This window comes from Myotis yumanensis, unplaced genomic scaffold (assembly GCF_028538775.1).
Source record: "Myotis yumanensis isolate MYYU_CA2020_CCGP unplaced genomic scaffold, mMyoYum1.0.hap1 SCAF_3, whole genome shotgun sequence".
Taxonomy (NCBI): domain Eukaryota; kingdom Metazoa; phylum Chordata; class Mammalia; order Chiroptera; family Vespertilionidae; genus Myotis; species Myotis yumanensis.
In genome coordinates, this window is record NW_027223754.1 from 84,169,738 (window position 1) to 84,746,453 (window position 576,716).

The 576,716-nt window shown below is 41.3% G+C and overlaps 3 protein-coding genes, 1 long non-coding RNA gene and 1 pseudogene across 11 annotated transcripts in view; 2 read left to right on the plus strand and 3 right to left on the minus strand.

The window, feature by feature from the left end:
• ENOX1 (ecto-NOX disulfide-thiol exchanger 1) overlaps nt 1–53,287 on the minus strand; it is a 576,449-nt gene extending 523,162 nt beyond the window's left edge. For both annotated transcript variants that reach the window (XM_070409022.1, XM_070409021.1), the window contains exon 1: nt 53,074–53,287. The gene's annotated coding sequence lies outside the window, so the exon portion shown is untranslated. The remainder of the gene's footprint in view (nt 1–53,073) is intronic.
• A 71,672-nt stretch (nt 53,288–124,959) lies between these two features.
• CCDC122 (coiled-coil domain containing 122) lies at nt 124,960–155,030 on the minus strand. 3 transcript variants are annotated; one of them, XM_070407460.1, is made up of 7 exons: nt 154,855–155,030; nt 149,574–149,657; nt 144,241–144,330; nt 143,621–143,736; nt 130,984–131,382; nt 129,865–129,981; nt 124,960–125,468 (listed from the first exon to the last, which is right to left on the minus strand). In XM_070407460.1, the coding sequence occupies exons 3-7, from the start codon at nt 144,284–144,286 to the stop codon at nt 125,319–125,321; spliced, it is 828 nt and encodes a 275-aa protein (XP_070263561.1). In that variant the 5' UTR covers nt 144,287–144,330; nt 149,574–149,657; nt 154,855–155,030; the 3' UTR covers nt 124,960–125,318. The 3 variants fall into 3 exon arrangements, with proteins under 3 accessions (XP_070263561.1, XP_070263563.1, XP_070263562.1); XM_070407462.1 differs by lacking the exon at nt 149,574–149,657; XM_070407461.1 differs by lacking the exons at nt 149,574–149,657; nt 154,855–155,030 and adding an exon at nt 152,979–152,993.
• LOC139005041 (syntaxin-17 pseudogene) lies at nt 134,041–136,526 on the minus strand (annotated as a pseudogene).
• A 640-nt stretch (nt 155,031–155,670) lies between the features above and the next one.
• LACC1 (laccase domain containing 1) lies at nt 155,671–167,495 on the plus strand. Of its 4 annotated transcripts, none has more exons than XM_070409024.1 (7): nt 155,671–156,591; nt 156,891–157,506; nt 158,141–158,319; nt 159,096–159,261; nt 163,918–164,143; nt 165,143–165,303; nt 167,377–167,495. In XM_070409024.1, the coding sequence occupies exons 2-6, from the start codon at nt 156,948–156,950 to the stop codon at nt 165,300–165,302; spliced, it is 1,290 nt and encodes a 429-aa protein (XP_070265125.1). In that variant the 5' UTR covers nt 155,671–156,591; nt 156,891–156,947; the 3' UTR covers nt 165,303; nt 167,377–167,495. The 4 variants fall into 4 exon arrangements, with proteins under 4 accessions (XP_070265125.1, XP_070265126.1, XP_070265127.1 ...); XM_070409025.1 differs by having other exon boundaries at nt 155,671–155,885; XM_070409026.1 differs by having other exon boundaries at nt 155,671–155,862.
• Nucleotides 167,496–216,526: 49,031 nt separating this feature from the next.
• LOC139005057 (uncharacterized) lies at nt 216,527–447,549 on the plus strand. 2 transcript variants are annotated; one of them, XR_011470637.1, is made up of 3 exons: nt 216,527–216,608; nt 432,387–432,518; nt 446,864–447,549. It is a non-coding gene; the product is annotated as an uncharacterized lncRNA (long non-coding RNA). The 2 variants fall into 2 exon arrangements; XR_011470636.1 differs by lacking the exon at nt 216,527–216,608 and adding an exon at nt 404,627–404,714.
• Nucleotides 447,550–576,716: the final 129,167 nt, after the last annotated feature.

A 576,716-nucleotide genomic window follows, 5' to 3' on the forward strand; every position in this document is an offset into this window, starting at 1 on the left:
GTGCACTGACCACGAGGGGGCAGATGCTTAATGCAGGAGCTGCCCTCAGCCCACAGGTCCCAGACCAGCCAAGGTGGGTGCCAGCTGGGGCCCCCCAACTGCCCCGCTGGTCGCTCCGCAGAGGGAGGCGACTGCCACAGATTGGCCTTGGTCACTGGCAAGGCCTAGGGACCCTACCCGTGCACAAATTTCGTGCACCAGGCCTCTAGTAGAATATATAATACATATTATGACATACAAAATATGTGTTAATCAACTATCTGTGTTATTGGTAAGGCTCCTCCCAGTCATCAGTAGGCTATAAGTGGTTAAGTTTCAGAGGAGTCAAAACTTCTATGCAGATTTTGACTGCATAGGGCAGCAGTTCTCAAGCTGTGGGTCACAACCCCTTTGGCGGTCGAATGACCCTTTCACAGGGGTCACCTAAGACCATCCTGCATATCAGATATTTACATTACAATTCATAACAGTAGCAACATGACAGTTATGAAGTAGCAACGAAAATAATTTTATGGTTGGGTCACAACATGAGGAACTGTATTTAAAGGGCCAGAAGGTTGAGAACCACTGGCATAGGGGATCGGTGTTCCTAACCCTCACATTGATCAAGGATCAACTGTACTTCCATTCTCATAACGTTAGTTTCATTTTCCACCAAGTCATTAAAACACATGTACCAAATAAGGATGAATGCCCAATCAGCTCCCTACCATTTACCAAAAAAAAAAAATTTAAGTCAATTGGCTTCCAACTGCTAAGCACTGAAGATAATACCAAACATAGTACCCTTACAAAAAAATACAGTGTGCTATTACATAAAAAATATATTAAGACATATTCACGTTAAATCTTGCTCCAAGATTTTCATAATTGAGAATCCCCTTAAGAATTAAGTTGGTATTTTCAAAAAATTCAGAGAATAAAGCATGGCAGTATTCAAAGGTCAGGCAGTATTGTCCATTAATATTTTTTTGTTGTTTTACTGGCCCACGGCGCTCACTGGATTCTCTGTGGCCTTACACTCCATCCCAGGAAGGCAAGACAAAGCAAGTTCCCCACCAGACTGCTCTGGGTATGGGAGTCAGTGGCCAGGCTGAACGCAATGACAGCTCACATCCCTGACGCAATACTTCTAACTGCACAAAAGCACTCACAGAGTATAAAAGACAGCCCACACCTAATGGGCTGGGCCAGCTGCAAGATTCACTGTTAACTGCCCCCTCAATGGAACCCTCCTTCTAGACCGGGTAAAGGGCAAACCACTCTCTGGGGTATACCTTCTTACCTGGATGACCAGACCCCATTCTACACACACACACACATACACACACACACACACACACACACACATCTGTATTGTGTGGGATGGGAAATAAAAATATCAGTATTTCATACACCCTAAGTAGTTTTATATCATCCACATAAGAGAACTAGAACAACAATAACAAAATACAACAAACGGTATGGAAAACACCTTCTGTAGCAAACAAAGAGCAAAGACCAGACAGCAATTGCTATGCAGGAAGGTCAGTAACTGTGTTATTGAAAAACACCATCAGCTCAGTTATTTTCCACACAAAGAACTGAAAGATAATAACCTCTACGCACAAACGAATCTTGGGCTTTACAAACACGTCAGGAGCATCAAAAGGCATTACAGAAAGCCACCTCCAACGTGGTGATTTATCCTGGACTTTGTCTGGATGTTCCAGAGGGAGACAGAGACCCAGATTTTCAATGCACCAAAGGCGTTGTCCTTTAAAGAGCTTTGCCATCTTTCCTTGTACCATAGACTTGTTTTCCAAATTCACTTGTTCAGACCCCTGACCTTCAGTTTGAAGCCCACACCAAGAAACTCTCTGTAGCTTAGACAAGGAAAAAAGCTGCAGAATTTTTATGTGTTGAATTGTGTTCCCCAAAATGCTATGTTGAAGCCCTTATGTCCAGTACCTATAAACCTGACCTTACTTGGAAATTGGGTCTTTTAAATTATGATCAAATTAAGATGAGATCATCAGGTGGGCCCTAATCCACTGTGTCTTTATAAGAAGAGAAAGATACGGACACAGGAGGGCGGACTCCATGTGACAACCAGGGAAGAGATGAGAGTGCTGGGGAGCCCAAGCCAAGGAAGGCCAGGGATTGCCAACACCCGCAGAGCTGGCATGAGAAAGGAAGGATTCTCCCCCCACAGGTGTCAGAGGAAACATGGCTTAATCTCAGACTCCTGGTCTCTAGAATTATGAGACAACCAGTATTTGTTGTTTTAAGTTACCTGTTCCTGGGCACTTTGTTACAGCAGCCCTAGGAAACTAATACGAGGATGGTCTCTCCCACTCCCCGTTCCAGCAGAACTTCATGAAGATCAATATTGATGGGCAGACTGAATTGAGGCCAATGAACTCCTCTGTAACCTAACCCAATGGATAAGATCCCCTCAAATCAGAAATTCTTATCTGTAACCAAGAGATAAATGAAAAGTCATTACTGCCATTCACCACCTTCAAATCTGAAAGTATCTCTGGAAACTGCTGGGGTCCCCTGTCTTCTTTTTCTAGGGGAATTGTCATGGGGAAGGCAATGAGGCAAACCCAGAAGTGCAAGCAATCAACTTCTGACCCTTGTCAACTGCTCCGCAAAACACCCGGATCTAAAGACCTTCAGTAACGTGCTGTTTGAACATCTGCAGGTATGAGCACAGAGATAATGACAACTCTATATCATTTAATGAAATCACAGCACACACCACCAGCAATTGGGGAAATTGAGCATTCCTGTTAGAGAGACTATAATAACGTCCAATGTAAAGGAGATTCCAGTTTGCTCTGCCTGGAACAAAGCTTTATCGGATATCTCTTAAAGACACAAAATCAGAGAACTTGCTCTTAGGGACTAGTTACATTTTTAGAGATCTCATATCATAATCTTATAGGTAAGAAAAATCATGCTCAGGATACATCTTGAAGATACGATTGCCAACCTTGATTTAGGCAGGCTTTCTACCAGACGGCTGCTATCTATCGGCTTCTCTGTGTCCGAAGGCGGGTGGGAGCGTGTGACTGTATTGTTTGTAATGTACTTTTAGATATCTCAGCTAAAGCTAATTTTATGTCAGAATTTCTTTTCAAAGACCTAGCATTTTAAAATGGAAAATGAGTTTAGGAAAATAGAGAATGTATTCTTATGCTATAAAATATTAATAAAAATGCTCAATGTTTAAATGTATCAGAAATCATGACATTTAAAGGAACAATCCAGTAGCTGGGCCTTTAAAGACCACAATTACAACTTGGCTTTTCTGAACAGACACAAAAAATTCCTCTCTGCTATATATAACAAAACAGTAATGCAATCAATAAAACACATTATGGTATTTACCAAACTGAAACAAACAATAAAATTTATTACCAGTCATTTTTAATAATACAAGTATTTGTGGAATCAGAAAGTATGAAAGGAAAAAGGCAAATTTGGAGAAAAATAAGATGTGAAATAAAACAGACCATGGGGAAAAGGATTCAAAACCCCCAAGTTGGATGACACATCAGGAGGTCATTCAGGTTAAGGCTTAAAACAGCGTAGGCCTCCTTCCACTTAGTACTGACCACAGCACAGGCACTGATGTGAAGAATCTCTGCTTCCTCAGACTTCCCGTAAAAGTGCAACATTAAAGATAGTAAAGTGAGCAACAGAGAATGATGATCAAAACCCATTTTCAGGAATAACTCCTTCTATTTCCCTCCTTTTATTGATTTTTTTAAACCTGCTTTGCCCTCTCTCAGTCAGCTGGGTAGCAGAGAACATCGTTTAATGTATCCTATTGATTCAATTGCACACATTTATACTTGTGCGGAAACTTCTGCTATAGTGCACTTATTGATCTTTTAATTATTAATGCAGGCCAGAAAACCTGAAGAGCTTTGTTGTAAATATTTTCTTTTATTTTTCCCAAAGAAAATTATCAGAATTTTCAGCAAATCAAGCATGGTAGTTGCTTAAAGCCCTTTAAAAAGCTAGTCAACAGGCTATGTTTCAGAGGTGATAGCAATAAGAATGTTTTCCTAAAGTCAGAATTATACAACACTGAACAACTCATTAAATGAAAATGTTTTTTGTTTTAATTTCTAGGAATATTACTGACACGTCCTTAATTTGGCCCTGAGAGTGGCCAAATAGTGTACTATTTCCATGTGACCATATTCAAGTTACATAGAGCTCATCGAGTAAGCAAGCTTTCTGGAAAAATTGCCACACAAAATTCAGACCTGTGCTAACAGCTGTGGATAAACTGTGAAGTGGGTTCTGGGGCCTTTAGTGGAAGTGGAAGGGGTGGTTTTGAGCCCTTATTGAAGACATGGGAGGCAGCAAAGACACTGGATTTGAGGTAGAAAGGATGAAACATTGGCTGGTTATACTTTCTTATCCAAAATCATCCCTCATTCTCCCCGCAGATCCCACTTTAGGGATAGTTGACTTAAAAATAGTCAACTTAGACTTGGATGAATAAGAGATAGAAACCTAATACAGGTCAGGTCTACTCTGACTCTGCCATAGAAGATTAATACTGACCCGCAAATATATTTCCCATTACAACTAGTACTTTCCAATATCAAGGCAATGATATATGTGTTAGGTCGGAGAGAGCCCAGGATTGGATACATGCAGACATGTGATGAGACAATGGACTCCCCCTGGAATTTCTCACAGATCAACGTGCCAGACACAGATACCGGCTTCTTCTCCCTGAATCCACATACTCCCACAGATACTGACTCATTCCTGAATACCTTGCTGACCCCCTGCAGCTGAAACTTCCTCAACTGAATACCTCAGCTCATGTCCCCGCCCCTCACCCAACCGCAGTATAAAAACAGCACCCCCCTCCCTGTTGGCGTGAATCCACGTGCCCTGTCTTTGGGGGTACGTGGGCCTCCCGGGGACTCAGAAATAAACCTTTTCCTTTCCTTTCTTTTCTGATTCACTGGACTCTCTATTTCTTGTGCCGCCTCCTGAGCCACCTAACCTAACAATATGTAATAAAATCTAGTATAGCCTCTGAAAGACATCCCAGAAACATGGATCAAATTGGGAAACATTTGCATTGCTACATAGCCTTGTCCTTTAGGTTTTCCCAGACAATAGTGGGAAGAACTGCTACTTCTGACCTGAATGGTCCTGAATATTAATAGAGTGGCTACATATCTTGGAGTATTTATAGTAAATACCAGACAGCCTGGGCATTGGGCTCCTGATGACACAGACTTCCTCAGCAAGTGTTGGTCTGGATCCCTGGGAAATGTCTGCATTGCTCAGCAGTGGCAATAAGCGCTTGACTAGTATGACAGATTCAACTCTCCCGAGCTCCACTGTTCCTGAGCACAGTAACCTGGTTCAGGTAGGTGGGAGCCCTTCCTCAGAAGTGATCTCACTGGCCAAGGACACCACCCAGGTGCACAAGTTATATCCATTACCCAGAATGCATATTGAACATATTTGCATACCATGAGTGAAAAAAGCAGGATGATATATTCAACAAGAAGAGGCCTGGCTTGACCTTCTAGAAAAGACCACCAGCTTAAAAGTCTGGTATCTGTATATATAAATGTTATCAAGCAAGTTATAATTTGTGAGTATCATGAATGTACCTTGACTTTTATTACTTAGAATCCATGGATAGCTAATTGCAATCACACTGAACACACAATGGGCTCTTACATAGCAAACATGCCTAATAATGGGGGGTCTGATTCCTATTCCTCTCAACAACCCATGCTCGGGATCTGCCTCATTTGAACCAATTCTAATAGAACTGGGAGTATGATTTTAAACCATTTTTCTCTTCCTTCTATAGAATTTTTTACCTTAATTTAAACCTAAATATATCACCATAACTAGTTTCCTTGAAAATCTTGTGTATTTTAAATGAAAATGTGTAGAAAATGTTATTAATAAGATGGCATTTTCCAAATATTAATATAAACCATTGGGAATACCACATTATTTTATTTTATAGTGTGAATAGTTTCAAAAGCCCTTTTACCCAAGCTCAAAGAACACACAGTATGTGATATAGCCAAGAGGAAAATAATTTTATAAATTAAGCCTTAGTATTTTCAATGTGTCTTTAATCCATTTTAACATAACAATATACAGCTGTACAGTCAAATATATAGTCAAACAATCTAGTAATTTAAGGAAAAGCTCTGTGACATTACGTGAAAAAGAAAAAAAATGTCTTACACCAAAAACACCTATTTTATGATTAATTACCTTTCTCTAGTGCCATATATGGATTTGCAATGGCACTAGTTTTTAAATTGTCAATTTTAAAGATTAATTGGTAAAAGTAATATTAAACCATCCCTCACCCACATTTAAATAGAAATGTTTTCATTCACTACTTTTCAAAGAGATATGACATCCAAATAATAATCCTTTCATTGCATATCATTAGAAATGTTCAAAATAATAATAAAATGAGTTAATGTCTAACAGGCATACCAAGGTGACAACCGATTTTTCTTGGGTTATGTTTCTTCACTTCCTTTTCATGATACCTAATAATAACAAGCACATATTGATTCTTTTTTTACCTCAAAAATTCTGAAACTGTCTCATCTACTCACACAGGTTTTGCTAACCAGTAACTCAATTCTTAAGAAGGTCCAGCACTAACACTCACTCTAATTAAAGCTGCAAAGAAAGAGGTGCTGCCTATTAAGCAGCCCTCTTCTGCTTCACTAGTTCCCTCAGGCGGTTTCCTCTCTGAACCTGTTTCTCAACTAGCACCCAAGACCCTCACCCTCCAAATTCATGTCTTAGTAGGCTTGCCCCATTACAGGCAGAATCTACCATCCAAAACTTGAACTGATCTGCAAAGGCCCGTTATATAAAAAAAAAAAAATCTATCCTATTTCACATTTCTAATGTTTCCTGGGTTTCAAGTAGCTAATCACAGTAACTGATACCAACTGTTCACTAACAAACTTATATTGATTCCTTGATTCAAAAAGTATCCATTGAGCATATGCTACATGCCAGCACTCTTCTAGGTTCTGGGATGTATTGGTGAAAAATACCAGACCAAACTTCTTGCCTTCATGAGAGATTAACACAATACATAAATGAATTAATTAATATATATGCATGTACATATGTGCATGTATATATTCTGTTAGATGGTTCTAAAAGCACTAAAGAAAAATAAGAGAAGAGCTATTGTAATGAAGTTGCATCCTATCTAATAAAAGACAAAGATGCTAATTGACCATACCTTCGCTATGCCCATCAGCCAGAGTGATATGCAAATTAACCGCCAACAAAGATGGAGGCTAATTTGCATACTGCAGGCAGGGTGGGCCAGCGCGAGCCGCCATCTGGGTCTCCATGTGCGGCCCTAGGCGGCAGGGCTTAGGCAGCACGATCAGCCCGAGGAAGCCCTATTCTTGCAGGAATCTTCTTGAGGGCCTCTAGTTTAAAATAAGATGATTAGATAAGGCGATAGCTGAATAAAGATCTGAGAAAAGTGAGAAAGTCATGTGGATAGTTACAAGGGAAAGCATTCCAAGCAGAGGAGACAGCAGACTCCTAAGTAATGAGTTAGAAATCTTAACATTTCTGAGAAACAGAAATGAGTCCAGTGTGTCTAGAGTTGGGGTAAATAAAGCAAAGTGTGTTCAAGTCAAGGAGATACCAAGCACCACTGTAAAGACTTTGCTTTTACTCTGAATGAAAAGGGCAGCTATTGAAGGGTTTTGAGCAAAGGAGTAATATCATTTATTATTTTTAAAACATCTGTATTGAAATATAATTGACATAACATTCATTAAGCCATTTAAAGTGTACAATTCAGTGGTTTTTAGTCTAGTCACAGAGTTGTGAAACCATCACAACTCAGATCCCATCTGGAGCTGACAGGATCAACTTTAGAATATTTCATCACTCACTCCAAAAAGAAACCTCATACCCTTCAGCAGCCACACCCCCTGCCACAAACCGATCACATATTTTCTGCCCCCACAGATTTGCCTATTCTGGACATTTCATACAAACGGCTTCCTGCAATATGTGGCCTTTTTGACTGCCTTCTTTCATTTAGTCTTAGAATAATGTTTTCAAGATTCATCCTTATTACAGCATGTATCAGTATTTCCTTTCCTTTTATTGCTGAATAACATACCATGTTTTGTCTACCCATTCATTTGTTGATGAGCATTTGAGTTGTTTCCACCTGTTAGTTATTATGAATAATGCTTTGTGAACACTTGTGTACTAGTTTTTATGTAGACAATACACTCAATTCTCTAGGGTAAGTATCTAAAGAGTGAAATTGCTGGGTTATATGGTTACTCCATGTTTAATCCTTTGAGGAACTGTCAAACTATTTTCCCAAGTGGCCAAATATTTTTACATTCAACCAGCAGTGTATGAGTGTTTCAAACTCTCTATATCCTCAACACTTGCAATTACCTGTCTTTTTATCATAGCCATCTAAATTGGCATGGTGTGGCATCTCATAGTGGTTTCTATTTGAATTTCACATATGGCTAATAACAGTGAGCATCCTTTTGTTTGCTTATTGATCATTTATATATCTTTGGAGAAATGTCTATTCAGATCCTTTGCTCACATTTAATTAGGTTATGTATTTTATTGAGCTGTAGGAGTGCTTTACATATCCTATCTACAAGTCCCTTATCAGATATATGATTTCCAAATATTTTCTACAATTTTGTGGGTTGCCTTTTCACTTTTTTTATGGCATCCTTTACACAAAATGTTGATTTAAATTTTGATGAAATCTGATTTATCTATATTTTTTCTTTTGTCACTTATGCTTCTAGTATCACATTTTAAAAACTGTTGCCTACTCCAAGATCATGAAGATTTACATTTATTTCTTTTTTAAGGGTTTCATAATTTTAGCTCTTACATTTAGGTCTTTAATTCGTTTTGAATTAAAGTTTGTATATGATATGAGAGAATGGGGTCTATCTAACTTTATTCTTTTGCACATAGAAATCTAGTTGTCCTAAATTATTTGCTTAAAAGACTGTTCTTTCCCCCACTGAATTATCTTGGCACCCTTGTTGAACTTACATTTTAACAGAATTTGTCTAGCTGCTGTATTTCGAATAGGCTAAATGGGCAAGGGTGGAAGTAGAGAGAACAGCCAAGAGATTACTGTGATAAATCATAGTGATCTCGACCAAGAGAATACAGTGGAAGTGGTGAGAAGTAGTCACATTTGGGATATGTTTCAAATTCTGGAGCTGATAGGATCTTCTTAAGAGATTAGATGAGGGTGTGAGAGAAAGAAAAAATTTGAAGTTGACTCCAATATATTTTTTTTTATTTTAAAATCAGACAGGCTGCAATTTTGGTTTGGGGGAGAGCAACATGATCACCCTGGCTGCTATATTAAGAACACAGAAGCGGGGTGAAGAGAGAAGCAGAGGGACCAGTGAGAAAGCTGCTGAGATACTCCTTCATTGAGAATCTGTTCAGATTGTCATTAGTACATCTTAGAGACATCATGACTCACCCCAAATAATGAATTATGAGAACTACAAATCTCACCACAGGCCAATGGAGGAGATATCACAGGCCAGATGGGATTTGGGGCACCCCTCCAAAACATTTTTACTGGAAGACAGGAGAGCCTCATTTCCTATTTGCTCAGAAACTGTTTTAAGCAGCTTTTGAAGTAGATTTTCTAATAGGTGCAGCCCAGGGGGTTCTTAGGCATAAATCTTTAAGTTCTACTAAATCCCCTTGAGAAGATGGTCAGCGCGCTGCACTGGAGGGAAGCACTATCTCTAGTGTCTCCTGAAGAGACTCAGGCGTCCTCCCCTGGCCTCGGGAGGCAGGTGTGGCAGGATTAAGTACTGCAACACAAGGAGGAAAGAGAAGCTTAAAGCTGTCTTTTTCTGCATTTAAAGGGATGATTTTTCTTCTGGACTTAGCAGCTTCCCACTCTCTTCTATCCTAGACAAGATTTCCATTTCAGGGAAAATCTACTGAGTTCACAGGACATAAGGAATGGTTAGTGGTCCTTTCCAGTGAACGCACGAGGCTTCGAGGCTTCTCTAAAACACATTTGAGCAACCCCTGAACTATCTCTGAGAACCTGTTACACAAACAGGCAAAAATCTCCACTCAAGACCCTAATAAGCCCCCCAAGTGATTTTTTTTTTTCAGTGAACCAACAGCTAATGAGAAAGCAGTACCCCTCGGCAATGGAGATATCCGGAGCAAAGGAGGCCAGACTACCCAGTCAAGGATTTCTAAGGCACACAAAGGGGAATGTAGATCTGTCCCCAGGCCTGGAGACAAGACAGAAGCCAAATGGAATCCTGGAATAAGCTGTTATGCAGTTACATGTAGAGGAATGAAAGACTTGTGATGAATCACTCCAGGAACTGATATTAAAACAAACAACCCGAATGTAAATATGGAGACTATTTACTTCAATTAAGTCTAAGCTACAGGAGTGTGAACTTTAATGTTTCCTCAGTGTACAGCTCTGCCAGTGCTTTCACCATTATTAAAGTGTGTTTATACAGGGTCTGGCTTTTCATTTGTTATGGAAAAATTACATCTTGCCAACAGCACTACAGAGGCCTAAACACAGTAAATCCTCCACTGACCTTGAACCCAAGCTAAAGCAAATAGTCACTCTCCTTGGTTCTGAACTGCCTAAATAATGCACTGCATAAATGGCTCTGAATATAAATTACATCTACAATGCATCTTGGCATTCATGGATTACCAACAGGGTATACTCCTTTTTGTAGAGGACAGTATTTGTAGAGGCACTGCAATGTGGAGAAAATTCTTAGGGAGATAACTGAAAATCCACTCAGCCATAATGATGATCACGTACTAGTACGTATTAAGCACTAGGAGTGTGTGTGCTGGGTCTTGAGCCCCACAGAGGAGGTGGCCAAGGATGCCACCACCTCTATTCAGAAGGTTTCACAAGAGCACAGGGAAAAAAAGTTGCTTAGCAGAGAATATGTAAGAAGAGAGGTAACTGTAATGGAAAAGTTGAACCAGTGAAGTATCATTAGATGGGTAACAGAAAGCAGGAGAGTAGAAGTCGAAAACATCAACCAGGAAATCAATATAATGGAAACTGACTTTTCCATTGGAACCACCAACAAAGTTTATCGACATGGAAAAAGTGTTTATAAAATAATCCTAGATAATAAAAGGCTAATATGCAAATTTTACCCTCAACCAGGAGTTCCACCAGAGGGCGGGGCTGGCAGCCAACTGCCCCTGGCCCCTCCTCCCAGCCGGCCCCGCCCCTGATCACCCCCTGTCCCCAACTCCAACTGAGGTGGGCCAGCCAGACCCCACCCGTGCACAAATTCATGCACTGAGCCTCTAGTGTTAAATGACAAAAGATATAAAATGATAAATACACTGTGGTTAAAACAATGTATATAAAAGGCTGAATTGTGGGAGGGAATATAGAAAACTCCAAACCACTAGATGTGAGTAATAGAATAACAAACATAGTTTTCTTTGAAAATTCCCTTTAATCTTATTGTAGATACACATATTTACACACACACACACACACACACACACCCTATATTTTATAGGCAATTAGAGTATATATGAATATTGATTGCAGCTCTGTGATGATTAAAAATGGGAAACTCAAATATCCATCTATAAGAGACAGATTAAATAAATTCCTACATGTACAAAAAATGACCTCCTATATCACTTTAAAAATTCCAGTATATCTATTTTTGTTAACATGAAGATATGCCTATGGGATATGACCAAGTAAAATTCTTTAAAGCAAGTGGCAGAAACATATGCATGATATAATCATTTATATGAAAATAAAGAACTGTATTAATGTACGTTGGTCTATACACAGGAAATAAAGCTTTTGGAGTAATAGACACTACATGAAGGGGAAATTATGGGATTTCATATTTTTATTTTCTGCATTATTGCATTTATGAAATGTTGGAATCTGTATACCTTTGTATTATATGTCATTGGAAAATTTAAAGAGTAAGAATTGAATTAAAAATGTTAAAAACAACTGGTATATGGAGACAAACTTTTTAGAAGTTTATTTTAGGGTAATGAGGGATAAAATCTAAGAGGAGTTTTGAAGGGCAGAGGGTGGTTAGGGATAGGGAGGGCAGGCTAACCAGGCAGGGCAACTAAGGAATGAAAATAGGTGGTCATGCTGAACTCTAACCTGAACAGATATTAACCAATCACCCTAAGCTGATGGGTAGCAAGAGTGCGAAAACCACCTGAACATAAAGGAGAAGGTATTTCACAGGGTACAAAAGCTCACTGTTCATCTGCAGAGTTCTGGCAAAAAGTAATTGTGGATTTCTAAAAGGTAAAAGAGAAGAGGTGACAAAAACATGGAAAAGTGAGGTTGAGAATGAATAGGAAATGGTAAATAAAACAGCACAAAAGAAAAACAGAAGAAGAGTAAACAGAATTTATGAGCAGACTCAGAACATATGGCCAATTTACCAAAAGCCAGTCAAGCACAAAGTAATCTGACTCCAAATCCATTAACCTGAAATCCACTTTCTTGCTTCCAAATAGCAATCTGAACTTCAAAATGCAGTTTGTCTGCCCTTAACAAGTTCAGCAAATTTCAGTTGAAAATCACTGTTCCTATATATCATGTTAATCTGTGTCACAGTGTCTTACAAGTTCCTGGGAATCAGGCAGCTAAATTGCTCAGTTACTGAGCCCTCCCCTCCAGCTGGTAAGGCTGGGAGAGCTGTAAGAGTAGGTGGTACCACTCAGTATAAAAAGTAAAATGATTTGCTCTACCACTTACAAGCACATCAAAACCACTGCATACCTCGGATTCCTAGACTAAAAATTGGATATAATTTCAAAGAACTGTGGAATTATAATTGATAGACAAATTGATAACTCAGTGCCTGGGACATAGTAGACAATAAATATTTCTGAATGAAAAAATGAACCAATGTGGTATGGTATAATATGATACTATTATTGTGCATGAAAAGAAGATATGGGGAAGGGTAATAGGCTAACAGATTCTATCATGGTAGCAAAGTCAATAAATTTACTTTCAGAATCAAAGTCTCCCATTTACTACTTTTATTACTGTTGTTGCCCTTCATGAGCAGGATTCCTAGGCAGTGTCATCCCATCCTCAACCTTGAAAGTGTATTTCTGTTGCTGTCAACTCTCTTTAGAACTGTAAGATCTAAGATAGGGCCGAGTCTTCATACTTCATGAGTAGGCAAATAACCAATTAACAACATAAAGGCATTTCCAGGCCTTCCTCAGGCTCAGGGAGAACCTCTACAGGGTGGCAGTAAAGGGGAACCCAGACCGTTTGGCAATGTTGAGGCACAAAGTTTTGAGGGTCTAGATGTAAACAGCACATCAACTTGGATAACTTCACTTGAAGAGCATAAGATTAACCAAAACGCTCTAGAGTTTGTTAATCTGGGTTCATGGATCCCAAAGGGGTCCATAGATAGAATTCATGGAGGTACTTAAACTCAGATGGGGAAAAATTAGATCTATATTTTCACGAATAGCTAGCTGAAATTTAGCATTTGCTTCAGTTATAAATTTAGACAACAAATCAGGATAGCATTAGCAGCACTTGTGCAACTGTCACCAACAGAAATCATAGGAATTTTCATGTCGCATTGTAATTGTTGATATTTCAAAATATCATCCAGGTTCATAACCAGTTTATAATTACAGTGGCCATTATGCCCAAAGCAAGATCTAATAGAATATGTTAGTAAAGAAGCACATGTATTACCACAAAACAAATTTGTTTTAATAATTCGATAACTCCTTCAATATAACCGGTTCCTTGTCATCCTATGTATTTTAGTTTATGCATGCACATACTTTACTCGAGAAGAAGGACAGAGACTCTACCAGATAATCAAAGATGCCCATGACACTACACTGCCCAATAATTCAAGCATTGTTCGGGCACCAGTCCCATTGCTTGAAACATTTTTTAATGTGAAGATAAAATCATTTGAAAATCTGCAACCATTCTGATATGTTTGAGTTATTTATTTTAACTAAAAATTCAAAATTAATGGTATGACTTATATAATAGAGCTGCTTATACATGAAACAGTCCAATTTTGGTTCTTTTCATTACCTTTTAGCTCAAGATTAAAAACAAAAGCATTTGAGTCAAGGACTTGGCTTTGAATCCTGTCTCAAATTTACTATCTGGCCTTGAGCAAGACAGTAAACCTCTCTTAAGCCTCATTTTTCTCATCTACAAAATGTGAATGATAATACCTGCTTCAAACATTATGAAGAGGATTAAATAAAATGTGCAAAACACTACATAGTACATGCAAAGTACTTAGCACAGTACCTGGAATAGTAAGTACTCAATAAATTGCAGCCATATTACTGCTTTATATTAGCTCTTAATGCCATTTAAATCATAACTTACATCGAGTCTTTAAGATGATTTCTTCAAAAGATTATATAATTAAGAGGCAATATCGTACATCATTTCAGAACACAGACTCTAACATCAGACTGCCTGGGTTTGAATTTTCCTCCACCACTTACAAGCCATGTAATACCAACTTAAGTTATTTCATCTCACTGAAATTCAGTTTCTAGATCTGTAAAATATGGAAAATATTAGGATCTACCTCATAGGATTGTTTAAGCATCAAATTAGTAACAATATGTGAAGTACATTAAAAAGTGCCCAGCACACAGTAAATACTTTGTAATTATCAGCTATCATCGTCATCATCATCATCATCATCATCATCGGTTATATAATGGCTATTATATAATGGTTTCTCATCAAGTTACACAGAACATTTTCTGCCTCCTTTATCTGAATTTTATTAAGATCTACTACAAATGGAGTCAGTCCCATTTAAATGAAATTATTTATGTGAATATATTTTGATGTTAATAAGAGCAAGGCAGGAGGCATATTCAGCTACAATTATTCCTGGGAGGGATTAAAAAGACCCCACTTCCCATAGCTCTTTAACCAAGTCAAAGCCTATTCTGGAAAGGTTTTCTAAAGTTTGAAATGCTTATTTTTTATAACAGATTTGTGTCATATTTAGATAAACATAACTTTGCTTTTGTATCTTTAAACAGGTATGGAGAGGGGCCCCAGGCTGGAGCTCACCTTGGAGAAAGGAGCCATGGGAACGCTGGGCTCGATGACAACAGCAAGGGCCACGTCTGCATCACGGGAGCAGAGAGAGGCACCTATTTCCCAGCAGGGGACTGGCCTTGCTCCTCACCTGGCAATTAGTAGGGTTTGACTTCATTTAAAACCTACACAAACCCCTGATCTCTGAGAATGTGCCTGACGTTATTTTCTGAACTAGGAGTCACAGTAAAAACAATAATAATGATAATAAGAAACACATTCAGTTCTCTCCATATTTTAAGGTATTGAATAATTAGCAACTCAACAAATAGTCATCAACAGCTAAATTTTAAAACAAATGAAATTATTCTCACCATCATTTCATTTCATTGTATTTTATTTATGAGTTTAAGAATCCAGGATTCTTTGCTGAATATATTAATCCTCCCAGCATATAAAATGGATATTAAAATCAAATGATGATGTATATACCCTAATAATTATAATCTACTAGAGGCCCAGCGCACAAAATCGTGCGGGTAGGACCCCTAGCCTGCAATCAGGGCCATCTTCTGCCCGTTTGCCAGTCCTCAGGCCGAATGTCGCCTCCACTGCCAGGATGGGTAGGTCGCAGGCATGCCCCGCAACTTCCCTCAGCGCTGCAAGCCCCAGCAGCAGTGGCAGCAGCAGCAGCATGAGTGGCCCTGAGTGGGCAGCGTGTTCCATCAGCGGCCGGCCAGGTGCACGCGCATGGAGGTGATGTCGTCTGCACCCGCTTTCCCGCTGGCCTGAACCCCCGAGCAGCCACGCGTGATGGAGGTGAAGTCGCCGGCACCCACTTTCCTGCAGGCCTGAGCCCCTGAGCAGCTGGGGATGAGCTGGGGATCCCAAAGGCCTGACAGCCAGCCTGGTCCTCCCACCACCCACCCGGGTTCCCCCGTTCACCATCGCTGATCCATTGGAGCCTGTGGGCCAGGGGGAGGGACAAGAGATCAGCCGTTCTGCCCACTCGCCAGTCCCCAGTCCTGCTCTGCCACCACCCACCCGCTTCCCCATTTGCCTGTGGGTGGGAGTGGGGGGATAGGGGAGGTGGGGGAGGGGAGGGGAGGGACCAAGTGGTGGTCAATGCACCTCATGGCAACTGGTTGAGCGGTCATTCCAGTCGTTACATTTATGGTCCCTGGCCTTTTATTATATACGATAATAATAAAAGTGTAATATGCTAATTAGAACAGACATCCTTCCAGACTACCTTCTAGTTGAAACCAAGGCTGCGAGGGAAGCCCGGGTCCTGGGTGCTGGAGGGAAGCCGGTGCTGGCAGCCGGAGGAAGGAAGGCCTATTCTTTCATGATTTTTTTTTTATGACATACTATTTTTTATTGATTTTTTAATTGATTTTTTACAGAGAGGAAGGTAGAGGGATAGAGAGTTAGAAACATCAATGAGAGAGAAACATCAATCAGCTGCCTCCTGCACACTCCCTACTGGGGATGTGCCTGCAACCAAGGTACATGCCCTTGACCGGAATCAAACCTGGGACTCTTCAGTCCTCAGGCCAATGCTCTATCCACTGAGCCAAACCATTTAGGGCTCTTTCATGAATTTTGTGCATCAGGCCTCTAGTATACTATGAAATTTAATTGCATCACCATCCCAGTACTCAACAAACATGCAAATGCTGGATCTGATTTTCAAAATAACAATTAAAAGATTACTAGACCACTAGCATTAAAAGTCAGAGGGAAAATATTTAGGTTTTCCCCAGATGCACACAGAAGCATCCCTTGAAAACTTAGTTTTCCAAAACATATGGCTAAAGGTCTATTCTCAGTAAGAAGGAAAAAAAAAAAAAGGTTTTCCTACCAGGTAAACAAATCTGGCATACTCTGAGTTTAGTGGCAAAAGATGATCAGGAAGTGTAAATGTTTGTAGTGGAATCAAAGCAGATTTGGTAATTAGAGGGCTCTGGACTTTAATGCTCCACTCATGCCAGAATTCTTATTTCCAGCATCCCTTCAGGGTTTTCAAGGTGTAACATTCCAGCTGAGGAATTATCAGCTGCCTTTGCAATGCTGGCTTTCAAACACCACAAGGGGCATTTCAAAGCACCCCAGGGAGAGGTAGGCCTAGTCTTTAGTGCTGGGCCACTGAAGCTCAACCACACAGAGGTGCCTTCAAAATCTCAAGGCTGCTGAGTTAAGTTCTCACATCCATTCTGATGTGATTCTGCAGTGAAGCACTTTTATAATTTAGATTAAGGCAAGATTTCTGATCTGGAACCTTTTGACAAAAAAAACCCTGAAACAAGATTGAGGAATGTGCCCTCTATGTCAACAGGTAGGGTAAGTGAGGACAGGAGAGAAATCCAGGAATGCATGTCCATGTGTATGTGTCTGCACAGTTGGCTCCTGGTACCATATCTTCCATGTGATCAAATTCCTTTCACACCCTTTAAAATAAAATACTTTCACAGTGAGTGTTCATATGAACATTTATCAATGGAAAAATCTCTTCTTGACTAAAATTCTAGATATCTTTAATTATCATATAAGCATTCCTTCTAACAGGAGAATAATCTTCCTGAAAGTGAATATGCTCTGCTACTGTTCAGTGGCTCCCCTGTCCCTATAAGCTAAAATCTTAATATTTCAGAATGACGAGCAAAACTTCCTATGGTCTTGCACCTACCTACTTCTTTAGCTTCATTTACCTCTATGGCTGCCAGGATGCTAAACCTCTCCATGAGTCCTTAATCTTGTTACCAAGTTCCTTCACACCTAAAGGGTGTCCCAAAATTCATGCAAGAAGTAATTTTGATAGAAAACACAGGCTTATAATTAAAAATTGTAAATGTTTTATTGATTCATAAAGTAAATATTATAGGATTATGTATGGAATAGCATATCAGGTAAATGGCCTCCATGGCTTTGCTGGCACATACGCACTCTTTTGTTGAAATTTTCCATGACCGTTTTGCATAAATGTGGCTGAATTTCGATGAGGCTCATTTTCATCTTGATGGCTTGGTTAATCGACAAAATTATCACATTTGGGGTTCAGAAAATCCACGAGTGATTGTTGAGAAACAAATGCATCCACAACGTGTCACTGTTTGGTGCGGATTTTGGGCTGGAGGCATCATCGGACCATTCTTCTTCGAAAATGCAGCTGCTCAGGCAATAACAAAAGAGTGCGTATGTGCCAGCAAAGCCGTGGAGGCCATTTACCTGATATGCTATTCCATACATAACCCTATACTGTATACTTTATGAATCAATAAAAAATTTACAATTTTTAATTATAAACTTGTGTTGTCTATCAAAATTACTTCTTGCGTGAATTTTGGGACACCCTTTATTAGCCCTCCCTGAAACTACCTCCTTACCTAGAATGTGTTGTGTCTTCCTGTCAGTTCCGACAAATGTTTCTTCACCTTTCCCAGCTTGGCAAAGACCACCTTCCCTGTAAAGTCCCTACCAACTCGATTCCCCAGAAAAATTAACCCACTCCTTTCTTTGTGCCCACAAAATGCCCTGTACCACTTCTCCTCTCCAGAACTTCAATGCTTTATGGAGGAATAACTCAAATTCAACACACTGCACATTTTAAAGTATACAATTTCATAAGTTTTAACATATGGCTATACCTGTGAAACCACTGTGACAATCAAGATAATGACCATATCCATTACCTCCAAATGTTTTTCATGCCCTTTGTTAGCTCTCCCTCTCACCTTTTCCCATACCCAGGCAGCCACTGATTTGTTTTCTGACATAATGGATATGTTAGCATTTTCCGTAGTTTTGAATATACAGAATCATACAGTATGTACTTTTATTTTTCACCTTGCTTCTTTCACTCAGCATAGTTATAGTGTGATTCATTCACATATCTGCATGAATCAATAAGTCATTACATTTTACCCCTGTGTACTTTCAGCACAGACATGGCTGTGCTACAATGAATGTCCTTTCACCTGTTGAAGAACATTTGAGTTTTTGGCTATTACAAAGCATATTGCTATGAACATTCATATACAAGCCTTTGTATAGACCAGGAGTGGGGAACCACTTTTGTGTCAAGGGCCATTGGATATTTATAACATTTGAGGGCCATGCAAAATTATCAACTTAAAAACTAGCATGCGATATTTGGTCAAACATTTAATTCACTCACTCCTAATGTCTTGGCAGCGACAGATCAGATGATTTCATAGGCCTTAGACAGCCAATGGGCTGGACATTCCCCACCCCTGGCATAGGCACATATTTTTTTTCCCTCTTGGGTAAATATCTAGATGTCAAAATGGATGAACCATGTGGTAGATCTATGTTTATTTATTATTTATTTTTTATCTTTATTGTTGAAAGTATTAGAGATGCTCCCCCAACTTCCCCCCATTGCCCTTTTCCACCAGGATCCACCTTGCCCCAGGCCTTCACCACCCTACTGTCTGTGTCCATGGGCTATAAATATCCTATAAAATAAAAGCCTAATATGCTAAGTGCCTGGTCATCTGTTCAACCAATCAAAGTGTAATATGCTAATGATATACTAAGGCTGCTCAAAAGCTCGCTATGACGTGCACGACCACCAGGGGGCAGACGCTCCAACTGGTAGGTTAGCTTGCTGCTGGGGTCTGGCCGATCAGGACTGAGCGAGATGGGCTAGATATGCCCTGGAGCCCTCCCACAGTCCCTCCTCGGCTGGCCAACCTCCTGCGTCCCTCCCCAGCCACTATCGTACATCGGTGGGGTCCCTCAGCCTGGCCTGCAACCTCTGGCAATCTGGAACCCCTTGGGGGATTTCAGAGAGCTGGTTTCAGCCCAGTCCCACAGGCCAGGCTGAGGGGCCCCACTGGTGCACAAATTCATGCACTGGGCCTCTAGTATGCATATAAATTCTTTGGTTGATCTGTTCCTGTGACCCCTCCCCCTTTCCCTCTAAGATTCATCAGTCTGTTCCATGTTTTCATGCATCTGGTTTTATTTTATTCATCAGTTTGTTATTTTGTTCATTTGATTCCTTGTGGGGTTTTTTTTTATTTATTTTTAGATTCAGTTGTTGGTAGATATGTATTTATTGCCTTTTTAATGTTAACATGTTTTATCTTTTTTTTCTTCTTAAAGAAGACCTTTCAACGTTTCATGCAATACTAGTTTGGTGGTGATGAACTCCTTTAGCTTCTTCTTGTCTGGGAAGCTCTTTCTTTATCTGACCTTCAATTCTAAATGATAGCTTTGCTAGGTAGAGTAATCTTGGTTGTAGGTCATTGCTTTTCACCACTTCGAATATTTCTTACCATTCCTTTCTGGCTTGCAAAGTTTCTGCTGAGAAATCAGCTGACAATTGTATGGACACTCCCTTGTAGGTAACTAACTGCTTTTCTCTTGCTGCTTTTAAGATTCTCTCCTTGTCATTAACCTTTGGCATTTTAATTATGATGTGTTTTTGGGTTCCTCTTGTTTGGGACTCTTTGCACTTCCTGGATTTGTAAGTCTATTTCTTTCAGCAGGTACGGAAAATTTTCTAACATTATTTATTCAGGTAGGTATTCAATTTCTTGCTCCCTCTCTTCTCCTTCCAGCACCCCCAGAATGGGAATGTTGGTAAGCTTAAAGCTGTCCCAGAGACTCCTTACACTATCCTCATATTTTTGGAATCTTTTTTTCTTTTTGGTGTTCTGATTGGGTATTTTTTGCTTCCTCCAAATCCCTGATTTGATTCTTGGTCTCCTCTACTCTACTGTTGATTTCCCAGTAAATTTTCTCCTTTTCAGTTAGTTTTATCTTGCATTTCTGACTGGTCTTGTTTTAAGTTGTTGATGTTCTAAGTTCCTTAACATTCTCACTAAGTTCCTTGAAGCTCTCATTAAGTTCCTTGAGCATCCTTATAACCATTGTTTTGAACTCTTTATCTAGTAGTTTGCTTGCTGCCATTTCATTTAGTTCTTTTTCTGGAGATTTATTATGTTCTTTTATTTGTGACATGTTTCCTTGTCTCTGTATTTTAGCTGCTTTCCTGTGTTTGTTTCTGTGTATAAGGTAGAGCTGCTATGTCTCATGGAGTTGGTAAAGTGGCCTTGTATAGCAGGTGTCCTATAGGGCCCAGTGGCTCAGCCTCCCCAGTCACCTGGAGTGGGCACTCTAGTTGCATCCCTGTGTGGTTGTATGCACTGTCCTGTTGTAGTTGAGTCTTCATTGCTGTTGGTGTCACTAAGAAGAATTGAGCCCCAGACCAATTGGCTATGAGGACCAGCTGTGACTACAGTGGAAGAGCTGCTATGCTGACAACACCCCTATGGAGCAGGACTTTGCTTCAGTGGGGCTTTGGTGCTCACCAAGTCCTCCCCTTGATTATGTCGCTTGTGGATGTTGTAGGGTTGTAATCTGGTGCGGTCTGAAACTATCCACCAGGTGCACTGGCTCTGGGTTCTACTGGGAGATGCAAAGTCAGTAACTGCTTGTGCCTTGCCTGAGGCCACCCAGCATGAGCTACAGAGCAATCTGTAGATGGCTGCTACTTGTGTTGGGCTTGGAGGTGTCCAGGAGAGGCCAAGCTGTGAACCTTGGCAAGCTGCTGCTAGTGCCAGGCCTGGGGCCACTTAGCAAGAGGTATGGGGCATGCTGGGTCCAGCTGCTACTTGTTTGAGAGATTTTAGGAAAGTCTGAAGTCTGAGACAGAATAGGCCACTCATATGGAAAAGCCATTGCAAACAGCTTGGGTGGGACTGCAAATTGAGTGGGATTGGTTCTCAAGGAATCACCAGGTCAGGGGGAACAGTGTGCACATCAGGTTGATGGAAACTTAAATATGGTCTGTCAGTTGGCACTGTAGTGGGGAGAGGGAGTCTCAGCAGAGGAACAATGGCCTCTGCCAGCATTTTTGTCTGGGAGAAAGCTGCTCCCCAGTTCTTGTCCTGATACCAGACAATTTAGTCCCCCTGGCCATATGTCCCTGGATCCTTTCAAGCTGCTGCCCCAGCACTGGAGCTGAGAGGGAGTGAGTCTAAGAAAGTCCATTTGTGCCCTTTAAGAGGAAACGGCTGCGTCTCCAGCAGCCTCTGTGTCAGTCAGCCATAATCCCTGCTGGTTTTTACAGCCCAAAGTTATGGGGACTTCTCTTCCCAGCACTGGAACCCTGGGCTGCCAGTGCTGGTATGGGACTGGGATCCCTTGCTCCTCACGGGAGGCCTCTCAGCCAAGATATCCCTCCTGATTAAAAACACACCACACAAGGGTGTCATTCCAGCCTGTTCCACATCTCCATCCCTCCTACTAGTCTCAATGTGGTTTCTTCTTCAATTCTCTCATTGTAGGGTGCCATTCAGCCAGATTTCAGGCAGTTCTAAATGATGGCTGTTCTGTATTTCAGTTGTAATTTTGATGTGGTTGTGGGAGGATGCAAGTGCTACATTTACCTGTGCTGCCATCTGGTTCTACATGTTTAATTTTTTAAAGAAACTGCCAAATACTTTTCCAAAGTATCCTTGCCATTTTGTAGTCCCACTAACAGTGAATGAAAGTCCATTTCCTCCATATCCTTGTCAATATTAGACAAGGTTAGGTGTTTTAATTATAGCCATTCTAACGTAATCTCACTGGGATATCAATTTGCATTTCCCTAATGAGTAATGATTTTGAGCATCTTTCCATGTGTTTATTTACCACTCATATTTCTTCTTTGGTAGAACATCTGTCCAAATCACTTGCCTATTTTTTTATTATTATTAAGTTTTGAGAGTAAGTTATACATGTTCTGAATGCAAGTCATTATCAGATAATGTATATTTGCAAATATTTTCTCCCAATCTGTGGCTTATCTCTGCATATTCTTCACATTAACTTTCAAAGAGCAGAAAATTTTAATTTTGATGAAGTCCAGTTTATCAATTTGTTTTTATGAACTGTGTTTTTAGTTTCACATCTACAAAATCTTTATCCAACCCATTATCACAGATTTTTGCTATGTTTTCTTCTACAAGATTTAGTTTTAAGGATTACATATATGTCTGTGATCTATTTTGTGTTCTTTTTATTTATATACTAGAGCCCCGGTGCACAGATTTGTGCACCGGTAGGGCCCCTCGGCCTGGCCTGCACCCTCTTGCAATCCAGGACCCCTTGGGAGATGTTGGACTGCCGGTTGCAGCCCAATCCCCGCAGGCCAGGCCAAGGAACCCCACCAGTGCACAAATCCATGCACTGGGCCTCTAGTATGCATATAAGATCTTTGGTTAATCTCTTCCTGCCCCCCCTCCCCCTTCCCTCTGAGATTCATCAGTCTGTTCCATATTTCCATGTCTGTGCATTGAACGTGTGCCCCTGGTGGTCAGTGTGCATCATAGCTACGGGTTGAATGTTCGAAAAGTTGGCTGGTTGCTTAGGCTTTTATATATAGAGATACTATAAGATATGATTCAATGTGCATTTTTTTTTGCTTATGATGCCCAGTTGTTTCAGAGTCATTTGTAGAAGAAACAGTCCTTTCTCCACTGACTTGCCTTTGCAGCTTTATCTAAAATCAGTTGTCTCTACATGTATGGATCTATTTCTGACTCTCTCTTGTTCCAGTAATCTATTTGACTGTTGTGATACCAACACCACTCTCTTGATTACTGAGCTTTGTAAGTCTTGAAATCAGGTAGTTTTAGTCCTACAACTTTGTTCTTTTTCTAAATTGTTTTGGTTTTTCTAGGTTCTTTCTGTATCTATATGACTTTTAAATTTATCTTTTAAATTTCAAAGACTGCTGGCATTTTTATTGGAATTGCATTAAATCTATATATCAATTTGGGGGAAATTGTGAGATTTCTCACTATGTAAAAGTTATAACTTAGCATTTATTTAGGTTTTCTTTAATTTTTCTGAACAATATGTATGGTTTTTCAGTGTACAGGTTTTACACATCTTTTGTCAGATTTATCCCTAAGTATTTCATATTTTTGGTGCTATTATAAATGTCATTTTTATTTCAACTTCTAATTATACACTGGTATCATATAGTAATATAATTGATTTTTGTATCTTAACATTGTATCCTAGAATTGTATCCTTAAGAATTAAGATCAGCATCTCAATGCCCAGGGGAAGAAAGAAAGTTGATCACAGCTACCTATAGGCAAAGGTATGCTGTTGAGACAGATGTGTTAGGGGAGAGAGGCAAAGCAAATATATCCTCAGCATTTCTTCTTCTATGTCTTTGGCCTAAGATGGTGAGTCTTTAAGAAACCAGCCAGCCCTAACCGGTTTGACTCAGTGGATAGAACATCGGCCTGCGGACTGAAGGGTCCCAGGTTCGATTCTGGTCAAGGGCATGTACTTTGGTTGTGGGCACATCCCCAGTGGGGGGTATGCAGGAGGCAGCTGATCGATGTTTCTCTCTCATCGATGTTTCTAACTCTCTATCCCTTTCCCTTCCTCTCTGTAAAAAAATCAATAAAATATATTAAAAAGAAACCAGCCAAGTGGTTTGATTAAATTCTAAGATGTAATGCAAATGGTTCTTCCTAAAATATTTCTGAAATGTGCAACAGTACAATCCCTCCATCAGTAACAGTCATGCTTCACCTTTCTTTTGGTCTTTATTCCCTTGGGCTGGTTTGCACTTCTTTTCCTCATCCTGCTATGACCAGGTTTTCTTCATATGAATCTAGTCCTTACCTTTCAGAACTGGGCCATAAGTTGGAGTATTTCCTCTATGTATCTGCTTACATTTTGAATGATTAGTCTTGGGCTGCAGACTCTAAATTCCACTTATAACTCTTGTTGACTGACTGCATAACTCTGCTTATGTTCTTGTTCACCCCATAAATAGGATGTTTGCTTTACAATGCAGCACATCCTGCTGCTTGGTTCTTCACAACAGAAAACTGAGGGGTCACATGCTTCTCCATCCTTCACATCGTCAGAACTCTATCTGCTTGAGGCATAAAAGAAAGCACATCATTGTTATAAATCCCAGAACACAAACCACTTGACTAGTCCACCCTGCACAGAAAACTTCAAAGCACTCCTTCATTGCTGGTGGGAATGTAAAATGGTACAGCCACTGGAGAAAACAGTTTGGCAGTTTCGTAAACATGAAACTACCAACCACATGTACTCCTGCACATTTATCCCAGTGAACAAAAACCTGGGATGTTTTCAAACAGAAAACCTGTACATAAATGTCCACAGCAACTTTATTCATAATAATCAAAATGTGGAAACAACCCAGAAGTCCTCCAACAGAAAAATGATTAAAAAGTTGGACTACTCCTCAGCCATAAAATGGAAAAAACTATTGGTAGAAGCAACAACTTAGATGAATCTCCAGGGAATTATGTGGTGTGGAAAAAAATCTAACCCCAGAGACCACACACAATATTTATGTAGCAATCATGAAATGACAGAATCATAGAATGTAGAAAACAGACTGGCGGTTGCTGGGGTCATAGCCATGGCAGGGGTAAGAAGAGAGGAGATGGGTGGGGGCATAAAAAGGAACATGGGGATCCTTGTGGTGGTGGAAATGCTCTGCATTTTGATGGGATCGGTGTCAGAATCTTGGTTGTAATATGTATTGTAGTTTGGAAGATGTTACCATTTGGAGAAACTATACAGGGGTCTCTCTATATTATCTAATAAAGAGGGAATATGCAAATTGACCATCAAGCCGTAACAGTCAAGATGGCTGTGCCCACAGCGGAGGCCGAGTTCCCGTACAAGCCTTAACAAGCAATCAGCAGGGACCTGAGACTGCATGGCACTGGGCCAGGGCAGGGGCCCTGAGGCTGCACCCCCCGCCTTGTGGGGCTTGACAGAGGACCTCAGGCCGCGTCCCCCACCCACGGGGCTTGATAGGGAACCTCAAGGTGCACTCCCCGCCCCGGCCTGGGCCCGGGGACCTCAGGCCGCACCCCCCTCCCTGGCGCTGGGCCGGGGGACCTGAGGCCATGCCCCCCCCCCCTGCCTGGCAGGGCTTGACAGGGACCTCAACACATGACCCCTGCCCAGGCCCAGGCCTGGGGACCTCAGGCCACGCACCCTGGCCTGGGCCAGGGGACCTCAAGGTACACCCCCCAGCCCGGGCCAGGGAACCTCAGGCCATGCCCCCACCTGGTGGGGCTTCATGGGGTTGGGGCCGGCTGTGTCTGGATCTAGCCCAATGTGGGTGGGGCCAGCTGGGTCTGGGTCTCTCGCAATTTCGAGGCGCATGTGGGTGGGAGAGGACTTAACTCTGGTTCCCGTGGCATGCCCCAGACTCTGACAGGAGGAAGATTTTCATGTACATTTTACTAATTTTCTTTCAACTCTGACACTTCTATTATAGAGAAAGGGCAAATAGCAATATTACAATATTTCCTCTAATTAATTCCCTTTTAATGTGCATGAATTTCATGCACTGGGTCACTAGTTTTATCTTAAAACTGCATGTGAATGTACAATTATCTCAAAATGTAGGTTTAATTTAAAACTAACCACCTAAATGGTTTGGGGAAAATTACTAAGCTTATTTATAATCCTTGATTTCCTTATCTGTAAAATGGGGATAAAACAGTCCCTAATCTGGCTTAAATGAGATGGTTAAATGAAATATTTCTAGAGGATAATCAGTATTCAATAAATGTTGTTATTGGTAATATTAGTAGCAATAATAACAAATAATAAATACAAATAGTAACAAATAATAAACAGTCACATAAATAAATATTTTCTGTTTGTTTCAAATCCAGCCAGATTTTGGGGGCAGGACAGCAAGGCAGACAATATTCCTGTTGTCATGGTGCTGACCTTATCCTACCTAACTTTTTCTGCCCCTCATACTATGCTGAGTCTCTACTATGCCTACTAATGAAATGTCTCAATATTCAACTTCCAGTGATGGAGAAGCCACTCTCTTTCTGAGTAAAATGTAATTGTAAAACTCTACATCAGAGGTTGACATTCCAAGCTGCACATCAGAATCATCTGATAGGCATCTTAAAAATAAAGATTAATGGTTTCTACAGGTATGGCATTTTATATCACCTTGGGATGATAGAGAGTGATGTCTCTTCAGAATGTAGCTACAGGCAACACTTAAGATATTTATTTCTTGGTTGGTGTCTGAACCCATCCAAGATACAGGCTAACCAAGCTGCACTGTAGGTAGGTACATCCATCCATTCAATAGCTAATTGCTGAGCATTTGCTATGTGTTACATACTGTATTAGATGCTACAACTACAAAAATGAACAAGCTTGACATGGTCTCCGCCTCTATAAAACACATATTCTATCAGGAAAATAATACCATTGCTTGAGTATCATAAAATATACAATAATGGGGATTACTGAGGGGCTTTGGGAATACCGCCCTAGATGCAGAATCATCTACTCATCTGAAAGGTTATGAATAAGACTTTTATACATGGTTATGAATAAGGTTTTTATACATGGTGCACTGTGAGAACATAGATCAATTTTTTCCATTTACATAATTAAAATAAACACTTCAATTATATACCATCATCAAAGAGTATGGTGGTCTGATTAAATACCTTCCAGAAAGCTGGGAAGTATCACTGTGCTAAAATTTATTTAAAACTTCTAAAAGTGAAATCCTTCTAAAATGCAACAAGTTATACACTGTCCTGACCCCTAAAGCAGACGTGTGATTGTAACTTACTGTTTCAGTGGCCCTTGGTGATCATTATGAATGCCCGTACCATGCACTCACTTTTGAACTCTCGGGAAGTATGGAGAGACTGCTTGCACAGCCTGCTGTCTGTCCGCGCCCCCACCCTCCGCAGCCAGGGACTGGCCCTGCACCACACATCCCGAGTGCACTGATGGAGTCTGTTTCCTTTAGGGTCCATTGACTACACGGGCACTTGTCCATACTGCCTGCCTCTGCCATCATTCCTCCCTCCGAACCTCTTCTCTTTGCCATATGTTCTGCATTGTATTACACTAGATCAAAAATGAAAATTTCCAAGGAACCCAAATAACAGGCACCATATAAAAAGGAAAAGACACTTTGCCTAAAACAAAGTTCAAATGCACAGGACTTGTGGGAAATATTTTCAGGGGGCGGAGGGGTACCATGCTTTCCTGACTTTACTCCCAGGATCACAAATATCCCAGAGTGTCTGACGTAGAAAAAACAAAGAAGTAAGCAGTGAGCATTATGCTGCTTATGCTTTTCCCCTACAAAGAGCTCAAACATTTGCACTATTATCTCATTTATTTTCCCCAAATTTCTGAGATGCAGAAAAAGGCAAGTATAATTATTAATACTGTGGGGCCTTGACTTACGAGTGTCCCGACTAACGAGTTTTTTGAGATACCAGCTGTCTCTCGGCTGATTTTTTGCATTGAGTTGATAGAGTAATTTGAGTTAACGAGCTCCTTAACGAGCTCGGTCTCAGAACGAATTAAACTCGTAAGTCAAGGCCCCACTGTACTTTGGGAGGAAAGTTGTGGCTATCAACATTTTAAGGGAATTTTCAAAGTCACAGAAAGAGGCCTGAGGGTCTCCCTGCCTCCTGCCCTCATTTTATTTCCAGGAAACAGCACTTCCCCAATAGAAATGCCCACAAGATACCCAACCTTCTCTCAGATAGAGTGAAACTGAGGTAAGGTAAAGCAAGTTCCTCAGGAGAACAACAGTAAAAATTTCATAAGTGTTTCAATCCAAAGGAAACCACCTTTATTTCATACAAAAACTAATGCAGAAAATACCTAAGATTCATAGGAAAATACCCTCAACTTCCTACACCATGAAATGAACATGTCGCCTTTCCAAACACCTTGCAATTGCTTCAGATAAACGCAGCAACTCACTTTTCATATCGTGGAAACACCACGCTATTCTAGGACAGTATATAAAACTACACGTTTTCACTGAAATGACTTTCAATTGGCATGTTACAAATACCCCAAATCATTATCTTGGGGTGTCATCTCACTTTACTGCATTAGACTGGATTGCTTTCAATGAATTTCACTAAGTTAGGACCCACTTCTCCCTATTCTACGAGGGACTGTGGTTCCTCTTCTTTCTCCTCATTTGTGTCAGATGAATCACCCAGGATTCTTGCTGTACAGAGCATTTTTCAGTTTTCACAATGTTCTCACCGCTTTAAGCCAAATCTGTGTCACTTTTCTGCCTCAATTAGTGCAATACTACCAACTTTTACAAGATCAGGAACTGGAAACAGTGTCCCAAGTAGTCAGGAACAGAAAAGGAGGAAAAACAATAAAATAAAAACATGTCCTTGCTCTTCTCTGGGTCATGCTACCACCTCCTGGAAACCTAATCAATGCACATCCTCCTTCTTTACTTTCCCTAAAGTAAATGTCAGATAAAACTGGACTTACTGGTGCGAGTAGAAGAATCATGTTTAATGTGCCTCGGTATGTTTGAGATGGATATGGCTGCTGAGATATGTCTTGAGGGATAGCTCAGCATTGGCGAAAGTCTGAAGAATTCATCTGGCAGCATTTCCAGTTAAGTGAGAAACTCGTGTGTTAAAGCAGCTCGGGGGCAATTTAAACTTTGTTACCAATTCCGTTTCCCCTTCTCCAGGGCACTTTCTCTCTCTGTTTGGAGCGCCAGGGTAAATGTAAGCTACAGGGGCAGTCATTTCCATTTCTTCCACACACACCTCCCTTCAGTTTTCCCTTTAGTCTCTGGGCTGTCAACAGCCAACTGTTGGGAAGAGGAAAGGGTGTGCATGTTGGGAGTTATTCTTTATTCTACAGCACAGCCAAGTCCCAGTTTTCTGAGATAATTGAGGTTTGGGTATAAATGAGCTTCCTTTCAATAATCAGATCTGAGTTTCTTCCTTATTAACTTTCTCACCTGTTACTTGATTTGGACTCCCTATGACTGTTCCTATACCTTTTTTTAAAAATTGATTTTTAGAGAGAGGAACAGAGAGGAGGGGGAGAGAGAGAAAGGGAGAAGAAAAGAGAGAGAAAAACATTGATGTGAGAGTGAGACATCAATCAGCTGCCTCCTGAACACGGCCTACAGGGATCGAGCCCAAAACCCAGGCACATACCCTGACCGGGAATCAAACCGGCAACCCCTCAGTGCATGGGATGACACCCAACCAACTGAGTCACATTAGCCATGGCCCTATATCTCTTTTAAGTGACAGAGTAGTAAGTATTAAACAAGACAAAACACAATATAGAAAGAAAAGTAGAAGCACAATCTGATCTCTTGCTTCCAGTAAGAGTAAGCCAGGGGTACCTACTTTCACCAGATGGAAGTTAATAATCTGGGACAAGCACTCGCTTGGAATCCCACAGTCTTATAAAGGCACTGCTAATGGCCAGCTGTGAGAATTAGGCAAGATATCTACTCTCTTACTATTTTACAATACAAAACAATACTCATTCCACCTAAAGTTAAAAGACAGTTTAAGGAGGAAAATGGTGTCACATTATAGGAAGCCTGTGAATAGGCATATTTGTGGAACATTTATATTATTCTTCATGTAATTTAAAAGGTATCTAAATAATTCAATTAATTCTCAATTATCCCTACTAATAGAATTGATTAATATAATGGGTAGCCTAAAAAGCAGACTGTATAGTTTATAGCTCATAAATCCACTCTCTTTATCATTGGCAAACGAGTGCACTAAATATTATTCAGATTAATAAAATTTGTCACTTCAGAGCAGTTGAGAATCTTAAAGAGTCGTTTTTGTCCAACTCTCTTGTTTTGCACCCAAGGGAAATTTGGCTTAAAATGTTTCAGGGATTTACACAGTTGTTAAATGGAAGAGCTGGGCTTTAATCTAACCATTCCACCTGACGTTATGAGGTGGAGCCATGTGGACTATATTCAAAAGATGTCTGAAAACCAACTAGTTAGTATCTTCCCTGCCCAACCCCTTCCTTAGTTCAACCCTCAGGCCTTATTCACTTCCCTAATACCAGTAACAAATACCTCCTATGTATAGTCTAAGATTGATAAGATACTCCAACTTAATAGGACTTAAGGTCCTTTTATCTTTCTATGGCTCGATTGATATCTTCCTTGAGGAAATAATTAGCAATTTTGACTTAAAAAAACCCTTATTGAAAATGTTGCTAGCCTATAATAAGCAAAAGGATTTTGTAAATCAATTATGCAAGAGGAATAACATAACAACTTTAAAATGTAAACACAATCTATAGTTACATGTACTATTACAAATCAGACTCATACAGAATTTGTATCCTATACATATGGGAATTTCCAATGTTCCTTAAGAATTCCAAAGATTCCATAGCTTCTCACAACATCCCCTAGCAGCACCTTTAAATGTTCACCTCTCTCACCACCATCATCAAACACCTATTTAAAACCTGCCTCCTGCAGTTTAATAGGTATAGTGTTTATTCTAATTTTGCCAAAATGAGGTCAGTGAAGATATAAACTGGGGATATAGTGTCTCTCAAGTGTCACCCAAGTATAGCAGAATAAAAATTCCCCAAAACTACCTTTCCCTAATCCCAGACCATACCCTGATATATCTATGAAAACATTTTGTTGTTGTTGTAAGTAGCTTTTTATTTTATTTTTATTAAATTTATTGGGCTGGCATTTACAAATAAAAATTATATTTAAACATAACAAAAATTTAAATGAGAGAAATCCGTAAGATGTCTGTGAAAGAAAACCCTGCTGGAACAGAAGGCCTTAATTCCACTATGAAACCTCCTCATAAACCCAGCTGAGAAATGAGCCCACTTGTAACAGCACAACCAGGAGCCAGGATAATTACAATAGAAACACTTTATTTCAAATCATGAAAAGAGTTACACTTGATCTTCTTGTTAGCAGAGGCTGTGCAGACAGCAACATTTACTGTGGAAATGTAAGGGCAGATAACAGCTGATTTGAAAAGGGATTGTGTAAATCTAGTTAAAGAGCAACTTTAGAAGATTATTTTCAATTACTAAGATAACATCATGCCTCTTGGGGAAAAAAATGGAAAGGTTTGTTCTTTACACCACATACAGTGTATAAAATCTAACAAAACCGCCTGCTTTTAAGCAATAGTATCAGCCAGCAGCTAACATGCCTTACCTCCACTCTACTCTCCTTCAAGTCATTTTCAATTACTTCTAGCACTTACTCATCTCTGTGAACAAAAAGTCATTTTCAACAAGAAACATAACTTTAAAAACACCATCCCCTTCAGAATAATTACTAAAGCTTTTAGATTTCCAGGTAACCGTGGGCTGAGGCCCAAACGCTCTCAGCAAGTGTCCTGTCAGGTGAAGCAAATGCAATTTTATCAACCTCAAACAGGTACTCTTTCACTGCACGACCCCAGCCACAGTGCAGAGGTCTTAGCTTTTATTGTACTTAGCTTTATTGCATTTCACAGATGCTGGGTTTTTGTTTTTTGGGGGGTTTTTTGTGTTGTTGTTTTTTTTACAATTTGAAGGCAAGACCCTCCATCACATCAGCAAAAAGATTCGGTGATCTGGAATCAAACCCACAATCTCTCTGAAGTGTGCCTGTACTGCCTAGTCCATCAACTGTTACCACCTCAAAACTTTTTAAAAGCAAAATATCATTTCTCTAGGAAGATAGGTCCATGATGCACTAAAGGGCTGAGGCAGCTCTTTGAAGAGAAAAAGGTAATTAAGGGATTTGAAAGTGAGCAACAGCAAGATAATGATCTCATATTTCAGCTGTAGGTAACTAAGGATTATATGTTAAACATTTCTCTTCAAATAGCTCTGTCCTTTCTGACCAAAATATTCTCTTGTCACAAAGATAAAGAATTCTCTCATTTGATCAAGACCACTGCTATCATGATAATAAATCCTAAAGCAGTGTCAATAGCGTGGGGACACACAGTGTCATAGCCATGTCCTCTCGGGCCCTGGGACAATGCGGGTATTGTCACTGCAATAGCTCAGTTGTGGAGAGATTGGCTTTGGTACACTGAGGTCTAAAAATCCATAGGTTCACAGCTGCTCCTGATTTGTTCATCATGATTATTTTAAGGTGACAGATAACTAAAATGATGCTCAAGTCCCAATGTTCCCATTGCTTAGAAGAGCTAAACAGATCTAATTTCTACACTTGTAGACATAGACAAGGTCAAGCTATGGCCATTTGAAATCCCACAGAGGAGTTAAACTAATCTCCTCATTGGATAGAAGGGTGGTCACGGAGTTCTCCCTGAAAGGATGAAAAGGCTATCCCAGCTGCGAGTTATCATAAGCTTATTGGCTCATCATCTGCCCGGCCACAGCTGTATCCAACTCTCAGTTCACCCAGAGATGCATGCTCTCCTCGTGCCAAAATGTCTCTCTTAAAAAAAAAATGCCCAATTGAAAACTCTCTGCTCTGCATCTTTCAATAGAACTGAAGTGCACTTCACCAACACAGAGCAGGGGCATCTCGAATTAGCAGAGAACTATTTTTAACACATGAAGGATAAGATATGAAATTAGTTTCACGGGGAATGAGAACCTTGGAGATTATTTACTTTGCCTTAATTACTTTGACTTGCCATTAATTTGGCTTTCCTGGGGTACTAAATATTTCACGCTAAGATTTTGAGACTAAAGAGACATGAGTACAAATCTGGAGCACTGGAAGTCTGTAGCAGCATCTTCAACACCGAGCCACAGATGCCCCCACTGGGCATCCAAGGCCATTCATGGATGCACTGCTCAATGACATTTTCGTTGCTTTTCTCTGTTGTTTTAATCCTGGGACCGAAAGCTCTGCCCTGAAGTGTGCTGGGAGCCAAACTTATTCAGCTTCTGTTTTACTCCGCAGCCAATAACCTCACTAGTGCTCACAGCTACTCATGGTGACTGCCAAATAGGGCAGGCAGCAACTGCCTCAAGCCAAGGAGAGAAAAGTTTACACTGCACATTAAAAGTTTTAATGATCAGTGCAATTGGACAACAGAGTCAATTCTAATAAAGGTGACTACGGAGACACTATAGCAGGTATTCTGTAACGGGCTCATTACAGCATCAGTGGGAGGATGCACTCTGCTCCCACCAAAGCACTTAGAGTGAGCGGGGTGTGCCATATAGCTGCACACTTGCCAAAGCCCCGTGCTCTCCCCATGGCTCTTAATGGGTTGTGCACTGGCAGACACCACGAACACAGGCAGTGCCTGGCAGCCAGCAGAGCTCGGGGAGAGCAATGCAAGTGTTGCCAGATGCAATAGGAGACTCACTAGGACCACTCAGTCTGTCAGTGCCCTCCAGCTCCACCTGGCATTTGTCAATTAGCAAGGGAAGAGCAAGAGAGACTGGGAGCGCTGGAGCCCTCCTTTGGCCCATGCTCACAAAGAACTCTTGTTCTAAATGTGAGCAGAACCGGCCAGTGTTACATAATTCCATTCCTGTGAGTTTAAGCCATTACTTTCATCCACTAAGTATTCTATACCTTAACAATCTCTTTTATAGTACAAAAGTATCTGATAAAGTTATGCTTTTACTATAAACTAGAGGCCTGGTGCACAAAAATTTGTGCACTCGGGGGGGTCCCTCAGCCTGGCCTGTCCCCTCTCCCAGTCTGGGACCCCTTGGGGGATGACCATCTGCTGGTTTAGGCCTGCTCCCTGGGGAATTGGGCCTAAGCTGGCAATCAGACATCACTCTGGCAGCCCGGGAGCCCTCGGGGGATGTCCACTTGCCAGCGGGGAGCAGGCCTAAGCTGCAGTCGGACATCCTTAGCACTGCTGAGGAGGCGGGAGAGGCTCCCACCACCACCGCTGTACTGGTAGCCATCAGCCTGGCTTGTGGCTGAGCAGAGCTCCCCCTGTGGAAGCACACTGACCACCAGGGGGTAGCTCCTGCATTGAGCATCTGCCCCCTGGTGGTCATTATGTGTCATAGTGACCAGTCATTCCCAGTCTTTCTGCTGTTAGGGTCAGTTTGCATATTACCCTTTTATTATATAGGATAGAGGCCTGGTGCATGGGTGGGAGCTGGCTGGTTTGCCCTGAAGGGTGTCCCAGATCAGAGTGGGGGTCCCGCTGGAGTGCCTGGCCAGCCTGGGTGAGAGGCTGATGGGTGTTTTCAGGCTGGTCACACCCCCTTCAGGGTGGGGGTCCCCACTGGGGTGCCTGGCCAGTCTGGGTGAGGGGCTGAGGGCCGTTTTCAGGCTGGTCAAGCCTCCCGGCAATGGAAGCTCCCAGCCTCTGCTTTTTTTGCTTTTTTTTTTTATTCTGGGATTTATTTACCTTCTAAAATTGAAACTTTGTTGCCTTCAGTGGAGCTCAGAGCCAGCCGGGAAGCTTGGCTTCCTCCATCACTGGAGCAACCAAGCCTCCTGCTCGCTTCAGCTCTGTGGCTGCCGGCTGCCATCTTGGTTGGGTTAATTTGCATATAGTCTCTCTGACTGGCTGGTGGGCGTGGCTTAAGGCATAGCAAAGGTATGGTCAATTTGCATGTTTGTCTTTTATTAGTGTAGACTAGAGGCCCAGTGCACGAATTTGTGCATCAGTGGGGCCCCTCGGCCTGGCCTGTGAGATTGGGCCGAAACTGGCCCTCTGACATCCCCCAACAGGTCCCAGATTGTGAGGGCTCAGGCCAGGCCAAGGGACCCCACCAGTGCATGATCAGGGCCAGGAGGGACGTGGGAGATTGGCCAGCTGGGGAGGGATCATGGGACGGCTCCAGTGTGTGTCCGGCCCATCTCGTTCAGTCCTGATCTGCCGGACCCTGGCAGCAAGCTAACCTACCTGTCGGAGCATCTGACCCCTGGTGGTCAGTGCACATAATAGCGACTAGTTGACCGGTTGACTGTCTGCCCCCTGGTGGTCAGTGCATGTCATAGTGGTTGAGAGGCCTTAACATATCATTAGCATATTATGCTTTGATTGGTTGAACGGCTGACCAGCTACTTAGCATATTAGGCTTTTATTATATAGGATTCCCCATTTTTTCTTCTTCTTGAAAAGGATATTGTTTGACTTAATTGAGTCATACCCTTCTAGTATCCTGAACCTAAACAAACACAGCAGCCAACCAAGTTCACACATCTCCAAAACCCCACTACTGCTCTACTATGTAATAAAATCCTGCCATGGAAATTTGCTTTCATGATAAACATTTCTGATTGGACAAGAATAATTTATATTTCTCCATCATAGTCATAGCTTTAGAATGTGCTCACATATACCATATCACTTTATCTTATTAAGTTTCCCTATTTGGCCCCTCTCCACATGTCTCATGCTCATGGAGCTCTCATCCTGTCGTCATTTTCCACAGATAAGCCTGTTCCCTGTTGTCACAACTTCCTTATTTTCTAGGTCACAGATCTTATTTGGGCCATTTGCACTTTCAGGCATCTTTATCATTTACAATTCTTAGGTGAATCTTCAATGCCATATCTCAATTTCAATACTAAACATGCATTCCTTCCTTTGTGCCACCAATTAAAATGAAATAAAGCAAGTTGCTATTCATAATTTCTATTTTGGGAGAGAAGGAACATCATTGTGTTGGAAAGGAAAGCTCAAAATTCTTGTTTCCTCCACCTACTAGCTATGACAACAGGCAAGTTACTTAATCTTTCTGAGTTTTTCCTCTTATTACTGACATAGAAAATGTTGCCATGAGGACAACATAGGATGGCATATGTAGCTGTGTCTGAAAATACTCAAGATATGACTATCATTTTGAGATCTGCTAGGTTTCCATTCAAATGCCCTTTTTGTTCACATGAGTAAAGGCTATCCTGGCTGTTGCACCTGAATGCTACTGGGTACCTATGAGTATGTCATACCAATGAGCTCTCCACTCACATCGTCAAAACAAAAGCCAAGGCATATACGGTCCTGCCATCCCAGAGATCACCGATTTCTAAGTTAACGTTTTCTAGTAAATTCAATTGTAAAAGTTCATAAGTATTGCAGGTAAAAGTGCAGAGTAAGCGCATGGATAGCTATCAGCTCCCAGCACTTCCAGTCATGCCTGACTGATCTTTATATTACACGCGGGAATGGGAAGATGACCAATAACAGTGACTGCAGAGCATGTGACAATGGCAAGGCTCAGGTGGGCACTCAGGGGAAGGCAAGTAGTCTACCCTAAGCATCACCCACCAGACTTGCAGCTGGTAGAATACATTCCTCTCTATCCTTTTCTCTTCACTTTCCTGGCCCAACATTTAATACCATAGAAGTTTTAACTTCAAATTATGTCACTTCAAATCTGTCTTGCTCAGAGAAATTCTGACCACTAAAAGTCTGCTTTAATTCTGAAGTCTCCACTTAAAGATTCAGACGCAAAAAAAAAAAAAAAAAAGAAAGCTCACAACAGGCAGTTGAGGGATTTCAAGGAATAATAACATATAATGAATGTATAATTGGCAAAAGTGTGATTTTACAGCTTTGATGGCTTATGTTTATCAAATTATAAAATTGACAAACCTTTTGATCCAGCAATTCTTCTAATAAGAATTTATCCAAATGAGACTATTGCAAAAGTATAAAATGGTAAACAAAGAAGAATGCTTAGAGCAGTGATGATTTTTAGATTGAAAAACTGGAAACAACATAAATGTCTCTCAGTAAGCCTTTTAAACTCTAACAGACACCATTAGCTGCCTCCCCAGCAAGCCCTTTCCCCTTCTTTTCTAGAAGAACTCTGAGTTTCCTGTTCATGAAGTTTGCATGGGATTAGCATTAACTTCTACTCAAATCTGAAGCAATGCAAAGGGTACCCCCTGGTCCCCAGTCACATTATCTCAGGTGGTCCAAGTAGAAGGCAGCCCGGGATTTTAGTCTGATGATTAAGAGAAGCTCTCCTCTGAATAGTGAAGGGGCCTTCAGAGGTGCAGCTATTTTGCTACCATAAGGAGCATGAAAAAGAGTAAGAAAGAAAAAAGTATAAAGAAAGTAATCCTCCTAAATCTGAATTAAATCATGCCAGAAGTCCCTACCCACTGGAATTTTCAATATATTCTTATTATTTAAGCTGGTTTGCCCTAGGATTTTTGTTAAAGGAAAAGCATCAAATAAAAGTATTCAGTCATTAAAAGATAATCTATATTTACTGACATGGAAAGATTACCACCACATGTTGTTAGGAAACAGCAGACTATAGAATAGCACATAAAACAAAATCCCATTTATTTAAAATTTTATCTCTATACAGTATGTACACGTGACTATATATATATATATATATATATATATATATATAGTGTCATTGTGTCGAGAGAGAGAGAGAGAGAGAGAGAGACACCAAGAAATATGCGTGGAAGAATTTTATTAAAAGGTCAACAATTATTATCTCTAGTATTTCTGAGTAATTTCACTCTCCTTTTTGCATTCCATAGCATTTGCTTATATGATGGCATAATTTTTGTGGAACAGAAAAATTAAGCTTAAAAAAAGCTGGCTATTTATTTTTTTAATCTTTATTGTTGAAAGTATTGCATATGTCCCCTTTTATTTCTCCCATTGAAAAGCTGGCTATTTACGAATTCTATTTATCTTTAGTGTAAAATTAACTAAGAGCTTTGTCTCATATTCATCTCTAAATTTAAGTGTTCCAGGGAAAAAAAAGTTGAAGAAGCTAGTCAGGCACTCAAAATATTATTTCATTATAAAATTCCATGATGATGCAATGAAACCACTTTAAGACATAAATTTGTACATGCTGAAAAAGAAACACAGCCAGTGGTGCCTTAGTGTCTTTCCGGAAGTGTGGAAAAAATATTAATCAAAATGAAACATCACCTTACAAAAGCCGAGCACTTCCTATTCCAAAAAGGTGGAGTCACAGTGGGGAAGGGCCAAAGGTGCCCGGAGAGCAGCACACACAGCTGCTGCCAGAAAAGGCAGGTGCCATTGAAGCCACTCAGAAGCTGCAGAGGGGCGGCTGGTGTGAGGTGCTATGTTGTTGGTTAGAGTAGAGCAGTGGTTCTCAACCTTGGCTGCACATTAGAATCACCTGGGAATCTTTTTAAAATCCTGATTTCTGGGCCTCATCCTCCAGAAATTCTGTTTCTTTGTTATGGGGTGGGGCCACAACATTAGTAACAAAGAAATAGAATTTCCAGAGGATGAGGCCCAGAAATCAGGATTTTAAAAAGATTCCCAGGTGATTCTAATGTGCAGCCAAGGTTGAGAACCACTGTAGAAGAGGGTTTAATCCCTGACTGCCATTGCATATCAAACACACATTCTTATGGGGTTAAACCCCCAAGCACCAACCCTCCCCCACTTCTCAGTAACAGAGCCTTATGCCAGTCACTTTAAGCACATTGGATTAGGAGGAAAAAAAAAAAAAAGCAGAAGTCAAAAACAAAATCTTGATTTCTTTATTGGTGATTTTTACTACAGCTTGTAGGATTTTCTGACTATGAAGTCTCCAAAACTGGCTTCTAAAATCAGTTAAGTGGAGTTAACATCTCTTTAAAGTAATAGGAATCTTGTAGATACAAAGTAACTGTAAATAATACTGCAATGATTTGTTTTTCAAGTTAATTTCCAGCAGTTATTTGTTTCTTTTACAATAAATTATTACACTATAATTGCATTGTATTTCATGGTAATGCCATTGTTGTCAGTCACCATTTAATTCTGGGAGAGTCACAATACTCCAAGAAAGAAAAGAATAAAAAATAAACACACCCATAAAATTGTCCATATAACATATCTGCCTTTATGATCAAATTTAAAGTGCATCCCCCAAAAAGCATCCCTCACACTCAAAATTACAAGCATGCACTAGGTTATCCTTTGTCTATTCTGTGTCTCATTCTTATTCATCCCCCTACGATGGACTATTGGTATTCTTCAAACTTAAAAGGCACAAGAATGACAAAGAGGACAACAGTGAGTGGTTCTCAAGCCTCATTTGCAATAAGAATCCCTTAGGGTCCCTCCTCGGTCCATTGGCATTAGTATCATGAGGTAGACTTAAGTAGCTGTGCTTTTAACAAGCATCCTAGATAGATCTGAACAGGGTATGGATCAATCTTTGGGAAACAGTGAGGTAGACAATTATAAGGTGACTAAGTCACTTATAGGTAATCAAACCTGATTATATAACTCTGTCTTGGATAATTCCACTCTTCTCCATATCTGTGGTCACTGTTCTTGTCTCTTGTCCAGGAAGCCACCAAGACCATTATGCTCTGCCTGGACTTGAGCATAATTTCCAGTGGACTGTCTTGCTTCCACTCTTGCCCTCTCCAACCTATTCTCAGAAACTTGCAGAAAGATCGTACATATTACAAATCACACCACATCACTCCCTTAAAACCCTTTAATGGGTATTGGGTTTCCTTTTGGGGTGATGAAAACATTTTATAATAGATTCAAGATTGTGGTTGCACAACATTGTGAATACACTAAATGCCTCCGATTTGTTCACCTTAAAATGGTTCATCTATGTTACATGAATTTCACCTGTTTGAAAAAAGAAAATGAAACAAACAAAAAGACTTCTATGACTATCCATTGCACTTAGAATAAAATCCAAAATCCTCAGTACAGCCTAGTAGGTCCAGCATAATCAGGCCCTAACCTACACCTCAACAGCCTAACTCCCAGCCACAGTCCACCTCCTTCTCTGCACTCCAGCCACACTGGCTCTCTTTCCGTGATTTCAAAAGCCAAGCTCTTTCTCACATCTGGGCTTCCAACACTGGACTCCCACCTGGATAATCCCAATTCCTATTTGGGTCTTAATTTCTAAGTTCCTATCCCATATAAGCCTTCCCTGACCACTTCACCCTCATTATAACCTTTCAGAGAAAACTGGTCTTTTCCAACTACTTATCATGAGTTCCAATTACATAATTACTTTTGTTTTGTTTAATGTCCTTTCCAGTAAACTTCAGACTCACAGGAGGAGAGAAACAGTCATCATTTGTGTTCATTACTGCATCTCCTGGCATGAACAGGGCACAATAAACACCCATTCTTTTGGCACAATGAGTATGCAGCATGCCTTCTTCCAAGAATGTTAAATCTCTACTACAAATGGAGTATCAAAAAGAGGCCACAACATTATGTGAGATTTAAGATATATGTCCTCATTTTTCTTTTAACAACCAGATGAGAATAATCAGAAACTGCTTAGAGCCAACTCAGCACTATATACCAACCAATGCACAGAAAACAGTTTCTCTAACTTCTGCTGCACCTGCTTCATTTCTGGACAAAGTCAAGTCCCTACTGCCTAAAAAATTTCATTTAAAAACATTCTCCTCTGCACAGTACTAAGTAATAAGGAAAGAAACAGACTATATTTTTGCAGAAAGATGAAACTGAAACGGGTACATGACCAGTCTTCAGAAAGATGTCATGAGAAACTGTTGGGGGCTCTCAGGTGGGCACCACTTTCCTGAAGGAAAGGGCAGAGAGTACTACCAGCGGAAAAGGGCCCTGCATTCAGTCCGTTCTGAGAAATAAAGAAAAAAGGTAAGTAAGAGGAAAAGCTCACATAACAGCAGGCATAAATGGTGTTTTGTTACTGAACAAAATGCTCCTTAGCGATTATAAGTATGCAAGTGATTTACTTTTTCAGTCTTGCATTTGGATTAACTAGAACCCTAATTTGTCCATGAGGCTAAAGTGTGTCTTAATTACCTACCTTCAAAGCTTATGCCCATTAAAAATAAACTTATTGCTTTTCCACTGTTAGTTTACCCAGAGCCGCCTCATCCACAGTCCTGCTGCCACTTGTGGTCACTGTGGAGAGCAGAGGTAAAGGAGTGGTCTAATGGGCAGCCCCAAAGAGCTCCTTCTGTTCAGAACCGTGTCCACTAGCCCACAAAACATGCCCCAGCCCTGTTTCCACTGCAACAGCAGAACACAAAGACCTGAATACACTTAGGGCCCATGCCACAGCCTAGTTTTCAATATTTATATTCTTCTTCAGCCAAAGCTTTGAATTTCCCCAGGCTTAACCTATAGACCTAGTGGTGATTCCCATGGCCACTGATTTTAAGACTATCTTCACGTGCACCATATGCCTAGAGGTACTGCTTCTGGCATCTGAGGATGGGGTACCTACAACTGCATTGTTTGTGCGACCTTCTGAACATCTTAGTGCAGAGAGCTCTAAATCTTTCTCCCTGTTCCAACGCTCAGCTCTCTGTGCTCGGCTAGGGAATGCCTGGAGAAGGGACGAAGCAGCCCAATGTGCCAACTATGGGACCGCGGTGGCAGCAACCACCAAGACTGCCCCCAATAGGGGAGGAGCTAGGGCCTTCACTCCATCACCCTAATACCTTTTCTAAAATACCAAGTGTCTCTTTTGTGCCCCTTTTGTTAAGGCAGCTTGTGTCCATCACATAGGCCCCAGCTTTGCTTTATCTGACAGGGCTTCTAAACTTGCTTTATATTTAAAGACCAGAGGCCCAGTGCACAAAATTCGTGAACAGGTAGGGTCCCTAGTGCCTGCTGGCTGTTGGCCAGGGTCTCCCTTCATTCCGCGCCACCCCCTGGTGGTCAGCACATGTCACAGCGAGTGATCAAACTCCCAGTCTCCCAGTCAAACTCCTGAGGGGACATTTTGCATATTATCCTATTATATATATAGATGCTACTTGAGTCCCATTTCCTTCTTCCAAAAGCATCCTTACTAACATTCTTACCATTGTTTTTGTTACAGAGTCACATGTACTTCTATAGGAGATGAGGTAAAAGAGCCTGTTAATACATATTTAAAAAGCACTCTAGTGCAGCAAAGTGAAGTGCCAGCAAAACCAAATCCTCAACTAGCAGAGGTCTGACCTGTGAACCAAAGTACGTTCAGGACTGAGCCATGGGACCAACTTGTGAATACAGGCATAAAGATATTAGACACAGCAATGAGGTCAGTAAGTACTACTGGCAGAAGATCAGGTAGACAAACTTGGTAAATGAGGAGCTCAAGAATAGATTAACAAAGACAATAGGGGAAATTGCCAAAACGCCAAATATACTTGACAAAGAGAAATTAGTGTTATATTTCATAAAGGGAAATTAGTGTTTGAAAAACCAGAGACTAGGAAGGAAGGAACAGTCAGTAAAGGGACAGAGATTTCTAGGGGAAGGGCTAGGGTCCTAAATACAGGTACTTTCTATTCTGACTGTAGCTGGCAACATTTTTGCAGTGGAAGAAACCAGAATGTCAGAAGAGGAAAACCTCATCAGATGTGTATCATCGCCATGCTTTGAGGAACTGGGGAATGTCTAACTAGGAAAATAATAATCTCTTCAAGTATTTTTTCATGGAAGGAAATTTAATATAGAGAATTGGTTGCCCAGGTGATGGAGGAGCAGAGAGCCTACTACAGGATACTGAGGTAATCCAGAGGCTGTCAGGAGCAGGGAGCTGCTACCTGCCCAGGCTAAAGAGACAACCGCAGCAGGTGGTGTTGCTGGAGTCCATGGGCCAAGTTCACTTGTGAGCAGCTAGAATCAGAGGTCTGTCAAGTATGAGCGGTGCTACAGAGGAGGCATTCCCACTGTCAGAGATGCCACAGGAGGCTAGAGGAAAGAAAACAAAAGGCAGGCTTCTAACAATCTCATATATGAATACTAATACTCTGCCCTTCTCCCTGCTATTGCCCATGTGCCTCTCACATGGGAGCCAGCTGACTCAGAAATCTGGAAAAGCAACACAGAGAGGAAGAGGGAAGGGCGGGGAATACTGGAAGGGAAGGATAGAAATGCTGGTACAAGGAAGAGGAGTAACAATAGCTTTAACACGCAAGCTTCTTTTACAAGAGTCACACTTTTAAAAGGTTTTCATAATGTCATATAATGGTAACCAAGGAATAAATAAAGTGAAAGCTACATTTGGCCAAAGGCCCCGTGACCTAGATGCCACATTCAGGTGGCCCCTGAGGATGCACTGCAGAATCACATACTTGGAAGGGGGTTGAGGAATTTGTTCTATAGCACCTTCCTTCAGTTACAATTAAGCCAGGACTAGTCTAAACAAGTGATTTTTATTTTCGAAATTCTAGAATGGAAAAGGCTCTTTTCAAAATAAAATATCAGTATTAAATAGAAAAGAATGCACATATGCATTTATGTAGACACAACACACCCAAATGAGTAGAAGTAAAAGTGGAGAAATCTAAATGAGATTAGTGGATTATATCAATCAATATCCTGGTTGTGATATTGTACTATATAGGTTTGCAAGGTGTTACCATTGGGGGGAAATGGGTAAAGGGCACACAGGATCTCTTCTATTATTTCTCACAACTGCATATGAATCTATAATTATCCGCAAATAAAAATTTTAATTTAAAAAATCATAAATGGTCCGGCCAGCATGGCTCAGTGGTTGAGCATCGATCTATGAACCACAGAGTCACAGTATGATTCCTGGTCAGGACACATGCCCAGGTTGTGGGCTCCATCTCCAGTAGGGGGTATGCAGGAGGCTGCCGATCAATGATTTTCTCTCATCATTGATGTTTTTAATCTCTCTCCCACTCTCCCTTCCTCTCTGAAATCAATAAAAATATTTTTAAATAAGTAAATGATTAAAAAATTTAAAAATGTAAATGTGTATAATATGCTAAATTAATAAGGCCTCTTCCTTTCTACCATATTACACCCATAGTGTCTCCAGCCTCTTTACACTCATATGTTCAGTATTTCTACTGTCATGATTTGTTCTCACTGTCAAGTAAGGCCAGTGAGCTCCTTGCTGATCATTCAACAATTTCTCATAATTTGGTTTCCTCTTTGTCATTGGCTCAATTCTACTTTTGCAGAAATATGACGGTCTCAGGGTGCTCTATTTTCATTATTCAGTCTTTGCCTTTCTCACTAGACAGAGCCAGAGTATTAGTATTCATACACGAGACAATTAGAAGGCTGCCTGATCTTATTTCCCATCATCTAACAAGTTTAAACCTGCTCATTTCATAATTAAGCATTTAATTCAAAATGGTTCTCTTTATGGATTTATACTTTCCTCCTCCCACCCTCTGATCTCTCTGGGGAACTGGTGGCCTAAGACTGGGCAGGAGAAACTGCAGTCAAAAGCCTGGCATTTTGACAGAACAAGAGCAAAGAACCAGCCCCACCCCCAACTAGCATTCAATCACTTAGCTAAAATACAGGATATTAGAGGATCAGGGGAAACAATAGACATAAGTGCATGCTAGGTCTTCCAGAAATTGATGTAGATGAAAATTACCTCTTAGCCAAAAGTATAGGGGGGGCAAGGGGGGGAGGGGGCGCCACTGTAATCACAAAGTGAACATGCATCACAGACATCTTCCAACTCTTCTTTCTACAACGCCACAATATGTATCTTTCTTCTTTTAATGATCTGGTAGTGAATTATTTATATTCTTTAATTTATTCTTTTACTTATGCCCAGAATCGCTCTACCTAAACCTAGTAATCCTGATCACAATTACAGGAAAGACAGAGGAGTCTCAGCCGTTCAAGGGGTGCCGAGCCTAACGGGCCGGGCAATGGTGCAGGGTAGGGTAAATCCTGGTTTGGGACTGGCAGTGAGCTAAGTGACCACGTATCACAGGCCTCTATGCCATGCTGACCTTTCCAAACAGCTTCCCATCAAATCCATTTTGTATCCTTTCCCCACCGCCACCCCAGAGTCACTCCCTTGGATTAGGTGCTCACCATTGTGTTTGCCTGGACACCTCCTAGCTCATCTCCATGTCCCCAACTCTCCCTCCATCAGTTCATTCCCCACTCACCTGACCACGGGATCTTTCTAAGTTGCAGATCAAACAGTGGTAATGCAATGCCCTCATCTTAGTCCTTCAGTAACTCTCTATCACCTAAGGCTGGGTCTTCTAAGTTTGCCTCATTTTAAAAACCAGTGGGGACATTAACAACAAATAAAATAAAGCAGATTCTTCAATATCACATGTTGGGTTCTTCCAGAAACAGACCTTGAGACATAATGTAAATGCAAGTTATTTATTTGGGAGGAATCATAGGAACTACTGGTAGAGGAAATGGAGATAGTCAATAAAACAGGTTACTAGCAGACTGCCATTATGGACAACTGAGGCTCAGTTTCACTGGGGAACTCTGGGACACAGTGTAGAATGTGTGTCAATTATTGCACCTGAGAGTCCAGGATGCTAGTGCATTACCACCCAGCTCTCTTTTGTCATTGTCTGAAGTCCACTTTTTAAAAAAAATATATTTTATTGATTTTAGAGAGGAAGGGAGAGGGAGAGATAGGTAGAAACATCAATGATGAGAGAGAATCATTGATTGGCTGCCTCCTGCATGCCCCCTCCTGGGGATCAAGCCCGCAAACCAGGCATGTGCCCTTGGCCGGAATCGAACCTGGGACCCATCAGTCCGCAGGCTGACGCTCTATCCATTGAGCCAAACCAGCTAGGGCTGAAGTCCACTTTTGAGGCAATTTCCTTCGTGGCCCTACCAAGCTGTTCCACATATGAGCGAGAAAGCCCTCAAGTGGAAAACGGTAGGTACCTGCTGCAGATTTCTGCAGACATGTACTACAGCAGTGAGCATCTTGGCATATGAGCATGAAACTGACCATGTCTGTTCCACCGGGCCACTTCCCTGAAGATTTTGATTCAGTAGGTCTGGGGGGCAGGGACCCAGGAATCAGTACTGTAGCAAGCATTTCATGGGATTTCTTTGAATAGGTAGGTTGTGAAACACGGACATATCATTAAGTGCAAAATCTTTGGTGGGCTTTACTAGGTCCTCCATGGTCTGTCTCTTGCCCTGCTCTCCAGTCCTACTGACCACCCTGCATAGTCATTTGAAAACCACACTGAATGTATACACTTCCATGCAAGTAGTATATATTCTCTTCCATGAGCACAAACTGTGCCTTAACAATCTTTATGACAACTAGAGCCAAATACTATGCCATTCATATAGTAAATGCTCCATAAATGTTTTTAAAGAAATAGTCCGAAAAGAAAATAGTATGGTATTGTCTAAGTAGGTTTCCTGAGCAAAACTATCTTCCATATCAAAATAGTAGGTACAATTCCACTAGTAAAACTAAACAAATAAATATTGAGCACCTACTATATGCAAGACACTCAAAAATTACTCCAAAAAAAAAAAAAAAACACTGTAACCTTTTTTAGCATGACCTTAACAAAGACTTTCTGATAAGAAACTGCTAATTAAATCCTACAAAGGAAAGAAACACCTAGAAAGTGGTAGAAAGCTGAAGGATTCTTCAAGAGGAACTGGAAGCTTGTCAGATTTTTCTTGCCTTGTGATTCTGCCAGGGTTTCCCCAAGAGACTTCACAAAAGAGGGAGCAGGATAAAGAAGCAAGTCTTCTCTCAATGGCACCGAACTCTTGGTTGGGATGGTGACTTCTTCCAATGACCAGAAATGTGGTATGGGGAATCTAGATGGTCACCCTGGGCTCTAGCCCTTATGTGCACAACAGCCTCGGCAATTTTCAAGCTTTTCAAGGTGCTCTCTGGCAAATAAGACCAAAGAAGAGGTCGGAAGTCACTAAAGACTTCGTCGTGGCTTCTCTCCCAGTGTTTGGGATGTGCAGCACAGCACCTTGGCCACATTCCAGTCTGGATAATTACACTGTGGCTAGCAAGCTTCACCCTCCAGCTCCAACTAAATAAAGTATTCCTTCGGACTAGCTGCCATAACCTTCGTTATGCTGCTGTGGGCTATTAAAGAGCCAGTCTGTACTCAGGATGGCTGTATTTGTGAAAAATCAATACCCCTAGTGTAACTTTCTATACTAACAATAAATATATTCCAAAATATCACCGGCTAAGTTAATTATTTCTACCTTTTAATACAGTGTCAGAAACAATTTTAAAAACCGCAGTAATATCTTCTCCATTTTTTCAACTTTTACTCTTCATATAAATACAAATTGAGTTATTTACAACGTTGGGAAAAGAAGGAAGGCAAGTGCACAATCTATAAAACACACACTGAGTGCCTACCAGGTGCCCGGCTCTGTTGTTGCAGGCACTGTTGTGAGGGCCATGAGTTACAGTCTCAGCATAAATTTAAAAATCTCCAACGGGAATAATTCAATTTAATTCTTTCAAATGCTATTGCATTTCTGAAAAAAATGAATAAGTAGTATTTGCTTTTAAAAATGACCATACACAGGTTTCCCAATCAAATACTTTTATAATAAAAAACAAGAGTCTATAGGACCTTAAACTCAATATGTATGTGGGTGTGTATGTGGAAATATATGTGTCTGAGAATGAGAAAATATACTTTCTTGGCTAGCCTGGAGGGTAGCAAATGGGATGATGCTTAGATGTGTATTTATTTGTTTCCTTGTTTTTAGTAATCATCCTATTTGTGTGGGTGAGAGTTTACAGGCTATAATAGCAGAAGCTGACATAAGAAAATTGAAAACGTAAATATCTCTTGCTTATGGCTTCTCTTTACTATATTAAAAAGGAACACAAATCAAGTTCTTTTGTGTTCGATCATAAGGATGAAAACAACAAAAAGGAAAAAATGTAAGAACTGTGTATGTGTTTGCATATATACATACAAACACATTATCTTGTACATGAAGACAGGACAGGGAAGTTAGTTAAATTTCAAGATTCCAGTGGGTTAAAGTAAAATGTGTGAACTATAGCATGTTGAATATGACACAATATAAAGAGAAATAAATAGTTCAGAAATTTTTAAAAAATAACATTAACCTTAAAATTCAGATTAATCCTAGAGAATAAAAAACAAAAACAAAAAAAAAACTTGTCTTGGACAAACTCATAGCCAGACCTATTTTTTTTAAAGAAATCAGTTGACATTCGCTTGAAATCTGCCAAATTATTATTCTGCTTGAAAACCCTTCTAGCTAGAACAAGTTAATAGCAGACTTCTAAAACTAGGTTAAACATGCTGTAAATCAATTTATTCCCCCCCTACAAATCTGCTAAAGTGCATGCTTTTCTGGTGAAAATGGCTCTTCAACGGTACTTAATACTGTCACTCCATTGTTTCTCCAACCAGTCCAGTCCAAAATTTTCTACTTAAGGTGTCATATTAAAGTTAAATGCCTACCTTCACCATAAATATTATCAAAGGATTATAGATTCTTTAAAATAGCATAAGAAACCTCAAAACACATCACCCATGCAATATACTTCTTAAGTTAGAAGGGATGCTTAATAATACATATGTGATCCAAGTTTGCCTCCCCAACAATCTATGCCTTATCGTGTTACAGTTGAGAAACAATCTGCACTATTACCATCTCTCACAGATAAATGACTTGTCCTCCGCAAACAGGCTTCGGGTAACACTTGTGGCAAGACAGCTTTGATAAAAGACTGAAACAAGTATTATGCAATGACACAGTCCATCTCACATACATTAAAGAGCCCAGATCACTACAACAACAGCATGTCTATCATGTTGCAGACAGAAGGCTGGAACCAGTGATTAATTAGCTAAAATGTTTAAACTCTTGCAGGTATACAAGCTGACCAACATAATCTTCAATCTCATCCCTGTTTAAAATTCACATAGAGAATAATAGATCATTAAAGATTGTCCAAAGCTGTAAACAACTACCAAGGAAAAAGACTGGACTTCTCCAGTCTGGGGAGAGGTGGGAGTCTGCACTTTCAGAGGTTAAAGGCAGGATACACAGTATACAACGAATCCTAAACTACAGTCTAATGTCAAAACTGAATTCTCACTTCCAAATATCACCGGATTTTCTAAGTATCTTTATCAGGATAAATATCTTGGTTATAAATTTTATGTAAATAAAGAGCAACAAAAAAGGAGGAGGAAATGAGGGGAAATTTTTTCAGGTGTGACCTGAGGGAAGACATTATGGAAATGGCTTTGTCCCCAGGGTCAAGTCACATCACCTCACTGTGCCTCAGGGTCTGAAAATTAAAGGGTTAGGCCAGAGCACCAATCTCTAATCTCCTAGCAGTTAAAATCCAGCCATTTGTTTAGGTATCATAGAGAGCTCCAAAGTTTCTGTAAAATTCTGAGAGGACCTATGGCAGCAGAAAACGTGCTTACTGAACTATAAAGGGAAGAATAAGAAGAGGCTAAACACTCCTCCCAATCTTGCATTTTTCAGTTGATACTGGACTAAAGAGGGCAACTGAAATTAGATGTTTCATTTCACCTCACAATAACAATATAATTCTTATTATAATAAAAGGTTTAAATATTCTTGTTTAAAAATCTCCAAAAAGAAACAGCTTCACTTTACTCAAATGAAACTTCGTAGATGTGTCTCATTTGAGGGTTGCAATTCCTGAGCTACAATATGAGTATCAGGATGTGGAAGCAGCTGTCACTGCTTTGTTTTTCATTCACAGTAAGTGGTTGCCAAGCAACAAAATACTATTGTCTGTTTCCATGATCTATTGGCCAATTCTACTGGTGATAATGCTTTCTACAGTTTAAAACAGGGCCACCTTTTGGACAAGAAGATGTAAGAAAATTTTCTAAGAATGATGACAACGAATATATAAACAAACACACTGAATGTGTTCCAAAACTATATATATTGATATATAGCTGTGAGCTGATATACATGCATATATTTTGCATAGATGCATATGTGTGAATATATACATTCTTCTCCTGACTACCTCTAAATACATTTTTTTTTAGGCCAAAAACCAGAATCTAAATCCCTGAGGGCAAATCAAGGCATGACTTAAAGATATGAAAACACAGTAAAATTATTTTCTCAACAATAGCAATAATTTCTAATTTGCCAGTTGTATCAAATTCATACAGTCATAATATTCTGTCTACTTATATAAAATAATGAATGGAAAGCCTTTACTATATACTTCAGAATCATCTAACATTTAATATGCTACTTTACTTAATATCATGTGCTACCACTGTGTACAAAGATAATAATTCAAATGGGAAAATTCAGTTGCTGTTTACACCTAAAAATCTTAAAATATATTCATTTTTTTAAATAATTGAATTATTCTCCCTGGAATAGCCTCATGTGATTCCCACTTTGTTTTGATATAGGTCCCTGGGGAATAACAGTCATGCTATGTTACTCTTGCATATTTTACTAGCTTACAAATAAAATAACACACAGTGTACTCAATATAAAGTTGTCAACATTAACTTGCATCAGTTGCTTTTTGTTTTGCGACAAGGCTTCTAAAGATAAGAATTACAATATTCTTGATGTACAGACACAACATCAAAACAGCCTGAAGGAATTAAAGCTTCAAAATGCTAGAGCCAATCACACTTTGAAATGAAGAGAAATCAGTATTATTTATGCATACTCATATACTTCAGCAAGGGCCCTAAATAATTCCAGAACAATCTTTGGATTTATGCAATGCTCACCAGCCTTCCCTCACAATATTTCAAAAGCACTCTAACTTACCTATTTTAGTGCATCCCTCAGAGAAGCCTTTGAAATTCATTACTACTTGCAAATCTATATATTACAAGAAATTGGAATAAGTAAAATCCACTAAATGGATTGACATTATTACTACAAAGTCTCCAAGGGCAAAACAGAAATTAAGTATGTTAATAACGAACTAAATACTAGCTCAAAATTACCACTTTCCCAGACGGAATCCTCTTCAAAACGCACTTACCTCCACCTCCCAGGAGCGCCTGTCTGGGTTTCTCTTTCACATCTCACTCCACAAATGACCCACTTCCTTCTCCCTCAGCTTTCCAAGCTTGCTCACCTCTGTCTCTCCTCCAAACAACAATTTCCTTCCCACCTTTTCAACCCTCTTCAGATCCCTGACGCACCCATTACTTTCTCCAAACTACTGGACTCAAACGCGCAGCCCAGTTTGCCATGAACCTCCCACACAGTTTCCTTCATCCTTCTAGATCTGCTTTTAAAAATCACTGCCAACGAACAAATATAATATTAATAAAAGTAGGGTTACAGGCCAATTTTTAATGTTACAGCAGTAAAATGTTGAGAAAGAGACAGAAAAGGAGAAAAGCAGGAGTGTATGTGGAGGAAAGAGAGTGGTTGAGTAGCAATACACAATGGGACACGAGGATCCCACCCAAGCAGCTTGGCTACCTGTAGACCCCACTTCCCCCATGCGCACGCCTGGGGATGACAACTACAACACACAGAACCACCCCCACTCCGAAAAGGAGGCCGGGTTACCCCTTTAGCCAATCAGGTCCTTCGAGCCCCGGGTGTCCAACCTATGGGGTGGCCGTGGCCGTGAAGGAGGAGGACAAGGGTGGTCGGGGATGGGCAGTGTCTGTCTGTGGGAGGCGCGCACGTGTCGAGTCCCGGTAGGTGGGAAGTCGGAGAGGCGCGGGTTCTGCACCCTGGCAGCTTCCGAGTCCAACTGTTCCCTGCCTCTTTTTGCCTAGGGTTCGGCAGGGCAGGACCTGCTCCCACCGAGGAGGACACATCCATGGTGTCTGAGTTACCGGCGTTAAGGGGACAGTCACCAATAACAACAATAGTACCTAGCGCAGGCTAGCAAGGAGGAAAGTTTCTGGCCCGCACCAGAGCGGAGTCCGCCAAGGCAGGGAGGACAAGGGATGCAGGGCAGGAGGGTGGCAACCTGGAAAGAAGAGGGCAGCGGGAGGGTGGCGGGAGCAGGACGCAGTCCCGTGTGCGGTTCCGGGGGCGATGGGAGGCGGGGTGCGCTGTCCAAGGTGCACGGGAGGTAGGAGGCGCGCGGCGGGTGCGGAGCTCGGAGCCAACACTGGCTGCCCGCAGCGGGGAGAGAGGCGAACAGCTGTCTGGGGCGCCGGACACCCCCGGGCTCATAAAAGTGACAGAGCTGGCACTGGGGGAGGGCGAAGAAAGGCTCGGGGGTGTTGCCCAAGCCCCCACACTTCCAAACACCCACCCTAACAGCCTCACCTCTGGCTCCAGCCACCTCCCCCCACGCCTGCCCTCTCCTCCCCAAGCCTGGACCCCCGCGCCTTGGCGGGGGCGGGGTTGGGGAAGCCCGGCTCCAACACCGGACGCTCCAGGGATGCTGCGGGCCCCGGAGCTGCTTACCTGGGGCCGTGATACCCGGAGCGGAGACAGCCCGTCGCGCGGAGCCGGGCGCCGGGCGCGGCTCCTCCTCGTCTCGGTGTCCTCCTCCGCTTCTCCCGGACTCCGTCCAGGGCACGGAGCTGCGAGAAGGGGCCGGGCTGCAGCCACGGTTCCGTCCGCCGCCTCCGCCGCCGCTGCCGCAGACAGAGGACGCCCCGTGGCGGCTGGAAGCCTGTGTGAGTAGCGGCGCCCGAAAGAGTGGGCTCTGCTGAGCGGCGCTGGAGACTCCGCGACTCGGGGCTCGCGCACGCGCGCCTGCAAGTGGGAGTGTGTGTCTGTGCGCGCGCGCCCACGGGGTGGGGGAGTCGCGAGGGGAGGGGAAGGGAGGCCGAGATGCTCGTAGGGACCGAGGCGAAATTCTTCACCCCTGGAAATCCGTCAACCTGGGAAGAAGGATGGACCGAGCGTCTCGCCTAAAGGAGCTGCCCGCGGGGCGGCGGCAGAGGGGGAGGGGAAGGCAGCCCGGCGCGCGCGGGCTCCGGATCGAGCGGGGCTGAGCCGAGCGAAGCGCTCGGAGCCACGGGTGCAGCGGAGGCGGCGCCCAAAGCCCACTGTCGCGCTGCCCTTTCTAGGAGGGGCCGAGCCGCTCGCTCCCGCCACCGCTGTCCGGATTCTGGCTGGGTGCGGGAGGGTGCCGGTGGGGGGGACAGCAATCGGGACCCCACGGTTACCACTGCAACACTGGGGGCGCCGGGACCAATGGGGGGCCGGGCGGAGGACCCGGGCGCACGTGGCAGCTCGCTGGCTGGAGCCGGCTGGTGCGAGGGCTGCAGGCGTGGAGTGGGCGGTGGAATCCGGCCGAGCGCGGCCCACCGCCTGGCCTGAGTACAGGATGCGGAGCGGGGAGCCGGGAGGAGGTCGATGGAGGATGCGGTCAGCTTGCACGGTTGGGTAGCTGGGGGCGCTTCTCACTCCAGGTGGAAGGTTGCCCTTTTTCCTTCTTGGAGGCCACTTTTCCTCCAAGTTATCCACATCCCAGGTAAAAGTGCCAGCCTCCTTTGTTCGGATTCAGCTAACTGTGCAGACAGCTGATCGGTGCCTCTTTGAAGTCAGGCTCCTTAGAGAAAGGGCTAGTGTGGCCACCGGGGCGCCTTTAGCCCCTTAAAACCCCTACCTCATTCATCCGCCACACTGTATAACTTAGAAATAATATTTTCAAGCACATTTACATGCCCTGTCTCCTTAAGGATGTATTGCCCTAGCAGTATCCTTTTCCATGTTTACTTAAAATACTGAGTACAATTTTATTCACCCAAGAATTTCTCGAAGGGTCATAGGTCTGGGGATACTTGAAAGAGCCTTCCTGTCAGGAATCCTCTGGCCAGGGATTACGTTTTGCCTCCTCTTGCATGCCCTCCAGTATTTAGCACAGTACCGTGTACTCTGTGTGTTCTCTATAAATGTTGAATGAAAAACATTGTTTTCCGTTTTCATGTATCCTGAAGGCAAAGACTTGGGTCCTGGGAAAGTCATTACTACCCAACCAGGCTTGCATGATTTTAACTTATGCCATTTCCCTGTGTGTGTAGCTATTTTCCCCTCTGGAGGCCAGAGCCCCAGTGCAAAGAAAGACAACAGAGATTACTGATCCATTGTGCAACCTTCCCAGAGGGTGCAAGCAGAGCGCACTCTGCAGGGAATCCAATGGGATGATACCCTGGGTGGGAGAAAGCTAAAGGGTGCTTTATTTCAGCTCTGGGGAAATCTAATCTCTGGAAGCATGGATGTCACCATTTATTAGCAGTTTGTAATGTCCCTTCTAGATGAGAAGGACAGGAGACGTCTTTTAAGAGAAATGCACCTTTCTAAAGGCTTGTCAGGTACAAGCTTTTCTCTTGTAAGGAGCATTACTTCATGGCCATTCGCCAACACAACCAGGGTCACCCTAGACTACTAATTCTGCTGAAGCACCAAGCCCACATGCTTCAACCTTGGCATTTCTACAATCAAACTCTTAGAAGCGAAAGTCCTCAATTTTACATTCCAGGCTACATTTCAATTCCTTTGAACTTAGGCCCTTCTATGAGCTGCTTCTCTCTCCACTCATGAGATCACAGCTTTGAAATATAACTGAAATAAAGTGAAAATTAAAATGGATTTATTTGGGTGCTGCCTTGTGTTCTTAGTGGGGGTTCCTTTAAATGGCTTCTCTTCTGTCACTCAATTTACAATCTTCTTAGAAGCCATTACTGTGATATGGAATTCCTGTGCCTTTTTGTTATGTTGAAACCTCAGATATTTAAATTTTTTACTTGAAAGGAAGCTCTGGAACTTACAGCAGGAGCAGAAAAACTCTGATAACCAAAATGGACTCAATAACCAACCGTTAAAATGGGTATGCATCACAATCTTCCAAAATAATTTTAAAGCTCTGTTTTCCTTAGGAAGTTCCCTTTAGGATTTCAACAGCATTTCACATGCTTTTCTTACTTGTGAAATTGAAGACTGTAACAAAGCCCTATCTTCCCCGATGACCACCAAGGGGAGCAGTCTTGTCTTTGTAAAAATAAATACATCTATTCACAAGAAGCCAACATTTGAAAATAAGAATGTAGACTTAAAACAATCTCAACTTATGTTCATTTAAAAGATAAACAATAGGAAGAATAAACAATAGCACTATAAGACATATAGTATTTCTGACCCACTTAAAGGTAAAAGTTGGAACAGCTAAGATTAAAATACTATAAACCATAGCCCTTCGTGTTACTTAAACACTAAATATAATAAAATGTACTGCTGCCCTAGCCAGTTTTGCTCAGTGGATAGAGCATCAGCCTGCGAACTGAAAGGTCCCAGGTTCAATTCCGGTCAAGGGCACATGCCCGGGTTGTTGGCTCGATCCCCAGTGGGGGACTTGCAGGAGGCAGCCAATCCATGATTCTCTCTCATCATGGATGTTTCTATCTCTCCCTCCCTCTTCCTTCCTCTCTGAAATCAATAAAAATATATTAATAAAATAAAGTAAAAAAATGTACTGCTAAAAATGCATTTTTATATGTTATTATCATTTGGATTGAGAATCAGTAGCATAATTATAAAGGTTTGATTTTTCTTCCTAAAAAGGGAATGTTCCTTAGTATAACTGCTTTTTTTCAATTTGTAGCAGTGCAATAAACTAGTCAAATATTAACTTCCTTAAAAACACATTATTGGGAAAGGGTGGGGTGTGTAGAGAAACACTTTAAACTGATTTGATCACAACTAACTAATCTTTTCTGTCCGTGTATGTAAAAAAAAAAACCAAAAGCTTTCTACCTCTGAAGACTGGTGAGTTTAGGCTGTGAGGTGTACCATAAATTCCAAAGTCAACTCCTCATGCTGAGAGCAGATTGCCCCAAATTCTTAGAAGTGACAAGGCAGGGACCGTTAGCTGAAGTGTTGCCCTGGATTTTAGTGGCTGTGAGCATGCATAAGGATATAGCTAATTTCCCCCATAATTAGGTCCCAGATTACTTAGTCCATTTGAGTTTTAAATGATAAAAAAAACCACTTTGACCTGTACCTGGACACAAAGTGCCAACTTAGTACAGAGCAGCATGGGATCAAGGAGAAGTCTCAAGTTATCCTTTGTGTTGTCATGCTTTATACATTGCTTTATTCCAGATAGTACTTAGGGCAACAATCCTAACTGGATATCAAGCATCTTTAGGAAAATCAAAAATAAGAGAAAAATGTTATAGTTTATTCCAAGCAGAAGTAGATAGGTTTTCTTAGTTATCAGAGCTGACATTTCAGGTGCAGATGGATATTAGGCACCAATGGTTCTTCCTAGTTTATGGACTTAAGGGTTTGCTGAAAGCTGAAGAAAGCTATGGATCATCTCAGGAAAGTGAACATATGGACACACAAACAATTTTGAATGTAATTTGAGGGAGTTAAGGGAATCTCCTCTGAAGCTCCAGTTAAGAGTCCTGTTTTACATAGCTCCTTTGCTCATTGCCATTTATGGCTGAAGGGAAATGAATTGGTCCATTTACTAATGTCCTCACTTCTATTTTTAACCTAAAGAAGAGGCAAAAGCAAATCAGTAAACCCAACAAGTTATTTATTAAGTACCTTCTGCATAATCAGTTCTGTTCCTCATGCTGATTATATTTATTTATATTTATACCAATAAAGTATAAAACACAATCTATCCCTGCCTTGAAGAAGCCTAAAATCTAGCTATCATTGTTCTTGGAAACAAAACAGTGAGCATAAGCATAATGTATCACTTGACCAGGTACAACAAACTTCCATTTGAATTACCAATACAACTTAATGAAGCCATTTATTAAATAATTCAGTTGAGAATTGATTATTAATAGCTAATGTATATATGTATATTTTTCATATTTTATCCCCTAGTAGTAATCATTTAGATGATCACATGCAGTAGAAAAGTAGAAAGCTATCCTATTTCCATATTCTGAATTTTAGATTGGGGATAGGAAGAAAATTACTGTCAAGGAAAAATGGACCATGCTGTGGATGGCAGCTATGGATTAGCTATCACTGAGGATCCCTGGGTAGGGTGGAATTGATTAGAATATGTTAGAGTTTATATTCAACTGATAAAAAAAATAGTAGCCAGCAGTCTATTCTTGGATAATTTTAACATAATATTTTATTATGACTCCTTAACTTTTTAAATGTTATCTTCTCGGGATTGTTTTAATTATTATCACGGAATTACTTTGGTTACTCTAACTTTAAAAATACAACTCCTTCACTCAATTCATAACAAAATTATAAAGAGTGGAATAGCAATAGTCGAAGGAAACAAGAAGTTTTCAGTGCTCTAAAGATAGCGTTACCATCAACTTCATAGAATGGCCATAAAGCCAGTCACATAATTAGAGCTGTTGAGAGCCCAAACATCCATGTATTGAACACTTTACATAGCTTACCTCCTCAAGGACCTCAGGAAAATCAGGCTGCCAGTTGTCCAGATGTAGTTTTAGTTTTATAAAAATAGCACTCGGCATCAAGTCATAAGATCTGAATTCAAATCCCAGTCTGGTAAACAATTTGCTGTGAGACGGACAACTCACTTTCTCAGCTTCAGGTTCCCCTCCCTCCTCCACCCCGTGTAATGAGGAGAGTAAAAACTACTCATTGGTTAAGAAAACTACACTAAGTAAAGGTGAGAAAGTGTTCCGAATGTCGCAGAAGGTCTGTAACTCTTTGTGTAATCTTGGGTCTAAATCAAAAGTGTGTGGCAGATCATTGGAACACATACATGAATCAGAGGCTCCTGCAGAAATTCTGGAAGCCTTTGTTAGATTATAACTGAAAGAACATTGAACTGATGTGATGATTCCTGGAAGTTCCTTCCAAAGATATTTTAAGAAAACCACAGACATCCAAAAGTTGGCAGAAACAGACACATGCAGGAAATTGTGGGTTCCATAATTCTAGAGATGCTGTAATTCTATAAATTCTGCTGCTGTTGCAAAACCCAAGCTTTTGTGTTCATTTGTTTTTAATTAGTCTCTGATTTTTTTCATCACACAGACACTGTCTTCCTAGTGGTGCTTTGTCCTGCTAGCTTAGCTATGCAAACATTTATTTTATAGATTAATACCAACCTTAAAATTTACTTTAAAAAAACAAAAATAGTTTACTGTTTTCTCCCCCTTAATTGTAAAAGCAGGGTGTGTGCTAACTGTAGGGAGGAGGGAGGAATAGGCAATACAGAAATGTATAGAAAAGAAAAAAAATTCTTAACATCAACTCTCAGGGATGAACTACCATTACTATTTGGTATATACCCTTCCAGACATTTTTTTTACATAGGTGTTTTGTTCATTTGTTTGTTTTTTTAATTAAATCTTTATTGTTCGGGTTATTACAGTTGTTCCTCTTTTTTCCCCCCATAGCTCCCCTCCACCCAGTTCCCACCCCACCCTCTGCCCTCACCATCCCCCCAAACTGTCCTCATCCATAGGTGTACGATTTTTTTCCAGTCTCTTCCCGCACCCCCCACACCCCTTTCCCCCCCAGAATTGTCAGTCCACTCCCTTTCTATGCCCCTGATTCTATTATATTCACCAGTTTATTCTGTTCATCAGATTATTTATTCACTTGATTTTTAGATTCACTTATTGATAGATGTGTATTTGTTGTTCATAATTTGTATCTTTACCTTTTTCTTCTTCTTCCTCTTCTTAAAGGATACCTTTCAGCATTTCATATAATACTGGTTTGGTGGTGATGAACTCCTTTATCTTTTTCTTATCTGTAAAGCTCTTTATCTGACCTTCAATTCTGAATGACAGCTTTGATGGGTAAAGTAATCTTGGTTGTAGGTTCTTGGTATTCATCACTTTGAATATTTCTTGCCACTCCCTTCTGGCCTGCATAGTTTCTGTTGAGAAATCAGCTGACAGTCGTATGGGTATTCCCTTGTAGGTAACTGACTGTTTTTCTCTTGTTGCTTTTAAGATTCTCTCTTTGTCTTTTGCTCTTGGCATTTTAATTATGATGTGTCTTGGTGTGGTCCTCTTTGGATTCCTTTTGTTTGGGGTTTTCTGCACTTCCTGGACTTGTAAGTCTATTTCTTTCACCAGGTAGGGGAAGTTTTCTGTCATTATTTCTTCAAATAGGTTTTCAATATCTTGCTCTCTCTCTTCTTCTGGCACCCCTATAATTCGGATGTTGGTACGCTTGAAATTGTCCCAGAGGCTCCTTACACTATCTTCATATTTTTGGATTCTTTTTTCTTTTTGTTTTTCCAGTTGGTTGTGTTTTGCTTCTTCGTATTTCAAATCTTTGACTTGATTCTTGGTATCCTCTAGTCTGCTGTTGGGTGTCTGTATAATATTCTTTATTTCAGTCAGTGTATGCTTAATTTCTAGTTGTTCCTTTTTCATATTCTCGAGGATCTCACTAGATTTATGGAGGATCTCACTAAATTTATCGGCGGTTTCTAGAAAATTTTTGAAAAACCTTATAACAGTGGTTTTGAACTCTATATCCAGTAGTTTGCTTTCCTCCATTTCTGTCATTTGTGACCTGTTTTTTTGTCTCCTTATTTTGGCTGCTTCCCTGTGTTGATAGAGTGGCTTTGTGTGCTAGGTGTCCTATAGGGCCCAATGGCTCAGCCTCCCCAATTACCTGAGGTGGACACTCTTGGTGCACCCCTTTGTGGGCTGTATGCACAGTCTTGTTGTAGTTAAGCCTTGATTGTTGTAGGTATCACTAGGAGGAATTGACCTCCAGGCCAATTGGCTGTGAGAATTCGCCATGTCTCCGGTGGGAGAACTACTGTGCTGGAGACACCCTTCTGGGGCAAGACTTGCTTCAGTGGGGCTTTGGTGCTCACTGAGTCTGTCCCCTGAGTGTGTCCCTTATGGATCTGAGGAGTTGTTAAACTGGATGGTGCCACTCTGACCACTGGGTACACTGGCTCTTGGATCTCTAAGGAGGTGCTAATTTAGCCTCTGCCTGAGGCTACCCAGCAGGAGCTATGGAGAGATCTGCAGATTCCTCTTCTTTCTTTGGGGTTTGGAGGTGCCTAGATGAGGCCCAGCTGTGAAGCAATGCAAGCTGCTGTGGGGCCTTGGGCCTTCTTTTGGAAGTTCTGGGTCTCTCTGACCCAGCTGCAGTTTGTTAGGTAATTTTAGATTGCAAAGGGCCAGGCCATTCATATGCAAAAGCCTCTGTGCACAGCTTGGGTGGGGCGGGGTCTCAGGGAATCAACAGGGCGGAGCAAACAGCTATGGCTGATCCTCAGTCCTGCCCTAAGAGGCCCCGGGTCTCAGTGTTCCTCAGTAATCGGGTCTCAGTGTTCCTCGATAATTGCTGCAAGCACCTCTGAGAGAAAGCCGCCTTCGAGTTCTGCCCGATGCCAGACAGTCCAGTTTCTCCCTGTATGAGTCTGGGTCCCCAGAGACTCTCCCGGAACTGGAGTTCAGAACAGCCGGGAGCTTGAGACTCCCTCCTGATTGAAAAAGACAACTGTGTCCTCAGTTGCCAGCCCTTTCCACGTGGGCCTCAGTACCTCTGCACTTTACTTCCACACCTCCTCTGAGTCTCAGTGTGCTTTTGTCTTTCTTTCTAGTTGTAGAATTTCCACTCAGCCATCCTTTCTGTGGTTCTGGATGATGTCCGTTTTGTCTTTTAGTTGTATTTTTGAAGTGGTGTGTTTTGTTTGTTTTTATAAATGTCATTCAAGTCAAAGTTCAGCCGTTTAAATGCTAGCATTTTAGCAAAAATAGTTCAAACACTTTCACAAAAAGGTTCAAAAGTATTGTGATTTTTTTTTCCTTTCAGACACTTTCTTTCCAAGATGGGCTCTTTGCTCAGCAAGTCCTTTCAATGGGATTTTAGCTAGTTATTCTTGAAACCTGGCCTTTTTATTTCCCCACTTTCACCACTTCTAACAATGAGTACATTTTAATGACCCTTTTAAAACTTAATCTCACCTTCAGCTGATGTGTTCTGGAGTCACAAGCCCTGCTCCTTGGCCTCTGGCCATTCTGTGGATGCTTTGCATTACTTAACCTCCACCCCAAGATGAGGTCCAGCTCTGACCTTGGATCTGGTACTACATTCCCTGATGGAGCAGAAAAGAGTCTTGATTTTCAATAAGTAACCAGAGTGTTTACTGGAGTGACCATCTACTGGTTCTGCAGAAGGTTAGCCTGGAGGTAAATCATTTGAGTTCATGTTTTATGTCAATTGCCACAGGCAAAATTAGGGAATTTTTTTTATTTGTTTTTAGGAGCTCATAAACAGTCCTTTACAATGCAAATGCTGGCTATAATTCCAACATATTTTCCTACTTTTGCAATTGAGCATGTTCACTATTTTACCCAGAAAGCTATCATTATTAATTAAAAGTATAACAATGTGTATAATTTTTCCAATGTGCTAGTTGTACAGAGGGCTATTGATTCCCAGAGTAAAACAACCCCAATTCAGCCTCTCTCACCTCTGGTACAATATTTTAAATGAAAGCTAAAGAATTGACAGTAGGAAAGAAGGAACAAATAAAATAAGGTGAGATTAATTATCTATAGTAGTTCTTTGAAGAATATATCCCCTACATTGCAAGTTATGAAAGTTTTAAGTAAATAAGTTACCATCCTGTATGTGCAACTCATACAAGAAAATAATGAGGTAATAAAATGCAACATAAGAGAGAAGCTATAATCTTGAAAATTGTTTACAGTATTTGGCATAACAATAGGCATTAAAAAGCTTTGGAGAATTGATGGCATGTCTCTAGCATTAATCAAAGGAGAGAGCCATTGTATTTAGCAAATCAGAGAATTTTAGCAACTAGAAAGGTGTCCTTTTCTCGCACAGGATCACTTATCTTGATTCTTTACTGTGCTGGGTATTACAAGTTTCTCTGTGTAGGTCCACCTTGGGCTGAGAAGTAGCCTTGGGCAAAAAGAGTACCAAAGTCTTTATTGAGAGATACCAAGAATATAGCATTGGATCCGAAAGGTGATGTGAGGGCAGAAACAGAACATTTGAAACTGGGGTGGAGCAGTGGTCCAGAACCAACTTCATGTGTTGAGTAGCCATGGACTACCCTTCATATGTAATACTTGGCTTAGTTGAAGCTCAAAGAAATGGGTGCTCTCCACTTCCATTTCTTTTTACTTCATTCTAAAAAAAATCAGTCTTTATATCAATATGATAAAACCATATTTGACCAGAATAATTAATAAAAATGGTTAATTTAATGACTTTGTAGTAATTCTGCTAAGATATAGTATGTTGTATATCTTTTAACCTAATCTTCACAAATCAGAATCACTAGAATAAATGTTAATACTTAATACTGAAAAATAGAGCATAGAAAAGTGAAATTATGGTAAGATTTAAGATCAGATTGAGCTGAATTTGAATCATGAGTTAACTTAGATAAGTTTTTTAACCTTTAGGCTTTGAGACCTCAGTTAATAACTTAATACTGATCTCTTAGGACAATTTGTGAAGATTAAGTTAAACATACTAAGAATTTTCTTCTTCCATCATGTTGACATACCCCTCGTGCATACTGGGGGTATATAGAGTTTACACTCTGGAATGGTAAATTTCTTTATCAACTTGACTAGGTCATGGGACACCGAGATATCTGGCTATTTCTGAGTGTGTTTGTGAGGTGTTTCTGGAGAGATTAGTATTTGACTCTGTAGACTGAGTAAAGCTGATTGCCCTCACCAATGTAGATGGGCATGATCTAATCTGTCAAGGGTCTGAATAGAACAAAACAAAAAAATGAAGAAAGAGAATTCACTCTCAGCTTGATGCCATCTCCTCTCTGGGTTCTCAAGCCTTTTGACTCCAACTAGAACTATACTACTGGCTTTCCTGAGCCTCAAGCTCACAGATAGCAGCTCATAACCATGTGAGCCAATTCCTTATTATCAATATACTAGTGGCCCGATGCACAGATTTGTGCACACTGAAAGGAAATTAATTAGAAGAAATATTTTAATATCACTATTTGCCCTTTCTCTATAATAGCAGTGTCAGAGATTAAAGAAAATTAGTAAAATGTATATGAAAATAATATATAAATTGATTAATAAGTAAACAATAACAACATGATATAACAACAACAAAGACATGATATAAAAACAATAAAAACATGATATGAAAACAACAAAAACATGATATAAAAACAACATTGATAAAAACAAATGACTGATAAATTGATTAAACTTATTCTAATATCTCCCAGTATACCACATTAAGAGTAAAAACACTCTTAATACATTCTGTGGATGACACCAGCTTCTTTCGGCTTCAGAGGTACATTGTGCCAATAGTTGGTCTTCAGACATATTCTGTTGATGAGACTGCTTTCTTTCAGCTTCAGAATGTCAACAAAAACAACCAAATTCACCATCGACAATGACAGATTGAAACACACATGTGCGATTGGTGCCAGCGAGAGCTTTATATGTATCGCACATGCACGAGTCAACATTTATTTTTTAATTGCCAGTGCATGTCATATGTACTGGCCAGTTGGACAGTCGGACGGATGGACAGTTGGTCACTTAGCCTTTTATATATAGAGAGATATAAACATAGTTGATAGTTCACCCTTGAACAACACAGGGGGTTAGGGTACAGTCAATATCTGCATATAATTTAAGTTAGCCCTCCACATATGCGGATTTCCAAACTTGGACTGAAAATGCTTTTTTTTTAAATATATTTTTATTGATTTCAGAGAGGAAAAGAGAGGGAGAGAGAGATAGAAACATCAACAATGAGAGAGAATCACTGATCATCTGCCTCCTGCATGTCCCCCACTGGGGATTGAGCCCACAACCAGGGTATGTGCCCTGACTGGGAATCAAACCATTACCACCTGGTTCATAGGTTGATGCTCAACCACTGAGCAACACTGGCCATGTGAAAATATTGTTTTTGATGTGTAGTTGGTTGAATCTGTGGTTGCAAAATCCAGAGATATGGAGGGCCAACTGTATATTTATTGAAAAAAATCCACATATAAGTGGACCCACGCAGTTCAAATTTGTGGTGTTTAAGGGTCAACTATACATGTATTGATTCTTTTCTCTAAAGAACCCTAACACACCCCTTCTTCCACCACATAGACTTTGAGTTCAAATGTCTACTTTTCCTATATTTCTTTAAGATGTCAGTTATCTCTTCTTGTTTCTATCAGTATAACTGACTGTAGATTCTTCTCTGATCAAAAGACCTCCATAGGTAGAATTGGAAACATCTATTTTTCGCTACACACAGCTCTTTTTACTTAGTTCCCATGTCTAGGCTTTATTCTGAATAAATTATTATTGGAATTGAGTTATTTAGATACATTCATATCTAAAGAACAACCCAACAGAAAAGGCACATACCTGTCTTTCCTCCTTCTTGTTCAACTTCCCAGCCCTCACATAGTACCACATATTCACCTTTCCAAATCAGTTTCCTGTGATTTAAATGAGCATAAATCAGTTCCTCAGGGCCTAACCACCCCTAAATTTTTGGAAACTGCAAAACTCTACACCAAACCACAACCTATGAAGATTTCTTCAAGGGGTTGCATCCTGTGTGACCCAACCTAAAACATTCAGTGGGTTTCATATTATAAAAATCATAACACAAGTTTTTGTGAATAAGTGATCTCAAGTTATTTTATATATAGAAGATATTCTGAGTCAAGTTTTCACATGCAAAGATTCAGCCTACATATTTATATGTCTTAATATGTTGCATACAAGGGATTTAATCAAGATATAAAGACTTTCCTGACCAATAAAGTGATTATATCCAAATTGAATTCATTAGAAAGATGGTGGAATTGTCCACTCTGAAGCTCTTTTTAAATAGATCTAATTAAAATTATTTGTACACAGCACTTTTTAAAGCCAGATATTGTTGATCAGTAAAAAACTCTTCTAGTCAGATGATTCTCTGAAAATCCAGACTAGTATGTTATTTTCATACATTTTGATAGTGTTATTTCTTGGCTTTTAAAGAAGAAAAAAATTAAAGGACATTTGCCTTTAGCAGATTTTTTTTTTTTTTAGTGAGACATCTCCATTTTATATTTCTAGAATGGAGACAATAGTCTAAGAGAGAAGAAACAAGATTTTATTCTTGTTGTGGTTAAATATGTTGTTCCTATTGTGGTGGGGTAGATGGGGGAGAGGGAACAAGCTAAATGTGCTAGGTTACCTACTATGGACTGAACGTTTGTGTCTTCGCCCCACCCCCACCCCAAATTCATATCTTGAAATCCTAACCCCCAATGTGTTGGTATTGGTATTAGGAGATGGGGCTTTGGGAGGTAATTAGGTCATAGGGGAAGAGCCTACATGAATGGGATTAGAGCCCTTACAAGAAGACAGAGAAGAGTTTGCTTTGTACCATGTGAGGAAACAGAAAGATAGCCATCTGCAAGCCAGGAAGAGAGCCTTCATCAGCCCCTGGATCTGCCAGCACCTTAATCTTGGACTCCCAGCCTTCAGAACTGTGAGAAATAAATGTTTGTTGTTTAAGCCACCCAGTCTATTATTTTTGGTTATAATGACCTGAACTAAGACACTATCCATAGATTTATTGTAGTTGTTGTTTTCTTGTACCCTAACTTTGCAAAGGGGGCATGTAGTAATGTGTTCTCGGACTAGAAGATTATTCAAATTTATAGAAAATCATTAAAATTTTGCTAACAACAGTGCATAATTATGTGAATGTGTATGGGCTTTTACATGTATAGCTTTGTCATTAATACTGTTAACTAGAATCTTATTTAATTCTTAAAATGGAAATGTCAATTATGACTTTGTTTTTGGCTTATATTTCTTTAAAGCCATTTCACTTTCTAGTGTATCTCACATCAACATATCAATCTCTTTTTTAGGTATACCAACAATACTATGAAATAAATGTATGCTACTCCTATGTAGAACCACAATCCACAATGAAACGTTTACAGTGACATTCCTTAAAAATACACTGTTTGCTCAGAATGACCTTTGAACAAAATCCTTTTAATGACTGCATCATTCTGGAAACCAATAAGAATTAATTTCTAAATACTACAAATGGAATAAGAGGAGAGGTATGAGGGACTATGGTTCCAAATTAATTCCATGCTTTAAATTTGCTTTTTAATTTATTTTCCAGATTTCTTTCTTTTTTCATCCCATTATAATGGTGCTTTGTTTTAGACTGCTCATTTTCTCGTGTGAAGTGAAGATGTAAAATACATCTTAGAGTTCAAAAACCTGGGTTCAAACCAGGGGTGTCCCACTTCCTGTCTTACTTTGAGTGAATTATTTTACCTACTCCTGTCCAGATTTTTCATCTCTAAATTAGAGATAATGGTGATGCCCATCTCAGAGTTATTACAAAGATTAAATTAAATGGGCCACATAAAAATTCTGTAAAATCTAAGGCATTGTGTAAATGCTAACATATTTTGAGGTTTTACTACACTTATTACTTAAAATATTAATATTTTAAAAGCTATGTATAGTATCACAGTGAACTATGAGATTCAGAACTACTTGGCATAGTTATTAGAGTAAAATAAAGAATCCACTTGCAAACTGAGTTGCTATTCGTCTCATGTCAGCATCAATGTTTCCCCCACCTGGGTTTCAGTGTATTACAAAGCATAGTAAAATGATCAGTACATCCTGTTGGAATCAACTCCCCATGCGTTATTTAATAAATTCCCTTCTTTTTACTCAACTTCAGTTCTTTTCAATCCTCCTGTACCATTCTTCTTGTTTCACATTATGTAGGTTATTTTTGCACGCACGCGTGCACACACACACACACACACACACACACATATCCTAAGGACCAAGAAAAATGCCCATAGCACTTTCCATCTAAGAAATGCATAGGCCTTCTATAAAGATAGTAATGGTCATCATACAGTATTGTCTACCTTGAATGTTTTCTCATCATTTTATCATGCATGTCTGCCTAGCTTAAAATCACAGGGCAGGAACTCTGTCTAATTCTATTTATAAATCAAGGACAGAGCATTGTTGTTCAATAAATGCCAAGAAGCAACAGCATCCATGTGAGCTGAATAGGTAGAAATTACTTCTGTCTATTGCAAGGTGAAAATAAAATAGGTACTTTACAATATTCAAAGCATTCTCATATTGATTATCTCATTTGTCCGTCACAGTGACACTACGGAGAAGCTACAGAGCCTCCTTGTATGGAAGCAGACAGTGAGGCTAGAAGTTAAATGCCTGTCTAAGGCCCCTCTGCAAGCCAGCAGCACATCCAGAGAGGAATCTGCACCAGCAGAATCTCTGCCTCCTGCTTTTCTCAAATGACGCCACAGGAGCGTCATAGCAATAACCAAGGTGGTTCTGTGAACACGTCAAGAAGCTTGTCTAACCCTAACCAGTTTGGCTCAGTGGACAGAGCGTCAACCTGTGGATTGAAGGGTCCCAGGTTCGATTCTGGTCAAGGGCATGTACCTTGGTTGCGGGCACATCCCCAGTAGGGGGTATGTAGGAGGCAGCTGATCGATGTTTCTCTCTCATCGATGTTTCTAACTCTCTATCCCTCTCCCTTCCTCTCTGTAAAAAAAAATCAATAAAATATATATTTTTTAAAAGCATGTCTACTTTCTTTCCTTTGTGTTTCAGCACTTAGCTCTGACTTGGCCCACAGCAAGTGCTTCATAAATAGTTGTTTAATTAATTAATTAATTGTTTGAATATCTTATCAACAGGACTCAAGAATCCATGGCAAGGCCTGATATTCTTGTCATGTAGGCTGCTGCTCAACCCATGAAAATCACTCTATCTTGATAATTTTTTATTTCATTTAGTAAAACTTGTGATGCCAGTTTTCAATATCACTTTCCAGTCATATCATTCTTCCAAGAAGTTGCTACCTCTGTTCCGTAGATCATTGCCACTTCTCTATGAAGCTCAACTATAACCTGCAAAATGTAGTAAGTGGAAGAGCCTTACAAAGTTCAAGCTTAACCTTTCATTTCACTAAGAAAATGTGTGATGTGTTTACTGCTAAAATCTTCTGGGTTTCCCAGAATGCAGATACTAATATCAGGACACACATGACTTGCAACTGAGAGCCTGCTATTAATGTCCTCTCGTTCGTGCTAATGGCATAAGAGTTTGGAGATATTTGTGTGCTATATTGAGCTTTGAAACGTCTTGGGCACACAAGCTGGATTGTGCAATAAGAGAGTTGAGGAATAGTAGAGAGTAATGAAGGGAAGGGTGTGTATTTCTCAGTGGCTACTTTCCTTAGGTGTGGCAGAAAACAAGCAGTATTCTTATTAGCTAGATGAGATTTGAGCTGAAGGTATCTAAATATCAACCAGTATCTAAATATCAACCAGTCCCATTTAAAGTAAAGCATAGAAAAATTCTTTTAGGTGTTACTCAAGTAGGGGATTTTGTTTTTATTAATATGCGTGAACAAATGAATTGCCTAGAAGCAACATAATGCCTGGCCCTTTGGTGTTCTACAATATATTTCATTGTACTTAAGAATGTTTTCTACAATATAATTTTTGTTAAAATGTAGATGTTTTTTAAAAGACATTCTGTTCGTTCTCTTATAATTATGTTTAAAAATAATTATCAACAGCTAATTTTTATTGTTGCAAATCCAGATTTTTATATATGAAGTTGTTTAAGGGATCACCTATGCGCTGAGTTAATTTTTATTCAGATATTGGGCATCTGCTACATTTCAGGCATTGTGATAGAATATACCAATCACTTCCTGTGGGGCATGCATTATTAGCCTCACTTTTTATACATGACAAAGCCTGCTCCAGAAAGGTTAAGTAAGTTCCCAAGGTAAGAAAACTAATAAATGCTGGTATCTCTCTAGGAATCCAGACCTATCTTTCTCCAAGATCCATGCTTATTCCAGTATATCATGTGGCCTCTCAAATTTTAAAACCATCAAGTTTTATATAGATATATGTACTTGCAAACTTACATGCACACAAGCAGAGTAGCATTCTTTCCTTTTCAAAAATAGCCGTGAAGTGTGTCACCCAAGAACTGCCCTCTCACAATCCGGGACCCCTCGGGATGTCAGAGAGCCAGTTTCAGCTGATTCCTGCAGGCCAGGCCGAGGGACCCCACCTGGGGAGGGACCCTGCTCACTCTGCAGATGCCCTTTGAATCGGGTGCTGCCCCAGGTGCGCCCGCTGGGGAGGGACCGTGGGATGTTGGCTCCAGGGCATGTCCAGCCCATCTTGCCCAGTCCCACCGCACCAGCCACCTTCTAATTAATTTTTTTTCAATATGCACGAATCCATTACCAGGGCACTAGTAATAATAATAAAATAAGAAAGTTGGTTAGAAAAAAAAAAAAAAAAAGTCATGTCATCCAGGAAACAATTGCACTGGAAAGACATGAGTATCAGTAGTGGACTTCTGACATTTTGGTACATACCTGCCTTGGTTCTAACCTTTGGGCCAATCTTGCTGAATCATCCTTGCTCTTAGTAACATAGGTATGATTTATGAAGGAGACAGTTCCCATTTGATGCACTCAAAACATTTGTGTCAAAGATATAAAAACTAACAGTAGATTTCATAAGTTATTAATTTCCATTATGAGAGAAACCCTTATTATTCACTAGGAATAGACTGCATTTTGGGATACTATAGTCGATGGCAAAAATAACAATTGAAATTCTGAATACATAAGAACCACAGTATGTTGCAGACCAATTAAAATTGACAACCAAGTGAAGCAAATACACATGGATAAATATAGAAAATTCAAGTTATTATTAGGATGATTTCCCCTCTTCTCTTTACTAGATTTTTTTTCTTTTTCCTTCTGAATATTCTCATTTACTTTGTTAATCTTTTTCTGCTTGGTTTCTGAATTTTAATCAAATTGAATGTGAACAGATATCAAATTTTAATTCATAGTAGAGTATCTTGGAATTTTGGTATATTTAGTGTTCTGATGTTGGAAAACTATCACTAACTAGAAATACTAGCTTTTTAGACAATATGTAATTTTCATAATCTTAAAGCAAGATGGGAAAAATATACACTGTGCCAAGCATTTCAGCCATGTGTTCACCTCTTTGTATTAAATTAGTATTGGCAGCTGAGAAGGAGATTACAGGGTACAGCTGCTTTAACCTTCAGCAGTAAATGGTGTTTGCTGATTGCCTCCATGTGCCTCTAAAGCCCCAAAAGCTTAAAAGTATAGGTTTGATGCTAATGATGAGAAAACACAGTAACGCAGCATCACTAGATTGAAGGAGAGTTAGTACTAAATATATTGCTAATGTAAAATTATGGAATTTATTTTTCTGAAGTTCCTGAAGTTTTGTGTAATGCATGCCTGACTCTAGGAGTTTAATGTAATATAAACATAAACAATATACCACTACTTGAATACCTACTATGCATCATGCATTGTATTGGATGCTTACATTGTCTAGTTTCATTATCATAATATCCCTGTGGAGTAGGCATTGTTATCACCTTTATACACATGGTAAAAATGATGCTCAGAAAAGTTAATTATATATACCCAGGATCTTGGGACTGGAACCTCAAAGCCCATACTAGGGACCCAATGATTCCAGTGTCCTACCTCGTCAGTTACACATTCTTCTTTCTCATGTCAAAAGACAATAAAATATGTGTTCATAAATGTATTATAATGTTGGTGGGGAAAAGATGCCAGGGAACAGCTAGGCGTAATTCCAGTACAAACACAGTTTCATTTAAACAGTGCATTCTGGTCTGATATTGATTTTTAACCTATATCTTTTTTGGAGAGAGAGCATCTGTAGTTGTATGGGGGCTGGTGGGGGTGGGGGCAGAAGAATACAGCTTTCTAGCAGCATTGGGGGGGAAAAAGAAGCAAGTTAACTGCTTTCTGCTCTCAGACAAGATTAATAATCCTTAAGTACTTTTCTATTTAATAAATCGTGACAGAGTTACTCAATGTGGGTTCGGAAAAGGACATAATGATTGGGCTCCTTGTAACTAATGCTTTTTAAAAATGGAAGTTGGATTTATATTATTGTCAAAACAAATAGGTTTGGGGATGCGGGGAATGTTTTCTCACTGAAGTCACTTGTAAAAAGCAAACAGTGCCATCTACTGGGCTTTAATTTTCTCTTACATGTTTGCAGATGATCATAACTGTTGTGCCTATTCAGTACCTCTACACAACATAAATAAGAAAAGACCTTTGTCTCCTGTCAGGAAGACTTCAAGACATTTTTTAAATGGCTATGTTTATTTATTTATGGATGCATTCTAAGTCACTTTACTATTGCTATTAAAAGAAATATTTCATAAAAGCAAAATAATTGCCTTCATAGAAGTCTATAGATATTTTAAAAAGCGTTTCTAGAAAGTATCATGTAAGCATCACTCAGTACAAATTGAAACCTCCACTTGTGAAATAATTCATCTCTGCTGAGCTGACAACTCTCCTCTCCATCCTCAACCGGATCCACCTCGGAGGAAGAGAAACACTTTTTTTAACTAAGTAGGCCATGACCTATGTGGTGTAAACAAATGCCTATTTTATGCTTCCCACGTGGTGGAAAGAAGGGGCTGGGCTTCTCTACCACTGGTGTACATTCAGTCCTGCACAAGATGGTTTGTGATCGTGTTCTGGCAACACCCCCACACAGTGTCTCAAATTGTTGTCCTGAAACCACCTCTGTCAGGATCATCTGGGAGCTTATGAAGGACACAGGTTTCTGACCTGAACCTAAGACATGTTAAATCACAAACCTCTGGTCTGGGGCTCAGACACCTTCATTTAGCAGGCTATTCTTATGCGCATTGGACTTCGTTAATCACTGTCTGGATCCTTAGGATTCTTTACTCAGTAGCTTCTGTGGTGTCCAAGATCAAACTGCAGGTGGGTAGGCCTCCAATGATCCATTCCACACCTTCCTGGGAGGGCTGTTCTACAGCCTGTGTGCTCGCTCTGCAGCACCATCTGTGGCACTTTTTAAAAGTTGTACATTCCTGGGTCCCCTCTCAGTGATTCCTATTCACTGGGTAGCTCCCTAGGTGATGCCAGTGTACAGCCAGGCTTGGTAAGCTGTGGCTCTAGGCAAACTCCAGCACCACTCTGCAAAGACAGTCCTCAGGAAAACTGTGGAGCAGACAGCACTTGTTAGGCTATGTCCCGCTGCCTTTGAGTGCCTCCTCCTTCCTTTTGGCACCCCTGTGGGCCCCTTCTCCTCTTTTACTCCGCACTTTCAAATTCCTTTCATTTATCCCATTCTTTTTTAAAATATATTTTTTATTGATTTCAGAGAGGAAGAGAGAGCAAGAAACATCAATGATGAGAATCATTGATCGGCTGCCTCCTGCACGCCCCCCCCGACTACTGGAGATTGAGCTTGCAACTGTGACTTCCTGGGTCATAGGTTGACACTCAACCACTGAGTCACACTGGCCAAGCCATTGATCCATTCTTTTTGTTGTTGTTGTTGTTAATCCTCACCTGAGGATACTTTCCATTGATTTTCACAGAGAGTGTAAAGGAGCGGGAGAGACAGAGAGAGAAACATTGATGTGAGAGAGACACATGGATTGGTTGACTCCTGGTCGCTCCACGACCAGGCCAGGGATTGAGCCTGCAACTGAGGTATGACGTGCCCTTGACCAGAATCCAACCAGGAACCCTTTAGTCCGAGGGCCAACACTCTATCCACTAAGCCAAACCAGCTAGAGCATTTTATCCTATTCTTGATAAAGTTCATTGTTGACAACCAACCTCTCCCAGAATGAACTTGGGTGCCCAAAATATGACCTATAAAGTCTAGAAACATTAACTATTATTTTATCATGTATTATAATGTCAATAAGCCATTTATTCTATATTCAACTATGTTTTAGGATATAGTGCTCCGTCTTAGATACTAGAGGCCTGGTGCACAAACTCGTGCATGGGTGGGGCCCCTCTGGGTGGCCTGTGGGGATCAGACCAAAACTCGCAGTCCAACGCTGCCTTGCAGCTCCCACTCATCCCAGCCCCACTGCACCTGCCACGGGCTCGCGCCCAATCAGTCCTGATCAGGAGAGCCTCGGGCAGTCACAGAAACGCTCACCAGCTGTGAGCCCTGCATCTGGCGCCCTCCCAGGAGGAGTGGCCTATGGGATCGGGATGAAACCGGCTCTCTGACATCCCCTGAGGGGTCCTGGATTGCTAGAGGGTGCAGGCCAGGCTGAGGGACCCCACTGGTGCACGATCAGAGCATCTGCCCCCTGGTGTTCAGTTCACATCATAGTGAGGAGTTGAGCAGCCTTAGCATATCATTAGCCTATTACACTTTGACTGGTTGAACAGTTGACTGGTCACCAGGCAACTGGACACAGCATATTAGGTTTTTATTATATAGGACTAGAGGCCCGGTGCACAAGATTCGTGCACTGGAGGGGGGTCCCTTAGCCCAACCTGAATCCTCTCACTATCTGGAACTCCTCGGGGGATGTCCAACTGACGGCTTAGGCCCGATCCCCCTGGGCCTAAGCCAGCAGGTGGACATCCCTCTCACATTCCAGGACTCCTTATTCCTTACCACCCGCCTGCAGTGGAGGCAGGAGAGGATCTCACCACTGCCGCTGCACTTGCCAGCCATGAGCCTGGCTTCTGGCTAAGCGGCACTCCCCCTGTGGGAGTGCACTGACCACCAAGGGGCAGCTCCTGTGTTGAGTGTCTGCCCCCTGGTGGTCAGTGCACGTCATAGTGACCGGTCATTCTGCTGTTGGGTCTATTTGCATATTAGGCTTTTATTATATAGGATAATGTCAATTGCAGCCCTTTGCAGAAGTTGGCTTGTGTGAGGTGCAACCACCCTGGTGATGTTGGTGCGCATTATGAAAACCACAGCACTTACATTCTGACCCACTACATGATATTTAGTTACAGACTTTAAATAGTTCTTATGTGTGGTGAAGAACAAGGATATAAATAAAGATGACATGAAAGTGAAAATATGCAGTGATATGTAATATAAGCACTGCTATTACAATTATTACAATTCATTGGAAATACGTTCATTAGAGGCAGGGACCATATCTTGCATTTATTTATATCTTTTATAGCATCTCATACAGAGCAAGTGTTCAATAATTAGTGACTCATTTGATGCAACTTTTTCACTCATACATCTCCCCAGGAATAAGACATGAATTTTTTAACTGCTCAAAATATATTTAAATGCACAATGTGTTGGCTATTCCACAAATTGGTGATTACAAGGTCACAGAGTAGAATATGTCTTAGATTAAGAGATGTTCTTTTTTAAAAAAAATTAAATCTTTATTGTTCAGATTACATTTGTTCCTCTTTTTTTTCCCCCCATAACTCCCCTCCTCCTAGTTCCCGCCTCAGCCTCCGCCCTCACTCCCCACCCACTGTCCTCATCCATAGGTGTACAATTTTTGTCCAGTCTCTTCCCGCATCTCCCACTCCCCTTTCCCCCCCAAGAATAGTCAGTCCATTCCCTTTCTATGTCCCTGATTCATTATAATCACCAGTTCATTCTGTACATCAGATTATTTATTCACTTGATTCTTAGATTCACTTATTGATAGATGTGTATTTGTTGTTCATAATTTGTATCTTTACCTTTTTCTTCTTCTTCCTCTTCTTAAAGGATACCTTTCAGCATTTCGTATAATACTGGTTTAGTGGTGATGAACTCCTTTAGCTTTTCCTTATCTGTGAAGCTCTTTATCTGACCTTCAATTCTGAATGATAGCTTTGCTGGATAAAGTAATCTTGGTTGTAGGTTCTTGGTATTCATCACTTTGAATATTTCTTGCCATTCCCTTCTGGCCTGCAAAGTTTCTGTTGAGAAATCAGCTGACAGTCGTATGGGTATTCCCTTGTAGGTAACTGAGTTTCTTTCTCTTGCTGCTTTTAAGATTCTCTCTTTGTCCTTTGCTCTTGGCATTTAATTATGATGTGTCTTGGTGTGATCCTCTTTGGATTCCTTTTGTTTGGGGTTCTCTGTGCTTCTTGGACCTGTAAGTCCATTTCTTTCACCAGGTGGGGGAAGTTTTCTGTCATTATTTCTTCAAATAGGTTTTCAATATCTTGCTGTCTCTCATCTTCTGGTACCCCTATAATTCTGATGTTAGTGCGTTTGAAACTGTCCCAGAGGCTCCTTACACTATCTTCGTATTTTTGGATTCTTTTTTCATTTTGCTTTTCCGGTTGGGTGTTTTTTGCTTCTTCGTATTTCAAATCTTTGACTTGATTCTTGCGCTCCTCTGGTCTGCTGTTGGGTGTCTGTATAATATTCTTTATTTCAGTCAGTGAATGCTTAATTTCTAGTTGGTTCTTTATCACAACATCGAGGGTCTCATTAGATTTCTTGAGGCTCTCATCAAGTTTATCGGCAGTTTCTAGGAAATTATTGAAAGCCCTCAAAAGTGCGTTTTTTAGCTTTATATCCTCCATTTCTTTCATGCTTTTTTGTCTCCACATTTTTTATGCTTTCTTGGTGCACCCCCTTGTGGTCTTTGTGTGCAGTCTTGTTGTAGTTAAGCCTTGATTGTTGTAGTTAATACTAGAGGGATTTGACCACCAGACCGACTGGCTGTGAGAATCAGCTGTGTCTGCAGTGGGAAAACTTCTGTCCTCTGGAGAGGTGCTAATCTAGCCTTTGCCTGAGGCTATCTGGCAAATGGCTCTGCGCAGGGCTTGGGCGGGTTGGGTCGCAGGGGATCAACAGGGCGGGTGGAGGGAGCATTTATGGCTGCTCTCAGTCCCGCTCCCAGAGGCTCTGCTTCTCAGAACCCCAGCAACCGCTGCAAACCTCGGAGAGAAAGCTGCCCTCACGTTCCGACTGATGCCAGACAATCCCGCTTCTCCCGTTTGAGTCTGAGTCCCTAGAGACTTGCCCGGATCTGGAGCTCAGAGTCTGAGACTCCCTCCTGATTGAAAACGACAACCGCGCCCTCAGCCACCAGCTGGCTCCACGCGCACCTCCGTACCTTTGTATTTTCCACACTGCGCCTCCTCTGAGCCTCGGTATGCTGTTCTCTTTCCTCCTAGTTGAAGAATCTCTCCTCAGCCAGCCTTCCTGTGGTTCTGGGTGATGTCCGTTCTGTCTTTTAGTTGTATTTTTGAAGTGGTTGTTTGCGGCAGCAAACGACGGTGTTTACCTATACTGCCATCTTGGTTTCCTCCAAAGATGTTCTGAACATCATTGTCTTATCATTCATGTTCAGACCCTTCCCAGACCAAGTCCTTCTGAGTTGGTGATTTTAGAAGCCTACTTGCTTAGTCTGTCAAGCTCTCATTGGTTCTCTATGCTTTTCTCTTTGTACAGAACTGATCCGGAGGCAATCCTGTTTTTCTCTAAGCACATTTTTTGTTCTGTTCTCCAGAGTCTTCCACAGCCATAAAATACATACTCTTCTACTCATTGTTGGTTTTCCTTTTCCAGTGGGTCTCAACTCTACTCACACATTAGAAGTATCTCGATAACTTTGTAGACTGCTGATGCCCAAGCCTATTAAGCATTTAATTGGTGTGGAATGGGGTCAAGGATTCAGTGTTTGTTTTTAAAAATCTCAGATAATTCTAATATGGAGCCAGTATTGAGAACACTCTACAGTGGGGCCTTGGCGAGTTTAATTCGTTCCGTGACAGAGCTCGTAACTCAAATTACTCATATATCAAATCAAAAGTGAACAAGTGAGACTCGTGATGCTGGGCTGATGTTGTGGCGTTCACTGTGAAGTTCGCTGCTCCAACTAGCGGTGGGGTATCTGAAGCTGGCTCGTAACCCGAATTTTAGCTCACAACTCAAAGCAAAAAATCGGCTGAGAGACGGCTTGTATCTTGAAAAACTCGTTAGTCGGGACACTCGTAAGTCAAGGCCCCACTGTACTTTTCTTGTGCTCAGTTATAAAGTTCCTATTTTGCCTTTCTTTTCATATTTAGGTCAAAATTCCTGACTTGAGGTTTAACTATTAAAAATTAATACATGGCCTGGCTGATGTTGCTCAGTGGTTGAGCGTCAACCTATGAACCAGGATGTCATGGTTCTATTCCTGGTCCGGGCACATGCACAGATTGTGGGCTCAATCCCCAATAAGGGGCATGCAGGAGGCAGCCAATCAATGATCCTCTCATCATTGATGTTTCTAGCTCTCTCTTCCTCTCTGAAATCAATAAAAATATATTTTAAAAATATATGAAAATATAGGCATATTAATTTTATAAGAAGATAGTAATAAAAAGTAAGAATACAGTTATATAGACTATTGAAACCTGAATATAACTATATGAATACAGTGTAAAAGAATGTTATACTCTACCCTACTTCTATCACCTTATGGGGGTAAGTAGAATCCTCAGATATTTCAAAGGTTTAAATTCTAGGGATCCCTGCAGACTGGTGAAACTATTATGGAAAAGAGTATGGACTATCCTCAAAAAATTAAATATGGAACTGCCATTTGACCCAATGATCCCACTTCTAGGAATATATCTTAAGAAACCCAAAACACCAATCAGAAAGAATGTGTGTACTCCTATGTTTATAGCAGCACAATTTACAATAGCTAAGATCTGTAAACAGCCCAAGTGCCCATCAGCAAATGAGTGGATAAAAAATCTGTGGTACATTTATACCATGGAATACTATGCAGCAGTAAAAAGTAAGAATCTCTTACCCTTTGAGACAGCATGGAGGGACCTGGACAGTATCATGTTAAGTGAAATAAGCCAGTAATAGAAAGACAAGCATCACATGATCTCACTCATATGTGGAATCTAAGTAACAAAATAAACTGATGAATGGAGTGGATCCAGAGACATGGAAGCATGGAACGGAGTGTGGAATCTCAGAGGGAAGGTGGGGGAGGGTTGGCGGGTGGGAGGAAATCAATCAAAGACTTTGTATGCATATATGCATAGCCCATGGACACAGACAATAGGGTGCTGAAGGTTTGGGGTGGGAAGCAGGGCAATCAGGAGGGGGCCAATGGGGGAAAAATGGGACATATGTAATACTTTCAACAATAAAGAAATTAAAAATATAAATAAATAAATAAATAAATAAATAAATAAATAAATAAAATCTAGAGGTTTCCCAAATGTATTTAAGAACTACCTAATTAATATGTGAATTATTAATTGGTATGAAATTAAAAGCCCTGTAAAACAAGATCTTAGGGATCTTCACCAATGTTCTCTCTTCCCAAGCATTTCTCCCAACCTCTGAGGTTAGAGAAATTAAGGAGTCAAGAGATGTAATTTGCTTTTTGAGGAGAGGACTGCCTTGAATTTAGAAATATGACTCTCACTCAAATGTGCTGCCCAGTAGATGATGTTGCCAGCTATCATATCTAACCCATTTACTGCCCACTCAGTGCACTGTTTCCAGGATTTTAAACGTTAATTACCACTGAATATAATAGCATGGGATATTTCTCAGCCCACCACTATGTTTTGCACAGCACACAAGTATCTTGGGGATATGCGAATGGCTAATAACAATGGAAATATGTTCATTAGAGGCAAGGACCATGTCTTGCATTTATTTATATGTGTGTAATAGGTTTCATAAAAATAAAATGATTCACATTAGGACAAAATGCCCTCCCTTCATTCATTTGAAATTGCTTTATTTAATTGGATGCCACACTATCAGATGCCTAACATTTCTGTCAGTAATCAATGGAAATGATGATGGCATAAAATTTGCATGTCTAACACCTATTTTATCAGGAAAAACTAGCTGATCCGGAATATACAATTAGTTTGTAAACTGCAATTTTGAACAATTGAACAATGAGAGTTTTTATCTGCCAGTTTCAATAGCTGGGCACTTATGGGAATATAGGGAATTTGGAGGACTACTGTAAAAGAATTCATATCCAATTGAGAGATGAGCCTTAGAGAAGTAGTATTGAACTATTGACCTGAATGGCCATGAAACTGTTTTGGATTCCCCAAAACATATTCTGTGCTGTGCGCTGGGAAGAGCCATTTCTATTTCTGTTCCACCTTCCTTGCTTTTCTTTCTTTTTGTTTCCGAAATTTTAACAGATTTGACACTTTTAGTTAGTTTGGTTTTTTAAAAAACATTTCTGAGGATTAAGAGATGTGTAATTGAAAAAGCAAAAAGATTTGACAAGTCTGAAAGCCAGAGTGAGAGGCAGAATATATACATAGATGTTATTCTTGAAAGGCCCCATGCCATGCTGCCTTCTTTTTAGTTTGCAGACCCATTTTGTAGGTTTATTTTCTTTGTTTTTTTCCCATTGACTAAGCATGTCAAAGATGACCCAACAGCTCCCAGACTACGTCATTCTCTAAGGCTTTCCCTGCTTCTTCTAAGCCCTTACTATCTTTACAATTCAATAACTAGCCTCGTGGTTATTTAGCATCTGCCTTCCCTGCTCAGTTATATGCTCCATAACTTCAGGAACTACATCTATGTTTCTGCACTGGATCTCAGTAGCTTGCACAGAGTGGCTGCTCCATAGGGATTTTTGTTAATAATCTGTGGAAATGTGAAGCATGGTGGGAGGTGTGGGCCAGAAAGTGTGGCAGCACAGGCCAGACTCCCCATCTAGCTGCTCTGTGAGAGAGCGGGGGGTTTGGGAGGGGTGAGAAGGCCAAAACTGTCCTTTCACTCATGCAACTGTCCAGGGTTTTCTGATTCAGAGGCAGCTTGGTGTTGTGTCTGACCTGCTGTCAGTTGGGGGTTGTAGGATATATTCTGGCAGGTTTTGTTCAAGCATTTGTCAAAGTAAAAGTTACCAGGCCATTTCTTTTTATTTTCAAGAGGCTTGATAGTATGGCATCAACCCATTAGCTACATTTAGAATTGTAAAAATAAAACCATCAGAGCTCAGTTTTGGGCTTTAAGAGAGAAATTAAGATTTTTAAATTGCTATCTTTTCACATTTATGTAGTATACTTTAAGACTTTCAAAAGAAAAAGTATAGGTTGCTTTTTCAAAGGCCTTGTGGCTTGCTCCCAAGGTAGTAGTTTCCAGTTTAACTTGGGTGAATGACTTGGTTGACTAAGGGTAGCTTATGGGAGAGAGGATTACTTCAATGATTACAGAGAACACTGTTTTTGCAGATTTCGTGTTTTGAAATCAGTATGATGGAGTTATTATACATAGCAATACTTATACAACACTATATAAAGAAGCATGCATAGTGGTATTTCATGTCCAAAGCACCCCAGAGGAGCCAGAATCGGCAGATAAACCAGTGGTGGCGGCTCTCAGAGATGTTTCTCTTCTCTCCCTCCACCAAGCAGCCCGCCCAACTCCACCCAGCTTCTGAATCTCACTGTATCTAAACATTCTCCTTTATTCCTTCCCCAGCTAGACCTGCTTGCTGTGGTTGTTCCAGCACACAATGGCTCTGCTTTGAAATATCCAAGCTTTTCCTTTTCTTTCTATCCAAACCCTGTCCATCATCCTGAAGATAGCTCATGTGTTCTTTTTCCTCTTCAAATGTATGAAGCACAGTGGGATTTTATCATACTTGCCCTTTCAATGTTGCTGAAATGATGCATCTTTTTCATGTCTTACTGGCACAACGGGGTGTAGGACAAAGGAGAGAGAAGAACATATATTGCACATTATATTATGTTGCAGAGAGATTCAGTTAGCAGATGTACAGTTGTTGAGTAAATGATCCAGAGCCTTGGAATATTTAATTACATCAAGGCACACATTTGCATGGTGCCCTAGCAAATGTCCAGCAGGTCTTAGGTGTTCAATAAATATTAACACTCCACTTGCAATCTGAGATATTTAGATTAGTTTTGAAATAAGCCAACAAACCAAACAGACAACTTCTCAGGTATATTTTGAGTTGGGCTTTATCTCTTACAGCTTCTATATTTACCATACGCTACTATATTGAAGGAATAGCTATTCAAAATGATGAGGTAAAGATTCATAATTATTAAGAAACTAGAGGCCCGATGCATGAAATTCGTGCAAGAGTAGGCCTTCTCAGCCCTGGCTGCCTCGGCTGCCCTCGCAACCCCGACTTCGTCCAGAAGGTCATCCAGATGGTCATTCTGCTGTTTGGCCGTTCGGTCGATTTGTATATTACTCTTTTATTATTACAGATAAAAGTTAAAATGTGTTTGATGTACTAAAATTGCCTTATTGTTATTGTTATTTTGAAAAACAAACACTCATATTACTGTGATTAGAAACTAAGATTCTCAGAATGAAAGAAAAAATATACCTATAAATCTTAAGATATTAAGTAAAACTCCATATAATATTTGAGTTGAAAATACAATATGGACCTTATGATCTATTTATTTTTTTTGTTAAAAAATATTGATATCTCCTACTTCAGCCTGCTGAGAAGCCCTAGGAACCAGACAACTCCAATATCAATGAACATCCTTTGTGCTCAGCTTTTCCCTAAATATCACCTCCTAATAAAGTAACAAGAGCTCCATGGTAAAGTTGCAGGTTTCAGATCTGAGGCAGAGAATGTAGAAGAGTCTGAGATAACTTGTCACTCTATAATGCAAATAAACTATGAAAAACTTGGGGTTATGCCAAGAGATATAAAAGCTAACCTGCAGAATCTCTCACTGGTCAAAGATGGGCTATTTGAACATTAATAATAGTACTGTCATTGATTAAAACATTAAATATATACAAATCTATGAGCCCTGACCAGGTAGCTCAGTTGATTAGAGCATTGTCCTGATACATCAAGATTGCGGGTTCAATCCCTGGTCAAGGCACATACAAGAAGCAACCAATAAATGCATAAATGAGTGGAACAACAAATCAGTCTCTCTCTCTCTCTCTCTCTCTCATCAATAAATTAAAACATTTTTTTAAATCTATGAGTTCATTATAATGCTTTAAATATATAACTTGGGTTATAACCAATAGAAGTTGTTAGATATAGATAGACCCCAAGAAGAAAATTATCTACTAAGATGGACTCAGACTCCCAAATTATCTACTAAATTGGACCTAAATTTAAAACTAGAATCTAGTGGACATTTACTGACAGGGCCTCTAGTGTCCTCTCTATACCAGGGAGAGCCACAGGCTGAGCTCTCCGTTTCCCACACTATGCCTGGTTAGGCAGTCTGAGTCACCTGCTGCCAGGAAGTTCCGTGTTCTGCCATTGCCACACTAACATCCATCCAACAGATTGTGACCTACAGGGGCCAATCCAAACTGTGCAATTTGGAAACCTCATTTACATGAAACAGGCTGATAGGGAAACCATAGATAGGAAGTTTTTCTGTGCCTCTTCTTTGTCTGCAGAGCACACTTCTGGTTTCTACTGGAGGCTGCATCTCTCTGGTTGGTAAACTCTTATAAAGTTTCTCCTTTATCACTCCAGTGCCTTGTGGATTCATTTACACAGAACATCAGTTCATTATTCTAAAACTTGAAAATTAAAGTGAGAGAATCTAGTATATATATATTGCTTCTCTTTTATGAACCACATATATTTCTAGTTACCCAAAGATTTGGTGAAGCAAATTTTTTCTTTATGTAAAAACCTTAGGGAATAAGTTTTTCATCTCTAAAATGGAAACATTTGTAATCTATTACATAGTGTCTCACAGTAAAGGCTCAGTAAATGTTAGCTTTTGTGACTACTCTTTTGAAGAGTATAATTTCTCTTTATGAAGATGTTATAGAAAGAACACACATGCTATTGAGAATATTATTAAATTTTTTCTCTAGTTATATAATGCTTTATTTCAATTAAAAATAATTCAATATCCTAAACAAATTTTGTTGTCAAATATTACATTCCATATGCCATTTCATAAGGTTCAAGATGAGTCAATAAGAAAAATTTATTAAATTACAATAATGGTTCCATGGTCAGGCAAAAAACTGAACTCTTTGTATGCCAACATAATCTCTGTTTGAGGAGTGAGTTCAATATGAGTGAGCAGTATGATAGGACTACCATAAAAGCCCTTGTACACTTGGGTTGCATTAAATAAAAAAAACCAAATCCCAAATATGGAGTGAAATAGGCCTCTTCTACAAGTAGCTAATCAGACCACATTTTAAAGTATCCTTTTCTGTTCTGCATCTTTCATAGGACAATACCAAGGCAGAATATATCTACAGGATTGTGACAAGAATTGTGAAGGAACTCAAACTTAGGTCACATGAATTGTCATAGAAAAACTGGGGATTTTTAGCTCAGAGAAAACAGTACTTGGTCTAGATGTGAGACAAATGTCCCCAACTCTTTGAGACACAGCTCATAATCACTTTTTAAAAACATAATTAGAATTATTCATGTTTTATAATCCACTTTCCCTCTTAACTCATTCAAGGAATTCATACTTTTGGTAATATGTATATTAATAAGTTCCCCCCATCTATCTACACTAATAAAAGAGAAACCTGCAAATTGGTGTCACTTTGCTATGCCTACCAAACAATCAGATGAGTATGCAAATTAACCCAACAAAGATGGAGGTTAATTTGCATACACAGGCGCGGAGCGAAGACTGAAGACAATGTAGAAGGAAGCCAAGTACTGAAGAAGGGAGCGAAGCTGCGGAGAAGCAAGTGGGGTGGTGAAGATGGGAGGGAAGCAAGTGGGACAGTGGAGGTGGGAGAAAAGCCCGCCTCGGCGGGTTTCGCTCCCTTCTCTGCTTTGCTCTGGCAGCCGCAGGAAGCCCTATTCTTGCAGAAATCTTCCTGCAATGGGCCTCTAGTATATATATAAAAGGCTAATATGCTCAGTGTCCATCCGACTGGTAGCTATGACACACACCACCAGGGGGCAGATGCTCAACACAGGAGCTGCCAAGCTGCAGTGACTTGGCAGCAGCAGTTCTCGGGTGACGCACCCCAAAACCAGAGAGGAGGGAGCCCGATTACTCGTGGGGCCGAACAATTCCACTTTTGGCCATGGATTATGTTGTTGCTGGGGCACTATCGCCCCGAATCTGGTTTACTGCACACTTGTGTTTGCATTCCACACCCTGTAGGAGAGCAGCTTCGCAGAGTGCCCTCTCGCACTCCGGGACTCCTCAGGGGATGTCAGAGTGCTTGTTTCAGCCAGATCCCTGCAGGACAGGCGGAGGGACCGTACCTGCTGGAGCAGCGGTTCTCAACCTGTGGGTCGCGACCTCTTTAGGGGTCGAATGACCCTTTCACAGGGGTCGCCTAAGACCATCGGAAAGCACATATATAATTACATATTGTTTTTGTGATTAATCACTATGCTTTAATTATGTTCAATTTGTAACAATGAAAATACATCCTGCGTATCAGATATTTACATTACGATTCATGACAGTAGCAAAATTACAGTTATGAAGTAGCAATGAAAATAATTTTATGGTTGGGGCTCACCACAACATGAGAAACTGTATTAAAGGGTGGCGGTATTGGGAAGGTTGAGAACCACTGTGCTAGAGGGACCCTGCTCACTCTGCAGACGCCCTTCAAGCCATAGCACTACCCCAGGTGCAGCTGGTCAGGAAGGGACTGCGGAAGGTTGGCTCCAGGGTGTGTCTGGCCCATCTCGCCCAGTCCTGCCCCACCGGCCATCTTCTAATTAATTTCCTTTCAATGTGCACGAATCCATGCACTGGGTCACTAGTTATTTAATAAGTATGTTTGGCCTTTCATTTTTTTATATTTTACTAATTCATATTTTACTAATTACAGCCAATATGTAATTTGTAGGACAGATGATAGAATCAGTCAGATCTTTATTGATAGCAAACTAACGTTTTTAAACCTTTTTCACTGATATAGAAAGTACAACATGTATATGTTGTGGTGAAGAGTAGTCATTATGGAAATGCAAACTTGGATGTAGCCAGTTTTACCTCTACGGAATTTGATTGGCATTGGTTTAGAATTCTGTCAGTCCATTTAAAGACGATATAAGAGGTAAATGTTGGACATAATACTCTTTGCCCTTTTACACAATACATTTTGCTGACTTGAATACCACAGAATGTGAGAAAGATATAAGAAATCTGTTTTTGGGGCACCAAGTCTAGGAATGTCTTAACCAATGCATACACTTTAATTAGTTAAACTTTCTCAGTGTTAACATTTTTCTTTTGTTTTATGAGTATTAATATTATTTTTAAATTTACTTTTTTTTTCTTGAATTTATTGGGATGACATTGGTTAATGAAATTATATAGATTTTTGGTATACAATTCCACAATACATTATCTGTATATTGTCTTGTGTGTTTACCACCCCAAGTCAAGTTTCCTTCCATAATCACTTATTCCCCCCTTTACCTTCTACTATCTCCCTCCACCCCTCCTTTCTTCTAGCAATCACCATACTATTTTCTGTGTCCATGAGTCTTTTTTTTCTTTGCTTAATCCCTTCACTCTTCTCACCCAGCCCTCAATCCCATCCCCTCTGACAGCTGTCAGTCTTTTCTCTGTATCCATGAGTCTGTCTCCACTTCATTAGTTTATCTTGTTCATTAGATTCCACATGAAAATGAAATCATGTGGTACTTATCTTTCTATGACTGGCTCATTTCACTTAGCATAATACTCTCCAGGTCAATCCATGCTATTGCAAAAGATTTCCTTCTTTTCTGCAGCTGAGTATTATTCCACAGTGTAAATGTACCACAGCTTTTTATCCACTCATCTACTGATGGGAACTTGGTCTGCTTCTAAATCTTGGCTATTGTAAATAATGCTGCAATGAACAAAAGGTGCATATATTCTTTCAAATTAGTGTTTTGGTTTCTTTGGATATAAACCCAGAACTGGAATTTTAATGAGGCAGTTCCATTTTTTATTTTTTTGAGTTAACTTCATACTGCTTTCCACAGTCACTGCACCAATCTGCATTCCTACCAATAATGTACTGGGGTTCCTTTTCTCCGTATCCTCACCAACACTTGTTGTTTGTTGATTTATTGATGATTGCCATTCCAATAGGTATGAGTGATATCTCATAGTGGTTTTAATTCGCATTTCTCTGATAAGAGGTGACATTGAGCAACCTTTCATATGTCTATTCATATATATTAGTATGACCTCTTTGGAGAAGTGTCTCTTTAGGTCCTTTGCCCATTTTTTAATTGGATTGTTTGTTTGTGTGTGTGTGTGTGTGTGTGTTGGGGTGGTGGTGGTGTTGAGTTTTGTAAGTTTTTTAAAAATTTTAAATATTAAGCCCTTACCAGATATATTAACAAATATGTTAATACAGTGGGTTGTCTTTCATTTTCTTAACTAGAGGCCCAGTGCACAAAATTCATGCACTGGGAGGGTATCCCTCAGCCCAGCCTGCACCCACTCGCAGTCTGGGACCTCTTGCTCCTTACCACCCACCTGTTCGCTGCTTCCTACTGCTCAGCTTGCTGCTCCTTAACGCTACCACTGAGGTGGGAGAGGATCCTACCATTGCTACTCTGCTCACCAGTTGTGAGCCCAGCTTCCGGCTGAGCGGTGCTCCCCCTGTGGGAGCACACCAACCACCAGGGGGCAGCTCCTGCTTTGAGCATCTGCCCCCTGGTGGTCAGTGAGCATCATAGTGACTGGTCATTCTGCCATAACAGTCGCTTAGACTTTTATTATATAGACTAGAGGCCCGGTGCACAAAAATATGTGCACTCGGTGGGGGGGGGGGGGGGGGAGTAGGGGGGTCCCCCAGCCCGGCCTGTGCCCTCTCGCAGTCTGGGACCCCTCATGAGATAACAACCTGCTGGCTTAGGCCTGCTCCTGGGTGGCAGAGGGCACGCCCAATCCCTAGGTGCAGCCCCTGGTCAGGCTCAGAGCAGGGCCGATTCGGGAGTTGGGGTGCAGCCCCCTGTCATGCACAGAGCAGGGCAGATCAGGAGGTTGCGATGCCACCCTCAGTCACGCTCAGGGTAGGGCCGATTGGGGGGTTGGGGCACCGCCCCCTGTCACACTCAAGGCAGGGTCGATGGGGAGGTTTCGGCGCCACCCCCTGTCACCCACAGAGCAGGACCAATCAGGAGTTGTGGTGCTACCCCCGTCACTCACAGAGCAGGGCCAATCAGGGGGTTGGGAAGCTCCCCCCTGTCACTCACAGAGTAGGGCCGATAGGGGAGTTGGGGCACCACCCTCTATCACCCACAGAGCAGGGCCGATCAGGGGGTTGGGGCGCCGCCACTGTCACACTCAGGGCAGGGCCGATGGAGAGGTTATGGCTCTACCCTGTCACACACAGAGCAGGGCCTGTGGGGGGGGGGGGCTTGGGGGACAGCACCCTGTCACACACAGAGCAGGGCCGATCAGGGGGTTGGGGTGTCGCACCCTGTCACACACAGAGCCGCAGGGCGATCAGGGGATTGGGGAGCTCCCCCTATCAGGCACAGAGCAGGGCTGATCGGGGGTTGGGGCACCTTCCCTTGTCACACACAGAGCCGCAGTATGATCAGGGGTTTGGGCGCTGCCCCTGCCATGCTGATCCCGGTGCCGGGAGGCATATTACCCTTTTACTATATAGAATAGAGGCCTGGTACACGGGTGGGGCCAGCTGGTTTGCCTTGAAGGGTGTCCTGGATCAGGGTGGGGGTCCCCACTGGGGTGCCTGGACAGTCTGGGTGAGGGGCTGAGGGCCGTTTTCAGGCTGGCGGGTGACTGAAGCTCCCAACTGCTCCTTTTTTTTTTTTTTTTTTTTTCTATTCTGGGCCAGCTTTAGCTCTGAGGCCTCGCTGCTGAAAACATTGATACAATGTTGCGGTCAGGCTGGCTGAAGCCCGGCTGATTGAAAGTCGGTTTCTAGGGTTTTGTTTAGCTCCTATATTTGCTACATAGTTGCTTAGAGTTGCAGCTGAGAGGCCGGCAAGTCAGGCGGAGAACGTTGGAGTTCGCCATCACTGGAGCAAGCAAGCCTCCCTGTTCGCTTCAGTGCATGGCTATTGGCCGCCATCTTGGCTGACAGTTAATTTGCATAAGGATATGCTGATTAGCCAATGGGAAGGGTAGTGGTCGTACGCTAATTACCATGTTTCTCTTTTATTAGTGTAGATGGTTTTCTTTGCAGTGCAAAAACTTTTTACTTTGATGAAATCCCATTTATTTTTTCTTTTGTTTCCCATTCCCACAGCAATATATCAGAAAAAACAATGCTCTGAGAAATGTCTGAGATTTTACTGCTTATATTTCCTTCTAGGACCCCAAATAGCCACAGCAATCTTAAGAAAGAAGAACAAAGTTGGAGGAATCACGCTACCTGAAATCAAACTATACTACAAGGCTATAGTAATCAAAGCAGCCTGGTGCTGGCATAAAAACAGACATATAGATCAATGGGACAGAATAGAGAGCCCAGAAATAAACCCACACTTCTATGGTCAATTAATATTTCACACAAATGGCAAAAACATACAATGGGGTAAAGATGGTTTATTCAAGAAATGGTGTTTGGAGAATTGGGCAGATATTAGCCAAAACAAAAACAAAAAATGAAACTAGACCACCTTCTTACACCATACACATGAATAAATGCAAAATGGATTAAAGACTTAAGTGTTAAACTTGAAACTATAAAAATCAAGAAAACATAGGCAGTAAAATATTGGCCTTTCAATTTGTATTTACTCTACCCTGGTGTCCAAGATATTAAATAGTGCTATATTTTAAATTCAGATTTAAAGAATGGTTACAGTTTCAAGGATTCTCATATTCTTTGAAATTATTTGCCTAAATTGTAACATATTAGCAATCACAATAGTTAACATCACAGAATACACATTTTTTCTCTTTGGCATATGGGATATCAAACCATGTTATTGTGGTTGTTTATTCACTGACAACTCAGTGCTTTTCCACTTTGCTATGTAGATTATTTCTAAGATATCCCTGGTTAAAGCAGTCCTAATTGTACTAAACTGTATTTGAAATTAAAGCATCTGGGAAACATCCTAATGAAAGTTCAAAACTCCCTTTGTACAAGAAAGTATCCCTCTCTAAGGCTTAACAAGCAGGTTAAGGATACTTCTGATATCAAACTCTGAAAAGTATCCTGTGCCATCAGCTAATTGAATGTTGTAATTCTAAGGGGAAAAAGTAAGGAATATTTGAAAGTGATTAAAATAGAGTCTATTTTCAGTGGTGTAAAGAATAATAAATAGACATAGGTTTTCTGAAAATGATGTTGCTACAGATGTAATTAGGAAAGATATAAAGTGTGTCATTGGGAAAAATTATATTAGAATGATAGTTAAGCTCCATAATTATGCATAACCCATATAGAAACAATAAAAACAAAGTGAAATTGCTCAAAATTATCCTAAATATGCAATAAATTTATTATTAATGTATATTTAGAGAAATGCTATGATTTCAATTTTTAATAAAGATTTTTTTCTATTCCCATACAGTCCCACTTGTTAGTTGTATTTTCATGAAATTTGTTACAGCTTTCTTTTAAAAGGATGAAGCATTTTACATATCTTTTCAATATATAAAACTCTTTAAAAGCATGGTTCATTCAAAGTATTTATAATTGAAGAACACAAAAGCATATCTCTTACAGCTTTTAAAGCATGTTTAGTTTAACTAGAGCTATCCAAAAGTATAATTTTATTTTCTAGAAAAGCATTTTTTTGTTTTGTTTTTTATAAATATTCAAATATCTTGTTTTAAAATTGTAAACAGATTTTGGGAGTAGTCATGAAGCAACTAATCATTTTATAAATGATAAATGAATTATTTGGTATCATCCTATGTCAATCAAATAATCCCATCCCAGACTGTGCATAATAAAGACCATTTTTTAAATTTTATTTTATTGATTAAGCTATTACATATGTGTCCTTTTCCCCCCATTGCCCCCACCCCACTCCCATTCATGCCTTCACCCCCCTGGTGTCTATGTCCATTGGTTATGCATATATGCATGCATACAAGTCCTTTGGTTGACCTCTACCCCTTACCTCCACACCCCCTTACCTTCCCTCTGAGGTTTGAGTATCTGATCTATGCTTCTCAGTCTCTGGATCTGTTTTTGTTCATCAGTTTATGTTGTTCATTATAATCCGCAAATGAGTGAGATCATGTGATACTTATCTTTCTCTGACTGACTTATTTCACTTAGCATAATGCTCTCCAGGTCCATCCATGCTGTTGCAAATAGCAGGAGTTCCTTCCTTTTTACAGCAGCATAGTATTCCATTGTGTTGATGTACCACAGGTTTCTAATCCACTCATCTGCTGACGGGCACTTAGGCTGTTTCCAAATCTTCACTATTGTAAATTGTGTTGCTATGAACATAGGGGTGAATATATCCTTTCAGACCACCAACTTACACCATACACAAAAATAAACTCAAAATGGATAAAGGACTTAAACATAAGATGGGAAATCATAAAAATATTAGAGGAATCCACAGGCAGCAAATTATCAGACATATGCCAAAGCAATGTCTTCACCAATACAACCCCTAGGGCAATGGAAACTAAAGAGAAAATAAACAAATGGAACTACATCAAAATAAAAAGCTTCTACACAGCAAAAGAAACCATCCTCAAAACAACAAGAAAACCCACTACATGGGAGAATATATTTGCCATTGTTATCTCTGATAAGGGTTTAATGTCCAACACTTACAGGGAACTCATTCAACTTAACAAAAGAAAGATAAACAACCCAATCAAAAAATGGGCAACTGACCTAAAAAGATACTTTTTGAAAGAGGACTGCCAAGAGACATATGAAAATATGCTCAAAGTCACTAATCATCCAAGAGATGCAAATCAAAATGACAGTGAGGTACCATCTCATACCTGTCAGAATGGCTACCATCAACAAATCAACAAAGGACAAATGCTGGAGAGGATGTGGAGAAAAAGGAACCTTCTTGCACTGCTGGTGGGAATGCAGACTGGTGCAGCCACTGTGGAAGACAGTATGGAGTTTCCTCAAAAAGTTAAAAATGGAACTCCCATTTGACCCAGTGATCCCACTTCTAGGAATATATCTCAAGCCCAATTTTAAAAGCTCAAAATCATTTTAACCTATTTTAAATAAGAATTTCTATGTAAGGTCTCCACATTATAAACATTTATTTTTATTCAGGAATCATGATATAGATTTGTTAATACTTCTGAAGTGTGGCATTACAGAGAAACTGAGGCATTTTAAATGTGTAGCTTTACAATTAACATAACCATTGAACTTGGTTCTGAAGATGAGTTAGAATTTATTCCTAAATGTAGGAGAGAGAACTTTCAGCAGAGAAAACAATGTATGAAAATACATGCTTATAGAAGAGTCAGAATTTTGTTTGGGTTTGAGTATAGGGTTTAATATTAAACAGAAGAGGAAAAAATGAGGATGAGGGAATATTCATTAGGAACAGTTACAGAATCCCATGGATGATGAAAGAGATCTATAAAATGTACTCTAAGGGACAATTGGTTAAGGAAGAACAGGAAGAGAGCTGTAGGGGAGAAGTGTGCATCTGAGGATACAAGGTGAGAGAGCAAGAATGTCATCCCACTGGAGTGAGTGGAAGCTACACTGACATGCACCCAGGACCAAATTGAATTACAACTAAAACACAGAAAAAACATCCTGAATAATCAACTAAAGACTAGCTGGAGAGAACCCTGATGACCAAGGACAGAAAGTGGAGACCACATAGAGATTGGTAGGAAGTGTGGAGGTGAGAAAGGGATGGCTGAGCTCCCACAGACAGGAGCTGAAGTTCCAGAGGGACACTGAGAACTCTGGGGTCTTAATCCCAAGCTGGGATCTCCAGCTCACAGCACCAGAACTGAGAAAGGTGCCCACAGAACACCTGGTTGTGAAAAGCAGCAGGGTTGCTGTCTGCCAGGGAGAGACAGTTGGGAATGCAGGCAACCTCTTAAAGGACCAACACACAAAATTTCACGCACAGCCACTCACCTTGGGCTATGGCAGAGGGAGAGCAGAGTGAACTGGAGCTGTGTGAGCAGAAGCCAGGGCTGGGGGCTCTGAGGTTAGAGCTCAGAAGGCAGACACCCCAGTTTCCTGTGCTAAGTCATTCCTTCATAATGTAGAGGACATCTTACTCTGGCAGATCTTTAACATCCAAGCAGTTTTTTCCTGAGAAGGGAGGGGAAGAAATTGCCCCACTCTATTGAAAACCCCTTGGCCCATCCAGTGGAGTTTCTGAGGCTCATTAAGAAACTGAGAATAACAACCATCTTGCAGGAATAAGCAATTGTCCCACCCTGTTAGAAAACCTCTTGCCCCACCCTGTGATTGATGGCCCAAGGCTAATCAGACTACAGACATAGGCAGGTCTCTGGAGGCTTTGAGTCTTTGCCTGATTTAATTTGAGGACTGGGGCTAGGAAAAACAGACCTTGGTGCACATATTGATCCTTTCTAAAAGCACCCAGCTCTAGCAGAGGGAGCCACAAACTGTGGATTGCTGATAGCTCCAGATAGGATATTCAGGGCCAGTCATAAACAGTGTCTCATGTTGTCCTGCACTAGAGATTGTGAGTCACAGAAGATTTATCTAATAGATAGACAGAAACTCAAACAGGCAGCCAAAATGGAGAGACAAATAACAAGCCCCAAATGAAAAAAAAACAAAACAAGAGAATTATCCAGAAGAAGAGCTAAATGAAATGGATATAATAAATGTATCAGATATAGAGTACTGAATAATGACACCAAGGATGCTCAATAGTAACTATGAAAAAAGACTAGTCACAAGTAAAGATTGAGAGTGCACTAAAAAAAAGGCATTGGGAGGAATACTCAGTAGATTAGGGGAAGCTGAGGATTGAATCAGTGAATTAGAAAACAGGGTAGAAAAAAATCACTCAAGAAGAGAACCAAAAAGAAAAACAAAACAATTAAAAACAGGAAGACAGCTTAGGGAGCTGTGGGAAAACATGAAACTCCACTGGATGGGCCAAGGGGTTTTTCATAGGCATGCCAATAAGGGAAGAAAGTGAGCAAGGAATAGAGAACATGTCTGAAGAAATAATGGCAGAAAACTTCCCTAACCTAGTGAAAGAAAATTCACACAAGTTCAAGAGGCATAGAGAGTCCCAAGCAAGAAGAACCCAAACAGGCCCATGCCAAGACACATAGTAATTAAAATGCCAAACATTAAAGACAAAGAGAGAATCTTAAAGGCAGCAAGAGAAAAGCAAACTGTTACCAACAAAGGAGCTCTCATAAGGCTGACACCTGATTTCTCATTAGAAATTACAGATGAGAAGTGAATGTCATGAAATACTCAACATAATGGAAATAAAGGATCTGAAACCAATATTATTATATCCAGCAAGGCTATTATTCAAAATAGATGGTGAAATAAAGAGCTTCCCAGACAAAAAAAAAAAGCTTAAAGAAGTTTATCACCACCAAACTAACACTGCAAGAAATGTTAAAGGGACTGCTGTAATGAGAAGAAGAAATAGAGAGAGACACATAGTCATACCGAATTAAAATGGCAATAAATAAGTACCTAGCAATAACAACCTTAAATATAAATAGAGTAAATGCTCCAATCAATAAACATAGGGTAGCTGAATGGGTACAAAAACAATACCCAATTATATGCTGCCTACAAAAGACCCACCTCAGAACAAAAGACTCACACAGAATAAAGTTAAAGGATTGGGAAATATTTTTCATCAAATGGAAATGAAAAAAAGCTGAGGTAGCAATATTCATATCTGACAAAATAAACTTCAAATGAAGAACATCACAAGAGACAACAAAGGTCGCTACATAATACTAAATGGATTGACCCAATAAGAGAATATAACCCTGGTAAACCCTTATATGCACCCAAGATAAGAGCACCTAAATATATACAAAAAACTTAGGACTTTAAGGAAGAGATCAACAACAACACAGTCACAGTAGGGAACTTTAACACTCCATTGACTTCACTGGATAGATCTTCCAGACAAAAAATTAACAAGGAAATAGTGACTCTAAAGTTCACACTGGACAGATGAATTTAATTGACATTTATAGAACATTTCACACTAAAGCTGCAGAATTTACATTCTTCTCAAGTGCACATGGGTCATTCTCAAAGACAGGACACATGTTAGAACACAAAACAAGTCTCTACAAGTTCAAGAAGATTGAAATTATATCAAGCGTCTTCTCAGATCACAGTGGAATGAAATTAGAAATCAACTACAGTAAAAACACTCAAAAACATTCAAACACATGGAGGCTAAATAGCATGATATTAAACAATGAATAGGTTACCAATGAGATCAAGAAAGAAAGAAAAAAACTTCCTGGAAACAAATGAAAATGAACACACAACAAGCCCAAATATCTGGGACATAGCAAAAGCAGTCCTGAGAGGGAAATTCATAGCAGTATAAGCCTACCTCAAAAAAAAAAAAAAAGAAAGAAAGAAAGAAAGAAAGAAAAGAAAAATTTAACTGTACAACTTAAAGAATTAGAAAAAACACAGTAAGCCCAGAGTAATTAGAAGGAAAGACATACTAAAGATTACAGCAGAAATAAATTACATAGAGCATTAAAAAAAAGTCAATAAAACCAAGAGATGATAAACAAGATTGATGTACCTGTAGCCAGACTCATCAAGAAACAAAGAGAGAGGACCCATATGAAATCAGAAATGAAAGCAGTGAAATAATAACTGACACCATGGAAATACAATGGGTTGCAAGAAAATACTATAAACAACTGCATGCCAATAAACTGAAAAACCTGGGTGAAATGGACAAATTCCTAGAAATATACAATTTCCCAAAACTGAATCAGGAAAAATCAGAAAACCTGAATAGGTCAATAACAACTAATGAAATTGAAGCAATAATCTAAAACACCCAGCAAACAAAAGCCCGGGTCCCGACGGTTTCACAAGGGAGTTTTACCAGACATTCAAAGAACTAACACTTATACTCCTCAAACTATTCCAAAAAATCCAAGAGGAAGGAACACTTCCAAGCTCGTTTTATGAGGCCAGCTTTATCCTAATTCCAAAACCATATAAAGACACTACAAAGAAAGAGAATTGCAGGCCAATATCCCTATGAACATAGATGCTAAAAATCCTCAACAAAATATTAGTAAATTGGATCTAGCAATATATTAAAAAGATCATAAACCATGACTAAGTGGTATTTATTCCAAGGATGTAAGGCTGGTACAATATACACAAATCAGTAAACAGGATACATCACATAAACAGACTAAAAGACTATATCCACATATCAATAGATGCAGAAAAAGCATTTGACAAAATCCAACACCCATTTTTAATAAAAAAAAAAAAAAAACTTTCAGCAAAGTGGGAATAGAGTGATCATACCTCAACATAATAAAGACCAAGTATGACAAGCCAACATCATACTCAATGAGCAAAGAATAAATCTATTTCCCCTAAGAATAGGAACAAGACAGAGATGCACACTTTCACCACTCTTATTTAACATAGTACTAAATGTGCTAGCCACAGTGATCAGAAAGGAGGAAAACATAAAAGGCATCCAAATTGGAAAGAAGAAAGTAAAACTCTCATTTTTCACAGATGACATGATATTGTACAGAAAATCCTAAAGACACCACCAAAATATGAATATAATTAATAAATGAATTTGGTAATGTAGCAGGATACAAACTTAACACAGAAAAATCGATGGCATTTTTATATACCAACTAGAGGCCCAGTACACAAATTCATGCATGGGTGGGGTCCCTTGGGGTGGCCTGCAGGGATCAGGCCCCAGCTTGCGCCCCCAGCCTTGCAGCCCTGCAGCCCCACCTGGCACCCTACCATGGCTTGGCGCCACCCCCTCACCTGCTCCACCACTCCTTCAGGGTCTGAGAGCCAGGCAGTGGCTCTGCCCCACCAATGCCACTAGTTGCAGTCTGCGGGGTGATCGGCTGGGTGATTGGGCCCCCGCTTGAACCCACCTTGGCCTGGTACCACCCGCTCACCTGCTCCACCATCCTGCTGAGGTTCCTCTCTCATTGGATCCCATTAGGGCCAGCAGCGCCTCCACTGCTGCCTGCTGCCAGTGCCGCATCACTGACACCCACCATGTTCCATGCCACCCCCTGTGGTCAGCGCATGTCATAGTGAGCAGTCGAACTCTTGATTGAACAATTTGCATATTAGGCTTTTATTATATAGGGAATGAATTCTCAGAAAGAGAAAATAAACAAACAATCCCATATATCATAACAACAACAAAATTAAGATACTTAGAAAATATGTAACCAAGGAGGTAAAAAACTTGTACTCAGAAAATTACAGGATGTTGCAAAAAGAGATAGAGAAAGATATTAACAAGTGGAAGAATATACCGTGTTTATGGATTGGTAGAATTAACATTGCTGTAGACCAATTCCAGCATGTCATAATTTCAAGAGTTTCATCAAAAGGTTTATGAAACTTGGGGACTCAACAGGGTTGAGACACATGTAGTCACCTGTTGGGAATGGCTAAAAGGCATTTCCCCAAACTTGAATAGGAAACTGATTGTGGCTGCCAGACAGTTAAAGGGCATCTTAATCTACATGTTATTGCCTCCTACTGGCCAAACACCTGAACAGCCATAGACTATTCCCCAAACTGATAATGCTTCTGTACCCTTTGAAACCTTACCCTTTGAAGTGTATTATCTCCGCCTTGCCTTAGGACAAATTGTGTTAATAAAAGCAAGGGTCCTAGACAAGGAGGGACTCTTCAGTTCCTTTAGCTGAAGGTCCTCTGACCCCCAATGCCTTTCAAAATTATATCTCATCTCCGGACTCTTTATTAGTTTCTGGATTCCTATGTCATCTACACGCAGCCTTTTCCAGATTCCTGAACCTTTCTTGATGCTGGGACAAGAACCCCAGCAAACATCATTAAAATTTCCATACTATCCAAAACAATTTATAGATTCAATTTAATCCTTATTAAAATACCAACAGTACATTTCACAGATCTAGAACAAATATTCCAAAAATGTATATGGAACCAAAAAAGACCCTGAATAGCCATAGCCATCTTGAGAAAGAATAACAAAGTTGGAAGGATCACAATACCAGATATCAAGTTATACTACAAAGCCATTGTAATCAAAACAGCCTGGTACTGGTACAAGAACAGGCATATAGATCAATGGAACAGAACAGAGATCCCAGAAATCAACTCAAGCCATTAAACTCAATTAATATTTGATAAAAGAGGCAAAAGCATACAATGGAGTCAAGACAGTCTCTTCAATAAATGGTGTTGGGAAAATTAGACAGATACATGCGAACAAATGAAACTAGACCACCAACTTACACCATACACAAGAATAAACTCAAAATGGATAAAAGACTTACATGTAAGTCATGAAACCATAAAAATCTTAGAAGAAACCAGAGGCAGAAAAATCTCAGACATCTCTCATAGCAATATGTTTGCAGATACATTTCCTAGGGCAAAGGAAAATAAGGAAAAAATAAACAAATGTGACTACATCAAAATAAAAAGCGTCTGCACAGCAAAAGAAACCATCAACACAATTAAAAGGGTGGGAGAACATATTTGGCATCTGATAAAGGGTTACATCTGATACATCTGATGAAGGGTTAGTATCCAAAATACATAAGGAATTCATACAACTTAACAAAAGGAAGGCAAACAATCCAATCAAAAATGGACAAAGGGCCTAAATAGACACTTCTCCAAAAGGAATATACAGAAAGCCAAGAGACATATGAAAACATGCTCAAAGTCACTGATCATAAGAGAGATGCAAATTAAAACGACAATGAGGTACCATCTCACACCTGTCAGAATGGCTACCATCAGCAAATTAACAAATGACAAGTGCTGGTGAGGATGTGGAGAAAAGGGAACCCTCCTACACTGCTGGTGGGAATGCAAACTGGTGCAACCATTATGGAAAACAGTATGGAGTTTCCTCAAAAACTTAAATATGGAACTGCCTTATGACCTAGTGATCCCACTTCTGGGAATATATCCTAAGAATTCTGAAATAGTATTTTGAAAGAATGTATGCACTGCTATGTTCACAGCAGTGTTATTTACAATAGCTAAGATCTGGAAACAGCCCAAGTGTCCATCAGTAGATGAATGGATTAAAAGATGTGGTATATTTACATCATGGAATACTCTGCAGCAGTGAAAAAGAAAGATCTCTTACCCTTTGAGACAGCATGGAGGGACCTGGAGAGTATTATGCTAAGTGAAATAAGCCGGTCAAGGAAAGACAATGTGGGAACCACCCCAGGGTCTGAGGATAGTCAAGGCCAATGGAAGCACAGAGGCCTTGTTGTCAATACCCCAGAATGGCCAAGGCCACTCTGAGCATGAGCCTAATTGGGGTGCCCAAGGCCAAGATACCATACATAGCTGCAAGGCCACAGCGATCACATGGTACACGGTGCCCTTCTGTACCCCAAATGATTGATGTCACTGTTGGCAACTAGCCTCTTTTGTCTAAGTAGCATTACAAGCATATTACTAAGGCCAATGTGCTGGGAAGAGAGTGGCTAGAGAGCTTAGAGAAGCAGATGCAGGGGACACAGAGGCTATAGCTATCAGAGAGGAGAGCTCAGACAGAGCTAAGAGCTGACACTACTATGATGTAAAGCTCACAGAGAGTGCAGATATAACTACAATGTTGACCAGCCAGTGTGCTGAGAGAGAAGTTAGGAGGTAGTTACTATGTGAGGCTACAGAGACCAGCCAGTGTGCTGGGCAGGGGAGACAGGAGAAGCTGCTGAGCCAGAGAGGCTGCTGAGGCAGAGAGCTTAGGTACCGCTCCGATGTGAGGCGGTGAGTGTAGGAGGCAGCGTGTGGCTGCTCAGATAATAGCTGTGGGTACAGAGACTATTGCTGCTTTGTGGGAAAGATGCATCTCTTCACCAGTCTGTGTACGGCTGCCTGCCTGTATGGACTTTGCTGTGAAGGACTATTTTTCCGTATAGGACTGTTGTGCCACTGGCTCCTGCTATAAAGACTCATATACCCAAACTTCTCATGGCTTCACCATCTGCCCTGCCGCCGAGAATTGACCTGTGTCTCTGACAGACAAGTAATGCATGATCTCACTCATATGTGGAATCGAATGAACAAAATAAATTGATGAACAAAATAGATCCAGAGCCATAGAAGCATAAAACAGACTGTGGAATCTCAGAGGGAAGGCAGGGGAGGGTAGGTGGGTGGGAAGAGATCAACCAAAGTTATATGAATACTAGAGGCCTGGTGTACAAAAATTTGTGCACTCAGGGGGGAAGGGGGGTTCCTCAGCCCGGCCTGTGCCCTCTCGCAGTCTGGGATCCCTCAGGAGATAATGACCTGCTGGCTTAGGCCTGCTCCCAGGTGGCAGAGGGCAGGCCCAATCCCTAGGTGCAGCCCCTGGTCAGGCTCAGAGCAGGGCCAATTGGGGAGTTGGGGTGCCACCCCCTGTCATGCACAGAGCAGGGCAGATCGGAGGTTGCGATGCCACCCCTAATCATGCTCAGGGTAGGGCTGATTGGGGGGTTGGGGCACCACCCCCTGTCACACTCAAGGCAGGGTCGCTAGGGAGGTTGCGGTGCCACCCCCTGTCACGCACAGAGCAGGGCCCATCAGGGAGGTTGGGGCTCCATACCCTGTCACACACAGAGCAGGGCCGATCAGGGGGTTGAGGAGCTCCCCCTTGTCATTCACAGAGTAGGGCCAATAGGGGAGTTGGGGCACCGCCCCCTGTCACGCACAGAGCAGGGCGGATCCGGGGTTTGGGGTGCTGTCCCCTGTCATGCACAGAGCAGGGCCCATCAGGGGGGTTGGGGCTCTGTACCCTGTCACACACTGAGCAGGGCCGATCAGGGGGTTGGAGCGCTGCCACTGTCACACTCAGGGCAGGGCCGATGGGGAGGTTATGGCTCTACCCCGTCACACACAGAGCAGGGCCCATGGGGGGGGGTGTTGGGGAGCTCCCCCCTATCAGGCACAGAGCAGGGCTGATCAGGGGGTTGGGGCGCCTTCCCCTGTCAGGAACAGAGCAGGGCGGATAGGGAGGTTGTGGCCCCGCCCCCTGTCACACACAGAGCCGCAGGGTGATCAGGGGGTTTGGGCGCTGCCCCCTGTCATGCTGATTCCAGTGCCGGGAGGCATATTACAACTTTTACTATATAGAATAGAGGCCTGGTGCACTGGTGGGGGCTGGCTGGTTTGCCCTGAAGGGTGTCCTGGATCAGGGTGGGGGTCCCCACTGGGGTGCCTGGCCAGTCTGGCTGAGGGGCTGAGGGCCGTTTTCAGGCCGGCGGGTGACTAAAGCTCCCAACTGCTCCTTTTTTCTTTTTTTATTCTGGGCCAGCTTTAGCTCTGAGGCCTCGGCTGCTGAAAGCAGGTTTCTGGCCTTTGTTTACCTTCTGTATTTGATACAATGTTGCAGTCTGGCTGGCTGAAGCCTGGCTGACTGACAGGTTTCTGGGGTTTTGTTTAGCTTCTATATTTGTTACAATGTTGCTTAGAGTTGCAGCTCAGAGGCCGGCAAGTCAGGCGGGGAACGTTGGAGTCCTCCGTCACTGGAGCGAGCAAGCCTCCTTGTTCGCTTCAGTGCATGGCTGCCGGCCGCCATCTTGACTGGCAGTTAATTTGCATATCACCCTGATTAGCCAATGGGAAGGGTAGCGGCCATACGGCTAATTACCATGTTTCTCTTTTATTAGATAGGATATGCATAACCTATGGACACAGACAATAGGGCTGTGAAGGCCCGGGGCAGGGGTGGGCTAGAAAAGGTCAATGGGGAAAAAAGTGGAGATATGTTATCTTTCAACATTGAAGATTTTTAAAAGTAAAATAAAATAAAGAAAAAAATGAGGTTGAACAAGCCGGTTGGGGTAAATTTTTAAGAGTTTCTGTTTATTTGTGAACTGAATTTTGTGTCCATGGAATGTTTTTCCTTTTTCTTTCTTTTTAGTAAAATATTGCATATTCAGTGTTTACTCAAAGAAGAGAACGTAAGCAACAGTGCTAACAGTAATATTAGAGGTAGGAGTGACAAAGATGGGAATGTTGGAGGATACTGATAACAAGAATTAATGGTTGACTATCTTATTCACTAATTCATCCCCCATACATCAGAGCACCTCTTATGCTTACGAGGTAGCTACTAGCTGGTGGAGATACAAAGGGGAATAAACTAGAAATGTTCTAATCTGATGAGTGGAAACTATCATGAGAACTTAATTGCTTCTCAGCCCACCTCAATTCTCACCCCTTCTTTGAAGCTCTCTACCCCTGTTTGGAATTAGTTGCTTCCTATTTTGTGTTTCTACAAGACTTGGTTTATGCTCCTATTGCAGGGTGTTTTATGTTGTAGTTGACTCTCTTGCCAACGGAATTGATCTTCTAGATGGAAAGAATTATGTTGTATTTATTTTTGCAGCTACCTAACAAGGAGAAGGTAGAACATAAAAATTTTTATTTGCTATCAGCTCTCTGTTTTTGGCTCTAAACCGTACCGGTCAGGTTCTATTTTAGACTGTGTCACCAAATAAAAGTCAATATTCAAGTTATGCACCCATTGCTGGGCCCCACTCCATAAGTGTATGACATTTGCAGCAGTTTTAATTATTTATGCAGAGTGTGGAGGGGAATAGGTTTATAGCTGTGAGTATGCGAAGTACAGAGTGTATTATTGTTTATTAATTATTGTATCATTTTCCATACAAGCAACTGTAAACCTACTTTTGTCCAACCATGTATATCAGCTTCAAGTTTTGAACTTGAATGTTTAAAAGTTTAATGTTTACAAATGTTTAGGAACTTTAATATTTACAAGTGTTTTGAGATCAAGAGCAAAAATGGTTATATTTACGTAGCCTATGATAAAATCATTTTTACAACACAAATATTTGTTTTTGATAACTGTTACTCACTTTGTATTTTGATGTTGCTCTAGTAAGGACATCACAAAGACATAATAATATAGTATTAGCAATAAATACTCTTCAAGTCACTGTAAATTTTCTGATCCCATTACAGATTATACAACTTCATTATTTCACAATGTTCTGTCTTATAAAACCATATTATCTTTACCATTCTCTGAGCTAATTACTCTTGATCTACAATAGACTTTGATTCTACTGTTCTTGAACTCTAGGTGAGGTAGACAATGATTAAAAATGAGAATTGCTAATTTTTTTAAAATGGGAAAGTTGGGAGAACCTGGTTTGAGAGAACCAGGAAGATGTTATGAGCTTCTTGGCTCTGAGCGTGTGCACCATGATTGAGTTCTGTCCCATCTTTGTCATCTAGTTGGAATGAGAGCGACCAAAATGTTTTCCTCAAATAGCACCTCTGTTGTCTGGTTGCATGAATCTTCTAATAAATCTGCCTAAAATCATGCGATCTCAACATAGTTGAAAAATATTGAAACTTTTAAATTTGGGGTTTCAGAATGAAGATTTATTTAATGAATTTATTATATGTAGCAACATGGTAGTTCCTAAGCACACTAACATAAAAAAATTAATATAAAATAGTGATTGATTTATTATATTTGAAAGTTAATAGTGTACTTTTATTGTTGTACTAAAACTTGGAATAAAGTTTGTGCCTTTTGGCTTGCTTTTCTACTTTTAAACAAGTAATGTTATAAATATACTAAATGGGACAGTGATTAGATCTCACAGATGCTAAATTTCTTTTCTTTTTTTTTTTAAATTTTTCGCTAAAAGTATTACAAAGTAAATTTCTTTTTCTTCTTCTTCTTCTGCTGCTGCTGTTGCTGGAAGTAGAATTGATCTGGAATGAAGAACAGAAGTAGAGTATAGTCATCTCTTGAAAACAGAGTTTTCAATAGGTGATTTTTTTTTTTTCAAGATGACTTAGTTTGGGCTTCCCAGAAGCAGACACTGAGCAAATGATTTGTTACTGAAGTCCTCTCAGGAGAAATTGGTAAGAGAAGCTAAACTGATAAGGAGGAATAAGCCAAGCAAGCCTGCCTTAGCAGGCAAAGTTCTTTTGAGGGTAGCAAACCTCCCGTAGTCAGTCTTAGATGACAGCCATTGGGAGCAAAAGTGTGTCTCAGTTGGGAGAAGAGTTTTCAAAAAATATTTAAAAAGATGTGAGAAGATCTGGGCAGAGTACTGAACTTGCCCACTACACAACGTTTCTGAGGAAGTTAATCTCTGTGAAGCATTTCATTTTATTGTTTTATTTTTTAAGCTTTGCCTTTTTTCATTACATTTTGTTGTCTGTTTCATTTTTAATTGATGTATACATAGATATTAGTTAGGTGTACAATTCTATGAGTCCTGATAATTGTATACACATGTGTAACCACCACTCCAATTAAGATACAGAACATTTTCATCACTCCTGAAAGTTCTCTTGTGCCCTTCCAATCAATCCTACTCACCACAGCCCATCCCCAGGCAACCGCTGTTCTGATATCTATCACTATAGATTAGATATACCTGTGGGCTTTTTAAATTAAATCTTTATTGTTGAAAGTATTGCATAGGTCCCCTTTTTCTCCCCATTGACCCCTACTAACCCCCCACCCCCAACCCTAGGCCTTCACCACCATATTGTCTGTGTCTGTGGGTAATGCAAATATGCATACAAGTTCTTTGGTTGATCTCTTCTCCCCACCCCCCACCTTCCCTCTGAGATTCCACAGTCTGTTCCGTGCTTCTATGGCTCTGGATCTATTTTGTTCATAACTTTATTTTGTTCATTAGATTCCACATATGACTGAGATCATGTGATACTTGTCTTTCTCTGACCGACTTATTTCACCTAGCATAATACTCTCCAGGTTTCTCCATGCTGTCTCAAAGGGTAAGAGATCCTTATTTTTTACTGCTGCATAGTATTCCATGGTGTAAGTGTAGCACAGCTTTTAATCCACTCATGTACTGATGGGTACTTGGGCTGTTTCCAGATCTTAGCAATTTTAAATTGTGCTGCTATGAACATAGAGGTGCACACATTCTTTCTGATTAGTGTTTCTGGTCTCTGGGAAGCATTTTAAAGAAATTATCAGTTCTCTTGCATGAGTCAGGTTTAAATGAAGACACTGTTTTTAGTGTTTGGGATCTAACTTTAGGCCAGTAAATTAAATTTTGGAGTTACCACAAAAATGAGAATTGGAACCTGAAGATGATACAACTGTGGCTGTTCAAGGAGTAAAAGATGGTATGATTTGAACAAGAAAGTGTCATTTTTGGTGGAATGAAATGAAAAAGAAATGAGAGAATTTTACTATTTCTTAGGAAACCATTTATGGGTAAATTACACGACAGATTGAGACTGAAAGGCTTAGAAGATGAACAATCCAAATTAGTGAAAGATTAGAAAAGAATGAACCTTTTTGAGAATTGAGTGCTTTATACAAATCTTGTATGAGCCACAAATTAAAATAATGTTAATATTATATAACTGCCCAACAAAGTCAATATCACACCTAAGGGATGGAGTGTCATCAAAGAGGTCTCACCCTGAGAAATGACAGACACTTGAGAATGACTGTGTAGGTCCCTGTGGAAAAGGTAGATGAAGAGAGAGTTGTGTGATATTTTCAGCCAAGCGTATGTGCTGAGATCTAGCTTCATCGCTGTGCATGACTTAGCTACCACTAGTCACTGAAGACGGAACAGCTCATGCTTGCTATTTTTTTTTTCCATGTCATATGCACAAAGAAGTGTAACCAAACAACCAAAGGGTCCGGGCTGCCTGTCACCACTTGGGCCAGTTAACCAGAGACAGGGTTGAATCATATATGAGCTTTTATTCCAATAATGCCCGCAGTATGGGAGAGCAGTCAGTCACCCACAAAAATCTGCTCTGACCGCCCCCCCCCCCCCTTCCTTGCCATTTGGCTGGTTATATATGGTGCACATGAGGGAGAAGATAACTACGTGCAGCTGTCAGCTACAAGTGTAACATGGAAAAGGAAGGGTAGAGTCTGCAGTCTGGCCTTCAGGAGCTCAAAGTCTGATAACAAGGAGGCTAATCTTCTATGGTGCTACAAACAACTCAGCCTGTCCCTGGGACCAGAGTGTTCCTGAGGCAAATTCCCAGAGGGGGTCTGGGCCCAGGCACAGCAACCACATCAAAGATTGCCCTGTTCTTGGTCTGTTCTCAAAATGTACTTCTTTTCTGCGTAATGGACCCATTGAGGCATCTTATCTTTTTATAGCCTTGTTCCTTCCTCCAGTTTCCCAGGGTCTGTAAGAAAACATATCTATAGTTAGTAAGGTGAATAATTATGAGACAGCTGTAGCTCTATTCTCTTTCCATGTCCTTCCTCACTCTCAGAAGCACTATGGGTTCAAGGTGGAATGTCTTGAAAACACCTCCAGGAAGCTTCTCCAGTGCAGTCATGGGGATTACATAGGCCTGTTCTATCTAAAGCAGTGTCATGGGGAGTAATGAGTGATTGTAGATAAGGTGGATTGTACGTCTTGACAACATTTTGGACAAAAACTATTTGAAAATGTATCTTAGACTAGCTGTGGATTATTCTTGCCTCTAAATTACCGTGTGCTCCGTGACTGGGTGATACAGGCAAATATCTGTAATTTAAGTGTTTTATTTCAATTTGACATGATTGTTCTGTAAGAGAGCTTTTTGGAGAATATTTTTAAAACTACTTACCACATGAACTCTAGTTTTGCTTTTGGAATACACCATCTCATTAATCAAGAGTTTAAAGTTTCAAAACTTCATGTCTGTCTTCATTAGATTATATAACTGGAACTCTGTCATTAGCAAATCATATGCTATTTTTATTTTCTCAAGATCTAGATTTCACAGCCATTATTTAAATGAAACATTACAGAAGAGAAAAGGGCAATTTGGGGCATCCCATTCTTAGCTATGTATTGAATAAATCTATTGTGCTACTAGTTTCTGTTTCGATTTATTTTTCTTGATTTTGGTCATAGTTCAGTAACATTTAGGAGAAAGTGTTTCATAGTAGCTAATGTGATATAGAAGACATATTCCTTACAGAAAAGTTAAACAAACAAGCAAACATAAACCTCTTCCCTTATGCCAGAGGCCGGTCCATCCTTGCTGCTTGACGCAGTCGCTGCAGGAAAGAGGCATCTGCACAGCATGTGTTTCAGTGGACCTGGCGTATGTAGCATACTGTTTTTAATATGTTTGCTCCCTTTAGCGCCATGTGTTTTAACCAAGGTCACCTCTCTGAGAAAGGTTGTTTCCCCAGGTGGGGATCTTTCCCTGAGGTTAGGGAGGGGATACAACCCCTTAATTAAGTGCCAGGCGGGTAATTAAGCTACATGGTCTTTACTCCCTGGAATGGAGATGAGAAACACCTTAATTTTGGGACCATTCTGGTCATCACCACAGATACTTCCATTGTATGTTGCATTGCCAAGGTCTGAAATGGTTACAGTTTTATTACTTTTGCTTGTAGTCTCATAGCCTATAGTGAAATTCATCCGCCATTTTGCATAAAGGCAAGTGGCATTTTTTGAATTCGTCAAATTCGTCTAATGCATAAGACGAGATAGCTCCCAGGATGAGGCAGAGCACAACGAGCCCCGAGCCCGGCACTGGAGAGAGGCGGAAGCACACCATGATCCGGAAGAGTAGGCAGCGACGAGAGCAGCACCACCACGGAAAAGGCTCGGGGAAGCGGAGGAAGACAGTTGCTACCCACCGACCACAGCGCTAAAAAAAAAATAACCACTAATCTAAAAATAACCACTTTTGACTTAAAACCTCTATTTGACATTTTAAAGGGAGATTCTAACCCTAAGTCTCCCCGACAATTAACTGTAGAAGGAGAAAAGGCTATAGCAAAAATAGAACAGGCCATCAATAAACAGCAACTACAGTATCTAGATTATTCCAAATCTTGGGCCTTAATTATTCTAGCCACTAAATATACTCCTACAGGATGTTTATGGCAGGAAGGACTATTAGAATGGATACATTTACCTGTCACTCCTAGGAAGATTGTACCATCCTATCCTTCCCTAGTGGCCACTCTCATTATCAAAGGTAGACGCCGCAGTATCGAACTCTTTGGAAGAGAAGTTACTGAGATAATAATACCTTATAAAAGAGAACAATTAGACACACTATTACAATTTGAAGAAGAGTGGCAAATAGCTATAGGAAACTTCCCAGGACAAATTTTACATCATTTGCCAAGATCACCTATATTGCAATTTCTCTCCCTACATCCATTTATATTTCCTATTAAATGTTCAAAAGAGCCATTATCACCTCCTGCCTCCTTAGTATTCACAGATGGCTCCTCTAATGGTAAGGCAGTAACAATCATTGACTCAATAACCCATGTTCAACAAACCCTAGAGACGTCAGCCCAGAGAACAGAGCTTTTGGCAGTCATTTATGCCTTTGAACAATTGCAACAGGTTCCCTTTAACTTGTACACTGACTCTCAATATATAGTTAAATTATTTCCTCATATTGAGACTGCCTCTCTCCCACAAGGAAGAACAGCCATTTTCTCTTTGTTAACTCAGCTACAAACTTACATTCATAAACGAGAAAAGGCTTTCTATATTGGACATATTAGAGCTCATTCCTGTCTACCAGGACCCTTAAGTGAAGGAAATTATCAGGCGGATCTACTAACTCGCCCAATAGTTTGTACAGCTCTAGAAGAAGCCCGGCGGTCTCATGCCATTCATCATCAAAATGCTTCTGCTCTCCGTCTATATTATCGCATATCTAGAGAAGCTGCTCGAAGTATTGTACGTGACTGCGGCCATTGTCCTACTCATTTTCCTAGCCCTGCTACTGGAGTTAATCCAAGAGGACTTAGGCCCTGTGACTTATGGCAGATGGATGTTACTCATGTCCCATCTTTTGGCAAACTTTGCTATGTGCATGTTTGTATTGATACCTTTTCTCATGTTATCCTTGCTTCTGCACGTACAGGAGAAGCCTTTAAAGATGTAAGTCAACATTTATTCCAATGTTTTTCCTACCTAGGAATACCAAGGGCACTTAAAACAGACAATGGGCCTGCCTATACCTCTAGAGCTTTTAAAAACTTATGCTCTACATTCGGCATCGCACATACTACAGGAATACCTTACAATCCTCAAGGCCAAGCAATATAGAAAGGGCTCACCAAACTTTAAAAACACAAATTAAAAAATTACAAGAAAATGAGTTTAAATATTCCTCTCCTCATCATGTTCTACAACATACTTTATTTGTAATTAATATACTAAATGTAGATTCTGAGGGAAATTCCCCGATGTACAGGCATTGGAACCCTGATCTAACTAAACCTAAAGTCCTCGTCAAATGGAGAGACTTGCTTACAGGAGCCTGGAAGGGACCTGATGTACTTTTAACCCGGGGGAGAGGATATGCTTGTATATTTCCACAGGATGCAGACTCACCTGTGTGGATTCCAGACCGTCTAGTCCGACCTTATGTCTCACCGCCCTCCATCTCTGCCTCAACCTAGCACACCTGACCAGTGCCCGTCTGCAGCAGATGTGCAGCCCTGAGCTGGAACCACCTGTCCATTGGAAGGATCACATGTGCCTCCTTTTTGTCTGTCCTTATGTTCCAGCTTTGCCCCACATCTCTTATTCTTTTTCTTTTTTTTTTTTTTTTTTCTTAATCTGACTACTTGTTTGCTGGTTCTTTGGCCTTTCTCCTTCTCTCCTGAACACAGCCTTTTCTAGAATCTCCCTACCCTACTGTTCCAGGAAGGGCACCTCCCTTTTCTGCTGTGACTGGGGGTGTTTGGTATATGCCTCATACGTGGAGTTGTCTTGTGCCAAGAGCCTGACATCCTGGGCTGAGAAAGCCCTGTCCCGGGACTCTTCTTTGTCCTATATTGGCCCCTCTTGCCCTTGTGTCAAGAGGGACCCTCCTCTCACAATCCAATTGCCCACAGCTGTTGCCTGAGTTCTCTGTTAATGCTGAGGTCACGGTGGCTGGTACCATGGATCTGTCTCTCGCCCAATGGAGTGAGCTGGGTTCTCTCTGGAGAAGAAACCTGGGTTCCCCAAGATATGTGATCAATGCCAGGACCCCGCCAGCAGGCGAAGGGATCCAAAGGCAGTTGCTGGGCATGGAGGCCAGAGGGACATAGACTACCAAGGAGACAGAACTGAACCTCACATTACCCTGCTTGGCCCCGGAGCTTGGCTGGTTAGTCAAAGACGGGTAAGATTCCTCAGGGAGGAACAACCTAAGACAGGCACAGTCGCAGAGGGGCCAGTAGGAGGGAACTTGGGGTTCAACAGAGGTGGGGCACAGATCCTCACCCCCCCAATGGTGCAGGGGCTTGAACACTTGCCCCTTCTGAGGAAGGTCTCCTTCCCCCATGGCTGCTTCTCGCTTCCCATGTCCAGCCCAGATAGGGACCCAGATAACGAATAGAGACTTGGTCCAGCTAGATCAGTACCTAGATAAGAGACCTGGCTGACAGCAGCTTCCCTTTCACTGCAACAGGACTTGTTTCCCATTTCTACCTTGGACCACAGGGAAAGGGGCAGCTGAAAGAAAGGGCTGGAGCAGGATGCTGCCTTCTTCCCTTTCTTCTTCCTCTTTTTTCTAAACACTTCCATGCCTTGTAGTTCTTTTGCTTTCTTTTCTTTTTCTCTCTACTACCCTCCATCCTCCATAACAGCTGACCCAGAGAACACAGCTTACTCCTCCTTGGACACCGACACCACCATCAAGCTCGGCCCTGATGGACCCTTTGATGCAGCCCTTCAACTCGCTGACACGTCGGGAAGCCCGTCGCCAGTGATGCCGCCCGCTAGCCAGACCAACAAGGACAACCAAACCAACAACTTGAGAACAGCTGAAATCATTGCTTGCCAGTCTTCTTCCGAGTCTTAAACAGCCCAATCTGAGAGGTGGCCGCTGATTTGCATGCGCTATCATTTAAAAAATAAAAAAGGGGGAGTTTGCCGGAGGCCGGTCCATCCTTGCTGCTTGACGCAGTCGCTGCAGGAAAGAGGCATCTGCACAGCATGTGTTTCAGTGGACCTGGCGTATGTAGCATACTGTTTTTAATATGTTTGCTCCCTTTAGCGCCATGTGTTTTAACCAAGGTCACCTCTCCGAGAAAGGTTGTTTCCCCAGGTGGGGATCTTTCCCTGAGGTTAGAGAGGGGATACAACCCCTTAATTAAGTGCCAGGCGGGTAATTAAGCTACATGGTCTTTACTCCCTGGAATGGAGATGAGAAACACCTTAACCCTTGTAATAGAAATTGACGGGATTGGAATCGGCTGGTATAAATACGGATGTAATAAGACAATAAACGTCAGATCCTCATCAGTTCCTGACCAGAACTCCGACCAGAACTTTGGCTGGAGATCCTGGCTATAGGTCCTGACTAGGCTGCTGACCAACTGAAGGCTGTCTTCGTGTCATTCCTTCTTCGCCGACTCCGTCCACACCTTTGGGGACCCCTGGACCTGCTGGGATTGGACCCCAGCACCCTTAGAAACACATTATACATTCAAATAAGCAAATATAGAATAGGCTATTTTTGATTTGCACATAACTTTTAGCCCCTGATCATTAGCTTTAGTAATCATTAGCTTAGTTAATGAAAAAGAAAATATTTATAATATTGAAAATATGAGCAACTAGCTAATCAAGTCATTTTTAGTTGCAAACACATGTTCTTCTGAAACTGCTGAATCAACTCATCAAAAAATGGTCCCAAACCTCCATAGTATTAGTATAAGCCTTAATGATTTTTATAGATGAACATTAGATTCCATATTCAATGCAAGGTGATACAAAATAGAGTTTTAATTGCAGTCACCTATGTGACCTTTAAAAGATTCTAAAGCAGTTTTTATAGCAGGATTTCACTTTTCTTACCAAACTGTTTTACTGACACTGATGCTCATTTGGTATTATCTGTGCATTTGGGTGCTTTTTATTTTTAAAAAATACCTAATTTTTTAAGAGAAGTTGTAGGTTTACAACAGAATTGAGTGGAAGGTACATAAATTTTTCATATATGCCGTGTACCCACACATACATAGCCTCCTCCATTATTAACATCATTTACCAAAGAGATACATTTCTTTTTACCAAGGATGAATCCACATTGATAAACCACAATCAACCCAAGTCCATAGTTTACTGTAGGGTTCACTCTTGGTATTGTATATTTTATGGGTTTGGACAAATGTATAATGACATTTATCCATCATTATAATATCATACAGAGCATTTTCATTGCTCTAAAAATTTCCTTGCTCCACCTGTTCATCTCTTCTTCAACCCTATTTCCCTCAATACTGGCAACCACTAATCATTTTACTGTCTCCAGATTGTCATATAGTTGGAATTATACAAGCCTTTTCAGATTGGCTTCTTTCACATATGTAATACAAATATAAATAATCATTCAAGGTTTTTCATGTTTTTGTCATGACTTGATAGCTCATTTCTTTTTAGTATTAAATAATATTCTAGTGTCTGGTTATAACAAAGCTCATTTATCCATTCACCTACCAAAGAATATCTTGCTCTGGCTCAGTTGGTTGGGCATAATCCCATTCACCAAAAGGTTGCCAGTTTGATTCCAGGTCGGGGCACATGCCTGAGTTATGGCTAGGTCCTTGGTTGGGGATGTGGAGGAGCTGGCTGGTCAACGTTTTGTCTCACGTTGATGTTTCACTCTTTCTCTCACTCTCCCCTCCTCTCTCTCTAAAATTCAGTAAACTATTCTTAAAAAAAAAAAAAAGTATATCTTGGTTGCTTCCAAGTTTTGTCAATTGTGAATAAAGCTTCTATAAGCATTTGTGTTATTTGGGTGGACATAAGCTTTCAATTCCTTTGGATAAATACTGAAGAGTGTGATTGCTGGATCATGTGGTAAGAGTATGTTTAGTTTTGTAAAACTGCCAAACTGCTTTCTAAAGTGGCTGTACCACTTTGCACTCCCACCAGCAATAAATGAGAGAGTTCCTGTTGCTCCACATCCTCGCTAGCATTTGGTGTTGTCAGTGTTCCAGATTTGGGCAATTCTAATAGGTGTACAGTGGTATGTAATTATTGTAATAATTTACTTGATGACATATGATGTGAAGAATCTTTTCATGTGCATATTTGCTACTGGTATAACTTTTTTGGTGAGGTGTCTGTTCAGGCCTTTCCCTATTTTTTTAAAAATATATTTTCTTGATTTTTTACAGAGAGGAAGGGAGAGGAATAGAGAGTTAGAAACATCCATGAGAGAGAAACATCCATCAGCTGCCTCCTGCACACCCCCTACTGGGGATGTGCCCGCAACCAAGGTACATGCCCTTGATCGCAATTGAACCTGAGACCCTTCAGTCCGCAGGCTGACGCTCTATCCACTGTGCCAAACTGGTCAGGGCCTTTCACTCTTTTTTAATCTGGTTGTCTTCTTACCGTTGAGTTTTAAGAGTTATTTGCCTATTTTGAATAATAGTTCTTATCAGATGTGTCTTTTGCAAATATTTTCTTCCATTTTGTGGCTTGTCTTATTCTCTTGACTGTGTATTTTACAGAGCAGAAGTTTTTAATTTTAATGAAGCTTAGCTTGTAAATTACTTATTTCATGTATTGTGCCTTCAATGTTATATTTAAAAAGACATAATCATATCTAAGGTCATGCAGGCTTTCTATGTTATCTTACAGGAGTTTTCTAGTTTTGCATTTTACAAATGAGTTAATTTTTAATTCACTTTGAGTCAATTTTTGTGAATTTTCTGTGTCTAGATTCATTTATTTGCATATGGGTGTCCAGTTGTTCCAGCACCATTTTTTTGTAAGAACTGTCTTTACTACATTGTATTGCCTTTGCTCCTTTGTCACAGAACAGTGATTATATTTATATAGCACTATTTCTGGATTCGCAATTTTGTTCTACTGATCTTTCTATTATTTTACAACTAGTGTCCCAGTGCACAGATTTGTGCACATTGAAAGGAAATTAATTAGAAAGTGGGTGGTGGAGCGGGACTGGCTTGTCAGGCCCTGGAGCCAACCTCTCGTGGTCCCTCCCTGGCTGGCTGCACCTGGGGCACTGCAGCTTGAAGGTCGTCTGCAGAGTGAGCAGGGTCCCTCTGGCAGGTGGGGTCCCTTGGCCTGGCCTGTGGGGATTGGGCTGAAACTGGTTCTCTGACATCCCCCAAGGGGTTCCGGATTGCAAGAGAGCAGTTCTTGGGTGACGCACCCCAGAATCGAGCTCACTCCTCTCTGGTTCCGGGTGTGTCACCTGAGAACTGCAGTTACCAAATCACCACAGCTCAGCAGCTCCTGTGTTGAGCGTCTGCCCCCTGGTGGTCAGTGCACATCATAGCTACTGGTCGGACAGTCAGATGGTCATTTAGCCTTTTTATATAGATACCATACTATCTTGGTTACTGTTACTTTATAGTAAGTCTTCATGTCAAATAGTATCAGTTCTCCAACTTGGTTCTTCTTTAATATTGTGATGACTATTCTGGTCTTTTGCCTCTTCCCATAAAGTTTAGAATCAGTTTATCAATATCCATAAAATAACTTGCTGGAGTTTTTATTGGGATTTCACTGGATCTATATTTAAAGTTAGGAAGAACTAACATCTTTGCAATATTGAGTTTTCCTATCCATGAACATAAAATATCTCTCCATTTACTTATTTCTTTTTTTGATTTCTTTTATCAGAGTTTTGTAGTTTCCCTTATAAAGATCTTGCATATATTTTGTTATATTTATACCTATTTCATTTTTGAGGTGCTAATGTAAATGGCATTGTGTTTTTAATTTCAAATTTCAATTGATCATTGCTGGTATATAGGAAAACAGTTGACTTTTTATTTTTATACTAACCTTATATCCTGTAACTTTGCTATAATTGCTTATTGGTCTCAGGAGTTTTTTGTTAATTCTTTTGGATATTCTACCTACATGATCATGGCATCTGCAATAGCTTTATATCTTCCCTACCAAACCATATATGTTCTTGTTTTCTTACTTTATTGCATCATCAAGGACTTCCAGTATAATGTTTTAAAGACTGGTGAGAGGGGACATCCTTGTCTAATACCTGATCTTAATAGGAATGCTTAGAGGTTTTCACTATTACCTATGATGTTAGCTGTAGGTTCTTAGTTGATAGTCTTTATCACATTGAGAAAGTTTCCCTCTATTCTTAGTTTGCCTAGAGATCTTATCACGAATGCATGTTGGATTTTGTCAGAAAATTAGTATGCATCTATTGAAATGACCATATGATTTTATTTTTTAAGTCTATAGATGTGGATGACATTAATTGATTTTCAGATGTTGAACCAGCATAGACTACCTGGAGTAAATCTCACTTGGTCATGGTACATAATTCTATTTTACTTTTTTGCATTTTATTTGCAATATTTTGTTGAGGATTTTTGCATCAGTGTTCATGAGAGATATTGATCTGTAGTTTTCTTTTTTTTGTAATGTCTTTGTCTGATTTTGGTATTAGGGTAATGCTGTCCTTATATAATGATCAAATTATATCCTCTCTTTAATTTTTGGTATTTGTAATTGGTATCCTCTCTCTCTCTCATTTTTTTAAATAAGCCTGGCTAGAGGTTTATTTATTTTATTGATCTCTTCAAAGAATCAGGTTTTGATTTTGTTGATTTTCTCTATTAGTACTCCATTTTCAATTGTATTTATTTATGCTATAATTCTTTTTTTCTTCCACATACTTTGGATTTAACTTTCTTTTTTCTCTGGATTCTTAATGTGGAAACTTAAATGGCTAATTGTAGATCTTTCTTCTTTTCTAGTATATGCACTCAACACTATAACTTTCCCTCTTAGCACTGCTTTCACTGCATCCTACAAATTTTGGTAAGTTGTGTTTTCATTATTAATTAGTTCAAAATGTTTTTTTTGTTTAATTTCTCTTGAGATTTCTTTTTTAATCAATGTGCTATTTAAAAAATGGTTTGTTTAATCTCCACCTATTTGGGGATTTTCCAGTTTTTTTTATTGTTATTGATTTTTAGTTTAATTTCATTGTAGTCTTACAGAAGACAATTTATGGTTTCTATTCTTTTAAATGATTTTTTAAACTTATATTTATTTTTTAAAGTATTATAGACTCTTTTCCCCTATAGCCCATACCCGCCCCTCACCCCAGGCCTTCACCACCCTGTTGTCTGTGTCCATGGGTTATGCATATATGCATATAAGTTCTTTGGTTGATATCTCCCACCTGCCCACCCACCTACGCACCCCACCTTCCTTCTAAGATTCTTCAGTCTGTTCCATGCTTCTATGTCTTGGATCTATTTTGTTCAACCGTTTATTTTGTTCTTTAGATTCCACATATGAGTGAGATTATGTGATACTTGTATTTTTCCGACTGGCTTATTTCACTTAGCATAATACTCTCCAGGTCCCTCCATGCTATTTCAAAGGGTAAGAGATCCTTCTTTTTTATTGCTGCATAATATTCCATAGTGTAAATGTACCATAACTTTTTTATCCACTCATCTACTGATGGGTACTTGGGCTTTTTCTAGATCTTAGCTATTGTTAATTACACTGCTATTAACATAGGAGTACATATATTCTTTTTGATTGATGTTTTGGAATTCTTAGGATATATTCCCAGAAGTAGGATCATTGGGTCAAATGGCAGTTCCATACTTAATTTTTAAATTTGTTAAGGTAATTTATGGCTCAGAATGTCATCTATTTTTTTTGAATGTTTCATGTGAGCTTGACAAAAATGTGTGTTCTTCTGTTGTTGGTTGATGTAATTTATAAATGTCAATTATATCTAGTTGATTGATGGTATTGTTACATATGTTCTTGTCCTTACTGATTTTCTGCCTGCTATTTTCTTCTTCTATGTTCTTTCTTAGTTTATATAGACCCATTTCTGGTAAAAAGATAGTTGAAGTCTGCAACTATAATAGTGGGCTCATCTAATTCTCCTTGGCAGTTCAATTAGTTTTTGTCCCAATAATTTGACTCTCTGTTGTAATATAGGTATTTATCTTTGAAAACTTTTTTACTTTGAAGCCTGGTCTGTCTGAAATGAGCAGAGCTACTCTTGTTTCTATTAGTGTTATTATGATATATTTTCTCTACCCATTTACTTTTAATGTATGTGTGTCTGTATATTTAGAGTGGATTTCTTGGAGGTTTTTTATCTACTCTGACAGTGTGTTTATTGATTGGTGCATTCAGATCACTGACATTCAAAATGATTATGGATATAGTTAGATTAATATCTATCATATTTGCCACTATTTTAAACTTGTCATTGTCTTTTGTTCCTAAATTGTCTTCCACTCTTTGCGGTTTTAATCAAGCATTTTATATTATTCCATTTTTTTCTCCTTGGAGAATATCAGTTACACTTCTTTTTTTTTTAGTGGTGGTTCTAGAGTTTGTAGTAAACATTCACAACTAGTCCAAGTCCACTTTCAAATAACACTATAACACCTCACAGGTAGTGTGAGTACTTTATAATATAATAACAAAATAATTCTAATTCTTTCCTTCTATCCTTTGTATCATTGCTGTCATTCCTTTTACTTCTGTATAAGCATTCATAAGTATATGTATATATGTATAAGATGTATATATGTGTATGTATATATGTATAAGATGTATATATAATTAAACATAATCAAATAGAGTGTTTCTATTTTTATTATTCTTGAACAATAATAAAAGTATCTGTTAACTTAAATAAGAAAAAGAACTGATGAACAAGATAGGACCACAGACCTGGAAGCATGAAACAGACTGAAGATCTCAGAGGGAAGGTGGGAAGGAGAGCAGGAAGAGACTGGCTCCAATCAGGGTAGGCCAGCCAGCTGGGGAGAGGGACTGTGGGAGGTTGGCCAGCCAGCCCACCCTGTCGAAGCCAATCAAGGCGGGATGGCTGGGGGGGGGGGGGGGGGGGGGGGCGCGGGGGGGGGGGGGCGGCGGGGGGGGAGGGGCGTAGGAGGTTGGCTGTGGGAGCATACTGACCACCAGCGGGCAGCTCCTGTGTTGAGCATCTGCCCCCTGGTGGTCAGTGCATGTCATACTGATCGGTAGACCAGTTGTTCGATCGTTTGGTCACTTAGGCTTTTATATATAGAGATATGCATAGTCCATGGACACAGACAATAGACAGGTGAAGGCCTGGGGTTGGGAGGGAGATGGGTGAAGGGGGGCAAAGGAAGGAAAATGGGGGGCATCTGTAATACTCTAAATAATAAAATAATATTTTTAAAAAAGAATAAGAAAAATGAAAGCTTTTATTTGAACTTCACTTATTTCTTTTTTTATATTCTTTCTTAGTTTATGTAGACCCAACTTTCCTATCTACATTATTTTCTTCTCTCTAAAGAACTCCTTTAAGCATTTCTTATAAGGCATATCTACTGGCAACAAATGCTCTCAATTTGTCTGAAAAATCTTTATTTCTCTTTTCCTTTTGAAAGAAAATTTCATAGGGTACAGAATTTTAGGTTGATGGGTTTTTTCTCTTAACACTTTAAACATTTCACTCTATTCTCTTCTTGCATGGTTTGTGAGGAGAATTCTATATAATTATAACTTGACGGTAAAGCTCAATATTGTTTTAACTCTCAGAGTTGTCCACACTGCACCTTCAGAGATTCATCAGTTACAGTTGAGGTTTTCCTATCCCGCCACTGGTTCCCATGGTGATTTCTGCCTGTGAGTCCCTGCTCTGATCTCAGCAGTGACTCCCTGAATTCACCTGTCTGTCTTTCCAATCTTGGGGGCAGCAGTCTGCTCTCTGTCCTCACCTCTCTTAGGGATCCAAGAAGAGGTATTGATTTTTAGCCTGTTCAGTATTTTACAAGCTCCTTTCATGAGGAACCCCCTGTTTTTGTTTCTTTTAATCATAAAATTTATCTTTTTTAATAAATTCATGATATGCACTGCATTTCTATTAAAAGAATTGATTGAATATAGAAATTATTTATTATTTATAGTAAATTGAGTCTTACCCTTGGACACACTTCTTATAGTACCATGTAATTAAAGAAATAGAACTTTGGGTTTCTATTCTGCCCCTGATGAGCCTTGTGATAAAATCTCAAGAAAGTTACTTAACCTGTACAAGCCTTAGTTTTCCCATCTGTAAATTAGGGATAATAATACATGCCTTACACCATTATTCTGGCAATTAAATAATTCAATACATACAATTTCAGAGCATCATTGCTCAGTATATTACTATTATTAGGGTTATTTCATATCTGTAGCATTTTGAAAAATGACATGATTAATCAATTGGGAAACCATGGCCTACCAGATAACATATAGATCATTTATATTGACCATGACCATTCCATGATGGCTGATTTGACTGGCTTTAATGTGTACTATCTTGTGTTTTCCATGGTTAAGATACAGCTTAAAAGTAGATATCAATTTCTTTACATTGACAAGCTACACTTTTCCTATAAGTAATATTTTGTTATTTTAATTGTGGGATATTTTTCCTCCCTCTGCTTCCTGGCACTAGTTATATTTTCCTAATCACTTGAGTAATAGAACCTAGTAGGCTTGCATCAGGACATATGCTGCTGAGATGTAAGAAGTCATCATTATTTTGGAGCATCATATTAGGCTTTTTAAAAACTCTACAGTAAAAGCAATATTCTTGAAATAATAGCTTTCCTTTGCAGAAGGCTGGGTATTTTGAGAGAGGAAAAAATTTGAGTCCCAATGCACTAGGAGCCTTTAAAGACTCATTTATGCCAGAAATTGAAGAGAGAGGAAGAAGAAGTGAGTAAAATAACAGGCCCTCAAGAGGGAAAAGTTAGCTAACATACAGAAAGAGAGAATTAAATAGGACCATAAGAGGCCTTATGATTGGATCAGGAAGTTGACAACATTGACTGGAGAAAACCACAGCCCCTATAGTATGGACAAAATTTGATACTTAAGATGAAGAAGAATGAATTACACCTATGCAGAGGCCAGTAAGGTTGGAAAATAGCACTTGGACCAGGACACTTCTACTGATGACAAAGCAATATAAATCCCCTAGGAACTTGGACTTCTTTCAAGAAGAAAATGAGGAAAATAAGTAGGAAAATGAGTAGTTTCCAAAAAGAGATGATTTTTAAATCAAAAGCATATTGAGAAAGGCCATAAAGCAGAAGAGTTCATATTCTAAGCTAGGTTCAGTTACAGAGAAATTTTAAAAGTACTTTGATTTTCTATCAGAATTGTGAAGATGTTGAAATATCAGATCCACTAAATACATGATCAGACTTGAGTATATATTAAGTGTTAGTTCTTCTTGGTTAATGTGAAAACCTCAATCACCTGAAATGGTTTTCAAGAGCAAGTTCAGAAAAAAAGTTTTCTATTTCAAATAATTATTTCAAATGTCACAAAATTTAAAATAGGTACATCTATTAACATGGATATTTTAGAAAAGTAGGCTAAAAATTACTTTCTCAAATAGGGAACATTATCTTAAGCAGATTATACCTATTTTCTTTATATCTTACTTTAATTAAAAACATTTTTTCCAATTACAGTTTACATTCAATATTAAGGTGCTTGGTATTTATCCACTTTTTTTTCCCAGATTGTCCAATTTGTTGGCATATTTTCTTATAATTCTTTGTATTTCTGTGGTGTCAGTTGTTACTTCTCTCTCATTTCTTATTTTATTTATTTGGGTCTTCTCTCTCTTTTTCGTGATGAGTCTGGTTAAAGGTTTATAAATCTTGTTTATATTTTCAAAGAACTAGCTCTGGTTCTTGGTTTCATTGACTTTTGTATTGTTTGTTAGATTCTATTTCATTTATTTCCACTCTGATCTTTATTATTTCTTCTCTTCTTCTCACTTTGGGCTTTGCTTGTTCTTTTTCTAGTCCCTTTAAGTGTAAGGTTAGGTTGTTTTATTTGCTTTTATTAGGTGGACTTGTCCATTTTGTTTTTCTGAGTGCTTACAGGGCAAGGACATTATAGTACTGGCACATTTCACGTTCTCAGGGCACATTTACTGAAGCAAGAGCTATGATGAAACATCCCACCACTGACCAGATAAGATATTAGGGAGGGATTCTAATAATAAGTGGCACACATCTTGCTGGAACTGGAAAAAGGCAACAAGAGGCAAGTTGTTCCAGCTGAACCCACGTGACTCAGGAAGCCTGGTGGTCAGCACTATAACTGCCTCTTGAGCAGAGAAAACAATGCTCAACATACCTCTCTTTGAGAGTCTCCAAGGCATGGGCTCTCCTGGGCCTAGAGGGACAAAAGAGCAGGACCTGCAGAATCCAGGGGCCTTTAAGAAATATCTCAGAACCTTCCCCTTTGTTTTTATGTCTGCTTTTCTCTGGGATGTCTAATTTACTCACAAAGCCTTCTCATCAGTACCAAGGTGGTGATTCGTGGCCTTTTTTCAAAGGAAGTACAGAGACTAAGCCAGATTGCCTTGGCCCTGAATCAAGAATGAGTAGTCCAACTGCTGCTCAGTTACTGGCTGCTATACACACAGACTTCGATCCCAAGGCACCAAGCCTCGCTGTGCTCAGAAGAATCTTCTAAAACAAATATAAGCATTTTCACTATTCTGACCTTGATGTCCTTTTGAGGATATCAAGGACTTGGCTCACATTATCCTGGGAAAATGAGACTCAATGCTTGGAAGGTAGCAGACGGCATGGACCCAACCACTGGTGTGCTGAACAGATCTTCTACTTGCACAGACTTCTTCTGAGATCTTCTGTCCAACAAATTCATTGTATTGCTCAGAGTGTCAGCAATATCTCCATGGTCTTATGAGTGTACCGCTTGCTACTAAAACATTCAAGGATGTCACTTTGGATTCTCAGTGCATGACTTCCTAATCTCCCAAAAACTGGTTTGATTCCCAGTCAGGGCACATGCGGGGGGTGTGGGCTTGATCCCAAGTAAAGGGCATGCAGGAGTTAACTGATTGATGCTTCACTCTCATTGATGTTTCTATCTCTCTTTCCCTATCCCTTTCTCTCTCTCTAAAAAAAATCAATAAAAATATATTTTTAAAAATCCATCTAATCTAGTGTGTCATTTAAGGCCACCCTTTCCGTGTTGATTTTCTGTCTGGAAGATCTATCCATTGATGTCAATGGGGTGTTAAAATCCCCTACTACGATTGTATTACTGTCAATCTCTCTTTTTATGTCTATCAAGAATTGCTTTATATATTTAGGTGCTCCTATGTTGGAGGCATAAATGTTTACAAGGGTTATATCCTCTTGCTGGGTTACTCCCTTTATCATTATGCAGTGTCTTTTGTTTTGTTTTGTTTGTATCTTACTATAGCCTGTGTTTTAAAGATTGTTTTGTCAGATATAAGTATTGCCAACCCAGCTTTTTTCTTCCTTTCCATGTGAATGAAATAATTTTTTTCCATTCCTCTCTTTTACTCTGCATGTGTCTTTCTTTCTGAGGTGAGTCTTTTGTAGACAGCATATATAGAGTCGTTTTCATATCCATTCACCTCTTCTATGTCTTTTTATTGAAGTATTTAAGCTATTTATGTTTAAAGTGATTATTCATACATACATATTTATTCCACTTTATTCTCTATAACTATGATCCTATTTTTTTTAATTTTTACTTCTTAAAGAAGACCCTTTAACATTTATTATAATACTGGTTTGGTGACAATGAGCTTCTTTAGCTTTTTCTTGTCTGGGAAGCTCTTTTAATGTTTTTGGTTCTAAATGATAGCATTGCTAGGTCGAGTAGTTTTAGCAGTAGGTCCTTGCTTTTCATCACTTTGAATATATTGTGCCAATCCCTTCTGGTCTGAAATATTTCTGTTGAGAAATCAACTGACAGTCTAATGGGAGCTCCCTTGTAGTTAACTGTCTTTCTCTTGCTGCTTTTAAGATTCTCTCTTAGTCTTTTACTTTTGCATTTTTATTTATGATGTGTCTTGGTGTGGGCCTCTTTGTGTTCATCTTGTTTAAGGCTCTCTGTGCTTTTTAGGCTTGTGTGTCTTTTAACCAGGTTAGGGAAATTTTCAGTTACTATTTCTTCAAATAGGTTCTCGATCCTTTGCTCCCTCTTTTCTCCTGGTATCCCTATGATGTGGATGTTGTTATGTTTCATGTTGTCCCAAAGGACACTTAACCTACCTTCACTTTTAAAATTTTGTTTTGTTGTTGTTGCTCTGATTGGGTGTTTCCTTCTACCTTATCTTCCAAATTACTGACTCAATCTTCTGCTCACCCAACCTACTGTTATTCCTTCTAGTGTATTTTTCATTTCAGATATTGTATTCTTCATTTCTGACTGGTTCTGTTTCATGGTTTCTATGTCCTTCTTATGTTTACTATCTCTTTAAGTTCTCATTGATTTCATCCATTCTTCTCCTAAGTTCTTTGCACATTCTTATAATCTTTAAACTCTATATCTGGTAAATTGCTTGCCTCCATTTTATTTAGCTATTTTCCTTGAGATTTCTTCTATTCTTCTATTTGGGGCATGTTTCTTTGTCTCCCCACTTTGGCTGCCTCTTCATGTTTGTTTCTATGTGTTAGATAGATCTGCTATTACTTCCAGTCTTCATAGGGAAGCTTCACAGGGTGGGGCCACAGGGAATTTGGAGGGTGGGGCTGTTGCAACCCCTCATGCTGATGCTGTGTGGAGAGGAGTCTTTCACCCAAGAAAGATGGCATCTGTGGTGTGGGAGAGGGACTCAGAACAAGGACGCTAGCCATGGTCCCTTCCACACTCTCCCTGGAGACACAAACCCCAGTCTCTCCTCACAAAACTCTAGGCCCCTCTGCCCTCTCTCTTCTGGAGCCCAGGGTGAGTGACTACAAAAGAGATTTTGTGTGCTGTCCCTTTAAGAAAGTGCCTGATCTCTAGTAGGCTCTCAGCTGTCTCTGGTGGACAGAATCCCCACTGTTTTCACAGCCAGATATATCTGGGTGTTTCTTTCCAGCTCTGGTGCTCTGAGCTGGAGTGGCTGGCATGGGGTTGAGACCCTACACTCTTCATGGGGAACCTTTGCCACTGAGCTATCCCTTCAAAATCTGTCACCGCCTGTGGAAGCAAGGTGAGCCCTTTTTATGTTTCTGCCCTTCCTACCAGTCTCAATGTGGCTTCTATATATCCTTGGTATCATTTTAATGATGTTGGTTTGAAATAATTAAATCCTAAAGCAAATATATGAAAATCATATATTCAGTAAAGTACAGTATAGGGAGTATCCTATATAATAAAAGCCTAATATGCAAATCGACCGAATGGCAGAACGAGGGGTGGAACAACTGGCCACTATGATGCACACTGACTACCAGGAGGGGAGATGCTCAACACAGGAGTTGCCCCCAGCCTGCAGGCCCCAGGCCAGCCAAGGCAGGTGCCAGTGGGGCCCCCTGATCACCCTGCTGGTGGCCCCGCAGAGGGAGATGACTTGCGGCGGTGGGGGGGTGGGGGGGCAACTGGCAAGCAGGCAGCAGCAGGGGGCGGGGCCAGCTGGCAAGTGGGCTGGCGTCACCCCCCAATTGCCTTGCTGGTTGCCTTCTGCAGAGGGAGGCAACCATCAGCGGCAGAGGGGTGGTTGGGGAGTGGGGCTGGCAAGCAGACAGCGCCAGGCCCACCAAGGCAGGTGCCAGCAGGGGTCTCCTAATCGCCCCGCCGGTTGCCCCATAGATCAGCCCTGATTGTCGGCCAGACGTAGGTCCCCTACCCGTCTATGAATTTCATGCACCAGGCCTCTACTAGTAAATAATCTTGAGATAACTATGTATGGTTCCAGGATACTGAAAATATAGAGAGGGGAACACTTTGGAAAATATATGATTATTTAATCACTATGCTATACACCTGAAACTAATATAAAATAACACAGAATGTAAACTCTAATTGAAAAATAAAATTTCTTAAAACAATAAAAACCATGTACTTAATAATTAATATTTTATTTTTTTCCTAAAAATTTTACTCAATAGGACCATGAGAAGGAGCACTTTCATCTTACAAGGGACAAATTAAATTTTGATTTTTGCCATGAACATAGTATTTGCCTTTCAATAAAAATAAAAAATAAAAACATTTGTCTATAATGGTTAACATTTTTAAAGAGCTTATAAGTTTACTTTACACAATGTTATTTTAGTCATAGAATAGTAATAAATAATTTATAGACAGAAGCATGAACAAAAAAAAATTATGCTTTGCAACACTCTAAAAATACGTTATTTAATAACAAAGAAAAATGATTGCCAGCTTCTGAATGAAGAAGAAAAACTAAGAAACATACCTGAGGCACTGAACATATTATATTATTGTAAATGTTAATATTTATGGACTGCTGTGAAAGCAGTAGTAAAAAAACAAGTTTTAATAAAGTTTGAAACAGATAACTATTTAAATATCTTAACAATTTAAATCATTGTAAATTCAAGAGTTTCTTTTCTTCTAAATTTTTACTTCAAATAATAGTGAAGGCAACAATTTATAAACAGGCATTCATGAGTACAATACTTCTTATACATGAAAAATGTTCATGGAATCATCTACTATTCTTCTGTAAGCATTCCTATTGTCTTTCTACTGCTATCAATTGTAGGGGTGGAAGGACTAATTAAAAAAAGATAAATATATCTGCCATTAGGACAGACCTCTGACAGTGGAAGCTCATTGGTAAGATATATAAATATAGAATCACTGTGTTGCACACCTGAAACAAATATAATATTGTCTGTCAACTATACTTCAATAAAAATTAATTAATTAGAAACAAGAATTTGAATGATTTCTCAACATTCTTGCCTGTAATTTTTGTGGCAATACTCTGTGCTCTACATTGTCCTACGGCCATGTTAATCTTTCATTGCAATGCATTTTCTTAGTTCAGCTGCAGTTTTTTCTAGTTGTTGAATGTTCCACTGCCATTGCTTTCTATTTGACTGAAGCTTGTTCAGCTGACAATGCAAACGCTTAAGAATTGCACCATATCTCTTATTTTGTACCTATGAAAAGAAGAAAACACATCAACAGGGCTTTACTTGTCACTTATTATATGTTAGATAGTGTGCTGAGAGCCTTTTACAAATAATTAAATTCTCATTACACCTTATGATGTGCATATTGTGATACCCATTTTTGTAAAAGGAAACAAAAGATAAAGAGATTAAGTGATTTGACCAATGTTTCAGAATAAGCAAGTGATGATGTTTGAGATTTGAATCCAAGTAAAACATCTGTGATGAAGTGCTTTCTACTTATTAAGCAGTTACCAGTTAAGAGTAATTTTTTTTCTGTATCTAGTTGTTCACTGAAACAGATTAATTGATCTAAAAGTTCTATATAATGTCCAATTCCTTGTCAGTAAATAGATCACTGTGTATATTGAGCCAGACAATGCGACACTGGAAGGCAATGAAGCACGGTGAAAATATAAGGGTTTTGGTGCCCAGGCATAAGAAAGCAAAAACGTCATCATAATTCCTGAGATTAGTGTTGGCTCTACAAATAACTTTTTTTAAACAGTTTTGTTGACATACCATACAATCCACCCTTTAAACTGTACCATTTAATGGATTTTAGTATATTCACAGGGTTGTGCAGCTATCACCACAATCAATTTTAGAACATTTTCATTAGCCCAAAATGAAATCTGGTACCCGTTAATAGTGACTCCCCATTTCCCCATCCCACCCTTAGCACTAGGCAACTACTAATTTACTTTCTCTTTATATAGATTTGCCTATTCTGGACATTTTATAAAGTGGAATCATATAATATGTGGTCTTTTGTGACTGGCTTCTCTCACTTAGCATAATGTTTTTAGGGCCATCCATGTTTTAGCATACATCAGTACTCCATTCCCTTTTATTGCCAAATAATATTGCATAATATACTACATCTTACTTACCCATTTTATCAGTTAATGAGTATTTCACTTGTGGCCACTTTTTGTTTATTATGAATAATGCTGCTATGAACATTCATGTACAAGTTTTTGTGTGGTCATGTTTTCATTTTTCTGGGGTTTATACCTAGGAGTGAAATTACTGGGTCATATGGTAACTCTATATTTAACCATTTGAGGAACTGACAGACTGTTTTCCATTTTTACATTCCCATGATCAACATGTGAAGGTTTGAATTTCTTCACATCCTTGAAAATACTTATCTGTCTTTTTTTATCATAGCCATTTAGTGGGTGTGAAGTGGTATTTCATTGTAGTAAAACATCCACTTTTATTATTTTTTTAAATTTGTCTTTATTGTCTAAAGTATTACAGATGCCCCCCTTTCCTCCATTAAACTCCTCTACCCTTCTCCTGCCCCACCACCCAGGCCTTCACTGCACTATTGTCTGTGTCCATGGGTTATGCATATATGCATATATGTTCAAACCAGTTGATAGAATAATGGTGCTGAGAACTTTTCTCTTCATTCTTACATCTATTAGAGAATGCTCTAGAAGTCTGGTGGGTGGTTCTAAGTCAACTTAAATAGGGGTCAATTTGTCAAAACACCAATTCACCAAATTAATCAAAATAACCTGTCAAAAGTAAATTTATAGCCTGGGAGACAAGACTCTGAATTTCTGTCCCTGACCTGACTCCCTTTTCTCTCTCTCAGCTGTTATTGGGGCCCAGATTGTACTACATGCTGAATCTTATCAATTTCTTCCCCAGGCAAACTTCCCCTCTTTCTTTCCCAGCTCCTCCCTAGTGCAGGGATTTTTTTTTACATTTATTTTGCCATGGATCATTTTTACACTATGGTGAAGACTACAGACTCCTCAGAATAATGCTTTTAAATGCATAAAACAAAACATACAGGATTACAAAGGAAAGCAATTGTATTGAGGCACGGTTCTGCAGCAAGCAGGGGAACTGGGACAGAGACACTCAACGCGTTCCAAAATATTGTTATAAAAGCAAAGTGAAAACTTGTAACTAACACTTCACATAAATTGCTATAAACTTAATGCAACATTTAAGTTTTCAATTTTTGGTAATTTTTCAAATTCAGATAATTTACTCAAATTGGTGAATTAGGTCTGCTGGTATGTTGGCAAATAGAAAATGACTTTAAAAGGATTAGAAATAAATATGGAATAAACTGAAATACTATATTAAATAATGAAGCTATATTTGAAATATTTTTATACACTGAATATATTCAAGAGGATATATATCCATTGATATGTATGTATATATAGATATATGTAATTGGAAAAATTTTTGGTTAATCAAATAAGTGTGTTTGGTTGCATATGAGCCTTTTCTGAAATTCTTCAATGGTTAAGGTACAAAATGAATACACAACAGATCAGAATAGAGATGTGCAAATTCCCTTAGTGTGACTCTAGAGCACCAGCCACAGTGAATGCTACATATCTTATTTACATATCTTTTTTATGTCTGTCTCTCCAACTAAAACACAAGTTCCCTGAGAACAGGGATTTTTATCAATTTATTTTGTTCAATACTCTATTGCAGGGGTCCTCAAACTTTTTAAACAGGGGGCCAGTTCACGGTCCCTCAGACCGTTGGAGGTCCGGACTATAGTTTAAAAAAAACTATGAACAAATTCCTATGCACACTGCACATATCGTATTTTGAAGTAAAAAAACAAAATGGGAACAAATACAATATTTGTATTTGCATGTGGTCCGCGGGCCGTAGTTTGAGGACCCCTGCTCTATTGTAAGCACTTAAAAGAGTAATTGGCACATAGTATGAACTCAATAAATATGTTGAATGAATTGATGAGTGAATACATAAATAAAATGAGACAGTTTTGTAAATCAAAATGCTATCCTGTTTTGAGAAGAACATTGTGTGAAATATATTGCTAAATTCTGTATTGTTCACAATTTCTCCATTTATGTAACAAACACACAATGTCATTGTTTTAACATGGAGAATATACTGCACTAAAAGACTTGGTGCTCACTTGCTGTCATCTGTATGTGACGCAACTTCTATTTGCTTCCACTATTTAAAGAGAATGATTAAATATTTTTATTATAGTATAAATATACAGACTTTTTTATCCTCATCCAAGAATATGTTTTTGTATTATTATTGATTTTATAGAGAGAGGAAAGGGGAGAGAGAAACAATGATGTGAGAGAGAAACATTGATCCGTTGCCTCTGAAGGCTCCCAAGCTGGGGATTGAATCCACAACCGAGGTATGTGCCTTACCGGGAATCAAACCTGCAACATTTTGGGATGATGCTCTAACCAACTGAGCCACCAGGCCATGGTAACTCAGATGCTTATTAATTGTATCAAATTAGTCACAAACAAGTTAAAGATATGTATCTTTTTATTTTACAAATTAATACCTTAAAAGTGAAAATTATTTATTTGAGCTTAACAACATATTCTTCTCCATTTTAATTTTCATTCATCTAAACAATAGTGACTACAGAAATCTACCAGTGGTATCCCAAACTTGGTCTCACTTTTAATTTTGTATATCAGTTTTTTAAATTAGACTCAATAATTGCAAATATGAAGTCAGAGGGGTTTGTAGTACTGACTTCCATTGTTTTTTCCTCTGTTTTGAGGAGTCACTGATATATATCTAGGAAAGGTCATCTTTTCTGACTCAATAGCCTGTTTTCTAGCCATTAATTGGGTGCCAGGTTGTTGATGGAATTAGATTTGGAATAATTTTAGGGCAGATTGAAATAGGAGTGAGTGCTTGCTTTGTCTAAATAGATTCATATTTCAATACCTTTGAATGAGGGAGTTATCTCTAATTATCTATTAACTAGGGGCCTGGTGCACGAAAATCGTGCATGGGTAGGGTCCCTAGGCCTGGCCTGCAATCAGGGCCAATCTTCCCCAATTTCCGGCAGCCGGCCCTGCCCCCCACCACTGACACTGGTTGCCCCCTGCATGTAGGGCGACTGGTTGGGCAATCGGGGCCCTGCTTGCTCACACCTGCCTTGGCCTGGTGCGGCCCATGTCTGCTGCCACCCACCCCTGGCTCCCCATTCTCCATTGGGTGATCAGAGCCTGCTGGCCAGGGGGAAGGACCAGGAGGTTAGCCAGCAGGTCTCAATCGGGTGATCGAGGCCTGCAGGCTGGGGACAGCTCCTGCTTTGAGCATCTGCCCCCTGGTGGTCAGTGCACATCATAGCGAGTGGTTGAGCGGCCTTAGCATATCATTAGCATATTATGCTTTGATTGGTTGAATGGACGACTGGATGACCAAACACTTAGCATATTAGGCTTTTTATATAGGATGTGTTGGACTTTTCTAATGCTTTATGTAGTTCTTTATTGTTCTTTAGCTATTTGGGGATTGAGAATAAACTGTGGAAAGTATGAAAATAATGTAAGTTTAAGAAAAGATTCCATAAAACATTGAAATCCAGGTGATCAAGACTTACCTCTATTTCTTTTCTTAATTTTTCATGTGTCTTATTTTCTTCCTCAAGAAAACAAGTTTTTTCAATGATAGATTCTTTTGTAGTTGTGATTTTATCCTTTAGCTTTATAATGTCTCCCTGTATGTTTATAAAATTTAATATATACAAGTCAAACCGTGAATGATCAATATAAAGCCAAGATTTTCAGTGTTTCTATAATTTAATAAAACTAGCCATAATAATTCTTCTTGATAAATAGAATTAGAATATTACCTTCTATAGGAACAAATAATAAAAGCAAAACTACAATACAAACAAATAAACAAAAATTATGTTTGAGCATTTAGAAAATCCAAATGGAATAACACGTAAAGGATAGTGGTAATTATAGTGGCAATTGTCCGGCAACGGTGTAAAGGATACTTGTAAGTCTCTAGCAAGACATAATAGATATTTTAAGTTAGTCTCTCCCACTGTCTTCAAAGAATAGTAAAAGAAATAGAAAAATGTGTAAGCTGCAATTATTAGTTCATATTATTTGCAAAACAGCATTAAGCATACTAAATTGCCTTGGATTGGTTTGGATCCATTAGCTTAGAAGCTAGGGCTTCAACATTTTTGTGAGTTACACTTTCTGCAACCAATGTATTAATTGTTCATTGTGATTTTGTTTTACCATGCATTTGTATTAGTCCACATGGAATTTGGGGATGTTTGCGTTATGCATTTGCACATGTGGCATAGTTGTTACATAACTCATGTGCTTATCCAAGTTTTTTAAAGTTGTGAAAATAGTTTCTGAATTTCATTAGAGCAGCCATGGGTACTTGATTAAGTTAATGATAAATTTATCACTTAATAAGTGTACATGAAAAAAGAGAATAGCTCAGCCTGAGTGGTTCAGTTGGTTGAACACCATCCTGTGCAGAGAAAAGTTGCGGGTTCGAATCCCACTCAGGGCACATATCTCGGTTGCAGGTTCAATTTGTGGTTGGGGCATGTAGGAAGGCAGGAAGGCAATTGCTCGCTCTCTCTCTCTCTCTCTCTCTCTCTCTCCACTCCCTAAGCAAGTCCTCAGGTGAGGATTTAAAAAAGAAGAAAAAAAGAATAGAAAAAGTTTTAATAAGTGATATTTCAAACCTGTACTTGTTTCATCCGGTTCCCTTCTGGATTCTGGAGATCTTGCCTAAGTTCCTCTTTCATTATCTTCAGTTTTTTAACAAGATCTTGTTTTTCACGTAGTTCAATCATAAATGGCCATTTGCTTTCTTCCTCCCCCGAGCTATCTTTATGCACTTTAATTTTTGCATAGTATTCATTATATTTTATCACGTGTTCCTTGAAATCTTCTTGGGCTGCTTCTATATCAAATTTAAGCTTTACATTTTCTGTATGTAAGGATTTGATTTGTGTTTCCAGGTTTTCACACTGAAGTTTACTATTCTCTATGGCAACATCTTGCTGATAAATTAGCCTTTCTGTTTCTTTAGTTTCTGCAGAAACAGTTGCTATTTGTTTTTCTAGCTCATGAAGTTCATTCTGTAAAATATTTCAACATTATTATTATTAATTCATGATACTCAACATGAGAGGAAAGTCATTTTTCTATCCATAGTGCATGTAGGAAATCAAAACATAAACACATTTATCAGATATAGAAAAATTGATGTATAATGGAAGGAAACATTCAATAACATAACAAAATTATAACCTCAGTGGAAGCCCAATTATATATCTATTTTTAATATTCATATAATTCTAAATGTTAAAATGTTATCACTTGTCTTAACATTTTATATGTATACGATATTTTACAATCACTTTAATAATATATTTACATCAGAAGTACACACTAAAGCAGCGGTTCTCAACCTGTGGGTCGCGACCCCTTTGGTGGTCGAACGACCCTTTCACAGGGGTCGTCTAAGACCATCCTGCATATCAGATATTTACATTATGATTCATAACAGTAGCAACATTACAGTTATGAAGTAGCAACGAAAATAATTTTATGATTGGGTCACAACATGAAGAACTATATTTAAAGGGCCAGAAGGTTGAGAACCACTGCACTAAAGAAAGACAACATGATAAAAATGATAACACCTTGGGTTAAAAAAAATCAAAAGGCCTAGGTTCTAGTTCCCTTACTGTTATTTACTAATTGGTATGATCATACGTGGCAAACTTAATTAACCTATCCAAACCTACTCATTTGTAAAATGAGTATAAAGATGTCTACTTTACCTCTCTTGGCATTTGGCAATTCTAACAATATTATTGGCTATATTCCCTATGCTGTACTTTACATCCCGTGACTATTTATAACTACCAATCTGTACTTCTCATTGCCTTCACCTTTTCCACCCAGTCCCCCAATGCCTCTCCCCTTTGGCAACTATCAGTTGGTTCTCTGCATCTATGAGTGTTTCCTGTTTTCACATCACCACTCTTCTCTGGTTCTCCCAGATACTGCTGAGCATTCCTTCTCAGTCACAATGGTTCCTTCTATAAAGCAGGTCTTTCTTAGGGTGCCATCATCAGAATTTTCTCCTTTCATTCTATATATAATTCCTTGGGTAATCTTATCCATACTTATATGTTGACTATGTCTATGCTGATAATTCACAGAACTTAAGTGGCTGTTGAGTCCTACATCCAGTGGCCACTAGCCATCTCAAATGCAACATGTCAAAAAATCAGACTAATCCTTGCCTCTATTCCATCCTGTTCTTCCTTGTATAAATTATGTAGTGTCAGAATGGTAAAACCTCAGTGACTTACAAAATACGTGTTTATTGCTCACATGACTGGGAGCAGGGGAACTTGGCTAGATGTTGACCTTGTTGGATTTGCTCAAATGTCTGAGGGGGCTGGCTGTTACATGATTTAGTTTGGCCAGCTGGGGTGTCCTGCCTTTGCATAACATGTATTTTATCTTCCAGTGGGCCACGCCAACCATGTCCTTCTCATGATGATAGCAGATGCAGAAGAATGGAAGCCCAATTATGGAAGAGCTTTTTCAAGCTTCTCTTCAAATAACATCTGCTCACACCCCAGCTGGTCACATGATGAAACTCACCATCAAGGAGCAGATATATGCGCACCACTATGGCAGGCCATTATAATGACACATGGCAAAGGGTCTAATATACACAAGAATGAAGAATTGGGACCAAAATGCAAATTACCACACCCCTATTTTCACAAATTAACTAATGGTACTACTTTGGGAGCCACCTTATGTCCTTCCTTCTCTTTATTATCTAACTGCCCCCAAAACAACTCTGCAAGCCGTCCTCCTTTTTTTTCTATCTGGTAATGATTATATTCTTTGAACACATAATTTTAAGAGGGAGTCACTGTACAAAAAAGGCAGACCCAATCTACCCTTTTCCTGGCAGAGACAGAGAGGGAAGTACACTGAAAAATGCAACATGCTGATGAATTTCTATCTTTATCTCCAGTTGACATTTCTATTTCTATATCTAATAAACATATCAACTATACATTTTCAGAAAAAAAATTCCATTTACATACTCAACATGTTCCCCTTCATCTTCTTGATTTCAATAAGCTGTACCACTTTCCACCTGAATACTCAACAATCTAGAAGTCTTTTCTTAGTTTTTCCCTTTACCCTTCCCCCAACACCTATTTGAATTTGGTCTCCAAAATAAAATCCCAGATTCACTTCTGATCAATTTTTTTAGCACAGCCTAGCTTCTACTGGTCTTCCTGTTTCCATTATTCCCCCTGTACCTCAACCAGGCTCCATATATTAGACAGAATAATCTTTTTAAAAACATAAATCACATCATTCTACTGTATTCCTTTTCTTTATTTTATTTATTTATTTATTTATTTTTGCTTTCTCGCTTTGGAATTTATTGGTGAGAAGAGTCAAAAAGTATGTCTCTCTTTAGATTAGAGACAAAAATAAAAGGTAGCAATCAATAAAAGTTATTAAGAGTAAGCTCAGCAAGAGAGAAATGATAAACCATCCCACTGTCTGATGCCTCTGGCTCCTGAGCAGAGAAAGCTCACATCTTTTGTGGTGTTGGTACCCCTTCCTCTGTCCTCAGAGAAAAAGAGTAAGGCAAAAGGTGGTTCTTTCCTATTTCAAATGAGTTGGAGATACAGGATGAGGCTGACTGTAACCTTAAATTCTTCCTTTCTAAATTTAAAACCTTTTTGCTATTTGATACAGACACTGAGTTGGGCTGGGCTATGCTTGCTGTCAATGTCAAGTGTTGGAATTAGCACCACAAATCCATCAGGACTGAGTGTTGGCACCAGACTTTGTCTATCATCAACTTGAATATGAGAAAAGGCAAGCAGAAGAAATAGCAGCTGTGAAAAGTGAAGGAAAGCACAGGAGGTAGCAAAGCCTGGGGAAAAGAATGGTAGTAAGAGATATGAGGTAGAAAGCTAGTTCTTAGCTTCACCAAGGGCTGGCTGAAAAGACCTAGAGTTAGAAACTCCCTGTGTGGCTGGTACATCAGCCACCTGAGATTGGAAGATGCTCCAGGAAATGATCTGGCATATTCCCTGCCTGCTTATCTTTTAGCTCAAATTCTAACAATGTTGGAAATATTTGGAGATCTCTCTTTCTCCCTGCCTCCATCCCTCTCTTATCTAGAGATTATAGAAAAGGATGAATAAAGATGGAAGAAAATTAAAAAAGAAAAACACAACACCACCAGATTAGGACTGGCTCAGTGTTTGAGCATCAACCTATGAACAAGGAGGTCAGGGTTCTATTCCCGGTCAGAGCACATGCCTGCATTATGGGCTCAATCCCCAGTGTGGGGCGTGTAGGAGGCAGCAGATCAATGATTCTCTTACTTCATTGGTGTTACTATCTCTCCCTCTCCTTTCATCTCTGAAATCAATAAAAAATATATTTTAAAAAAAGCTGATTATGAGAAAAGCCCTCATTACACATGGGTAGAATTCACCCACAAGTCAAAGAACTTCGAAAAGTACAAGGGAAGGAAGGCAGAGGGCACTTCTGCAGAGAGACAAAATGACAAAGCTAGCTTAGTGCTGGCTTAATAACACTGTCTCCTACCACTTGAGATTTTGTCTTTATTTAAAGAGAGACAGAGGGAAGAGTTCAGAGAGCCAGTGTCACAGATTAAGATGTTTGAAGGAGAAGCTGGGCCTTTCTTTCACTATTAGTTTCCTTCATCAGAAAATATAGTGGACCTATAGGAAACTGCAATAGGTTCATCCAATGACTCCCCCATGTACTTCACCTGTGCCCTTGCCAGATCTAGATTTCCTATTTGATAAGAAAGGCTCCTGAACTCCCATTCTTTTCTTTGCTAACAGGACTAAATAATCTCCTACATTTAGAAGACAAAAGACTTATTTATAATATGCTTAGTCTTAGGATCTCCAAATCAGGGTTAGGAAAGGAACTATTCTTTCATAATCCAACATGTCCACACCTCACATGTCCTTATCAACATTATGGGTTCAGTTTTCACACTTTCAGGAAGAAAATCTGCTCCCTAGCAGTCTTTAAACTACCTGACAAACATTATATACCCTCAGCCCAAGCCCCTCAATTCCATTAACATTCCAGCAAAAAATATATATATATCCACTTATCACAATCCAATCCCACTTGAGCATCTATAGCCGCTATCTTGATACAATCATGTTCCAAAAGCTGAATGTCCAACAGCAACAAAGGTCCATTAGTATAAACACGTGGAGCCAATAATACTGACGTTTGCTTTCTATGCATTTTTTGTCAATTTGGCTGGGAAGATCTAGACAGCTGGAAATGAGCTTCTCCATCATTTCCTGTTTCCTTCTTTGTATCAATTTTCTGCCTGTGAAGCCCAACACCCCACCATCAAGGGCAGCTGTAATTCCTGCCACTTTGCAAGGAGGCCAATAGGACCCCCCCTACCCCGTGTCCCCCCCCCCCCCCCCCCCCCCCCCCCCGCTCCTCTGAGGAATGTACCTGCCACAGGCAGAATTGCCAGGTTGTATTTTTCAGCCTTCCCCAAGTTTCTGGTTCCCTCTTCAACATTCACAGAAGCACTGTTGACATGGTCTTCAATACTGTCAATCTTCTCCTGCTGAGAATTCACTAGGAGAGATAATTCTGTGACCAGTTGGCTAAGTTCAATTAGGTTCACTTCTAGGTTTCCCATGATTCTGCGGCATATTGATCTTGAGGGATTTCAGGCAATGCATATATCTGAGTCATACTCTGAGGATCAGCTTCAGTTTCAGTAGTGTGAAATGCTCCACCAACAGTCATAGATCTAGTCAAAGAAGGCTGTAATGAAGTTTCTTCATCATTAAATTGTTTCTCAAGTTCTACAGATTCCTGATGGAGGTGGAGAAATTCCACTGCCGCCTGCTGCTGCTGCTTCTTTAACCAGGATCTATCACTCTCCTCAGAAGTACTAGGTCATCTTTCTGGACTTTCCAACAAAGCTTCTCCATATTGGAGTGGAGTTGCTGAACTGCACATGTGCACACCCCCCATTGATATGCTCTTTGTGCAACTTGTCCCTGATTCTGCATCTCTGATACTTCTCAATATTTATCTGGTGCCTTCTTAACCTTTCCAGGTCTGTAGGGATTACTATTTTAATGAATTTCTGGATAGCTAGTTCAAGATGGCATAATTTCACTTTTTCTTCATCTTTAGACATCCTAAAAAATGTTGTCTTCTACTTGCAACAACTCGTCTCTACTTATATAGGAAAACCACCTGCCTGGGTGTTTGAGAGCAGTCTTCTTTTTATTTCTTTACTAGAGGCCTGGTGCATGAAATTCGTGCATAGATAGGGTCCCTAGGCCCGGCCGGCAATCAGGGCTGATCGGCGGGGTGACCAGTGGGGTGGTTGGGGGGGGCCCTGCTGGCACTTTCCTTGGCTGGCCTGGCACTGCCCGTTTGCCGGCCCTGCCCCCCACTGCCAGCCTGCAGGCTGGGAGCAGCTCCTGCATTGAGCGTCTGCCCCCTGGTGGTCAGTGTGCATAATAGTGACCGGTCATTCTGCATTTAGTCAATTTGCATATTAGCCTTTTGTTATATAGGATTGCTGTCTTCCCTTACTAGAAAGTAAGCTCCACAAGGAGCTTACTGTCTATCTTCTTTATCATCATCTTCCCAGTATCTGGCATAAAATGGTGCTCAATAAATATTTATTACATGAGTGACTAGTGATGCACATGGAATGGTCAGAAAAGAAGCACATGCACTGCCAAGTGGATCAAGCTATTGACCCTATTGATCAACATAGGAAGAGATGACATTGGGTAACCATCTCTTCAATTTCCTGGACTAATGTAATAGACTGTTTACTTTTCTCCCTGGTTTTAGACAGTTCCTCCTACACTCCAATTCTCCTTCAATCCTTTTCACTAGAATTATAGTTCTTGCTGTTGTTACTGTACATCTTCCCCTTCACCTCTCCAACTCCTCCCTCTCCCCCTTCCCTGTCTTATCTCCCTCCCCATCTTCCTCCCCTTTTTTCTTTTATAGATTTATTGAAGTATACTTCATGTAAATAAACTGAAGATATTTAAACTTTACAGTTTGATGACTTTTACATAGTTTTATGCTCATGAGACCATCACAATGAACATTGTAAACATATCCATTACCCACAAGTTTCTTCCTATTGCTTTAAAATCTATCTTTTCCTCCTCATCTGTGTTTCCAGATACAGTTCACCTACTTCCTGTCATTAAATATTAGTTTACATTTTTTAGAATTTTATTTTTTTAATTAAATGTTTATTGTTCAGTTAATTACAGTTATTCCTCACCCCCCCATAGCTCCCGTCCACCCGATTCCCACCCCACCCTCTGCCCTTACCCCCCACCCCACTGTCCTCATCCATAGGTGTACGATTTTTCTCGTCTCTTCTCGCATCCCCGACAACCCTTTCCCCCCCAAGAATAGTCAGTCCACTCCCTTTCTATGTCCCTGATTCTATTATATTCACCAGTTTATCCTGTTCATCAGATTATTTATTCACTTGATTTTTAGATTCACTTGTTGATAGATGTGTATTTGTTGTTCATAATTTGTATCTTTACCTTTTTCCTCTTCTTCCTCTTCTTAAAGGATACCTTTCAGCATTTCATATAATACTGGTTTGGTGGTGATGAACTCCTTTAGCTTTTTCTTATCTGTGAAGCTCTTTATCTAACCTTCAATTCTGAATGATAGCTTTGTTGGGTAAAGTAATCTTGGTTGTAGATTCTTGGTATTCATCACTTTGAATATTTCTTGCCACTCCCTTCTGGCCTGCATAGTTTCTGTTGAGAAATCAGCTGACAGTCGTATGGGTACTCTCTTGTAGGTAACTGACTGTTTTTCTCTTGCTGCTTTTAAGAGTCTCTCTTTGTCTTTTGCTCTTGGCATTTTAATTATGATGTGTCTTGGTGTGGTCCTCTTTGGATTCCTTTTGTTTGGAGTTCTCTGCACTTCCTGGACTTATAAGTCTATTTCTTTCACCAGCTGGGGAAGTTTTCTGTCATTTATTCCAATAGGTTTTCAATATCTTGCTCTCTCTCTTCTTCTGGCACCCCCATAATTTGGATGTTGGTACGCTTGAAGTTGTCCCAGAGGCTCCTTACACTATCTTCATATTTTTGGATTCTTTTTTCTTTTTGTTTTTCTGGTTGGGTGTTTTTTGCTTCTTTGTATTTCAAATCTAACTCCTTTCACTCAGCATAATTGAGATTCATCCATGCTGTTGGATATATCAAAAACCCTTCCTTTTTATTGCCAAGTAGTTTTCTTTTTGTGGATGAATCACTTTTTTTTTTTTATCCATTCATCTGATGGGCCATTTAGGTTGTTTCCAGTTTTCCAATACACTTTTATTTCTTTTGTGTAAACAAATATCTGGACATTGAACGGTTGGATTATATGGTAGATATATTTTAACCTTTTCAAAACTGTAAACTGTTTTCCCAAATGTTTTTACATTCCAAATAACAGGGTTTGAGTGTTCTGTTCTTGCATATCTACACCAACACTTGGTATGGTCAGTCTTTTTAAATGTAGTCATTCTAGTGTGTATTGAGTGCTATCTCATTGTAATTTCAACTTGCATTTTCTTAACAATTATTGATATTGAGTATCTTTTCACATGCTTGTCTTTTATAATAACTTCTTAGATGAAATGACTATTGAAATATTTAGCCCATTTTTGAATTGTTTGCCTTCCTAAATAATGGAAGTTATTTATATATTGTAAATACACATACACTGTCAGATATGTTGTTAAATATTTTCTCCCAGTCTATGACAATGCAAATTCCAAGAGGGTACCAGAAAATATATCTCACATTCATTTTCATTAGTTTCTTTTGAACAAAAACTTTAAAAAGTATATTTGATGAGCCCTGGCTGAGTGGCTCAGTTGGTAGGAGCATCATCCCATATGTACACCAAAAGGTTGCAGATTCAATTCCTAGTCAGGGCACATACACAGGATGGATGCGGGTTTAATCCCTGGTCAGGACAGGTATGAAAGGCAATTGATCAATGTTTCTCTCACATCAATGTTTCTCTCTCCCTTCCTTCCTCTTTAAAAATCAATAAAAACATATCCTCAGGTGAGGTTAAAAAAAATTGATGACATCCAATGTAAAAAAAAATTGTGTCCTATTTAAAATATCTTTGCCAAATCCAACATCACTAGGCTTTTTTTCCTATTTTCTCTGACACTGTGTAGTTTTAATTCTTACATTTAGGCCCATAATACATTTTTAGTTACTTTTTGTATGTGGTATGAGGTGAAAGTTGAGATTCACTTTTTTTGCATATGGCTGTCCTCCACTATTTGTTTCTCTAATGAACTGCCATGGCACCTGTGTTAGCTCTAATCAACTGCCATAACAAAATACCATAGACTGGGTGCTTAAACATAAACATTAAATTCTCATAGATCTGGAGGCTAGAAAGTACAAGATCAAGGTGCAGTGGATTCAGCCCCTGGTGAGAGCCCTGTTCCTGCCTTGTAGACAACCACCTTCTAGCTGTGTCCTCAAATGGGAGAGAGAGAGAAAGACAGCTCTAGGGTCTCTTTCTCTTCTTATAGTCCCATCACAGGGGCTTCACCCTCATAACCTCATATAAACCTAATTATCTCCCAAATGCTCCACTTCCACATACCATGGGGGGACACAAACATTCACTCCATAACAGCACGTCTTTGAAATCAATTGATATATGTGGGGCATTTCTAGACACTAGTCTGTTCTATAGAACTGTATGTCTATCTATGCCATATCACACTGTCCTGATTATTGTACTCTATAATAAATTTTACAATAAGATAATGTAAGAATGTCCAACATTGTTGTTGTTCTTCAAAGATGTTTTGGCTATTACTGGTTCTTTGGATTTCCATATGACTTAGAATCAGCTCATCCATTTCTCAAAAAAAAAAAAAAAAACCCCGCTGGAATTTTTATCGAAATTGATTTTCAACTGTAGATAAAATTGAAAGAACTGACATGTTAACAATACTGAATTTTCTGATTTGTGAAAATGGTGTATCTCTGCATTTAGTATTTGTTTTAATCTTTAATTTTTCTCAGCAATGTTTTGCAGTTTTCAGTATACAGCTCTTATAAGTGGTCTTAAGTCTGCTTGGGCTGCCACAACAAAATACAATAGACTTAGTGGTTTAAACAACAGAAATTTATTTCCTACAGTTCTGGAGGCTGGAAAGGACATCAGTATGGCCCAATACAAGTGAGAACTCTGCCTGCCTTACCTTCTCACTGGGTCCTCATGTGGCAGAGCAAGGAGAGAGAACAAGCACTCTGGTGTTTCTCCTTGTAAGGGCACTGATCCTATCAGTAGGGCCCCACACCTTTATGATCTCCCCTAAACCTAATTACCTTCCAAAGGCCCCAACTCCAAAGTTAATCACATTTGGGGATTAGGGATTCAACATGTGAGTTTTGGGGTGACATAAACATGGGGTTCATAACACAAACCTTTGTCAAATTTACCCCTAAGTATTTCATAGTTTTGATGCTACTGTAAATGACACTGCTTTTTAAATTTTAACTTCTGATTGTTTCTTTCAATATATAGAAATACAACTGATTTCATAGTTAATCTTATGAGCTTTCTAAACTCACTTATTGCCCGGCCAGTGTGGCTCAGTGGTTGAGTGCTGACCTATGGACCAGGAGGTCACGATTTGATTCCCAGTTAGGGCACATGCCCATGTTGATCCCCAGTTTGGGGCATGCAGGAGGCAGCTGATCAATGATTCCCTCTCATCACTAATGCTTCTATCTCTCTCTCCCTCTTTCTTCCTCTCTGAAATCAATAAAAATATATATTTAAAAAAATAATAAAAAAAATTAAACTCACTTATTAGTCCTAACAACTTCTTAAAAAATAGATTCCTTGGGATTTTCTAAATATAATCATGCTTATGAATAAAAAGTTTAACTCCCTCCTTTTCAATGTGGATGCTTTTTATTTTATTTTCTTCCAAGATTACAGTGGCTCAATGCACTAGTACCAAAGAATGAAAAGTGGCAAGAGCACATATCCTTGCCTTGTTCCTGATCTTAGAAGGAAAACATTGTCTTTCACTATCCTATATAATAAAACCATAATATGCAAATCAACTGAACGGTGGAACTACCTGCCGCTATGATGTGCACTGACCACCAGGGGGCAGACACTAAATGTAGGAGTTGCTTCCTGGTGGTGAATGCGTTCCCACAGGGGGAGCGCCACTTAGCCAGAAGCTGGGCTCACAGCTGGTGAGTGCAGCGGTGGTGGCAGGTGCGGGCCTAAGCTGGCAGTCAGACATCCCCCGAGAGGTCCCGGATTGTGAGAGGGCACAGGCAAGGCTGAGGGACTCCCCACCCCAGTGCACAAATGTCATACACCGGGCCTCTAGCTAGGTATAAAATTGGCTGTAGGATTTATGTAGATGCTCTTTTTTATTATTTTTTAAATACGTTTTTATTGATTTCAGAGAGGAAGGGAGTGAAAGAGAGAGATAGAAACATCTATGATGAGAGAGAATCATTGACCAGCTGCCTCCTACATGCTCCCTACTGGGGATTGAGCCCACAACCTGGGCATGTGTCCACACTGGAAATTGAACTATGAGCTCCTGGTTCATGGGTCAATACTCAACCACTGAGCAACACTGGTTGGGCTTAGATGCCCTTTTTAGAGTGAGGAACTTCTATTCCTAATTTGCTGAGAGTTTTAATCATGCATGGCTGTTGTGGTAAAAGTGTTTTATGACGTTTCTAGAATTTTCCTTCTAAAATATAAATTTAATTACTTGCTCCCTTGCTTAAAGCCCATCAAAACCTTTCAAGTAAAGTCCAAGTTTCATACCACGACATACATCTCTCACCACTTCTTAAAACATACTCTATGCTATACCATCACAGAACTACTTATAATTCTGTCAACGTACTAATGCTTTTTTGGGCCTCTGTGAATTTTCTCAGGCATACTACCCTTCTCACCCCTTAACTCTTAAACCTGTCTTAACTCTTACACCCAATCATTGAAGTGAACTCTAACTGTCCTTTAAAACTCAACTGAACATAACTTTCTAACTCCTTCAGTGTTAAATCTATATTCATGCCTCTATTGTTGACACTGCTGCCCTACATGTAATTATTTGTTTAATTCTTTGTCTCCCTCTTCAAAAGATAATGAGCAACTTAAAAAATGGACCCTCTTCAGCAAAATGCTTAATAAAAAGTAGGCCCTCAATATAAGTGAAATAGTATCTGTGACATTTTTTGAAGACTGGGAAGTGTTACAGAAAATGTCTTTATAGAAATCAAAGACATTATTTTTTGTATTATATTCTATTGTAAACATGTATTCTGTCTAATAGTGACTAATGTAATGCAAATATTTATAAGAAATACATATTACCATGACAGTATAATTATCATCATATCTCTGCTGGTGCATTAATATCTAAAGCCAATATCAAAATTGAAACTATACTGTCCACTGGGGCCCAAGCAAGGATATCTTACATAATATTTACAAGTATTAATTAATTTAATCATCATGAAAACCTTATAGGCAGGTCCTATTATTATATCCACTTTAAAAAGGAGAAAACAGAAGCACAGAGAAATTAAATCACAGACCTGGAAGTAGCAAATCTTATCTTTCAAACTAGGCAGTTCAGCTCTTAAAACTTTACAAAGCACATAGTGAAGGTACTATTTCCATTTTGCTTTTTTAGCTATATTAACTGGATATTGTCACCTAATTATGCTATAAGCAAAAACCAAACATGCCTTTGGGATTCCCTGTGGAATTACAAATATATTATGAAATATAAGAAACAGAAATGTTCCTTATCTACTTAAAATGTTCACTGACAACTAGCAACTCACAAGTCATAGCTTTCAAACCACTAGCTTAAAACTTAACCTTCCTTAAATTCAGCATTTTAGGAAAAAATATCAAGTAGAAGTGAATTTGAAATAATTCTATGTGAGACATTGGGTTCCATATGCTCATACTACAGTTGAAATTACACTGTTAAATATTTGTATATTGGGTGTATAAAATCTTCCACAAAATTGGAATACTCAAGTAGATTTCACTTAGGGATAACAGAATAATGAAGAAAGAGGTAAATATAAAAAATACCTTTAAAATTGACTAACAAAATTAAGTATCCTCAATAACTTACTTGTTACTAATTTAATATAGTTTTAAAGAAAATAAAGACTCATTTAGAAGACAGTATGAAACAGTTACCTGTAAATGAAACAGAACTTTTTTGTTTTTTTCTATTTCTGATGTTTGTGATTGTTGTTGCTTTGCAACTTGCTCTACAACATCGGTCAATGAAGATGTGTCTTGGTTAGCCAGAGCTAGACAAAGGAATAATGTATATCATAAAAATTTAAATGCAAACAAGTCATGTTTCTTTACTTGAAGTCATTACAAATGTATGTTTTTTCATAAGAAAATTTAGGTTTGCAATTTTCCCTTTCTGACTATAAACAAAACCAAAATCAAAGGCCATCATAAGAGACAATTCAAAATAGCCTACTGCAATGTTGTACCTGTTTCTTTATAGAACAGTATAAATATTTTGATTGTCCCAATTGTTTTTATCCAGACCACTGGCATTCATATTATAATTATACTGCCACCATAGCAACAATATAGCAATTATAGTTGATGACTATTCATTATAGGCCTGCATTTTCAGGTTGTTATACCTTTTCTAAACACTAAATAAGTTTCTTCCTGGAGAAACTTAACAGCTTCCCAGTATCCTAATTTTCTATAAAATTTAACACAATTATCCTATTATGTGCTTTCTTGTTGCTGCTTATCTTTTAATTATTTATTTAAGATTGCTTCATTACCATCTTCAGGAACTCCTTGACTCTTCCTTTCTTGGTTGACTGACATTCTTCTGTAACTCTTTCCCACTTATGGGTTTACCCTCTTTATTCCTACAAAATAATCAACATAGATAATCTTTCATTTTTCTTTGTTGTTGTTGTTGTTTTTTAGTATATCCTGGTGATCCTGAAAATAAATTAATTGCAAATACCTCATAGGGATGGCAATGATATTTCATCATTAGTTCCAATAATTAAATTACAATGGTTAAGTGAGAGATTTTTGGAAGAAAGCAGAACAGTATTTGAATCTTGGTTCTCCTGCTTTTCAGCTGTTATGATCTTGAGCAAGTTTCTTAACATTTTTGGTCATTGGTGTCTTCATCTGTAAAACCTCATAGGGCTGTTGTAATAATTAAAGTAATATCTATAAAACATGCTCAGCACAGTAACTGACATACTCAGTGAATAATTAATTACTATGGATTAGTAGCTGGTAGTTCCAGTACTGTGATGAAATGGATTCTAAAACTATAGCCAGAGTCAGGGAGAAACAGTGCCAAGTTGGATTAGCAATATCTGCCATAGGTATAGGATGTAGAAAATATAGCAATCCTGTCCAGTGCTATTCTGGCCAGAGTAAGCTCTATGAAGCTTCAAAATCATATTTTAATTTCTTCTATATCTAGGATTAACTGATAAGATGAAGGGGTAGATATTTTTCTCCTTGGAAAGATGGAGACAGAGTTCCTACCTCTACCAACACAGAAAATGAAAGCTGAGGTGACAGTTAGGTGAATCCCCTGTTTCTCTCCCAAATCATAGTGTCATCTCACTGTCAGCATTATTCCCATTAACCCCATTCCATAGAAGCCTAAGGCCCCCAGGTCATTCCTACTTATGAAGACTTGCCCTTATTAGTCTTAGAAAGTCCTCTAATTTGATATGTTACCCACCCCCCAATTCGTTTATATACATCTAATCTCCAGTTGGTTATTCAGGATGGTTTTTCTGTGTTTTAGTTTAATTCCATTTTGGTCCTGGGAGCGTGTCAGTATAGCTTCCACTTACTCGGCCACCATGTTGGAATCCACTCATGTTTATTGATGACTCAGGACCAATGCTATTAGCATAGATGTCAACATCAATTATGGTAGATTTCACTACAAGGTCACTGTAGTGAGTCCCGCCTTCACTGCCTGGCACCCTGGGACTTGGGGCACCAGGAACCAGCAGAGCAGTATGGCTTCTACATCATTTCCAGTCTCCTGTCCAGCACAGCTCCTTTTTTGCCTCTCCTTTCACTCTTCATTCCCTGTTTCATCACTACAAACTCCTCAGGCTACATATTTGGCAGACTTCCCTTCTTGACTACAATTTTTTGCTCCTACCCTGAAGATTACTAGATTACTCATTTCCAAGTACACCATATATTATACATAATGCAAATGGGTGTTAGGGTGCATAACTGTCAAAGATCTGTTGACTTATATTTCTGACAGATTTCACTTTTCCCTCCTCATCATCATCTAAAACCAAATATAAACTTCTCAGAAATTATCTCTTGCCCATGGTGAAGTTCCACACAAATGGAAAAACACATTATCTCTGCTAATGTCATTCAGTCTTATACTTTCATTTTTAATGGTGACAATTATATTTTGTAGAATAATTCTGTTTTTAAAGCTGCCAGCTGAAAATGTGATTCAAGCCCTAAATTTATAGAACACCAAAACAGATAGCCCAATTTCCTGATGAGAGATTTTTGGAACTCTCTTCACCCCTAGTTTTTAAAACAAGTTCTTAACAAAGTATCTGTGACCTCTATGTTGCCACAGTTAATGTACAAGTTCAGTCCTCTTCTTTCTTGACCTATCTGCATCATTTGATACATTTGATCATGTCCTTCTTCTTGAGACACCATACTTTTGGTTTCCTTTGCTGGTTCCTCCTTATCTTTCTCATTTATGTTAGAGTGCTCCAACGCTCAATCCTCAGGCCTCTTCTTTTCCATATACTCACTCTGCAGGTGATGCCATCCAGTTCCATGGCTTTAAAATCCATTTAAAGGCTAATAACTCCCAAATTTATATCTCGAACCTGAACATCCCTCTTAAGCTCTAGACTGATACCTAACTGCCTACCTGATATCTCCACTTGGATTTCTTATAGTCATTTTAACTTAAATGTTCCAAAGTGAACTCCTGATTTCTCTGTCAACTGCTATCTATCACCACCACAAAATCTGCTTCTTCACAGTCTTCTCCATTTCAGTAAATTATAAGTTCATTTTTCTTGTTCAGGCCCAAAAACTTGGAGATATTACTAGGGAGGTCTCTAGAAGAGTGTAGAGCCCAAGACAACTGAATCAGACTTGCTTAAGATAATCTATAATAATAAAAGGATAATATGCTAATTAGACCGGACACCCTTCCAGATGTCCTTCCAGGCATCCTTCCAGACAAAGCCGGGGCCGGAGGGAAGCCAGCCCGGGTCCCGGGTGCCTGCAGGTGGCCGGAGGGAAGCCTGCCCAGGTCCTGGGTGCCAGAGGGAAGCCGGTGCCGGCAGCTGGGGGAAGGAAGGCCTACTCTTGCACAAATTTCATGCATCGGGCCTCTCGTCATAAATAAGAGCTCATTGTTGATCATAGGTCCTTTCAGAAATCCTCCCTAAGTAAGTGGCCAATGATTGCTGCCCCATTTGTTTTACCCAAAGAATGAGCCAGAATCTTGACTCTTTTCTTTCTCTTACAAGCAGCATGTAATTTTTTTGGCAGAACTCATTGTTTCCATCTTTAAATTACATTGGAATCCAATCATTCCTTACCACTTCCAAATACTATCTTAGTAGAGAAGTCTTCCTTGATAACCCTCTCTAAAGCATTACCTTCCCTTCTTTATCCTCCATTTCCTTACTCTGCCTTGCTTTTTCCTTAATAGCATTTATTACCACTGATATCTTATACATTTATTTCTTTTCTTCCTTCATTTACTAACATAAGCTCCATGAGGGCAAAGACCCAGAACAATACCTTACACATAATAGGTATCTAACTGTACTCTATCTCCATTCCAGTTCAATACTACTGATAATGCTCCTAAAATCCTGTTCTGATCATGTCAACATTGCAACCAATCTTTCAGCTCTCTGTAGATGGCCTCTTCTTTAAGAAGTTTTTCTTGATCTTGCTAGGTAGATATGATTTCTCTCTCTCCTCTCTCTCTCTCTCTCTCTCTGGCGTGCGCGCGCAATTTTTTCTATATATTTATTAAATTATGATTTATAAGAGTAGAGTAAGACAGAAGAGTCTTAAATCCAGGTTGTGCCATTTACTATTTTATTAGGTAAATTATCCTTAGATTTCTTATCTGTAAATGGGAACAATACCATACTTGCCTTGTTAGGATTATTGTGAGGACTAAATGAAATAATACATGTAAAGCATTTAGAAAACTGCTGCTGCTCAACAAATTTTTATTCTTACTATTTCCATTATTTTATACTATATTTCTCAATTAGACTAAGCTCCAGAAAGGCAAATACAAAGTCTGATTTATTTTTGTGTTCTCTAAAGTATTTGATAAATAAACCTAAAAAATAAAATAAGATTCATGCAATAAAAAATAAAGTAACTGGTACTTCTCGATCTGTATTTCGAAAGCAACATAAATTGTCCTAGCTGGTTTGATTCAGTGGATAGAGCTGAGGACTGAGCGGTCCCGGATTCGATTTCGGTCAAGGGCACATGCCTGGGTTGAGGGCTTGATCCCTAATAGGGGGTATGCAGGAGGCAGCCGATCAGTGATTCTCTCTTATCATTGATATTTCTATCTCTCTCTCCCTCTCTGAAATCAATAAAAATATTTTTTTAAAAATTAAAGCAACATAAATTGAAGAACTCTTGGGGTGATATTTATTTAAACCAACTATTCATGAAAAAACATCTGCTTTAAAATAGGGAAAGTTTTAGTTCTTTTCTGGATTTCTATTGTAGACTAGACAAAATGTAAAAATGAAAACAAACTACTGCCATCTACTGATAATTCATTATAATAGTATAAATCAATTAAAACAAGAGTTTAGAGACTAACTAGGATGGCATCAATTACTCTCTCATTGAAACCACATATGTGGATGCATATTTTATGTAAGGCATCATGGGGAATACAAAGATGAATTAAGTGACTGATTCCAAAATAAACAAACATGCAATACCTAACTTACTTGATAGTTAACTATCCAAACATTAAATATAAAACAAAATCGTTTAAAAAAAGTTTCAACTAAAAATGCTTTACAGAAAACAATGCAATGGATACACTGTAATAAACAACCATTCTATATTAATTATAGTAACCAGCACTCTTTTAAGTGCTTTTACATGGATTATCTTTTTTTCCCCCTCAGAGTGATCCTACAAGCTAGGTTTTATTTTTACCTATATTTTGTAGATGAGAAAACTACAACTTGGAGAAATTAGGAAATATGCCAAAGGTCACATATCAAACAAGTAGGAAGGATGGAATTTGAAGCAATTAGGGTCCAAATTAACATTTACTAGGTACTTAATATGTAATAAAGTACTATGATAAGCATGATTTGTACATGATCTCATTTGAATTTATGAGATAAGCTCCTATACTTGGACCTTGGGAGGATATTTTAAAAAGGCCATTGTTCCAGCTTTTGTAAACTCATCATCTGGTACATCCCTCCAAGTTAATGAGCAAAATAAAGCAAGTCTGTCAAACTCCACTGGGGCTTTTGAGAGTTTTGGCTTAGAAGAATTAAGAAGAGGCAATTGTATGTGTGCACCCATGTCACATAGGCACCATTTTCCATTTTGAATGAAAAAGGCTGGTGTGTGAACCTACTAGGTAGTGTAAGTAGTTAAATTTGTAATTTCACCCTACACCTTTTAGACTGGATATTTTATTAAAAAACAAGCCAAGAAAAATTGTGTAGATAATTTTCACATAAGTGTGAATTGTTTTTGTTTTCTAAGTGGGAGGGGGAGTTTAATATTAGGGCTGACGTTCGACTAGGTAAGCTACAAAAATTAATCTGGGGAAAGATGAGATAAAAGCTGTTCCTGGTATCGAATGAATTTATTAGTATGGTTTATTTTTATAATGCGCATGATAAAATAAGATCAGCACAGATCAATTTCAACAAATAAAGAGGCATAAGGGGGAAAATGTGACATACTGCACAAATGCGTAATAATCAATAATACATACTTCAGGTAAAAAAGATTGTATGTCTTTTCAACCTCATATTTTCAAGAAATTATAACATCATCAGCGTCATCCAAAAGGCGTTAATTGAATCATTTTTTTTTAAAAATTGCATACCTGTTATATATCAATGTCTTAGAATCCACTGAAATGGGATTATTCTCTTCTTTGACTAGGAAATGAGATTAAAGTTTCAGAGTGCTGAAAACAGAAAGAAACCAGAGGATTTGCAGTATTCCTTAATATCCTATCATAGACAATATTTATACATTACCCATGTTGCTTATAACTTTCTACCAAAGATGAGATTTCTCTGAATGTACTGATAATACTGGACTACAAAAACATCTTGTTTTGGGAAGAAGACATACAAGAACTGGTGTGTACCTTGAATCCAGGCTTTAACAAATATCTAGGCTACTGTTTGAAAAATTATAGCTCTTTGGTGAAATGTAGTCATAACCTACCTGCTTGTCTCATTCAGGAGAGTAAGGGGAAAGGTCTTTTTTAACTCTATAAATAATCAAGCATGACTTCTAAAACAAGAGGAGCTTGTAATGGGTTCAAAGATGCTCCCCAGAAATATGTTCATGTCCTAATCCCCAGAAACCGTGAATGTGATCTTATTTAGAAAAGGGTCTTTGCAGATTAAGGATCTCAAAATGAGATCGTCTTGGATTTAGAGTGGGCCCCAAAGTAATTGGCTGATGAGAGATTTTAAATATAAAAATATATATTTGAAATAAATATAAAAATATTTATTGTAAATATTATAAAAATATTTTTAAAATAATATAAAAATATTATTTTAAATAATATAAAAATAGAACTATGACCCACACCCTGAAGCAACCAACCCAGGAAACCTCCACTCACCCATCTATCATCTAAAGTAACCAGCACAAGAAGCCATTTTGTTAATCTGTAAATCAGATTTGTAGGAAGACCACAATCTCTAATAAATTGAGAAAACGAAACAACCCCTCTAACAGTTGGCTCCAAATGGCCAGTGCTTGATTAATAACTGCCAGCTTCCCTAATTTTTGTCCCCACTTCCACCTTGGGATCAACCAGACAAAAACAAATATGTATCCTTAACCAATCATATAGGACCTCCTGCTTTTAGTTAGTCCACCTACAGCTTATCCATGCCAACCACCTCCAATCAGGGCATACTTGAAGATTTCCCTTTTTCCACTATAAAGCTTTCCCAGTTCTCTGTCTGCCTTTGAGTCTCTGCCAAAATGTAAGTGATGGTGGCTGGCTCCTTTGCTCCAGCAAGCTGTGAATTAATAACTTTTGTTCTTATATGATGGACCTTTCTTTATTTCCATACTCATCTCCTTATTCGAGAAAAATAGAGGGGGATTTGATACTCAGACACACAGGAAAGTAGACCATGTAAGGATGAAGCCATAGAGCCCTAAGTCATGGAGCCACCAGAAACTAGAAGCACGGAAACCTTTCAAGGGAGCAGGGTCCTGACAACACCTTGATTTGAGACTACTGCCTCCATAACTATGAGAGAATACATTTTTATCATTTACAGCCAACTAATCTGAGGTAATTTGTTATGGCAACCTTAGGAAAATAACAGAGCTTGTAACAAAAAAATTTGCATGTTATATGTCTTTTTCTGGAAGTACCCATAGACCTTAATGTAAATGGCTTAAAAACAACTGTTTAGATTTTTTAAATTCCACTTCTCCTCGTGAGGAGATTTACATGGTAATATGAGAATGTCTGGGGATTTCCCTAATAGTTCCCTGTAACAGCCAGGCACTATCTCTGCCATCGAAGTGCTCTAAGTCTCTATGAAGGAGACAGACACATAGTCAAATAATTAAAATGTAGGAGGTAAGGGAAATACTAAGTCTAATAACAATCTCTAACCAATTAACTCATCCCATTTATTTTATAAATCATAAGCTGCTAATTCCCATATTATACTTAATGCTAAATGGTTAAGAAGGTCCTTTGTGGAGAGTCTGCCCAGTTCTGCTCCTAACCAATTGATTTGTACACTCTGAGGGGTTACTTGTGTTTTTCCCAAACCTGTTTATGTCAGTTGTACTTATTACAGTGCTTTCACAATTTAATTAAATGTTATAGAAACCAATGAAATAGTGTGGAAATAAAATTTGTTGTTTCTTTAAAATCTATGTTTAATATTTTGGCAACACCCAATAAAGGTGAGTTTTTTGAATGTTAGATACTATGAAAGATTATAAAAAAGAGATCTTACTCGGCTTCACAAGTGTCTTTAAGGTATTTTCCTCTTAAAGGAAGAAAATCTTGGGATAGCTTAACTGATGGTTTAGAGCAGCCGTGGGCAAACTACCGCCCGAGGGCCAGATCCGGCCCGTTTGAAATGAATAAAACTAAAAAAAAAAAAAGACTGTACCCTTTTATGTAATGATGTTTACTTTGAATTTATATTAGTTCACACAAACACTCCATCCATGCTTTTGTTCCGGCCCTCCGGTCTAGTTTAAGAACCCACTGTGGCTCTCGAGTCAAAAAGTTTGCCCACCCCTGGTTTAGAGGCATAGTTTATGCAAGAGATACAATGCAGAACTCTATTCAGCAGGCGTATAAAGAAAAGGCCTTGGCTTTCTCAATCTAGTGACAAATGAGCAAACAGTTGTTTTAGGATAAAACAAAATATTTACGGTATTTATGTTATACTTTTTCATGACTCTCTGGTTTGACTGACTTCCTTTTAAACAGATTTATTTAGACACAATTTATAAACCAGCATGTTTAGCCTTACAAAAGATAGTGTACAATTCAGTGTTTAATTTTTTTTTTTCAATTTATTGCTTGGCTATAGGTCCATGCCACATCTATGAGAGGGCTTCTTTTGGATGAACAAAATGCTAAAGAAGCAATTGATTCCACTTGGTGAGGAAATGGGAATTCAAGGAAGGTTATGTTTGAACTTGAAGGGTCTTGAACAAGTAACAGTTAAATAAGTGAAGGGAACCAATGGGGGGGAGGGACATCTGTAATACTTTCAACAATAAAGATAAATTTTTAAAAAAGAGAGAGAAGAGTATTCTAAGTGAAGAAATAGCACATGTAAAGGATGAAATCATGTGGCCCTCCCAAGGAACAGCCTTGAGTTTGAATGGCTTAGGAATGGGGAAGTTGTTTTTTCAAAACTAATTATGCATATGAATCATCTGTAGAGATTAAAACAAAAGAAAGCAAAACATGCCTAGACTTGACCACCAGAGATTGTTTCAAATGTATATCTGGAGTGGAGTCCCTGGATTTATATATTTATTTACGGATTGATTGAGTGTTAATCCTCACCAGAGGATATTTTTTCCATTGATTTTTAGAGTGGAAGGGAGGGGAAGAGACAGAGAGAGAAACACTGATGTGAGACATATAGATTGGTTGCCTCCTGCCTGCACACTGACCAGGGCCAGGGATTGGGCCAGCAACTGAGCTTGAAAGGGCGAGGGCTAGGCCCTCCATCTTGCCCCAGGGTAAGGGCTACGTCCTCCATCTTACCTTGGCCACCCAGGGTAAGGGCTACGTCCTCCATCTTACCTTGGCCATGTGCTTGGCAAGGAGCTTCTTCCCGGAAGTCTAAGACTCTGCTAGCCACACCCAGGAACAAGACATGACTTGCGCCTGGCCAATCGGCAGAGCACAGTCCTTTCTCCTCCCCTTACTCCAACCCCCCCTTTAAAACCCGTCTCTAGGCGGGGTTCTCTCTCTTGGCCACTTGGCTAGCCAATGTGTCGGTGAGTCTGGTGGACGGGGAGCTCAAGCTAGCCTGAAATACAGACTCTTATGCTTTTGCATCGGATTGGCTGGCTCCCTGATGTGGTTTCTTGGGAATCTTGAAATCATCTGGGCATAACAAGCTTGACCCGAATCAAACCCAGGACCCTTCAGTCCATGGGCCAATAATCCAACCACTGAGCCAAACCAGCTAGGGCTGGATTTATTTTTTTAAAGTTCTACTTGTCATTCTGATGTGCAGCCAGGATTGAGAACCATGGCAGTTGGTGACTGGAGATGAGGTAAGGGTGTTAGAAGATGAGCAGTAGGACCAGATGAAAGGAAACAGTATGTCAATAAAATAGAATGACAAATTCTCTCTTCCCTGACAGCTTCTCTACATTGAAATGTTTTAAAAAAAATCTGTCACTATTGTAACATGACAGAAAATTAATTCCCACCATTGTCTAAAAAAAAAGGAAAAATGTGTTAAACTGGCTTTGTAACTAAAAGACTGTGGGGCGCGGCTATAGTGTTTTGGACAGGTTCAAGCCTTGGACTGAGGAGAGGGCACAGTCCTCTCATTGCCACGTGCAAGTCCCAGCTTGCAGGGCAGAGCCTTCCCAGCACAATTATAGCCAACAGCTATAGTTGTAAGCATGAATCTGGTCCAAACACGTGGCCCCACGTGCCTGAGTGATAGAGTTCAGGTGCAAATAGTTGGGTAGGATTGGAACCAATGAGAATGCTGTAAACATCTTGGTCACGCCCCTACTTTGCCTTGTGACATCTGCTGTAAAATAAAGACAGGGCTTGTGAGACCCAGCTCATTCTCTTGTCTTTTCTAAGCCTTTCGCCACCCCCACTCAGGGTCACTGAACCAGGCTGAGCTGGCGTGGCACCTAAGGCGCCGTGGGGCTGAGTATGCCATGGCCGTGCCGGCTCCCCACAAAAGACCTCCTATTCTGGGTTAGTGATCCCATTCTCTAATCCGGTCGCCACCCCTTTGGGGGTCGAACGACCCTTTCACAGGGGTCGCCTAAGACAATCGGAAAACAAATAATTACATGTTGTTTTTGTGATTATTCACTATGCTTTAATTATGTTCAATTTGTAACAATGAAATTGGGGGTCACCACAACATGAGGAACTGTATTAAAGGGTCGCGGCATTGGGAAGGTTGAGAACCACTGAAATAGAAGCACTTGCTCCCTCCAAATGCTGTTCTCAACTCCCAGATATGCAAGATTCTTTCTCCTTCAGGTAAAGCTTCTCCGGCCCTTATCACCTGAGCGACTATAAAATAAAAGGCATCTCTGCCTCCCATCACGGCCAGTTCCACTGAAAATATCCTTTCTCCTACTCTTTACCACAGCATCCGTCTTCCACATCATGTTTCATTTTTTAAAATAAACGGATGTTATACTCTTTGGGGGCTGATAGGGTATGCTAACTTGCACCTTTATCACAATTTTAATGGTTAGTAGCTTCTAATTTTCTAGTAGCGGCACATATTTTTATTTATTTTAATCCTCACCTGAGGATATGTCCTCATTGATTTTTAGAGAGGAAGGGAGAGGGAGACAGAAACATCCACGTGAGACAGAAACGCCAATGGGCAGCTGCCTCCCGCCCACCCGACCAGGATCCAACCCCAGACCTGGAGGCGCGCGCTTTTGAAAGGCCAGCGGGGCCCGCTGCCGCTCGGGGGAGGGAGCCGCGCGGTGCAGGTCCGGCGAGAACGGCGGAGGACGGTCCAATCCACGAACTCGGTTCTGAAAAAACAAAACGTGAAACAAAAATCCCCCTTAGGAGGCCCATGACTTAAACCTTGGACAAAACAAACTGCCTGCCAGGCGCTCAGGCCGCGCGGCCGCGGGCCTGGGCTCTGGCGGCTACCGGGGTCCCGGCCCCCCGTAGGGCAGCGAGCCGTCCCCCCTGGACCGAAGGGCGGACGCGGGGAGGGCGGCCCGCGCCGAGCGGAGTCAGCGCGACGGGATCCGGGACCCGCCGCCCGCCTGGCTCCGGCGCGAGGGCCCTCTGCGCTCTGGTTCCTGTTCCTCTTCCCTCCATGGGGCCGCGGGGAACGGGCTCGATGGGCCGCCTTCACCGGAACTGCTGACGCCCCCGCCCGCCGCGCCCCACTCGCCAGGCCTCCCAGCCGCTCGCCCCGGCCCGCAGTCCGTCCGCAGCTGCGGGGCCCTAGGCAGGCGGCGCCCGGCCGGTCCGCGCTGAGGTGGCCGCGGCGGTCCCTGCGGGCGCGGGGCCGGACTGGGACTTCAGGGGACTCGCCCGCGGCTCCGGGTGTCGCTGGGCTGGGCCCGGGGTGGGGCTGGGGTGAGTGGGGAGGGTGGGGCAGAGCCTCACCGCAGGCCGCGGGCGGGGGTGGAGCCCAGGTTCAGGGCGGGCGGCGGAGGGGCGCGGCCGCGGAGGGCGTGGTCCCTGGAAGTCCCCGCGGGCGGGTCCGGGCAGGTGGAGGCGGCGCCGCGCCGGGAGCCCCGCGGGGCCGCCCGGGCCCGCCCGGGACAGGCGCGTCCTGTGGAGCCTCACGGTCACCCGCTTCTCCTGATGTCTCCACAGCCCGCGATGCAGCCAGCGGGAGGGCGTGCTGGCCGGTAGGGAGCGGACGCTGGGCGCGCGGCGAGAGGAGGCCTGGCCCCGGGGTCACGTGAGAAGGCTCACCCCTATTTTGTAAAACTGCTCTTTGGAATTCTCTGCTATTCCTTAGACGGCCTCTTATTCTAAAAAAAAACAACAACTTTGCTTTCTAGCCTGCCCTCGCCTGCTTGAATCATGGGGAAGATAACCTTAGTGTCTGGCCTTGTGGGCCGGAGACCAGATAGCCCATCCTCTCCCCGCCATGCCGGTGCATTTTTTAATCGGATGGAACTGTGTAGTTTCTGCCCACTGAGCACGCATAGGGCTGGCTCCTTAACAACAAGGGAAGCTCTGCTTGTAGCTCCGCTTAGCATGTGAATTCATGTTCTCTAAGCCCCGCAGAGGAGAGAGCTGACTGCAAACTCTCCGAGCGCTGCCTGACTTACCCGGGTCCCTGTGCGGGCGGAGCGGTCCCAGCCCCGGGCGGCAGGACGGCAGAGTGAGGAGGCGGCGGAGGGAGCGGGCAGCAGGGTCTCTCGCACCATCCCAGCGGCTCTGTGGCAATTGCCGTGCCTGGGGACTGTGTCAACCCTGGCGAGAAATGCATAGTCACTTCGGCTTTTATCTCTTAAAAACGCGATTTTTAAAGTGCGGCTCCGTTTAACCTACTGAATGCAAGGCCCCCGTATTTCTCATGAAGGGATGTGACCGACCCTGGCAGTCATGTCAGGATTGATGATATATCACATACATTGATGCCATGTCGTTTAAAAAAACAGGACTTTGTCTAAGTCAACAGGTAAATTCCTATTTAAAAATTCCCTGTATGAAAACAAAAACAGAGGAACTGTTGCCTTTCTGGAAAGATGTACACATCCTTTTGGAAGATGAATTAGGAAATAGCTTTGCTTTAATTGTCACGATTCTCTTATGACAATTTTCTGACTTTCCTGGGAGGGGTCTAGCGTTACAATTTTGGTCACATTTTTAGATCAATGCGATTCTTCCCCCCCCTCTGCCCCCCAGCCATATATTTCTGTTGTAACTATAGGATTGATCTAATTTTGCATTCTTATTTATGCTAATATTTTGTTACAGGTGATTTGGGGGGGGCACAAAAGTCTTCTTTGAAGAGCTGTGTACAGTTACTGCAGGATGGCAGAAGCAGTGTTGATTGATCTGTTTGGTTTGACATTGAACTCTCAGAAAAACTATCCGACATTACTGAAGACATTGGATGCTGTTAGATCCCACCATGCTGCCAAGGCCAAGCTCCTCTGCATAATGTGTTGCAGTAACATCAGCTGTGAAAGCAACGGTGACCTTGATACTTATGAATTAGAAACAACCAATGGGTTGTCAGCTCTCTTGAGAGAATTCGAGATTGTTAGCAATCCCAGTATGGCTGCCTCTTTGTATACCATTAAACAGAAAATTGATGAAAAAAACCTGAGCAGCATTAAGGTAATGGTACCCATGCACCGGACGACATTAATGAAGGCTTTTATTGATCAACTCTTCACTGATGTTTACAATTTTGAGTTTGAAGATTTACAGGTAACGTTGAAGGGAGGTCTTTTGAAACAGTCCACTGAGATAAGCATGATCACAACTCAAGAACTAGAAGCTATACAGAATGAAATAGAAACATATTTGAGAAGTCTGCCGGCACTGAAAGGAGAACTAACCATTCTCACAACTCCTTTGATCTCAGGTATATTACACACTATCTGTTGTTTTCACCAGGCATGTGAAAAACCGGTCATTCTTTAGAAGCTGTTCACTTCTTTTTTTCCTTCTTTCTTTTGTAGACTGTCTGGGCTTATGTGCTCATTACCATCAGTTGAAACATGGGAATGTCATGGGTGGTCTGGTAGTGTTAGGGATATTAAGGGATAGTCCCTTAAAAGCCCTCTACATAAATACATTTGCTTTATGCAAATTAGCTTTAAGACAAATCCCCAGGCTTCCTTTAAATGATATTTCCTGTTTAGCAATTCTGAAATCTTAACTCATTGTCATCATTACAGAATAGTGAAATTTAAAACAGTCAATCTTCTTGGTTAAATGATATTTATTATGAGCTATAGACTATTGGGAATAACAAAGACAAATGGGACAGATGATACCCTTTGAAGAGCAACAAACCCATAGGAAAGTTAAAACAAACACAAAGCAGTGTATAATAAGAACATCCGGACTTACAAAGTGCTATAAAAATTAGGTGCCAGATAAACAAAAGCAGGCTGAAATGATCAGGGAAAGTCTTACCAAGAGATAGCGTCTTTAATGCTTTTTATAGTCTTTTGTATAACATACTTATAATCTTCATTACTTATCTTCAACAGACATTTTCATACATGGATTTACTACAAGAACAGGTGGGATATCTTACATACCAACTCTCAGCTCATTCAATCTCTTCAGTAGCTCCAAACGAAGAGATCCCCGGGTAGTTGTTCAAGAAAATCTGCGTAGGTTGGGGAGTGCTGCAGGATTTAATGTGAAGAAATTTTACAGAATAAAGGTAAAATTATGTTTCATATTTTGGAAAATCTGAAGTATATTACTAACTCTGCTAATGATTAATGGACCTTAATCAAGCTATTTAATTTTTGCATCTGGTGTTTTATGTAAAACGTTAGGATAATTCTTAGAGTAGATGTTTTTTGATTTGTATACCATAGCCTAAAAATATGTGTGTGTGTGTCACACACACACATATGACAGTTCTATGGGAATATATATGTATATATTCACCTGGAGCTCCTCACATGTAAGAGTACAGTTAACTCTCAGAGAATATAGTACCACTGCCCATTTTGATTTAGAAGAAAGGTTCCTGAACTGTGGAAGAGAAAGACCATTCTTTTCTAAGTTAACACCAGGGTACAATTGATGAGACAGTGCTTTGTTTGTTACAGAATTCTAGTTTTAATTGAATCTAGGAAAAGTAAAAGTATCATTGACTTGGTAATTAATTTCTTTCAATGAATTAGTTCATTGTGGGAAGTACTACATGTAGAGACCCATCTCTAGTAGGAGGTATTCATGAAGGACAGTATTGAATTTTAACATGTTAAAGTCTGCTTTCCTTTGAATAAAATATACAGAAATTATAATACCAAAAGTTAAATAATAATAAATTGGTATTTTTACCATATATAGAAGGGATATATATAATAAATGCTAGTAATCTTAAACTGGTTATATAATTTTGTACAAAATGAATACTTTCAGAAAAGCTTATGGTATGATAAATCCTACTTTCAAGACATTTTTATTGCACATCTTTGGTATTAGACAGATCATGCCAATGACGTCTGGGTTATGGGAAGGAAGGAGCCGGAATCTTATGATGGAATCACCACAAATCAGAGAGGAGTCACCATAGCAGCTCTTGGTGCTGACTGTATACCGATAATTTTTGCAGATCCTGTCAAAAAAGCATGTGGGGTTGCTCACTCTGGTAAGCATATTTAAGCATTTAGGATTTTACCATTTTTGTAGCACAGGACAAATTGTAAATTTTTTCTGGTAGGCATAACAGACACATAAAGAGTTAATTATTTTACATGGTGATAGGTATAAAGATGGGGTAGGTTCAGCATACTCCTATTATAGAAGCAGATAAAAGCAGTAACTAAGTCAATTTATATGAATCAGAATAGAATTCCCCCCAAAAATGGTACCTAGGCTGATTCCTCAGGAATTTGTAGAGTTTGGCTAGGTGCCATTGTTTCTCAGGAGGGGTGCTGGGAGCATTTTGGGCAAGATAATCTTACACTGCAGACAGTTTGCTTGGCTTTCGAAATTTCCAGTTGTATTTAAAAAAAAAAAAAAAAGCCTTCATGCTTTTCAAACACTCCCCAGGGTGTGACACTACCACTGAGAAGCCTTGAAGTCTAGACAATGAGGAATAGGAAGGTGAGGCATGTTGCAAAGAGGTGTTCATAAAGATGCAGCAGCATGTGTAAAGATATGGAGGTTAAAAAAAAAGTGAGAAATATTTGGCAAATTGCATTTAGCTTAATATGCTAAGAAAAAATAAGGTTTTTTAGATTATGTGCTAAGGTTATGGAATTTTATTTTCTGGAGGTGTTTTAAAATACTGTTTTAGGTTATCCAGTGGTTGTATATCTCTGTGAAGTGAGGGATGACCTTTTGGATTCCCTTCTATTTGTAAATCTATGACTAAAGTAAAAGAATTAGACCACTAGACATTGCTAAAGTTATTTAAAATTTGAATCTTATTTCCTGAATATAAAAAGGGAATATTATTTGTTACTTTTTAGGTTTAAAACATTTTTAAAATATCAAAGATAAAGCTGATAAAATGAAACTATTGAAGAAAAACAAAGTTAGAGGTCTCATACTTCCTGATTTCAAAACTTATTACAAGGCTATCGTAATCAAAGCAGAATGGCATAAAGACAGATATATGCATCAATAGACTAGAATAGAGAATCCAGAAATAGACCATTTCATATATGGTCAGTTGATTTTTTAACCAGGTATGTAAACTATACAATGGGGAAAGGACAATCTCTTTAACAAATGATGCTGGGAAAACTGGATATTCACATGGAAAAAATGGATGGTAATATCTTACAACATATAAAAATTAACTTAAAAATGGATCAAAGAAGTAAATGTAGAGCTAAAGCTATAATACTCGAAGAAGAAAACAAGTGTAAATTCTTTTTTTTAAAATATATTTTATTGATTTTTTACAGAGAGGAAGGGAGAGGGATAGAGAGTTAGAAACATCGATGGGAGAGAAACATCAATCAGCTGCCTCCTGCACACCTCCTATTGGGGATGTGCCCTCAATCAAGGTACATGCCCTTGACCGAAATAGAACCTGAGACCTTCCAGTCTGCAGGCCGACGCTCTACCCACTGAGCCAAACCAATTAGGGCAGTGTAAATTCTTATGATCTTGGATTAGGCAATGGTTTTTTAGATATGACAATAAAAGCACAAGCAACAAAATTAAAAATAAATGGGATTTCATAAAAATTAAAATTTATCTGCATCAAAGGACACATTCAACAAAGTGAAAAGATAGCTCACGGACTGGGAGAAAATATTTGCAATTCACATATCTGACAAGTGATTAATATACAGAATATATAAAGAACTTCTACAACTCCACAACAATAGTGCCGGAAACCAGTTCCAGCATGTACAGCAGATCTGCATCTGGGAATGGCTAAAGGCATTTCCCCAAACCTGAATAGGATACATTAAGTTGATTCTTGGTTGCCAGACAGTTAAAGGGCATCTTAATCTACATGTTATTGCCTCCTACTGGCCAAACACCTGAACAGCCGTAGGCTAATCCCCCCATTCTGACAATGGACTCTGTACAAATCCCTGACCCTTTGAAGTGTGTATCTCTGCTTCGCCTCAGGACAAATTGTGTTAATAAACAGCTTGGGGTCCTGGGCACAACGAGAGAACCTAAGACCTTAGACTTAAGACCTTAGATCTTAGCTCCTTTAGCTAAGCTCCTCTGACCCCCAAATGCCTTTCAAAATTATATCTCGTCTCCGGACTCTTTATTAGTCCCTGGATTCTTATTTAACATCTACAAACAGCCTTCTCCAGATTTCTGAACCCTTCTTGATGCTGGGACAAGAACCCCAGCACAACAGAAAACAAATAATCTATTTAAAATATAGGCAAAGTATTTGAATATACATTTCTCCAAAGACAATATACAAATGACTAACAGCATGTGAAAAGATGCTCAGCATCATGAATAATTAGGAAAATACAAATCAGAACCATAATAAGATATCCCCTCATACCTCTTGGGGTGGCTAATATTTTTTAAAAGGAAAATAACTAGTGTTGATGAGGATGTGGATAAATTTGAACCCTAATGCAATACTGGTGAGAATGCAAAATGGTGCAGATGCTATGGAAAATGGTATGGTGTTTCTTCAAAATTTTTAAATAGAATTACCCTATTATCCAGCAATTCTACTTATGAGTATGTATCCAAAGTAATTGAAAACAGGTTCTCAATAAGATATTTGCACTCCCTTAGTAATAGTAACATTATTCACAACAGCTAAGATGTTGAAGCAACTCAGTGTCTATTGATGGATTAATAGATAAGCAATGTGTGCTGTATACATAAAATGGAATATTATTCAGCCTTAAAAAGGAAGGAAATCCAGCTCGGCTGGTGTGCTCAGTGGTTGAGCATCGACTCATGAACCAGGAGTTCAAGGTTCGATCTCCCCCCCTGCCCCCGTCAGGGCACATGCCCAGTTTGCTGGCTCAATCCCCAGTAGGGGGTGTGCAGGAGGCAGCTGATCAATGCCTCTCTCTCATCATTGATGTTTCTATCCCTCTCTCCCTCTTCCTTCCTCTCTCTGAAATTAATAATGACATATTAAAAAAAAGAAGGAAATTCTGATGCATGCTACAACATGAATGAACCTTGAGGACATTATGCTAAGTGAAATAAGCCAGTTACAAAAAGAAAAATATTGTATGATTCCACTTACATGAGGTACCTGGAGTAGTCAAATTCACAGAAACAGAAAATAGAATGGTGGTTTCTAGGGACCAGGGAAGGTAGGAAGGGAGATTTATTGTTTAAAACTTGTATATTGTATAGAGTTTCGATTTTGAAGATGAAGAAGTTGTAGAGAGTTGTTGCACAACAATGTAAATATGCTTAACACTACTAAGTGTCTTTTTATAAAATTATTGCTTAAAATATTACAAAGAGTAGTACATTTGTCTCCTTTTTTTCCCCCCTTGACCTTCCCCCAGCCTCCCCTACCCCCCAGTGTCTTGTGTCCATTGGTTATGCTTATATGCATGCATACAAGTCCTTTGGTTGATCTCTTACCGCCCCTCAAACCCTCCCCAACCTTCCTACTATAGTTTGACAGTCTGTTTAATGCTGCTCTGCCTCTGTATCTATTTTTGTTCATCAGTTTATAATGCTCTATATTATCCATAAATGAGTGAGATCATGAGGTATTTTTCTTTCATTGACTGGCTTATTTCACTTAGCATAATGCTCTCCAGTTCCGTCCATGCTGTTGCAAATGGTCAGAGTTCCTTCTTTTTTACAAAAGCATAGTATTCCATTGTGTAGATGTACCACAGTTTTCTAATCCATTCATCCGTTGATGGGAACTTAGGCTGTTTCCAGATCTTAGCTATGGTGAATTGTGCTGCTATGAACATAGGGGTGCATATATCCTTTCTGATTGGTGTTTCTGGTTTCTTGGGATATATTCCTAGCAGTGGGATCAATGGGTCAAATGGGAGTTCCATTTTTAACTTATTGAGGAAACTCCATACTGTCTTCCATAGTGGCTGCACCAGTCTGCATTCCCACCAGCAGTGCACGAGTGTTCCTTTTTCTCCACATCCTCTCCAGCACTTGTCGTTTGTTGATTTGTTCATGATAGCCATTCTGACAGGTGTGAGATGGTACCTCATTGTTGTTTTGATTTGCATCTCTCAGATGATTAGTGACTTTGAGCATGTTTTCATATGTCTCTTGGCTTTCTAAGTGTCTTTTTAAATTGGTTAAAATTGTAAATTTTATTTTATTTTTTACATTTTTTAAAAATGAGGGGGAAAATGTAAGGGAGGGAGAGAAAGAGAGAAGAATAAGAAAGCATAATGCCAGTGGAAACTAAAAGTACAGAACATTTTTAAAAGGAAGTGGAAGGGACACCTCTCCCCCATTAAATATCTCTTCTGTAACAGGGGCTATGTATAATATACCTCATTTAAAAGCCAGTATTTTAGTTAATTAAGTGATTAGTTAGCTCCATTTTGTGATTCAATTATTATTTCTGGATTTGGAAAAAAACACAAACTGATTGTGCTTATTTTTAACTTAGATAAAAATTAAGGTAAAATTGCTCTGCCTGGTGTGGCTCAGTTGATTGGAGTATTGTCCCTTATCAAAAGGTCTAGGGTTTGATTCCCAGTCAGGCCAATTGATGTTTCTCTCTCTCCCTCTCCCTTCCTCTCTCTCAAATAAATAAATAACATATCCTCAGATGAGGATTAAAAAAAAATTAAGGTGAAATTTTGTTATGTTTTAACTGTCCTTATCTCTTTTTCTTTCTGTTTACCAGGTTGGAAAGGTACTTTGCTAGGTGTTGCTATGGCTACCGTGAATGCTATGATAGCAGAATACGGTTGCAGTTTGGAAGATATTATTGTCATACTGGGACCTTCAGTAGGACCTTGCTGTTTTACTCTTCCAAGGGAATCTGCAAATGCATTTCATAATATTGATCCTGAATGTGTGCGGCTATTTGACTCACCAAATCCCTATATTGACATTCGTAAAGCCACCAGGTATGTTTGATTTCATTCTAGAACTGCAAGTTTTTAATGAAAATTAATTTAGAAATCAATTAGTAACTCCAAGAAAAATTCATTTGGCAAATATTGAAATAGCTGTCAAATACGTGTACACAAAAAAACTAATTTAAATATGAAATCTCTTCTCATCTAAGTTTTAATAACAGACATTTTTCTGGCTGGTATCTCTTTGATTTAAAGGAGAGGTTAAACTTCATAGAGAAAAGTTGGAATGTGTTTTACTTCATAGTTATCCCTCAGCTAAATTCTCCTAAATATAATAAACTATTAGGAAACCGATATTTTAAAAATTCTTTGTATTCTCTAACTAGAGAAATATACTTCTCAGCAAAAATATGGATTTGTGAAGTTTTGCTATTAATAGCTGTTAAAATTATGTGTCTTTTCTACAAAGGAAAATTGATGTCTGATTTGAATCATGTTTCTATTCTACTCAGCTAAACCTTGCCTAGGTTCTGTCTCATTTAGCACATTAGCAGAAAGGATTGAAATATGTTAAGTGTTACTTGCAGAATAAGTATCACTAATTGATAGTCATATTTCATATCATAAAGTTTTATGGAGAAGCAAATTTTCTGTGAAAAAATGGTAATAGGAGAAAGAAGATAGGAGGGTCAAATGACTAAAAGGCATGCTCTGTCTGAATCAAAGGAATCTTGTCTACAAATAGCCTGGTAACTTTAAAGTTCCTTCTAAAATAAGATCTTGATTTTTATTACAAAATCCTGTACTCAGATTATATCTGCAGTACAATATGAAAGGTTGTATAGTTCATATATGAATGTAGGTGACAAATGGTGATAAAATCTACCATTTCCTGACTAGTCCATGTTCTATAGCTGAATAACAGTTTGCATTGTTCCAAGCATATCTTTCCCAGAATTCTTTTACACCAATATCCATACTTATTTCATATTGCTTTGGCTTTTGGTAAAATAAACTTGCTATCTTTTGAAAAATCTTTATCATAAGGATTCTTCTAGAACAAGGAGGAATTCTACCACAGAATATCCAGGACCAGATACAAGATCTCAACCTCTGTACATCCTGCCATCCTGAGAAGTTCTTCTCCCATGTCCGCGATGGCCTTAATTTTGGTACACAGATTGGCTTCATATCAATTAGAGAATGAGGTACAGTACCTTCTTTTTCCCCTCTCCCCACTTCTCCCCTTCATCCTTCCTCTTTACTCCTTTTCCTCCCCTCATTTAAAAAAATAATTATATTTAACTTTAAGCCTTTATTTCTATAGGCAGAATTAAGTTTCTGCTTGTTAGTAAGACAGCAGTGGTAGAAAAGATACTTTTCAGTAGTATACTTGAATATAAAGAGCAGCCACTGCTTTTCCTAGTTAATGAAAAATAATCAGGTAGGCATATGTTAAAGGTATTGAAATAAAATAATTTATTCTTTAAAAAATATCTGTACATTTCTAATCATAACATCCCTTTAAAAAAAATAAATTTGTTGGGGGCAATATTGATTAATAACATTATATGTTCAGGTATACACCTTTATAATACATGGAATTTATTTTTTTGTAAATAAAGTTTTATTAAAACACAGCCATACTCATTTGTTTCTGTATTGTTCCTGTCTGCTTTTATTCTGCAAAGTTGAGTAGTTCAGACAGAGATTGTATGTTTCACAAAGCCTAAAATATTTCTTTCTGGCCCTTTAGAGATAATTGGCCAACTCCTGCTGTAGATAATCAGTTAGAAAAAATCTAGTTGAAAACCAAGCTAGTTTGTATATGTGAGAATTTCTTGTTATTCTAGACTTTAGAATATTTCTGCAAAGTTTCCTTCTCAAAACCAAAAAAAAAAAAAAATTGTTTTTAAGAAGGTATAAGGATGTTATTTTTCAAAGTCTGGTCTCCTGTCACCATGTATTTGACACCCTTTACCCTCTTCATCCTCCCCTCTCTCTCCTTCCCCTTTGATAACCACCATACTGTTGGGTGTGTCCATGAGTTCATCTGTTTGCTTGTTACTTTTTAAAAAATATATATTTTTTATTGATTTCAGAGAGGAAGAGAGAGAAACATCATACAGAAACATCACAGAAACATCAATGATGACAGGGAATCATTGATTGGCTGCCTCCTGCATGTCCCCTACTGGGGAGCGAGCCCACAACCCAGGCATGTGCCCCCGACCGAGAATCGAACCAGGAACCCTTCAGTCTGCAGGCCAACGCTCCATCCACTGAGTCAAATCGGCCAGGGCTGCTTGTTACTTTTTATTCTATATTTCACATATCACTGAAATCATATGGTTCTTACCTTTTTCCATCTCACTTATTTTACTTAGCATGATACTCTGGAGATTCTTCTATATTGTCGCAAATGGCAGTATTTCATATTTTTTATGGCTGTGTATATTTATCTTATCTTCTTTATCTAATCATTGGTTGAAGGACACTTAGGTTATTTCCATGTCTTGGCTATTGAAAATAGTGCTGCAGTGAACACAGGGGTACATATATCTTTACATATAAGTATTTTCAAGTTTTTCAGGTAAATACCCAAAAGAGGGCTTGCTGGGTTATAACATCCTTATACCTTCTTAAAAACAATTTTTTTTTTTTTTTTGGTTTTGAGAAGGAAACTTTGCAGAAATATTCTAAAGTCTAGAATAACAAGAAATTCTCACATATACAAACTAGCTTGGTTTTCAACTAGATTTTTTCTAACTGATTATCTACAGCAGGAGTTGGCCAATTATCTCTAAAGGGCCAGAAAGAAATATTTTAGGCTTTGTGAAACATACAATCTCTGTCTGAACTACTCAACTTTGCAGAATAAAAGCAGACAGGAACAATACAGAAACAAATGAGTATGGCTGTGTTTTAATAAAACTTTATTTACAAAAAAAAATAGGAGCAAAGTTTGGCCCACAGACTATAGTTTGCTGACACCTGATTGACAGTCATAGAGCAATATTGAATGCAATTCCAACATATTACCAATTATTAGATTTTTTAAAGAGTTATAAAAAAATATTTCATGACCATGATTTAGCACTGACCCTTTAGCATAAATCTAATCTTCCTTAAAGTTACTTTTAATTGAATTAATCCTTTTAGTCTTCAAAATGTCTTTAACCCTTTAACATACAAGAGTTTAACAAACTAAATGATTCTTACTTTGATATTCTAGTAGTATTAGTAAGGATCTCATATTTGATTTCTATTTATTTTTACAGATACTTGACTGGATTTTTAGATAACTATTTCCTGCCTCCTTCAAACCGACTGCAAGAGAGAAATTTAGTTGTTTGATTTACTTAACACCAAAAGGATTACAATGGAAAACTCATGTTTAGGGTAAATGTTCACTATTATCCAAAATCCAATGATTTTCATTCGATTCTAACAAGAACTGACAAAATAATCAGTGGGATGTGGTTTATACATTTTATATAGGTAAGGATTATTCTTAAAGTTTGTTTCTCTGTTACATAAATCAAGACTAGGTCTGTTCAGTTCAGGATTTATTGGGTACCCTCTATCAGTCACTGTATGAAGCTTGGGTGAAATCAAAATAAGTAAGACTTTTTCCTTTTGAGTGTAATGCTGTGGAGGAGATAAAAAACTTCGAACATTTTAATTTTAATAGCAGTAAGAAAAACTACAGAAGAAGGAAGGATTAATACTACCTTGAAGGCAGGATAGAGAAGATATTACAGAAAAAATGGATGACATGGGCCTGAAAAATGTACAGACTTTTGACAAATGAAAACAACCATAACAGATTAAGGGAACACCATGAACTAGGACATGAAACTGAAAGGTAACATGTTCTAGAAAGAGAAGGGTGTGGACAGAAATTACTGGCAAAACAGGTTAGAAAGATTATTTGGGATCTCAAATGCCATGTCAAAGAGTTTAGAGTTTATTTCCAGGCAAGGAATAGGCATAAAATGTAAGGGAGTGTTTTAAGGTCCTTAGCATTACATTGAGGAAGGTTGATAACTTTCTAATTTTTCACTGGGTATTATTTTGTTTGAAGTTTACAAATTTACAGAATATTTTACTTTATGTATGAAAATATTCAAAATCCAAATAAAGATTGTTTGATTATCTATGATTTTGGATTATCTGTTCCAAAGTATGTAGTGAAAAGTTGTCTTCTTCGGTTTTATTCAGTGAAAAGTATGGATTCAGTAACTCAGAAGCAAAATGACTAGGTTCTAAGTAATCACATCTTATTGCCTCTGTAGGATCTCTGTCACTCTTCAGCATTTGTGTATAGGTTTCTGGGACATTTAGTGTGCAACCACAATGATAATTTTTCTTTAATTATTTTATTTTATTTTTTTTAAATCCTCACCCAAGGATGTTTTTTATTGATTTTTAGAGAGAAAGGAAGGGAGAGGGAGAGAGCACCATCAATGTGAGAGAGAAACTCGATCTGTTGCACCCCAACCGGGAATGGAATCTGAAACCTGGGTATGTGCCTTGATCAGGAATTGACCCAATGACCTTTCAGTATACAGGATGATACTCTGACCAATTGAGCCTCAGGGGCCAGGGCCACAGTGATATTTTTTGAAAAGTCTTATTTTGTTTTCAATCTAAGCACTTAACTTTGCATAGGAAATATCAGTTGTAGTTTTATTAAGAAGAGAAATTAGCCCTAACCGGTTTGGCTCAGTGGATAGAGCGCCGGACTGCGGACTGAAGGGTCCCAGGTTTGATTCTGGTCAAGGGCATGTACCTTGGTTGCGGGCATATCCCCAGTAGGGGGCGTGCTGGAGGCAGCTGATCGATGTTTCTCTCTCATTGATGTTTATAACTCTATCCCTCTCCCTTCCTCTCTGTAAAAAATCAATAAAATATATTTTTTAAAAAAAGAAGAGAAATTAATTTTAGAAATCAAACAGGAGTTCATGATATGATTTTTGGAGGTACTAATTACCAAACTAAAAGTTATTTAATTGTACTTTTAAATTATGGGTAGTATAGTGACTAAATATGCTATACTCCATTGCTTTGTAAAACATGAAAAACAAATCTTTCCACTAGAAGTAGTATTTCTATAAGTAGCTATGCTCTTTTTAAGTTAAATTACTAGTACAGGAAAAAAGGAGGGCATTTAATGTTAATTAATGTTTTGCTCTTAATTTAGATATAATATATTATAGTTCAAGTAGATAAAAGCATTTAGGAACCCTAACCCCCCTGCATTTTTTATGCTTCCCTGTGTTGGTAGAGTGGCTTTGTGTGCTAGGTGTCCTATAGGGCCCAGTGGCTCAGCCTCCCCAATTACCTGAGGTGGACACTCTTGGTGCACCCCTTTGTGGGCTGTGTGCACAGTCTTGTTGTAGTTAAGCCTTGATTGCTGTTAGTATCACTGGGAGGAATTGACCTCCAGGCCAATTGGCTGTGAGGACAAGTTGTGTCTACAATGGCAGAACTGCTGTGCTGGAGACACCCTTATGGGGCAGGACTTGCTTCAGTGGGGCTTTGGTGCTCACTGAGTCTGCCCCCTGAGTGTGTCTCTTATGGATCTGAAGAGTTGTAATCTGGTATGGTCTCACTCTGACCACTGGGTACACTGGCTCTTAGATCTCCAAGGGGTGCAAAGTCAGCCATTGCCTGAGGCCACCCAGCAGGAGCTACAGAGAGATCTGCAGATTCCTCCTCTTTGCTTGGGGTTTGGAGGTGCCCAGATGAGGCACAGCTGTGAAGCAATGCAGGCTACTGTCGAGCCTTGGGCCTTCTTTTGGAAGCTCTGGGGCTCTCTGACCCATCTGCAGTTTGTTAGGTTTTAGATTGCAAAAGGCTAGGCCAGTGGTCAGCAAACTGTGGCTTGGCAAACTGTGGCTCGCGAGCCACATGCAGCTCTTTGGCCCCTTGAGCGTGGCTCTTCCAAAAAATACCGGCTCTTCCACAAAATACCGGCTCTTCCACAAAATACCGACTTCTGCGCATGGGCCACAAAATTTCAATCGCACTATATGTGTGCACCCCCATGTGGTATTTTGTGGAAGAGCCACACTCAAGGGGCCAAAGAGCCACATGTGATTCGCAAGCTGCGGTTTGCCGACCACGGGGCTAAGCCATTCATATGCAAAAGCCTCTGCGCACAGCTTGGGTGGGGTTGTAAATTGGGTGGGGCGGGGTCTCAGGGAATCACCAGGCCAGAACAAACAGCAATGGCTGCCAGTCAGCCCTGCCCTGAAGAGGTCCCTGGGTCTCTGTGTCTCGCTGCCCCATGCAGGAATAATGATTGCTGTGAGCACCTCTGAAAGAAAGCTGCCCTCGTGTTCCGGCCAGATGCCAGGCATTCCAGTTTCTCCCCGTATGAGTCTGGGTCCCCAGAGTCTCACCCGGAACTGGAGTTCAGAGCAGTTGGGAGCTTGTATCTCGCTCCCGATTGAAAAAGACAACAGCGTACCCAGTTGCCACAGGCGTGCCTGTTTCGCACGCCTTCGTACCTCCACACTTCTGCACCTCTGTACCTCCTCCCAGTCTCAATGTGCTTTTCTCTTTCCTTCTAGTTGTTGAACTTCCACTCAGCCAGCCTTCCCATGGTTCTGGATGATATCCGTTTTGTCTTTTAGTTGTAGTTTTGATGTGGTTGTGCAAGGCAGCAAGTTCAGGTGATTACCTATGCCGCCATCTTGGTTCCTCTTTTCCTCATTTTCTTAATTTTTAGTTTTGCATCACACATTGCTTTAGTTTATATCTTACCAGTACTTCCATTCTTTTAATTTCCTTCAGCACATATTTAGAGTTATTTTCTTATCCACCTCCCCATCATTCTTGTTTTAATAATTGATACTTCATATTCACAAGTTAACTTAATTCTTTTGAGTTTTCTACTTTTAAATATGTATTCAGACTTGGTTATAGAATTGCTTGTTAGACATGTCCTATGAGCCTCTCAAATACAACATCCTCCAAAACTCAACTCATCATTTCTCTCCAAAACCTGTTCTCCTCTGGTGTACTAGCTCAGAGAATGAAATTATTCATGCAGTGGCCCCTCCAGAAACCCTAGAGTGTTTTTGAATGCCTCCCTTTTCTCTCTTCCCTTCCCTCACTACTATCTGTCCCTGTGTCTCTCTCAACTTCCACAGACATTCAGATCATCACCTCTCACCTACCTCACTGGAGCAGCCTTCTGATAGTCCTTCCTCATTGAATCCAAAATACAAATCTGGTCATATTACATACCTAAAAATTATTTTATGGCTTTTTAACTTTCCTAGATAAAGACCTCACTAAAGTTTATAACTGCTGTCATGATCTCACCCTGCTTACCTCTTCAAGTTCCACCACTCCTCACAGAATACCATATATTCCAGCCATTCTGTACATTTTTTCATTTCCTAGAATATGCCATTAAGCTAGGTCAGATCACAGAAGTGGGTGTACATTCAAAGACTGATTAGAACTCAAATTGGATTCAAGACTACTTTCCCTTAGGCTTTCTACTAAATTAGCAAATAACCAGTATCAAGGACATATAAAATATATACATCTGAGTGAATGAATATAGCACTAGTGTCTCTTAAGCTCCTCATGGAGATATAACCAAAGTTACATTGTAAATGTAGTATATGCACGGTGAGTAGTATGCCAGGCCATATAAGGAAGCTCAGTAGCTTTTCCATTAGTCAGGGTGAGGGGCCATGTTAATGCAAAGGTCTACATTCTACTACATAAGTTAAGTTTTGCTATATCTAAAAACATGAACAAATATTTTTTCTGTGTCATTGGGTCCATAGCAGGTCTTGTCATGATCTTCCACAACCATGTTTACTCTTGCCTCTGTGGCAAGAGTAAACCTAATGCTGGTTCTGGATGCACAACAAATCTCAACCCCACTTCTCTTGAATAACTACAACGATCCTTTAAGGCTTGTATCAGGGGTCACCTCTTCAGAACAACCCCTTGGTGGTTTGTCTCGCTAGCATCCTGTGCACTATTTTTTATATATTTGTTTTAAATATATAAAACAAGTATATGTGCACTGAGTTTTAAATATTTGTTTGTTTACTACCTACTACTAAATATGAGCTCAGTCAGAGGAGGGATGGTGTCTTCCTTCATATTTTTAGTCTCTAGCAAGTTTATTAATACAATGTAATAATCTAATATCTATAGAAGGAAAAAGAAAGGGAGGAAAGGAAAGAAATAATCTAGTACAAAGTCTGGAAAATAAAGATGATAAACCATTTTTGGGTGTTGTGTGTGTGTGTGTCTGTGGTCAATTTTTACCAGGTATTTTTATAGCTTCAATATTTAGATAAATGTATGTAAATAATAATGATACATTAAAGTAATTCTAAGGAAAGAACATTTGTAATGGAGATATGTTTTAAGGTGTTTGGCCATGTTACTTTACCCATTATTAGATTTTCTGGTTTCTACCTTGTGACACATTTTAGAATGTTAACAAGTTCCATCTGATCTAAATTTAAAGTGCCTCCTCTCCCCAGCTTAGACCAGACAGGTATTGAGGAATAAGGCTTGATATGTTCTCTATTTCCCCTATCTTGCTCAGCTTCTTCACCTGCTACTGCCAGAGTTTTGATAAAGAGGCTAAGAGATGAGTTAGGTTAGTGGGAGACTTCTTCAGGTTACCCCTCCACATATACACATGCAGGCAAAATGCTCTCCAGTTGAGGGGTCAGCTCCTGCTTTGATGGTGCATTCTATACAGCCACTCTCTGTTCCCCTGGACAAAGGCTTTTAAAGAGTACTAGTCTAGCTATGGTGCATTAGCCTACAGGAAATTTGGCTGTTTTGCCCCTTCAAATTCTAGATATCCAGAAGAGCCCTCTTTCTCTGTTATTCCAAGCAGCTCCAACCACTAGCCAGCGTCCTTTCTTTAAATGGTAGAGTTAGGCACAGATTCCAGTGCATGCAACCCCTGAACTTGGGAACCACAGGTCAAGTTTAGTAAGACTTCTTAAATGATCTGCCTTAGATTGGTTGAAAAATGATTACTATTTTAATGCTTCATGAAGCAGACAGTCCTCATTTAGAGAACTACAAAATGGGGCAAATTCTGCTTTCTGTGCTTGGTTCTCTAGAATATGGAGCCACTGTTTTCAACTTCAGCTATTCAACAAAGACTTCACAATAGGTAAAAAATCTAATGTTCTAAGTTTATGGGAAATTACATCTCAAATTTTCCAACCTACACTAGAAGAAATAAAAGAAACATATGTAGAAGGAATCTGTATCTGCTTTATCATTTCTTTGCCTGTTTTTATTCATATCATTTACTTATGTAGTTTTTAATTTATAACCCTCCAAAGATCACATCCTATACTAATAAAAGACAAACATGCAAATTGACCATACTTTCGCTATGCCTTAAGCCACGCCCACCAGCCAATCAGAGCAACTATATGCAAATTAACCCAACCAAGATGGCGGCTGACAGCCACGGAGCTGGAGCAAGCAGGAGCCAGCTCTGAGCTCCACTGAAAGCAACAAAGGTTCAATTATAGAAGGTAAACAAACCCCAGATACCTGCTTTCAGCCAGCCGTGGCCACAGAGCTGGAGCAAGCAGGAGTGGGTTTCCCCTGGCGATGGAGGAAGCCAAGATTTCCGCAGGCCTCCACTAAAGGCAACGAAGTTTCAATTATAGAAGGTAAATAAATCCCAGAATAAAAAAAAGAAAAAGAAAAAAAGGAGAGGCTGTGAGTTTACATCGGCAGGGTACTTGGCCAGCCTGAAAATGGCCCTCAGCCCCTCACCCAGACTGGCCAGGCACCCCAGTGGGGACTCCCCACCCTAAAGGGGGTGTGGCCAGCCTGAAAACAGCCATCAGCCCCTCACCCAGGCTGGCCAAACCTCCATGGGGTGAGGGTCCCCTCTGGGGTGGACATCCTCCATGGGGCCCCACACTGCAAGAGGGCATAGGCCGGGCTGAGGGACCCCCCAAGTGCACAAATTTTTGTGCACCGGCCCTCTAGTCTATTTATAAAGTACATGATGAGATTAGATTCCACATATGAGTGAGATCATGTGATACTTGTCTCTCTGACTGGCTTATTTCACTTAGCATAATACTCAAAATAAACTGATGAACAAAATAGATCCAGAGACATTAAAGCATGGAACAGACTGTCTCAGAGGGAAGGTGAGTGGATGAGAAGAGATTAACCAAGGAACTTGTATGCATATGTGCATAACGCATAGACACAGACAATAGTGTGGTGAAGGCCTGGAGCAGGGGCGGACTAGAAGGGGTCAATGGGGGAATAAAGGAGGACATATGTAATGCTTTCAACAATAAAGATTTAAAAAAAATAAAGTACATGATGAAAATCTGGCTTTGATAATAATACTCAGTGATTAATTGCAGATCTTACTATTTGAGAATCACAGTATGAATCTCTTTCACCATGACTCTACATTTTCCTTACAAAAGCTGTGGGCTTGGTTGGAGATATAGTTGTAGTAGTATATGCCCCAGATTTCATTTGCTAAAATTCTTATTCTATACTTTTCATATTGAAAGTTTTGAGCTTCTCAGGCCTGCTTTTCTCGGTGCTAACGGAATTCCTATGCTTGGCCTGAAATTGTAGGCTATTCAAAGTGCTGGCGAAGGAAAGGAAATAAATCACATGATGGGAAAAGTTTCTTCTTCTCTAGTTGCAAAACTACAAAACAAAACTATGTTTGTAAAAGTTATTTCTAACAACCCTCATACAGGCACTCAGAGTTCAGAACTTGTTAGAATGCTCTGTGACAATAACCTTTAATCTCTTTTTAAAATATCTTCAACTCTAATTGATTGTCTTACTGAATAATTTGTTGGGAAATATTGTAGATTTGTGATCATGTAGCAGTTTTGAATAATCACTTTAAATCTCTTCCTGGAAACCAAACAGAACAACAAGATAGAAAAACAAACAAACAAAAAGCTTGACAGCATCTTTAACAAAAGTTGGTGACATGAGATCCCTCAAAATCCAAGAATAAAGGTGCAAGTGGCCAAATCACCAACAGGAGCATGACCTAAGCAAGATGAAAAACTATGCTTAAAGAGTTGCTAAAAGTAAAAGGGGTTACAAAACCAAACCAGAATGTCTAGAAAATAACAATAAAAATTAAAATCCATGGGATACAACTGAAATGTTACAGAGAACATTTATTGCTTATTAACATTACATGACCTTTACTATTTATATTTTCTATTAAAAGTATTAAATACCTTTACCAATAAAAATAAAAAAAATGAATTAAATTTACAACCCAATGGAACACACACATACACACACAGGAAAGTTAACTAAAAGTAAGCAGTAGGAATTGATAAAAATAAAGGCAGATATTCATGAGCTACAAAAGGAAAAAAAAACATTCAAAAAATGAGCTGGTTAAAGAGATTAACAAAAATAAGCAAGCTATTAGTTAACCAAATTAAAGAAAGTACAAGTTTACAAAATATAAAATGATAAGAAAAATAATCTTTGAAACAGAAAAAAAAAATGAGAGCAAGAGAGACTACTTTGTATAATTCTATGCAACTATACTTAAAAACCCTGAAAAGTTGTCAAATCTTCTCTTGGCTACTCCTCTACCTCAATAATTCCTTCAAGCTTGATTGATTTCACCAAGGAATTCTACCAAACTTTTCAAGCTCTGACATACCCTATGCTACTAAATTTGTTCCAGAGTATAGAAAAACAAAACTTCCAAATTATTTTTACAAAACAATCATCTATACTAATAAAAGCCTAGATCAGTGGTCAGCAAACTGCGGCTTGGCAAACTTCAGCTCGCGAGCCACATGCGGCTCTTTGGCCCCTTGAGTGTGGCTCTTCCACAAAATACCGGCTCTTCCACAAAATACCGACTTCTGCCCATGGGCCACGACATTTCAATCGCACTGTACATGCACACCCGCACGTGGTATTTTGTGGAAGAGCCACACTGAAGGGGCCAAAGAGCTGCATGTGGCTTGCGAGCCGCAGTTTGCCAACCACGGGCCTAGATGGTCCTTGTGTCCGCACGGGACACCCCCAGGTCATCACAAGATGACTGCCCTCATGTTGTCACAAGATGGCTGCCACAAGATGACCACCACAAGATGGCTGGCAGGGGAGGACAGTTGGGGGTGACCAGGGGGGCAGGAGAGGGCAGTTGGGGGCCATCAGGCCAGCAGGAGAGGGCAGTTGGGGGTGATCAGGCCGGCAGGGGAGCAGTTAGGCATAAATCAGGCCGGCAGGAGAGTGGTTAGGTGGCAATCAGGCTGGCAGGCAGAAGCAGTTAGGGGCAATCAGGCAGGCAGGCAGGTGAGCGGTTAGGAACTTGCAGTCCCGGATTGTGAGAGGGATGTCTGACTGCAGGATCGGGCCTAAACCCACAGTCAGACATCCCCTGAGGGGTCCCAGATTGGAGAGGGTACAGGCAAGGCTGAGGGACACCACCCCCTCCCTGTGCACGAATTTTGTGCACCAGGCCTCTAGTCTATATATATAAAAGCCTAAGCAACTGTTCAACCATTCGACCGGTAGCTATGACGTGCACTGACCACCAGGGGGCAGAGGCTGTGATCAGTAGGTTAGCTTGCTGCTCGGGTCCAGCCCATCAGGACTGGGCAAGACAGGCCGGACACTGGAGCCATCCCGCGGTCCCTTCCCAGCCCCCATGGGTCCCGATCAGAACTGAGTGAGATGGGCCAGACATGCCCTGGACAAATCCATGCACGAGGCCAATTTCAACCCAATCTCCACAGGCCAGGGACCCCATCGGTGCATGAGTCTGTGCACTGGGCCTCTAGTATTAATACTAAAACCTAATAAAGATTATTTAAGAAAGAAAATTACAGTTCAATCTCACTTATGAATATCAATGCAAAAAATATATGATTTCACTTATATGTGGAATCCAATGAACAAAGTTAACAAACAACATAGAAACAGACTTATAGATACAGAGAACAGACTGACAGCTGTCATAGGGGAGGAGGTTTGGGGGCTGGGTGAAAAAGTTGAAGAGATTAGCAAAAAATAAACCCACCCAAAATCAAAAAACTCAATGACACAGACTGTTGTATGGTGATTACCAGAGGGAAGGGGGGTGGGGCAGGTAGAAGAGGATAAAGGGGGGATAAATGGGATTAAAGGAGACTTGACTTGGGGTGGTGAACACACAATACAATATACAGATGATGTATTATAGAATTGTAACCTGAAACCTACTTAATTTTATTAACCAATGACACCCCAATAAGTTCAATAAAAAACAAAAGTAAAATAAAATAAATATTAAGTTGAATAAAAAACATTTAAGAAATACAATATAAGCTAGTGGGATTCATTTTGGGAATTTCAGAATTAGTTCAATATTAGAAAATCCACTTATATAATTTATAAATTCATCATACCAATGATTATAAGAAGAGAAGTCATGTGATTATCTCCATAGATATTTAAAAGGCTTGACCTAATTCAATATATATTCTCGACAAAAGAAAGGGGGTAGTGATAGAGGGAGAAAAGGAGGAAGGAAGGAAAGTAGGAAGGAAAGAAGGAAGGAAGGGTAAAGAAGAGATTAACCAAAGAACTTATATGCATATATACATAACTCATGGACACAGACAATAGTGCAGGGAAGGCCTGGGGAAGGGGCAGGAGTGGGGTGAAGGGGATCAATGGGACATCTGTAATACTTTCAGTAATAAAGATAAATTTTAAAAAAAAGAAAACCTCAGTAAGAGTTGATGGATATTTCCTTAATATGATTTAATCATAATGAAGCAACCAGACATTGTTGCTTCCTAATGTGCTGGGTAGGAAGTGCACAGAACCACCTTGAAATACTCCTCCCACAAATATTGAGTCTAAATCTAATCAAGCTCTAGAGCTAACTATCAATTTATAAGAAATAAATTGAAATAAATAAATATGGAAGAGGGAGGATTAAGTTTAAGATACCACAAATTCAGAGTGGTAAAAGAAGTGATCCATTTTCCCCCAATTGGCTGATTAAAAAAAAAAAAGGTGGGAATATTCTGATTAAAAGAAATTTAGAAGACATTATAATTCTATGCAATGAGCAGACCTAGTTTGGATTGCCATGAGAAGAAAACAACTACAAAAACATGTTTTTGAGACAATTGGGGAAATTTGAATATGGCTAGGTAGTAAATAGTACCACAAAATTATTGTTAATTTTTATATGTTGATGACAATGCAGTTATGGAAAAAAATGTCTGCAACTATACCTGTTGATCTATATTGGACTACATAGGACTTAACTAATGTGTTATTTCTGAGTTGCTACCAAATCCTTCAATAATAATAATAATAAAAGGAACAGATGATGCAAATGTGGCAAAATCTTGATAATTTTTAATCTGAATGATGGTTATCTGGAGGGTTTGTTGTACTACTTTCTTTACTTTTATGTATGTTTGAAATTTAGTCAAAATTCAAAAATCTTTAAACTTATTTCCCTGGTAGTAATATTTAAAGTAACATTTCTATTTGTACATATACATGCCAGTTTTCTTTGTTAAAGCAGAAGATAACATTGTCAACTCCCTATTTTCGTACATGTGTAGTGTGAGGAGGGAAGGGAAGAAAGCAAAAATCTCTGACTATTGGATTCTTATTTAAAGAAAGAGCCTGAGAGTCTACGCCATATATTTTAACACAGAGAACAATTTTTATAGAGGAGGTCCATAATTCACAAAATAGGAGACAATAAGGAATTATACTTTTCTGCTAGAACTGCTAAATAACAATTATTAAAAGAAGGAGCTTACTCTTATGTTTTCTATTATGTTAAATGGACTCTGGTTGGTGATTCCTTTAATATGAAACTATATCAGAATAACAATGAAAGTTAAGAGTATGACTTAATAGCAGTTTGAGGTAAAAGTCAGGTTTTTTTCATGGGAATTAATGTGATTGCCAAAAAAAGCTCATGGGATCTTAGGTAACCATATAGAGTTATATTTCTAGAATAAGCAAAGTAATGTTTCTATTCTGCCCTGCAGTTATTAGATGATACTGGGTTATTTCGTCTCTTTTAGTCTCTTTTTCAGATCATTCCTCCCATGGAAGGAATGGTGAAAGGCATTAGAAAGTATTAGCTTGGAGAAAAGATCTTTAGTGACATCTGCAGTGGCACACTGCAGATGGTTGAAGTACAGCATTCTGAAGGGATAGAAAAAAAAATTAGAACCAATTATGGAAATTATAGGAAAGCTGATTTTGGATGAGCATGAATGCTGGGAAAGGCAATCCACCATGGACCTGAAGTAGCTCAGCAAGGCCCTAACTTCTCTGTTGAGGCCATTTATCAGTGTGGAGTTTGCAGTAAGCAACCATTGAGGGATATGTTGATTCCACTTTGGAAAAAAAGGTGGATTTTCTTGCCACTTATTACAAAAGCAGTGGATTCCCCAAGCTCAGTACTCTTAACCTAAGACACAAACCTATTGTGTGCACAAGATACACCTGGGCCCCTCTTCTGTTCCTCCATGGGGCTTGGGATATAAGAGAACTAACTGAAATGTGATGTTCATCCTGCTTGTTAACTGTAAATAGTGAAATCTTTTGTCTCTGACTCAGGCATCTCTGTCTTCTACCAACATTGATGAAACAGTGATAGGCCAACTTATTAGCTTATAAGTAGGGTTAGATCAATAAATCCCAGACCCAACAAAGGAGAAGCACATTACTGATTCCCTCTCTGGAGGTATTCAAAGGGGAATGGGATAAACCTCTTAATGAGAATACCACATAAACGTAGCAAAAAAATAAAGCCCCAGATTAGTTTTCCTTGGATTTTCAATGTCATTCAAATTGCATAAATTCTATTATTCCTTTTAGGAAACACAGTATATAGACTTGGCTGCAAAATACCAGAAGATTTTTAGCACCCCAGGAAGTCAAGATTTGAACCTCTAAACTCTGCTTTGACAATCCTCTTTCTGCACTATTATAAGTATTTCCAACTTGTCTTATTGAAAATTCATGGACATAAGTTTTATTAGCATTAATGAGACTTTAGTATCTAATGTGGTAGTAGGCATACTCAACATTTTTCTCTCATTGCTGAAGGCCTCTGATATATTTATCAGAATATTTTGAAAATGTGTATAAAAATCTACTCTGGCAATTTAAATAAGTGGTGTGGTTCATGTTTGGATCACATGATAACTGGTTTTCACTGACCATAAACAAAGCTTTACTACCTTCCTTTGTCTTTTCTATTGCAAATGCTTTGTGCATCATACACATTTGTCCACTGGGTGGCAATATGTACTCAAGAATGTTTACTGTTTCTAGTTTATCAATCTAGTTGAATCCAAGATGTCAAACTCCTTTTTGCATCTGGAAATAGCCATTGTATCAAATCTTAAGAAACAGTATTATCTGAATTCAAGCTGCTACCTAGAAGTGACTAAGGAGATTTTAATAATATTAATACTTCCTAAACTTAACTCAGCCACACTCTTCTCTCAACATGTTCACACATCACACATTTGCAAAATAGATTACCCCTCCTGGCCTTCTCATTCCTTGCCCTTTTATAGTTGTTCATACCCCACTTCTTAAACATATGCCCTTTTTAAATTTCCCTAAACTATTTTCCAACTCCAATACTCTTAGTGCCCTATCTCTTATTTCAGTGGCTCTTGCCTGCCAATGAACTATCCCTTTTTTTCATTTTGTTTCTTGATTTCACTCCTCCACAGTGAAATCAAAAGCCATACCATTAAGCTCTCGTGTGATACCATATGCATCCCCTCTGGTTTGGTCCTACATCCTAGAGAAGTAGAGTAGATCTTGGATATTCATATAATCTTGGGAAGTCATATAGTTCTTTTCACTTTAATTCTGTCCAAAATGCAGAATACAACCAATTAACTAGCTTTATGTAAGATTTATCTTCAGTTAGAGAGAGAAAAACTTCCAAGAAATGAAATGAAATCATATTACATATGATTACAACATGAGAAAACCCACAAAAAATATATATACATATTTTAAAAATTGAAAACAATAATAATAGTTGTTGTGTTGGATGATGAAATTATGAAAGCTTGCTTGTATTTCTCCTTTTGGCCTTTCTATATTTTCCTATATTTTATTTAATAAAATATATTTTTTTCAAGTGAACAAGTATAACTGTGCAAAAACCATCTTTAATCTTTCTCCTTTCTTGATTAAAAAAAATTCCTGTTGCTTTAAAATATCCTTCTATCTAATTTTCCAAAAAGTACTTAATAATACTTTGACATTTTCTTGAATCTCCACATGGTGCTGAGTGTGATGGGAGAATTGGCTTATGCTCTTTTTTAAAAAAATTCTTTATTTTAGAATAGCTTTTAGATTTATAGAGAATTGCAAATATCCCATACCCAGTTTTCCCTATTACTAACCTCTTAAGTTAATTTGTCCCATTGGTTACTAATAAGCCAATATTGTTACATTACAATGAACTAAAGTCCATACTTCATTCAGATTCCCTATGTTTTCACCTAATGTCCTTTTTCTGTTCCAGGACCCCTTCCAGGGGACCACTTTAGAGTTAGTCACCGTGCCTCCTTTTGGCTGTGATGGTTTCTCAGACTTTCCTGATTCTCCGTGACTTTAGCAGCTTTGAGGAGGAGTAGTCATGTATTTGGTAAAATGTCCCTCCAGTGGGATTTCTCTGATGATTTTCTAATGATGTGAATTGGATTATGGATTTGGGGAGGAAGACCACAGAAACAAAGTCATATCAAGGGTAGGTACTATCAACATGATTTAGCGCTGTTGGTCATCTGGCTGAAGCAGCATTTGCCAGGTTTCTCCACTGTGAAGTTGCTCTTTCAACCCCCTCCATGCTCTCCTCCTTGGTGATGCCTGCACAGCCACCAATGAACTTTGCTCCACCTCCAGAGGGCAGAGTATATACAGAAATTATTTGAAATATTTCTGCACAGGTAACTTGTTTACTTTCTTCCATTTATTATTTATGCCATACTTTATAGCAGTATAGACTCATGGATATTTATTTTATACTTTGGATTATAATTCAATAGTATTTTATTTTCTTGCTCAGATTGGCCATTTGGAACTTTTTCAGTTGGGCTCTTGTGTTCTTTTGACATAACTCTATCATTATGAGTTGTTTTCTGTTTTGTTTTTCTTCCTCCTTCTTTTCTGGCACTGTATGTCTTCCAAAATCACCATGTATAATTCCTGCCTCACTCCTAGAATTGGCTCATGCTTTTTAACTCTTCATTATAAACATAAATATTAAAAAATACTGAATGTCTATTGCATGCAAAACTTTGCATTAGTAATACATTTTTTAAAAAGTCTTTTTTAAAATGTGGCATATCATGCATTTTAGCTGACCAAGTTAGACAAACGTATACTACCATAATTCCATATATTAAGCCTTACATTAGCCTAAAAATTCATAGTAATATTTGTTCATTCTTTGCTTTCCACCCAGAAATATTTGAGGGAGGGGTCAAGTATGCTGTAGGTAACGTGCCATTGTGGCATATCCTGGGCCCCAGCACCACTCTCTTGACCTTCAGATCAGAGCACTTTTACCACAGAGCTTTGCTATATGTAATCATTGATTTATGCATTCAACTCATTAGTTAATTAATTCATTGGCACTGTTAGGATTTGCATGTACAAATTTGGAGAGGTAAGCCACTTAAAGAACTGAACCTGAGATTGGATTAACTGCCACCAGGTGGAGTAAGCCCTCAGGTTGGCAAGGACATTGTTGGTAGGTAACCATTCAGATTTTCCTCTTAGACATATTTTCAAAATCAGATGGTGGAAACTGGTCTGAATGTGCAATCCAAGCTTATCATATCCTGTGAAGGTGCTACCAGTCTTCCAGCATCTCAGGCAGAAGTCTTTGAGTTATTTTCCTGTCTCACTTCATGTTTTATTTATCGAGTCACTGCTTTGTTCAAATCAGCTCCTTCTCTCACCTTTAGCCCCTTCATGAAGACCTCCAAGTTAGCCATGCCAGGAAGCAGACACTCTGAGAGGGTCTCAGCCGACTACAAGTTCACTGCTGCTTCTGAGCCTTTGCTCCTGTTGCTCTCTCCTGGGAGATTCCTTCTCTTTTAAACTCTTTCATCATTGACTCGCCCGTGTTCAGCAAATATTTGAGTGGTTATTATGGTGATAGCAATATATGGAATGCAAAACTAGGTACTCTTCCCATACCAGAATCTGCTATGTCCCTCCCTATCCTTCTGAAAGGAAAGAAGATCTAGTTGGTACAATGGGTACATGAACAAATATGTGGAAGGCATTTACCTTTACCAGGCATAGTGGTGACCAAAGTATCAGCCTGGGAGGGTAGTCAGGAAAGAAATTGGTCCTTAGATTAGGGATGAAAGTAACTCAAATAGTTTAAATAGATAGAGTCATAGATGGTTTTACATGGTGAGATGAAATGGCATAGTATTTCAAAATCTGACAATTTTAGCATGGCAAGAAGGCATGGTGCACCATAGGAAAATGGTCAACATTTGAAATGAAAAGAAATGGCAGGTACCAGACTCTGAGGGTCCTTGAATGACATGCAACAAAATTAGGGGCTTTGTCTTTTAGGCATTAAAGGTCATTACAATATTTAGAAAGAGGAATAACTCAAACAGTGGTCTGTATGTGGCATGGATTGAAGAGAGGTGAGACCACATACAAGGCAACCAATTAGGAAATGACCATAGAGTTTGGGTAGAGATGCCAAGGCCTGAATCAAGATAAGAGGTGTGCTGAAGGAGAGGCAGGGATGAATCTGAGGAAAAAAAAAAATATGTCTTTGACTCTATTCCCAGCACAGAGCTCCTAAAACCCTTGGAATTTCCTTTTATGAGAGCCATAAAGGTGTCTTTTGTTATGTTAATGAGATGACTTTTGGAAAGCTCCTAGGTAACCTAAAGATGGAGACTGATTGACAAAAGAACCAACCCTATGACCAGAGGGTTAGAACTTACAGTTCTACCCTCTAACCTCTGGGAGGCAAGAATGGCTAGAGGTTGAATCAATCACCACTGGTCAATGATTTAATCACTCATATCTATATAACATAGTGTCCATAAACAACAAAAGATGAGGTTCAGAGAACTTCCAGATAGGGATTCTTGGAAATTGGTTTACCCAGAGAGACTATGGGAGCTCTGAGCTTTTTTCCACATACTTTGTCCTATGCATCTGTTCCATCTGGCTGCCCCTGAATTATATTCTATTATAATAAATTAATGACCTAGTAAGTAAAATGTTTCTCTGAGTTCTGTGAGCCACTCTAGCAAATTAATTGAACCCAAGGAGGGTGTCATTGAAACCTGTGATCTATAGCCAGTTGGTCAGATGCACAGGTGACAACTATCTCTAGGAGCTAGTGTCAGAATTGAGTGCATTGCAGAACACCCAGCTTGTGTCAGAGAATTGTTTTGTGGTGTGGGGAATTGTGATATGGAATTGGTCCCAGAACCTTTAAAATAGGAATACAAAATGAGAGTAAGGACAGAATGCTGGGTAACCACCAGTTTCTTGGCTTAGGACACTGGGTGAATGGTGATGTTATTAATTAGGGTAGAGGATACTGGAGGCTAAATAGTTTTTTGGAAGGGCTGGGGTGGGGTGATGGTAAATGTCTTGAATGTACTTTGGGACATATTATCTGATTATTTGCACTAATCAACTTCATATAGTATCCTATCTAATAATAGACAAACATGGTAATTGACCATACCTTCACTACGCCTCCCATTGGCTAATCAGTGCAATATGCAAATTAACCACCAACAAAGATGGCAGCTAATTTGCATACTGCAGGCAGGGCAGGCCAGCGGGAGCCGCCATCTGGGCCCCCCTGTGCCGCCTAAGCTCTGCCCCCACCCAGGACCCCCATCTACAGCCCTGGGCAGCAGGGCTTGGTGGCGATATGGGCCCGAGGAAGCCCTATTCTTGCAGGAATATTCCTGCAACGGGCTTCTAGTTAACATATAAGTTAGAATGCAAGGTCTCAGCAAAGAAAAACTTCCTTATTACCATTCATCAATCAATCAATATACCAGTAACACATATTTTAGTGCTCATTTATGTTTTCTAAGGAGTTCAGTGCAATGGATACTATGGACCATACATTCCAAATTTTCCAAGATACTTCCACTTTTCTACAGTATTATTCTGTTCAACAAATGCAATTTGTTAAAATTAATGTAATCTAATTTTTATATCTTGTAAGACTTTTCTCAGAAGCAAGTTCATAAATCATTAAAAAACTTAAGGCATAAGTCTTCCAAGTAAGGAATCTGTAGTCTAATCCAGAAGAAGAACTCAACCGCCATTAAAGAGCCATGTATTGGTAAACTGTGTTTTGTTAGGGTTCACAGATATCCAGAAAGTGACTGCTGTTTTGGGTGGGGGAGTTAGAGAGGGCTGCACTGAGGAGAAGCTGAACAGTAGCATAGCTTGGAAGAATGAACAGTATCTGAAAAGTTAGACAGGGGGTGAGGAGAGCAGCATTAGGAAAGACAGGAAGTTGGAAATGATCTCAATGTGTTCAAGGAAGATTGAGGACTATGGCCTGTCTTGATTAGTCTTTTGACTCAGCCAGATGGGTTGTATGACTCCTATTACTGCTCCCCTTATCCATCTCCTGTTTAGAATTCACTTTGTGATAATTTTTCTTAGGTATGATGAAATTTCCTAGTTGTGTGGTATATAGAATATGTTTTTCCATTCCCTTCTGGCTTTTTACAATTTGCATCTCATTCTGAACTTTAGCTTTTCTGACCTTAGTCCTAAATGCTTTTGCTAAATTTTAGTTTCCCCTTGCCAACTTAGTTTCTATTTTTGGTAACATTTCCATTTCCTTGTGAGGTCCACATGCAGCCTTTTGAGTTAATGAAATAGAAATTCCCATTAGCATTACTGTATAATAATGAACTATTCTTCTAGCATATATTAAAGAGCTTTGGATCAGCCCAGCCAGCATGGCTCAGTGGCTGAGTGTCAACCTATGAACCAGGAGGTCATGGTTTGATTCCCGGTCGGGGCACATGCCCAGGTTCTGGGCTCGATCCACAGCAGAGAGCGTGCAGGAGGCAGCTGATCAATGATTCTCTCTCATCATTGATGTTTCTATCTCTCTCCCTCTCCCTTCCTCTCTGAAATCAATAAAGATATATTTAAAAAAAGTAAAGAGCTGTGGATGAAATAAACACATGGTACTGAAAAATCTGTAAGGTAACAAGGATATATAAAAGTGCCTCCTGCACAGTCGGCATCCAATAATTTTCTCTAAATGAATGAATTTTACATAATAACCTATTAATAAAGAAGAATACTTCTTTCGTGTTACTTACTTTTTATAAGCCCTGTTTACTGGCCAGAGCAAAAAATACCTTAGGTAGTTCAGGAACTACACAGCTAGGTGCTGGTTCCTCTGGATACACTTTCCCCCAGCTTCCCCTTCATCTAGTCAAACTTTGATTTCTGCGGCTCCAGGTTAAGATGAGTGAAGGTCAGGGACCTGGTGCCTTCACCCCACCCCTACCTTGTTTCAGGGGGCCCTAGCTCAGGAATCTGTACGAAGTGTATCAAAACACTAGTCAAGTGGCTGACCTCCACTGCAGCTATTTGTTTACAAATAGGAGCTCTGAACACTTTGAAAACAGTTTGTTCGTTACAGTTGGTGAGCATTCCTTTTATAATTTGTTTACACCATGTGTTGAATAAACTACTGACGCCACTGATAGAGAGCAAAAGTAAAATTAAAATTCAACTAGCCTCACTCTGACGGCTGATCATAAATTCCAAATTAGCAAAGTGAAAATTAATAAGAGTGCATTATCTGTGTCTTTATATGTATCTATATAGGGTTCACATGCATGTGAATTAAGAGTTATAGCAATTTAGAACAGGAAGGAAATATTAAAAAATTCTGTTCAAAGCCTACATTTTGCAGATGAAGATTGTTCTTTTTCTTGTACCCAAGAGACTAGTTCTATGTTTAAACACAATCCAGAAATAACCTTCTTTACAGATATAATTTGCTGTAATTCCATGGCTCCACTGCGCACATTAAATGTTATGTAATGCTCTTCTATTAGTTGTCTTATCATGTCCTGTAAGTCTCCCGGAACTTTGAAGGCAGGGGCTTTATTTTATTTACTTTGTGTTACCCACAGTGTCTGTCCCAGCCCAGCCCCACATCTGATATGGGATGGCATATCAGTCCATCTGCAGACAGCCTGATGCTTCACTGAGATGAAGAAAACAGGCATTAAGGAGCTAGGTCTCCTGCGGGCTTTGCAAATGTTCTTCTCCTTCGGGATATCTGTTAGTTTCCCCGGATAACCTTATTTGCTGTTTGGAGCCTTGTTGTCTGCATTCTTCACCTGATAGTTATGAAGCTGTGCCCCAAAGTTCAGGCCCTCCCACCCCAGTGTCCCCCACCTATACCAATAGCGACATTGGACTGGGCTGGACTTGTCATTCCCTGGTTTGGACACAAATTGGAATTGCTGCCGCTCCCCAGCCTCCCTCTTCAATGTGCCCCTCAGCTCAACCTCCTTTGTCCTGGAGTGCTGCATGGTAAGTAACTCAGGCAGCCTACTGTGATCCACGCTGAGAGTTCCAGCCATTGTTGACCTGGCACTGCTACATAAAACAAAGGGGTGTTGAACAATTCAAAAGAATGAATGTTGGCATTAATTGTACGCTCAACATTTGCTCAACATTTGCCGTACCAGACCCTGTTCTGGGTACTAAGATGCAGCAGGGACCAAAACCAAATCCATGCCCTCAGAGAGTTTACATTAGTTATGATAAACAGATAAATTAATATATATATATATATATATATATATATATATATATATATATACATATGTATATGTATATATATTTATATATATATTTATATATATATTATATAATCACTGCTAAAATGTAAGTGCTGTGTAGAGACATAAAGCAGAAAAAAGAACAGAAAATGACAGGAGGGAGTATTGTTTCAGAAAAAACAGTCAGGGAAGGTGTGAACTTAGAGACATTTTGGATTCATCTGCACATAGATGGTATTTAAAGCCATAGGAGGAGTGAGATCATCTAGAGCAGCGGCTCTCAACCTGTGGGTCACAACCCTTTTGGGGGTAGAATGACCCTTTCACAGGGGTGGCCTAAGACCATCGGAAAACACATATATAATTACATATTGTTTTTGTGATTAATCACTATGCTTTAATTATGTTCAATTTGTAACAATGAAAATACATCCTGCATATCAGATATTTACATTATAATTCATAACAGTAGCAAAATTACAGTTATGAAGTAGCAACGAAAATAATTTTATGGTTGGGGGTCACCACATGAGGAACTGTATTAAAGGGTCGTGGCATTAGGAAGGTTGAGAACCACTGATCTAGAGAATAAATGCAATTAGCGAAGAGAGGTGTGAAGATTTGACTCTGGGAATTCCAACATTATGTTAGGTAAGGAAGATGAGGAGGGTTCGGGAAAGAAGCTCAGGAGGGAATAGCCACTGAGGTAGAAGGACAGGCAGGAGAGGGTAGTGTTTTGGAAGTCAAATTGAGAAAGTATTTCAAAAGGGGGGACAATCAACTGACAGCAAGAACTGACTGTTGAATTTGTCAATGTAGAAGTTAAAGGTGATCAAGGAGGTAGCAGTTTTATTGCAATGGATCGGGGTCCGCTCGAAATGGAACAAGAACTGGAGGGAGTGGATAGCCCAGTGCTTTGAGGTGCGCTGCTGCAAAAGGAGCAGAAGATGACAGATGACGACGGCCAGAGAGGGCAGTGGGACCAAGAGAGGCTTTGATTTTTCTAAGATGGGAGAAATCAGAGCATTTTCGTGTGCAGGGAGAAAACTAGTGTTGCAAGAGGGGGTTATTGTGCAGGTAAGAGGCAATATGCACATAGACCACATTCCCCCAGCAAAAAGAGAACTTTCAGCCAAAGACTTAGGCAAAACATTTCAAAAGAACACAAACAGATAGTCAATGGTAAATTCACCATTGAGCAATCATGCATTTCGTTTCTGCTCTGTTTTGCTTTCTCATCATTAAGTTACTGCTCATGATATAAGTGAAGTTATACTGATAATATCAATGTCATTATAAAGAATTTTAGACACTGATCCTTCGTGAAGTCAGTGGATCTTAATGAGTTACTGTCAGTTTCTAAACCTAGAACAACTTGAGATTCCTCTCTTCAGGGTATGATAAATAATCTGTCACATTATTATGATTAGAGTCATATTATTAAAACAATAGCAGCTTCCTTTCTGTAGCACTTCTGTTAGTGGGGTTTTGATTTTCTCGAGGAAAGCCTCAGAAAAAAACAAAACAAAAAAGAAATGGGAAAAGTATGACTCTATGAACAGAAAATACAACCTTTCCTGTTTGGGTTTTTCTCTTTATAGTACCTCAGTTATAAGTTCCCAGGCATAAATAGGAGTAAAAACTGATAAGAAGTCCAATCTACTTTTTCCTTAAAAAAAAATGTTTTCCACAGGATAAAAAATTTAGATAAGGCAAATAAGAAACAAGATTTTCAGGACATCAGAGTTGTGGTCAGAAAGAGGAGCACACTCAGTGAGTATAAAGCCTTAATTAAGTCAGAAGTGATTGATTCCTGTTATGTAAAACTAGAGATTTTTAGCTCTGGCCCATGTTTCCAGTGGTTAGAGCATCAGCCCGCACACCAAAGGGTCTTGGGTTCAATTCCTGGTCAAGGGCATATACCTGGGTTGCAGATTTGATCCCCAGGCCTGGGCTGGGCAAGCACGGGAAGCAACCAATCAATGCGATGTTTCTCTGTTTCTCTCTTTCTCCCTCTGTCCCTTCCAGTCTCTCTAAAAATCAATGGAAAAATACCCTTTGGTGAGGATTAACAACAACAACAACAACATAAATACACAAAAAAACTAGAGATTTTTAGATCTAGAATAAAATATTAAAGGTCATTTATTCCAATCAATTTACAGATAAATAAACTCAGGCCCAAGTGGTTCCATAACATACAAAGAAGCTGAGGTGATTACTGGCTATGTTGGATGAGTTTTAAAATTAATAAAAAGAAAACTGAAATAGTAATCATAGCAATAATAATTATAACATTATTGAGTGCTTTCATATATCAGGTAATGTGCTGACCACTTTACTGGTATAGTCATAACCTCATTTAAAGTTTATAGCATCTCTATGGGATAAGAAGTAATAGATTACTTTTTTTTTTAATTGAACTTATTAGGGTGATGCTGGAAACCAATTCCAGCATGACAGCAGGGCTGAATCTGGGAATGGCTGAAGGCATTTCCCCAAACCTGAAAAGGGAAGATTGCTTGGCTGCCAGACAGCTCAGGGCATCTTAATCTACATGTTATTGCCTCCTACTGGCCAAACACCTAAACAGCTGTAGGCTAATTCCCCCATTCTGACAATGCTTGTATATACCTTTTGAAGTGTATATCTCTGCCTCGCCTCAGGACAAGTTGTGTTAATAAAAAGCATGGGGTCCTGAGCGGAGGAGACCTTAGACCTTAGACCAGCCGTGGGCAAACTACGGCCTGCGGGCCGGATCCAGCCGTTTGCAATGAATAAAACTAAAAAAAAAAAAAAAAGACTGTACCCTTTTATGTAATGATGTTTACTTTGAATTTATATTAGTTCACACAAACACTCCATCCATGCTTTTGTTCCGGCCCTCCGGTCCAGTTTAAGAACCCACTGTGGCCCTCGAGTCAAAAAGTTTGCCCACCCCTGCCTTAGACCTTAAACCTTAGATCTTAGTTTCCTTTAAGCTAAGCTCCTCTGACCCCCAAATGCCTTTCAAAATTATGCTTGTCTCTGGACTCCTATTTAATCTACTCACAGCCTTCTCCAGATTGCTGAACCCTTCTTTATGCTGGAACAAGAACCCTGGCAGGGTGACATCTATATATATAAAAGGCTAATATGCAAAGTGTCCCCTTGGAAGTTTGACTGACTGGGAATTTGATCACTCACTATGATGTGTGCTGACCACCAGAGGGTGGCACGGAATGAAGGAAGGCCTTGCCTGGCAGCTGGCAGCTGGCAGCCGGGGAAGGAAGGGCCTGGCTGGTAGCCAGAAGACCCCGATCGGCTCTGATCGCCAGCCAGGCCTAGGGCCCTACCCGTGCACAAATTTTGTGCCCTGGGCCTCTAGTTGTTTAATAAATTATATAGATTTCAGGTATACAATTCTACAATACATCATCTGTATATGGTATTGTGTGTTCACCAACCCAAGTTGAGTCTGCTTACATCTCCATTTATTCCCCCTTTACTCTCTTGTACCTCCCCCAACCCCAATATCCCCTTTTCCTCTGGCAGTCACCATACTGCTGTCCTTGTCCAAGAGTCTTTCTTTTTTATTCTTTGCTTAATCCTTTCATCCATTTCACCAGGCCCCACCCTCCCCCATGACAACTGTCAGTCTGCTTTCTGTATCCATGAGTCTGTCTCCATTTTTAATCAACTGTTACTTAACTGACTTACAAAGTTCATCACTTATCTCCATTTCCTTCTCTGTGAAAAAAAAAGAGACTGATGCCTAGACCATGTTGAATGATTAAGGCTGGTAAATTTCTTTCCACTTATCTAATCTGCAATCTGCAGGCACAATCTACATTGGTATCTGCCTCTATTGGGAACTTGTTAAAAATATAAATTATGAAACCGCACCCAGACTCTCATGGCTAGATATCATGCTCATTGCCTTATCTCCTTCAACTCACATAAATGCTCCCATGGGGAGTTCCTTATGCCCTTTGCCTGAGGAAAAATAATTTGGTTCTAGTTTACAGATGTTTCTGCCCAAATGCCAGCACTAGGCATTCAAAGGGACCTAAACAACAATGGAAAATGGAAACCTTCTCATTCAATACAATTTCAAACATAACATTTCATGGTAAACTTTGCCTAAGGAAGAAAATGTCTTGTTTCAGGAAATTGTCCTCAATTTTAATCATATAGCACTGGAAACATCACACAAATAACACATTTACATTAGTAGGTAACCTACTGAGTTCAATTAAACAATTGATTCATTCAATAGTTATAAAGTACTAGAGGCCCGATGCACAACATTCATGCACTGGTTTGGGGGAGGGGCCCTCAGCCCGGCCTGCGCCCTCTTGCAGTCCAGGACTCCTTTGGGGGATGTCCGCCTGCCGGCAGTCAGACATCCCTCTCACAGTCCAGGGCTCTCGCAGTCCAGGACCCCTAGCTCCTTATACCGCCTGCCTGCAGCAGAGTCAGGAGAGGCTCCCACCACTGCCGCTGCGCTTGCTAGCCATGAGTTCGGCTTCTGGCTGAGCGGCACTCCCCCTGTGGGAGTGCACTGACCACCAGGGGGCAGCTCCTGCATTGAGTGTCTGCCCCTTGGTCATTTCCCATTCAGTTAATTTGCATATTAACCTTTTATTATACAGGATAGTCTGCTTTGATAACTAATACTCTAGCATAGTGCATATTCTTTAAGGGAACACCATCTCTATTAATTAGCTATGCCACAATAATGCTGTTGAAACTCAGTGGTATTGAGTAGTAATGTTACCAGAAAGGGGACTTGGCCCTTAGCAGATCTGCCTAGGACTGGCCAGTAGTGTGTGGGTTCTTAACTTCATGCAGGAAAAATTTCAGAGCAGGAGCCCAGGTGACTATGCGGAAACATTTTTTTTGAAGCTGGGGACAATAAAACAAGAAAGGGCTTAGCATAGAAGAAGCAACAGGAGAGCCTAGGCTGGGCTTCCTTAGCTCTCTGGGAAATCAGAGAAAAGTTGGCCTTGGGAACAGGTTCAGAGTTCGCTTGGGACAAGCTGCCACTGCCCATTGCTCCCTTGGTTGCAAGAGTTTAGGAGATGCATTCCTATGGGAGAAGTAGGGTAAGAAGAAGAGGAAGGGAATGGCATGCAGGCTGCTCCTCAGAGGGAGAGCAAGGCTGGGTCCTTTGTCTTGAGGCTTCTTATTTCTTTCTTGTAGGCAGGAATCTTAGGGGAGGTCTCAGAGGAGGGTTTCAACAGAATATTCGTCAGTTGTCTAGGGTCAAATAAGAAAAAACAGAATAGACCATTGTGTTTTTTGGTCTTGAAAACTAGAAAGGATTGTGGGCAATAACAAGGAATTCTGAGGGCTGGAGTGTATGAGTAATTATGACTTTCAGCTCTGTTAGCCACCACAAAGCTATTACTACAATATTCTACAGCATTATTTCCAATATAAAATGGTCCCTTATATTTGTTCAGAAGTCTCTCCACAAGCTAATGTCTGCAGAACCTTAACCATAACCCTATTATGGCAAATTATAGGTACCATATTATTGTTCCCATGTTTAAAAAGAGAAACTAGAGAGAGAAATAAAAAACAAACAAACATGCATTTCACTTTGGTAAATTAACAAATCACTGGAAGAATCTCAGATAAGCCAGGAGTCTAGCCTGGACAGTAGATTTTTAATTCTTTAAACAAAACTTTTGGGGAATGTTAGGGCACAAAACCAAATCTAATCACTAAGGCTTACTTTTGTGTGGCTTGTCAGAGAGAAATTTAATAAGCACATTTAATGCTTAAGCAAGAACCAGCATAATTATGAATATTAAAAGGATTAGGAAGCTTGGTGAATCAGAACAATTTTTCTGTGCTATCATTTTACACTGGAGGATGTTTATTTCTTTCAGTGAGTGTCATGTTTGTTATTTGGGGCCTGGATTTTGGTTAACTTCTGCTATACTTAGTGTAATACTGAATACCAATATTTTGTTACTTCAATTTTCCCACTTTTTTCTCCCAATTCCCAAGCTTGCCAGCACTACAGGGATTCCTTTTGTGGAGACTTAGTATTAAAATCTGTCTTAGTTTTGTGAGTTTCTTACACAAAGGCCAAGTCAAAGCTGCAGGCGTTGGTCCCCCTCCTTGATGACTGAACATCACAGCTGAGTTGGGCCTGTTTTTCAGGTCACCTTCACTTTTGAATCCATTAGAAAGCACAGTCAATAGGTCTCTGATGGTATCTGGAAATAATGACAAGAAAAAAAATATACATCGCTCAATGTCAAGTCTAGATACTCAGACATCTTATTTCTCAGTGGGCATACATCCTTAGAGATTTTTAGGAGCTGTTCCCACTTGTGAGTGCTATAGAAATAGAAGCTCAAGTGTCTCTAATTCCTGAAAGGATATTTGTTCACACAAAAGAGAGGTGAGATGTTTTAAGATGACTTGTCTATGAACATATGTGACCAGATCACTCTTATAAGGAACTATATCTATTAGAAATCAATATTTTTTTCTTCTTACTTTCTTTTTGTCTTAATTTTAGAGACTTGTGGATGGAAAAACCTATTGGCCCTCTTACTTCAGGTCAGAAGGTAAGCATTTTCTCATCATGGGATAAATTATTTGGGAAAGGGTATATTAAAGAGATAGAGCGATTTGAGATGGGAATGTTCAACCTATTTCTATGCCAATAATGGATTTTTACTTTACAGCTATGTTTGAAATTTTCCTCAGCCTGTTTGTAAGGGCTAGAATTTGTCAATTCAAGCATTTCCAGTTTGATATTTCAACATCTGAATTTTACACAGTTGTTTCTAGCTAGAAGGTAATTTGTCTGGTTCTTTTAAAAAAATATTGAAATAGCAAAAGTTTCCAGGAACATTTTTTTCTTTTTTTTTCTTATAAGACTAAAATGCTTCAATAGTCAGTTTCCAAATTAAATTATTATGTCCTTAATTATCCCCATGGTTTGCAGGGTTATGGTTATAAAAATAAAATGTCCTACAGAAAACTCACGTAACTTGTACTACCATCTTTCTTTTTAAAAATTCCTGCCAGTTTCCCCTCCCATACAGATTGAAATATGTGTGCACCCTTTTTCTTTAAGGCAGACTATTCCATTTCTTTCAGGTTGTTAATTCAATAATTATATCCTCTAGTATAGGTATGACTCAGCTAAACTTATTATAATGACTTGTTTCTTTTATCTCTTTATTTGGGGGATGGACTGGTAGTGCCTTTCTTTCCTTTGAAGGGACCTTATTATTCTTAGGGTGAAGGTTCTTAATTTATTTAGGTATCTCTAAGCTATAACTTAATTGTTTTATGGTGGTCGGACTCCTCCCCGCTCCCCCCCCCCCCACCCCCCACCCCGCCTTTGGATCAATAGCTATTCTGTGCCTTTCTCTTTTTCTACTTTTTTCTACTTATGCTTCAGATGGTATTGCTCTTCTATTTTAAGGAAAATTGCTCTTCTATCTTATAGAAAATATTTTTCAGGTGTGATTCAGGCTTCTTTTGTCCTGTATTAGGCACAGCAGATATGATTATTTGATGAAGTATATATAAATGAAAACTAGAAGTTGAGGTGGAAGAGCTGATTTTTCAAAGTGCCATAGAATGCCAGTATCAGGGCCAGAACCCAATTGCTCCTCTCTGATTACAGATCCTAGATTTGTTTATTGGCTCTGTTGTCCTTCTCCATTGACCAGTCTCTGAGGGAGAACAGTCAATGGAGAAACAACAATAACTAGTTTTGATATTCTAGGACAGATCTGGCTCTGGGAACTCTATCTCTTTCTGCAAAGTACCCTTTGAAAGTCCATTGGCATTCTGAAGGAAAGGCATTAGAATTCTTTATCACTTATCTATTAGGTAGTCAATCAATATGTATTTACTATGCCAGTTATGGTGGGTATATAGAGGTAAATGCAAATAAACCTTTCATTTTTGAGAAAAACTTTTCTAAGAACTTTTTTTATATACCTTTCTAATCCTCACAACCATCATTCAAGAGAAGAATTGTTCTCTCCATTTTACAGATGTGTAAACTGAGGCTCAGAGATATAAAATGACTTGCCCAAAGTTACACAATCAGTAAATAGCTGAATTGATATTTTTAACTCAGGTCTGTGTGGCTACAAACATTCTCTTTCTGTTATGGCATATACTGTCCATTAATTCCTCCTTCCATGAGCAGGACTTGTCTCTGCTGTAAAAGATTTACATGTACACAAAATATCACATATTAGATTATTGCATTCATATGAAATGTCCAGAATAGGCAAATCTATACAAATAGAAAGTAAATTAATGTTTTTCTAGTGCTAGAGATAAGGGGGTAGGAATGATTTCTAGTGGGCATAGGATTTCTTTTTGGGGTGACAAAATGTTCTAAAATTGTGGTGATGGCTGCATGCCAGGACTGACTGGCAGAACCTGAGCGATGGATGAATGGATTACTCTGACACATGTTTCTGTGAAAGAGAGGGCTAAGGGACTGCTTGCCTACAGGAACCAAACAGAGTCATTTGCCTGCCTCCTTAGGCTTTTATTGAAACAACAGCTTGAACTACAGTGGGGCCTTGACTTACGAATTTAATTCATTCTGAGACCAAGCTCGTTAAGGAGCTCGTTAAGGAGCTCGTCAAATTACTCTGTCAACTCAATGCAAAAAATCGGCCGAGAGACAGCTGGTATCTCAAAAAACTCGTTAGTCGGGACGCTCGTAAGTTAAGGCCCCACTGTACTAGTAAAATTAACTATTAGATACTATCAGCAGGGTAAGTATCCTTGAGAAAGCACAAGCTTCTACAAGGTTGGGTCTAAAGTCTAAACATAAAGATTGTAGTAAAATACCCAGGGACTGAGACTTGTTTGGAAAAGTCAAAGCAGGGGCTGTTGCCTTTGACAAGGTCCCCTGAGAGGCCCCCGACCTTTCAGAGAATCCTCCTTACAAACTTTCCAACCAAGTCCCGTGCTTCCCCACAACTGCACAACTCTGTAACTATACTGAAAGTTATTCAATTGCACACTTTAAATGGGTGAATTGCATGCTATGTGAATTAACCTCAATAAAGCTGGTGTGTGTGTTTTTTTTTGTTGGTTGGTTGTTTTTTAAATAAGATTAACAGTGTAGTAAGGAAGACAGATCTATAAATGGCTAACTTTATACCAGGCAACATGAAAACAGATATGAACAATGCACCCTGGAAATTGAGGGAAAGGTAGAGTTTTTAATTTCAAGGGACTGGACGATGCCTTTATAAAATAGGGGGAATTAGAGCTGACTCTTAGAGCCAACTTAGAATATTGGCATGCAGAAGAGAAGACTCTGAGAAGATAATGGACACATGAGCAAAATACAGGTAAATGGTGTCCCAAAATTCACGCAAGAAGTAATTTTGATAGAAAACACAGGTTTATAATTAAAAATTGTAAACTTTTTATTGATGCATAAAGTATACAGTATAAGGTTATGTATGGAATAGCATATCGGGTAAATGACCTTCACGGCTTTGCTGGCACATATGCACTCTTTCGTTGAAATTTTCCATGACCATTTTGCATAAATGTGGCTGAATGGATTAGAAAACTGTGGTACATATACACAATGGAATACTATGCTGCTGTAAAAAAGAAGGAATTCTTACCATTTGCAACAGCATGGATGGAATTGGAGAGCATTATGCTTGGCTACAGGAACCAAACAGAGTGAAATAAGCCAGTCAGTGAAAGAAAAATACCACATGATCTCACTCATTTATAATATTATAATATTTATAATAAAGACCATTATAAACTGATGAACAAAAATAGATACAGAGGCAGAGCAGCATTAAACAAATTGTCAATCTACAGCAGGAAGGCTGGGGAGGGTTGGGAGGGTGGGTAAGAGATCAACCAAAGGACTTGTATGCATGCATATAAGCATAACCAATGGACACAAGACACTGTGGGGTATGGGAGGCTGGGAGAAGGTCAAGGGGCAAAAAAAAAAAAAAAAAATGGAGACAAATGTACTACTCTTTGTAATATTTTAAGCAATAAAAAAAGTTAAAAAAATAAAAAATAAAATTCTTTCACTTTAATTCTATCTGCTTTTTTATATTTAAAGTAAGATTCTTATAGATAGTTGGGTTTCAAATCTTAGTTGATCTGACAATCTCTGCTTTTTATCTGGTGTAGTTAGAACAATTACATTTAATATAATTAGTAATATTATTGTGTTTGATTCTATGATTTTTATATTTACTTGTTATTGAGATCATATTAAATTACAAATTTTAGAAAGCTGACAAACATAAAAAAATTTCAGATATAAATAAGATGTTTTTAATTACATAGCTGCTTAAATATATTTTGATTGCATATCCTTTTAATCTTTGTTTGATTCTTTATATGACAATTTCTTTTATAATAGTTTCTATAAAAATAATAGTAAGATAATACTATCTGTCTTCTATTATGATTAATACAAATTGTTTCCATTATTGATAATGTTTAAAACAGGTGTTTTTTTTTTTTTTCAGTTTTATAACTTATCCTAGGAATGATCATATATATTTTAAGGATTGTTGTCAAATTTGGGAAAATCCCAATCAAGTTTCTTTTATATATGACTTGTTATTGGAGAAATTTTCCATAGATTAGCTTCTGGCTCCAATTATTTCATGTCTTATTTCTTTGCTACCTATGCATTTCTAGTGCCAAGTGCAATGTTGATATCACTACATGTCCTCTGGCCACATATTCTCTCACAATTTTTGTGACAATTGGTATGGCAAGTAGAAACATTCAGGAAGCCATTCTCATATTAGGACAGATAGGAGTAACTTAAGTATACTTGGAAATGACTATAAACCACATAAATATATTTCACTAAATCCAAACTAAATAAATTCCCAACTCAACAGCCTCTTAGAGAATCTCAAAAACCTAAATTAAAGGCTTAGTGACAATTCTGGGTCAGTAGGAAAGATCATTGATTTCTTCTGTTCTTGAGTGTTTTGCTCTAGACTTTGCTCCCTTCTCATACTCCACATTCTCTCTAGAATCTCTCCTGTTCCCATCGACTAACTGCCACTCATATGTTAATAATTTTCAAGTAAAAATCTCTAGCCCAGTCCTTCTTCTGAGCTTCAGACATGTACAGTATATTCAACTGTTCAGTAATATTCCTACCTCAAGAACCTCTTGTCTTCCTTTTCAACCTCCCTTTACTGCCTGAATTGAACAGAGCAAAATCCTGAGAGGTTCTAGGGCACCTCCTGGCCACCCAGCTGGTATTAGAGACTTGCTCATTGTCATGAGGAAAAACTTCCACATGTCTGTTTGGTGACCAGAAGTGTCAGAAGTGAGGTGTTTGGTATGAGTAGTACAGGAGACATGTAAGAAGGAGTTTTTTTTTTTTCCTTCATAGTAAGAGGAAAACTGAGTGTTTGAATAAATAAACTGTAGTACATTTAAACAATAGAATATTATTCAGCACTACAAAGAAATGATGTGTCAAGCCATGAAAAGACATGGAAGAACCTTAAATGCATATTACTAAGTGAAAGAACACAATCTGAAAATGATACATACTGTATAATTCCAACTATATGACATTCTGGGAAAGGTAAAACTATGGAGACCATAAAATGCTCAGCGGTTGCCTGGGTCAGGAAATGAATAGGCATAGCATAGGGCTTTTTAGGTCAATGAAAATACTCTGTATGATGTTTTAATGGTGGATACATGTCATTATACATTTATTCAAATCCATAGAATATACAACACCAAGAATTAATCCTAAGGTAAACTATGAACTTTGGGTGATTGTGATGTGTCAATATAGTTCCTCCCTGGTAAAAATGTACCATGCTGGTGCATGATGTTGATAATGGAATACACTATAGACATGTGGGGGGCAGACGACATATGGAAAGATCTCTCTACCTTCTTCTCAATTTTGTTGTTAACCTAAAACTGTTCTAAAATAAAGTCTTAAAAAATAAAATATTGGCTTCTTTACTATACCCTGAAAATAGATTGACCACACAAACATAACACTATTCAGATGGTTCCAGTGTAGCCAGAGGGGCACAGAGTCCTCTCAGATTTCAGATTTAGACTTATTTATTATAGAAATATTTGACAGAGCCCACTTCCTGCTTTCTGTTGTTCACCATTTTTCTCAACAGTATCCCATCCCTGAGAGCCAACCTCTAACAGTATAATAATAAAGGAACAATGTTTTATGTATCCTAAGATTCCTAGGATTTGTGCTTGAATTATTGACCCAATTAGATTGTGAACTATGTCTTAACTTTTTACATAATCTCTGCAACTTTTATATCTGTCTTTAGCAAGGATTCCATAAATGCTTGTTAAGCTGAAATGAATTTAACTGGCAGGCAAAACAGACCCAACTAATCTACTCTAAAATGTAGCAGTAATCTACCAGAAGAATTAAACAACAACAACCATGAACATAGAACCTCAGAATACTGTGGCACACACAAAAGCAGCCCCTGTAGTTTGGCAAATTGGCAGTACTGGCAAGTTGGGAAGGTAGCTATGCCAATTACAGGGTGAGAAGGTGAAGAGTACTGCTGAGAATTAGGAGCAACAACATAGGCTGGGCCCCTCTGTCCTGACTTAGCCTCTAGTGGTCCTCAGGGGAATCTGACAGGCAAAGCGCCCTGGTGATCCAGGAAATATTGCAAACCCAGGGAGTTCAGTCCATCGTTACTGTTGGCCAAGAATCATACACAGTATGAGTTAGAAAATACCAGAATTCACAAAACAAAAATGCTTTTGTCTTTTTTGTAGGCATCTAAAAGCGGAATCATCTGCCAATGGGAAAGAAAAGAAGAACCAGATTCCTCCAGAGGAGGGGAGAGGCTTGATTCCTCTTATTTTTTTTTCTTACACATTTTTCTATCGCTAGCAAAAGTATGCTCATTGGTCCCTTGGCATCACGCAGTATCTGGGAGGCTCTGTCCATCTGTAAATCATCCACCTGCTCCCAGGCTTATGGCATTTGGAGGTCCCCTAAGGGGCAACATCCTGCTTGAAGCTGAAATAATTGCTTATTTTTATGGAGGCAGAGAGAGGCCTGAGGGAGGGAATAATGGAAACAGAGACTGAGGGCAGTAGGGAAAGGGGAGAGTGATTGGGGTGGGGAGGGGAGAGTTTGCACTTGGAGGCAAATTGACCAGTTTGCAAAGTAACCTTTTCCTAAAAAATTCAATTGAAAGCATTCACAAGCCGGCACATCCAACCCTTGTTGCCTGGTCTTTTGCAGTAGCAGAAATCAGAGATGATGACAAGGCTCTGTGAATTCTGGGTGGAAGAAAGATCTTCATTCACGTGCTGTGCCCCATGGGATGTTCTGCCTTCCAGCTGACAGCATCATCTGTTTCAAAAAAACCCCCAACAAACCAAAAAAGCCTTTGTGTTTTCAATCAAGACTGAAGCTGAGAAATTTTCCTGACGGGGTGAAAGTTGTAACATGCATGGCCTGTCAGATTTGCATTCTTTGTACGTGAGACATAAAGTCACTATCAACAAATTGAAATACCTGGGATATGCTATCTCTCTTAGTCTTTCATTCATACACTTACCCCTACTCTCCATGTGCATGCACACATACACACACCCCACTCATTACTTTTGAATTAGGTCTTTTTTTTTTTTTTATAGTTATAGGTGGAAATCCTCTCTCTCTTTCTTTCTCTCTCTCCCCACCTCCCTCCCTCCTCTTCATCTCTCTCCAATATTTCCTAAATAAATAACTAATTTCCCTTCCTTCCCCACAAGTTTTGTGGTTTTAAATTCAGGGCCACTCTAATAATATACAAATTTTTTTTTTTTTAACCATTAAGTAAATTTGAAGGAAAAAAAAAAGTGCCACCAGTTCTAAAGGAAATGCCAAAAGGTCATTCTAAACTTTTTTTTTTTTTTGAATAGGGATTAAGTTTGGAAATAGTGAAATAAGTGATGGTTTCCCACAATGGCTAATTTGAAGGACACAGAGGCACCTAGAAGTATAGAATCTGGTGCGTTTCATAAAAACAAAACAGCCTCCTTATTTTACCATTATAGCTTGTGTTATACGTTTCTTCCTAATGTAGAGATGCTGCCAAGGCAATACCTTGGCAATCTTCTACATGGCTGCTTTTCACATCAATCCACACAGGTTTCACGGACATTAATCTTTATAACACAGCTATGCAGTCCAAAGCGGACATTTTTAGTCTGTGTTTCAGTGAAAGGAAAGAACATTAGAAGGCAAGCTTTTGTGGTCTCCTTTCTCTTTTCCAGGACATGATGTCCGTGTCCAGACCATGGATTTTGAAGAGGCCTTCGAACTTTACCTCAGGACGGTGGAGAAAAAAAAATCAGGAGACCTAAATGGAATATATGCAACAAACCAGGTCAGGGCCTGATGGTCAGAGATGGAAATTCTGCTACTGAGACAAGGTGGAAGCCAGGAGGCAGAAACCGGAAAGGAAATAGAGCCAAAAGTCACAGCTAGCAAAGCTCAGGGCCAAAGCCCAAGACAGGAACCAGAGGAGCAATTAACCGGGAGCAAGAATATCAAGAGTCAGCATTCAGAAACTGCCCTCAGGACAGTTTTTCCTCACCCTGGATGGGGCAGCTCCTCTGGAAAGCACTCACCACATCTGGGCTTTGGAAGTGCAATTAATCTTGGAGTCATTAGTCTTACACTATGAGGAGACAGAAGAGAGACAAACTCTTCGCACCCTAGATGACTCTGGAGCCATAAAGCTCACTGAGTTAGTATCACTGAGGCAGGGCCTTGACTGGGGTGGGCGAGTGAGGTGCCGGGGGTGCCCACATAAGGAGGCATTCACTCAGGGTCAGACAGATGCAGGTCGCTGAGGCTCTGGGATGGGATGGCTGAGCCCCACTGGAACCGACTGATGTCTGATGGGCTCTGTTTCCCTTTGACATTAGGCCACAAGTCCACTCTGAATCAGTCTGTGGAGTTCATGGTGTTTCTTGAATTAAAATACATGATTAACATTTGCTGTTCCCTGGCATTTAATGATGGATAAAAATAAACTCTTAAATTAATGCAACAGAAATTTTTTATTTGCACCATGGTAATGGCATTTTTCTCCCTTATCCTTTTGCTGACCAAGTTCTAAATACCTTTCAAGAATACACTCTTTTCAAAAAGAGCAGAGAGGAAGTTACTGAGAGACCCCAGTAAATGCTGAAGGAGTAGATAATGAATTAGAACCGAGGACAGGGAGAATAGGACTCACATAAACTCTATGAAAGCATCCCAGTTCCTTTATTTTAGTTTCATCAGGTGATAGAAGTTACAAGCTTGTTTTATTTTATAGACTTTTAAAAACATCCTTTTACAGAAGGTATAAGAGGAAGTCATATTAAGTGCCCACAAGCTTTTCCCTGAAACTTATTTAAATTACTTTAGTTGACTCTGATCCCAATCAAGTACGATGTGAAAGAAAGAGCAACAGAAATGATATAAAACTTTATCCAACCATTTAAAAAGAACTTGTTAGTTAATTTCAATTGGGGTTGAGTATGAAGAGATTCCCCAAATCCATATTGTAAATCTAAACAGTTTTCTTTAATTAAAATATGTTTTTATTGATTTTAGAGAGAGTGAGGAAGAGAGAGAGAGAAAGAGAGAGAGAGAGAGAGAGGGAGAGAGAGAGAGAGAGAGAGAGAAACATCAATGATGAGAGAGAACATTGATCTGCTGCTTCCTGCATGCCCCCTACTGGGGATCAAGCCCACACCCATTCATGTGCCCTGACCGGGAATCCCACCTGCGATTTCTTGGTGCATAGGCCGACCACTCAACCAACTGAGCCATACTGGCTGGACTAAATAGGAGTTTCTTTAATTTTCCATTCAAGAAGACATTTTTCTTTCCTTCCTTTTTCCCACTAAGCTCCCCAGATTGGCTGTATCCTTGCTGCTTCAGAGGCTGTCATCTGCTACCAGGATATACTGTTGTTGACAATGTGCTTCAATAATTTATAAGGAATGGGGTTCACTTTTTGTTTTCCCTTTTCTCAGTTGGCTCAGTGATGCAGAAAGATTAACAACATGCTTTTTATCAGTGAAGTAAATTAATAGGAATCAGAGACACCCTAAGAGGAGTAATATATACTGAAGGAGTTACTGCAGCTAAACAGTTTCCCACCAATACACGACTAGATAAAAACAAAAATACCAGCATCTGTGGTGAACCTTGAATTTTGCTCTCCTGGTGACTGTACTTAAGCCTGCTCTCTTGCCTATCCTCCAAAATGTGGAGTTCATTTATACTGAGTGTACTGGCTTTCAAGTTTCAACGAAGGGACATTTAAGAACAAAATTCAATTCTAAATTCAAACGCTCACAGTTTATAACCTGTGGCATTTGTTTGCTAATTATGTTAGTAAAATGTGTAACCAGCAACTATTATGCATTGTTTCTATAACTCTCTTCAAAAGAAGATGCCTGTGATTTCTGAGTAGCCTTGACATCAGGGCAGGAGGGAGAAGGCCCTGCAGCCATAACTTCCAGTCCTCGGGTCCAGGAGGAAGAGCCTCCAGGGGTCATGCCTCTGCGGCATGTTTCTTAAATATTAAATGTAACAAGTTCTGTGTGGGGCTTAAATCCCAGCCTGACCGGCCATATAGAGTCCTGACTTTGTTGGTTGATTCTGCTCATTGAAATTCAGTGGAGGCAGAAAGTGCCTCCTCCCCACAGCCAGCTCCTCTCCGGGAGCAAACATGACTGCAGCTCAATTTCCACAGCCAATTCCAGTACTCGGTTCCTCTCCGAAGCTAGTCACCAGACACACACCGGGAGGTCACACACTCCTCTAGATAAAGAATGTGTTTATTTAAGTTCATGCAGAAACCAAAGAAGGAACACGGTGGTTGAGAAAATCCTCCCCCGGCCCTTGCAGCTGAGCAGAGAGCTGTTTCTGGCTCAGCCTGGCTGACCACTCCAGGCTGCTCGTGTACACATAATGCCCTTTTGGACTTCAGATGCCGTGAATTTTCAGTTTGATTTTGGTATTAACTGTTTTCATAAATGTTTCTTCTTTGTAGTTTCCACATATCTCATGCCATTATTAAGAGTGTGTTTTGGGCCTTAGCCAGTTTGGCTCAGTGGATAGAGCGCCGGCCTGTGGACTGAAGGGTCCCAGGTTTGATTCTGGTCAAGGGCACATGCCCAAGATGCAGGCTTGATCCCCAGTAGGGGGTGTGCAGGACGCAGCCAATCAATGATTCTCTCTCATCATTGGTGTTTCTATCTCTCTCTTCTCTCCCTTTTCTCTCTGAAATAAATAAAAGAAAAAAAGTGTGTTCAATTGCTAGACTGGTCCTAGCAATTGAATAAAAAATTATGATCTTGCCGAAACCGGTTTGGCTCAGTGGATAGAGCGTCGGCCTGTGGACTGAGGGGTCCCAGGTTCGATTCCGGTCAAGGGCATGTACCTGGGTTGCGGGCACATCCCCGGTGGGAGATGTGCAGGAGGCAGCTGATCGATGTTTCTAGCTCTCTATCTCTCTCCCTTCCTCTCTGTAAAAAAATCAATAAAATATTAAAAAAAAAAATTATGATCTTGCCCTAACTGGTTTGGCTCAGCGGATAGAGCATCGGCCTGCGGACTGAAGGGTCCCAGGTTTGATTCCGGTGAAGGGCATGTACCTTGGTTATGGGCACATTCCCAGCAGGGGGTGTGCAGGAAGCAGCTGATCGATGTTTCTCTCTCATTGATGTTTCTAACTCTCTATCCCTCTCCCTTCCTCTCTGTAAAAAATCAATAAGATATATTTTTTAAAAAAGATACGGTCTTGAAGAGTGTTTTCAATTGAATATTACAAATCTCACTATCTGGAAGCCAGCTGACATCTGATGCATCCTATTATCTAAATATGTAAATATGCATGGATATATGTATAGTTTTAGCTATAAAATATTAAGTAATTTATTATAGTTTTCTTTAAGTGCCGGAGACCAATTCCAGCATGACAGCAGGGCTGCATCTGGGAATGGCTAAAGGCATTTCCCCAAACCTGAATAGGATACATTAAATTGATTGTGGCTGCCAGACAGTTAAAGGGCACCTTAATCTACATGTTATTGCCTCCTACTGGCCAAACACCTGAACAGCCGTAGGCTAATTCCCCATTCTGACAATGGACTCTGTACTGAAACCCTGACCCTTTGAAGTGCATATCTCTGCCTTGCCTCAGGACAAATTGTGTTAATAAGAAGCATGGGGTCCTGGGACAAGGAGACCTGAGAATTTAGATCTTGGGTCTTAGCTCCTTTAGCTTTGCTCCTCTGCCCCCAAAATGCCTTTCAAAATTATACTTTGTCTCTGGACTCTTATTTAAAATCTACGCACAGCCTTCTCCAGATTCCTGAACCTTCTTGATGCTGGGACAAGAACCCCGGCATTTACGTAACTATATATAAACTTTAACCTCGATTCTACTTGGCTTTTGGCAGTAAGTTGGCATCTGATTTTTCATCTGACAAATGCACATACTTAATAAATGAGTTTAAAGAACATAATTTTTACTTTTGTTTTCTTTAAAATGCAACTTGAGATTGGAGTAAAACAGAGTAAAATCAATGGAGGCAGAACCTTTCTTAAATTTTAATGTGATAAAACTTTGGTGCCTGGCACCATAGCCCTTGAAGACTACATTTCTCCAGAAATTATAGTTATTTAATCTGATTTTTTAACTCTTCCTTCATATTCTGAAGCTTGTGGTGGCCCTAAAAGTGTTGTCAGTTCACTCTTAGAATTTTGCCCCAGGCTGAAGGGAGACCTTACTCAAACTGTGTTCTGACAGCACCATTGGCTCCACAAAGGTGAGTCCTTTTAGTGTTAAAATCAGGGGTCCTCAAACTTTTTAAACAGGGGGCCAGTTCACTGTCCCTCAGACCATTGTAGGGCCAGACTTTAGTTTAAAAAAAAAACTATGAACAAATTCCTATGCACACTGCACATATCTTATTTTGAAGTAAAAAAACAAAACAGGAACAAATACAATATTTGTATTTGCATGTGACCCACGGGCCGTAGTTTGAGGTCCCCTGCCCGAGACTGAGGAGTTGAGAGACAGAGAGAAGGAGGGGAGTCGGAGAGTGCGGCGCACATTCCACACATGTGCTACGGCCGGGGTGAGTCGGCTGCTAAGCAACAGGCAGTGGCGGCCAAAACACCCGGCGGGCTGATCAATGTTTTCGGCGGGCTGCATGTGGCCCGCGGGCCATAGTTTGAGGACCCCTGATTAAAACTGTCATGGCTCCAGATACTAGAGGTGTGGTCTAGGCCTCACTGCAGTGGCTGCTGGGAGCAATCAGCTTTCCCTGGTGTATAGATACATACCAAAATATTTCAATTTCTTTTTTCTCATACTATTACCACTGAATAGTAATTCCTCCAGTGATGAATTTTCCCAAGGTTATTTCCCTTTATTTCTTTCTCCCCCACCCCCAAATATCTAGTATTCTCTAGATGACATCCAAAAAAAACAAATGATCTTGAGGTATCTCATACAACTTCTAGCCAGTGGTTCTCAACCTTCCTGATGCCGCGATCCTTTAATACAGTTCCTTATGTTGTGGTGACCCCCAACCATAAAATTATTTTTGTTGCTACTTCATAACTGTAATTTTGCTACTGTTATGAATTGTAATGTAAATATCTGATATGCAGGATCTATTTTCATTGTTCTCGACCCACAGATTGAGAACGGCTGCTTACATTCTGGCTTTGAATACAAGGAGAAAGGGGGAGAGAAAAAGAGGGAGAAACAAAAGACACAAAAAAACTCCCAATCTAACAATGAAAATGCTTCCTCAAATAAAATTATATAGATTATCTTTGATTATTTTGATAAGGGTTATAATCAGTTTAAAATTCATTCATTCAAAATTCAATAATTATTTAGTGAGAACATACCTATTTCATGACAGATAAGTAAAATATCTATCCTCATGATGCTTATTTTTAATTAAGCGAGATATTTAATAAATGAGGGAATATTTTTTAAAGCACAATAATTTCAGATAATGACACATGCTTGTAGTGAACTCTATGATGACTCTTCCAGATACCCCTTTGGGTCTACTGCTCTTATTTCTCCAGCCACTGGGAATGCTGCCAGCAGATGGCCCTCATTTCTCACCATCCTTTGGGAATTATTTTAAAGAGAGTCACCTTGCCCTTTCTAGGGTAGTCCATATCCAATAACTGGCCAACACCAAGGTATAAAGAATGAACACCTCACTCCACTCAGGACAACTCTGAAGGTCATACCAGCTTTCTGTATGGTCAGCTGAAGCCTTTGTTGAGGCTGTATCATAGCCCAACTTCTTCCTCTGCCCAATCCTGCTTCTTTCCCTTCCATGGGCACTATCTCCTAAACTTCCTGCTCACGAATCACTGCTTCTGTCTACTTCTTGGAAGCCCTGACCTACAACGGTACTAGCAGGGACCAAGGACACAGACACTGAATTAGAATTTGGGGTCTGGATTGTCTATTACTTAGATAGGAATAAAGACACCATTACTATACTGAGATGAATGCTGTGCATTGGCCCAACAGGAGTCCAACCTGCCAATAGCAGAGACCAATGCTGAGTTCCCTATATAGCACCAAACCTTGAGGATACCACCAGCCACTTGAGGACAAGTTAACTACAATAGATCTCTTCTACCCAGGAAGGGAAAGTGGCTCATTTGACAGAAATAGAAATATATTGTGTTTGGGTTTGCCTTTCCTTCTCACAAGGCTTCGGCTAGCACCACTATTTGTGGTCTACAGAATACTTGACCAATGGGCGTGGGTACCTCATATACTGCATCAGAGTTAGGGACCCACTTTCAAGAAAAGGGAATGCAGGAGCAGGTGCATAACTATGAGATCCACTGGTCCTATCACATCCCACACCATCAGAGGCTGCTAGCTCAGCAGAGTGATGAAATGGTACATTCAAGGCATAGCCGACACAGTAGCTTGTGAGGAGGAGAGTGGTCATCATCTAGGGCACAGTGTGTACTTGATATCAATGAATTTTATTTATTTTTATTTAAAAAAAAATTTTTTTTAAATATATTTTTTTGATTTTTTACAGAGAGGAAGGGATAGTGATAGAGAGTCAGAAACATTGATGAGAGAGAAACATTGATCAGCTGCCTCCTGCACACCTCCTACTGGGGATGTGCCCGCAACCAAGGTACATGCCCTTGACTGGAATCAAACCTGGGACCTTTCAGTCTGCAGGCCGATGCTCTATCCACTGAGCCAAACCGGTTAGGGTGATATCAATGAATTTTATATGATGCTGTATCTCCAATAGGTAGACTACAGTACATGAGGCAGAAATGCAGGGTAGGAATGGCCATGCTTATCATCACTCCCAATTACCTGCTTAGGAGAATTTGTCTCTCTCTCTTTGCATGTCTGGGCTCTGTGGGTTTAGTCGTTCTGGTTCCCAAACAGGGAATGCTTCCACTGATGGACACAGCAAGAGCTCTATTAAATTGTAAGCTACAGCTGGCTCCTGGGCACTTTGGGTTCTTTGTGCCAAGATACCAACGTGCAAGAAGGGAAGCTCCTGGCATCAGGAGGCGATTGGATGATTCTTATACACATTTACAATGGAGATAGAACAGATATATTTGGCACCCAAGTGATTTATTTAGGCACCTCTTGGTAAACATCTGCTCCATTTTGACAGTAATAGGTAAGTTCAGAAGCCTTGCTCAGATAAGGGCATGGTGACTAGGATCTCAGTCCCCTCAGGGATGAGAGTCTGGTTCATGCCAACAGGTTTGACAACTAGGCTACAGAAGTACTAAGTAAAGTTGGTGAAAATACAGAATAGATAGTAGAAGAGGGAGACAATGTGTTTCATTTGTGATCCCAAGACTGGCTGCAGTGATTAGGGCTGTAATTCATTACATTTTACTGAACCTCATTACGTTTTACCTGAGAAAAAGATGCATCAGCATCCTAACAAAGCTGCTTCAAGAATATACACAAAACAGTGTATCCAAAGGGTGGACCCAGGTAGACTCTGTGAGGTGCTGCCCACATCCTCATTCAGTACAAAAAACATATTCCTCACGCTGCTGGGAGTGCTGCAAACAACACTTTGGGAAATGTCTCAACTGAAGGGAGCTGCTGCGCCTCTTGAGGCAGCTGGTTACAGGTACAAATTGACATGGGGCTATAAAAACCTGTCATCTCTTGCTGAAACTTGGTATTGAAGCCATTGAAGCATCAGAAGTTAACTGTGGGGTTGGCTGAGGCCATTTTGAACAGCAATGTTCCAGTGAAAATAACAGAAAGACCCAGCTTTGAATGATTTCCCAGCCAATTATTAGTTGCATCATATTGGACCACTTATATCTTCTCAGACTTTTAGTTTCTTGTAAAAATAGGAATAATATACCTAACTCATAAAGTTACAGGAGGATTAAATGATTTCATGAGCATAACACAAGCAACCCAGTTCTTCACGCACAGCAGGGCTCACTAATTTAGTCTCACTCTCTCTCAAAAAAGTATAGTCACAAATTACATTAGCATTTTAAAAAGTCATATAAGACCTTGGGCATTTACAGAATTTTAGCATGTGCGGTTCTGACTATTGCTCAGTAACTCCAGTGGTCCACTTAATGTAATGTAATCATTTGAATTTTTCGGAGGTGCACATTGAATCGGACACACTGGGAGAGGCTGGTTGGCAGGAGTGAGTCACTTTCCTGGGCTGGAGCCTACCCAATGCCAAGCATTTTCATCTTAGCCTGACTTTTTGTTCTTATTGTCTTCCCACCCATGTACCTTTTGTGAAGCAAGAAAGTTTTTTATGGAAAATCTGGTTTTTATGGAAAATGCCCCTGCTAAACAAAAGAACAAACATATAAAAAAACAGAAAACAAAACAAAACAACTAAAATCAACCAGTGAAGAGTGTTGGCATGGAAGTGAAGAGAAAGCTAAGAAACCTGAGCAATTGGTGATGCTTACACAGTAAAATTGAATGTGGGGATAAATTACAGAGTAGAATTCCACATTGCAGTGTTTTGGACTCATGATATGAATGCTTTTTTCCTATGTGCTCCATAAGGAAATGAGGAATGGCAATTCACAAACAATTTCAATAAATTTTCTAGACAAAATTCTTATTATTAGCTTTATAAATGAGTCTAGTCCTCTATTTATAGATTTATAAAGGTCTTAAGGGGTCAATTAAAAGTTTTAGTGATACCCAATTGAACTTTATGAGAGAAATCCTATGCTATAATTGTATCTGTGATGTTGGGACTTTGTAAATGTCTCAGCATGTATCTCTTAAGAATGTCAGGGTATGTGTAATTATTTTTAATACTACCACATAGTTCCTGTTGTATAGCAAATTGTAAAATGTAAATTATTAACCATGGCTTGATAATCACATTGTAAAGAGAGAATTTGCATCATTAATTGCCTGTTTTACAGCAAGGATATGGCATTTGTCAATAGATATTCAACACCAGGTACAAAAGCTCCATGTTATGATGTACATGGACAAATTAAGCATGGGTCATGCCCTCTTTTAAGAAAGAAAAAAAATACTGGTTCCAAATATAACCCTGAGAATTGGGAAGGTAAAGTATCTTGAGGAAAGAATATTGGGATCCATTACTGGCAGAAGGTCATAATATTGGCTCATTTAAACAGCTGTTTATTCCCCTCATACTCATTTAGAGAGACAAAAGGGAGATATCAGCACAGAACTGGCTCTAAGAAATATGACATATCCTACATGTGAGCAGTAAATCTCAGCACTTTTCATCTGTTAACTTCGTGTGACTGAATACTCCCTGTGGTAGGTAGATCTAACATTGAAAGATAGATATATTTCCACAAAAATGACTTTTACACATCCATCCATAAAAAATAGCAGTCTCACTTTCATAAGGCTCCAAGCAGTCTCAACACGGTGTTCCTTTCGTTTGAACTTTGCAGTCCTTGTAGGAACAGTGGTTCCACATTACACTGTTTGAAGAGTCTGAGTTGAATTCTGTGGACAATTAGACTATGTTGCAGAAAGACTGGTATTTCCTGGGGCAGGATAAGGGGAATAATCCACAATTGATTATAATTCAACTGGGCACTAACTTGTTCATATTATCTTCTGGAATCCTCATTTACTAGTAAATTGCATATACTCCAGGGAGGTAATATATTACAGAGTATCAAAGAGTAAAGCTATTAGTAAGAGAGCTGCCAGTGTCTATTTCCATCCTACTCCTAATGACTTCCACAGAATGTCACTCATTCTTACAAGTGCTTTTAAGACTTTTCAAAAATTCATTTGGAAGTCTTTTCAGAGATTTCCTGGTCTCCTGAGAAGATGTAGGCTACCCATTAGTATATAGAACACAGGGAAGTGTATGTGGTGTGGGGGGAAAGGGGGGGTATAGAATGGTATTCAGCTATTCTTAATCAAAGGAGGAAAATACACTTTTGTTGACTGTCTCCCATGTGACTGCTCTGTCCTATGTATTTGCATATGCAATCTCATCAAATTTCCTTCTCCAATGTATTATTGTTACAATTATGACCATTTTATGGATGGGAAACTGAGGCTATGGGAGGTTAAGTAATTACCATGAAGATCTACTATGAGTCAAACTTGGATCTTGGAGTCAAACTTGACCTTATTCATTTCAAAGTTCATTAACCTAAGAAAAGGATAGGGATTTTATCAGTGGAATTTGATTCAAGGTATCAAATTTGATTTGATTCTTACCTGAGAATCAAGTAATGAATTTTTGATTCTTTCAAACACTGGAAGAATCATGGGGCTGAAAAGCTGGGAACCTACTTTCAGCGTGGCTCCAAGAGTAAACAGGACACCTCAGGGTTACTGGAATTCAGAGTGTCATGATGATGCGGAGACCCAGAGTGAAGTAAAGGAGCTTAAGGAGGATGTAAGAGGATGTCCCCCAAACAAACTTTTCTATTGAGGTATAACACATACAGTAAAGTGCATGAATCTTAGGTGTATATTTTGTTGAATTTTTATTTATGAACATATCCATGGATCCACCAGTCATATCAAGATACAGAATATTTCCAATATTTCAAAATGTTCCTTTGTGGTCCTTTCTATCAATACTTTCTGGGAGTATGGGAAGGGAGCAGGACTTGAGCAAGCTTAGAATGTGGTAATCACTCTGATGTCTGACATTAAAATTAGTTTTGCCTAAAAATCTCAGATAAACAAAATCATACTGTATGTATTCATTGGTGTCTAGCTTCTTTCTCCCAGCATGATGTCTGTGAGATTCATCCATATTGTATAATTAATGGTGTTTTTTTTTAATTGCTACTCAATCTCTCTTGAATGAAAATACCATAGTTCATTTATCATTCTTTTGCAGATGAAAATTTGAGTTGTTTCATGTTTTACTTTAATGCATAAGTGGGCAATGAACATTCTTGTACAGTGGGGCCTTGACTTACGAGTTTAATTCATTCTGTGACCGAGCTCGTAACTCAAATTACTCGTATGTCAAATCAACAGTGAACGAGTGAGACACATGATGCTGGGCTTGATGTTGTGGCGTTCACTGTGATGTTTGCTGCGCCAACTATCGGTGGGGTATCTGAAGCTGACTCGTAACCCGAATTTTAGCTCGCAACTCAAAGCAAAAAATCAGCCGAGAGACGGCTCATATCTCGAAAAACTCGTTAGTTGGGACACTCGTAAGTCAAGGCCCCACTGTATACGTCTTTCGGTGGATGTACCGGTATGCATTCATTCCTCCTGTGTGTATGCCTAGGAGTGGAATTGCTGGCTCATAGTATAGACAGATAGATATTGCCAAACAACTTCCCCAAATGGTTATACAATTTAAATATCTACTGAAAACATATATGAAGATTCCAGTTGCTTCTCCTTTTTGCCAACTTTTAGTATCACCTGTATTTTAAATTTTAGCCATTCTGGTGAGTGTGGAATGTTATCCATTCTGTGTTTGTTTTCTTTTTAATCCTCCCCCAAGCATATTTTTTCTCTTTGATTTTTAGAGAGAGTGGAAGGGATGGATGGAGGGAGAGGAGGAGGAGGAGGAGGAGGAGAGGGAGGAGGAGAGAGAGAGAGAGGAAGAAAAACATCAATGTGAGACACATCAATTGTTTGGCTCCTGTACGCATCCCGACCTGGGCCAGGGGTTGAACCTGCCCTCACCTGATTGAGAATTGAACCAGAGACCCTTTTGTGTGCGGGCTGGTGCTCTGACCACTTAGCAACACCAACCAGGGTCCAGTGTGGTTTTAATTTATATTTGCCTAATGAGTAATAAAATTGAGCATTTTTTTTCAAATAATTATTTGGATAGCCACTTTTGTAAAGTTTTAATACAAATTTTCCCCCATTATTTATATTGGATTGTCTTTTTATTCAATTAAAAAAGTATTAAATTTATCAGGGTTATACATATATATTTATCAGGGAAATATATATATATTTCAGAGAAGAAGGGAGAGGGAGAGAGAGATAGAAACATCAATGATGAGAGAGAATCATTGATCGGTTGCTTCCTGCACACCCCACACTGGGGATCAAGCCCACAACCAGGGCATATGTCCTGACCAGAAATTGAACCTCCTGGTTCATAGGTCGACCCTCAACCACTGAGCCACGCCAGCTGGGCTATTTGGGTCACATTTGTTAATAGCATAAAAAAACTTTAGGTATATAATTGATTTATAGTTCTTTATATGGTCTAAATGCAAGCCTTTTGTCAGATGTATGTATTGCAGACATCGCTCAGTCTGTGACTTGCTTTTTATCTTAGTGGTATCTTTTGATTAATAGAAGTTCTTAATTTGGATGAATTTAATTTATCAATCTTTTGTTTCATAATTAGAATATATCTTGTACTACTTAAATCTTAACCCAAGTTTATAAATATATTATCTTGTCCTCTTTTAAAAGCTTTATTTTTTTTTTACTTTTAGATATATAATACATTTTAAACTAGCTTCTGTATATGGTAAAGATCAAGGTTCATTTCCTTCACCCTCAAGGATATCTAATTAAATCTGCAACATTTATTGAAAATTTCAACCTTTTCCCTCTAAACTGCATTGATGCTGTTGCTGCAAATCAGATGACTGCATATGTCTGGACATTTTCTTCATTCTACTTTGTTTCATTGCTGTATTTGTCTAGTTCTCTGTCAGCACCACTCTATCTCACTTATGAAGCTTTACAAAAAGTATTTACATGCCTTGGCTATTCTAGATACTTTGCATTTTCATATACATTTTAGAATCAGTATTAATTAAACTCTTCTTTCTTTATAATTTGGACCCAGTAAGTTGTAGCTAGCACATTTTTAAAATTTTATAGTTAATTTTATCTTTAATCAAAGTTACATATATACATAGTTTAAATACTCAAATAGTTTTATAAGGCTATAGATGAAAAATCAGTGGTCTCTTACTCTACCTCTTTCTATCCCCAAATCCCACTTCAAGAAACAATCTCTTCAGCTCATGGAAGGTTCTGGAAGGCCCCAGAGAGATTACCTACTCTGGTGATGCAGTACCATGTACCCCAAGTGCAACTTTTCCAGGGAGTGCTTCCAGGGCCCCTGAGAATCAGGGCTGTAGCTCCCCTCACGCCTCCTCCTCCCACCCCCTATAGCAGAAACCAGGTGGACAGAGAGAGTCTGAAGAGCACGTGATGAGGCACCAGGAGGGTGGGTCTTGGTGGCCCCCAGACATATGGGGCACTGACATCTGGGACATAGTTTGGGAATCTCCGGGCAATCAAAGTTGTGTCCTGGAATTTGGGTCTGTGGTTTGCTGAAAGAGTCTGGCCCTACTGGGCTCTAGACAAGGAAGAAGGGAGAGGGCCAACCCTCCCTGCTGGCCCGGCATCCCCCTCCACAACCAGTGCCTTGGGTGGAGCTGGGAAGTAGCCCAGGCAGCCACTGGGATGCCCTTGGTGGATAGGAGAGGGTAAGCTGGACTGGGTGGTCAGTTGGTGACTGGAGGTTGGTGGCGCTCATTGGTAATCAAGTATTTGGAAATATGGAGCAGGAAATCTGATGTGAAATTGCTAGATAGGGACTGGGAAACAGTAGTGCACATATCCTTAAAGAATTTAACTAAGCCAACATGAATGCTGCGGAAGCAATTCCTCTTTCTGAGCCCTGTCATGTGACTGAGCCCAGCGCCCCTTCTAGAGAAACACTGCACTTAACTGGGGGGTGGCGGGGGTGGGCAGCGGTGGTGAGGGGCTGACCTGCCCTTGGGCCCACAGGGAGGAGGGTGTGTAGGGAGGTGGCAGCCCAGGGGCACCAAGTCCAAGCCTGGATTCTGGGCTCCTGGCGACCGTAGGACGTGATTGCTCAGCTGGTTTCCTCCTAACAGAGAGGCTCTAACACACGTAGACCCAGCAGTTCTGTTGACCTTAGCTACCCAAGCAGGACTGACATTCCTCCAGGCAGTCACAGCAGCAAAGGTCTTTTGTCTGCGCCTCCAGCGCTTTAGCACAACCTGGGAATGATGGGGCCCTCCAGAACTGCAGGCTGGGCCAGGCTTTCCTCTCAGACCTGTGTGGGTTTCTAAGGTACGTGCCAAATGTGTGTTGTTGTTTCTCTCCAGTTCTTTGTAATGTACATTTTCTGACTGGGAATTCATTGTACACTTTGTAAACATTTTGCTATAAAAAAAGGCAGTCTCTTTCAAGTCTTTTAGCTTTCTTTTGGCATTCAATTTTGTATTTCTCAATAATATGCTTCAAGTTATATTTCTTAGTTTTCAGCTTTAGATATTATCTACTAATTTCCTACTATGAAAGGTCATTTAACTCACATTTTCTCAACATAATTTTTCTTAGATGAGTATTCGTTATTCGTTAGATGCATTATTATTCCCTTGTAAATATTATTCACAGCATTCGTTTATATCCTTGTTTTCCCTACAGTTAATAATCACCTCCTTTTCTTCATTTCTTTTGTTTATATACTGTTTACTACTGTTAATTCATTCTTTTTTTTTTAAATATATTTTTATTGATTTCAGAGAGGAAGGGAGAGGGAGAAAGAGAGATAGAAACATCAATAATGAGAATCATTAATCGGCTGAATCCTGCACGCCCCCTCCTGGGGGTTGAGCCAGCAACCCAGGCATGTGCCCTTTACCAGACCCAGGCATGTGCCCTTGACCAGATCCAGGCATGTGTCCTTGACCAGAATTGAACCCGGAACCCTTCAGTCCGTAGGCCGATGCTCTATCCCCTGAGCCAAACCAGCGAGGGCTGTTAATTCATTCTTGAACTCCCTACCAAAAATATAGCTCTCCTCCGAATATTTAATTACATCAGGTAACCTATCACATCATTTTTTTTTCCTTGAAGATATCTCTCTTGTAACCATCAATCCTCCCCCAGGTCTGCACTGGCTCATCTCTCCGCCTGTCACACAGATGTTGCCGAGAAATCTTCCTTCATTACCACATTTGGGATTCCCCTTCCCTCCCTTCTATGTTGGACTCACTGTCTAGTTAGTAAATCCCATGTCTTCTTACTTTTTGGTCTCCTTCATTGTTTTGATGGAGCATAACTTGTGGTGGCTTCCTGGGAAAGTGTTAATAGGAAATAAGTTTTTTTGAGAAGTTGCTGTCTTTATTTTAGTCTTATAATTAATGGGTCATTTTGCTGGGTTGTTAGAATAAAAACCACCTTCCTTAAGATTTTGAAGATCTTTCTAATGTTGCACTTTATGTTACTTTGCAGTTGTTGTAATAACATGATGTTGATGTAATCAATGTTAGTTTGATTCCTGATCTTTGTGTTTCATTCTCTGGAAGGTTTAGAATTTCCTTCAGCTGCTATAGTGTCACGACTACAGGACTTGGTGTAGATCTTTGCTCATGCCTTCTGCTGGGCGTTTTGTGGGTCCTTCCATTTAGAAGCTCATTTTTTTTTTTTTTTAGTTCTCACACATTTTCAGATTATTTCTTTAATAATTTCTACCACTCTGTTTTATTTTCTGTTTTTCTGAATATTCCATTAAAATGACATTTGACCTCTAAATTGATCCCCTAATTTTACATTTTTTCCTATTTTCTATCTTTTTAACAGATAAATTATACTTTGTACTTGACTTACCAAATTTTATCTTCTATTCTTTCTATTAAAATGTTTATTTCTGCTGCCTTTTCCCAATTCCCACAAATTTGTTTATATTCAATAAATATTGCTTTTTTATAGCCTCCTTTTCTTGTTTTGTGGATGTTATATCTAATTCATTTTTCTGAGGATTAGTTATGTTTTTTGTTTGTTTGTTTGAAGTTTTTTTGACTCTTTTTTATTTGTTTACTTTTGGTCTGTGTTTTTCATATTATAGATCTTTCTCTTTTTTTTTTTTCTAGATCTTTTTTACATTCAGTGTTATTGTTGGCTGTGTACTCATATTCAAGAGACCAAAAAAGATTGCTTATAAGTTCTGAGTGAGTGGATGGGCCTTGTCAAGAAGTGGGCTTCCTTCAAAGATAAGATAATCTGGCTGAGTATTTTCTTAGAGGAACCCCAGCTGTCAATACTTTTAGGATTTTTTAATTTTATTTTTTGCTGGGTTAGTTTCCCTAGAGATGAATTCTCCAGTTTCATGCTTGAGAGTTATGAGTTCCTGCCATCATTCTGGGACTGAGTGGGAGAAGGGGTTGGGGCAAGGGTGGGGAGGGTTCATCTTTCAGAGTTTCACATTTTGTCTGTTCTCCATGTTTCTTAGTACTATTCTCCTGTAGTATGTATTGCAAGAAGAGGGTAGAGCCCCTCTGGTTCAACCTCTCCAGTACAAACCTTTTGTTGTCTTTCATGATGGGGTAGTCATTGGGCCCAGCAAGCTGGGGGAGGAAATCTATGAGATTATTTCTTACATAGATTTTATTTTTTAATTTTTATTTATTGATTTTCAGAGAGAGAGAAAGGGAGAGAGAAACACTGATTTGTTGTTCCACCTATTATGCATTCATTGGTTGATTCTTGTATGTATCCTGATCAGGGATCAAACCCACAACCTTGTTGAATCAGATGGATGTTCTAACCAACTGAGCTACCCAGCCAGGGCTTCTGGCTTTCAGTCTCACTTGAATCCACCACTTTTAGAGGTAATTAGTGCCCAATTATAGATTATGGAGGCTTTCTGTGGCTATAACATGCATCTGCTTATTTCTGGAGTTGCACCGAGGCTTCCCTACCTCAAACCACTTTCAAGCTGTTTCTAGTTTCCTAAGGTAGTTCTCACTCACTCAATTTAAAACTTTCAAAATGTTGTCATTTCTTTTTCCTGATCTCTTTATATTTGTAAATTTATATTTTTACTTCCTTCTTAGTGAGGTTTCTGGAGGGGAAATAGTAAATAGTATTTAATCTACATTTTAACTGGAAGCTAGTTAGTAAATATTTAAGAATTTAAAGTCAGCTCTTGCCTGGCCAGTGTGACTCAGTGATTGAGCATCAACATATGAACCAGGAGGTTCTAGTCCGGGTCTGGGCACATGACCGGGTTGCAGGCTCAATCCCCAGTAGGGGGTGTACAGGAGGCAGCCGATCAATGATTCTCTCTCATCATTGATGTTTCTATTTCTCTCTCCCTCTCCCTTCGCTGAAATCAATAAAAATATTTAAAAATAATAATAATAATAAAATAAAGTCAGCTCTTGCCTGAAAATGCAGTGACCATCTCTTGACATAAGTAAGCATATTGCTACTTTTCCTCTGTTGTTCTACTAGCTGATTGATAAAGAAAAGTACTCCTACTTAATTCCTTTGGGGGATGTGATAGAATGGAATGGAAACCAAGAAGTGGATCATTGCCATAGAGATATTCTTGGAATGTTTTTTCTGGTCATACTTAGGAACAAATCTCCACCAAAAGGTGGCTACATTATAATATAAACTGCCGTTCTGGATTTGTTGACTTGATTGTTCTAGGACAAGTACAAAAGAAACAACAAAATACAATCATTTTTAAACATGTGGTATTTATTTTGGAATGATTATTTTACTCATTTGATGCAAGCACTAGAAGGAGCATTCAGACTTTCTTTACCAGAAATACCTCAAGTATGTGAGCATATTTTAAATATTCTCTACTTAGGCTTTGAGTCTTCATGGAATTAATTCCATATTTTACAGATAAAGGTCATGTGTTACAACCAGTCATAGGTGGTGATTCTGGATATTCAAAAAATACACATTTGTTAAGAAATCTGATGCTAATTTGGAATAATGATTTGTTTTTACATTTTGTTTTGTGCAGCTGGAAAATAAGGCTGCATTTTTAAAGGAATGAAACAAAGCAGCATTTGAGGGATTTTAGTGATGTGTTCCTCACATGCCATCATCATGCACGACCTCATCTTAGATAACTGCTTTATTAGTCTCCATCATTATGAACGGAAATTTATTTGACATCATAGTGCAGTGGTCGGCAAACCGAGGCTTGTGAGCCACATGTGGCTCTTTGGCCCCTTGAGTGTGGCTCTTCCACAAAATACCACATGTGGGCGCGCACGTACAGTGCGATTGAAACTTCGTGGCCCAGGCGCAGAAGTCGGTTTTCGGCCTGGGCGAGTCTATTTTGAAGAAGTGGCGTTAGAAGAAGTGGGGGGTGTCGGTCGGTCGGTCAGAGATGGGAGACGCGGGGGCGCGCACGATTCATGCAGGAGTTGAGTAAGCCAGTCAGTCAGCAGTCTCATTGTGCAATGGTTTGTGCTAGTCACATCTGCAAATCGCGTGCGGGTGACAAAAGTACCTACTCAAAACATAAAGTTACCTGTATTTTTCCAACCAGCTGCAAATCCTACAGGTATTTTTGTCATCAATTTAAGTATTGTAATTCTTTTGTGTTGGTGGCTTTATTATTATAAAATGAAACATTTTTTTAGATGCCCTGTTTGAGATGGCTACAAAGAAGCAAAGAAAAACGGAAGATGAAAACCGTGAATTTAAAGTTGAATTTAAAGTTGAATGTACCTACCTATATATTTTAAGTTTAAAAAATTTGGCTCTCAAAAAAAATCTCAATCGTTGTACTGTTTATATTTGGCTCTGTTGACTAATGAGTTTGCCGACCACTGCCATAGTGGATATCTGCCACGGCCAGATTTAGATGCTGCTGTGATCGATATTACATAGGCAGAGAAGTACAAGATAGGAACAAATGTGGGAAAGTATGTTTGCGAGTAGCAAACTAATAGGGGCAGATGTAAACTTCTTTAAAGAGACTTCAGAAATCTAAAGATTTTTTTCAGACTGTCCAAATACATGGAGTATTTAACAGTGAGGAATGTGGAGGGTGGCTGAGTAGAAATTGTTTCAGAGGCTGTTTGCAGGAGTTATCAGTGAGAAAAGGGAATGACGGGAATTGTACTTAGAGGGAAGGAGACATATGAAGAAGGTTGAATGAGGCGGGGAAGAGCCTAGACACCCAAGAATGTCTTGAGTGTTGTGCATAGTGAGCTTTTTAATGAATGACAGCTGACGTTGTAGCAGAGAAACTGATAAACTGCTGTAGAATTTAGAGTTTGAAGCTGATGTAAACTTAAAAAGCTATGAGCCATGGGGTTCAGTCTGTAAGCAGTGTCACATTTACAAAAGCACAGTAGAAGCCGGCAACTCAAGCTTTAATATGGTTCTCAAACAGTCAAGAAAGTTCAAGTATGTGACTCTTGGCTTTTCTTGCTAACATCCCTTCGTTTTTTGATCTGCAGCACCCACCTCTCAGATGGTTATGTGTGCGAGTCTTTAAACTCACCTGTCTTTACTGAGAAGGTTACCTAATAAATGAGACTAGACCTATTTTGGGGTATTATTAGTAGGCTTTTTGAGAAGGTCAGTGGAACCTCCTATAATCAAGTAGCTTCTAGATTATAGGAGGCTTTCTATAGACATCCCTTTTTTTTTTTGCATCTAACCAAGTTTAAGGGAAAGGTGAGCCACCTACATTTTTTACCTTCAAACAGGTACTGCAGAATCCCAGTAGCTATCATGGCCCATTCAGTGTCTTTGCGCTAAAAGCTTTACTGACATGACTGCAGTTGTTACTGAGAGCTGTGATGCCCCCATTCATTCTCCTTGAGTTATTATCTTCTCAGGAAGGAGACTACATAGAGGGCATAAAGGAGATAAATGCTTTTCCAAAGGAGCCACAAGTCCCTCTTGTGTATTCCCATGTGAACACCAGTGCATTGGAAAAAGTTACCACAAAGTACCTAGTAGTGTTAATTGAATGATGAAATTCTGAACTAAAAGAATATTTTTGGAAAAATTCCTATAAAAATTAATGCATTAGAATCAAATCAATTGATCTAATAATTCAGCCAAAGCATAGTTTATCCTTGTTAAGTTACAATTGTGAGAAAAGCTCAAGTTGTATATCATACCAAACTAAAGGACAAATCCATTTTATTTTTATATTAAAAATGTTTTTCTAAATCCAATCCATAAAGTCATAAATGGTTAAAATATAAAATTTGACTGAAAAGTTCACACCAAAAATATCATTTGTTTTAATTTTTCACCCTTGAGAAATCCTGGGGTAGATTTAGGACTCTTTATAAAATCAAATCAGAAGACTATATATTCATGAAGCACATATGATGTGCCAGGCTTTGCCTTTCGTCCTATAGGAGGAACAAAGAAGGTCTTCTTAAGATGCAATAGAGGAAAATTATGAAGAACTAAAAGTTTAAATGACATCATAAGATAGAAGTAATACTTTAAGACAGCAATGGAAATGCAATCAAAACCAATTATCAATACAAGTCAGGCATTAAACTTATTTTGGGACTCAGTAGTTCAATTATTGGCTAAATAACAGGGTTTTTGAAAAATAAAGGAGATAAGCTTAGAAAGATAATTTGGGTTAAAATTATGGGCCTTAGATGGTAGGCTAAGGTTTTAGAACTTGATGTTATAAGAAAACCATTGAAAAACTTAATTCTAACCTTAAGTGAAGAAGTGATAAAATCAGAGCTGCATGTTGGGGAGATGGATCTTTCCTTTGTGCACAGACAGGACAGAGAAACTTTAGGTGCTGAGAGATGTTGAAAGGCTACTGCCATTTTTTAGATTGTTTCGATCATCCCGTGAGACGGGCTCACCACCACCCCCAACTATGGATTAGGTATCTAGACTGACAATGTCACACACATACCCTAAAAAGATTTTTATTACACAGACATAGGTTGCAAGAGTGATAAAGTGCTGAATTAAGGTGCTATGTTAATGTTAGATGAACTATAAGCCCCCACCTATAGAACCTGCATTGTGGAAGCAGGTCTTTGGAATGTTATATATGTGGTTATATAACATTCAATTTACAGGTTCATTGAGAGACTTTGCAATGTCAGAGAGGAGGTCTCCAGGGCTTTGAAATAAACATCCCAGCAATCCTTGACCCTTTGTTCATGCATTCCTTTTTAAAAAATTTGAATACATTGTTTCTATTTTGAAAAAAGATTTTCTTAAAAGATGCAAAGCTAAATGGAGATTGCATCTGGGGTCATAATTATAGATTCTAGTGTTTAATAAATCAGTCAGCTTTGGTTTGAGCGCCACTTACATGTTGTGGACTTATGTGTGCAGTGAGAACCATCTAGGAAACTTGTTTACAATGTCAATTCCTGCCCTCAACCCCAGGGATTCTGGATGAGAGGTCTTGGGTGGGTCTCAGGGATGTTCCTCATGACCAATCTTTCTTTTTATTTAAATTTTATTTTTAATTACAGTTTACATTCAATATTATTTTGCATTAGGTTCAGGTGTATGGCATAGTGCTTAGACAATCATATATTTTACAAAGTGTTCCCCTGAATATTTCTAGGACCCACCTGGCACCATGCATAGTTATCACAATATTATTAATTTCGTCCCCTATACTGTACTTTACCTCCCCATGACTATCTTGTAACTATCAATCTGTACTTCTTAATTCCTTCAGCTTTTTCACCCCTCCTCCCCTCTGGCAACCATCAATCTGTTATCTGCATCTATGAGTCTGTTTTACTTCTGTGTGTTTATGTATTTTGTTCTTTAGACTCCATATAGAAGTGAAATCATATGGTCCTGATGCCAGGTTGACATGCCTCACTTGAGAAACATTGCCCCACATGCACCCAGCACTGCACCAGGCATTGCAAAGGTTTCGGGCAAGAGCCTAACACACAACCACAATGAACAAAGAGTTGGCTGCTCTCCCAGCTTTTTCCCTGCTTAACCAATCTTTTAACTTCTGAACCTATGAAATTTTCCAAAGCAAAAATAAAACCAAGACTACAGTTTTGTTTAGTTATGGCTTAGGATTTAGCAGTGCTTGAATGCTTACTATGAGAAAAGTCTTTATACATATTTTCTAATTTAATTTTCAAAGTCAAGTAATTTCCACATTACAGTGTAGATGATTGAGACTCAGTAAGATTAAGTGACTTGCCTAAGTAATGCAGACACTAAGTGGTAAAGCTAGATTTCAAACCTAGTTTTGTCCAAATCAAACTTGTCTTATTAACCAAGACACTCTATTACTGCCCAAGTCTGGTACTATAAAGGTCTCACTTGAGTGGTGATGTAGGCCCCATGATTCTCAGAGCAGGGGAAAATAACACAGTTGCCCACTTAGTTTTCCCATGTATTGACAGTAAAGTGACAGATGTTGGTTGTATATCATGAGGAACTCTGTCTACCAGGGTAGAACCTTCCTCATGACTAGCATCTCAGCCTTTCCATGGGCTCTGGAAGACCTGAGCCTTGGAGGTTGCTTCCCTGCAAGTATAGTTTGTCTGGTTTGGAATAACACCTTTTGGACCAGGCACTTTGGAGAGGCTGAGAGGAATGAGAGTGTCTGAAGAGGGTGAGAAGAAAAGAGTGTCATGATTTGGGGTGAGGCAGGTAAGTATAGAGGGCCCAGGTCATAGAAATTTGGTTTTTATTCTAAGTACTAGAGGCCCAGTGCATGAAATTTGTGCACAGGTGCAATCCCTGGGCCTGGCCAGCAATCAAAGGACAAGCATCTGGCATGGAAGGGCAGGTCCCAGCTGACCTCTGGGCCCTGGGCAGCACCTGGGCCCCAGGCCCCCACATGCCCCCTCTGCCTGAGTCATGGTGTCCGAGTCCCCACATGGAGATGTGGTGCAGCATGGGCCTCTGGGCCACCCAGTGGCACCACATGGAAGCTGGGAAGACAGCATGGTCTCTCCCAGTCAGCCTCTCAGACCGGCTCCTGCGCGAACCCACCAAGAGCTCGACTGGCCCTTGCGGTCCCGATGGCTGCAGCCTGGCTCACCTGGAAGAGGCCGCGCGGGTGTGGTGCTGGTTCCTCATGGCCACCCAGCTCCTGAATGTGGGGGCTTCCCCTGACCATGAGCCCTGGTGTCCCAGGGGGAGGGTAGCAGGGGGAGTGAGAGCGAGCTCGGTGGACACCCTGCATTCTCACCTTACCTCTGTCCAGGTCACCCCTGCCCACAGGTAGCCATAGCGAGGTCACATCCCCCATTTCAGGCACCAAGGGAGGGTAGTCTCTGTCACCCACCCCCAGTTTCCCGTGTCAACCCAGGGCCAGCCCCAATCGGGTGATCAGGGCCTGCTGGCTGCTGGTTGCTGTCTGCAAGGCAATCATTTGGGGCGGGGCTGCCGCCTTTCCCTCAGCGCCTGGGAGCTGGGCAGTAGCCCAACCCCCATCACCACCACAGTCTGTGGGATAATCAGCAGGGTGATTGGGCTCCCACTCATACCCACCTTGGCCTGGCACCGCCTGCTCACCTGCTCCACCATCCTGCTGCAGTCCCACTCTCATTGGGGCCCATCGGGGCCAGCAGCGCCTCCACTGCTACCCACTGCCAGCACCGCATCACTGATGCCCACCATGCTCTGCGCCCCACCCTGGTGGTCAGCACACGTCATATTGAGTGGTCCAACTCCCAGTCTCCCAATCGAACTCTAGGTTGAACAATTACCCGAGGAGACAATTTGCATATTAGGCTTTTATTACATAGGATTGTAAGAAACAAATGGAGTGTTTTAGACAAAGCAGTTAATTATCTCATTTTATGTTTTAAGATAACCCTTTGTGCCAGGGCTGACCGGATGAATGATTACTCTGACACATTTCTGTGAAAGAGAAGCTAAAGGGCTAGTTGGCATAAAGAGCCAAAAAAGCCTTGGTTGCCTGCCTCAGCTGGAGCTAAAATTAACCTCTAGATACAAGCAGCAGGGTAAGCTTCCCTGAGAAAGCACATGCTTCTACAAGGTCGGGTCTAAAAGACTACACATAGATTTTAGCAAAAGACCCAAGGGTTCGGACTTGTTTGAAAAAATCAAGGTATGGGCTGCTGCCTTCAGCAAGGCCCCCCCAGAGGCCCCTCCGACCTTTTGGAGAATCTTCCTTACAGACACTCCAACCAAGTCCCATGCTTCCCCACACTTTTGGTTGAATGAGAGGGAATAAGAAGTGAAAGGTGAGTAAGGAGGTTGTTTTACCCTCTGAATATTTTAAGTGTGTAAAAACCCTCATGAAGGAAAAACCAACGAAGGGAAAAACTGATATTTTTAGGCTTGATGAGCAGGAGTAAAGTGAGACTCAGAAAGAATTCTGGAGGTTCCACTACCTCCTCCTCAAAGTAAGCTTGGAGAGAAGGTAGGAAGTCAAGGAGAAATAATCAGGACTGGAGCATTTTCAGTTTTCATTTTTGTTCCTTTTTATCATTCTAAAATTCCCCCAAGTATTTTTCTCCTCACCTTTAGCAGTGTCAACTCTGAAAGCCTAGATATCAGGCAGGTACCTAAGGTGATGATACTCTCTTAAGAAAATTACAAATGTAAATGTGTTTTCCTAGTAGAGTTGAAGAGAGCATTTTTTGAGGGTGGATGAGAACCCAGCTCTGGAACCCAGCTCCAGCACGTAAAGTACCTGAGGGGTGGCTTGAAGATGGCATACTCCTGTCAGAAGGCACGTTTCTACTTGCCTGAGGTAACGTGACTCAAGCTGCCCTGAGACCAGAACAGAGGGCTGGTTTCATAGAGGCTGTGCTTTTCCACATATATTAAATAGAACTCCTTTGATTGTAAGTGACAGAAACCCAACTTGGATTACCATAATGGAAAATAATGTTTCTTTATAAGGATAGAAGCATATCTCATGGAAAGCAAGGTCAGAAAAATAGCTGGGTCTTTGGAACAACTGGAATTACAGTCTTGAAAACCCTAACTCCCACATTCACTTTTCAGCAATTTTATTTTTATGACAGAAAATATAGCTGCTGAAAGCAAAGCTCTCTAAGCTTTAGCAGGAGGTAGGGAGGGAAAATGAATGTGATTCTCTCAGTCCCAAGCCCAAAACTCCCAGAGAAGGAGCGTGTTCTCTCTATTTGAGTTAGGGTCTTACCTGTGGGAGTCAGTTGTGCCAGAGGAGGGTAGCACTGGGCTAACAGAGTAGACCCTACAGCATCCATGGAGATAGGAGCTCTCCTGGCAGAGGTGAAGAAACACTGTTTCTTCAGGGGTCTCCAATGATAGAAGGCTACTAGATAGAAGTCCCATAGGTGTGCACAGGAGATGTTTGTGTATGTAAATATTGGAGAACCAGGTCACTTAATTAAATTAATGACAGACCTAAACGATCAAAACGGCAAGAAAACAATCTAAAGTGATATCTGAAAATCAAGAAAATCCAATGAATAACAAGCAAAGATAGGTACTGTGTTTTTCTGTTAACTCTTATTTGGGTAGGTCATGTCATGGAAGGATTGGCTACTTTGCCTTCGCTAATTAAATGGTATGATACTCTCCACCAGCTGGCTTTTCCTACACTGGAGTAAAATTTAGCAAAGGCCTTCTTAATGGCCCTCCCCCCAATTTTCCCAGTTCTCAATATGCTGTGTGTAAACTTTGAGGTAAGCTCATTCATTAGAGGGCCTTATGGGCAATAGGAATCCATCATAGCACATGGTTAATGAGGACACTCCTGGTTTACCCTGGGAGAAGGGTTTTCCAGAGAAGTTTAACCAACAGGATGAATGTGTGTGACTGCGTGTGTGTGTGTGTGTGTGTGTGTCTGTGTGTGTATTTACATGTGTGTATATATAGACAGAGGCAGAGGCAGAGGCAGAGACAGATAGATAAATATATAGAGAGATTTTAGAAACTAGTTCACATGATTGTAGATGCTTTGAAAGTCCAAAATCTCCAGGGTGGGCCAGCAGGCTGGAGACCCAGGGAGGAGCTGCAGTTCAAGTCCAAAGGCTGTCTGCTAAGGGGAAGCCAAGTCTTTTTTCACTAAAGCAGGGGTGGGGAAACTTTTTTCTTCTGTAGGCCATTTGGATATTTATAACATCATTATCGGGTCATACAAAATTACCACTTAAAAATTAGCCTGCTGTATTTGATCAAACATTTAATTAACCCACCCCTAATACCTTGGCATGGCCAGACCAAATGATTTTGTGGGCCTTATATGGCCTTGATGTCACGTAGCAACACCCGGCTTCCTCTCCCTAGCGACAACCAGCTGCCTTGCAGTTTCTTCAGCCCAGAAACACGACTTGCTTTATAGCCAGGTGCAAACAGTTCACACTTTAACCAAATGTCTGTGAAGCGTTTTCCCGTGCCTCATCTCATTTGATCCTCACAGAAGTCCTGGAGTAGGTAGATAGGAGGTTCGGTGGAATCCTATTTTCTTTTTATTAGCCGGAAAATGGAGATTTAGAAAGCTTAGAAACTTGACCTGACTGTAAAGAAGTAAGAAATGGTGGGCCTTGAAAATGACTTCAGGTTTTCTCACTGCGCAGAATATAGTCAAACACTGCTGCTCTTTGTTCTCCCTGCGTGATCTACAATAATAATCTGCTTTGTGTTAATATTTACTGCTGTGTTGCTGACAATTACCTGAAAGAGAAGTTGAGGTGCTTCACTGGGCTGGAAAAAGTTTAGCTACATCAGAAAGCAGGTCTCATTAAGCAAATTTATATATATATATATATATATGGCTAAGTTGACTCACACATGTGCAATACATATAAATCTTTCAAGCTCTCACTGGCACCCAGGTGTTTCAATCTGTCATTGTTGATTGTGAATTTGGTTGACGCTTCTATTATAGAAAAAGGGCAAATAGCGATATTAAAATATTTCTTCTAATTAATTTCCTTTCAATGTGCACAAATCCGTGTACTGGGCCACTAGTGTTTATTATAGTAATGCTGGGAGAAGAAAAAAAAAACGGTGAGAGGGAGATAGATGGAGAAAGAATAACCCCTTACTGACCACAGTAGGGACATTTCCCATATGGCAGTGGGTTCTCACAGTGGTTGTGGAGCAGAGTGACCACTGGGTATATATGGAAAAACAACAAAAGTCTGAGAGGCAATAGTGACAGTGGTCCTGCCTGTGGCACAGTGGTACCAACTTCTTACTTTTGTTCTGTGGCCTGTTCTGTGTCTGCACATGGAACTGGGACATGCAGGCAGATGGTGGCCTTTCTAGGTTATGCAGTGGTGCCAGGAGAATCTTGGCAATGACTCTCAGAGGCCATGTAAAAACATGAAAAAATAAGGCAACCTAGGAACACTCCATTCCCAGGGCCAGACTAACTCATGTGGGGAGGCCAGGAATTTAGTGCTCTTTCAAACTAATATTTGAACAGAAATATTCTATTTTGTTACTGTTGTTGGTGGGGGCAGAAGCTGGCTTTCTATGAAAATGATACAGCATATTTTAAATTGGCTCCTTTGTCCCTCCTTCTCTCCTTTTCTCCTTCCCTTTTCCTTACTCTCTCTTTCTGTCTTTTTTTCTTTGTCTCTTCTCAGTCTTTATTAAAAACAATGCACAGTCTCTGGAAGTTCCCCAAGCTGATTTTCCTGCCACATTTCTGCACTTACTGTGAGTTATTCCCTCTCGGTCTACACAGGCAAACCACCACTTATTTTTCGCCACCAGAATTAATTCTCTGACCTTTCTCCAAGTATCCCTGACTGGATCACTTTCTTCTTTAAGACACTACTATATACTCCCTATTCCTCAACTGTGGCACCATGTTCACATTATTTCTCTCTCTTCCCCCTATCAGACCCTAAGTTGCTTTTCAGAAGTTATCTTCAGTGACTTAGCATTGTGCTGAACTTGGTATAGCCTCATGCCAAACTCCACGTACAGTTCATCAGACAAATTGTAAGATGTGTTTTATAAAGGAGAAAAACATTTTCATTTATGAGTAGCCTGCCTTGCACAATAGGTCTAAGCAAAGATTCATAACAGACAAAGTGATGGGAGGGAGGCAAATGATTCTGAAGTTGATTACATTTTTTTTTTTTTGTAGTCCAAATTCTTCAGGATTCTCAAAAAGAAAAATTCATTGAATATTCTTCTCTCCTCTCACCCATTTTAAAAACTACTTCTATAAAGAGCAAAGATAGCTGATGGAAGTGTGCTGCTAACCTCGTTTTTATTGTGCAGTGCAGGAGGCCTGGGAACAGGAACGATGAGTCCTCATTCATATTTTAATGTTGACAGACCCTTCTGGAAGAATCTGAACAGCAAGTACTCTTTTACACAAGGGCTTCAAGAAACACAAAAAGGAGAGTGGTCACATGAGTATAAAGAACTTATAAAACTAGATTAGCCTGTAGGTTTAAAGACTGCTCATAGAATTATAAAATAAAATTTTAGAGCTGCAAGGTACTGTCACAAACATTTAAAACAGATCTTTAACCTAGCAACTGTCAATCAAGTGTTGACTGACATTTTGAGGGGTTAGCATGTTCCTCTCACTTCACTTTCAGCACAGGAACTTCCAGGTAATCCCTGCCTTAGAGGGATGCAATAGCCTGCTCAGCTCATGCTGGGAGGGTAGATCCAAAAGATAAAATCAATGCAGATTAAACAAAGAATAAATGACTTTTGGAATGGGGATGGGCTGTCCTTAAAGCCCATCCCCATTCCTAAAGTCATTTATTCACGTTATTTATCCTTTGCTTTATCCCCCCAATTTTTTAGAATGTACTAGTATATGAAAATATACATTCAATGCTACAGGATAGTCAAGGAAATTAGAGGGAATTGAAAAATAAAACCAGAGTCAAAATGAAAAAAAAAGTTAATATCATATTAGAGAAAAAACTCATAAAGAATAAATTTTCATAGACATGTCTGAGTCCACATTAGCATTTGAAATTAGTACTTATCAATTACACTAGGAAATAGCCTCACATTTTGAATTTTCAGTTTTAGAAAACTGTTAATGGAAATGTACAAATATATATAAAGACAGAATTATAGTATCAGTGTCTATGTCCTACCCATTACCAATTTCAACAACTTTTAACTCATATTCAATTTTATCTTTACCTTATCCTCTGCCACTGCTGTACCTGATGACTTTGAAGCGAATCTCAAAAATCATGACTTAATCTATTAAGATTTTATAATGTGTTCTAATAAATTTAATTATAATCTGAAATAAAGTTAATGTATTGCAATATACTAAAAAAAATGATTACCCATATTTAAAATACACTGCCTGAAGTAGATTCCAGATTTGGCTTTGAGATTTCTAGCTGCCAAATAAAAGGAACCATAATTGATTATAATATTTGGAGTGTATAAAAGGAAAAAACACACACATACACAACACATTTTTTCAGAGATGCATCTTCCTGATATTGAAAGCTAAGAGAAACATCTCCTGTGATTTCCCATGGAGATCAACATCCTCAACAATATTTCTGCATAAAAAAATGGCAAGCTTAGACCGACTTCTTCTTGTTACCTCCCTGTATGCAAGTCAAAGGCACATAAGGCCAAAACATAGCTCATATATGAGAGACTAAAGCAATTAAATGCAAAGCAATGTTTTATCTCTTTGACTCTTTTAGATTCAAGAAAAAGGAGTGCATTCTATAGTTTTACGGTATTTTTTCTTGAATGATATTTCTCAAAACTAAGCCTTTTATTTTCAAAAAAATATGGTCCACAAAGAACTTCACAGTATATTGTCTATGTAGAACCCAACCTGTAGGTTACTGATAAAGAGAAATTCCCTACATATATTTTGAGAATAAACTGAGAGAAGGGCAGGTTTGACAACTTCCAATGAAATTTTATAAATAATGAGTCTAACCATGTGGTTGGGTAGAGGATGTTCCCTTAGGTAGGGTCAAAATTTACCCAGAAAGTAATTAATTGTCTAACTTGACCCCATAGATAGACAATCCAGGCTTAGATGTATTATTGTATAATACATGCCCACAAAATTTTTAACCTGGAAAATATTACAATTGAGTGATATTAATCACTTAAAATGTCCATTTAAAAAACTCTCAAAGATAGCCTAATTTAACAAACTAATGTCAAATACTATTTAATATAAACTAATTAAAATTTAGAGTCTCTGAACTCAGAATGATAGGATTTGGGATGATCCATGCTCATTTGTTGTTTATAGAAACAGTTGTTTAGTTTATGACACCAAACAATGTCATCAATTTCCAACTATGAAGGCATAACTTGTGGCCTACCTATGGAAAATAAAAGCAATTAAAAAAAACTCTTTTTGAAGTGCTGCCAAAGCAACCAGGACATAAGGGGCTAAGATCCCAGAGAAAAGTGAACGGCAGAGGTGCACTGGCTTTTGTGTCTGCTTTTCTTCCTGAGCATTTGCTGATTCTTGGTCCAAAGCAAGAGATGGGAATCTGGGGAGAGAGCCACAGCTAAGAGGCAGATCTATATATATAAAAGGCTAAGTGACTGACCGTATGTCCGCCTGACCTACCGACTGGCTGGTACATATGATGCGCACTGGCAATCTACATATATATAAAAGCCTAAGTGACCGTTAGGACGAAACGACCAGAATGACCTGAATGACCGGTCACTATGATGTGTGCTGCCCACCAGGGGGTAGACACTCAATGCAGGAGTTATTCCCTGGTGGTCAATGTGCTCCCACAGCGGAAGCGCTGCTCAACCAGAAGCCGGGCTCACAGCTGGCAAGCACAGCGACAGTGGCAGGAGCCTCTCCCACCTCTGCAGCAGTGCTAAGGAGCTAAGGAGCGAGCAGTGAGTGATAAGGAGCAAGCAGTTAGGAGTGAGTGCTGAGCTGTTAGGAGTGCTGAGTGCTGAGTGCTCGGGCTCCTCCCTGGCCGCCTGTTGCTTTGCACACTGCTACATCCCTTGGGGGATGTCAGACTGCCAGTTTTGGCTGATCCCTGCAGGTCTGGCAGAAATCAGCAGTCCAACATCCCCCGAGGGGTTCCAGATTGTGAGAGGGCGCATTCCAGGCTGAGGAACCCCAACCAGTACACAAATCTGTGCACTGGGCCTCTAGTTTAAAAATAAATGTTGACTTGTGCATGCACGATACATACAAAGCTCTCACGTCAATCACATGCAATGTTTCAATTTGTCATTGTCTACTGAGAATTTGGTTGACACTTCTATTATAGAGAAAGGGTGAATAGCGATATTAAAATATTTCTGCTAATTAATTTCCTTTCAATGTGCATTAATCCATGCACTAGTGTTTAAATAATGAAAATATTAACTCCTTGGGGGGGGATATAAATGTAGAAAGATAATTAAGTGAAGAAAAAGTAAGCATGTGTACCTGGCTAGGAGCAGGGAAGTCAATCTCCCACTGTCCCAACCCACGGCTGGTGGGTGATCCCCCTCAAATTACAACTTCTGCACCAGGAGGCACTCAGTACCTGGTTTAAGGGTGGGTAAGAGGTCCAGTCAACGCAGGAAGGGGAGATGCCATCCTGGAGTGCATGTCCTGACCTAAGACGGTGGGAAGCACATTAGCTCTAATTCAACCTCTCTGCTGCCTAAGCTCAGCAGGGACCAAAGGGAAGCAGCATTCCCTATAAAGAAGCAGGAAGGGGAGACTGACATGCAAAGGAGTGGAAGAATGGGTGGCTATGAGCCCATGCCGGGAGGTGAGTTGAGATGGGCTCTCCTGTAGGCTGAGGCTCCAAGCTAACAACACACATTCCATGGTTTCATTAGACTTGATTTTTTAAAAACACAAATTCAAAGAGAAAAATAAAAATCTTATGAAACAACCACAGAAGATTAACCCCCTGGTGAGTCTGGGGCTCTGTGAGACTCTGTGAAAGGTTATCAAGCCCGGTCATCAGCTGTTGGTTGAGTCCTCTTCTTGTGTCAAGTGTTTCCTTCTTCAAACTTTGTTTTTTCATGCATTATGTTTCATGTTAAGCACAGCATTCTTTTTCTTGCTATAAATTGGCTTTAACAATTTCCCATGTCTGAAATCTCTCATAAAAAAGTAGAAAGAATGTACTGCTAATTTTCAGGGATAGTGTATTAATATTCTTAATTTCAACAAACAAACAAAAACCCACTTTGACTGATTTTCACTGGATTGGGTTAAATTTTGTCTCCATGATTTCCTGTCTTTTCTTTATTTTGATCATCAAAGGCACTATTTAATTCTCCAAGGGACTCTTCAGATAGACTAGTTTTCATGGTTTATTTTGAGTGGAAAATTAGAATCTCCCTCTGGTTTTCAAGTCTGGATCCGATGAATTAGAATATTGTAGTTCTCCTCAGAAAAATACATGTTTAACTCCCAAAGAGGTAAATATGATTTTTTGGTAAGTTTTTTTTTATTTTGTTTTCAAGATTTCTGGTAAACAGTGGAGCCCAAAGCCAAATAATCCAACTAGAAACATTTTGAGCTAAGATTGACTGTTAAGCCCCTCTTCTAGAAACTTGTACGATATTCTTACTTGGACAACCAAAACAGGATCTTGAAATTATACCTTCTCATGGCACAACTAACACACTTTGTTTCCTGGATACAAAGAAAAATATAATCTTAAAATGTGTCCAATACCTCTTAAAATATACTCTGACTCATCTTCCAAACTTCAGGCCCCATATTCCTGCTGTAAATTAGATATCTGAATACATGTTAAAGCCTCAGGGATGCGAGCTTCGTTAGAGATGAGCCCTACTTTCTAATATGCAATCTTCATTTATTTTCCTTCTCTTTATGAGGCATTTCTGGCACATTCGACAAAACTGGGTTGGAAGTATTAGGAAAGAACTCAGCAGCTTAGGCAAAGTAATGGAGAAAAGAAGCCTTCGAGGAGGGAATGGATCCCTCCAGGGCCAGCAAGATTGGACATGAAGCATGTACAATAGAATAGAGCAGCTTTCTGCATGCCTAACCAGGTCAAAAGTTGTTATCTAGTGCTCCCAATTTTGCTTGCCAAGAACCTCCAAAAACACCCTGGTTCACCTGCAGAGTGCCTGGGATGGGTGGCAATAGCTGAATGATGTGGTATTGGGAGGTCATGGTGATGGGGGAGAAAGAAGATTTCCAATAGATTGGTTGGTACCCTGATTCCATGTGATGCTAGAGAAAATTTGTACTGGCTTGAAAGAGACTCTTCTTAAATACATTGGTAGCTTGTATATACTATAAATTAAGCCCTTTGTCCTTCCTCCCCCAACCCCAGCTAGTTTACCATCACTACACTGTCTGATTTTAAGCTCATTCTAATTTCTAGAAATGCTCTCTGGCTCCCTCTGATTGCCTGTGACACTTCTTTTGGCCCTTATCTCAAGTTATCATCATTACTTATGTACCTGCCTCAATTCCTGGCCATATGGGCCATAATGTTTGGCATATAGTAGATGCTTAACAAATATCCCTTATATCAATGGACCCATAAAATGCATATTTCAGAAGCATTTTTTTTATTCTTTTATTCATTCATATAACATTTAGTGAGCACCTATTATTTAATAATATACTAGGCACTTGGGATTTACCAAATAGTATGGCATTATAAGTTTCTTCAAGAAGCTCAGTTTTCTGGGAAGACATATGTAAAGAATCACACTAATCATATCTATATATTAGTAATAAGATATGAATAAAGGTAACAGTGTTCAATATTAAGAATGAGTGTGTTAAAGTTTGAGTGTTTTTACAATGAGTGTGTTCAGAAGCTTAACCAATAAGGGACTAATTAAATAAATTATAAAATACCAGCAAAATGAAATAATATATAGCCACTGGAATTAGGCAGAGTTTTACATGCTAATGTGGAAAGAACCACAGAGATATATTTTCCAAAGGAAAGAAAAACACAAGAATTTGCATGTGTTTAATAATCCTTTTTTGTTAAATGGAGATATATATATATTAGGGGCCCGGTTTATGAAATTTGTGCACGGGGGGTGGTCCCCTCAGCCCAGCCTGCACCCTCTCCAATCTGGGACCCCTTGGGGGATGTCTGACTGCCGGTTTAGGTCCAATCCCGGGGATCAGACCTAAACCGGCAGTCGGACATCCCTCTCACAATCCTGGACCGCTGGCTCCTAATTGCTCACCTGCCTGTTGGCCAGGTCACCCCCAACTGTCCTCCCTGCTGGCCTAGTCACCCCTCACTGCCCCCCCTGCCAGCCTAATCACCCCCAACTTCCCCCCCTGCTGGCCTGGTCGCCCCATGCAGCCTGCTGTTTAGTTGTTTGGTAGTCCCTCACTAACCCTCCTGCCAGCCTGGTCGCCCCACACAGCCTGCTTGTTCAGTCATTTGGTTGTCCCTCACTAAGCCCCCTGCCAGCCTGGTCATAGGCAACCATCTTGTGAGGGCATGAGGGTTAATTTGCATATTACCTTTATTATATAGGATATATCCATTTTTATGTATATAAGAATGCTATTACATGCATGCAAAAAATGTAAAGAAAACAGTGTGGTTACTTTTAGAAGAAATTGTGGAGAGGTAGATTTTTTTTACTTTTCAGTTTTTACATTTATATATTTTGATTCTATATTATAAATTTTAGTAGAGGCTATGGAACATTTTTGGGTTTTTTCATACTTTTCTACATTAACTCAAAAACATTCTTTAGAAGACAGTGAAGTTACTATTCATATGTGTTTACATTTATATAACCATTTGGTAATATATCAAAAATTTAAAAGTGCCTGCCCTTTGTTCCAATATTCTCACTACTAGGTATGTAGTTCCAAACAAAAGCACGAAGCCTTCTGTAAAACAATATTTGGTGCTTCATCCATACTACCAGTAATCAGAACCTGGGGCAAAATGCCCATTTACAGGAGAGAGGTTAAAGGAATCACAGTACATTTAAATAATGGGCTATCAGACAGTGGTTAAATATGAGATAAATAAAGACTAGAAAAATTCTCATGATTGCAAATTATTATAATAAAATATATTTATATACTAGAGGCCTGGTGCACAAAAATTTGTGCACTTGGGGGGGTCCCTCAGCCCAGCCTGTGCCTTCTCAGTTTGGGACTCCTTGGGGGATGTCCACCTGCTGGCTTAGGCCCTCTCCCTGGGGATCAGGCCTAAGCTGGCAGTCATACATCCCTCTGGCAGCCCGGGAGCCCTTGGGGGATGTCCACTTGCCAGCGGGAAGCAGGCCTAAGCTGCAGTCAGACATCCTTAGCGCTGCTGAGGAGGCGGGAGAGGCTCTCACCACCACCGCTGTGCTGGCAGCCGTCAGCTTGGCTTGTGGCTGAGCAGAGCTCCCCCTGTGGGAGCGCACTGACCACCAGGGGGCAGCTCCTGCATTGAGCATCTGCCCCCTGGTGGTCAGTGTGTGTCATAGTGACCAGTCAGTCTGCTGTTAGGATCAATTTGCATATTATCCTTTTAATATATAGGATACAATGGAGTCACATCCAATGAGGGAATTCAGTCTTGAAACAAATTCATAAGGTAAAAATCAACCAGTCAAACCTGCACCTGTGACTGGAACCACACTCAGCTCCACGTGAGGTTCATCTTCCACAGGCCTGACACTTAGCTCTCCAGAGGGACAGCAGAGTCACCGCTTGCATCCCAGAATCTTTCAGGGCTACATGCTTACTTATATATATAAAAGCCTAAGTGACTGGACGACCTGCCAACTGGTAGCTATGACATGCATTGACCACCAGGGGGCAGACACTCAATACAGTAGCTGTGGAGCTGCAGTGACTTGGCAGCTGCGGTTCTTGGGTAACGCACCCAGAACCAGAGAGGAGGGAGCCCGATTCCTGGATGCGTCACCCAAGAACTGCCCTCTCGCAATCTGGGACTCCTTGGGGGATGTCGGAGACTGGTTTCGACCTGATGCCCGCAGACCAGGCAGAGGGACCCCACTGGTGCACAAATCCATGCACCAGGCCTCTAGTTAAGAATAATGGCCTGTGCCCTGGCTAGTGTCACACAGTTGGTTGAATATCATCCCATGCACCAAAAGATTGCTGGTTTGTGGGCTCAATCTCTGAAAGGGGGCATGCAGGAGGCAGCCGATTGATGTTCTGCCCTCACATCACATTGATATTTCTCTTTCTCTCTACCTCTACGTTCCTCTCTCTAAAAAATCAATAAAAATATTTTTTAAAAAGAATAATGTCCTGAACCTCTCTGTTTACTTTGCTTTTTCTCTATAAGTTTCTGTCTATCTCTATGTAGTTTTTTATGTGTGCATTAGCTGTTTTGGCAAGTTACAATGCAACTCCAATACATACAGGTTTATATATAGAAAAAGAACTGAAGGGTTACCCACCAAAACATTAACAGTTTATTTCTAAAGGGAAAGAAATGGAGATAAAAAGAAGAGAATAAGCCCTGGTCAGTGTTCTCAATTGGTAGAGTGTTGGCCAGGCACAGAGGGGGTTCAATTTCTGGTCTAGGGCACATACCTGGGATGTAGGTTCAATCCCTGGCCCTGGTTGGGGTACGAGTGGGAGGCAATTAATTGATGTGATGTTTCTCTCTCTCTCTCTCTCTCTCTCTCTCTCTTCCTCCCTCTCTCTCTCTCTCTCTCTCTCTCCTTCCCTCCCTTCCTCCCTTTCACCCTCTCTGAAAAGCAATGGAAAAAATATCCTCAGGTGAGAATTAAAAACAAACAAACAAACACACCAAAAAGAAGAGAACAAAATAGTCTTAGTGCTATTTAAATTGTTTGATTGTTGAGTATGTATTCTTTTATATTTTAAATATCTAAAAAATAAATTTTAAAAATTGGTATGCCTAACACAAATTCAAGGACATGTGGAGAGGCATGAGAAAAGGATGCGAAGAGAGTTTGGATTTGATCCTGTAGAGACTGAAAAGCACACAGAGATTTTTAACTTGAAAGGTGGAGTGATTCAATCTATATTTTTGGGAAGGTAGCATATAGGACTGAGAACTAGAGGTGGCACTGGAGGATGAGTTTAATGGACTCATTCTCTTTTAGTCTTTATTTATAAAACAAAAATGTTCTTCTCTCTAGTTTTGGGTGGAAATAACTTGCACTGGAAGTTCCTAGGGTGTGGTACTCGAGTCCTTTTGTGACTATAAAATCAGACAAACAGTATAGACATTTAGTTCCTCCTTCTCATCCTGTATCCTGGCATCCATTACAGTGTTCACAGGCATTGTGGGAAGGGGAAATTCAGACTCCTGATTCATATGGATGGACCATGTGAATCAGGGCAGAAAGCTCCTAGGAGAGGTTGGCCTTGCTGGCAATGCAGAGACGGGAGTGTAGGGTGTCAGGGTGCAGTTTAGAAGTTATAATTTGAAGGTGGCCTGGGTTGTATTCAGCCAACTGAGTTCCAGCCAACTGACTAGGTCCCTTTGAATTGTAATGATTTCGATTTCTTCACGTAGTGACATTCAGAAGGTGCTAATCTCCTCTAGGGCAGGTTCAGAAGAAAATCCGTATGTGGACATAAGGTGGGTGAGAGCCCTATGGGGTACAAACCACTGATTGTGAGGATCACATGGGGTGAGGTGACCCAGAAACCCTCCCACAGAAGAAGAGGCTGGCAGGGAGGATAAGCAAGTTGCGTATTTGAAGCAAGTTGAGTCCAGAATGCTGCTTACTCTAGTTGGCAAACACTGTCTGAGAACATGTTAGCAGGCTGGCGAGCTTCTCTGGTTTGTCAGAGCCCTGTCCTAACAGCAAGCTTTGAGGGAAGATCACTTCTGTCTGTTGCTCAGTTGGGATAGTGTCAGTCTATATGTCTGAGGCCCAGGTAATATCAATTATAGAGATTGTTCCTTGGATGATATACCTACCCAGTTCACAGGACAGGCCTTCCTGGGTCATGACTAGTTCTAGTCATAGAAAATAATCATGGAAAATAAACAACTATCTCCTTCTCTGTTTCTAACTCAAATCCAGTGACAGTCTGGCCCCATCTCTTTTTACCTTTGTGGTAACTTTGTTTTATTTTATTTTTTAAATCTTTATTGTTGAAAGTATTACGTAAGTCCCCCTTTCCCCCCATTGACCTCCTTCAGCCCGACCCTGCCCCCCACCCCAGGCCTTCACCACCCTCTTTTGTGGTAACTTTATTTGGGACATTTTGTTATCCTCTTGCCCATTTACCTTGAGTGGTATTACCCTAAATAGATCTTTTCAACTCATTCATTCAAAGCAAAGAGAGCCACAGTCTTTGCCTAAATGTTCCTTAAAGCCTAGAGGACCACTGAGGTATTAAACAAAAAGTAACAGCACGGACACAAAGCCACACTGTGATGATGCTGGAGTGGCTCAGGTGAGGTTACATAAAAGAAGGTCACCTGTCAGGAAAGTCAGAGGTCTTCTTGGGGAAGTGAGTCTGCTGAGCTCTTCCTTCGGGGATAGAGAACTCAGGCTTCTGGCCAGGCTGGTTCATTTCCTACCAGAAGGTGAGCACCATCTCCAAAGTCATTGGAAAGAGAGAGGGAGAGAGGGAGAGAGAGAGAGAGAGAGAAAGAAAAAAGTTGTGTTATTCCATAGTTGTAGTTCAGTGGGGCTTACTCAGCCATAGCCACATGACTGAGAGCTACTCGAGTGACTCTGAAGGACAAAAAGAATAAAAAGGAAGCAAGCAAATGGACCTCACTGTATTCACTGAAATGCTGCTAGTATTTCTATAATATCACGGAAAGTATAGTCCCTTCCTGACCCCTGAATCTGTGGGGCCAAAAAGTTAGACATGTTCTTACTGTGGGTGATTTCTCCCCCCTGAATGTTCCGTTTCGTGGGCGGCTTATTAAAACCTGTTTCCAATCACTTTTCCAGTTTTTCAAGGTCCTTCAGGATTTCCCCCTGCAGTTATTGATCTCCTCACAAGGAGCCCCGCTTTAACTTGTCTATGACTAGAACCGATTCAGTTATTTCATTATAATGCTGAAGGAACTTTGAGAGGTAAATATGATTGTCAGGTGACAAACTCAGCTTTCTAGAATTCCCAGGATAAAATTTCCAGTCATAAGCAAGGGTGTTATATGACCTTTCTGAGTGGAGAGTCTGACTAACAATCTCCCTTCTCAGGAACCCGGAGGGCCTGTTGTCTGGCACTAGTTGGAGCAGTTGTGGGACTGTCCCACACTGAAGTGTTGCAAATGCCTCTTCAGAATTCCCCCAGCCAACAGACAACTCATGAGTCAGAATGCTGGGAACTGCACAGGCAGGCACCTTGCTTTTCAGGGAAGTTTGGTTCACAAATCATAAAAACAAAAACACGCTATCTATTTAGAAACAGGTACTGGGGCGTGTAGGTGTGGAGAGATTAAAATGGATACAAACACATATCATGTAACTCCCTATTCACCAGAGACCCATAAAAATGATGGTTCCCAGGGCAAATGGATGAAAATCATTAAAATTAGTTTGAACTGCTTAATGTGATTTGTAAGTTATTAGATCCTACACAAGTCACAATGCAGTGAACTCACAAATTAAGCAGGTTGATTGGTAGGTAGTAAAAGAACATGTCTAGCAATAGAGGGGGGTGTTGCACTGCTACTGACCAACTCTAACATGTAGGGGTAATTAAAGCAATTCCAAAATAAAGGAGTTTATTAATGTTGAAAACAGGAAGAGACGGTCTCACTGTATATATTTAAAGTATATATATTTATACTTAAATTATTTATTTTTTCACATCCATTATTCCTTGTGAGCATCATGACAACCCTTTTTTACATGTTGATTTGAATTACTCATTCTGATTATTAAACAAAACATGTTTATCATGAATAATTCAAAGAGATAGAGAGATATAATGTTAAAAACAAAATGGAGCCCTAACCAGTTTGGCTCAGTGGATGGAGCGTCGGCCTGTGGACTGAGGGGTCCTGGGTTTGATTCTGGACAGGGGCATGTGCCTTGGTTGCGGGCACATCCCCAGTAGGGGGTGTGCAAGAGGCGGCTGATCGATGTTTCTCTCTCATGGATGTTTCTGTCTCTCTATCCCTCTCCCTTCCACTCTGTAAAAAATCAATAAAATATATTTAAAAAAACCCCCAAAACAAAATGCACATGGAATTCCCTGCTGAGAGTATTATTGTTAGGATTTTATCAGCATCCTTGAAGACACGTCTTTGTATATATATGTAGATATCAGTACAATAATTTTGTATTTGCTACTAAGTTGACACATCATAGTATACACATGGTCACTCTCGTTTTCTCTTACTCCCTGGGAAGGAAATTTTGTTCACTTAGCAGTTTCTTCTCTCCCCACCTTATTATTCAGATTATGCAAATCAGTTAAGGAGGAGGAACCAGAGACTATGAGAGGTGATTGATCAATTTTGGGGTGAAGTTTATGATTGAGGCAGGAAAAGGCTGTGGGGAGAGAGCCTTCAGGAGCTATTTTGGTGTGAGAGTTGGAGAACAAGATGAAGGTGGGGTACAGGGGATATTTTAGTATGTGGTGCTGTGGCATAAGAATTATATGTTCCTTAATGTTTTCTGAAAGTTGAGAGCAAAGGCTGAAATTACTTTGTAATGCCTTCTGGTAGCTAGACTGCTTCTCTCTGTAAATGCCCCACTGCTGAGACGGGATTATAGCAGGATCTTGTACTTATTGGATTTACACATACATGAGATTATGTTAACTATGCTGCTTATAATTCCTTTTCTTTAAAAAATATGCCACGATGCTTCTACTCAATTCTACAAATATAAATCCCCATGGTTCTTTTAGTAGATGCATAGATTCTCTTCATGATGTACCCTATTTTTTTTAACTAGTCCCATGCTTGGTGGGTATAGGTTGTTTCTCATTGTGATGAACATCTTTGTAAGTCTTTACATATTTGTGTGACTATCTCATTGGATAGATTATTTATCAGATATAAAATTTTGTGTATAAAATGGAATACACACTTTAAGTTGTAGTACACAATGCCAACAAAAAGTCACGCTGATTTATATTCCCACCACAGAATAAAGAAGTCCCACAGCCACACAATCTCATTCTTATCATTTCTTATTAGTGCAGTGGTTGTCAACCTTGGCTGCACATTAGAATCACCTGGGAATCTTTTTAAAATCCTGATTTCTGGGCCTCATCCTCTGGAAATTGTTTCTTTGTTACTAATGTTGTGGCCCCACCCCATAACAAAGAAACAGAATTTCCGGAGGATGAGACCCAGAAATCAGGATTTTAAAAAGATTCCCAGGTGATTCTAATGTGCAGCCAAGGTTGAGAACCACTGTATTAGTGGGTGAGGATTACCACAAGTTTGACAACATATACAGAACACACATAGGAAGAAGCTGAAACCCAGAGAGGCTGAGGGACTCTCACCTCATGTGTTAGTGACATAGTTCTAGTCCATTGGCCTCTTTAGAGGGGTCCTATCCCCGGAAGAGACAACTGACAAGTCTGCTGGGCCACACAAAAGCTAATGCTACCCAGAGGGGAGAGGAAGGTACAGTGGGGCCTTGACTTATGAATTTAATTCGTTCTGAGACCGAGCTCGTTAAGGAGCTCGTTAACTCAAATTACTCTGTCAACTCAATGCAAAAAATTGGCCGAGAGACAGTTGGTATCTCAAAAAACTCGTTAGTTGGGACACTGGTTAGTCGGGACACTCGTAAGTCAAGGCCCCACTGTACTTAAAACTGACAAAACTATTTTCAGTTCGACCCACCGTGTCACGGGCACACACACCATGGTGGTGAGCTGAGGTGTGTAAAAGTACTTTGTAAATCACTAGAGATTGAGGCACCATCTGGGAAAACAATTATCCCCTTCATCTGTATAATTAGAACTGATTGTTTAGCTAATAGAAGGGAATTATACACTGTGTGGTTTGACCTCGAATTTGAGTGTCATTTTTATCTTTTGCAACCTGATAGTCATATTTCCAGTAAGTGAAGCATTTATTATAAAAAGTGCTGAGAAGGGCAGTGCTAATCTGGACCACTTTTCATTGTGATAGCCTGATATTAAGAGCCAGAATATCCGATTCTGTACTTTCTCATAGCAAATGTACCATAGACAGTATCTTCCTCTGTAAGTCCCTGACCCCAGGTTGCCTCTGACTTTGGCCCAGGAGGCCTGTTAATTCTATGCTTATTTATGAGCACTTTGTCTCTAGAAAAGCGGGTCCAGACAGTCCTCCCTGAGTTTATTTTACCAGCTCAGGTCCGGCTGGACTCTTAAGGACTTTAGGCACCAGCACATCTGTGTTTAACTTTGTTAGTCCCTGCCCAAGAAACCCATCCGAATTGGCAATGCTTCTGAATACACAAGTGAGACTAAATTACAAATGGAGAAAGAGTCTGGGTTAAAATAAACTGTCACCAGAAAAAAAAAGCTATCTCCTTCCATTTTCTTTTTTCTGCAAGAAAAACAGGAAACTGACTTTGATCTTATTCTTAGGTGAGATTTGCTGTTCTAATCCTCTGAGGGGCACTTATCACGGAATCTCTGATGATCAATGAGAAGGGAGTGGGTCCAGGGATCTGCTTGTGATAATAAAGATCCAAATCCAGTCTCTGAAGTTCTGTCTTTGAACCAGAGTAGCACAGAATAGTGGATTGAGGACCTCACAACTGGAGCATGTCTTGTGTTGCCTGGTCACCAGGCCCCTCAGCAGATGAGATTGTCAGGATATTAGATGCATAGAAAAGCAAACACACAAAACTCTTGGCTCTGATATTCCTCTGTGAGGACAGGGCAGCCTCTAAGGTTGGAAACCTAGGTGAGAGGAGAAAATAGTTTCTGTTAGCAGAGGATGGGGAATACAGTGGGGCCTTGACTTAAGAGTGTCCCGACTAACGAGTTTTTCGAGATACTAGCCGTCTCTCGGCCGATCTTTTGCTTTGAGTTGCGACCTAAAATTCGGGTTATGAGCCAGCTTCAGATACCCCACCGCTAGTTGGCGCAGCGAACGTCACAGTGAAAGCCACAACATCAGTCCAGCATCACGTGTCTCACTCGTTCACTTTTTGATTTGACATACGAGTAATTTGAGTTACGAGCTCTGTCACAGAACGAATTAAACTCGTAAGTCAAGGCCCCACTGTAGTAACTATTTTCAACCATGTCTTCCCTGAGAGGTGGTGTCACCCTCTGAAAGACATGGTCAATGAGAAGTGGCCACATTCAATGTGGTCTAATTTGGGGGACCCTCCAATGATTTTACGCAGGCCTGCATTTTTTCAAAGGCTGCCTTGCAATCTGCAAAATAAGCCAAGAGGGCTTTCTAATTCGCTGGTCTTGAAAGAAATAAAATAGAAGCAGACTTTCCAGTATCCCCAAGGAGGGCACTATAGGCTTTGTGTTGGATATGGATCTGAAGACTTAGGAAAGATTTAGCAGATCAGGCCGATTCTCCCTCATCAGCTACTTTAAAAGTGTCTCAGGTTCTGCCAGATGATCTGATTTTAGCTGGCAACATGCTCGTTACTGTGTTCTCGTCCGCATCACACGAGAGAGAGCCAGAACGACATTTTCCTGAGTCTCTCCCCAGTAGAATTCTAGGTTAAATCTGCCATGAAAGGAACTTAGGTGAGGCTTGGAAGGTGGGAGTGGGGAAGGTATTTTTCTCCTGCGACAGCCCTGGATGGAGAGCGAGATCATCACTGATGGCTTCCCTCGGCACTTGAGTTCCCTGACAGGAGGTGAGGCCACTGGCTGTAATTCCTGTAATCACTGTGTCTCCAGGTCTCCTAATGTGGTCCTGCGTCCCCTCAGCCAATTTTCTATGTTAAGTACCTTCCCACTCAAAACAGTCACTTTTTCCTCCCCTAATAATCCTGAATGACAAGAGGTATAAGTGCAAAGTCGTTGGTCATCCATGTTAATAAATTTGAATTTTGATAAGCATCAAATTATCGACAGATATATGGCTTACAAACAGAAAAATACATATGATGCAGTTTCATTTTTATGATGTTCAAAAGCAATGATGTTAGAAGTAAGGATAGCGGTTGTGTTTGGGGTGGGGGTAGTGATAGGGTGTGCCATGAGGAAGACTTGGGGTGCTGTAATGTTTGATTTCATCAAGATTGTACTTATATGGTTGACTTCTTTTTGTGACAATTCTTTAAGCAAGATAAGTTATGCACTTTTCTTCACAGGCATTAAACTTCAACCAACATTTTATTTAAAAGTATTTAAGGCTGGCAGGAAATTTCATTTTTAGCGTTAATCCTAAAATGACAACTTAGTCATTGAGTGCCATCTTACTTTTTGACAGATGGTACAACTGAGGCAGGAAGAGACCCAGTAGCTTGCTCAAGTTCTGCCTGCAAGTAGTATTTTCTATCCACTTATAATCTGATTTAATGTGAAAATTTTATAAATCAGGTTTTCCTAGTTATCTTTTACCCATTTTTCTAATTCATAAAGAAATAAAATCAACTTTACTTAAAAATAGGTAAGAAGAATTATTCCAAGCTAATTTGTCATCTCAGGAATTACTTAAAAAATCAAACTCTATAGTGAAAAGGTCTATGGAAAACATCGGTTGAGAAAGTGCCAACCTTGCCAAGGTATTCAGAATTTAGGAGTTGGAAGGAGAGAAACCACCTCAACAATGAGCCATTGTGAATTGGATGTGGCTCTAAATCAAGGAAAAACACATGTTGTAAAATATCACCAAGAAAGGGAAAATGGAGTAACTAGACTTACTGTGGTTATCATTTTGCAATGGACATAAAGGTGGAATTACTATGCTATACACCTCAAATTAATTTAATAATGTCAATTATACTTTAATAAAAAATTGCTGGATAAAAACACACAGAGAAGATAGATAAAATGGATAGTGCTTAAAAATTCACACAAATTTCATCCATTTCCCACAGCTTCTGCTATCATTGGGCCACGTGGCTTGTTATCTCTTAGGGCTTATAATTCCTAAGACCTAATGGGCACATTGGCTCAGCATTATTTTCCCTGCTATTCTTGCCCTGATAATACAGGCTGACCTGTAATGTCCACCAAGTGAACCCTGTCCAGCAGGGTGTTTCACCAAAGCAGGGCTACTTCCGGGGCAGCTGCAGATTTCATAGTTAACAAAGGATGAGCGGTTCTCTCTGCAGAGTTTCCCCACTGCCTACCCCCACCTTCACTACAGCCTAAATCATAATATATTTAGGACATTCTAGGTCTGTTACAACACACATGTGTTTTTGAAATCTTTTAACCCATTGCTTTCAGAAATCAGCAATAGTGTGTGCTGTTGAGCCCCTTGGTTTTTTCTGCCCTTGCAACCAGCATAGCTCAAAAAAAGACTACTTCTTAGAGTCTATTCATTCTCTCTCTCTCTCTCTCTCTCTCTCTCTCTCTCTCTCTCTATATATATATATATATTGAACTTTCACTCCATGCCTCGCAGTGGGTGAGGTTCTAAGGTCATATGATGAATAAGATGAAGTCTCTGTTCCCAAGAAACTCATGATTGGCTGCAGAATAGTTGTACAAAATAATAGTTTAGTTACAGGAATAAATGTTGGTGCTGGATAAAGCATGTCATTTAAGTCCTAATTATGAGTTTTGAATTCTGTTTTCTTGATAACTCTTTGCTGGTGACCTTCCAGTATGAGGGTTACTGCTATTTTGGATAAAATGCTTTATTTTTTTTGAGAACTTATCCTGTTTGAATTTATTTAAATGTACTAAACTTGGGCATAGTTTGGGAGCATACCAAATCCAGATGATGAAAAGAATATACACATAGAGAAAAATAGGCTGGGGCTTCGTGCTTGAAATTGATACCGATTAGAAGTCCTAGAAGTAAGGAATTGTATGGAAGAAGCTCCTATAATGGTGACTTTCAAACTAAGTTTGAGAAGGTTCTAAGAGAAATACTGATATTGGGTTAAAACAAAGGTCAAAGATTAGTTTGTTACCTGGTCATTATCAGACAGTATTTCAGGCTAACAGCTCAGAGCATGGATATTTAAGGGTAACTCCCCTAGACTCTGAGTTTGTGTATCTTCTCAGAGCAGGGAAATTCTATTGCAAATCAAGAGATACCCACTTGTAGTTATTTCTACTTTGTTGTCAGGAAGATAAATTATCTGCCAAATGTGATTAAAGACTTGAACCATAAAAGATTGACAGTCACTCAAGATACTTTCAACCTAACTTTTATCATCCATGGGTTTGAAAGAATCAGAAATTGTTTTAAAAACCTGCTGCAGGACTCTCCTTCAGTCCTGATGAGAAGATCTGGTGATGAATATTCAAAAGACTAGAAATCAGCCCTAACCAGTTTGGCTCAGTGGATAGGTCATCGGCCTGTGGACTCAAGGGTCCCAGGTTCAATTATGGTCAAGGGCATGTACCTTGGTTGTGGGCACATCCCCAGAACAGAGTGTGCAGGAGGCAGCTGATCGATGTTTCTCTCTCATCGATGTTTCTAACTCTCTATCCCTCTCCCTTCCTCTCTGTAAAAAATCAATAAAATATTAAAAAAAATAAAAGACTAGAAATCAGAGGTAATCGGACGTGGACTGGATGATGGGAGTGGAGGGACAGGGCTGAAGTGGAGGGTGCCCACCTTGAGTTAAGCTGTGAGTAATCACTGTCTATAGAAATACAGGCCAAGGGCGTTCAAGAGAACCTACTTTCAAGAGAAGTTAGAAATATGCATATTTCTTTGGGTTTGGGTTTTCATCATTTTTAATTGCTGTCAAATATATATAGAAAAGGCTGTACTTCCGGCTAGGATTTACAAGGATATGAAAGCCCTCTGCTCCCCATGGTAACAAAAAGAAACACCAATACAAACTTCAAATCATACTTTTTTATGAGGCTAACTAACAAAGAGCAGAGGACCCAGGGATGCTGTGATGAACAGAATTGGCTCAATAATTCTCCCTCCAAACCCAAAGAAGAAGAGGGCGGTGAACAAAGAAGAAATGACATAAACCCTATGTTCTTTGTGGTAATTGGACCGCAGGGTCCTGGCTGAGTTGAATCTAACGGTGAGCCCAAAATACCTACAACTGCAGCCAAACTTTCTCCCACTTCAAATACCGACAAGAAGATTAAAAAAGAAAAAAGAAAAAAAAAAGCAGTGTCAAGAAAGGCTGTGGTGTGTTCCACATCCGTTTTTATCAGAGAAATGTTAGTGTATGTGTTCAGGTTACTTAAAAAAATTTTTTTTTTTAAAAAAGCACCAGGAGTCTTTGCACTTTAAATAACAGGGCATCTCAGGGTCGACTGGTGGACTTTGCTTCCATTGGTTAACAACCTGGTAGGGCAAATGGCATTTTTATTTTTACAATAACCTCTTTAATAAATGACAAATGTTTTCTTCTGGCTATTAACAGTGGGGATTAGTTTGTTTTTCATCTTACAAGGATCTGGGGTAAAAACAAGTTGGAAGTCCTCCTCCAAGAAAACAAGTTTATCATATGTCAATCTTCTCAGCAAACCAGTGAGATTTAAATTGCACCTTAATATTATTCTTCCATCTTCCAAACAGTGTGGCTGGAACATTTTTGTGGGAATGAAAATCTGAAACCTGGGGGTAGAAGCTGAAGAGGGGGGTTCGATTTCACAGTGTTTAGCAGATAGGATTTGGCAAATGCTAAGCTGCATTTGCAGTGTTTCTTCCTATTCACTGAGGTCAAGCTAGAGAAAAGTGTTATTTCTCCTGACCACTTTTATGTGCTTGTCATTTATTCATCTTGTGCTGAAAGTCCGAACCCAAAGAATAGACTTCATTTCTGTGCTGTTGCTTGAAAGAGGAAAAATGTGTCAAGTGTCATCAGTACTTTCTCCTAAGAAGACTAACTTTATCCCTTTTTTTCCTGCTAAAGAAATTTTAAAAAATGAGAGAAATACGTGAAATGCATTTTTCTAAGCTGACCTTGTGAGCACACCCACAAATGTGCACTGAACTGAGGCTAGCATCCTCCAGATTATAACGAGCGTCCCCTGTTTACTCCCGCAAGTGAGTACATACGGTGGATGCAGGGCAATGGCTGGCACAGTGCCACACGTCCTTTCCTCTGATATCAGCCTGGCTCGTGTGCCGAGGCCCTGGGGAGGTGCTGGTACCCGTCAGGCTGATGGGTGGGAGTGCATGTCAAAAGTCCTTCAACCCTGCCTGTCAGGAGCCTGCCTTCAAGAAGAAAACAGGCCAGAGGGATTCAACAGAACGCTGGGCATCCCCAGTGGGGAAGGCTGCGGGAGGCAGTGAAGGAAGATGGAGGGGGAAGAAGTGCTGGTTTTACCTGTTTGACTTGTTAGGTCTGATGTCTGTGAACAGTCAAGACAGTTATTCTTGGTGTCATCTTAATTATTTTCTGTGCAAAGAAAAAAAAAATAAGACAGAAGGTGCCAATAATGTGTTTGCACTGTCAATAGATTATTATTATTATTCTTTCTAAGAACTCTTTTGACTCACAGAGCAAATTATATACCATCTGTTTTCCCCTGAAGATGAGTTCTTGTTAGATTTACTCATTTTGCCTCCTCAGAAGATGTACTAACATTGCCAGATTTGGGCATCTGTGTATGTGCAGGAGACTGGAGAGAGAAGGGCAGATATTTGGTGGTTTTCTTTTTTCACACAGGAAGTATTATGCCTTTTCTCTTAAGAGAATCCTTGAAGCTTCTCTTGCTTTCTGGCCTCCAAATTCCAGTGGCCATTCTCACTTAGGACCAGATGCTATAGAAGTCAGAGCTAACATGTGTCTTACTTGGGGGCATAGATGGGAAAGAGAACCTTTTGAAGGTGATAATAAGGAATTCGTGCAACCCGAAACTTCCAAGGAGGAGATCTAGGCTGTCTGCTTATTTAGCACCATCCTTAGAAAGCACATCACTTCTCCACTAAGTTTTTATTTTCTTAGGAAATGGAGAGAGTAGTGCCTCCTTCCTCTTTTTGAAGAAACAAACAACAAACATGGCAAGGTCAAATGAACATAATCGTTTTCTGCTTTTCTACTTCTTGATTCCTCCTTTTTGCTCATTTCTCACTCTATCATAATTGGCCAGTATTCTCATCTCCTTCGCCCATTCATCAATAGTGTTGCTGATGTCAGAGAGGTAACGTGTCTGCGGAGGTGCAGTGGGGGCAGTGGGCATGCCCAGTGAGGACTTGGCTTACAGAAGTTTGCTCGAAGACTGTCTTTGGAGTAGGTTGTGTCTGAAGTGAGAAGAGGAGGGCACTTGTTGGGAAGTGACATAATGAGTGGCTTATGACTGACTTCTCTGAAGTCCCTTCATCCTTTAGTTTTGGACCCGGAGGGCACTGGGCCTTCTCATTTTCTATGCACGCGTGAACCAATGACTTTCAGACCATGTTGGACAGGAAAGGAGTGGGTGGTATCCATGCACATGGCGAGCCTTGGAGTGCTCGCCCAGCCCACAGCCCAGAGACCACCTGCAACTAAACCTAGCACGGTGTTCTGTGCAGAGTAAGGACTAAGGAGTAGTGTTTATTGAGTCAATGAAAAAATGGATGAAAAAGCGAATAAGCCTCTGCTCTACTGCTTTTAGTCTGAGTGAAGATGAGCCAGGAGAACATACTTTGAGGGTAGGTGAAACCAGCAGGCGTTTTTTAATGCCCCAAAGAACAAGCAAATGTATCTGAAGCAAAGCACTCCTACGAAGCCCCTGAGCTTCCTGGGCCATTGGTCATGATGAGGGTTAGAGACCAGTCAGTGGAGCAGAAAGAACCCTGAGAAAAGAGGCTCCTGGGGACTCCGCGCTCTCTGCTCCACTAGCTCGGAAATCCTTAACGGCAGCCTTAGTGGGGAATAGGCAGCGGTCAAGAAGAAGAAATTCTCAGTTCCACTCAGGATTTGGCGATACAGCTTATGGAAGAGACTTCTTTAAATGGCAAATGATAAAGAAGGGCTGACCCTGTGGTTTGGAGAACTCTGTGGGCTACCTGAGAAGTGGACCTGTGCTCTGTGTGCGGATTAGCAATGCCGGGGCAGATGGAGGTTCCATTTCCGGGACAGGCATCTAAGCTGTGTAATAGCGCAGTGTTCCTCTGATGTCTACCCTTTGGAAGCTGTAGTGTGGGTCTTTTCTCACCTGCTATATTCTCATTAAAAGTAAGGGCCTTCCGGAATCATCTCAGTAGCTCCTTTACTTACAAACTTCCATGGACACAAAGTTGCTTTTGTGGTTCCTGTAAGAAATAGATGAGCGATATGACCATTACTGACTCATCCTTCTTTAGCGGTTAGCAATGAGGACATGTTATCCATTGTTTTTATCATTTGAGTCAGAAGAGGCATCTGTAATATGCTTAACAAAGTGTAACATAACAGAAGAGCAATTAGTCTTTCAAGAATATATTTTTCTTATCGACTCTCTGGAGAGGCTGTGGGAAAAGTCTACCTGCTTTGGACTCCCATCATTTCCAAATTGTTTTATGCGTGCAGCAGCTCATCTCCTTGTGCTTTTCTCATTCCGAGATTCTTTTCTGCTCCTAGTGCACCCTTTTCTCACTGAACCTGCCTCTTCATTTCTCTACATTTGTTTCCTCTAAATTCTAACATTTAAAATACGTTGTAAAACTCCCAGCCTCTTTGAAGCCTTTTCATAAAACTCATCTTTAAATCTGAACTTCACTTTGGTTGGCTCAGCCAGAGCTCGCTTGAAGCCATAATAAGCTCTATGTGTGACCTCTGTGTCTTATTTGTACAGTCTCTTGTCTTTCCAGTTGGGCTAGACTCCGTATCTATCCCAGGTGGGCAAGGAAGGTCTTTGATTTGGCCACGATCCCGAGAAGCATGTTCTGCACATGGCAGATGATGTTAACAAAGTCTACCTGATCCACGAGATGGGGTGTCAGATTTAACTCGGCAGATAGGAAATGAGACATGAAGTGGCTAAAAAACAAGGGCACAGAGTTGCCCAAATGGTCTATATGCCAATTAAATGTTCCTGTTCAAATGGAAGAGAAAACAGTGGTGACTCAATGAGCTAACATTGCCATCTGATAGATATTTGGCTATTTCCTGCTTTGGGCTTCCAGTCCAGCTCCTGGAAGACATATGCCCTGCAGACTCCACATTCCAATTAGAGTGAAATCACATTTTTAAAAAAGTACCATTTCCAGAAATATAACATAACTAAATAAGATCCAGTACTGAAGGCAGGAAGAAAGACCAGTCTCTCAACACTTAGCTGAAATAGCTCCTAACAGTACACGGACACATTTTGTTTAGTTCGATCATTGAAGACAGATTGGAGAAATGAGAAGCAGTTGAGTTTTGGAAATTATTATGTCAAATGATGTAATAAATGCTTTACATGCAGGATTGGATGAACGTCCTCTGGGACTAAGAGCTGAGAGGCAGCATGGGATAAGATGAGGAAAACGAAAGCAAAATGTTCCTGAGTCAGTCATTTAATCAGGTCTCTGGCTGTGTTTGGGGTTACAGAGTGACAGATGACATTCTCATGGACACCTGGGCATAATCGGATGCAGGTGTGGCCCAATCTGTGAATAACAGGATTGAATTGTACTGGTCTGGAATTGTGCCCCTCATTCCAGTTGTGGGATTTAATTAATTCTTACTCAGAAGTTAGTCACTTCAAGGTAAATGTCATAGAAGGGCAAAGAACTACCTTAATGTGGTTTAGAGTTAGATGTGGCTCATTTTCATTTTACTGCTATTATCAATTGTTTAAAGGACTTTGCTGAATGATTTCATTGTATGTGTGCCTGCAGGCTCTCTAGAGCAATTTGGAAAATACAATATAGAATAAAGCACAGAATTATTAAAATGACTTTAAACAGTGAGAGTCCAATTTCCAAAGGAGGTGGCAATACCCTTATTTATTCATATTTCATTGCCTCACACTCCAAATTTGAGATTGAAATTGATAAGACTGTGTCCCCACCTAATCATCTCACCGCCTCCTTATACTTTTTCTTCTGTTCTTTCTTTTCTATGAAGCAACTCTGGCTTCTAGCAGGAGCTCACAGGGGAATTTTAGAATTAGAGGCTGAGTGATCTGGATGAAAACACCAGAATCCCTCCTTCATGTGCTTTCCTCTCAATAGATATATTTTTCCCCATCAAGGAAAAACTTTTGAACAAAATAGAGTGGGGTTGTCCTCACTGTGGTTGACAACAACAATTAAATTCCAGGTTTCTTCCTACTGCTTTTTTATTGCCTGTTTCTTACCTGGTTCTGCCCCAGTGTTCCCTGAAGTGTTGGAGGTTGAGCTGGAACCTCTGTTAACTGGCACCAAGCAAGTTTAGGAAGGGGACAAAGTGAATAACAGCTCCCCTGTGGACATCTCTGCCTGTGGTTCTAACCCCCCACGATACTGGGAGTGGGGGTGCTGTGGGGAGAGGAACAGATTCAAGGGGATTTGCCTGAAGAGGTTGCCTGGTAACCTATTTTGGACCAAACATACTGAAATAGTAAATATGAAACTTGAAGAAAAGGACATTTTAAATAAAGCCTACCTTTAATCACTTCATAAATATATTTTCTTCTCCCCATTTTTAAATTCATCTTGCTTTTCTTTCTTTTTTTTAAAAAATATATTTTATTGATTTTTTTTTTACAGAGAGGAAGGGAGGGAGATAGAGAGTTAGAAACATCGATGAGAGAGAAACATTGATCAGCTGCCTCCTGCACATCTCCCACTGGGGATGTGCCTGCAACCCAGGTACATGCCCTTGACCTGAATCGAACCTGGGACCTTTCAGTCCGCAGATCTACGCTCTATCCACTGAGCCAAACCGGTTTCGGCTCATCTTGCTTTTCTAATCTCTCTCCTTTATTAATTGTTATAGGTATATTTCAAATCAAGATCTCTGTCATGATCCCTTCCTTAAAATGTTGGCTATGGAACGATGGGTTGTCATAGAAATGTAAAATAACTTTCCTGTGTATGTTGTCAGAATAGAAAGAGCGCTGGGTGTACAGTCAGACGACCAGTGTTTAAGCTTTGCTGCCAACTTGTGGAAATGACTTAACCACACTGTGCCTCAGTTTATTCAGTTCAAAACAGAATAGCATGATACTTAAAACACTTTCTGCTTCATTAAGAAAGCTGAAATGAAAGAAATATTGTATAAAACCTAATATGGAAAATACATACTACAGAAATGCAAAGTATAGTGCATGGTAAAGAGTAGTCTCATAATTTGATCTTGTTTTGTTTATTTCTTCTTCCAGTATCCAAGCAAAGGATAATAGACAATATTAATGTTTCAAGCATTGTGCTAACTAGTTTAAATGTATCATTTACTTACATAATTGTTTAGCCCTATTAGCATTCCATTTTACAGGTGAGGACATGAAAGCACAGAGATGTAAAGTAAGTTGCCTAAGGCCACACAACTGGCAATGGGGCTGAATTTTGCCCCCCAAAAACCATATGTCGAGGTCCTAACTCCTGGTATTTGTACAAGTAACCTTATTTGGAAAAGGGCCTTTGCAGATGTAATTAAATTGAGGACCTTGAGACGACGTAATCCTGGGTTGGAGTGGGCCCTAAATGCTCTGCAAGTGTCTTTCTGACAGACAGAATGGACTCACAGACAGATAGAAGGGAGACCTCCATGTGAGGAGAGAGGTAGGAATTGGGGTGTGGCTGCCACGAGCCTAGAAATGTCTGGGGCACCAGAGATTGAAAGTAACAAGAAAGGATTCTTCTCTGGAGCTTTCAGAGGGAGGATGGCCTGCTGACACCCTGACTTGGGACTTGTAGTGCCAGGACTGTGAGAAAGTACATTTCTGCCACCTTAAGCCACCCATTCTATGTTACGTGGTTGTGGCAGGGGCGGTAAGCTCTTACAGGGCCCCAGGACCCACACTGAGGGAGTCTGACTCCAGAACATAAACACTTGATCATTTTGCTTAATTTTACTTTTTTAATTGAAATATAAGTAAATTCAGGAAAGAAGGAAATTGTCCAAGTGAATATGGTATAATTGTTTTGGTGCAATGAAATGGTTAATTGTGAAAGTGTGTTCTTACACAAGGTCAGATGTTACAATTATTGTTTTGAGGGCATGTGACTGTTGAAACTCTTAGTTTTTCAAAATGTCCAGTCTAGAAGTAGCCTATAAAAAATTTGTTTAACTAAGAAATTAAAAATTCCTTTCCAAAAGAGGACATCGTTTATTGGTACTCAGCCAAAGTAAAAGTTAATCACAAGTAAACCCAATCATACCAGAATACAGGAACATTCTATGTGATGAGCTGAGATTTGTGTCAGAACAATGGCAATGTCAGTTTTAGGTCAATATCGTCTTGTGTACTTAGAGAGAAAAAAGCGATTTGTTTCTTAGAGACAGGGGGTCTCTTTGGTTATGCTAAAACTTCTCTGAACAGCCCCGCATTTCCTAGCCATGGCTAATGCATTTTGTGTATAAGTGTTTGTTGTATAAAATATTCTCTCCATGTCCACTGGTTTATAAATAACACTCTTGAAAGCTTTTTAAAGTGTGATTCTCCAGAGGTTAGAAAAGCTCTGGGTAATGGCTGCCTCTGCTCTTGCCTGGCCTCTTGGAAGTCAGCTCGGCATGATGGCAGCCCAGTTAGGCGGCTCAGGAGCCACCAAGTGCCTGCCCACCTTTCTCCAAGACCCATGGAGCAGCAGAGAGCCTCGGGGAATGAGGAAGTGAGTGCCACAGCCAGGATCCAAACCTGCCCACAGAAGCTTCATCTTCTTTTTTATTTTAATTTTTTAAAAAATTTATTTTTATTTATTTCAGAGAGGAAGGGAGACGGAGAGAAAGACAAAAACAACAAGGATGAGAGAGACTCATTGATCTTGATCGGCTGCCTCCCACATGCCCCACACTGGGGGCTGAGCCTACAACCCAGACATGTGCCCTTGATCAGAATCAAACCTGGGACCCTTCAGTCCGCACGCAGGGCGATGCTCTCTCCACTGGTCCAAACCCACTAGGGCCATCTTCTTATGTTCAGTAAAATTGAAGTCTGTTTGAGTTTATCCTCTGATGTCCCCTGAGCTCTGATCCCACATTTGTGACTGTTTGTTGCAACCCTCCCTTTGGTTTTCTGCCTAGTCCAAGGGATTCCAATGCTTTTAGTGAAACCCTTCATTACCCCCTCCCAACCAGGCCTTCACCTAATAACTCATGCTGTGGAGGGAGCAGCATTCTCCCAGGAATCAAGGCTCACAGCTTTGCCATCATCTTTGATTCTCACCCTTCATGAATTGTGCTTCTGATCAGTTACTGAGGGCTGTAAGTCACACTCCACAATGTCTTTCCCACTGTCATTACCTGCTAAGGTCAAGTTATGACACTGCCTCCTGCCTAGACAACTGAAACAAACCCTTTACTGGCCCCGAACCTTAGACTCTTTCCCACTCAATACATTACACACCTGCAGACGATCTGCCTGTCTCTAACTTTTACCTCTCTGCATGTCCACGTCATGCAGTTTGATTTCCTTAGCTGGTCACTGATGTCACCTTACAGTTTGGTTTCAGAATACCTTTCAGACTTCGTCCCTGCTGCTGCCCTTCTTCCTTCCTTTCAGCAGCCGGACTTCAGTTCTGCCTCTTTCTACCACAGCCCTTCACTGCTCACTTTTCTGCCTTCTTTCATTCCATTTCCATAGCTTGCAGAACCAGTTCTCTTTTCTGCATGTCTGAATTTTATCTCACACAAACATCTCTCAGAGGTCACCTCTTCCAGGGTCCCAGCACTCCTACTTTAGTGTTAGATGTAGAAACACAGAGAAAAAGGCCCCTTTATCCCAAGGTTCTTACAATAGTGAGGGGGCCAGTTAAGCAACAGACAACCACTCTGGGGTGATATGGAATTAGATGCTTAGGCTGCGGCATAAAGAGCATCTCATATCGGGTTGGCGGAGAGGAAACAAGTAGAACAAAAGCAGGGCCTGTGAGCAGGGCAGACATTCAGCTGGTTCAGCCTGTGAACTACTGCGATGATCTGTCCTGACTGTGGCTCTGATGCCCCAGCTGCTGGGCCCAGTGGTGGGGTCTCCCTGGACCTAGCCTGGCAGGAGCTCTCTAGCTCCTGCTCCGACATTCTGGTCCACATCGTTCTGATGGGTCAGACCTCACCATTTTATTTATTAAATATCTCAAATATCTCCCCTGCCTGTTTCTGTAACAATAGGTAAAAGCTTGGGATTGACAGAGATTGTGAGATGTACAATCAACAAAGGTACAGTAGGCCCCCACCCCCCTTTATCTGTGGTTTTGCTTTCCACAGAATCAGTCACTTGCAGTCAATCTCAGTTTGGAAATATGAAGTAGAAGATTCCAGAAATAAACAATTGCATGCTGTTCTAAGTAGAGTGAAGAAATCTTGCCCCGTCTTACTGTTTCACCAGGGACCTGACTCATCCCTTTGTCAAGTTCATCCATGCGTACAAGGTCCCCAACAGTGAGTCACTTCACTGACTAGATCAGATGGACTGTCACAGTATCGCAGTGCTTGTGTTCAAGTAACCCTTATTTGACTTAATAATGGCCCCAAAGCTAATCATAAAACTTGCATTACAGTATATTATTATAAGTGTTCTATCTTATTATTAGTATGTTAATCTTTTAGTGTTCCTAATTTGGAAATTAAAATTTGTCATAGGTATGTATGCAGAGGGAAACCACAGTACATATCGGGTTCGGTAATTATCTGCAGTTTCAGGCATCCACTGGGGCCTTCGAATGCATCCAGCTCAGATGAGGGAGGACTACTGTAGGGAAGTAATTGAGGCTTAGAGATTTAATCCATGACTTTAATATGCATTTAGCAGGAAGGCCTCACCTATAGATACCCCTTCCTTCCAGAAGGGAGGAGTTCTGATGACAGGTCTTGCTCCCGTAGTTATCATTCCCTCTCTGTCTTCTCTGCCAGGCCTGGACTCTTGGCATCCTACTAAATCCAGAGGCCTGGCTGGGTCATGAAAAGACTGACTGTTTGACTTGACAGTCTCACTATTGTCTACTGAAATTTTACCAGTAAGTTCAAGTGACAGCTGGAGAACATAGCAGAGAAAAGGTTTCCACTATCAGCGGCCGCAGCGATCTAGGCTCATTATTAAGGTTCAGAGGGGCTGGAAACTCAAATAGGCTGAGTCTTGGTGAAGTCAAACATCAACTGATTCTCAGCACATTGTCAATACCACGGGCTTGCCAAATTTCTTGGACAAAATGCTGCTGTTTGTCTCTGAAGCAGTTTATGTGCTCAGCGGAGGAAGCAGAACAAAACAAGTACAGATTGGAGCACAAAGTTTCAAAAATAAGATGAACACAGGATAGGAGTTCAATTTGCAACATCCTTGAGACCTAGGGACTGACTACACAGATACATTATTTTATCCTGTGCTTCCTTGAGTTTGGTGTTGCAATTGTTTCTTTTTGTTGTTGTGCTTGTTTTTGCCTAGCAGAAAACACAGCTAAAGGCCAGGGAATGCTCACTCACAGTTTGTTTTTGTGCCTTAGAGACAGGGGCTTGACCTATGCAATCCCCAGAAGCCTGCACTGGTTGGGCATAATATTTTAGCTCTAGGTGTCTTGCAGGTTGGACCAGTTCCCATAGCTCCTCAGGGGAAACCTTGGACTCTAGTAATGAGCTGTGCTGCTCGTTATTTCCCACGGGCTTGCCCCCTGCCCCTTTCTGGAGCAAGAGTGCAGGGCTGTCCTCTGGCTTGCTGGCATGCTATGGTTTCTCAGAGTATCTTCTGCTAGGCAAAAACAAGCGCAACAAAACAAAACAATCGCAACACCAGAACTCAAGGAAGCACAGGATAAAATAATGTAGGTGTGTAATCAGTCCCTGGGTCTCAAGGATGTTGCAAATTGAGCCCCTATCCTATTTTCATCTTATTTTTGAAGGTTTTATGTTCCAATCTGTATTGTTCTTGTTCTGCTCCCTCTTAGAGGTTGGAGCTTAAGCTCTCAGTTCTGATTGGTAGCTGTTCTGGAGATGTTTTTCCTGCATAACCTACTTATCTATTTTTAGCCTCTGTTTGACTTCAGAATTGTCTCATAGTTCTCTTAATCAGCACTGTGACTTATTCTGTGTTGTACCTGGTATTTACTACAAATAAATAACTTTATAACCAATCATTTTTATGATAGTAGGATCACCTGTTCCCCTTTATTTGCAATTGTAGCTAAAGTAGCGTCTAATATATTAAATATTTCTAGCAGAATTGCCTGCTTTTAAATCATTTTGCCAAAAGTGCTCTTCTTGATTGAGGTAATCAAGATAGGATTTTGTAGACCATTTATTTGTTCTTGGTGTTTTTTTGAAGCACCCTTTATCCTGGTGCTTAGATATTAAAACACTTTATTTAATAATTTGAACTATTCTAAGATATTTAAAATACCCTTTTGTACAAGAATTTTTTCCTTAATTTTTATTCAAGTATAATTGACATATAACTTACTACTAGGTTTAGCTGTACAACATGGATTTTGTATTTGTATACATTGCAACATGATCACCACACAAGTGTAGTTAATATCCATCACCTTACGTAGTTACCATTTTTTTGTGTGTGATGAGAACTTTTAAGATCTCCTCTCTTAGAACTTTCATATACACAACACAGTCTCATTAACTATAGGCACCATGTTGTACATGATGTCCTGAGGCCTTATTTATTTTATAACCGAAAGTTTGCACCTATAGCCTATATTTTTAAAATTCCAAACAGACTGCTTCATCCCTGGCGGACACTTCATCCTGTATTTTCCATCTTGGCTAACAATGTTTCCATCTGGTCTGCACTCACACTAGAATTTTCATCATTTTTCTCAACGCTTACCTTTTTAAAATTTTATTTTAAATACCACATTCCATTTGTGGCCAGTCCTGCAGAATTTGCTTTTTAAAATGTCTCCATATATGTCCCTCTTTTCCTGGTCCACTAATCCTGCCTGGGCCCCGGCCCTTATCACCTTCCACCTGGGCAGGTGGAGCACCTCCTGATGGCATCGTTCCCCCGGTCTTACCCGCCCCCCCACCCCCCCCACCCCCTCACCGCCATCCTCCCTGCCTTGGTTGTGTTTATTTTGTGCCTTACTTCCTGCTGTTTTCTCTGCCCGCAAACCACTTCTCAGCTGGGAACGTCCCAACTCAAAATTGCTTCAAATCCTTTTTGGAACATGTTAAAATAGGAAAACAAAATAAAACCAAGAACAAAAGTCTACTCGGTTTTCAGACTCAGGCTCCATGCTGCCCTCCCAGAGTCCTTCCTGATCCTGGCGACAGGGCCCACAGGACTGTCATCAGGCACTCTCTTCTCTCACAGGGCCAGGGTCTGTGGCCTTGGGGAGGACAGGGGCCAGGTCTCACCCATCCTCCTGTCCTTCTTTTCCAGTTATTGTTCAACAAGCCCGTGTCGGGGAGGTCCTGCTGGGTCCAGAGTGGTTTTCATTTCACTGGCCTCTGCTCTGCCCCGCGGAGGCTCAGCCTGAGTCCCAGTGCCTGGAAGAGAGAAGTGTGCTCTGAGGTGAGCCACAGGTTCTTCATGGGCTTCAAGACATTCACTCTTGTTGCCATCTTCTTTCTTCCTGGAAATTACCAAGATTCCTGACTATAATGCCTCCATTTTCTTCAGAATCTGGCTCTGTCTGATATGAGCATAGGTGATGTGATCTGCAAACTTTCTGGGTGACCTTGTCAAAAATAGAGCTTTCTATGGCTTGCCCCAGATATTGTGATTAATACCCCAGCATACTGATATTAATTAACTGGTATTAACTAAAAGTAATTGATGTCTCTACCTCATTCACATCTGGGGTAGAGGAAGGGCATCCTTCACTTCACCAGCGATCCCATATCATTAGCTTTGCTCTGATTGGCACTGTTCACCCCCAGCTAATCCTGATGGCCAGAGGGAGGGAGGCAGCCATCCAAGCTGTTGATTTGTCTGCATGACACAAAACAAAAGGCTTAACGTCTTTCCCCAAATTGACAGAATTTAATCTGGCTTTGTGTAAGCATGGTAATGAAGTGATAACTCTGGGCCCCTAGACATTGAAGGAGAGAGAAATACAATCAGGAAGAGTCGTGGCTCAAGAAGAGTTACAATACTTTTCCCTGGCAGCTGCAGACACAGCCAGAATCACCCTGTCAGGCCACATTCGAGGCCTCGTGACATTATATCTTACATGTGGGAGCTGCTCCATAATCTACAGCAGCATTTGTCAAAGTGATCAAAGGCTATCCAGAGATGCTTGCCAAAAGCACAGGTTCCTGGACCCTCCTCCCTTAGTAATTCTAATTCAGTCGGGCTCGTGGGACTGTATATAAAATATAAAAATCTGGGTTTTTAATAAATTCTCTAGGGGATTTTTTGTATTAAGCAAGCCAGGGGAACAGTGTTCCAAAGGAAGAAATCAAATCACTGTGTGGCAGAAAGACCCAGGTAGGAATTCAGCCCAGATTCGGATTGATGGGGTCCCCTGGGTGTGGCTCCTCCACTCACACATCAATTTTAGTTCAGTTTGGTCCCACAATTTTAATAGTCTCCTTAGGTTTAAATCAATGCTTTGGGATGGTTGCTCAAATTCTTCCCTTTTTTCTTGGCACTCACTCGAAGGTGGTTTTTGGGTAATGGGGGAGGGGTTCACATAACCTCTGGGGGTAAGAAGAAGGGGACCCCTGGCCTGGTGCTGTACCTTGAGTGGGCCCTGGCTGTCACCTGCTGAAGGGAGTTGGACTGGTTTCATTGTTGATATTGTGGCTGCTGCTGCTGACATTGTGATTTTTCTTTCTTGAGTTGTTCTGGCCCAGGGCCTCTCCCTGCTAACCCTACCGCTCTCGGCTTTCTCTGGCAAGTAAATCGCTCTGAGTCTCCCACATCCCCATGGCCCCTGGCCCAGACTGTATACCCTATAACTTTTACAGGATGATCTATCTTGCCCCCTACCCCTGCCCCATTATGTCAGGCCCCAAAGTTCTCAACCTACTGCTAATGCTATGCAGGAGCTGGGCGAGGCTTAGGAACAGCATCCAAACCTTTCTCTGTTGAACAGTCCTGCCTGTGCCCCTGGCAGCCTAGTCGGGCCTGAAGAGGGGAGAAGGTAATATAGTCAGAAAAACCTAGCAACAGGTTGAAATATTATCTGATTATCCTGATATAATAAAAGAAGAGGATTTTCTTTTCAGTTTGCCAGCTCAAATAGGCAACGTTTAGTTCTACAATCTTCCTTTGATACAAGTTTCTGAAACACTTTGATATTCCTGTTTTTGTGTGTCTTTTTTTGTAAATTCCTTTTCCACCCTCTCAATAAAAATGCTTCAAATGTGAGATTACAATGAAGTTGATCTAAGTTTTCTTCAACAGGGGTGGAGTAGCGAAAGAACATTAAGTTGGGGGTCAGTTAACTTTGATGCTTATCCATGTCCTTCACTTCTGGACTTTGGTTATGTCATATCTAATATGGGACAATAATGAAGCTTATTGGGCAGTTGTGAGGATTAATTAAAATGTTAGAGTGGAGCCCTGCAGGTGTGGTTCCGTTGGTTGAGCGTCATCCCATGCACCAGGAAGTTGCCAGTTTGATTCCTGGTCAGAGCACATGCCCCGGTTGTGGGCTCAGTCCCCAGTAGGGGGCATGTAGGAGGTAGCCAATTGATGTCTTACTCTCACATTGATGTTTCTCCCCTCTCTCCCTCTCCCTTCCTCTTTCTGAAATCAATAAAAACCATATATTTAAAAATGTTAGTGTGTATGTTCTATAAAATATTAAATCATGTAGATGATTTTTTAAATCTTATAAAGAACTAGAGGCTCGGTGCACAGATTCGTGCACCGGTGGGGTCCCTCAGCCTGGCCTGCTCCCTCTTGCAACCCAGAACCCCTCAGGGGATGTCGGACTGCTGGTTTTGTCCCAATCCCCACAGACCAGGCCGAGAGACCCCACAAGTGCACGGTTCCATGCACTGGGCCTCTAGTATGCATCTAAGATCTTTGTTTAATATCTTCCCACCCTCCCCCCTCACCCTACACTCTCCCCTTCCCTCTGAGATTCATCAGTCTGTTCCCTGTTTCCATGCCTGTGCATTGAGTGTCTGCCCCCTGGTGGTCAGTGTGCATCATAGTTGAATGGTCAAATGGTCAAATGGTTGCATAGGCTTTTACATATATAGATTAGGTTTCTAGTGTATGCAAGGTTGTAAAGTATTAAGTCCATGCGTACAAGTATGGGGAATTTCTGGGAGCCACCCAAACACCATAATTTCTACTACTTTTTATCAGGTCCCAAAGCACAGGCATCTATAGGAACCCCCATGTTTGTCTTTAGCTGCCTGGAACATGCTCACTGGCTTTTTTTTTTTTGGAAGATTGTTATTGTTATTGTTATTGATTGTTATTCACTATATCTTCTTATTCATCTTTATGTTTAGCCACTAGTAGATGCTTGGTAAATGATTGGAGCTCATTACATATTTCTGGAGTGAATCCTATATAATAAAAGGCTAATATGCAAATTGACCAGACAGCAAAATGACCAGTCACTATGACACACATTGACCACCAGGGGGCAGACGCTCAATGCAGAAACTGCCCCCTGGTGGTCAGTGCACTCCCACAGGGGGAGCACTGCTCAGCCAGAAGCCGGGCTCACGGCTGGCAAGCGCAGCATTGGTGATGGGAGCCTCTCCTGCCTCTGCAGCAATTGGACATCCCTCGAGGGCTCCCGGACTACGAGAGGGCACAGGCTGGTCTGAGGGATCCCCCCCACCCCCGCCTCCCGAATGCACGAATTTCGTGTGCCAGGCCTCTAGTGGATACATAAGTGAATATATCTTTTTAATGTAAGTACTTGAGATGTGTTGTAACACAGGAGACTGTGTTTCCTTTACTTTACATTTCATAAGGTTTTGTGTTGATGTATTCTGTCCCATGCCGACTGAACATCTTCTATTTTTTAATTATTTAAACATTTCTTCCCTCACCCCCACCCCATTGTCCGTCTCTACCAGCTTCCCACCCTGTTCAGGTCTTCACCACCCTATTGTCTGTGCCCTTGGGTTATGCATATATGCATATAAATTATTTGGTTAATCTCTTCCCTCCCTCTGAGATTGGTCAGTCTGAGATTATTATGCTAAGTGAAATAAGATAGTCAGAGAAAGATGAATATCGCATGATTTCACATGTGGAATCTAATGATCAAAATAAAATGATAAATAAAATAGAACCAGAGGCAAGAAAACTGGAACAGACTGACTGAACATCTTAATGGTCGTATCATCACAAATCTCTCCATGTAATCTAATGTTACAGAATAATCAAAGCATTAAAACCATCCATCACTAAGAGACATGCAATTAAGGTAAAAAAAAAAAAGGTCAAGGTAACAATAATAAGGCTCACATGTTAGGAGTAATATTATAATTTAAATTGGCCAATAATGCTATGTTTTTGTTATTAATATTATTGTTCTTAATTTTAAACATGCAGGATATTGATTTAACAGAGCTTACTGCAAAACACTAACATCAAATTTATGTTTGCTACAAAGCACACTTTTTCTTAAACTGAATCTGCTTTCTTAAATTTCAAAATCAAAACTGGATTAAGGAAAAATCACTTTTAAGCCTCATTAAATTGCCTAAATATATCCTTTGGCCAGTTGACTTTATTAGTTATACGTTGTTATTTAATAATTCACTCTAAAATTTAGTTATTTAAGACAACAGTAGTTCATTTTAATTATAAACCTAAAATTCTGTCAGGGCTCAGCAGGAACGACTCATCTGAAAAAGTGGGGGTCAGCTTGATTGGGGGCTGGTGGATCCACTTCTATGATAGCTGTCACTGGCCTTTGTTTACTGGCAAGCTAGTGCTACCTATTAGCTGGAAGGTTAGCCCAGGATATGCATCAGGGTCCTCGGTTCCTCTCATGTGGGTCTCTTCATGTGCTGCTTGGGCTTCCTTACAGCATGGTGTTTGGATCTCAAGGGTGAGCAGCCCAAGAGACAGGAAGCAAACGCCAGTATTTTTAAGGTCTGAGTATGAAAATGAGCACAATGCTCTTCCTCTGAATTCTACTGGTCAAGCAGTCATAAAACCCAAATGTATGGAGAGGAGACATATACCTGTCTTTTCGTAGGAGGAGTGTGAAAGAATTTTTATGACCATGTTTACAAATGCCACAGTGATCTCAATCTTGACTCTTGCCCATGTAAATCCAGTTTCACTGATACAATGAATTGTAATACTCTCAATTTTGTAAGACTATCAGAACAAGTTCAACTTTTTACAATATGAGACATCTCCCTTTGATTTAAGAAATCTGGTTCCAAGTCTTTAATGAAATTATTCCCAAGATGCATAAATTCCCCTTGAGACCTATGCTGACTAGCCCCTGTAGGTCAAGGTGCCCTCGGCTGGAATTTGGTTCAGGGCTGTAGACCCTTCACTGCAGCTAAAGAAGTGGGAGCTGAGCTGCTGAAAGACTTGTCAGCCAAGCGATGCCTACGCTCCTTATGTGAGAAATAGCCCCAAACTTGGAACACTTCTTGCCCGAAAAATTTCCAAAACAATTCATGTGTGAACTCTTTATAGTACCTCTTTGCTTGAGTTATTTTTGGGGGTGTGGTTGGTTAAGCACAAAGTGAACGCAGCTTCCTGAGAAAACAGTGGGGCTATTCAGGGTGTCCCCAGGAAACACAACTCTTTTTGTAAGATTGGATCTTCTCTTGGGAAAAAACTTCAACGATCATACAATCTGTATTTCCCCTGCCAGGGAATTATGCCAAAGTTGGGAGTACCACACATACATCAGAATGGGACATGGGGGTACAAGAGAATGAGGGTGAGTTTCTTTGTAACAACCAGAAAGTTTAACATGGGGACCTTTCTGGGGACCCAGCATGATCTAGGATATAACAGAAAGAAATACACTTTTTGTTGTACTCTTCTTGCTGTTTCTCTACTGCTCAGATTACTCTGGAGACTTCTTCATAAATTGGCAGAAAGCATACTTGTCACTCTGGTTAGCACGTAGCATCCAGTCCCTGGGAATACTGTGGTCCTAGGCAGGGGCTAGGATGGGGACAAAGAACAATGTGGATATTGTCACTGGCCTTTGCTTACTCCAAGATTTATATTAACTTGGGAGGAGTAAAACCCTAGAGACTCATTTTCTATTTGTCAAAGATATATACGTTGTTCTGGAATTAGGTAGGAAAGTTTGCTAATGTAAACACAGAGAGGCATACTCAATGTGTCCAAAATGCCATCCCCCAAATTTGCCCAAGATCAGATCATGTAGATTTTAATTCCCTGCCTACCCCTTTTCTCAAGATTTGACACTCCCCTGGGATGTTCTATTTTTTTAGCACAACTTTATGCCAACATTAGGAGAAAAAAACCCATTTGCTTCCTGTGTGATGGTGAAGAAAGGTCAGACTCCCTGAAAGGGTGGAACACATCTTTGTCATATTTCTCTTTCAAGAAACACCCACAGCCAATTTGTCAAGGGAACTAGAAAGAAATCCAGGTTGATATTATTGTTAATTAGTTTTTAATTAATAATTCTAAAAAAAAACCTTTAAATATGAGTACCTGGTTCTTGGAGTCAAACCAAATTTATTCAAAAACAAGAAGCAAATATTTGTATTGCCTTTGAAATATATTGTCCTTGTATCTTCAAATTTGAATATACTTTGAATCTAACTCTAAAGAATTCTCATGTAAATAAATGTATGTCCCCTTTTAACCGTATACATTTCTTGTGCTAATGCATTTCTATTTTAATATAACTATTACTTTTTTAAATATCACATTTCAAAATACAGCACATAAGGAAGAGCTATGCAGTTCTTTATTTTTTCACAAGCTGGGAATGTAATCTGCCTTCAACACCTGTTCCCTTGGTGACTGGGTCTTCTCTGTGTTCAATATGGACCCTTAAAGCCCAGAGGTTGCATTTTCAGTTTAGTTGGTCATTCTTCACAGAGGGAGACATTTCTCTTGCCACTAAGACATAAAATTCTACATTTTTTATTTTGCCCATTTCAAATATTTGTCCTATACTTTAAGCTTTTAGACTTATTTTTTTATTTTTATTTTTAAAGCTCTCTCTCTCTCTCTCTCTCTATATATATATATATATATATATATATATAATTGAGAGAGATAGAAGCATCAATGATGAGAGAGAATCACTGATTGGCTATCTCCCGCACGCCCCCTACTAGGGATCAAGCCTGAAACCTGGGCACGTGCCCTTGAATGGAATGGAACCTGGGACCCTTCAGTCTGAAGACTGACGCTCCATCCACTGAGCCAAAGCAGCTAGGGCTAGACTTATTTTTCAATTTATTTTCCTAGCAGACAGACCACTTTCAACTTTGTTGTCCAAATCTTTTTTATTTTATCTAGAACAATGACTATGAGAGTTCTGTCTTCATAGTTAATGTCTCCATGTCCTTCTCTCTTTTGTTTATCCTGATTATCTTATTTTCTTTTATTGACTTTTAAGCGCTCTCTCTCTCTCTCTCTCTCTCTCACTGTCTCTCTTAGTAAGGAGGATAGAGTTCATGAGTGGTCTGTAGTGTGGGATTGGGGATGCCAGTTTTATATTTATTTGTAAGTGGCTGACAAGATTAGAGGATGGGGATTAAACTAGATTAGACCACCAGAGCTAGATGTCAGAGAAATATGAGTTATTCAGGAAATTTGCTTGTAATGCCTATAGGGATGCTGGGGTCTGATGATGAAGATGACAGATGAACACTTACAAAGGATAAAATAAAAGGACTGTATCTCCATGGTTATAAAAATCTAGAAGGGAAAAGACTAGTCATCAAAGGAAGGAAAACTTGAGTTTCAGTAGAGGTCAAGGGTGTGTGGAGGTCATAGGGTTCTGATCATAAAACCCAGAAGAGGAGCAAATTAGGCACCAATGATACAAAAAGAGATAAACAGTAGACTTAAACTAAAGAGAGTACATTGGAGACCCATAGAAAAGAATATCTCCAGAACAGGGTAAAGAGGGAGATGGAAAGTGGAAAAAGCCAGACTTGGGTGTGTGCTCTGCAGACTCAGCCACTGGCTGCATACCTATAATTTAGGCCTCCAGGTAGAGTTCGTCACCTGAAATAGCAAGGCCTCTAAGACAAAGGAAAGTAACAAAGTAAAGGAGTTGATGTTTGAAGATGAGCTTAAGCCCTGACACTATTCCTAACAGCTGGGTTGTTTCTGCAAAAGGGTATGTGGGGAGCTCAGTGTTTCAAGGGGTCCTAGGCGGATATTTGTCATTATCCTTCTTTAATTTCTTCTTCATTTTGTGTACTCTGTACTCTGAGTCACCTCTAGGAATTAGAGGATTTCCTACATTTTTCTCCTGTATTCCATGTCCCACTTGTTAGGAGTGGGAACAGAGTACAGATTCAATAAGACGCAATATTGAGGAGCACCATATGAGCAGAAGAGCACAATAGCTGGGTGCACCCCATCTGAACTGGGCCTGGTTTATTAGGATGACCTTAGTTCTCACCCTCTGGCTGTATTATGATAAAGTAAACCCAAATGTAACATCATAAGATTTTGTAATGAAATATTTTTCAGCAAACATTTATTGAGCCTGAAGTAGGCATTTGGACCTGGGCTAAGCAACGGAGCTACAAGATGAAGACCCCAGGCTGCTATTCAGGGCTGCATGAGGCCAGGGGCATCCAGGCTTGTGGAGCCTGAAGTTTATGTGATCCTTGGGGCTCTCTTGAAGGGAGAAATACTAAGTTACAAATATAAATGTAAATATAAAAGAGAAGTTTTATTTACAGTGAGAAAAGAAATTATAACAAATTCTAAATTTAAAAAAATCTGATGAATATAACAAGTATCACAAAACCCAGGGGGGAAATAGCCAGCATAATATTTCTATTAACTAGCTGCATTACAAACTTCTATAATATTTTCCCTATATATTTTGACTGCATAATCTTTGATTATCTCTTCATATGACAATGATTCTTTATGATCATTTTTTTGTGAACAGAAATGCAATTCAGGTGCTCCTCAAGCACAATTCATTCATCTTTGTTTTTATTTTTGATCATTTTGATTAAGTGCTGTTAGAGGTTGAGTCATTCACTTACAATTTTAAATATTCAAAGATTAGAATAAAGTCCGTTACATCCCAGCACCTGTTTCACTGAACTGCCCTTACAGTCCCTGTGCCCAGAGGACAGGCTGTTTCCATTCGATGCCGCCCCTGGCCACCTGCTGTGAGTGTCACCTCTCAGTGAGTCAGCCCTGTGGGCAGCAGGAGTGTTCCCAGAAACGGTTCCACCATTCCCACTCCTGGACAGATAGTGTCATTTACCGATACATGAAAATGTTTATGAGCTACACTCGTCCTGAACTGAATCTCCCAAATGCCCTCGGCCACTCCAAGCTATCCAGTGTCAAGAGAAATGTGCCAAGTGGGGTGAGGGCAGAGTGGAAAGAGACAAAGCACTTTATGTATTAAAATGAAAATAAATTACATCTTCAAATTCTACAAAGATCTATGACCTCATAAACACATAAACTTTGGGGCCCTTCAAGGGGCCTTTGCAAATGAAGTGTCCTGATGCTCACGTTTAATTAACATCCGGGCAAAATCACCTCTGAAGAGGCGGATAGGTAACTTGAGTGGGTGAGCAAAGACTCCACAGTGGTTTTGAACTTGGAGTCAAGTCTTGAAAGATAAGGAGATATTTTTTAGAAGGTCAGTGGGAATGGCCAGGCCTAGTAGGAGGTGCCAGTAAGAAAGATGGTAAGAATGAAAGGATAAGCAGATGAGAATGATGCCTTTGAAGAGTTTTAGAGAAAATGCAACAAAGAATGGTTACAAGCTGTATTGGGTCCAGGAAGATGAGAATGTGAAGGAGTCTGCTCGGTTTGGCAACTAGAACGCCACGTGTTCACCTCACCACGGCAGTCTCAGAGACACGGCAGGAGTCCAAGCCTCAGTTCAATGGGACGAGGATTGTGAATAGATTTAAGAAAGTTGACATTTTGGGTCTATTCCTTCAAGAAGTGTGCCTGGGAAGGGAGGCAGGAGTAGAATATTACAGTTATAAGGAAACTTTGAGATAAGGAACTCTTTATTAGTATTATTTTTTAATTCAAGAAGAGTGTGAGCAAGCACATGAAGAATGGCCTGTAAGGCAGTTGCTAAGTAGAGAGACATTTCTCCAGTCTGAGCAGAAAGTGTGTGGTCTTCATCTGCTCATCATTCCACCCACCTGCTCCTCAGGATTCTAAAATTCTCTAGAATAGCTTACCGACACCAATAAACTGAGCTACTGGGCAAGTGAGCCAGTCCTCAGAAGAGTCGGTATGTGCTCATCCCAATGTTATAGGCAGTAGCCCACACTTGGGCCCTGCCCTGTGACCTCACTATCAACAGTCCTCTTCACACTCTGTTCTCCAAAACCCTCCTATCTTCTAACCTCACCCCTTTTCCCAATCCTCTGTCTTTGTCTCTATCTCTTTCTCCACACCATTTCTTTTCTTTTTATAGTATGAAATAGTTGCCATTAGTGTGCTTCAAAAGTATAGCTTTTAAGTAACTGTATAGTATTCTGTAACAGGGCTTAATCATGCTGTATTCTAAATTTCTTGTTGGATATGCGGCTGCTTCAAGATGATGGTTCAGTTATCTACATTTTGGTATACAGCAGCTGATTACTTCCTGAAGACAAATGTCAAAACATGTCAAGAAATAGAATCATTTGCGCAAAGAGATGCATGTTGTTATGCCCTTTGACACACATTGCCACATTGCTTTCCTGGTAGCTCAAGTGTTTGATGACAGTAAAGCACTGGGAGGCCATAGCTTCTGCGTTTGGTGGAACACATTCGAATAACACAATGAAATGGAAAACCTGAAGCAATTTTCTGACATATTTAGGTCAAAACTGGTTTTGATTGTTTTTGTCTACATTTTGAATTTACTCAGTAACAGAAAATCAGTCTCCACATTTTTCACTTATTGTGAAATTTTAATTAAGGTAAATGAAATTGCTTCAGACTTGGTTCCCAGACTGTGGTTACTACCCTGACTGGTCAGCCTGGGGTGAAAAACACTTCCTGGCAGTCATCAGGCACATGATGCTGGAATCTGGAAACATGAGAACCAATAAGAGGAAGGCTTTACACACCAAATACAAAAAAACATGGTAAATGCATAAGGGGCAGCCAGCCCATGACAACAAACCTACTGAAAGGGAAAAGGCTGAAAGATCCACCTCCAGCCCAGACCTCAGGGGATTCCCAAATCCTAACCCCTTCCTGATCATTCCTGGGCCCTGGGTTCTAGGATCTTTCTGAATAAACTGGGGACAAATGAGATGATAAAAACAGAAACAAATCTTTCCAGAGGTTTCCTCTCAGGAGATTTTGCCATATTTCTGGGAATGCATAATAAACTTAGGCCACAGAAAGCCTGGGTGATCCACAAATATACACACATCACTAGGGGAAATCCAGCTTTATATATTTTTAACAAAAGCCCCTATTTAAAATGTCTTGGTTTAAAAATGTGACTTTTTCCAAATTACACTTGCATAGTGGCATCAAATAAGAAAGCTCTTTGATAAAACCCTGCCTATTCCTGAAAGAGCAGAGATGAGAAAGATGTGGGTGGGTGGGAGCCGTGGTTGGTCACAGCGACTTAGCTACTGAACTTTGATCATTCAGCAGAGAAGGGGCAAGACCATGATGCCACCAATTCACAGCCTCCAACTGAAACTTGTTAATAAGTCATTAATGGACTCACATACTCCATTAATGATCAGCAAATGACTGGCACTCTGGCCAAGAGGCCCAGACATCAGGACAGTGTCAGATAACAGCTGAGACTGTCAGCTAAAAATAGTACTTTGGATTTAAATGGGTGACTCAGAATTGATTTTCTTTGCTTGCCTGTGATAATACTGTACATAGGAGAGCTGTTTTAAAAATGTTTTTCTTTTCTGTGAAAGAAGGATTTTATTGCAACCATCTGGGCAGTGAGCTCAGACTCAGCTCTGTGGGAGTCGGGTGCACCCACACATCTACCTCCAAGGCCCTGGAGGCACTTGGCAATGTTAGCCTCTTAAACACATCTGTGCACTTGACTCTCCAGGCCAGATCACCAAAGAACAAGAGGACGGCTCAGGAAATTATGTAAATGTTTTAAACCATTTCCAGAAACTTCTCCCTGTGTACTCTTCTCATCAGCCTCCTTCTTCATAAGATGGGAGCAATTAGAAGGCTAATGAGTCAATGACGAATGACACAAGCTAAGCAACCCAGGAAACTCCTTGGCAGGATGGTGAATTGAAGAACCAAACGTATCTCTCCAAAATGTGCCCCTATGCATAATAAATTTAATATGTTGGCCAAGTTGACCAGGTAATTTTTAAAAAAGTCTATAACAAAACATACATTTATTGTTCATTGGAATTGAATATTTTTTTCATTGAATTTTTCAATTGTGTATAGGCTAATCAGATTTGTCAATGTGCTTTTTCTGATTTCAATCAGTATCACTATCGGTCAGGCCAATGAAGGATGTTTAAGCTTTGCATTCTCAAGGTTTTTGTCACCATGAAATGTATACCTACTGTTGAATCTAGAAAAGTTTCTGTTTTATGTGTAAGCTTCTCCTCCTCTCAGGCCTTTTCCTGTCCCACAGCCAACTGCCAGATCCCATTACGCCAGAGAACGTATTATCTGTCCAACAGCTTTCCCGCAGCCTCCCAGGCCTTGGACACTGGTGTGGGAGGAGCATGTAAAGAGAGACACAAAGCAGACACAGTCGGTCCGAGGCACTGGAACTCAGAATCAGAGCCCCTAACAAAATCTTTACTAAGCGTTTCCAACCTACAGACCCCAGTCCAGATAAACTGGACTCTACACGGATGTGTGAAAAGAGCAGAGTGCCTAAGTACTGTAAGTACATATGTTAGTAACATCAATACCACCCTTGGTCCCTGTTACAGCGAGGTTAGCTCGCTGTGAAGAACCTTTGTGAGGCCCAGAGGTGTATTGTGTATGGTATCCGGGAGCTGCATGGCAAGGGAGCAAACTTCTCTGGCCTTGTTTCTGTCCAAGTCCTGTTCTCTCTTCTCACTCTCACCTTACCCTTTCTCCATTGGGTTTCAAACTGCCCTCAGACTCCTCAGCTCCTAAATCCCAATGCTAAGACCTGGAGAAATGCCCCAGCGTGCCTGCTGGGTGGCCAGTCTATGCAAATCAGGCACTTGGTCTGATAGAACTCAGGGCCATTCTCCCTGTCCACCCTCACCCGCCCCCATGAACCTGCTGCTGGCACAGTCTTGTTCCAATGCCAGTTTTGAATCTTTGCCAACATACAGGGAGCACAGCCCCTCCTCAGAGAGTGCCCTCTGCTCCCCAAAGGAAGAAGAGTGGACTGTTATACAAACAGTCCTAGAGGATATATTTTGTGCTCCAAGAAGGGTAATGTCCTAAGAGGGAGAAATGACCTTCACTTGTCAAGAGGGAGCAGCTGTGTTTCAACTGCGTATTTATCTGTCTAAAAGCAGGCTGTGTAATGGCTTCTCAGGAGAGAGACAGAAGGGAGAAGAGAGAGGGTGGGAGAGACAGGCAGGACAGGGTAACCCCTCATTTTGTTATTGCAAAAGAAGTGCTAAAGAAAATAACAATACCTGGACAAAGGTAAATGATGCAGCTTTTACCCAAAGGTTCAAGGCAGGAATGGAGACAGACAATAGGCTTTTCATTGAAAAGCAGAATGGTGCCAGCGGAAACTGGTGGTGAGTTATGCAGGAATGTAAGCTGGGCAATCTTTCCGCAGGTTGGAGGGTGAATGGGTTACTGCCCGGGATCTCACTCATTACTTAAATTCTTCTCTGAGGGCACCTGTGATACATGGCTGGATGATAGTGCCAGGCAGGAGCTGCAAAGTGGCCTCAGTGATGATAAACAAATACCAGGGAAGACCCAGAACAGATCTGAATATTCTGGAACCAAAAGAAGCGCTGTGACTCGCACTCTATTATTCTGTCAGTGTTTTTACAAAACCACAGCAACCTTATCTAGTTGACACCTTGGAAATGCCTTTTATTATAAACTTTCAAATGATCCTAGAATGAAACAAAATTAATTCCTGGTTTATTAGACTCATTATGAAATGTTACTGGTAATCAGAGTTATAGGAGGCATGTATGACCATACATAGAGGCTCCAAAAGTGACGTGGGCCCGGCCCTTGTAGCTCAGTTAGCTGAGTGCCATCTCTCCCCTCTCTGTACCCAAAGGGTTGCCAGTTGGATTTCTGGCTGGGCACATTCGGGCTTGATCCCCAGCAGGAGTGTGCAGGAGGCAGCCCGTAAATGTTTAGCTCTTCTCTCTCTCTCTCTCTCTCTCTCAAAATCATTAAACTATTCCTTAAAACAATAAAAAAAATAAAAGTGACTTGGAGAGCTATGGTCAAAATTATGGTTCTCTTAGACACATGATCCCACATGAAGTTTCCTTTTTTGGAGATAGATTGAAGAACCCGAAGACACTGATTAGGTAAGGAGGAGGATGGTAACTGAGATTTTAAAATACAATGGCCAAGGAAATTGAGTTTTCACTAATGTAGATAGGAAATACTGGCTTGAGAAAAAGCTGATTTATTACATATTGAATGTGAAATGTTGGTAAGGCACCAAGTTAGAAGCAATACCTTGGCAGTAGGTGTAACCTGGAGAAACTTTCTGGAATCAATAATATAGTAGAAGCCAAGGATATAGATGTAATCGAAGAGAGAGCTGGCCAAGGAGCAGAGGAGGATGAAGAAAGAGCATCAGGAGGACCCAATTCTGAAGGGTCAGCTGAGGACAAGGCCCCTGAAGGAGGAGGAAAGGAAGACACTGAAGAGAGAACCATCACAGTGCATTTATGGAAGCCAAGGGGGTGTATGGTCAATAGAGCTTGCAGGCTCAGGATGGCCTGAGGTCCATTAGCTCCCTGACTTCTCCTACCACCTTCCCCTCATCTCTCTCCTTTACAGTAGCATGCTGGTCTCCTTACTATTTCTTGAACACACAGATACATCTCCCCTTGGGGCCTCAGCACTGGCTACCCTCTCTGCTTAGAACATCACACCCCCTCAGATGTCCACTTAGCTTCCTCTCTCAAGTCTCTGCTTCCTTGTCCCCTTCTCACTGATGTCTACCTGACCACTCTTTGAACACTGAAACCTCTTACTACCTGTGCCTGCCCGACTCCCTTATCCTGCTCTACCTTTCCTTTTTACTCTGGGACCACTTAATATACCAGGTAATTTATTTACCAACTAGAGGCCCAGTGCATGAATTCATGCACCAGTGGGGTCCCTCGGCCTGGCCTATGGGATCGGGCTGAAACTGGCTCTCCAACATCCCTTGAGGGGTCCTGGATTGCAAGAGGGTGCAGGCCAGGCCAAGGAACCCCACCGGTGCACAGTTGGGCCAGGGAGGGACGTGGCAGGTTGGTTAGCTGGGGAGGGACCACAGAAGGGCTCCAGGGCGTGTCTGGCCTGTCTCACTCAGTCCCAATCGGCAGGACCCCGGCAGTAAGCTAACCTACCAGTTGAAGCTTCTGCCCCCTGATGGTCAGTGCACGTCATTGCGAGCAGTTGAGTGGCCTTAGCATATCATTAGCATATTACGCTTTGATTGATTGAACGGCCTATCGGACGACTGGACACTTAGCATATTAGGCGTTTATTATATAGGATTTGACACAGTAATTTTTTATGTTGTTTGATGTCTGCCCCCACAGTCTAATAAAATATAATCTTTACCAGGGCAGGAATCTTTGTCTTATTAACCTATCCAAAGTGCTTAGAACAGTGCTTGGTATAGAGAAATACTCAATGACTTTATTGAAGGAAAGAATGAACAGTGGACAGTGCTGAGAAGGTGAAGAGAAAAGAACAAGGAGAGTGGGCAAGGTCTTTAGACTGATGTCTTATGCAGCCCTTGGCAACCCTAGCTGAGCAGTTGTTGGAGGGTTTGGGGGCTAACTCAGGCAGGGTGGAGGAAGGGGAAACAGCAACAATCATAGTGTTAACTTGTAGAGCAAATTAATGTTTGGTCATCATATTTAAAACTCCAGAACTGTAAGTAACTATATCAGCTCTCTAGAATGCTGATACTGAAAGACGAACCTAAGGCACACACACTTGGTTGGCAATCACAAACAGCTGGCCTGCATGGAGCTGCAATTCAGAGAGTGGGATGTGACCATCAGTGTATCCAAATCTATGTAATACTGAGCTGTTCTATAGGGAAGGCACACAGTGTTCAAGTACCATCTATTTTAAAACAATCCAATTTTTTGCAAAATGCAAACTTACATATCTCTGGAGCTCAGGGTGATGTGTTTCAGAGAGAGCAGGGAAGTGGGCAACAGAGAATGCAACTAGAGCCAACAAAAAGCACAGGAAGAAGACAGGACAGGGAAGACACCCCTTGCTGAGAAAAGGCGACAGTCTGGGCCTGCCCCGGAGAAAACAACCCTGTCCAAGGGCCTTAGGGAGGAAAGGGCGAAGGGAGGAGGCCGTTCTTGGAAGTTAAGACAGTCAGAGGAAAACAACAAGCTCAATTATAGAAAAGTCTACAGGAAGAGGATCTGCTAGAGGGGGGAGTATTTGGAATTTGAGACAGTGAATAAGCCAGAAATCAAGGAGTCAAAGAGGATAGGGAAAGAGAAAACCCTGAGGGCAGCCAGAGGAGGAATTAAATCCATGTCAAGAACGGGAATATGCAAGGCTACAGAAAGAGCTAAAGGCGGAACTTGAGAATCAAAGCAAAACAAAACAAAAAGGAAATTAAAGAAAGGGAATGGAAAATCTGAGTGTACCTTTAATATAGAAACTGGTAAGCATTCAAGTGTGTGTGGAATATGTTTGCTGATGGGTCATTAATTCATTCTGGTCTGCCATGCACTTGCATATATAACCTATAAACACCTTGTGAGGGTCAAATGCAGAGAAGCGAGGCCCAGAGGAGGAAAAGGGTGTCTGAGTTAGAGCCACATGATATTCACCTAAGGATTCAGTAGTGCATGACTCTTGAGAAACTGGAAAGTGGGCTCAGCAGGAAGCCATTACCTAATGGATGTTGCTGCCACTTGGGAAAAATTCTCAACACTTGTCCTATAGGAGATGTAAGGCCTGAGCACTGGGCTAGGCCCCTCTAATATTTGTCTTGGAGAAGAAAATATCTCCTTTGGTTGACACCAGCTTAAGGAGCACTGGGGTTTCCAGTAATTGTGGGGAGTGGTCTTGGCAGGGGATTTTTCTTAACAATCACATAAGAACGACAATAGCATTTATTGGGGGTTTCATGTCAGCACTGTGCTAAGCTATTTAATATAGACAGCCAATCTTCATTACCATATTCATCTACTTGCTAAAATCTACTTGTGACTCCAAAAGCAATACTCACAGAGCTTTTGTGATCTTCATGGACAAGTGCAGAGCAAACTTTGAGTCCCTGACACATGTGTGAGTTCCCTGCTGAGGTCCTTTTCGGCTCTCATACTATAGACAAGTATCCTTCATGTGGTCCATGTAGTGCCATGTTTTTCACATTTTTGTGCTTTCTCTTGGTGATCTCGCTGTTGGAAAGGGCCCCCAAGTGTGCTGTTTAGTGTTGCTAAGCACAAGAAGGCTGTGATCTGCCTTAGGGGAAAAATAAAATATTAGATAAGCTTTGTTCAGGCATGAGTGATGGTGCTGTTGGCCATAAGTTGAATATTAATGAATCAGTACTATATATTAAATAAGGTGTCTTTAAATAGAAACACATATAAAATAAGGTTACATATTGGTCAGTTGGCGAAAATATGGCCAAGGCTCCCAGGAACCTAATTGTATATTTCCCCCAGGTGTGATGTTCAGTATTTGCTAATTCAGTGTTGTGGTGACTTTATAAAGCAGAACTACCTATTGTGATTAATAAGAATTAACTCTACATTATTTCACAAAGTAGTCACAGTTCCAGAACATCCTATCTAATAATAGGCAAACATGGCAATTGACTATACCTTCGCCATGCCTCCCATTGGCTAATCAGCGTGATATGCAAATTAAATGCCAACAAAGATGGTGGCTAATTTGCATACTGCAGGCAGGGCGGGTCAGTGCCATCCCACCTGCCCTGCCACCATCGGGCCTGCTATCTGCAACCCGGGGTGGCGGGCATCCTGTGTGTGACCTGGCCCGGGGCAGCCAGGCGAGGCAGCAGCAATGAGCCGGCCCGCTCAGCAGCTGTACGGGTGTCCCGTGTGCGACCCGACCCAGGGCGGCGGGGCAGGACAGCGTGACTCCTCTGTCACCCCAGCTTCCTCATCACAGCTCCCTTGGGGGACTAAGCCTTTAGTCGGACATACCCCAAGGGCTCCCTGGCTGCCAGAAGGATGTCTGACTGCAAGCTTAGGCCTGATCCCCTGGGGAGTGGGCCTAAGTCGACAGGTGGACATCCCCCAAGGGGTCCTGGACTGCAAATGGGTGCAGGCCAGGCTGAGGGACCCCCCCCTCCCCGCAGTGCACAAATTTTTGTGCACCGGGCCTCTAGTCTCTATATATAAAAGTCTAAGCGACCATTGCAACCGAACAGACAATCGAACAGGCTGCGTGGGGTGACCAGGCCTGCAGGGGGGGCCATAAGGGGTGACCAGGCCAGCAAGGGGGGGGGAGTTAGGGTACCAGGCTTGCAGGGGGGGCAGTAAGGGGTGACCAGGCCAGCAGGAGGGCAGTTAGAGCAACCAGGCCAGCGCGGGGGACAGGTGGGGGCAACTAGGCCAGCAGGAGGGGAAGTTGGGGATGGCCAGGCCAGCAGGGGGGCAGTTAGGGGCAATCAGGTAGGCAGGCAGGTGAGCAGTTAGGAGCCAGTAGTCCCAAATTGTGAGAGGGTGCAGGCTGGGCTGAGGGGACCCCCCCCCCCCATGCATGAATTCTGTGTACCAGACCTCTAGTCTTATATAATAAAAGCATAATATGCAAATAGACCAAATGGCCAAACAGCAGAATGGCCATCCAGACAGCATCTGGATGACCATCCGGGACTATGTTATGATACCCACTGGCGGCAGGCCAGTCAAGGTGGGTGCAATGTGATTGGTCGGGGGCCCAGCCATTGCCCCATGATCGCCCCACAGAGGGAGGCCCAGGCCACACCGGCGGGGGGGCAGGGGCGATCAATTGGGGGGCTCCATGATTTCCCCAAAGAGGGAGGCCTAGGCCACAGACCAGTGGGCTGTGGCAGGTGGGTGGGGTCTCCCTCTGTGAGGGAAGCCTGGGTCCCAGGTGCTGGCAGCTAAAGAGAAGGAAGGCCTACTCTTGCAGGAATTTCATGCATCAGGCCTCTAGTAATTCTATAAAGGCCATATTTTACAAAAATTTAGGCCAAGAAGAATTTTAGACCAAGAGAGGTTAAATGTGTTCAAAGATTTAATACTGGCGAGGAAGTAGAACCTAGCTCTGACCTCAGATCGCCAACTCATGGTGACTGTTACTGTGGCCTGGAGGGGAAGGCCAGGGAAATGCTGGATTCCACACACTGTAGGGAGGGTGATATTTGTGAAGTACCAGGAGTTCACTCCAGGAGACTCCTAGAAATTATTTAATGGGAATTTAAAGCAGAACTGAAATTTCTGGAATCACAGGTAGAGAAAGAACCAGGAAAATACGATTTGTTATTGTTGCTATGACCTTAGTTTATATTCCCGAAAGGTATGGCCTGAGGAAACTTGGGGCTACATGAGGTTATGCCGATGCTTTTAAGAGAATGAAGCATTATACAAGTATGTGGTACATTAGGAAACACTGAGCAGGGAGCAGGAAGTTCTAGTCCTAATTCTGCCAGAAACTTGCTGTCAGCCTTTGAGAAAGTCCTCTTCAGGGCCTTGCACCTTTGCTGCTCTACCTGTAAAATGAAAGTGATGCAGCCTGGTGGGTGTGGCTCAGTGGTTGAGTGTTGACCTATGAACCAGGAGGTCACAGTTCAATCCCTGGTGAGGGCACATGCCAGGGTTGTGGGCTCAATCCCCAATAGGGGGTGTGCAGGAGGCAGCCGATCAATGATTCTCTCTTATCATTGATGTTTCTGTCTCTCTCTCCCTCTCCCTTCTTCTCTGAAATCAATAAAAAAAATTTTTTTTAAAAAGAAAGTGCTGCAGATAATTCCCACTGCTCTATTTTTTTTATGTTGTGAAAGTCTATAGTTCTAAATAGCTTCTGTGTGACTGTAAGTCCTATTTTGCCTTGATTAGGCTTAGTTTTATACTTTTTGACTTGCCATAATTATCAATAGCACTTTTCACTCTCAAAAGTGTACCAGTTTGAACAATAAATTATATGATTATCCTGTGCTTAACCAATACTGTTCCTTGTGTTTTCTTGGGTGGGTCCTTACCCTTGTCTTAGTAGTAAGACCACCTGGGTTCCTTCCTCCAGACACAGTAAGTTCTTGGTATCTGGGTATTGAGCTACTTGGCTCCTACCTGCTGACAGGTTCCTGGTCCATCTAACCTGGTTCTTGACTCATACCTTGGGTCTTTAATATGAACTGTCCGGATGCTTAAGCTGAGAAACAATTCTGTCAGCTTTTTGACTCCCAAAAAGAAAATTATGTCAGATGGACTGTAAAAAGGGGAAAGTCTTTAATATAGAAAAAAAATAGTTTGATATAGCACTGCTAATTCAAGGACAATATGCCACAATGAAGTCATTCCCTGTCATATTAGATTTGGTGCTTTTTTTCATAAAATTGCCTACAATTATAATATAATTATATCAATACTTATTAAATATAAACAAATTAAATATAGTAATACAAAAACTAGACTAAGAAGCGAAATATTGAAACAAAACTTCTGGCAGTTTTTGAGTCTTTCTAAAAGAACTGTTTTATTCTCTTGCTATCTTGTAAGAGTTATGTGAATTACTATGCAAAAACAAACAAATAAAATTTTCACTATTAAACAAAACATTATATTCTCCTTCACCCATTCAAATTCAATAGTAATAAGTCACAAAAAAGAAAATAGTTATACCTTATCATTATTCCTTTTAGTAGATTACAATGCACTATATAATTTTACTAAGTGATTAATTTGCTTAGCAAAGCATTTCTTCCCAGATAGTGAAATACAAACTTTAATGCAGGCCAGATTAAATAATCCTCAACTTTCTGAATGTACAGTGGGGCCTTGACTTACGAGTTTAATTCGTTCAGTGACAGAGCTCGTAGCTCAAATTACTCGTATGTCAAATCAAAAAGTGAACGAGTGATGCTGGGCTGATGTTGTGGCGTTCACTGTGATGTTCGCTGCGCCAACTAACGGTGGGGTATCTGAAGCTGGCTCGTAACCCGAATTTTAGCTCGAAACTCAAAGCAAAAAATCTGCCGAGAGACGGCTCGTATCTCGAAAAACTCGTTAGTTGGGACACTCGTAAGTCAAGGCCCCACTGTAGTTGGGAAAATTAATCAATTGTCTAAGTCTCTCATCTGTGTTTCTGTTCAAACTCTCCTTCCCTGACTTTCTGGGTAATCTTCAACTGTTCAATCCAGAAAATGTAATATGTTAATGATTAAACAAACATCATTGAACTGGCATCTTAATAGAAACACTGTCCCTGCATGCTGCTCGCAGGTTACAAATAAATACTTTCTCAGTAAGAATTGGGTGCTTTCTGGCAAGAGCTATTGTTCAGAAAGTGTTAGGGAAGAATTTGTACTTGTTGCAAACATGATTGACTAACTTGTGTTTGCTGTTACAACTCTTCGGGACAATATGGAAATGGATGATTGCCTAAAAGATCACATTCCTTAGAACCTCTTAACCAGAAATTCAAATGGAAGGCTGTGCCATCAATGCTCTAAAACAAAGATGTCAAAGTTGCCCCATGTCCCTCCCTCCACAGTGTCTGCTCTGTGGTCAGGAAATGACCCAAGGGAGGCCCAGCGCCTGGCGGGGGCTCTGCTGGTCTAAGCCTCACGGAGGAAGAAACCACCAGCAACCATTACCTGGTTCAGTTCAATTTAAAACAGCATCCCCTGTCTTTGCCAAAAAGGGACAATTTCATCTTATTTTCAAACAGCAGAAGGCACCTTACATCTAAGAAAACAAAACTGTTTGGTGTTGGTTCTTAACAGTTTTCACAATTATCTTAATTTGAAATACTAAATGTTGTTAGGACATTTTTCTTTGTTTCTGAGACATGTATTAAGCAAAATCCTTTAATAATGTAGGGCATTTATGCTTACTCTGTTTTCTGTTAATAATCTTCATTTGATTATGAAAAAATAAATAAAACAAATGTCTCTGCCTGGTGTCTTGTTCAAGATATTTGACTTTTAAATGGCAGCTTACAGAAAAGATTATGCAGTTGCTATTTGCTGAGCCTGGAACAATGCAATTTGCTATGTGCTGGTTGAACTCTGGGACTACTGTTATATGCTCCATTCTCCTTCCCAGCCACTTTCTCATCCTTTGAAAGTTTCAGCAACATGTACCTCACTCCTGGGCATGACTGTGTGCATAGTTTCATCTTCCTCTTTTATCCAACATTCTGGGTAAAATAAAAGTTATATATTGCCCTAGTCGGTTTGGCTCAGTGGATAGAGAGTTGGCCTGGGGACTGAAGGGTCCCGGGTTTGATTCCAGTCAAACATGCCTGGGTTGCAGGTTCGATTCCCAGTAGGAGGTGTGCAGGAGGCAACTGATCAATGATTCTCTCTCATCATTGAATCATTGATGTTCGATCTCTCTCTCCCTCTCCCTTCCTCTATGAAAGCTATATATATATATATATATATATATATATATATGAATAAAAGTTATATGGTAACCACTTCACATATTGAACTATTAATGGCAAAGATTGACCAGGCCAATCCCAGGGACACAGACCATGTTTAAGACCAAACACAAAAGGGGAGGAGTGAAGATCCAGGCTCCGAGCTAAGGCCACAAGCTTCAGGTGCTGTATAGACTCTGCTTTGGGGTGAGGAATGTCCTTTGTTCTCCTTTTGGACTTTCTACTATGAGCAGGTATCTTCGGGTCCCCTTCAGATGAACAGTCGTAGTGGGAATGGGGGCCACAGGTTTTCTCTGCCACCGATGGGAGTAGGAGCACAGATGCTAAGAATCTTGGAGAGTTTTTGCCTTCATAACTTTTATTTCCTCTTGGTTAGACACAAAACTAAGCAATTTAAGTAATTCTGTTAAATAGAAATCAAGAAAGAAAAAAAAAAGGTGACTATGAAGTGTTTCAAACTGTGCATGGACCATAATATTCACACAGACGTGGGTGGATGCTAAGGACTGAGAACACCCTGTGCAAGGAAATACTAAAAGCAAGTCCTCCAAACATTCTGATGAAGCCAAATATATTTAAAGTAACAAAAACACAAAGAGTGCCCTTTTGAGTCACAAAATTGACAAATGAAGCAAAGAGCTGATTTTGTACTTACTGGGAGGTGTTGTTAAATGAAGGAGTGAGGAGAGAAATCATCAAATGAGTTTGGTGAGTCGACAAGATAATTTTCCTGATTGGAAGGAATTATCAAGGGTGAGAAGCCCAGAAGAGCTGGAAAGAGAAATACTTTGACCAAGTTGCCTCTTTTTACCCTAAAAAGTACTGTGAAGCTTCCAAAAAAATGGGTCAGTAGCTCTCCTTCAGAGAAGGAGGGGCTATTCCTGAGACATAACAGGTGACAAATGAAACCTCAGTAGCCTTCTACTAGGAAGGACAGGAGAGGAAACCGTGGAGAGAATTTGACCCCCTGGTATTGGAGGTCCCATAGACAGGATAAGGATCTGCAACTGGACTGTGATTAGCAGTTACAGGTGATGGAGCAAAGGTGCCCCAGGAGGAGAAAAGAAATACATGGATTTCTTGCAATGAGTAATGACTGATAATTGTTGAAATGTGATAAAGAGATCACATAATATTGAATCATAGTCCTTCAAACTTTATTCTCTAATATATTGTGCCTTATATGTGCAAAATAATTTAATATGAAAATGAAATTTCTTTTTGATAATATATTTTTTATATTAAAAAGCACAACTGGATGTTTTCCTGCGTCTGCCAGTTTCTCCTGATTAAGGAAAGCCTGTCTGCAGACCCTTGGTCCCCACAGGAGGAGACACCAGTGCTCACATGGTGGCATGCACTATTTTTTCAGGTGTAGTGCACAGGTAATAAGACTGGCCTTGAACATGCATACCTATTAAGGGATGGCAAATGTTAAACCCCAGAAACAACAAAATCCCACTCAGATCACAGTAAGGGAAAAAACACAGGCCTTGGAGCCAGACAGATCTGGGCTCAAAGCCCAGCTGCAGAGTAATCAGTGGCATCACCTGTGGCTTCTGCACGCTTAGTTCCCATCTGCATCAGCTATAATTTCTAATAAGCTGTACTGCTGTAGGAATTAGAAGATGAAATATGTCTATGCAAAATGCTAACACGGTGCCACACAGAGCTTTAGGACCTCAGTAAGAGCTAATTGCTGTTATTACAGGGTACTGTTGGCCATTTATATTTCCAGAAATATGGATATTAGAGAGATAGAGCATCTTAAACCTGGTGATTTAAAAATCCCTTTGATCATCTATCTATATATATAAAAGCCAAGTGACTGGAACGACAGAACAACCAGAATGACTGGAATGACCGCTTGCTATGACGCGCGCTGTGGCAGCCAACCAGCCCAATCAGGGCCTGATTGGCCTTCCCCAACCTCCCGTGGCCCCTCCCCCCAGCCAGCCCAGCCCCAGATTGGCTCCCTCTGACCCCAATTGGGGGTGGGGCTGGCTGGCCAATGCCCCCCAGGACTCTCCCATGGCCAGCCCGACCCCCGATCACCCCCCACCCAGCTTGGGCACGGGGACGGCCATCCAACCACCCATGGCCCCTCCCCCTGGCCAGCCCAGCCCCAGTCGACCCCCATTGGGGTGGGTGGCTGGACCCCACCATGCATGAATTCATGCACTGAGCCTCTAGTGAAGTCACAATACAGTAAACTTGAAAATGGTTTTTGGAAATCTTAAGAACTGCAAATTTTCTATTCAAACTAGAAATATTTTTGGCCTCACCTCAGGTGACCAACTGTCCTCGTTTTCTCTAAAATGAAGGAGTCCCTGAGATGTGGTTTTTCAGCACAAAAACCAGGAAAGTCCCAGGTAAACCAGGTTGAGTTAGTCACCCAAGCCTCACCTCACAGGTATCTGGCCCTTTCACTACAACTGGGATTCTCCAAGTTGGGTTCTAGCACCAACAGTTGTACCTGGAAACCTGTTGGAAATGCAAACCCTTGGGTCCCAACTCAGGCCAACCGAGTCAAAATCTCTGGGGATGAGGCCCTGCGGTCTGCTTTTTAATAGCGTGCAGCATGCAAAAGTCTGAGAAACATTGGTCTGTAATATGTCACTTCTGTCAGATGGAGACATTTTACAAAGAACAGAAAGAAACAATGTATTAAGCTTATTTCAATTTCTTTAAGACATGAATAATATTTTCATAGCTAGTAGTCCCATTATTAAAACTCCTCAAGTTCTCTATCATTTCATAATGAGAACGAGGAAAAAGAAAGAAGACATGATACTGCAGCTGGCAGAATAGTTCAGCTCTGGAAGGAAGTTGCATCCTGTTAAAGTTGTGAGGGAAGGTTGGGGTGGGGAGTGGAGTTATGCAAACCAAAATGCAGGCTATCGTCTAACAGCTCCCCTGCTTTTGCAAAGTGTCATACATTCAGATTCAAAACTGGGTCAAGGGCAGGAAGTACACGGGTAGGGTCACATGACAACTCTGAAAGGAAACAGCCCAGAGCCTCCCAAACTGATGCCATTTTCGTTCCTCCAACAACCACACAAGTCAGTTCCTCAGGGAGGCTCACGCTGCTTTTGCAAAGCAAACCAGAAATACCCGGTCACTATGTGTGACTTCAAATATTTGAATGTCTAAGACACAGGATTGTGCAACAATTCATTTTATCCCATAATAGTGAAACCTTCACAAGCCCCTCGGCAGCTAACAGAGTTTTCTTCTCAGTGAAGGGTTATTGCTCTTCGTGGGGGATGGGGAGGGGTGAGAAAAACAGCTAACCAATGTCATAGCCATGAGTGTAAATGATTGGTGGAACAAGTAGGAGGTCATTAAACTCTAGTTGCTACCACTATTCCTGTGGGAGATTGGGAATGTCAGCAAATGACCAACATGATACAACAATTGTTTTTTTCATCAGTTGCCTTATTTTTGCATAAAAATATGACATGAGTACCTATCAACATTAGATTTGCTGCAGATCTTAATTTTTTCTCCAATATGAGTTCTAGCCATCCCCCCTCCCCTTTTTCCCCCAAGAAGAACTATCTCTCTTTGACCAGGGATAACTGGTTCAATTAACAGTCTCAAAGGTAGTCATTTAAATAGATGGCAGGTAGCCTTTATACAGTCTCACATTATCTTCCTTTATTTAACAAACAAAAATGGATGTTGAAGTTTCTTTACAACGGAGTAAGGTAAAGCACACTTCAAACACTGCTACTGAATATACCCATAACTTATTACTTTAAAAAAAATGGAAATGACATCTTTATTTTGTTTCAAATCTCCAACCCTGGTGGCTGTCCAAAAGTTATGGCAGACATAACTGCTTAGGCCATTATAGGAAGAGTGAGTAAACATTGAGTTAGCAACCTCTAAAATTAGGAATATGACTATGGAGGGATGGAATTTGGGACTTCATGACAGCTCTCTGTTTCTGTTCAATCCTACTTTTTATGATCTCTAAACCAACGGGAGAGAGGGAAGGGCCACACTTTTGTGACTCTTCTAAAGAGTAGGGTTGAGTTTGGGAAACAAAGTTGGACTTCTTAGAGTGTGGTTAAGGATGAATGGAGAGTGTAGAAGAAACAAGCTTGTGTATCCCTCTCCTAACAGACTCATCTTAGTGTTCACAATAACCCCCAAATTCACTAAAACACTTAAGAGTTTTTGTTCTTTTAATTTCTCTTTTCCTAGTTCTGGGGCCAATGTGGAAAGAAATCTAAAGGTAAAGGAAAGGCAGAAAATTCAAAACTGAGCAAGTGCACGCTGGAGAGGGCGGCATCACCATAGTCTATATCCATGTGAAGGGACCAAAATGCCCTGAGTGATGCTCAGCTGGGACCCTCATCATTTCCCATCATGGTTGGCATCATTGACTCCAGCTGGGAGCCAGAGTCAAGCAGAGCTCTCCCTGGATCTGTCCCACTGAGTGTTGCCTCTGTGAGGCTCCACTCAACACCTTGTCATAAAGCCCTTTTAAACTCTGCATTCAAGGGGCCCTACTAGGAGTGTCTTCTGAGTTGGCCAAGATAATCTTCTAAGCACCGAGCCTAAAGGCAAAGCTGCCAGGATCTGCTCCCTGTGCTGACTTCTCATTGATTCCAATGTCAGATACCAGTTTGTCATTTTTTTACTTCAAAAGGGAAAGAGAATCATGCTGCACATCAGTGAGAAATGTTCAGCTCTCACCTGTCAGCCAATGTTTTTGCTATCTCTCTACATGAGAAGACATGTAGTCATCAATCCGCTGGACAAACGGCACTGCCTGGCCTCTTCAGGCTGCAGTTTTAGTTTCTCATCAGAACAAGTGTGAAATAATAGGATTATGAAATTTGGAAGATGGTGAATTGCTTCAAATCTAAAGATGTTTTATCCCTTTCTCGCCTTCTTTAAGTAATATGACATCTGAATTGAAGCCAAAATAATAACTTTGAAGTATAAAAGTTTTACTTATTTTATATGCTCAAATTTCTATTTTTGTGGTTCCTTTTAAAATTCTAGTTATTACAACTCAACCATACAATTAAAAATTATATGCTACTGAAAACAATTACATCAGGTATTTCCAATGGAATAAATACATTCGAAGATTTAAGATATGAAGAACAAAATCTACAGAAGAAAACAATTCAAATGAGACTTCTTGTTTTTAAAAATGTAGTTTTATTCCTAAACTTATGAGATATTATAAAAATGAAATAAAAACTTGGCAATGAGAGATTATAAGATTAAAGACAAATTTATATTTCTTTAATAAAAACAATTCATAAAAGTTGGATTGTGAATAAGAGAAGGAGAGAAGGGTGAAGGAACTAAATATTACAGTGTGGAGAGATTTATATACTCTATCTCATTTAGCTGTTGGAACAGTCCTGTGAACTGGGTATTGATCATCTCTCTTTGAAGGTGAGGAAATGGAGAGTTGAGGAAGTTGAGAACTTAGAAGAGACAGAGAGATGGAGATAGGTTTTTTTAAAAAATATGTATTTTATTGATTTTTTACAGAGAGGATGGGAGAGGGATAGAGAGTTAGAAACATCGATGAGAGAGAAACATTGATCAGCTGCCTCCTGCATACTTCCCACTGGGGATGTTCCCGCAACCAAGGTACATGCCCTTGACCGGAATCGAACCTGGGACCCTTCAGTCCGCAGGCCGACGCTCTATCCACTGAGCCAAACCGGTCAAGGCGGAGATAGTTTTTACTATAAACTTATAAAATGACTTATAAAATGACTGAAAAAGATGGCATAGCAGCAATCCCCCTTACCACACTGTCCAGGGGCTGAGGCCCTGGTGCTGCTGTTGAATTGTGTTAGCAGAGAATATTCCATTCTCTTTTCTCCGTTCTAAGGATGACCTTTCGGCTGTGTGGTTAGAAGCTTAGGGTATTGAATCACTGGCCTGGGTTTGAGTGCTATTCTACTAAAGCAAGTTTCTTAATCTCTTTAAACCTTATTTTCCTCAGCCAGAGATAGATGGTATCTCCTCAGGGTGGTTGTAAAGACAGTGACTAAGAGTAGGTATTTTATTTCTTACCCGCTATTGGCCGGGACATAATTTCTTCTAAGCAAACTCTCTAGCAAGTACAGGATAAACTAGTTGCAGGACCTGGTTTAAGCTCTGACAGGTCATCAGTTATAGCATTTCACTCTTTGGTAGATAAGAAGACATGAGGTGAAGAGTTTAGACCAGGGAAGGCCTTAGAAAGGTGAGCTGTGTTTGCCAAATTACCCCAAAGGAATGCTGCTTCCACAGTCTCTCTCCCAAATTATAGCTTTTCCTCTTTTCCTTCTCCTCCCCTCTTATCTCCTTTCCTCTCTGCTTTCTTTCTTTCTCCCTTCTGTTTATTTCTGTCTTCCTTTCCCTTTCCAGAAAACAGAATTCCAAACTTGATAACTATTTGTCTCCTTCAGTTCAGCAAAACAAATGTTCTCAATTGTTCCTTCATGATTTAATTATTGTAGGATCAAAATGTAATTTCTTTTTCTGGGAAAAACAAAACACTAAACAAAAAAACAAGGTTTCAGGCTAATATCATCCTTTTTAAGAGCGGAAAGGAGCCTAAACCGGTTTGGCTCAGTGGATAGAGCATTGGCCTGCGGACTGAAAGGTCCCAGGTTCGATTCCGGTCAAGGGCATGTACCTGGGTTGCGGGCACATCCCCAGTAGATGTGCAGGAGGCAGCTGATCGATGTTTCTCTCTCATCGATGTTTCTAACTCTCTATCCCTCTCCCTTCCTCTCTGTAAGAAATCAATAAAATATATTTTTTAAAAAAAAAGCGGAAAGGAGGAGATTTGTGCGCGGAGATGCATTAGGTCTCAGTTTGAAACTAGAAAAGCATTACTTTCTAAAAACCTTGACAGTTTTGGCTAAGAAAAGTCTATGTAAAGAGATACTAGTTTGGAAAGAATTTATGATTTCATAGAACTAGAGAAGAGAAAAGTTTCAACTGCTACCTTTTCTGTCCTGCTGTAGAACATCTTTGTTCCATTTCTGTCTTGGACCAATCCAAAAAGAGCTAGTTGGAATTCTTTGCCCAGTTATAAAACCACACATATATGGACAGATAATTTTTCACAAAGGAGCCAGAAACACACAATGGAGTAAAGATAGTCTTTTCAATAAATGGTGCTGGGAAAACTGGAAGGCCACATGAAAACGAATGAAACTGGATTACACTTTGTCCCCATGTACAAAAATTAATGTAAAATGGAGTAAAGACCTGAAACAATAAGTTACATGGAAGGAACCAAACTTACGGGCCTGGGTCATAGAGAACATTTTATGAACTTGACCCCAAGGACAAGGGAAGTCTGAGGTTCCAAGTAGACATGAATTGCAGGCAGGCCATTATTCTACCAGTATACCCAGGGAGGAACCTTATTGACCCCCATTCGCTGCCCAGATCCCCAGGCGGGATCATCTGGTGGTGACAGTGCTCAGAACAACAAGTGATCATTTGTCCTGGGTTCCAAACTGACTCAGAAAGACCCTGGAAAGACTCATGGATATGAACTTCTAGTCCTTACTGTGGAGACTACAGCAGAACATTTGCTGTGCTCCCTGCTTGTTATGAAGCAGGTAAAAGACTTAAATAGCTTTGAAGACTAACACGTATTTTACAATCTGATATGTGGTTCATTATACTTTAAAGCTATATTAAAAAAATGCCCTGAAGATTTTGAAAATATAAGGCATAAAGTTTGTATGGCAGTCAAAGAAGAAACACATCAGTTTAACAGATGATAGAAATAACTTTTTAAAAACTGCTCTGGCAAAAAAAAATTATGAATTATAAATTATGCTTGCCAAATACAGCTCTCATAGACCACCATGTACCTGATATTTCTTTTCCAAATTAAAAAGTAATCAGGGCATTGAAGCCACTTGAAATAAACAGTTTTTTTAAAAAATCAGTCATATGTGAATTGTAGCAGTTCCACCACCTTCATGTACCATGCCCACCCACATTCTGACAAGCTGGTCAATACAAGTCTAAAGCAAAAATCAAGACTTTTGTACCATGATCAATAGCTGAGTGATATTTGAGGGAAAGCAAGGACACTTTATTATCCTGTATTAGCCAAACCAGATTTACAGTCACAACAGCAATCACAGAACCTGGAGAGCAGACTGGGAACTTGGATGGATGAAAATTACCTCAATTTAAATAAACCTTAAGAGGATTGCTGGATAAAATTGCTTAAATAGCCCAAAAAGATCTTTACCAAATGTTTTCTATCTGAAATAAATAAACCAGACTGAAAGCAGTCTGTGAAACTCTACTCTTGGTTTACTGACATTTTCTCATGAGGATCAGAGGGCTCAGGATGAAGATGGGCAGGGGACTGGAGAGACCCAACCTTTTCTAAGTCTAGAGATTTGCAGAGAGGTGGAAGAGGCAGGTCTTGCTAAACAAGCAGAGGGCATGGATATTTTTAAATCAGGCAAGTGCTTGGGCTATTGAACTTCTCAGGAAGGCTTCCTTAATGCCTTAAGCCAGTGGTTCTCAACCTTGGCTGCACATTAGAATCACCTGGGAATCTTTTCAAAATCCTGATTTCTTGGCCTCATCCTCCAGAAATTCTGTTTCCTTGTTACTAATGTTGTGGCCCCACCCAAGAGGTTCTGGGTTGGCAGGAGGTGCTCACTCTTACACCCCTGTCCTTGGTAGCTTGCTTGCCTGCTGCTGCCGTTGTGGCCCCACCCCATAACAAAGAAACAGAATTTCCGGAGGATGGGGCCAAGAAATCAGGATTTTAAAAAGATTCCCAGGTGATTCTAATGTGCAGCCAAGGTTGAGAACCACTGCCTTAAGCAATGGTTGTCAGGAAGCACCATGTGAGATTAATTAACAGCATGGCCTTGGGAATGAGACAGACTTGGGAATGAATCCCTCCTATGTCCCTATAAGCAAAGCCATAAATTTCCCTACATTTCATCATATCAGAATCAGAACTTATGAGAGTATCTATTACATAAAGTTAGTATCTGACTTAAATAAGATAACACGTGCAAAATGAGGGGCACATAAGTTTCAATAAATATTACTAATCCCTAGAAACCCTTTTTTCATTTTTTTAAATTTGGTTTTGGAATGAGTTAGTTAACTCCATCACCATGTAAAAATCTACCTTTTTGGTGGGATTTACACTGCAAAATGCATAGGCATGATGGTCAGGGGTTTGTGTTCCTGATGTTGAGTTCCCCTCAGCTGTTGTGTAATATATGTGATGAATTCAGAGTTAGCAAATCTGGATTGGAGTCCTGATGCTGCCACTAACAGCTCAATGCACCCTACCTGGGCCCAATTCCACAGCTGTGAATGGAACCCTTCCAACTCCAGATTGCAATGTGTATGGCTATTGCTAATGACAGGTGAGCCAATAGAAAGGATAGGTGACAGGCCATAGAACTGAAATGCAGACAGATGATTAGGAGGGTTAGTATACAGGGAAATATAAAGTTTAAGAGGAAAAGGGAAGAGGGCATAAGAAGAGGAGAATCAAGTGATCACAGTGGAAAGAGATGAAAAGGTGAATGAGAAAAAGACAGGGAGGAGGAGGAAGCATGAAGAGTGGAAAGAAAGAAAAGAGAGGGTAGAGTAGGAATCCCTGCTCTGTCTGGTTATGTAAATGATTAGCAGAGGCTGCATCCTTGTAACCTGACTGAGAGCTCAGGGTTGTGGCTGACAGTGGCTGACTGGCCAGAGTGAGGAAACTTTGTGAAATCAGCATAGCAGTTCCCTTCCTTTCCAGGAATTAGCATTTGGAGATACCGTGTTTCTCTGAAGGGGTGTGTGTAGGATCAGACTGAAAACAGGAGGGCTATTTGAAATGTCCTTAGAAAGGGGAATGGAAACCAGAGGGGAAGAAATTACCACAAAAATAATGCAAGAAAACTTTCCTGAAGTGAAGAATTCAGACAAAAGAGGCTTTCAAATGCACAGTAGCACAATAAAAAAAAGAAAGAAAGAAAGAAAGAAAGAAAAGAAAGAGACAGCAAAGCTTACAACATCTTACAATTTTATGACATTCTTGAACAATAAAACATATTTAAGTTTCCAAGAGGAAAAACAGGTCACACAATATAAGCTAGAAATGAGAACAGTAACAGTCTTCTCAAGGATAACCCTGAAAGATAGAAGACAATAGAACAATGTCTTCTCTTCTGCAAGAAACTAAGTTTTGACCTAGATTTCTATACTGAAACAAATGCTTACTTAAGCAATTTTCAAAGGTAGTCAGTCTCAAACATTTACTTTCTATACACAATTTCTTGGGAAGTAAATATGATGTTTTATCTTATTAAGAAAAAAAAAGAAAGAAAGGAAGGAAGAAAGAAAGAGAGAAAAAGGGATTCAGGAAACACAGAATAGAAGCTAAGAGAATTACCAGACTGTTGGTAAGGTTTAAACCCTAAGAGTCCCAGAAACAGTGAAAATTGGAACATGCAGACTAAGGACTACAGGAATGTTGTAGAAAGAATAAATTGAAACTGATGTCACCTGAGGCATTTGATCATGTTGAGAGGCTATTTGTAGCTCAGGTGAAGATTCAGAAAAGGAATTAATGAAAAGTAAATAGAAAACAAAATAATTACAAAACATAAAAATAACATGAGAGGGGGGGAAAGTTGCCTAAGAAATGAATGTAATTATGGTAGATTGCATGGTTACACTCTGAACATTTTATTGCCATCCTATATAATAAAAGGCTAATATGCAAATTGTCCCCTCAGAGTTTGACCGACTGGGAGTTTGACTGACTGGGAGTTCTACCACTCACTACGATGTGCGCTGACCACCAGGGAGTGACACGGAACAAAGGAAGGCCCCGACTGGCAGCTGGCAGCCAGGGGAAGGAAGGCCCCGATCGGCCCTGATCGCTGGCCAGGCCTAGGGACACTGCCCTTGCATGAATTTTGTGCACTGGGCCTCTAGTCTATATATATAAAAGGCTAATATGCTAAGTGTCCCTCCGACCAGTTGCTATGACATGCACTGACCACCAGGGGGCAGATGCTCAACACAGGAGCTGCTGTGACCCGCACTGGCCATTTACAAAGAAATGGCACCACAGACTTGGTGCCAACAAAGCAACACTCAGCTTCCCCCAAGTGGGACACAGGCTCCGCCACCACCCTGAAGCAACAGCCTACCAAATCGCAGCCAACACTGCCGAGACCCCATGGTGCAAAATGCGGTCCACAGCCCAACCCAGCCCAGAAACAGTGGCTGTGGGCTCCGGGTAATGACATCACGTAGCAATGCTTAGCTTCCTCTCCCTAGCGGCAGGTGATTTAACAATAAATGACACCACGAACCTGGCACCCACAAAGCAACACTCGGCTTCCCCCAAGTGGGACACAGGCCCTGTCACCACCCCGGAGCGATACCCCACCAAATTGCAGCCAATGCTGCCAAGACCCCATGGCACAAAATGTGGCCCACACGACAGCCCAGCCAAGCCCAGAAATGGTGGCTTTGAGCACCTGATAATGATGTCACGTAGCAACACCCGGCTTCCTCTCCCTAGCGACTAGCCTCTCGACTAGCATCCTTGGAGTTTCTTCAGCCCAGGAACACAATTTACTTTATAGCCAGGTGCAAACATTTTACAGTTTAACCAAATGTCTGTGAAGCATTTTCACATGCCTCATCTCATTTGATCATCGCAGAAGTCCTGGAGTAGGTAGTTAAGAGACTCGGTAGAATCCTATTTTCTTCTTACTAGCCAGAAAATGGAGATTGAGAAAGTTTAGAAACTTGACCCAACTGAAAAGAAGTAAGAAATGGTGGAACTTGAAACTGACTTCAGGTTTTCTCACTGCACAGGATATAGTCAAACACTGCTGCAGTTAAATATTTTACCCTTTGTTCTCCCTGTGTGATCTATAATAATAATCTGCTTCATGTTGATATTTACTGCTGTGTTGTTGACAATTACCTGAAAGAAAAGTTGGGGTGCTTCACTGGGCTGGAAAAAGTTTAGCTAAATCAGAAAGCAGATCTAATTAAGCAAGTTTATTCTATATCTATAAAAGGCTAAGTTGACTCCCGCATGTGTGATATATATAAAGTTCTCGCTGGCACCAACCGTGCGCATGTGTTTTGATCTGTCATTGTCAATCTTGAATTTGGTTGACATTTCTATTATAGAGAAAGGGCGAATAGCAGTATTAAAATATTTGTCCTAATTAATTTCCTTTCAATGTGCACAAATCCATGCACCAGGCCTCTTGTAATGAATATAAAAATTAAATTTAAAGTGTATTCAGAATGTAGAGAATGGCTGATGTAGAAACTCAAATCCCTAACAGATAAACATTACATCATCACTCTACCTGCGAAGAAATTGAGGCTAAGATACATTCTGCAAGTTGACATTGTTACTAAGTGACAGAGCCTGGGATCACTCCCAGTATTTCTGATTTTATATTTCAGGCTTCCTCACAATACCTTCCTGCTTCTCATTATCTCTTATCTTAAATTTGTCATGTTACTTTAAATAGCATCACCCACATGATAGCAACTAAAAAAATCTACAAAATGACATCCTTCATGAGTCATGTCTGAGCTAAATGAACAATCTAATGTTATCTCAAGTCTCAATTGCATCCTTGGTTTGGTGACAGTCTGAGGAGTAGAGATGAACATTCATTCAGGTGAGTAGTAGGTATAGGTTTGGGGTCTAAAGCTTTTCCTAATGGATACATGCTTCTCATTAGATCATCCCAAGACACAAGGAACTGATCTCATTGCTTAGTAAATGTCCTCAATTTGAGTCAGTGCACCTGGGAAATAACATTTCTATTTGTTGCCAGGGTACAATTTCATTAAACCTTAATGATGTACCTGACTCTGGGATTAGACAAGAATATTTTAATTGAGTATCAGCTATATCACTAGAGTGCTCTTCTAGATTTACTTTTTCAAGAAGCGGTAAGCTTTGATGAACTCTCAGTTCTCTTCCATTTTAGTTTGATATATCTACATTAATATCCCTTCCTTTTCATAAACTAGTCTTCTCATTGGTAACCAGATTTTTGGGTGCCCTTTGGCACTAGTTTCTGAAAGTGTGATTATTGGGTCTGCAATTTGCAAAATTTAATGGCAGTGCCAGCAAAATAAACAAAATCTAATTATGTCATAATTGGATCTTGCCTGAGGAATGGTTTTCATTTTATACTAGAGGCCTGGTGTATGAAAATGTGTGCACTCGGGGGAGGGGGGTCCCTCAGCCCAGTCTGTGCCCTCTAGCAGTCCAGGAGCCCTTGAGGGATGTCTGACTGACCGGCAGGCCAGCAGGAGAGCAGCCGGCCCCGCCCCCCATCGCCCCGCTGCCGCTGCCACCACCGCCACTGCTGCCGGTGGCCTCCCTCTGCAGGAGGCCACTGGAGGGCTGATTAGGAGACAGCGCTGGCTGGCAAGCGGCTGGCCCCACCCCCCAATCACCCCTCTGCTGCCGTCCCCGATCTCTGTCCCCTCCCTCTGCCCACTGGCACCCGCCTTGGCTGGCCTGGCACTGCCCGCTCGCCAGCCCCCCCCCCCCGCCCCCCCGCCGACCTGTCATTCCACCATTTGGTCAATTTGCATATTAGGCTTTTATCATATAGGATAATATGTGAGCACCTGCAATAATGGCAAATGTCAAGAAGTTTCTTAGAAAACTTTACTAAAATAAAACAGTAGATGAAATTTAGATTGAGTTGCTACATATCCTATCAATTTGATCTTTCTAATCTAAATTCTTGGGTTTTAGATTTATGACTTCTTGGAATTTTATGCAAATAGATGCATGTGTATGAATTTTGAAAAAAAAGATGGTTCAAATCTTTCATCAAATATTTAGAGTTTCATAACCCTTAAAACACAAAGAATCACTACTATGCATAAAGAAATGGAGTTTATTTGGAATTTTAAAATTAGATTCTTCTTAGTGTATCATAAAGGTTATAGATATCAGTACATTTTCAAGAGATAGAAAGCATTAAATATGCCCCCTATCATTACCATCCAATTGTTTTTTTCTATTTGTGGAGCCATGAATCTCAAAGTCCATCTAAGACAAATTTAATCTCCCCTTCTACCACACCCTCTAAATCCGCCCCCCTTGTTTTTGAGGATTCAAATGAAATTATCAATAGACTATATTTTCCATTGTGCCTTTCTATTGAATTTTCTACTTTCTCTGGATGGCATCCTGAACATATTTAATAGAACAGGGAAAATTTCAAGCATCATATTATTTAGTGATAACCCTGATCATCTTCCTCTTGTTCTTTCATTGATCAGAAAGTTTTTGTGCCATCTCTGCTAGAGCTCCAAAAAGACACTTTCCATTAAGCAATTATAAAAAAAATAAATGTGTAGACTGGCTTTCTGAGTTATATGTATCAGAAATACATATATATTGCCAAGAGATTTCACCATTGTTAAATTTAATCTCTGGCAACCTGGAAATTAATTGATAATTCTAGTTAATGAACATTAATATTTAATATTTTAAATATCAACTATGGAATAGTTTATATTATTAAGAAACTCTCAGAAACTTAATAATGTACTGAGAACAATCTATGTATTTAAAGAGAGAAGATATGCGGAGCCAAGCTGGGTGTTCAGGTATAGTGATAACAACAGCTGAATCACCACATTGTGGATATACTTTCTTATCTTTCCACATCTAGGAACTAAATTGTAACAGTGCACCTAGGCTTACCAGTTTCATAGATATCACTGATGGCGGCCAAATTAATGAAACATTAAAGTATAAATCAGATGCAAGTATATTTATTTGTCAGAAGCATAATATATCTATCAATATCTGTTATACTTGAGTCTCCTACTTTTATTTTTCGTTTGTTTGTTTTTTAATTTATATTTATTGTTTAAAGTATTACAGACATCCCTCCTTTCATCCCCATTGACCCCCTCCACCCTTCCCAGGCCTTCACCACACTATTGTCTGTGTCCATGGGTTATGCATATATGCCTATAAATTTTCCGGTTAATCTTTCCTCAAACTTCCCCCTTGCCCTTGCCTTCCCTCTGAAATTCTACAGTCTGTTCCATGCGTCTATGTCTCTGGATCTATTTTGTTCATCAGTTTATTTTGTTCAATAGAGTCCACATATGAGTGAGATCATCTGATACTTGTCTTTCTCTGACTGGCTTATTTCACTTAGCATAATACTCTCCAGGTCCCTCCATGCTGTCTCAAAGGGTAAAAGAACCTTCTTTTGTAAAGCATTATTCCGTGGTGTAAATGTGCCACAACATTTTTATCCACTCATCTACTGATGGGCACTTGGGCTGTTTCCAGATCTTAGTTATGGTAAATTGCATTGCTATGAACATAGGGGTGCATATCTTCTTTCTGATTGGTGTTTCAGATTTCTTAGGATATGTATCCTGAGTCTTCTGCTTTTAATATCCACTTCCTGGAATCAGGAAGCAAAAACAATTAACAGTTGAGAGCTGAGCATAGAATTCTAACAGAGAAAACCAGCTATGGGAAAATTTCTAATGCATGATCTAGATTCCACCAAAAGCACATGTCTCAAAGTGGTTTTATAACTGTGTGGTGAATCCTGGGCCAGGTTTTCTGCAATCTGCCATTTCATTGCAATGAATCCTTGAGTGAGATATTTAGCCTTTCTGAGCCTCATTTGCCTCAACTTTTACTAGAAGAAATAATAGTACCTACCTTATAAGGGTATTGTAAGTTTGGAAATAGATAATGAACGTAAAGAACTTAGCACTGTGTTTATACGTAGTTAATAATTTATACCAAAAGACCTCTTTGTTTAATTTATTTTTCCTTCTTTTACCCTTACATGTTTTTCTTTTCCTTCTTCCCTTCATTCTTTTTTTTTCTTAATCCTCACCAGAGGATATCTTTTTCCATTGCTTTTCAGAGCAAGAGTGGCAGGGGGGGGGGGGGGGGGGGCGGGGGGGGGCGGGGGGAGGTGGAGGTGGGAAGAGAGACAGAGAGAGAGACAGGAATTCCCTTCATTCTTAATAAATGACATTTGTGTGGTTTTTTTTTTCCTTAAAAAATGAGAGCTAAACATATATCTGAGAAATACTTAGCATTGTTTTATGTGTCTGGTTTGAAATGTTTACATAAATGACATGCTCTAGATCTCATTCTGGTTTATACATTTTTATGTTAATATATGAGAATTTAATTCATTGCCTCTGACTCTTACATAGTATTCTGTCATGTATATAAGCCATCTTTTATTTATCTATAGTGGCCCGATCCATGGGTTCGTGCACATTGAAAAGAAATTAATTAGAAGAAATATTTTAATATCACTATTTGCCCTTTCTCTATAATATAAGTGTCAGAGATGAAAGAAAATTAGTAAAATGTACATGAAAATAATATATGAATTGATTAATAAAAAACAATAACAACATGATATAATAATGAATATTTTCCATGAAATTTTTACTGTCAGAATCTTAGTTTATCATTATTTTTTTTTAAATATGCTGGGTATTCTGGAAAATCTATATCATTTGGACAAAATTTGCCTTTGCTACAACATTGAGTAAATTTTCCATCAGATGGTTTTTCATCGGAGAAATTTAGGGATAGACAACATTGACATGTAACAGTCATTCCACCACAACTGTGTCTAATAACTGCATCCTCATTTACCTCATTTTCTCTATGAAGGCAGCTCCTACCAGTATTGGTAGTACTTGTCAATGACTGTTCTTCAGACATATTCTGTTGACGCCGTCGCTTTCTTTCAGTTTCAGAGGTACATTGTGCCAACAGTTGGTCTTCAGATGCATTCTGTTGATGACGCCGGCATCTTTTGGCTTCAGAGGTACATTGTGCCAATAGTTGTTCTTCAGACATATTCTGTCAACAATTTCGGCTTCAGAATGTCAACAAAAACATGACATCATTACCCGGCACCCACAGCCACCATTTCCAGGCTGGGCTGGGCTGTGGGCTGCATTTTGCACCATGGCAGCGTCGGCTGAGAATTGGTGGGTTGTCACCCCAGGTGGTGGCGGGAAAACTGAGGTCCGTGGTGCCGTTTCTCTGTGTGTGTCACAACAGCTCCTGCATTGAGCGTCTGCCCCCTGGTGGTCAGTGCGTGTCATAGCAACCGGTTGGACAGTGAGAAGGACACAGCATATTAGCCTTTTATATATATAGACTAGAGGCCCAGTGTACAGATTCATGCACCAGTGGGGTCCCTTGGCCTGGCCTGTGGGGATCGGGTCGAAACTGGCCTGGTGCATGGATTCATGCAGGGCCTGTCCAGCCCTTCTCATCCAGTCATGATCAGGGCCAATCGGGGCTGGGGAGGGACCACAGGGGGGCTCCAGGGCATGTCTGTCCCATCTTGCCAATTGGCCGAACCCCAGCAGCAAGCTAACCTACCAGTCAGAGTGTCTGGCCCCTGGGGGTCATGTGCATCATAGAGACTGGTCAAATGGTTGAATGAACAGTTGGACACCTAGCATATTAGGCTTTTATTATATAGGACTAGAGACCCAGTGCACAAAATTCATGCACTGGTGTGGTCGTTAGGCCTGGCCGACTATGGAAGCACGAGTGTCTGGTGTGGAAGGGCAGGTCCTAGCTGACATCTGGGCCCTGGGAAGCACCTGGGACCCTGGGCCTCCATGCACCCCCCCTCCACCTGAGTCACAGCGCCCCAGTCCCCATGTGGAGATGTGACCGGATTCTGTGGGCTGGGGCACAGCATGGGCCTCTGGGCCACTCAGTGGTGCCATACGGAAGCCGGGTGGGCAGTGTGCTCTCTCCTGGCTGGCCTCGCAGACTGGCTCTGTGTGAACCCATGGGGAGCCCAACTGGCCCCTGCAGTCCCAGAGGCTGCGGCCCAGCCCACCCAGGAGAGGCCGCACTGGTGTGAAGCAGGCTCCTTGTGGGCACCCAGCACCTGAGCATGGGGGCTTCCCCAGCATGTGAGCCCTAGCGTCCTCGGGGGAGGGTAGCAGGGGGAGTGAGAGCAAGCTCAGTAGACACCCCACATTCTCACCACACCTCCGTCCCCATCACCCCTGCCCCCAGGTTGCCGGCAAGAGGTCCTAGCCCCCTGCCTGGGCACCGCGGGAGGTTGGTTGCTGCCACCCACCCCCAGTTCCCTGTCTCAGCCTGGGGCCCAGCCGCTGGTGGCCATCTGCAGGGTGATTGGTCAGGGCAGGGCCCCTCACCTAGCTCCCTCAGTGCCTGGAAGCCGGGCGGCAGCCCCGCCCCCTGCCACCACCGCTGGTCACCATCTGCGGGGCAATTGGTGGGGTGATTGGGCCCTTGCTCACACCTGCCTTGGCCTGGCGCTGCCCGCTCACCTGCTCCACCATCCTACTGCAGTCTTGCTCTCGTCGGGGCCCATCGGGGTCAGCAGCGCCTCCATTGCTACCCGCTGCCAGTGCCACATCCCTGATGCCCACCATGGTCCACGCTACCCCCTGGAGGTCAGTGCACATCATAGCGAGCGGTCGAACTCCTGGTCGAACTCCCAGTCAAACAATTTGCATGTTAGGCTTTTATTATATAGGATTCACTAAGTGCTGGTAGAGGTGGCTTCCATCTTTTTGCTGCTTCCAAACATCTCTGTGATAAACAAATATGTTCACAGTTTCTTGTGAACATATATAAGCTTTTCTCTGAGGTATATGTCCAGGTACAAAATTGTTGGGTCATAAATGCATATGCTCACATATGGTGGACCCAGAAGGACAGACACACTGTTATATACTTTTCCAGTAGAGTAAGGCAGGGAGTGGGATTAGAGATGGGAGATGAAGGGAGAAGTAATAAAACAAATCAAGGACCTTCCTCAGATGAATGCTAACTTGGATCGATGAGTGTGATCAACTCAGTCCTGTGTACCCGAGGTCCTTGAAAATGAAATAAAAGTGAAATAAAAAAGAATACAGCTTAATGCATTACCAAAACAAATACAATGCCTACACCAATGCTTAGCATCCCCATCTGTGTTCCAGGGCCAGGATGTCAGCCTCCCAGGACCCTATAAAGATGCTGTCGAAATCATGAGATGATGTCTATGAGGCTTTTAAAACTTAAGATTTAGGCTGTATATGAACAATGTAAAATGTTATTTTGCACAGATAACTTTTGAAATAAGCTATCTGTGCAAAGTAAAATTTGTTAATCAATACAGAGATGGCCAGGACTTAAATGGTCTCTCTAAACTTGACTATTATTGATTCCCAACAAACCTATAAAGATTTCTTATTAAGTGGACTGTTTTGACCCTTTTGACCATTTCATCCAATCCAAGCATAGAGGGTCCGCACTCAGGCCACATATTATTTAGTCACATGTATTAACAAGAGGTATAGACTCAGGTGATCTGAAGTAAGCACTGCAAAAAGAAATGTGAAACCAGGGTTCAAGTGCGAGTTTCAATTTACACTCAGAAATGGATACAGCTTTCAAAAAGGAATAAAAAATTATTCAAATTTTACCTATGCCAAAAGATTGAAATAATTAAACTTTTCATTTTCAATAGCACTTTCTGTTTATTCACAGGCCTAGTGTTAAATAACAAGTATGATAGGAAGTTCACTTCTTTAGTTTAGGATATAATTATAAGTTAATTAAATTAGTTCATTTTGCTCAAACCATTATAATATTAATCCATTGTTATTTTTGATAATGCATAGCACTATAATTCTTTTACTACTTAGAAGCCAGAAATAAACAAAGAGCATATTTAGAAGTAAACAACACCACTGATTTATAAAATAAATATTTCCATTTTATTGAATTGGGTTTTATTTAAAACTTTTCTTCTTTATCTTTGTCATTATTGTGTCTAAGATCATTGCATCACTCAAATATGATCTGTATATGCTCTGCTTATAATATTGAACACACAAATTTTATTTTAGTAACACACACAGAAATTAGCCTATGTATTTTAGATAAAGGAAATTTAAAATGTAGTTTACAAAGGATTAATTTTATGTATAAATACAATTCTTAATTCAGTTACCTTTATCCAAGAAAAAACAGTTTTTCATTAGTAAAACCTTTATGACCAGTAACCTAAATATACCAGAGGTGAAGCTGGGGATTTGGGGCAATAATTTGTGGTTAAATCCAATCTTTAATCTAGCTGTTGGGAGTTGACTATGAAACCCCTGTCCTCATAGCTTTGCTCCTTTTAATTCTAATTCCTTGTACACCCATTGATTCAGGAAGCTGGAAGATTCACCTACTATAATAGGACACTTCCTAAATTTGAATCCTTTTAAGGGGGTGTTTGGCATATTATGTAGCTGCAACCCTTTTAGAAGGAGGTAACTAAATGCTGGTATAAAAACACCAGTTAAAACTCATATTCAGCCCTGGCCAGTTTGGCTCAGTTGGTTGAGTGTAGCCCCATGCACCAAAAGGTCGCCAGTTCAATTTCTATCAGGGCATATGCTTGGATTGCGGGCTGGATCCCTAGTAGGCGGTGTGCAGGAGACAGCTGATGAATGTTTCTCTCTCACATGGATGTCTCTCTCTCTCTAAAATCAATCAAAATAAATTTTTAAAACTCATATTCACCTCTGTTCTACATATGGCATATGCTTACACATCCTTTATTATATATCTATAGCACAGCCTCATTTTCCAAATCTAACCCAAACTGTACCCCTTTTCTGGAGCAAGAAAAGCAACTTGTGGTATCTTCTGGGTCTTTTGGGCTTGAGGGTGTGCTGGATATTCACCAGATTGTCTTAATTCTCCTGTCTCCCGACCTTGTGTCCCTCAACCCTCATGGAAGATTGAACTGTTCATAATAGAGATACTTTAATTTTACAGTTAAAATACTGGAATTTGATGACAAAAATCACTTCTTCTGTCTCTAACATGTCTGGTGAACAGAGGGATATATGTTTTATATATTAATATATATTAAAATATGCTCCAGCAACTCTGTAGCATCTTCTTTATAAGCAAAGCAATGAGCATCGCCCACTATCTGGCCGCTGGTCCACTTTGGGTCATCTGAAGTTGATTACCACCGTCCTTGGAGAATGGTGTAAAATGTCAGTGAAATCGTGAACTAATTTAATGACATGCACATTGTTCCATCCATTTAGGCAAGTGGTTTTTTGACTAGGGAAGCATTTCACGTAGTCCTGACTACTAAATTAACTCAGACATTTTAAGGATTACTTTGCTGTTTCTCATTAGTTCTCAGCTGTTATCCTGGGGTACCAACCCCCCAGAGTCTTCTCTGTGAAGAGAGGACCTGTGAGCACTCAGAAAAGCACAAATAAATTGTTGTTAGGCCACAGGGATTTGGAAGCTACAGCATATTCTGTGGCATTGGTGGTACTGCCTCAGTAGAACTGATGTACTTAATTAAAGGCAGCAGAAGGAGCTATGAGTGAATGAGTGACCTTCCTGGGTCCCTTCCCCACGTGGATTCGGTGCTATCACAGTTCAGAGGCAATCACTGTCCATCAGCTCCTGCTCAGCCTGCAATACCTGCCAGTGGCCTGGGCTTCAGAACGATGCTGGCTGAACACCCAGTTTCCCTACTCCCAGGCACAGCTAAATGAGAGAGAGGCTCATTGCCTTCTAGAGTTCTAAGTGCTTACATGCTGATGGGAGCTATTATTTCCTGGATTTGGCACAGCTGGGAAAGAAAGCTTACTCTGGAATATAGAACACCTGAGACTCCGCAGCTAATGAGGATCAGAAACAGGCCAAATCATAGAGAGACAAACACCGCACCGTTCCACTTGTAAGATGTACTTAAAATTGTCAAATTCATCAGATCAGAGTGGAATGGTGGTTGCCAGGGGTGGGGAGGAGGAAGGGGGAGTTACCAATCCACCGCATTAAGTTCCAGTGAATCAAGAGGCATAAGCTCCAGAGCTCTGGGTACAACATTGTGCCTGTGGTCAACGATACTGGACTGTACACACAGACATTGGTTAAGAGGGTAAATCTCATGTTAAGTGTTCTTACCATAATAAAGTAAAATTTGAAGAAAATAAAAAGCCGGAGGAGTCTGATTTATGGATACTTATTTAGCAGCTTACAGGACCCGAGTATCCTTATCAATGGTAGACTAAAGTATGACTCAGGCCAGGGGAACAGACAATTAGAAGAAAGACCTTTCACTTCTTAGAATAGGAACTCTCTGCCTTCAGATAACACTGGATGCCTCTTTACGCCACATTCCTAAGGCAAAATGCTTTTCTCATCTATAGAAAACTGTGGTTTAGTTTACCTGAAGCTTATTATGATTTCTTTTAGAAGAGCTGCATAGATGAAGGTGGAGTGTAAAACATGAAATAATAGGATTTTACAGGAAATAATGTAAATCAAACCTTTTGCCCTTAATGACCCGTAATAAAACGCTCTTGTTACCAAGCTCTGCGGGCAAATCCAGTGCGGGTTGCCATGGTAACGCCCAGCTGCGCCTCAGTGCTGTTGCTTAATGATCAGTGTGATGTCAGGCTCTTGAGATACCCACAAGCTTCGACAGATCTTTACAGCCACAGAGACGGTCCACTTGGGACTTCAGTTATGCCTGGGTGCGGGCTGCTGGGTCCAGGTATAATTAAAATACAGCCAGGACTGTGATTGGAAAGACTTTCAGCAGAGAATGAGGTCACCTTTGTAATCCTCCATTCACTTTCGTTTCCCCGCATGACAGCCCAAGCAGAAGTGAGCCAGAAACGGGGCAGCCACCGTGTTTTACAAAGGTGGTGCTTCTCATATCTGTGGCTGGACTCACCTCTTGTATGGGAGGGATGAGTGGCTGGCCTATGCTGGTCCACACCAAAGAAGGACACCCTGAGGACCCTTTGTCCCTTCTTCTCATGTTCCCTGCATCTATCTGCCTTCCAATGGGACTGAGTCCTATAGGAGCCCACAGGCCATTAAATGGGGACATGGCATGTAAGCAAATGTGTAAGCTGGAGACAGGTGTGCAAAGAGCACAGGTGGGTAAATCCTACCTAGGGGAAGCAGGACAGGCTTGGAGAGGAGGTGATGTGTGGATTAACTCTTGAAAGGATATCAGAGGGATTGGGAAGGGAGGCAGAAGGGACACCGAGTAAAGACTGAGGCATGAAATAATTTCCAGTGTTTAGGGAACTGCAAGCAATTTATAATGGTTGGAGCTTTGGCCATGAGAGCAGTCTAGGGAGAAATAAGACTGGGAGGTAGGTACAGAGCTAGATTCTAATGAGTTTTTACTTTATTTTGCAGGCAGATAGGAGCTACTTAAGGCTTTAAAGAGGGAAGGCAGAGACTTAATAATTGCCACTTAGGAAGATTGTTCTTTCAGCAAAGAAAAACATGAACTGGGGAAATCATGGGACAATTGGAGCTATTGGAATAGTGTGACTATGGAAGACATCTACTTTTATTTATTTATAATTTTTGTCTGTCTAGCACAGGGGTGGGCAAACTTTTTGACTCGAGGGCCACAATAGGTTCTTAAACTGGACCGGAGGGCCGGAACAAAAGCATGGATGGAGTGTTTGTGTGAACTAATATAAATTCAAAGTAAACATCATTACATAAAAGGGTATGGTCTTTTTTTTTTTTAGTTTTATTCATTTCAAACGGGCCTTAGTTTGCCCACGGCTGGTCTAGCATCTGCGTTTTGGGAGAGAATTGCCTTGTTCTCAATCTCTGGCTCACCCACACAGGAGTGGACAGAGGAACCTAACCCAGCCCATTATAGTACCCTATCCCTGGTTCACTGAGATCAGTTCAGGTGGGCATGTAATCCAAGCAGCACCAATCAGACTTCTCCCATGAAATTTCACTCTTGGCTCCTAGGCATTTTCCCCCCTTTAAGATGAAAGGGTAACTTTTGGCTTTCAGAAGCCATCTTTCCTGCTACAAGGGGAGGGCCCTCTGATCATTGAGCCTATACTTAGAGGAAAATGCACTGAAAGATGGGGAAACAGAACTTTATTGCTATTGTTTGAGTCTCTAGCATTTAGGACCTGGATCTAGCTGTGTCTCTGAAACCAGTGCACCAATGGACTTGCCAGTTACACACACCAATACATTTCATTTTGATTGAGCAAGCTTGAGTTAGTTGTGGGGTTTTTTGTTTGTTTATTTTTTTGTTTGTTTTTTTCACTTGCAATGTGACGTCTCCAGATTAGAAACCCAGGTAAAAATAACGAGAACCTTTGTTGATGCTGAAGAGGCTGGAGAGGCTGGTTTCAGGGAAGTTAATGAAGCTACTCAGGGATTGGAGACGTGGGCTGAGTGCAAAGTGCTAACAGAGGCACCTACAAAGTACTAGGAAAAAGCAAAGGTCAAACCCACCAGCATAGTCCTCCAACTGCTTACACCTGGGGGTTGTGAAATTTCTTCCTTGCTAGGTGAATTGGTGAAGAAGTTCTTCTATTCTGGCTTCTATCTCCTTTGGAGTGAACAGATTAATAGAAAGCTTAATCTGGAGTCAATTCTGTCTTACTGGCCATGGTCTTATTCATGGCTTTAGGGACTATATTTAGTCAGTCTCCTACAGAAAATCGCTATGTAATAAAAGGGTAATATGCAAATTGACTGAACGGCGGAATGAACAGTTGCTATGATGCACACTGACCACCCAGGGGCAGACGCTCAATGCAGGAGCTGCCCCCAGGTGGTCAGTGTGCTCCCCACAGGGGGAGCGCCGCTCAACCACAGCCTGGCTGACAGCTGGGGAGTGCAGCAGCTGTGGAGCCTCTCCCGCCTCCGTGGCAGTGCTAAGGCTGTCTGACTGCCGCTTAGGCCCGCCTCCCATGGGGAAAGGGCCTAAGCCATCCATGAGACATCCCCCGAGGGCTCCCAGACTGCTAAAGGGTGCAGGTCGGGCTGAGGGACCCCCCTCTCCGCCCCCTGAGTGCATGAATGTCGTGCACCGGGTTTCTAGTGTTTTAATAAGACATTTGTTTTTGTTTTTTTTAATTAAATCTTTATTGTTCAGATTATTACATTAGTTACTCTTTTTTCCCACCGTAACTCCCCTCCACCCAGTTCCAACCCCACCCTCTGCCCTCACTCCCCACCCACTGTCCTCATCCATAGGTGCACGATTATTGTCTAATCTCTTCACTCACCCCCACACCCCTTTCTCCCCCCCGCCCCCCAAGAATAGTCAGTCCATTCCCTTTCTATGTCCCCGATTCTATTACAATCACCAGTTCATCAGATTATTTATTCACTTGATTTTTAGATTCACTTGTTGATAGATGTGTATTTGTTGTTCATAATTTGTACCTTTACCTTTTTCTTCTTCTTCCTCTTCTTAAAGGATACCTTTCAGCATTTCATATAATACTGGTTTGGTGGTGATGAACTCCTTTAGTTTTTTCTTATCTGTGAAGCTCTTTATCTGGCCTTCACTTCTGAATGATAGCTTTGCTGGATAAAGTAATCTTGGTTGTAGGTTCTTGGTATTCATCACTTTGAATATTTCTTGCCACTCCCTTCTGGCCTGCAAAGTTTCTGTTGAGAAATCAGCTGACAGTCGTATGGGTACTCCCTTGTAGGTAACTGATTTTCTTTCTCTTGCTGCTTTTAAGATTCTCTCTTTGTCTTTTGCTCTTGGCATTTTAATGATGATGTGTCTTGGTGTGGTCCTCTTTGGATTCCTTTTCTTTGGGGTTCTCTGTACTTCCTGGACTTGTAAGTCTATTTCTTTTGCCAGGTAGGGGAAGTTTTCTGTCATTATTTCTTCAAATAGGTTTTCAATATCTTGCTCTCTCTCATCTTCTGGCACCCCTATAATTCGGATGTTGGTATGCTTGAAGCTGTCCCAGAGGCTCCTTACACTATCTTCGTATTTTCGGGTTCTTTTTTCATTTTGCTTTTCCGGTTGGGTGTTTTTTGCTTCTTCGTATTTCAAATCTTTGACTTGATCCTTGCGACCCTCTGGTCTGCTGTTGGGAGTCTGTATAATATTCTTTATTTCAATCAGTGTATGCCTAATTTCTAGTTGGTCCTTTATCACAACATCGAGGGTCTCATTAGATTTCTTGAGGATCTCACTACATTTATCAGCGGTCTCACCAGTCTTTTCAAGGGCCTTACTCAATTTATCGGCGCCTTCTAAACAGTTCTTTAAAGACCTTAAAAGTGTGGTTTTGAACTCTATATCCAACAGTTTGCTTTCCTCCAATTCTGTCGTTTGTGTCCTGTTTCTTTGTCTCGGCATTCTTTTATGCTTCGCTGTGTCGATAGAGTGCCTTTCTGTGCTAAGTGTCCCAATTACCTGAGGTAGACACTCTTGGTGCACCCCCTTGTGGGCTTTGTGCACAGTCTTGTTGTAGTTAAGCCTTGATTGTTGTAGTTATCACTGTGAGGAATTGACCTCCAGGCCAATTGGCTGTGAGAATCAGCTGTGTCTGCGGTGGGAGAACTTCTGTGCTGGAGACACCCCTCTGGGGCTAGACTTGCTTCGATGGGGCTTTGGTGCTCACTGAGTCTGCCCCCTGAGTGTGTCTTTTATGGTTCCACGGAGCTGCAAACTGGATGGTCCCACTCTGACCTCTGGGCTTCCTGGCTCCTGGCTCTAGGGAGGTGCTAATCTAGCCTTTGCCTGAGGCTATCCAGCAAGAGCCTCCCTGCAGGGCTTGGGCGGGGTGGGTCCCACGGGGTCAACAGGGCAGGGTTAGCAATTATGGCTGCTCTCAGTCTTGCCCTCAGAGGCTCTGCTTCTCAGTGTCCCAGTAATCGCTGCAAGCCCCACGGAGAGAAAGCTGCCCTAGGGTTCTGAGCGATGCCAGACAGTCCCACTTCTCCCGTATGAGTCTGGGTCCTTAGAGACTCGCCCGGAACTGGAGCTCAGAGCCCGAGACTCCCTCCCGATTGAAAACGACAACCGCGCCCTCAGCCTCCAGCCCGCTCCACATGCACTCCGAACCTTAGTATTTTACTTCAGCACTGCGCCTCCTCTAAGCCTTGGTATGCTTTTCTCTTTCCTCCTAGTTGTAGAACTTCCACTCAGCCAGCCTTCCTGTGGTTCTGGATGATGTCCATTCTGTCTTTTAGTTGTATTTTTGAAGTGGTTGTTCGAGGCAGCAAACTTCCGTGTTTACCTATGCCGCCATCTTGGTTTCTCCCCCTAATAAGACATTTGTATGTTCCTTTCATCTTCCCCTTTCCAGGCTAAATGTGTCATCTCCAGGTTCCTTCCAATGTGCTTCCTGGGACAGGTTAGGGTGGTCTTTAAATTATCTTATAAACTATTTTTTTATCTTCTGTTTTTATTAAACAGTCATATGCATGTGTGTTTTGTTCATTTATCCCATCATTTATCAGCACATTCCAGTGACTGAAAGGGAATAGGCACTCAATAAACATATGCAGGTGAAGAGTTTCTAGTTTCTAGCCTATCATCATCTCAATGGAGCTCTTACAAATGCACTAGTTTGTGTAAGGCCGACTAATAGGCCATGTGCAGTGGAGAATATAATGATCTGATCTCAGTAGAACCTTAATGGAATAGGGGAGGGTGGTTGTCAATTTGTTCTAGATCAGTATATTTATACTAGAGGCCCAGTGCATGAAATTCATGCACAGGGTGGGGGTCCCTCAGACCGGCCTGCACCCTCTCCAATCCGGGACCCTTTGGGGGATGTCCGACTGCCAGTTTAGGCCTGAAAGGATTGGGCCTAAACCTGCAGTTGGACATCCCTTTTGCAACCTGGAACCACTGGCCCCTAACCGCTCACTTGCCTGCCTGCCTGATCACCCCTAACTGCCCTCCCCTGCCGGCCTGATTGCCCCTAAGAGCCCTCCCCTGCTGGCCTGATCACCCCTAACCGCCCCTGCCTCAGCCCACACCACCGTGGCTTTGTCCAGAAGGAAGGCAGGATGACTGGAAGATGTCTAGTCAACCTGGTCTAATTAGCATATTACCCTTTTATCAGTATATATTGTGCACCCCAACACTGCACTGGCTTTTGGGGAGCTACATCACATTGTAACCCTATATTGGTCATCTCAAACCATTAAGTTTTTTTTTATAAAACAGTTGTGAAGCTGTATCTTGCTATTCTGTAATGGCGTTGCTAAATTATTATATTTTTTGATCCTTAGTTCAGAACTTCACATATATCTTTGCTAAATTTAGCCCAATAAATATCTGCATGGTTTTTGCTCCTGATTCTTTTGTCCAATCTTTAATGCTCCCAGCTTTCTATCATCAGCATAATCAATCAGCTTGAGTCTAGGCTTTTAGAGGCCAGGCTTTCCACATCTTCCATGTTGCTATCCCCACATCCTGGGACATGGCCTGGCCTCTAGAGCATACTCAGTTAAATGTTTATTGGGCAAAACTCGAAACACATATTCCCTATATTTAAAAAATTTTTTATTTAAAATGTATAAAACACAGAGTATTTTAGCTTTCTTCCAGAAAAATCCTTCCTTTGGTATATATTTCTCCCCAGGTGTATTAATTCCAATGTATTTGGATTCAGCTGATGTTTCTCCTTTATTTTGGTGATAAGGAAGGTTTCGGGATATTTTGCTGTCATCTAGGTACACTGACTGCACTTATACTGTAGAAACTATTTCAATAAAACATGAAATTAGACTGACATAACTTGATCTTAAGGAACCTCTACAGAGTCCCGGTGATGGCCAGTTCCTTTTCCATAGGTTCCAGGTCCTCCAGGCACTCTGCAGGGAAAGAATTTGCAGGCATCAGGTACCTCAGCAGATCAGGATCTGTGCAGAGGCATTGGGGAAGCAGCTACAAAAGCCCTTGAGGGTATATTTTTAAAGCCTTTTTTTGGAGTATATAACTTTTCATTGTGTTTAGAAAAACATCACATATCCCATGTCTATTCAAAATATGCCTATTGATCATATAATCAGAGGTGTTCAGAATGGCATCTGTGTCCCTTCTTTTAGGGTGAGGATTATTGCTGATGGACTGTTCATCCTGAGTTAGGGCCAAAAGAAGGCTGACAGTACGATGCAGGATGTAGGGCTGGAGCTTACTGCCTGCTACAGCCCCTTCCAGGGGCCGCTGTGACTTGAGTGCATTGGTTACATCAGCACTACTTTTCTCTATGCTATGGTAATGATTTTGGAATGTTATGAAGGGCCTTCCTAAGGTTTCAGTGTCCTTAACAACAAAGAGCATATGCAATAGACCAAGACAATAGCCCCTTTTAACATAAAACAGTATGGTCCTCCCACCTTAAGTGCCTCCGTCCAGAATCCATTGGCATGAAGAGCCACATTTCCTACATGATTTGCGGCTGCCTCTTCTCTGTGGATTTTGCCAAGGAGAGGGGAACTCAGATTGGACTATACATGGGCCAACTCATATGAGGCTTGTAGTGTCATTTTGTTCAGGCTAATTTGAGGAGGCTGTCACTTTCCTCAAATCTGTGGCAGTTAGTATAATTGCTATCATATCTCTATTATCACATTCCTATTCTCCAGAGCCTGTAAATTAGGAATGGATAAAAATGGAGACAGCTCACAGGAATGTTACTTTTTCTCATATAGAGATCTTACTAAAAATGTATCCAAAATTTTATTTTTTTTCTTTGTAAGGCATAATAAAGTTTTTCCTTTCTCCACTGTCCCTTCCCCTTTATTCCTCCTCATTAGAAATGCTCAGGAAAGCATGAGCATCTTAGGGTCAGAATATCATTATAAAGCATATTTTACTACTAAGATGAATTAAGTGGTAACCTCATAGCTTTAAAGAGTATCTGCCTTGTCCTATACGTGAATTTATTGTTGGAAAATAATTAAACTGTAGGAGAGCTTTTCATAATGTAATATTTCACAGCCCTCCCGGGAACAGGGACTGAATTCGGCTAATTCAGAGTATGGTGCTTAATGGTGCCAAATGCCTCAATAAGTACTATTTGAATAGATAACAAATAATAATAATAACAGCCTCATAAACATTGGCTGACTGGTGCATTTATGGATTCAGCGAAGAAATTCTTGGTCTATTACTTAAATTTACTGCTTTTCTCTTTCTCCACCAGATGGCAGAAGAAGGACCAGGTTATTGAGTTTGATATATTGTAAATTTTTAAGTATTAAATATGAGATGGTATCAAGGTAGGAAATAAATGCTTGAATATATCGCAATGATTTTGTTTTTATTATACTGCCTACATGGAAATATCTTGAAATAGATAAAGGGTAGTGGAGAATTTAGGTGCTAGGTTGGAGGTTAAAAATTAAGCTAGGGCTTACAGACCAAGGGATGTGTTAATCCTCTTCTGGTGTCCTTATGAGCAACAAGGACAGAAAAATTACTTAATGGGGGTTTTTCACCCATCCCCTCTTCACACTTGGAAATGTAGGTAAAAAGATGTGTTGATGTGAGATTTGTTTTTTATCCAATGCTGAGATGGTTCTAGGTCTTATAAGAATCACATTCTCTACTACTATGTAGTGTTACTTTGGAGGACCAACCCTATAATTCATCTTACAGAATAAAATATATGAGGAAATAAAAAAGGTTAGTCAGGGACCCAATGGCCATCAGCCAACAAAAAGAAAAGTTTGAATTCTTACAGCCAGTAAATGTTTAACAGCTTGGCACTGTCCACTGTTGTCCCAGTTTATTTACCAAGTTCTTAAACAAACTGGAAACATATTTTATTATTCCTGTATAAATGGATTTAAAGGGGAGATTTGGAAAAGACAGTGTGCTTCAGTAGGAAAACAACTTCATTAAACTTTATTCTCACTGGCATGTCTCATGCATATAAAAAAAACCCTTTTCTCATGATTTACATAGTCTGTCTTTTGAGATAAATGGACATTAGATTACAGTTTAGAGAGAAAAGGAGTGAGTTGAAAGAGATTGTTTTGAAAATATTCTTAGGTAGTAACCTACTGATTAGTAATGGAAACTTAATTTTAAGATAGTGGGTCTCAGACTTTTTTGATCCATATTGGGGAAGAATATTTTAGGACACACATATATTTATGATATTTTGTTGCACAGCCACTCTGTTTTCTGAGGCTTTGGCTTTCACCTTTTCTAGTCACCATGACAACAAGGACACAAATACAACATCCATATCTTGATCTGTGAGGAAAACTTTCCAACTGTATACATAGCATGTACATTTGACCTAGTATTGTGAAAAGAATTTAATGTAGTCTTAAACATAGTAAAATTGTCTGAATGAGTCATAAACTGGAATTAGTGTATATGGTTAGGAAAATGTAAGCTCATAAGTGAATCAAGGGAAAACAGTGTTGGATTCCCCTTCTCTCTAGAAACTCCATCTTGTCTTTACACATCTTCCTTCCTGATGTAAAAATGTCATGGAAAACTTGAAGAAAATCATTCTAAGACTTTATTTTCCCTCTTTCTAAAATCCAAGCTTAAAATAAATGATTTATTTTTAAGCGAATCATGAACCTGTAATCTAAGACATTATAAGCAAAAACACTTCAGCTCTTCTAATGACTGGCTGTAAATTGCTTCCCTAAAAACCCTTCTAAGTGTTCACTCTGCATCTTGCAAGAAGAAAACAGACCTAAAAGCTCTGACTATTGGCAAGGGTTCTCTTCACATAGAACCCGTGAAAGCTGGGATTGGAGCACAGATTCTACAGTGAAGTAAATTCACTCCTGAACTTTGAATAACATCTGGAGAGGAACCAAAGGGGTTCCTGCTCTGGTTGTGATAAGAATAACATCAATCCTGAGATGCACATGCCTTGGGGAGTTTTCTTGGGCAGAGCCACAGAAGAGAAGCAGGGAAGTGTGAATGCCAGAGACACAAAGAGAAGGCCCTGCAGGGAGCCGCACACAGATGCTTAATAAATTCCCTTTGATTTGACTGAATGATCAAAGTGTGGTGTTAGTTTTAGCACCATTGCCTATGAATGCTTTCAGCAATCCAAATCTCAGTTTATTTTTTTGGAGGGGAGTTGAATTGTTTAATTGTCAGAAGGGATGCTGTGCTCTTGGGCTCAATGTGAATGGGCAGCGATGGTTCTTGCTTGAGCCACATTCCTCGGTCAAAGCCTGTATTGAGCACTTGCCCTGTGAAGAGTAGTCTTGGGTTATTTTTCAGACGCTATGGGAGTTGCTGCAACTCAGCTCTTCAGTTTTATGATGTCTAAAATGGGAGAAAAATAAATTAATAATAGGAAATAATGTTTCTGTACAAACCCTAACTCATAATATTGCACAATGCTAAAGAAAAAAATTTTTAAGAATTTTTATTGATATTTAGAGAGAGAGAAAAGGAGAGGGAGAGAGAAAGAGAAACATTGGTGTGTGAGCAAGCCATCAGTTGGCTGCCTCCTGCATGCCCCCTATCAGGGATCAAGCTTGCAATCGAGGCACGTGCCCTGACCTGGAATCAAACCAGCAACCTTTCAGTGCACAGGATGACACCCAAGCAACTAAGCCACACAGTCCAGGGCAAAGAAAACATTTTAAAACAGCCATAAAATAAACAAACAAACAAACAAACAAACAAATAAATAAATAAAACAGCCATAAAAAATATAAGACCCTTTTCTTCAGAAAATTCTGCTAGCATCCATTAAGGAGGCAGCACAGCTGAGTGGAGAGAATGTTGTTCTGTGAAACCAGAGAAGCAAATTCAAGTTCCCGTAGGTAGGGACCAACTATATGAGACCTGACAAAGTCTGTTGGCCTCTCTGGCATTCAGTTTTCTCATTGGCAAAATTAATATCCTGAACTAAAAGATCTTCTAATGCTTTATCATTCTAGAGAATTAAAAAAATTGAAAGCAAGATTCCCTGGGAAGGTCAGTTTCACGTCTGATTTCATCAGGTAACCCTCTAGACATCTTGAAAAAGAAGACAGGCATTTATATTGAAATTTTCCAGTTGGGTTTGGAAAATCAGAATAAAAGCCAATATATTTTACATGCCCAGAAACATGACCCAATGGTGGGAAGGAGAGGAAAGCACTTGTTATATGGAAAATGTCCAACCTACCTTGCTTTTGCCCCTTACCTACCCGGGCCACACACACACACACACACACACACACACACACACCTGTACAGGTGAACCATTTGGGAAGACCAGCAACCAAATAGTCATGTGCATCAAGAGCAAGGGAGTAGGGTAGAGGAGAAAAAGCAAACAGCTTTTCTGGGCCCAAGGTAACTAGAATTTCTTTGGTATTAAATGGAGAAAAATAGGCATTACCATTGGTTATTTGAGTTCAATTTTTAAGATTTTCATCACTCCAGAGACTTATGATGAACAAAAAAAAGTGTATGTTACATATACATATTGTATCCTACATAAGAATCCCGGGGAAGCTCTCATCTTCTCACAAGCGAGCTCCTTTCTGTTTCCACATCTTACTCTTTGTCTTTTACCACCAGGCACAGACACGGATGAACCTCAAACATGTAATTCTAAATGAAAGAATCCAGACACACCAGACTATGATAATTACACTTATAAATAACTTATAAAAAATGTAAAACTGACAGGGAATAGGGAGAGAGCAGGGGTTGACTGCAAGTAATGTAAGGAAATTCTTTCAGTTGATGGAAATATACTAAAACTGAATTGTTTCTGAATGTTTGGGGCATCTTTTTTCATAATCGCCAGAAACTGGAAGCAGCCAAGATGTTTTTAAATATGTAAATGGGTAAATAAACAATGGTACATCCATACAATGGAATATTATACAGCCATAATAACAAATGTGTGTATCAAGTCATAATTAACTATCTTAAATGCTGTCAGCTATGTAAAAGGAGCCAGTCTGAAAGTTATATTGTATAATTCTAACTGCATAACATTCTGGAAAAGGCAAGAATTAATAAAATTATCAATGGCTGCTACAGATTCAGGGGTGTAGTGGAGGGAGTACTGAATACATGGAGTACAAGGGATATTTTAGGATGGTGAAACTATTCCGTATAATTCTGTAATTGTGGATATATAACACTATGCATCTGTCCAAACCCATCTAATTTTACAACACAAAAGGTGCAACTTAGCTTCTGCAAATATTTAAGAAATCACTTAGGAAGTCAAGGGATACCAGGGAGGAAGTCAGGGGATACCAGAGACTATGACCAGAGACTCTGACTGCATTGCAATGTATGAAACAACCTCACTAAGGGAGGTAAGGGAAAAGGTGCTGACCTAAGTAATTAGGGAATGAGTGAATGAGTGGAGTTTGTAAGACTTAAAGGCAAAAGAAACTATGCATAAGAAACTGTACATAACTTGGTAAAGTTGTTTCTCATGGGGATATTGTTTAATAATTCTGGAACTACTGTGCACATATATTAAAACTGAACAATCAAGTAAGTGAGTGACAGATGGTGAGAAACAGGTTTCTCACTCTTAGACTGAAAGTGTACAGATAAGGAAGGGACCACAATGATCCATGTAATAATGAATTAGGGTTAGAGACATCAGTATGAATTCATGTCTCTAGATACAGATGGTTATATATTAAAATACTTTTAGATATGTGTAAATACATGGGGTAATGTATATACATATATTTCCTGGTTCTGTCAGCTTAGGGGTTCCATAAGCACCGGCACCGCAGTAGCACCGAGCACACCTAGCATCCAGATCATAGTTTCTAACACCACTCACCAGTAAAAGGAGCCAAGACTCCTTGGAGAAATAGCTGACATTAGGACACTGGCAGGAAATATACAAGATGAGTCTGGAGTATTTTTAGTGCCAGAAATTATCCAAAAACCAAACCAAAACAAACAACAACAAATCCCATAATGAGGGAGGTATTACAAAGAGATATAGGAGCCAAGTAAAGAGCTCCCAATGTCCAAAACTGGAACAATTGGAGCAAAAAAAATCAAGTAAAAATACAGGGTAGGGAAAAAAATAGGTTCACCATGTTCATATGGAAAATAATACAATAACGAATAAATAATAATACAATCAACTCTATTTCACAGACTCATGACTGTAAACCTTCTTTTGCCCCACCCTGTAGTATTGGGTTATAATCCAAAGTATAAAATAAATGTCCATGCGTCCATACTGATATAAATAATTGATCAAATAAATACATGGGGTGGAAGGGAAGTATCTCCCATGCAGAAGAATTCCAAATAATTTATGTAGATACTTCACCCTCAAGGACATAAGAGATAACCCTTCTCCCCTTAGGTTGGCTGTGTAGCCGGCACTTAGTGCCTTCCTTCAGAAGAGCGTATAGTACAACAAGGGAGAATGAAAAATAGCTCTGCAGTGGACAATCTGGCCAACTCCACCTCGTCCAGGTGAGCAAGGTCAGCGTCAACAGTGATAAGTGATGCTGATAGCATGCACCCTTAGCATGATGTTATGAAAATGGTACTTTACCTTCGTGGTTTTCCACCCCAAACCCATAGCCCTAGTATAATCATGACAAAAAAAAAAAATAATAAATTCAATTAAGTGACATTTCACAAAATACCTGGCCAGTACTCCCCAAGACTGTCGAGGTCATTAAAAATAAGGAAGATCTGTAAAACTGTCGCAGGTAAGAGGAGCCTAAGGAGACATGAAGGCTAAACGTAATGTGGATTCCTGGGTGGATCCTGGAACAGAAACAACGAAAATAAAAGCACTAGGTAAAAACTAAAACAAACAAACAAACAAACAAAACAACTAAAAATATTATGGACTTTAGTTAATAATGTTTCAATATTGCCTCACTAACTAATAACAAATAGACCACACTAATAACAGAAGTTTATAACAGAGGAAATTGGGTGCGGGGTATATGGAAACTCTGGACTATCTTCACAAGTTTTCTGTAAATGTAAACCTGTTCTAAAAACTGAAGTTTATTTTTTGAAAGAAATTAACTCTCTTTTTTTGTAACTTTACAAGACAGATCAGGGAAGATCTACATAGGGAAGCCTGGGATAAAAATGAACTGATATCTCAGATGCCTGCGTCGTTTGGCTCTGTGTTGGCTTTGTGCTAAAGTGGCAGCCACAAAAGGTTTAGAGTTGGTATTATTATTATTACATATTTGCAGAAATTTCCATTATTAGCAGCTGAAAAAAACAGGACATGAATTATTGAATAGATCTGAACAGGAAAATACAAATTCCTTCGACGTTGTTTTCTGTATGCAGTCGACATCTCCTATGGAATAAATGGCTCAATTTTTCTTTTAAGAGCCCACAAGACATTTCTTTTAGAAAAATCTAGATTTAATAACTATAGAATAATTTTCAGTGCTCAAAGCCCTCCTAACTCACTTGATGCCTAAAATGACTCTGTGAGACAGGTTTTATTGTTATTTAGAGGAAGAAATTAGTTCAGAAAGGGCAGGTGATTTGTTCCAAATACATGTCTAAAAAGCGGTAGAATTAAAACTTAAATTTAGGTCTTGCAAATTAAAATCTAATACCCTTTCTACAACTAAATGCATTTTGAGAAAGCCTTTGTCCTGTTTTTTGTCACATGTTAGCAGATCCCCGGCATCTAGAACAAGATATCAGCTATTGAATTAAAGCACCAAGGTTGTCTTTGGCCTTCTAAATGGGCACTGGTACAAATAAACCACAGAATTCTTCTGAGCATCACTAAGTCTCAATTCTAAGCATTCATTTTCTTCTTTCAATTTGTTCTCCAACTGTTTTTACCATCTGTTTCTTGTATGAGTCTAGACAGGTTTTTATTTCCCTGATTCCTACTCAGCAGAACAGACACTCTATACCTTACTTGATTCTGCTTCTATACTATATAATCCAGTTTTTAAAAAAAATCTTATTTTATTGTATTTTATTTTATTTTGGTGATAAAATTTAAGTTCTACTTTCTTGGCAAGTTTCAATCATATACAGTGTTATCAACTATAGTCGCCATGTTTTACATTAGATCCTCAGGCCTTATTCATCTTCTAGCTGAAAATGCAGTGTTAACCTCCTCACTCACCTGCCTGATACCGAGACCTTGGTCCCTGTACCTGTTTTGCATTGTCCTGGCCAAAAGTGATACCTGACAAAGAGATTATACTGTTAGAGATAAACCAAATGCTATTTTAAATAGACTCTTTATCCTATTTTTAAAGGACCACTGAAAATAAAGTACTTGAGAATTCACAGAGTTATTATGAATATCTAATTCCACCTCATCTTTCTTCTCAGGGAGATAAGTCTTAGATGTGTCACTTCTATCGAAGGAGATGAGAAATTGGGTCATTATTTGCAATCTCACAGTAATATTTCACTGACCTCTAAAAATACCTTCTATTAAAATAGTATAGAAATTAATTCTTTAGCTAAATCAGTCTTTAATAGAAGAGAAGAAGAATATCACGCATTAGATGAACAAGGTTTTCTCTAGGATCAACTGTAGGTTTTAAGAATCTAACCTGCTCAGGTACCATGGGACACAAGAAGATGGATTTAATTCTTGCCTGTCTTGGAAGTTTTTTGAAAAGATTCCCATGTCACGCAGTGGTGTGGAGAGCCTGGGGAAATGGAACTGATGACTTTTGAAGTCAGTCTTTCAAATCTTTATATAAAATAAGATTTTATATTGAGTCACTCAGTGCTTTAAAACTCACCTCATTTGTGTGGCAGGAGTGGTGACTGTTTTCCTGACTCAGTGCTTTGTCAATTCTTTTGCTAATCACTCTGCATTTGGGTTTATATACTCCTAAGGAGGTTGAGAGTCTTGTACTTCTAAAGGTTACAGAGCCAGTGGCTTTGTCTCCATGTGCCATGCAGGGATGGCAATGTTCTCTTGCCTCCCAGGTAGGCTGGGGAAGAGCATGCTGGGAGGGGCAAGGACTTAGAATGGGGAGCAGGGAGATGGACTCAGCTACAGGTGCTGAGAAGAAGTATAGCCTCTCAGACTCAGGGTTGGGAATAAGCCGCAGATACAGGAAAGGGGCCTTGGAAGTAGGAAGAATGTGTTGTGAAGTTGGTGCTCAAAGCAAAATGGACGGGAAAATATGAGAAACAGGCAGAGAAAGGCAGTGAAGACTGAGGTATGAAGTGATACTCAGAGGCGCAGGCACACAGAATATATAAACATTTTGTGAGCAAATATCAGGGCTTCACCTCCTAGGTCAAAGTTCAAAAATAGGACTGTAGTCCCTGTGGCTAAGGAACAAGGAGTTGGCAGGCAAGGCCAGACTCCATACCAGAGGCAACAGCCAGCAAGCTGAGCAGAGGCCACAGGGCTGTGAGCAGGGGCAATGAGTTGGTGTTTCATGGGTACAGTTTCAGTTTGAGATGATGAGAAATTTCTGGAGGTGGATAATAGTGATGGTTGCAAAACAATGTCAATGAATTTACAATGCAAACGTACTATGCATGTTAAAATGGTTAAAATGGTGATGTTTATGTTATGTATATTTTGCCACAATAAAATGTTTTTTTAAAGAAGAAAAACACTTTGAAAAGAGGGAACAGTAGTATCAGGTTTCCAGTGCAGAAACTCAGGCACTATGGATGGAGGAGAAGCAGGATTCTCAGAGCAGCCACAGGAGGTAGAGACTAGCTCTTAGGCATAAGGTAGAAGGGCCTGCATACCAGGTCCGAGCTGGGCTGGAGGCACACGTGCCTTTGAGTTGGGAAGTGGACTGCTGGGAAATGTCTGAACCTGCACTGGCCCAAGTAGCCTCAGCTCTGGAGGGAGAGGAAGCCTGAAGAAGCTGGATGTGGGACAAGACTAATCCGTGCTGGTTTGCTGTGATCTCGTTTTCCTCACCCGGGACTCACGTTGCATAAGACAATAAGAAACACTGGCCCTGAGGAGAGCCAGCCCTACTGAAGGAAATGATTCGACAGTGAACAGACTGGAAACAAAATATAGAGTTCTTAATAAACTCACTAACTGGTGGAAGAGTTTTCCTTTTAAAAAACTCTGTGCCTTTTCACTAATGAATTCATGTCCCCATAGAGTCATAAAGGATGAGAATTCGGCCCAAATGTACACTTACATTGGATCGCTTGGTAAGTATGCTTTAAAAAGTAAACTGCAGCCACCTGTGACCTATTAAGACTGCTAATATACTCATTGACATAAATACCTGAAGGGTTTCTACAACAGCTGGAACATGGCTCAATGATCTTTTGTGTCTGCTTTTTAATGTACTTCTAAAGTGACTTCATAAAATGGTAACTACCGCCCCCCGTGCGACTGAGGTTTTAACTCCCAGAGTCCTCATCTTCCACCACTATTGATGCAAGTGATTATTAACACTTTCTGTGATAAAGTCCTGAAGCTAGAAATCAAATCCCAAATAAATAACCAACTGAGAGACGAGGCTTAAAAGACATAGGTAACTAAAAAACTCACTTCCCTAGCCACAACTCTCACAAAATGGCATTTTTCTAGCTCTAGCCTCACACACTCTCAAATTCTTCCCATAAGTGTCCTACCAGGTCCAAAGTCTTCCCATATGGAACCACCAAGGGTTCAAACAACTAACTGGGGCCCAGTGGGAACCCAGTGTGTACAGCCTTCGGCGGTGCGGCTTCTGCCTCTGCTATGCCTGAGGCAAGAATGTGGCTTTCACTGCCCACCAGAGAGGCCAGCTGTGGCAGATGTCCACACTGAGGCTGATGGTGACCAGGGCCCCTGCTGCTTCTTGTGACAGAGCCTGTACTGTCCTCAAAACCACCCTTCCACTCCATCCCCAGCCACTGTCTCTGAGCTTTATTCAATCCTTTGTCTGTTCTCCCAGTCAGCAAATGTTTATTGAACATCTATTATTTGCCGAGCACTAAAACAGGCTCACAGTGTAGTGATGTACGAAAGAAGCATCATGGAACTTACATTCCAGTATACAGATTGACCGTAAAGGAGTGAACAAGTTAATATATGGGCAACTATCAACATGAAGTATTCAGAATGAAAAAGTGTTGTGATAAAGAACAAGAGTTGATGGAGTTGTGAGGAGGTGGCTTCATTCAGGAAATGACATTTAAATTGAGACCCAAAGGGTGAGAAGGAAACAAACCATGAAGAAGTTGGGTGAAGAGTTTTCCAGGCAACGGGAATAGCAAAGGCAATAAGGAAAAAAAGCATGGCACATTTGATGACCTCCAGTAAACTTGTATTGAGTGTGGCTAGAGCTGAGTGAGAGAGAGGCAGAATGTCAGGGGGTAGGATTGGAGCAGTAAGAAGTGACCAAGCTATACTTGGATTTGTGGGCTGTACCACGGTAGCCATTAAAGAGCAAAGCAATGGCATACTTTTCTTTACATCTTACAAAGATCATCCTGACTGCTATGCTGGGAATTAGCAGTCAGTTAGCAGTCTAATTAGCAATTAGAGGGGAGCAAGAGTGCTAGTAGGAGCAGCAGTCAGGAAGCAAGTTGTAGTCTTCCAAGCGAGCGATAACAGTGGCTTGGAGAAGGATGGTGACACTGGTGATAATTATATGTAAATGGAAGATGTATTTTAGCATAAGAAGGATTTGCTGATAGGTTCAATGTGGAGGTCTAGTAAAAAAGAAGAAGAAGACGAAGACAAAGAAAGAGGAGGAGGAGGAGGAGGAGGAGGAGGAGGAGGAGGAGGAGGATTACGATCAACTACCAAGGTTCTTCCTTGAGTAACTGGATGAAAGTCTATGCATTTACTAAGATGAGGAAGTTGAAGAACAGATTTCAAAGGGGAAATAAAAAATTTGCAAACATATCCAATTTGATGTTCTTATGAATCACTGAAGTGGAACTCTGGGTAGGCATTTGCATATACCCACTTATTTGTGTAACAAATATTTCTAAGTGTCTATTGTACATAGGAACTGAGTCAGATTTCAGGGGGGTAAACTGTAAACAAAACAGAGACAGTCTTGACTTTATGAAATTTACAAGCAAATAGGACAGACATTGGACAAGTAACTAAGCATGATGTAGAGACTGGTGTAGAAACCAGGAGGCTTTGGGAGGAAAAACAAGGGGGATGACAGCCTGGGTGGCAAGGCTTCCTAAGGAAGTGATAGTTAAACTCAGCCTGAACTGTAAATGCAATTCGCTCTGTATCGCTGGGAGAGTTTCAGGCAGCACATGTGCAGAGCATGTGCAGAGGCCTGGAGGCAGGAATGAGTCTTATAGTACTAATTCTTTCCCCAGAGAGTCTCAGTCCAAATGAAAACGGCCTGTGGTGGACTGGGTTCTCCAGACATAGGGTCAACAGCTGACGCTTAAGCCAGGACTCCTACTACACTATGTTCAAAGATCTAAATTCATTCTCTCAATTAACAATTTCTTGAGCACCTAACTATGGGCTGCAGAGCTTTAGATGAACTCCTTGCTTTTAAGAGAGAACGTTTCACTTACTAGTGGAGTAAAAGTGTTACATTAAAATGATGTATAAAGAATTATGGGGAGATTAAACAAAGAGTCACTGACTCATCCTAGAACCATAGAGAAGACTTCACAGAGAAAGAGGAAGAAGAGAGAAATGGTAACACTCACGTCAGCCCATGAGCACATGGAAAACATATGTGAAAAAAAAGAATTATGTGAATGGGAAATGGCAAGCAATTCTGGGAAACAAACCATTCTTATGAACTTGGTTTATACAATGAACATAAATAATTTACTCTCTTGAATACATTATTTTCTTCCTTAGAATTAAGAAGACTTCTCTGCATTTAGCAATAGCTGTGATTTTGTAACGAATTTTTAATTGTCTATTGTGCATAGGAACTGAGTCAGATTTCTCCAAGGAGATAACCTGGTATTGAAAGCGACGTAAGTGATCCAATGCCAGTGGTCCTATGAGTAGAGGAGAAAGGGACTCCCAGGAGCCAAGCTGAAGACCACAAAGCGTTACTCCCTGCGGCCACAGTTTGGCTGCCTTCACAGGTGGTCCAGGAGTAAATAGAATAGAGCAGTGATGGTGAACCTTTTGAGCTTGGCGTGTCAGCATTTTGAAAAACCCTAACTTAACTCTGGTGCCGTGTCACATATAGAAATTTTTTGATATTTGCAACCATAGTAAAACAAAGACTTACATTTTTGGTATTTATTTTATATATTTAAATGCCATTTAACAAAGAAAAATCAACCAAAAAAATGAGTTCGCGTGTCACCTCTGACACGCGTGTCATAGGTTCGCCATCACTGGAATAGAGACTGGCTCCTTATTAGGAAAGACACGTCACTCACGTAGCAGTCCCTCTGCCCCATCCCCACAGAAAGATACTCTGCCCTTTGGTAGCTCTCCTTGCTCCCTATCCCAGCCCCCAAGAGCAATATTCGAGCACCTGCCACTTGGCAAGTTTTAGGCACTATCTTCCCCCAGGACTGATGGGGGGAAAATCAATTTGCTTGTGGCTGTTTCTTAATTAAGGTGACATTGCATAAAAACAGATTTAGAAATCTAAATAACTCAACCCTGTTAGAAAATGAAGCCAAGAGGAGGGAGGCGGGGGGGAGGAATGTGAGAGTGTGGAGAATCCTAAAGACAGAAAATGAATCTATATGAGAAACTATTTCCCAGTGAGCCCCCATATTAATCAGGACTTTCAGACACAGCCTCTGAGACCTCAGCTGGGGAATAATTAGGAACCCAGCAATTTTTATGAAAGGAGTACAAGATGAAACGTTGTTAGGTAGGTTTCTAACCACCCCCCCCCCGCTTTTTTTTTTTAACCCAAGAAATGTGTTGCAGTTCCTTAAATAGCTTTGAAAAGTAAGAAATTAAACATGAAGGTAATGTGTCAGGAGCAGCAGAAAACTCCAGTGTGGGCTTTCTCATGAAAGCCAGTTATTGAGTTACATAAAATCAGAATACTTCAGTGATTGCCAAGGGCTGGGGTGCATAGGTGGAGCATAGGAAATTATTAGGGTAGGGAAACTATTCTATATGCTGCTATTATGGTAGATACATGGCATTACCCATTTGTCAAAACCTGTAGAACTGTACAACACAGAGTGAACCCTGATGTGAACTATAGATATTTGTTAATCTATATATAGAAAGCCTAAGTGACCATTATGACCAAACAACCAGAACGGCCAGTTGACCAGTCACTATGATGTGCACTGACCACCAGGGGGCTGATGCTCAATGCAGGAGCTGCCCTGTGGTGGTCAGTGTGCTTCCACTGCCAACCTCCCCCAGCCCCTCCCCCCCTGCAGTCAGGCACCCTCCTCATAGGCCCTGATCGGGGGCTGGCCAACCAACCTCCCGGGGTCCCTCCCCCTGGCTGGCTGGCCCCCCGATAGGCCTCAATTGCCAGCCAGGCCGAGGGACCCCACCTGTGCACAAATTTGTGCATTGGGCCTCTAGTTTATAATAATAAAAACATAATATGCTAATTAGACCAGACGTCCTTCTGGGGACATCCTTCCTTCCAGACAAAGCTGCAGCAAATGGGGACCATGGCAGAGGCAGCAGAGGCCCCCCGGCCACAGTGGTGGAGGCGGGTGGGGCTGGGGCTGGGGCCCTTGCAGGAATTTTGTGCATCGGGCCTCTAGTAAGAATATAATGTGGATGAAAAAGGAGCTCTATAATAAATCTGACAAGTCCAGTGACTGAAAGCGACCTCACAAGGTGATCTGACCATAAATTCCTACCTGGGCAGGTCATGGTGGGCAGTCATGCCCCCAGGGCATATTACATCTTTAGTAAAAGGTTTCTCTTTGCCTTAAGCAAGCCCTATGCATTGTTTTGGGGCTGTTATTTATTTTTATCTTTTTGGTATTTTTAAAAATATGTTTTTATTGATTATAGAGAAAGAGAGGAAAAGAGAGAGAGAGAAACATTGATAAGAGAGCATCATCAATAGGCTGCCTCCTGCATGCCCCCAATGAGGATTGAGCCCACAACCCAGGTATATGGCCTGATGGAGAGTCGAACCAGAGACCTCTTGGTGCATGGGACAATGCTCAGTCAACTGAGCCATATCGGTCAGGGCTAGGACTTTTAAATTGACACACTTGAAATATTTTTTTCAGATCCCTAGGATGCTACTGTCAAGAGAGCACATATTCTTGTTAACTATCCTGTAATTTAGTTCCCACCTACCTTGCTTTCAACAGCCTTCCTGTATTCTTCCCTACATTCCCTCCTTCATTCAGAATGTATAAATTAAACTGCAGAACTGTGTTCTCCTGAACTTTTGAAATCTTGCTTCCCAACATATGTTATCACTTTTGGCTTAAATAAACTCTGGTCATGATTCTCTACAGGTTTGTACGTTTCTTAAGTTAACAGTGCTAATATTGGTTCCTCAGTAGTAACCAATGTACCACACTAATGCAAAATGTCACAAATAGGGGGAATGGAAAGAGGAAAGGAGTATATGGAAACCCTCTATATTTTCTGTGCAATTTTTCTATAAATCTAAAACTGCTCTAAGAAGTAAAGTATTTTAAGTTTTTAAAGTATTTTAATTTTTTAAAATACTCCAAAGTTAATTGCTGAATTTGATTTCCTCTACTTCATTTCATATTCTAGGGCATTTATTGAATTTATATACTACATGCTATTTCTTATCTTAAGGATTCAGGATGCAACATTTAATAAGAAAAAAACCCCTGCCCTCTTGGAGTTTTATTGTGGTTGGGACACGGATAATAAATAAACTTACAAAAACACAAATAATGTCAGGCAGAAAATGCTCTGGAAGAAAATGAATTGGCACAATGCAATGGCAGGGTAGGCGGAACAGTGCTGGTTTAGATGAGGTGGTTAAGGAAGTGCTGTCTCAGAAAGGAACTTTTGAGGGGAGCCCTGAGGGAAGTGGGAGAGGAACCACATGCACCACTCAGAGAGGAGTCCTGGGGTGCTGGCAAAAAAGAAACAGCACAGGTGTGAGGGAGCCTGTTGTGGCGGGGGTATGGTGAGAAGGAGCTTAGTAGGCAAAGAGCTCAAAGTGATGGCAGTGGTCAGATATATATGGCTATGTAAGCCATGGGAAGGACTTCACCTTTTATTCCAAGCATGATGAAAAGCCATAGCAGTAGCAACCCAAGGGGTCCACTGATAGATGAATGAAAAAAGAAAATGTGGTATGTATACAATAGAATATTATTCAGCCTCAAAAAAAATTCTGGCACATACTACAACATGGATGAACTTTGATGATAATGTGCTAAGTGAAATAAACCAGTCACAAAAAGACAAAAAGAATGTGATTCTACTTATAGGAAGTACCTAGAATAGACAAATTCATAGAGACAGAAAGTAAAAGGGTGTGTGTCGGGGGTTGAGAAGAGAGCAATGGAGCATTGTTGTTAAATAGATCAACAGTTGCAGTTTTGCAAGCTGTAAAGAGTTCTGGAAATTGGTTGCAGAATAATGTGAATGTACTTAACACTGCTAAACTATTCCAACTACATCAAAACTTCCATATGACTAATAGCAACTCTAAGATGCCATGATTGTTAGGTGCATTTTTATCTCAAAGACGTCAAAATGTAAAGAAAATAGTATGTTGGTATCAGTTTCCTATTGCTGCTGTAATACATTGCCACAAACTTTATGGCTTCAAACAACAGAAATTTATACTTTTATAGTTCTAGAGGTAAGAAAGTCCAAATAGTCTCACTGGATTGAAACCAAAGCCACATTCCTACAGAGGCGTAAAGGGAGGATTCATTTCCTTGTCTTTTCCAGCTCTTAGAGCTGTAATCCTTGCATTCCTTGGTTTGTAGTCCCTTCCTTCACTGTCAAAGCCAAGAGCAGAGCATCTTGCTTTAGTCACCACATTGCCTTCTATCTCTATACTTAAATCTCCCTTTGCTCCCCTCTTATAAAAATACTTGTAATTACATTTAGGGCAAACCAGAATATCTTGAACAACCTTCCCATAAGGATATCCTATACTTAATCACATCTGCAAAGTCCTCTGCCATTAAGGTAGCGTTTCCAGATTCTAAGGATTAGGACCTGGATATATGTGAGAGCCATTATTCAGCCTATCACAGAACTTAAACTTGATGAAATATATAGATGCTATAAAGCCATAGTTTGGATGTGAACATCAAGAGAGTGGATATGTATTAAGAGGAGTCTGAGGATTTGCCCCAGTGCACTGCAACATTCAGAAAGCAAGAGAAGAAAAGGACCTACGAGAAGAGACAGAGGAGGAGCTGCCTGGCTGCCTGTGGAGTCTGAGACAAACTAGGCAATTATGTGTCTCTGTAACCAATTAAAAAAAGTTTTCTTTTTAAGTAAGGCATTATCACCTGCATCAAATGTTGCTGATTAAGATAAGGATGTAGAGTTTACTACTGGATTTGTGCTTTTGATAAGAACAATTTGAGAAGAGTGGTATTCCCAGTAGCCTGATGGGAGTGGGCTTAAGAAAGAATGAGTGGAGAGGGGTAGTTAGGGCAAGCATAGAAAACTCGAATTTTTCTACAAAGAGAAATGGGTCAACAGTGAGAAGGTTGGGGTTGTGCCACACCTTCATAATGGAAGGGGAAGTGGCAAGGGAACTGAGTGTGGGACAGAGTGATTATAATTATGGGCTGTGGATTCTAAACCCAGTGAATTGAGGACATGAAGGAGGTGATGGACAGTGTGGTAAAGTAATAAAGCAGAGGTTCTGTTCATGAATAATTGTTGAAGGTGTGGTACCAGAAAGAGCACACTTATCAGTGTCAAGGTCATAGTGCCACAATTAATTTTGTGTTTCTAATCACTGATGACAAAGAACTAAGCCTACATTGAAATCCTGTATTCAAATAATGAATGGAATACAAATCATAATGGCAAAGGCTACACTTTGTTTTCCTTTTTTTCTCAACCTTACAGTGTTTAATTGTTTCATTTCCCCATGAGAAATTACTAATAGCTCCTGGGATAATTATTATAAATTCTTTCAATGAAAAAAATTATCTCATCCTTTGCTGATTTCACATGGCTCTTGTAATATAAAAACTGAAAGTTACTTCTGAAAGAATCTCTGAGGCAAATTGTCTTCCATGCAAATGATTATATGACAATAATTAAATAGCTATACATTATTATCCTGGAAGTTTTGAGAAAGAGATAACAAGAATACCAGTTATTTATTGGGACCCTATTTATGTCTGTCATTTTGCTAGGAAATTTCTAACCTGTGCAATAGCATTACAAAGAAGATATTGTTGTTCTCAGTTTACAAATAAAAAAGCAAATACTCAGGAAACATGACTAAGACCACATAGTTAAGTGACAGAACATGGAAATTTGAACCTAGTTTCTATGACACCAAGATCCTTCTCATGTCTCCACTTCCCTGCGGATTTCTCCATACACTCTGTGGTATCACCTGTTTGGTGTATTGTAGCATCACTCTCTGGTAGTTTAGTATTTTTGTTGTGGGAGGATGGGTTAGTGGTTTGTGGGAGGTTCAGAACCCAAGCAAAGGGTCTAAAGGTTGTGTTTGTTCATTTCATCCTTCATTCACTCATTTCACATAACTGCTCTTACTACAGAATGGGCACAGACTAACTCTTTCCCACCAATGCTACCACGTTGTGCTGTCTCTCATATAACAAATGCATCTGTGAGTTTTCAACAGCTGAGGAAAAGAGGCTGCTCAGTTCTGCCATCTGATTTTCAAAATTTCAGCAAAAAACAAAATGATTACTATTACCTGCCTTTTAATTAACATCTTTTACCAAGTTATACTTGAAGATCATGGTGTTACCTGATAAATGGTCATATGCTTAGCATGAAAAATATATTTTCTAAAAAACAAATGGGCTATTGATAGTTATTTTCCTCATACATACACCCACACTGGCATTGCAGAAATTGTTTTTCAGTACCTTTCCCTTTGGTTTCGACTACATCTGGTAATATGATCTGGTTTATGTCTTTCCTCCTATCACCTGGTTTCTAGCATGACTACAGTGTAGTCATCTATTAAAAATGTAGTTGTCCAGTAATAAGAGTCCTAACTTCAAGCTGTTATTTTGCTTGGCAGAAATGAAATGATTCTTTGATATTTAAATAATTTATCAAAATTGTATTTAGAAGTAAAAGAAATTTAAAAGTGTAATTTATCTACATTTTTAAAAATTAGAGTAGCTTATATCAAATCAATTCTCCCTCTAATAACATTAAGGAAATCTGGACAAATACTAAAATGTAGCAATTTGAATGCATTAGGGCACAATTAAGGGAAAAGGGAGTTAGGGGGTAAATATTCTGGAAAGGAAAAAAAATGCAATAAAACAAGCTAACATTTGCTTTTGCTTTTCCCCTTGAAACATGTTGCCATTGCTGAACTGTGCAGGGTGAAAGGATTAGAAGACAAATAGAATGACACACAAAAGAGGTTAGAAAGCCTAGCAAACTTTTGTTAATATCATGCTGCGGGGGAGACATAAATTGGAGTTCATGTCCCAACCAAGGATGAGAGGCAATGGTAAAAATTCTATTCTTTGAACTGAGACACATGAAGAACTATATGTTGAGGATAAAAGCAAACTGGAAATTTTTGTAAGCCAAATGCTCACAAAAATTGAAATTCAACCCGGATTTCTCTCAATCCCCAAATGAATTCTACTCTAATTACCTTCCAGAAGAATGGCAAAGATTTTATGAAAGAAAATAATATCAGAAGAGCCTCTATGATTTTTCATAGGCTGTACAAATTATTTAGTTGAAAATTACTGAGCATAACCTGGAGACAGGACCAAATGACTAAAAATCAAGAAATCAAGATAAAATAATAGAAATTGCTCCACAGGCAACCCAGGTGTTGGGAATTATCTGAAAGAGACCTCAAATTAACTGTAATAGATATTTTTTTGAGAAAACTGATGACAAGCTGGAGAATAGGAAATTGGAATATTTAGATAAAGAATCTGATAGAAATATTAAGTTTGAAAAGTAAAGTATCTTAGGTTAATAACTTAGTTGATAGCTATAACAAAATATTAGACAGACTAAAAGAGAGAATTAATAAACTGAACAGGTAAGTGAAGGAAAATTTAGATTGAAGCACAGAGAGAAAGGAGGATGACAAATGCAGTAAGGGTATACAGATATATAAAATATAGTTTAAAAAAAGAACTAACATCTGTGACTGGATTTACAAATATAGAGAAATATTCAAGAGATAGTTACTGAGACGTTCCAAAATCTGATGAAACTTATCAGCCCATGTACAAGAAGCTCAAAAAAATCCCAAAAGGATTAAATGGAAAAAAACAAAACAAACAAAACAACAACAACAACAACCCACAAAAGCAAAAGCAATTTAAAAGTAGCTGGAATAAAAATCTTGTTACTTTAAAAAATAATTGCAAATTGATTGCTTTGCAACAGAAGTCAGAAGATACACATATCTATAAAGTGTGAAATAAAATAACTGGTGACCTAAAATTCCATATTTAATGAAATTATTGTTAAAAAATCAAGGAGAAATAAAGATATTTTCATGTAGAAAAAACTTAGATAATTAAATGACAGCAAAACTACATAATAATAAATATTCAAAATACTTCTTCAGAAGCTAGAAAAATTATTTTGAATGCAATCACAGAAATGCACAAAGATGAGAAGAGTACTGGAAAAGGTCAATATGTGAGTAAATATATTGACTATAGAAATCAATAAAATAAAATAAAGTAATAATATAAAGATAATATCTTCTGGGATTTCAAATAGATGCAGAATTAAAATACATGACAACACATGATAGCACAAAAAGCAGGACGGAGTAAGTGGAGTTAAAATATCCTAAGTTCCATGTATTATCTAAGAGAAGTAAAAAAAAAAATACTAACTTTATTATAAACAGTAAGAAACCTATGTGAATATTGTAATCTATACATTATCACTAGAATAATAATTAACAAACTAATGAGAGAAGGAAAATAATAAAAATACTTAATTAATCCTAGAAAAATTTGAGTTGAGAAACAAAGAAACAATGGGTTGCCTGGCCAGTGTGGCTTAGTGGTTGAGCATCAACCCATGAACAAGGAGGTCATGGTTTGATTCCCCTTCAGGGCATATGCCCAGGTTGTGGGCTTGATCCCCAGTAGGGGGTGTGCAGGAGGCAGCTGATTAATGATTCTCATCATTGGTGTTTCTATTCCTCTCTCCCTCTCCCTTCATCTCTCTGAAATCAATAAAAACATATTTTAAAAAAGAAACAATGGGTTAATAAAAGAAGATAATAGAATGGTTGAAGAAGCTCAATGACAACAGCAAAATAAAAATAAAGAAAAACTATACAAATACATATTGTAATTAAATTTTAGTACACCAATAATAAAAAAAAATCTTAAAAGCAGCAGGGAAAAGATACATTATACAGAGAATCAAGTATAGAAATTACAGCAGAATTATTTTTCAGAATCTATAAAAGTCAATAGACAATGGAGTAAAGCACCAAAAGGATATATATATTTATATATATATTTAAAATTAGAATTCTATACCCAGAAAAGATAGCTTTCAAAAATTAAGAAAAAATAAGAGAGGTTCTGGTCAAGATGATGGCATATAGGTAAACGTGGTACTTGAATCCTTATACAACCACATCAAAATTACAACTAAACTACAGAACAATCATTATTCAGAACCACCTGAAATCTAGCTGAACAGAAATCCTACAACTATAAACAGAAGTCCTATAAAGGAGAAGCCACATCAGATGAGTGGGAGGGGTGAAGACTAAAAGGGCTGGTCTCATATCCACATGTGGCAGGAAAAAAAAATTGGAAAGGGATAGCTCAGATGCAAAGGTCCTTCTTGAGGAGCAAGGGGTCCAAACCTCACATGAGGCCCCCCAGCCAAGGGTTCCAGTGCCAGGGAGAGAAATCCTCAAAACTGCTGGCTGTAAAAGACAGTTTGGATTGTGGCTAAGTGAGACAGAGGGCTTCTGGAGCCCCAGGCATTCTTTTTACAGGGCCCATCCACTGACTTACTCAGACTCACTCACTGTGTTGGGGCATCAAAGACATACAGGGAGGGACTGAGTTGTCTAACATTGGGACAAGGGCTAGAGGGACAGCTTTCTCCCAGACAGAAGTGCTGACAGAGGCCATTGTTCCTTTGCTGGACCTGCCCACCACTGAGCCAGCAAATGGGTGCCATAGCTGAGTTTCTATCAGCCTGGCTTACACAGATCGCCCATCCTGGTGATTCCCTGAGACCCCACCTCATTCAACTTGCAGGCCCAACCTAAGCCATTCCAGTGTTTTTTCCATACAAATCGCCTGTCTTGGCTCATATTTCAGATTTTCCTAAAATCTCTCAAACAAGCAACATCTGGCCTTGGCATGCTGTGTACCTCTCATTAAGTGGCCCCAGGCTTGGCACTATCAGCAGCTGGTTTTAGTTTGCATCTTTGGCCTCTCCTGGTCCTGGATACTTTCAAGCCCAGTACAAGTAGCATCCATTTGCAGATCACTTTGTAGCTCATTCTGGATTGTCCTAGTCAGGGCACAGCTGACTTTGGCCTGCACCTCCTGTGAGTACCCAGAGCCAAAGCACTAGTGGAAAGCTTCAGACAATATCAAAGCACCACCAAACCTCCTCCACAAGGGACACATTCAAGAGGTAGATTCAGCAGGTACCACAACCCTGCTGAAATAAGTCCTGTTTCGTGGGATCTTTCCTTGTATGGCTGGTCCTCCACAGTGGTCACAGTCAGTCTTTGCAGCCAATTGGCCTGAGGGTCAAACCCTCCCTTTGAGATGCCAACAGCAATCAAGGCTCAATTACAACAGAAGGGTATACATGGCTCACATGAGGGATGCACATGGAGTGCCCAGCTTGGGTGATCAGGAAGGCTGTGCCATTGGACCCTACTGGATACCTACTATATCAAGTCACTCTACTAAGCCTGGGAGACATAGCAGCTCTACCTAATACATAGAAACAAATATAGGGAGGAAGCCAAAATGAAAAGGCAAAGAAATGTGTCCCAAATAAAAGGATAAAACAAAACTCTAGAAAAAGAACTAAATGACATGGAGATAAGCAATCTACTAGATGCAGAGTTCAAAACACTTGTTATAAAGATGCTCAATGATTTTAGGGGAAGAGCAGATAAACTTAGTGAGGACATCTACAAACAAAAATAGAAATCTACACTAATAAAAGAGAAACATGGTAATTAGCATATGACCGCTACCCTTCCCATTGGCTAATCAGCATATCCTTATGCAAATTAACTCTCAGCCAAGATGGCGGCCGGCAGCCAGGCAGCTGGAAGCGAACATGAGGCTTGCTTGCTCCAGTGACTGCAGACTGCAACGTTCCCCGCCTGACTTGCTGGCCTCTGAGCTACAACTCTAAGAAACTATGTTGCAAATATAGAAGCTAAACAAAACCCCAGAAACCAGCTTTCAGCCAGCCGGGACCTCAGAGCTAGAGTTATACATTGTTTCGATTATAGCAGCGGAAGCCTCAGAGCTAGAGCCAGAGCTAAAGCTGGCCCAGAATAAAAAAGAAAAAGAAAAAAGAAAAAAAGGAGTGGTTGGGAGCTTCAGTCAATTGCCAGCCTGAAAGCAGCCCTCAGCTCCTCACCCAGACTGGCCAGGCACCCCAGTGGGGACACCCACCCTGATCCAGGACACCCTTCAGGGCAAACCAGCCGGCCCCCAGGCCTCTATCCTATATAGTAAAAGGGTAATATGCCTCCCAGCACCGGGATCAGCGGAGCCACAAGGCCTCCTGGCACCGGATCAGCGTGACAGGGGGCAGTGCCCAAACCCCCTGATCGCCCTGCGGCTCTGTGTGTGACAGGGTGCGGAGCCCCAACCCCCCCCCCCCCCCCGACACACACACACACACAGGCCCTGCTCTGTGTGTGACAGGGCAGAGCCATAACCTCCCCATTGGCCCTGCCCTGAGTGTGAGAGTGGCGGCGCCCCAACCCCCTGATCCGCCCTGCTGTGTGTGTGACAGGGGGGAGCTCAATCAACCCCCTGATTGGCCCTGCTCTGTGCGTGACAGGGGGGAGCTCCCCAACCCCCTGATCGACCCTGCTCTGTGCGTGACAGGGTATGGAGCCCCAACCCCCCTGATGGGCACTGCTCTGTGAGTAACAGGGGGCAGCGCCCCAACCCCCTGATCGGCCCTGCTCTGTGCGTGACAGGGGGTGGCGCCGCAACCTCCCCATCAACCCTGCCTTGAGTGTGATAGGGGGTGGTGCCCCAACCCCCCAATCAGCCCTACCATGAGCGTGACTGAGGGTGGCATCACAACTTCCCAATCCGCCCTGCTCTGTGCATGACAGCGGGCGGCACCCCAACACCCCAATCAGCCCTGCTCTGAGCCTGACCAGGGGCTGCACCTAGGGATTGGGCCTGCCCTCTGCCACCCGGGAGCAGCCTAAGCCAGCAGGTCGTTATCTCCTGAGGGGTCCCAGACTGCGAGAGGGCACAGGCCGGGCTGAGGGACCCACCCCTCCCCCCCAAGTGCACAAATTTTTGTGCACCGGGCCTCTAGTAAAAACATAAAAAAGAATGGGTCAGAAAGGAAGGTAATGCAACTGAAATGAAAAATACATTACAGGTAATCAACAGTGGAGTAGATGAAGCAGAATATTAGATCAGAGATTTAGAAAAAAGGGAGCAGAAAACACCAAATTAGAATAGAAAAGGAAAAAAGAATGGAAAAAAAAATGAGACCCTGGCTGCTTTGACTTATTGGATAGAGCGTCAGCCTGTGGACTGGAGTCCCAGGTTTGATTCCAGTCAAGGGCATATCCCTGGGTTGCAAGCTTGATCCCCAGTGGGGGGCAGGAGGCAGCAGATCAATGATTCTCTTTCATCATTGATGTTTCTATCTCTTTCTCCCTCTCTCTTCCTCTCTGAAATCAATAAAAAAATATATATTTTTTAAAATGAGTATAGTATAAGGCGCCCTGGGACAACTTCAATCAAGCACACCAATATTTGCATCATGCAGGTGTGACAAGGAGAAGAGAGAGAACAAAGAATTTAAAGTCTATGTGAAAAAGTAATGACAGAAAACTTCTCTAACCTGATAAAGGAAATAGACATACAAGTCAAGGAAGAAAAATAGTCTCAAACAAGATTAATGCAAAGAGATCCATACTAAGACACATCATAATTAAAATGCCAAAGGTTAAAAATAGAGAATCCTAAAAGCATCAAGAGAAAAGCAGTTAGTTATCTATAAGAGACTTCCCGTAAAACTGTTAGCTTATTTCTCAACAGAAACTTTGTAGGCCAGAAATGATTGGCCTACAACCAAGACTATTTTACCCAACAAGGTTATCATTTAAAATTGAAGGAGAAATAGCTTCCCAGACAAGAAAAAGTTAAAGGACTTAATCATCACCAAACCAGTATTACAAGAAATGTTAAAAGGTCTTCTTTGGGAAGAAGAATAAAAATAAGAATAAAAAATATGAATAATAAAATGGAAATAAGTACAGATCTATCAACAATTACTTTAAATGAAAATGCATTAAATCTCTAATCAAAAGACATATTGAGGCTGAATGGATAACAAAACAAGACCTTACATATGCTATCTACAAGAAACTTCAGATCAAAGGACACACATGGACTGAAAGTATACGGATAGAAAAAATATATTTAATGAAAATGGAAACAAACAAACAAAAAAAGTAGGGGCAGCGATACTTACACCAGCCAAAATAGATCTAATAAACAAAATAAACGAACAAGCAGAACAGAAACAGACTCATAGATTCAGAGAACATTTTGATGGTTGCCAGATAGAAGATGAGTTGGGAGTATGGTTGAAAAAGATGAAGGGATTAAAAAGTGCAAATTGGTAGTTACAGAATAGTCACAGGGAATATAGTCAATAATATTTTAATAACTATGTATGATGTCAGATTGGTACTAATTTATTGGGTGATCACTTAGTAAATTATACAATGCCTAATCACTGTGTTGTACACCAGAAACTAATATAATATTGCATGTCAATTGTAATTTTTAAAAAAATCGTTAAAGTAAGAATATTAAGAAAAAATAAAATTTTTAACAAGAAAAAATTGAGAAAATTCATTGGCAGCATGTTTCACTATAAGAAAGAGAAGCAGAAAGAAATGGTATTATTTATTTGAAAATGTGGACTGTATTAAAAAGTGAAAATGGCAGAAATATGTGGATATATATAAACATATTTCTCATGTTTAATCTATTTAAGAGATTATGGACTATTAAAGAAAGAATAATAGCAGTATATTGAAGGGTTTAAAATATGTAGAAAAATGTATCACAGCAATAACACAAAAGACAGGAAGGAGAAGCACTCCATTGTAAGATTTTAATACTATGAATTAGGTAGTACTCTATTTTATACTCTACATTAGGTAGTACTCTATTAGTTAAAGTAGGTAGTGATAATTTAAAACGCAATAAAAATTGTTAAAAATATTTTAAATTATAGTTTATAAGACAATAGTGGAGATAACATGGAATAAAAAAAAGTATTCATTTTCAAAACATAGCAGAAGAGTAAAACAAAACAAAGAAGCAATTGAAAAATGTAAAATAAATGTCAAGATGGTAGATTTAAGTCTAACTATACAAAAAAATTAACATTAAATTTAAATTATCTAAATGCTCCAATTAAAAAAGCAGAAGTTGTTAGACTGGATAATAAAGCAAAACCCAATCATATTAACATCAACTAAAGTTTATATTTGAAAAGGATCAACATATTGATTAAGAGGGTCTAATAGTTATAAAGGTGTATGCTTGGAAAGTAGAGTTTCAAAATATATAAGAAAATAGCTAATAGAACTCAAAAGAGAAAAATAATCCACAATTATAGCTGGAGATTTCTCTCACTAATTAATAGGAAGTTAGATAGAAAATCTTTGAGAACATAGACAGTTGAACAACACTACCAACCAAATGATATAAATAACATTTGTAGAATGTCCACCTAATAAGAGAATATTCTTTTCAAGTACATATGGAACAACCGCTAAGACCATACTGAATGTCATAAAGCAATTTAAATATTTGTAAAATAGTATAAATCATAAAGTATGTTTTCTGCCCTCAATGAATTAAAATAGAAATCAATAACTAAAAGACTTGTGGAAATTCCTTAAAGAATTGAAGATTAAATAACATACTAATAATTGATGAAACCAGGAAGTCTTACAATATTGATCAAGGAATCTTTCCTTAATTTTTTCTTACAAATCAATGCATTAATTTAGAAAATATAGAAGCAAACTACCTCTGAACACATATTAAATTCTGTAGTTTATAGTATCTGGAGAGAATTGTAGGATTTGAGGTAGATGAGGAAAATACAAAAGCAAACATAAAGAACATTACCTGGAGTGAGCATTATCTCCCAGAGCTAGACATAGGCCTTCTGCTATCAGAGAAAGAGCTTCTCTGTGCAGGACATATGATGGCTTGGGGATATGAAGATTCCCTCCACGTTCAAGGCACCCATCATCTTTTAATATTAAGTATTAGCTATTAACTATAAATTGCTCTTGTCTTTTTCTTGGGTTAACTCTAGCCACAATGTCCTCCTTGCTGTTGCTCAAATAAGTTACATGTATTCTTTTTTTTAAGACCACATAAAATCAGCTTTTTAAAAAAATTTGAATTTATTGGGGTGACATTGGTTAATAAAATTATATAGGTTTCAGATATACAATTCTATAATACATCATCTGTATATTGTATTGTGTGTTCACCACCCCACATCAAGTCTCCTTCCATCACCATTTATTCCCCCTTACGGTCTTCTTCCCCCCCTCCCCCCTTTCCCTCTTATAATAACCACTAGTGGCCCAGTGCACGAAATTCGTGCACAGGGGGGCGGGGAGAGGGGGTTGTCCCTCAGCCAAGACTGCACCCTCTCCAATCTGGGACCCCTCGAAGGATGTCCTATTGCCGGTTTACAGGGATTAGACCTAAACCAGCAGTCGGACAGCCCTCTCGCAATCCAGGACTGCTGGTTTCTAACAGCTCACCTGCCTGCCTGCCTGATTGCCCCTAACCACTCTGCCTGCCAGCCTGCTCACCCCCAACTACCTCTGCCACCAGCCTGCTTGCCCCCAAATGCCCCCCCCACCAGCCTGATCACCCCCAACTGCCCCCCCATGCCAGTGTGCTCACCTCCAACTGCTCTCCCTGCTGGCCTGATTGCCCCCAACTGCCCCCCTGCTGGCCTGCTTGCCCCCACCTTTCCTCCCCACTGGCCTGCTTACCCTCAACTGCCCCCCTGCTTGCCTGCTCACTCCAAACTGCCCTCCCACAGACCTGATCACCCTCAACTGACCCCCACTGATGGCCTGCTTGCCTCCAACTGGTCCCCCTGCTGGTCTGTTCACCCCCAACTGCCCTCCCGCTGCCGGCCTGATCACCTCCAATGGCCTCCCCCACTGGCCTGATCACCTACAACTGCCGTCCTATCCTGGCCTGATCACCCACAACTGCTCTTCCCTCTTGGCCTCTAACTGCCTCTACCTCGGCCCCGCCACCATGGCTTTGTCCAGAAGAATGTCCGGAAGGTCTCCCAGTCTAATTAGCATATTACCCTTTTATTAGCATAGATAGAGGCCTGGTGCACAGGTGGGGACTGGCTGGTTTGTCCTAAAGGGTATCCCGGATCAGGGTGGGGGTTCCCTTGGGGCATGGGGCAGCCTGGGCAAGGGGCCTGTGTTGGTTTTCAGGCTGGCCACGCCCCCATGGGGAGAGGGTTCCCACTGGGGGGGCGTGGCTAGTCTGGGTGAGGGTCTGAGGGCTGTTTTCAGGCTGGCCATACCCCCTTCAGGATGGGGGTACTGCTGAGGTGCTTGGCCAGCCTGGGTGAGAGGCTTAGGGCTGTTTTCAGGCTGGCCATGCCCCCTGGTGACCCAGGCTCCCAGCCCCTCCCTTTTTTTCCCAGCCTCTCCTTGAGCAGAGGCCAGGGCCGGTGGGAAGTATGGCTTCCTCCATCGTCGGGAGCAACCCAAGCCTCCTGCTTGCTCCAGCTCCGTGGCTGCCTCCATCTTCAGTCATCTTCAGTCTTTGCTCCATGCCTGGATATGCAAATTAACCGCCATCTTTGTTGGGTTAATTTGCATACTCATCCTGATTGGCTGGTGGGCGTAGCAGAGTGACAACAAATTTACATATTTCTCTTTTATTAGCGTAGACTAGTGGCCCAGTGCATGAAATTCATGCACAGAGGGGGTGTGTGTCCCTCAGCCCGGCCTGCACCCTCTCCAATCTGGGACCCCTGGAAGAATGTCCTACTGCCAGTTTACAGGGATTGGGTCTAAACCGGCAGTTGGACATCCCTCTCACAATCCGGGACTGCTGGCTCCTAACCGCTCACCTGCCTGCCTGCCTGATTTCCCCAACCACTCTGCCTGCCGGCCTGCTCGTCCCCAACTGCCCCCCACTGCCAGCCTGCTCGCCCCCAAATGCCCCCCACCAGCCTGATCACCCCCAATTGCCCCCCGTGCCAGTGTGCTTACCCCTAACTGCCCCCCCCCACCAGCCTGATCACCCCAACTGCCCCCCGTGCCAGTGTGCTCACCCCCAACTGCCCCCCTTGCTGGCCTGCTCTCCCCCACCTTCCCTCCCCACTGGCCTGCTTGCCCCCAACTGCTCCCCTGCTGGTCTGCTCACTCCAAACTGCACCCCCACAGTCATGATCACCCCCAACTGACCCCCACTGCTGTCCTGCTCGCCCCCAACTGGCCCCCCCCGCTGGCCTGATCACCCCCAACTGCCATCCCCTCTTGGCCTCTAACCGCCTCTACGTTGGCCCCACCACCATGGCTTTGTCCAGAAGAACGTCTGGAAGGTCTCCTGGAAGGTCTCCCAGTCTAATTAGCATATTACCCTTTTATTAGTATAGAGGCCTGATGCACGGGTGGGGTCCAGCTGGTTTGCTCTGAAAGGTGTCCCGGATCAAGGTGAGGGTTCCCTTGGGGCATGGGGTGGCCTGGGTGAGGGTCCTGTTGTGGTTTGCAGGCTGGCCACACCCCCATGGGGTGAGAGTCCCCGCTGGGAGGGGCGTGGCCAGCCTGGGTGAGGGGCTGAGGGCTGTTTTCAAGCTGGCCATACCCCCTTCAGGGTGGGGGTTCCCACTGGGATGCCTGGCCAGCCTGGGTGAGGGGCTGAGGGCCATTTTCAGGCTGGCCACACCCCCCAGAGACCCAGGCCCCAGCCCCTCCTTGAGTGGAGGCCAGGGCCCGATGGAAGCCTGGGTTGCCCCCAACCCAGGCTCCCAGCCACTCCTTCAGCAGGGGCCAGGGAAGGCGGGAAGCTTGGCTTCTTCTGTTGCCAGGGACAACCCAAGCCTCCAGCTCCATGGCCGCCGCCATCTTTGTTGGGCTAATTTGCATCCTTGCCCTGATTGGCTGGTGGGTGTAGCAGAGGGATGGTCAATTTGCATGTTTCCCTTTTATTAGTATAGATAGTGTTGTCTATGAGGCTTTTTTTCTTTGCTTAATCCCTTCACCTTTTTCACTCAGCCCCCAACCTTCTTTTTTTTTTTTTAATATATTTTTTTATTGTTTTTTTACAGAGAGGAAGGGAGAGGGATAGAGAGTTAGAAACAACAATCAGTTGCCTCCTGCACACTCCCTACTGGGTATGTGCCCACAACCAAGGTACATGCCCTTGACCGGAATCAAATCTCGGACCCTTGAGTCCACAGGCCGACGCTCTATCCATTGAGCCAAACCGGTTAGGGCAGCCCCCAACCTTCTTATCCTCTCACAGTTGTCAGTCTGTTCCCTGTATCTATGAGTCTACTTCTATTTTTTTTTTGTTAGTTTCTTTTGTTTATTGGATTCCACATATGAGTGAAATCATATGGTCTTATCTTTCTCTGACTGGCTTATTTCACTGAGCATAATGCTCTCTGTGTCCATCCATGCTGTCACAAAAGATAAAATTTCCTTTTTTATGGCCAAGTAGCATTTCATTGTGTAAAAGTAAAATACCTAGGAATAAATTTAACCAAGGATGCAAAATACCTGTACTTGGAAAATTATATGACACCAAGGAAAGAAATTAAAGAAGATACAAATAAGTGGATGCATATACTGTGTTCATAGATGGGAAGAGTTAACATCATTAAAATGTTCATAGTACTCTATAGATTTAATGCAATTCCTATCAAGATACCAATGGCATATTTCACAGAATTAGAACAAATATTCTAAAAAATTATATAGAACCACAAAAGATCCCAAATAGCCACAGCAATCTTGAGAAAGAAGAACAGAGTTGGAGGAATCACACTACCTAATATCAAACTATACTACAAGGTCACAGCAATGAAAACTGCACGGTACTGTCATAAAAACAGATATATATGTCAATGGAACAGAATAGAGAGCCCAGAAATAGACCCACGCCTTTATAGTCAATTAATATTTGTCAAAGGAGGCAAAAACATACAATGGGGTAAATATAGTCTGTTCAATAAGTGGTTTGGGGAAAATTGGACAAATATGTGTCAAAAATGAAACTAGACCACCTTCTCACATCATACACAAGAATAAACACAAAATGGACTGCACATATTCTTATCTAAGGCCTTTGCACTGTTTGTTCTCTCTGTCTAGAACACTAGTCTTCCCCCTAAATTCAGGTGGCTTATTATCTTGCCTCCTAGATGTCCTTGCTCAACTGTTACATTCTCAGTGAAACCTTCCCTGTGCCATGATCTATCACCTTCTCTGATTAATTTTTCAACATAGTACTCCCCTGCTATGCTTTTCTATTTAGCCTTTATTTGTTTTTTCCACCCCCATTAAAATATAAGCTCTGTTAGGGTAAGAATTTTGCCTAATTGGCTCACACATATTCCCAGAACCTAAAATGATGCCTGCACATAGTGGGCCAGCCTGCCCTTGCATATGCTTTTCCTGCCACCTAGAAGGCTCCTTCTTACCATTCAGGTTTCAGCTGAAGTACCACCTCTTTCCTGACCACACTATTTAAAGAACTACCATTCTATCCTACATATTCTTTCTTCCAAGACGTTTTTAGTTTACTTCTCATGCCTGTACACATCTGAAATTATGTTACTATTTGCTTACTTTGTTGTTAATTTCTTGCCGCTATGATGTAGAGGACAGAATCCTTCTCCACTTTATTCACAGCTGATCCCAAAATCCAAAACAGAACACTATCACATGGTAGGCGCTTAATAAAAATTTGACAAGTGAATGAAGGGGCTTGAGTCCTTTGCACTTTTCATTACATTTGTTGTAATATACTAACCTCTAAACCTTACTCTATGCCTCTTTGCTTTGAGTAATCTGACCTGTAGTTTTACAGAAAATAAAATCTCATACAGTTACCTAGTATCTTCAATTTTTCTAAAACCCTCCAGTCTTAACATGAACAATAATACCAGCAAAATCCTAATCTGAGAATTTTATCCAACTACCCTGGGGCTAATAAGGATAAATTCCTCCTCTTCCATCTCCTGTTGTTCCATGGCAGTCATCCTACTTCTGTATCTTTTACCTTTCTGAGCTCAATTTACTCAGCAGCAAAAGTAAAATCCTTTAATCTTCCATTTGGGAGCCCATGTCTGAAATGGATTAAAGAGTCAAACAAAATTAGTTTCCAAACCTTCAATTTTCCAGGCCCGTGGGCATTCTCTCTCTCACGCAGAAAGGAAGGTGGCTTTGAGCCATCTGTTACTTCCTGTGAAACATTTCCCTCGGCTGTCACAGCTGAGTTCTCTATCTAATTATTCTTTTTATATATAGGAGAAAAGAAGAGGGAGAGAGGGAGAGATGGAGAGAGAGAGAGAGAGAGAGAGAGAGAGAGAGAGAGAGAGAGAGAGAGAAGCACCCTGGCCACCTGCATGCACAACTTTGCTTACTGGCCCTCTACTTTCCTTGGGAGACCCTGCCAAAAAGAAGCTCCATTTAGCTGACAACAGCCACTTGTCATTAAACCTCCAATTCAAGTATGACCCAAAATGGAAAACTGCAAAACAGGAAGCTTGCAAATTAAAGCCATGTTATTACACATGGGAATAAAAGGCCCTTTATGATGCAGGCTCTCAGGATGAGAACTAGAATTCTGTAGGAGGAATGTAGGGCTTTGGGTGCAGGGCTCCTCTTCGTCGAGTTACGTAGATACTGGAGAAACATGTGCCTGCTGACAATAAGCCAAGTTACTCTGAGAGGTGAGAATACTGACTACAGGTTGGGTGACCATGTGTCCTGATTTGTCAGCAGATACAGTCTTACATGATACCTATTGTCTCATGGTAATGAGTGCCTCCTTTCTCTTTCAAAAGCATCCCTGTTTGAATAATCAAGTATACACTCTTCCAAACTAAAGGTCGATGTGGCTGATGAAGCAATAAAAGACTCCCATTCTCCTTTGGGGCAGATTGCAGACTTGTTTGGATGACAAAGAGAAATCTTGCCAAGTTTCAAACATATGCAACCAAGTGCATCCACTGATTGACCTTGGCTGGCTGGAACCTTGGACACTCATGTGAGACTGTTTGAATCTAGGCTTCTTTGCTTTGGAATCTCAAAAACTGAAGGCAACCAATCCCAGAGAAGTGTTTACAATTTGCCTCATGAGCCACCCAGAAAACGGAACACAGATATTCTATTATTTGGTTATTTTCTTCTCTTGGCTTATTACTGAGCCCTGTGCCCTTCAATGTGGTGTCCACTAGTCACAGATGGCTCCTGACCACTTGAAATGGGGTAGTTCAAACTGAGATGTTTCTTAAATATAAAATGCACACTGGAGTTTAAAAACTGAGTACAAAATAAATAAGTATCTCAATAATTTTTATACTGATTACATATTAAAGTAGTGATATTTCAAATATATTTAATTAAATAAATAAAATATATTATTCAAAACTAATTTCACCTGTTTCATTTTAACTTTTAAAATGTAGCTACCAGAAAATTTTAAATTACCTGTGTGGCTTGCATTCTTTTTCTGTAAGACAGCACTAATCTGGTGTTTTAATTTCTACCCAGGGAGACCCACTGAACTGGAACTAAGCAAAAGATTCAGCTTTATTTCAGACTGCTATTTAGTTTGTTTTCCTTGTATCGGGTATTTATTAACATTTTCAGACTTAAGAGAGATAACAAATATTATCTACCACAGGTAGGAACTGAATAAATGTCAATGCATTTCTAATTCTACCTTCCTAAAGCAACTGATTAAATCTCTCTTAAACAGTTATGGTTTTTGCTACAGAACACTCACTCTTCCTATATAATCACTTTAGTTTGGAAGAGTGTATACTTGATTATTCAAACAGGGATGCTTCTGAAAGAGAAAGGAGGCACTCATTACCATGAGACAATAGGTATCATGTAAGACTGTATCTGCTGACAAATCAGGACACATGGTCACCCAACCTGTAGTCAGTATTCTCACCTCTCAGAGTAACTTGGCTTATTATATAGGAAGAGTGAGTGTTCTGTAGCAAAAACCAAATTATAAACTCTTCCACCCTCCACAGTTTAGCCATGACAGTGGGGAGGTTGCAATGGTTCAGGCAAGAAAGAGATGATGGCAGCTTGGATATACACTATAATAAAAGATTTTAAGGGATAAACACGAAAAGAAAAAACAACTCATAATAGCAGCACTGTGGGGGTCTGGAGCGAGTCTCCCCAAGAAGTGACACCCTGGCATGCAAATTATTTTAAACTGAAAACAATTAAAGCCAAAAAATTCAAAAAGGTTTCTTTTACCTCCTCCTTTACCTGTCTAAAGAAATTCTGATAGAAAAACCTGCCTCAGGCAGGGAGCCTACACATGTTTACCTTAGCATATATGAATTCAGTGTGGCAGACAGGGAAGACCTGAGCAGAAACCTGTTCCCTAGAGTCCCCTGTATTCCCTTTGTATCTGGGAGGCCTTGCAAAAATGTCCACGTGTTTACAGTGGCATGCCCATTCTGGCCAACCATCTCTACCCCCATGTAGGACTGACAGCAAACACCTTATTTATATCACCCCAATGTTACTGGACATGTGTCTATTTTTTGGGGGGGAGGGGTTGTTCAGTCCCCGTCTTTCCCCCAATGTTTTACAGGAAACATGTCTATAATGTCTGGCCTTCCCTTTGCTTCTTTTCTATTATTAACAATTAGCTAACTGTAATGATATCAATATGTTCATAACCTCTAGTAATTACACTTTCGGCATTCAACTCTGAGAATGTGTTAATAAAAACTTAATATCATTTAAAATAGCATAGTGTTTAATGCAGCCTAAAATGACCCACAGTAGGAAATAGTTACGTAACAATGGCAACTGTTAACAAAATAGTATACAGATATTAAAGGTTATATCTATAAAGCACTTTGTAACATGAAAAAGGTTTTATAATGTTAAGTTTATAAGGCTCTATTCTAAATTACATATAAAGTATTAACACAACCAGGCTAAAACTTACCTGTCTTAAATCTGGAAATGTTAATAAATACCTGACACAAGGAAAACAAAGACATGTTTACTCTTTCTCATTTACCTGTGAATTGTCTATCAACCCCACCCCCTTAGTCCAAAATGACATATACCCGGTATACCACATTGTGTCTCACAGTCTTTCCATGCTTATATGAATTTCCTGTGGGCATGTATTAAATTTTGATTTTCTCCTGTTAATCTGCTGTATGTCATTTGAGTTATCTGACCAGACAAAAGAACTAAAGGAGAAAGGGGAAAGTTTCCCCATCGCACCCTCAGGTCCTTAAACACGGAGAAATTAATTTTCTCCTCCACTCAGCAGAGTCAGCAGATCCAGGAGAAGGGAGAAAGACTTGATAGTCCTCATGCAATGGAGGCTGTGAAATTGGCAAGATATGGATGGACTTGGTGTTGACCATCTTTGTAGGGTTGAGTAGCACATCCAGGGAAACAGAGAAAGTCAGGATACTGAGAGAAAAGGGGATTAAAAAGAAGACATCAAGAAGAGAGGATTGTGGTCTAGGAAGGGAGAGAGGAAGAATCCATGGGAAATCCCTCAAAATCTAGGCCTCCTTGTGTGGTGCAAAAGAAAGGCACAGAACACCCCACTGTGCCCTTGATTCTTTTAGCTTTAAACTAGTGGCTCTTACCCTCAAGAGTCCTTGCTAACGTTTGGAAATATATCTGGTTGTCATCATTAGGGGAAGGAGAGCTACTGGCATCCAGCAAGTAGCGGAGGCCAGGATACTACTAAGCATACTAACTGTACAAGACAGCCCTCCACACCAGTGACTCACCAGCCCAAATGTCAATGGTCTCGTGGTGCTCAGACCCTGCTTACACCTATGAACTGAACCCTGAGTAAAGAACATTTTTTTTGTCATTTTCAGCATCTAGTGCATTTACTGTCATTTTAGGGAAGGCAGATGAAGTGACAGGCAGGAAAAGGAGGGCCTAGGACTCTTCTCTACAATTATTGGTGCAGCCCAGATGGAAGGTAAGTTAGACTTCCCTGACTCCTCACTCTGTGCCCACCCCTTCACGCAGGACCTCAGTGGGTGAGTAGGTAGACACGTTCACCATAGCGCAAAATAAGTAAAGGGCCTACCATATAGGTTACATTTTCATGATGATCAGAAAAATTCTGGTATTGGTTAGTTTCCAAACCATAAAATCTACTTAGTTTATGTAACTGGCATATAGTAGTAGTTTAGATTATGGATTAAATAGTTATGGTTTAGGTTAAAAATACCTAAGAAATAACTCAAGACCCTAAGAACCACAGCATGGCTGCCATGGACAAATGTCTTTCAAGTCAAAAATGGGCAGGGCCCTCGCAGTGTGACTCAGTTGGGTAGGCATCATCCTGTACACCAAAGGTTGTGGGTTCGATTCCCAGTCAGGGCACATACCTAGGTTGCAGGTTTGATCTCTGGTCAGGGCAAATACAGGAGGCAACCAATTGATGTTTCTTTCTCACATGGATGTTTCTCTCTCTCTCTTTCTCCCTTCCTCTCTAAAATCAATAAACATATCCTCAGGTGAGGATACATGAAATAAAATAAATAAAAAATGGCACATGTACTGCATTTTCTGTCTCTTATGAGTAATGGCCATTTTGTTAACCCTGATTCAAGGTGAGACAAATATTATGAAGGTGAAGCTAGGTTAATTATATTTCATGTTGCAGGCATTGCAAATTAGATTGCTTATTTACAGTCATTTATTACAGGTAGGAAGTACTGTCATCAAATTTGATTTAGATGGGTTTTATTGAGCAGAGGGAGTTGATTTAATTGAAAAAGTTTCTACTTCAAAACACACTAGAGTGTTCATTATCTGGTTTTGAACATGCAAGGCCTATATATACTGCTCTTCTAATATTTCCTGCATGTATTTGATTTAATTAAGTTGCATAAGAAACATGTAATCAGAGCAGAAATTTCAAATTAGAAAGGTATAAGAATATCACAATTATTTGAAAAGACATAATTATATTAACCTATTTTCAGACAATATAGTCTACATTAACTGATTTCATGTCTTTGAGCAAAGGCCCAACTCTTAAATGGTCTCAAAAGAATCATAAGAATACATATGTATCAGAGGGACTCAGATCTTGACTTCAAGGAAGTATGCCAAGCTGTAAAGCTTCATTGCACACTGAGTGCACACTCCATATTTCCCTCGGTAACTGTTAGTTCAACGCAGTGTGTATGGAAGTGCAGTGGGTACTGTATAGAATGCTTGGAGACTAGAGGAGCAAAATTCATCTGAGTATCACTTTTAACTGATAAAGAAGGTTCCTTCAGATGCCACCGAAGAAATAAAAAACAGACTCATAAAAACTAGCTACAAAGACTTCTCCACTTTGTATTTATTTTTCAAAGAGATACTTTTTGTGATATCAAAAGTCCTTAATCTGGACATTTTACTACTATAGTCCCCTCTCTCTTAGCATTTTACCTGAAAACTTATGTTTCTGCTGTAATGCTTCTCAGATCATTCCGCACCTCATCATACTTCCAAATCTCTACCCACTACATTCTTTTGGACTGGAATCCCTGCTGCTCCTCCTTCTCTAACTCAACCCAGTGAGTGTGTACTCATCCCACAGCCCAAGCTTCACATGACCCATGAAGACTTTTATAAAACATTTTTACACTCCATTTGATAAATTCAAAAGAATTTACCATTCCCTCTGTATTAATTTGCTAGAGTTGACATGACGAAGTACCACTGACTGGGTGGCTTAAGCAATAGAATTTGTTTGTTTCACGAGATAGAAATCCAAAATCAAGGTGTTGGCAGGATTGGGTCCCTCTTAGCGCGATGAGGGAGGTAGCTGTCTCACCCCCTCTCCTTGGTTCGTAATTGGCCATCTTTGTCCTGTCTCTTCACACTGCCTTCCCTCAATGCATGCCCATGCCCCAATTCCCCCTTCTTATAGGAATACCAGTCATAATAAATTGGGGTCCATCCTAATAACCTTAGCTTAACTTGATTACCTCTAAAAGGACCCTATCTCCAAATAAGGTCATATTCTAAGGTACTGGGGGGGAGGGGATAAGACTTCAACATGATTGGGGAGGGGGCATAATTTAATTCATAATATCCACTTTTATTCCTATTTCTTTCTTTATATTGTAATAATTCCTTGTACCAGTGTATCTTTTTCAACATGATATCTTCCACTAGGGCATAAGAATGGGAACCATATTTGATTTTTCTTTATTTCCCTGAACTAGTATAATTCCTAGCATGAAAGGTGCTCCCTAAAGTCGATTGGTTCACTGGTGGAATGGTGAATGAACAAAGACCCAAAATAATAGTAGTGATGCCTCTCCTTTTCAGTCCGTAGTCCAATGCTCTATCCAGTGAGCCAAACCAGCTAGGGCATGATGCCTCTCCTTTTAATTTATAGAGAGAACTATAGAAATATGTTTGGAATTGTACATGTACCTTCTTTATAGGCTATCTCTCTCACTAAACTATGCATCTTTTGAGAACAGAAAACATGCTTTGTTCTTGATTGGGAGAGAAATCATTAATTAGTGGCTTATTTAATACTAGAGGTCCGGTGCATGAAATTCATGCATGGGGGGGGGGGGGTGGGGGGGGACGGAGGGGGTGTTCCTCAGCCCAGCATGCACCCTATCCAATTTGGGACCTCTTGGGGGATGTCCGACAGTCAGACATCCTTCCCACAATCCTGGGCTGCTGGCTTCTAACTACTCACCTGCCTGCCAGCCTTATTGCTCCCTAACTGCTCCCCTACCTGCCTGATCGCCCCCAACTGCCCTCCCTTGCTGGCTTGATCGCCCTCAACTGCCCTGCCCTGCAGGCCTGGTCACCCCCAACTGCCCTCCCCTGCTGGCCTGATCTCACCCCCAACTGCCCTCCCCTGTTGGCCTGGTTGCCCCTAACTGCCCTCTCCTGCCAGCCTGGTCGCCCCCAACTGTCCTCCCCTGCTGGTCTGGTTGCCCCCAACTGCTCTCCCCTGCCAGCTATCTTGTGATGACCATCTTGTTGTGGCCATCTTGTGATAATGTCACGGCGACCATCTTGTGGCAACTATCTTGTGACAACACCGCGCAACGTCACCTAGGCTTTTATTATATAGGATGCACTTTATTTTTTCTTTTTACAAACAAAATGAAATTTCATTGGGAGAGGTGATTGTCTCAGTTCCCTGGCAGATAAGTGAGGTCCATGTGATGGAATCCAGGCATTAAGATGTAAGTGGAAGTGTGAATGGGACTGCCAGGAAAAAAGAAGTGGACTCAACTGCATGTTTTCTTGTCCTTTTCTGTTTTCCTTTTGCCTACCCAGAATGCAGAGACAATGCTTAGAGGTGAAGCAGCCGTTCTGTGACAAGGCAAGTCACACATAGGAAGAATGGCTAAGCAAAAAAAAAAAAAAAAAAAGAAAGAAAAGAAAATATCTTTATTTCATCTCAATCTTGAGGGATGTTCCCTTAGTATAAGATTCTAAGTTGATGTTTATATTCTCTCAGAATGAAGAAATTATTGTTGCCAATGTTGCTTTTAAGAAGTTAACCACCACTCTAATTGCCTTTTCTTTGTAGGTTGTTGTCTTCCTGATGGCTGTTTATTTAAAATCTCTTTTTCTTTGGTATTTTTCTTCACTATGACATGTTTACATATAATTTTATCTTTTTAAAATCATACTTGTGATTACTGACCTTCTTGAAAATGAGTATTAGAGTCTTCCAATAATTAGGGAAAATTCTCAGTCATTATCTCTTCAAATATCTCCCTTTTCCCATTATTTTGATTATTGCCCTCTGAAACTATCATTATGTACATCATATATTCCTACTCTAGCCTTCATGTCTTTAACCTTTCTTTTATATTTTTTATTTCTTGACCTCTCTGAACTATATTCTGTATAGCATTTTTAGTTTTATCTTCCAAACTAGAGGCCCGGTGCATGAAATGAAATTCCTGCACTTGGGGGGCAGGTCCCTCAGCCTGGCCTGTGCCCTCTTGCAATCTGGGAGCCCTCGGGGGATGTCCTAAGCTGTCAGTTGGACATCAGACATCCTTAGTGCTGCCGCAGAGGCAGGAGAAGTTCCTGCGACCACCGCTGCACTCGCCAGCCGTGAGCCCGGCTCAAGGTTTCTGGCTGAGTGGTGCTCCCCCTGTGGGAGTGCACTGACCACCAGGGGGCAGCTCCTGCATTGAGTGTCTGTCCCCTGATGGTCAGTGTGCATCATAGTGACTGGTCATTCTGCTATTTGGTCGATTTGCATATTAGCCTTTTATTATATAGGACAGATTAATCTCTCTTTAGCAGTGTCTGTCTTGCTGCTGTTTACATTGCCTAATTACTTTCAATTTGTGTATTTATTATTTCTCTTAATTCTATAAGTTTTCTAGTGATTCTTTTACAAATATATTTTGTTCTTGTTTTAAAATTTCTAATTCTTGTTCATATTCTCAAGCTTACCCTGTATTTTTCAAAACATTAAATATAGTCTTTTGAAAAATCTTAGAATGTCTGATAATTCCAATACATGAAGTCTTTGCAAGTCAGATTCTCCTGTTTACTGTTTCTGCTGGTTTTCCCTTATGGTGTCTTGGTTCCTTATGTGTTTTGTGAATGTTGCCTGTAGGCTGATCAGTTTTCGTTTAACATTATCAGTGAGCATTCTTTAAGGTTGGGATTTGTTTTGCTTGCATAATATGCCAAGAAACATCACTAATCTGAGTCTACTTTATATGGTTTTTCTGAAATAAAAAACTAAACTATATTATAAAGCAACATGAAGTCAGGGTTGTTGTTTTGAGTTCACAAAAGTGATTACCCCATCCTCTGTCAAGCACCCAGCTTGAGCCAGGTAAATGTATTTATTCTTCCTTCTGGATGAGGTTTTACTTCTTATTTACCATTATACCAAAGGCATATCCCTTTGGATGCCAGGGTTATGGTGGGTATTTTCTATTGGCTTCAGTTCCTTGTATGGACAATAAGTTTTACTTCCTGACTCCCACATCTCACTGAGTAGTAGCTCAAATTTTCCTGAATTCAGTAGAAAAGCTCAGAAAGAAAGATAATTTTGTCAATCTCTGCTTAGCAGGTTTTCACTTTGTCTTTGACCTCTGAGGATTCCTTCTTTATGCCCCAGGTGATATATTCTATGTTTTCTTCAGCATTGTGGTTGTTTTAATTAGGGCATCATGCAAACTTAGCTATCTGGCATATTACCAGAAACAGAAGTAGAAATAATTGTTTACACTGATGAAAAATTTGAAAATAAGCTTAAAATCTACATATAAAAATTGGGGATACATATACACTATAAATGTCATGGTGCCATTTAAAGGAATATGGTAGATGCACATGTACTGACAGCAATATCTGTAACACACACTTTTAAATGAAAAAATATGCATAATATGATTCTGTTTATGTAAATAATAAAAAAATGTATATACTTTTGCAAGAACACATTTTAAAAAAAATTTAAATGCACGGGAAAAGATATAAATGCTTACAACTTAATTCAAAGGAATTTTCTTTCTTTTTTTTTTTACTTTTTGTAATGAGAATATATTTTTGCACTACTTGGGCTTATTTAAAAATAAACACAAGTTTAAAGAAATAAATGAGATAAGGCATTTGAAGCACTTAGTAAAGCACCTGACACATCATAAAAACAATAAATTTTCACTATTTTCACTTATGCTATTATTTTCATTTAAAAATGAAAGTTATTGATGGGGTATAGCAGGATACGATGGTGGTTTGTGATGTACTACAAATCAGTAGCAGACTTTGGGTTGGAAACCTTATCTTAAAATTCAAACTATAATTCATAGATCACTTATTTTACTTGCTATTTTCGGTTAGGTATTATTTTAAAAATGAGTTTTAAAAAATGTGATCTGTGATCAAAAATATGCTGAGTTATACAAAGTCTAATAGTTTTGTCTTTAACAGGAGGAGTTGTCGAAGCTATAAAATTCCATTACACATTACAAATCTTGAAGAGGGAAAACTTGTATGAAACACTCCCCAAAGTTCTTGAACCCCAGAATCTCTCTCTCAAGTATCTTCAGGAACTTCTCCTCCATGAAATGCCCTTTAAAGAAATACTTCAGCCCTAGCCAGTTTTGCTCAGTGGATAGAGTTCTGGCCTATGGATTGAAGGGTCCCAGGTTCAATTCTGATGAAGGGCACATGCCCAGGTTGTGGCCTCTATCCCCAGTATGGGGCATGCTATCGATGATTCTCTCTCATCATTGATATTCTTATCTCTCTATCCCTCTCCCTTCCTCTCTGAAATCAATGAAATATATATTTTTAAAAAGAAATACTTCACTAGACAATAATACAGATAACAAATATCACAATATCCATTTACTGACTCAGAACAAATTGTGAGTTTTTATAGAAAGGTTTTCATTATGCTTAATAAGTAGTACATTCTCTTTTTCCCCCTCTAATTTGTTTGGAATAGGTTCCACGTATAAACACTGATTTGTCTTGTAAGTGAAGGAAAGAGGCCTTTTCTGTTTGTACCTCATGCTTTTTAGGATTAGTATTGATTAATGGGTGGAAAATATGAGGCATCTAGAGTCCTTTCTCAGCATCCAATAACCTAAAGCCAAACAACAAAGGGCAGGCATGGAAAGTAACAGAGAGAAGAACCAGACCCCTGATGTCCTTGTTCCTGCTGATTGTTACCACACAACCAAGGACCCTGCAGATTGGAGAAAAAATACACTGCCAGCTGTAGTTAGATAAAAATGTTTGTTGCACATGCTTGGACTGCATAAAGGAAAACTCAGAAGTGTCAGAAGATTTCAAAATAAATACGCAATTGCTCAGCTGTAAACTATTAATAATGAGTGTGTCCTAGTATATGCTAAATATCTCCTTCCTCCATGTTTAACATCTGCCAATTGCATCATGTTTAAGGGGCGCTGTTGTCCTTGCATTCTCCATCCATTTGAAAGTACGCCATTCAAACTTGCTTATTCTCACAACACCAACTAACCAAAGGGCAAGCGTGGGAAAGAAAAGGAGATAGACCAAGACCCATGTCCTTGTTCCTGCTGACGGTTAGCATCCTCAGATACAACCATCCTCAAGGCACACAAATTTTGAAGACAGTCACAGGCTGGAGATGTAGAATGGGGGCTTGTGATGTGTTCAGAAAAAATGTCCTCCCATTTGTAACTGGGGTTAGCACAGTTTTGCTTCTATAATACGTTAACTGGGCTTGCCTTAGATATTTTAGCTTGTAAGGAAGCAGGGAATCCTTACCTCCAACAGCTGCCTACAAAGCAAAGGGCCCTCTGTGAGGCATGACTGTTTAAGGCCTCTAGAGGGAAAAGATCTCTTTGGTGACATCAAAAGGATTTCCTCCTTCTAATCCAAGGGAAATTTAATTGAATAGAATTGTCTTCACTGCCTGAAATTATACACAAATGTTTTCTTCTCAATTATGTTGAAAATTTAAAAAAAAATGATAGCCCTAACTGGTTTGGCTCAGTGGATAGAGCGTTGGCCTGCTGACTGAAAGGTCCCAGGTTCGATTCCGGTCAAGGGTATGTACCTTGGTTGCAGGCACATCCCCAGTAGGAGGTGTGCAGGAGGCAGCTGATGGATGTTTCTCTCTCATCGATGTTTCCAGCTCTCTATCCCTCTCCTTTCCTCTCTGTAAAAAATCAATAAAATATATTTTTAAAAAAGAAAAACTTCCCTAAAGAATGATAATGTGGTTTCTTTAATTTTTTTTAAAACATAAAAGTGCTAAGTAAAGTCAGTGGTTCCTTGCCTCATGAGTGGTGCTAAAGGGTACTGGTGAGAAGGAGGTATATGGCACATTGTCTGTGTCCAGGAAATTCTAGGTTCTGATAAAAGCTCAAGTTGATTATGCAATAACAACAGGTGACAGAGCCTGCAATATGTCTTCTGGTGTCCTATATTTGTTAAAATTGTTTATCTGTGCTCTCTTACTTCCCCTGAAAGTTACAGTGAAAAAAAGCTATCCACGACTACAAAAGTAAAATGCAGTGCCCTAATGATGTTTGAAGCTCCCTGCAATGCTGGGATTTTTAGCAATCATTAATAATAAATTACCAGCTATGCCATGAGCAGCTGATGGCTCTTCTCTTTGGTAGGTAAAGCTCTCCATTATAAAATACACTAGGTCATATGTAGCAGCCTCCAGCAGTTTTATTAAGGTTATTTCACCTGTATCATCAACATTGAATTCATTTTCCAGGTGGGAAAACCAAGGCTATTCTACCAAATAATTGTTCAGAATGAATGACAGTATTGCAACTGAGATCACCATCTTAACTCCAGGTTTAACATGACAGGCACAAGTGGAAATCACTGGTTAATGATTTGGGGTTGGAGTGGAAACGGGGTTTCATTAATCACAAACTCTAGGTCATTTGTTTCATCCATCACATTCAAGAACAAGCAACATGATAAATTATTAAAAGGTGAACTTGGCCCATGTTTCTCAATATATGGTTTGGAGACACATGGGGAGTAAGCAAGTGTTCTCTTAGAGGAAAGGAAACTAAATCAAAGCTTGCCAACATGAAAACAAAAGACTCAAGTCCAAGACCTTTGTCTATCAGCTCAAGAGCTTAATACTCAGTTTTCAGTGTGTAGGAGGGGTCCAAAGCAAGGAGCTAGTTCAGACACCTTACTAAGTGCTCTAAGATACTCCCCTCCTCTCAGTCCCCTCAATTCCACTCAGCAATTATTCAAGAACCTGATGGCTTTCTCCTAATTACAGAATCTGCAGGAATCTAAAATGGAAGTTAAAATGGCTGAAGCACACTCAAATCCCAGGCCCCACAGAGAGGGACTTCATGTAGAATAGTTCTTCCCAGTGCTGTCATTTGAGACTTTCTCTCTGTTACATGCCAGATCAGTCTGTTAGAATAAAGACTGGCTCAAGCTCTTGGCTATTTTCTCTGAAGAAAATGTATGAGATGAGTTCTGAGATACAAACCATGTGAGTTTTATCAGGACACTTCCCCTCTGGGACTTTATTTCCTTACTAGAGGCCCAGTGCAGGAATTTGTGCTTGGGTGGGGTCCATTTGGCCTGCCCCAATCGGGGGAGATCGGGGCCAGGCCTATAGGGAGGAGGAGATGGCAGGAGGTTGGCCAGGCCGGCTGGGAGAAGGAGCTTCAGGCAATTGGGGAGCCAATCAGGGGTGAGCAGCTGGGGGAGGGGCCCTGGAAGGTTGGACAGCCAGCCCCACCCCTGATTAGTGAGGGGGGCGGGAATCAGGGGAGGAGGTGGGTGAGGGGAGGGGCTGTGGGCTGGTCGAGGTGGTGGGGGCTGATCAGGGGTGAGGCCAGCCATGGGTAGGGGCTATGGGCAGTGGGCTGGCTGGCCCCATCCCCAAATGAAGTGGGGGAGGATTGGGGGCCAGTGGCCTTGGGGAGGGGCCACGGGTGGTTGGCCAGCCAGCCTTGCCCCTGATCAGAGTGGGGGGCTAATCAGGGGTGGAGCTGGCTGGGGGGAGGGGCCATGGGCTGATTGGGGTGGTGGGGGGCCCATTGGGGGCAGGGCCAGCCAGGGGGAGGGGCTTCAGGTGGTTGGCCACAGCACCTGCCCCTGATTGAGATTGGGGGGCTGATCTGGGGTGGGGCCGGGCAGGGGGAGGGACTGCAGGAGGTTGGCCGGCTGGCTCCATCCCTATTGGGGTAAGAGGGGGTGATCAGGTGCAGGGCCAGCCGGGGGGACTGGCTGCAGGCTGATGGGATGGTGGGGGGCCCATCAGTGGTGGGGCCGGCCAGGGGGAAGGGTTGTGGGGGATTGGCCAGCCAGCCCCACCCCCCAATGGGGCCGGTTCTCTAGCCACAGTGGGTGTCATAGCAACTGGTCATTCCAGTCATTCCAGTAGCTGGCTTTTTATATATATAGATACCACAATAAAATTTCTTACCAGACCTTAATAGATAGAAATTCAGTTTCTTCTTTTAAGTTAAGCAACCCCCTCCTTTGGAATTAAAGGACATAATGGGGGTGGACACAGGCAATAGTGTGGTGAAGGCCTGGAATGGGTGGGTGCAGGGTGGAAGGGGTCAATGAGAGAAAAAAATGAACATCTGCAATACTTTCAAAAATAAAGATAATTTTTTAAAAAAGGACATATGGGGGCAGAAGGAGGGAAGAATAAGTGTTGGGGGGAAAAGGGCCTGATATATTTTCAAATATTGAAAGGAGAGAGAGAGGGAGAGAGAGAGAGAAAGAGAGAGAGAGAGAGAGAGAGAGAGAGAAAGGAAGAAGGGGAGAGAGAGAGAGAGAGCCATGAATATACATTCTCTTTTTCTGGGTGAGAATTGACTGTACAGGCTATCATCTCTACTGTGTTCTTTCTCATGGAAAGAATTTCAAAACAACTTGCCAACAGGATCTCATCCTGGCATCTCCCTGGCATCTCCCATCCTAGGTCTCTAGCAGGAAATTGCTTTGGGAGAGTTGATTGGCCTCTCCTTCAGGCAACACCTGACTCATCATTGGCAGGTTTAATTTTCAATGGAAGGAGAGCTCATTAGTGTTTCTATGAAACAGCCCTGTGTACTGGGAGCCAGTTCCCCTAAATTTCGCTTGCTCACCCTTGTGCAGCATCTTCAAGAAAAGCAACCCTGCCACATGCGCTGGCCTTTAACAACAGATCCAGGAAAGTTCCCTGACACATTTGGACTCTAACTGGGGTCAGTGTCCAACATCCTGCAAGCACTCCTGGGGATCACAATAAATTTTCCATCTTCTCTCCTGTTTGTGTTACTCCCTGGGAAGGTTCAAACTAGGGAAATGTCAATATTTTGATGCAATGACATGATAAATAGTCACAGTCAGGGCCTACAATTGCATTTTTGAAATATTAAACTGAAGGACGTGAGAAAAGTAAATAAAGCAAACCAAATTCCACAAAGAAAAATGGATTAAGAGCCTTGATAAGACAATTCTATAAAACTATCTCTAACAGAAACACACACACACACACACACACACAAACAGCAACCCTCAATCTCAATATGTTGAAAACTGAATTTATAATCCTTCCTCAAATCCTGACCCTCTTCTGGTGTTTTTTCTTTTTAAATATATTTTATTGATTTTTTTTTTTTTTTTTTACAGAGAGGAAGGGAGAGGGATAGATAGTTAGAAACATCGATGAGAGAGAAACATCGATCAGCTGCCTCCTGCACACTCCCTACTGGGGACGTGCCCACAACCAAGGTACATGCCCCTGACCGGAATCGAACCTGGGACCCTTCAGTCCGCCGGCTGATGCTCTAGCCACTGAGCCAAACCAGTTAGGGCTCTTCCAGTGATTTTAATTTCAGAGAATGGCATCACTGTCACTGCACAAGCAAAGACCTAAAAAGAGATCCTTGATGTCTCCCTTGCCCTCAGTCCTTGTAGAATCTTTCACCGAGTCCTGGTGATCTGACTTCTTCGGTGTCTCTTGAATCTGACTCCTCTCCATCTCTACTGTTTACACTATCATTCTTCATTTGGTGAAAACTGCTGAGTTGTTTCTCCTCTGTTGATTCTTACCTTCCACAGTCCCTTCTCATGCCACAGCTAGAATAATTTTTCAAGCATAAATCCACTAATAATATAAACCTTTCTTAATATTCTTAATTGCCTTCCCATTGCTCTCTGGCTAAAGCCGAAGAACTTTAACATGGCCTATAAAATTCTCAATGTTCTGCCTGTGCCCACCTCTCCAGCCTGTGCCTGAGCTACTTTCCTTCATACACAGGGCCTTGGCCACTTAGGCTTCCTTTCAATTCCTCAAACTCAAATGCTTCCCCCTGCCACAGGGTTTTTGTAGATGCCATGATGCCAGATGTGTCTGACTCTTTACTCCATACTTTTACTTTCACTCCTAATTACCCACTCCTCATTTTTCTGATCTGAGATGTCTCAAGTCTGAGATCAAGTGTCACTTTCTTGTAAAGCCTTTCTTGATTCCCTCAACAAGGACATGTACATTGTCATAGAACTGTCTTCCTTTCCTTCCAAGCACTCAGCTAACTTGCAATAGTCATTCATGTGCTTATTTGATTACTATCTGTCTTCCTCACTCTAATGCAAGTTCAACACAGACAAGGATCATGTCTAATTTTTTCTCACTATTTTTTTTATCAATTTCAGTGAAAAATACTTTTAAAAGCTTCCACTGTGCCCTGGTCAGGGGGTTCAGTTGGTTGGAGCATCATTCCATACACTAAAGAAAGGTTGTGGGTTTGATTCCAGTCAAGGCACATATATAGGTTTTTGGTTCAATTCCCACTAGGGGTGCATGCAGGAGGCAACCAATCCATGTTTCTCTTTCACATCAATGTTCATCTCTTTCTCTTTCTAAGAATCAATGAAAACATATCCCCCGTAACCATCAAAAAAAAGTTTTCACTGTGTTTGTGGATTTGCCTATTTCTCCTTTAAAACACTGACAATTTGAGACCATCATCATCCTAATAGATTGACTCTTACATTTTACTTTGTTTGCTGTTAGTAATGATGCCTGCTTCCTTTGGTTAGGGGCTGTGAGGTATGTTTTTCTCCATCCTTTCACTTTTATTCTTTCTATGTTTTTGTATTTAAGATGTTACTTTTGCAGGCATTGTATTATTGGGTGTTGTTATTTTTTAAATACATCTGGCAATACACATTTAAAAATTGTTTCCATTTAATATAATTGCTGTAACATTTGAGTTTAATTTTAGCATCTTACTATACTTTTTCCAATTTATCCCATTCATTGTATGTTCCTTCTTTTTCTCCTTTCTTTCTTTCAGGTTAATCAAGTAGGTTTTATTACTTCAGATTTTTCACACATCTTGGCATCTCTATAATCTTTTGCAGTCTTTCAGAGGCTATATTAGAGATTTAACATCATCCTGGATTTATCCTATACAATAAAAACCTAATATGCAAATTGACCAAATGGCAGAACAACGGTTCCACAAGGGGCAGGGTTCATGAGCAGGTGGCACCAGGCCAGGCAAGGCGGGTGCCAGCAGGCAGAGGGAGGGGACAGCGATTGGAGCGGGGGGATGACAGCAGTGACTGGCGGCAGTGGAGGGGCAATCAGGGGGTGGGGACGGCCACTCGCCAGCTGGTGTTGTCTCCCGATTGGCTTGCTGGTTACCTCCTGCAGAGGGAGGCCAGACTGCAGCTTAGACTGTGGGAAGTGAGCCTAAGCCATCAGTTAGACATCCCCTGAGGGCTCCCAGACTGCAAGAGGGCACAGGCCAGGCCGAGGGACCCCCCTAAGTGCATGAATTTTCATGCACCAGGCCTCTAGTTAAAATATAAAATAGTACTTTTATTATCACTTCCCACTGCCATAAAAGGACCTTTGGACACTTTAAAATTACTTATCTTCTTTCTGACTATATATATATATATATATATATACATATATATATATATATATATATATATATATATATATATATTTGATTTCAGAGAGGAAAGGAGAGAGATAGAAACATCAATGATGAGAGAGAATCATTGATTGGCTGCCTTCTGCATTCCCCACATTGGGGATGGAGCCCACAACCTGGGCATGTACCCTGACTGGGAATGAAAGTGTGATCTCCTTGTTCGACCCTCAACCACTGAGCCACACCGGCTGGGCATTATTTCTGATTTTTATGCTATATTATTGTCATATATATATATTTTTTAAAAACCCCATAAGACATTATTAACACTGTTTAAGAGAGTCAATATTTATGTCGTTTTATTTACATATACCTTTTCCTTACTTTCCTTTTGTATAATTTTTTTGCTGTTCATTAGCCTCACTTTTGTTCTGCCTGAGGACCTCCCTGTGTAGATATGATATAACAAACATTTTAAAATAGACAAATATAGAAATGCACATTTGGATAACCAAAATATAAAGACAAGAAACAGATTGCAATAAAAGTGTGATAAAATGGCAATGGTTGCTCTTAGGGAAGGTAGAACATTGCAATTGAGATAACACACAAAGAGATGTTTCTGAATGGCTGGCAAGGATTTTTTTTTTTTACAGTGGTTGCACCTTTAAATAATTTATTAAGTTATACATTTGTTTTGGATGGTTTCTGTATCTGTACCTTATCTAATCTAATAAAAGAGAAACATGCAAATTGACCGTAACTTCACTACACCCAAGCCACGCCCACCAGCCAATCAGAGAAACTATATGCAAATTAACCCAACTAAGATGGCGGCCGGAAGCCATGGAGCTGGAGCAAGCAGGAGGCTTGGTTGCCCCGGGGATGGAGGAAGCCAAGCTTCCCTGGTCGGCTGTGGTCTCCGCTAAAGGCAACAAAGTTTCAATGATAGAAGATAAATAAATCCCAGATACCTGCTTTCAGCCAGCCTCCACTGGGAGCTTGGGTGGCTGGGGGCCATGGTCAGCCTGCAAACAGCCATCAGCCCCTCACCCAGGCTGGCCGGGCACTCCAGTGGGGGCCCCCACCCTGAAGAAGGTATAGCCAGTCTGAAAACAGCCCTTAGCCCCTCACCCAGGCTGGCCAGGCACCCCAGTGAGACACCCACCCTGATCCAGGACACCCTTCAGGGAAAACCAGCTGGCCCCCACCCATGCACCAGGCCTCTATCCTATATAATAAAAGGGTAATATGCAAATTGACCCTAACAGCAGAACGACTGGGAATGACTGGTCACTATGACACACACTGACCACCAGGGGGCAGACACTCAATGCAGGAGCTGCCCCCTGGTCATCAGTGTGCTCCTACAGGGGGAGCTCTGCTCAGCCACAAGCCAGGCTGATGGCTGCCAGTACAGCAGTGGTGGTGGGAGCCTTTCCCGCCTCCTCAGCAGTGCTAAGGATGTCCGACTGCAGCTTAGGCCTGCTCCCCGCTGGCAAGTGGACATCCCCCGAGGGCTCCCGGCTTCCAGAGGGATGTCTGACTGCCAGCTTAGGCCCAATCCCCTGGGGAGCGGGCCTAAGCCAGCAGGTGGTCATCCCCCGAGGGGTCCCAGACTTCGAGAGGGCACAGGCCGGCCAGAGGGACTCCCCCCCCCCCCCCCAAGTGCACAAATTTTTGTGCACTGGGCCTCTAGTTTTATGATAAAAAGATGCAAAATAAAAAATAAATGAAAAATTCGTAAATTTTATCTTTAGTGTTGAAAGACAATATTTAAATTCCTGCTTTGAAAGGGGTATTTTGCACCTAGGATGCTATAATTTGTCTTAAGAATTCATCTGTTAGCCTTATTGTTCTCCTCAAAGATAATGTGTCTTTTTCCCCATTGGTTGCTTTTAACATTTTTATCTCTGTCTATGGTTTTCAGCAGTGTTATTATGGTGTACCTTGCTGTGGTTACAAGTGTTTGTCCATCATGGATTTATAGGTTTTTTTGTATCTGTTTCTTGAGCCTTTCATCAGTTTTAGAAAATTCTCTTCAAATATTGCCTCTGCCAGTCTCTTACTCTCTTCTGGCACTACAATTTTATATTTACATAAGATAATTTACAATGTCCCATACATCTCTAACCTTCTTTTCCTCTATTTTGCATTACTTTTTCCCTTTTTGATTCAGTCTGGATATTTCCTACTGACATATAGTATTTTGGTTCATTATTTTTCTATTTAGCTATGTTCAATGTGCTCCTAATTCATTTATTGAATTTTCACTTTTATTTATTGTATTTTTCAATTTTAGGATTTCCTTATTATTCCTTTTCATCTATTCCACTTGTCTGTTGAAATTCTCCATCTTGTCATCAATTTCCTTTGATACTAGAGGCCTGGTACATGAATTCATGCATGGATGGGGTCCAGCTGGCCTGCCCCAATTGGGCTGGCAAAGGGGGGAGGGAAGGAGACTTATCAGGGGTGGTGCTGGCTGGGGGAGGGGTGGCAGGCAGTTGGCCAGTGGCTGGCCCCGCCCCCTGTTCAAACTCCCGTGGAACTCCTGGTTGAGGGGACAATTTGTATATTAGCTTTTTATTATATAGGATATTTAACAGTATTTAAAGTATATGTTTGCACAGGAAGAGACTGCATGGTGTGGCTTTTGGAGGAGGGCCACATTTTTTCAATGCCCGGCACCACCATTCCTGTGTTTGGCTTTCCCCCATCCCCACATGGCATCAGCCTGCAGAGATGAACTAGCCCCTCCCTACCACCTCCCTGAGGCCCCGCAAGCCAAGCTCACTCCCAGCTCCCAGCTCCCAGCTCCCAGCTCCCAGCTCCAAGCCAGGGATCTTTGGGTCCTAGCCCATCCATGTTGCAACCTTTCTTGAAAAACTCACAAAAATTTCAGGCAAAAGCAGGGGCTGCCAGAGACACACATTGGTGTGGCTTTCCCAGGTGGCCATTTTCCTGAGGACAGCGCCACCTTCCTATGTTCAGCCCACCCGCACTCTACATACATGTCAGCCTGGGGAGAGGCACTAGCCCATCCCTGCTAACTCCCTGTGGAATCTGCTGGCGACAGCGAGCCTGGGCCTGCATTGCAGTCTTTCTTGAAAAACTCTAAATTCGCCACCTTTTCTGTGCACAGCCCCACCCACATGGCCACATCTTAGTTTGTTCTAATCTGATGAACTCTGTTGGCCTGACTAACAACTGCCTAAGACACCGCCCCACCAGAAAGGTTTGCAGACTCCAGGCAGGGAGCAGCTGGTCTTGGTGTGTGTACCCTGACTTTTGCTAAATGGCCCCAGACCCAGTAATGTTGCAGAGTTTGAATCTGTTGAACACCACTCACCCCTATCTGGTGACTCACTAAAAATCTGCCTCACCCAACTCATTATTGTCTGAGGCCATTTTAGTATCTAAGCCTAACAGGCAGCTGGCAGGTGGCAGTATTTCTCGGGGTGCCTTTTGCTGACCTGTCCCAGTCCTGGCACTACTGGAAGCCAGTCTCAGTACACAGTGTGGTTCCTCCCACACACACCCAAGCCAAGCACAAGCTGTTACCGACCGTGGATCATTTTATAGCTCCTGTTAGCGAAGTACCAGTCACAAGCAGCATCTTACATTGACATGCATTCCCCCAAGAGACCCCAGAACCAACACACCTGGTGGCAGTTTCAAACTATAACAGAACATGGTTGGACTAGCTCCACAAGTGGTATGCCCAAAGGAAGTCACTGCATGCACCAGACCCTGCTGGGGTGATAGCCCCCTCATAGCAACTCGTACTCTGTGATCTGGGTCAAACATCACAGTCAGACAGCCTGATGGTCAGCTTTATTCACATTTGGGCTAACAGCAATAAAGACTCCACTACAACAGGAGGACTTGCATAACCCACACAAAAGACATCCCAGCCCAGGTGATCAGAAGGACTGCACCACTGAGCCCCACAGAACACTTACAACATAGGCCACCCTACCGAGGCTGGGAGATAAAGCACATCTACCTAATAAATAAAGGCAACCACAAGGTGTCAGCCCAAATGAGGAGACAAAGACACGCACCCCAAATGAAAGAACAGGAGAAATCTCTAGGAAAAGAACTAAATGAAATAGAGACAAGCAATCTACCAGATACAGAGTTCAAAACAATGATTATAAGGGTGCTCCAGGCACTGAGGAGAAGAATGGGTAAAATAGTGAGAATGTCAGCAAAGAGATAGTAAGCATAAAAAAAGGATATAGAAACCATAAAAAAAGGAACAGTCAGAAATAAAGAATGTAATATTTGAAATAAAGAATATGCTAGTAGGAATCAACAGCAGATTTGATGAAGCAGAGAATCAAATCAGCAATTTTAAAGACAAGGTAACAGAAAACATCCAATAAGAGCAGCACAAAGAAAAAATAATTTTTAAAAAAGAGGATAGTTTAAGGGACCTTTGAGACAACATCAAGTATAGCAACATTTGCACCATAAGGGTACCAGAAGAAGAACGGAGAAAGCAAGGGATTGAGAACCTATTTGAAGAAATAGTGACTGAATACTTCCCAAACCTTGTGAAGGAAAAAGATACACAAGTCCAGGAAGTGTAGAGAATCCCAAACAAAATAAACCCAAAGAGGTACACACAAGGCATGAACTTTACACTTAAAGGAACTAGAAAAAGAACAACAAACAAAGCCCAAAGTGAGCAGAAGGAAGGAAATAATAAACATCAGAGGGTAATAAAGAAAATAGAGTAAAAAAGAAACAAAACAACAACAAAAAACATAAAATATCAGATCAATGAAACTAAGAGCTGGTTTTTTTAAAAGATAAATAAGATTGATAAATGTTTTACCAGATTCATCAAGAAAATGAGAGAGATAATCCAAATAAATAAAATTAGAAATGAAAGAGAAGTGACAACTGACACCTTAGAACAGTGGTTGCCAAACTGTGGCTTGGCAAACAGCAGCTCACGAGCCACATGCGGCTCTTTGGCCCCTTGAGTGTGGCTCTTCCACAAAATACAGGCTTCTGCGCATGAGCCACGAAGTTTCAATCGCACTGTACATGCACGCCCACACTTGTTATTTTGTGGAAGAGCCACACTCAAGGGGCCAAAGAGCCACATGTGGCTTGCGAGCCGTGGTTTGCCAACCATGGCCCTAGAAATACAAAGGATTATAAGAAAATACTACAAATAATTATATGGCAACACATTGGACAATCTGAAAGAATGGGTAAATTCATAAAAACATACAATCTTCTGAGACTGAGTCAAGAAGAAACAGAAAATTTGAACAAACTGATTAAAACCAATGAAATTGAAGCAGTAATAAAAAATAAAAAAAACTCCCAACAAACAGAAACCCTAACTGGATAGCTTCACAGATAAATTCTACCAAACATTCACAGAAGAGCTAACATCTATCCTTCTTAAACTATTTTAAGAAATTCAAAAAGAGAGAAAAGACTACCCTGCTCATCAGGCCAGCATTACCCTGATTCCAAAACCAGATAAAGATATCATTAATAAAGAAAATTATAGGTCAATATCCCTCACGTGGTACATATATACAACATATGCATATATATGTATATACAATGGACTTGGTAGTAATAACTTGGCTATCAAAATGGATTGAATATTACTATTTGCAATAGCATGAATGGACCTAGAGGGTATTATGCTAAGTGAAATAAATTAGACAGAAAAAAGACAAATACCATATGATTTCACTTATATGTGGAATCTAAAGAACAAAATCAACAACAAAATAGAAACCGATTCATAAATACAAAGAACAGAATGATGGTTGCTAGAGTGGAGGGGCCTTGGAGGGCCCACTTTAAAAAGTAAAGGGATTAAGAAGTACTAATTGTTAGTTACAAAATAGTCACAGGGATGTGGAGTAGAGTACAGGGAATATGGTCAAAAATCCTATATAATAAAAGCCTAATAGGCAAATCTACCAAACAGTGGAATGACTGGTGGCTATGATCCACACTGACCACCAAGGGTCAGACGCTCAATGCAGAAACTGCCCCCAGCACACAGGCCCCAGGCCAGCCAAGGCAGGTGCCAGCGGGGGGCCCCCCCGATCGCCCTGCCAGTTGCCCCACAGATTGGCCCTGATCGCCGGCCAGGCTTAGGGACTCTTCCTGTGCACAAATTTTGTGCACCAGGCCTCTAGTATCATAATAACTATGTATGGTGCCAGGTGTTTAATTGAAATATCAGAAGATCACTGTGTAAAGTATATGATTGTCTGGCCACTATGCTGGACATCTGAAACTAATACAAAATAGTGTTGAATGTAAACTGTGATTAAAATATAAAATTTTAAAAATAAAGGGTGTATTTGATAACTCCCACATGTGAATAGTATCTATGTTCTCTATGGATCTGTTTCTATTGTCTTTAAATGATTTTTGGTCATTGATTTGTCTCCTAGTATAGTATAATTTTAAAAACTGAATCCTGAACATTATTTTATGAAAAATTATAGAGATTACTGAGGCACTGGGTAATGTTATCTTTCTTATTTGAGGTAATTTCCAGGTAAACTAGGCAAATTTCATTCATCCAATCTAGATTGAAGCTGTTTTTAGTTTCTGTGAGAGCTGGCCTGTACCTAAACTGCCTTGCTCCTACAGTGCTGCACTACATAACTCCCAATTTCCAAGCCCGGAGTGTTTCTCAGTGCCCCTTGTCCTCAGCAAGCCTGGAATGCCAATTTTGTCCCATGAAAGTGCTGAAAACTATCTCTTCCCACTAATGAACCTGATGATGCTTCCAGGAGAAAGTAGAGCAGCATTTTGATCTTATCTCTTTCTATTTACCTTCTCTCTGGAATCTTGTTTACAAAAGGCTTTCCTGCCTTTGGGAGCTCTTGTGTTTCTTGAAACAGATTCTTTTTTAAAAATGTTATCCAGTTTTTCCCAATTATTCTTTGTTATAGTTGAAAAAAAAAAGTGTGTTTTTAAATAACTACTATTCATTGATTACTTACTCAGAGGCCTTCTTATTTTCACATAACACCCTGAGTTCTTCCTTTATAGAATTCTCCACAATTCATTATTAATTATTTTTATGTTTCCTTGTTTGGCATCTATCTCTTCATCTAGATTGCAAACTTGATGAACCTGGAGAAATCACTATTTTGCTCACCATTAAATATTTGGTGTCTAGCTTGTATTAAGCTCTCACTAACCATTTTAATGAATGAACACAAGTTTTTGAGCTAAGAATTTTATGTACATTATGTAATTTAATTCTCACAATAGCCATATGAGGCAGATATTGTTATCTTCATTTTAGAAAAGAAAAATAAATAAATTAAAAAACTAGATAAATGAACAACTTCCCAAGGTCACCATGAATTCAATGTTCTCTAAAACTCCTCTTCTTGGACACCTAATCATTATGCTTTTGCAACATAGATATGCAGCCGTCTTTTTATTTTTAGTACCCAGACTCTTAAAGCAGCCTTCAATTCCTTCCCCTTCTTTTCCTCTCCTTCCTTTTCATATTCTATGACTTGCTTTCTGAGGCCTTCAGTGCTCCTAAGCAGGTGAACTAGAAAAATAAAAGATGATGAAGCTCACAATCGCTGAGCACGGTGTCTACGCTCCAACACACCAAGAGAAGAGCCACACTCCTTTGTCCTCATGAGCTCTGAGAAGTGGGCTCACTCATTTTTGTTGTTGTTGTCATTTTATTTTTAAAATGAGCTTTACTTTTTAGAGTAGTTTTAGGTTTACAGCAAAATTGAATAAAAAATACAGAATTCCTACATACTCCTACCTACACACACACACACACACACACACACACACACAAACACACACTTGCACAGAGTGGTACATTTGTTCTCATCCATGAGTTCACATCAGTTCATTTATTTTTATCTTGCTGTATGAAACCATCTGGGAATGAGCATTTGCCCAATTTCAGCAATTTTGTGTTGAGTCCTCTTTTGACCTGGAGTTAAAATTTAAAAATCTCTGCTTCTGTGTCAGCATTTATTCTGTTCTTAACATGCTGCAGTGAAGCTCACTTACCCTGAACTTTGGCCCTCCTAGCACATTGCAGTGTTTGCATACTCAAAGCCAGGCGATTAACTTTAATATTGCAATCTTAAAGGAAATCAGGTGTGATCTCTAAAAGCCATGGTGATCACATTGTCGAGTTGAGTCTGAAATCTCTGTGACACCGTTGACACTCCCGGTGCCCTCTCCTCCTGCCCACCAGACCAAGGTCGGGGCTTGGTCCCACCACATCTTCGAAGCCTGTCCTAACAAGTTCCATCCCACAATTCTCTTTTTCTCTTCAGCACCATATCTGGCATCAAACTGTCCTTGAGGAATTCATTTCCCACTCTGAGCCTTAGGTCCCTCATTTGAAAGCACAGATCAAAATATTTCCAGATAAGTTTGTAGGTGAATGCAAATGTGTTCGCGTGTGTCCATGGTGACACACAATAACTACACAATAAATATCAGTACTCCCACTCTCCTTACCTTCCAGGGTGTGTCATGAGGATAGATGCACAATGTGAGAGTCAAGACTGAAATTATATCAAACATGCTTAGGCGTAGATTATATCAGATATCAAGTCCTTCCCGGTTTTGTGAAGAATGGGGACTCTGAAGTAGCTGAAGCAGAGACGCTGAAGGATAGTGGAGCTTCTAAGGAAAAGGAGAGGAAAAAGTGGGGGACAAGAGGCACCATTTTGCTCAGGGATACCTATTAATCTTCACATGGCAAAGTGAAACAGCACAAAATGATTGTTCACCAAGATAAATGGCTACATGCATATCTAAGTGGAGACTGTGCTTCCGGCTCAGTAGTCGGGGGACGTGGGTGGGACCTGGGCACACATCAAGGAGGAGGAGAAGGATATCTGAGAGGGGGATGCAGAGGGATCCATAACTCTAGGCACAAAGTGAAGCTATTTCAGGGATATCATAGGACAATGAGTAAACCCATTTGATAGCCATGGTGTCCCTGGAAAGTCTGATAGTAAAGTGCTTGGATGTCTGGTCAAGGAGGATGGAATTTATCCTTCAATGACCGAGGAGCTACTGGGAAGCTGACATGTAACATGATGACTGAGCTACCTGGACAGCACAGACTGCAGGGAAAAGGCTGGAGGCTAGGGAACAAGTACAAAGGTCTTATAACACTCCTGGGACAAGCAGATAAGACCTCACCTCAAAGTGGGGATGGGAAGAAAGGGACTAATGTTCAAGCACTATCTTCTAAGATCTTTCTGTGGCCTCCACTTCTTTTGGATCTCCCCGTCACTATTATATGACAGATTACAGGTGTTTAAACATGTTATTTAACTTGATTAGCATTAAAAAAATCTATTTGCAGATGAAGGGGTTAATAAAATGGGTGTATTCTGAGGGCTTATTTTAAAAATATTGTAAGAGGATGAATTAGCAAACACTCCTCTGCCGCCCACCACTAAAGAGCGATGCAGAATATAAGTAATTATAAGCAATGTAACAGCAAACTGGGGCTATTCCCTCGGGAAGCAAAGGGCATGACTATGACAAACATTGTGACCTCTTTTATAAAGTAAACAGGCTCAGCACAGGCAGAAAGACACAAATGCTTCTAACAGTGAATGTGTCGTCCCACAATGGGCAAAGTGAAAGTATGGTGATGGAGAAATAAAGTGACCTGGTAAGGGAATTGGCCATGGCTGTCTCAGGTGAGAAGGAGAAGGAGACAGAACTGGGAGACCAACACCCTTTGTCCTTGTTCATGGAACCATAGCCCAACGGTCCCTGTCCTCACTATAAATGGACTCAACAAGAGGTGTCTAATAAGCATCCAACTGAAGAGCGTAAGGAGGAACATGTTTGGGTGTTTCAAGAAGCAGAAAATGACCCCAAAGTGAACCATCTCATTTGGGAGACAGTTAGAAATTTCTAAGGGCAAAGCTTAGGTTATTGAATGTCAACACTTGAAACAGAGCTCTATAGTGAGGGGACTGGAAACAAGAGGGCCACATCCTGAGTTCAGGAAGTCTCCTGAGAGATCCTCTCTTGCAAAGTCTGTTTCTAGAAAGTTCCTTTTCTTGTGCTTTCTTAAAACAGTTCAAATAGCTAGCTTTTCCCATTATCTATTGGAGATGGTTGAGAGGCTCCTGGAAACTTGGATCTCATTCTTTCCAATCATTTCTTTAACTCTAGCAGCAGAGCATTTCATTCCCTTACAATATTTTTAAACTAAGCCCTCAGGTACACATCCCTCCAAGCATCTGTTTGTCTGCCCTGTTATTCACTGTTATGACACTTAATATTATGAAACATAATGCTTACCAAGGGAAAAAAAGGACTCCCTTATGCAGTGCCTGTGCTTTGTGCATTGTTGACCTCACTTGAGTCATGTTTTTTCATCCAAAATATAACACTCCTCCCCCGCACTGCTGCCCCTACCCAGCCCAGGCTTTCTTGGGGAAAGCTTTTTAGTATGGCTGGTGGGCCTTCAGAACTGAATGTTTCTGTTGAAAAAAATCAAAGTAAGGAATTCAGTTGCACTTTGGACTCTGCCCTTTAGCCTGGACATAGAGAAGGAAGTCCAAGTCTCTGAAACCTGGAAAAGGAAGGGTGTCTGCAGCTAAGCCAAGGTGACTTTTTGACAAGAAACATCCTTTACTGAGGCAAGAAACAGAATAGCTCTGATCCTTTGCGGAAGCTAGCTTCGGCACTTGGAAACCCTTTCCCCACTCTCCACCTGGCTGGCACCTGCTGGGAGCTCAGGAAGTCCCCAGGGAGGGATAGCCCTCCCAGGACACTCACCTCTTCACCTCCCGACTGAGCTCGGGCCTCTCCCTGTGTTCCCACCACACCAGGACTTTTCCCTGCCACCGTGCTTGCTTGTTATGTGACTTCTCCCCTGCTAAACTGTGAGCCCCTTAAGGTCAGGAATGGCTCTTACTACTCTAAGAATCCCCCATGCTATAAACCCTTAATAACTGTTGTGTAGATAAATGAATGAAGGTGGCCAGTTCAATCTTCTGTGGGGAATATAAGAGTAGAGTTCATATCTGAAGTATAGAAAGGGTCAGATAGCTCCCACCTTAGATTCCAGAACCTTCTCTCCTCCTTCCTATATCCCTCAGAGTGTGTTCTTTCTCAGATAGTCCCAGCGATGGTATCAGAAATACCTCGAGAAACTCACCATCGTCAATGAAGTGGGAAACTTCAAAGAAGCTCAGACCCTGGATTCGTGCCCACGCTTCATTCTAGGAGACTGAGAGCCGAGGGCCCAGAACTGGTATCTTCCCAGCAGGGAAGAGGAAAAGTGCAACCTCAGAATCCTGTTTGATTGTTTCTCTTTCAGGCACTTATGGCTAGCGTTACTCAGGGCTGGGGAAACAAGAATCAGAGATGTCTCCTCCATCCATCAGTGTGATGTCCTTGAGTTAAGGCCAGTGTGTCAGAAATGCAGGTTAGAGGTGCCCGGGAAACCTGGAGCCAGCCCTGGGCTGACACCGCACAGGGCGAGAAGGCAGACACTAGGGAAGCGAGTTCATCTCCCTGGAGCAATAGGACAAAGCAAAGGGTAAATGAGGCTGCCTGCCCCAGCCCAGCCATGCCCTGCTCGACTTTCTGCCAAGCGTTCCCTCTGAGTCACCCCTGGTTTGCACGGAGGCCAGGAGCTGCTGCAACCATGAAGGTGGGTTATTTGCCCACTCAGTCCTTTCCTTTATGGATCTTCACCCTGCTGGCTGCACAGCTGGCTCAGGACAGGGCGGGGCTTCCAGCTCCCAGAGCCCCCAGGTACCTGTGAGGTGCTGCTGCCCTGGCGCCCTTTTCTCCCCCTGTGTGCCCTCCCTGCTTACTCTTTACCCAAGGACCCACTAATTTGTATGTGAAACAGTAGGGTGAGAGGGTTGGTGGCCAGAGACTCAAGGTTGAAGTCCCTGATCTTGCACTTGGGCGAGTTCCTTGTTACCTCTGGGCTCTGTTTTCCTCATTATAAAATGAAGCTAAAAATCCCTGCATTGCAGATTGTCATGATGATTAAACCTGTGGTTCTCAGCTCTAGCTGCACATGAGAATTCCCTGGGAAGCCTCAAAATGCCAATGCCCAGGCTCCACCCTGATCAATTAAACCAGGTTTGGAGGATGGGCAGGCATCAGCATTTTAAGGCTCCCCAGGTGATTCATATGTGCACCCAGGTTGTGGTCACTGACTTAGAAGTAATGCATATAACCTAGAGGACAAACTGCCTAAAGAATATGATATACCCTTAATAATAATACCAATATTACTTCTTATTACTCTTTATTGCTGCTGCCCTTAATCTTACTTCTGCCAAGAAAGGAAGTCTGCTTATGGGGAAATCTGCTTGTATCTAAATTATAAATAACAGAGCACGTACAAGTGGTTATCACTAGCCTCTAAGCTGCTCAGTGAGACAATGAGAGTGACGTGAAACAGCCAGTCAGCTGTGGAGACCCCAGTTCCTTAAAATAAGTGCATGCACTCATGCCCCGTGGTAGGACTCCCTCCCCAGCCTGCTTCATCCAGACAGTGCCAATGGACACATTTCCAGTTGAAGCCCAGTGCCCTCATTTCCAGGTATGAATGATCTCCTGGGAGGCAGCTGCCAACTTTTGCATCCCAAGGTACCTCTCCTCTGCAGTAAACAGATGAGTCACGGTTGGTCCCCGGGCAACTAACAAGCAGCGGTGGCCCATTCTGTCTGGTGACTTAGGCCACTGAGACAATGCCCTTGGTGTAGATGAGGGAGTCATAAACTTGGGCTTGACACTGTTTAAAGTTATCTTGTTTGCTGATTGTTTGGCTGGAGGGACTGGTGTTGAGTTATTCCTGGCTTCTTTATGGCCCCAGAGTGATAAGCATAATTAGGGTGAAAGGAGGGCAAGCCGCCCTTCATTAGCTGAAGCAATGGGTCAAGTAGATTAGCACAGGTAATTGACATGAGTGGACAACTCCAAGCTCCACTTTAGAAATCAGTTCCCTTCTTTTTCCAAACTGAATATGTTCTGAGTGTGGTTAGGTCGGAGAATGGCAGGCTAAAAGTTAAGGCTTCTACCTATCCCATCCCTCTCTGGGTGGTGGTGCAGGACTAGTTTTGGTTTTAAGCCAAACATTTAAATTTCTCTCAAATTTACCCACTTCTTGGCCTTTAAACAGCCCAAGTCTGGCCATACTCCTCAAGAGAGGATGCATTAACGCCTCCTTCCTGCTCCCCCACATTCCCTCTTTCTACAGAGCGGCCAGCATGTTATTTCCTGATGTCAAACTGCATCATCTTACTGCCCTACTTGAAACCCTTCAGTGATTTTTCCCATCATTCTCAGGATCAACCTCACCTTTTGGCCTGTCCGTGACGCCTGCATCAGAATCTGGCCTCCATCCACCTTTCTACCTCATGGTCCTACACACAGGCCAGGGGAAGGGCGGGGGGCGGGGGGGGGGGGGGGGGTGGCGGGGTTCAGCTCCTCTCAGCTCCAGGCTTCTTTTCCTTCTAGGTCTCAGAACCACCTGGAGCACTTTCTCCAATATGGCTAATGCCGACAGTGCTTTAGTTTTCAGCTCAAACTCCATCTCCTCGGGGAAGCCTTTCCTCCCTCCTTTACCAGATGCTGACATGTCCTCCTCACACACTCAGTTCCTGATCCTCACACTTCTCAGGCTCTTGCCGTTACCACTTGTCTAACAAGAATTAAGTTGCATGAAGAAGGGACCCATCCACTCTGCCCTCTGCTCCTAGCACCTAGCCGGTAACTGCATCCCGAATGAACCTTCAAAGGCAGGTATTTGTGATCCCCTAAACAGGTACACGGGGAAAGGTCAAAGCAGTGGGGCTAGCAAAGAAGGAGAATATTGTTCAAAGAAGAAGGAAAATATGTTAGCTCTTCACCTAGCAATTAAAGAGCTAATAGCTACCTACATTGTGTAAGGTCCCTGTGTATGTGTCAGGAACAATGTTAGATATTTTTTTTTAGCTTTTTTGAGAAATATTATATACAAAACCAAACCAAAATTTTATATATATATATATATATATCCCTTCATATTAGTTAGAATAGCTATTATTTAAAAACAAAAAAAAACAAGAGACGAGTGTTGGTGAGGATGTAGAGAAAAGAGAAAGGGATGCCTTGTCCACTGGGGGTGGGAATGTAAAATAGTGCAGCTGCTGAGGAAAACAATAAGAAGACTCCTCAAGACTTAAGAATAGAATTACCATATGACCCAGCTATCCTTCTGGTATATATTCAAAAGAATGTTAGATATGTTATCTATCTGAATTATGCATTGTATTGGTAATTGTAATATTTTTCAAATAACTCTTTGCTAGGCTGTCAAAGAAGCCAGGCCACTGTTAACAGCTCAGAAGAATGGGAATTATAGCTGACGATGATTTAGTACCTACAGTGTGCCAAGCACAATAGCCCTATGAAATAGGTGCTACTATTACTCCCATTTTGTGAATGCGGAAACCAAAATGCACAGGGAGTGAAGTCGTTTGCCCAGTGCTGTGGAGCTGGTGCATTGAGAAACCAGCACTGCTATTCCAGGGCAGGCTCTGTTACACTGTCTCTCTCTGTGGAACTACTACCTTTCAAAATGTAGGGCCTCCCACATTTGTAAGAAGATATTATGGGCTGAGGATGTACAATAGAGTTTGCATCCCCATTTTATAAGTGGAGCTATTGCTAACTTCTCAGAACATGAAAGGGTGTGGCTTGATTTCCCAGCTCTGTTAATTATTTCTGAAAGTTTATTGTATTATTGGTGACCAAGTAATTGTGGCCATGAGGAGATATAAAAGTGTTTCCTTGCAGATGGTGTAATCTTTAACTTCATTTAGAAGACTGGTGCCAGGCGGGGACCTGAATTGGGGGGAATACTTTGTAAATTATATAATTGTCTAACCCCTATGCTGTATACCTGAAACTAAGATAAGATAATATTTAATGTCAACTATAATTTAAAAATAAAATTATAAAACATTTTTAAAAGACCTGAAGCGCTATGGCTTTTCACCTATTTTGTGACCAAGAATTGTGCTGATAGGAAAGTGCTCTGTGATTTCGGGGAGTGATTTTTTTTTAAATTTAAATTCTTTATTGTTTAAAGTATTACATAAGTCTCCGTTTTCGCCCATTGACTACTCCCTGGCCACCCTGACCCTTCAGCACATGCCCTCACCTTCCCGTCCCCCCCCCCGCCCCTGCCTCCATCTGTGTCCATTGGTTATGCTTATATGCATGCATACAAGTCCTTTGGTTGATCTCTTACCCCCTCAACCCCTGTCTTCCCTCATAGGTTGGATAGTCTGTTCGATGCTTCTATGACTCTGGTTCTATTTTTGTTCATCAGTTTATGTTGTTCATTATATTGGGGGGAGTGATTATTATTTGGTACAGCCACAAGTCCTCTTGGGAGGGTCTGAGGCGGTCCACGATATCTGGCTGGTCTGGAGAATTCACAGGGCTCTGCCTCTCTCATCTAAGTCAAGAGCACAATGGGACATTATAATAAGTCTCCACTTTAATTAAATTTCCTACAAAGGGGCATCTGCTCTTTTAGTTTGGCTGGTGCTTCTTGTATCCACTGATCCACTGCCACAATGAGCAGGGTTTTCACCTACTAATTGTTAAAGAGATGTAGATGCTCCAAGGGCTCAGCTGTCAACAATACTGCGATTATTACATTTATTGGTTAGATGTCCTCTTTTGCATGCTTTGTATGCCTCGTGATTCTGAGTTTTTGGAATCAAGTTGACTTCCATAATAAAATCACTTCCTCTTATTTTGATGTAGTACCATTTGCTTATTTTTTCCTTTGTTTCTGTTGCACTAGGCATTGTATCAGCAAAAAATTTCTTATGTGAGAAGTCTGATATTTTGCTGTCTATGTTTTCTTCAAGGATTTTTATGGTTTCAAGACTTACATATAAATCTTTTATCTATTTTGAGCTTATTTTTTGTGTGTGGTATAAGTTGGTGGTCTATTTTCTTTTTTTTTCTTTTTGCATGTATCTGTCCAATTTTTCCAACACCATTTATTGAAGAGATTGTCTTTACTCCATTGTATTCTCTTGCCTCCTTATCGAATATTAATTGAGCATAATGGCTCGGGTTGATTTCTGGGTTCTCTGCTCTGTTCCATTGATCTATGTGTCTGTTCTTGTGCCAGTACCAGGCTGTTTTGATTATAGTGGCTTTGTAGTATAGCTTGATACCTGGTCTTGTGATCCCTCCAACTTTGTTCTTCTTTCTCAGTATTGTTGTGGTTATTTGGAGTCCTTTTTGGTTCCATATAAATTTTTGAAGTGTTTGTTCTGGATCTGTGAATTATGCCATTGGTACTTTAATAGAGATTACATTGAATCTATAAATTGCTTTGGGTAATATGGACATTTTAGTGATGTTAATTCTACCAATCCATGAACACGGTATATTCTTCCACTTGTTTATATCCTCTTCTATCTCTTTTTTAAATTTTCTATAGTTTTCTGAGTACAGGTCTTTTACCTCCTTGGTTAAGTTTATCTTAATTTTTTGTTGCAATGGTAAATGGGATTATTTTTTAGTTTTTCTTTGTGAGAATTCATTATTAGTGTATAAGGATGCGAATAACTTCTGAGCGTTAATTTTGCATCCTGCTATATTGCCAAAATCCTTTATTAAATATAGTAGTTTTTGGTGTAGTCCCTGGGTTTTCTATGTACAATATCATGTCATCTGCGAATAAATCTCTGCACAGCAAAAGAAAACAGCATCAAAATGAAAAGAGAGCCCACCGTATGGAAGAACATATTTTCCAATGATACATCTGATAAGGGGTTAATATCCAAAATATATAAACTACTCATACAAATCAACAAAAGAAAAACAAGCAACCCAATCAAAAAATGGGCAGAAGACCTAAATAAACACTTCTTCTTTTTTTTTAAGTTTCAGCATTTTTATTTATTTATTTTTTTAATTAAATCTTTATTGTTCAGATTATTACAGTTGTTCCTCTTTTTTCCCCCCATAGCTCTCCTCCACCTGGTTCCCACCCCACCCTCTGCCCTTACCCGCCCCCCCCCCCCACTGTCCTCATCCATAGGTGTACGATTTTTGTCCATTCTCTTCCTGCACCCCCCACACCCCTTTCCCCTCGAGAATTGTCAGTCCACTCCTTTTCTATGCCCTTGATTCTATTATAATCAACAGTTTATTCTGTTCATCAGATTTTTTATTCACTTGATTTTTAGATTCGCTTGTGGATAGATATGTACTTGTTGTTCATAATTTGTATCTTTACCTTTTTCTTTTTCTTCCTCTTCTTAAAGGATACCTTTCAGCATTTTGTATAATACTGGTTTAGTGGTGATGAACCCCTTTAGCTTTTCCTTATCTGTGAAGCTCCTTATCTGACCTTCAGTTCTGAATGATAGCTTTGCTGGATAAAGTAATCTTGGTTGTAGGTTCTTGGCATTCATCACTTTGAATATTTCTAGCCACTCCCTTCTGACCTGCAAAGTTTCTGTTGAGAAATCAGCTGACAGTCGTATGGGTACTCCCTTGTAGGTAACTAACTGTTTTTCTCTTGCTGCTTTTAAGATTCTCTCTTTGTCTTTTGCTCTTGGCATTTTAATTATGATGTGTCTTGGTGTGGTCCTCTTTGGATTCCTTTTGTTTGGGGTTCTCTGCGCTTCCTGGACTTGGAAGTCTATTTCTTTCACCAGGTAGGGGAAGTTTTCTGTCATTATTTCTTCAAATAGGTTTTCAATATCTTGCTCTCTCTCTTCTTCTGGTACCCCTATAATTCAGATGTTGGTTCGCTTGAAGTTGTCCCAGAGGCTCCTTACACTATTTTCATATTTTTGGATTCTTTTTTCTTTTTGCTTTTCTGATTGGGTGTTTTTTACTTCTTCGTATTTCAAATCTTTGACTTGATTCTTGCTATCCTCTAGTCTGTTGTTGGATCTCTGTATAATATTCTTTATTTCAGTCAGTGTATGCTTAATTTCTAGTTGGTCCTTTTTCATAACCTCGAGGGTCTCACTAGATTTATTGAAGGTCTCACTAAATTTATTGGCGGTTTCTAGAAAATTCTTGAAAAACCTTATAACTGTGGTTTTGAACTCTATATCCAGTAGTTTGCTCTCCTCAATTTCTGTCTTTGTGACCTGTTTCTTTGTCTCCACATTTTTTATGCTTCCCTGTGTTGATAGAGTGGCTTTCTGTGCTAGGTGTCCTATAGGGCCCAGTGGCTCAGCCTCCCCAATTACCTGAGGTGGACACTCTTGGTGCACCCCTTTGTGGGCTTTGTGCACAGTCTTGTTGTAGTTAAGCCTTTATTGTAGGTGGTATCACTGGGAGGAATTGACCTCCAGGCCAACTGGCTGTGAGAATCAGCTGTGTCTATGGTGGGAGAACTTCTGTGCTGGAGACACCCTTATGGGGCAAGACTTGCTTCAGTGGGGCTTTGGTGCTCACTGAGTCTGCCCCCTGAGTGTGTCCCTTATGGATCTGAGGAGTTGTAAACTGGATGGTCCCACTCTGACCACTGGGTACACTGGCATTTGGATTTCTAAGGAGGTGCTAATTTAGCCTCTGCTTGAGGTTACCCAGCAGGAGCTACGGAGAGATCTGCAGATTCCTCTTCTTTGTTTAGGATTTGGAGGTGCCCAGATGAGGCCCAGCTGTGAAGCAATGCAAGCTTCTGTGGGGCCTTGGGCCTTCTTTTGGATGTTCTGGGTCTCTCTGACCCAGCTGCAGTTTGTTAGGTAATTTTAGATTGCAAAGGGCCAGGCCATTCATATGCAAAAGCCTCTGCACATAGCTTGGGTGGGGCGGGGTCTCAGGGAATCAACAGGGCAGAGCAAACAGCTATGGCTGATCCTCAGTCCTGCCCTAAGAGGCCCCGGGTCTCAGTGTCCCCCGGTAATCGCCACAAGCACCTCTGAGAGAAAGCTGCCCTCGAGTTCCGCCTGCTGTCAGACAGTCCAGTTTCTCCCCATATGAGTCTGGGTCCCCAGAGACTCGCCTGGAACTGGAGTTAGGGCCCTCGGAAGCTTGGGTTTCCCTCTCGATTGAAAAAGACAATGGCGTCCTCAGTTGCCAGCCCTTTCTGCGTGCTTCGTACCTCTGCACTTTACTTCTTCACCTCCTGTGAGTCTCAGTGTGCTTTTCTCTTTTCTTCTAGTTGTAGAATTTCCACTCAGCCAGCCTTCCTGTGGTTCTGGATGATGTCCGTTTTGTCTTTTAGTTGTATTTTTGAAGTGGTTGTGCGAGGCAGCAATTTCAGGTGTTTACTTATGCCGCCATCTTGGTTTTTCTTTTTAAATAAACACTGCTTCAAAGTAGACATACAAATGGCCATGAGACATATGGAAAAATGCTCAACATCACTAATCATCCAAGAGATACAAGTTAAAACGACAATGAGGTACCACCTCACACCTGTGAGAATAGCTGCCATCAATAAATCAACAAACAACAAGTGCTGTGGAGGGTGTGGAGAAAAAGGAACCCTAATACACTGCTGGTGGGAATGCAGACTGGTGCAGCCACTATGGAAATTAGTATGGAGTCTCCTCAAAAAGTTAAAAATGGAACTGCCATTTGACCCAGTGGTCCCATTTCTAGGAATATATCCTAAGAAGCTTGAAGAACCAATCAGAAGGAATGTATGCACACCTATGTTCATAGCAGCACAATTTACAATAGCTAAGATCTAGAAACAGCCCAAATGCCCATCAGTAGATAAGTGAATAAAAAACCTATGGTACATTTACACCGTGGAATACTATGCAGTAGTAAAAAAGAAGGATCTCTTACTCTTTGAGACAGCATGGAAGGACCTGGAGAGTATTATGCTAAGTAAGTAAGCCAGTCATAAGAAAACAAGTATCACATGATCTCACTCATATGTGGAATCTAATGAACAAAATAAACTAATGAATAAAATAGATCCAGACATAGAAGCATGGAACAAACTGTCAAATCTCAGAGGGGAGGAGGAGGTAGGTGGGTGGGTATAAAGAGATCAACCAAAAAACTTGTATGCATATATATGCATAACCCATGGACATAGACAATAGTGTGGTAAAGGCCTGGGGTGGGGGTTGGGCAGGCTAGAAAAGGTCAATGGGGGGAAAAGGGGATATATGTAATATTTTCAACAATAAATATTTTTTAAATCACTTCCTCTATTTCTAAGTCTGGTGACAATTCTTTTTGTAACTCTTTCCCAGTTTCTTGAACCTGATAAAGTATCCTATTACAAGGAACTCAAGAATGCTGCAGATGCATACCCTTTTAGTCCCTTTTAATAATAGGGCACTTTTATGAAGTGTTAGACCTTGCTCCCCTTTCTACTCTTATAATGCCAGCCACATTACAACCTCTTAAAGTCTTGGTTTTTATTTCTTCAACATGAATCTGATGATACCTGCTCTTCCTCTATACTCTTCAAAGGTTCAATGAAATAACTTGGGAAAGCTGCCTAGCTTGGATGGCCAGCACATAGTAGGCCCACACCAGTTATGGAATCTAAACCTAACATGTTAGCAGGCTCACTTAACACTCCAGGAAGTGTTGACCCTTCCTGTAAGATAATTTGTTAAAATGGGCATATGCTAGGTCTCCAATACTCAAATTTCCAGAGGTGTAATAAAAGTGAAGTTTCAGTCACTACAATGAAACAAGCAAATACACAAAATGGGAAAAGAAATGATTTGAAGACTGTCAGAGAAAAAAGTGGTCATTTCTAAGAATCATTCTCTTTCTTCTAGATCTTGGATTTGGGGGTAGACTGTTCTTATTTTTAAATTAACTAAAGTTAGTTTAGTTAACTTTTTTCCAGTTGAACTATTTGAGGTTAAAAGGAATGAGGATAAAGACTAACTACCATTCAATGCTAGGACAACAAGTGTAAATCATAGTAAATTTTCAAAATAAAATTCATTTATGCCTTTAGGGGCAGTGACTATTATGTGGACAGAACTCAGAGAAAACACTTTAACAGCATTGTCTTGTGCTAAATAGAATTCCTGTTACTAAATCAAAAACATTATTTTCATGGACCATCTACCAGGGTAGAAAAAAATTTTATTATTACAGGCTCAACTTTCTGGAGATGAATTTGTGAGAGGATTTTGTGAGCAGTCTTTTGTCCTTTTAAGATAAATGTTGATGAATACACTGAGGAATCAACCATCATTTTCAGGGCATGTGTAAGATCAGATTGACACTTACATGAATGATCATATCTTTTTCCCCTGAGAAATGGGACTCTCTCCAGTGCGTCTGTGTAATGGAACAAAAGTTTACTTTCTGTCAAGCTGCATAGTATAGTTGGGGGGCAGAGACCATCATGTTTGGTCTTCCAGCTCTTTGCCTTTTTCCTCTCCCTGGAAGCATTGAGCCTTCCTGAAAACTGCTTTTGAAATAAAGCAAAACTGGAGGGGTCCTCCGTGACAATGAAAGAAGATTAAGATCAATTATTTAAATTGACAGAAGAACGCTGACTGGAGGTACTTCAACCAGCCACTTGAAATGACTGCCACTTCCCAAACTGTGCTGCCTGTCACCAGAGATGCTGGATTGTGGAGTAGGTGTCATTTTGCTTTTAGAAAAAAAGCAAAGAAAAAAGCATCTGAAATACCTCTGCTAGTATTCACTCATTCATTCATGAAATATTAATTGAATGTATATCTGGACAAAATCTGGTGCTGGTTACTAGGGTGATCAGAGCCAGGACCAGGGTGAGGTGAGTGAGGCACTCAGTTTAAGCACAACATTTAAGAGGAAGCCAAAAGCACTCAGGAATAAAGAGAACTAGCATGTTAATGCAATAGTTGCTTAAAAAAAAATCAAAACTAATGCAAAAAATCTATGATAAATATCAAAATTTCCAATAAAGGCAGTTCTGGCCTGTATTAAAGTCTGACATAAAACAAAAAATTTGAAAGGAAAAGGGGAAAACATCGATCTTATCTCTATAGAAAATTTTGATGTTTTGTTCATCATAGATTTTTTATTTTTTTAAATGTCACATTACAATGTTACTTATCTGACTGGGTCCTGGGGGTTCCCCTTAAGTTTTGTGTCTGAGGTAAGTGCCTCAATTATCTTACATAGTCCCAGTCTTGATGGGGATATGAAGATCCTGCCATTCAAGAGTTTATGGTAATAATAGGATCACTAAGTGCTCCTTCACAGACTACTGTCTTACAAAAGAAAATGATAAATGCAAGGAGAAAGGTTATGGAGGAATGCCATAGAAGCTAAAAGGAAGGAGTGGTGGTTTTCACAGTGAGGGCCAGTAAAGGCTTTAGACAAAGTTGTGTTTAAACATGACCTTATCATGCTCTGGAATAATAGAGCAGTAATAGAGAGAAGATCCTAGCACATGAAATGCTGGTCGACATCACCAAACATCATGGAAATGAAAATCAAAGCCCCAATGAGATATCACCTCACATCCATTATTACAGCTATCATAAAAAAGACAAGAAATAACAAGTGTTGGCAAGGATACAGAAAAACTGAAACCCTTGTGCACTGCTAGTGGGAATGTAAATTGGCACAGCCACTATTAAAAACAGTATGGAGGTTTCTCAAAAAATTAAAAATAGAACTACCATGTGATCCAGCAATTCCATTCCCGGGTATTTATACAAAGAAAATGAAAACACTACCTTGAAAATATATCTGCACTTCTATGTTCATTGTAGCATTATTTATAATAGCCAAGACATGGAAACAGCCTAAGTGTCCATCAGTGGATGAATGAATAAGGAAAATGTGGTATACATAGAGAGAAGGGAATATTGTTCAGCTATAAAAAGGAAATCCTGCTATTTGCCACAACATGGGTGGACCTTGATGTCATTATGCTAAGTGAAAGAAGCCAGACAGAGAGAGAAAGACAAATATTGTATGAGATCTCACTTATATGTGGTATCAAAAACAATAAGAACAACAAACTGAGCTAACAGATACAGAGAACAAATTGGTGGCTGCCAGAGGCTGGGGAGTGAGAATGAGGGTGAGGCTGAAATGGCGAAGGGGATCAAAAGGTACAAACTCTCAATTATAAAACAAATAAGTGCTGGGGATGTAATATACATATTGTATTATATAATAATAAATAAAACCCTAATATGCAAATGGAACGGTGGAACAACTGGTCACTATGATGCACACTGACCACCAGGGGGCAGTTGTTCAATGCAGAAGCTGCCCCCTGGTGGTCAGTGGGCTCCCTCCAGGGGTCGGGCCTAAGCCAGCAGGCGGACATCCCTGAAGGGTTCTGGACTGCAAGAGGGCACAGGCTGGGCTGAGGGACCCCCCTGCTCCCTCCCCCCCCCCTCCCCCAGTGCACAAATTTCATGCACTGGGCTTCTAGTAATTTATATATTTGTATATTACTAGAGGCCCAGTGCACAAAAATTTGTGCACTCGGCGTGGGGGGGGGGGTGGTGGTGGTGGTGGTCCCTCAGCCCGGCCTATGCCCTCTTGCAGTCTGGGACCCCTCAGAGGATGTCCACCTGCTGGCTTAGGCCCGCTCCCTGGGGGATCAGGCCCAAGCTGGCAGTCAGACATCCCTCTGGCAGCCCGGCAGCCCTTAGGGGATGTCCACTTGCCAGTGGGGAGCAGGCCTAAGCTGCAGTTGGACATCCTTAGTGCTGCTGAGGAGGCAGGAGAGGCTCCCACCACCACCACTGTACTGGCAGCTGTCAGCCTGGCTTGTGGCTGAGCAGAGCACCCCCTGTGGGAACGCACTGACCACCAGGAGGCAACTCCTGCATTGAGAGTCTGCCCACTGGTGGTCAGTGTGTGTCATAGTGACCAGTCATTCCCAGTCGTTCTGCTGTTAGGGTCAGTTTGCATATTACCCTTTTATTATATAGAATAGAGGCCTGGTGCATGGGTGGGGGCCGGCTGGTTTGCCCTGAAGGGTGTCCCGGATCAGAGTGGGGGTCCTGCTATGGTGCCTGGCCAGTCTGGGTGAGGGGCTGATGGCTTTTTGCAGGTTGGTCACACCCCCTTCAGCGTGGGGGTCCCCACTGGGGTGCCTGGCCAACCTGGGTGAGGGGCTGATGGCTGTTTGCAGGCTGGTCACACCCCATTCAGCATTGGGGCTCCCCACTGGGGTGCCTGGCCAGTCTCGGTGAGGGGCTGAGGGCCATTTTCAGGCTGGCCAAGTGCCCCCGGTGATGGAAACTTCCAGCCTCTCCTTTTTTTCTTTTTTTTTATTCTGGCATTTATTTACCTTCTATAATTGAAACTTTGTAGCCTTGAGAGGAGCTCAGAGCCGGCCAGGGCAGGCAGGAGGGAAGCCTCCTGCTCGGTCTAGCTCCGTGGCCACGGCCGGCTGAAAACAGGTATCTGGGGTTTATTTACCTTCTATAATTGAAACTTTGTTGCTTTGAGTGGAGCTCAGAGCCATGGCAGCGGCAGGCGGGAAGCTTGGCTTCCTCCATCGCCAACCAAGCCTCCTGCTTGCTCCAGCTCCGTGGCTGCCGGCCGCCATCTTGGTTGGGTTAACTTGCATATAGTCGCTCTGATTGGCTGGTGGGCATGGCTTAAGGCATAGCAAAGGTACGGTCAATTTGCATGTTTGTCTTTTATTAGTGTAGATATTTAATAATACTATATTATATATTTGAAAGTTGCTATGGGAATAGATTTTAAAAGTTGTTATCACAAGAAAAAAATTGTTACTGTGTGATGATGGATGTTAACTGGAATTATTGTGCTGATCTTTTCACCATATATATATGAGAACATCCCAGAAATCTAATCCAGATTTTCAGTGAAATTTACAGGCTATACATGGAGAAAGTGTGCTGGGTGTTGAAGAAAGTGTATGTTTATACAGTGCAGAGCATGTCTGGGATTCCTTTCCATGGCAAAGGAGAAGGCCTTGAAGGATGGATTCATTTTACAACACCTTTATATAAACAAGACCTTCTCTCCAGTTCTGTGGATAGAGACAGAAACTGGTGTGTGGAAACAAGTGAATAAATCATGATCATGAATGGTGAAGGAAATGCCTTGTACCTATCTTCATTCATCAAGTGAATTCTCACCTCAAGGACTGGTTTCTGATTCAGCAAGCAGAAGTCTGCCATGGTCAAGATCTGGGTGAATGTTCACAATGACAAAATTCCTAATATGGAAAACCCAACTGCTGTGAGCCATAATTATACCAACACAGAGGAGAAAGAATGAATTCAGAATTTTTAAAACATTTATATCCAAAATGGAATCAGGGCTTATCTAGATAGTTTGATTCTGAATCCTATAATTCATTCAGGGTCCACCATCCTGATTTTGTTGTTGTTGTTGTTGTTGTCATTGTTTTCAGTTTTGTAGCTCCTTGTGTACAGCCACCATCCTTTATTTACTATGAACTAACTTCAATTGATCAGGTTCCGGAATAGAAATTCCAGGAGGTTGTTTTGAGCCAGTTCCCTGTTTTGAATGAGCTAAGCCTTAGCTGCTAAGGCATTTATGAATCTTTACCAGGCCAGAGGGGCAGATTGCTGTCAGAGAGAAGGTGCTCCATACGCAAAGTGAACAGGAGGGTTAAAAATAATTAGTGAAGATCACATAGCATATAAAAAGTCTAATCTGGGCTGTTTGGGGGAGAACAATGGTATGGTTACCATAAGCAATTATTTGTTAAATTAATAAACTAATTGCACAAACCTGAAGACTATTTTTTCTTAAATTAGCTCATAGTCATGAAATATTTCATTGGGAGCGGTAGAACTAAGATGAAACCTATGGCATTTGATGCCCCCAAAGGACGTTCACATTCCTTTTCCAGAAGGAGCCAGTTTTTGTCTTCAACTGAATCGATTTAACATCCATATCATTAAAGCTTTCACCTTACTCAGAAGCTCTACTTTCTTAGAAAATCAAATGATCAAGTGGCCAGACCAGAAAAACAAACTATTTTAAGAATGAAAGAGTTGGGATCTTCAGTGCGTTCATTTACTTGCTTTCAACAGAATGATAGGAAACAAGTTTTCAGAGACTCTGAGGATGTGAACATTAAAAGGGAGCGTGGACATTACCCAGTCTACTGGCTTTTGGACACTTTGGAGCAGTGGCATTCTTCTCCCAGGGAGGTCTATCTGCTCTACAGCATATAAAATAGGCCAAAGGGAAAACTACACTGACTAAAACGGAGAAAGGGGCTAGAAACCTCAAATCATGGCTTTCCCCTAAACACAAATGAAGCCAGTTAAAAACAAATTCCCAAGTACACAGAAGCCCAGAGAGTTTAAAGGACTTGCTCCAAGTCACGCAGCTATAAGAAATGGGTTTCAAAAGTAGCTCCTGACTCCAGATCCCCAGCTTTTCCTAGTGTACCCACGTTAGGACACCAAATGCAAAGGGAATCATTTCCCATTGCAGTGTGTGCATGCCCAGCGGTTCATGGATTTGACCTAATTTGACTAAGGTCAGTGCCCCCTGACCTTTTTCATAACAGGATCCACTGTTACGAGCCACACCGGGCTAATGGCCAGAAGTCACTGGTGCAGGCACTTGGGTGTTGTGAGCCAGGCCCAGTCCCTCTGAAGGGTGAGAGGAATCACTCCTCACACCAGTAACCCAGTGCTATGGGAAACACAGGCTGGGAAGCTCTAGGCTCTGCAGGCTAGCTCACTACTCCTCCAGAGAACATAAAGAAAGGAAAAGACTTAGGCCTGATCATGTTCTAGCTATGCCTTTGATGTGCTGTTTTCTAGCCCATGTTCAGGAACAAGATCAACATAGTCAGGACAGGGTCATTTGCTCCGCAAAGTCAGCAGAGCCTTACTATACTAAGGCATGTACCCATGTTATTTCCACTCCACACAGTTTTCTTAGCTCCTGTTTAGTTAAATCCCTGTTCTAAGGGCTGTGGTGACAATGAAATTGAAAGAGGTCATGAAATAAGTGTCTGATCAATGCTATCAAAGACAGATCAGCCAAGTGTTACCAGAGCACAGGAGGCCTCATGGAGGAGAGGTGACTGGACTGTCTCTTGAAAATAAGTAGGGTTTCAGCAAGCAGAGAAAGGGAAGGGCCATCTTCCCCTGGGTGAAAGCAAGAGACTGCAAGTCTTCTCAAAGGAAATGTTTGTTTCATGGTTTGCAAAAGAATAGAACCCATGAAGAGGCATCCCAGGGGGATGAGGTGGACCAAGATTATGGAAGACCTAGAGTACAGGAGCAAGGAGAATGGACTTACCCTCTGTTCATTCCTAAGACAATATATTAGACACTCACTGGATGCTAGGCACTACAGTAGGTAAGGTAGGTGTTGGGAACTCACATGTAAGACTGCAGTCTTGGAAGTACAAGAGAGATGTAAAGAAACAGCGTCAAAAATACCATGATTGAAATCTGTATCAAAAATAACAAGTAAGGAGTAGGGGTGGTCAACTCTACATGAAGCTTAGGAATGCCTCCAGGGATGCAGCAGGAGGGGGGATCAAAGCCTACGATTTAAGAAAACAAGTCTGCTAAGCCAGGAGCATGGGTAATGCTACACTAGGCTGTATGGTATGCTTTGGAGAGAGGAGCCACTGGAGATAAGGATCCCAGTTGGGAGGTCATTGCATGGTCCAGGAGAGAGACATGAGGGTAATGGCAGCAGTGATGGAAAGGAAGACATCGGTAGCTTTGGTTTGTCCAAGTATCATAACAGATAATTCACTGCATAGCAACTACCTACAACAAGGTCTAATTCACATAATTAACCTATGAGACCACAGTTAGGCCTTTTTCTGCCAGCAATATATGAGTATTACGAAAACCTGATATAATCCAGACACTCCAACTCACAAAACTTTCCCCATCCCTATACTTACGAACTGTCACTTATGCACTCAATCCTAAATAAATGACGCCTCTTTCTAAATACACCCCTTTTAAACTCACCTCCTGGTATTTTGCTAAAGAACCTTTGACTATCCATCCACTCTGCTTCCAAAGTATATAAATCTTGCCAAAGAAGATTTATGGGAAATAGGATAGTAATCTTAAAATATTTAAACATTTAACCATGAGCTCAGATACATATTTTTGTGTAAATGGAAGAATAAATCTTTTTGCCTCTGACCCCCAAGGGCTTCTATACATAACAACAATAAATCCACAAAATCTCTCAGCAACCTTCTATGCAACCCCCATACATACTATAGCTCACAGATGAGTGGGGAAAGATGTTTTCAAGAAATTAACCTGGAGATCAGGGCCCTGAGGTAGGGGTGAGATAAGCTTGGAGCAGCTGCTAGGAGGGTGGACTTAGGAGCAGTCTTTTCCTCCTCAAAATGTGAGAAGTTTCCTCATGACGAGTGTGGGAAGAGCCAGCATGTTGACTATAGTTGGATCACTAAATATGATTTATGACCAAAATGGTTCAATTTGCACACAGTAGTCAGTCAATAAATATTTATAAAACTGAATTTTAAGGGGGCAGATTTTAGATAAATATAGAGAAAACCTTTCAATAATTAGAGGTGTCCAATCATAATGAATAGAGAAGCAAAAGATCTCTCTAACCTCTTTTCCCCTCCTTCTCACCTCCTCCTCCAACTTCTCCTCTTCCTCCTCTTTTTCTTCTTTGTCATTAACAACAACAACATGATTGCAATGATCACTTTATGAGGAAGAACCCCTTGGAGCTACGGGAGATACAAAGTCCCAACTGCCAAAGAAATGACGTGTGTGTGTGTGTGTGTGTGTGTGTGTGTGTGTGTGTGTTTGGGGGAGGGGAAAGAGACTGATAATTAGAGATAATCGTAGAAATTACAGTGAGATGCAGCAATTTCTGCTCATTGAATGAGAATGACAAGCGTTGAAAGTAAAAATGTTCACATCTGATTGAGAGAATCAGGGAAGACATTTGTGGAGGATGACTAGGACCTTGAAGGATGAATAGCTTTTTAATAACATGTAAAAAGGATGAGCAAAGCACCACTTATCTATCATATTTTGGCTGGGCATAGGGTAGAGGTAGCACAAAGCTTTCTGGGATCTTATGGCAAGGCTCATTAGGGGCTGGAGTGAGGAGTTTGCACTGGATCTGGATAAATATTTAGGGTTTTGTTACAATAAGATCATAATATTAAAACTATCTGGGAGATATCTGTCAGCACTGAAATAGAAAGATTACAGGGGAAAAGAGAAATGAGCAGGGAAACGAGTGGACAGACAATAGTCCATATGGAAGATACTGATTTCCTGAACTAAAGATGAAGCAAAGGGAACAGATATGAAGAAACAGTGAAGCATGAAGGGACACTAATATGGCCCTGAGACACTGAGTCTAGATAACTACAGGTAAGTTAGTTCTACTGATGGTAATACAACACAGAAAGAATCATCACACAAATAAAGGATAAAAAAGAGAGGAAAATGCAGAAGAATTTCTCCTTTGGGAATAGGTTGACTATATACCCAGCATGCCTACTTCATTTAGATTTCAAACACATCTAAGTAGCCGCTCTTTGGTATCTTGCATGTAGTTTATTAAAAATAATGGTGAAAGTGCTTGAAGTTAGCACAAGGTGTACTATCTACACTAACAAAAGACAAACATGCAAACTGACCATACCTTCACTATGCCTTAAGCCACGCCCACCAGCCAATCAGAGAGACTATATGGAAATTAACCCAACCAAGATGGCAGCCAGCAGCCACGGAGCTGGAGCAAGCAGGAGGCTTGGTTGCCCCAATGATAGAGGAAGCCAACTTCCTGCCTGCCGTGGCTGGCTCTGAGCTTCACTCAAAGCAACAAAGTTTCAATTATAGAGGGTAAATAAATCCCAGAATAAAAAAAAATAAAAGAAAAAAGGAGAGGCTGGGAGCTTCCGTCGCTGGGGGGGATTGGCCATCCTGAAAATGGCCCTCAGCCCCTCACCCAGACTGGCCAGGCACCCCAGTGGGGACCCCCGACCCTAAAGGGGGTGTGGCCAGCCTGAGAACAGCCATCAGCCCCTCACCCAGGCTGGCCAGACACCCCAGGGGGATCCCCACCCTGATCCGGGACACTCTTCAGTGCAAACCAGCCGGCCCCCACCCATGCACCAGGCCTCTATCCTATCTAATAATAGACAATCATGGTAATTAACCATACCTCCGACATGCTTCCCATTGGCTAATCAGTGTGATATGCAAATTAACTGCCAACCAAGATAGCTGCCGGCAGCCAGGCAGCTGAAGCGAACAGGAGGCTTGCTTGCTCCAGTGATGGAGGAAGCCAAGGTTCCCCGCCTGCCACTGCCTGCCTCTGAGCTGCAGTCTAAGAAACAATGTTGCAATTATAGAAGCTAAACAAACCCCAGAAACCTGCTTTCAGCCAGCCAGGCCTCAGAGCTGGAGCTGCAACAGTGTTTCAATTATAGAATCCAAACAAACCCAGATACCTGCTTTCAGCAGCCGAGGTCTCAGAGCTGGAGCTGAGCCTCAGAGCTAAAGCCAGCTCTCAGTTCCAGTGACAGCCATAGAAGGTAAATAAATTCCAGAATAAAAAAAAAAGAAAAAAAGGAGAGGTTGGGAGCTTCAGTCACCTGCCAGCCTGAAAACAGCCTTCAGCCCCTCACCCAGGCTGGCCAGGCACCCCAGTGGGGACTGCCACCCTGATCTGGGACACCCTTCAGGGCAAACCAGCTGGCCCCCACCCGTGCATCAGTCCTCTATCCTATATAGTAAAAGGGTAATATGCAAATTGACCCTAACAGCAGAAGGACTGGGAATGACTGGTCACTATGACACACACTGACCACCAGGGGGCAGACGCTCAATGCAGGAGCTGCCCTCTGGTGGTCAGGGTGCTCTCACATGGGAGGAGCTCTGCTCAGCCACAAGCCAGGCTGATGGCTGCCAGTACAGCAGTGGTGGTGGGAGCCTCTCCTGCCTCCTCAGCAGCGCTAAGGATGTCTGACTGCAGTTTAAGCCTGCTCCCCGCTGGCAAGTGGACATCCCCCGAGGGCTGCCGGGCTGCCAGAAGGATGTCTGATTGCCATCTTAGGCCCAATCCCCCGGGGTGCGGGCCTAAGCCAGCAGGTGGTCATCCCCTGAGGGGTCCCACACTGCGAGAGGGCACAGGCTGGGCTGAGGGACCCCCCTCTCCCCGCCGAGTGCACAAATTTTTGTGCACTGGGCCTCTAGTTTTAAATAAATGAATATGGATTCAATATCATAGCTGAAATAACCACACAGTATTCACTCACATTCTGATAGGCCTTCCTTAGTGGAAGAGAAGGGATTGTGTTTGTAGGAAAGTTATCATAGGCCTATCATATCATTGGGTGTATATCATTCATTAGAACAAAACATGCCACTAATTTAACATGTGAAAAGTAAGGGAACCACTGGCTTAAGAGATTAGAGCCTGTGCATTTTTTCTCTAATAGTGTCAAAAAGTGTTGAGTGGACAAGTAAGAAATAATTTGATTTGGTTTTAGGTCCTAGTCAGCTTATCGGTCTTAAGGGTGTCTGATGTTCTGTTTGCCCATTTGGCAACCACTTGGAAGTACCTGAACTTCTCCCTCTTTCTTACATGAAAATGAATGACCCAAGTCTTATGACAACTTATCTTGCCCTGGAATTTGAGTTAATCCAGATCCATCTTCAACCCATGGGGGCAAATTATGAATAATAGGAGCATGCACTTTGGAGTCAAAGAGCCCCATGTATAAAACCTGCTGTCACAGTTAGTAGCTGGGAGAACATAAGTTAATTGATCTTTCTTTGCCTTTTCCTGATCTCTAAAAAGAAGAAGAGAGTACCACCCTCAGAAGATAGTGGTGGAGATTGGAAGAGATGATGGATGTCTAGCATGTTGCTGATAACAGGAGGTGCTCAACGAAGAATGATTCTCTCCGTCCATCAAGCTCACTCCCAGAACTGTGATCAAGAGCAGGCTCTAAGCCACAGGGTGGCCAAGAAAGCTAACCTCCAGAAAACTAGCCTGCCCAAACTGTTTAAAAAGAGGAAATGGGAATTTTGCTTTAGACATAGCTTTAAGGAGAAACATTATTTCTCTTCCAACTAATATGAATATATTTAATATTTGAGATGTTGGCTAAACATACTCTTAATACTGTTTTTTAAAAAATCTAACAAGAATAGACCAGAAATTGAGAAGTGAAGACTTTTACAGACATGCTAACAGCCACACTACTTATCCGATGTACTTTTTGCTCAAAGATTAGCTGTAACGGTTCCAATTCATTTCAAATTTTCCCATTTAAAATCATGTGTGGCTAAGCTAATGCACTTTACATAGCTATTTTGTTTAGTTTTCCATTTCTATTTAAATACTATATAAGATATTGCACCATTCCCTGTGTGAACAACAACCAGTCATTGTAATTTTACTTTGTAAACTTACACAACAAATAATCCACAAGTCATATGATTCCAACCAGTTGTGACCTTGGGTAATTCACTTATCTTCTTGGCTCAGGTCTCCAGCTGATAAAATAGATTAATAATGTCCATAATAATGAAAAGTAATCGTTGAGAAGATTGAGATATGTACATAAATTTCCTAGCATAATGTTCTTCCCAGCTTCCCATGATAAGGCAAGATGATAATAATTGATTCTGAATATTTCACAACTATTCTGGGTGCTTTTTTCATACTAACTTACTTAATCTTTTCAAGGATCTTATGAGCTAGGAACTATGATTTTTCCCATTGTACAGAAGAGGAAACTGAGGTACAGGGAAGTTAAGGAACTTACACAAGTGGAGTTATATCCAGGCAGTTGGTTCCAGAGGTTGAATTCAGGTGCTCTATAGCCCTTGTCAAATCTGAGTTTATGACATTAATATTTTGGGATTATTCCATATGTCTGTGATCCATAATTTTTTAAAAATATTTTTATTGATTTTTTACAGAGAGGAAGGGAGAGGGATAGAGAGTTAGAAACATCCATGAGAGAGAAACATCGACCAGCTGCCTCCTGCACACCACCTACTGGGGATGTGCCTGCAACCAAGGTACATGCCCTTGACCGGAATCGAGCCTGGGACTCTTCATTCCACAGGTCGACGCTCTAGCCACTGAGCTAAACTGGTCAGGGCTGATTCATAATTTTTTTGAAAGGATGCCAGGATCTCTTTCAATGGAATAAAAGTGCTGGATAGAAGGTTAATATTTCTTTTGATTTGGTCTCTTTCCCCAGGTAATACTACAAGACCCAAATAAGTCAGTAAATGGCTGCCCGGCCACCTCCTCCTAGTTTGTTAAATGTAACCAAGGTATCAGAGAAAAACCAAATCTGTCCATTGAGTCTCAAATGAATTGCCCTACATTCTATCTGAGGGGGCCTGCATCCCTTCTGAATGCGTTAAGAAGGTGTGCCTCCAATTTACCATAGCTAAGATCTGGAAACAGCCTAAGTGCCCATCAGCAAATGAATGGATTAGAAAACTGTGGTACATCTACATGATGAAATACTATGCTGCTGTAAAAAAGAAGGAATTCTTACCATTTGCAACAGCATGGATAGAACTGAAGAGCATTATGCTAAATGAAATAAGCCAGTCAATGAAAGAAAAATACCACATGATCTCACTCATTTATGGATAATTAAGACCATTATAAACTGATGAGCAAAAATAGATACAGAGGCAGAGCAACATCAAACAGACTGTCAAACTACAGCGGGAAGGCTGGGGAGGGTTGGGAGTAGGAGAGGGGGGGTCGTAAGAGATCAATCAGAGGACCTGTATGCATGCATACGAGCATAACCAATGGACACAAGACACTGGGGGGCATGGGAGGCTAGGGGAGGGTCAAGGGGAGAAAAAAAAGAGACATATGTAATACTCTTTGTAATACTTTAAGCAATAAAACAATTAAAAAAAAGAAGGTGTGCCTCATGATATCGCTGGTCAAGTTCTAGTTCTTCCCATTGAAATATTGACTCTGTGTATCAATATGTGTATCATTTCATTGTCCACTGTGAGTGTTCTCTACATGTGGATCTGGATATAGAAAATCCAGAAGGATCCTTTGATTCTCTCTCTCTCTCTCCCTCCCTCTCTCTCTCTCTCTCTCTCTCTCTCACACACACACACAGTCTTTGTATGTACTTTATTTTAATTTTTAAGTACTTTATGTCCTTTACGGGAGGCTTAGAGAGGTTTACTTCATAAAAATGTAAACAAAACAATTAAAATTGATATGGTATAAATATTTGTTTTCCATCAACTGAGGCCTACTACCAGGTAGTTCAACACTCTCCCTTCCCTTTTACCTCCACCTTCACTAGTAAAAATTACTATGCTTTAATTTTCTTATACAGAGCATAAGAAAATTACCCTCTCTTTGTTCTATTTTTTCCTTCCATGATTTTCCTGGGCCTAACCTTCCTGCTCAACTGTTTACCTCAGGCTGGCTCATCAAGTAGGAGAAATTCTGAACTCAGCTGCTAACATAGTCCATTTTTACCCCATTCTGTTCCATTAAGCTTTTCCACAACCCAGTGAGAATTCATCTCTGTGAACAACCAACCTTGTCAATTAGGTGGCAAGTGCTAATAATATTCCACCATAAATCTTCTTATGTAAGGGGGGAGGCAGGGCAGCCACCTCTTGCCTCAGTGCAAAAACTCAGAGCAGGATTTATCCAGCCTTACATGATATTCCATCCCAGAAATCGCCACTTCTTGATGAAGAAGCTATTTTTAGTTTTCCCCAACTCTGAGGCCATTGGTTGGAGGGGAAGAGATGGGCAGTAAGGCAGGAGCAGCAGTTATCTGAGAGAACTCTTGGTACCAGGGGTTGAGAAAAAACAGGCGCTGATGGAAGGACACATGAACAGAGTTTAGGGGGCACCACTAGAGGTGAATCAGAGAAGGGAGCATGGGAAGAGAAAGACCAGAAGCTTCATTTGGCTGGGAGCTCTACAAGGGTATGGAGGCTGAGACTCAGGTCGAGTTCTATTGGATACTCACCTCGTTTTATCTTTTGCTGAAGTTCAGCAAGCTGCCATTTTTCTCTCCTCTCCTCTATTTCTTTACTTCATGGTCAGCACTTCTAACCAATACTTATTTAATACCAAGCATGGGGTAGATATTTGGAGAACAGACTGAGAATAAAAGGCTGGGTCCTGCCCTGGAAAACATTTGGTGTCTTTTCCTGATTCTTCTAGGGCCACTGTGCTGGGTGCTTCATAGCCAGTGTAAAACCCACTTAGCTCAGATTCATCCCAACCATCTTCAAACAGGCCAATAAAGAACATAATAGGAATTAGTGAAGTTCCCAATTATGCCAAATTCACGGACTTTGGCACACAATAGGAATAATGTATTTGTAAAAGTTAAAAATGCCCCAAGAAGGAACTGGCTTATGAAACCCTCTGAAGACTGCCAGCCCCTGGGAATGTGGACTGTCTGGGCACTGACAAGGGTGCCCAGCCACCGTGAAGTCTTCCAGCAACACTTCACCATTTACTCCATCAGCCAGCTTCTCCTCATGGAAACCATTTTGCCATCAAAGAAAAATTCTACTTTCCCCTCATTTAATTATGTGGACATTTGCTAAATTAAATGCACTAAAAGGCTGGGAGCCAACATCTACAAAGGAGAAATCTCAGACTCCTCTGTTTTCTGCCATTCTGGGCTTCCTTGAAAACAGATACTGGGCAGTGGAAAATGTGGTAAAAGTTGTAATGTTTATGCTCAAAGGAAAGACACCTTTCCTTTCCTTTCCATTGGCCAGCTGCACCTGGCAAGGCAAAGACCAGCTGAGTGAAAAGTCACTTGTGCAAAATCCAGCTGAGCTGTCCCGTTGAGCTCAGCAGGCAGTGACTTGGAAATTTTTACATGTATTCTTTCTAATACTAATATGTATGTGCATATACTAACAACAGAAAACATATTTTAACACATATATTTTCTTGTGTTAGAATATATACATATGTATTCAACTTTTTTTGAATTGATAAGCAGTAGGTCATTCATCTTCAAAGAAATGTTTTCAAGAAAATATCCTGAAATTTGCAATTTTATTTTATACTAGAGGCCCGATGCACAAAATTCATGCACTCAGGAGGGGGATAGGGAGTCCCTCAGCCCAGCCTGCACCTTCTCCAATCTGGGACCTTTTGGGGGATGTCTGACTGCCATTTAAACTGCAATCCGGGACCACTAGCTCCTAACTGCTCACCGGTCTGCCAGCCTGCTTGCCCACAACTGCACCCCCTGCCGGCCTGATCACCCCTAACCACCTCTGCCTCAGCCCCACCACCTTGGCTTTGTCTAGAAAGATGTCCGGAAGGTCTCCCTAATTAGCATATTACCCTTTTATTAGTATAGATTATATTAATACCCTGTGCATAATACAAGAAAACTAAAAGCAGTGAAGATAATTCTCCATAAAGTAGGAGCTATTTGCTCTAAAATCTCCAGTGTGATACCAGTCCTTGGTGAGGTGCGTAGAAGAGACAGGAGACAGGGGGTATATAGTAACTCCTAGACATCTTTTCTCTAATTCAGCCAGAAAGGAATTTACAGGCTTGCTTGATCCTGAAACAATGTGTCCCCAGGTGGGGAACAGAAGTTTGGGTGTGGGGAGAGGATGTTATTCTGCTCTTAGCTTTTCCACATGGTTTTATTAAAAAATTGTTTAACTTTTTTGGAAACAGTTCTTTATTTGAAAAATAGAAATGTAGACAGTTCCAAACAGACCTTGATTGTCACGTGTTTTGAGATTGAGGTGAAGAAAGAAGAGATGTCTCTATCTGCTCTCCATGAGCATGGTGGGACCGCAGTCACTGCGCAGCACTGTCCGAACACCCAGGCCAATTTGAGATGCTCTGGAGTCTGCACACAGCGTTAATGAAGGCTGCAAAAGCTCTCCCTGATGTTAAATTCCTCAGTCAACTTCTAGGTCCCTTTAAACTGTGAACAAGACGACCCTTGTTCTGGAAAATCTATCACCTCTTGCCAACACACACACATATACAAAAACATGACTGTTGGGCAAATAAATCTTTCCAGAGAAAACAGATTCCTTTCCAATGCAGTCAACTGTACTGAGCTGGAAAGGGAGAAATGTTATTTTTCCAGTATGAAGGGAAAACAAGATCTCTCCTTGTTTACCCTGTCTAGCCCATTTCAAAAGAAGGTCAATTTAATTCCTTCACTTAAAAAAATTGAGGTGTTATTTATCAGAAGACACTTGATTCCTTTCAGGCTGGAAATCACATATTGGAGCTCTGTGCCTTTTCTCTTTGACCTGAGACACATGAGGCAGGGCTGAGTCCCCTGCTGCTCTGGAGATGTCAAAAGGGTAGGGACACAGTCTGGTGATGTGGGACTCTTTGCTATTGGCCACCCTGTGAACCATTCAAATCACTGAGCATGAGACATTGAGCTTATGAATTGATCTCCACTTTATTCAAGGCTTCACACTTATTCTGTGCTTACTTTTTACCTATGTTACCATAATTTGTGGACCTGAATCATCTTCTAGGAGAGTGAGAAAACAGAGTAATGAAGTGCCTGGCTGAGGAAACAGATTTAAATGGCATGAACTTTAGAGCTTACTGAAGTTAGTCTCAAGGAAGTACCAACCGTGACTGCACTAACTTAAGACTAAAAATTCAGCTTTCTAGCTCCTCAGCATGAAATTAGGCTTCACATGTATAGCATGTAGCATAGAATTGTTGATCTGTAAAAGTAAATGCATTTTAAAAAACTGATAGATTTGGGAGATTAAACTTTAAAAATATTATTAAACATGTTCTGACAACGTGGATGGACCTTGAAGACAGCATACTAAGTGAGATAAATCAGTCACAAGAAGACAAATTCTGTTTGATGCCATTTATACGAGGTGTCTAAAGTAGCCAGGCTCTTAAAAATGAAAAGTAGAGTGGTGGTTACCAGGAACTGGGAGGAGAGGGGACAAGAAAGTTCTGTTTAATGTATATAGAGGTTCTGGAGACCTGTTTCATAACTATGTAAATATACTTGACACTACTGAACTGTACACTTAAAAATGATTAAGATGATAAATTTCATGTTATGTGTTTTACTATAATAAAAGAAATGTTCTTTACATAATTATTTAAAAAACTAGAAAGTAATAGACTTAAAATGGGTCCGAGAGGAGTCATGTGGTCACCCTCTCACCCAAAGCAAGATATCTCATTAGTTATTGCAGAGAAAAGTAATTATTTCATACATTTTCATTTGTTTCAAGTATTGTTAATACTTATCTTACCCGATGTGTGGTTACCATAAACTTGTACAGTATGTATTTCTTTCTTCTCTCATTCCAAACCAATTTCCAATAGAACAAATGCTCTGTTTGATTGAATTGGAACTTAAGTGACCTCCTAAAGGAAAAAACTACCTTCTTCCCTCCCATTTGTTTAATGGCTGGTGTGGTTTGGATCTTCTAAGGCCTGGGAGGGCATAAGTTGTGTTTTAAAATTAATATTCTGAACCCCGAGGAGAGGAGTCAGAAAACCTGCAGTCCCCTGAGGGTGCAGCTAACACTGCTCTGTGGACACCTGGTCAAGGCCGCATCCTTCCAAGGCCGCATTCAGTGCGGCTCCAGAGACTATAGGAAAAGAGGGGGCATTTTGCAAAGACCTCTTTCCAGAAGCACCAACCACCTAATGACTGGTCCAAAGAAACCTCCATTTCTAACAACTGAGGTGGGGAGAAATGCCATGTTGTTTCTTAGACAAAGTCTTATGATCTGAGAATGATAGAGAGAAATTGTTGATTTTAAAGACACTGTTTAAATAATGCAGAATTTAAAGCATTTTATCTAGACTTGTTCAGTGTAGTAGCCACCAGCCACATATAGTTATTAAGCACTTAAAATGTGGCTCATATGAATTGAGATGTATTCTAAGTATAAAATATACACCATATTTTGAAAACAATATGAAAAATGTAAAATGTCTCATTAATAACTATGTTACTGGTCACATGTTGAAATATATTTTATAAATATTGGATTAAATATATATTATTAAAATGAACTTGACCTGTTACTTTTTACTTTCTTAATATGGCTACAAAACAATTTAAATGACATATATGGCTTGCATTATATTCCTATTGTTCAGAACTGCTATAGATTATTCTGTGAAATTTAGAAAGATGGCATGATATAATAATAATAAATAGACAGCTTTTATGACACTTCTATGTGTCTGATATTTAAGCTATATAATTTTATTTCATTCTTAATAACATTCCTGGAAGGTAAATATTAATTAGTCTTATTTATTGAAAGGCTATGCATCTTGCCCAAAATTGCATAACTTGCTAGTGGTAGAGCTAGTATGTAAATTCAGATATTCTGGCACCAAAATACATGAGAATTTCAATCTCTTGAACATTCTTTACCTCACTTGAAAAAATATGCCCAAGAATGTTGACATTAAGTGACTTGGAAAAAGTAGTCTTCCCACTCAACTCCTAACTATAGCTTAACAGTTTTGATGCACTGAAAAACAGTGTTACTCATTAATTCTTTTATAATTGAGAAGGGCTTGGTAGAAACATTGATCCTTAAACTATAAAAACTAACAGAACTTAAGTTAAAGAAAATTACAAATTAAGATTCAATCTTTCCTAAACACAGAAGAAACAAAAATTTATTTGATGGGGGAAATGTTAATATTGATTGAATACCTACTATTTGCACTAGAGTGTCCCATAATTTCATAATTCTTGACAGGCCCAAAATGGAAAACATAATCTTTATCCCCAAACCAGCTCCTCCTTCTCCTTCTTCATTCTCTACCTTGGACTCTGTCATCAGAGTCTATCCAGTAAGTTAAGCCAGAAATCTTGTTTCCTCTACTCCTCTCATTTCCTTCCCTCCTTTCAAAATGGCCATTGCATAGGACTCAGGTTTACTGACTTAGCCTGAGGAGCACAGGCTGTGCTTCCCAGTGGCTGTGCCAGTCCTTGCTCTCACCCGCAGAGCAGAGCCTAACATCCAGCTAACGCAGGCATCATTCAGCCTGCTAATGTTCCCAGTCACATAGGTTCATAGTTACAGCTCATTGTTGTGCTAATTTGCTGAGTTACTTAAGATTTGTTAGATTTTTTAGTTTATTACTCTGTAAATTTCCTGTTGATATACTTTGCCCATTTTTCCATTGAGGCCACTGTCTTTTTCTTGTTGATTTGTTTGATTTAATTTCTTGTTTGAGTCATATTTTTCTGTATTCTAGATAGAAATCCTTTGTTCATTTGAAACATTATAAAGGCTCTTCTTCGGTTTTGAAATATGTTTCTAACTTTATGTGTCCTTTGTATAACAGAAATCTTTAACTTTGATGTACTCAATAACCAATTTTATACCATATGATCCTTTTAAGTTTTTGCTTAAGAAGTCCTCTACTGCCTCAATATCAGACAAATTTTAGAATAAATTTATCATGGATATCAAAGATCTAACTGGAATTTTGGTGTTATTAGACTGTATTTACTATGATGTGAGGAGAGTTGATATCTTTATAATATTGTCTTCTCACCCAAGAACTAGGAGACTCTCATTCATTCAGTTTTTTCTACGTCTTTTATTAGAATAAAATTTCCTCAAGGAAGTCTTAAGAATTCTTGGTCAAGTTAATTACCAGACATTTTTAGTTATTATTGCTTTGTGAATAGTATCTTGCTTTTTAAGTATAATTTCTAGTTGTTTGCTATTGGAAATGCTCTTAAAATTTGATCATATCCACCAAGTTCTTATAGTTTACCTGCTGATTCTATTGGTTATTCTGAGTAGCTAAATATATTGCCTACACACACACACACACACCCTATAGTTTCTTTTTTTCCAATACTCTTACTTCTCTTTCTTCCCATCAGTGTTGGCCAGGATTTCCAATAATATAGCATTGGTTGTAATATAGTGGTTTCTGACAGTGAGAATATTTGTCTTGTTTCCAGTCTTAATAAGAATGCGCTTAAGAAATTTAAAGTTTCTGCATTAAGTAGAATATTTGTTGAGAGTTTTGAAATATAATCATCATCCATTTAAGAAAATTAAAGAGATCCTTTCCTACTCTTAGTTTGCTAAGAGGTTTTATCATAAATAAATAATTTGTCAAATACTTTTTCTGCATCAGCTGAAATTATTATTATGAGTTTTTAAAAAATAATCTACTGATGTTCTGAATTATTTTGGCAAAATCTTGAATGATGAATCATTCATTAATCAAGCTGTATTGTTTTAAAATATACTGTTAGGTTTAATTACCTAATATTTTAAAGGTTTTTATGTACTTACATTTATTTGATTATATCAATATTATGAAATGAGCTTGGCAGTTTCGTGTCTTGCCTTTTTTTGGAATAACTGATAATATAGATGAAAATTTATTGTTTCTCAAGAGTTTCATAGAATTTACCTGAAAAACCATTTGGGCCTACAGTTTTTTTGGGAGGGGAGGTTGTCAATTACAATTTATTCTCTGTAAGACTTATTGGTCTATCCAAGTTCCCTATTTCTTATGCCAATTTTAGCATTTGATATTTTTCCATTTTGTTTACATTTTCATTTTTTTTAGTTTATAAAAAAATTTTAGTATTTTAATGATTTTTGAAAATGATACCCATAACCAAAAAATGTATTTATTGATTACAAGAACATGCCCCATGGAATTCTGCATATAATGGGAGTAGAAACCCTATTTTTTTGCAGCACTACAGCTAGCCTGGTTTCTGACATCTACATCAAGCTATCAGAATGTTATCAAATGCATGAGTGAGGAAATAAATTAATGTGCAATGGTTATGTGCAAACACTGTTCTCTGAGCTACTTACATTTTGTTTCTATAATCCTCCCCAGGCCTTTGCAAGAAAGACAGTATCTTCCCTATTTTACTGTTGAGGAAACTGTAACTTGTCCAGGGTTTAACAAGTGACAACTGACTGGTGAGTTCTGGCTCCAGATCCAACCCTGACACCTGCTCTGTTTCCACACTGATAATCAGAACAAATGTCCCACAATAAGGGAAAGACAAAAATGCAAAAGGGCCAAAAGAAATACCAGAATCTACAGTTTCTTCTTTGAGCAAAAGTGCCTTCTAAACACCAAGCCCTGGGGTTGGAACTGGATTTTGCTGACTCATAATTAGGGTTCTTACTACGCCTCTCTACTAGGCAAAAAATGAGACTGCGGTCTTAAGGTTAGCCTGTGCTCTGGAAGGGGGGGCAGGATGAAAGGGGGATACAAGAAAGATGGTTCCCAGAGGCTTCCCATGTAAAGACAGGAGGAGAGGGGCAGTGCTCCACAATGACAGTGACCAGAAGAAAAAAAGGGGCCTGTGGGGGACAGAAGTAGAGCTACATCCTTAGTCCTCTTTATATAATGGTACCCATTTGGGCCCACCAATTAGAAAAAAGTGCCCTCTCTGGGATGACCAGTTAGAACAAGTTCCCCTTTCTCTTGCACACACCTGCACTGAGCAAGAGCAGATGTCAGTCCCTATTACATCAGCTTGTCTGGGTGCCGTTGTCAGGGCAAAGCCACACCGCCACCCTGCCTCCTGGGGAGGAGCCCCGGTAAGGCCGTCCTCACTTTATTTTATTTAAGGTCACTTTAACAAGTCATTAGAACAGGTCACATTTAGTTTTATGATATCTGTCATTTAAGATGAACAAATATGTCAATAAAAAGAATTATAACCCAATTGGGGGTTAGGGATGCAGGCAGGATAGCTTATTTCTGGAGATTTTCATATCACCAGAAATCCCAATGAAAGAATTTGAGATTTCTTAACATTATTTTCAAATATCACCAATTTTTTCTAAAAAGATAGTACTCTGAAGGAGGGTGTATTTAAACAATCGGAGACCCTATTCATATTTTTCCTATAAATTCTAAATTTTTTGTTGAAGTATGTAATACACACAGAAAAGTGCACAAATTGTAAGCATACAACCTAATAAATTTTTATGAAATGAATGCATCCAGGTAGCCAGCACCCAAGTCGAGAAACAGAATGAGCCCTAGTACCCAGGAACCGCCTCATGTCTTCTCGTCACTGCTTGAAATCCACAACCACCGCTGGCTTCTCATGCCCCAGGCTGGAGTTGGCTGTTTGTGAACTCGTGTAAAATGGGCTCATTCAGTGTGTACTCTTTTCTGTCGGCTTCTTTTCCTTAAATTTATATTTGTGAGGCTGATATGTGTTGTTGCCAGTAGCAATAGTTTGTTCATTCTCACTGCTATATGGTGTGCCCTTGTAGGAATGTCCCACAGATTATTGAATTCATTCTGCTATTGATGGAATTTGGGGCATTTCCATTTTGGAGCTAAGAGTGGATAATCGCCAGCCATTTTTAATATTTGATCGTTGTTACATACCCCCGCCAAAAGCCACACCAAATGTAAACATGAAATTCAATGGCTGATAAATTGCTGTGGCTGTAGGAAGCAAAAATAACTGTAAAAGGTATTTTTCCCTTGCTTGGAACATTTAAAGATATGGTTACTGTATAAGGCAGTTATATGCAATTCACTGCATAATGCTAATCATTAGCCCGTGGGATGCAAACAAGATTGAAGAATTTGCAAGTACAGACTCTGAGTCTATGTGATCCCAGCTGGTTATTTTTTTTACACTCTTCCTTTAGCAAAGCGTGGTAACTTTTTCATGATACCACAATAATGTGGCACTCCTAGGCTTTAACATATTCACCATGCTGATTGACTTAAAGCTCAGTGAGGTAGGTGGCAAGTGGCATTGCTCCCATTTTCCGGAAAAGGGGGTTGAGGCCAATCTCTTTACCTCCCTCCCACCTGTTCATGACAGTGAGTCAGTATTGGCTTCAGGCTGTGAGCTGAGAGCTGTCTCCAGCAGTCCCCCCATACAGCCGGCCTGCCTGGCAGGATGCCCAATATGTTGCCAGGAAGGCCGTGGGAGGAGCTGCAGCCTTGAGGTGGGAGGAATTCTGGAATTCTATTAATACCTTAGATTTTCATAGTACTGCCTCCAGAGAACTTTGGGGATCCTTCCAGAAGGGCTGGCCAAAGTTTGTGGCTTATATGCCAGCATTAGGAGAAATTATTTGGAGATGGGACTTCTGTTGGCTTTTGCAGTGGCCTCTGGATCTTTATATGGACTGATTTCTAATCCGTGGCTATTAGGTTTACAAGGGATTGCACAGGAAGTCAGTTATATTGAAATGCACTTATCCAGCTACTAAAAAATAAATAAATAAGTAAAAGCCCAAATTCGTGATACAGTAACATATGTGCTTCCTTATTGGCACATAATATAATAAGATCTAGAGGTGGAAAAATAATTAATAAATTAACATTATTTCAAAGTAATTTTGAGTATTTAAAATATTTGAAGATTCTATAACAACTATAATATGCATTAAAATATTTTAATTTCTATTGGTGACAAAGTCAATGATGCTAATATTTCTGTGGTTTGTTACCTAGATTTGTAGTTGAAAAAAAATTTTTAATTTTCATTAAAGGTTAATAAAATTTAAGATGTATTCCTTTCTTCCCATCTAAATTCATAGCTCAATAATAATAATAATAATAATAAATAAAATAAAAATAAATAAATTCATAGCTCCCTGAATTCCATCAAAACCCCCTTAAATTTATTCCCACGTCAACGCTCCAAAGTAAGCCCCTCTGCTGGACACGCACATACACAACTCTGAACAGCATTAGGTGTCTGGAACGCCTCTCCGGAAGCTGGATTCTGGGCCAGTCCCACAGTCAGGCTGGAGCCTGTGACTATAACTCTCAGACTTTGCTAGTAAGGCCAGACAAGAACTGACCTACAAGTTAATTGCTGCCTCCTCTTGTCAGTTCCCAGCATGGCTCCCTGTGACAGGTTGGGAAACAGGCCTTCTTTTCAGTGATGTTCTTGCTCTTTGGAAACAATCAGGGAAGTTGAAATCCAGGAATTACTGTTAATTTTAAGTTGATACTAATCAAGTTATGAAAAATATGTTCGTATTTTTTAATGTATTTTATTGATTTTTTACAGAAATGGAAGAGAGAGGGATAGAGAGTTAGAAACATTGATGAGAGAGAAACATCGATCAGCTGCCTCCTGCACACCTCCTACTGAGGATGTGCCCACACCAAGGTACATGCCCTTGACTGGAATTGAACCTGGGACCTTTCAGTCTGCAGGCCTTCGCTCTATCCACTGAGCCAAACCAGTTAGGGCAATATGTTTGTATTTTTTAGAGATGCATTCTGAAGGATATAAGGACAAGTAACATATCTAAGATTGTGATTAAAATGAAAGGGGAATAAATGAAATAAAGAGAGTGTTGAAAACTTGAGAATTCTGTACTCGGGGTGATTATTATATGAAGGTTAAACTATTTTCTACCTTAGTGTATGTTTAAAATTTTTATTATTAGAAACCTTAAAAATAATTTTTAGACCAGGAAATTAGGTAGAGAATGCTTCTTACTAGTGTTAATTTGCTTTTCTACAATAATTATTATTTAATTTACTTCTATGCACAATACAATGATTCAACTGTATTGTCTTTCTTATAGTAAAACTAGAGGCCCGGTGCACAAATTTGTGGACCAGTGAAATTCCTAGGCCTGGCCTGTGGGATCAGGCTGAAACCAGTTCTCCAATATCCCATGAGGGGTCCCAGATTATGAGAGGGTGCAGGCCAGGCCGAGGGACCCCATGGGTGCATGATCAAGGCCAGAGAGAGATATAGGAGGTTGGCCAGCTGGGGAAGGACCGTGAGAGGACTCCAGTGTGTGTCTGGCCCCACTCGCTCAGTCACAATCGGCCAGACCCCAGCAGCAAGCTAACCTACCAGTCGGAGCATCTGCCCCGGGGTGGTCAGTGCACATCATAGGTACTGGTTGATTGGTTGACTGTGCCTCCTGGTGGTCAGTGCACAGCATAGTGAGCGGTTGAACAGCCTTAACATATCATTAGCATATTACACTTTGATTGGTTGAACAGATGACCGGACACTTAGCATATTAGCCTTTTATTATATAGGATACAAGTTTTAAAAATTGGTTTCACTTACACCCTTTTGCTAGTTGTTGGGAATGGTCTTGCCCTCCAGGAGTTTATATTCCAGTTGGAAAGAGATAATATCATATATATATATGAAACTACAGCTGGGAAACAACATAAAACAGAGTCTGGTATAAAGCCAAAACATGTCTTAAGATGGAAAATGTGATAGGAATTTAGTAGAGATCAGTGAGGACTGGTGGCTTTGAGTTAGAAGTTGCTGTCTATTGATCTCAGAACTTTGGGTTCGTTGCCTCTTGCTGGCTTGGGCATCTTTCTTTGCTCTCCTCTCTCCACAGTGGGATTCTTTCTGGATTTTTAAAGCTCATAAACAACAGCATTCTTGCTCCCAATATCTCCCCACCTTTTCCCCCAAGGAGACTGCATTTGACACACCCTAAGTCTCCATGGATGTGTGCCCTCATTCTGCTTAGGGCTACTCTGCTTCATCTTTCTATCCCAGATGGCTCTAAAGCCCAGATGCTAAGTACAAACCTGAACATTCCTACCCACTCAACCCAGTGTAGATCCTGGCTGTGTGTGGTGGTGGCCAGGCAGGCAGCCAAAGGACTCTATGCGTGAACCCCACGGTGGCCTCCAAGGAGGAAGGGGCACTCTGGCCAGCAATAAAACTTCACGAGGATCTGCCACAAGAAGCCAGTGACAGCAAAGGGGTGGATGCAACTGGGACGGCTGTGGGAGTCAAAACCATAACCCTGGGAATGGGCTAGAAAACATCTCTCAGAGCAGGAGGAAAATCTCTAGATGGCATTTAAGAAGAGCTAAGTCCTGCATGATCAAAATAATAACAATAATAATAATAATAATCTATACCAGTGGTTGGCAAACTGTGGCTCACGAGCCACATGCGACTCTTTGGCCCCTTGAGTGTGGCTCTTCCACAAAATACCACGTGTGGGCACACATGTACAGTGCAATTGAAACTTCGTGGCCCATGTGCCAAGTCGGTATTTTGTGGAAGAGCCACACTCAAGGGGCCAAAGAGCCGCATGTGGCTCGAGAGCCACGGTTTGCCAACCACTGATCTATACTAATAAAAGGGTAATATGCTAATTAGACTGGATGTCTTCTGAACAAAGCCACAGTGGTGGGAGCTGAGGCAGAGGCAGTTAGGGACGACCAGGCCAGAAGGGGAGGGCAGTTGGGGGCAACCAGGCCAGAAGGGAAGAGCAGTTAGGGGTGACCAGGTTGGAAGGGGAGGGCAGTTGGGGTCAACCAGGCTGGCAGGGGAGGGCAGTTAGGGGTGATCAGGCCAGCAGGCAGAATGGTTAGGGGCGATTAGGTAGGCAGGCAGGTGAGTCATTAGGAGCCAGCAGTCCTGGATTGTGAGAGGGATGTCTAAACAGGCAGTTGGACATTCCCAGAGGGGTTCCAGATTGGAGAGGGTGCAGGCTGGGCTGAAGGACCTCCCCCCAACCCCGCCCCTCAAGAATTTCTTGCACCAGGCCTCTAGTAATAATAATGATGATGATGATGAAATTCAAAAGTTGTTTTTCACATTGCTTGGATCATTTAAACCAAAGCAAAAAATTTTTGTTTTGTTTTTCTTTTTTGTCTCCATTTATTCTCATTCTGAATTATCTGGGACACTGTAACCCAGTTACCTGGCCAGGCTGAGTTGGCAGGGAAAGGAGTTGGGATGCGCATGTCCCTAGGCTGCCATTCACACAAAGCTAGAGACTGCTGGGAGTGCAGTAGCCTTTTGATTCTCTCAGGGCTTTCTTCATGGCTTGGGATCACAAGTTTGAAGTAAAAGGGAAAGCATCAAATTTATGGTACCTAGTAGTAGGATTCAAGGAATCTGTGCACACACACACTTGATTGACAGGCATGCAAAAGTGCAGCCTGAGTGGCCAACCCTCTGTGGGACAGCCTTCCCTGGCCTCCCCATGCTTCCCATAATGTCTGAGATAAGGGGGCTCCATAGGAGATGCAGAGCTACAAGATTTAATTTTGTTCTACCTCCTATCTTTAAGGGGGTGAAAACTAAATCCTTTAACAACAATACTATGACTGCTGTTCTGTGTCTAGGGGAGAATCTTCTCTAAGAAAAAGACATCTAGGTGTGTGGCCTTGGTTCATGAAAGTGACCTAGAGAGTGACCTAGGGTGACCTGAGAGGCCAGGCCACAGGAACACTGAACTTCTGCTGAACAGTGGTCTCTGAGAGAGATGAGCAGGTCTAGTGGAGGTGGCAGGCGTGGGGTGAGGATGGCCACCACATTTTAAAGAAACATGGCATTTGATTTTCTATTTTAAATAGTTTCCACTCATTGTGACCCTTTCCATTACCTCTAACCTTCCTACTCATCTGTTTCACCCACAGCTTTGATTGAGGGGAGTTTTGGGGGAGAATGGAGATGCTGTTCTGTGGGAGGGAAAGGTGGGATCGGTCAGCAATCACAGGAGCTGTCAGTGGCTATTAAGAACAGGCTACAGTGATGGGAAGGCTAGAACATGGGTGACCCCAACTCAGGAAGAGATGTGAGCTGACCTCCTTTCACTCAAAATACACTGGAAGGAGGTGACTGATGGGAGCGTGGGAAGGGGAAGCTAGTTCTTACTGGGAGAAGGGCTATACTGGCAGGAGATACTCGGATCCTTATGTAACAAGTGAAAAAAATCACATTTGCCTGGTTTGGATGAGAACCCCCTACATGCATGCATGCACAGCACATGGGAGCTCTCATGCACGCACAGACACACACACACACACACACACACACACACACACACAATCATTCCTATTTCTTGCCTCCCCTAAAGTTCTATTTATCTTCTGATGTTGGGGAGCACAAGAGACTTGGTTGGAAAGTGGTAAGGAGGACATTCTGAGAAAAGGGAAGTGTGTGGAAGGCCGCCTGCCCTGTTTATCAGAATTCTGACTTAGGGGAGACTTAGGGGAGTGGAAGGTGACGGCCCTAGTTATTCCTTGACCTTTCCAAACAAGTCCGTACATATGCAGCCCCCTGGGTGTTTACTGGAATCCTTGTGCTTAATCCCTGGATGCCCTTGCCTAGAGGACAATGCAAACACATGTGTCCTCCCAAGATTACTCACCCTACTGATTGTATCTAATGATAAAAATTCCAATAAAACCCTAACAAGGCAGGCAATCAAGGCTGCTTGGACCCTTGAGCCAGGCAAGCCCCTTAGCCCTCTCTTTCACAGTGAAACTATCAGAGTAATCTGTTCATCCCTTGTTCAGGGGCTGCTGGTCAGCCCCGGCATTCCATTATAAATTTATCACATGATCCTGTATTATTTTGGGTGTACTCATATGTTTTTATAATTATACTTGTGAACTTTTTCTTTGTAAGCCAGTAAGGTGCCTGGCATGTGTTAAGAAGTGTTTGTTGAAGAAATATTTAGTTAAATGGTCAGTATACATGTTACTAACATGTGTTTGCTAACAAGGTAAACATGCGCAGAATCAGCAGAATCAGGTTCCATTTATCACCAGGGAGCTGATGCCCGCTTTGCCCCCACCTTTCTCCCCACCCCTGTATGAACCCTGGGCTCAGGAAGCATTGGTTCTGTGCTGGCCCACACTGGGATCCACTGCACTCCTCCATGGGCTGTAACTGCTGGCTGCGGAGGAGGTGTGGACAGGCTGGTGTGGGCATGTGACTCCCACTGGACCTGGCAAAGCTGGCCCAGCGGCACTGCCCCACACTGGGGTCAGCTTATCTCCAAGAACAGCAACAACAGTAAAAGGAGTGAGCAGGCCTGGCTATTGAGTCATCTGGCGAGTGCCTGGAAGCTTACTGTCTCCTTAGCTCCCCACATTGAGCTTTCCATTTCCTGTCACAATGCCCCAAATCCCATCATCAGTAGTGAGTCATGCTTGGGGGTATTTCAGAGATCTCAATTAGTGAGTGATTTCTTAACTTGGTATCTGTAAGATTCTGGAGGGAGGAGGGAGATGTTGATAGGTGGGGAGAGGACAAAATAAACGAAATAAGAGGGAGATATAGACAGACATTGCCCCCTTCCCAGTGGTTGATTATGCAGAATAATACTTTCTAGAATACCCGCAGCCCTTCCAAAGTTGCCCAGAAAATATTGGGAACCCTGGGAGGTCAGGACTCACCACACAAATTCTTAAACACATGCTTTCTCTTCCAGCCATGGAGCACCCGAAAGCTCAAGCACATGAGAGAAACGAGAGAGGAGGAAAAGATCAAAACAAAGTGTGTTGCTTAAAAAGGAACTGCAATCTTGACATACCAGACCCGCAAGTCTAGGCTCCCTTCTCTACCCAGATAAGACCTAGGGTCTGCCGAAGAGCGCTTTATAACTGAAGGCTGAGGACTCAAAAGGCAACACAGTATTTTCTTAATCCAAAGCTGGAATGTCGTTTCAGACATATATGTAAACCTTCTCCTGTGAAGCTTTAAAGAGGGAAGATCAATTGCCTTTAGTTTACATGTAATAAATCTCCTTTATTAACTAGTGGATTTAACTTCATTGACTCCTGGTCCAGGAGACGGCTGACAAGACCACTTCTGGAGCTGCTTCTCATAACCGCCTAGACTAGGGGTGGGGAACCTTTTTTCTGCCAACGGCCATTTGGATATTTATAACATCATTTGTGGGCATACAAAATTATCAGCTTAAAAATTAGCCTGCTATATTTGGTCAAACATCTAATTAACTCCCCCCTAATGCCTTAGCAGGGCCAAACCAAATGATTTCTCAGGCCTTATCCGGCCTATGGGCCCAGCATTCCCACCCCTGACCTAGACCATCGCCATATGCACAAGCCAGTTCCTGGTGTCTGCATTTCATTTGCCTTCCATAACCAGCATGAGCCAGTAATTTTGTAGCTAACTAGGTATTAATAAAAGGAGGGAGTGAATGGAATCAGACATTAAGTCTAATAAATTAGGGAGCTGATTGGGACCTTGGGCCTGATTTACTAGGAAGCTATAGTTCTCACGGGCTCCTGAGGGGACCACCACACCATCCCCTGGAGGACTTAATCCCTGAGTGGGCAGGAAGAATCTCCCCAGGGAACCACTGATCCCTTCCCCAAAGATTGGGGGTGGGTGGGGAGGGAGAACCAGTAAGGGGGGAAATTTCTTTGCTGGGCACATGCTCAGCTCAGTAGAAACCAGATGACAAGACAGAATTTGGGGCATGCAATAGGAGCCAAAGAATGAACACAAAGGGGCGGAGTCTTATCTGGGGAAAAAATCAGGTTGGATAAGGGTAGAACCAGAAGGTCCAGGAAAAGGATTGGTTAGGGGGGAGGGCCCCCCATAAGCCTAGGAAAACCCAGGAAATAGGTTTGGATAGTTCAAAAGAAAAGCCTGCTTGTGCCCCCAAAACAAGAAAATATGTGGAGGATTAGCAGGGATACTAGGGTAGTCGCTACCAGAGCCTGCCTTCCCTCTACATCCCGAGGGCATGTAATTTACCTTCACCCCAATAAATCGTTCCACTACACTTAAACTTCTCCCATGCATGTGCCCTTTGAAATTTCTTTCTCACAGCACCACAAGAACCCATTTTTACCAGCAACAATTTGTTTGCTTTCTCTTCTCATTGTAAGTAAATACTCACTTTTGTATATAATTTTGCATATGTAATTTTGTGTTCCTTTTCATCAAGAGGCCCCCATATCATATAACTTTCAGTCCCACAAAGTTAGATCTGTCCTTATGTACTCATGGAGTGTACATTCATAGTGTGCATAATTACATAAGAAATTTCAATTCATGAGTTTCCCGATAACTGAAATTCTTAGTTAATGAGAATGTTTGTTTGTTTGTTTGTTTGCTTGTTTGTTTTGCATAATACTCTGGAAGCAAGTAATAAATAGTAGGGATTCCTAATTTTAGAAACATAGCAATTGTTCTACTTGGTCCCCAATCTTTTCTCCATCTACAGGCACAGAAATGCATGATAAGAGCTAACACTTTAAGCAAATTTCCTAAGGTTATGCCTAATACACAAGATGCAGCTGAAGGTTGACCCAACCATCGAGGTCGAGCATCCAGAGTCTGGACCTTTAAGCTTTATAACCTGTGTACGAACACTGTTTATGTTTGAAATAATATCCCAGTTTTACATAAATAATATCTATATTTTGTGGGGTTTTTTTGGTGTGTTTTAGTTGTTGTTGTTGTTGCTAATCCTCACCTGAGGATATTTTTCCATTGATTTTTAGGGAGAGAGGATGAGAGGGAAAGACAAACATTGATGTGAGAGATACACATCAATTCGTTGCCTACAACCAGGGCCAGGGCCCGAGGAGCCTGCAACCAAGGCACGTGCCCTTGACCAGGATCAAACCCAGGACCCTTTGGTCCGCAGGCCGTCGCTTTGGTGCATGGGATGATGCTCAACCAAGTGAGCCACACTGGCCAGGGCTGAATGTTATTTTATATGGCAAAGTTTTAGTGGATGTGACTAAATTAAGAATTTTGAGAGGAGAAGATTACCCTGAATTACCTGGGTAGTCCCTAAATACTATTGAAAGTATCCTTATGAGAGAATAGCCAAGGGAGATTAGACACACAGAGAGAAGGCAATGTGAAGACAGGCAGAAAATGAACATCAACGAATGCTGGCAGCTTCCAGAAGCTCAAAGAAGCAAGAGACTGACTCTCCTTTAGAGCCCCTACAGGGAGCATGGCCCTGCTGACACCTTGATTTCAGATTTCTGGCCTACCTAACTGTGAAAGAATAAATTTGTTTTTTTTAGCCATCAGGTTTGTGGCAGTTTGTTACAGCAGCAATAGGAAACTAATACAGGGTCAGTACATGACAGCCAATAGTTTGAGGGTAATAATAGTTACAGCTTCCATGCACTGCACCCCTACATAGTATTGGGTATGTACTGTGTGAAGGACAGCCCTCCACTTAATCCCCATGGCTAAATGGAGAACCTGGGGTCACGCAGCCACTAAGTGGCAGAGCAAGGATTTAAACCCAGATCTGTCCAACTCCAAAGGCCCTGAACAGAAATGCTCTATTAAACTGTACATTCCAGCACCTTACATGGAGATTTATTAACCTGAAATGATGGCCAAACTCCAACAGTTCTTCATGATTTCTCTAAGGCTAAATTAATTTATCAATTAAATTTTCCCTCATTGCCCATACACCTGTTGGTTATCTCAACGTTGGTTATCTGTTGATTAGTCCTAGTGTCACTTACAAAAAGGTGAGGTACAAACCAGGATTAGCCCATTTTCCAAATGGAAGAAACTGAGACACAGAAAATTAAGTCACTTGCTGGAATGCATCCCACAGCGCCTGGTCCTGGGACTTTTGCTCTTTCTCACACCCGCTAGATGCCCCTGCAGAATCTTGGTCAGGTCCTGTGAGAAACAGCTGGCAACTTTCCATTTTAAAAGTGGCTATTAGTACATGGAGTAGGTGTACCTGTTCTCTGTGCACAAAGGTTAATTAAACCACTATAAAATGCAGAAGCAGCCAAATCTTTGTCACCAAGGAAATAAAATCACAAAATGATTCCTGTTCAAAATGAAGCAAGTAAAAATCTGTTGCCAGTGGGTTGTGTGCATTTTTTTTTCTGTTTTAACAACATGTACTTCTCTCTTCACCAGAAACATTAGGTCACAAAAGCCAATCTCATCTACATCTTTACAATGTTGTTTATAATCTTCCTGCTTGTGGGAGACAGAACTGGTAATGAAGCAGCCAAATTGGATTCCCAGGAGGATTTGTCCTGACTTAGAATACTTTCAGAATCTGTTCAGAATGCCTCTGATTTATTATTAAGCCCTCTGAAGCCATTTATTTGGGCCAGCTTTTCAGGGATAGGGCATCAATCGTGGCCAGTTCCTGGGAATTATAACACAGCTGATGAAGTGTGACAACACAGAGTCCACTGGACTTGCAGGAGATTACAGGAGGGTGTTGCAGAAGTCGGCAATTAAGATGAAAATGTTTCTGAGCAGAGAGAGCATGAAAATGAGGAAATAGATTCTATCCTGTCACCTGACATGTCTCTGTGGTCTCTGGGTTGATCTTATATAAGTAGTCCCTCTCCCACAATTCCTTGTTCCTGCCCCTAAGGTTTTTCACCCTCCAGAGAAATCCCTTAAAGTTGGAGTTCTGGTGGGTGTTAGGTTGAGGAGTAGGATAAAAGAAAGCATTTTATATCTGCCTTTTCAAAATACGTATACCTATGTCTTACCCCAGACTTAGTGAGTCTGAATTTCCAGAAGGTTGGGAATGGGAGATAGAGAGAAAGGCCAGAATGTGTAAAAGTAGCCAAGGTGACCTAGCCACTCTTTCTTCAAGAGACAGTTATCAAAAGACAGCTGTAATGATGATGACAATGGCATTTATAATGTGCCAGACACTCATCAAAGGGTGCTAACATAAACTAATTCATTTCATTCTTACAATTACCTACAAGGGAGATGTGTGTTAATTATTATTACCTGCATTTACAGATGACAATAGAGAAGTTAAGAATCATGCCCATGATTACAGAGCTAGCTGGTGGTGAAGTCAGGGTTTAAAACCCAGTCTAGCTTCAGAGTCTATATGGAAAGATGTGAGCCAAAGCATGTGAAAGAGAGCACACACATGAGCTCAAAGTAACATTTTTATGGCCAAGTTTCTCACTTATCCTGTCCCATGATAAGACCTAAAGAGTTGTTCTATTTCTCAGAGCTCACCCCTTGCCTCCTCCTCATCACTGAATTGTTAAGTGTATCTGGAGAAATAATTCTGAAAAAAAATGCTCTTACTATTTCTTTTTCTCTTTCCTCCCTCAGTCCCTTCCCTGCCATGGAAACAGGCTCATTTTACTAGCAGAGAACTGTACTGAATCTTCATTAGAATTCTGCAAAAATGGGCAAAAATCTTATAATGTTTACTTATTTTTTACATGATCCTAACAGATGTCATTTTTGAGACCTGTCTTTAAAATTAGCCTCTGAGTACTGGCTTGCCTCTGAAATCACTTCCTCAAGGAGAAGAGGAGAAGGAGACAGGCATGTAAATGTTCTTTACTCTAAAAAGGCTTGTTCTCAGCCTACAACATGGAAATTAAGTCTTCTTGCCTTCAAGAATTATGATGTTGTGAGAAGAAAAATATCCTAGGAGTTAAGGGTTCATTCTGCCACTATTTAACAGTGTGTCTTCAACCAAGCCACTCAACTTTCTAAAGCTGTTTCATCATTTGTAAAATGGGACCAGTAACTGCTGCTCTACTTACTTCACAAGGTGGATCCAAATAAGAATCAAGATCTTCTGGTCATGATGTCCATCACTCCCTCCGTCCAACATCCTTTTATTTCTTCACTCATTCATTCAATGTGTATTGAATCTTCCAAGAGTTAGCTAACTGAAAAATATGTGTATGTTGGGAGGTTGGGAGAAGAAAAGGAGAAATGCCCCCCATATTGGAAAAGAGCTTTGAAAACAAATAAATAAATAAATAAAATTTTAAAAGCATTGTAGGATCAGGGACCTACAACAGCCCATGACCCCACATTCTAAAATTTTACATGCTATCCATTTCCTCTGAGAGCCATCATTATATGTGGCACAAAAATAATTACTTTTCGAGATTTCCTTAATACAGAGCCATCTTTATTTCATCCAGTCAGGAGCCTTCAGTTGCTCTCTTCTATCGGACTTTCTCACGAGGCCCCTCTGTTAAGTACAGCAACTGGTGAGCAGGAGAGCAAGGCTCACAGCCACCCCTGTTTCTCAGATCCAGCAAAATGAAAAGGTCTCTTTGGCGTGCTTTAAATCCATGCCTGATACAAAGATAGCCTTAGTTATTACAGATTTTATATAAAGTACAGATTCTATGTGTCCTAAAAAAAGATTTTAAAGGTAATTAGTGGTGCACATCTTGGTATATAAGGAACATATATTAATACTGCTTTGAATTTGTAAAGTGTTTCTCCATGTACTGTTAGATTTATCTTTGAAGTATCTTGAAAAGGTAAAAATTATTAGAGTATAGAAGTCATGACTTCACTGGCCCTATTTTATAAAAGAAGGAACCGAGTCTGGAAGCCACATGTGGAGATTCCACAGAGGTTCATTGTGAACTAGACTTCAGCTTCTTTGACTCCAGGCTGACTTCCCCGTCTGCAGTGTTTATTGAGTAATATGTTTTCATCCTCAGATGATGGAAGTCTTCTTCTATTCTGATAATATTGCTGATAACTCTAGAAACAACTCATTCATCATAATGTATTAATTACACAGACCCTTAACTGAGGAAAGGGAGGGGAAAGTATCTAGAGATGGGGCTGGAGCAGTCATCAGGAATCCAGAACCTCCATTGCCTTGAAAGCCAAGTTCAGTGTTAGGCCTTTATCCTGAGGGCAAAGGGAAATCACATAAGAGTTGTATGTAGGGAAAAGTTCTGAGCAATTAGCTGCAATCACTCTGGACTGCAGTGAAACTGACTGGAATGAACAAATCTCAGAGCAGGAAACTCAGCCAGAATTATGGCAATAAAGCATGTGAGAGATGGCGGTGGCAGCCATAAGAAGCAAAGTAAATGGGTCATATCAAAATGAGAACCAAAGTGTGGTTCTTTCCCCAGACCCCACTGTTTTCCAGAGTTCTAGTAAGAGTACATATGTGCTCCCGAGTAGGAAACTCGTTTCTGCTCCTTTCCCCAGCCTCCCCTATTCCCACGGGGTTAGACCCTGCCCCTGGAACATTCAGGACTGAGATCCTGGGTTTTTATTACAATGTCCCACACCAGATTCCACAGCCTTAGAGCCAGCCGAGAAGTTTGGCACCATGTGGAGGTTTCACTGTGCTCCTCGTTCTAAGGCCAGGCCTCTCCATGCCCATAGGGAGCACTTTGATATGTGCTGAAGGCCCACTCTGCTTGGTAGACCTTCCAGGCGGCTGACTGGGGAGCAGCTAGGCCGGCTACTGCTCCCTCTTCCACCAGGGGAAGCTCTGCCCAGGGGCAACCCTCACAAGCCCACTCAGAGGCCTATGCCACTCAGTCCAGCACCTGCCCCCAGGGTTCTGCCTGGAGAAGGCATCCTGAGTCTCCTCCCATTATTAGCATCTCCTGCATCTCCTGGCTGTCTCTTCCAAGTGCTTCCTTTTACTTAGAATCATGAATCCAATCCCACTGCCATTCCCCGGCCTACAGCTGACTTGCACAAACACTTTCTCTTTGAATGCTTACCCTGTGAGATAGACACGACAAGGGTATTCAGTTTTACGAAGCAGGAGAAATAAGGGTTCCAGAGGTAGAGAATCCATGGGCTGGGATTTTAATAGTGGTTCCAGACAGACCCATGTTTTCTGCTTCGTGGCATTGGCTCAGTTGTTAAAACCAGTCAAAACTTATTTCTTCATCTATAAAATGGAGACCTTGCAGAACTGGTGAAGAATACATAAAGTAAGAAGAGAAGAACCTAGTACAAGGACTGGCCTGTGGTATGCTATAAATTAGTAGTGTGTGCCTAGCTGCAAATACTCCCAAGTCTTCTGACTTCTAGGCTCTTTTTGCTAAAAGAATGAGTCTCAGAGGTCCAGAGAATTCAGAGGTTCAGGGACATATTGAAGGGGTTCAGTGAGTTCTCACATAGGAGAAACACTGCAGGAAAACATATTCCTCTAAGGCAAATACTAAACATTATTTCTACCACCACTACTATTACTATCACTACCACTACTACTACTATTACTACTACTACCAATAATATCATATATTATTTTGGTCAAGTTTTTTCCAGGCACTGCTTTAAGTGCTATGTGTACATTAAGTCATTTAATCTTCACAATGACTTATGAGTAGTTACATCCTATTATAACTCTTATTTTATAGGTAAAGAAACTGAGGCATAGAGAAGTTAAGTGACCTATCCATGTTTAAAAAGCTAAAAAATTGTTGGAGTTGAGATTTATACCCAGGCAATCTAACTCATGCAGCCACACACATTACTATTTGTGCTATACACTATGTATGACAAAACGTGCTTTGTGACAAGAGCTCTCTTTGATAAGGAATGCTTTTCCTATCATCTTCTACAAGATGCCTCTGACTTGTTTTAAACTTCCAAAGGGCAGGAGAAATAAATAACCAAAAACAAAGAGAGGAACCTAAGCCCTGAATTGTGGATAGACTACATATGGACTGGTTATTGGAAACCCATGTGTAGGCACTATATTTGGAATTCCACTTAAGCCGAGTGCTTTGGACTGCCACAACCCTCAGTGTGTCCACGGAAGTACCCAAATATGGAAGAATGGCTGAATGACATGGTTGGGATGGAATGTAGCCCTCATCTTATCTGACCACAAAGATACCAGCCAGGAGAGGAATGCCTCACTTCCTCGTGATAACTTTGAGGACTTTCTGAGAAGGTAGTAATATTATCCAATTACCTCACAATCACAAGGAGTACAGCAGTGACTCCAAACCCTGTATGCCACATGCAACAGGTGTCACAGAACAAGGAGAAAGAAAGATTGGGAGGGAGGTGAGAGCTGGTAGACCAGAGGAGACCAAAGACTCAAACAAAGTGAGATGGGAACAGGACTTCATTGTCCTGGGAGGAGAAACAGGTAATACTTACAGGAGAAAGCTGGAAGCAGTTCTCCCTGGGAGCCAGTCAGCATTCCTGCTAAGTACATTGGCCTCTATAGCTGTGGTGGCCTTGAACTACACAGCACACTTTCTTTTTTTTTCTTTTTTTTAAAAATATATTTTATTGATTTTTTACAGAGAGGAAGGGAGAGAGATATAGAGTTAGAAACATCAATGAGAGAGAAACATCGATCAGCTGCCTCCTGCACACCTCCTACTGGGGATATGCCCGCAACCAAGGTACATGCCCTTGACCGGAATCGAACCTGGGACCTCTTAGTCCGCAGGCCGACGCTCTATCCACTGAGCCAAACCGGTTTCAGCCACAGCACACTTTCTTACACAGCTTATTTTTGTCTAGAGCATATCTGGCTCTTGCCCAAGAAAAATACCCAGGTTCTTGGGCTTCATTTCTCTCTTCTGCCTTCTCTTCCTTCACCTTTCCAGGTAAGCATGAGAAATATGCAGCGTGAGGAGGGATCTGAGTGGGGGCTAAGTTTTGACTAAATTTAGATGACATTTGAATCTGACTGGTAGCAAAAGGAAGATCCTTAGGGGGCAGGCCTGTGTTCTTGTCCCCTTCTCTGTCCACATCTTTGGTAGGGGGAAAAGTCATCCTTGTCTCTGGGGCTGGGAAATAGGTAAGTACATCAGACAACATGAGACACATAGGGATGCTGGGAATTGGGTCACAACCTGAGATGATATTTTGAGTGACCAGAGTAAATGTAGTCTCTATTAAGGAGGGTGATCTAAGACAATCCTAGTAGAGAAACATTGGTTGTGATTTTAATGGTGAAAATATAGACATAGACAGGTGATGAGGCAAGGGGCTGGAAGCCAGTGACACTATTTTCTTGGGAAATAGAGTAAAGGGTGGCATGAGCAATAAAGCCTGAGGAAAGTCTGTGGATTAGACAGTTCAGAGGACAGATAGTGGGTGTTGATCACATCCTATGGGTATTGGTCACATGTATCAGGAGCAGAACAGTAGAGATAAAGGTCCAGGGACAAAGAGCCAAAAAGTGTGACTCTCATTTCAGAAAGAAATCCCAATCCACCATCCCATAAGCCCTTTCATCACAACCAATTGAAGATTTTCTCCATGATACAAGTACTATCTGTGCTACTTAGTATTCATTCTGAGGCATTTATTGTGCATCTGCATTGTGCTGGGCTTCTGCTAATTAGCTCTAAATACTAACCTTTCACAAGTGATCCTTTTAAAAGGTTATTTCTGCACAGCACCCCAAGCATTTATGATCTTAGTCAAGAAAAAGGAAAGAAGCAGTGGGCTTAGCAGACCCTTCTGAGTAGCTTTAGAGACATAAGCCAGGGAGACCCAGGCTGAGATAAGGAAAATAGTCCTTTCATTTGGAATCTGGAACATTTAAATACAGACACTTTGATGTTCACCTTGGCACCATCATTAATGAGTGTATTTGCTAACTATTAGTTTGACCCATGTGAAGCACTGATATTCAATCTTTATTGATGCACAAAAATTATAACTTCACATGGCTTAACCTTATAGAACCCTGAGATAAAAATCCTATACTAGGGAATGTCTAATTTAGTTGATTGCAGGGGAGAACATTGAGGAATTTTGGGGGTCTGGGTCTCTATAGGAGTGAGTATTCCTAGCTGTAAACAAGTTATTAATAGTATCTCTAGTGAAAAACACTAGTGTTCCAGGCAGGGGAAATGGCAGGTGTGAGGATCATAAAGAAAGGGAGGCTCGCCTTCTAACAGATGTGACTATATGGCTGTGACTATAAGTTAATAAAAATATCTCATATGATCCTTATGAAGTGTAATTGATTTATCATATATATATATATATACATATATATATATATTTCAGAGAGTAAGGGAGATTGAGAGAGAGAGATGGAAACATCAATGATGAGAGAGAATATTGACCATCTGCCTCCTGCATGCCCCCTACTGGGGTTTGAGCCCACAACCAACCCCTGCATGTGCCCTTAACCGAAATCGAACCCGGACCTTTCAGTCCTCAGGCCAACACTCTATCCACTGAGTCAAACCAGCTAGGGCGATTTATCTGTCATTTTAATCCAGAAGATCCTACCACATGAAGAGGAAATCCATTTCACTCATTTATTCAGTACATAATAAATAATTGCCATGTTCCTGCCACTGGGCCAGATACTAGAAGTTAAAGAGATAAAAACCTCATGAACCAAGCTTTGGTAATTGATAGTGTGATTATTCAGTTTAAAGAGAGAGCAGGCTAACAGACTTGGCAAGGAAGAATTAGGCAAAATGTAAGATAAAAGAACCCAGTGCACTGGCCTCTCTGATTGCAGAGGTCTGATGTGGCTGAACCAGGTGCCAGCGACAGAGGCAAGATCATTTTCCTCTTCTGGCTAAAAATATCATGTGGTAGAGACTCACCCAAGGCCAAGAACATAAGAATCACAATGAGCAAGATGGCTTATTATTGCACAGATAAAGGAGGGGAGCGCTCTACAAGAGTTGGGTTCCCTAAAAGCAGACCCTGAGAGGACTCTTGTCCAAGTAATTTATTGAGGTTGTGCTCTGAGCAGAAAGGGAGTGAGGAGAGCAGAAAAGGGCAGGAGAAATGCCAGAATATGAGCTCAGCTGGAGAATAGCTGCAGTTTGATCAGCCTGAGCTTGGGATTGGTCCCACCATAAGGCAAGGAGACTAACTCTTTGTCTCTTCATAAAGGTCAGCCCTTGGCAGTGGGTGGGCTATTTCCTGGGCACAGGGAACCATAACTGCTTAGTGAACACATTGTTTCAAAGGAGGGCAATTCTCTGGAGAAAGGGCAGCTGTGAGCTGTTGGTACTCAACACACAGAACTGGGGGATCGGTGCAGTGGCTGGTAGGAATAGTATGAGCATGGCAGCAACAGCATCTACTAGAATTGGATAGAGTGAAATAATGTTGATTATAGTAATCACTGTGATTTACTGAACACTCACTATGCACCAAGTGCTGTGCTAAATTTATATAATCATATATAAATACATATATACACATATAAATTTATAAATAAACTACCATTTCTATTGGGCTGATGAGGAAACTCAGAATACACCATATTTTATGCTTAGAATATTTCCATTCTGTGTAAGCATTCCTATGAATAAAATAAAGATATTGAACATCCAACTGGCCTGAATTCCAAGCATCCATTCAATTCAAGAATTCCACCAATGCTTTGGAGCACCACAACTAGTTTAGGCCCAGAAAACTGATAGACTTGGACCCTATGAACTGATAGTCTTGGACCCTATCCTCAAAGGGTAGACTAAGCCTCAGGCCCAGTTCCAATAACCATATGTCCCAAATAAAAAACATTGTTTGTACACCCCTTATGTACATTCTGCTCCATCAGGCCTTGGTTAAGAAAGAATCTAAACTATAGGCCCCCTTAAGATCCTTTTGAATTCATCATGTAAAACATACTACTGGATTTGAAAAAAAAAAATCAGTTTTCACGATTTTGTACAAACCAAGCACTGTAGACCCTTTCCTTATGCACGGAAAGATTGAACATTGATTTCTAAATCCCCTCCCAGCTCTCAGACCCTAGAATTCCTCCTTTTGATCATCTATCCAGCTCATGACTACATCCTTTATAGGGGACTGCGATGCTCAGTTTGATGTGTCTACTTGGTTAGGTTATAGGCCAATTACTCAATGAAACACCAATGTGCATCATGCTAAGTAATGTAAGTCAGATGGAAAAGGGCAAGAACCATGATTTCACTCTTATGTGACATAAAACAAAGAACAACAAATAAAACAGACAACAGAAAGGTGATTCTCAGAGGAGAGGTGGGGGGGCCTGCGGGGGCGGGAGGGGGGGAGGGGGAAGAAGGTAAAAGGAGTGATAGAGGAGATTAAACTTTGTATGGTGTGGTCACAATGGAGTATACAGATGTTATATTACAAAGTTATATTACACCTGAAACTTATATAATGTTTTTAGTCAATGTTACCTTCAATAAATTTAATTAAAATAAAAAACCCAAAAAATAAACCACTAATCTAGATGTTGCTGTGGAGGTATTTTGTAGAAGTAATTAATATTTACTTAAATAGATTTTTAAGTAAAGATTATCTTTGATAATCAGGGTGGGCTTCCTCCAACCATTTGGAAATGCCTTTAAAGCAAAACTGAGGTTTTCCTGAGGAGGAAGAAATTCCACCTGTGGGCTGCAGCCCCTGACTGAGAATTTTTAGCCATTCAGATTTCAGACACTCCAGCTGCCCTCATAATCACTTAAGCCATGTGCTTAAAGAACCAATAAAGCCAGGGCACAAACACGTGAGAAAAGTCCATCTTCAATTCAATTAATTTGTCCAGGATTCTACAACCAGAAAATCTAAAATTTTTATATATGTGTAAGTTCTGTGTTTTACACTATGTTTTTTATTTTGATCTGCATGTAGGTGGGAAGGAGCATCTCTTTTCATGTTAGGGTCTGTAAAGGTACTCATCCAGGTCTGTATGTTCCCTAGTAGAATGTAGGTTCTGTTAACGTAAAAAATCATTGAAACCTGTATAGAATTTTTGTAAGTTTATTTGAACCAAACTGTCGACGTATGCCTGGAAGCAGAACCTCAACAAATTGAGATAATGCTCCAGAAAATGGCGGGTTACATCTGTATTTATACATTGCAATCAAAGGAAAGGGACATAGTCAGGTTACATGAAATCCACTGGTGATAGACTAGAGAGGCGGGAGAAAGCAAAGCAGGGAAACCCCTGGGATTGGATAAAAAGTAAAATGATAGACACATCAGGAACAATTAACATGACAATGAAGGAATTTGTGGTATCTGTCCTGTGCCCAGCACATTAGGTTGTACCCCAGGGGGTCCACAAAAAGGGAAGTTACAAGTTACCCAGACATTTCAAAGGATTGTTATTATAGATGCAAAAAGACAGATAGGCTCAGTTAAGATAAAGGTTGACCTTGTCAGTGAAGATACCAGCCTAGGATATAACTACCCACTATAACTGCTTTTAGTTAAAGTTTAAATTCAGACCATCCTTTGTGGTTACTTTAGGGCTCTGACTTTGCAAGACTGCCATGCAGGCCTCCCCTGAGCTTGTCAGGTCAGCATGTGGCCCCTTTTCTCCACAGTTCCATGAGGTCAGAGGCCAAGTCTTGGTTTCTTTGTGACCCTGTAGTACTTTATGGTGCATAACAGAACATTATATATACAGGGGGTACTGAATAGATCTATTTCTTTTTCTTTTGTTTTATTCTTCAGAATATGTTACCTTTGGGAAAGGGGAAACAGGCGCAGGAAAATGTATATTTGTTTGTTGTTTGTTGTTTGTTTGTTTGTTTGTTTTAGGCAAATTGATCTACCATCTCTAAGAGCAGCTGCTTCCTCAGTATGGTTGGAGATTTATGATCTGGAAAACATCCCAGAGACTAGCCCTTCTCTTGTTTGTGCCCACTGGTAGGTAGCCAGGGGCCCAGGTGATTGATGTGCATCAGACTCTGCAAGTATTTTAAGACAGGTTAGCTTTCAGAACAGTCCACAGGAAGGCTGTGCCACACCAAAAACAAGCATAGTTGGTAGTGGGAGGAATTAAAAGAGATTCCCTTTTTTTTTCTTTTAAATATATTTTATTGATTTTTTACAGAGAGGAAGGGAGAGAGATAGAGAGTTAGAAACATCGATGAGAGAGAAACACCGATCAGCTGCCTCCTGCACATCTCCCACTGGGGATGTGCCCGCAACCCAGGTACATGCCCTTGACCGGAATCGAACCTGGGACCCTTCAGTCCGCAGGCCGACGCTCTATCCACTGAGCCAAACTGGTTTCGGCTAAAAGAGATTCTTGCTGAGTCTCAGAGCCTAGACTCTTTCCTGGACACAACCTGAAACAGTGGTTTACATATATACACATATACATATTTACATATATACATAAAAATATGTACAATGAACAGAGGGAAAAAAATCCCCTCAACACAGACAGAAAGACTAAAGCCACTGAACTCTGCCAGGAATCACAGAACACGAGATTCCTTTTGCTGGCTATGAGGAAATTCCAAGTTTCAAAAACCATCCTGTCTTTACCAATCCCAGGCAGCAAACTCCTGGAGTGTTCTTTATGGCATCTGGGGTTTATTTACAATTTAACACCGGAGTCAGAAAGAATTTTTTCCTTTATTGAATGCTAACCTTGTGATGGATATGAAAACCTGTGGCCAAATACTTGAAAACAGCTTTCTATATTGCACAGTGGGCTAATGGCTTACTTGAAGTCAAATGTTAGAGGGATAAATTTCCAGTCTATGCTGACAGACTTGCAACTACCTGTGGCAGCACTTACTAGACACGTCACTACTAATCTTAATTAAAAAGTTAAGCCTCTGAAGGCCAACGGGGAAGACCCAGATAGTAAAGAATTAAGAAACCCTGGCCAAACTATCCCAAGATGATGATTCTGAAAACGTAATTTTGGTATCTCTGCTGCATCCTTTTAACATCATTGCACTTCTTGGGATCCAGCAAAAATGTGAAGCCACAATGCCCTTGTGCCTTTGAACATACCACAGTGCCAGTCAAGCTAATATTCCTGTTGCTTGGGAAGTTACATTCATGAGTAATAGGACAAATCTCCTGATAAAGGCCAGGCCAAAGAGTTGACGAGCAGACTGTTGCAGAGCACTGAGCAGAGAGGCTTTTGATGAGAAAGGAAAAGTCTTGCACACTGAACTGTAATACTGTGGACGGTGCAGGGTAACAGGAGGTGGAGCCACCTCTGTGGAAGAGTGTCTACGAGGCTGCAGATGGGCCCAGGAGTGGCACCACCGGCTTCTCCTTGAAACACAATTGCAGCTGTATTCTGCATCACTGGAAACTGTAATGTAACATTAAATCTGTTGGTCTATGAAAAAAACAATGTACATGTAGACAGTAAGTGCCGAATAAATCTATGATCATATGTTGGCTGACTGACTCTTGACCCCTGGGTTATTAACACCCTTGATAGAGAAAGTAGGAGAAGTCTGGGTCCAGAGCAGAGCTCTTTAGAGGCTGCCTAGGAAGCACTTTCATTTATTACTTTTCATAGAAATGATTTGAAGACAACCGTGACAATTATCCCAGAGGCAGGTGTTTGCATTTATGAAGTCTGAGGATGTTGAACTCATCAGAGTTACTCCCAGCAAATGGGCGATACTCTGGAGAAGGACAGATGTCCACCATTAGCCAAAGATTGGCCAAGTTCAACACCAAGTGCAGTGGTTCTCAACTTTGGCTGCACATTAGAATCACCTGGGAATCTTTTCAAAATCCTGATTTCTGGGCTTCATCCTCCAGAAATTCTGTTTCTTTGTTACTAATGTTGTGGCCCCACCCCATAACAAAGAAACAGAATTTCTGGAGGATGAGGCCCAGAAATCAGGATTTTAAAAAGATTCCCACGTGATTCTAATGTGCAGCCAAGGTTGAGAACCACTGAAGTAGGGGCTGCTTATTGCAGTGAACACCTGGCCTGAACACTTTTCTCAATGGTCTGAACCTTTGCCCATTAAATAATTTGGGGCTCTTTCTTGAAACCAACCTAAAATAGTGATGCAAAGTGTAAACAACAGGTGTCCAATAAATTTGTGTTCATATCAACTGAGACTGGGTTATAAACACCCTTGAGAGAAAGTAAGGGAAGATCCAGGTCCTTGCACAAATAGCTCCAATGTCAGGTGAGAATTTAAAATTTGAAAAGAGAAATTATCCTATATAATTAAAGGCTAATATGCAAATTGTCCCCTCAGGAGTTCGACTGGGAGTTCAATCACTTGCTATGACATGTGCTGACCACCAGGGGGCGGTGTGGAACATGGCAGGTGACTAGTGGCGGCGGGGTGCTGAGGGAGTGAGAAAAGGAGGAAGTGGGGAGGCGGGAAACCTGATCTGCCCTGGTCGCTGGCCAGGCCTAGGGACCCTACCAGTGCACGAATTTTGTGCACTGGGCCTCTAGTTTAGATCATAAAGGAGGGACTTCAGGTTGAGTCCAACCTGTGATGTATAACTTCTATTAACCTGACTATGCACACTGGGGTCTCTCATCCCAGCCAAGGTTAAAAAAAAAAAAAAAAGTATTATGTAGACTGACATTGCAGGAACAGGGGCTGGATTTCAGGGCCCAAGAAAAATGTTGGGGAAGGCTACTGCTATAAGCAGATTAAGAGAATAAAATTATAAAACAGCTGATGTAGTGGTACCCAAACGGCACTGAAAAGAGAAAAGGAAGAAACATGAGGGTGGAGAGGGTGAAATAGTCTCCATCTCCCATCTGTCTTGGAAGCTTCTCTTCTAGCCGCACTAATTCTGCCACATTCCTGTTGACTCTCTGCTTCCCTCCTTCCATCCATTCTCCTCCCATGTTGGCCAGAGTGAATCTCTGCATGCCTCTCCCCATTTAAAGCCTTTGATGTGAAAGCCCACATCCGTCACAGGACACTCAGAACCTTCTAGGCTCTCTCTGGCCTCATCCCCTCACTATGCCTTGCTCTATATATTTTTTGGTCACACAGAACTGTTTCATAGTCTTTTCACAACTTCTTGATCTTCCAGCTTTCAGGCCTGAGATGCCCTCAGCGAACCTTTCAGAAGCTCACCAACACTTCCAGGCCCAATTCAAGCCTGGGTCCCATCGCCTCAGGCTGAGCCCACCTATCTTCCCTCATGCTTTCCTAACACTTTCTACTCTATTTATAAAGTATATTCATACCTCAGTTCTCACCAGAGTGTGAGCTCCTCAAGCACAGGCAGTGGCTTGTTCTTTTTTAAAACTCTCAGTGCAACATTTGATATTTGTCACTTAATAGGTCCTTAAAGTCAAACAAATGAACCAATTAATTAGTTAAGCAACTTAAATCTCTAAGTCCTATCTTCAACTCACACATAGGTATTTCTCTCAAGCATTCTCCATTTCACTGCTGCTCTGAAAACCAATGCTCATTGGTTAGTATGTTTGACTCACACCACTGCCTCATATTTCCATGTATTCCATGTATTCCCAGTGCTTTCAATGCACAATCTGTACATATTGCAGGAGATAAGCTTTTCAAAGACTGTATAGCACCCAGCACCAAGCAATAATATGGAATGTCTAATAAATACTATCAATAATTTGTGATATTTTTCTGCTATTCAATTCTATGCTTTGATGAAAGAGATAATGACACTAATAAACAAAATAGAAACAGACTTACAGATACAGAGAACGGACTGACAGCTGTCAGAGGGAGAGGGAGAGAGGGGCTAGATGGAAAATATGAAGGGATTAAGTAAAACAAACAAACAAAAAATACCTCATAGACATAGATAACAGTATGGTGACTACCAGAGGGAAAGGGGAATGGGGTGAGATAGAAGAGAGTAAAGGGGGGATAAATGGTGACGGAAGATTTAACTTGGGGTGGTGAACACACAATACAATTACAGATGATGTGTAATAGAATTGTACACCTGAAACCTGTATAATTTTATTAATAATGTTACCCCCAATAAATTCAATAAAAATAAAAAAGTAAAGATAATGACACATAGCTTTGAAGGCTGGTTCTGAATTCTAGGGATAGTCACTGTTAGAAGTGTGAGAACTTGGACCCACTCACTGTTGTCCTGCAATTATTCACCGTCCACTCAAGGACCCCATCTCAGTGCCGTGTTTTGAGGGGAGGTCTGATTAGTGACCTCTGGAAAGTGCAGCCCTTGAGCCAAAAGAGAAGCAAGAAACAGGCTGTAACATTCCCTTCCAGCCTCCAAAGACCCTTTTTAGTAGGGGCTGGGGGTGAGGGGTTCTCTACTCTTTAGAATACATAGACTCATGTGCAACTGAGGAATAATTCGGCATAAATCAATGTTCAGAACAAAAACAACAAATGAGAGTGTTTGTCACTGTTGTAACTCCATAAGCAAGATTATCTAAGTAATTGGAGGATAATTATTGTCTGCAATCAGAAGGGAGAATTGTCAGGACAAGGCCAGCAGCAGTGACATGGTGGATAATTTATTAGATATTGAGTGGCTGTTTTTCTCTCTCCAGGCCTTTGTGAGAGAAATATCCAAAGGCCACAAGTACATCCCAAAGGAGCCGCAGGATGGCAGGGGCCCAGGACGCACAAACATAATTGTCTTTTATCTGCCCCCATTCGGCTTTATGACTCTTGTGGCTCCCAAGGCAGAAGTGTTCATGATGTTCCAGCGCTGAGTGTTCCTGCTGGCCTTGCTGGCGGCCTGAGAGCCCGAGGCTCTGTAGAGCCTACCTGCGTTTCCTCCTCCCCCAGGCCTCGGAGCTGGTGCTGGCTGCACTTCTGATAAGCCCTGACCGGGCTTCTCACTAAATGCTTTAGGACTATAGCCTTGCCTCCTTTGTTCCAGGCTGATTTCTTCCGGGCTCTGTGCCTGTGGGAGACTTGCAAGGCTAATGATAAACAAGCACTCATGGTAAATAGAAATTTTGTTTCTGTTATGCTCAGTCTGCTCAAAGAACAGGGAGATTTTGCCAGGAGGTAGCTCACAGTAGAGAGGAGTACAGACTAGAAACCACATAAGCACAGTCGGTGCTTAGAAGATCAGAGATCCTTTCCTTCTACCATTAGGTAGGAGACCCTAAAGAGACATGGAGAGACTCACACAGTCCCCAGTGACCAAGCAACAGTTTATTCGATGTATTTCAGGTTCCTGGGAAGATTTAATAAGTGAAAACCACTGTTGCTGATTGTTTATTAAACAGAAAACACGCTAAAACCTATGGTGACCAGCAAAGCTGGTGTTTACCAGAGGCATTTAAGCATCTCTATCTTGTCTGTGGTTTTTTTCTCACCAAGGCTCCTAACTTCCCTCCTACACACATACCCTTTCCATTTGGCCCAGCCATACCCAAGTATAGCAGCTCTCTGACACAATGGGCTGTTTCATACCTTTGTTGTCCTATGTTCTGTCTTCCAAGGTCTGGTCTGCCTGGTGAGACCTCAGCAATCTCAGAACCCACATACCCAGAGACCTCTCCAGAATGTTCTGGGCAGAGTCAGCGACCTCCATCACTGTGTCCTGCCCGTGTCTTCCTTGCACAAGCACTCTGGTGAGTATGTATGATCACAGGTCAGCTAGGGACTATGCATGTGGAAAGCTCACCCATCCTTGCATTCTTGGGCTCAGGACAAAAGCCATAAAGTATTTCAACACCCAAGTGCCCATCAGTAGATGAGGAGATAAAAAAGCTGTGGTACATTTACACAGTGAAATACTATGCAGCTATAAAAAAAATCAGAAAATATTACCCTGTGAGACAACATGGAAATTATTATGCTAAAGCAAAATAAGCCAGTCAGAGAAAGACAAATGCCACATATAAGTGATTATATGTGGAATCTAATGAACAAAATAAACTATGAATAAAATAGAACCAGAGGCATGGAAACATGGAACAGACTGACCGATGTCAGAGGGAAGAGGGGAGGGGGCAGGAAGAGATTAACCAAGAACTTGTATGCATTATGCATAACCCATGGACACAGACAATAGGGTGGTGAAGGTCTGGGGAGGCAGTAACCACGTAGATGGGGGGAAATGGGGGAAAAAAGAGGGGATATCTGTAATACTCTCAACAATAAAGATTAAAAATTAAATAAATAAAAAGTAATCAATGTTGAATATTCAGGTATCTTCTTATTAAAATATTCTTCTCTATATTGCTCTTACATTTACTCAGTCAGTAATTCAATTTCAGATGTTTATTAAGCACCTACTATGTGCCAGGCAATATACTCAACCCAAGTGTCATGGTCTCTTTCTTAAGAATAGTTTAAGCCAGGGTCTTAAAATTAACTCTGGGGGCTTGTACTAACACTGTGTGTTCAACACTTAGGGTGAGTAGGAGAGAAATACCATCTTATATTTACACAGTGATGTATTTATTTTACAAAGCATTTTAAAATCCTTTGGTTAAGACCTCACTGTTGAGTAAGTAGGGTCACACCCATTCCCATTCCAGGGGACTATGGGAGGTAATCTAGTTCTAAAACTGAGGTGTGTTTTCTCTGAAGCAAGCGCTTGCATTCACCAGCCCCCTTGCTCCCTTTGAAACAGTGATGGGTGACAGATGGCATCGGTGCCACTCAAAGGACACTGGGCAGGGGGCACTCAGCCATCTTTCTGCATTACTATCGCTTTGTGGACTCATTTCCCTCCTTTCCCTTCTTTCCCTCCCCCACTTGTTACTCTCCCCTTCCTTTCCCCTTTCCCTCTTTCTGCTGACTTTATCACCCATAGATACATACCTTAAGCATTGCTTAGCTGTGAAACTTAGCACTAAAAACCGTTACTTCCTTTGCTCCTAGGCTGGAACAAACCAAACTCCAGAATGTGACATGGGGGAGGGGAGGCCCAGGACTGGCCCAGACTGTGTTCCTTGGGTATTGACAACTCTATTCTACACCAGAGCCCAGGAGGTCAACCAGCAGTTGAGCCTGGGTCATAAACAAGGTTTAAGCAGAAGCACTTCAAAGATACAATCAGCTGTGTGCAGGTCGGACAAGGGTCTGGAAATGGAGCCTGGGCTTTCAGCGGAGGGTTTCACACTATTGCAAAGCCAGGAAACAGGAGCAGAAAGGCAATGCTTGCTTTTCACCCAAAACATGCAGAAAAGCCCCCTTATCCCAGCATCCGTTTCCCCAAACCCTGCCTCGGAGGCAGTGATTCTTGACTGGCCCAGATTTATTGGAGCAGAAAAGAAAAAGAAGCAGCAGATCCTAAATGTCAAGGTGAGGAGGAGTGTGTCCTGCCCAGAAAGGGAACCAAGAATGTTCTCTGGGGTACAGCACGTGACTGGGATCCTCAGGGACCAGGAGCCAGTGCAAGTGGGAGGTGTCAGGAATGCAAAGTCGGCTGTAGACTCAGCACAATAAAAATGTCAGGAACGAGGCAGGGAATAACGGGAGGATAAGAGCGCCTTCTGTTTTGTGGGAGGCAGGTTATGAAATGCTACAAGCGCACGTTTTGCTTTCATGTGTCTGCTCGGTTGCAAGTCCAGCCTGCTGTCTGCTGGAACTCAGGAGCGCTGATGGGAGAGGGGCATCTGGGAACCTGTTCCCACCCCGGGGAGCCCTGCCTCTTCCTTCCCAGGCCCCAGACATTCTCCTGCAGCTGCAATAAGAGGAAGGTAGGGAGTCGCCGACCCAGGCCTGCCCAGTGACTGAGCATTCACGGTGCTGGTTGCCAGGCCTGAGAGGTAGTGAGGAGTGGATGAGGCTGTACCTTCTCAGAATCCATGTGGTTGGCAAAACAGAAGACAGAACACCAAGAAAACACCAGGCTTACTTCAACTAGGCTTCATTTGTAAAGACACCTAGCTCAGCCCTGCTGAGCTACACAGCCTTGCCTCGCCATACGAGCAAGTAGAAACAGCACTACAGCCTCCCAGGCCCCAGCCTCTCCAACGCAAACCCATGCCAGGGTCCCACTCCCGCCAGCTGGGAGGACTAGGACTCGCCTTCGCTGTTTCACATCAGCCCAGCTGAAGTGCAGCGTGGTGTCATGGAAGAAACTGGAGCCGATATCGGGAACTTGAGCTTTCTCATCTCCAGTTCACCAGTAATTTACTTAGTTGACTGTAAGGACGTTAACTAAACTTTCCAGACCTTAGTTTCCCCATTGGGAAAATCAGAGGAATACATGCCCTATTGACCTCCAAGAGAGTGGTGGGTCTCTTAGGAGTGATTCAAAGGTAAGAGATGCTCGTTGCTCAGCCTGGGCCTATGGGTCGGGGTCTTGCTGGCTGACCTCTCAAGGCCTCTCTTGCCCTCACTCCCAAGTGCAGCACTCTGTCCTGGGAGGGCAGAGTATAATCTGGTCTGGAGGAACCTCAGCGGTTGTCCAGGAAGAACAAGTCTAGGACCAGGGCCCTCCCAGGGGGCACACAGACGGACCTCTGGGGACAAGCAAGCAGGCCTGCTTGCTGCCTGTGTGGTGCCTGGCCCCTCCTGTGTCTTCAATTAGAAAATTCCTAAATCTCTATACAAAGTGGCAGACGGAGCAATGCAAACACCCTCAAAACATGAATAGGGGCCAGTGAGAATGCCTCTGTGATGTCAACAGAGAAGCAACTGTCAGTTGGACCCAGCCCTCCAGCTAAACTGCAGAGCGGGCATGGGTCACCCAGGGAGGCTGCCCGAAAGGGTGAACTCGATGCCCTAGGGTTGGAAAAATTAATAATCCTGGAAAAGAATGCAGGGTTTATTGCACAATCGGATACTGTTGATAATACAATGCTCGAGTCTGTAAAAATGGTAATACCCATTGTATTATTCACTGTGGCCCAGCCAGGCCCTTGGGGAGTGATGGTGCAGGAAGGGGATGCCGAGCCCTTAGCCCAGGCTCCGAGAGAAAAGCTCTATCATCATCCAGTTAAAAACAATGAAAGCAAACCGATTCTGTGACAAACATTGGTGGTGGGGGAGAGACTGGAAAGAGACTAAATAGTTCCCAGAATAAATTCCCATGTAAATCCGGAGAATGCTAGTAGAGAGAAGCCACCACTCATTCTTTCTTTTAAGCCAGATAATACCCTCCTGCCGGAACAGAGTTGTTCTTGGCACTGGGACCCACACGTGAGGAGGGAATCAATCAAAACCCCGTGCCCGAGGAAGGATCCATCAGAGAGCTGAAGGCGGGGACATGTGGGACACAACAAAGAAAGCACGTTGGTGGCAGGAACAAAGATTAACTGTCCCACAGGAGCTGGTCCAGCTTCGCAGGCCCTCGGATGTGTGGCTACAGACACGCCTAGGCCCTTCACCTCCCCACTCAGGGCTCAGAGGCAGGTGTCTGCCCAGCCATGGCGGCCCCAGGCCAGGCTTCTGGAAGCTGAGCCCCCAGCTCCTGCTGACTTGTGCACCAATTCTGGAAGGACATTCCATGAACACATCAGTGAGGATTCATCTTGTGACTCAAAGGATCCACTCAGAAAGTAGTGAAACCAGGCAGGGAGAGTCTTCTCTTCCCTTATCTTCACTTACACCGGAACTGCCTCTGGGGGACTTTGGCAAGTTGGACAAATGTCAGAAAAATTTGGAAGAATGTCTTTGCTGGCAGGGGGAAGTCCATGATGAGCCATGAGCATGCCACCATAGTTCCTTGTGCTAAAACTCTAGATGGCAGGCAGAAACGCCTTTCCACTCTTTTCACATCTAATCTCCTAGTGCTGATGTGCAGAGTCCTCAAGTCAGTAGCATTTGAGCAAAGATGAAATTCTCTCTTGTGACAAAAACAAATCCATCACAAACAGCATACACCCCAGCTAAAGGCATCACGTTGTCTAAACGAATCACCAGGCAGCGGCAGCCCGACTTGAAATCCTTGACTCATGGAACACTCATCTCCACTAATACCCACTGCTTATGCAAGCGCCTTTCTCCGGCTGACTCGAGGCAGTTTATAAGCCGCTGGCTCAGTCCTCATCATAGAGCACTTGCTGTGGAAATAGGAAGGCTACACATAATTGTCTGCATGTGATATGAGGACACTGAGGCTCAAACAAGCCCTAAGACAAAATGTGTAGATATTTATGAGTCACACACTGTCCATGGTAGAGCCAAAATGAGCTATTTTGAATTTTAAGCAGTCTATTTTTCAAAATGCAAACTCACTGAATTTTATGTTTAATAACCAATTTCCCTCCCTTCATTCCATCTCTGACTTTTGCTCCATCACTCTTGCCATTTCATTGGCCCTTTTGTTGACTTTAGAGGCCTCTCAACCTTCCTCTAGTCCAGTGATGGCGAACTTTTTGAGCTCGGCGTGTCAGCATTTTGAAAAACCCTAACTTGACTCTGGTGCCGTGTCACATATAGAAATTTTTTGATATTTGCAACCATAGTAAAACAAAGACATATTTTTTATATTTATTTTATATATTTAAATGCCATTTAACAAAGAAAAATCAACCAAAAAAATGAGTTCGAGTGTCACCACTGACACGCGTGTCATAGGTTCGCCATCACTGTTCTAGTCTGTACCCACTCCCAGTTCTGACAGTCACTTTATTCTTGACATTTGATCTATTATTGGCTATTACACAATCCTGATATCTCTCCCATTTTGAGCCTCTACTTCCCCTTCCCCTTACCTGACCACAATCCATACACCTTGATGGCCAGGGGTAGGACTGGCAATAGGGTGAAGATAGGGGCTGTGGTAAAGCTCAAAGATAGAGTATAAAATGCCCATTTTACTCATCATTTATTTTTTAAAAGCTGAACATTTACTAGTATTGGCTGAATTTTTTTCAGGCCAAATCAAAATATCCTCATGACAAAATAGCTGCACTAAAGTGACTCTATTAAAATAGCTGCATCCAATGAACTGAGAATCTAGATGTCACCTGCTCCTGGCACCTGACTTTGGTCCTCTATCACTTGATCTTGCCTTCTGTTCTGCTTTATTCTGGTATGTGGTTAATCAGAAGAGGAGCTAGCCACCTGGGCCACTTTTCATCTTGTTCCAAGTGAGGACTATGTAGGGGTTTCAGATGAAACTGGTGCAGAAGCTGAGAAGGATGCTCATGGCACGGCCATGTGTTTCCACCACCCTGTGAGGCACCGGACTGGCATCAGTCCTCTCCCCAACCTCCTTCCTGCCCCCATCCACCCACGAACTCTTGTTGGGTCAGAAATGCAAATCTTTGGTTGTGCCAGACAGCCAGATGATGCTGGAAAAAAAAGAAAGCAAAAGCAGATTTCTAAATTAAGCACATCTCATTTATAAAAATAAATAGCCACAGCCTAGCAACGTGCTCAGCTTCCCTCTGTGATGTAACCTCTGTGGCTGGAGCCGGGAATGACACAGCCTTTAGAGAACCCCACGCCCTGGGCCCTCCCCATGTGTAGTACTCATCTGGAGGATGCTGACAGTGCGCTTTGAGGGCCCAGCTCCTCATTCCAGGCCAAACCAGGGCCAGTCTCCAAAGAAGCAGAAAGGAACCAGAGCTTCCCAAACTTAATGAGGCCCCTAAACACCTACAGGCTCATGGCAGTAAGTTAACACACCTGAAGCAAAAGCAGATGAAGTTCTTTGGGATGCTCTATTGAAACAGAATCCCCTCTTTGAGACCATGTCTTCTATGTTTACTACCCAATGCCCAGTACCCAGCTTAGCACATGGCAGACACTGGACACTCAGTAACTAGGTAACAGAACACTGGATGGAGATATAAATGAATGAATGAATGAATGAATGAATGAATGAAAGAATAGATAGAGGTTGTCATCCCATCACCACTGCTTCCCAAACTCTATTCCTTAAATGGAGTAAACTCCAAGATCTAAAGAGAAGTGCAATCTCCTGATTATGACATTCACCACAAAGGTAATGTGTCCCTGGACTTGACGTTTACATTTTAAGTGTTAACTGGGGTAAGCACCTGGGAGGTTACTACGAAGTGTGGGCTTGTGTAACCCAGGTGCAGGTGATGTGGCCAGCATACCCGGGAGTAGCAGACGACATGGGATGTGCATTTGGAAACAATTGTCAGTGCTCCTGAACTTCTCTTATTCTTTAGGCAGCTTCAGCTCCAAGGGTGAGGTGTTGCTAAGCCAAGAAGCTACAGGACAAAATAGTACATGAGCTTCTGGCCTTAGTCTTGTCAGGAAATAAAACGTGGCATCCACAGTGCCTCTGGAGCTAAACAGGTCACACACATCAGAAATGGATCACAGTCCGGAAGACTTAATCCCACCTCCAACCCTCCCACATCGGGCATGATTAAGTCAGTCCAGAGTGATCCCGACACAGCCCTCAGAGTACTGAAAATGAAATAATCCTCTGAACCCCATGAGGATCCCGGTGAGGTTGCAGGGGCAATCTTGACTCCTGGGAGCATTTGCTTCTGAGAGGTCCCACGTATTCCCAGCAACCAGAGTGGTGGAAGACAGCATGACAAAGTCGTAAATCACCTCTCAGAGCAGAGGCCCTGGGTTTAAAAGATCAGAGAAATTGGCCCACAATTCAGAAATCTGTCTTCAGACATCCTTCTCTGACCTGGCCAGAAACAGTAAAACCTCATCCATGTCAGGGAGAAAAAAGCTCCTAATTACATTCAGATGTACCAGAATACATTAAGGGTCTATAATCCTATATAATGAAGAGGTAATATGCTAATTGACCATCACACCCTTACAAGATGGCAGTGCTCAGTCCCCTCAGCCCCACCAGGGGGGTGGGGAGAGAGGGGGCGGCAGGTGTGCAGCCAGGCCTGCCCCCAGGGGTGCCCGGTCACATCACACACCTGCCGCTGAAGTCCCCCAGTCCCCTCAGCCCCACCGGCAGTGAATTTTCCTGCAACTATTATCTTTTTAAAAAATCCTTACCCAAGGATATGATTATTTCTTTTAGATCATCTGTTCTCAGGGAGCAGGCCTAAGCCAGCAGGTGGGCATCCCCCAAGGGTCCCAGACTGTTAGAGGGTGCAGGAAGGGCTGAGGGACCCCCCGTGTGCATGAATTTTCATGCACCAGGCCTCTTGTACTTTATAATGGACAAAAAAAATCTAAAGAGCGTCAAAAGATACAATAGCCCTGGCCGGTGTTGCTCGGTGATTAGAGCATCAGCTTGCGGACTGAAGGGTCTCAGGTTCAATTCCCAGTCAAGGGCACATACCTGAGTTGCAGTGTCAGCTTGATCCCTGGCCTGGGTCGGGAAGTGTTTCTCTCCCTGTCACTCTCTCTCTAAAAATCAATGGAAAAAAATATCCTCAGGTGAGGATTAACAAAACAAAACAAAAAAAGTGATACAATAGTCTCCAGCTTTACATAACAGCACATAACAGAGAATCCTGAGTCCTCGCAGACTCCTAGATCATCTCAGTCCCACAGCCTCCCAGACAAAGCTTTGTCACTGGAACATTTAGGAAGAGGGACTCCACCAGTGATCTGACTGGAAGTGGAACTTAGAGGACACAGCCCCAGGAGAGGGTAGCGCACAAAGTGCTCAGTGACCCTCAACTCTCCTTGGTGTTTCTAAGAAAAGCCCTCTCCAGAGCAGACTGGCCATGGCATTCACAACCACAGGTCTCTGCTCCAGCCGGGTGAGGGGACAGTGTGTTTCGTGGGTTCCTAATGCTCCATGCCCAGGGCTCCCACTTCTGAAATGGCTGCTCAGTGATAAGACTCCACTGACCCCCATTCTCTTTTAGAGGGTACAAAGATTCATGAGAACCAGGTCCAAGACTTGGCTCTGTGATCTTAATCACTGGGAAACCCAGTTTCCTCATCTATAAAATGGAAACAATAGAAGCTCTGCTGTCTGCCTCCCAAGATTGTGAGGAGAAAATGAAACACTATTATGTTCAAATGCTTCTCAATCGCAAGTCATTGTTCGATGTGAGACTACTGTCTAAATTGTAAAGATTTACAATGAGAAGTTTGCTTCTGCTATGGGGAGTGAGACTTCTTTGAACACTCTCAGGGTGCTGCCTGGTTCCCAGCCTTCGAGTGCTTGGCCATCCTGGTCATAATCCTAAGTTTGCAGGGATCCCTGGCCTGTTCCCTTGGCTTCACATACCAAAGACTTCTAACATGTTTGTATGTTTGTGTGTTTGTAACTGTGCAGGAAATAGGCCTCTGTTACCCATCTCCAGTAGAGTTAACTTTTAATGAAAATGGTTACTGAGTTTCCCCAGGACAAATAGAATGTAGGGAGGAGGGAAGAGGATTTAAGAACAAAGAACTGTAGATATGGGCCAGCAGCACAGTGGAAACCCTCGAGCTCCTGCCTCAACTAGACAGTGAGAGGTGAAGACAACTAGAAAAGGCCTCAGTCCAATTTTTTTAAATGGCCCAATAGGAGACAATAAGACTTAGGCAACATATGAGGAAACAGGTGACCCCATAGTACTCAGCCAATGAGGAACTGGAGGAAGGGACTAGACAAATAGGCTGTGATTGCTGCCCCAGGTGTGCCTGTACAATTGGACACCCGCTATCATACTACAAGTCTCATTTTCTCCATACTTCAGTCTCTGAGTCTATTATTTGAATTCAGACTGGTGAGCATTTCTCACAACTGCTTCTCTCTCCTTATAATCCCTCAGAAAGTTCTAGAATTCTAAAACACATGAGAGACTTTAGAGGCTCGCATAGTTCATCCACCCCTCATTTTGTAGGTGGAGGCCCAGGGTCACGGGAAGGTTAAGAGCCTGTCCAAGATCATGCCAACTTTCACTTGTCCTCTTTCTGGATCCTCTCATAGCCACCAGTGGGTTTTTGAGGGTCAAAGTTCACATGCCCCCCACTTTTGAATGAGTAACTACTACTCAAGCTAAGTGTGGTATATAGGATGTGGGGGGCAGGGAGCAGGAGCAGAGCAGCCGGTTGAGGGCAAGTAGTTATGAAGGAATGGCAGCTACAGGGACAGGTGTCTCTAGAGATCTCAATGATACTTCATCTTAGTAGAGTACATCTTTTAAATTTGCCTTTTATTTCTGAGAAATAAGTACACAGTTGGTCCTTGAACAACATAGGTTTGACTGTGTGGGTACACTTATACATTAATTTTTCAGCAAATATATACATTACTTTAAATGTATTTTCTTTATGATTTTCTTAACATTATCTTTTCTCTAGCTTACTTTATTGTAAAAATACAGTATATAATACATATAACATACAAAATATGTGTTAATCAACTTTATATTATCAGGAAGGTTTCCAATCACAGCAGCTATTAGTAAAGTATTTAAAAATAAAAAGTTATATGTGGGTTTTTTTACTGCATGGGGGATAAGTGGATCCAACCTCCACATTGTTCAAGGGTCAACTAAATGATCACTCCACTTTTGTAGTTATTTGTATTCATTTGCACTCTCCAAGAAATGACAGATTACATCCATACAAAGCACAGATGCCCCTCACATCACCTGGTGTCAGGTTGTTTTAGAAGAAAGTATGAGGGGACTAGAGTTCATCAGGTGAAAATTCCTCTATCATTTGCTCACCTTCCTCTCAGCAGATGTTCTGATATCTATCCAGTAAAAACTTGAAATTATTTTGTGTGTAACCCTCCCCCAACTTCTCCAAACCTACTTATCCATTTAAAGAATTTTTTATTGTCCCTGACAACAGCTCTACCTGTTAGCGAGGCCCAGGGGAATCAATCATCCTGATTAGCCCAGGACTGAGGGAAGTCAGGAAGAGAACTGGAATGAATGAGTGAGTGAATGAATGAATGAATGAAATGTAATTATTTGTTTTTAATGAAAATATCTATAAATAAGGGAGAGGGGGAGAAGTAGGAGGAGGATATTTTACCATCCAGATGAACAAAAGAACAGACAAATTAAATTAAAAGATCTATCTAAAGATGTAGATCCCATTCATCAAAAAGAAAAAGCATGATGGTAAGTTAGGGCAATTTATATTATACTAGGGGCCTGGTGCACGAAATTCGTGCACTGGGTGTGGGGGGGGGGGGGGGTCCCTCAGCCCAGCCTGCCCCCTCTCACATACTGGGAGCCCTCAGGCGTTGACCCCCATCACCCTCCGATCGCCTGATCGGCCCCTTGCCCAGGCCTGACACCTCCGCCAAAGGTGTCAGGCTTGGACAGGGGACGCCCATCTCCCCCCGAACACTGGCTCTGACCCCCGCCCAGGCCTGATGCCTCTGGCCCAGGAATCATGCCTGGGCAGGGGACCCCCATCTCCCTCTGATCGCTTGCTCCACCCACTGCCCAAGCCTGAAGCCTCTGACCCAGGCTTCAGGCCTGGGCAAGGGGACCCTCATATCTCCCCAATCACCGGCTCCGCCCCCCACCCAGGCCTGATGCCTCTGGCCCAGGCATCAGGCCTGGGCAGGGGACCCCCAGCTCCCACCATTCCCAGCTCCGCTCCTGCTACCCACGATCTCTGGAACCGCCCCTGCCAAGACCTAAGGCCTCTGGTGGAGGCATTAGTCTTGGGCAGGGGACCCCCAGCTCCCTGTAATCTCCCGCTCTGCCCCTGTCCAGGATTGCTGACTCCGCCCCTGCTCCCTGCAATGGCTGGTTCTGCCCCTGCCCAGGCCTAACGCCTCTGGCCGAGGCGTTAGGTCTGAGTAGGGGAGCCCCAGCTCCCCACGATTGCAGGCTCCGCCTCTGCCCAGGCCTAACGTCTTTGGCTAAGGCTTTAGGCCTAGGCAAGGGATCCCTAGCTCCCCGGACTGCTGGCTCCATCCCTGCCCAGCTCCCATCACTGGCTCCCCCCCTGCTTCCCGCTATCATTGGCCGGAGCAGCAAAGGTGCCTGGTTCTCTGATCACAGCTGGGGGGCAGGGCAAAGGCGGCCCCCAGGGCCGCCTTTGCCCTGTCCCCAGCTCTTAGCTACCCCCTGGGTTTCCGATCACCATCAGTGGCAGGGGGCTTCTTCCGTCCTTTCCCTTTCACTTCCCAGCATTGTGCCTACATATGCAAATTAGCCGCCATCTTTGTTGGTGGTTAACCGCCATCTTGGCTGGCAGTTAATTTGCATATCGCCCTGATTAGCCAATGGGAAGGGTAGCGGTCGTACGCTAATTACCATGTTTCTCTTTTATTAGATAGGATAAGAAACAGATGACAGTAGTGTTTTCCAACTGTTTTAACTTCATGGCACACATTTTAAAAAATATAAGGGTGAGCAAAAGTAGGTTTACAACTGTAAGTACACAAAACAGTTTATTCTTGTATTATTATTATTATCATAACCCTACTTTTGCCCACCTCTCTATATAATATCTGCAACATAGGATCAAACTGAAGGGAGAAGAGACTTATGCCCAGAAGTGGTCGACTAAGGGACATCTGGACCACAAGAACACCTCAGTCCCCTGAGGGCTGAGAGGTCACTGGTACCCCACTGACCTCTTTGAACTATAGGATTATGGAACTCTGGCATAAAAACATACAGATCTAGCTTCTACTCCACTGCAATTCTGAAATCCACACTCTCCCTAGGTTTCTGATGAAACTAGCAAAACCTAGGCAGTCCAACTCCCTCTGATGAGCCAATATTTCAAAGCTTCCTCTAAGGGTGTTTCCTGCAATGGGACTGGTGTGGTTTCTGTTTACATCCCCACTTTCTGGGCCCAGGTTTACTCCGTATGTACACAGAGTGGCAGGTTGAGCAATGACCTAATGACTTTGGGCAAGTAATCCTAGATCACATTCAGCCTGCATTCAATTGCTAACCTAAAATGAGTTTTACAATAGCAGTAATATATATCCCAAAATTTTAAATTTCAGAAATTTAATAAATTCAGATAAAGTGGTTTTCTTGAAAAATGGGAAGATCTGAAAACTCAGGGGCACTCCCCCCCCCGCCCCCCCCCCCCCCTCCCCGGCCATGGTCACAATCATCTGAGACTGAGGGCCTAGGTCCTGCAGTAGATAGAGTGCTGGCTGCCAGAGTTTAAATCTCATCTCTGCTGCATACAGGTGATCATATTCATGAACTTAACCTCTCAAAATCTTGGTTTCTCATCTTTAAAGACATTATTTTTGTGTGTTAAAAAATGCTTAAAACAGTGGCTAGCACCTAATAATCATCCATCAAATGTCAATACTTTTCTCTCCCACCCCCTTATGTGTGTGGGTAGCATTTCTATTTTTCTTACCTTCCTGGCCCCAGAAGTGTAACTGCTAATCTTGATTGTTCAATAAATGGAGTTTGGCAACCGTGGTGCTTCAAGTTACTAGGTAATAAGTAACTTGTCTACATCCTTTCCTGGGTTGATTGGCTCTATTCCCAGCATGACACATGTCCCTTCTCCCTCTCTAAGCCTCTTTCTCATCCTGCTGAAGCCCATAATGAAACCTGACATCAGGGCGAAGAACACACAGACAGGCCGAGCGCTCAGACTTTCTAATTAAAGGTTTCTGGACAGAAGAAACATGCCCCCCTGTGTAGCCCCTAAGTGTCTCATCTTTTTAATACCCAGCTTTCCCCACAATTTTGCTCTCCAGGTGCACCCCCCGTCCCCAGCACATATCAGGAGAAAATATTTTAGTAATTCAGTGAGCAAGTCAATCAATGAGAGGACATGAATCCATAAGAAAATGTGGGGCTCATTTCCTCACAGAAAGTTGTTTTTAATAAACCAATTTCTGCTGCTAAGCAACCTTGATGATGCCTCTTCCATAAATACAGCTAAATGGAATCCTTGATTGTCTACAGTGGATTAAGTTAAAGCCCTTGTGAGTCAGAAGAAGGTACCAGAGAAAGTTTTACTCAGGCCGTGATGCATGTAAAATATTGCATAACAAAATAGGAGTGGCATGCCCAGGCTGTGCTGTATAAGGCATGCCGTCCTGTTGCTCATGCTTTGCGGGTTGACACTTTTTTGGGAGCTCGCCTGTAAAGACCTGGATTGTTTACTCATGGCTGAGTGAATGGTGTCATGGTGTGGGAGACAGTCTCCTGTTCTCTCAAAACACTAATGATTAAATTGGTGGTTCGATCTTACACCAAACTAAAGGAAGTCCAATGGAACTCCCTGGAAGTGAGAAAGACTTTGCGGTGGACTTGATGTTGCAACTGTCAAATCCACAGCATAGTCATTATGCTAAGGAGATGAGGTGAACCGTGAGCCAGCCAGTAAGAACAGCTGGAGAGTGGTGCCATTTCCCATTGATCCAGTCTCCTGGCTCTGTTGGGAGAGGTAGGGCGGGGGCGGACCAGCCCCAAAGTTCCTTTTACAAAAGTTGACACACTGGCTGGCTACACCTCCCTTTGCTGAAATCATGGAAAATCCTTTGGCGTAGTTTCCTAAGCCTCTAAATATATATTTCACCTAATAAATAAATATGGCTATTTAAGCAAAGCCAATCAGCTAACGTAAAGAACAGCATTTGGAGGAATGAGTGTTTGGAGTGAGGAAAGAGATTTTTGAGAAAATTCATCTTCTTTACAATATCTTCATCACCATCTTTTTTTCTACTGAAGAGTCTAATTAAAAATGTTCCCCTATATTTAAATTAAACTATTAAGCTGCTGAAGATAGAACTACAAGAAGTGAAGAACTGCCATTTTGACTATTCTTTTGGCATCTTTGACTCTTGGCTCTCTTCCTCGCTCCTAATCTCTAACAACATCATCGAGACCTGAAACTTATCACATCAAATCTCCCTGCATCTCTTCCTGCTGCTCATCGCCCTCCAGGATGCAGTGTCCTTCCACCTGGACTATAGGGCAGCCTCTCAGAAAAACTGAGGAGCTTACAGAGATAAGATAGATAACTGCCTCCTGAAATCCACCACACTCTCCTTCCTGCTGGAGAAAGAAAACAAACCCATAGCACCAACTGAATCATACCAGTCGGAGTCAGTGTCAGACTCATGGGCTAGGAAGCCATTTAACTTCACTTTGCTTCCAGGTTTCCATCTATGAAAGCAAATCATGTAACTTTGTCACTACTCATTCCCCAGGACTGTGCTGAGAGGATTTATGAACAAGGTTTGGAGAGCTCCTGGAAGGCGTGGAGAAATCTGATCACTCTGTTCATTATGAGGAAAAATCACCTGAAACCAGGAAGCCATCAACAGTCTGCAGGGAAGGAAGAGATGAAAACACCCTTCATGGGAACATGAAGTCACCTCCAATCTGATGAAAACTGTGCAGTGAGGATCAGCAGAGGGAAGGTGCTATGAATGCTAGTGAAGCTGCAAGAAGCAATGGAGATGAGAAGAGTGAGCTGGTTCCAGGATCCAGTAGATGACAAGCTCTTGTCAGAAATTCAGACAACTTTTCCCACATAATTCCTGCTTCAGACATGTTCTATATGTTGATTAGTATATTGCTTACATGAGTATACAGTTTTCAATATTTATCAAACTATACACCTATTATACAGTATATATAAATTGTATCTTAATTTAAAAATCTACCTATCTATCTAATCCCATTTGAATCAATGAACTGTGCCCATGAGCAACTGTACTCCAATTACCAATTTTTATAACACAAGTCTTCATATTTATATTCAATAAGATTAATGTATGCAAATATGGGTATTCATGAGTCATAATCATAGACACAGTTATTAAAACCAGCTTTATCTCTCATTCTCTAGTAACTTATCTCTGCACATTTATAATGCACTGATAATTATTCAAATGCCAAATGTCTTTGGAATTACCAAAAATAAAATTAAATTGTGAGCAGCAGACTTTTAGTGTTAAATGTTTTACTATATTCTAACTAGAGGTCCGGTGCATGAAATTCGTGCACTGGGGGGGAGGGGTGTCCCTCAGCCCAGCCTGCACCCTCTCCAATCTGGGACCCCTTGGGGGATGTCTGACTGCCAGTTTAGGCCTGATCCTTGTGCGATCGGGCCTAAATCGGCAGTTGGACATCCCTTTCATAATCCGGGATTGCTGGTTCCCAACCATTCACCTACCAACCAGCCTGATCACCCCCTAACCACTCCCCTGCCAGCCTGATCAACACCTAACTGCTCCCCTGCTGGCCCGATTGCCCCCAACTGCCCTCCCCTGCTGGTGGTAACCCCCAACTGCCTTCCCCTGCAGGTCTGGTCACTCCCAACTGCCCTCCCTTGCTGGCTCAGTTACCCCTAACTGCCCTCCCCTGATTGCCTGGTTCCTCCCAACTGCCCTCCCCTGCCGGCCATCTTTGACCACATGAGGGCAGCCATCTTGTGCGAGGGCATGAGGGTCAATTTGCATATTACCTCTTTATTATGTAGGATTCATTAAAAACCGGAAATGGAAATATAACAACTCTATCAGAATATTGGTTTGCCCAAATCATCCTATACTCTTACTAATAAGCCTAATAATAGAGTTTCTGATATGTATGATTTAGACTTTGGGAAAAATAGGTAACAACAGTTATAACTGAATACATGATTAGTTGTTTGGTTTACAGTTCGAATGTAAAGGATACATTCTGCTTAATCCAGACTCATGACTTACTGAGAAAAATCAATGTCTGAAAGAAGCCTGAAGCTGGGTCCTTGCTAAGAAACATTGCACTTTTGTAAAAATCATACATATGTGTGAATTTCAAATTTGTGCATTATCTTTCTAATAGAAACTTTAAATAAACAAAGAAATAACTTATTTGAGAATAGGCAGTAAATATAACAAATCAACTAACTTGCCATCAGTTCAATATTCCTGTCAATATCAGCACAGGCTTAATTGCTAAGCAGTGAGGTATAATCACCACACCACCTTCCTCAGCATCATTAGAGCTTAGGTCATCTGAGGCTCTGAGATTTGCATGCAGCAAATTTATTGAGACTGCTCTAAGGAAAAGCACCTGTGAGGGAGCAGAGAAAACAGGATTGAAAGAAGCTGAGCCCCCTACAGTGGCAACAGAGATCTAAGCTGATCTCAGGAGGAACTCTGAAGATGGACAGAGAATCTACTGATGACCCTCAAGGAGAAAAGGGGGCCAGAATTTATATTCCTACATCAACCCCTCATTGAATGTGGACTGGCCCCCAAAAGAGACTTTGAGCAAGAAAGCTTCCTTTGACACAGGGAGCCATCAGCTGCCAGGAGAAGGAATGCCTCGGACCTTAGGGGAATTTAGTGTTGCTCCACACCATGCATCCACTACAAGCTTCATGATATAAGTCGTTAACATGTTTTCTAATTTCACTCTAGTTCTAGGGAAGAGATACATGTTTATCCCTTTTTACAGTTGGGGAAACTGAGGCTTATGAAAGCTAAGTAACTTACTCCCAAATCAGTACAACCTGAATTCAGACACAGGCTACATGTCTCTAAGGCCCTTGCACTTGAGCAAAACCCTGGATGTAGAGTCACGAGGCCAGGGTTCCCTCCCACTGACCAGCTGTGTAGCCTTTGCCAAGACACAGCTCTTCTTACCAGTAACCTGCCAAGGGTTGGCATTCTCCTGAAGCATTCAGGATGCCCTACAGCATGAAAAAAGTGGGGAGGAAGGAGCAGCTGGACCAGGGCTAGAGGAATGATCCTCCTGTGGACCTGCTTTCCAGGGCTGGTGGTGTCCAGCTATCGATTTGGTGGTGTCTACAGGAGTGGCGAACTTGAGCATCATTGAAGCTGGTGCCAATATTCAAATTACTTTTGGACAATAGTGGTGCCTGCAATCAGATAAATGGAAGGGCTGTCATTCTGGGTTGTTCATCCACCTGGAAGCAGGACTCCAGGCAGTGGGCAGGGGACAGGGAATTTAGCAAGAGCAGGAAAATGTTGAGGGTCCCAGCTGACTGGCACTGATAGGAAGGACTGCAGTCCAGCTGTACTAGTAAACCTTATCCTGGTTTACAAGGCCATGATGATCTTCACCTACAGACATACTTCTCCCACCACAACCACTGCTACTCTTACCTCCTGCTCTGCCCTCAGCTACCCTGAGCTACTTTCCTTTTCTACAGCATATGCAGGTGCTTTCTCAGCTACAGGCTTCTGCCTAGAAGACCCTTCTCCTTGGCTCTCTTTCTTTACCTGACTAACTCCTACTCATCCCTCAGGTGTTTGCCAGGACTCTTCCAAGAAGCCTTCCTTGACCTCCGGTGACTGGGTTAGGTGGTCTCCTGTGTTCTCCCAGATCAGCATGTGTTGGGAGGATTATATAATGACTGGCACATAATGAGCACTCTAAAAATACTGGCTGTCATGAATCTTATTCTTTCTTCCTTGATAGCATTTATCATTCTAAATTGGAGACCACATGGGCTTTGACTGGGCCTAGGCCTTTACTCTCTCTTCAGCATCTGCCAGTTTGCAGAGCACACAAAAATGCCTGATAAATATTTGTTGAAACAATAAAAACCTCAGTTACACAACTGGGTAAACATTGATAGGACAACATGAGGAGGGGGAATGGAAGAGGGTGGCTAGGGCTCTCCTGAAATCTCCCAGAGACTGGCCCACAAAACCAATGTCATTCACCGAGGGTCTGAGCTTCCATCTACATTGGCTGTTGTGCTCAGGATTGTGTAAGCAACAGGGAGGAATCAGGTCTCCTGGCTGAAGACCCTCAGAGCCTATAACTGAGAAGGAAGACAGGGTGGTCATATGGGTAGGCTACTTTTCACACAATGTGATTCAACCTCTCATTTTTTAAAGAAGTGGTGACTCTTTTTAAAAAAATATATTTTATTTATTTTTTTACAGAGAGGAAGGGAGAGAGATAGAGAGTTAGAAACATCAATGAGAGAGAAACATTGATCAGCTGCCTCCTGCACATCTCCCACTGGGGAGGTGCCCGCAACCCAGGTACATGCCCTTGACCGGAATCGAACCTGGGACCTTTCAGTCCACAGGCTGACGCTCTATCCACTGAGCCAAACCGGTTTCGGCAGAAGTGGTGACTCTTATAAAATAAACATAAGATTTGGGGTCAGACACACCTGCAGTCAAACCACTATTCTTTTACCTAGAGCTAAGGGGATAGCTTTAGGCAAGGGCAAGACTTACTAGATTTGAATGCCAGCTCCTCCACTTCCTTGCTGTGTGATATTAGACATCTTATGTAACTTCTCCATGCCTTGGTTTTCTTATCTGTAAAGTGGAGATAATAATTCCTCCTTCACAAGGTTATTAGGATTGAAATAGTTCATAACTGTATAGTTCTTAAAATGGGGCTTGATATATAGTAAACGCTATATAAAGGTTTACCTAATCATTTGTAGTTTTAATTTTTCATCAGAAAAATTGATCTATGTAGAATACTTGATCTAGTGTCTGATATAAGGCATGCTCTCGGTAATTATAATTATCATTATTTCTGTTACTATTACTTCTCTTGTAAGTAGAAAATACTTTCACAGGGTGAACTTAAATAAGTAACAGAAACTTCCTTTCTGTGGATACTTTCGGTTTCTACTGATGATTTTGGGAGAAAAAGAGCTATTTCTGTGTGCTGCTGAGCCAGCCACTGCCCTGATGGTTTGCCTTCGTTCTCTAATGTTCTGAAAACCTTCTTCATGGACCCAAACACTCAATTGCATACCCACTTCTCTGGCAAATGAGCAAAGAAAGGGTGTATTAATTTTCTTGGGCTGCAATAACAAAGTACTACAAACTCGGTCCCTTAAAACAATAGAAAATTGTTCTCTCACAACTCGAATCAAAAATCTGAAACCAAGGTGTCTGCAGAGCCATGCTCCTTCTGAAAGCTCTAGGGGAGAAACCTTCCTCACCTCTTCCAGCTTCTGGCAGCTCTGGATGTTCCTTGGTTTATGGCAGCATCACTCCCATCTCTGTTTTTGGTTCACAGGGCCTTCTCCCTCTGTGTGTCTCTGTCCCAAATCTCCCTCTTCCTATCTCTATTAAAAGATATCTGTCATTGGATTTAGGGTCCATCCTAAATTCTGGAAAATCTCATTTTGCAATCCTTTACTTAATTATATCTACAAAGACACCTTTTCCAAATAGGTTCACATTCACAGGGATCTGGGGTTACAATGTGGACATAGCTTTGGGGACCAGTCATTCAACCCACTATAAGAGGTAACAGGGCTCCAATTTGCTCTAAATAAAATCCATCCCTTTACCTTATTTGAACCTAATTACATCTCCTTTGTCCTTTCCCTTTTCCCTGCATACTCATTCCGGTATCATCCATTCCTCTTTGATTGGGTGTTCACAGCCAGTAGGGCAAGCAAGATATACTGACCAACCAATCTGCTCCTTCCTGGGCTCCCTTGTGGCCCACATCTGCACCTGCTTTCTGCCTTAGGACTCACTGTGGGCAGCACGTTGGATACTTGAGCCCATGAAAGCTTATTCTGCTTGGCCCACCAGGTGCCTTGCAGACAGCCAGGGGAGTCAGATGTCACTCTGGGACCTCGCAATGCCAGCTTGTCCCACCTGGCTTTTCACCAGGGTTGCCTTGGTCACACATCAGGTTTCATAGATGAGGCCAAAGCAGAAGACACTGTTGAGCTGGAACAAGTAGAGGCAGTGGATCTGGGTCAGAGCAGGAATTATGTTTGTACTTAGACCAGACAAATAGGCTTGAAGAAGGAATCTGGGTCAAAAGCTTGGCAGACTGGCAGGAAACATGAGACCTGATAGAGAAATGAAAGTGGAGTTTGGCTTTCCATCCATACTGGCCAGTTCTTGGTTCTTGAAAGTCTGATTGAGGTAGGTCTGTGACATGAAGCATATCATGCAGTGTAAGGGCCAACTAAATTCAGCATATATTCATAGAGCATCTGCTATCTACCAGGATCTAGGAATATACAGATAAGACACAATTCTTGTCTTCAAGTAAATTAAATAGCAGGGGTCACACACATAAAAAACTAATTGTCATAAAATGTGATAACGCTACGTGCACAGTATTATAAGAGGCCCAAAGAAAGAATAACTCATTCTGCCTTGAGTTAGGGGGTGGGTCATGCTAAGGGCACAGAGGAGCTAACATTTGAGTGGGATCTTAAAGAATTCAGTAAGGAGAGTATGAGAAGAGCAACTCAGGAAGTTTACTGTCCAGCTGACCAAGCAGGTGCCTCTCCTTCCCCTCCTTCTTTGTGTTGATTTCATTCAAAACCTAGATCTTGCGTAAAAAGAACCACCTTCACACAAGCACTATTTTTTATCAGCACTATAGAGACATATCTTAAACATATTCTACAAGTGGGCCATGGCCCAGGGAAACAACCAACCAGAAAGGACTCCAGTGGTGAGAAACTAGTTGGGTAGCACTGGCTGAAAGGTAGAGGCCGCACAGCCACTGCTACTACTGTTCTGCATGTGTAGTAAACTTGAGGGTATCAGCACCTTACAATGATGCATCACCATTGAGATTATCGTGTAGTCTATTTAGAAATCTTTCTTATTTAAAGTGTTTTCCATTTATTTTACCTATAATATTGATGTTTCTCAAAACCCCCAAGATGCCAATCTCAGAAAAGGCAAAGAAGCTATTGCTCATTACTCCTGGTTCCATATTGTTTCGGTATGTAAGGAATATCTCTTTGAACTTTCTTGTGTCTTGCAACACAACATCTTTATAATTAGTAGTGATATTTTAAAATTGGGGCATCTTCATGGAGTATTAATTTTATCTAATTATTATTAGGTCGTATTTAAGTGACCTAAATGGGTAAGTAGGTTTAAATGTATACCAATGTTTTAATTGATTTCTTGTTAAGAGAGAGAGGAAGGGAGATGGATAGAGAGATAGAAACATCGATGAGAGAGCAACATCAATCGGCTGCCTACTGCATACCCCCCACTGGGGATCAAGTCCTCAACCTGGTCATATGCCCTGACCAGGAATCAAACCAGTAATCTCTTGGTTCATGGGTGGAAGCTCAACTACTAATCCACACCAGCTAGGCAAATGTATCCCAATTTTAAAACAAAGATGGATATATCTCATTCAGCATTTTACACACACACACACACCGGTATTCCTTGCTTTTTGAAAGTTTGTTAGGTCACTTTGCTTTTACCAAAGACCTACATTAGTACCTGTTTTTGCTAACTGAAAGAAATCCAAAGAGGATTTTCACTTTAATGGGAAAAAAAGAGAAAACAGTGATCAGCATTTGTTTTGTAACTAGAAGGCAGAGCACATCCAGGCATTGGGAGTGGCACTGCTTTTATTATATGTTATTTTAGGTTTTATGTGTTATTTGGTATGATTTGGTAAGTTATTTTTAGGGTCTGGGAACACTCAAACATGTTTCCATATAAATTAATGGTAATTGCTTCCTCGCTCTGCATCATTTCAGTTTACCAAAGGTCTCATAGGGACACTCCACTTTTAGATAGTGGGGGAAACTTGTATATCTATGTAGATCAGCATTGAATAAAATTCAAATAAATTTTAGAATGAAAACAACAGACCACAAAGAATATGAAAGAATCCAGACACAAAAGATTATACACACTATGTGAACCCATTTACGTGACATTCTGAAAAAGGCAAATTATAAGAATAAAAATTGTATCTGGTTGCCAGGGTCTGGGAGTGGGAGAAGGAAATTGATTTCAAAATAACATAAGGAAATTTGGGGATGATGGCATTGTTCTATATGTTGATTGTGATGGTGGTTACATAATTGTACATATTTGTACAATTCAACCAACTATACACCTGAAAAGGATCAATTTAACTGTTTGGTGAGGCTCCCTTTTCAGGCTAATTCATTGCTACATCTGTTCTTTCTTATATGCTTTTAGAAATACCTGAGAGAGAAGTTTGAGATTTATCCAGCTGTAGTTTTTTTCTCTCTAAAAGAATGGGTTTTTAGTCTGATTCTGAGTGAGATGGGCCCCAAGATCTTGAACAATTTAAACTTGAACGATCATTTCAGGAATAGGAAGTATAGAGCACTTTCAAATGAATGTAAATATCAACAAACTTACACACATAATTATTTATTTCAGTTTCTCCTAAATTTCTTTACTTGTGAAATGTTCACTTGCTGCTGTATATCACATAAGGCATGTGTATCAGTTGTATCACTTTTCTGTGGTAGTTTTCTGGGTGGCTGAAACAAATTTATTTTCTCACTTTTTAGAAGCTAGAAGTCTGGGATTAAGGTGTCAGTAGAGTTGGTATCTTGAGGCCTCTACCTTGGCAGGGCCACATGCGGCTCTTTGGCCCCTTGAGTGTGGCTCTTCCACAAAATACCAACTTCTGCACATGGGGCACGAAGTTTCAATCGTACTGTACGTGCGCGCCCGCACGTGGTATTTTGTGGAAGAGCCACACTCAAGGAGCCAAAGAGCTGCATGTGGCTCGCGAGCCACGGTTTGCCGACCACAGAGATAGATGGTCATTTCTCTCTTCCTTATGCCTTCACACCGTCTCCTCTATGTATGTGTCTGTGTCCTAATCTTTTCTTCTTACAAGGACACCATTTATATTGGATTAAGGACTATTTTAATGACCTTATTTTAACATACTTACCTCTTTAAAGACCCTATCTCTAAATATAGTCACCTTCTCAGGGGTTAGGACTTCAGTATAGGAATTTGGGGAGGACACAATTCAGCACATAACAGCATGCCTGCCAGCCCTTCCTTCCTCCATCATCCCTGCAGCCATGCTGCCTCTCCCAAAATGTAACTTCCTCTCTGACTTTTTTTTTTTTTTACCTTTGTTACCTCCATGCACAGGTCAAACATTTTCAACAGGTAGAAGGAAACCTAAGATATGCTAAGGATGCCATGGCACCGTATGCAGGCCCAGGTGGAAAAGGGTGTCATTCAATGTTTTGCTTTGTCTGCTTGAGTATATTCCTGCAAATCTTTTTCTCAAACGGTTATATGGAGCAGCTTTGGATTCTCAAACTAAATCGGGAATGTATTGAACATGTTGAGCAGAAAGACAGTGCACATAGCCTTGTACTTGCTGTGACCTCACATATAAACGGTAAGAGATGGAATAGCAAATCTGCAGCTAGGCAGCAACAGTCCCGTTTTTAACCCAGCTTCTGCATGGGTAGTTAGTGGTCAGACAAGTCAGGTCCTAAAGTAATTTATCTCTGAGCAGTGGAATCATTTCAAGCTGAACATATTTCTCTTACCACTGAAAGGCAGGGAGGCTTATTGAACTTCTGGCAAAAGGGGCACCAGCTGCTGGCTCTGCTCCCTCTACCACAAGGCAGTGTTCCCAGACAGCTCCGCAGAACCGGAAGGAAGTCTCTCCTTCGGTATCCTCACGGTCTCATCGAGCAGCAAAGGGAAACATAAATAGATCAGATTGTATGTATAAAAACAGTTGATGCAAACACACACACACACACACACACACACACACACACAAATAATTGATGCAGACTCTGCACTTCTAGGTTCAACTTTTGAGCAAACTTAATACTAACAACTCTTCACAATTACACTAGAACTAAGAAGTGATGAGCCTGGCAAGGCTCAAATGAAGGTCAGTGAAAAACAGAAGATGAGGATGATAAAGGCGAAGGGACCTAGAGAAGAAGGAAGGCAGAAACATTTCAGGTTGTAATAACATAGGAACAGAGTAATAGTCACAGTGCTCGCTACCCTTTATTGAGGGGCTCTTTTCGTGCAAGCCCTGCACCAGGCTCCCTACATGTTGTGGGCCCGATCCTAGAACAGCACTGCCATGTGCCTCTTATGATCCCTTGTTTGCAGACAAGAACAGTGAAGCTTTGTAACACAGTAAATCATAACCCAAGTTCCAACTTTTCCCTTCCACCCAAGCCCATTCTCTTCTGCCAGCCATGATAATGACCACTGATTCATTAATAGTTAATCATATTGAGTAAAGCGAATGAACTTTGATAAACTGAACACAGTTGATTCCTAAGGATGGTTCACTTCTTCGCTAGTGATTTTTTCAATTTTTTAAATAAAGTTCAAATAAACCATATCATAGATTCTGTTAAGGGGGGGAAATTGATTTTTGAACCCAAACCTCTGAGGTCCAAAGTGGGCCATCTCTGCTAGAGAGTGTGGCCCCTTCATTGAAATGGGTATGATTTGCCCTTTCAGCTCACCTTGCAGCAGTTGAGAAGGTGTGATCTCTCCATGGATGGGCTTTCTGTCTAATGGGAGGCAGGACAGACTGGGTTTCTGAACAGGAAGTGCATGGATACATTTGATTACAATATCCCCAGTGTGATGAGGGAATCGCTGTAATGCATAGAGCAAACAGCAAAGTTAGTAGGGAGAATTGGGAAGAGTCTAGAAGGAAAAAAACAAAAAACACCTGATGAAGGATAGTGAGTAGAAGAGGAGAAGGAGCCCTGAGTGGTGGCAGTGTTACAAGCTGTTTGGCATAGACACTGAACAGAGCACCTAAGCATGAATGGGTCCAAGTAATGAAGCTTTTAATCCCTGGGGTGGAGTCTGAAATTTCCAACCAGACCTGCCCTAACTCTGGTGCCTTGAATTTTGAGTTCCCACCAGCTGTGATTCAGACCTGGTATTTTCTTGGGTGGGGAGGGGGTAGGGCAAATGACTAGGTCAGAAGGGAAAAGAATGACTGGCAACCATTATCCCCACAGTTCTGGAGAAGGGGATCAGCCTGCCTGGCCCTGCCTTCCACTCTGACTCACGCTGCTGCTGTCATAGTGCCTGTGACTCACCAGCCTAGAAACCCAGGAATCAAAACTGAAGAATTTTACCCCAAAACTAATTTTAGAACACACTCCCCTGCTCCATCCCATTGCCAATGGTTTGGGTCAGGCCCTCATCCTGCCTCATTTGGACCAAGTGCCTCCTAACTGGTCTTCTTGCCTCCAGTCTACCCACTACAGTTCATTCTCTGAACTACTACCTGCATGATCTTTCGGAGAAAGAAGCCAATCCAGTCATTCCCCTGTTGGCTATTGCTAGAGCAGTGGTTGCCAACTGGAGGATCCCCTCAACTCCAAGAACCCAGGAGCAAAATTGCACATTTATGCCACATGGCAGAGGCAGTGAGTGATAAACACATATTCCGCACGCATACCCACATGGTCCAGCCTCCCTTGCAGTTAGGTTGGGGCATGCGACTTGTTCTGTTCTATGAACTGTGAGCAAAAGTGACAACGTCATTTCCAGACTGAGATAAGGTGCCTCTACTGTGCCCTCTCTTCCCCTGACACAGGGACCTTGAAATAAATGTTCTCAATGGCTTTCTTATAATATGGAGAAGGGCTTTCAAGCCCACAGTGCCTCACTTAACAAGAATAAGCCTTCATGTGTTAAGCCACTGAGATTTGGGGGTTTGTCTGGTGCAGCAGCACACCCATGATATGGCTCCTGTTCTCCAGAATAGTATTTTATCCACTCATTTTGGTAACGCGCTATCGCTCATGCTTATCTATGGCTCTGATTGGAAGTTATAGAAGTTGGATGACTTTTTTCAAATGGAAAACACATTAATTAGTTACTTCTTAATAACGGCAGTATTTGGGTGAGGTTAAAAAAAATCTATGAAGACATGATCTATTGAAAAAGAGGTATAAAAAGGGAGTTCTTAAGAGTGAATAATGGGGACCACTGGCTTGCAGGATAAAGTCCCAAACATGAAGCTATGTCAAAGCAGAGGAGGCACAAAAGCCTTTCTGGTTTTGTTGGCAATGGCTTCTTGTTTCCCTGTGTTTCCCTCAACCTGGACCTCAACTTCTTATTATTACCCTACCACACATTGTCTTTCCATGTGACCTTGCTCTTGCAAACACTAGAGCTCATCCTTGTCCTGTGCAACTACACTTTATCCTTCAAGACCCAGATGAAATGTCACCTTCTTGATTAAGTTTTCATCTTCCTCAACCATGATCTCAGTCATAGCACCTCTTTCATAATATTAGGGTTTTATTTATGCATCTCTGACTCTTCACTAACATACAAGCTTCTCCTGCACAGATAGTGATTCATTTTCATCTCTGTGTTTCCAAATCCCTACAATAGTACCTGGCATACGAGAGATGTTTACCAACCAGTTTTGGGCATCCTCCTATGTACTTGTGGTTGGCGAGCCACATGTGGCAATGGATAAACTATCCATCCAAGTGGTCCCTTGCTGTTCCTCAGGCATGCAAAGTCTACTCTCTCTGCAGAGCCCTCACAGTTGCACCTACCTCTGCCTGGGACTCTCCTCCCAAACCTCACATAGCTCTCTCTTCCTCTCATTAGTCAGGTAGGCATCTCCTTCTCAGAGAGAGGCTTTTCCTGTTCACTCTTCCCTCTCTCTCCTTACTCTGCTTTATTTCTTCATAGTACTCATCAACTGACATTATATTTTGCATTTGTTGTTTATTTTGTTTGCTGTTTGTCTCTGAAGTAGATTATATAAGCTCTGTGAGTCCAAAGACTTAGTCTTGTTCACTGTACAAGACTAGTTCCTGACACAAAGTGGGTACTCCAAAACTCTCTTTAGATAAATCAATAATAAAGTTAATATACTTTAAGAAATCACATCTGAAACTCAGCCTCACGTTCTCGTATTCTTTCTTCATAAAGCTTTAGAGTGAGAGAGGAATTTAGAGGGTTTACTTTAGCCCAGAATTCTCATTCAACCGAAGAGGAGACAGGTAAATGACACCTGTGCATTGCTAAAGCTAGACTCCTTTTCTGACTTCTGAGTTTCGACCCTTAGCACAATGGCTTAAATGTGGTGAACATTCAGTTAATCAACAACTGTTAAAGTGAGTTCAAACTAGAAAATGGTGAACAGAGTTTTGTGCCTGTGTATATAGCTTTCTCTCCCAAAATTAATTGAGCTCAGAGGAGCTGGACTTCTAGAGAGGTTACTTGAAATGGCAGAGTTGTAACATCTAGGGACCCGGCTCTCACCCTGGACAGATGGGCCTGTTGGCTAGAGACAAACCAATTAACCACACCAGCACCCAACCCCCCAGCCTGGAAGCCCCCAAACTTGCTGGCACAGTCAGCTGCTCACTAAAGGATGTTAAGGGGGAAAACAAAATAAAACAAACAAGCAAACACTAAAAAAAAAAAACTTAAAGAAAACTTTTTTTGAGCACAAACGTAGACCAGATGACTACCAGGCAAAAAAAGGAACACAGTATCAGCTCAGTGAGGTAGGCAGTGATGAAGAGTGGCCCGGAACCTAAAGCTCATTCTCTTCTCAACTACTGTGCACTCTGGGTAAGTTACTTAAATTGCCTAAACCTTCACTTGTAAAATAAATCCTATAGTAAAAATAACCAGTGTCTCATCACCAAGTTCTTGACACATATTCAAGGACTATAAGCCCTAAATGACATATGTTAGTAGTGCAAGTTGCCAGTCAAACAATGCCTTCCACAATAGAGGAAAATACATAATGAAACCCTCGTTTGGTAGAAACTAACAAAACTGCTCATATTACTTCTTCATCTCTCCTTTAGACAGAAAATCATTACCTATTCTATATATTCTAAGCATATTTCAGCTTATGCCCTCAAACAGTCAGAAGCACAAAGAGCTTTTGGCCAAATTAGATGATTTCATAGCTTGATGTATAGTTGTCTACTATAAACTAAGGTACCACCAGTCCCCTCATCTGCAGCCATGGCAGATAACCTCTGTGACCACAGGTTCCCAACTGTGAGCCAGGAGCCCACCTCTCAATCCCACACCATTCAAAGAGCTGTTGCTAGTTAGTTGGAGCTCACACTTGAAATGAAATGATTCACAATCCTAGGGTTTATTTGTATAAGGTCAGGACCCAAATCTGTCCTAACTCTTGTATCTATCTCTGAGTCACATATTTCTGAATGAAAGATAGTTGTATGTCTTGCAGTTCTTTCTTTTTCTCTCTCTTTTCCTTTCTTTTTTTCTGTCTTTTATTTTTCTCTAAACATACAAGGCAGAATACAGAATTTAACCATTATTTCCCAAAGAACTGAACACTAAACTATAAATTTTCAAGTCCCCTATGATCTGGTATCTCTGCCTCTTTCTTTTCCTATGAAACAAAGCCAGTCTGTGTATAGCAGTTTCCTTAAGTTGTGTGTTCAATGTACATGGCTGTGCAATGTTTTGGTGAGTCACTAGGTGGCATCTACTGGAGGGACTCAGAAAACTATCCCAGAAGTGCTTTTTTAGAGCACTCTATGTTTTCCCATGCTGGCTGCCATTGTCTGGTGGGTGTATTGGAGTTAATTCATTGCCATCTGTCTTTATTTTGCTAACTTACTCAGTCAGACGCCATACAATTGAGTTCTGCAAATGTCGGCTCTCCAGTACAGCAATTATGAAGTCTCTTTCTAAACAATGTCACCGCAAGGCATTCTTCCTGACTTTCAGAGAACTTGAAGCATACAGTCTCATTTTGATTTGCTTTGCTCATAGTTCTCTTCATCTTAAAAGATTAAGAAAAACTGGTCTGAACTCAAAGCCACAACAAGACATGGCTTCTCTTTCCAATCTGAGAACAAGCCAGTCGACATGATCCTATTACATAAAAACCAATTGCAGGGCACGTGGGCTATGCTCACACAGGCCACATGAGCACCACCATCTCGGAGTGCATTTTGTGGTTGTTGTTGATGTTGTCATTTTGATATTTGAGGGGCTGGTGGGAGGGATGAGGAATGAAGCATGTGGCAGCAAGTGCAGAAGAAAGAAAAAAGGAAAGAGAACGAGTGAGATGATATTTGAATGACATCTTTCCATTGCTGTTCCAAAAGAGAAATGAATTAATGATCTCAACAGCCTAGAAATGGTGTCTGTCCTTCCATTGCTTGTTCGTTCATTTATTCATTCATTCATTCCTTCATTCTGCATCAAAGACCTATACCTCTGTGCCAGGCACTATATTAGATGTTCCAGATATAGCTGGGGTCAGGTCATCAAGAGTCATTGCCCTCTTGGAGCTTACAATCTACAGGAAGAAAGATATTAATCAAGTAACACAAGAGTGACAGCTGTGGTGAAAGAGACACCCGTGGTGTTGCACAAGCACATAATAGGGGCCCTCACCTAGTCTGAGGATCCTGAAGTAGGTGAAGATGCAGGGGTTTTTAGATTATCATTCTTTTTATACTCCCATGTGCTAAGTATTCTGCTTTGCAATTAGCCGGTGCTACATTAGTATTTGGTGACTAAATGGCAAGTTTTGTTGGTCATGGAGTGAGAAAGATCCAACAGAATGAGAACCACAGTGAGAACACAGCCCACTGCCAGAAGAAGAGTTAAGAGTGTTTCTGACACAGCATAGCTTTCAGCTTTCCCTGCTCTGTTTGCCAATCCTTTAGCTATGGCTTGTTTTACCTTACAACCTACTTCCTCCTTAAGCACTTGTTTTTGCCCTTATTTCTCTACCAAAATTATATTAAGATCTCTTTCCATTTTTCATTTTTTATTTAAGTCCATTTTGTTCAAAGTCTTAAAGTACCGCCCAACCAAAAGCGATTAAACATTAACATAGTGGTTTACACTGCTTAGAGTAGTTCTCCAGATTTGAGTTACTAATTTTTAGAAAATTTAAGGAAAAAAAAATGAAACCTCCTACCATGCTTATTTGCCTTCTCCATTGCATTCCTGTACTTTCAGGAGTCCACTCTACAGGGTTTCAGCTATAAATAAAGCAAAGGGAGCCCATATCCTGATGCACTGGCATATGAGTCAAGTAAAGACCTGTGGTTTTTAGGAGCTGTAAGCTCCCTGCGTTTGGTTATAGATTCTGGAATAGATGAACACTGCAGGAGTTTGATGTGGTCCCATTACTTACCAGTGCATTTGTGAATGATCCAGTCTCATAGGGCTTTATCTTGACACCCATATTTATTTGTCATTAAATATTTGCGGTCAGAGTCTTTTAAAGGTCATTCTTTGGAAAATTGTACCAACAGGTAGTTGGAAGACCAATCCCAGCTGCAGCAATAACACAGGAAAATTTTATTTTGCTTTTATTCAATTTTATCAAACTTCTCCCCGAGGCTGACTTCTGGTTGGACGGCAACGGTCCTTCAGGAAGTGAGGTTCTCCTGTGTGAACGCCTTAATGATCAGAAGGTTCTGGTGGGGCTGGAGGGCATCCTGGGAGAGTGACTTGGTTGATGTGTGGGGCCCTGGGTAGAACTGCATGCCCTCTTGTTCCTACCTCTCGGGGACCTACCTATACCATAGACCTGATGGGATGGGAGGTGCAGAGGGCAATGAGGATGAAGAAGAAGAAGAAAATTTTCCAGAGCCACGTGCAAACATTGGAGAGTCAGACCCTTGCAGTGGTCACAGCTGTTACCATGGAAACCCCTGAGAAGGGTGCTGAAAGCCACTAGACGTAGCTCTGGCAATGTTCCTCCATTTGACCTCTCTTTATGCTTAACATAACTGGTCAAACTAATTCTGGAGACATTTTCTTTCTCAGCTTATGTGACCTGAACCCTCCTGTTTCTTCTCCTTTTACCCCGAGTGACCTTTGCCAGCCTCTGCAGATACTTGCTTTATCCCCTTCATTCAATCATTAACCATGGTCATAAAAGCTTTGGTCTAAGAACCTTTGCCTTCCTTCTCCTCTCTTTTCCAAGACATTCCTCCATTTCCTTGGTTTGAGCTACAAAGTGTCTAGAAAAGAGAGAACTGGGATTTAGCACAAGCAGGGAGAAAACTACTGTTATTGATTTTTTAAAATTTTTTTTTAGTGCTTACTATGCCCCTTGCAGGACCTGGTGCCTCGGTCCACCCCTACATTTACCCCACAAGGGAGGTGTGTCATTATCCTTTGTCCTTTGGTACAGTTGTTTCTTTGTCTGAAATTCTTTTTCTTCCTCCCTCCTCTTATTTTCCAAATTTCTACTTCTTTTCAAAACCCAGTTTAATTATCATTTCCTCTGAGGCATCTCTCTTAACTCCCCAGGCCGCATATATCTCTCTGTCTGAGTTCCATGGCACTAGTGGCACCCTATTAGATCATTTACCACATTATATTACACAGCACAATTTACAAGTATCCCTACTCCCCAGAGTTGTCTTTGAGTGCTAGAGAACATGAGGTGATCTCTTCTGTGTTGGCATCCTAATATCACAGGGCCTCACAAATAGATGCTTAAAAAACCTTCATTTGTCATATGATAGCTAGCCTTTGTTACTTCCATGCAGTCTCACAATAACTCTGTAAGGTAGTCATTATCTGCATGTTATGGATGAGGAGAGTGAAGGTTAGAGAAGTTAAATGCATTGCCAAGAACCATGCAAGCGGAATCGGGACATGAACCATCAGAGATTGAAGTCAGGGCCCACACTCTGCTACATGGTCACCCTATGGCTGTGGTAGCCCTGCAGCTGCCGCCACACAGTGAACAGAGAAGTGTTAAATGAAATACAAATACTCAAGGCAAATTATAAAGGTATCATCCTCTCTCACAAGAGTCACTCCCCACCCTGGCCATGGTTAGAGCATTGGCCTGTTGACCAAAGGGTCTCAGATTCAATTCCCAGTCAAGAGCATATACATCAGTTGCAGGTTCCCCAGCCCCTTTGGGGGTGTGTGCAGGAGGCAACCACTGGGATGTGTCTCAGGTCAATGTTTCTCTCTCTCTCTCTCTCTCTCTCTCTCTCTCTCTCCCTCCTCCTTCCCTTCCACTCTCTCTAGAAATCATTGGAGAAAATATCCTCTGGTGAGGATTAAAAATAAAAAGAGTCACTTCCCTACACGTGTCCATCATTTTAAACCAAGTAATTTTGTTTCTGCCCTGGCCCATTTAACTATTTTGCCTTTAGATCTTTGCCCAAGCCAGTCTTCTGTTTTGAACACCTGTTATATATCAGGAACAGAGCTGGGTTCTGGGAATACAGAGATTAAAGCTTTGGTCTCTGAAACTCATAGATTAGTGGAGAGACGGCTGAAAGGGCAATTACAAGGCATTATAATCGTGGGAGGCAATTGAGAGGAAAGCCGGGTTGCTATGGAAGCACATAGGATGTCCTCCTCCCACGTCTCCAGTAATCTCATCCCCCGGCTCTCTCCCTGGCTCCACTCACCTCCCCCAGGGTGCTTTCTATGTCAGCCCCTTCATTTGCTCCCCTCAGGCCTTCCTCCTCATGTATGCCGTCAAATTGTTCTACACTTACCTATATTTTCAGATCCATTCACCTACAAAAAATATTTCTTTGAACTTGGCCTCTTCAACTAGTGATGGGGGAGGAGAGGATAAAAGAAAACAAAATTAAAGGAAGGGTGCGCCTACCTGGGAAGACTATATCCCAGAGGAGAAAAACAATGTAAGGGAAAGGCATGGATGACTTTTGTTGGACTCCACTCCAATTATACCCTTTGGTGGTAGGGGATTGTGCCCAGAAGAGAAAGGGTCATATGCAACTCAATTTGATCTACTAAACTTCTGTAGTCCAACAACTTTCTGAGGGGCCCCCTAAAAGAGAAGCTTACAGAAGGCAAGATGTTGTTTCCACACAGTTAGACTAACCATGGAGCAAATGAGACACAGTCTCAGAACTCGCAGTGATACCCGAGGGGGCTAGGGCTGGGAAAGGAGGACCAGGTCCCATGGGGGACACAGCTGAGCAAACAAAATTTGATCCTAGGAGTTGACAGTCACATTCATGTTTAAGGCTAACGTAGCCTGAGGAACATTCACCGTAGCCCAGTTGTGTCTCTGAAATGATTTACCAATCAACTAAGGAGAAACAGGCTCCACAAGATGATCCCAGGGAAAACAGAACAGCCAGCCAGGTTCACCTGGCCTAGCTGGTCCCACCAGCTTCCCCACCAACCTGCTGGAAAAACCCTGTCATTCCAGCACCTGGATAAAGATACTTGGTTGACATGGAAACATGTCAGCAACATCTATGGCTCAGCTTTCTTGCTCGCAGGTCCACATGTTCCTCTCTGGCTCTAAGCCCCTTTCACACCAGCCTTCATTTCTCCACTTCAGTCGCCTCAGTGGGCTGAGGCAGCCTCTGTTTTCCTCACAGTCCCGAGGAGCAGGTGCTGGGATTTGGGCTGTGATGTTTGTCCTTGCCTGGAGCAGCCTCCCATGCCTGAAACTCCCTGGCCACAGGGGATATCATTTTATGTAACAGTTTCACAGGGTTGGAGGCTGGTAAGGAGAAGAGAAACATGGAAAGAGGAGATGTCACAAATCACTAAAGTCACCATAGCTTTGGGACAGAGGTGCAGAGACTTGGCAAAGTTACAGAGATCTAAATGCTGGGCTGTGCTTATTAAGTCGGCCTGTGCATTGAGCTAAGCAAACAGATCCCCTGTCTCCTTGGCAACCAGAATACAAGCATGCTCTACCTGCATTATCTACTCTCTTTGCCAAAGTCAGTGCATAATTAGAGGAGAAAAAACATAGGTGTAACCTTTCTCTTTCATCTCTCTCTGGCCAAGAGTTTACCTACTCAACCTTGTTAACACCTCACTTGTCAAATTTATCAGCCATGCCTTTTGATGGAAAGCTAATATAGCTTTGCCTCTCCCTGTCAGTTAACATTCTTTGGGAGACTGATAAAATCAGCTTGGAAGGTTTTTCTGGAAAGCTCTATTTATAGAGACACACCTAGGTGACCATCCATGCTAACTATAAATAGCCTCCTTTGTGTGGAAGGGGTAGGGCCATGTTGTCACTATCTTGGACAAGAAGGAGAGGCCTCCCTCCTCCTGATGTTTGCTGTCAGGGCAGATAAGACAAGCTACATCTGTTACAGGGTGTTTGGTGTAAACCCAGCACAAGGATGTGCCTAATAAGTGGGATCATCTCAAGGATATGGGAGGCAGTGACTTCTTAACACTTAGGGACCCAGGGGCACAGTCTCCTGAGATAAGCAGCAACCAAGATAAAGACAGCAGTCCTGGGAAGCTGGAATCTCAGCCGACTGTCCTCACCACCATAGTCCCAGAGCCAGTGAGGAGGATGGTCAGTATGGCAGGACAGTGTCCTGACTGGGCACAAAGGGTCTACAGGGTGGCATTTACAGTGAGTGCTCACCTTGAACACGGTGCATATTCACACACCTGTGCCCTTACATACACAAGTTAGAGCCGTTCAGGGTACAGGAGGAAAGGACGGGAACCACGTGGGGAGAGAGGAAGAGAATAAACAGGAGTAAGGGGCCCCAATTCTTCAAAAGAAAGAAGAAGCAAACATGATGAGAGGATTGAAGTGGATTGCATTCCCTCTTTTTCTCCCTATGCCAGGACTTTTCAGGATAAGTTTGGAAACTATGAAGAAGAGGAGGGGCTTGGGAACAGGTATAGGTGCACACAAGGGTGTGTGCCACCAGATGTAGATCTGCATGAGTGTGCTGGTGCTTCTGGGCATGCATGTGGAAACCCTGTGGTTCTGCAAAGAGAACCAGCACTACACATGTTAGCCTAGCCACAGAACAATTACCAAACCTAACTCTGATGGGGAAAGTTATTATTTTCCAAGAGTCAACAAGTACCCTGTTCTCATTCCAGTTTACCCTCTGGGAGTCACTTAGCATAGTTGGGGGGATGGGGGAGCATAAAATAATGAGATGGAATGGAACAAAGGAGAATTGTCATAGTCAACATCCTCATGGGGAGGTCTCTTAGTGTACAAAAAAACAGAGCCCATTAGGAATAATTGGGACTGGATCCCAGGTGGCCTTCTCAGAAAGCATCCTACTGGCTTGTGCCAAGAAATAGGAATAGGAGATGAAAGGGCTAGCTGTGTGGACTGCCCCCAACCCTGCCAGGGAGGCTTAATCTGCAGTGCAGGTGGATTCATCAACAGAGAAATATTTCTTGTAACCAGGAGTAAATTTATGGCAACTGATTTGCACAATAATAGCTGGTCTGGACAGAGCTCTCATGCAATTACCAGAGCCATATACTACTACTACTAACTTACAGAACAAACAATTTACCCCACATAATGAGAATAGCTAATGGTTATTAAAGTTAGACACTGTTCTGAGCGCTTCATATCTATTAATTTAATCTGCATGAGCTCTATGAAGTGCATATATTGTCATCATTCCCATTTTACAGAAGAGAAAGCAGGCGTAGTGAGCTTAAGTAACTTCCCCAAAGCCCCCCTCTTCCCACTGAATGCAAGAGCCAGGATTTGAACACAGAAAGTGTTATTCCAAATTCAACCTCCTAGTCACAAACATGTATGGTTCCTATGTCTACTTTTGAATGAAGCACTATACTATATTAGGCAATTAACCTAAAGGAGTTTATGGTTAGGAGGAGAAACAGACAACATTGACTTCTGACTTAAGCAAAATTTGCCTGTTCAGAAAACATCAGGTTATTCTGGTAACTATTGGTAGCCTCTTGAGGTTAGAAGTACATAGGGAACTATAAATCTCTTCTCTCTCTCACAACATCAGAAATGTTGGACTGAACCCCGCCAGACATACAGGCATGCATTGGCAAGGAAGCACAAAACAGCCATTCAACTCATTCAGTAGTTTGGGGAAGACCCCTGCTGGCCCCAGCAGTCCGATGAGCATGATGCATAAAAGGCTGGTACTGGGCAGACACAGTGATATTCTTAGGAGAGCATTAGGTAGTTCTGGGTTGGGTTAGGTAACAGGGTTCCTCTGTGAAGGAACAGAGGACCAAGGGGCTGGTGGCTAGCATGGATCCACTACTTTCTTATGTCTTATTCATGAAAAGGGGTGGAGCCTGTAAAATATTCCTAACCAATCACCAATCTTGACACTATTCATCATACCAAATAAATTATTTCACTAGGGATATGGGGAGTGCTGCATAATGCCGATTCATAATCGGACACCTTCTGTGCCAGAGAGCCACCCTGGAGGGCCGCTTCCTGATTCAGTGCCACATCTCCTATTTAATAGATGACCTCTGTGTGCCCGAAAACCAGCGTCCATTGAGTCATTTTGGTCTAGTGTGTCTTTCCCAAACAGTACTTCATTTTCCATAATATAAGAAACATTGTAAGCACCTGAATGTAAGGTAAAGCCTTCCACATCAAAGAGTAATTTGAAGTGAAATATGCTTTCTATTTATTTACTATTATATAAGAGCACCCAGTTTGTGTATAACACTTAGAAGATGCTCAATAAATTTGAGTTTCCTTCTCTATTTTACTATCTCATTTAATCCTCATTTAAGAAAAAACACTGTGAAGAAATTATTATAGTTTTATGTTATGGATAAGGAAGCAAAAAATGTAAAAAGTTATTAACCTCTTATGTGATGTATAGGTGAATATGTTCTATTCAGTAGTTTGTATTTTCATTTTGTTGATGGCTTTCTTTACTGTACAAAAACTTTTTAGCTTGATGTAGTCCCATTTATTTGTTTTTTCTTTTGTTTCCCTTGCCTGAGGAGATATATCAGAAAAATATGTCTAAGATTTTACTGTCTATGTTTTCTTCTAGGATTTTTATGGTTTCAAGCCTAATACTTAAGTCTTTAATTCATTTGAGCTTATTATTATGTATGGTGTCAGAAGTGGTCTAGTTTCATTTTTTTTGCACATATCTGTCCAATATTCTCAACACCATTTATTGAATAGACTATCTTTACCCCATTGTGTGTTTTCCTCCAATGTTAAGTATTAATTGACTATAAAGGTGCGGGTTTATTTCTGGGCTCTCCATTCTATTCCATTGATCTATACACCTGTGTTTGTGCCAGTACCATGCTGTTTGATTATTATGGCCTTGTAGTATAGTTTGATATCAGATAGCATGATTCCTCTAACTTAGTTCTTTTTTTCTAAGACCATTGTTGCTATTCAGGGTCTTTTGTGGTTCCATATAATTTTTTGGAATATTTGTTCTAGTTCTGTGAAATATGTCATTGGATCTTGATAGGAATTGCATTGAATGTATAGATTGATTTGGAGAGGATGGGCATTTTAAATATATTTTATTGATTTTTTTACAGAGAGGAAGGGAGAGAGATAGAGAGTTAGAAACATCGATGAGAGAGAAACATCGATCAGCTGCCTCCTGCACATCTCCCACTGGGGAGGTGCCCACAACCCAGGTACATGCCCTTGACCGGAATCAAACCTGGGACCTTTCAGTCCACAGGCCGACGCTCTATCCACTGAGCCAAACCGGTTTCAGCAAGGATGGGCATTTTAATGATATTAAATCTTCCTATCCATGAACACAGTATATGCTTCCACTTATTTGCATCTTCTTCAATTTCTTTCCTCATTATCTTATAACTAGTGGCCTGGTACATGAAATTCAAGCACATTAAAAGGGGATTAATTAGAGGAAATATTTTAATATTGCTATTTGCCCTTTCTCTATAATAGAAGTGTCAGAGATGAAAGAAAATTAGTAAAATGTATATGAAAATCTTCCTCCTGTCAGAGTCTGGGGCACACCACAGGACCCAGAGTCAAGTCCCCACCCACCCACATGCACCTCAAAGTTGTGTGAGACCCAGACCTCCCCCCCTCCCCCCACAGTGGGCTAGATCCAGACCCAGCCAGTCCCACCCTTGTCAAGCCCCACCAGGCAGGGGGCACAGACTCAGGTCTGGTGCAGGGGAAGGGGGCATTGCCTGAGGTCCCCCAGCCCAGGCCTGGGTGGGGGCACGCCTTGAGGTCCCCCATCAAGCCCCCTGGGCAGGGGGCGCAGCCTCAGGTCCCCTGGCCCAGCGCCGGGAGGGGGGGCGCAGCCTCAGGTCCCCCAGCCTGGGGCGAGGGGTGCAGCCTGAGGTTCCCTGTCAAGACCCAATGGGCAGGGGGTGTGGCCTGAGGTCCCCCGTCAAGCCCTGCCAAGTGGGGGGCATGATCTGAGGCCCCCTAGCCTGGCACCAGTGTGGGGGGTGGGGCCTGAGGTCCCCTATCAAGCCCCACGGGGGTGGAGGGGGCACAGCCTGAGGTACCTGCTGATTGCTTGTTAAGGCCCATTACGGGAACTTGGCCTCCACTGTGGGTGCAGCCATCTTGTGTTATGGAAACTCCCACCTCCACTGTGGGCACCGCCATCTTTGTGGCTGAGTGACAGTCAATTTGAATATTCCCTCTTTATTATATAGGATTTTCCAAGTACAGGGTTTTACATCTTTGGTTAAATGTAAGTGGCTTTCTGTAATATACTGCTTTCGTAGGAGGTTTTAGGGGGCAAGGGAGGGACCACTTTGTTTCTGCCAGGTGGAGGTAGAAATCTAGGTTCCCTACTCATTCTCTGTTGACACCTGAGGGAGGGGGCTCCTTGTTATGGCTGGGTGAGAATGAGAATTCCTGCCTCCCACGGACTCTCCACCGACCCTTCAGGGTGGGGGTTGGGGGGAGGGGTTCTGCAGGCCCTTCCCCTGCACCAGACCTGAGTCTGTGCCCCCTGCCTGGTGGGGCTTGACAAGGGTGGGACTGGCTGGGTCTGGATCTAGCCCACTGTGGGGGGGGGGGGGGGGGTGGCCAGGTCTGGGTCTCACACAACTTTGAGGTGCATGTGGGTGGGTGGGGACTTGACTCTGGGTCCTGTGGTGTGCCCCAGACTCTGACCCTCTACTTGGCCTTCTCTAACTATACCCCAGTGGGGGAATTGGGGGCACCTCAATACAGAATCACAAGGGTAGAAGTATTGGTTTTCCACTTGGTCTTGGCTGCCATGGGTGGGAGCGGGGCCAGTGTTTTCTGTGGTGCTTGGCTGCAGGAACAATTATTGTCTAAAAGATTTCTGTCTTTCACTGTTCCTTTCCTCTTTCTTTGGCTAGAGGCAGCAGGCTTTCCTTTTCTTTTTTCTTCATCTGCTCCTATTGGTCTTTCTGCTTTGCTGACTTCATCTCCAAGTCTGGAAACTCATGACTGTGTCATTTCTCAGGTTCCGAGGTGCCTAGCTGGTCTGCTTTCTCCTTTTTATCTTTCATAATCATCTAATGTTTGTTTTAGATATAATGTCCAGGGATTTTAGTTGTCCTTAGTGAAGAAATACAGAAGTTTGTTTTATTTAAAATAATAATAACAGAACATAAACAAAACATCTAAGGGTCTCACTCCTCATGCCTTATCCTTATTCCACTCTCCATAAGTAACTAGTGGTTCTCTAAGTGTCTCTACTAGTAACATAATTCAAAATGGAAGGCTTACACCCTCTGCTTTAAATTGTTATTTAAGGTATTTTAAATATGTATTGAATTTACTTAGATCTCATTTAAAAGATGCAAAAGAGCATATAGTGGGGAGGAAAATGTCCTTCCCACGCAGATCTCTTCCCCCAGAACCAACCAGTCTTATCATTTTCTTGAATCTCCTTCCAGAGATATTTTAGTTATATATTGGCAAGTACATTATGCCTCTTGGGATCAAATGTATTATAATTCCCAATTATTGATGCCCTCATTCCCAGTAAGAGTATTATCTTTTCCTGCCTTTTGCAGAGCCTTCTTGGGGTAGGAGTATACCTACCTGTCCTGTAAACAGACTGAACCATGTACTTGCTTTACCCAATGAAATGTGAGCAGCAGCCAAGTGTGCCAGTTCTAAGCAGAAGGCTTAACACCCTTGTGAAATTCCACTCCCCTCTGGCTCTTGTTCCCTGCCATGAGAGCAGATATCCCAGGACCACGCTTTCCCCTTAATGAGCAGTTTTTTACAGCCGTGGCAGCAAATCCATGGCCACTGTATTAGTTACCCATTGCTACAGAACAAATTATCCTAAAATTTAGCAGGAGCTTAAAATAAAAATATTTATCATATAAATATTGTTTTATAATTTTACTAATAAAAATATTACTGTCTCACAACATTCCTGAGGGTGAGGAATCTGGGAGCAGCTTAGTAAGGTGATTCTGGCTCAGGGTCTGAAGAGGCTTCAGTCAAGCAGTCACCTTGGTCTGTGGCAATCTGAAGGCGTGATTGGGGCTGGCTCCAAGAAGACTCACTCACCTGTCTGTTCGCTGGAGGTCTGTCTCACTTTCTCACCTCAGGGACCTCTAATATGACAAATGGTTTCCTCCAAAGTCAGTGATCCAAGAAGGACATGTCATGTGCTCACAATGGAAGCCACGGTGTCTTTTATAACCTAATTTCAGAAGTCACTTCTTCAGTATTATATTGCTCACATCGACCAAATCTGGTACCAGGTGGGAGGGAACTACACAAAGGTGTGCATGCCAAACAGAAGGCTCATTAGGGGCCATCATGGAGACGGGCAGGCATAGCCACAGACATGAGATATAAGCAAAACAATAAAGCATTGTTTTAATATTTGGGCATTATTTGTTGCCTCAATATAACCTATAAAAAGCCTAACTGATGCACTTATATGTCTTTATACACTTTGAATACTTTTTTAAAAAAAAACTTTGTACTCTAAAGGACAAAGAATGAATATCTCTTACACTCTCCTTAGCTTTCTTACACTACTGACTATTTCTTGAGTTTGGTGAGTTATTTGTTGTTGTTTTTTTAAAAAAAAGTTTTTCCTGTTGGTTATGTGTATAACTCTAAACTACATACTTGGATCTTGTTCCATTAGCTTTTGATGGCATTGACTTACTCCCACTATATAAAATTAAGAAATTAATACTTTAATGCTTCTTCTTCTTTTTTCATTATTTTTAACTTTATTGGGGTGACATTAGTCAACATGAACATATAGGTTTCATGTGTGGATCACTAATTTACAAAATCTGTATACAGGACCATGTGCCCACCACCCAAAGTCAAATCTTCTCCTGTCACCTCATATTAGGACCCCTTCTTCCCCCACCCTTTAATGCTTCTTCTAAGATCACCTCTTTTCAAATTTCTGACCAGTACACCATTATTTTTAAATTTTCAATGTTCTCTTTGCCTCCTCATATCTTCCTCTGCAAGCCATGTTGTTGTCCTAAGAATTTACTAAGCTCCATCTCCACAGAGCATAGAACCAATTAAAAGTTCCCTGTGCCCATTAGGGAAACAAAAATGGTGGGCGCTGAGGGGAGCAGTAAATTTGATGCTATCAGGCTTGACTTTGAAGGGGAGGACTGAAGTCTGGAGAAACTCCTGACCTGTGGTCACATGTAATTTCTTTCAGAACCTTACCCAGGGCAGGCAGCATTCTCCCACTAGGGGTGAATTTGCAAAACTATCACAGTTCACAGTCATCAATCTTGGTGTTTAAACAAGGAGAGTCCCTGATCAAAGAGAAGAGCTGAAGAAAGGGGAGCTGGTAGAGCTTTTTTGAGCAAGAAATTCTTGGTGTTCCTCAGCATTGTCCAAGGTATTTTTCCTGAGTGGTTCCAACCATCCAGGATGTAGTTAATTTCTCTTCCCCAAGATGTGGGTATGGAGTGTCTGCTGAATTCTGTCTTGGTCCCTTACAAGTTGGGGTGACTGGTAAGATCTCCAAATACAATACAGAACACTCAGTTTAATTTTAATTTCCGATAAACAATAGATGTTTTTTTAGTATAAGTACATCTGATATATTACATAGGACATACTTATACTAAACAATTATCTATTGCTTATTTGAAATTCAAATGTCATGGAGCATCCTTATGTTTACCTGCTAAATCTTGCAACCCTGCACAGGTGGGGCTGAGCTCCCCCTTATCAGCAGGAACAGAAGCAGAGTGCAGAGCCCCACACCAAAGCCCTGACCAAACCCAGACATGAAGAACCGCAAAGGCCTGGCTATGCCAACAGATGTCCTGTAGAGGGGCATCCACATGGAAATTCCTCAGAGTTTTCCTCGATAACTTTATCTGTTAGTCCACAAATTACCTCACATCCAAATTACTCCACACCTATTTCTCAGCCTTTATATAGTTTGTAATCAGTGTATTTGCACTTGTCTTACTTTTATACACACTTTCTCTAACAGAGCAGATTCACTGTTTGCTGAATGCTACTGTGTGACAGTGCATCATATTAGCTGCTTCCTCATACCCCCTCCTTATCTTCACAACCCCGTGCTCATGAGGGAAACATCATTTATTACCGTCACTTCCATTTTCCAGATGTGGGAACTGAGCTTCATAGGGTCCTGCTGGCTGAGGGACTCGTCAGAAAGGTGTTGCCCAAGGCCCCATGACTAATCTCCACCCAAACCACCTACCACTCACTACTTGGCCAAAGCCAGGTACCACCTCCCCACCCCCACTGAAACCCTCAAGAAAGAGAGGAGGGGACATTCCCTCCAGAGGATGGTGACATGGAACTTCTGAGATTTACTATGAGGACATGGGGATCAATACATCAGTCCATAGAAACAAAGTTACAAAAGATGGACAAACACGACATGGTCTGAAGAAGAAAACAGGCTGTGGTTCGCCAGCCCGAGAACTCACCCATTTAGGGCATAGTTTATATTGGCAAATGCGACCTGAATTTAAGCCATTGATTTAGAAGCGAACTTGCGCAATGCACATCTTGGAGACTGTGCTTACCTTTCGGGTGAGTGAGAGTGTGACTGTGGGCACCCCCCTCCTGTGTTCCCCTGTAATGTCAGTGGGGGAGGGGTTGTGTCTTGGTGACTCATTGTTCCCTGCAGCATAGAGCATGGCTTTGGCCAGAGTCAAGCTTAATGTCTGCACTTCACTGATGGAGCAAGCATGGGAGCCCTCACTCATTTCTATCTGTAGCATCTGTGCAGCATCTGAGATTTGCAATCACTTGCAATCATTATTAACTGCTAGCAAATTGCAACCATTTATTTTTCTTAATGGCATAAATGCCTATTAGCTGGCACTATTTCCTGTTGAGAAAGCACTGAGGCTTACTTTACATCCTTCCAATTATCTGAAAGAATCCAGAAAAGTGTGAACAAAAGAAAACCATGTAAGTAGGTGTCAGCACGGGGCCAAAAAATATCAGTTGGCTTGGGCCAAGCTTCAGGACTTCGTTTCTGCTGTGAGTTACAGAACTAACGCAGACATTGTGCCCCTTGGACGGAGGCAGGATTCAGTTTCAACCTGGTGGTTAGGAAAGAGGAACATCTCAGTCTGAAATCCTACCCATGAGAAGACTGAAAAGAAATTTCTCCAAAATAAAGTAAAATGTGTATTGTTTAGGCAAGTGTTATGGCCACATGACATTTCGACTCAAGCCCACTCTGCTTAGTGCCTTCACTTCCTTCTCTGGATGATGAAATCTGCTCTCTCACCCCACAGGTCCCGAAGAAAGCTCCCCTTTGCAGACTGAGATGCCATTTTTGTCTTTGGAAGGAAAACAAATCATATCATTATCAAGGCCACTATTGAGAACATCATGCTCTGAGCCCTACTGGGTTGGCTATAGTCAAAAGAATCAAACGAAGCTGTTGGCCATGAATTTCATCCCAGCTGGGACCTCCCCCCACTCCTACCCCAATTCCACTCCCAACTCAAATGCCCAGAATTTGTTCCAGAAACAAATTAAAATTCCTGTTACTTTCAGATCCACAAACAATGTAAATCTTTTTTGTTTTTGTTTTTTTCCTTTTCTCTTTTTAAGAAAAGAAATTCAGATTGCTGGAAGATTCCAGGTAGACAGCTCAAGTGTGAAGGCCCGGGAGAAGAGGGTGAGGGAGTGATCAGTCAGCAGGACTAGAGGATATACATAAAGCACAGGCCCCTGAGCAAATACCTAATTGCCTTCCAGGGCACAGAGGCCTGAAGGCCCCTTGCGTGGCTCTGACACCTGTCACCATTGCTGAGTGGTCCCAAGGGAGCTGGTCTACTCAATAAAGGCATTAGGGTCCTAGCTGTTAAACTCTTGCCTTGGGGCCTGTACATAGGTCGCTTGTCCATTAAACTGTCAACTCATTCACCCCTGAGGCAGATTAGGAATGCAATAGTTGTCCTGGGGAATTGGGAAAATACAAAGAATAATGTGTTCCCCCAAACAATGTTATTTAAGGGCCCTTGGATGAGGGTGGAGGGATGCACTGGCAGTTTTCATTACTTTTGTTTTGAGAGAGAGAGAGAGAGTTTGAAGGGGGGAAGCCTTTTTTGCCCCTTTTCGGAGTTTGTTTTGTTATTAAAATTTTCTTTGAAAAGTATCATTGGCTAGAATACTTTTTTCTAGAAACCTCCCAGATAACTGCAAACCTACTTTTGCAGTTTGGGGCAAAAGTAGGCTTACAGTTGTGAGTATGTGGAAACAGAGTTTATTCTTGTACTATTATTTATTTATTGTTATATTATTTTCCATATAAACAACTGTAAAACTACTCCACCCCCCCTTCCGTCTCCCCACCAGGCCCTGGATAAGATAAGAGTCAGTACAGGGTAAGAATGACTGTTAAAAAGGAACACCTTCGCAGGCAGAAATATGAGATTTGAATTCTTGCTCAGACTTAGAGCCTGTGATTTGAGGCAAGTGACTTGATATCTCTGAGCCTTTCTTTCCACCTCAACTCTGAGAAATGGGTAGTGTTAAAGCCTACTTGATATAATGGTTCTGAGCAAAAAACAGAATATATGAAGTACAAGCACAGACCCTGACCCTTAGGTAGTAAGTACTTAAGAATGGTAACAGCCAACAATTATTTAGCTTTACATACTGTCATCTGTGCTTTACTTTAAAGAAATCATTTAATCCTCACCACTCCCCTGAAGGGTAAATGCCAACACTGTCCCCATTACATAGAAAAGTGGAGCTCAGCAAGGCTCTGTCTGGGGACCACAGCTGGCCAAGTGGCAGAGCAGGATTTGAACCCCATCCTAGCTCTTATCCAGCGTGTCCTGCACAGAAGCTGCAAGCTGAGTCCCAAGCTAACCCATGGGTATGTTTTGCTTGGCTTACAGTATTTATGAGAAAATATTTAACTTAGTAGTCAACACTTAAAAAGTAAGAAAGATTTCATAATTCTGGATCCTTGGCTCCTCATTAAAGATCCAAAGCTCTGGCCACTGTGCCTGTGTTCCTACAAGCCGTGTAGCTGCAGCTGCACATGGCTGTCCCCTGCGGACAGTCATGAGCCTGCAATGGTCCCCACCAGCCCTCATCCTCACACATTTTGGCTCCTGGGAGGATTTGAGAATTAGTTTCCTTCCACCGTATTTTCCACCCATTTTTCTCACCACAGCGGTAAGTAATTAGGCACCTACCTGATATTTCTAGGAGGTCCCTTTGTGGATAAAATGCCCGTGCTCACTCTCATCACCTCTGTTGAGCTCTAGTCCTGCCTGCCTCCTGCAGCTCCCAGGGCACTGTTAATGACATACTAATGTTCCTTGATTTCTCCAGGGCTCCATGGATGCCACCCCCGCTCTGTGAGGTCTGGAGAGACCCAGAAGCATTTCTGACTGTGAACGCATATCGTCTTTTACCATATCGTAGCTTTGCTTCTCTCCTCACTTTGCATCTTAGCCCAGGGTCTCCTTACCTCCGCCTTCCTGGGCTGTTGCTGTGGAGCCCTTACCTCATTCCCCTGGCATATCTCCTACCTGTTTACCCCGTTTCACACAACTTCATGTCCATTTCATCAGAACTTTTATTCGTGGTCAGGGTCAGCTTCATGAATGAGAGACCTGTGCTAATACATAGGACCCCGAATCTAAAAGGTCTCCACATTTTAACGTTCTGCTATTGCCATCTTTAAATTCTTAATAGTGTTTGAACCAGAGGCACACTTTTTCTTTTGTACTGGGGCCCACAAATGATGTAGCTGGTCCTATTCATGTTTCAATTCAAGAAGCTTTAATGACTCCTAACCTTAGCAGTATTTCCCAGCGAGATAATACATGTATGCTGCAGTGAGCTGCTCTGAAGCGCCAGATCCTGGCCAGCCATTGGGGAGAACAGGTGTCATGGCAAATTGTGACCTTTTGCAGTGCACAGAGATGTGCGCACACCTGCCAGGGAAGTTCTGGCCTGCAGGAAAAGTTCGCTCCCAGTTATAGAAGTCTGAAATCAAGGGGAAGCAGGGCCACACGTTCTCGGAAGGCCCTAGGGAGGAATCCTTCCTTATCTTTTCCAGCTTCTGGTGGCTCCTGACATTACTCTGCTTAGGGTTCATAACTCTAATCTTTGTCTCCTCATTTACATATCTTTTTCTCTTCTCTGTATATCTCTTTTTTAAAGACACTTGTCATTGTATTTAGGGCCCATCTGGATAATCCAGAATGATCTCATCTCAAGATGCAATTATATCTGTAAAAAAACTTTTTCCAATTGAGGTGACATTCACAGGTTCTGGGAATTAGAATGTGCACTTATTTGGGGTGGGAGGCGGTTCATCATTCAACCCACTTCAATGGGTACATGACAGGGGCAGTTAACCACACACTGGGATATTGGGGGAAGCTCCTTGAAAAAAACACACCACACTAACATGTAAATTGAATAAGCCAGAGAAAATGGGGAAATAAGCCATGGTGGTGGTGAGAGTGTTTCGGTAATAGCATGTGCAAAGATGCCAATACAAAGTTAAGCATGATGGATGCCTGGAACTAAATGAAGCTAAGTGTATTTGCAGAATAATGCACAAGGGAGAAGGGGTGAAAGAAGCAGCTGGAGAAGTAATCAGGGCCAAATAAAAATGAGTCTTGTTACTACATAAAGTCATTTGGACCAATGTAATGAGGAGCCATTGGAAGGTTTTAAGCAATGGGAAGACACTATCAGACGACCGAAGATTGCTATGACTGCAGTGTGGAGTATGGTTTGGAGGTGGCCAAAAGTGGACCAAGGAGACTGGTTAGGAAATGGTTGCATGATTTATGCCGTGGAAGGTAAGCTAGGATAGTGGAGAAGGAAAGAGAGACAGGTCAATTAAGAAGTTATTTTGAAATCAACTGGATTTGGTGACAGATAGGATTTCAGTGCAGAAGTCAAGTATGATACTCTGCTCTGGCTTCTGGTTTAAAGAGTGTTGCCACTGCTGAAGCTGGGGACTGAGAAGGAGGTGCAGGTAGGTGGGCACCATAGGGATGAGTTTGAAGTGTCTGTGGGACAGCCAATTAGAGATGATTAGTGGGCACTTAAAGTGAGAAGTCTGAAGCCCAGGAGGGAAGTATTGGTCTAGAACAGGGGTGGGCAAACTTTTTGACTCGAGGGCCACAGTGGGTTCTTAAACTGGACCAGAGGGCCGGAACAAAAGCATGGATGGAGTGTTTGTGTGAACTAATATAAATTCAAAGTAAACATCATTACATAAAAGGGTACGGTCTTTTTTTTTTTTTTTTTAGTTTTATTCATTCCAAATGGCCCGGATCCGGCCCGCGGGCCGTAGTTTGCCCACGGCTAGTCTAGAAACACAGACTTGGGGACCATCAGCATATGGCCCATATGTGAAGTCAGAGAGTGAATAATTGTCCTGGGGTAACGTATAGAGTGAAAAGAGAATGGGGCCCAGGACAGAACTCTCAGGAGCACCAACTCTTATGCCATGCACAGAGGACAATAGCAGATGACTCAAGGGTGGTAATTGCCAATATCCTATCTAATAAAGAGGGAATATGCTAATTGACCATCACACCCTCACAAGATGGTGGTGCCCAGTTCCCTCAGCCCTGCCTCATCCAGCCTTAGCCCCCCAGTCCCCTCAGCCCCGCCTCATCCAGCTAGAGTCCCCCAGTCCCCTCAGCCCTGCAGGGGAAGGCAGTTGGGGGCAATCGGGCCAGCAGGGGAGTGGTTAGATGTCAATCAGGCAGGCAGGTGAGTGGTTAGGAGCCAGCAGTCCCAGATTGTGAAAGAGATGTCCGATTGGGATCAGGCCTAAATTGGCAGTCGGACATCCCCCAAGGGGTCCCAGATTGGAGAGGGTGCAGGCTGGGCCGAGGGTACCCCCTAACCCCTGTGCATGAATTTCGTGCACCAGACCTCTAGTTTAGTTATATTTAACTATCACTATACAATTTGAAACTTATTGTCACTTGTCCTATTCTATGTCACTCATTGTATATTTTGCTGAACAATTCAACATAATACTGTTTTCTGCTATGCTGTCGTGGTCTCTGACTATTTCATATACCTGGGAGCCAAAGCCAGAGGCCCATGCAGGAATAAGAACTGAACAACTGAATGGGAATGATCTGTTCTTGCTTGAGTCAGAAAACAGGAGTAGGGGCATTTCCCATCTCCTCTGATCATTCACCAAAATCCATCATCACATCACATCAACTGAACATCCTAAAAATCTTATTTCTCTTAAATTATAATTGTGTTTCTAAATTAAGGAGTACCTGCTGTTTGCTTAAGGTGTTTCCTTCTTGCTCCCCTGGGCTCCTTTTCAGCTGGTTAAATACTGTATAACAGCGCTGCCCAGTTTAGCTTTCTGCAGTGATGGAAACATTCTATGTCTGTTATATAATATGGTAGCCAATGCTGACAGTGGCTATTGTGTACTAGAGTGTGTATAGTTCAACTAAGGAACTGGACTTTCTAATTCTATTTTATCTTAACCATTTAAATTTAAATACTCACATGTCTCTAGTTGCTACCATGTTGGATAGAATAGCTGCATAACCCTAAGTAAGTTCAGAATTCACTTTCCGAGGAACATTTCCTGGACCCTCCTCTCAAAGCCAGGCCTACCTCCCCACTCTATGCTATCTAGAACCTAGTACTTCCATAAAGCTAATAAGATTATAAATTTGAATAATTGTCTGTATTTACTAGTTTAATGTGTGTCTTCTCAGATAGAACAACATAGAGATTATGTCTATCTCATTTGTTATTGTCCCAGCACCTGCCAGGGAGTCCAGTACTTAGTATGTGCTCAATAAATATCTACACTAATAAAAGAGAAACATGGTAATTAGCGTACGACCGCTACCCTTTTCATTGGCTAATCAGTGAGTATATGCAAATTAACTGACAACCAAGATGGCGGCTAATTTGCATATGTCGGCTCCAAGCCACAGACTGAGGCTTTAGGCCTGGGTAAGGGAGGAGCCAGCCAGCGATCATTGAGCCAGCGATGGTTGATGGCGGTGATGGCAGGGGGAACCGGGGTGGAGCCAGCCAGTGATCATAGATGGCGGCGGCAGCGGGGAGCTGGGGGTCCCCTGGCCCAGGCCTAAAGCCTTGGCCAGAGGCTTTAGGCTTGGGCCGGGGAGGAGCCAGCCAACGATTGTTGATGGCAGCAGAGGCGGGCAACCAGGGCAGAGCCAGCCAGCGATCGTTGATGGCAGCAGCGGGGAGTTGGGGGTGCCCCGGCCCAGGCCTAAAACCTTGGCCTGAGGCTTTAGGCTTGGGCCGGGGAGGAGCCAGCAAGTGATCCTTGATGGTGGTGGCGGCCCGAACCGGGGCGCAGCCAGCCAGCGATCCTTGATGGCCACGGTGGCTTGTAGCTGAGGGTGCCCTGGCCCAGGGCTAATGACTCGCCAGAGGCGTTAGGCCTGGGCAGGGGCCAAACCAGCAATTGGTGTGAACTACAGAGGAAACACCTTTTCTGACTGCTGATTGGTTAAGCTCCCTGTATGCCACTGGTAATATTCTTAGTAACTTGGGTAATAAGAGTCCAAAAAGTGATCTAGGGTTTTTTTTATCACACTCCTGGAGAAAAAAAGGAAGGTCTGCTGCTGGAGGGTTAAGAAATGTCATATCCTGTCCTAGCTGGTTTGGCTCAGTGGATAATGCCTCGGCCTGCCCAACACAGATTCTGGGTTCAATTCTGACCAAGGGCATGTACCTAGGTTGCAGGTTCCTCCCTGGCTCCAGCCCAGGTCAGGGCTCATGCAGGAGGCAACCAATCAAAGTGTTCCTCTCACTTTGATGTTTCTCTCTGTCTTTCCCTTTCTCTTCCACATTCTCTAAAAATCAATGGAAACATATCCCCAGGTGAGGATAAAGAAAGAAAGAAATGTCATATCCTATGAAAGACACTTCTTGAAAATGCCTAAAGAAAGTTGTCATTTTTTCATGGTACAGGGACTGGAGTCCGGGTTGATGAAAACACCTTGGTGGCTGCGGTGACTGGCAGTGGCTGCAACAGTGCGGTGATGGGGCTGGTGCCTTCCCCTGATCAGCCCAGTCGACTCCCACAAAGGGAGACCAGGCTGTGGCTTAGGCCCGCTCCCCAAGGGGAGCAGGGAGCAGGTAGTAGGACATCCCCTAGGGCTCCCAGTATGTGATAGGGGGCAAGCTGGGCTGAGGGAACCCCCTCCCCAATGCACAAATTTTTGTGCACCGGGCCCCTAGTTTATTAAAAGAATAAATGATCAAATGATTCACTAAAGTAATTATGAAATTATGTACTAAGTATATGCATGTTAAGCTAATTGGCTAAGGTTAAAATCACATAATAGATCATTCAAATCATATAATAGATAATTCTGGAATGCTAATAGCTCTGATCAACAGAAATTGGGGTTATCAAGGAAAGTATGAATTTGGCATGCTCAAATTGGGTAAGTGAAATTTGAGAGGCTGGATTTTATATTCCCTCAATTTTACTGTCAACTAAAATCCTGAAAGCTCTTCCAATTCATGACAGTATGCCATACTTCTTCTCCCTTGTACTGTGTGGTTAATGGAAAAACCATTCACAAATCTCAACCACATTTCTTATTCTCCCCAAAATTTTACATCATTGCTTGGCCCCTAAGTTGCTCTAAATCCTGAGTTTGTCACCATGTGCTGGTTTTCACTCCCAGGTTTTCATTCTCTCAGTGTTTATTTAACATATTCCCTAAACCAGTGGTCGGCAAACTCATTAGTCAACAGAGCCAAATATCAACAGTACAACAATTGAAATTTCTTTTGAGAGCCAAATTTTTTAGACTTAAACTATATAGGTAGGTACATTGTTATTAACTTAATTAGGGTACTCCTAAACTGGCCTTTGCTAAAAACGTCCTCAATCTGATTGAGGTACATTCGCTGAGGTCGACCCCTTCCAACTCTCCCATCCACACTGTAGACGAGTGTGGATGGGAGAGTTGGAAGGGGTCGACCTCAGCGAATGTACCTCAAAACAATGTACCTCCCCTGAGCTGCCTATCCCTCGGCCTGCCTGCGCCGTGTCTCCCGTCGCCCGACCGACCGACACCCCCCACTTCTTCTAACGCCACTTCTTCGAAATAAACTCGCCCAGGCCGAAAACTGACTTCTGCGCTGCGCATGGGCCACGAAGTTTCAATCACACTGTACGTGCGCGCCCGCACGTGGTATTTTGTGGAAGAGCAACACTCAAGGAGCCAAAGAGCTGCATGTGGCTCTCCAGCCGTGGTTTGCTGACCACTGCCTAAACCCTTAATCCAGTTCGCCTTTAAATGGGGACTATGTCAGGGACAGTGGCATGCCCTAAAGATCCCTCTGGACACCAAAATGCACAAGTCAGCACTCTTGGGATGTATCCTTTCAACAGGTAGGTAGTCCCTCCTGGGATGAAACTTAAACCAAGTCAGAAGTTCCGGTCTCATTGGAGCATTTGAGGGCTCCTTAGCACGCTCCTTAATCATCCTCAGCTCTGGTTCTCTCTCAGCACTGTTGTTTCTACTTCTTCTAACAAATAAGTGAAATCTGGAAAGTTCTGCGGGCCCAGCTGAATCCAACTCCTACACTCTGGACAGGCATAGGGCCAGGGCCCTTTGCCCAAATTTCACTGCAAATCCATGAAGGACAGTTTCAAAAGCAGTGTCCTAATGCATTCTATGTCAGAGCCAAGGTAAACAGTCTGAGACTCGGTTGTCAGTCTAACTGGGGGCAGGCAGACAGAGAGCCAGTGGAAGAGGCCAATTGAGGTGAAGACTGGGGAAGCCAGAGAGGGGACAGCAAAAGAGATGGTTAGGAGGGAGACTGGCAGTTCTAGATTTCTACAGTCACTGTGGCAGCTTCTGCTTGGAATTTTTGAAAGGGAGTGTGAGGGATGTTCTATGATAAGGATGAGCACTGAGGAGGCACCCCTGGGGATGAATTTCACTTACAATAGGTAAAAGAGCATTCATCTTTACTTCAAAGCCATCTTATCACACAGTGTGAGTGCTCTGCATAAAGCTAGAGGGCATGGGCCTTAGCACATATCACAGGGTCCCTAGCGGTGGACAGACACCTCCTGGACACCCTGAGGCCTGGCCAGGCTCTGGGTCACTGTCAGCTCCCCAGCCCACCTCCTTTTAGGAATGACAAACAGTCCTTCCATGGCCAGAAAGCCACTGGATCCCCCTCCACCCCCACTTAATAGGAAAGCCATTCCCCCGTTGACATTCCTTAGCTTTTGTGTTGGGTAATCCATAAGCAGGCTAATTTACTGTGAAGTGAAGACAAACAGAAGTGCCTGGTCATCTCTGAAGGATCTTGGGAGCAGATCAGGTCCTTCCCAGAGAGAGCAAAGCCAGGCTGAAGAGACTGCAGGTGCAGTAAGCAATGTGGTCAGTGGTTCAGACCTGGACCCGAGCTGAGAGGCAGGGGAACATTTGAAGTCAGTGTGCAAAGCCCTGTGCAGGTCTGAGAACAGCCGCTGCCTGGCCTGGCCTATTGTTATGCATAGTCCGCGGAGTCCTTCAGCTCAGTGGTCGGGCTCCATCAAGGAACAGCTCGTGCTGTCCCCTCACAGCCCGCTGTCTAGGATTACTCCACCCAGTTTTACCTCAAAGAAAAGCATTGATTTAAGAGATATCAAAACTCAGGCCACTGAGAGATTTAAGCAATCTGGTTCCGAGGCCTTATGCTGTTCTAAATTCCCAAGTGGACCTAAATGCTGAGTTTTAGTAAAAAGCCTTTTTTTTTTTAAATCAATTACCTAGAGCATGCCAGGTGCTGGCACTTAAACTGTTTCACTTAATCCCGTCTCCAAAATCTCCCTCCCTCCTCTCTCATCATCACAGGCAACTGCTCTCATTCAGGAAATCTCAGGATTTCTGGCTTTAACTTCTACCAATAATTCTCCAACCTGATTTCCCTGCCTCATCCACACAAAAGCCTGAACTTGAAAATGTATAAAAATAATCAACTCACTGCCCTTCTTAATGACTTTTTGTGTCCTCAACGTCCTTGGGGTAAGGTCTGCTCTCAGGCTTGGCATTCAAGGCCCTCCATCGTTGGTCCTGCTGCCCCTCCGCCTCCCCACCCACACCCACTGGAGTGGGCACACCGCCTCACATCCCCTGTGCCTTGCCATGGGAACTCCCCTTCCCTGGGGCTGCCAGGCAGTCCTGACTTGTCCTTTGTGATCACCAGCATCTCCCTTTTCTCCCTGAAATCATCCCAGATGTCACCCATCATAGTTGGTCTCCCATCCATGGGCCATGAAGTGACTCAGAAGCTTGTACCTCCGTCTCTATTGCACTCACCACTCTCTCCTATAATTTTTGTTTCCTTCAATGGGGGGAATATCTCCCCTGAGGAGCAAAAAGTGGTTCTTGGGGAAGAGGGGTGGCGGGGTTGAAAAAAATCTTACTCTTTTTATTATAAAGCACAGATATGCATAAATTCATAAATTACAGTGTATCTGTGGTATTAAAATGTCGTGGAGGGAGGAAGAAAAATTAGAAAAAAAATATTGAAGAAAGTTTCTTAAAGGCCAGTCATGAAAAATAGATTGAGAAATACTGAATATTTTTTTCACAACTGGACTATGAGCTTTTTGAGTCCCCAGAGCCAACAGAGTGGCTGACACATGAAGTGTTTTGAATAAATGTTAAATGTTGAAAGCTGAATGCACGTGTGCATGAATGAATCCTCCTAATAATCTTGTGGGGTGGCAGTACAGTGGGGGAAGACAAGGAAACAGGTGCTAAGTGCCTCTCCCACACCCTCACCACTAACCTTCCAGAGCAGGTAAGTGTTAAACCAGAAACGTTTTAAATTCAGGACTTCTAGATCCCAAATGCAATGTTGTCTTACCTCACTTCAGTATAATTGACAGAATGTACACAACAGCGGGAATGGTGACCTTCTACCCCACTCACCATGAGGACCGTCCAAGACATGCCCCAGTGCAGACAAAACGACCCACTTAGTTTATAATTCTGAGCTTTGCAGATAATCTAATTAAATTAAATATTTTTTTAAAATCCTGCCCTGAGCTTTTCACATGTATCGAACTGAGCAGCACAAGGCTTCTTTGACCTCATGAAGTAGGAGTGGAATAAGAAAAGAATACAGCCCTGACTGGTTTGGCTCAGTGGATAGAGTGTCGGCCTGCAGACTGAAGGGTCCCAGGTTCGATTCCAGTCAAGGGCATGTATCTTGGTTGCGGGCACATCCCCAGTAGGGGGTGTACAGGAGGCAGCTGGTCGATGTTTCTCTCTCATCGATGTTTCTAACTCTCTATCCTTCTCCCTTCTTCTCTGTAAAAAGTCAATAAAATATATTTAAAAAAATACACACAATTAAGAAGCAAGATTCAACAAAATCAAGATTTAGGAAATTCTAAGCCAGAAGATGAACAACAATGGGAAGATTATGAGGATGGGAGGGTTATTAATAAAGATGCTTTTCTCCTTGAAAGCAAAGCAAAGCATCATCTCTGAAATGGTTTTATGAGTAAATTTGTTGAAGCAGGGGGAGCTGAGTAGCTCAAACCCTTGTATAATTCTTTCCAAGGTCAAGTTGAGGTTTGCAATTGGATTTATGGGTCTGTTGGTTTAATCAAACTTTCCTCGTTTTCCACACCTGAGCCTATGAGCAGAATTGAAGCAGTGAGTAAAAATCTCTGATGAGTGACAGTGCATCCTCCTAGGATGTAATCTTTTGTTTTTAAATATAAACACTTTATACATACAAAAAAAATGCACTAATCATAAGTGTACAGTTAGGTGAGTTTGCACAAAAAGGACAAACTCTTGTTATTACCGCCCAGATGAAGAAACAGAACTATTGCATCCTGCAAAGCCCTCCTGGCTGCCACAGATTAGTTTTGCCTCTTTCTGAACTTTAAAGAAATGGAATTGTACAATATATACTCTTTGTGTCTGACTTCTGTTGCTCAATAGTATGTCTGTGAAATTCATCCAGATGTTACATATAGCAATAGTTTGCTCATTCTCTTTGTTGAAAGGATTTCATTGCATGGACATACCACAATTATTCATTCTGTTGATGAACATTTGGGTTGTTTCCACTTTTAGTCTTTACGCACAGTGCTGCTATGAATATTCTTCCTACATGCCTTTTGATGAGCATATGTACTCCAATATACCCAGGAATAAAAGTACTAGCTCACTTGGTATACCAATGTTCAGATTTAGTAGATCTTGCTAAACAGATTTGAAAAGTGGTTGTACCAGCTGTATACTAACACTGTAAAATAACACTCTGCAAGTGTTCCAAATATGCCAACTCCTCACCAACACTTGGTGTTGAATGTCGTTTTTATTTTAGCCATTCTGGTGGCTGTGTTTGTGAAGCTTGAGATTTTAATTTGTATTTTCCTGATGCTAATGAAGTTAGGCATCTCTTCATCTGTTCATTGGCCATTCAAATTTCCTCTTTTGTAAACCACCACTTTAAGTCTTTTGCACATTTTTTCTGTTGAGATGCTTATCTTCTTATAATTTGTAGGATATCTTTACATGGTTTTAAGTATAAGTCCTTGGTCAGATATATAACTTGATAATATTTTCTTCTAATTCATGGCCTTATTTGTCGCTCTTTTAATGGTGTCTTTGATAAATAGGACTTCTCATTTTACGTGTCGTCTAACATAAATTTTATGTTTAGTACATCATAAAATTCATAAATGATATTTATGAAATCTTTGCTTTTCCCATGCTCATGAAAATATTTTTTTGTATTATAATATTGAGTCTAATAATCCATGAGCATAATCTATACTTTTATTTATTTAGGTCTTCTTTAATTTATCTCAGTAATGTTCTGTAGTTTTTAGTGTAAAAATTTTGCTCATCTTTTTTTGGATAACATTCCACTTTGAGCAAATTCCTAGTACCTATCTTTCACGTACCAAGATATGTAAAAAAAAAAGAAAGTCTGAAATGTGTGCTCTGAATTCAAAATTCATTGGTACAATTGTGGGACACAATTGCAGAAAAATAAAAGACTGAATACTAATAAAGTATTAATTGTGTGACATATGCTATGAGAAAAGAGAGAGGCAAGCAACCAGAGTGGGCTGAAATTGTTGGCAGAGATGCCTCACACAGGGTGGAAGATGTGAGATGGGACTGAGGGATGAATGGCATTTGTAGAGTGGAATGGAAGGAAGCATTCCAAGAGGAAAACTGGAATGTGCCAAAGTCCTGAGGTAAGAATGAACAAAGCATGTGAAGAGGCAAAGAAGACGCTGGTAGATGAAAGTATTTACACTCTGATGTATGAGTAGTAGGAGATAAGATGAAGTTCTGAGCTGAGAGGCCCCATGAACAAAAGAAGGTAGATCTTCAAGTCCATCCTGATGATAAAGTTTGACATCCTGGCTCCCGGAAGATAACTCAGCAAGTATTTACCCTTGCCTGACACTAATTGGCAACCATGTGGATGTCTTTAATTAAAAACTTCCTGATAAGAAGACCCACATTCTCACACTTAAACTGACTACCTATCCAAGAAAGCTTCTAATCTAGAAATAAACTACCTCTTATAGAATGTATAACTTACAGAGACTTTCGTAATAATCCAGAGCTCACTGCCCAGCCAAAAGGCTTAGATTCAACATCTACCACCAAGTACTCTGAGAGGGGTATAGCTGTGTAATAAATAGTGAAAAATACTCAGTGCACAAATCTAGCAGCAACAGCTGGACTTCCTAGAAGAAATGAGGCTTGAAGTGGCTATTCAAGTCTTAGATCACTGGTTGGGTGATCTAACTGAGGCAAAGTTAAAACCAGCAGGCCTAGGGCAGCTCCAGGACACATAGAGTCGGTCTTCAGGCCTCCTGGGAGCTACTGAAATGAGTAAGGCATGGAGTAGCCAGTACTGAACTGAAATGATAAGATTTCTAATGGGACATGAGTATGCATTTTGCCAAGATTTATTCTAATTTTGGAACTCAATTGGAAACTTCTGAACATCATGTTCCATTTCACCCTGGAAAAACACAGCTCTACATTGCTTTGTGTTTATTTTATCCTTAAGATCAGAGCATAATTTATTTGTAGCTAGATTTTTGCGTTTAGTACAAACCTCAATTTAGATAGAAAAACAAGCTGATACATTTTTTTCTTATATGTCCCTAGGGGACAAAGATGTACACAATAGAAAGAGTCCACTAGAAAAACACGTATACCCAATACAGAAAATTTACGCAAACAGAAGCACCCAGAGGAGAAATATTTTATAAAGCCTAAAGTATGATAAGTCCTCAAACTTGGCACAGAAAAGTAGGTATTAGATTCAAAAAATTCTCAGGACTTTCCAACATTTAGGCAGGATAACATCTTCTCTAGCACCTCCCTCTTGTAAATGTCTTACCATATTTAAACAAATATTTGGAAGAAGTATTATAACTTCCTGTGGAACTATGTTCTCCAACACTCCAAAACTATGTCCTCAAATAAGGGTACGTTTCCCTATCCATATCCATTCCCCATCTTTTTCTCATTTCTCTTACATGAACATTTTGGTGTTTATTAAAACAAAACCAAATTCTCCTATAGCTAAAGTGTACTGGGACCTACAATAACACAAAAATTGAGAAGAGTTGGCGATAAGGTTATATTAATTAGGGCTCTTTCAGAAACTCAACATGAAATAAGATGACTTATTGGCTCGTGTGACTAAAGAGTCTTCTTGAAAAGATCTCAGAGAAGAACTCTGATTGGTCCAGCTGAAACACATACCCAAGTCTGGACCAATCACTGTGACTGGACCTGGATTACATGTCCAAATGGCATGTACTCAGAGAAAGTGGGTTTATTTCCAAAAGAAAAGAGGATTGTATATGGTCACTTAAAGAATAGTATAAAGTGGCAAATTTAAAAGAAGCAAATTGAAATGTTTTCACATAGTACATTAGAATTTTGGAGAAAGCTTTATTTCTTAAGAAAGACAAAATGATTTAACAAATGGATGCCATTACCACTAGTGGTGACTTAGTACCAATTACCCATGAGATCTATTCTAGGAAGCATAGCAATTGTCACTGTGGACATCATACAGGCATCAAGAAGGAAGTATAACACAATGCTAAAGAGTACGAACTTTGGCCCTAGCCAGTTTGGCTCAGTGGATAGAGCATCAACCTACAGACTAAAGGGTCCCAGGTTCGATTCCAGTCAAGGGCACATGCCTGGGTTGTGTGCTCGATCCCCAGTGGGGAGCATGCAGGAGGCAGTCAATCAGTGATTCTCTCTCATCATTGATGTTTCTATCTCTCTCTCCCTCTTCCTTCCTCTCTGAAATTAATAAAAATATTTTTAAAAAGAGTATGAACTTTGGATTTCATTGACTCAAATTCAAATCTTCACAGTGACAATTGTTAGCTTTAGTATTAGAGCAAGTCCTCTTTAAGCAAAATTGGTATAATAACAAAATTTTCCTCGGGTTTAGTTGAGGACTTAATGAAACAATACTAGTACATATAAAATGCTTGACACCATGTCCAGCACTTAGTTAGAGATAAATAAATGTTTACTCCAGCTATTATTATTTTCATTATGAGTCTCATAAATATTATTATTAAGAAAAGCACCCAGGAATTTCAAGGCTAGAGAGTTCTCAGATGAGTGATCATGATGTTTTACTCTCTAATCTTTCTGGAATAAAAAACATCTTAATGTATACATCCTCTCTATTGATATCTAATCATATTTTTGGTCTTAGATCTGTTTAAAATCTTTTTCTTTTACCTTCCATAATTTCTCTTCATATCGACTAACACATAAAATATTAACATACCTGGGTAGAAAAAGCAAGACAATGGTGCCCTTGATACTTGTTTTAACCTTTCGAAGAGAGACTTCACAGGTAATTGAAGTCCAAGAAATTGCAGCCTTAGGAAGTGTCCGTGCTGTGAGCAATAAAAGATAACTCCTCAGAGAGATATCAAAACAGTTGACCAACTTCTGGAACCAATTGGCAAAGTAATGTATAACCCCAATGGACTATGTTGCAAAGGAAGAAACTGTGAGGTCCTCTAGGCAAAATTGGAGTCTTTAAATGCACTTGTACATTCTCATTAACTTCATTATACCTTACTTTTCATAAAACTTTCCATTCAAGGCGTGAGAAAAGGGGATATCTCAGCAGAGACTGGTTCCTTCACTTCCACTGCAGCCTGTAGATTTAGGGCTTAAGACTTTTTAATCAAGGAAAAGAGTTTGAGACAGGAAAATAGGCTATTATTTGAGTTTGACTTCCATGCTCTATTGAATGTCTATGGTAGCAATTACCCAGGATTCATAGTCTTATTTTTTTTTTAAGAAAATGTCTCATAACATTTTTTCTTCCTAATTATGAAAGGCAGATAGAATAACACCTTATATTTATATAGAACTGGCCTTTGGAAAGTGCTACAAATAATGTCATTTTCTCTCTCACCAGAATTCCTGGTGGAAGCAACATATTTTCCTCACACCACTTTTATAGATTATATAGTCTGTCAGAAGCAATGTGGAGGCCAGAACCTAGGTTTTCTTTGGATTTGAAATGGAGTATTAGGTTTCCTTTCTATTAGAAAAACAAAATTTCTACACAAAAATGGGCTTTTATGAGTAGTGCTCAAGGTGATTGCTATGGGAAAGAATTCAGTTAAAACTTCTTACTTTTCGACACAATAAAGTCATTATTTTTTTATTTTCTTACAAAGTTTTTGTAGCCATAACTCTAACAATGATGTAGTATCCTATTTATATCAGCGTTATTTGCTCATAGTAATAATAAGTATTTTTCTGTGAAATTCTTATGTGTCCTGGGTCACAATGTATTTCTTTCTGTGAGTTTTAGCTGTATTTTAATTAATATATATTTGACATTTACTGTTATATTACTTTTAAGTATACAACATAGTGATGTGAATTTGTATACCTTCCAAAATGACCACCACATTAAGTCTAGTTAAATCCATCACCTTACATAGTTACAAAAATTTTGATGAGAACTTTTTTTAAAAATATATGTTTTTATTGATTTTGGAGAGAGGAAGGGAGAGGGAGAGAGAGAAACATTGATGTGAGCTGTCCCCTGCACACCCCTTACTGGGGATTGAGTCCACCACCTGGACATGTGCCCTGACTGAGAATCAAACCAGTGACCTTTCAGTGCACGGACTGATGCTCAACAAACTGAGCCACACTGGCCAGAGCTGATGAGAACTTTTAAGATCTACTCTTCTAGCAACTTTCAAATATACAATAGAGTGTCATTAACTATAGGTACCATGATGTACATTACATCTCCATGATTTCTATACGAATAATAGACAAATACGTAAATTGACCATCCCTCTGTGATGCCCACAGCCAATCAGGAGTGAGTATGCAAATTAACCCGACAAAGATGGCGGGCCTGTGGACAGTGATCATACGCACAGGCACCAAGCAGCCAAGGGTGGGACAGGACACCCGCTGCTTCAACATGGCGATGCAGTGGGTATACCTACCCCCCAGCTGCTCCGGGCCTATGCGTGCAGGCGCCGAGTGGCTGGGGGGCAGGGTGGGATGTGGTGGGTGTCCCCGGAACACTGGCCGCTCCGAGCCTATGGCCAGCACGCGCATGCGCCAGTGCTGAGCAGCCAGGGTCCAAGGATGCCACTGGAGTGTCAGGTCCTGTCAGCCTGGCCTGGGGGCAGCTGAAGTTCCCAGAACCAAGAGTGCGGGGAGCACCAGGAATTCTGGGAATTGTAGTTCTGGTGGCAGCCACATTGCACGATCTCCTAGACACTAGAGCAAAGTGAGCCTGGAGCAAGTTACAGTTGCTGGTGGGGGATGGAGGGAAAGCAAAGGTGAGAGATATAAGTAAAGTCAGAGTGTCGAGGAAAAATTAAAAGGAAGATATCCTGCAACTTCAAGGAAATCTCCACCAATGGAGCAAAGAAAAAAAAAGACCTCTATTATTCTGTGAGCACCAAACCAAACTGGGTTGGGATCTCAGACAATTCGCTCATATGATTGCAAAGACAGACAGAAACTCCCGGATTGAAGAGGGTTCTCATGAGGGCTCCCAGATTGAAGAGGGTGCAGGTGGGGCTGAGAGTCCCACCCCCCCATGCACAAATTTCATGCACTGGGCCCCTAGTATTTATTTTATAACTGAAGGTTTATACTTTTGACCCCATTCGCCTATTTCTTCCAACCCTTACTCCCTGACTCTGGCAACCAAATCTGTTATCAGTACCTGTGAGCTTGGTGTTTGGTTTTGGTTTGGTTTGGTTTTAGATTGCACATATAAGTGAGATCATCAGTATTTGTCTTTCTCTGACTTATTTCATTTAGCATAAAGCCCTCAAAATCTATCCATGTTGTTGCAAATGGCAAGATTTCATTCTTTTTTATGGCTGAAATATATATATATAACATTTTATATATATTACACTAGAGGCCCAGTGCACAAAATTCTTACACTGGGTGGGGGTGGTGTCCCTCAGCCTAGGCTGCACTCTCTCCAATCTGGGACCCCTTGGGGGATGTCCAACTGTTGGTTTAGCCCAATCCCTAGAGGGGAACCGGCAGTCGGAATCCCTCTCACAATCCAGGACTGCAGGCTCCCAACTGCTCATCTGTTTGCCTGCCTTATTGCCCCTAACTGCTTCTGCCTGCTAGCCTGATCACCCCCTAACTACTCCCCTGCCAGGCTGATCAATGCCTAACTGCCCTCCCCTGCAGGCCTGGTAACCCCTAACTGCCCTCCCCTGTAGGCCTGGTCTCCCCTAACTGCCTTCCCCTGCTGGCCTGGTCACCCCCAACTGCCCTCTCCTGCCGGCCATCTTGTGGTGGCCATCTTGTGACCACATGGGGGTGGCCATCTGTGCAAGTGATGGTCAATTTGCATATTACCTCTTTATTATATAGGATTTTTATATATTACATTTTATTCATCCATTTATCCATTTATGGACACTTACATTGTTTCCATATCTTAGCCATTGTAAATCATGCTGCAATAAAATGGGGGTGCATATATCTTTTCAAGTTATTATTTTCATTTCCTTTGGATAAATGGTAGTTCTATTTTTAATTTTTTTGGGGGCCCTCTATACTTTTTTCCATAATAACTACACTAATTACGTTGTTACTAACAAGGCTTCCCTTTTTTCCACATCCTTGTCAACACCTGTTATTTCTTGTCTTTTGATAATAGCCATTTACAGGTGTGAAGTGATAGCTCATTGTGGCTTTTATTTGCATTTCTTTGATGATGAGTGATGTTGCACACCTTTTCATGTACCTGTTGGTCTTCTGTATGTCTTCTTGAAAAAAAAAAAAAGTCTGTTTAAATCTGCTTTTCATTTTTTAATAAAATTGTTTTTTTGTTACTGAGTTGTATGGGTTCTTTGTATATTTTGGACAATAGCCCCTTAACAAATATATGTTTTGCAATTATTTCCTCCCATTCAGTGGATTGTCTTTTCATTTTGTTGATGGTTCCATTCACAGTGCAGAAGTTCTCTTATTTTGTTGATTTTTGCTTTTGTTGATTTTGTTTTTAGTGTCACATGAAAATATTATCACCAAGACCTATGTCAAAGAGCTTATAACCTATGTTTTCTTCTAGGAGTTTTATGGTTTCAGGTTTTATATTCAAGTCTTTAATCCATTTGGAGTTAATTTTTGTGAATGGTGTAAGATAGTGGTCCAGTTTCATTCTTTTGCTTGTGTTTGTTCAGTTTTCCCAATGCCATTTATTGAAGAGCCTATACTTTTTCCATTGTATATTCTTAACTCTCTTGTCATAAATTAATTGACTATATATACATGGGTTTATTTCTTGGCTCTCTATTCTGTTCCATTGATCAATGCTTCTGTTTTTATGACAATACCATACTGTTTTGATTACTATAGTTTCATAATATTGTTTGAAATCAGGGAGCATGATGTCTTTAGCTTAGTTTTTCTTTTTCAAGATTTTTTTTTGGCTATTCAAGATCATTTGTAGTTCCATATAAATTTTAGGATTGTTTGTTCTATTTCCATAAAGAATACTATTGAACTTTTGATAGGGATTACATTGAATCTGTAGATTGCTTTGGGTAGTATGGACATTTTAAGAATGTTAATTTTTCCAATCCATGAGCATGAACTATATTTTTATTTATTTGTGCCTTCTTCGGTTCCCTTCATTAATGTCTTGTAGAGTTTTTTATTTGTTTTGTGTTTCATAAGTTTTTTAAAAATATGTTTTTATTGATATCAGAGAGAAAGGGAGAAGGAGAGATAAAAACATCAATGGTGAGAGAAAAATGTTAGTCAGCTGCCTCCTGCATGCCCCACAGTGAGGATCAAACTCACAACTCCCTGACCAGGGATTGAACCATGATCTTTTGGTTCAGAGGTCGATCTTCAACCACTGAACCACACCAGCCAGGCAATGTCTTGTACTTTGTAGTGTACAGGTCTTTCATCTCCTTGGTTAAATTTATTCCTAGAAATTTTATTCTTTTTGATACAATTGTAAATGGGATCATTTTCTTAGGTTCTCTTTCTGATAGTTCATTATTAGTGTATAGAAACACAATAGATTTTAGTATATTGATTTTGTATCCTCCAACTTTAGTGAATTCATTGATTATTCCTAACCATTTTTGGATAGAGTCTTTAGAATTTTCTATGTACAATGTCATATTATCTGCAAATAGAGACGGTTTTATTTCTTCTTTTCCAATTTGAATCACTTTTCTTTCTTTTTCCTTCACAATTGCTCTGGTTAGGACTTCCAATACTAACATGTTGAGTAAAAATGGTAAGAGTGGGCATCCTTGTCTCATTCCTGATCTTAGAGTTGAAAGCTTTTCACTGTTGAGTATAATGTTAACTGTGAACCTGTCATATATGAATTTTATTATGTTCCCTCTCTACCTACATTATCTATTGAGATGATCATATGATTTTTATCCTTTATTTTGTTGAGTTGCAGTCTTAAGTGTTTGGAAACTACATATCTAGTCCAACATACCTTATTTTTAGATGAGAAAAGAAATTAAGACTTAGGGTATTTGAATTATTTAATTCATCACACAGCTAACTAGTAGCATTGAAGAGACAAAAGATTGTGGTTTTTAGGGGTTTTCTTATTTTTGTTTTTTGCTTATGGAATTATTAGTATTTAGAGTAACAGCTGATGTAATATATAAGCCCCTAGTTGTACATAAATGACTTAACACAATAAGGATTTATTTTAACTCATGCGAAAGTACAGTGTGTCTTCCTAGTCAGTGGGTGATGACTGTACTCTGTGCAGTGATTCTGGATCCTAGACCTCTTTTATTTTGTGGCTTCACTATCTCCTAGAGTAGCTGTTTTCGACCAGAAGTGATTTTGCCTCCTGGGGAACATGTGGCATTGCCTGGAATTACATTTAATTGTCACTATTGGGTGTACCACTAGCACATAGTGTGCAGAAGCCAGGAATGCACACCTGTAGGACAATCCCTTAACAAAGAATTTTCTGTCTTAAAATGTCGATAGTGTCAAGGTTGAGAAATACTGCCCAGGGAACACATTATCTTCTGCAACCAGCCATTAAACAGGAAAGAGAAAGAATTGGTAAGATATCACCACTTCATAAATGACTTGACTTAGAAACACTAGTCTTATGTCTTTGACTAGTGGGGCTAAGAAATGAGTCCTCATGAGCAGCTCCTTCCAACATCAACAACTCTTCTTTGGAGGAATGGAAATGTTTAGTGAACAACTAGTTAACGTCTCACAGGTGTCAATGGCATGATTTGAACTGTGTGTTTTCCTGGCTGTTCACAACTCTGTTGAAACATCAATATGAGCCAATAAAGCCAATAATATATCAACACAGCCCCAACCTCCTCCTTGGGCTCCATATCTCCTTCCAGTGTCGTACTTAACATATCATTAGGTATCACAAACAACACAGCCAAACAGAATATTGATCTTCTTACCAAACTTTTATTTCTCTTCCATCTTTCCTATCTCAGCCAATAAGGACAGCATCCTCCTCTCCTGCTTCCCTACATCCTCGTCCAATTGTTCAGCAAGTCTTCTCAGCAATACCCCCAAAATGTGTGCCTGCAAGTGTTATGGTGGACCACCATTTCTAGCCTGAACTACCACAACAACCCTCTAATTGGCCTCTCCGCTACTTCTCTTATCCCACTAGACTAGAGCCTGTCCACTCACAGTAACCAAAGTCATCTTTTTAAACTGTAAAGGTTATGTCTGTGCACGTGATGCCAGCTCACTCTCTTGGGTACTTGAAGCATGCCCCAGCAAAGACCCCTTCCACCACTCTCATCATTTCCTGAACCTGCTACTGGCACTCGTTGTCTTTATATTCACCATGATCACCTTTTAGGTGTGTAGGATAGCATTGTAAAATGGAGAGTTAATTTGTCTAAATGGGGAAACTCATTTGTCTAAATCCACGATTCTTGTCATAGTCTACAAAGCCCATCACCATATGGTTAGTGTTCATCTAATCTCACTGCCTGCCTTTCTCTACTGCTTCACTCCTTTGCAGACACACTGACGTGCTCTCTGTTCCTATAAGGTGCCAGCTCCTCTTGGTCCGAGGCCTTCGTACTGGCATTCCCTTTCTCTTTGGATTACTCTTGCCCAGATGCTTGCTCACCCGCCTCCCTCTCACCATTCCAGTCCCAGGTATCTCCTCAATAGAGAGCACACTCCTGAAATTGCTGTTACCACAACACATATACACCACTCCAGATCTGTATCCCACCCCCCTGTTTTATTTTCTTCAGTGCATTTATCACAATCTAGAGCTGATATACATTATTCATTTGTTTGTACACTATTTGTCCTCCTACTAGAATGAAAGCCCCATGAGAGCAAGGGTTTTGCCAGTCTTGTCCACCACTGTGTCCTCAGAATTAAAGAGTACCTGACATATCAGAGCTATCAATATAGAGTCAATACGCAGTCATCCAATCAATGAGCAAACAGGAGAATATTAAAGCCCTAGAAAACTAGGAAATGGAGAATACAAGGTCTTACCCCAGCTCTGCAATGGACCTCGTTAGGTTGACTAATGATTCTCACAGATCACACACCCACTCATAAAAACTGTTTTCCTATCTAGAAAAAAGAGCTAACCACAGAGGTCTCCTAAAAACACAGGAGAATCTTCGGACTCAGTAAAGAATTCCTCCAGGGCCAACAGATCGCTGTCATTGATTGGTGAGTAACCTTGGAAAACTTTATGTAGCTACTCACAAGTGACTTCTGACATGCTCTCCTTCCAGGCTACACACAGAGTTGCCATTGCTGGGGGAAGAATTGGAGAACTACTGAGGAAAATTATTTCTTTTGGTCCTTCTATCTCCACTCTCTACCTAACCCCTGTTCTTTTTTCCTCTGGCATACGCAGGCTGTCCTCCTACCTTCACTAAGGGCCAAGATGACTCTGTGCTTTCGAAAAATGTCATGGTCCAAAATCCAGATCTCCAGCCTAAAGCACCCATGGCATTTTCCCATGGCAGCCACCTGCCTGCGTTTGGGCCCGCATCAGGCGGAGACACTGCTTGGCACATGCATGGCTGGCAGCAGCTTCAACTTTGGTGTCCTCTTTCATTACTCTTCATTGTTTTTTATAGATTAATTTCTCCATTTCTTCAATTAACAACTATTTATTGAGCACTGAACTTGGCTTTGAAATGGATTTTAAAAAGTGAAGTGGATACGAGCAGAGGCAAAATTACTGTAATGTTAATGAAGCTTCAGCTATAGGGCCATGCTCATGAGTTTTGCAAAATTTGCAAAAGTACACAATTTTAACTGAAATCAGTTAGGACCATCACTTCTGCTCTGACTTCCCCTCGCAACACTCAACCTGTGCAGAGTTGCTGTAGAGCAGCCACAGCACATTTGGGATTCTGCTGAGGCAAAGGTAAGTTGGAATATGTTTGGTTTAGGTCTATTTTTAAATGGTTCATAGTCACCTCTATATATAATAGTTAAGTTATTGCTATTCATTGTGGTTGTAGGATTTGCTTCTAGAAATACTCCTAGAACCCCATTATGCCAACTCATCCAGCATTGTGATATGAAGGCACACAGCCAGGTATCATACCATGATATAAATGTGCTATGCAGAATCTGGCCCTGTAAGTATATGGGAAATGGAGGATCTCCCAGGTTTGGGACTGTGGAGGCAAAAACTAATCAGTGGGAATTCCTCCAATCATCACACATGTAAAGTTGTAAACAGAGATTTCAAAACTCTCATTGATATCTATCTCGTTAAAAAGGAAGGCCTCTCCGTGTCTGAAGGGCACAAACTGATACTAGTACTATAAATCACAGCTATGCTCCCACGTGAGTCACATGTTTGTGCGTCCCAACTATTTAATCTAAAACAAACAAAAAATTTGATTGACCATGCTAGAGGAAAAACTGCATTATCCTTCTATTATTTTTCTATAAAATTATTGTCACATGAAGAGGTGATCAAAAAGTATGTAGCCAAAAATGTGTGAAGAAAGCAGTATTATAGAAATATGCAGGGCGGTTAGTTAATAAAGACAGTATGTTATTTTTCCTGGATTTTTGTGTTGTTTGTCAGCATTTAAAATTTTTTAATTTATGTTGATTTCTATCCTTATTCTGAATAAATATTTAATTTTCTTACATGAGGTCCCACAGTTGTCAAGCTTCAGACCCTAGGAAATCGGATTGGCTGTGGATACAGGTACAAATGATGTGCTTCTGTTAATAAGGAGCTGATAATAGACATTAAGTTAGTACCATGTAGGGAAAAGGATAGAAAAATAAGGTGAAGAAATGATCAGAACACATTTGACAATTCCTCCTCCCACCAATCCCCCATTCCCCTCATCTCTCCTAGAAATAATCTCCAACAAATTAGACTCTTGACCATTTTGCTCTGGAAGGAATGAAGAGGCTACATTGTGATGATGAATTATACATCAGACTTGGCAACTCTCCTCTTTCCCCATTGTCATCATAACAAGGAAAGCCAGCAAGCATGACGGGGCTAAGCATTATTCTTAACTAAGATGTCTTCTAGAAAGGAGAGCTGACAGGTCATAAGAGGGGACCCTTAATCTTCCTGGGTTATTCACTCTGAGGGCTGAGGACAGCAAGTTGGGAACTAGCGGGAACCTGAGTACAGTCATAGTATGGCATGAATGAATGTTCTCCCTAGAAGCCCCCATCCTTTTGTTGCCCGTGGAAATCTGATTCGACCATGGGATTGTGAGGAAAGCATTCCAAGGACACACACAGAGGAAAGTCTGCTGTGGCAAGATTTATTAGGGAAGGCTGCCCCTGGGTTTCCAGTGTCCCATCTCCCTCCATCCCACCATGGAAAAAGTCCAGCTTTGTCCTCATCAAGGCCAAAACAAAGGCCAGTGTCCAGAGTTTCTGCTTCATATGAAAACTGAGTCCTTTGGTGCCCACTTGGTCCACTGAGGGCCCTGATTGGCTGTTAGACCTGCCTGGATTCATGGTCCCAGATGAGAGAGAGAAAGAGAGAGAGAGAGAGAGAGAGAGAGATTGAGAGAGATTCTTCTGTGTTCCCCTGGGGTTATGACCAGGAGCTTTTATTTTTTTATTATTATTATTATCTTATTGATTTCAGAGAGGAAGGGAGAGGGAGAGAGAGAGTTAGAAACATCAATGATGAGAGAGAATCATTGATTGGCTGCCTCCTGCACGCCCCCTACTGGGGATCAAGCCAGCAACCCAGGCATGTGCCCTTGACCGGAATTGAACCTGGGACCCTTTAGTTCGCAGTCCAACACTCTATCCACTGAGCCAAACCAGCTAGGGCATGACCAGGAGCTTTAAAAAAAAAAAAAAATCAACTTCCCAAGCTTTTGACCAACCATCCCTTTCCCGGGTTAGTCTGAAAGGCCTCTGTTGTCAAGCACCTCCCCGTGCACCATTTTCACTTCTATTGAAAATGTGCTTTCCTCCTCCTGCTCCCCCCACAATTCTATACCTGGAACCTGGCAGTGCTCCTGGGAGATTTTCTGTCGTCCCCAGGGATTAAGTCTCCTTAGCGGCAGTCCCCTGGAGTGTGTGTGAAGCTGTTCCTTCCTGGTGAAGCAAACAGGCTGTGTCCAATTCAGCTCCCCAGCCCCTTAGGCTCAACAATGTCCGATTTCCTTTGCTCCCTTCCTTTAATATCTAGCTACCTAAGGTAACACTTTCATCCTTCCCTGCTCAGACCACAGTGGTTATTCAACTGGCTTCCAATCCTTCAGTGATTGGATGAGAGAACTTACACCAGAATTTGAACTACAAATTGAGTTCGATCCTACACAGTTGTTTACAAAGGCTCCATCAAATGGAGCCAGCTCACCAAATGACCATCCCATAAGACAAGACAAACCACATCATGGTTTTCCTGCAAAAATTAACCAGAAATGTAAAGGAATTAGAACCAGAACATGTGAGGCCGCCAGCAATTAATTATTTACGATAGAGTGGGTGACCTTCTCATTGGAGGTAACAGGTATAATTAAACAGCCTCTTGCAGAGTGGGTGTTGAAACTCAAATTCTCTAGGCCTGACTCATGGCTTTTCCACCTGGTTCCTGGCTCCTCCTGTCCTGCGGGGCAGAACAGGTTGCCTCTCATAACAAACTCTGGGAAATCCCCGCCTCAAGCCTGCCTTGGAACGTGCCACCAGTGTGTTCCTTTGTCATTTAAAGTTTGTTTGTGTGCTGGGCCAGGGGAAGCCTGCAAGCAGGTACTTGAACTGCGTGTAAGAAAAGCCTTAGGAATCAGGTAGCACCCTAGACCCATTGTCAGGGCCAAGGGGAGGGACACAGGCCTAATCACAGAAAGTGGCTGCAGCTGCACTCCAAAGCTGTCATTATTGTCTTGCTGTAGCCCCTGGAATCTTGTTATTTCCTGTTTCCAACCTCTGGAGGTGTACCACCCAGGACAATTATCAAGGGCAATGAAGTCACAGTGAGGTGGGCTGACCTTTTGTCTAGTGTTTCATTTGGGCTGAACCACCCATTATAAAGTCCATAGCAAGTTTGGCTTTGCAAATGCCCTTTTATCTGTGGACAGCTTCTGATCCCGCCTCTCCCCACTTCTAAGAGTCCCCACTCCTGTGAAATGAGAGACTTAAAGATGATCAAGTTAATGATGCATCTTAATTCAGACTCAGTGTTTCTCTTAAGTCTCCAATCCTTTGAATTTGATGGGAGAGAAGAAGAAAGTAAAACTGGATAGTCTAAATAATTTGTAGTTAAAGCCAAGATTTATGAGGGGAATTCTGCACAGGGCTTGGTTTCGAGTATCTTTGGTCTCCCAGAGCCAAATTCTCCCCTTGACTGCATGCATGGGTCGCTTTGCTCTGTGAGCACCAGGCTTGTGAGCAGTCTCCACCCTCCCAGGGTACAGGAAAGTGTATGAGGGTCCCAAGAGAGGGGTGTGGGGGCGTGACTTGGCTCTGAGAGCCAGGGGAGGACAGAGGTGCTGGTGTACATGATAATTAGCATGTGGCTCTTTGTGGTGGCAGGGGAGGAAGCCAAAGAAGAGGAAGGAGGGATGAAACCAGAGATTCTGGGAAACACTCCCAGGGAGATCAAACCTGGGGAAACCCAGGGAGGGCCTCCGACCCTGGCTTTCTTGTCTGGCCCCTCCCTTTGCCAGAGAGGCAGGCTTTAGACTGGGACCATTTTTAGAACCACATATAGGAATGAGATTCTACTAAGGTCAAATCCTACAAAACTTCATTCTGAGAAATATACAGACTGGAACAGGAGGAAACTGAAACTCTACCATTCTTTGCCATACACACACACACACAGAAACTGTTTTATGAAGATATGGGGCCAACTGAATGAATGTAACATGCTTAAAACAGTATCTGACCAATAGCAGATGCCATAGAAGTGCTATTCGATTCTCTGATTTAGCTATGAACAATTATTATTATTGTATCTTGATTTCGCTTTGAAAGAGCTTATTTGAACATAAAAAAGTAGGGAATGAAATCACAAGCCATATTGTTGCTTTTCTTGGGTACCACACATGAGTAGGCAAAGCAGTGAGCTAAAGGTAACCTGAACTTGAGGTTAGGCCTCAGGTGGGCATCGACAAACAGCTCAGGAGGAGGCACGCTGCAGACAGAAACAAGCCTAGTTGCTATTTGCCTGATTCTCTAACAAGGACACTTTAGTGCAGTGGTTCTCAACCTTGGCTGCACATTAGAATCACCTGGCAATCTTTTTAAAATCCTGATTTCTGGGCCTCATCCTCCGGAAATTCTGTTTCTTTGTTACTAATGTTGTGGCCTCACCCCATAACAAAGAAACAGAATTTCCGGAGGATGAGGCCCAGAAATCAGGATTTTAAAAAGATTCCCACGTGATTCTAATGTGCAGCCAAGGTTGTGAGCCACTGCTTTAGGGGAAGGAACTGGAGAGTTCTGGGACTCACATCTGAACCCCTCACCTGTGAATCACCTACCTGTGAAGATTGAGTACCTCTGAGCCACCATTTCTTCTTTTAAAGAATCCTCACCTAAGGAATAAGAATATTTTTTCCATTGACTTTAGAGAGAGTGGAAGAGAGGAGGGAGGGAAGAGAGAGAAACATCAATGTGAGAGAGACACATGCATTGGTTGCCTCCCACATGGGCCTGAACCAGGGATGGGGATGGGATCTGCAACTCAGGTATGTGCCCTTGACTGGGAATGGAACCCGAGACCCTCTGGTTTGAAGGCTGATGTTCTAACTACTGAGCAACACTGGCCAGGGTGTCCACCACTTCCTCTTTACAAATGGATATAATGAGACCACCTCCTAGGAGAGAAGACCTACTGTCCATGTGCTGGTCAGCTGGCTCCTGCTCCTCACAATATTGGAGGGGTTCTATTAACTGGAGTTGATAATGGAGCAGAAGACATGAGGAAAGAAAGGCAAAATCCACAGCACGGAATGACAGCTAACCAGTCTACTGACAATTAACTTGAGCACAAACACATATAACCAGTTACTATTAATATGCACACCTAACTAGAGAGTAGATGATTCTGGTGCTCTTACTAGTAGATCCCATCTCAGTGAGGGAGCTCAGGACAACTTTATGTAGGTGTGTTTCACCTAAGGAGCACCTGTTCTGGTCCATGGAGGTCTCTCTTCCGCCTTCACTCTTTGGCTCTTTGTGGTCTCTGGGCCTTCCTGTGGGCCTCACCAGTATCCAGCTCCTGCTGGTCGGCTGGACCATCCTTCCCACACAAAACAAGCTTCCAATTTCAGTCAGGTTTTTTTTTGTTATATCTTTATTTTTTTAAGATGTTTAATGATGTTAATATGTATTGATTGTTTCATAATTACGAAAATAATACATTCTTAGAAAGTATAGAATCACAACAGAAAAAATTAATTGCTTCACTTTTAAGCAACCACTGTAAATTTTGAGTTATGCTTGTCTCTCTTGTTTTGTTAATTTACTGAAGTGTTATTTATTTACTTTCATCAATTTTGTAACAGCTTTATTGGAGTATAGTTTACATATCATATAACTGAACAAGTTCATGATATTTAGTATAGTCACAAAATCGTGCAACCATCACTACAACCTAAGAATATTTAAGAACATTTTAATCACCAACCGAAAACCCTATACTTTTCTTTATATTTCTTTTAAATATTATTTTTCAATTACAGTTTGCATTCAATATTATTTTGTATAAGTTTCAGGTGTATAGCATAACGGTTAGACAATCATATACTTTACAAAACAAATAAAAAAAAAGAATTATCTGTTAATGCAAGTCCTTTACGACTACCTCCTTCGTCCTACTGAAACCTACCCAGGTGCAGTTTCGTTAATTATTTAATTCCATTCCACGCAGGTGGAGCTCCAGAGAGTTAATTTACTCCAAAGGGCCAGCCTGGCATCTTTATCCTAAGTTCGCAACAGAACCAGCATAATTTCCTTTAACACTTTAACATTCTACTCTCTACAACTACTTAAATGCTAAATTTAGGCAGCACGCAATCCAGATTCCATTTACTCTGGGAAGTAGAAACTGGTAGAAATCACTAGGTGTCCTATGGATTAAGCATTCTTAAAGTTGATTTGTAAATCAACTACTGCTGGGATCGTGATGTTTGGGACCAAATCCCAGACCAGAATGCAACCATGTAAAGAAAGGGACAACCCACTCAGTTGTATTGTGACTGGCCTGGCATGAGGCGGTGGGCTTGGCTACAGGCAAGAGAGATGCCCAGTGCTCAGCAGACAGGAGTGCTTCACCCGCCAGGAAGCACTACATAAGCGCCAGGAGGCTGATTTCCCAGATTCCGCCTTAGTCTTGCCACCTCCCATGAGATTGTGCAATTAGTTTTGTTTTGATTCTGTGCTCACTGAGAAACCTGATTCTGACTTCAGTCACCCCAGGCACCTTAATTCCCAGAGGGATGCCCTGAATCTCGGAAATAAATATTTCAGTTACTGGAATGGTAGTGCCTGCCACTGTGTTGGAATACATTTGTTTTGTAGCATATAAATCAATTACCTATGAGTTTAGCATGATTCAGTACCTCCAGGTGTAGTAAGTTCCAGGTAGACTTGAAAAAGCTGAGAACCAACCTCTAAATCAATATTTTCTTAAATTCTGATGTGCCTCTGTTTCCTCATCTGTAAAGCAAGGGAAAATAATAGTGCCTGCTTAGTATGGGTGTTGTGAGGAATTATGATTTAATAGCTGTTTATTATTTATAAAATGATTTAACCTACAGAAGTATTGGTGCCTATTATTTATAGTGACCCCATGAGGCACTACCCGGTTGGAGTACCCTGCTAGAAGCAGCCAGCTGGAATATCTCTGGCATAAACTTTCTTATACGACCAACAAAGAACTTACCTCTTCCAGCCACTCCACTTTGAAAACTAGAGACGTCACATAAAAGCTACATTCAGGGCAACTCCATGGCGTGCAACCTGTGTATTTGCATAGGGCCTGCACTGAGTTGAATACTTAGCTGTTGTCATCTTGAAATTCTTGATCTTTTTTTTAAAAGGGGCCACTTCTATTTTGCACTGGCCCCACAAATTTTGTAGCCAATCCTAGTTCCATGTGACAAGGACTAGCAAGTAGCCTTCGGTAAGCCACTTCCTTTCCAGGTGGCTCTATGCTAGTTCTCTGGGTGTCACTAAAAATAATGATGAGAGAGGTGGGACTAAGATAGCCACAGACCCAGCCTTGCCAGTGAGGCAGCTTCTTGATCATGTAGCAGTGTGTCCAGAATATAGGCAGTAAGTTCTTTCTCAGGGCTCCCCGTAGACTCGAGGAAAACTAAAAGGAATTGAATGTGCTTCCCATCCCTGCTGCTGCCCAAAAGAACAACTGCACTCGGTAATTCATAGTAAAATGATTTGCATTATTCAGAGATACAGAGAAATCCTCCTGGCTTTCAGCAGAGGGACTGCCCCCAGAGCAGCTGACTACTGCTGGGGAACCAAGGGCTTGAGGACTTTTCGGAAACTATCGCAGAGCGGGGGAATGAATGCTTGGGACAAGCAGCCGATCCCAGGTAGCCTCACAGGTGACATCTGTCGACCACAGGAGCAACAGCCCTGACCCCAGGGTTACCCCCAGTGACCGGGGAGCCTGTCCTATCTGTCTGACTGTCCCTACAAGAAACCCCCAGGGACTGACTACTTGGGGTGAGGGTGGAGGGGTGATCCTACTAAATTTGTAATGGGAGTTAGAGGCAGGGTGTTTTGAGGCTGTTACTGCAAATTCTTCTTTCCTTGAGAGGGAGTGGACCAAGGAAAAATGGGTTCTAAAGATACTCAGTCCCTTTGTTCTCGTAGCTATATCCTGTGCTCATACAGTGCATTTGACGTTGACACTGGAAGACAGGACTCGGCGGCCATGAAATCACTTCTCCACCCCAGGTCAGTTGCTATCATCTTCGGGATCCCACATCTGTGGCACTGAAGTGACGATGTGGTTTACCAACGGTCGCCAGCAGCACAGATGTGTGGACAAGCTTTTGAAATGCTGCCTCAAATTCCCTTGGGGAGAAATCCATCTAAATGTTCCCATTCTCAGTAATTCCATTTCTTTGAACACTTTGGTCCACTTTGTTCTGATTTTAGAATCTAGAAATGCAATGCAAGACATTTCTAAGCTGGGAATGTGCCATCCTGTCGCAGGAGCACAGCAGCAAGCCCAGAGGGAAAATGTTCAAGGCTGCAGAGAAAACAAGGGCTAAAAAAAAAAAAAAGTTTGTTTACTGCCAGCTCTCCCCACAGCCACTTACATAAAAGTTTGTGCTGAGACAGGCTGTCCTGCCCAGACTCAGGATCAAGAGTTACGCTCCTTGGGATGATGACAGAAACAATGTGGGAACCACGGGGCTGTGGCCTGTGACGCAGTCCAGGAAGTAAGACCAAGTGGCCTGGAGCGATTAGTGCTTTCACAATGGTGTGATGGTTTCCTGGGGTGTTTTTTAGCTTGCGGGTGGTGGCACAGTCTGCAGGAGGGGAAAGGCTCTGTGAGCAAGATATGGCTAAAGAATAGCTCTTCGTTTTCCCATTTTGAAGATAAAACAATGCCTACGCAGCATGTGAGCTGAGGAGCAGTCAAAAGTTCAGCTATCTTCTGACCTTTCGGATGCATCCTGACTTTCTAAAGCTACATAAACACATATCCAAATCTGGAAGCACTCACAAAGTTTGGACAAAGTTGTATACATTTCATTCAACTGTTTACTGAAAAAAAAAGAAAAAATATATATCAAGCCTTTTCTTCACAAAACAAACGTGAAAAACTAACTCCTCCAGGAAAAATTTAAAAAAAGCAAAGTCTTAGACAGACTATGTTTAAGAGTCCAACAGGGTAATGTGCCGTCCCCTGCGGTGTTACTGAAAAGCAGATGTGCAGGCAGAGAAGCAGACCTGTAATCAAGCTTGTGAAGCAGCCATGAGGCAGTCCCAGCCATTCTCCACGGCCTCCCTCTGAAGGAGAAGTCACAGCCTCTTTGTGTGGACTGCCCCGGGCTTTAAATGACTATCATAAAAACATTTCCATATGTTTTAACTTCTAGTTTGAACATGTGTTCATTTCATCCTTGTTCCTTCCTCAATAACTGTCATGAGTAATTGTCCACTTACTTTGCTGCTCACCATTTATACCTGGGTGTGCGTTTTTCTTACACCAGACACACCTAACTCTTAGCATCTGTCGTCACCAATAAGGTTTCTGCTTGTTGCTTTGAAATGACAAGCTGAAACTAGCACAGTCTCACACAGGGGAGCTATTCAATAGGCATTTTGTTGGCGGGGTCATGCCTCTCTCTTTATTTCTCCTACTACTTTTCTCGCTTCCCAACCCTCCTTCTCTTTTTCTTTCTTCCTCTTTGTATGCCAGAATATTGAGTTTCCCAGTGAATTTCCTGAGTGCTCTGCTCTCCAAACTTCTGTGTTTTAACAAACAAGTGGCACCATGACCACACAATAGAAGAACATTCACTTTGGGACCCTAATGTTGGCCTGAGTCTGTGAGTTTGGAGCCATGATTTATTTTAACCAAGTTGAGGTCTAAAAGGAGCAAAGGTAGCTGCACCCAGGAATCACCTATGGGTCCCATCTCACAGGACTTCACATGAAGGAACCTTTTATTTCTCATCTGCATGATTTCCCATCCTTTCCTCTTCCCGATTCTTCCCCAAACCATCATGGACAGATTGAACTCTAAGACTAATACTTTACGATCTTTAGTTCACTTTTTATAGTGTCTAGAAAACGGGAAAATTTTTAAAGGCCCTGAATTATTCAGGATTGATTGTTTACAAAAGGAATAAATACATCTTGCACCAGGTTAACCTTTAAAAGGGATGGTTGGATTGAGGGATACTCTCAGGATGTTCTCACTTACTTTACCTTTTAAGCTTGCCTAATGGCATTTTCCCAGATCAGCTCCTCCATGAGGTGGGACATTGCCCTGGCATAGCTCACCTCCTCACAGTTTGTGATCTCACCAGGTAGAAATTTCCTCCCCTTCCCCGCATGGTTTGGAGGAAAAATCCCCAAAGTATAACGCTGATTGGCCTCTTCACTAAGGCTATGAATGTGAGGTATGTGATTGGCTCCCCTGGGTCATGTGTGCCATGAAGCCAGGGAGACAGAGTTGGTTTTAGCAAAAGAAGTGGGGGTAAAGGTTTGAGGCAGATTAAACAACAGCCACTACGGTATCTGAGGAAAAGAGAGCTCTGTGAAGCCACTGAGTCTTCCTGCATAGCCTCACAGTCTCATAATGAGAACTAAATATTACACAGACTCTCCACATGCAGATATAACAACAGTCATATCCTACCATCCAGGCAGAGAAAGATCACCTGATTTTCCTACCAATTCCCAGAATTAATTAAAGATGAAATTTGGGATTCACAGGAAATCATAGACTCAGAGAATTGAAGATCTAAGGAAATCTAAATGATTTACAACCTCTGGCCCCAACTTCACAAAGAAGAGCAGTAATAAGCTGTCAACCATCTTGTAAAGGGTCTTGCATTAGATGTGAGGCCAGACAAGGAAACTCCTAAGGTTCTTCAGATTCTGAGAGGCCTGCGTCTGTGAAACACTCCCAACCTCAAATTGGTTGATTCCTTCCTTAAATTGTCTAGGATATTTTCTCACTCCCCCACTCTTATTATCTGATTTTAATAACCAATAGGCCTACTTCAAGGCAAACACTTAAAGTGGAAAACATTTGGATTTCATCTAGATGTCACATATAAACTCCCTACACTGGCAAATTAAGCCCACAACCTTTAAGCCTAGGCATTCCCAGGCGCTCAGCAGCGACACAAGTCTTTCCTTGGTCCTCATCCTATTTTAAACAAACATTTGTGAATCTCCTTTTCTATAAACTTTAGCTTTTTTGTTTCTTTCCTTTGTATCTTGGCCATATTAACCAGATCACAGCTCAAAAGAGAAGCCTGGGGTTGAAATCGGAGATCTAGAACATATTCAAACTAACTTTCTCTGGTCACAGTGAGTTAGAGAAATCAAGTAAATAAGAGAAAGAATTGGTCTTTGTTCTCATTTTCCTACTCCTTAATGACCCCACCAATGATGTTCAAATCCTAATCCCTAGAACCTGTGAATATATTGTGTTGCATGGCAAAGAAAACTTACGGTTGCTATTAATCTGATCTTAAGATCAGAAGATTATCCAGGTGAATGCAATGTAACTATAAGTGTCCTTAAAAGAACAGGGAGGCAGAAAAGGAGTGGAATGATGCAATGTGAGAAGGACCCCACACATCAATGCTGGCTTAGGAGATGGAGGAAGGGGCCATGAGCCAAGAAATGTGGGCAGCTTCTAGAAACTAGAAAGATAAGGAAATAGAGTCTCCTCTGAGGCCTCTATAAAGTAATAAAGCCCTGAAAACACTTGGATTTTAACCTGTTAGAAACATGTTGGATTTCCAACCTACAGAATTGCAAGATAATAAATTTGTGGTGTCTAAGCCAGTCATTTATGGTTATTTGTACAGCCACAATAGGAAACTAATACATTTCCTATTTCTTTTATGTGTGTCCTGAACTGTCAAGTTCTTTAGGATTCTCATTGTTGAACTATATAGAGACAGGATAGTGGAGAACAGATTTGACACATCTATGACTTCTTCACCTTGTGGTTTTGGGTAAACCCATTTCTCTGGTCCTCAGTTTCTACATTTGTAAAATTAGGTAGCTTTGTTTGTTTTTTTATTTTATCCTCACCTGAGAATATGTTTATTGATTTTAGAGAAGGGAGAGAGAAAAAGAGAGAAAAAGGGAGGCAGAGACAGAGAGAGACATCAATGTGAAGAAGAAACATTGATTGGTTGCCTCCTGTATGTGCCCCTACCAGGATTGAACTGGAAACCCAGATATATGCCCTGACTGGAAATCAAGCCCAAAACCTTTTAGTATTCAGGATCACAACTCCAACAACTAAGCCATCCAGCCAGGGGCTAAAATAAGGTAGTTTTATTAAATAATTCCAAAAACCTTTCTTCCTTCAAGTTCAGAGATTCAATATCCTCACCCTTTTTTAACGGTATAAAATGCTCTGGAAACACTGGCCAACACCTAAGCTGCCCTTCCCCAGACACCACCACCCCCCACCACCCCCGCCCCAACCCAACGCTTTCATTGCTGCTCACAGCAGAGCTTTGACTACGGAGAGAAAGTCCACTTGGTCATGGCTCTTTTAGGTCTCATTCATAGTGACTGAGGGAAAAAGTGCTCATGGTAGGCACGGCAGCTGCCTGGTTTGCAGTCTGTACTCAGGCAGAAAATATCTAGTGCCAAGTAAGTACTGTGGGTGCTGAGGTGCCCCCACAAGTAGCCACAGAAGTCCTCCTAAAAGGAGGGAGACTGTGTTCATTCCAAAGGAGAGCTGGGCCTTGGATAAGAATATTCTATGCATCAGTAATGGCGAAAGCCAAGGCCCAGATTGGGTTGGGCATGGTTAGGTTCCAGTAAAGGCCCTCCTTGGGCCTTCGGTTATTAAAATCAGTTAACAAGTGAAGTTTCACTCCTCAAGGGCACATGCCACTTTCCTTTAAGTTTCACTCCTTCACAACCTAACCATGGCATAGACTAGGCTGGTAGGAAAGCAAGTTTTGTAGCAAACATAAAGGCAGGAATCCATGTTAAACTTAATGGTGGGAGCCTTGAGAAATTCCAGGACAAGGACGTGAAGACTGAGTGACCTTCTCGAGGCTCTATTGCATTTAGTGCCACAATGGAGGCACAAAGTTTAGTATAGTGCTAGGCCAGTGATAGCGAACCTTTTGAGCTCGGCGTGTCAGCATTTTGAAAAACCCTAACTTAACTCTGGTGCCATGTCATATATAGAAATTTTTTTATATTTGCAACCATAGTAAAACAAAGACTTATATTTTTTATATTGATTTTATATATTTAAATGCCATTTAACAAAGAAAAATCAACCAAAAAAATGAGTTCACCATCCTGTGCTAGGCACATAATAGGTGCTCAATACAATGGACTCAACAGTATAATAGGTACTCAATATTTGTTGAATGAATGAATGAGGCATCAAAATTTTTTTGTGGAGGACATTGCCATGCCCTAAAATGAATTTAAGGAAGATAAGGGGACCTCGATATGCAAAATGGATTAGAAGTAGGCAGAGAGGGAATGTCTTAGAATAGCAAGAGAATGACTCTTTACCAAACAAATTGAGACATAAGGGTCAAGCTGGACTATTGGGCGGTGTGGAGGGAAGAGACCCACGTGTTGTTTAAGACTTTCCCTAAAGCACTCCAGCTGGGAGGATGTCATTTTCATTCATGCAAATCTCCAAGGAAGGAGCCCCACCACCTCATGAATAAGAACAATGCAATACCCCAGACAGGCTAGTGTACACTAAATATCCTTAGGCAGCAATTTAAGTTTCTCTATCCCACATCATATTATCAGTGGAAATGACCATAATCTCTGCGCAATTATTCTCTCTGTAATCAAGCTGGCTCTCAGTTCACCCTTGCCTTCCCTAGACTCAACAACTCTAATTTCCATAACTGCTTTCAGAGGTCTATTCACCAAGTCTTCTAATTATTCATATTTTTCTCCTCTGATTCCTCTTCAAATTCCTTCTCCCTTAAGTTATTTACCTGAATCAGAAGATCAGTTTTGCTCCAGCCACACTCATCTTACAGACCAGCTTTTTCTCTAAGTAGTTGGCAAGGAGCATAGCTCTGTTTCTGGAGGGAGACTGTCCTCATGGGAGCATCACAGTTCTGTTTCAAGTCCAGCCAGCCAAAGACTCAGACTGTCCTTGACTAGAAGAGCACCCACAGAAATCAGCAAGAAGCCCACCTCCAGACAGTGTCTGGCCTCAGATCCCAGAGGAACTCACCATCCTTTTCCTCTTTATTGTCCTCTCAAAGCCCCCCTATCTTTGTATGAGCCAACATCATGCAGGCAGGCACAGAAGAGTAATTGATGACCTTAAGGGATATCAAAGTGCTATTGAGCAAAACCACTACTCAACAGCCTCGCAGGTGCTTCCTGCATCAGAGAGGGAAAGGAGTGTCTTTAGAAAGCCCTAAATAACTCTAGGCAGGGATGTCAACTTGACAAATAACCCTCAAGAAATAGCCCTGTTGTTCTCTGGTGTGTGATTCATCCCAGGCAGTGCTGGGGTGGGTGACAAGGCCCAGTCCAAGGCCCACAGTTGTCACTTGGGGCCGCTCCGTAGCTCGCCTCTCCGGAGAAATAAGAAAGCACATATATAGGATATCTTGGCCTTAATCACTTTGACCTTGTTTCTGGTGGTTTTATTAAGGGAATCCTATATTTGTGCTGATTTGGTTCGAGCTGCATTTGTTGAAGGATGGGAACCATCCTCTTTCTCTAAGCATCCAAAAGCCTCTCTCCCTTTGATATAAACTCCCAGTGCAATCATAGCAACAAAGACCCTAGGCTCCTCAGGACCTTCTTCCCTCTCCCTAATCTCAGTTCCTCAAAGAACCGGATTAAGTGCTTATCAAATGTTGAGTGGATAAGGGAAAAGATCACAAGATCAAGAATCTTGATAGCTAGTTTCTGGTCTCGATTCTAAGAATACGTAGCTGGACCTTAGCCAAGTGCTCAAGGTCTCTGGGCCTCCATATCCTCGTGTGTAAAAATGAGAAAGCAAGTTCTCAGTTCCTGTCAAACTCAGACCTGCAGAGGCTGTCTGAGGCTTGCACTGGGCTCAGCAGAACAAAGGCAAGGTGAATACGCGGCATCAGCAATTGTTTTGCACAACCACCATCAGAAGTAAACAAGAGCATGTTGAAAACCAGGTAAAAGGTGTATGATTTTGATTAGTAGGTGGGCCTGGAGGGCCTCTCCAATGACACCAGACGCAGGTATTATGAATAGTGAGTGGACCGGCATGTAGCCCACAGGACAATCAACCCCCCTGAGTTTCTTGGGTGCTCTTCTCCAAGGTGTCCCAGCTACCAGACTATTACATGAACACCAGTTTTTTGGCTCATGGTGTTTCTTTTATGAAGGAGTACAGCAAATCCATTGTCCAAGAAAGGCTGTCCCAGCAGTACAGGCAATTTTGTGTGTGTGAGTTGCACAGAGGACTCCACACAAGATGGGGTGGGTGGTTTACTTTTTTAAAAAATTTTAATCCTCCTCTGAAGATATGTTTTCATTGATTTTTAGAGAGAGAAGAAGGAAGAGAGAAAGAGAGAGAGAGAAAGAGAGAGAGAGAGAGAGAAACATCAATGTGAGAGAGAAACATCTATAGGTTGCCTCCCATCTGCGTCTCAACTGGGTATCAAATGAGCACCAATCTAGGGATGTGCCCTGACTGGGAATCAAACCTGCAACCTTTTGGTGTACAGGACAATGCTCCAACCAACTTAGCCACCTGATGAGGGTAGGGTAGGTGATTTATAATGAAATCCTGTGTGTACCCTAGAGAGACTGGCCATTGTGTTCCAACACAGAGCCCATTTCTTAAAGCTGATTAACCATCTGATTAATTCCCTCATGCCTGTGGATGTGATGTAGGTTTTAATGTCATTGGTTGCCATTAATAGCAGTTTTGTTACTATTAACAGAAAGCAAGGCACATTTGTTTGAAATCAAGAATTCACAGATGCCTGAATATGTCCCCTCCTCTAAGTTGAACATCCTTATAACCTTGAAACTGAAGGATTGAGTGAAATTGTCTTTTGAATGGGAATGTATTTTAGCAACTGGAATTAATGTTCACAAAAAGTTTTCAGAAGATTTAACAACCCCAATTTTCCCTGTGGGAATTGTGTTAGATTCTTACACGGAGATCACTGATGCCCCTGACCACTGAAGCTCCTAGTGCTGGAGAAGTTAGTGAGAATTCTGACTTGCCCTTTATTTTTCCCTTCCTTTGTGTAAAGCATCCAGTCACTCTCACACCTTGGCTTCGCTTACCTTGGCAGGTGCTTTGGTCTGACTCTGTTGAAAAATTCATATGCTGAAATCCTAACCCCCAAGATGATGCTAAGAAGGTAAGACATGTGGGATGTGCTTAGGTCATGATGAGGCTGAGGCCCTCATGAATGCGATTAGTATTCTTTTTTTTTTTTTTTTAAATTAAATCTTTATTGTTCAGATTATTACATTTGTTCCTCTTTTTTTCCCCCATAACTCCCCTCCTTCCAGCTCCCACCCCACCCTCCACCCTCACTCCCCACCCACTGTGTTCATCCATAGGTGCATGATTTTTGTCCAGTCACTTCCCGCATCTCCCACACTCCTTTTTCCCCCAAGAATAGTCAGTCTATTCCCTTTCTATGTCCCTGATTCTATTATAATCACCAGTTCATTCTGTACATCAGGTTATTTATTCACTTGATTCTTAGATTCATTTGTTGATAGATGCATGTTTGTTGTTCATAATTTGTATCTTTACCTTTTTCTTCTTCTTCCTCTTCTTAAAGGATACCTTTCAGCATTTCATATAATACTGGTTTGGCGGTGATGAACTCCTTTAGCTTTTCCTTATCTGTGAAGCTCTTTATCTGACCTTCAATTCTGAATGATAGCTTTGCTGGATAAAGTAATCTTGGTTGTAGGTTCTTGGTATTCAGCACTTTGAATATTTCTTGCCATTCCCTTCTGGCCTGCAAAGTTTCTGTTGAGAAATCAGCTGACAGTCGTATGGGTATTCCCTTGTAGGTAATTGAGCCTCTTTCTCTTGCTGCTTTTAAGATTTTCTCTTTGTCTTTTGCTCTTGGCATTTTAATGATGATGTGTCTTGGTGTGGTCCTCTTTGGATTCCTTTTGTTTGGGGTTCTCTGCGCTTCTTGGACCTGTAAGTCCATTTCTTTCACCAGGTGGGGGAAGTTTTCTGCCATTATTTCTTGAAATAGGTTTTCAATATCTTGCTGTCTCTCATCTTCTGGCACTCCAATGACTCTGATATTAGACCGCTTAAAGCTGTCCCAGAGGCTCCTTACACTATCTTCACACTTTCGGATTCTTTTTTCATTTTGCTTTTCCAATTGGGTGTTTTTTGTCGAATCTTTGGTTTGATTATTGTACTCCTCTGGTCTGCTATTGGGTATAATATTCTTTATTTCAGTCCGTGTATGCTTACTTTCTAATTTCTTTATCGTAGCATCGAGGGTCTCATTAGTTTTCGTGAGGCTCTGCACAAATTTATGGCAAGCCCTCAAAATTGCGATTCTTAGCTCCATATCCTCCATTTCTGTCATGTTTTTTTGTCTCCGCATCTTTTATGCTTTCTTGGTGCACCCCCTTGTGGTCTCTGTGCGCAGTCTTGTTCTAGCCAAGCCTTAATTGTTGTAGTTAACACTAGAGGGATTTGACCCCCAGGCCGACTGGCTATAGGATTCAGCTGTATGGAAAACGTCTGCCTTCTGGGGAGGCGCTAATCCAGCCTTTGCCTGAGGCGATCGGCAAATGGCTGTGCGCAGGCTTTGGGCGGGGCGGGATCAACAGGGCGGGCGGAGGGAGCAGTTATGGCCACGCTCAGTCCCGTTCCCAGAGGCTCTGCTTCTCAGAACCCCGGCAGCCGCTGCAAACCTCGGAGAGAAAGCTGCCCTCAGGTTCCAACTGATGCCGGATAATCCCCCTTCTCCCGCTTGAGTCTGGGTCCCTAGAGACTCGCCCGGATCTGGAGCCCAGAGTCTGAGACTCACTCCCGACAGAAAACGACAACCGCGCCCTCAGCCACCAGCCCGCTTTGCGCGCGCACCTCGGTACCTTTGTATTTTCCACACTGCGCCGCCTCTGAGCCTCGATTTGCTGTTCTCTTTCCTTCTAGTTGTAGAGTCTCTCTTCAGCCAGCCTTCCTGTGGTTCTGGGTGATGTCCGTTCAGTCTTTTAGTTGTATTTTTGAAATGGTTGTTTGCGGCAGCGGTCTCCGGTGTTTACCTACGCCGCCATCTTCCAAATCGTCGCGATTAGTATTCTTATAGAAGACCTCACAGCACTCCCTACCCCTTCTACCATGTGAGGATACAATGAAGAAGTCTGTGACCCCAAGGAAGGCCTTTACTGGAACCTAACCATGCTGGCAGCCTGATCTTGGACTTCCAGCCTCCAAAACACATGAGGCAAAATAAAAGAGAGACTTCAACCTCTGTTCCTCTGGAATTTACAATGTAAAGTCAATTTACTAAAACAAACGCCTGCCACAAAGACCCAGCATTTGCTGCCACTTTACAGATGAGAATTTCAGCTTCTGGAGCTTCAGAAGGTATGGGTGTCACGCTAAACGTGATACTTCCAGTTTGGAAGCCACCCCGACTCAAGGGCAAGCTTTGTGGGCACAGGGATCTGCTTTGGGTTTGTTCACTGCTGCACCTCCAGTGCCTAGAATAGCAACCAGACACCATAGCCAAAATATATTTATTAAACAGATAAATTAATTAATAAATGAACCATGGAACAATGGAGTCAAAGAACCATGTAGTGTGCAGGTTTGGACAAGTTATTTGCTTTCTCTGCAACAAGATTTTTTAATCTTGAAAAGAATATGTGGATTACTGGTTTTATCATGTAAATCTCTTTAAAACAGTGCTCATTAATGTTAACTATTTTTGAGTATAGGTCTTCCCCATCGATTGTATTTTTTCTATGTCCTCACAGAGGGCTAGCAGATATTCAGCAACTTAAATATATCTAAAAATTATTTCCATCAAATGATCATATTAGTAAAGTCCTGAAAGGAATTTTGGTTGTTGTTTGTTTTAATTCCTTTTGTTAACAGCTCAGATGTGCATAAGTGCTTGGTTTCATTCCTGTTGTGTTATATGAAGTGTGATTTTTGCATTCAGACTCACTTACCAAAAGAGCCAAGTTACATTTGTACACTTTTCTTGGGTAGATCCCCTTCCTACAAAACTGGAATGCAACCTCCTAGTTATGTTAATGATCCCCTAGAAGCAAGCCCTTCACAGAAGGAAAGTCTCAGAGAGCTTTCCAGATGGTGAGCTGACCATGCCATAGATCAGGCCTCTCTCACCTAGCCCCCTCCAAAAACGTGTGCTGGGGTCCAACCCCAGCAGGTCCAGGGATCCCCAAAGGTGTGGACGGAGTCGGCGAAGAAGGAATGACACGGAGACAGCCTTCAGTTGATCAGCAGCCTAGTCAGGACCTCTAGCCAGGATCTCCAGCCAAAGTTCTGGTCGGGATCTCCAGCCAAGTTCTGGCTAGGATCTGATCAGGATCTGATGTTTATTGTCTTGTTACATCTGTATTTATACCAGTCGATTTTAATCCTGTCAATTTCTATTGCAAAGGTTAGGGCATTTCTTATCTCCATTCCAGGGAGTAAAGATTATGTAGCTTAAGCGTGATTGTTTGTAGTTAAAGTGATTAACTACCCGCCTGGCACTTAGTTAAGGGGTTGTATCCCCTCCCTAACCTCAGGGAAAAATCCCCACCTGGGGAAACAACCTTTCTCGGAGAGGTGACCTTGGTTAAAACACATGGCGCTAAGGAGAGCAAACATATTAAGAACAATATGCTATATATGCCAGGTCCCTTGAAACATATGCTGTGCAGATGTTTCTTTCCTGCAGCAACTGTGTCAAGCAGCAAGGATGGACCGGCTTCCGGCAAACGTGCAGCTCAATTATAGACAAAGTAGATATTGGCTGACTTTGACCAAACAACAAGCAAATAAAATAGCAACTAGCAAAATGTGCAAATACCTTGTGGCTAAGATATCGGGAGCAACTTGTAGACATGAATTCACTAAGTCTTACGAAATAGGGGTAAAGGAAAGTGGCATCATTTTTATTCCACTCGAGAAAAGAACAGAGAAAGGAATTGAGAGAACGAATTGGAATCCAGCGCCTGGCTCCTGGATCCACAGTTTAAGTGACAGCACACCCACCCAGAGTTCTCCATGAAAAGCCAATGTAACCAGACAAGCAATGGGTCCATGCTGCGTAACTGCCAGCCAGGTTAGAATGTGCCTTCTTTAATCAGAACAAAACAATCATGGTTAACAGAGCATGATTAATATTTCTTACAATTCTAGCTGGTTCCCCACTTTCTATTTCTGTACCTATCCCCAATACATTGAGAAACCAGTCATTCCCATATCTTACTGCTAAACATTGATCTGGCTTGGAACACTGCATTAGTAATAATAAATATTTGCACGCAGAGAAGTGCAGCACAAATAGCAGGGATTGTGGAGTCTAAAATACCTGAATTTAAATACCAGCAGTATGATCTTGAACAAATTACTTGTACAATCTGAACATCAATATCGTGCTCTGTAAAAGGGGTCAAGGATAGCAACCCAGCAGTGTTGTTATAGAAGTGATAGATAATATCTATAAACTTCCGGCACATTGCTCAGTTCATAAACTGTCTTTAATAAAGGAAGATGACAATGACACAGAGGTGATGATGATGATAATAATGAGCTTCCCTATTCAGAAAACACATTCTCAAGTTAGGTAAGCACTTTGCCTTTCTTCCAGAAATGTTAAAACTTAATGAAAATTTGAGATGCTTAAATTTTTTAAAATATATTTTTATTGATTTCAGAAAGGAAGGGAGAGGGAGAGAGAGATAGAAACATCAATGATGACAGATAGAATCATTGACTGGCCGCCTCCTGCACGCCCCACACTGAGGATTGAGCCTGCAACCTGGGCATGTGCCCTTGACCAGAAATCAAACCTGGACCCTTCAGTCTGCAGGCCAACACTCTATCCACTGAGACAAACCAGGTAGGGCAAAATGCTAAAATTTTACAGTTTATCAGTTCAACTTTTGGGGAGGGCTAATTTATAGAAATTAAATTTGCTGTATTCATTTGGCCGTAACCTTAAATGGTCCAAACTGAGTATTCCCAGAACAGGGTTTTTCTTTCCCATCAGTTTAACACACACGCTTACCCCAGTGATTCATTTCTCATTTTGGTTTGGGAAGGAGCCAATTGGTAAAAGGGTTCAGTGTGTTTATTGCTTCTTTGTTCTCAAGCATTTCCTGGGGTCTCCTGGCAGCTCTTGGGTCTGCAGCAAACAGCAAAGCTCTCCAGGATTGCAAATCCCAGGCAAATTCCAGGCTCTGACCATTGGCTAGGGCTGGCATAGAACAGCTGAAAGTCCTTCTCCTCCCACCCCAAACTCTTGCCCAGTATTTTGAGCAAATACAGGGCAGGAGCTGAGCATTTGGCCCCCTGGGGCTTATTCTTACTGGTGTTTTGGAGTCAGCTCAGCTGTCTCTTGCCAGATCCCACACAGGACCTTTCCCCTTGATACTGACTGTGCAAGACTCTGGAACCTATTGCCTGGTCTCCAACAAGCAGCTGTTTAGGGGAATGGGCACACAGGTGTGTGTGTGTGTGTGTGTGTGTGTGTGTGTGTGTGTGAAGCCAATCATGCTTGGTCTTCATCAATGACACTACTAGATGTAGACACAGCAGAAACCTTGTTTCTGGAAGGCCCATGGGTGCTTTTCCAAATAGATTACGTAGACACTCTGCACCAGTCCAAGCCTCCAGGCCTAGAGGCCTGCTCTCCATCTGGAGGTGAAAAAAATGATTTAGCGCAGGCTGAGCCAGCTCTTTCCAGTTCTCTCTACCTCCTGCCATCATAGCACCACATAAACACCTGCTGGGGTGGGTGGGTAAAAAAGAAGGCAATACAACTCAGTGGTCAAAAGCACCACCTTTAGCCTTCAGCCAACCAAAGCCCAAATCTGGCTTTGCCATCTTGGGGAGCTCCGTGACCTTGAGCCAAGTATGTAATCTCTCTTTGCCTCAGTTTCCCCAAATGTAAAGCTATTAACACCTACTCTGTTATGAAGACTAAATGAGATGGTGAGTGGAAAGGGCCTGACACATGTTGACATCAGAGTGGAATGTGATTAGAAAATGCTGGCAGACTCCCTTGGATTGGTTTCAGTGAGCTCCCAGAAACTCCTTCAAGAGTTTAGGCACAATGAGTGAATTAACATGGGTTTCTGTGAGAGTTTTTATGCTACTGGTACTTTTTCAGTTTTGAGGATGGTGGGATTGATCAAATAATTAATTAAAAACATTTTAAGTGTCAGGCATTGTTGAGGCAGAAGTCTGCAGAAGTGAAAAGGCTCAGATCACTGTCCTCACGTGGTCCACACAGGATAAGGAGAGGTGGAGGGACCCGTTCAGATATTGCCAATGTTCAGGGTGATTTGGGCTGTGACAGAGATATTATAAAGTAGCTAAGGGATCAGAAAAGGTCTCCCAGAGGGGTGACCACAGAGAAGAGACTTGAAGAATGAATAGGGACTTATCCAGAAAAGAAAATGAGGAAGGGAATTCTAGACAGAGTGAATATGCAAAGGCAAAAAAAATAAAAATGAAAAATAGCAAAGTGAATGCCATGGTTGGAGAATGGTAAATAGTTCTTTGCAGTTGCACTGCAACGGGGAGAGAATTGTCCGGAAAGATAGGACTGTAGGTTAATCTATTCGCTATAACAATTTGGCCTAGGCCCGTGGTCAGCAAACTGCTGCTCAAGAGCCACATGTGGCTCTTTGGCCCCTTGAGTGTGGCTCTTCCTAAGCCTTAGGAGTATCCTAATTAAGTTAATAACAATGTACCTACCTATATAGTTTAAGTTTAAAAAATTTGGCTCTCAAAAGAAATTTCAATCATTGTATTGTTGATATTTGGCTGTGTTGACTAATGAGTTTGCCGACCACAGGCCTAGGCCACTCAAGGACACACTAATAGATGATTAGCTTGGCCTGTTGTCCACCCTCAGTGGACCTCTCAACCCCAGCCACAAAGGCAGGAAGACAGTAATGGGGACCACAGCCAAGTCTTAACTTGATGTAAATGGTTCTCTCAGCTCTTGTTTTGCTATGTAAACAAATATCTTTTTTTAAGTTCCGTTTCTTCATCTATAAAATTGGATTGCAGTGGGGTGATGTTCTTCCTTTAAAGAAACTTTATGCAAATCTCAGTTTCTCATCACCCACTGATGAAAATAGTTAGGGGCAATGTTTGAATAAAGCGGCTGTTCAACATACCTTCCTAGAAAATTATACAAAGCAACTTTGTAAAAATCAATTCGACTGTTCACATGTGGTAATGAACATCTTGAATGAATTTTTCCTTCTCTCCTTATGGCCCCACGTGAATTTTCTGTCACCCTCTGCTCCCACCTGCAGGGTGATGAGCTATCAAACCTAAACTATTGCTTCCACTTCTAATTCCTCTGAGAAGGAGTCTTAGGTTACAGCTCAGGGAAAGGAAACATTAGCACAGGTGAAAGTACTTAATTTCCTTTTCCCCATCCTCAAAAAAAAAAAAAAAAAATAGCAGCTGAAATCTATCAGAGCCTTCAGTGAAAATCTGATAGATCTATTAGGTCATCTGACCCATCAGCTAGAGTGCACTGATGCAGGGGACTCCCTTTCCATTCTGGCCAATTTCTATATTCTGTCAGCAGTGACATCCTCTCAATGCCCATTCTGATAGCTGCATCTTCCCAAATCACAGCTTGACTTCCGGAGGCTGTGGCCAGGCAGTGTTTCCTACACAAGCTGCCTGAAAATCGCCCTCAGCAAGCCTTCGTGGCATTGAGGAATCTGAGTCATGACCATTTCACCCTTCACGTAAGGAAACTGAGCCACAGCAAATACATGCTGTTCCAGGCCCATAGACATTCCCCAGCAGAAAAGAAAAAACCATTTAGGGCCCTTATTGATGACCCAAGATCGCAGAGCTTTATCTCCAAAGCAACCTCAGGAATGCAGCACCTGTGGTCTGCAAAGTGGGGAAATACAGAGGGGGTGGGGGAGGGGGGGAAATTGAAGGCAAATATTTAAATAGATGTAGATAAAGATGGTAGACATGGTGTTTGTTTGTTTTTACTGTGATGACCAGTCCTTTGGAGATTTTGTTCTTTTTATTAACATTGAAACCAATACAGGAGCCAATGTTCTGAGCCTGCTTAGAAAGCAGGTTCATATCCCATCCTCACTTCTAATGCAGATGATGACAAGGGTGCCTGGTTTGTCACCACATAGCTGTTTTATTGATCCCAGACAGCATCTAACACCCTACTCCTGCATCTCAACTTTGCACAACTTTCAGGTTGTGTGCTAGATGTTTTTTTTTCTCTTCTACACTCCTGGAGACAGACAGGAGATTCTTTTTATTTTCTACTAGAGAACCGGTGCACGAATTCGTACACCAGTGGGGTCCCTCGGCCTTGCCTGTGGGATCGGGCCAAAACCAGCTCTCTGATATCCCCTGAGGGGTCCTGGGACCTCACCGGTGCACCATCAGGGCCAGGGAGGGACTCAGAAGGTTGACCAGCTGGGAAGGGACCACAGAAGGGCTCCAGGGCATGTCTGGCCCATCTCACTCAGTCCCAATTGGCCAGACACCAGCAGCAAGCTAACCTACCAATTGGAACATCTTCCCCCTGGTGGTCAGTGCACTTCATAGCGAGTGGTTGAGTGGCCTTAGCATATCATTAGCATAGTACACTTTGATTGGTTGAATGGATGACTGGATGACCAGGCACTTAGCATATTAGGCTTTTATTATATAAGACTTCTCTTAAGGCACAAAATAGAAAGGCTGAGACCAATTGAACCCCTTACAAACTCATAGATGGCTCCTTTACATCCAGTTTATTTTCCTGATTAAAAATAAAACCATTTTTTATTTTCCAATTACAGTTGACATACAATAATATGTTAGTCTTAGGTGTATTTAAATAGATATTGATGATATACCTTGATAGAATTATATTTTTAAATCAGCAAAATTCCACTGATCTCATGGGATGTGACCAGAATTTTACACTGAAACCTATTCCCTCCATCAAGTTAACAATTAAAAAAATTTTTCACATAAGAAAGTAAAAATTTCAAGAAGAAAATCTCTTTTGAGATCTTAGTTACCCAAAAGGAGTTGTTCTACTTCCTATTCCCCAAGCTTTCGTAAAAGTTCTCAGATCTTTGAGTGGTTGCTTCCTGATTCGTGACTGTCCCCTGCTTTTATTCAGCTAGTTTATTCAACTCCCACCCTGCTCTGGGAACCCAGCATCACACTAACAATGGCACAGACAGGACTTTGGAAAACAAACTCAGCCTGTTCCTCAAATTGGGAAAACACAAAGAAAATAACTCGTTCAGACTAAGCTACTGTAGAAACAATGGTGCAGCCATTCTTTCATTGAATTTTCCATGACTTTGATGTCAGCAGACTGGCCCTGAACTCATTTCTTAGTAAAATGCACATACCTGCAGCTTAGGTTGATGGAAAAAGAAAAAAGAAAATCTCTGAGACCCATGTCTGAGTCAATTGGGGGAAGCAGGGACAGCACCCACAGGCAATGAGGTGGCTCGTGGCATTGATGCCACTGAAAAGGAGCTATAACCTAGAGGTGACGCTCCTTCCTGTATGAGGACATCTTGGAGACAACCCTGGAAGTGCCCAGAAATGGAGACTTGAACCAAATTGACCTGGTTCTTTTTTTTTTTTTTTTTTTTTTAAATATATTTTATTGATTTTTTACAGAGAGGAAGGGAGAGAGATAGAGAGTTAGAAACATCGATGAGAGAGAAACATTGATCAGCCGCCTCCTGCACACCTCCTACTGGGGATGTGCCCGCAACCCAGGTACATGCCCTTGACCGGAATCGAACCTGGGACCTTTCAGTCCGCAGGCCGACGCTCTATCCACTGAGCCAAACCGGTTTCGGCAGACCTGGTTCTTAAGGAGTAAGAAACGTGCTTCCCTGGGTTACACTTGAGGCTGGACAGTAGACTGGGTCCCATTTCCCTGGTCCCTGAAATTCAGGACATGATCTGAGGCAGACACTGCTGACTCACCCCCATAAGCCATGTCCCACCCCCTGTTCCATAGCTGTCTCCCGCTACAGAGGCCACAGTGCAATGCTCTCTTTCCTTGCAGCCAGACAGAGCCAGATCACCCCATCCTGGTCCTTCGAATGCAAACAGAAGACTCCTGGATGCATCTTCCAGCATAAATTTTCCTTTCCTGAGAACAGGGGACAGTCTTGGCCAGCAACGACTCTGCCATTCCTCCTTCTTTCTGCCTTGAATGTGTCACCTTACCACTGAAGTAGACTTCAAACTTGGCTCTCACTTCCCAGACCCATGCTTCTCACCACCATGGCCTACTGTTTCCTTTTAATCACTTCCTTGGCCCACAAAGCACAGCCAGCAGAAAGAACCCAAAATGCTGGGCAGCGAGGGACAGAGAAAAGTGCATGGGGCCAGGCACCTGCAGAGGGATCTGAACACAAGTGCTTGTCCGTCTGGGTGTGTGGCTTTCCGTCAGTCAATTCACCCGTCTGAGTCTCTGTGATGAAATGACTTAGACAGGACATCCAGCAGAGCAGGGATTCCGTTTTCCATTCAGATCTTTTCTCTCCCTCGGCGTTTCAGATCTGAGACCAAAAGTGCTGTAAGTCCTGAGCCCCATGGAGCACGTGAAGTTTTCATGTTGCAGCCCACGTCCATGGTTGGAATCATTCAGTGCAACTGAGTGGGCTTGTCAGAAGCCAAAGGAAAGGTGCCATTTTCCTCCAGGTAACACAGATCCTATAATTTGCACTGGAAAATCTATTCTCAGAAAGAATATTAAAATGATTTTACGCTGCTTGGTTTCCTGGACTGATCTTTTCATTTTCTTAATGGTCCCCACCTGGAAAGTAGTCTAACCACCCGGGCCTCTGTTGGCAGCCAGAGCCTTCCCACCGCTGATTCTGGGAGGGGAGGGCAGCCCCTCGCACATGGGCTGGGTGCTGAAATGCACACTGAGGCTGGCCACACTAGCCATGGGGGGAGGAAACCCTTTGGTGGGGTGCAGCCCGGTGCGTGGTGCCGAGCATGACTCCGCCTCACTCTGCTGCTGTGCCACCGTCTCAGGGCAGAGCTGCTTCTCCTGGAGGAGCCCACTATCCCCCACGCCCTCATGGGGGGTATTGGGACGATCTATTGTCGAAAGTCTGTCACATAATGGGAAGCTGGGTGTGACCTGTTCCCAGGAGAGACACACCAGGTGTGGGAGGAAATATCACACAGGGTTAATGCCCAGGCTCTACTAGACAAATTGCCTTGATTACATTTTTATTCTGCTTCTGACTATCTTTGGAATCGTAGACAAATTCACTTTTCACTCTTATTCTCTCAGCTGTTGAAGCACATAATGCTATTATAGACCACATTAAGTTGTTGTGAGGGTCAAATGAGTTAATTTGTATAAAGCACTTAGAGCTGTGCCAGGCATATAGTAAGTCCTCAATAAATATCAGCTATTATGTTTAAAACATGGAGAAAAGAAAAAAAATCACTTCTTGAGCACCCTCTGGGCCAGGCACAGTGCAAGGCACTTTACGTTCATTATTTAAGCCTCATAGTAATGCAATGAGAAACAATCATTATTTGCATTTTTACTGAGTGAGGAGGTTAAATAACTCACCCAACTACACATTGCTAGTGAGCAGTACATCTGGGATAGGAGTTGAACCAGGTCTGTCTGAGCTGTAATCCTATAGGGAGGCATGTGTAGAGGAAGCAATATTGTTTCGGGAGAACTGCAGTTGAAGAATTCCAGAGATGAGCAGCAGCAAAGCAAATGACAGAGAAGGGTACTTATGTGAGGAACATCTGCTGGGGGAGTGAGTACCTCAGTCACTGATATAAGACAAATATTCCTTTTCCCAAATATTCTAGAGGAAAGTGTCACAGATGCCAGAGGTTGGCCAACCCAGCTGCCATTCCCAGTCCTCTTCCCACTTTTTCGTAGAATCTCAGTTTTAATAGAGTGACAGTGCATCAATCCCTAGGCAGTAAATCATGGCCATCTAGCTCTCACATTCCTGTCCTTCTTTACAGCTAGCCATCCAGGTCAGACCACAAGGATATAGGGAAAATTTTCTTTGTGGCTTCAGGAAAAACTTTTGTTTTTTTAAAAAAGTAAAAAATTAGAACCTAATAAAGAGAAGGTCCTTAAAAAGAGAGAGAGAGAAGGTCCTTGCCCCTTCCTGTAAGCGTTGGATGCTCATGCAATGCCTGGCACTGCAGCAGCTATCTTAAGACCATGAAGCATGAGGACAAAAAGCCATTAATACTGAAGATGGCAAAGAAGGACAAAAAAAAACAAAAAACATGGAAGAATAACCAAGTGACTGAACAAACTCTCAGACCACTTAGCTCCAGAGTTCTTCTAAAGAAAATAATAAGTGTAATTATGCATTCATTTACTCATATTTACTCAAGTCTCCTGCTCACAACTGAAACAGAAGGTAGCCTTGAAGGAAAGAAGCTAAAGCTTACCTAGTCAGAATTAAAACTCCTCCATCTGCAAAATGAACCAACAAGCAAAATGGAAACACACTCACAGACAGAGAACAGGCTAACTGCGGCAGGGGAAGAGAGGGTTGGGGGATTGGGTGTGGTGAGGTGATTGGTGGGGGTGCAGGAGGGGGAGGGTATAGGGGAATACATGGTGATGGACGGAGATTTGACTTGGGGTGGTGAACACACAATACAGTGTATAGATGATGCATTATAGATTTGTGCTTTATGTGAAGCACAACTAACCTGAAACCTGCTTAATTTTGTTAACCAGTATCACCCCAATAAGTTCAATGAAAAGAAAAAAAAGTGCCTTAAACTAAAAAAAACCCTCCTCCATCTGCACTCACATAACACATGGCCTACACCTTATTCTGCCTGATGTTTCCAAGGCTGGTTGTTTACTTAACTTTTCTCTTACCGTTTCATAACCATCCCAATGTCATCTATGATAAGCTATTTGAAGGCAGGAAGTTTGAATCATTTTTAATCCACTGACCCCTCCACTCACCCCACATGCCATGTTGACTTATATCATTCTATGCTGAATTATCATGTCCATTGCAGACAGAAACACCAATGCTCACACATACACACACATGTGCACAGCCATATACATACATGTCACCTATGTTTATGTGGTGCAGGAACCAGTACTAAACCCCTATTCAAGGTCTGAACATGTCAGAAAGAAAACAGAGAGATGACATTTAGTGAAAAAAGACTGAACTACAGAAACTGAGATGCAAAGGACTAGGGAAAATGAGAACATAAACCAACACTGCAGCAGCTCAAGGGCTTGACATGGGGGAGATTTACTGCACTAATACGCCAGGATGCTGTCATAATTAGTTCCTATAAAACCCTGTCTTCTGGCTCAGAGTCAATTAAATCACACGGTGTTTATTTGAGAGCTTTCTTATTACATGATGGGGGTGGGGCTGGCAGGGCCCCAAGTTCAGCTAACCCACCTGTCCCTGGCCTGGCACAATTTATGTGTCAGTCACATTGTTTTCAGGCGGTCAGGCAGCGAGGGGATGAATGGGAGTGTTTATGCTGACAGAGATACAGGAAGTTACCACGTGAGATGCTGAATGATGCTATTTTCTTCATGACTTGGAAGGAAAACACCCATTAGAAAACACGCACCAGTTAATCCAGTGTTTGATCCTAACATTGGCTATTTTAAATCTTTTTGTGTGTAGGACACAAAACCACAATGATTGCTTCTTAAAAATCACCCGTAAGAACAGTCTATAGGCTTGTTAGAGAGATCCTGGTGACGTAGAAAACAGAAGCATCTTAATCAGGAAACTCATCTATACTGAGGTGTTTTTGACTGCACACATTTTATATTCCACTCTCCATCGCCATAGAGTGAATGAACAGCTCATCGCAGGCCCTCAGTGTGAGACACGTGTGTGTGGGGAGGCCTCCAGGAGAGGAGAGCTGTGGTCAGAATGAGAAAAAGGAAATTTGTGCACAACAGCGTGCTCAACTACAAGGGCAATTCCTTCCTCGTGAAACTGAAATGAATTTTAAATTAAATGTGTGTGCTTCATCTCCATGGGTAACTTTCTAACCTTCTTTCTTGGCCAATCGCAATTCCTTTGTCCTCATCAATCCACAGTGCATGTTCCCAAAGGAGAGGAACAGCACAGTGCATCAGCTGCTCCTTGTTACTAAAGAGTTAGCAAGAAAATCGTCTTTGAAAACTACGATCTGCAGGGAAGAAGAGTGAAAGGTCTTTAACTCTTAAATCATCCATCTCCTGATAACCAGCTCTGCAACCTGGGGCAGGCCTAGTAAGGAAATAGTGACCTCAGGCAGACTCTGATCTGGAATATTATTCTGAGTCTGTAGGGATGCTTCTCTCTCATTGTTCTTGTTCTGGTGGATGATTATTTGCTATTGTCTTGATCTTCCAATTCTCTGATTTCACTTGTTTGAATCTTTGTACGAGAGAGTGATCTTTGTTGAGGATGCTCTTGAGAACATGACATAAAGTGGTAATTGTTAAAGCCCTGCAAGACCTGAGACAATGCAATGAGTGTCAATGCAATTTTCTCCCCAGGATATTCCTTTTTAAATCACTGTGATTCTTTCTTACCAATGGGTGGTACTCACTGTTCCTGATTGTCCTTAAACCCTAGCTCTGCTTCTTCCTCGGCTTAACTTCTGCTCTTTACTCGGAAGCATGAAAGCATCTCAGCTGTAAAAAGATTCATGTCAAAGGCACACAAGCAACCCACTGAAGAAACATGATATCAATTAATTCTAGCAGAAGCAATTCTTTAAGTAAAAAGAAAAGTGCACAACCTGCAGCATCCTAAAAAAAAAAAGAACTAACATTGTGGAGTCCTGACTAGATGACAGACACTTTAAACTGATCCAGACAACAGCCTGAAATGCAATTATTGTGCTTTGTGAGGAAGCTGGAGTTTGGGAAGGTGAAGTCATTTGCCCAAAGTATCCTAGTGGGCAAGACTGAACTCTTGTCGATAAAACGCCCACATCGAACATACTGTTTACATACTTGCAGTAAAGCATATTTCCTACTATCCCTACATATATTCACCCATTTTCTAGTACATCCCCATCCCTTCCTGTGGCGCTGGGTGCTGGGCCATCCAACCAGAAGCAACAGCTGGTGATAAGAGCCCTGGAGAGACCGACATCCATCGTGTGCAGATGTAAAGCTCAAGAGCACAGGTCAGCATGCCTGGGCTGCAGGACCCAGCACACTGGATGTCCTCCGTGATTATTAAATGTGCCCAGGAAGAGCAAGGGGGGATGAACACCCTTAGAGGATAGACCAGCAGCTACCATTTAATACTATAATGGTATCCTGTTTCTTGTGGTCCTGCTCAATGGCACCAAAGGTTCTCATGTAGCTTAGTAGGCCTTGCCTAATGCCTTAATCCATGATCCTAGATAAAGGGACCTTTGGGGGGGGGGGGGGGGGGAGACCTTTGACCTCTATCCAACTAGAAAACAAGAAATTGGGAATATGGCCAGAATAAGGCTGTCCAGTTATTATTTGGCATTGAAAGAAGCAGAGGGGTCAAGTCTGTGCCTGTGCGCTCACATTGGGAAACACCCATATATCAAGTACAGGTATAGCTTTCACACAATCAACCTGACTTACAGCCCCAGCCCTGACCAGGAGAGAGACGGTGCGTTCCAGCACACTCAGCCCAGGGGAGGGGTTACGCTTGCCCACGTCCTGATTATGGAATTCCATCCCTGGGGATGTTGCTGATTAAAAGCATAGACTCTGGAGCCAAACAGCCTGGGTTTGATTCCCAGCTGTCACTTACTGATTGTGTGACCTTGTGCTACCACATAGTGTCTCTGTTCTCTCTATGAAATGGAAAGGGGATAAGAGTACCTTACCCTTGGTATTTGTGAAGGTTAAAGGAGATACTATATGTGAGCTTCTTAGAACAATGCAGACTTCAGTCAAGGCTCAATGATAGCTATTTCCAAAACAACTGTTAATGTTGTTCCTGATGAGCTTTAGAAAAGGCAGCCTTCAGAAATCCTTCCTTAAACCCACCCAGCTCGCAAAAGGAAAGAAGAGACTGAGGAGCCAACAGCACCCACCCCAGGGCAGTAGCTCTGGAAGGTGAAGTGTGCGGTAGAAGGCAGGACCCTGGGTTAGTACCCCTGGGAGTAAGTCTCCCTCTGCCTACATGAGCCACAGGACCCCCCCCCCCCCCAAACCTTTTTATTTCCACCTGATGGCTCACCAAAGTCCATATGTGGAAGCCCTAACCCCAATGTGATAGTGTTTGGAGATGGGGCCTTTGGGGGGTAATTAGGGTTAGATAAGGCCATGAGATCAGGGTCCTCAGGATGGGATTAGGGTTCTTGTGTGAACAGACCCCAGAGAACTCTGTTTCTCCCCTTTCCATGTGAGGACACAGTCAGAAGGTGGCCATCTACAATCCAAGAAGACAGCCATGTTGGCACTTTGATTTTGGACTTCTAGCCTCCAGACTGTGAAAGAGTACATTTCTGTTTTGTAAGCTGGTGTGTGGTATTTTGCTATGGCAGCCAGGCGGACTAAGACGGCATCTGAACCTGAAACCAGCAGTTCATGCAGTGTCTTCCACACAAGCTGGCAGAGAGAGGAGTTTTCACATCCAGGTGGGCGCCTGTATAAGATTCCATTGCAGAAAGTGTTCCCAGGCCAATAATTATTTAAAACCACTGGAATATGTGATTGTAAAGATCCCTCCGACTCTTGCAGTACTTCTGCAAAACCCATGTCTAAGGACTCTTAATGCCACTGGCATTGCAATGGGAAGCAGTAGCTCTGTTCACACGGCGTACACACAGTAGTAGTTCACATAACTGCATGTTTCATAAAACTGATTTTTTTCTTTTTTATATTTTATCAGTTTGGTAGAAAATCTTCCTGAAATGCACTACACACTTCACCTCCTTAAAAAATATATGTGTGCATGTATGTATATATTCATGTGTATTTAGCTTTTCTTGGTGTGTTGTGTCATTCTGAGCACCTATAGAACAAGGCCTTCAGGGGCTTCTGAGATGTGCAATACTCTGCCTCCAGGATCATGTGGGAGTGCTAAATGACCCCAAACTACTGTCCTAGTAGATGTTATTATGTGTGTTGAGTGTGATCAGCCCCCATGTAGACTGCTTTCTTTCACATAGTTTTCAGGTGGGGAGGCCTTCAGAATGGCCTCATGTCACTCACATGGAATAAAATGCACAAGCCACTTTGGGATAGTTGTTTTTCCCCAGTGGCTTTTACACCTTTCCTTAGCTCTAGGCTTTCACCTGTGGGCCCTTCTCCCCACCATAACTCGGGTGCTGGTCATCGAACTGCCAGGCTACGGGCACTATTGCAGATGTCACTGCTCCGAGAGCCCAACGCACAGAAATCTCACAATTGAATCTATGGATGGTGAGTAGGGAGCAGCTCATGGTCCACACTCCAAATATGAAACCCTAGAAATGGAGATGACCACAGGGGACTGTTGTGGGGAATGTGGTGACTAAATGTGGGAGTCCAAAAACTGTGGGGTAGTCCTGATGCTCAGGGAAGTCAGAAACATCTCTGGTGAAGGCACACGGTAAGGAAACTTATAAAGCAACAAACTAATGTATTCTGAATACATGGAGAGATGAAGCGATGGAGAACTCTCTGGGAAGCCTCGTAACAACCCAGCTTGTACCCGAACATTGACACAGCGTTCCTGCCTGGGAGCCTGCCTGCTCTGAAGTGGACATTTTTGGGGTCCTATTCGCCCACTTCACAAGGCCCTGCTCAGATGAATTGTCTAAATGGTTGTCTCCATGACAACAAACTATTTTGCAGAATGCCACAATCAGGAGGCGAACAAGCACGTAGGAAGCAGACCTGAGATTTGCTCCTAAGGGAGCGCTCCAAGTGGCAGAGCAAAGCCAGAGGAGAGGACCAACCCTTCAGAGCAGCTGTTCCCTGACAGCCTTTTCAGAGAAATCCTGTCACCTTATTCCTTCACTCACCTCCAGGGGCTGATCGGGTTTCTCAGCTGGCCTTGGGAGGTGGCTTATGCATACAGTTCTGACTTGACATTTCTTCCCTGCTGTAACGTCACAAAGCCTGCTCGGCTATGTCTCAATAGAGCTGAACACTCATAAAATTCCCATTCTTTCGCCATCTCCCACTCTGCCTGCAATAAGAGAAGTTATGTACAGAGCATCTACCTCATTTCCTTTTATTTTGGTTTTGATGTCTATCCTTCTGTTTTGATAAAGTCTTTTTTTTAATGACTTTTAGTTGGAAAAGTGAATTCATTTTGTGAGACTGTCTCAATTTCTCTCCTTCTCTTTCTAAAATTACTCACTTTGTTGCCCTGGAGATAAGAGAAAATTCACAGCTCTCTCATGGTAACATTTTTCTTTCCTCTCTGTGGGCAGAATGCATGGGATTTTTAAAACTTTAAACGCTGAGAGAATTACCATTCCTTAAATCCAATATTTTGTCTTTCATCTTCTGTTTATTCAGCCTAGAGCCTCAAGGTCAGGTTAAAATTAAAATCACACTAAATTGCTCTGGTTTGTTTTTCCAGTTCCAGGAAGATATTCTTAGTCAATCCTCCACCATGATGTGATTTCGAAAATACATTAACACCAGCCATTTATTTATCCACTCACTTAGTAAATTCTACAGAAGGTCTTCTATGTGCACAGTGTGCTAGGTGAACAAGACTCCATCTTCACCCTTTCAGGAATTACTTAGGTCAAAACGGGATTGACCAAGAAAGCAATTAAGATGCAACGGTTTCTAAGGGAGCAGAAGGGGAGCCCCTAAGTCAGGGCTGAGAGAACAGGGATGTAAAAGGGAAAGGGAATAGTCAAGGCAGTCCCCCAGGATAAGGAATTCCATGTCAGACAAAGGCCTAAAAGACTCAGACCAGGTTGGTACCTAGAGAAGTTCCCAGCTAGTTCAGTGAATGTCTATGGAATCAAGGACTATGAGTAAAATCTATTTAAGAAAGATAAAATATATAAAGTCACAGAGGCATGACAAAGCCTGAAACATTTGAATCCTCAAGCCATTATGATGAGAAACTTGGGAAGTGCTGGCTACATGGGCATGAATAGACCCCTCCCCCAGGATAACTGGAAAAAGAGCCATAATGGTAGCTTTTAGGTCATAGCCAAAAGCTAATCAAGAATTGTCCTTGAATTAACCTTGCTGTCTAGGTCCTTGAAAAGCAAGCTTTAAGCTGCCTAAGTTGTGAGGGTGTGCTTGCATTTGACGGCGGTCAAAATCCAGAGAGTGAAAGTTGAAAGATGCCGGCCTGACCGATGGTGAAACCTGGGGCTGCTGCTCACAGTGACACTTCCCAGGGACTATTTGTTGCTTCTGCTCCACAGCTCCTCTGCCTTTAAAACCGGACCATGTATTGAGACAGACAGCCCAGGAAGGGAGTATGCCAACTGGAGAAAAGACACTATTGCGTCCACTGTGAATTCCAAACTGTACTTCATGCTGCAGGCAACAGACTTTATAAGACGGTTAAGAACAAAGGTTTTATAAGGACTCAGGTTTTATCAAAGCTTTTTTTAAACATATAAAGACCCAAAAGCTTTTTCACCTGGCCATCTAAAGCCAGGCATTAAAGAAGATAGGGTATGACCTGAGGATGAGCTCTAGGCGACAGGAAGAAAATGAGCCAAGATGGAACGGTGGCCTCCCTCCCGCAGATCTAGGGAACCACACACCAGTCCACATGGCAGTACAATGGCCACGGGAGGTCCGAAACAAGCCTGAGAGTGGCTTTCCCCTGCATGCATGGTAAGAGAAGGGACCAAGAAGAACAGAATCATCTGGGGCACTGAGGGAGGCTTGTCACAGAGAGGCAGATAATGAATAATAAAGGAATAGAAGAATGAGTGGACAAATAGAGGGGTTGACGGATAGACAGATTGACAGATGGCTTTGCATCAGAGTCAGATACCCAAGCCCAAAGGGAAAGCTGGATCAGAAAGAAAAGGCAATAGCAAGGTATTAAGGATAGTCAGAAGCCATCCAGATAATTTCATTCCATGATTTGTGCATTGCTGAGACCTATTGTTATTGAGACAGACAGCCCTATGTTGGCTCCCCTTGGGGAGGGAGGAATGGGATGGTCCCAAGGCTTCTAACAAAGGAAACTTTTTGGTTGTTAGACTCTCTTGGTGATGATAAAATGAAAATGTCTCATAGGATATTAAATGTATCTATTTTTATATGACCACTCTGCCAATAGAGCCCTGGGTTGAGAATATCATGAGAAATGTCGTCTTCAAATCTAGAAAGTAATTTTACATGGAAAGCACCTAAAGATAAAGTCCTTGTTAAAAAAAAAAAAAAAAAAAAAAGATTAGCTGAAGAACATACTAGTATATGCATACCCCATGGACAAGAACAATAGTTAGGCGGGCGGGGGGTGGGGGGCGGGAGGTGGGCAAAGGGGGGAAAAAGGAGGGACACCTGCAATCATGTCAACATTAAAAATTTTAATTAAAAAAATAAAAACTAAAAAAATGTGCTATTGTTTCTGTACCCTTAAACCCTCACCTGTTATGATCATTTGGTATTTTCCTATAAATAAATACTAAGCTTTATTTACATCCACATAGGAATTCCCCAAAGGTATTAATAATGCTCTCCAAATCCCTAGTGAAATTCCATTTAAATGGAATGGTCCAGATGAAACAATTCATTCTGTGTTTTGCCCAAACACTCTGTCAGAATCGTTTCAGCCAGAAAGCAAATATACTGTTTGTGTGCTTTCATCCTGAGATTCTCGTGCCACTCCTCATTCTTTAGTACTTCCGAAGAAGAGCCCTGCAGACCAGGCCAGATTTGGTTTACTTACAAAGTAGCACAGGAGGAATTTGCCTTCATCTACTTCAAAACTGCTTCGGTTACTGAAAGTTACTTGCTGAAGTAAAATCCAGATTGACCAAAATGTGCTAGAAAGATAATTGCTCAGTATTTCTAAATTGAAACAACCAAAGGTTACCTAGAAATCCCTTTTTGTTTCAGAACTTGCAGAAATTCATCCTAAAAAATAAAAGTACAAAAACAAAAATACCTTACATCTGTGTAACACAAAGAATATGCATATGTGACTTGCGTTGATGATGGGGAGGGAGCCTTGCTTGCATCAGCTTCCTGAGCACCAGGAGCACTCTGCAGTGACAACACCCCAGCCCACGATGTTAGGCCAAGGCCAGCTGGAGGGAGAGTGTAGTTGCTAAGAGAATGAACTCTAAAGCCAGGCTGCTTGGTTCACTCCTGGCCTTGCCCCTTACTAGCTATGTGATCTTGAGCATCTCTATACCTGAGTTTCTTTATCTTAAAATGGGAGAGTAATAACAGTGCCCACATCCCAAGGGGATTTAATGAGCCGAGGTGTATAACATGCTTAGCACAGTACCTGATTACCTGGTTTGCCATTGTCACAACCCACAGGATTTTCAGGGATTCTCAATGGGAAGAGAAACGAGAGACACTTCGAGCCCCTGGCTCAGGTGACTCATAGTTTTCTCCACATCCCACCACCCTGAGTTCTGACACTTGGCTGTCAGTTTTCCTCTTGCTCCATCCCCACCTCTCCAAGCCCCTACAGTCTTGAAGATGTAGATGCTGGAAACTGGACTGGACATCAGTTGACCTCATAGAGCTCCCTGGAAATTATATCTCTAAAATGGAATAAATACTGCCAATCAAATCAGGGTAAGTTTGCAAACTAATTTCAGCTTTCCAAAAAATGTCACATTTATTTATTTTTATGCAATCCAACTCTGAGCAATAATTCCAAAACTCAATCTCAGTACCTATTGGGGCTTCCTGACCTACCAGTGTCATACAAAGAGCCAATATGATCCCTTGAGTCCTAGTGCCTGGTATTTCCTAGCCCCAGACAGGAGCAGCGGAAACTGATTATTGCTGGGCCAGGAGCCCCATTTCCTGGGCTTCAGCCCCCTGGGAACTCTACACAACCATTTCTGTCCAAGGTCTCACTAGCCTGGACAGAGACGGGGGAAGGGTAGCATGACTCCCACCAATCTCCACCAGCTCCGCAGTCTCAGGATAGATCTCCCTCCCTCTCAGCTCTCATTTTCACACCCCAAAGATCCTCATCTTCTTCTTCTTTCCCAGGTGTTGACAGTGAAGTGACCATAAAAGATATCTACATTCTTAGACTGGGAAAGGTGGGCTAAAATAAAGAACAACAGTTTCTCATTTCATTTTTCTATTGCAGTGCAAATTAATACCTTAATACATTATCTTGACACACCAGCTTTGTGTGTTTCTTGCTAATCTTTCTCATGAATATTAAACATAGCAACATAATTCTGTGAATTGAGGGTCCTGGTAATTAATATTCTACTTAATCATGCTTTGACATGCTTCATTTTCAGTGCACAGGTAGGAACCCTAACTGCTTATATTGCCTGGCTTGTAGGAAAAGCTGATCTTGTTCATGCAAGGGTGACAATTATTACTGATGTCTAGTTTGGGGGCAGATATACCATGTCTAGATGGGTCTGTCTGTATATCTGGATGGATTCCCCAAAATGTGTGGTTTCTGGATAGGCAGCTCCTGCTGCCCTCCATGTCCTGTCCTCATAGCAGACTGCCCAGAACCCTGCCCATCTGGGTTACCGCACAGCAAAGACGGTGGCCACTCGGCACTCGGAGTTGGAGGAGCGCTTGCTCCGGCCCCCACCTGATGCACTTGCCCAGAATCGGTGGGGAGAGACAGGGGCAGGGAGGAGGACAATAAGTAACACAGCAGATCTTGACAAGATCATTTCCTCCTTATCTGGTAATATCATGGCTCCAGTTCACAGACCTTAATAATCTTCAACCATAGTCATGTGTATTATCTCTTTTGATCTTCACAAGGACCCTGGGAAATAGAATTGACAGTTTCCTTAGCAAGGAAGCACCCATGACAGGTAAGTGATTTACTTGTCCCAGGTCATTCAGATAGACTGTGAGGGAACTGCACAGGACCCTGCGGTCCCAATTCCCAGGTTTAGGGGCTCCTTTCCACTAATCAGGATGCTACTCCTACCAAAACTCATCATAGTTGATAAAGCATTTTCATATCTACTACATCATTTAATCCTTTCCCCCAAATCTAGAAGGAAAGCAGTATTATCACTTCATGGGTAACAAAAGGTCAAACTGGCGATTTGCCCCAGATGACAGAAACAGCTAGTACACAAAAGAAGAATCTTTGGATCTTTTCAAATCCTTTGCTCTTTCAGTGTCTTTCTATGAGCCTTTTGCCTTAATCCTTTGTCATTTGGTATCGAAAATGATCATGTCCCAGAATCAGGAGGACCACATTGCATCTAATATGTGCCTACTATGTGCCAGGCACTGAGCTCACAGTAAGAATACACAAGTCAATGAGAGATGGATCCTAATGGGATTCCAGGACCAGCAGGGAAGACAGATTCATGAGCAAACAATCTGCTATTCAGTAACTAGTGCTGTAATAGTGACATGCACAGGGGCTCTGCATGTTCAAGGCTGGGAAGATGCATTCTATCTGTCCAGGAAAAGAGTGGAGGTGAGACTGGAGCTCTTCACAATATTACCCAAATGTGGTCATCAGCTTACACACAACATAAAAGCTGAAAGGACAAAAATAGTTTTATCTCCAGCAGTTTATTGAGAGCAATTAAAATTACAAGGGAGAGAGAGAGAGAGAGAGAGAGAGAGAGAATCAGCGAGACTGCTGATTTTTTTTGTTCTTGATACATTAACTGAAATAGTCCTGAGTGAGGTTTATAACACTTGACACTTCTTGGACCCATAACAGGTAAAAACCTCAGCAGCCAAGTTGTTTATCTAAATTCATCCCGGAATTTGTGCCACGGTTGCCATTATATCCTGTGCAAGGAGAATGAAAAGACCAAATTTAGCAGCAGATGACAAGCGTCAGGTCCAGGCATTTCTGAGAAGCCTATGCAATCCTCCCTCCTGTTTACTCAAAATCTAAATCTCCCTTCCCGAAGCCATCCTCCTCACGAGGGCGAGGTGTGTCCTCGTCCTGGATTTGCTACTTCCTGCAGCTTTAGAGGAGGAAATCATCCAGCCCAGGGCAGTCTGACAGGCTGGCAGCATCACTTCCCTGAACCGAGTTCCCAAAACAACACAGCGATGAGGGAAGAAACCATAACAGCGTAGCTGTTGATGTTTATAGCATCCTGGCCTGTGGTCATTTTAAGCAGGTGGCTTTCCACATGAAGACCAGAGACAGACAGATGCAAGGGGACAGAATTGCAGACCAGCCACTCGCTAAGGCCAGGTGCACTTTCCTAATAGGACACACTTTCCCAATAGGACACACAAGCCTAAGGAGAATGGCTGAGTTCCTCCCAGCGCAGGAGGAAAGATTAGAAAGCAGCCTCCCTATTGTTACACCCAAAAGAAGTCCAGATAGCATTTTACAGAGCAGAGCCAGTAATCTTCTTGGTACTCATCTATTAATAAGTGATTCTTTTACTGTGACACTCAAAAATCTTTTACGCTTTGAATTTTTTTTAAAATATGGCTTCTTGGGTAATATTCTTTGGTATCATTTGCTGAGCTGGGACCCGAACAGCAACATTTTCTCTCCTGCTCGCTAGAAAATGGATCACTTCCTTGTTCTCACCATTTTACTGGCCTCCCCAGGGTTATATCCACACAGACCAGCAATCTAATTTCTATCTGGTCAACCCCCAGGAACTATTTGGGGTTTGCTTTTATTTTCATCCATTTTGCTGCCAGTGCAGGCTCAGACCCTCTACTCTCCTGGGACTCTTTCCTCTAAGGAAACTTTTGAAAAATACACACGTCCCATAGGGCAGGAGTCAGCGTCCATCTCCGCTGGGAGGACTGCCAGGAGGTGCTAAGTAACACTCTACATGCCCCTGGAGACCCACAGGAAAGGCTGGAGCTGGCCTCCGCACCTCAGCGCTCACAGCTTTCCACTCTTCCTCCTCTCTGCCCCTAGCCCTTGGCTCAGTCCCTCGGTGTCCTGTGTGTGCCCGGCTAAGTGCCTGATCCTTTGCTCCTGTTTTGCTCTGTACCTGTACTGTATTGCCTTCCTGCTGGTCCTTCAGACTCTTCCTGGTCCCCAAGATGGCTCAGGTGCTTCTCCTCAGTGCTCCTGTAGACTCTGCCCCGGCAGGGCTGCTACCCATGGTGAGAGCTGGCCTCTACTAGCCCTTCCACAGGCCAGAATGCACACTCCCTGGGGGTAACCACTGCAATTTGTTAGCCCTGCACCCTAAGTGGCAAGCACATAGTAGATGTCCCACATGCCTTCGTTCAATTGACTTTAATTGAGCTAGAAAAGCACTAGTAGGGCAAGATATGAGACAGGGAGGAGGTTGGGAGGAAGAAGAAAAAAAAAGAAGCCTTTGGTGAAATGTGAGAAGGTACCTCCAAACACTGCCTCAACTATCATGCTTGACTTTGTTTATGGACTGATACCAGGCTAATGATGAATTGGATGGAAAGGATGATACTATGACTAACCTCTGCTGCCCAGAGAAAGGTTTTTTAATTCAGTGCTACCAGGAACCAAGTTAGGTAACATCGATGTGAGGAACTGGGCCAGATGTTAAACAGTAGGGAGTGGTGGAACCATGAAAGCACTTCGGAGAGAGCTTCACCAGATCAAACATTCAAATCCAAATGCTGTGGGCCAAGCAGAGCCAGCCTGTGGGTCTGATCTGGGCTCAGCTGGCCCCAGCAAGAAGCCCATGCTCTGCATTTCAAAAGGCCCCGAGTCAGGAAACAGAACCCTTCCACCATTGTTTTCTTTATTTTACTGGTTAAACTAATATCCACTGGAAGGTGTTATTTATAGCACTATCCTAACAACACAAAACTATCATTTAACACATTTCTATGGAAAAAATGTATTTCAGGTTCTAACTCTAAAGGTGAGTAACGCCCTAGGATCCTTACTTTAGTGATGCCAGCATCCATGATATCAACATCTGAGGTACAGGACTCCGCTGGGGAGGCAAGGAGAAAACTCATGAGCACAGGGAACTTGTGTTGCTCCATATCTCTATTCTTATGTCTGTATTTCCCCTCACCCTCAACACTCCGGACATACCAAACTATCTACAGGAGCCACATTATCCCCATCCCTTCGCCCACTGTGTGTCATTTTACGCTCTTTGCCTCGCCCTTAGCAACTACCTCCTCTTCATCCTTAGGGCTCCCGTTTCCAGCCCCTTCTCCAGCTAAGTCATCTGACTCTACAAATGCTGCCAGAGCACCATGGACTCCCCCAGTGTGGTGCTCCCTCACACTGGATTGTAATCGTCACTGTGGCCAGCACCTCCTCTAGACTACACAGGGCCTGATCTGTCTTGGTTATAACCCCAGCCTCTGCCCAGTGTCATACACTTAGTGGTCAGCATTGCGTAATTAGCAAATGGACCAATGAAAAAACAAATGAACAAAGTGGATAAAGCAACCTTTCTAGCTAACTCTCTGGTCGGGTGTTCTCAAATGGGTCATGTGGCACACTGTCCTGTTAAAGGACAGAGACAAATATGGAATCTGAAATTCCCCACACCTGCAAAAGTCAATGTACATTTCCTCTTCACAAAAGCTCCATGAGTTATTATATTTCTTTTACAAAAAAAGTAAATTAAATATCAGAGATATTGAGCAACTTGGCCAACATCACACAGCTAGTAAATGGCTGACCCTAAAAGTCCAACCCAGGCCCGCTGACTATAAAACCTGTGCTCTTTCACATCAGCTGGTCAGAGATGGTGAGCTCATTGATCATCTGATGATAAGTGTGCTGCCGTCGCTGCTGCTGGCCATGGTGTTCCAGGTTCACACTGCCAAATTAGGTCTTCGGAAAAGTCACCTCCCAGATCAGATCCCGGGTCACAACTGCTATGATTAAGCAAGTTGGTCTCTAACCTCAGACAGAAGCTTCACCTCACGAGGCTGGGATTGCTGTGAGCAGTGACCATTCCCTCCACCTGCTGTCCCAGACCTGCCTCTCCCATCTCCCTTTCTCATTCAGTACACTTCTATAACCGCTAAAGGACAACAACCTCAAGCCACATGCCAAAATCCTAATTAAAATGATAGGGATACTTTTAATCCTATTTTTGGTGAATACAAGTATGTATGAGACAGAGAGACAAAAAGATAAAACAGAGTTATACACAATAAGTTCTTAAAATATACTCTTTGTTAGAGGTGTAATGACGCACATTGCTAGAGAAGAAAACAAGATGGAAGAAGCTCTCTGGCATCTATGTACCTTATAAACTTATTTTTTTCCTTATAAATTTATTAATTAAAACAATTCTTAAAGCCATGTAAAAATAAGTGACAAGTACAATAGTGTGAGTCAACCACAGCATATTCTGTTCTATTTTAGCATTGAAGCCTAAGATGATTCAGGCTAACCGTGTCATTTTCCAAACGAATTTAAAATCAAATGCTCATGTAGGGAAAGAGAGAGAGTCACTAGACTGCAACCCAAATGGCAGCCAGTCTTCATAAAACTCCATCTCAGGGTCTATAAAACCCAAGACAGCTGCATGGAACGGACCCAGGGCTGCTCAGGCTGATGAATGTGGTCTTTGAAAATGTGCCAGCAAGGCTCACAGAGAAAGAAACCAGACCTTTTCAGAACTCAGCAATTCTGCACAGCTATATATGAAATGGACAAGGCTGCCCTGTTAAATTTGCAAATGTGAATTTTACAACACTAATGAAAACAGTTCCGGAAGAAAAAAAGCATTCCAGGACTGCTTATACCACTTACCATTTCTTCAAGTTTGTCTGGAAGAGAAGCGATTTTGTGTCCACCCAATATCAGGCAGAAGGCTTACAAAGCAGCAAATAGCACAGGTGCCAAATTCAGTGGTGTCTTCATGGAGGCAATGGCAACACGACAGTGGGAAAGATGGGAATCGGTTACCAACTACTATATGCAGAAACCAATGCAGGACATGGGGTTCCAGATAAACTACACATTGCTCAAAACAAGAGGAAGTCTTTGTAAGAAATATTTAGATCTGAGGAACTATGGTCCCAGAAAGAAATTGTCTTAAATGAAATGAATGCCTTTTTAACTTAGCCTTTCTACTCCATCACTGTTTGCTTTTTTTCTTTTTCTTTGCCATGACCTCATTATAACTTTGTAAGTTTAGGAGAAATAGAATTGTTGCTCATTCTGCAGCTGCTAAAGAAAATACACGATGCTAAGTGAAAGAAGCCAGTCACAAAAGGCTGTATAGTATATGGTTCCATTTATGTGAAAAGTCCAGAATAGACAAATCTATCAAGACAGAAAGTAGATTATTGGTTGATTGGGGCTGAGATGAGGGGGATATGGAGTGGGGGTGATAGTTAAGGGGTATTCTTTTTGAGGTGATGAAAATGTGCTAAAATTAATTGTGGTAATGATTGCATAACTCTGAATATACTAAAAATCACTGAATTGTATACTTTAAACAAGTGAATTGTATGGTATGTGAATTATAAAGCTGTTAAAAGGAAAGGAAGGAAGGAAGGAAGGAAGGAAGGAAGGAAGGAAGGAAGGAAGGAAATGGAAAACACAACAGCCCAAGGACAGAGGAGTGCCTCTGTTTGGCCTGAGGTCTAAGCCTCTTCAGACTCTGCACCCTGCTTTTTTCTAGTGTGAGAACCCACCACCCTCTGCCTTCCACAATACACACATCAAAACTTGTGCTTCAGCCATCCCAAACAAATTACATTTTCACCCAAACTCCATACTTTTTTGAGGTTTTACACAAAATCCTCTCTACCTTGAATACCTATCCACCCACATTTCCCACCAAAGGAACATCTGTTTACCCTTCAAGAGGGGTTCAGATGGCATGCCCTTCAGGATGTCTCTCCTGACCTCCGCTGGTAGCTTTGCCTCAGGAGGGCTTTATTATATGGTATGGCATTTAGATTATATGGTAAGGCATTTGTTACAAAGAATTACAACCTAATTAGATATACATGACATCCCCAAAGAGACCACAAGCTCAGGAATGACAAATACTATACTTTATTCACCTTAGTACTGACAAAACCCGAAACAATGACTGTCATGTAGAAGATACCTACTGATTCAATAATGGAGGTGTGATGCCTTCATAACGCAGGTCATGGAAAATTAACCAGAAGAAGCCCGTAACTCCTATTGACAGCAGAAACTTGAATGGTTTCACAAAATTTCTGGATGCTTAAGTCTCTACCCAAACTGGAAATCTATTTTCAATTTGGTTCCTGCCCAGGAAGTGACTTCCTGCCCACAGAGCAACAAAGGCCTCTCCTATCCCTCAGGGCAGGATACATATCTCCATGAAGAATACAAGTAGAGGGCAGAGAAAGACAAAAAGAGCTGTGACCACAACCAGAAATGCAAAGCAAGTCTGGGGGTGACAAGCACAATAAGAAAGTAGCAATATGCAGAATGTTTTCTAGGGAAGTCAAACTCCATAAAAACTGCTTGATCAGAATTGTGTTGAAAGCTAAATCTGAGCATGTGCTAATGTCAGGTTTAGAAGTTTCTGTACATAAATCAAGCACCTGAATAGAAGCAGCAGCCAACCAGCCAACCCTAGCACTGAGAGATGATCAGCTGAGCCTGAGAGAAGAGGCTAAGAAGTCAGAACGCCAGTTTCTTCATGAAAACAAATGGGAAGCTGTTATTTATATTTGTAGAGTTTTATCTATTTACTAGTGGCCTGGTGCACAAAATTTGTGCACGGGTGGAGGGGTTCCCTCAGCCCAGCCTGCACCCTCTCTAATCAGGGACCCCTTGGGGGATGTCCAACTGCCGGCAGTCAGACATCCCTCTCACAATCTGGGACCACTGGCTCCTAACCGCTCACCTGCCTGTCTGCCTGATTGCTCCTAACTGCCTCTGCCTGCCTGCCTGATCTCCCCTAACTGCCTCTGCCTGCCTGCCTGATCACCCCTAACTGCCCTCCCCTGCCAGCCTGATCTCACCCCTAACTGCTCTCCCCTGCCGACCTGATCTCGCCCCCAACTGCCCTCCCCTGCCAGCCTGATTGCCCCTAACCCCCTGCCAGCCTTATCTCACCCCCAACAGCCCTCCCCTGCAGACCTGATCACCCCTAACTGCCTCTGCCTCGGCCCCCACCACCATGCTTTGTCCGAAAGGAAGTCGGATGTCTGGAAGATGGCCGGTCGACCCTGTCTAATTAGCATATTACCCTTTTATTAGTATAGATAGATTATATAGGATAGGATTGCTTAAATGGGGCGGAGCCTTTTTCAGCAGGAGGAGATGCTCTTGGCAGACAAAAACATATAATCCCTATATCTGGATTGATAGCCAGCCATATGAACTATACTGCCAAACCATTCATTAAAAAATTGAACTGCTTTCTTACACCTTACACCAAACAGCTATTGCCCTTAAAACCCCTCCTCAGCCCCCACCTTAGGTTCTGCCTTAGCAGTTCACCCAGATTAGGTTCTGATTGGTCGGTTTCTATGCCAGTCAGTATCAAAAGCTCTGCCTCCTAGGCAGCCATTGGCTCCTTGCAGTTCATCCAGATTTGGTTCTGATTGGTCAGTTTCTATGCCAGTCAGCGTCTCCAGGCCTATCTCTGAGCCTGATCAGAGAAGCGCAGCTGATCTGCAGGTGCCCCAGGTTGCTGGTGAGCGGGCTGAACTGCTGATCTCTCAGAGAGAGAGAGAGGCTCCACTGATGGCGAGGCCTGGAGAGAGAAGCAGGTTCTTATCCACAGGCTGCAGATCAGACCCTGCTTCTCCCTCCGGGGCCTTGCTAGCAGCCGCGCCAGCTGAATATAAGGCATTTTATTGGCCTCAGAAAGTCCTGATTGCAGGCCTCCCTCTAGGTCTGATCAAATATAGATGGATCCTGTTTACGCCCCATGAGTGGACTTCTCACACCAGGAACTGTAGGAGCTTCTAAAGAGAAGTCATCCTGGACTCTGAGTGCTAACATAAACTATTAACCTTATTATACTGCTGCTTAAAATATACCAACATAAACTCCTCATGCTTATAGCTCTGATATAACCTGAAAAGCAACACAAGTTTATAAATTAACTGGAAACAGAACTTACTCAATAAAATTCAAATTAACCACATTAAATGAATAGCATCAATAAAGTTTTGTTGAAACTAATTCATAGCACAAATACAATGCTGGCACTCTTATGGTGTTTAGCATTTTTTAGTGTGGCATGCCTATCTATGCTGCCCTATGCCATGGGATAATGCAGTTCTCCCACCACTTTCCTCAGTTTAAGTTGGTGCTACACCTCCATTCATGCAAAGCTTCAAGATGTCATTTTTCCTGCACTGGAGTGAATATGATCATAAATGTGGGTGCTGGACTTATACCAGCACACTAGTTGATAATCCAGTTGCTCCAACTATTAAATTAAATGTATAATTTTAAATTGTATTTATGTTATAAAGATTAGAGTACTAGAAATTACAAAATTTTCATAGAGAACTTAAGGATTTCGGGTTGTGAAACATCCTGTTACATCTACCATCAACCCTGGCAGCAATCTCCTATCTGACCAACCAGTCTGATCACTCTTTATGCCTAAGAAAAGACTAACTATACCAGTCTCCAGAAATCTTGAAGAGACAGTAATATCCTGCCCAGGACAATGTAAGTATTTAAGGTAAAACACAAAAACGAGTTTCCTCCAGAAGTCATAGATGGAGGAAGGCAAAGGGCAGAGGATGACCCAGCTCCCTCCTCAACAGATCTTCCTGACGGCAGCTTCTCTCCCAGCTGAGATCATCCTTTCTGACCCCACTCCCTCGTTGGCCACCTGTAGTTGTGTCTAGAGGAAAGCCATGCAACCAGCTACCAAAGCTCTGTTGACTCATGCATTGTTTTACAACTGACTTGTCTTGCCTTATTTTTGTTTGGTTGGGGTTTTTTGTTGTTGCTTTTTAATCGTGGTAAAGTACACATGATATAAAATTGACCATTTTAAACATTTTAATTGTATAGTTCAATAGTCTTAAGTAATCTTCACATTGTACAACCACTCTCTTGAAGAACATTTTCATCTAGTAAAACTCTATACCTATCAAACAACTTCCCATTCCTTTTGCCCCAAGCTCTTGGTAACCACCACTCTCGCTATGAATTTGACCACTCTGGATACTTCATATAAGTGGATTCATACAGTATTTGTCCTTTTGTGACTATCTTATTTCACTAAGCATATCTTCAAGGCTCATCTATGTTGTAGCATATGCCAAAATTTCCTTTCTTTTTTCAGCTGAATAATATTCCATTGGATGTATAAACTCCATTTTGTTTATCTGTTCATTCATGGTTGAACATTTGGGTTGCTTCCACCTTTTGGTGAGAATGGGCATACCTTGTTTTGGTTTACTGAATTAGGTGATTCTTTTTGTTCCACCACATTAACCTCTGAATTTTCTGGATCTCCCAATCTCCTTTTAAGCCTGAGGAAAATTTGCCTCTGAGATTTGGTGCTTTTCTTTCTCCAGCATACAATTTCATCTGTTTTCTGCCTCCAGGCATGGACAAGCTTCATAGATAGCATTGTATGGAGGGCTCCAGGACACCTTGTATGAACATATAAATGTGCATAGCCAAGATGTTGGATTTAGCATCTCAGAAGAGGAAAACTAAGTGGGGTGGGTCCTAAAGTGTATTGTCAGCCACCAGGCATAGGACTTTACCTCAATGTGGAAGGATTCTGATAAACCTTCAAAAGGACCCTTCCACGGAGCTGTTAGAAGCCTCTTCCTTCACCAGCCCCTTTTTCAGAGATTTCACAAATGTTTGGTGGAAGCTACCTTGCTCATAAGTGATAAAGGCAACCCAAAGTTAGCTGAACTTGTATGTGGAGGCTGCCATTCCATTGTGACGTCTTTCCTATGAGTGACACCTGAAATGTGCTATGACTTACGGAGGATTATTTAGAATGCTGCCACCTAATAGCTGCCTGAGTACACACACACACACACACACACACACACACACACACCACCACCACCACCACTACCACCACCACCACCACCACCAGAAATGCTGACTTTCCAAAATCCATCCACCCAGATGCAGGGACCAATGCAGAAGTTCATTCTGACATGGACCTTTTATCTTTTGGTCAAAGACAATAACTCTTCATTTGTTTCTTCCAAGCAGTCTCATAAGAAGACAGGGTGAGTCTCCCACACCACATGCGAACTGTGTTTTCACAAAGGGTCTAACCTCAGAGGCATTTTCCTCTTTCTGGGTCAAAAGCTGCTCGAGGAAGCCCAGGCTTCTCTCTAGAGCCAGCTGGTCTTCTCTCCATGCAGACCTGGTACCAGGTGAAAGGAAGAGCTCACAGGAGGCTAAAAAGTGAAAGGTTGATGAGTCATCTTTCCTAACAAACTTCTTAGATGATACCCACCTACTGAGAGGAGGAAGCAAGGGGCAGAGGATTCAACACTGAGCTGAGAGCCTTAACAGAAGCCTGGATTCCAAGGTGCTTCCTTCTTTTATCAACATTATAAAGCTAATGTGAATACCAAAGGTGATGTGTGAAAATGTTTTATAAATGGTACTCCCTCTGTCCCATAATAATAGTAGCAAGTGAATATTTAAACAGGAATTATTGGCAAACGCAGCTCTAAGTTATGTTGTAGCACAAAATTGCGAAGCCTTCAATCAAAATCAATGTTTCATGACATCTGTCATTTGTTTTGACACATCTTTCAATTTTTAGGTTAATCTAATTATTACAAATTATAACTATTTTTCTAATTTCATCCGATGATCGAAGTCAATTGTTTTATTTCAGTTGAATATCAACCCATTGTAAAAGTAAGATGAAAAAAAGAGTTTTTTAACAAAGATCGAGTTGCAATTGTCCAGTTCTTGATGCATCAAAAGAAAAAGGAAAAGTTGCAGAAAGGTGCAATTATGTTAGTGCAAAACAATTTAAGTGCAACAGAATGACCATATCAAGAATTTGGAAATTTGCTTCTGAAAATAATTGTCAAGGAGAATCTTATGCTAATGGTGATTCTTTGAAAAAAAACAAAACTGTGGACGTAAATGCAAAGATTATAGAGAAAAACTTGAAAAACTTAGACATATTCCTTTTAGCAGAAGAGGCACCATATTAGCCTTTGATAATATTTCTCCAGATAATACGTTTCTGTCACTTCAACAAGTTATGCTGGAAGCAATGAAGAACGATGGCTCCAATAATTTTAAGCTCACGCACATAGGGAAAGCAAAGCTTCGCAACCAAGGGATCCTACCTACAAGTTTAAAATGCAGTAACAAATTATTGAAAAATCCAGAAACTATCTGAACACTCAAAATAAAAATTAGGAGTACTATTTAATTTAATCTAGTTTTTTGATAATAAATGTTGCGTTCTATATATTTTTTTTTTTTTTGCTACTACTATTATGGGACAAATTACATTCATCAACTGCTACTATTATTATGGGACAGAGGGAGTAAAATGATTTACAAGTGGAAGGCATCATTACTTTATTAAATAGACAGAGAGGTGATAGATAGATAGATAGATAGATAGATAGATAGATAGATAGATTGATTTAACAAAAATTAATTTCTTGTATTGAAACATTTTGTTCACAATTTTAATGTTCATGAGATAGGATTTGGTCTTAGGAGTGAGTAAATAATTACACAAACCACCAGCTACATTCCCCTTGGCCTGAATCAGATCCAGGATCAAAGGTCTGCTTTAAGATCAAAAGGCTCGAGAGGGCCGGAGGGAGACCGCATGGCAGACAGCCGCGTCTCTTGGGACAGACACAGACCCTGACCGGGGTAAGGAGTTCCTCGGGTTTGCTGGCGCCAGGAGATTTGAGACTTGGATTTTGTGATTGCGGAGAACTGAGACTAAAGGGGGCATCCTGAGGAACTGATCAGACCATGCAGTGCCCATAAGAGAGGAGCGTTTCCCAGACCATGCAGGGCTGGTAAGAGAGGAGTGTTTCCCAGACCGTGCCTGGTACGTTGTGCCTTGCTCTGTTGTATTTTGTGCCTTTAAATCATCGCAGCAGATCCAAGCAACAGCAGCCCCCTGATCACCGCAGCCTCCTGATCACCACAGCCTCCTGATCACCACACCCTCTGTCTGTGGAACAGCAGCTGTACGTGAAGCCTCCCCCCACCAGCCAGAAGAGCCAACACAGCTGTGAACAACACCCACCAGAGGAGCTGCTGCCAACTGGAAAGCAGCTGCTACCGCAACCGTCTGAGCAGCAACCACAACCCAAGGAGCCCCTGCCACCCAGGGAGCAGCCACTGAACATCTCAACATCTACATATGTCAGCGAGATCAAACATGGGTAGGCAAAGAAACCCCCAAAGGAAAGAAAAGGAGGACTCGCCAGAAAAGCAGCTAAGTGAGACAGAGATATGCAACATGACGGAAAAAGAATTCAGAATAAGGTTCCTAGAGTACATGCACCAGATGTTCAAGAAGCAAGAAGAAACAGATGAAAAACTCAACTACTTATGCAAGAAGCTAGAAGAAACAGATGAAAAAATCAACAACTTAAGTAAGTCCCAAGAAGAAATGAAGAGTGACATAGCTTCAATAAAAAACTCCATTGAAAGTATCAACAGTAGACTGGGAGAAGCGGAGGACCGAATTAGTGAATTAGAAGACAAGAAAGCAAAACACACTCAAACTGTACGGCAAATGGAGAAAAAAATTAAAAGACAGGAGGAGAGCCTAAGGGAGCTTTGGGACAACATGAAACGAAATAACATACGAATAATAGGGGTGCCAGAACAACAGAAAGATGAACATGGATTAGAAAACCTATTCGAAGAAATAATATCAGAAAACTTCCCTGAGGTGGGGAAGAAAAAAGTCACACAAGCCCAGAGAGTCCCAAACAAGGTGAACCCAAAAAGACCCACACCAAGACACATCATAATTACCATGGCAAATGTTCAGGATAAAGAGAGAATCTTACAGGCTGCAAGAGAGAGACGGAAAGTAACATACAAGGGATCTCCCATTAGATTATCAAATGATTTCTCAACAGAAACACATCAGGCCAGAAAAGAATGGACGGAAATCTACAAAGTGATGCAAAGCAAAGGACTGAATCCAAGAATACTCTATCCAGCAAGGCTATCATTCAAAATTGAAGGGGAAATAAGAAGCTTCACAGACAAAAAAGGGCTAAGGGAGTTTATCACCACCAAGCCAGCCATGCAAGAAATGCTAAAGGGACTGGTGTAAAAAGAAGAAATATCAAGCTCAGAAAGAAAACAGCCACACACACACACACACACAAAGAAATGGCTACAAACAAGTACCTTTCAATAATAACTTTAAATGTAAATGGACTAAATGCTCCAACCAAAAGACATCGAGTGGCTGAATGGATAAAAAAACATGACCCATACATCTGCTGTCTACAAGAGACCCACCTCATTAGAAGGGACTCACACAGACTGAAAGTGAAGGGATGGAAAAATATCTTTCACGCAAATGGAAAGGAAAAGAAAGCTGGGGTAGCAATACTTATATCTGACAAAATACATCTCAAAGTGAAGGCCATAACCAGAGATAAGGAAGGCCACTTCATAATACTAAAGGGATCAATACAACAAGAAGATATAACCCTGGTAAACATATATGCACCCAATGCAGGAGCACCCACATACATAAGAAAACTTCTGGAAGATATCAGGGGAGAGATCGACAACAATACAATCATAGTAGGGGACTTTAATACACCACTGACATCACTGGATAAATCCGCTAGACAAAAACTCAGCAAAGAAACAGCAATCCTAAATGACTCACTAGATCAGATGGACTTAATTGACATCTTCAGAACACTTCACCCCAGCTGCGGAATATACATTCCTCTCAGGTGCTCATGGGACATATTCAAAAATAGACCACATATTGGGTCACAAGCAAAGTCTCCACAAATTCAAGAAGATTGAAATCATAAAAAGCTTCTTCGCAGACCACGATGGCATAATGTTAGAAATAAACTACAATAAAAACAACCCAAAATACTCAAACACTTGGAAGCTGAATAGCATGTTATTAAATATTGATTGGGTTACCGATGACATCAAAGAAGAAATTAAAAACATCCTGGACACTAATGACAATGAAAACACAACAATCCAAAACCTCTGGGACACAATGAAAGCAGTCCTGAGAGGAAAGTTTATAGCTCTACAGGCCTATCTCAAAAAACAAGAAAAAATGGTAGTCAATCATCTAACTCTACAACTCAAAGAATTAGAAAGAGAGCAACAAGAAAACCCCAGAGTGAGCAGAAGGAAGGAGATAATAAAGATTAGAGCAGAAATCAATGAAATAGAGACCAAAAAAACAATACAGAAAATCAATGAAACCAAGAGCTGGTTCTTTGAAAGGATAAACAAGATTGACAAACCCCTAGCCAGGCTCACCAAGAAGCAAAGAGAGAGGTCCCAAATAAACCAAATCAGAAATGATAGAGGCGAAATAACAACAGACCCCACAGAAATACAAATGATTGTTAAACAATACTACGGGCAACTCTACTCCAACAAACTAGACAACCTGGAGGAAATGGACAAATTCCTAGAAAAATACAACATTCCAAAACTCAATCAGGAAGAATCTAAAAACCTCAATAGGCCAATAACTATGGAAGAAATTGAAGCAGTCATCAGAAAGCTTCCAGCAAACAAAAGCCCAGGGCCAGACGGCTTCACAGGGGAGTTCTACCAAACATTCAAGGAAGAACTAAAACCTACCCTCCTCAGACTACTACAAAAAATTCAAGAGGAAGGAACGCTTCCAAGCTCATTCTATGAAGCCAGCATCACCCTAATACCAAAACCAGGTAAAGACATCACAATGAAAGAGAATTACAGGCCAATATCCCTCATGAACATAGATGCCAAAATCCTCAACAAAATCTTAGCAAATCGGATCCAGCAGTACATCAGAAGGATCATACACCATGACCAAGTAGGATTTATCCCAGAGATGCAAGGATGGTACAACATCCGTAAATCAATAAATGTGATACATCACATAAACAAATTGAAAGAAAAAAACCACATGGTCATATCAATTGATGCAGAAAAAGCATTCGACAAAATCCAACACCCATTTTTGATAAAAAACTCTCAGAAAGGTGGGAATAGAAGGATCATACCTCAACATAATAAAAGCCATATATGACAGGCCCACAGCCAACATCATACTCAATGGACAAAAACTAACACCATTTCCCCTAAGAACAGGAACAAGACAGGGATGCCCACTCTCACCACTCCTGTTCAACATAGTCCTGGAAGTATTAGCCATTGCAATTAGGCAAGAAGAAGAAATAAAAGGCATCCAAATTGGAAAAGAGGAAGTAAAACTGTCCTTATTTGCAGATGACATGATATTATACATACAAAACCCTAGAGACTCCATCAAAAAGCTACTAGACTTAATACATGAATTTGGCAATGTAGCAGGATACAAAATTAACCCCAAGAAATCTGAGGCATTTCTATACACCAATAGTGAACTTTCAGAAAGGGAGATCAGAAAAACAATCCCATTTACCATCGCACCAAAAAAATTAAGATACCTAGGAATAAACTTAACTAAAGAGGTTAAAGACCTCTACTCAGAAAACTACAGGACGTTGAAAAAAGAGATAGAGGAAGACATAAACAGATGGAAGAACATACCATGTTCTTGGATTGGTAGAATCAACATCATTAAAATGTCCATACTACCCAAAGCAATCTATACATTCAACGCACTTCCCATTAAAATACCAATGGCCTTCTTCAAAGATCTAGAACGAACTCTCCAAAAATTCATCTGGAATAAAAAAAGACCCCGAATAGCTGCAACGATCCTGAGAAAGAACAAAGTAGGTGGGATCTCAATGCCAGATATCAAGCTGTATTACAAAGCCACTGTTCTCAAAACTGCCTGGTACTGGCACAAGAACAGACATATAGATCAGTGGAATAGAATAGAGAGTCCAGAAATTAGCCCGAACCAATATGCTCAATTAATTTTTGACAAAGGAGGCATGAACATACAATGGAGCCAAGATAGTCTCTTCAATAAATGGTGTTGGGAAAATTGGACAGACATATGCAAGAAAATGAAACTAGACCATCAACTTACACCATACACAAGAATAAACTCAAAATGGATAAAGGACTTAAATGTACGACAGGAAACCATAAAAATTCTAGAAGAATACAAAGGCAACAAAATCTCAGACATATGCCAAAACAATTTCTTCACTGATACAGCTCCTAGGGCAGTTGAAACTAAAGAGAAACTGAACAAATGGGACTACATCAAAATAAAAAGTTTCTGCACAGCAAAAGAAACCATCAACAAAACAACAAGAAAACCCACCTCGTGGGAAAACATATTTGCCAACGTCATATCTGATAAGGGCTTAATCTCCAAAATTTATAGGGAACTCATACAACTTAACAAAAAGAAGATAAACAATCCAATCAAAAAATGGGCAAAGGATCTAAATAGACACCTTTCAAAAGAGGACATTCAGAAAGCCAAGAGACATATGAAAACATGCTCAAAGTCACTAATCATCGGAGAGATGCAAATCAAAACAACAATGAGGTACCATCTCACACCTGTCAGAATGGCCATCATCAACAAATCAACAAACGACAAGTGCTGGAGAGGATGTGGAGAAAAAGGAACACTTGTGCACTGCTGGTGGGAATGCAGACTGGTGCAGCCACTATGGAAGGCAGTATGGAGGTTCCTCAAAAAATTGGAAATGGAACTCCCATTTGACCCTGTGATCCCACTTCTAGGAATATATCCCAAGAAACCAGAAACACCTATCAGAAAGGATATATGCACCCAGATGTTCATAGCAGCACAATTCACCATAGCTAAGATCTGGAAACAGCCTAAGTGCCCATCAGTAGATGAATGGATTAGAAAACTGTGGTACATCTACACGATGGAATACTATGCTGCTGTTAAAAAGAAGGAACTCCTACCATTTGCAACATCATGGATGGAACTGGAGAGCATTATGCTAAGTGAAACAAGCCAGTCAATGAAGGAAAAATACCACATGATCTCACTCATTCATGGATAATAAAGACCATTACAAACTTTTGAACAATAATAGATACAGAGGCAGAGCTGCCTCAAACTGATTGTCAAACTGCAGTGGGAAGGCCAGAGAGAGTTGGGGGGCAGGAGGGAGGGGAGTAAGAGATCAACCGAAGGACTTGTATGCATGCATATAAGCATAACTAATGGACATAAGACACTGGGGGGTAAGGGAGGGTAGGGGTTTGTCAAGGGCGGGGGGGAAAAAAAGGACACTTATGTAATACCCTTTGTAATACTTTAAGCGAAAAATAAAAAAAATAAAAAAATAAAAAAAAAAAAGATCAAAAGGCTCACAATCCAGAAAGCAAGCCTAAATCTGCCTCACCAAGTGCTCCTAGGGAGGGCCAGCTCCACATACCAGTAAGAATTCCCTTCTCTTTGTTCCCAAGCAAGCTTGATTTCTACCTTTATTTCCTTCCATTCCTGGGAAGCAAGGAATGCTCACTAGGCTGGGCAACGTCAGGAGGGAGGGGGGCAAACATATGACCTGGTGCCTCAATGGTGGGCACAGGAGGGAGTACTTTTTGCCTCCCACTCATTTCTCAAAATGATCAGTGGAAATTTCAAAAACAGGAAATCTCTCCTTGAGAAGGAAATGCGAGTATGCGTCTTTCCTGTTTCATCTGGAACCTCTCATGATAAAAATTCTACTAAAAATAAGTTTACGTAGGATATCAGACTATAATCTATTTCCATTCCTTCTCCTCTTCCCACACAGTGTCCTCTAGTTCTTTAGAGAAATTAAAATCTTAGTGGTTTCTTTCAATTATTCATTAATTTTCATCTGCCAAGTAGTCTTTTCTCCTGCTCTCCAGATTGTAAACTCCAACATTCACCTGACTATTGGAGTTCTACCCCAACCCTTTCATCAGCAAGAATATCAATGACACAAACCTCCACCTGAAAGAGAGCAGTCCCAAGTATTTCTGGAACCCCAGGGTGCCTCACACAGTTTATAAATGTGTCTACTTCCAGGGTGCTGCTGCCCTTCTCTGCCTCTCTCCACACTCTTGTAAGTCTCTGACAGCTATTCCAGGCCTTTTTTTCTTGTCTGCTCTGGGCCATTGATCCCAGTCACCTCCAAGCTGCTTGTCCTCAGTGCACTGAGATGCTCCTGGTCAGGAAGGGCCCCTGCCAGGCCAGGATGCCAATCACACAGCTCTTCCAGTTCTGCCCCTCACCCTCACTCAGGAGCTCCAAAACCTGTCTCATCCAAATGTTTAACTCAAATCTAGCCATGAGGAAACAATTTTTTAAAAATCCATATTGAGGATTTGTAAGGCAACTGGTTTAGGGCCTTCAAAAATCTCCATGTCATGGAAAACCACAAAAGATCATGGGATTCTAGAACAAAGGGGACTAAACAAACATGACAACTCTAAAGGCAATGAATGGTCCTGTATTAAGTCTTGGAATTTATTTTTTAAAAGGCCATAATAGACCTTAGTGAGAACATTGAGGAAATTTGAATGTGAGCTGCATATTAGATAATATTGTTGAATAAATGTTATTTATGAGTGTGAAAGTTATATTATAGTCACAAAGAATAATGCCCCTTGTCCTAGGATATAAATGATACACTATTTTGGTATAAAAGTTAGTGAGGCCTACAACTAACTCTCTAGTGGTTCAACAGAAATAAAACATACATATGCTACACTCATGGGCATACATATATCTTTAGAGATGGAGGGGAAGCAAATGTTACAAAATGTTACTATTAGTGAACCAAAGTGAAGAGTATATAGTATACCATTCTTGAAATTTTTTGAGGATTTTAAATCTTTTAAAATAAAGAGTTGAGGTTCATAACCCCAAGCAGAGGAGACAGGCATTGTTGCAGTTCTCTACTGCCCTAGTTCCTCTCCTCTTTCTCCAAGATGTCCATGCACTACATTTCCTCCAGTTCCCTTCAGGATTTAAAAAAAATTACACAAAACAATCCATGAAACAGATATTGGTGGGGGAGGTCAATGTGCTAGCTGGTCAGTAGCCCATTTATCCTGCAGATAAGCATATTCTGAATTCCAGTTTAAACATAACTGAGACTCTACTACATTTATGAATTATGGAATTCATTAATTGTATCTATTTAAGTGTATCTCTGTCGGTTGACAGAGGGTAGAAAAAGATGCCATCAGTACAGATTACTGAGACCTAGAAGTCCAAAAGAGAATCTGGAGCCCAAAACATATGCCCTCTTCAGCCAGTCTGAGCTTGCTGCAAGACTCAATATTTTTCCCCACCTGGGTAATCCTATTCTTGGTGGCTTCCGGATGCTACAATATTCAATGAAAACATCAAATGTATGTAGAGTTGAAACTTTCCAAGACCACTTTTAGGGATTAACTCAAAATTCCTCTTTCTCCATAAATATCTTCTTACTTTATGCTTTAAAAACACTTCTATTTGTATCTCTATTAGAACAAGGCAACTGGATTTCTGACAGAACTCTCCTTCAAAAATTATGTCTGTGGTCAGAACTTGGTGAGACCACGTGATCCGATATTTGACCTGGAAAATGAAGTGGCTGTAATTATAGGGATTATTACATGGTTCCTTGTATTACAGTTATTTGTGTGCAAGCCTTTCTCCCCCAGTAGACTCTATATTGTCTCAAGGGAAAGGATAATGTGTTATTCTTCTTTCTACCTCCTGTCTTTCTCTTCCTGGGTGATTCCAGCACTGTCATAGTTGCACTTCCCATCCATATGTTAATGATGCTCACAAGTCATTCCTGCTCCCTCAGGAATTTCAGATTATATGGCCAACGCCCTGCTGAGCAAATCCCTTATAGGCCCTCCAAGCACTTCCTGTGCAAGCATCCAAAGCCTTCCCCCACCGCCTCAGAATTCTGTTCTCCCTCTTGTATTCCCAGTCTCAGTTCATCAAACTTCCTTGTACCCATTCAACCAAGCCTCATCCTAATTCCTCTTGCTTTCCCTTTTATCTCCTCTCCTTTAGCCAATCACCACTAAATCCCTGTGCATTTTTCCTCTCCTAAATGGCCCACAAACTTGTCTCCTCTTCCCCAACCCACTATATCACCCCTTTCCTAGCTCAAGAGCTCAGCATCTCTTACCTGGACTATTGAATAGGACTCCTAACTGACTCCCTGCTTCCATTCTTGACACCTACCCAGTAATCCCCTACCTTAGGTCCCTCTTCCTTTCTGCAGTTAGACAACATCTAAGTATGTCACTCTCAGCATAAAAGTACTTTATGACTTCCAACATGACAGAACACAGTTAAGCTCCTTGCTTGGCCTACTGGGTCCTGCATGAAATGGTCTCTATCCTTCTAAATTCCTCTTCTTCCCTCCTTGTCTCGCATTTTATGCTGTAATTATGTTAAAGTCCTCATAGATCCTAACATGCATTCTGTTTCTAGTCCTGTGCTGTTGCTCATGCTCCTTCCTTAGCCTGGAATTTCTGTCCATCTTAGTTTAACATAGCTACCCTTTACTCATCTTTCAGCACTCATCTCAGCCTCCATCACTTCCTGAAACATTCCCACAAGCTCCAAGCTGGGCTGAGTGCTGCTCTTCTGGACCCGACAGCTCCCTCTGCATGCCTCTCCCTTGGCCATGACTATATTATACTAGAGGCCCAGTGCACAGATTCGTGCACTGGTGGGGTCCCTCAGCCTGGCCTGTGCCCTCTCGCAATTCCCCTCTGCAACCCCTCAGGGGATGTAGCAGTGCACAAAGTGGCAGGCAGGCACGGCACACTCTGCTGCACCTGCCCTTGCCTACTTGGTAGCACTGCCGCAGCTGCGCTTACCAGCTATGAGCCTGGCTTCTGGCTGAGCTGCACGCCTGCTGTGGGAGCACACTGACCACCAGGGGACAGCTCCTGTGTTGAGCATCTGCCCCCTGGTGGTCAGTGCACGTCATAGCGACTGGTTGAGCAGTCGACCAGTCTTAACGGTCGCTTAGGCTTTTATATATGTAGATGAAAATCCATGTATCAGTCTGGCTCCCCAGCAAAAATTGGAAGCTCTTTATGGGAGGGACTGTGCCTTATTTTCATAGGCTTCCCAAGCAACTAGCACAGTGCTTAGAAAATAGTAAATGTTAAAAAGCACCAGTTATTCCCCATTGTGACTATTCAGAGCCATGTTGTAGTAGATGCCCAAGGATGTTTTTAGGACAGAACTTGTTTCCTGGGGTGGAAGGTGGGGAGGAGCACAGCAGACACTTCATCAGAATCCTGGCTGGTGAGAGGACCCAGCTGCTTCTCCTGAGCACTTTCTCTGAATGAATGTGGCACCTCTTCAGCAATCAGGACGTGCATTGCGAAATACCTGTCTGGGCTGTGAGGTGTGAAACAAAGGCAATTAAAGTAAGAACTTTTGTCCTGTGCTCTCTCCCAAACCAACCCCTTCACCACCAGCCTGGCCCCTCTCCTCTCACTCCCCTGAGGTTAGAGCCTGTCTTGCATCTCTATTTTGTTTGCCCCTCCTCTATTCTCCCATAGTGCCTGCAATCCCCGTTTCTCACCATGTAAATTCATATTTCCTAAAATTAATAGCATTGCCTATTACCCCTTCTCATCATGTCTTTGTTAGGATGGCCATGCCTTCTTTGTGCTTTAGCATCCTTGAACCCAAAGTCATTTGCATTTAATACACACATTGGTCACCTGCCTATCTCTCGTATTGGGACTGTGAACTCCTTGAGGCCAGAATCTATGCTCCATGTACCTTTGTGTCAATAGGCCTACCCCTGTGTCTGGTGCTATATGTGGTTTATACTGCTGACTGAATGTTCTCAAATGAACAAAGCTGGGTCCTGAGAGAGAAGAGATTATATAATTTGATGGTGAACAAGGGGAAGTAATTGGGAGCCAAGTGGATGGAAGGAGTTGATGAGATGATACCTAGCAGCAGTATCGGGCATTGGGATCAGCTGGGGGTGGGGGAAGAGAGAATGGAAGAAATCGTTATCAATAGACTCTGAAGAATACTTTTCAATGCCCCAGGCCCTATACCTGCCAGTTCAAGAATCTTCTTGGGCCTTCCAGAAAATTTTAAAATCTAGACAAATCACATATTAATATTATATTTGTGTTTGAGCCTGTCAGTTTGGTCTCTCCAGTTTGGAATTCCCTCATCACCTAAGACCACAGTTTGTGTTTGCCTTAATTCTGGCAGCCCCTACAGAATGTTTCCTTACCAATAGCAGGTGCCTAGAGAATGTTTGGTGATTTGCAGATCATGTTCTTTGACATTGAAATAATCTTTAAACATGGGAGTGGCTTTAAATAGTTTTGACTAAGTTTTAGGCAAACAGTCCCAATAAGATTATATTCATTCAAGCTTTTAATTTTCATTCCATTATCCTCAGGGATATTACAGCCTCTTACTGGATATGCTTCTAAGAGTCAAGAGCACATCGATGGGAGAAAAGGTGCTGAGTGAGCACCAAGCTAGCAGGTGTTCCAGTGCTGCTTCCAGGGCCAGAGGGGCGGGGGGGGGGGGGGTGCGGGGAGGCTTGTCTTTCATCCTAATTTACTGTGCATTGTCAAGGCCATTTCCTTCACACTCACAACTATCCCTTCCTCATTCTTAAGTCAGTTAGGGTCAAGGCAATTAATACAACAGAACTGCAGTCTTCTCATCTGGAACAAACACCCTAAATGAACTCAGGAAGCTGAAATAAGAGAGTTCAGACTTGCCCCGAGAAGCTCATAAGCTCCACAATAAAAAGCAGAGGAACTTGTAAGAGATACACAGATGTAAAGACATCTTTCTAACACACATAAGATGATAGCCAATATTTCTTGAACCTGTGTCCGATGCCAGGAACTTTTAAAACATTATCTCATTCAACTACACATAACACTATAAAATAAACATTATTAATCCCATTTCACTAATAAGAAAATTGAACTCTCAAAGAAGCCAGGTATTTTGGCCAAGATTTTTCAGCTGGAGAGTAAAGGAGCCAAGATTCCAGGTCTTTCTGGTTTCAATTCAGTGCTCATCGGCTGAACCAACCATTTTCCACACACATAAAAACAAGAAACCCACACAGAGTGCCGTATCCACCAGGGTACAGTCAGAAAACAGAAACTTCATTTGTAATTTTAACACTAAAAATGTAATCTAGAGAATTGGTTCAACGGGCATTGGGAGACAGAGAAGGCAAACAGGGAACCTGAGGTGACAAAAGCTAGTAACTGTAGGAAGTAGCTAACAAATACCTTGAGGGCAGCGGGGGAACACAGGGCATGGGCTGGAGACATCAAATCCTAGAAGCTTGTAGAAGGGGCCCTCGGAGCTGGGACTTTGGCTTCTGAGGTGAGGGCGCTGCTGGGCTGGTGCCCGGCTGGTGCTGCTTTCAGCAGTACTGAAAGAGATTGGAACCAAGGCTGCTTCTGGGGTGAAAGGTCACTACTTACAGAAAGGACAAGTCCCGTCCCCCCTCCTGTGGCCACCAACTCTCCCTGGAGTGTCGCTAAGTGGCAAAGGAGACATGTAGTTAACAGAGTCCCAGTCCCAGCCCCAGCCCAACAGAACAGAGTACAGCAGCGTGGGTTTGGGCTGAAAGAGAATGGCCTCCCAACCAGCATGGTGGGTTATGTGTAAGCACCAGTGCAAGTGGTCTGGGGTGAGGGAGCTGACCATCCCTCTAACACTACCAGCTGCCATTATTGAGCACCTACTGTGTAGCATTCACCATGTTCCATTCTTTTCACACATTGATATCTTTGTTCCCCACAACCTATGAGGCAGGTACTATTGTCTTACCAATCTCACCGAGGCAGAAGCTGATATTTAGAGATGCTAAAGTTAGGAAGAGAAAGGCCCACAATTCAAAACTAGGTTTATTTGGATGCTAAGACTTCACTATACCCACCCATATTTGTTTGTTAGGGTTTCATAACAAATTACTACAACCTGGATGGCTTACAACAAGGAAACTTTGTTTTCTTACAGTTCTGGAAACCAGAAGTGAAAAACCAAGGTGTTTACGGGACATGCTCCCTCTGAAATCTCTAGGAGAGAAGTCATCCTTGCCTCTTCCAGTTCCCAGTGGCTCCATCGGCTCTTTGACTTGTGGCCACATCACTCCAGCCTCTGCCTCCATCGCCACAAGGACGTCTTCTCTCTGTGGAGCTGTGTCCTATCTTTTATGAAGACACTTGTCACTGGGTTTAGGGCCCACCCAGGTAATCTACAGTGACCTCTAAAGATCTTTAACTTAATTACATCTACAAAGATGCTTTTTCCAAATAAGGTCACATTCACAGGTGTGGGGGTTAGGATGTGGGCGTATCTTTTTCGGAGCCACAATTCAAGCACTATACTCCCATACCAAGTAAAATTACTCCTTTACTTTTGAAAATGATGTTCAGCAAAACCACTTAAAATAAAATCTGTACTCTTATAGCATTTTCAGATTTTAAAACAATGTTTTGTGCTGTCTGTAGTACTTCTAATATTTGGTGTTTCTGCCCTCGACATTTTTATCTCTTCCCAAAGACAAACACTCAGTGACATCTCCTGCAGCTCCTGTCATCTGGAAGAGCCATTCTGTATGTCTTCATTTCATCAACTCAGGTTCTCATTTCAAATCTCACCTGGAAATATCCTCCCTCCTGTCTTGTTTCTCTGTGACTGCTTTCTGTGACTTGACTTCTGTTAGCATTTGCATCGTGCAGTCCCTGAATTCAGAGAACACACCTAGTCAAAGGGTTATTATTTCATCCACTGAGGGCAGAAGGCTCTCAAAGCTTCCATCACTGGTTCCACCCTCCTTCCCCAAGCATCTGTTCCATATCCCAGCCTTGGGAAGGGTACCTTCCAATGACAGTTTTTCTTCTTGGTTGAAAGGACTGAGTAATCTGTTTTGCAATTCACCTGTTTGAGAATATAGTTTGGAAATTTATGTATGTTAGAGATGTGCTTCTTGTGTGCACATGAAGGGCAAAAAGATTTCTCAAAATGAGCAGACATGTGAGCTCAGGGCCCCTAATGCATCAAGATTAATAAAATGCATTTCATTTGCCTGATTAAAAAAACAGACAAGATGCCTTCTCTCCTCTGTAAATACATCAGACCCATCTATTAGGGTCTGACATACTTCTAGCAAATATTCTCAGCATACCAAGTACTATAGCCTTTGAATTTAATTCTGAAGTTCATAATTTTTTCTTCTTAGAAGGAAAGGGAATGAATATTTTAGTAAGCAACATTTTGAAACTCACCCAAGTTTTTCTCTGCCCAAGTATATCAATATCAAAACCATCACTATCTGCTTAGAATTTAATTTTCAAAAAGTATTTCTTGCCTCCACAGATGTAGATATTTATGTTAATGCATTGTTCCTTCCTCTTTCCCCACAAAATTCTTGCAAACATTTTCTTCTTCAGGTATGCTTTAGACATTCATCAAGATAATTCCTCAGCATTTCATTTATTTTCCTCTTCCTTATCTGTGGTTTCATATTTTACTATTTTTAAGACAGTAGATGGAAAAGCAAAATGGATTATTTCATACTTATTACCCTCTCCTTTCTTATGACCAGCAAAAGACCAAACTCTGCCTATTCCCTTTGCATTCTTCTTTTTGGTATATTAACAGAAAAATTAATGTCTTCAATTACTCTTCTCAAGTCATTTGTGATAAGAGTAATACTTACTAAGTATGCCTGCCTGCTGCTGTTACTCTTTAACTCTGTCTATTTGGGGTTTGGAGTGGGGATGATGAAGGCATAATAAGGACTTAACAAGAGGGGGCCTTCATGGGGAATCCTAGCCCAATATGTGACCATGAATCCAAATATTTCTGCTGTAACACTCAAAGGTAGAACACCCCCCAAGCTCCATTGATATGTTTACCCACGATGCTAATTCATAAATAAGCCATGAACGTTACAGTAGGGGCAGGATGTTTTCCTAGTTCCATTTTCCAGAGGTCATGGACCACTGGGGCATCGTACCCTTACAAGGACCTGGGGTCCCTCAGGAAGCAGCAGTCAGCCATTCTGCTCTCATCTTACCCCTGGAAAAAGGGAGGGCCTAGTGCAGAGCCCAAACTCCCGATGATCAAGTTTATATTTAGCATTACTTCTCAATTACAGGAACTAGCCAAGATTTCATAGTCCTCATATAGTTTCTCCAAGAGGCAATTTCCCAAAGAGAAGGTGGAAATACTAGTTATTTTGTTTATTGCCCTGTTTTTCTGCTCACAACCCAGCTATCTCTTCCATAGCAAGTGTCTTACCTACAGCTCCAGCCAAACAACCTGTTACTGCTGTGGCTGAGAACAAGGTGCGTGAATGGGTACTTGGTGAATTCTGTGGCTTGTTGGCATAAGGAAGGTGAAAATGGGACACAGAGAGAAGGGGAAAAATTCTCTGCTCCTCACCCAGACTAAACTTTTACTCCTGTCTTCTCCATCTGCAGAAACTTACCACCCTGCAAGAAAGTCCACAAATGTCAGTGATGGTAAGGTGTGTAAGCCCCCAGTTTTTATAAAACACTGAAGGTTCATGAGAATGTGGCATATAGTTGTTGGCAGGAAAGTGGGACAGGGTGGTTCAGCCATAGGTTTTATTTAGGCCTTTGTTATGTTTGAGGGATTTCAAAGTTTCATACAGGCATCTCTTAATAGACACACGGAGAGAAGAGGCACGTGAGGATGGAAACAGAGATTGCAGTGATACTACTACCAAGCCAAGAGTACCAGGAGCCACCAGAAGCTGGGAGAGAGGCATGGAATTAATTCTCCCTCAGAGCCCCTGGGAGGAATCAACCCTGCAAACACTTTAATTTCAGACTTCCAGCCTTCAGAACTGTGAGAGAATAAATGTCTGTTGATTTAGCCACCACATTGGTTGTTATTTGTTGTGATAGCCCTAGCAAATAGTACAGATTTTTGCCTAGCGGGTGAGGAAGTGTATGCTTTAATGAGTAACAAGGGATATGGATTTATTATAACATCTAATGGATTTAATAAAAATTTTGACCAAAAGTTATTGAACACCAATTACATGCCAGTCTCTGTTCTCTTGCTGCTTTTATTCCAGTGGAAGCGTTAACCCATAAACCAATGCTAGTAGATGCCTAACTGCAAAGGCAATGAGTGTTCTGAGGGAAAGGAGTGGGTTCTATGAAAGTATACCATTGAAGGAGGCCAACCTCCAGTAAGGTGTCAGCAAAGGTTCTCTGAGGAAGTGAGGGCAAATCAGCAGGACTCAAGAAGGCTTATCCAGCGGCCCTTTTCTTCCTGCTAAACAATACACATGCTGGTGGGTGCTTTTCTAGTCAAAGTGAATGCACCTTACTATGCTTTACATTATGTTTTGTGAGATTCCTGATACGTTGATGGTTTACTAAATGGAGTTTGGGATTGACTCATTTGAGCAACAATTGGCTCTCATTTTCTTTAAGCCAGTATATTCGGTCTTCTCCTGCATCTTCATCCATCTTCAATGCTTCAGATCCAAGTGTTTTCCTCAGATCTCGGGAAATATGATAGGTGGGGGAGGAGAGATGGACTCCACATGCAAGTAAATTTTAGAAAAGTATGTTAAACAAAAAAAGAGATGGGTCCCCTGGACACAGACAATAGTGTGGTGAAGGCCTGGGAGTGGTGGGAGCAGGTCAATGGAGGGAAAAAGGGAGACATCTGTAATATTTTCAATAATAAATACAAATTTAAAAAGAGAGAGATGGGTTCTTATGTGTAAGGCTTCTTTAATATACTTGTATTATGAACCTCCACATGGGTAATATAATATGCAACATCCCCAAAATCTTTGGGCCCTTTGATCAAAGAGCAGCTCATGGAACTAGTGTTTCATGTGCCACATGTTGAGGAACGCTACCTCATAGCAACTATCAGGTTGAACAAATGATTGATTGCCATTTTATTCTCTTCTCTTTCTTCCAAGGTGCTCTTCCAACAACCCCCAGAACAGAGGCATTCCCAGGACATTCCTGTCCAGGACAGCGAGACCCCAAGTTGGTCCTCATTGGAACATGAGGGGCTGCTGTCATATCTGCAAATGAAAAGCATCATCTAAATGTGGTAAATGTAAAAGGAAAAGTCCAGGAAGGACCTTTGTAGAGAGGCTCCCCCTGCACCTTTCTGACTGTTGCTCCCACACACACCCTGAACCATGTAAAGATTTGGAAGTAGAGAGTCCACAAAGGTGTTAGTAGAAACATAAGTAACAAATAGATCTGGTGACCGACACTCCTTTCGAATAAGACAAGCCAATCTCCAGGCAGAAGCGCCTGTGATTGAGACATGTTCTATGTGATCTAACATTTCTTGGCATTGTTTTGTTTATCCTGGAATACACAATTACAAGCATTGAAGTTGAAGAAGCAAATAAATAAATAAATAAATTCATAACCAGAGCAATAGATACATATTATTACATGTCACAGATCTGTTTCAGTTCCCCTAACAGTGTCCTAAATGTCCTCATTTCCATACACACTTCACCAGTGACTCACTCTTTACACTCTCGAACAAGTTATATAACTTCCTTGTGCTGAAGTTTCTCCATTTTCAACTGGGAGAAACAACTTTATTGTATGTTCAAGGCACATGATTATAAAGTGCCATGAAATCCTTGTGTAAATGGTACTGTGCGGGAACAGGCCAGTCTTACAAGAAAGCTAAACCAAAGAGAGCATCAGCCAAGTCAGGAATTCCCCTGAAGATTAGAGATTGTTGCAACTTCTTGCATTAAAGCTTGGGTAACACAGATCTCCCAGAGAGAACACACTGCCTGCTTAAGAATAGCTTGGCACAGCAGAAAGGATGTGGACTTTAGGTTTGATCTTGGATCTGCAGATGATGGTTGCACAAAGCCAGGTGACTTCAGACAACTCACTCTTCCATCAAATAGGGATAAAGACACCTGCCTTGCAGGGTATTTGTAAGGGGTAGAGATAAACATGCAGAATCCTTGGAACATAGATGCCCAATAAATAGAGGCTATTTTACCTCTATATTTTTGCATCTTATTCCCAAACTAATCCCAACCTCATCCCCATCCACACTCCCCCTCCTACATTAACTCAAGGCTTTATACTGATGGGGAAGTCAGTAGAGTAACCAAGGGCATCAAAAGCTGTTTGTTGGCCTTTAAATCTCTGAATTGCTCATTTATTCAGTTAGCAAGTATTTCTTGAGCATCTACTAGGTGCCAAATATTTTATCTGGTCCAAGTTGCTTTCCAACATTATCAACGCCTGCTGTTAACCAGACCCACCTGACCCCCCAGGTTCTCCTTTCTTCACCGTTCCAGGTCCACGCTCAACCCTGAACTTCCCTCAGGCCACCGGGACAGTTGTGCAGACTGTGGACTATACAACTTTAGAAGCAGCATCCACATTACAGTTTTTCCTTTTTGCTTCTCTTGCCTGCCTACATATACCTAGGTATCTTTCTAAAGTTCCACTAATAAATTAATACAGTAAAATTTGAGAACCAGGCTAAGAGCCATATGGAGGAGAGCAAAAACTCCTGTAAGGCCTGGCTCTTTCCAGCATGCAGATCTGCATGCGGTTTGGAGGGTTTCAGGACTTATTAACATTATTCATCACTATCGTGCAAATATATCTGCATTTTCTTTAATGTTCAAAGGAATCTGGTGAAAAATGTTATCATTTCAATTTTACCAATGAAGAAACAAGATCCCGAGGAATTAAATAATTTGTCTAATGTCACAAAGCCAGTGGCTAAGCTACGAGAAAAATTCAGTTCTTTTGACTCCCACTGCTGTTTCCTCATGAGGTTGGTGGTACAGCAACTCTGTCCAATAGAACTTTCTGTGATGACGGCAATGTTCCCTATCTGCACTGTGTAGTATGGTAGCCACCAGCCAAATGTGGCTATTGAGCACGCATTGCTAGTGAAGCCAAAGACCGAAACTTTTTTATTTTATTTCATGTTAATTAATTTAAGTGTAAATCACCACATGTGAATAGTGGCTACCAAATTGGACAACACAGATAGGGCCTTAGTGCTAAATCAGGCTGCACAGAGAAGGCTCCTCTTCTCTCCACAGGTACCATCCCCCAAAGCCATCCCTTCTTTATTCCAGGCCAAATGAACCCATTCAGGAATAATCATGATACCCCCAGAAGCCTTGAAGAGGGAGCTGACCTTAGTCATGGCCAGAGCCCACAGGCTGCTCCAATGGTTTGAGGGCAGCTGGGAACAGAAGAGCCAACCCACCCAATGATCATTTGCATTTCCCCATCCATGCGTACCTCCAGGTCATGGCTTTGAAGGAAGGTAAAAGCTAATGTCACTACTAAGCCATTCTCACTCTTGGAAATTGATTAGCTGGTCAGTCACATCTCTTGGCCCTAAAGGAGCAGATCCCAGGAATGAGATACAGGCTTTGAGAGAGAAAGGAAATGCTAAGTGGCAATGCATAGGACAGAAGCAAGGATGAAAGGCCTCCAGTAGAACCTAGTCCAAAGTCTTCATTTATTTACCCAATACAAACTGTTAAAGTAATGTTTAAATTAACGGGATTTCCAATATTTAAGCACAGTGATTTCAAATAAAAATTGGTTTTCCCACTCCTCCTGGAATCTGGGCCATCTTGTAATAGCCTGTATCCATAGCATCCTTAGCATTAATCATTCAGAGCAGTAGCAGCTGCCCTGTTGAGAGGGACAAAACGCTGTCCAGTCCTCTGCCGCCCCCACCACTGGTTTCTCACAATATCCTTCTCTACTCACTTGGCTGACCTGGTTTGCATCTGCAGGCATTTAGGGTTGTGATCCCAGCCTGGGAAAAGTGTCTCTGCAAGGGCTGGGGTAAGACCCAGTGCTCAGTTGGTATCTGGAGGCCCAGGGTGTGTGGCTGGGAAGAGGATAGAGAAAAGGGCACTCAGAGGGGAGGGCTGAGGGAGAGAGTGGGAGCACACTAAAATGAACACAACCACCTCCACACTCTGCCTCCTGCCTCACCTGCACCAAGAGGAGCCAGGCGGTTCCTGGAACATATTGATCTCCAGCCCCCAAAGCTTTTTTCCTCTCCTTTCTTCCAGTACCAAGAACAATGCCAACCCCACAAGCAAGAACTCAGAAAATGTGAGTCATTCACAAAAAAATGCGCCCAATTCGGAACGCCTCCATCAGACTCCCCTGGTTATTGCTTCAATCTGTTATTCTCCACACTGAGCGCTTCTCTATACTCGCTTCTTAAGCTCACCCTGGATCTCTGTAGTCATTCCCCACTAAGATGGGTTCTAAATTCCAGGCCTCCACCACTTGGCTGACCCAGCAAAGTCCCAGCACAGCACAGGGCACCGTTCCCTCTAGTCTCTCAGCATGGTCCTGGAAGCTGGCTCAAAAACTGGTACACAAGCTGTAACCCAGTATCTGACTTGAACACTTTTTCTCTCCTTCCTTTCATCTTTCAGTCTGTTCACTTGAGATTTTCTCCAGACAGAGGGGAAGGAATCTGGAAGGTCACTGGATCATAAGCTCTCTGGAAATATGAACTATGCATTTTTATTTTTGTACCACCTATGGCACAGAGTAGGGATTCTCCAAGTAAAGTGTAAATAGGAGCAGAAACAATTTGGTTAACAGCAGCAAGCAGGAGAAGAAGAAAAGGGACCCTAGACTAAGGAAGGATACAGGTTCAAAACTCTGCTATATTTTTTACTACTGGTATTAGTTGATTCACATAAGCTATCTGAGCATCTATTTCCTGGACTCATCCTATCTAATAAAGAGGGAATATGCAAATTGACTGTCACACCATCACAAAGATGGTGGCACCCATAGCCACAAGATGGTAGTGCTCAGTCCTCTCAGCCCCACCGAGGTCCAACAGTCCTTTCAGCCCAGCTGGGGGGTAAGGGGAGATAGACACACAGTGCAGCCGGATCCACCTTCAGCCCCCCAGCTGCCCATGGCCAGCCCAAGGCACAGGCAAACCTCAGATGTCGGCTGCCCAGCCTCACAGGGCCGCTCGAGGCTCAGGTAACCAGGGCCAGCCAAGGCTTGTGCTGCCAGCAATGGCAGCAGCAGAGGTGTGATGGGGGCATCGCCTTCCCCTGATTGCTGGGTCACCTCCTGCACCTGAGGGCTCCCCAACTGTGAGAGGGGCAGGCCAGGCTGAGGGACCATCCCCCCCCCCCCCCCAGTGCATGAATTTTCATGCACCTGGCCTCTAGTAAAAAATAATTAAGAATATATACCCTGCTGTTGATTGGTGCAATCCTTCAGCCTTCAGAATATTGCTTGGCAGCAAAAAGCAGAAAGATATTTAAGAACATTGACTCAGTGATTGCAATCTTAGGAGCTCATTTTAAGGAAGTAGTTCAGCAGAAACAACACTGTTAGGTACATAAAGAAGTTTATTCAGAATAACGGTAAATAATGAAATATTTAATGTTACCTAAACTCTACACAATAGGGAAATAATTACCCATCTATAGTATTTAAACATGATTCATGATTTTTCAATAATTAATATATATGAAGAATATATATGAAGACTATCTAAACACAAATAATTTATTATCTTCAATACTGCAAGAGTATCCTCCTCCTCCTCCTCTGCCTCCTCCTCCTTCTTCCTCTTCTTCTTCTCCTTCTTCTTCTCCTCCTCCTCTTCCTCCTTCTTCTTCTTCTTCTTCTTCTTCTTCTTCTTCTTCTTCTTCTTCTCCTTCTCCTCCTCCTCCTCCTCCTCCTCATCCTCCTCCTCCTCCTTCTCCTCCCCCTCCTCCTTCTCCTTCTCCTCTTTTCTTTTTCTCCTTTAATCTTTACTTCAGGAGTGAGGATATTTTTCCCACTGATTTTTAGGGAGAGTGGAAGGCAGAAGGGAGGGGGGTAGAGAGATAAAAACATTGATGTAAGAGAGAGAGACATAAATTGGTTGCCTCCCACAGGCACTGGGAGTGGGGGAGAAAGGGATTAGACCTGCAACCCAGGTAGGTGCCCTTGACCGGGAATTGAACCTGAGACCCTCCAGTGCACAGTCTGATGCTCTAACCATTGAGGCATGCAGTCAGGGGTACAAGAGTATTTTTTAAAAAACAGAATGTGTTTATATTGTTGCCCTGCTTAAAATTATTCAGTGGTTAAAAATTCAGAAGTGAGATGGCTGACTTAATGTTTATGTATATAAGAAACTGCCAAACTGTCTTCCAAAGTGAAGGTCTGACAATTCCAGTTCCTCCACACCCTCCCCAGCTTGTTATGTTCAGTCTCCTTGATTTTAGCATGCTCATAGGTGTTCACTGGTATCTCGATGTGGATTTAATTCACATTTCTTGGTGATTAATGATGTTGAACATATTTTCATGTGTTTATTAGATATTTGTATAATTATTTACTTAAGAAAAATTAAAACTCATGTTAACAAAAAGGTTTGTACATGAATGATCATAGCAACTTTAAAATAGTCTAAAACTGGAAATACCAAGATGACAAATTGTGGTATGCTAAGCTAATGGAATACTGCTTAGCAATAAAAATGAATAAATTTCTGATACACCCAACAACATGGATGAATCTCAAAGACATTATGCTGAGTATAAGAAGCCAGATATAAAAGATAACATGCTGGCCCGGCTGGCATGGCTCAGTGGTTGAGCGTCGACCTATGAACCAGGAGGTCACAGTTCAATTCCCGATCGGGGCACATGCCTGTGTTGCAGGCTTGAACCCCAGTGTGGGGTGTGCAAGAGGTAGCCAATCAATGATTCTCTATCATCATTGATGTTTCTCTCTCCCTCTCCCTTCCTCTCTGAAATCAATAAGAATATTTTTTAAAAGATAACATGCTGTACGATTGTATCAATATGAAATTCTAGCACAAGCAGAATTAATCTATTGTGATTGAAAACAGATCAATGGTTACTTGGAGCTGGGAATGGAGGAGGGTGTTGGACTGCAAAGGGGCACAAGAAACTTTTGGGAGACACGGAATGTTCTATGTCTTAATTGGGACAGTGGTTACACGGTTGCTAAAATTCATCAAACTGCTCACTTAAAAAGAATGCCTTTTATTGTATTTTAAATATACCTCAATAAAGTTAATTTAAAAAGAAAATGTATTCAATTGTTTCTCAATACTTCAAATAAAGTACAAATATTAGTACTCTACACAAGCCCCCTTTCTAGCTCTCTACCTTGATTTGCTGCTAGAATCCCACCCATTTTGCTCCAGTCACACTGAAACACCTGCTGCTTCCCAGTCACCATATTTTTCCATGTTTCTATATCTTTATTAATGCTATTCCCACTTCCTGAAATTCAAATTCCACCCCCTGCCACCTTGTAACCTAATCACTCCTACTCATCCTTGAAAACCAACTCAATCCTTCCTGAAATATTTCCCAAGGCTGGATACAGTACCCCTCCGATGTGTTCTCGTAGCATCCTGTATATACCTCTAGCCTGATGCGTCCACACTGTGGTATCATAGTTAATATTCTTATCTGTCTCCCTTACATGGCTCTGATCATCTTAAAGCCAGAATCTGTCTTTTTACATTCTAAATCCCTAGCACAAAGCTTGGCACAGGCTGCTTTAAAAATTTTGAATGAATGAATGAATGCCCTGTGAGTATCAAATAAGGTCAAGAATGTGATTCCCTCTACTCTATTATTTGGGCGTTTGATTTGGCCCCATACTATAGTTGTGTGGCCAAGGCTATGCCCTCTGAGGACTTCCACCTCCAGCCCAGGGTGTAGCCAGTAAAGAGAGCTTTGCCAGTTCCTGTCTTGGTATCCAGCTGGCAAGCCTTCCAAGATGACATGAGCTCTCAAGCTCCCTGAGAGCAGTCAAAAGGAGCTTGACTCCAGTGACTCACTGAGCTAACAGGTGGTGGCTGCACTCCCTGTGGGTAGCACACCTCAAACCACAGCTATTCATTCCTACAACATTTTTCACTATTCTACATAGGAAACAACCTAAGTGCCCATCAGCAGATGAGTGGATTAAAAAACTGTGGTACATCTGCACAATGGAATACTACGCTGCGGTAAAAAAGAAGGAATTCTTACCATTTGTAAAAGCATGGATGGAACTGGAGAGCATTATGCTAAGTGAAATAAGCCAGTCAGAGAAAGATGAATATCACATCATCTCACTTATTTGTGGAATATAATGAACAACATAAACTGATGAACAGAAACAGAGCCAGAGACAGAGAAGCATCAATCAGACCATCAAACCTCAGAGATAAGGTAGGGGAGGATGGGGGCAAGGGGGAGAGATCAACCAAAGGGCTTATATTCATGCATATAAACCTAAGCAATGGATACAGACACCAGGGGGGTGAGGACATGAGTGGGGGGTTGGTGGGCAAAGGGGGGTAAGGACACATATGTAATACCTTAATAAAGAAAAAAATTAACAATATATTTGTTAATTGGTTTATGTAACCTAATTGTATTTGCACTTCTAAGAATATCCTTTTTAGTTTAGTGTACATTAATTTATGAATATTCTGAGTAGATGTCACCAATACCTTCCCAGGCAGACCCAAGGCAGCAATGCCCTCATTCTCAGAATCCCTTGGCCATTTACTTGCTGACATAGAGTTGGAGAAGCTCCTTTGTTTTAAAAAAATTCTTTATTGTTTAAAGTATTACATTGGCCCCCTTTTTTCCCATTGACCCCTGCCTCCCACCCCACACCTTTACTACCCTATTGCCTATGTCCATGGGTTATGCATATATGCATATAAGTTTTTTGGTTAGTCTTTTCCCTCCCACCCCCACCTTCTCTCTGAGATTCAACAATCTGTTCCATGTTTCTATGTCTCTGGATCTATTTTGTTCAATAGTTTATTTTGTTCATTATATTCCACATATGAGTGAGATCATGTGATACTTGCCTTTCTCTGACTGGCTTATTTCCCTTAACACAATACTCTCCAGGTCCCTCCATGCTGTCTCAAAGGGTAAGAGAGCCTTCTTTTTTATTGCTGCATAATATTCTATGGTATAAATGTACCACAACTTCTTTATCCACTCATCTACTGATGGACGCTTTCCATATCTTAGCTATTGTAAATTGTGCTGCTATGAACATAAGGGTGCATATATTTTTTCTGATTGGTTCCTTAGGACATATTCCTAGAAGTGGGATCACTGGGTCAAATGGCAGTTGCATACTTAATTTTTTGAGGAAACTCTATACTGTTTTTCATAATGGCTGCATTCCAGTCTGCATTCCCACCAGCAGTGTAGGAGGGTTCCCTTTTCTCTACATCCTTGCCAGCACTTGTCATTTGTTGATTTGTTGATGGCAGCCATTCTGACAGTGAGGTGATACCTCATTTTTGTTTTAATTTGCATCTCTCTGATGATCAGTGACTTCGAGCATTTTTTCATCAGCTCCTTTCCATGATGGTAATGCTTTTTCTTCATCCCTGCTGGAGCTCCAACAAGAATCAGCCACAATTCTGCCAAACCTCCCTCCCTTTCACTCCCTGACTGCTTCACCAACTTCTTCCTAGCACCTGCATTCCATCAACTCACCTCCTGCACACATGCCCACTTGATGAAGAAGGACAAATTCTCTAGAGGTCATTATCTTGAATAAAGAAAACGAAGACATTTTGTACCCTGGAGCTTCTCCTACTTTTGTTTCAAAAGTGCTTTTTCTTCTGTTTTGGCCAGAGTTCATTAGCGAGCCATCCAGCCTCCAGTCCAGCACGATGGTCACTGATGACCTCTTTTACCATCTGAGGCTGAAGGTTAACCTAGCAAAGTAAAGGTTAATGAAGAACCTTCACCAAGTTAGTGCTCAAAGGCAAGTGGACGAACCTCTGGAGGGGAGAGTGGAGGAAGGCTGATGAGAAGGGGAAATAACATTAAACATGGAGTTGGATTTTCAAATACTTTTTTCAAGTTACAGAGCAGGATTCCTTTGTTCATTCCTTCAATCTGGCTAGGTCTCCCAGAAAATGGCCAAGTGTGTCCTCATCTCTAACGTGGGCCCAGGGCTCTGGCTCTGGCAGGGACTCCAAAGTCCCCGTACCCCCGTCCACTCCAGTACTTATCCTGGAGAATAATGTTTGTGGACATTCAGCTCCACTGACAGCTTAAATGTGGTTATTTTGGAAGAGGGCCAAGAGACGGAATGGTCATTATCAGCAATCTGTTCTCTGAAAAATCTGAGCCATGTGAACAAACAACCTAAGCTTCACATGCTGTGAGGGGGTAGAGAAGGATTAGAATGTTTGCTCATATTTTTCTAAAATATCCAGTGAACCATGAACCTGAGCTCCACACCTGAGGCAAACTGGGAATAGCTATTTGAAGACAACACAGGTTAGAAAACAATCCACACATGTTCTGTGACTTTGGCCAGCCCCACAGAGATTTCTGGCAGTGTTTTATGGGTGACTAACACCGGTTTCCAAGCACAGCTTTTCTGAGGGTGAAGATTGGACTTCTCACCTGTCTGCCATGGCTCGCTTCAATATTCTTTGCCAGGTGGGATCTGGGAGAAAGCTCTGGCAAACAACAGAGCTCTTAAGATGCTTATATCATTGTCTGCTCTATGCTCTCTCCTCTTGGTCTGTTGGCATATCTCTCACGGAGAAGGACAAGAGAGAGCATGTGCAACATAAGACAGAAAATGGACTCATTTATTCCACAAACATCTGTGGCACTCCTCCCTCTGTGTGGGGCCATTGGGGAGTACCAAGATGACTAAGCTGCAATTGAATGAGGGCAGATATGAAAAAAAAATAATTAAAAGAATGCAGCCAAGTGCTGAATAAGGTTTGTACCAAGGACCGTGAGAACACAAAAAAAGAAATAATTAACTTTGTCAGAGGGAGTCAAGAAAGGCTGTGTAGAGGATGACCTCTGAGCTGTAATTTAATGGGTGAGTTGGAATGTTCAGCTGGGAAAGGCATTCCAGGCAGAGGGAGCATCAGACACAACGGAATGGAGGCATTAAAGCCCCCTGATATGTGTGGTGTGTCTGGGACACAGGATAAGCAAAGGACATGGGGAGGGTATGAGGCTGATACAGTGGATGAGTCACATTA

Bases quoted from the DNA above. Each gene is read 5' to 3' on its own strand.
- CCDC122 (XM_070407462.1), bottom strand. From the start codon at position 144,286: ATGTCAGTCAACCAAGAAAGGAAGAGTCAAGGAGTTCCTGAAGATG. The intron at 129,982-130,983 runs GTTTGAAATATC...ATAAACATACAG, and splicing joins ACCGGATGAAACAAGTACAG to GGAGACATTATAAAGCTAAA. The intron at 125,469-129,864 runs GTAAGTCTTGAT...TTCTTTTCATAG, and splicing joins AATTAAGAAAAGAAATAGAG to GTACAAAATAAGAGATATGG.
- LACC1 (XM_070409024.1), top strand. From the start codon at position 156,948: ATGGCAGAAGCAGTGTTGATTGATCTGTTTGGTTTGACATTGAACTCT. The intron at 159,262-163,917 runs GTAAGCATATTT...TCTGTTTACCAG, and splicing joins ATGTGGGGTTGCTCACTCTG to GTTGGAAAGGTACTTTGCTA. The intron at 164,144-165,142 runs GTATGTTTGATT...CTTTATCATAAG, and splicing joins GACATTCGTAAAGCCACCAG to GATTCTTCTAGAACAAGGAG.